At 34.1% G+C, this 576,716-nt stretch overlaps 1 protein-coding gene across 2 annotated transcripts; it reads left to right on the forward strand.

Moving 5' to 3' along the window:
- Window positions 1–17,338: 17,338 nt before the first annotated feature.
- Window positions 17,339–477,152, forward strand: NCAM2 (neural cell adhesion molecule 2). Of its 2 annotated transcripts, XM_081065129.1 has the most exons (18): window positions 17,339–17,654; window positions 286,795–286,869; window positions 292,127–292,333; window positions 294,297–294,440; window positions 300,784–300,921; window positions 328,493–328,610; window positions 332,065–332,225; window positions 335,680–335,825; window positions 364,765–364,915; window positions 386,099–386,286; window positions 390,878–390,974; window positions 404,246–404,419; window positions 427,145–427,264; window positions 430,485–430,606; window positions 438,234–438,414; window positions 462,270–462,474; window positions 467,010–467,129; window positions 476,902–477,152. In XM_081065129.1, the coding sequence occupies exons 1-18, from the start codon at window positions 17,600–17,602 to the stop codon at window positions 477,008–477,010; spliced, it is 2,511 nt and encodes an 836-aa protein (XP_080921255.1). In that variant the 5' UTR covers window positions 17,339–17,599; the 3' UTR covers window positions 477,011–477,152. The 2 variants fall into 2 exon arrangements, with proteins under 2 accessions (XP_080921255.1, XP_080921256.1); XM_081065130.1 differs by lacking the exons at window positions 462,270–462,474; window positions 467,010–467,129; window positions 476,902–477,152 and adding an exon at window positions 444,578–444,760 and having other exon boundaries at window positions 17,364–17,654.
- Window positions 477,153–576,716: the final 99,564 nt, after the last annotated feature.

A 576,716-nucleotide genomic window follows, 5' to 3' on the forward strand; every position in this document is an offset into this window, starting at 1 on the left:
ACTTTTAATTTTTCTGGTGACTAGTGGTAGAATATAAAGTTTCATTCCTTACATTGTTTCTATAAAAGCATACTTCCATGAATTTAATATTCAAGAAATGTTTATTATCTACATTTACCAGTTACACAATGCTAGGACTCTCTGCTCCATATTCATTTAATATAAATTATACATATTTATAGCACTATATATTATGTATTTATATATACTATGTACCTTTATGTAGAGTATCAATATTCACATAAATTATAAATATAAAATTTATGTACAATATAAAACTAGCTACTGATATTTTCTCAAATGCTGTTATCATTCATGTAGTACTAGTTTAAAAGTAAATGATCAAAGTTGGATAAAATATGCAGGGGAAAATTTTCTAAGTATTAATATAATTCTCTAAAATTTAATTATCTTGTGGGCCGGCCCGGTGGCGCAGGCGGTTAGAGCTCCGTGCTCCTAACTCCGAAGGCTGCGGGTTCGATTCCCACATGGGCCAGTGGGCTCTCAACAAAAAAATTAAAAAAAAAAAAAAATTATCTTGTAAGAGTCAGGCCATTATCTGCTTACATAATCATATGACATCAATGTGGAAAGTAAAAAGAAGATAAAAATTATGGAAAAAAAAAAAAAACTACAACAGGAAAACAATGATTGGAGGATAACGAATTAGAGTTTAGCTAACCTACACCATGATATTGTAGCCTGGCCATCCATTTTGTTTGACCAAGAGGCCTGCAGGGACTTTAAACTGACACTAGCATTCTCATGCAAGCACCTGTCCTAGAGAGGAACACATAGTCCAAGCAAAGTTTAAGTTTCTAATATGACTTTCCCAACAGCCCTTGTGACTGACAGTTTCCCCTGCCTCCCAACACCTTCCCCTTAAGAGCCCCTTAGATAAGATCTCTAATTAACTTACCAAAACTGCACTCTTTTGGCTTGAATTGACCAATCTAGCCTTAGTCTGGGAACCCCAAAGTACACTCCACCCACAGACCCTAATAAAGAAGTGCTTCATTTGTATTTATAAGTACATATTAGTACCTCCTACTAATATTCCATAATTATATCGCATGATGTTAGATAAATTACTTGATTGCCATGTCAAATATATAGGAAATCTTCCAGAAAGAAGGATCAAACATATACAAAAATTATTTGATATAATAGAAATAATTGAAAATTCCTCTAATTAAGGTTAGGGGAAACTTGCAGTTCAAAAACAAAAAACAAAAACAGAAAATAGCATCTGGAGTTGTGCTAACCCTTGTAAAAATATGCCAGAGCCAATAGAGAGATCTAAAGCTCCTTTGTAAAACAATGTCATTGTAGTTCATTATTGCTTTTAAGGAAACTTGCTAAAAGACAGCAGGAGGCATGTTTTTTTTTTTTTTTTTTTTTTTTTTTTTTTTTACTTTGAGAATATAATGTAATGTTTATGAAAGGTATATAGGTTTTCCTTAGTAAAATGTGTTTGCTTCTTAGGTCAACTAGTAAGAAAATCATCTCCAGATCTCTCTAGCAGAAGAATAGAGATGAATATCTATGTCTGTCCTCCCTCTTCCAATGACTCCAGCTACCGTCTGTCTCTATAAATAGCAGAACATATTGAACAAGGAGGAGCTCATTTTAGCATCAGGAGGAAGGCTGAGGTGCTCCAGTCGACAGGGAGTTTATATTGAAGGATATAAAACAAGAGAATTTTGGAAAGAGGGAGAACCTAGTTGGTGAAGCAATCTTTTTAATAGTCTAGTCTGAAAGCTTTTCCTTTTATGGTAAAAGAAACTATTCTGTTAGGTAGAGCTGCAAACTCATTAACCCCTGATTCCCACACATTCTTTCACTCCTTTGAAATCTATCTGACACTGCAGTAAACAACTTTACACTCAGACTCAATTTTTGCATGACTTTAGACTAGAGAAGTTATATAGGGTATTAGGTTCTAAGAGAAGAAATGGGAAGGAAAGGTAATTTATTCATCTTTTGTGTACCATAGATGTGTTCTTTCTTCTTTTACTCCCTAGGTTACCAGAGGGCATTATAGCAAAGGAAAGGCAAAAGCGGAATAGATCAACTCCCATGTCCAAGTGTCAGAGACAGTAATACAAATACAGAAATAGATTTCCCTAACTATTAGCAAGAAACCATTTGGGCAGAAATCAGAGGGCTTTTCATGCTTTAGTCCATCTAGATGTTGACATAAATATAGAACTTTTTTTTTCACTTCTCTGAAAGAACATAAATTATGAATTTAAAATATACACCAAATTTACTTGTATTATTTTTAATAGCACTGTCTGTCCTGATAATATCGCTTTGTGTTTCTAGTTTAAATTTTTGTATTTTATAATTCGATTTAGGCCTAAACAGACTGCTTTTCAGACATAAGCACATTTCAATGTAGGTATAAGAATTTTTAGATGAATTCCATCATGGCATTTTCTCTCAGTTCAAGAAAAGAAAAAGTGCAAAAGAGTAGAATAACATGTTAAGTTCAATGAATCGTAAAGTGTTAATCAAGTTATGGCTTGTCCATTTAGAGGAGAATATGCTCAACTCCAGCATGTAGTTATTGGACGAAAGCAAAAATATAGCCACCACTAATTATTTTTATTTCAAATGGGCATAAGAAAATATCCAGCAAGTTGTGTAAGGCAAATGAATAGTAAACCATAGTGCATTTTTATTTCTAAGGAGATAACTATTCTTCTCCATGTAATTCTAAAAATCCATGCTTATATACAATACCATATTATAAAACCACATTTAATTGTTTGTTCCAAAGTGCTACCTATAACCTTGAAATCAGAAATCAGCATGAGTTGTAGAGGTCTGTCACTATGCAAAATAAATAACACACAAACAATAGCTTTCAGTATGTATGATCACCAAAATTTTAAAATTACATTATTTTATTTCCAACATGGTTTTATTGAAAAAAAAAGATCCATTAGCCATCATAATTTTATAGTATAGATCAAAGTACTCTACTCTGAATCCATTACCCAAAGATAGAAATGTTAATATATAGTTGTTAATGCTTCCAATGGTACTATTTCTGATATTTCATATATCAGAGTAATGGGTCTGGAGAACCAAACCAATTATGAGATTTGGATTATGAGCTTTGAGCAATCAAAATCCCACTGGGAAGAATGCAGGATAGAAATTGCTTCAAACAAATGTTCAAAAAAGCAAAGGAGAAAAGACAGGTGCATGAAAATCACCACAAAATGCCAGATTTTCTAACACATAAAGGAATGGTATACAGTGACCAATGATACCATTACATTAATATCCACTTACTGTGGTACGGCAGTTTTGGTTTGACCAATTTCCTATTTAGCTAAATATAAATATGGACAGAGATAAAAATTTTATTCTTAGGAGTGATACATAAAGTATTATTTTAAGCACAGAGCTTTCTGTTTATGCCTGAGTCAGAGATACACGTTCATCGTTTTTTGTTAGGAAGAGGATAGCATAATGAAAGAGACATGGCTCATATGCAGGAGTCTGAGCTTGCCACTTAGTATCACTGGGCTTCGGTTTCAAGGTTGAGACCTTGGATCAATTCTGCTGAAAGGCCTTATGGCTATAGCATCTTAGGCTCCTAGGGCATGCTCTTTGTGTACGCTCTTTGGCTACCTGGTTTAAGAGGCCAGTGCCTGGCACATGGATTGCCTAGAGGGCTGCATCTGCTTTGGGAGCACCCATGCCAGCCTTTGCAGAAGACATACCAAAACACGATGGCGTATGAACCATGCACCTTCCCTCTTCCATTTGCACTTCACTCATTTCAGAGTTAACAGCTTTGGTCTTGTCTGTTATCTACAGAAAATGCACTCCAGAAATGCAAGGCATTTTCCTATAGAACAGAATGACCCCAAGTATAGCAAATTCTTTGCTAAGGTAGAATTTTCCTACTCATTCTTAGAGATAAAAAATAATTGCATTGCATAAAGGCTTATTTTAGTATTATTAAGTTGATTTCTTAGATTCTTATTCAACGCTTAGTGAAACTCCAACTGTGCACCAGGTGCTGTCAGAACACAACGTTAGTCACATTCCCCACCCAGGGGCATAATTATGATCCAAATTAGACAGGTAAATCAAAGCAACACAAACACTGACAGCTTTCCTAAACACACTGGTCATCTCTGAGAGGGGATGAAGCCTTCAGGTGATGGTATATAGGATCACAGCTTCTGTCATTTTATTATCAGGTCCAATTTATCTGGAATGCGACTGATTTTTGAAGATGTGAGAACGAAAACAGTACTAATAATACATGCTGTGGCCATATTCATGATGTCTTTACCAATTGGGAAAAAGTAACATAGTGGTACACTCTGTCATAAATTACGTTAGTGCCGCTTTAATTGTGTTTGCAGTATTCACGAGGAAGCATTCTGTTTGGATAATTACTCATCTTCCTGAAGATCAGTAATTTGGCTCATGCACACTTCAGAAAATTACTCAAAATGTTGCAAGAAGAAAATTTCCTACAAACACTCAGACCTACAAAGTATAAATAAGTGCTTTATTCATCCTGTTTTCTTCAGAATATTTTAGGACATTCTTCTAAGCATTTTGTGCTTTTAAGTAGTTCATAAGAGTGTCTTTTTGAGTAAAGAGAGGGCCAGTTATTTTATTTTCTTTGATGTGTGCAATTTATTATGCCCTGCACATAAAAACATTATAAATGTTCTGAATTAAAGGAAATTAAATATATGCTAAAATACTTATAGGTGCTAAATATGTCCAACATGAATAATAAATAAAATTACTAAATGTCCTGTCTATGCATAAAGATGTACTGTTATCAATTCTTACTTAATAGCATATTGTGTGTTATTACTTATTAGTACCCGATTTTCATTCTTTCCAATTGTTGAAAACAATAAAATCATAGTTTCTAATCTTGTGAATTTTACACAATTTTATGCGTCTACATGTTGTTTATGTCATAATTAGTCTTTCATAACTTATTGATATCAGAGATAAATAGACTAACATTGTGGACTTTTGTAATGTCAAGTTATCCACCTAGAATCTGTGCTAATTTAATTGATGATTTTCTTTTTTAGGTCACCTAAGTATATAAAAATTATAATCTGGGGAGATATTTTTGAATTTTTTCCACTTTTTTCTTTTTAAAACACCTCTGCTTTCCTAAGAACCTTTACTAAGTAGCTGACACATGACTTACACTTGAAAGAAATGTTTTCAGCTAATTGAAATACCTGCCTTTGCAGTCAAGGATGCCTAGCTCTAAACCATAGCTCGACACTTCCTGACTCTGTGATTGTGTCCAGTGCTACAGCTGTTTGCCAGAGCTTTTAGCTTCCTCATCTATAAAATGGGAATGATGCCGTGTCTGTGAGAAATGAATTGCATGATATGTAGAGAGGGCTTAACTCGGTACAGAGCACTTACTCGCTATCAAAATTTACCAAATTGCTTATGAATGTGAATATTCTCTAGCTTTGGATACAGCATATACATTATATTATAATATAAAACATGAATATATTGAATGGATATTTTCCTCTTTAATTATCTTTTACCTATGACTTCCTCTCATTGTATTTTAACCATCATGCTAAGAGTATAGACGTTAAAGGTAATTCAGGTTAATTTTTCTTTCCTACAGACAGCTAGTATGCACCCATGATCAAGAAAGAAAGTCTATATGTTACAAACAAAACATAAAAGGGGGTCTATTATAAAGAACTGATAGTATAATGCTTTCAGAACTACCTAAATGCATTAAACCTAACTCAAACTTCTATTTTCTCCCTTTGCATTATGCTTAAAGAGTTGAGTATAGCCAATTACCTGTTAATTATTGGGCATCTATTTTGTTGATCAGGCACATTTAGAAAAAAATAAATATGAACTAGTTATTTGGGAATCTTATCCAGTAAATTGTCCTGTGATGATTTGGCTCAGTTTTGCACTTTTATATCAGTTTGGCGTTGATAGAAATAGTCACTTTGGTAATTAGAGATGAAAGCTGTATTAAGAAGATAGGAATCTATTAATATATAATAATGGCATCAGAGTCATCAATAAATAAAATTGCTCCTCTGAAATCATTAAAATAGAATTTAACTTTAAAAAATATCTTAACAGGCAATATTCTCACACTTCATTTAGAAAATAAATTATAGAATTATATTATGTAGTGATTAGGAAATTGATCGTGCATTTTTCTGTTTTAAGCATTCTGAAGCAGGAAAATTATTACTCTGAATTCAAGACATAGTGTTGCTTTTGAAGCTCAGTGAAATTGGGCAGAGTATTTCATCTTTCTCAGTTACAGTTTTTTTTTTTTCCATTTGTAAATTGGAGTCGGATTCATATGTGATATCTAAAATTTCTCATCCCTTTGACTAATTGACTATGGAACACAAATGATGACATAAAGAGAACAAAATGTTTAGTTTACCACTGTCTATTTGGTTATAAGTAAAAGGAAATCCAGGAAAAAGAGGCTTATAAATTATGATTATTATGTCTTTTGGTTTCAAAGAAGAAAAATGTCTTGTGGTAAATCAATCAAATTATGTATTCAACTAAACAGAGTGGAGACAAAAACATTGAATTAGAAAACACTTTGGCCTTTCTAGTACTGAATGAACCTAATTTTACTATACGTAAATGTTACTGTGGTACTTCCTTGAGACACCACCTGTAATTGAGGAAGATATTCTAAAAGGTTAAATTTTCTGAACCTTGATTTTTCTTTCTTGTATGAACAATGAATATTGAAGTTACATTTTATGACCCCTCTTAATATTACCATTTGCTAATTTCAAGGTGCTTTAGGTATAATTATTATTTTAATAAGGGCAGTAGTAATAAGTATATTTAAGTAGCAGGCTTCTTGGAAGTTCCTATAGTCTTGGTCTCCTCCCTATCGCATTTTTCATCCTCACTCTGCAACCAGTATTAGCAACTGTTTCTCAGCACCACAAGATTCTTAAATACAACTGCTATATTTCAGAGATAAGTTCAAGAACAGGCGGTCAAGGGTTTTAAGACAATGCTGCTTTAACTCTGATGAATGAAATAGCTACATTTCATTTCAGAATGACACCAGGCTTTCAGTACAAATGCTGTAGCTAGAATAGGAGCACTGCGAAGTCCACACTTCAGAAAGCTGGTCCGGATGGCTATTCATCAGAGTTTTTATAGAAACAGTTATGTGGACAATAGAGGGACTGAGCCCTAAACTGGCATGGGATCCAGGCAGAGGGCACTTACCATGGCAGTAGGCATGAAGTCATTGTGAAATATCGGAAGACATGATCTGAAGTGGTGAGATAGGAATAGGTTCAGTATCAAAGCTGGGAAAGGGTATAAAAGAACCCTGAAAATGAGACATGCTGAAAAGATATGGATAACTAATATATAAAACCAAAAATGGAGTCAAGAAACCAAGGAGATTTTAGGTGAGTCTGGAGAAATACCATAGATGGATTAGAGGCCGCATGCATGCCCCCATTCTGGTTTACTGGAGAACTTTTTAAAGGAGGATATGACACCTCCATTGTTGATGTTACTTGGTTGGCAAAAAGTCAGTATGAGTGACTTTACTCAGTTTTATTTAATATGTGACAGAATAGTACGTATATTGAAACTGTTTAAGTAATGGAAAATATTAAGTATATTGAAAGGACTGATGTAATTTTATGGTAAATACCATTTAAATAACAACTCTTTGTAGAAAAATGAAATTTCTCTGAAAGATGACTAAAATGAACTTTTAATTCTGCTTTGATCCGGAATGTGGATTTCAATCATAAGGAAACATTTAAGCAATAAAGATAATATAAACTTATCCTCATTATCTTTCTCTTTAATTTTCAGCCCGCTCCATTGTTTTTACTTTCACATATTCATTCAACAGATTTGTTGAATCCTTGTCATTCTTCAGGTTTTGTTCTAGGCATTGGAAACAGAGCAATGAACAAAAACAACCTATTTCTTTATGCATTTTATCCACAGAAATGTCTCTGATGATTCCTTCTGGAAAGCAAACCAAATTTTCACTCTCTTGATACTTTGTCTTATCTATGAACTATTTCTTCAACAATTTATTAGTTGAGGTAAAATAAACTGGTAGGATTAATTTAGTACACTGGACATTTAACAGTTTACTAAATGGAGAATAGATCTTAATGTGATGTAAGCAGCCATTTCAGAAGACTCTTAGCAATTTCTGCACTTTTGAGCTGGTGTTAGATGTGTTTTCATTCTTGGAGAGATTGCATTGATGATTCCCTGTCAAAATGGAGACATGAGACGCATATACCCACATTTTTTTCTGGGATATTTCTGACCTAATGAAGTGATCTATGTGTAGCTGTTTCCACTTTAAATGTTAAAGACATTATTTTAACCATAAATTGAATGTATGATTAGCAACACTAAGCCTTGCTATAAATACAATGTTTGTCTTTTTGTTATTTTAGTGAAGATAGATTGTACTGGCTTTAAAAGAACAGATGATTTTAAAGGTTTTCCTTCCCTATCTCTGCCTCAAATCAGACTCTCCCCAAATACTCATTTATAAGGAAATTGAGAGACAGATTGTCATGTCAGTAGGACTGAGCAGACTGGTGTTCTCATACATTGTGCTACTCATAGGTTTATACTTAAATAAAGATATTTTATGTAAAGAGAGTGGAGCTCCCTTAGGGTTTCTCTATCTCAGTGCATTTTCCCTTTGGGGGCAAGCCCATGATGTGATTTACATTGAGGAAACGCCTTTGGAACATGAATTTTCTTTTATAATTACTCTCTTTTTGGACCACGAGAGGGCACACTATACTTGGTCTAGGGTCAAAATTTGCTCTGTAAGATTTGGACTGTACCATTAAAAAATACTTCTAAGAAAATGGGGCAAACTTTGGTTTAAGAAAGCAAACAAATTGAGCCTTTTCTGGGGACCCAGGCCGTTGTTTCTAGACTCAGTCTGGGAAAGACAGGTACAAACAGGATTTCTCAACATGACATTTTGGATCATTATTCATTGTGGAAGGTAGTTCTCTGCATTGTAGCGTGCTCAGCAGCCTCTCTGGCCTCTCTCCACTGGATGCCAGTAGCACAGTTCTCCCAATCATGACAATCAGAAAGTCCCCAGACATTGTCATGTGTTTCCTGGGGGGTGGGGGCGGAATAATCCTCAGTTGTGAAGGACTGGGTTAGAGACATTCTCCTTGGCAAGGTAATTGGTACCTAAAAAAAAAATCATGGTGCCAAGAGAGAAAATCCATTGAACAGACTCTATCTGGGAAGATGGATAAGAGTCTGTAGTCTAGAACGGGTATTTTTGTTTAAAGACTTTATTTCTTTGTAACAGTTTTAGGTTGACAACAAAATTGAGTGGAAGGAAGAGAGATTTCCCAAATACTCCCTGCCCCCACACATGCATAGCTTCCTCCATTATAAACATAACTCATCAGAATGGTACATTTTTTACGACGGATGAACCTACACTGACACATCATAAAAATCACCCAAAGTCTATATTTCACCTGAGGGTTCCCTCACTTTTGGTGTTGTACATTCAATGGGTTTGGACAAAAGTATAATGACATAGATCCATCATTACAATAGCATACAGATTATTTGACTGCCCTTCAAATCCTTTGTGCTCGGTCTGTTCATCTGCCTCCCTTCCCTACCTCTGGCAACAACTGATCTTTTCATCATCTTCATAGTTTTGCCTTTTCATTGGAACCATACAATGTGTATCTTTCTCAGATTGGCTTCTTTCAATTAGTATTATACAGTTAAAGTTCCTCTATGTCTGTTCATGGCTTGATAGCTCAGTTCTTTTTAGTGTGGATAATATTCCATTGTCTGACTGTACCATATTCACCTACTGAAGGGTTTTTGGTTGCTTCTAGTTTTGGCGATTATGAGGAAAACTGCTATAAACCTCTGTGTGCAAGTTTTTATGTGAACATAAATTTTTAACTCCTTTGAGTAAATATCAAGGAACACGATTGCTGGATAATATGGTAAGAATATGTTTAGTTTTCCAAGAAACCGCCAAAGTGTCTGCCAACGTGGCTATACTGTGGAATTTGTTACTCAAAGTTGTGTTTCCATTGTATGTTCTGTTGTGTCTATGTTATGGTTAAGCTTTCAGTAGGCTTTATTAAACATCTCTGCTGGAGCTCTGAGGAATTAAGGCTGACATCTGTGTTTTGGATTTCAAGTGAAGTGATGCAAAAGAAGGTATAGCCTTGGGTAGCCATTTATACGATGGCAATAAGTAACCTCCAGGGAGTAGAGCAGAAATGGGGTTAAGAGGAGAAACAAAAACCAGGTCTTGTGTGTGAAGCACATTGGCGTTCATTAGACATCCTCACATACCCCTGGGAGCAAAGGCATTGGGCTACTTAGATACTGTTTATTTGTGTGGATGCAGTGGGGAAATGAAAGGGGAAGTTTGGTGCTCATGAGCTAGAGAGAGTAAGAATATTTGGTCAATGACAATTAAAGAGATTTTCAACATCGTATCCTAATAAGTATAATGAGAACATCTGGATCCCAAAGCAGAAGAATAGAGTTAAAAGGACAAAAGATATTAAGGAGTGGAAGTCTGTTAGCACACCTTAAATTTGACAAATATGAATTTGCACACTCTTCTAGAGTCTGATTCAATTGAAGACAATTAATTAAAAACCAGAGAATAGAAACTCTCAGAAAATTTGCACACAAAATATAAAATAAATAGGCAATGCTACTGTGGGTAGTGTTTGGAAGTCTTTCTGATTAGGAGGGTAAATTATACATTTTGGAGAGCAATTTAGGCCATATGAATCCTGCACTTGCAAATGGTCATATTTTTTTAGCCAGGTTATTTAACATCCAGTAGCCTAAGGATGCAATCTATAAAATGTTCAGAGCTCTGTGGACAAAGATATTTGTATTTCAGTTTTATTCATAATAATAAAAATTACAGAAATACACTTAATGTCTTAGCATAGGAAAATTGTTAACTGTGTTAGGGTTCAGTCCATGTAATCAAATGAATTGTTAACTGTGTTAGGGTTCAGTCCATGTAATCAAATGAAGTTTCTAAATTTATATTTGCAAACATTAATGACAATGCAAAATATTAATTTCCAATATAAAATAAGGTAAAACATGCCAAATAGTATTATCTGAGGCTTTATTAAGAATATCTATCTATCTTTCTATGTATGTATGTGTGTATGTAGATAGATAGATAGATAGATCGATAGATAGATAGATAGATGATAGATGTATTTGTATATATATGAAAGATTGCATAAAGATGTTCTAAAATGTTCAAGGGTGGTCTCTATCTGGTTAATGGGGTATGAATATTTATCATTTTAATGACCAGAAGGTAGAAATTTGGGAATAGTAAATATGAATTTGTAATAAAATATGTACAGATATTTAGTTTTATTTCTCTAGTCTACTACTTTTTACATTCCCCAGCTATTTGTCTATTTTCAGATCAATATCTTCCATCATAGGTATTGAGTTCCTTGGTATTAGAAAGGTTATATAATCTAGTAACAGGTATGAAATACATGTCTATTGAAATTGAAGACTAATGATTAAACATGGTAGAAAGAAAAATGTGTTATTTTCATTTAAATGAGCAAGGATCATCGCAAGTATATGTAAAATATAAATGTTTTTAACCTAAATAATTCACATTAAAATAAAATAATGTGCATGTTCAAATAATGTGCATTGGTTGATTATTAGGTAGCTATTAATGGTTTGTGGATATATAATGGGGATTCCCAGTGCTAACAGTAGCTTCCTATCTCTAATGGATTGCTTATCTCACTTGAGAATTAACAGAAACATCATACCATTAAGTAAAGAATCAAATGACCTTATGCAATAGAAGTTTTCCAATTTAATTACTGATTATATCGCCCTGCAAAAATACATTTAGTTAACGTTCTGTTTCCTTTCAAATGTATACCTGAATGGGATCACTTGCCAGGCCCAAAAGATTTGTTGTTATCTAGTATTATGTAATAACTGCCCTCCATTTGATAGGATTTGTGCAGACATCACCTTGGTCAATACTACCCATGGATAAAAAATGTGACTTCTGAGTGCTGTGATCAATATTTGGGCAACGATCACTTCACATCATGATCCCTGTCATATCAAATAGTTTCATTGCCAGCCACCCTTTTCCTGTCTTACTTTGTCCCGGATATATTCTTAAAGTTATGTCAATCACTCTTTTGTCAATGTGTTATAGGTTTGTTACATTTCTGCTCTCTCTATTATTATCTTTGCCAGGGATGTCTTGGTGAAGAAAAATATAATACCCCTTAGAGTTATGAAAATATTATTCCGGCAAGTGGCAGATTAAAGACAGTTATTGCATAATTTCAGTGCCAACTGAGCAGTTATTTGCCCAGAGGGAACATGAAGTAGCCATGAAGTAAAATGACCCCATGTATCTTGACAGAAATTAAAATGTAAGAATCTGGGACAATTAGGGTGCCTACGTAGTATAAATCTCTCTTCTGTTTCTTAATTTCAAACAGAATGGCTAAGAAAGTAAAGCATTTGAAAGGAAAATGTTAAAATCTAAATTTTACCACCAACGTAGCTACTGTCAGACGCTCACAAAGAGCCTAGTAAAACATCTAATGTGTCATATCAAGAAAGTTGAAATTATTTTCAAAGACATGATTATTAGAAAAAGTGGCATTAATGGAGAAGTGGAGGCAGTAGCAGAATCATCTATTTGTAGAGATTTTAGGCTACCTGCATAAATACATCTGTTTATAAATATATATTTATATTTACAGTGGATTTTTTTCTATACTTTTGTGGTAATAAAAAAAGACAAAACAGGAAATTTTCTAGACAAATAAATGAACAGGTATAATGGTTTGTGAACATTTGAAAAATATAAAAGAACACACAGAATGTCCTATTTCCTAATAGTATAATCTTAACACACATGAATTCTGTCAACAGGGAGACTGAACAAAAATAAGATCAGAAATACGAAAACCGAAATAATGTTTAAATCCTGCCTATAGCACACCATTCATGCCTAGGGTCTATGTGCGGATTGCATACCTGCATGCTTTTTGCAAGAATGGATTGCGCTTAGCATAATAATTTCAAGATCCATCCATGTTGTTGCAAATGGCAGTATTTCAAGTTTTCTTAGAGCAGAGTAATATTCCATTGTGTATATATACCATACCTTCTTTATACAATGAAACTGAAAACAACAAAAGAACAAGACAAACAAATAAAGAAACACAAACTCATCGACACAGACAACAGTTCAGTGGTTACCAGAAAGTAAGGCGGGGGGGCGGAGGGTATAGGGGGTCAATGACATGGTGATGGAAGGTGAACTGACTCTGTGTGGTGAGCACGCAATGTTATGTATAGAAGATGCATTATAGAATTGTATACTTGAAACCTATGTAATTTTACTAACCATCGTCATCCCAATAAATTTTTTTAAAAAAAGAATGGATTGCCGATAGAAGAGGCAGATTCTCTCTAAGAAGATAATTTCCCCACATAATGCCCCTTATCATTTTCTATCTCTCAGCTACTCTTCCATGTTCATTTTACTGATTCTTTTTAAGCAAATTTATCTGCTTTCATTTAACCATGCATCCAGTCCTGTTGGTATTTCCTACTACTCAACTTTTCATAGATTACTGAGTTCTGTTCAACTTTCTCTTATTTTTATAAATGAAATAATTAAAGCTCCATATAAGCCTCTGAAGCACTTCCTCAGGTAAGTGGAGATTATGATAATTTGTCTTAAAGGAAAATTGTGAGTCACATGAAAGAGGGAGAACGCATTTCTATACTTTTTATATCCTACACAGTGCACATGGTTCAGTCATGTTCAGAGATGTGGCACATTTGGTGATAGGACACTACGTGTCTGCACAATGGGGAGCATGCCTTTGGAGTGGGGAAGAGGACAGTGGGCAAAGGCAATTTTTCTATATGTTGTCCCTATACCTTCAATCTGTTACAGAGTGGAATTGACCAAGGCAATTGTCAGGCTGTATATCACTTCATCACTGCACTGGGGATTGAATGTGCTTCTGATGGAGCCCTGGAGAGGCACTGCTACTTGTGGCTAAAAAGCTGTTAGGGCAAGTGTGGGGAGGGTTTCTCTGAGTATGTGCCACTCTGCTATTGAGACCTCACAGCAACATTAATTTAGGCTACCTGTGGAGAAAACCCACAAGAGCCTCTGTTGAAAGATAGTCTTCTGGTGTGCTTAAGAATTCACATCCAGGCCTTACACCTGGGGATGGAGACAACCATTCTGGCTCTTCTTGACCATTTATGTCTGGACTTGTACTTTGAGAGGTTGCAAATAGCATTTTAGCATAACATGGTCCTAGACCCCTTTTCCAATTCCACGCCACCTTTATATTTTACATTCTGCATTTTTTTAAGTTAGACTTCTCGTTCTCCACGCATGCCATGTGTTTACACGGCTTTGCTTAAGTTCCTCCTGCCCACATCTCTGTCTCATTTTCCCCCTTTCTTCAAAGCTTCCTCAAGCTTTCTCTTAATCCACTCTTCGGATCCCCTCCTCTATGCCACAGGGCAGCTCGTTTTTATTTTTCTTAAGATATATGTATAACCTGATTTATATAATCAAGTTTTGTGTTTATGCCTGATCTCTTCAACAAGACTGTTAATAAATTAAGGGCAGTATCAATAACTGTGTCACCTGTGTATATTCCTGAGACCCATGCTTTATCTATTCATTGTTTCCATACACACAGGTAGATTCTGTCTCTCCTTCTCTCTTGCACACACACACACACACACACACACACACACACACACACACAGAAACAGTTTATACACTGTCGTATGGTACAAACCTCTATTCAAAAACATCATTAATGTCTGATGGATCATTACTACCTTATCTTCTTCCTGCACACCACCCTAAGAACTTTTAATGTCTAAATACCTCAAAGGGTACCAGTCAAATTTTCCTCTGGCATAATTTAGCCCTTTGCTGGAGATGAAAGTAAGTCCACTTCCAATAATAAAGAGGATGATGCAATTATCAAGATTACCAGGTGTGTGTATGTGTGTGTGTGTGTGTGTGTGTGTGTGTGTCATAGGCACTTGGCCTGGTGTCTCATTGAAAAAAATTCAGGTTTTGTGGTGAAGAGGCTATCTGGCACAGGTAGTATCATTTTAACTTTCTTCTGTGACTTGTAGCATTTCTTCATTCCCTAGAGAAATCAAGATTTGGTGAAAATAAACAGGCAGCTGTCCTTCACTTCTACCATGTTTCCCTGAAAATAAGACTTATCCCGGAAATAAGCCCCAGTTAAGATCGTCAGCCGATGGACACATTTAGTATGTCATGACGATGTTCCAGAAGATGACATGACTGTATTTGAATAAATGTAGATTGGCGTACATGAAAAAATAAGACACCCCCTGAAAATACGCCCTGATGCGTCGTTTGGAGCAAAAATTAAGACCCAGTATTATTTTCGGGGAAATACGGTATAAATGTTCTGTGTCCATCTATTTCCTGCAAAGAGCTGACTGCAAGCTTACTTAAACACAGTCACTGCTTTCCAGAATGAGGAAGGGGTGTGGGGAGGGAGCCTTGGCAAACAAACAAACAAACAACAACAAACAAAAAAAAACAAGAAAAGAAAATTACTAAATATATCGTCATCAATATATTACTATAAAATCAAGGGGGAAGAGGAGGCTGTCAAGCTCTGGGGTTCTGAGAGGGCCATTAGTTAGAGTTCAGCCATGGTGTATGTTGAGAACTGCCTTTTCCACTCTTTGCAATAACCCTATCCCAGGATCCCAAGTAAGTGAATCTTCTGTCTAAAGAAGATTGTGTTCTGCCTGGGGAACACAAAGCACAGACAATGTATCTTCTATCCATATCAGCTTGTTTCTACGCTTACCCCTGGCCCTCCATTTCAGTATGGAATCTAGGTGTGTAAGTGTGTATGTGTGTGGGGGGGAGGGATGTAAGGAAGGCTGGATTCTGAGCTGTACTATATGTCTATCTCCTCCGATTTCCGTGTCTTCACAGATAAGGAGATGACCAAGGGCCGCGCTGGGGCTGGGGTGAGGCAGTTGAGTACCCTAATGAACCAGAACGAAAGTGCAAAGAAAGGATCCATTGTCAGTTCCAGCCTGTGGCTTTGACCCAGGCTGACCGACGAGGGCCCCTGGGGACAGGGATTGTGACCCTAGCTCGCTCCTGTCACAGGTTCGACATCAAAGTGACAAACCTTTCCCTACGCTTTCCAGGAGAAATCACGAACTGACCCAACCTTCCGGATAGGAGAGTTTTAGCTCTGGGGCTTGCTGTGGCTCCATCACTTCATTTTACACGCGCACACATACACGCAGGTGTGTATATGAGGGGATGGCTTCAGGAAGGATCCCCACCAACTCATCTTTGTACCATTCCAGGAGCTCCCTCTTCGTGCCCCGCATGGGGACCTGGCCAGTGCTGTGCGCTGGGGACCGCTGAGGGTGGCTGGGGCAGACTTTGGACTTCTCCAGGGACGCAGATAACCCCGACAGCCGAGGTTAAGGCAGCTCCTCCAACGTCCTGCCCCCTCCCCGACCTCTCTCCCCTAAGGAACCTGCCGTTACCAGCAGTGGGTCGACATGGATAAGAAACGCCGTGTACCTTTTCCGCCTGCCCTTTAGATCCGGAGCAGACGGCCAGTGTAAGCACTGGAGGACAACTGCGTCCCCTCTGCCGCGGCAGAGTGGAAACCGTGGGAAAGGGGCACCCGGCTGAAGGTCTGAGCGAGGGCCTGGGAGTGACACGTATCCTCCCTCCCCAACGCCGCTGGAAGGAGGAGAGCTGCAGACTAACCCACCGGCCCTCCGGTCCCGCACCGGCTAAGCCCTGGGCGCGCTGGGCGTGCGGGGCTGGGCGGCCGTCTGCGGCATCTGCATCAGCTTAAGCGGCTCGTTTCCGCGCACTGGCCGGCAGCGGTGCAAGAGCTCGAGGTTTCCTTCCCTCCCGGGCACCGAGGCGTCTGTCTGTTAACTTGCGGATGGCAGCCGGGCTCAGCGTAGGGCCTCCACTCGCAGGCACGCTCCCGTCACAGCGCCGTCACAGCGGCCCCTCTAGCCGGAGGCCTCGGGCACCGAACTCGCGTCTCCGAGCTCGAGTGCGGACGAATCCTGGGGCCGCGCGCCTCGCGGAGGCCGCCGCCGTGCGGCGCGGAGGGATACGCCTCGGCCGCCCCGCCCCGCCCGCGCTCCCGCCCCCGCCTCCCTCCCCGCCCGGCTCCGCTGCCGCCACGGCGGCCGCTGCTGCTGCTGCTGCTGCTGCTGCTGCTGCTGCTGCTCCCGCCGCCGCGGCTGCCTGGATATAGTGCGGCAAGGCGCGGAGCGTGCAGTCACTTTGCGAGGAGCAGCGCGCGGGCGGCGGGCGGCGGGGCACCCGGGAGCGGCGCCGGCTCTACCTGAGGCGGCCGTGGAAGCGGAAGGTTCTCTCTCCGGGGCTGGACTTAATAACTTTGGAAGTGTCCACCCGTGTCACGTCCTGAACATGAGCCTCCTCCTCTCCTTCTACCTGCTCGGGTTGCTTGTCAGGAGCGGGCAAGGTAGGAGTGTGGTTCTTGGTTGCATTTACTCCCCCCCCCCCTTCCACCCCACCCCGAGAGGCAGAGGGAGGCACGCGGGGCTTTCAAGGGGAGAACTAAAGTTACAGTGATTGCTGTCGTTATTATTTCCGCTGCCGCTCAAAGCTGCCTGTGTTATCTTAAAATGAGAAAAGACAGAATGGGAGAGATGGGCATCGGTGAGCGGGAAGGAGGTCGAGGCAAACCGCTTCTTTCCTGGGATCGTGGCTTTCTCTGGTTCTCATTATCAAAAATTGGATGAGTCTGTTGGTGGGCATTAACAGTGACATCGCTGAGGTGGCGGGAGGAAGGGGAACGGTGATGCTTTGCAGAAGCAGCAAAAACTATCAGCATTAAAGTCGTTTTCGAAATATCCGTTGTGTGCGAGAAATTCAGTTCGTAGAGACTCTCGCTTTTCCCCGCTTTCCCAAGACCCCGATTCCTGACTGTGAAGTGAACGATGGTGGCTTATTTCTGTTGAAAACTAGGAGAGCAGAGAGGGGCCATGGATGTCGTGCGTAAGAAAGCAAATGATAAAAATTAGGGATATGTTGCAGTCATTCATTTTCACACCTCCCCCCTTGTTAATACATCACGGTTGAAAATTTGTATAACATCAGATTGTTATTACACTTGTAAGGTTTTCTTTCTTTTCTTTTCTTTTCTTTCTTTTTTTTTTTTTTTAGCTTGTGGAGAACTAGTGGGAGCTTTTATCTCTTAAGAAAAAGAAAAAGGAAAAAGAAAAAAAAAAGCATAACAGAATAATAACCTGAGAGAAAATGTATGGAAGCTATCTCTGTTTATCTGTATAGAAATATATGGGAATTTATCTTGCTTTTTTTTTTTTAAAGATAGTTCCCATTCACAGAAAACATATTTATAATAAATGTAATAAATGGAGGTATTTTCAACTATCCAGACAAGTTTGGACATTTAATTGGGGACACAAAATGCTAAAACATGCATGGGTGGAAGTCTGTAAAGGAAAAGAAAATAGCAGTGATTTTGTGATGTGTAATCATTTAGAGAATGTTATATTATTAGTACTGCATGGAACTGTTTTTGGAGGAAAAATAAATTGCAAGACAAGTTAAAATATCTCCACTGTATTCCATTCTAAGCATTTTTTTAGCCACTTCTACGTTGCTCACTTGATCCAGCAGGGGGTGGTAGAACTCCATTTTAAGCCTAGAAATGGTGGTTTCTGCGCTTCCTCAGTTACTGGGTCCTTCTATCATTCTTCAGCAGGGCTTGACAATTTGGGTAGGAAACCTTCGTTTCTCTGCCCTTCTCCTCCCTAAAGCTATAATGTTAGTGGCTGATGAAACACGATTAGATGCAGATTTTATGTTCAGAATGCAAACATTGGATGTTGCTATAGTTTGTAAAGTGTCTTAGTGAGATGCTGCTCATTTTCCCTTAGTAACATAGAGTACGCAAAATTTCAGTCGTAGTATATTTGCAGCTATGTCCATCTGAAGCTAATATTATCCCAATTGGTTAATTCAATCACTATCACGGCAAAAATCAATGTATACTTTATGCCCTATAGATATGCTGCTTTAATTTTTGGAGAGATTCTGATTATGTTCAACTGTTCATTTATAACATAGACAGGTATTTCTGAATACTAAGAAGAAGTCCCTGAAAATTGCAGTTAAAATACCACTGCAATTAACCAAGTGTAGATAGTATGGAGTACAATGGGGGCATAACAGGAAGCAAGTTTATGCAGACTTACCATTACATTGTTACTGGTTTGGAGAAGAAAAATGTCTCAGTTGTGGAGTGTGTGAATTTACCATTGTAGACCTTAAATGTGTTGGCATTTGGAAGACACAAGGAAAATGTAGGAATGTTTAAATAGTACATAGAGACACATATAATTTGGGTCTACATATGTAACGTATGTGTGATTTACCCAATCTATAATTCAGAATACAGGGTCATTATAAAGAGGAGCTCTAAAACTGAAACGTGCCTGAAGGGGAGCCCATATTCACTGCAATAAAACAGGGAAGGAGGAGAGAATTGTTCTAAAGATCTCTCTATCTAGTACAATTTAAAAATGCATGGCACTCACAGCGGCATAGATGCACATCAGAGAGACCTAGCTTTTGTGAAACGGAACATGTAGTACGTCTGTGCCTTGTGCCCTAATGAAGTCAAGATGCTTAGAAACAGCAAGCCTGATCCAGGAGTCCAATTCCTCTATGCTGGTGTTTTGTTCTCCAATTAAGGATGTAGCAGGAAGTATCAGACACTCCCCTGGGAGCAGTTTTTATTAAAAAAAAAAAAAAGGATCTGGTGTAACTCATAATTTTGTTTATTCTTTTATAAAGGGGGACATGGAAAAACCCTCCAGTCGGTGATCCCTGGACTTGCCTTAGAAATACTAAAATTCTAGCTTGCTGATTTATGTTTCCAACAATATACTTGCAGGGGATTTTATGAAGCATGATTGAAGCTATTGCTGTGGAAAGTGGTGTGCAGTTAGGCTGGGGAAAGGCAGCGGTGATGTATTCCCTTTTAAGTAGTCAAAACGTTTTGAATTGCAGCAGTTGAACAGGAGAAAATAACAGAATTGAAAAACTGACTAACTTAAGTGGATGCCAATACCGTGATTAGCTAATACGGCCTAATAGTTCTATTTCTAACTTTCAACACAACATGATTGTTCTACTGTAGTGAGAGCCTTTTTTTATTACAGCAGAAATGCTTCTTTAAAAGCCTCTCATTTCCACTGCAAGATTAATATCTAATGAAATAAGGTTAGGATTTAATTGTCTAGTCTGAATTATCAACGGAAAGGGGATTCTATAACTCTAACTTCTGCAATTATTTTTCCTTTGTATTCAAAAGTTGGTCACAGCCTCGGTCATCATAAATGTCAAGTGATAACTTGAGTCTGTGATTCAGAGTGCATGCATTTGGATCTATGTAAATTTAGATTCCCAAACTAGTACTACGTAGGGGTTGCTTTCTTGAAACCTTTTTAATTTCTAAATCATTTTCTTCATCTTCTAAAAATCACCCAAGTATGATTACTAAAATCCGTTACTGGATGTTCACGTAGATACAACAGAAGCATTGTTGTACGAAAAGGTAAAGTGAAAACAGAACTATTCATCTCTCTTGCAATTCACTTCACTCATATGTAGTCAGCACACTTACCTAAGCCAAAATCAAGGGGAGAGGGAAGTGAATTGCCTAGTTAGTTAGTTAAGTTTACAAGCATCTGCTTCCATTTACTCTTTATGGTTAAGTACTAGTGAGTCATCATTCATTAGAGAAGTGTACCTTCTACAAATCAAGCACAGGTGTGTGTGGGTGTCTACTGGTGTCAGGTCTGCAGGAAGGTCTCCACAAACCTGTCTTCTGTGTAGGGTGTTACACACTTAGAGCTTCTCTCCCATCCTTTTTCTGCCTACCCTGCTCTAATTCTCTGTGGTCAGCCTCTTTTTGCTAGGTTTCTATTGAGTCAACTCCATGTTCCTTTGTACTTAGGGAAGATAGACTATGTAAATTAGTATCGTTATTGTCAGTGAGTAGCCCAGAGGGTTTCTTTCCCTGCTTTATATCAAAGGCATTAAGTAGAGCATTTTTGGTCACTTTAGTTCTAATGATGAATTGGAGCCCAGAGAGCAAGAAGGGAAGTTGGTGGGTCCCGGGTGTCCAATGAGTTTTTTCAATGACACAGGGGGCTGATGTTTTCCCAGAGGTAATGTTCTATTAGAGAAGCAATTAGGAACAAAAGAACGTCATTCAGGACAAAAAGAAAGTCAAACTTTATATAATTTAGTAAATAAAATGGCTTTCGTCTACCGCAGGACTAGTTTGCAATGGGACTGAGAAATGACTACAGAAGCCAGGGCTGGTGACCAAGCCAAAGAGTGTAATTTGTTTTTGTCTGAATCCTCAGGAGGGAGCATTGCAAAGGGAAGTAGGGTTTTCAGTCTGAAGCCTCTGGAACTAGTCCTGCTGCTTTCACTGGCTTTTGACATTGGGAAAATGATTTTAATTTATCTGTTTTCAGGGTCATCTCTCGTAGCATGAACTTTCAAGAGCATGAAGAAAGAGCTCGATATGTGGTAGAGGGAGTCTGAATTGCTTTTGTTGTTTCAGTCCAAAATAAAATTAATCCTCTAGGTGTTAGTATATGCAAACTTAAATTAATAATTTTAATATTGTTATAAAGGAAATTTATTGTTTTTCAAGTTTTATTGACCTAGATTCTAAATTCCTTGTGTTCTTTATACTATCCCAATTATATTGAAAAAAGGCCTATTAAAAAGATTATAAATTAGTTTTAATTTTCCAAATTATCTGATACGAAAGCACATTAAGATATAAACAGTGTTTTTATGCTTTCTATTAAATGTAATATTCCTGAGCTTCGTAGAGCCAAGCTATCTTTAATTGTTTAGCAAATGAAAATGCTTGTATGTAGAACTCTTTTAAATATTTTAATAAATTTCAACTATTCACAACTATAATAATAGTGCTGATACCAAATAGCAATCAGTATACTTTGTAGTTTCACATATTCATTTGTGCCACTAACCATAGTTAAGAGAGATGGTGGGGAATTTGAAGAATGATGATGAAAGTTGTAAGAATTTCAGGTCAATTGATCAAAATTGTGTTATTGAAACTAGCCGGGAAGGGGAAGGAACACTGGACTTGAAACCAGAAGACGTAAATCACTAAGAGTTCCTTGACTTTGAAGAAGCAACTTAAACTCTCAGAACCGTTATTTGCTTATTTGGAAATCTGATATAAATACGTCCGGCTAGTTGGCCTTGCCATATGGCCTGCCTTGAGGAGCAATTGTGATGATAGACATGTGTAGCCATCTTGTAAAACGGCAACCTTGCTATGACAGACATTGTTTATATTTTTGGTATAATATGTAGTCAAATCTGCCTGTGGTTTAAAAACACTTTATTTATTCAATTTTTAAAAATCATCATGAGCTGCTCTGTGGTTAGAAAAACATGTTGAAGCAGAGATGATCTAACTCATTGATAAGGGGGCTTATTCATTATTTATTCATTCATCAGACATGCATTAAATGTCTGCAGTGCCTCAAACACTTTATTGAATCATTCTTAAAAATGATTGCATAGGTTGTGTGATGAACAACTCCAGGGGGCGCCACTCATTGCCAAAGAATACATATTTATTTTCACAATTTTCCAGCAGATGGCAGTAAAAGGTCTTGAAGGGGTTTCTTTTTGTATGACTCCCTTCTGTGGGCCAACACCAGGCTGGTGGTATTAGTCGCTGAGAAGGTTAGGCTGGGCACTCAGTTAAGATAAGTGACTTATTAAAGGTATGATAGAAAAGTAGAAAGGTTAATAACTAGAGCTCTGGTCTCTAAACTCTTAATTTAGTTCTCTGAGGATCAAAATTCCACATCAGTTTTATTTATTTATTTATTTATTTATTTATTTATTTATTTATTTATTTATTTAAAACGAAGAATCGAACATTTCTTCAGCTCAATGTATAATTATAACACTTAAGTTCTGTGCCATTTTTCCAGTTAATCAATGAATAAATAGTTGTTCAGACCTTACAATGAATATAATGCCAGCATCTTGTAACCGTATAGACCACTTTTTGGAAGTGCTTTCAACCAGTTTATAACTAATCATTAAGAATTCAAGAGACTATTAACTTTATTTTATGAGTGAAAAAAATTGAAGTGCAGAGGGATTATCTGACTTGCCTATATCAGCTATAGTTAGGATTTATCTGGAATTAAGATTAAATATTCTCAATTCTGGTTCAGTGCCTATTTTTTAAGGATTTAATGTTTGAAAATTTGCATTTGAGGAGAAGAGGTGGTGCATAGAATTCAATGTTAATAGTTGAGAAGACAAAAAAATATATAAATTTAAAAAGCCAAATAAGCATATGAGAGATCTATAAAACTGCTCAACCAAATGTTGCCAAATGACTAAAGATATTGTATAATTAACTAAAAATAAGTGATTTAAATAAGTGCTTCAGAATTCAGTACCTAAAAAAAAGCTAAAATTTGTTGAGTGTGTACTAATAGCAGGCTCTATTGTAAGTACTTTACATGTATTAACTAGCTTAATATGTTCAAAAGCCCTCGAATTACTTCATATTATTATTCTCCTTGCATACTCGAAGGCTACGAGGCATAGAAAATTTAAATAACTGTCTAAGGTTGCACAGAAACAAAGATTTGAACTCAGGACTTATCTTTCAGCTAGGACACCACCTTGCCACTTAGTGAAGCAGACAGGGCCTCAATATGGTAAGAGTAAACCGAGAAAATAATACAAGGAGAAAAAAAATGGTAAAGTTTTAGGAAAAGAGGGGGATGTTCAGAGGACAGCAGTAATTCAGTTAAGGTTTTGGAAAGGTGAGTTGTTAGCCTCAATCATGGAAATATTGGTGGGTCTGGGAGGCGGAAAGGTCTTGAGGCCAAGCTGAGTTTGAAGCTCTTGTGTAGATTTTGGGAGCCATTCTTTGGGCAGGAAAATAATGTGGTTCAAGTTTTGTTTTTAAGTCTACAGGCGCCGTGTGGGTGGACCAAAGGAAAATAAAAAGGGAGTGGGCATGACTTGTGTTTCTATGATAGAATTAATGGATCTTAATAACAAATTTGATTTGGGAAATTGAGAGGGAAGTGGTGCCTGAAGTTTTAAGCCTCTTAGACAGAAATAATGGTTATACCCTAATAGAAATAGAGAAATAAAGAAAACCAAGCATAGGGTTGTTTGTTTGTTTTTTCCTTTTCATTCTATGGAAACTCAAAAACAAAACAAAATATGACAAAATAAAAAGGAAACCAAAAACAAAACAGAAAAAAGAAGTAACACCAAAACAAAACAAAAAATAAATTTTATATTGAATATATGGAGTTGAAAATTTGTCTGTTAATATCCAAGGGAACTAATAGTTTTGAGGGTATACTCTAATAGGCATTTAATCTTGATAAAAATCCTGATTGGCGATGTTTTGAGATTGAGTGTCTGATTTGCCTAGAGCTATTAACTAAGTTCTGTTGCTGATACCCAAATTTATAGCCAATGAACATCAAATGCATTTAAGATACAATTCAATCTTTTCTGCTTCTGTGTGTGTTTCTTTGTTACATATTACCTCATATGCTATTGGTAAACAGGGGGATGATGCAGGAATTGTGTGTATATATATATATATATATATATATATATATATATATATATATGAATATGATTTCTTCACCTCATTAATTTTAAATGATCTGGAGCAAACTTTCTCACAATTAAAGAGAACTCCTTAGCAATCTATGAAGATGTTAAGAAATATGAAAAATCAACTCAAATGCCTTCCCTTAGTGCAAGTATTAGTTTAGTGGTTCGAAGAACCTTCTTGATTTCCACTATTATGTATCTGGCAATGGTGAGAGTCAAGCTAAAGAAACTGAGAAGTCATTTTCTCCTGTGTTAAGATGACGTGTTTGTTTACTTGTTCATTGTTTTTTATTATTATTTTTTAAACTACACCTTGGATCATAGTTTTCAAAGTGAATGTCCTTCAGGGTTTGCATCTTGAAAGAAAATAGAGAAACTAGGTACAAATACACCAGTAGAGATTTAACTATACTAATATTTTAATTAAGATACTATGGTTTTGTTAGTGCTTGATTACACATATTTGGAAGTTTTGAATGTTCTGACCTATAATCTTGTCCTTTCCTGTCAGTGCTGATATACCTTTTACTGCACAATTTTTCACATATCAGTGCTTTTACAGATGCATGTATGGTGTTAAAGAAACACGTCACTACTTGTAAAATAAACCAATGTAATATGGCTAAGACCTATATTATAGTATCAGAGCCAAGTTCTCAGTTGAAGAAAATAAGTACACTTGTACTTTTGTCATATGTATGGAAGGTTTGTGGACAATTTTTCTGTTATTGTAATTCATCCATATCCAACCAGTTTTCTAGTATCTGTAATACTAGTCTTTCTGATATATACATACATATATATGCCCTACTTCATTTCTCTCTAAATATTATTATACAAACAATAACAAATATGTTATAAAATACATCATGAAATATATGCCATATACATTTTTAAACCTATTTCCTTAGACAAAACACTTATACTTGCAGTTTCATGATTATCCTGAAAGGTAGATACTATCCTGATTTAGAAAAGAGGAAAACGAACCTCAAAGAGGTGAAATAACTTGCCTAAGAAGGAAGATATAAAGAATGGTAGGATCAGGACTTGGTATATTTTCTTTTAGATACAGCATATTTTCCTATTATAATGTCCCTGCTCTTACCTAAATACATTTTACTCACACATATGAAGCAAGTCTCAAAAATGACTTTGTCATATAGTACATATTTTATGTCAGTATACTTTTCAAAGATACCTTCGAACTGTGTTTACGGACACACACTGTTCATTTTAATTAGGGGTCTACCTGTCATTGGAATTAGTTGGGAGTTCTTAGGACTATTAAGACTTTTATCTTTTATTCATTTGCACCATCTTGTTTTCTCAGCCTCAGGCTTGGTACTCTGCACACTAAACACTCTTGTACCATCCCTGGTTTTTCCAGACTGGACCCTATGTCCACCTCCACCCCCATGTATTTTATACTTTCCCTTCCATTCTTTGCCTTGACAATTGCTATTATTTTTCTTCAAGACTCAACTCAAGCATTTTATTACTGAAGGCATCTTTCTCTCTTTCAACAAATCTATATTAATAGCTGACATATACCAGTCAGTGTGAAGGCACTGGAGATCCAATCTGAGATGCTAATATACCTGAATTCTGCATGTCAAACTGCACTGTCCTCTAGGTGACCTGCCATTTGAACCAACTCCATGAGAGCAAGAGTGCCTTTCTATGCGGCTTTTCATTAAATAGAATGTACTTGAGTAGGGAGTTCACTGTAAAGTCGTATGTGTATTCCTGGGACATAGTAGGTGCTTAGCAAATACAGATGGTGCCACAAAAAATGTATACACATTTGAAGAAAGGAAAACTGTTAAAATTGTAATATTGAATATATACCGATAACAAAAGATGAATGCAAGTCACATTTCACTTCTGCCATTACAAGAGGTGCTCAAAGTGGTTACGATCAGCGTCCAGACACTTCTGATTACGGCAAACTACTGCTTGAGCAACGTTGACCAAAGTGCCCACTTGTATGCATTTTTGTGGCATCCCTAGTATATGCTGAATGAATATTTAGTATTACTCAGCAGGATAAAAACAAAATGGCTGGCTATTTAAAAATATACTCATATTTACTCAACTTTGGATAATAATTAGGTTCCTTGAAAATATACTGTCTTCAGGTCTGAGTATTTATTTTAAACTTTTGTTTTTATGCATGTGCTATGCATGTTTTAGGCATGTGCACTGCTATGCATGTGATAGGCTTTCAAAAATACACGGATATCTTTAGAAGAGTATCTATAAAATAATCAAGTCACACTGATTATTTAATTCAGGAGGAATAGCAAAGATGAACCTGCCTTACATCCTGCAATGAAAATTAATTAGACTGGTAATAAACTTTTAAATGTCGCTAAGATTTGTTCTTTTGAACCTTTATCTGAGGCATAGGTTATGTAATTGAGGTTTCAAAATCTTCACTGTATAGAAATGAATGAGGGTGATGTAATACATTGACAGTGGTAAAATTAAACAGATTAGATATGGTCAATAGTAAATACCTGATATCTCAATAGAGCAAGTATTTAAAGTCCTCAAAATCAGAAGTAAGATAATCCCCTGGGGTTAATTAAAAGTTGCTTATTCAATCAGTGATTACTGGAAGCCAATTCTAAACTGTACAGTTTAACCTCAAAGCATTGTCTCTTGTCTGGTAGCCATATTTTATCATGATTTTATGATGTTCTCTAGGTCTGACTTCAGTGATAAAAGCATTTAATTAAACAGAATACATTTTCAGATAATCTAGAATATCATCTATTTATTTCCTTGTCCCTTATTTATCCACTGATGTTACCATTATTGTGTTTGCCACTTTGAACTTGAAATACAGTTTGCAATTAAAGTATTACTACTGCTTCTGATTCATCCAATTTAACTTGCATTTTCCCCCTCACATTTCTCATAATTGATAATTACTTTAACTGGTTGTCTACATGAGTCATTTTGTCCAAAGCCCCCTCAAAAGCCCCACGCTAATAGGTTTTACTTCTGTGGGGATTTCATGTAGTCTTCAATTTAGAAACAAAACTAAACATAGGTTATTAAATGATATTCGCCAATCTCTGTGCTCTATTGAAAAATTTGACAGTCATATTTGGATAGTAAAAATTCAAGTTAGTATTCTTATATTGAAATAACAGTTAGTACAGGATCCTGAGCAAGTATGAAATACCGTAAATTGCTAATGTATTTCTCTTTCAAGTACCAGTTCTAGTTCTACTATAATGAAACATTTTATTAAAAACACCTTCCTTTGTACACTGCATTAATGTAGAGATTGTTTTGTTAATGGTGACTTATTTAAGCAGGTTGTATCTTTTTCTTGCTAGGAAAATGAAAGGATTGAATGTCTTGACTATGATGGAGAAGGGGACTTATTTATTAGTTAACTTTTACGTTTCTCTTCCTGTTTGGCTGCCTCTCACTCCCATCCCTCATTTAGAAGTCTCCATAACTCAGGTGATGTATGTGGCTGTGGATATGTGATGGGAGAAGAAACATTGTTCTAAGAAGTTATGCAGTGGCTTTTTGGACTTGCAACTCCAAACAGGGTTAATTGTGACTCTGAAATACATTTACATTCTCTGAAACCCCTGAGCAAGAAATATGTGCAGGGAGCTGAGACTGAGAAAGGAAAGTAAATGCTAAGCAAAGATCAATCACTTTTGTTTCAAGGAGGTGAATTCAGCAGCTAAAAGGGAGTGGGAAAGTGGGTGATAGAGTCCCAGTGGCTGGTAGGATAAAGTCTGATGTAGTTATATGGGTACGAGGGGAGACAGAGATGCCCAACAAAACAGAATGATTACAGGCAACTTTATTTCCTCCACGAGCAGTGTGTGTTTGTAAGTATTTGATGAATTAATTGAATGAAGAGAGTGTCAAAGATAAAGAAAACCATATACTAGTTAAAGTGGTAAGAACAGATTTTAATCAGCAATATACTATATTGGGGATGTAGTATATTCCTGTGTTCAGTAGGGTTAAAAGCCCAGTATGAAGTGAAAACTGGTTTGGAGAGGTGACTGGGCATTTTAAGGGAGAATGAAGGAGTGAGGAAGGCGGTGACTGGGAGTTCAGTAGAGTCAGGGAAAGGAAAAATTACAGGAAGCAGAAAGGGAGTCTGTTGGTTCATGTGAAACCCATCTGCATTTGTTAACTGGTGTTTATGAAAGTTAGGCTCTGGCCCTCCCACAGAGCCTGGGAGACAGGGGTCTAGATTTCAGGTATTGACTAGAACACACAGTCAATTTGGAGGCAGCCTTGAGGTTTTTTTATGCAGACACTTTAAGGGAGGTTAGAGTCATCTATGGATGCAGTCTTGAGCTGGTAAATATGTTAGTTTTATTCATATTTTTATAGGCCAAGGTTAAAGCCGAGTTGAGAAGAGGGCTCAGCAGCACCTGGCTAGAGTTTGGTGACTGAGATAATCTTTGTCAGATGCAAATCTGTCAGTCACTCTGCAGGGTGCTTTCATATAGCTTACCTCATTTTTATATTCACAGCATACATAGACGTTCTGGACTATTATAGTACAGAAGAGGAAACTGAATTTCATAAAAGTTAAGTCGCATATACTAAGGACTGGAAATGCAAATTCAGTTAATATCTGGTTCTAGAACTTGACTCATGTCACTGACTAAAACATGGTTCCTTTGATGTAGCAAGGAATTACTGAAGAAAGAATTAGGAGCTACTCTAGTTTCAGATTGTTACCATTGTTTCTGGCCATTTCCTTTGAATAGCCGAACTCTAGGTGAGTGACTACTAATTGGTAAAGGGGTAAATGTTTTAGTGACCAACAGATTAATGAACATGGAGAACTAATAGGATTTAGAGATACTGGGTTGAGATGGTTGCAAGGTGGGACAGTTTGATTGTTCAGGTTAGTGTAATTCATTAAGGACTATTTAACATTAATATTTAAATACATATAAGCTATATTCTAAATGGCTTCTCTTACTGTAAAACACTATAATTATGAATAATTCAGTAAGTCATCAGTTTGTGGTTGACTTTCCAAATACTTTCGTAATGAGATCACATCAGTTTAGGATGCTTTTAGGGGCAAATAAGAGAACACATTCAAAATGGCTTAAAAATAAAAAATCTATTACAGCATGAAAGAAGGAATCTGGAGGCAGGTTGGGGTTCATGTTTCTCCTCAGTTTGGGCTGTTATTTTCTTGACTTCATGGAAGAAATATGGCTGCAACCATTTCATAGATCACCTCCTAATGCAATAAAATCTTAAGTTAGGCAAGATAAATTTTACTGACTTCATTTTAATAATAAAGAGGGAAAATCACTACATATAATCCAGCAGACTTCTCTCAGTTCTCATTGGCTAGAATTGTTTCATCTGAACTCCCCTAAACCAATCACTGGGTGAGGATGACATTACCATGATTTCCCCTGACTAATCAAGAGGGGTATCAGCCTCTCTTGAGGCATATGATTGGCCAATAAAATTCAGCATTCATTTAGTAAGGAAGAATGGGTGGGGGTGATGTGTGGTAAGTAGTCAAATGTGGCAGCCACTGGGAGGTTGAATGTCCTTTTTGACAGAATGTAAACAATATCAAAAGTCAGTATCTATTAAGCACAGTATACCATGTTTATGTACTTTGTGTGTGTGAAGTACTTTGATTCTTCAAGCTTCCTTATGAGTTTGATTCTGTTTTACAGGAGGAGATACAAAAAATTCAGTGTTAAAGTGACTTGTCAAACTCACAGAGCTACTCAGTGGCAAAGGTGGGACTGGAACCCAGGCTGGTTGTGCCAGGTCACCACACAAGGAAACTGTTAACATGCTGAATAGTTTTATTGTTGCAAAGGTTAAGAATGGGACGTATGGATAGTAACTTCCTTTGTGAACAGGCTGTCCTGGACAATCTTCTAAGAAAATGATTATACTTGGTCTTTTTTAATATCTATATTTATACATCTTTTACTGTCTTTAAACAATAAATAAAGACATTGCGTGATGGAAAGATAAAGCAGTTTACTTGAGGTCACATACCTGTAAAGTGTTCAAAGTGGGATTTGAATAAAGGCTTATTTTGAATGTGAAGCCTCGAGTGCCTCCCACTGTGCAATGTGTGAAGACTGCAGTTAAAGTGTGTCAGGGGCAGGATAAAAGATAAGGATTAAAACACATTGCATAAACCTTACTGGCCCTCCAGAACTTTACAATATAGAAGGAGCTACTTTTTCCCCAAGGAAATATATTTAATTGCTTTAATTTTTCTTCCAAACTAGACAGGAAAATAATGTTCTCAAGTTTAAGAAAGCTTAGAAAAACATTTGTTTCCTTTCTGGAAGAGTTGGGGAAAACCAGAAATAAGGATTAGGGTCTTCTTTAGAGGGAGAAGGTGAAATGAAAATGAGGAATACTGATTTTAAATTGCTGAGACAGGTTAAATATTTAAATGAGTAGACTCACTAATCAGGGTTCGAATTGAATCGAATCAAACCGAACCTAACCTAGACCAAGATATGAGCTATTCTGGTTGTTGGCCTCTTGATGGCTTCTTCCTGAGACTACATAGAGAATCAAAAGGCAGGACAGAGATTGAGGTGCGTAGGGTATAAAACTATGTGCTTACTCTGTAATTACTGTTTTCTAGTTAGATACTCTTTGTCTCTCTTTTTCTTTTTTTAGCGTGTGTGTGTGTGTGTTTGTGTGTGTGTGTGTGTTTCTATGCACATATACATATGTGTATAGAAACTTTGAAAAGCCATTCCTTCATTCCACACTGTGTTAAAATATTTGCTGTATTTGTTTCATTAGTGCTGAAATTCATGAATATTTTAAACGACTTCTTCTTTGCTCTGCTTTTCCTCTAAGACGAAAATGCACTCCACAATAAAACATTGGACTTTATTCACATTTTGTATAACCGGAGACTAATTAGCCATTGTTTACCGTTTCCAGGAAAGTAAGACCTAGCCAGACAATCATCACTAATGGCTCTTTTGGAGCAAAAATTAGTATTATACCCGGTCTTATGTTAAATAAGTCGTGGTCTTATAGTAAAATAAGACTGGGCCTTATGTTAATTTTTGCTCCTAAAGACGCGTTAGAGCTGATTGTCCAGCTAGGTCTTATTTTCGGGGAAACACGGTAATTTTTCAAGACTAGAAAACAATATCTGTTGTCTCTCTGTTACACAAAATGAACAGCTGAACAGCTCTTCCACCGTATTTTTTTAAACATACTTCCAGTACACAAACATTCATAATTTATGATGTTTTCCATCAAAACATATCCCCGGAACAGAGATAAAAGCGGCATTTGGAACATGGATGCCTTGGTTCCAGCTCAGGGGCTGGGATTGAAATGCATGCACAGGCTGGAATTCTTCATTTTCATTTTCCCCAATTTGTAATCGAAGACATGAGGCTGCTAAGTTTCTAGCAGTGTTATGCTCTCTTTTACACTGCAGTGCAAAACTCAGTTATAACATTTCTTGTTTCAAAGTTGCTGAACAAATTGTTATACCATATTTGTAATACCAGAGTAAGGACTGGATCATAAAATTGTAGATGCAGATTCTCTTGTATCTCAGTGGTTGATTGCCATGGCCCTTTTGAGGATTCCTACGCAGATAATCTGCTTTTTTTCCTCTGATGATAGAGAACAAATTCATATGTATAAAGAGCTTGTGTGAGATGTGCTGAGAATGTTTTTCCCATAAAGCTTTTCATCTATGCAGGTATTCGAGATGATTGAGTTCACTTATTGGCAGCAAAGTAATAGTATTGAAATTAGCGTCTGTTAACTGTATCTAATTTGCTTGTTTATGGTTTTATGGAAAAAGAAAGTAATTTAAAAGGAGCTTTCCTTTTTCTATAAATGACATTGAATGGTCCCATTGTTAACGGTTTCTTTGATTTTCTTTCGGTCCCTATGGTTTGGTGACGCCACTCAAAGTTGTTTCTAGCGTATTCAGAATTCACATTGCGTGGCTGGTTGTTGAAGCATTCTGCCTGAGTTGTTGGCTACTAAATGGATTCTTGCCAGTACATGGCAGTTCCAGGCATTAAGGCAGATGGCTGGTTTGTGGTGGGGTGAGACTCTTTCTAGTGCACAAGTTGGTTGTGGTTTCCTGTGAAGAAATTATTTGGATTCTATAGCTCAAATGTTATCTTCAGCAAATAATTCAACATCTGTGTTTTATTTCCAACATGAGTGTTTCACACTCAGCGCAGCCCAGATCTCTACTTATAAACTGAATATCTAAATATCTTTACATTTCCTTTAGCGTGAAAGCACAGTTTTTGATAATTTTACTTGCAGAATTTTTTTGTTTTTTTGTTTGTTGGCATGCAGACACTTTGAGCCTTCCAAATATCCTTCCATGCCAGAGGCTGTATGATAGTTAAGAGCTCAGAGTCTGAAATCTGGCAGTTTTGAAATTAAATCCTGCTCACTCACTTGCTATCTTGAACCCGTAATTCACTCCTCTGTTCCTTAATTATTCTCATCTGCAAAATGGGCAAACTAATAATGTTGATCACATTGTAAGTGTTCAACTATTATTAGCTGTCGTTGTTAGTATTACTGTAAAGCCAAGTTATAATTACATAGTTTTTGGTAATTCATTAACCAAGCTTCTTTGAAAGACGTCCACAGAGAATTTGGCTTTATGAAAACAGTGCTCCAGTCAGATGTACAGAATGCTTATTTTGAGGCCGACATTAGTTTTGGGAAGCTACTACATCACTGCACCATGGATGCCATTGTGTTTAGTTTTTCCACACTTTGCCATGGCAGGTGGCAGCTGCTACGTTGGGCATTTTGAGTCTTTGTGGTATCTATGCTCTCTGCTCCTGTGAGTTAGCCATTTATCATCATGGGGCAGGACTCAGAGCTGAGGCAGAATGAAGGATTCAGGGTAATTACTCAATTTATTACTTGACCAACTCAGACTCCTAAATCCAGTGCCAAGTCAGTCTCCCATCTCGGGGCTTTCCTCCACTTTCTAGGTCTTCCTTCCTCTTTCCCTAACCCTCCTCGGACTCGGATCTGAGTTTAGGCGGGAAGCTCATTGACCTTGTTGTCGTCTCCAGTCTTCTTCATCCTCAACTCACTGTACCTCCTGGTTCTGCTTGGCTTTGTACAGCTCCTGGCTGCTGGTTGTTAGATCCCAGACCGGTCCCTGTGCAGGGCAGACTAGGAGAGACTGAAGAAAGAGGCTGGCCACTCCAGATTGGCAGGTTTCGTAAGGAAGGGAACTGACATACACAGCTTGTCTTGGGTGGTCACAGGACGAGTTGATCTCTGCACCTGCCTGCCAGAACCGGACATGTTCATAGAGAGGCCTTAACTGTGTTCAGTCACATGTACCGTCTAGATGGTCTCAACAATAACTTATGCTCTCCAGGTTTCATTCTCGGAAATGGCTCTCACTGTGGGGAGGGTGGGCAGAGCATAGGTGCCAAGGACAAGGCAGGGGTGAGGAGTTTCTGATCGCCCTGGTGCAGCTCCGAGGACCTCCTCCAACGTGGGCATTCCCTGTGGTGGTTTCCGCAGCATGCTCCATGCACAGCGGTTCCCACACTATGGAATCAAGCCCCCCCAGCTCCCATTGGCTCCATTTATGCTCAGAGGATGAGTAGTTCCTGCCACATGACCTGGCCGGTTGTGTCACCCTCATCACCCGTGTGACTGGCTTTCCTAGTGGCAGCTTTATTGATCTTCAACACCCACTTCCTCCCTCCAAGGACGGTCAATGCCCATTTATTCTCCTCTAATACCTGCATCATAATAAAGAAACTGTAGGAACACTTTCTAAATCTTTTCCACATTGCAGTGACGACTCGGGGGTGTAGAGTGGGGGAAGAGCTCTACTTGGGTCCTGAGTGGCCAACTGCACTTCCTTGTCTTTGTTCCCCAGTATAGTCCATCGTCACTCTAGTGTTCCTTCAGTGCTTACAGGTGGGACACAAAGACGATATCCATTCTCTGCTCCAGTCTTTCAGTGGAGGTGGTTGTAGAGATTATGATGGCCCCGCAGCAGGAATGGGAGCGTGGGCTGGCCAGTTGCCTTCTGGGTCCTGCCCAGCATTTCAACATAAGGAAAGAAAGGTGACCCTTTAAGAGACACTTGGCGATCTTCTGTTTTCATCCTCACCAACAATTAGTGGCATTCTTCCCTTTTTTAGGGAATGGGAAACGGTTCTAATAGCAAGCAGGTGCACTCTTGTTTTTCAGTGGATTCTTTATTGTCATCTCTTTCATCTCAGTCATTGATTACTGATATTTAAAAACACATGCGTTATGAAAATATCACTTCCTTTCAAGTGGATGGATTTTAATGCTAAAAATCCTAGCATTCTAGACTATTCCTTCTACTATGCTCTATTTAACAGTGCTGTTTGGAAATCAAAACTGATAATGACCTCTTGGTTCTCTGTTGTCAAACAATGGACGACGTGGCTCACTGGGTAGAAAGTCACAGGCGACAACGTTTAGAGAGCTGCAAAGTGATAAAGATTCAGTGTGTAACTATGTAAGAAAGAAATGGAAATACAGAAGAGGAGAGAAAATTGGATAAATACTGATTATTATGTTCACAAAAAGTCAAAGGATTGACATGATCCCCCCAGTTTACATTTCAGATTAATTTTATAGAGGTAACTTTTTAGACCCTTCATTCACTAAGTGGCATCTTTTAATATCTGCATTTACCTCAGTTTATCTTATAAAATGAAGTTCAAGCCTACTTCATTTTTGAAACCTTTTTTAATCATTTCAACCACCTTTCTCTGTCTGTTATAATCCACTAAAATATAGATTAGTTCTCATTTTTATTATCTTGGTAAATTTTTTATTAAATTTATTGGGGTGACATTGACAAATAAAGCTATATAGGTTTCAAGTAAATAATTCTATAATACATTGTCTATGTATTGCATTGTGTATTTAACACCCAAAGTCAATTTGTGACAACATGGATGGATCCATTTTGGTTAAAACAAATATAGAATGACTTTTCAAATGGCACTAGCCAGATAAATATTACTTGAATTATTTTTTTCACTGAAACTATTAGTCAATACTTACACCAATGTTAATACATTCTGACTTTTCTGTGTCTAAAGAATACTCTGTAACATATGTATAATATATCTTGACACAATTGCAAAATATTTTCAACATCATTACTTCTAAATAGTCCATGTACATTCATATAACATTATACAGTATTAATAAATTCTGAGTAATATATTGTTGATAATTCTTAATGTTCCACTCGGATGAAGCAAATGTTAAAACTCTTATATAATCTCTTTTCAGTTAAAGGAAATTTAATTTTAACGAGAAAATGTCAGGAAGTCAGGTATTTTTGTAAGAATATATACCTTGCAATTTTAAATAACCAAATCAGCCATAACAAAGACATATTAAAAGTTAAAGTAGAAGTCAATCATCATACGAATGTCTGTGATATTAAAGAAAATATTCCAACATATTTAATACACTTTAAATATTTCAAGATTTATAGTCCACAAATGCGAAAATTTATTTGTGGTAACATTGTGAAAGATATATTTGCAACAATACTCTTAAAAACCTAAGTAAGATCATGAGAATCAGTCAAAATAATGACATAAAAATATAAGCTAGTTATGTTATTTCATTTAAACATATTTAATTCAGAGTGTTCTAGGGAGAGGGGAAAAAGGGAAGATGAGATATATAATATTTATTGTCAAATGAGGAAACCATGGTCTTTTCCAGAAGGAAGGTAAACATTAATTTATTGTTAGGCTAGTTAAGTCAGAAAATGATAAACAGCTTAATAGATAACTTTCATTCTAGTTTTAGGATAGATCCAGAATATTTTTAACAGTGCCATTTCATATAACCATCCCTGGAAGAGTCTAGGACATAGCAGATTGTATTAATCTATAATATCATATCTACCTATCTATCTATACATATATATCAAAGAGATGAGCATTGTTTGTTAGTGTTTGTTATATTTCTTGATAATTCAGTGATATTAGACTTTTAATTAGACATTAGACATTAAGGTGTTAAACCATAATTTAAAGTGATGATTAATAAAAAGAAAATTTACAAATGTATCTTTGAGGATTTTGGCTTCTATTTCATTCATTCATTTCTATTTGTCAGGTCCTTGCTTTGTGCCACCATTGAACCTGTGGGTAATAAAAATACTTATAAGCCCTGGATCATTTTCTCAAGGGATTTATCATCTAACATTAGTAATAATAATACACCTATTACCTAAGAGAAAAAACAAAGAGTATGTGATATTTCCATATAAGTGACAAAATGTGATATCGCTCTGTGAATGCAATATGATTATATAGCACAAAATCCTGTGATTTGAATTTAAATAACACAGTGAGAGGGAATGTCTGACTCAGGAAGAACTAGAAAAATAACCAATTTTGTTCTGCCACCTCCATTATCATCTCCTTGGTGGAACCACTGCTGCTGGGGTCAGAACTTTGCATTGGCTAATTCACTTTTCCCTCGCAACACAGAGGATGGTTAGGTTTTGTGTTTTCCACTAATACCAGTAAAAAGCAGGAATTTGAAATATTTATTTATAAAAGAATGATTGCAAATTATTTTAATCAACATCCTGAGTTTACAAATTAAAAATAAATGTCCCTTAAAGGGATAGTGACTTTTTCGTTTATTCACAGCTAGCTAGTTGCATGGCTTGGAGCTTGATCTAAAGCAACTTTTCAACTTAAGTAGAAGAATATTAAAACAGTTCATATTAGGAAATAAAATGTTTTTTCCATACCAAAATTTCACGTGCTTTTAAAAATTATTTTAAATGTGCCAGATTATTGTTTCCATTATTTTATCCAGGTATCCGTTATAGTATTGCATGCCAAGGGAAAGGGATTTAAAAATTAAAGAGTAGAACCTTTTGAATACGTCCCATCTCCCTAGGAGTGGCAGTCTCTCTATATCACAGAGGACATTTGAAGATAATTGAGTATCCCACTGTTTCTTTATATTTTGTGATTAACTGCAAGAATTCAATTTCTATCATTCTAAGTACCAAAATCACTGTTATTAATGAGTCTTATTGCAGTTAAAGTAAACGTGTTAATTTTACTTGGTATCAAACCAGTACATTTTATTTTGCAGGGATTTATTCTACTATGTAAATGTTCATTTTCTCACAGTGAGGGGCGGGAAAAATAGTAGAAATTTTAACGGAAAAAAATAGTAGAAATGCTGCCACACTCTTGGGGAAGAGAATGCATTGTGGTAAGATGGAGCTGAAGACTCGGTAAAAGGGACATAAGAGATGTTGTGTATCAGAGTGAGAGTGGGGTCCAATGGAACTGATGTATGAAGTATGTCCACAAGTACATGCACAATCATGGCCAAAAAGTTTTGAGGAAGGTGATAATGCCTTTGTGCAAATGACATGAAGATAAAAATAAGTAAATTCAAGCATGTTCATTTTTTTTTTTTTATTGAATTCTGAACAATGGGCGGTGGGCAGAGAATCAAGTAAGCCGTATTCTACTTAGAGTCATTTAAGATGTTAAAGTTAAGAAATGAATTTGATGATAGTGTTGAGGATTTGGAACGTGTTGCCATAGCATGGATTTATCCTTGAAGCATGGTAAATGGTGGTGAAGAGCGGACCTACAGAAGCTGGGAGCGAAGCAAGATTCAGGCTAACCATTTTTGAATATCTTGTTAAAGGCAAAAAGGAAAGTAGTTATCTGGAGATGGCTAGGCTTTATTTGAAAAAAGGAAAAGGTTAGAGATGAAGGTGTAAAAGCATTTTAAAGTTTGAGATTAAATAGCCAGAATGGAAATGCTCTTGAAGTCTCTAGCAAATTCAAAATCAAGGCACTGGCAGTGTCAGGTGAGGACCCGCTTCCTGGTTCATAGGAAGCCTTCTTCCTGTTGTCTGCAGATGGCAGAAGGGGTGGGGGAACTCGGGGGTTCTCTTCGGCAAGGGCACTAATTCCCTTCATGAGGGCTGCCCCGTAATGATCTAATTACATGCCAAAGGCCCCTCCTCCTAATATTATCACATTGGGGATTAGGATTTCCACATGTGAATTTTGGGGGTACACAAACATTCACACTATAGTGTTTAACCATGTTAACTTTCTCATTTTTTTTTCTTTTTAAGAAAAATTTCTTTAAATTGATTGAGGTGACGTTGGTTAGAAGAATTACATAGGTGACAAATGTACAATTCTATAATACACCATCTCCACGTTGCATTGTGTGTTCACCACCCAGAGTCGGTTCTTCCATCACTATATATTTGACACCCTTTACCCTCATCTACCACCTGTCTCCCCGCTTACCCTCCGGTAACCACTAAACTGTTGTCTGTGTCTATGAGTTTTTGTTTGTCTTGTTTGTTTGTTGCCTTCAGTTTTACACGTCACATATGAGTGAAGTCATACAGTTCTCGACTTTTTCTGTCTGACTTATTTTGTTTAGCACAATAATCTTAATATGTAAGCATTACATTATATTTTCCATTGCTAGACAAGGTGAGTACATTTATGTATTTATTGAAGACGTCTTTGGAGAATCAACTGTTTTCCAGTCATTTGATAAGTACTATAATATAAATTAGATTTACAGAGATAAATAAAACAATGTCTTTTCCCTCAAGGAACTGTAAGTCTCCTTTGGAGAAACCACATAAACACACTGTTCCAATAAAATATTCTAATTTTAACCAAAATCTCTATGGAAATTACTTGTAAACATGAAGTAGTACAGATACATTATTTCATCATACTATTTTATTAGTCTGTGTTCAGTTTTGTAATCGTTTCTTTAATTGCGGAATATGTGAATGTATGTTAATTTCAAGCTTGCTTTATGTCAGAGGAATAACTATAACTAAAAATACTTCTAGTTTATAGTGAGCACACGTTACAGACATTAAAACGGACACATTATTTGAGCCTACACTTCCTTTTAAAAAATGATGCAAGCCTCCCAATTCCAGTCATCTTGTTACTGGAAAATAATGTTAAAATCATAATTTATTTCAAAAATATATGTTGTGTAAAACATATTTACTTATCAGATTCTTTAATGAGGACTGGCCAGCTCCTTTGAGTGAAAACCAAACACTGTGATTCATATTTCCCAAGCAGACCTTCAATCTAAATGATTTTTGAGTCATATTTGAGGTCACTTTGTTTTTGTCATTGCCCTTAATCTTCCCAGCATCTCATTGTTATTGCCAGAAAACTTTGGTGTGCAGCCTGCTTGTCGTCAGGGACAAATACAGCATAGACTGCCTTAACTGAATTGGAATGAGTCAGTGCCGTGTAATAGGCGGATTTACGCAAGACAAACATATTAAACTTGTACACAAAATGCCCAAATTGTTTTCTGGTTTTTGCAAAACATAGCATATGTATGACATGTCTATAATACACTAATACTGTCATATAAAAATCAATGTGTTTCACATGAGTCTACCTGATTCTACTTAATATTCCATTGGCGTGTAGGGAAACAAAACAAGTGTCTCTGGTGGGCGGTTGTTTAATGTTATAATACATGTTTCCAAATTATAGAATCTACTACCAGAGGTACATAATCCATGTTTTTCATAAGTGTGAGTATTTAAAATTACTTTTAGTATTTCAATTCAGTACAGAAGAAACTAATTTCTGAGAGTGTTTATTGGAATAATAATTTGGCTCTTTGGCTACTTCCAAGTGTGCCCTCGGAACTGCAGTGAAATGAGTGAAATGTAGCTTCGTGCAAAGGGCATGCCGTAACCCGTAAATACAAATTCACACTCCTTAATTTTAAAATCATAATTTTTTTCATTAACAAAGGTGTGCTTTCTCACAAATATTTACAATCTACCTTTTAATTTTATTTGGCTTCCTACATCGCACCGACCTTTACTATGTTTTTCAGATGAGATCGGTGACCGTGGTCAAGGTGTACTTGGACTTAATCACAAGCATTTAATGCATTTCAGAGAACAGTAGATTCTTTCTGATGGAAAATTCTTAGTTGTCATGTTGCTGGTGTGCTGTTTGTGACTGGAATGCAAAGTAGTTTTAATCCATACATCCTTTTTTCTGTGCTGGGATGCCTGCCAAATCTATGCCTGTGATTAACTTTTGAGGTTGTCAACTTGAAACAAGGGTAGGGGCAGGAGAACTTAGAACAGTGGTTTTGTATTTAGTGCATACTTAGCAATAGTGTTAGCTTTCAGAGTTAGAAAACTAATAATTATCTTCATAAACCAAGACTTTGCCTGTCATTACATTAGCCGTTTTAAACTGTCCTATGATTTTAGTTTAAATCTACGATACATTTCATGTAAGCTTGACAGAATTAAAGTTATCTGTTAAAATCATATTACATAATTATTTATGTGATGTCAACCCCTGTCTGCTTGTTAGCTGGAGGTGAAAGCAGCATTCAGAGGCAGTTGTTATGTGGGTTGCTTAATTCTTTGGATGATTGGTTAATATTCTAATCATATGTGATTTAGGGGGACAATAACCCCTTGTCTTGGAAACAGAATTCCTGAGATCAAATCAAGCATTGATTTAATTTTCCTGTGCTTCTATACTTACATCTATATAAATGTGGCCTATCTTGGTTACATGTCTCAGGGTATTCAAATAGGAATGGGAAGTAAGAAAATTCACACTTAGTGAGTAATAGCAATACCAGCTGTGTCCCAGGTTGCGTGAGACGCTTTGAATGAACTCTCCTAGCAGATCTATGAGGAATGTTCATTTTATACAAATTAGCAATTAATAAGCTAATTCTCAAAGAAGATATATCACTTGTCCAAGGTTGTTCAACTGATAAGTGAAGAATTTGGAATGCAAAACCATGATTTCAAAATTTTTGACACTGTGTAGCTTTGGCTACAGCTTTGACTCCCATTTCTTATCCCACACATGATCATGGGGGCGAGGGAATGATTTTAAATATTTGGAAGCGATCCATGAAAATACAGCCGTATTTTGTGAGCATTTTATCTCAGACACTGTGCTAAGTATTAGTTATATATTATTTCACTTGAGGCTAAAACATTACATTATAAGGTAAATACTGTTACTAAGCCATTTTAGTATATGTGCTGCCGAAGCGAGCACAACTAAGCCATTTTAAAGATGATAAAAATCAATGCTCAGAAACTTGAAGTGACTTTTCTAAATTTTCAGACGACATAGCCTAACTTCAAAGGATGTCTTTTACCACTACTACGTATATTAGTTTCCCATTGCTGCTGTAACAAATGAGCACAAAATTAATGTCTTAAACAATGCGGGTTTATTATCTTACTGTTTGGAGGTCAGAAGTCTCACTGGACTCAAGTCAAGACGCTGTCAGGACTGTGTTCTTTCTTGAGGTTCTAACTGAGAATTTGTTCTTTCCGTTTCCATCTCCTAAAAGCCATTTTGAATACCTTGGCCCATGGCCTCTTTCCCCATCTTCAAAGCCAGCAGTATAGATTTTTTTTTAAGTTTCTCTCTTTCTGGCTGTCTCGCTTGCTCTCTGTTATATCTCCATCTGAAGAATCACCTGCCTCCTTCTTTTCTTTATAAGGGCGTTGCCCTTATAATGAGCCCACATAAATAATTGATGATAACCCCCCATCTCAAGGTTCATGACTATTTCGACAAAGCCACTTTGCTGTATAAAGCAACAGTCACATGTTCTGGGGATTAGGATGAGGACATTTTCAGGCTTGTCATTCCTCTTCCAACCACAAGTATACTCTACTAACTGACACTTGGTAATACATTTTCTTTTAGAATTAGTGGTATTGAGGAAGATAAGTTGGTAAATGTATTATTCCCCCATGAAGAGTTCAAAAGGGAGAAGTCAATATTAATTGATTAGTCAGATAAATGATGGCACATTTAAACACAGCAACTAACATTGTTTAAAATTTTAATAATGCAGGAACATAAATATATTGGGTTTTAAATTGTATGGATGTATAACCACTGTGCCATATACCTGAAATTAATATAAAATAACATTAAATGTCTGAGTGTCTACTGTAACTGAATATATATATATATAAATAATATTTTATATACATAATATATATGCTGTATATATTATATATGTGTTATATAATATACAGCAGGCTTTAAAAGCTGTATAAATTGTGTGACAAGGTACTCATCACAATAATTTTAATTAACATTTATGAATTTAACAATCTAAAAAGATAGTGATAAAGATTAAGGTAAATAGAGAAGTTACTTTAATCTTCAGGGTTTCATTTTCTGTGGAATGAAAAACATCTACATTAAGAAATATTTAACTGCAAAATACCTTATTCTTTGCAACAATTTTTTCAATCTGTGTTCCCATTTAATTCCACATTAATCTTGGAGATACTAGAAGTAATGCTTTGAGACCTACTTTATAAATATATTGCCTTTCGTGAGGCCTGGAAACTAACACTGTATCATTAGTTTCACTACTTATTTTTTCTGCCATTTTGAATTTGCAATTTTATATTGAGTTGTTTTATAGCCTGTTGTAATAGTTTTTAGGGATTAGACAGGGTATCATCCTCATAAAGAAAAAGCCATCCATGAGACGTGGAGATTTGTAGTCAATTCCCCAGAGTCACACAACTAATTGGTAATAGACCCTGGGCTGGTACCTCGTTCATGGCCTTCCATTCTGAAGTGATTGCATCTGGGTCCAACCACCGCCCAAATTCTAAGACAGAACTTAATGAGCCCTTACTCTTCTGATTTTACTACCTATACAGGTTCATTTGTGTCATACAGTAATTGGTAATAAATAGTCTTCCGTTCCTGTGATCTAGATCATTTTGATTTTGGCAGAAGAAACCTACATCATATACCACTCTTAAAATAAGATCTTCAGTGTGCAAGTAGGCAGTGATGGTCCTTACAATTGGCAAGCACACTAGAGCCATATTTAATGTTTGATATAATCCTTTGCTAAGTTAACTGAACTCTTTTACCTTTTTACCTTAATATTTGTTAACATTTATTAAATATTTTGTCTCCCTCTCTCCCTCCATAATCCCTACTTTGTCTGTCTTAGGCTCTCTCTCTGTCTCTGTCTCTGTCTCTCTCTCTCTCTGCCTCTCCGTCTCTCTCTCTTCTCTCTCTCTCTCTCTCTCTCTCTCTCTCTCTCTCTCTCTCTCTGTCTCGTGCACGCACACACTCAAACACAATTTTGTTATCAGTATTTATAAAGTACAAGTTGAATATTGTCGTATTTTCTTTCTATGATACAAGTAGATTTTTGTTTTTATAATCCACATATGAGATTTTAACACAGAGAATGCTTTCTAGTAGTGGAGCACTAAGGCAGATGTGGTCTGACAGATTTCAATATTGAATAGATAGTTTTAAACTTAGCTAAGATTGCCCCTCATTGTTTTTTTTCAATATAATATAAGTGTGATACTGGACATACTAATTTAGGGGAAAATATATATATATATATACATATATATATATATATATATATATATATATATATATATATATATAGGTGGTTTTAACCCTTTTAAGTTAATTAAAAATTAAAACGGTTTCATTTAATTCCAGAGTTGATTTTTCTTAGGAAATGATCTCCACAGAGTGGCAGTACACTATAGCCAGTGATTCTAGAAATGGAAATAAAATTATTACTGTTAAAATATTTTCATTATTTAGTGAAGGAATTAAATTGTAAGTTATGATTATGTCAGCATATTAAGTCAAGTAGCTATTTTAACCTTTTAAATTTTACTATAAGATTTCCCTTATTTTGTAGTCTAAAAAGTCTCTGTGATTCCTTCTTCTAGAAAACCAATGGCATTAATCTGTAAATTATAGGGTGGCTACGCATTAACACCAGAAAATGGTATTGTAATTTCCAGAAATACCATCAGCACAGTAACACTAATGTGTACATTACCTCCATTTGAAAAGAAAAATATATGCAAATCAAATTTCTCAATATTTCATATCTGCATTCTTTATTTTGTCTTAATTCTTAGTGTTTTTTAAAAAGGAACACAATTACAGTGCGTTATGAAACTATAAGGAAAAAGTTATTTCACTAAAGTATTCAAGTACTAATTTGCTCAAATAATAGAATAGTTAGAGACACAATTATTACCTTATTCTGTAAGGTAAATGCATGGTTATTGGTAAACTGGAACGATTTAATCATTACTTTGGTGTGACCTTAATCTCTTTTTCATTAAATATATTTAGAAATTTATCCCACACCTTGGCAAAATGCTGTTCTATTGGTAAATCTCTTTATCTCTAATTCCTAACAGCACTTTTATTGTTTTTATACAAATTCATCATCTATGTACATACCACATTATGTTCAAATACATGGGATGAGAAAGTAACAAATTACTAAGATGTTATCAGAAGAAAATTTTACACTTCCTTACCTATGGAATGGATTTGATTATAAAACATAGTTTTTAGTAGTAATCCATGTTTTCCTGTTATTTTGTATGTTATTATTCTCCAATAAAACTAAGCCAATTAAGGATTTCCAAGAAGACAAATGATTTTATGGATGCTTTTTAAACCCTTCGAAATGAAAGAGTGAGACTGATTTGTAATTGATTATTGACTTAAAATTGTTTCTATTAAATATAATTCTTAGTAATAAGAGATGTCAGGCATTTATCACATTATAGGCTCTCTGTTAGCTTACATGATCAGTAAGAAACAAATAAGCACAAATTTGCTAATTTGCAACCAAAGACTAATTGTTAAGGCTTCATGATTACCATAAGCAAAGCCGGGCAGAACACTGTGGAGATATTACTGGAGTTCAGATTTTGTCAATTAAATATTCAAACCTAAAAGTGGTGTGGATGGAGAAGAACAATTTTTGTTTGAATGGACAGAATAATTTTGACATATAGTTTCTTTACATACCATATACTTAAGTAAATATAAACTGGAAACTAGAGAGGGGAATGATTCCATTTTCTGATAATTTTGATATTGTGATAGCAGAAACATCTGTTTGACAGGCAGAGGCCCATTTTAGAGACACATTAATGCAGATAATATGATTTTTCTTGTAACAGCTTATTCAATTAATTATTCTGCTCATGAGATTATGAGAAATGTGAGGAAAGATATTGGAGATGGTCTCTCGCTCCTGTTTTCTAGCCTTAATTTATAGTTTACTTTGAGTGCGTCTGTTCACAATTTTCTTAAGAATTCTGCTGCTGCTAATGTTAAATTACCAATCAGCATGATCCAAATTTAAATTTATTTTAATGGCTGACAAGATTGATTTTATTGAAGATACAGAGATTAAGAAGCAGAGGAATAATTGTGTAGTAATTTTCCCTTGAAAAAGAATACATACAAGTCTACAGAAATAACATTTGAGATGAAATTTTTGTAAATAAATGAAAATTAATAGATTAATTAGATATTTTCAATGGTTTCATTGTCTGAAATCGATAATAATAAAAACAACAACTACTACAAATTGTTCTTTACCTAGGAAACCCAAATCCTGATCTTCTGCTGTCACTCCTGAAATGTACTGATTTATTTAATCCCATTTTGACAGAGGACTGAATGCACTAGCGGTCTCCATGCTCAGCAGGTTTCAATTAGGACCGCTTCACATAGGGAACACTCTGACAAGGCAGGACATCCTTCTTCTACTGGAAGGCATTCTTTCAATATATATCATGTTAGATTGTTAACCAGAACATTCACCTTTCCAACCATGCCACTAACAGATGTATTTCTTGGTCAGAGAAACTGAGACCTATAACTCTGAGGTTTGTTCTTTCTGTGGATAATCTCCATAAAGGAAAATGTTTCCCTCACTAGTTCTTTATCGTTTCCGACACTTCAGTTAATTAAGAAAGTAGATATAACAGGTACATTACTATAAATTTGTTCTTTGACAGTCGTGGATTACAAAGGGCTGTCTTTTTCAGAGGGAACAGCAAATCTTGTAGAAAAATAATGTAAGTTCAAGAAAAAAGCAGAGCTATATTCAAATGTATGCATCTTTTAAATTCATAGTTTAACAATCATGTTGATACCGTATGTGTGAAAACATTAAAAATTAAAATGAGAACTTCTTTTCCCAGCAATCCCATAACTTTCTGCCTAGGATGTATGCAAATTACTGAAGTAGCCAGAGGGTCACTTATGCGAGTCTCTCTCAAGTGCAGCACTAAATGTTTGCATTGCTTGTTGATATCTAATCCTCAGTTAACATCATAAATCAGCACTTGTCAGATCAGGGAGCCATATTAACTAGAGTTATTATATTTCAAAACACTTAGGGTGTTTTTTATTCTGACAGCTTCCCTGCGAGGGGGACTCTGTGATGAGTAGCTGTAGATATTTCACACCGGTAAGGAGGCTACACGTTCTCAGTTATTACTGTTAAGGACAACCTTCGCTGGCATGTCGTAATTCTCTCTGCAGTTCTCCATTTTAATTCTTGTCACACCAGAACGTTCTTTACTCCCTTTACCGAGCTAACAGCTGCCAGCCAAGTACCTTTTTACAGTTATAGAATTTTAGAAAGGGTGGAGAGAACTGACTCTCCAGGATATCTTATCTGCGTCTTCATTTTCCTCCTGTTGGGGATACTGATGGCTTTTCATTATTAAGGCCTTACTATGCCCTGGCCCAGAGACGTTGCTTAACTCACTTCCTTCTACAACTGACTTGTCCCGTTCTAGCTTCCTATTCATCCATTCTTTCTCTGACTCTCTGCCTCCGTTTCTTTCTTAATGTATTTTCCCTTATAAAAATTTTTTTAAAAATTGTGTTTTCAGTGTTATTGTATTCTTTTATATTACAGTATTAAACCAATGGGGACATCACTGTAGAAGTAATGTGATATGCTACAGTAAGTATTATCCAGATTTCAAAAAATATATAAAGAAAGCTATCAGTTGAAAAAAGAGTTATCTGATAGGCATACATTTTCAAAGAGCCATAAGAGGAACATAGAACCAATAAAGATTACAATACAAAATGATTTCTCTAGAAGAATGTTACTAAAACCTTTCATAGCTGAGAATCAGAAGTAGCTTTTGGGAAATATTGACAATAGAAAGTTGCTTGTGGAAGCCCTGGCGTGATGTAAAAAATGCTGTCATTCATTAATTGTGTAAATAGGTGCTTTTCAGTAGCACAAGGGTATAGGGAGCCTGAAACATCGCTGGGAACAAAAATGACGAAACTGAAGCTGTCCTACTTCAGGCACATACTGAGAACACAGGGAATTTTTTTGGAAAAAGACACTAATGCTCGGAAAACTAGAAGTCAACAGTGAAAGAGAAAGACCAAATATGAGATGATTGACTCCATAAAAGAAGCCGTAGGCATGAGCCTACAGGAGCTGAGCGGGGCTACTGAGGACAGGCCACTGTGGACGTCACTCATTCATGGGGTTATCAGAGTCAGAGCCAACTCAACAGGGTGTAAGCACACACATGGTTAGATGATGACAGTGAAGATAGAGATGCGATCCTTTTTCAGTCCTCTGTGATGGTTTTCACTAGTTCAGATGTCTGCGCTATTTTCAGATAATTCAGCAGCAGTGAAAGTAAAGGTAGGTGTGGGGTCTTTAAGAAAACAGTTCCCTCATCTAAGTGATTCTCAGCTTCCATATCCCGATAGATTATATAACAGCGTAATACCTGAAGCGAAGTGAAAACATTTTATTTTGAAATCATTGAAGTAGTGAAAAAAGAATGGTGTTGCTGAGAAGTCTTATTTTTTAAGTTTTTCACAAATTTCAGACAGCAAACTACAGATTTTTGACCTTGGCTTTGATCCTGGGAAAGATTTCAAAATACATTTCACTGTGTGTGTGTGTTTTTGTGTGTGTCCGTGCACTCATAAAAACTTGAGCTGGAAATGGGAAGAAGAGATTGTTCAGATATTGTTTAACTTTGTGGTCATTGGGTTGTTTCATAGGGGAATTATATTAACCTGGTGTATCTGAATTAGAGGTCAGCCTTTAAAAGAAGCTTACCTTGTGGGTAACATGGAGAAATGTGGACAAAATCATTGATTTGTAACAGGTTAAATCACTGTGTCAACTTTCATTAATTTTAAACATAATGGAATATTTTCAACATATTCCCACATTTTCCCCAAACAATAACACATATATAGGTAAGGGTTATGCTGTATAAACAGAATTAAGAATCTAAAGTTGGGAAGCTGTCCACAGATTATTCAATCTGACTCTATGTAAATGGATTGTTGTGTGGGATAAATAGAAATCTGTCCTTGCTTTTTGGGGTGAGCATTTTATATTTGTAGGAATTAATTTAACAGGGGAGCAGGATTCACCTTTTTAAATTGAGAAGTAAGTGTTAATACGCAAAAATCTCCAAGACTCTTCTTTCCCTGTAACTTAAATCCTTTGAGCTTGAATTTTCCATCTATAAGTGAGGAATGTAGCCAACTAAAAAATGAGGTGTGAATTACTCCCTTTAGACCTTTCATTTCATATAGCAGCTGTTATTCAGGGTGGATATTAGGTACTGGAATTGACTAGAGGCTCTAAAATAATGAAGAATTGAGTTGTCTAGGTAAATGGAAAGCAAGCTTCATATAGATCTTATTTTCTGCAAGAGCTGTCCTTGATGAATAGGTTTAAATAACAACAAACATTTTTCTTAGAACCCATTACTGCATTCTATATCTTTGAAAGCTTTATAAGAAGGCAAGAGAAACAAAATAAAATGTCTGAAATCCAAATAGCAATATCAATATTCAATTTTATTGTAACATGTACCATCAACATAACTTATCCACCATTTATCTTTCTTAAGTCATTAGACTAAGACATAGGAGACATTATTTATGCTAAAAGATAAACTGGGGTACATTAAAATTGTCAAGAGTTTGAGCATACATTGATCCAAACTGGGCAGTATACAATTGAAAGTGGTTAGGAGAACACCCACAGAAGCTAGGGGCGGGTTTTTCTGGAGAAGGCATGGAAGCAAAGCAAGGAAATTATTTGATTGGCTGATGCTTAAGCAGTTGCCATATTTGGGAAAACCTAGTTGTCTGTTTGTGATTAGTTGTTCTTAAATTTCATTTTCTTATATTTGACTGCATTGACTTTGGCTTAGCTTTTGGTTTGCTTTTATGTGGGCTACCCAGGCATTAGAGCCACCTGAAGCTAATGCCTTCCTTGTTTAAAATGTTAACGTTTTAAAAATATTTAATTTTAACTAATTTACCAGTGTGAATTATATCTAGGCAAACAGTTAAATATCAAGCCATCATCAGATTTAAAGGAATTGATATTCCCTTCCCTGCCCTTTTCCCGATACAGAGGGCTTTCTGTTAAATTCCATGCCAATATCACAAACACAGTAATTGGTTTTGTATAGGAAATATAGTTTAATGACTAAGAATGAAGATTCTGACCTTAGTATGACTAGTATAGAATTCTAGTAACACAGGTTAGAATCTAGGATGAGTAATTTAATCATCTGTAAAATAAGAATGAGTATAATAATATCTATCCATGGTGTTATTTCAAGAATTAAATGAGGTAATGTAGATAAATTGAATGGCTCTATCTCTGGAACCTACTAAGTATCTTTTGTTTTAAAGAAACAAAGTATTTGTCAATGAGCAATATTGTACACAATGTTGGTAATTTGTCTTTTTATTAGATGATGCTGTAAAATACGCATATGGATCTTTGAGAAGATGAAAACAATCTGAAAAGTATAGGTTGTATATGGAATTTACAACAAGCTTTGCTGGAACACGCTAATCAAATGTTTTGGATAATTGACATTTCAATCTTTGAGCCATAGAAATTATTTTTTTCAAATATGTTATTTAAAGACTATGTATATGTGCATTTTTGGGATTCAGAAAGAAGGGCAGGATGGAGGGGGGAAAGAATATGCTTTTTAATGGGAAATTTCACTGTTAAATGTGTCGGTGCATTTTACCTTCTAAAACAGGAAATTCAGCCAGTATGTCCTAAGGGTATATTTCATAGCTGCAAGGATCTTTAAAAATGTAACCTTGTTTGTTGTAGATTTGTGCTAAAAGGAGTTGATTTTCCTTTTCAAGCCCGTGCAAGATGCTGAAGAGAAACAGAAGATCAGTGTATGCAAGAGATAATTTGTCACTCTGCTGGTGTATTTTATATTTCAGTATTGAGTTTAAGGTATGTAAGTTTCAAATGACAGTCACAGTGAGGAAATGCAAGCCTGCTCCATTCCACTGTGGATGCCCCCGCAATCTCCTGTTGAAAGTTGTAAGCTTCTAAAACACAGACAAGGGTAAAATACTAGAAATACCACAGGATCGGAATGTTGTTTTCTTTTTCTGTAAAATGAATATAGTGACAATTGTCTTACATAAGTATTATTGATATTGGTTAAGTCAATATGCAAGAGGAGCCTCAGAGTGGGTAGGAACTACATGTTAATGGCAGTGAATGAATCAGTGTTTCTGTCAACGGATATGCTTGTGCTGGAAACTGAAATATGTCCATTTAAAAGGGAAATAATCTGAGCGTTCAGTTTCTTCTTTTTAACATGATAGCGTGATGTCAGCCATGTTCCCTTCTTTCTTGTCTATCTGCAAAAGTATTGCCTACTTTCAAAAAAATTTTCTCTGACCTACCAGGTATTACCAGATATATAAAAGATTTGTACCAGATCCATAGTGTTTACAACTGCTGGACCCACACTGTCTGGGTTTACATTTCGGTAGTGTCACTAGTTGTCTGACTGGGCAAGTTACTTAACCTCTTTAGCTCAGTTTTCTTGCCTAGAGAAGGAAGATAATTAGAATGGTTCTTTACTTCTAGGATGGACGTGAGGATTACATGCGTGTAATGTGTAAAGTGCTCTGAAAAACTCAGATCTCGATAGGGGTTACCCATTGTTTTCTACAGATATATAGCAATATCTCATGTTACTGCTTATGTATCGTTCTTCTGCAATAGATTCTGAGCTCCCTGATGGCAAGGGAAATGTTATCTATCTATATATATTTCAAGTCTATCCTTGTGTCAAGAAAATAACAGGGGATTGATATTTTGGTGGTGGTTGTAGTAATTTTAAGTTTTCTAGAATTTAGGTATCCTGTTTATAGGCGTTTGTAATGTAGTTATTAGGTTCTCTTCTGAAATCTAAACATTAATAGCTCAAAATTTCTTATATGGGGAAATTTCTTATATATATATATGTATGTATATATGTATATATGTATATATATCTATATATGTATATAAATATCTATATGTATGTACATATAGATATTTATATACATACACTTGTTTTTCTGCAAACATCTTTCAAAATAACTCCTTTACTTCTCCTTCCCACCAACCCTTATTAGCATCCACCTATCTGCTATGGTATATGCAAGGATTTTCCTTTGCAACCATTTCTGATTCATCTTGTGGCTTAGATGTTCTTGTCAGCAACAAACAGTCCTTGCAGCTCATATCTCAGTTGCATGCCTACGTTGATAATGCAGTTCAGGGAAACTTTATTCCTATTGAATTTTTTTTTTAGTTTAATTGGAATTAATGTCTAAGCCATAAGAAAAAGTAAAGAAACTAAGCTTTAGTTTCTGCTGTTTGGCAAAGAATAAAGTATAAAGGAAACCTAAGCAGCAACAAACTCCAAATAAAATATTTATGAAAAAATAATAGTTATTTTGTCAGAATGAAAAGTTTTCCCTATATGGTATTTGGTGATATTCTTCCTAACTTACGCATCTCCTTTATTTTGTTAAACTAATCTCGAAAAGAGTATTTTCTGCTAGGACATATTACAGCTTTTTACCATCATTTGAACTAAAGAGAATCTGCCTAAGTATATATATAGCTGCTTTTTGAAATAGCTTACTTATATCTTTTCTGAATCACTTGGTTTGTACCAGTTAGAGAAGCTGTGCAATTAATGATTAAACAATTTTGCTAGGTTTTATTTAATGATAATTATATACTTTAAAATACCATAAGGAAATTTCATTTTTACTGGGGTATTTAAGACAATACTTGTGATACTTTAGTGATTTCTTTGATATGACTAAGAGAATTTTGGCTAAATACAAGGTGTGATCAAAAACTACAGTGAATGTTTAAAAAAATCATTACAGTGGAAGATATATTGCCTTTAATCTGCCCTCAAAATACTCTCCCTCACTTCAAACACGCTTATCCCATGGTCTTTGCCACTTTCTGAAGCAGTTCTGGAAGTCCTCTTTCATGAGTATCTTTAGTTGCCCTGTTGTGGCTGCTTTGATGTCCTGAATTGACTCAAAATATTTACCTTTTATGGTCATTTTGACTTTTGGGAAAAGTCAGTTGCTGGGTGCCAGATCTCGTGAATCAGGTGGATGAGGACACACTGTAATGTTTCTATTTGACAAATTGCCATGCCAGAAGCCATGTGTGACATGGAGTCTTTCCATTGTGATCAAACAATATGCTGAATGCTGCTGCAGAGTGCCATCCAATGGAAAGGCAGGGATCTTCAATACAGGAAGTGGCGAGATGAACCTTAGTAACAGTGGGACAAGTTTCAACTTGTTTGGTGAAGTCAGTTGGGTGTGAGCTCTGGTTGAGAGAAGGTGTGTTTTAAAGTGTGCTGTAAATCATCCTCCATCATGATAATGCTCCATGTCACACATCATTTCTGGTGTATGGCAATTTCTGTCAAATAAAAAAATTATGGTATGTTCTCATCCACTTTATTCACCAGATTTGGCACCTTGTAACTTCTGTAACTTCTGGCTCTTTCCCAAAGTCAAAATAAGCAAGAAAGGTAAATGTTTTGAATGTATTCAGAGGATCGAGGCAGCCGCAACAATGCAACTAAAGACACTCAGGAAAGAGGACTTCCAGAACTGCTCCAGAAAGTGGCAAGAATGAGGGGATAATTGTGTTAGAAGTGAGGGGGAGTATTTTGAGAGGGATTAATGGCAATGTATCTTTTACTGTAATTTTTTTTATTAAAACATTAACTGTTTTGTTTGATCACACCTTGTACATATTTTTAAATAAAAAATTTGAGGAATAAAAATATGCTTGAAAACATACTAGTTTTGCTAATGGGTTGCTATTTAGATTCTAAGTATTCATTAACCAGGAGGTGGTTAATGAACAGATGTTTAATGAGCAATAAGAATGAATAGACCAGTTTTTTTGCTTGTTTATTTCACACCAACTGAAGGTACAAACAAAAAAAATCTAAAAAATATCCAGTTTTGTTGGAGTTCATGGAAATACATTCTAATAATAGAATTGACTATGATGTGGAAACACACTAACATTTCAGAAAAATATTGATAGAATTTTAGAGATAAATCAAAGTAATACACAAATAGTAGCATCAATGGATAAAGTTATTGAAACAAGTTAAATCAACTCATATTAATATATTATGCAAGGTTTCTTATCCTCTTTTATATCTCATTACCGTGCTAATGGCTATTTTACTGCTTATTTACTGGGGTAGGAAATGTTTTGTTTGTTTTTCAGATCTGTATATCCTTGGATTCTTTAATCTTTGGTTTAAATTTACTGACCTGAGATTTTTCATACACTATGCATCTCTCATAAGAGAACCATTAAGGTAAAGCATAAAAAACATTATAAACATTTATATATGTCTTTAATTGTAAAACATTTGTGAAAGTATACTAAATTATTTTGCAGAGTGCAAAAAGGGAAAATCTTAATCTTCAGATACCTTTCCTCATGAAACTAAACCTTTACTTTCTTCTTTTTGGTCTATCATTCAAAATGAATTTTCAGATACAGAGCTCTTTAATTTCGGTCTCCCAAGTGGAAATTTTTAAAGAAACAAGTTGTTATGCCTCTACCTTAATAAACTACTTTACAGGTCCATCCATGTAAATATATTCCTTTAACGGGCCCTTAAGCACTACATTTTATTAATGATCTGTTTTAATTTTACTTCCTTGCAGTTATCACCAAAGTGAAAATCACAGCTTTTTTCCCCAACTTTTACTTCATGACTGCTGATGAAATCTCATCTTTTCACTTTAACCACCCCCTTCCAATCAAATATATAATACATTTAGGGATTAATGGAGTTAATCATAATTTATTCAATAATTTATCTCTGTAGTTAAGGAAATTGTACAGTTTTAGGTTTACATTTTATTTCCTTTAATGTTTTATATGCTGATGCAACTAAACCTTACCGATTAAATACCCTATAATGATCAAATTTGGGTGTAATTTTTCATGTCCTTAAAATACCACTATATGAGGCTTCTAATTACATGTTTGATTCTTTTTAATGGATTCATAATTGATGGCAAAGACCCTTCTGAATTGCCTAATAAAAAGAGCATGAGAACTGGTTATTAGAGTAACTTCTTTCTCAGTGTGTTACCATAAGGAATTTATATGCTAAAGTTTTCATTTAATATTGTTGTTAATACTACTTAAGATCATGCATATAAATGGGCTTTTGAAAATATAAAGAGTAAGCACAGATATTGTTTGGCTAAGAGCATTTGCAGATTACCTGACTTACTTTAGATTATGAGATACACAGTAATCCTACAAGTGACCTAACAAATGACTACTGGAGTTGAATAACTAGAACTCACAAAATTTGGATGTTTGATCCAATTCAAATTATAAGAATGGCTTTATTCCTCATGAATCCATTTTAATAAGATCTACATCTTAATTTGTATTTCACAAACTGTCCCAATTTGTAACAGAGATAGGAAAGTGAAAGGTGTGTATTTTTCTTAAGGATGCACTGGAGAAATGATCATTTTAGAATCCATGTAGTTTACTTATATCAAAACCTGCTTTTAGCAGGAGTTAAGTCAGAAGTTATATGCCACTAATCATGACTGTTGTTTTTTTTGTTGTTGTTTTTTTTGGTGGGGGAGCTTTCTGGGTGTTAACAGAACTCTAGTATCTCAAATACCACCATTTTGGTCAAAAGAAAGAAGATGTGTTGATTCATATTGCTTTCTGCTTTCTGTGTTCCTTATAGACCCATTTTGGTTCCCTCCCACCCTTTTATTTTATTTTTTATTTGAATTCCAGCTCTATGTTATGGCAACCCCACATAGTCTAGTATTTCAGTTTCGGATGTGAAACCTTTGTTTTTCCTCCTAGAATGAAAGATATTAAACTCAGAGACTATATTCATCTTTGGATTCCCCACATTGCTGGTCTAGCAAGGGGACTGAAAGCTGTTTTCCTATTGGTGGTATCACCTTCTGGGTTCCTTACTGTTTTGACCTGGGAAATGAAAATGAGCCCAGTACCTAAATCTCTGTGTGATCATAAAAGTTAAATAAGTTAATGCATGCACATGCCCCTGAGTCAGTTCTTGGCACACATAGGCACTAAAACTGTTAGGTATTGTTAGTTATCATTTGTATTCTTTTTTTGAGCTTATAGGAAACTTGATAGCACTGTCAAACGTGAGTTTGACTATGGAAATTGTTAAATATTTTTTTGGTAACAGTTTGAGAATCTTGATACCTTTTCATCAAGATACTTCACACTTGACACTCTTCAGACCAGGTTATCTTGGCCTGATACCTCTTGGGGTCCACTATGATGCTGATGTAGGGTTCTTGTGTCTGGTGTCCGAGGTTCCTGGCCTCACGCACCGAACAATGAGATCGTACATGCAGAGAGGTAAATTGAAGCAGTATATCGTTTCACTGCAGAAGCAAAAAGCGTAAGAGTACAGCTCTCTGAGAGGTGATCTCGGAGAAGGGGGATCCGAGTGTAATACCCCGCAGGCTAAACTGAGCTGGAGACTATATGCCCTTGAATCTGTAATCTTTAAGTTATTTACCAGCAGCTGGTTGGGCTCCCCCTCTCCCTCCCCCACCTCCCCCTCCTGCATCTGAGCTGGTACCTTGACCGACTCCTCAGTCTGATGCAGTAGCCCCTCCCATCTAATGCTGTTTTCTTCATTTTTTTTCTTTTTTTTAGCTGCTGTTCTCTTTGGCCTTGGGACCCTCCACCCCGCATCCCTGACTGCCCGTGATTTTGCCATCTCACTCTGAGACTGTTTGGGTTTTGATGTCCTCCACCTTGGTCCTGCCCCTAAGTGCCTATGATTTTCTTATCTCAGTGTGTGTGCAGATGAAAGAGGTCTTTGTCCCAGCTGCAGGGAGGGATGTCAGTAGCATCCTTGCTTCTGCTCTAGATGGTCTCCTGCCTGAGGTCACACCCTTTCCTGGGTTTTGTCCACAGCCAATGGCCAGTGGAAGTGGGATATAAAGGCCTGGCCCTCACTGCCCATTTCAGAAAATCCTAAAGCGGCCTTCCAACTCCAGAGCTCCCTGTGGAGTTAGCTGAGGCTGTTGTTGGGTCTATTGCAGTTTGACTTCTTCCTCTTCCCCTCCCCTTTCACAGGTGTTGATCCCAAAGGCTCTCCTTAATACACATCCTGCATGCTAAAGCACCTCGGAGGCTGTTTCCAGGAGACCCAGCCTGAGATGCACAGTGCAATAACTTTTCACATGGTAGATGTTTACTTAAGGATATCAAATTAAGCTGAAGAACAAAATGTAAAGAGCTCCTTTGTCAGAATTCAAATTATTTGCAACTTAGGCTTTCTATGCTACCTTAGGCTGGGGATAAAATGAGTCATAATAGGTGTTTTGGCTCAATGTTATAGCTCCCGCACCTCACACAGTGTCAGATGTCGTAATAGGCTCATGGCAGATAACTGTTGTGTGAAAGAGCAAGCAGAATGTTTCTGTGACTTTGTAACACTTGCTGTTTTACAACTTCTGTTGTCCGCACCTCCCCTTCCAAGTCAACTTTTTTATTCTCACAGAAGTATAGGAATAGCCTCATCTCCATTTTGGTAAGACAGTCACGGAAGTCCTGTTTTCCTGCTCTCCTTCCAAAGGTCTCCTATGTAGCAGAAATAGTGGCTCAGGTCAGTGACTTAGACCTTTAGCCACCACTTAGACCTTTAGCCAATCTAACCTGCCTAGTGGATTGCCCAGTGGAAGGAGAGAATCTTTTAACCGTGATCATAGTAAGCTCTGGTACTGGAGACTCAAACTCACGATGCCCATTTTTCAGATGCCCTATGGAGATGTTAGTCCAAGTTCTATTTGAGGTGTGCCTAGTAGCCTCTTTCTCTCCAGCACATAGTACAGATTCTGTGGGGCCCGTGCTAGACATAAATCTACGGAATTGTCCCAACACTGAGCACTGAACTTCATCTTTCCCGCCGAACCCATAAACTCCATCTTCCTTAGAATTGTTTCTTTCCCCAGAAGGTTCCCTTAGGCAAATAGAGCCTCTGGGGGCCCGCCACATAATCCTGACAACCAGACACGTTCAGACAGGTTAGTCTGAAGGAACCCAATTTAGGCTCCAGCTGGAATCTCCATTATAATTAGAAGGTAATGTGTAGTGTTCTGCGTATGCTTTCCCTCAAAAGTAAAAAAAAAAAAAAAAAAAAAAAAAAAATAATTAGCATTTTGGCACACAACTCTTGGCATTTTAAGGGGCTTTAGAGAAAATAAAGGGTTCATAAACCTCAGATGGTTAAGGCTAAAGGTTTCTCTTTGTGGGTTTATTTATTTATTTTTTGGTATGTTTCCTACTATTAACATTTTTTTTACTGTTTACTCGCCCTTTCAGGGTATGTGTATATATTTTATTCAGTGTAGACAACCATTTTATTGAATAGTAGCCAAAAGAAAAAGGCCCAGAAATGTGATTTTTTTTTCCATTGTGGAGACATACTACTTATAATAACTCTAGAAAATTAACAAATTATAGTAATAAACTTTGTTTAGGATTTTAAGATTTATTTCTGTGTATTTATTTGATGGTTGTACATTTAAATGTTGAAAGGGCAACTGAGTTTCCAGTATAAAAATTGTTGGTGGACATCAGATTATGGTTAATAACTTTTTCACATTTTTTGATGTCTTCTGTATTTCCAGGAATATTTTACTTGGAAAAATTCATATCTGAATTATTAAATGAGTGTACTATATTATTCTGTACTTAAATATATTAAAATGTTTTGTTATAAATTCTGATAAAAATCGTCAGTGAAACATATGGACCAGGTACCATTTTTAAATAGTTTATTTTTATTAAATTTCAAGGTTTTCTTTTTTTTAAATGTGCTTTTTCCTATTTAGGTTTTCAGAACACTGGAGGTTAACTTTGTTGATTATATTTTATTACAAAACCTTTTTGTAATAAAATCTGTTTTCTCTAAATTTAATTTTTTTCCATTTTATATGCTGTTGTAAACTTCATTTTCCATACACATATTTTTGTCCTATTGTATTACTTCTAATGCTGTATATTTTCTCTTACTTTTTTTGGTCACAGGTATATTTTTTTGAGCAACTAGCTTTTATTTTTATTCACCTCTTTTCTATCTTTTTGTGTTTTGTTTTCTGTTGCATTAAATTAATTTTTTATCTATGTTGCTCTCCTAAATTGTTATTCATTTATTTTTTTGGTTATTTTCACAGATAAATAGTAGATCAATAGATAGATTGAGTTTGCACTTCTTTTAACAGTAAATTTTTATATTTTGAAAATTCCTCTGATACAGCTATAATTAGGTTGGATAACATAGGTTTGGATTTAAACTTTTTTTTTTTTTTTTAAGGCTTCATCTTTATATACTTTGGAATCTCAGATTTGATTTTCATGTAGGTTTAGAAGATGATCTTTACAAATGCCAATTTCTCAGCCCACTCCAGCATCTATAATGGAACTTAATATTTTCCCTGGTTTGACTTCAGAATTAGAAACTGTGTTTTGATGAAATAAGCATTATAAACCACAGGTTGTTCTTACCTGGTCAACTGTTATTGCTGAAGCTTTTCATCATTGTGTTGTTATTGCATAAGCTGAATTACATATATTTTCAATAATATTTCATCGTAGGAGTCTAGTATATATAAATTCATTGTTGAATATACTTTGACCAATGTTGCCGTACCATACGAGATATAAGGTATTTGGACAGGTGGTTTGCTTTTAAAAATCAATTTTGACTATTTTATTTCAATTTGTAAAACTTACTACTAATTTACTACTGTAGTTTAACTTCACAGATTAATGTAAAATGTTAAGGTGGGAACTTTGATTCAGTAAGTTAATATTCTACTCATATACTAACTCATGATTATAACAAAATTTACAGGAATGGTTTATAATCATAGACTTGATAATATCTAGCAGAATATATGCCAAAGAGTAATTACCTAAATACTAATATTAACACACATACATATGGAGCCAGTATATATTAATAACTCAAATGTTCATGATTGATGATTTTTAGATGTTTAATTATTAGACACATTTGAAAGTTCCACCTGCAAATATGCGCGTAAGTAGAAATAATGACCGATGTCACGTTTCAAATGTGAAAGAAAGTGATGTCTCCAGGTTAAGTTTATACCTAACAACTCTACAGTAGTAATTCAAAAAGCAAGTAATTTTTTTTCCCAAAAGAAATGAGATCAAGTCCACTTTAAATTGTTAGAAGAGAAAATGAATTGAAAAGTTGACTTAAACAATATACTTTTGTAAAAATGAATTAATTTAGATTCTGAATATTTGTCTTAAAGAGAACTGTGAGTCTGGGGAAAGCATGACAAAAACTGAATGGTGTACTACTTACTTGAACCTAACTTTTGTAGATCCTTCTCTCCTAACCCTGAGGAAATAATCTATGACATTGTTTCTACCTCTTAAGTCTTTACAGTGAAATGTTTTCTTAGAATGAAGTTTCATAAATGAAGAGATTAAGACATTATTGCTTAAGATCCTAAATTGGGACCTTTTTCTTTTACTTTGAGATTTATAGGAAAAATGTATATCACAAACAACTTAATGGAAAATGAAACAGAAAAAAATACCAGCTGCAGATAAGGAATACATATGTAGTATTTATTTTTCTAAAATCCCTCAATTTTTGGCCAACCAAACTTCATTACTTGTTAAATATTAGAATATATTTAATGTTGCTGGATCAACAGAGAAAGCAGGTTAGAACACAGAAGTCTCTAAAGTCAGCTAAACTATCTCCAGAGTACTTCAACATTGATTATGGGATGATCCTGTGAAATCACTCAAATAATTTTGTGTGGGTATGCGTATGTCCACTGGGCAACACAGAAGGGTAGTTGAAAAATAACTTTATTACCTCTCTTGATCCAGCAATATATTATCCAGTAGGTCATAACAGGAAACTACATTGACCATTCCCTTTAATAAAATTAATGATGGTTTTAATGTATTAATATGATACTTTTTAAGTAGAGGATAGTGATGGGGATCCTGAAATACTGTGAAAGCTGTCCTGCTTGACCAGTCTTCTTAGTGTATGCTCATTAATTTGTTTGAAGTATATCAAACTCTCAGAAGGACCAACAGTTCCTTAGTAATATGTAAGTACAAAAGCATATCACATCTTAAAAAGGAAAGCCCCAGGGGCAGTGCTGGTAGAGATTAGTGGTTAGGAGGCGCAGGAGCACCCCACATGGGATTAGACAAATGACCTCAGCACTCTGTAACTATGCTTTACATTTCCTAAGCCTTAATTTTCTCGTTTGTAAAATCATAATAATAATAGAGCCTAACTCACAGACCTGATACAAGAATTGAAAGAGAAAATCCATGTTAATACAGTGCCTGGCACATCCGATACTCAGTAATTATTAGCTCTCATTACCATTATTATTATACTTACACATCCCTAAATGTATATTACACATTTCTATGGGACTAACAATCCATTAGGATGAATAAAAGATAAAATAGTACACCTGTTCTTCAATTACCTCATTTTAGCAATAGCTTTATCCAATCAACTGTTTTCTCTCTGGGGATAGAAATTCTGGCTTAAGCATTTTTATTTGCACAGAATCAACTACTGTCTGTACACATAGTAAAAAAAAATAATAATAAAAATTAGAAAATGAAAGCCCATGTGTTTATGTATTAGAGAGCATCCAAAGTACTAAGAGGACACATTTTAAGATCTAAACATAGAGTCATAGAGTCATATTTATCCGTGAAACTTTCCAATGGTATACACCTTGATCAGCAACGCGTGTTGAACACAATTTTAAGGAAAATTGGCAGAAGCGTGTGTAAATCAAATTGAAATTAATGAGTAAATAGATTGTATTAGACATTTTAATTTTTTCTTTGTAGTGGTGTAATTTTATTTTGCATTTGTAGGGTTTCCTGCCCATTCTTCTAGTTCATTTGTCAAAATGCAAAAATGGCTCCAGACACTCACTAAAATAAATGGATAATTGCCAGTGGATAGCAAGTGACAGAGTTATGTGTTGTTTTTATTGCCAAAGACCTATGTTACTCCTCTTAAAGAAAAAAATAATAATCTTTAAGGCAAGGAAAGGTCATTTCTTTTCAAGGTTACTTAACTCACTGAATTGGTGCTGCTATAGAAAGTCACAGTGTGTTTTTCATATAAACATTTTAAAATTGAGGATAAACAGATAGATAAGGGTATCATGATGAACAGAGCTGGGACAACCTACAGATTTGATAGGATACTCTTAAATAATGCGCACTGGAATCATGTCCCAGTAAAGAAAACAGACTATTGACTCTGATGTTTCTTTCTTGCCCATCTATTTTGTGGGCATTATATAGGCTCTTTAATAAAATTAGAATGATATATTTTGTTTTATTATATGTAATTCTACTCCTTTATAAAATACCCATTAAGGAGTGTTTATTAGTTATATTTTGCCCTCACCTCCAAAGAAAACCTTAAAGAGGCAAACTTATAATATTAAATTTATAATAAACTTATAAAATAGTTATAGAAACTATTAAATTAGTTTAGAAACTACTTTCTTATAGGTCTCTCTTATAGAAAAAAAGACCCAGGTGTCTAAAACCAGATTTATAGGCACGCTTCTAGAAGGAGTTAAAATGCTTCCTTTGTAAGCACTTTATACTCCATCTTTGAAAATAGTAATGAAAATTTTATAAAGGATTTATGACAGCTATTACGTGAAAGTCAAAAGATGATTGGGAAAAAGAAGAGAGAGTTATTGCAACATGTCCAAGGTAACTATTGAGATGTAATAAAGAGATGCAATTATTTGTCAGTGGGTAAACCAGTTGTATATTCTGCTTTCATAGCCTGAAATGGTTTACATATAATGGTGATTCCATTTTTAAGATATTATGTGTATAACCCTATTATTCTCAAGGATTCCAGACGTCAGAGGAGTCCTACCTACTTCTCTTGTCCAATGTCTGAATGCGTCCCTTCCCTAAGTATAAGGGGTCCTCATCATACAAAGTACTTACACACCCTACAAATCCATTCTGGTTTTCATTTGTCATCTCTCATTTGATCTCTGCTCATCATTTCTTCCCAATCATATCATTTTTTCTTGGGAACTTCTCCATGGACTTGATACTGTAACATTTAATCAAACCATTATTAAAGTTGTGATTTTTACAAAGACTTTTCCTAAGGATTGAAGATGATAGCATGTGCTGACAGCACTGTCTAGCTAAAAGTGGCCATCGGTTCCCTCTGCTCCTTCAGGCCTCTCATCTTCCGGAGTGTCCTTCAAGAGCCGTTTCCCTCCTCAGACCCTCGTCTTGTTAACGGGTACCCCTCAAATGTTAGCCTTACCTACCCAAGACTAGCAACTCCAAATGCTCTTTCAGACCTCAGCCACGGGGCGCAGAGGAACAAGATATTAGGTTGGTGCAAAAGTAATTACAGTTTTTGCAATTATTTTTAACCTTTTAAACTGCAATTACTTTTGCACCAACCTAATATGCCTATAAAGAATTTCCTGCTTTCAGTCAAGTACTTCTATGTAATTAGGCATCATGCTTAACTCTTCATGAGGAACCATCTGCACCTGTGATCAGCAATACCCATGAACTCAGGGTGGATTGTGTTCCCCCCCAAAGAAAAATGAATCTAGCTTCCACACTTAGAATCAAAGCAAACAGGAAAATCGAAATAGTGAATAGCAGTTTGTTTCCTCTTTCAGTAGATTAAACTTCAGAAATACTGGCAGCCAATTGCTGAGTGTGTGTGTGTGTGTGAGATTTCATTCTACTCATGGATACCTAAAAGCAGCTTTCACATTTATGATGTTTGGAACACCTTACACCTGTGCTCTGTAATAATGCAAACAATACTTTATTATGTCAGTATATATTAAAGGCATTACTAAACATTTGTTGACACACTCAAAGGAAAATAAAAAGAAACTTGTAGCGATTGGCTGGCCAGAAGTATATCTCAAGGATACCATTTACAAAGATTGAAACACTTTTACTAGCCATATATTCAGGTATTTGTGGAAACAGCCTTACATTTAAGTTCACACAGACTTTTTTTTTTTTTTTTCCGCACAGGTTGAACCATTGGGCCATGCGTTTCCATGTAAAGAAAAAATAAGTTTGTTTCTTTGTTTTTTACAGTATTAGCAAATAGCTTTTCCATTCTTCATTGCATTTCTTACCAAGACTAACCAAATATGGTTGTCTGTATATTAATTTGTATTCACTGGTATCAGATTTTTAGTGTTTCATTTGAAGGACTGTGGTTTTCAGCCTGTCATCATCAGTTTCCAATATTTTGTTAAAATACGGCACTCAAAACTGAGTTTATTATCCCAGATATGCCTTGACCATGAGTATCTGTCTCTCTTTTCTCCCTCCTTCCCTCCCTCTTTCTCTTTCCGGTAGCATTAACATTATTTCTTTTAAAGCAGTTTCCGTTTTCATTTACCATATCACACGTTGGACATTTTTTAAGCTTGAAGTGAACTTCCCTTTATCTTACATATGCCAACTTGATTTTTTGTGTTTTTGATCCAATACATAGTATTTGAAGTATAACAGAAATATAGATGAAGTCAGGGAGAGTATGAGATCCAAGCTAGGGAATGAGCCTTATAATATGTCGTTTGATCCAGAAGAGCATATTTAAAGCCAGGGTTTGAAGCTAAGTAAGTCAGAGATTTAGGGACATTAATCAGACAGGTTATTGGAAGAAAATAGTGTGGGCAGAATTTCAGAGGATTTGACTTTGTTTAACTTAATGTAAAACCACAATTTAAAACCACTTGTCAGGATGGGTATTTTAAAAAGAGAATAATTTTGTCAAGGATGTAGAGAAATTGGAACCTGTACACCGTTGGTGTGAATGCAAAAATGGTGCATTTTTGCATTTTTGCATTTACACCAACGGTGTACAGGTTCCAATTTCTGGTGCAAAATGGTGCAAAATGGTGCAAAAATGTGGTGCAGCTGTTTTGGAAAACAGAATGGAGGTTCCTCAAAAAAATGAAAAATAGAACCTCCATTCAATCCAGCAATCCCACTTCTGGGTATTTATGCAGAGACTTAAAATCAGGATCGCAAAAAAGATATTAGCATTCTTATATTCATTGTAGCACTCCTCACAAGATGTGGAAACAACCTAAATGTCCATCGATGGGTGAATGGTATATACACACAATGGAATATTATTCAACCTTCATTAAGAAGCAAATTCTGCAATGAGAACAATGTGGATGGACGCTGAAGATGTTATGCTAAGTGAAATAAGCCATTCACAGAGAGAAATACTGCACGATTCCACTTACATGAAGTATCTAAGTCAAGTTCATAGAATCAATCAAATAGAATGGTGGTTCCCAGGAGCTGGGGGTAAGGGTTAATGGGGAATTACTAATCAATTAGCATAAAGTTTCAGTTAAGCAAGAGGATAAATTCTAGAGATCTACTGTACAACACTGTTCCTATATTTAACAATGCTGTATTATAGACTTACAGATTTGTTAAGAAAAGAGGTCTCATATTAAGTGCTCTTAAAGCAATAAAATATAATTTTTTGAAAGCTTAATTTAAATGAAATTGATATTTCATCTTCGACTTAGTGTTTTATAAGTTAAATTTGCCAAGAGTTTTGTAAATAGGAACAATGGAGTAAATTATTACACTATTTAGGCATGATTTTAACCTAAGAACTCTTTTCTATTTAGAACACACTAGCCTGTTGTATGTATCAATGTAGTCTTTATCTTTTATGTAGCATTACTCTTACCAGCCACATTGTATTGACAAGTTAAAAATGGTTTTGCACAGTATCCTCTTTGATTTTAAATTAACAGATGATTTCTAAAATAGTGGTTCTCCACAGGGATGTTTTGTTCCCCAGAAGAAGGCGATGTCTGGAGATATTTTTGTTTGTCACCACCATGTATGGGTGTGGGGGTGTGACTAGTATCGAGCGGATGGACACCACACAGCACCACTGCCATCAACAAAATGTTACACAGTGGAAAATGTCCATTGTTTCCAGGTAGAGAAATTCTGCTCTAGATGTTAAAAGTCTGAGAAGTTATTTTTAGTGATATGTTTGTTCAGATATGGAAATACCCAACTAATTACAATTAATTGTATGAAGCATGCCATTCTCATACCTGAACTAGCCTGATTATGAGGTCAGGGTTGTTTTTGTGCATTCTTGACCTTTGTTTGTGAATGAGTGACTGTCACAGATACACTAATAACATTTTATTTGCTCCCTTGGTATTAAATTTAGTAGGATTTCTTATGCATAATACATAGTTTCAAGTAGTACATAGTTTCAACTTAGCACATCACTGTCAAACAATAAAATGATCACAATCTCAGTGATAATCATGACCAATAGTCACACCATATTAACACCCATTGTAGCATTCAATGGTATGTCAATGTGTTGTCATGAATGCATACTCATACCTATGCATATGCATATTGTCTTAGTTTAAATCCTTTAGATTTTGAATCATTTTCTTTAAAAAATTAGTTTATATGAAGGGAAAAATGTCAATTGGTATATTGACTTATTTGTCCCTTTTAGTATTATGTAAATATTTAAAATTTCTTCTTAATCAGACATTTTAGGCATCAAATGATTATCAGAAACAAGTTTCAAGATATATAGGAGCATTAATTATATTAAATGCTAATTAAAATGGTCATAACAAGGTATAAATTTATATTACCATATTAAGCAGAGGTAGAATGAGACAAAATTGGGATATTGAGATGACTCTTTTTCAATAATCACAGATTAATGAGGCAGATGAGTAGTATATGTATATGTGTGTACATATACGCATACCAGGGGTGCCAAAAAATGTATACACATTTTAAGAGATGTTTTAATATATATACACATATATATTCGTATATATATATTTATATATGTGTATATATATTTATATGTGTATATGTGTTTATATATGTGTATATATATACATATATGTGTGTGTATATATGTATACATAAAATATAGATGTAAACAGAGTCTTATTGGGAAAAGAAAGAAGGTTTTTCCTGTTTGTTGGTGTATTTTAATTGACAGATTTGAACATTAGAGCAAGTAGAGGGGAAGAAATGAGAGACCTAAAACGGAGAGGAACTGGTTGATGGATGATGCCCACCAATGGTGGGCAAGTCATCCAGGGCTCAAGTAAAGAGATTATCCATGGAGAGGAACTGGTTGATGGATAATGCCCACCAATGGTGGGCAAGTCAACCAGGGCTCAAGTAAAGAGATTATCCATGGAGAGGAACTGGTTGATGGATGATGCCCACCAATGGTGGGCAAGTCATCCAGGGCTCAAGTAAAGAGATTATTCTTGATCAGTAGGAATGTAACTGGTAATCCTAAGAGAGAAGGGAAGAATCCAAGTGAAAATGGACCTGAAGTTAAGTTTGTGTGTAGGGGAACCTCTTCGTTAGCATCTTCTCTTCTCCCGAAGGTATAAAGATGCTGAGTGGAAGGGAAGTAAGGATAGTATAAGATTTAAAGATGTGAAGGTTCAGAGTAGCTATTCATAGCTAAGAAACCAGCTGTAGTCATTAGCTGGGAGTCTGAAGAATTCAGCTGAATTGTACCAATCTACCTAATCTGCCGATACTTTGATATTTCTATTCTAAAAGAGAGTTAAAGGCCATATTAAATATTAAACAGTTCCTTTCAAAGTGTTCTTGAAAACACAGTCTTAAAGTCATTTCAAGTTATTGCTGAAGCTTGGCTTCAGATCATTAGTTGTCTGTTGCTAACGACCACGGTTATAGATACTGAACATATTATTTTTTTCTATTGTACATGTGCTTTTTCCCCCCATTTTAATGAAAAACAATGACACCATTTAGATGTGGATGCATTTTATACAAATTGTCTTGATAAGCATTTAGGATTCCTTTCTTGTCTGAATCGGAGGAGGTAGAGCTTTCAATATTAAAAAAAAGTCTCAATAAATAATCTGAACGGAAATATTTAATTAATCCAATCAGTAGTGAGTTAGATGATGCTGTTTATGTGTGAATAGCAAAGTCTAATTTTTGCTCTATGGCAACATAATAGAAATTAAACAGTTATCGGAATTGATTGGATGTTGAAAATATAAATTTGGTTTGACATGTGGTTATACCTTAGATGTATGCCTATTTGCAATCCCTATTTAGGTCTGGACTGCTATTATTTAATTCAGTTAATCTGTTAAGTTTTCATGATGCATTTTTAGAAATAATCTTCATTTATAGTGTTCTAGTACTTAATTAGCATAATATCATAGGAATAGTACTAATATTTCAATATAATAATGGTTATCATCACATTGTGTATTCTGTATTTGAAAGGAGATGTAATAGAGATGGTAGGGTAAAACCAACTTTACAAAATATAGATTGTCTAGGCACCTTTAATCTATGTATTCTGGCTCTTCTCACTTAAATGATAAAGTGAAATATCACTATATCTTTACTTGGTTATCAGAGGTGATCAAATGTAAAATTAAAACATTTAAATTGGATGGTGGGGGCTTTGTTTTAAGTGAATAAAACATCTTTAAAGAGATTTAAAAATGTGACTGTCATTATATAGATAAGTGTAAACAAAGATGAAGGGTAGTAGTTGCGTATACAGAAAAATACCATCTGCAAAAGACTGATGAATGGCAACATTTCTAAAATTTGGGGGAGTGGTTATTTTACTTCCTAAGTATGCAGAAATCATCATCCCCTTCCAGGATGTTATTGTTATAGAACATCTATTTTAATCATAGTAATAAAATCACACAAAAAATAACACTTGAAAGGTAAATCACGAGTTGTACACAATGCCGTCGTCCCACTGAGATATACACTCAAAAAGTAGTCAGTGTCGGCTCAGTGTCAGGTCTTCGACAGTCAGGGGAAGAGCACGCCTGACCTTTGAAGACTAGAGAGGAAAATGGAGGGAGAAACAAACACATAAAGAATTAGAGCATTGGGATAAGTAGAAGCAGAAATGATATTATTCTTATTTTATTTCTAAGAAAACTGAGACTCAGAGAAATTGGCTCTACCTACTTTGTTAGGCTAGTAAAAACTAGGATTGGAGTTCAAGCTTAATTTCTGATGTCTCAGCCAGTACTCTTTTGGAGCTTTCATAGTATTTATATTTATTTAACTATGTTTCAATGTTTTATACCCAAATATAGTGATATTTGATTTATTTATTTTTTGGACAATGATCTGGTTTTCCTGGTTATAATATTAACTTGTGATATATTTTAAATTTATTATAAATTGATTTACTTAACATTTTCTTTGATTATTTGTTCTGTAAATTCTGATCCATGGCCTGTGAGGTCATGTGTTGATTGAAATGAAACAGTCTGTTGCTATCCTAAGCCAACTGTGAAAGATTGATTTGTATTTCTCCAAAATTCATACGTTGAAGTCCTAAGCCCCCAGTATCTCAGAATGTGACCTGATGTGCAGGCAGCATCTTTACAGAGAGAATCAGGTTAAAATGAGTTCATTAGGGTGTGACTAATCCAGTGTGACTTGTGTCCTTGTAAAGATGGGGAATTTGGGGACAGACAGGAATCTAAGGTGAGTGTCTTGTGAGGATAAAGAATTTGATCCAGCAGAAGCTAAGGGGCATCAAATATTGACAGCCATCCACCCAAACCTAGGAAAGAAATGTCGAAGAGATTCTCCTTTGGGACCTCAGAAGGAACGTCTGCTACTGACAACTTGATTTCAGATTTTTAGCCTCCAGAACTGTAAGATGTGGTTCTGTTGTTTAAACCACTCTTGCGATCATAACTCGAGCAAAGTCATACATCAAGTAGTAGTAAGTCAGTGTTTTAAAAGACAAAAATGTATTGTTTAGTTTTAATTCTATACTGATACAAAAGTTTTAATTAGGTTTTAGTTTAGAACTTTAATTTAATTTAGTTTAGAACTTTTAATTTAGTTTTAATTCTATACTGATACCTTGTCTGGAAAAGAAAGCCCTCCTATCGATGATTGAAAGGAATCCTATAATTTTCAGAAAATAAAATCTTCCTGCATTTATTAGAATTTGAAAAGTTTGTTTTGTGCCAGAGAAAGATAGTTATATACAATCTACATATAAAAATATAAATAAAGTAAAATATTGTATTGGGTTCTCAAAATATGAGACACCTACATTTTCACTCTTTTTACAATGTTAGTCTTATAATTCATCCTAATGAATTCCATACTATAAAAAAAGTCTAAATGAGAACATGAACATTCAAATAAAATAAGAAACATTAGTGGTTTTCTCTCAGTCCAAGGTCCGTATTGCTTAACTATTTTGTTTCACCAACTGGTGGCAAAACCAGTTCTTTGTGACAGGTCAATAGATTTAAAATCTCTGTGAATCAGTGCTGAATCGTACACTTGCCCCTCAAGTCAGGAAACTTCTTTACTGTCTTAGCACCGAGAGTGATTACATTGTATAATTGTGAACTTTAAGAGAGAATCTTTAAATTTAAGTGTCAGGAAGGAATAATTCCCCAGTTACTAGAATACCCGCCTTAATACTGAGGGGGCCAAAAAAAAAAAGTGTACACATGACTTGCATTCATTTTTTTGTTATCAGTATATATTGAATATTACAATTTTAATACAATTTTTTTCTTTCTTAAAATGTGTATACATTTTTGGCAGCCTCTGTGTGTGTGAGAGATTTCAAAAGAAAAAGAAAAAAAAAATAAACCAAATATAACAAACCACAAATCAAATCCCATTCAGTAAAATGTATTTAGCAAGCTAATATCAGTGCTTTTTGTAGTATTAGTGCTCTTATTCATTTTAATTAATATATACATACATTTTTTTCAATATGTTTATTAAGCACTTAATCATTATGAGACACATTGTTACAGTCTGTGGATAAAGTAATAATCATAATAAAAGAACACCTTCTTACATCAGTGGGGTTTTTGGTCTGGAATGAGGTATTTGCACAAATAATTATATTGTGATGACAGCCACAATTATATTGTGATGCACATCCTTTAACAAGAAAGCCAAGTTAAGGGATATAATGAGAGATAATAACGGGCGATTGGGGGAGGTTGGACATGCAGGAAATGACATATTTTCTGAGACCTGAGAGATGCTAGGAGATTCCTGGCAAAAAAATCAGGAAAACACAAATCTCAGTAGAAGGAACGGGACAATGAAAGCACTGAGTTGTGAGATTGTAGCATATGCCGGAAATAAAAATAAGGTCCTTGTGGCTCCAGCATAGTGAGTGTGGAGGCTTTGAGGCTGGGGTAATAGACAGGGTAAAACTACACCAGCCCCAAAGGGCAGGAACCCACATATAGAACATTATCAGCTTTGACTTCTCAGTCTAAGTTTAGAGTGTAATAAAGGAGACCCAGTGCATCTGTCTTGAAGAACAATGGTAATCTTTATTCTGTGTATTCTTCATACAACTGGCCTAACACTTTTACGGAATGTGCTATGCAGAGAGCTTCTTAGATACTTTTCCCCAAAGTTTCTCAATCACAGCATTTACTAAAAATTGCATTCATTTTCTGTTATTGATATATTTATTGATGCATTCCTCCCATTATGGTTTCTTGTCATTTATTCCCTTTTTCTTCACCAAATGCATCCTGCCTCCCACCTGCAAGGAGTTACCAGCCATACTAGTCATTCTAGGAATTGTAAGTTCAGAGTTCTCTGAGAAGTTTAGTTTTTCTGTCACTTTGATTATTAGTTTACTAGAAATTCATAGAGACAGTTTCCGGTAGTAAAATGCTACATTGTGTTCCATAAAAACTAAGATACACTAATCTCCGGTCTTGAAACATGATTGTTAGCTTACTATAACTTTGTAAAGTTGTGGGGCTGTTACTGAATTTTCCCACACGTTAACCTACATGTCAGGTTGAATAAGTACTTGGTCAACAGACCACTTGTTTACCATCACCTCTTTTCTTATTTTCATATAATATGAATTATAGAAATTAGCACTAAACAGTGCTTCTGTTTCTTGAGTTCTTTTTAATACAGATATTAACTCGAAATCACAGTCATATGGGCCTTGTTTTGTTCAATATATCAGACAACAACTAGCCTTAAAGAACTCAAGCCTTACTGCTTCCATTTATATCTGTTCCTGGTGATCACAAAAGCCCCCTAACATAACAGCAAAAATGATGGATCCTTTAAACAAGTCCACAGTCAAAATATTATAGACTATAAGCACGATGGCACAGTATTAATGCTTTTCATTCTCTTTGTTCTTGAATGGGTGACTTTTTGACAGAGTTTTCCTACTTACGTAGATATCCCTTGTAATTAAAAATGGTGGCTTGAAAAGCTGTTCCTATAATCGACATATGGTAGGGGTTCCAGAGTCCCAAGTATTCATAGTTTAAAATCTGTTGAGTTGTAATGATTACTCAAGGTCAGGAAAGTGCTTGACTATTTTGAGGTAAATATGAACTATGACTAATATATTTATTCTTAGCCATTTAAAAAACGGCTTATATAGAAGAGTTATATGTCAATAAATTTGAGCCAAGTAGACAAAGGAGTGTTCTATTTCATTTCATAGATAATTTTAATTCACTAACTCTTAGCTAGATTAATGCTGCTAATAAAAATTAAGTGCTCCCCAGTGCATGGCATGTGCACCAAATGACCTCATTAAATAGGTATATGGAGAACAGATGCCTCTATGACCTGTCTCCAGATTTACTGAGGAGGGAGTGTCCTTGTTTTCCTGTCCTTTGATTAGTGAATGAATTTCAAATTAGGGACACAAGGACGATATTTCCTCGGGAGATGTTCTGCATACAGTTTGGCAAAATTTGAAAACGTTAAACAAGATCCATCTTTTACTGATGAATTTATCATATTTTTTTACAAGTCAATAAATGCTTGATTTTATAATCACATTTTGGTCTTTGAATATATATTTTTTCATTAGGTTACCCTTCATAGGCACAGTCTTGAAGTTCATTTATGTAAGTATTAGCATATTTTAGAGTGACTCCAGATTTGAATTATTCGATATATAGTATTCCTGACTATGAATGCACTGTTTTCCAGAACATATATGTGCTTTGAAGGTGTCTAATGCAAACCATTATTTGTTTGTTGTTACTGTGTTGCAGCTTCTATTATTATTGGGGATCTAGTTTTCTTTCAGCTAACGATAATATAGCCATTGCATCAATGCTTGACCTTGTGTCATGGTGCCAGTGGTATCACTATGTATAGAAAATACAATATAGATATATAGTAACATTGTAAAATTAATTTTTCTAATGGTGGGTTCTAGGTCGTTGGCTTTTCTGTTGTCCTGAATGGTTTACTTAAAAATCCGAAGGAGGAGGGGTGGGAGAGGTGGTAGAGGAGGGTTAAGGGGGTGAAATATATGGTGATGAAAGGAGAACTGACTCTGGGTGGTGAACACACAATGCAATACGTAGATGATGCATTACAGAAATATATACTTGAAACTTATATGATTTTGCTAACCAATGTCACCCCAATAAATTTAATTAATATTATTTTAAAAATCCAAAGGAAATTTAGCAAGATTTTTGAGTCAGTTACGTTTTAAAAGTATTATAAGGATATTCACATAGGAAGCTACAACAAATGTATAATAACGGAAGCTAAAATTTGATAAGTATTTAATGTATGCACAAATGTTAGGTTCTGTTTCTATGGAAATCCCAAACTACTGTCTTATTGATTGAAAGTGTTCATTTGATCTTACTGATTTGAGACAACTATACCATAACTGTAGCATATGTTACAGATAACCAGTCTATTGAGGATGTTACTTTAATGTTATGTAAAAGTTACCTTGCTATTTGAAATTTTTAAAATATGTGCATGCAATGAAGTAAGTTTATACATACCTGGAGTATAAATTATTAAGAAAGGCACTATCTGTATAACAACTTCTTAGCATAATTCATTGATAAAGTAGTTATCAACTCTGAATTATTTAACTATGAAAATTTACTAGGCAGTATGTATAAAAGTAAAACTTGATTATCACATGTAATTATCTGTCTTTAAAGCTGGCATGAAAGGGAGAATAATACCTCAATTAAAAATGCATTACTGAAAAGTATCTTTTATAGTGAAAGATAAAATCTTTATAAACATATCAAGAAGGAAACTATGTACCATATTTGCATATAAAATATGATAGCAACGTCAGTGAACATTATGACTATACATTTCATAATATGTTTGTGACATATATAGACAAAGAATAATGGAGTGTTGATTGTAATCTTTGGGTACTTGTTTACAATAAGAATGATGTGAATTATCTTAATGAGAATTTTCAAGTAATATTTCACTCAGTTTTTCTCAAGATATATAGAAATCATTGAGAAAATCCAATCCTTGATAAATTAAACTCCAAAACATTATAGATACTCTTTTGTATCATAATTGTTTTCTGCAGGCCACTCTTCAAGCATTCATAAACTCTTTTTTTGTGTAAATCTAATGGAAATTCTGCTGTTTACATTAATTATATAATTTATATAAAATTATCTTAAATATCTTAGAAGAAAGAAAAAAGACTTTCATAAATTACTTGAGAACATGGATATAATATATGAGAAATAATTAAGGGAAAGTAATATATCTGAGAATAATTCTATTTCGATAAACAAAAATTTGGTATATGTAATTATGTATGTTTTGCTTTTATATGTATGCATAATTATGGAGATTATAGAATGAAGCACATCTACTTGTTAATACCGGTTAAAATAGGGGGAGCTAGAGTTATGTATATTGGGCAGAGGGTAACAAATTGTGTCAGGCTGCAAAAGAGAACAATTTATTTCTTTAAAAATATGCTATATTTGTAAAGCTCACTTTCTTGATTAAATAAACCATTTTCTAACTGAGGAACTTGGTTTTCAGGTATATACTGTCTTCGTGGAAAGTACCCTTTCATCGTCGTAGTAAAATAAATTTAATATAAATGCTGTGACTAAATTATAGCAAGATTTGAAAATGTGTATTTCCATCTGTACTTCATTCTCTGTACCACAGACTGTACTTCACTCTCAAGCAGATTAAGATGGAGTAAGCATATGTCATTAGGTGTTTACATAGTCTCAATATTGGAAGACCTTACCAAAAGCCGTTGTTTTATTTCCCTTCTTTCAAGTTTACCTGTGATAATTATCCTAAGAGGTCAACGACTATCTGATTTTTAAAGTCATTATGGTCAAAGTTGTACAACTTCTTTTGGTTACCTGTTCATTGGCAAAATTAACTTTGCTTTCCATAATATGGATTATTAACTGAAGAGTGAGGTTTCTGTTATTTATGATGATAGTTATATAAACACCTAGACAAGTAGTGATTCACTTTAAGTCATTATCATGATGAAAATAATATATTGCAAACTCTGTTGACATCCTTTTTCTATTTGGCCTTTAGGTAAAGTATGTTTATGGTGTGTTCTGAATTTTAGAGAATTTTATTTTATTAGGAGCAGTGAGGAATGTTTTTGTTAGGAAAACACAGAAAATAATCATCACAGACTTGATTCGAACCAAAACCTCTAATATTTTGGAGAAAAGTAGGTGGAGAGGACTTGAAAGGAGTGGTTTAGAATTTATAAGATAAAATTTTCCACCTTCGGAGATAATTTGTTTTTGTGACTACCCGTTCCTTCTTTAAAAGTGAGGGAAATGATTGTTGATGTAAATACGATTTATTTTTATTCTGTTAAAATTTTGTTGACGGAGGTAATTGGTGTGATGGCTGTCTGCCTTTCAGTGAAAGGAATTGATCAAAAGAGTGATTTCCAAAAGTATGTAAAAACATTCCACTGCATGCTTTTGAATTATTTGTATGATATAATATGTGCTGGAGAACAGGCACTCAGTTATCTGTTGAATGAAAGGATGAGTGGTACCCAGCTCCAATAAGCATGTAAGAACACCCCCCCATGAGACATCTGTCTGTCTGTCTGTCTATCGGTCATCTATTCATCTTCACTACATCACTTTAAATGACGTCACCTGTGCTCATTTTCTTTCATCTGTTTCAACTAGAAATAGAACATACCCTACAAAATTATATATTGAAAAGTATTGCGATAGGTATTAAGTCCCAGAGTTAGGTTCTAATACAGATACATGTTAAGAGTTGAACTAGTCTAACAAATGAAAATGTTGGGAAAGGGAAAAGAACTTGAAGAGATTCAGTTGTGATTTGAAGCTCAGTCTTCCCAAACATTTTTATTATTTGAGACTTTTCACTATAGGAAATTTTGATTTGTTGCTTTTCGTATTCCTTTGGCAAACTCAGTGCAGTGCTTCATGCTCTGAGTCGAGGATGCAAAGTTTCACATCACAAAGGTGAATAAACCTGGAAAGGCAGGGTACGGCCAAGTAAAGATCAAATCATTATTTACTTCCAAAATAATCACTGAAGAGTGTCCTGTAATATTCATGGAATTGCATATTGCATTGTTATGTAATGAACCAATGATTTATTTTTATCGCACCCTTATTTTGTACATTATCTAGGAAATGGGTCCTACAATAATTCTCCTTAAAGTAGTTAATATTTCATTTTGTGACGTTAACTGTGCTCCATGTATTTCTGAAATGTTTTCTTCTTCATATCACTCATCATTTTTTTCTTCATTACTAGTTTGCACCAGTGGGTCATTATGCAATATAAAAATGCGATCATATTCCCATAGTCAAATGCCATCCCAGAATCATTCTGTGAAAGAGATACTTTGTAATTTCAAAAGGCATGAAATTTTATTTTAAAAACTGATTTCATCAGATGACATTTACTGTAAATAAATTGAATATGATTAACATATAATTGTAATATTCTCTATGGAGAATATTCAGAAAGTCACTGAAACTCAGGAGAGTTTTTCATGCTTTGTATGCTATGTCCCCATGTACAACTTGACCTGAATTAGTTGAATTCACTAATTCATATGTAAAAATAAAATTGGGTGATTTATTAGTATTTAAAAAATACTGTTGTATCTTTTTTTCTGTACTATGTCAGATCACTTTCTGGGAGCAAAGAGTATAAGTTATTTATGAATAAAACATTTATGCAGCTTTGACAATTATAGAAAGGCATTTAAAGTTAAAAATGCTTTAGATATCAACTTTATCTCCCTTCTTAACTTAAACATTTACCCACAGTAATAATTTCAAACCAAAAAGCGGTTTGATTCTCTTTGCCATACAAAGAGGATATATATATGTTTTTCTTAGCCTAGCTATACTATAATGGTATGTCTTTGCTCTAGGTCAGACCTAATACCTGGTGATAATTCTCTACCTATCTACCTACTGAAACAGTTTTCTACATACTTCTTTTCAACAATTTCGAAGAATTTTAGAACTGGAATGTAGGAAATTTGGAAATATGGAAACTGAATAAATACTGTGTTGCTGCTACAATTAAGGGCAGGGCAGGGAAATGATAGGTAGTAAAATAAAGTTTCCCGAGGTAAAGCTAAAAAGATTAAAAAAAAAAAAAGAAAACCCAGATTGAGTGTATATATATTTCTGTTTGCGTTCTATATGTGCCTGGAAAATTTTCTGATCTTTAAAAAGGCTGATGACACCTCCTCCCGGGACCTTCTCTGATATCCCAAAACAGAGTTCATCACTCTCTTTTTTATGTTATCCTATGTCTTTCTCATTCTTTTATTGTTGCTCTTAAAACACACTGTCCTGCAAATACCTTCTTCATGCACACTGTGCACTCTGACAATTAAGATTGTGTGTGTGCATGCATAAGTAGCTTTGTTTGCTAGCTGAAAATACCAAAACTGCCAAAGTGAACAGTCATGTTCTTTTCCTAGTACATATAGAAAATATGTTGACATTACATTTCATAGAACCTGGGAAAACTTAAAAAATCAAACCCCATGTACATTCCTATGTAGGCCAAGTATCAAACAATAAAAGAGAAAAAGACAAACCTGGTTACAATAGTTTGTGGAAGAAACATACTAAAAGCCATTTTATATGTGTTCCTCAGATGATAAAACCAGTGAGCTAGGGAAAGGAAGTGCTGGAGTGTGAGATAGTTACCAAAGCTAAAATATAATTATTTTACCTCTTTATGTGCTTTGGGTTCTAGTTACCATTCTAAACTTTTCAGTCCCTGTTGATTTCAGTACTGTTTGCCCAATTCCTCAGTTTCCTTTTTTTTAAGCCACTGTATTGGCAAATCCTATCAATAACAATATTGAGCAATAAAAATGTCCTTATGAAGAGGTAATGAGTGTATGGAAATATGTGTTATATATAACATAGATTTGTGGGAAGTCCTGGTGAGGATAGAAGATAGAAACAGATAAATTGTTAAATAACAGTATAAAAGGGCTTTCCAGAACTGTCAAAAGGCTATACAATTAAATGGATGAATTAGTATTATAACAGTCACTAGTGAAGGAGCAGTAGTTAGCAGTGATTTGGTGGTGGGGGAATAGCGGTGGGACTGTGGAAAGGAAGAGAATGGTGAAGTGGAGACAAGGACGTGAAAATAAAAAGTGAGTATGTGATGGATAGTAAGGCTGAAAAGGGAAGTAGGGCCATATTTTAGTCTAAAACGTTATGGAAATAACTGTGGTTATCATCTTGTATATATCATCATGTAAGTAAAAAAAAGTCATTAAATATTTTTTAAGTGGGAGACTGTATGGTCAAGATGAGTTTGCTGAAGAGTAGAGTACAGCACATTTTCAGATGAACTGTAGGTTCATCTGAAGGTGGGAAGACTGAAATAATGAAGGATCTTTCAGTAGCCCCCTCCACCCCGATTGCTGGAAGAGACCTGTAGCGGGTAGGCAGTAGTGAGTCTAAAGAGGCATGGGATATCTGATAACTATTTTGATAACAATGGACAGTTGATAATCATTTATTATTTATTTTATTATTACATTAATATATTGTTATATGTACTCGATTATATAATATAAATTTATAATATATTAATATCACTATTATTAATAAGTAAAGTTTTTACTTACTAAATTTGCAGAAAACTTAGATAATCTGAAATGTCTTTTCTGTTTTGAGCTCGGAAAATTGGAAGGATAATGGTCTCATTGAAAAGCTTGGGGGGAAAGAACAAGCAAGAGGGGAATGAAATTCTAAGAGTACATTTCTAAACACAGTGAGTGAAGGTTATCAAAGAGGAAGTGGGAGCCTGCAGTTAAGAAATTCACAGTCAGAGCTTCTGAGCAGTCACTGAGTAAGACAGAGGCTTGAACACTGCCACCAAACAGGTAGTGTTTGAATTCATGTGAGTACATGAGATTTTCAAGAAAGAGAATGTGGGGAGTGATGAAATTACTGCATGCACAGTGTTCAACTTTAGGGAACACATATTTAAAGGAAAGTGAAGAATGTAAGGAATGAGAGGGAAAAGGGAAAGCGGTATGCTAGCTATGGACTGAGAGCAAATGAAACAGATTGGTAGAAATGAGCAAATGTGGGGATACGGACAAACTAGTTTCTCAACTTCCTTGCTCACAGGGAATCTTTCAAAATAAAATGTTGTGGAGAATGGGGAAAATCTAGGGAAATAAAGACCAGAGTGCAGAGCTTAAGATGACTATGAAAAGGATTTGGTTTGGTGTTTGAGAAAGTAACTTGACCTTTAGGATTTCCATGTCTTTAAAGAGGAGGTGTGGAAGCTGTATTCAAAGGGGTTTATGCAGCTATAAGATATGTAATTAACTGCGTAACAGATTTAGAATTGAAAATGTATAACCACTAGTTATACTAACATGTATTAAACGTTTTATTTTTCCTGTGGCTTTTCGAAAAGTTGAGATTGACATAATTGCTCTAGGAAGGAATGATTTAATTAGAATTTTTATAATAAATGTTAGCTACAAAATGAAGTAAAATCAATACTAGCCAGTTATCTGTTACACTTTTGAGACTGAAGATTTGAAGATATTAAAATTGATAGGCTTAAATGGAGGTGGAATTATCAGAAAATACACAATCCACATTCTTTCACACATTAATATATTGAAAAGTTAAACAGTGGGCATGTAAATACCAGATGCCTATAAAATTTTTCTTTTGTCAACAATAAACAAACTTATGGGAAATCTAAGGTGTTTTTGAGGAACAAGTTCGAGAGATACTTATTGAAATTTCACACACTCACAAAAGTTCAAATCATTCTATGTCCCTGAAATCAGAGAGAAGAGTCATTGACATTGTGATAATATATCATAATAAAGTTTTCGGAAGCACCAGATAAGTAAGATTTTCTACTAATATGGAAGTTTCCATTAAAAAAAAAAGAAAAAAGAAACATCTGAAAATGTTTCTTTGAAACTGTCAATATGGAAATCCTGTTTATATTACTAAAATAATCCACAATTTTGAATATCTATTGTTCATTTAAATTGCATAAAATGTATTGGTATCATATTTATTTTAATATGCTGCCTTTTATTTCATTTTAATAAATGTAAAATATTTTTAAAGGTCCTTTTTAGATTTATTTACAATATTTTATTGTGGTAAGTATATATAACATAAAATTTACCATTTTAAGTATTTTCAAGTGTATAGTTCAGGGGCCTTATTTATTCACATTGTTGTTCAATCATCGTCACCATTTATCTCCACAAGTGTTTTCTCCTTCCTAAATGGAAATTCTGTACACATTAAACAATGATTCTCTTTTGCCCCCAGCCCCTGGCAATCACCATCTTATTCTCTGTCTCTATAAATTTGATAATTGTAGATACCTCATATAAGTGGAATCATGCAATATTTATTTGATTTTTTTGTGACTGTCTTGTTTCACTTACTTTCGCATCTTCAAAGTTCATATGTATTTGTTGACATAGGTAGAACCGATATGAATTGGTGGAAACAGTAGCTGATAGGTAGTATTCTGTTGACCTAGGTGGCACTCTACAGGATTGCAGATGGGTTTAAAGCCCAGGAGACAATTCTGTATCAGCCATGATGACAAAGATGGTGATAAAAGCACGATCTTATTTAAGGATAGCGTCTGTTAATTCATCATCAGTTCTGAGTGGGGTGCCTTTGGACCTACCTGTGTTTGTTAATGCCTAGTGAAATCAGGGGTTTATAGGTAAGCCTGACTTTGCTGTTGGGTGGAGAAGTTTTGGTGGATATATATATATGACAGTTCCATGGATCTTTATGGTGCTGTTCCGGCAGACCTCCACTTTCTCCCAAAGTCCCCATTCCTGCTGTAATTGCCCATGTCTGAACCATATGTTGATTTTCCTTCATTCAGGCATTCAATCTTAAAATCCCTCTTGGACATAATTCAATACAGCAGTATACAATGAGAAAAACTTAATTTTAAAGCCATGAAAACTTCTTTAAGGAGAAACTGAGAAACTTATGTTTAAAAAAGGAAAAACTTGATTGTTTGAGATGCTTTTGTTTGGCAATATGAACATGAAGATCAGCATTTTTAAAAGAAGTTCGGTAAAAGTATAATTTGTATTACAAAGGAAATTGAAAACTTTTCTATATAGGGCTTTTCTGGGGATTTTTTTAAAGCTGACTATGCATTTAATGCAGCACATAAAGAAACATGGGCCCTTATAATTTACTAAAATAATCAATGTAAAATTAGGATGTCTTCAGTTTCTATTCTGATCTCTACATGCTTTGGTAAGTGATTATTTCAGGCTTATACTGACAAAAATTTGTCAGGAAATTAGAGCTATTTAATATTTTTTTTTTTACTATTCTCTATTGTACACATTTTTCTTTGTCGAGTTTTCTTTGTTAAAGATTTTTATAGCTCTGTCAGTTAAGCTTGAGTCATGACATTCCCCCTACCTTCCTTTATTTCTTTCCTATCATTTGTTTTAAAACTGGGTCAGTCTAGTTAAATTTCATTTTGTTGCTTTCTGAAGATTATTGATTCCAAAATAAAGAAGCTCCCTGGCATACAGTATTACTTATCATTCACAAAATACAGAGTGTAGAATTCTCACCGCTACGTGTATATGTATGAACAACTATACAGGTTTCTACTTGCGTATTTTTTCTTCTGCAGTGAATAACACAGTTCACTTAAACGGGCCCTTTGTCCTGGATCAAAAAGGGCAGAATCCCATAAGGCACCATTCTTTTCTCAGCTTCCCTTTGCGTCTCGCCAGGAAGGGTCCGGGAATTGAAGGAGGGCTCTCGTTTGCAGAGGACCTTGAGTTAGAGTGTGAGGTGACTGCAACCTTGCCCTGATTGTCCAGGCTGATTTCTTTCCATTGTCAGAGATTTTTTTATTAGAGAAAAGGAGGCAGTGTTGAGTAGAGTCGTTAAAAAAAAATGAGGTTTTTAAATCATTTTCTTTATATATAAGACATATGATTGAGAGCAAGTTATTCACTTCTCTTAGTCTTATATTTTCATTTAGGAAAATGGAAGAGGGCACCTACCTTTCAAGAAAACTTTATGACAAGTTATTTTAGATGAAGTGCTAGTCATTGATCAGTCATTCCATAATTTGTAACTCAGGTTATGATTGTTGAAGGTAGATTATCCAAGGTAGATTACATGCAGCATCAGAATTGATTTTAGTGTTTTACTCCATCCCATTATCTCCACATTATGAGTTAAGCCTAAAAAATGAAAACATTCTGTCTTCCGTTATTGATTTTAGATTTGGATTTTTCTCTTCTTAATAAGATAGGTCCTCAAATGCCTTTGAAAGATAATTGAAGGATTATTGAGAAGGAGTAATTTACTGGTCATTGTATAAAAAAATAAAAACAACGGATTTTTGTTTCTCTATCCTGTTTCTCAATTTCAGATTATTGAGGTATATTACATTTTGAGGTTGTAACATTTTGTAAATGATAATGCCCAGGGCTAATCAATTTTATACAACTTAACAAGTAATTCGGCACCTTTACTTTCATATTTAAAATGCAAGTTTTATAAATAAAAACTGAAGAGAAATACAGAAACAAATTCTATTTTTCCTGTGAGAGGAAATAAAATGCTAGCTATAACATATAGAAGAAGGAGTAACTCCAAATTTTAAAATGAATTTGAGATGCGCATTCACGACTCCATTGAAAAAGAGTTATAGGTGAAGGTTAATTATGTTTTTAATAAATAGACTTTAGGCAAATATTTTATGGCACGCAGTTTTGTTCATTTAATGTCACACCATTTTACTCATTAACTTGATTTATGGAGAAAATTGTCATGTGATTTTCACAGGCCTAGTTGCATCTAACACTGTAAAATAAAGTATTGATGAAGTCTAACAGTGAATTTTGAAGATTACTTCATTTAGAAAATCCTGCAACAAAATTTTGTTTTTAAGTTAACAAGAATAGTAGCATAATTATCTTAGAGTGATAGTAAAATTTATGAAGTCAGTGAACTTCTCATTCATATCACATTACGAATATGGCTCAATTTTAAGTAAAAAAAAAAAAAATGTTATCTTACATATAGGGGAAGTGCATTGATTTTGACCCAGAGTTAACATATAATAAAATAGAGAATTTAGTATTATTACCTCTAGACTAAACTTTCCTGTTTAGGGCAAACTGCAGTGTGTTTGTGTATTTGTGTGCTTGTGTGGGAATTTGAATCTTGGATATATATATATATTTTATCGTGTAATAAGTATAATGGTTAAATAGATTAATGAGTTCATTGTATTCATATTTTGTCACCCTGCTTTTTTTAGATACAGGCAAAAGATATGAAAGAGTGTGGAATTCACCAATAACTCACTGTTAATTGGTCATTTTCCTTTGGGCATAGAATGAAACAAAGTTGTTACAGTAATTTAGACGTACAAAAGTGGTATTTCTTTTGGCTTTAATTGCATATAACTCATTATTCTGAATATTTGTTTAATCTTAGTGATGACTTTCTCTTTTTAATAGAGAATTTTATTTATTCAGTAGACTTTTAGCAAGCCGCTAACATGAGTGAGAAGCTGTGACAGTATTTGTAGATATTTTACAGATAGAAATACTTCTTTGACCCCAAGAAATTTATATTGAGAGGAGAAATAAAACTGATGCATCAAAAAGTGATGCTGTAAGGATTGCTTAGGATAAGCATTTTTAAGAGGAGTAAAAAAAAAATTGCAGTAATTGGTGAGGAAGTGATTATCCTATCTTATCAATTTTGCTTTGAAAGAGCCTCTTTGATAGAGTGCTCCGTTCACTGCACTCTTTTCTCATTCAGGCTATCACCATCTCACTCCTGTGTCATTGTTATAGTTTCCTTTATCTCACTTTTACTTCTACCCCCTATCAACCTACTGGATCCCTTGACTCTTAGTAAAATATCTTCTTAACAACTGGTCTGCTTAAAAAATATTGATGACTTTCCATCTCTTTGAGATTGAGGCAATGCTCCTTGGCTTTCCACAAATGTTCCTTTACCATATGGCCACACTGTACCTCTTGAATTTTTCAAACATTCGGTGCTATTCATTGTTCTCCAAATAATACATCCAGTTTCTAACTTTATCCATTGTCAGTTCCTTGTGCTTAGCATACCCTTCCCTTGCTAGCTTTACCTGGAAAAATACTGCTTATAAGATGCTATTAAAAATACTGCTTACAGATGCTATTACAATTTCACCTCAGACTTCCTATGTCAGAATTGATAATATCATTATAAAACATTGATTCACATCCTTTTCGTTTATTACTCTATGTATATAGTTAGGTAAATTTCTATCCTTCTCCCTCTGTGAGCTCCTAGAACTGAAAGGACAGTGTATTACTTATTAAGAATTTCCCATGTTTTATACCTATTGGAAGAAAGACTTGGTGATGGTAATAAGGAGTGCACTACTATTTGAATTGAGCCTACTTTTGTGTTGAAGAATTGATTGTAATTTCTTACTTTAAAAAAATCTAGTCATCTGACCATTGATGTAAGTGGCACTTAAGTATTCTGTTTCACAGAATGTTTAATATCTCTACCATTATGGTAATTAAAATTAGTTTGAAAAGTAGTTCAATAAAAAATAGGTTTTATTCAAGACTTTATAGGTGATGCTAAATATTACTATCTTTGCTATCATTAATACTTCTGTTACAACTAACGATATTACAACTAATCATAAAGTGCTTACATTTGCCATGTACTGTAGACAGTACTTTTGGATCTTACCTGAGTCCTTGATGTCAACTGAACGCTTTGTTGGACTGGTTTGTTATGGCCATCCTATGTCACGTGTTTCATCACCTTGGAACTGAAGTTTGTTTTTCTCCTGCTGTATGTTCCCGTTGTACTAGATGCCTTAGATTTTTATTCATTCACTATGTCTCTTAGATCTCTGAGCCTTTGTATTTCTGCTTCTGTCTCCTGAAAGGACCTTCCATTTTGCCATGACTTCTATGCAGTTTCAAAATCAAGGACAGATACCCTAATATTGTGTATCATATAAATATTCCTAGCCTTTTCTGGAAATCTGAGTGGGAAACCTACTGTTTATTTCTTTAGAGGTCTTTACCTTCTACCATGGCATTTGTCAAAGCAAAATATCAGTTAATTTGGCTACCTTTTGCGTGTTCATTCCTTGAGATCAGAAATCTCCATTATAATTAATAACAGGAATAGTAGTGGTAGCAACACTAGTAGTAAAAATAGCAGTAGTAGTGGTAGTAATAGTAGCATTTGTATTCCTCACTTCTTAGTATAGCACCTAGGACTCAGTGCATGCCTGGCATTTGAATGAATGAATGATTGAATGAATGAATGGAATGAATGCATGCATGCATGCATGAATGAGGTAGTATCTTTGTGGTAATTACTATCTCCAGTTGAGAAGGGAGAAAACTGAGGTTCAGATAGTTTAAATTATTTCTTTACATACATATAAGCCGAGATTAGAATCTAAACTTCAGTGAACTCTAAAATCCATCTTCTTTTTCTTTAATTGAAATTTTTATTGAAATAATTATAGATTCACATGTTCTGTAAGTCAGGGTTTTTCCAGACAAACAGAACCAATAGATGCAAGGATGATATAGATAGATAGATAGATAGATAGATAGATAGATAGATAGATAGATAGATAGATAGACGATCGAGAAGGAGATTTATTGTAAGGTATTGGCTCGCACAGTTATGAAGTATGAGAAGTCTCATGATCTGGGATCCAAGCTAGAGACCCAGGAAAGCTAGTGGCGTTTCAAGGCCTGAGAGCTGGAGAGCCAATGGTGTAGATTCCAGTTCAAGTTGAAGGCCAAAGAACTAGGAGTATTGAGGGTAGGAGTAGACCAATGTCCCAGCTAAATCATTCAGAAGGAGAGTGAATTCAACCTTTCTCTGCCTTTTGTTCTATTCATGTTCTCAAAGAATTTGATTATGTCCCCCCACATTGAGGAGAAACTGCTTTATAAAGTCAGTCCATCAATTCAAATGCTAAATTCTTCTAGAAACACCCTCACAGACATACCCAGAAATAATGCTTAACTGGCTATCTGGGCATCTCTTGACCCAGTCAAGGCGACACATAGAATTAACCATCACATGGGTAGTTGTTAGTATATAAATTCCTTGTTTACTTGGCCCAGTTTCCTGCAATGGTAACATGTTGCAAAGCTGTGGTATGATACATCTATCTTATTTAAATTTCTCCCCGTTTTAATTTGATTTAGTTGCATGTGTGTTTGGGTGTGGTAAATTCTGTACAATTATTCACCTCCACAATCCAGATACTAAATAGTTCTAACACCACAAGGATCCCTCAGATTGTCCTTTTATAATCACACTCACTTCCCTCTCTCTTCCCCTCTCTCTGACTCCTATCATATATCCGCCCTCCATTTCTAAAATTCTGCCATTTCAAATCTGCTATCTAAATGTAATTATCATATATAGAATACAATCTTTAAGTTTCTTCCAATTTAAATTATTGCGGTCGTTAATAAAACAGTAGTAGTAATGATAAAGTGTATCAATAGTATTTTACTTTAATCCGGGCTTGCCATACGTAATATTGATGAAGATAACGTCTATTTGGACAGTTCCTCTCCATGCTATGAATGCAGGAACTATGTCATTGCCCCCAGTTCCACTTTTCCCCAACTGTCTTAATACAGTTGGCACTCAATAAATATTTGTGTAATTGCATGAGCAAGTTACTTTTTTTTGTAGTTAAAACTATAGAGCTTTATATTCTGGGCTTATAGTAAAAGTAGTACCTCTTCATGTTTGATAATCATCACTCAGGTAAATGAAATATTTGTATGTTGAGTTACCATAGTTGGTCACTATGGTGGTATGATTTTACAGGTACTGGAGAAACTCATGCACCCCTCCTCTTAGCCCCACTTCCACTCCTCAGTTACTATCTTCAATCAACGGTTATGTTTATGCCATTATCATAGGTTATAAAAGCCTAAAATTGTATCTCTTTATTGAATATATATATATCTTTTTAAGTTAAAGCCAATAAAACATCATCATCATCATTATCATTATCATTGTCATTATTATTATTATTATTATTATTATTATTATTCTATTATTGTTATTAACCATTCTGCTTGTTCTAGCTAGGGGTCTTTATTTACATGGAAAGAAGAGTCTCTTAATTTCACTCAAAGAGGGGTTTATGGAAGGATGTACATTCTCAGGAACCTGAGTGGAAGTAAAGAGCTTCCAGGACTGAGCATTCTCTCTTCTCCACCCTCTCTGTCATGGAGTGTCTCCCTTTGCACATCTGCTTTGGTTTTCTCTCATTGGCTGGATTCCTCAGCTTACACTGGCCTCTCATATGCCAGTTCCAGGCCAGTCTCCATCTCGTGTCCATTTTGTTTAACGTCGCCCACTTCCAGTTGGGCTTAAGAGCCACAGGCTGCTGGCCAACCGCTTTATGGACTCTTCTCATCAAATTTCCCCCCCAGTTGAACTGCCATGGCTGGAGAGATGTGGTTCTGTGATGCAGAACACCGTTATGCCTTGTCTGCTAGGGGGTGGGCAAGCATCCATTTCTGGAGATAGGATTGGAGGCCCTGAAGGCAGCTGAAGGCTCCAAGGGCAGTGTATAAAGGTTAGTTTCTATTGCCATTTTCTTGTAAGTTTATATCATGAGCTCATTGCTTTAAATCTGGGAGCTGATCTGTTACTCCATATGTAGTTAGTTATAGAAATTCAAAGGAGGAAATTAATTTATATAGTTTATGGAAACTATGTAAAATCTCCTGATTTAACTTAATGTGCCTAGATTTATTTAAAAGAAAAATTAAGGAGCGTTTAATATTTCATTTGCAGAATTAACTTCTTATAGGAATGCATTGAACTTTCTCAGATGATCCAATGAGAACATTGTTTAAATTAGGTAGAATGTTTGTAATCAATCAACACATTTACTGTAAATGAGATAAAAAGTGAGTGAAGATGTGGAAGTTGAAGTGAGGTACAGTGTTACAGATGTGAACTCTCAGAGGATGTTTTGCATGACAGTGACACATGAAAGAGAATCTCAAACCCTGAATAGACTCAGCCTTTGGTGATACAGAAGGAAAACAAAAGAATGAAACTTTGCCGAGGTATGTTTCCTCTTTTGATTCAACAGCTCATTTTGCAGAGCCTATTAGTAAACCAAGCGAGGAATACAGTTCTGTGTACATTCTACTTGTAAGGAGATGGAGAACTGTATGCACACAGTAGGCAGCTGTTCAAAATACATGCTACGTCTTATGTGGCCTGAGTATGTTTATCTCACCTTCCTGCACCACTTCGTTTGTGTATAATACAAGGCTTAGGATGCATGTTTTTAATTTGGAGCTGCTGCAAGGATCAGGGCCATCACAGAGCAATACAGGCTGTCTCATCTCAGCGTGGCCAAATGTCACCACCTCAGAAACTGTAATTAGACACATTGAATGATTTTCAATAACAAGATGTGTAACGGTGGTTGTGGCGGTACTTACAGTGAGTTCTAAATAGGATGGTGAGTTAATTTAACTAGAATATGTGAACAGAGCAGTTTTATTCGTGTTAAAACTTCATAGTTTATGCTTCAAGAAATTCCTAGTTCAAACGTGTGTTCGTGTGTGTAATTTTCTTCTTATTCTTAGTCTGTACAATTTTATTCAGTGTGCTTACGCCTTACTGATTTTTTTTCTAATTTAAATGATGGTACCCATTTTTTAAAATACAAAAATCAATCCATCCTTTTAATAATGGTATTTAACATTCTGTGGACATATCTAACATTATAATATTTCTTCCTGGAAAAATCTCAAGAATTACATGAGAATGTATGTTGTCTCTGGGATTTGCACATCTGTGTTGTTGGTTTTTCCCTTGAATCCTTTCCTGGCAATCGCTAGTTTTCAAAAGGAAATTTCTAGTTTGAAAAGAACCGAAGCCTGCTTTTCATATTCTGTTGAGTGTTTGTTGTTGGCTATCTTTCCTTTGCGTCTTCAGACCCCCTCTACCCTCTTCTGTGCAATGCTGTTGTCCCAGACTCGGATTTGTATTTTGGTCAGTTGGGATTGGCCAGTGAGGAGCCCTGCCTAGAGACTGACGAGGAGGAGGACTGAGTATTTATTTATTCCTTGATTTCCTCCTTGAGATTGTGTCCTGCTCTAATGCCGCTATTCTCCTACAGGGACCCCAGTCCACACAACTCTCTTTTCACCAGGTTCTGAAAACCTCTCTTCCTGTTGTTGGTTCCTTGTATCAACTGGTGGCAACAGCTCCTCTGCTGGGAACCTTGGTCCCTGAACTCTCCCTTTTGGTTCCCCCAAGCATCACACAGAACTTTGTAATTAATCTCTTTGTAAATAAGGTGTTATCTTAATCTGAGTGTACCACCTGTAACCTATGAGGACCTTGGGGAGATGCAGTATTCTGGGTAGCACAGACAGGACTGGGAATCCCGTGAGACAGAAAATTGGGAGATTATTGCAAAAGCTGTTAAAAATGCATCTCATGTGGATTCTAGCCTTAGAATTGAGAAATGAGTCTTCCATTTGGTTTTGGCTTTGTCCTTTGGAAGGCCGAAATGATGGAAGTCTGTTTTGGTGTTTTTTGTGGCAAATCTGATCTTGGGTATGGTCAAGTATTGTCTGATCACATAAGGACTCAGGTTAACTAAGTGATATGTCAGGAATTAGTCATATCATTGAATTTATTCTTACTGAATATCACCTTTCAAATACATGTAAGCTCTTTAAATGTATCTTGAAATAAGCATATCCTCATTTTTTGATAAGTTGCAATTCGATAAAGTGATGTGGAACTATTATTGTATCATTGCAAGAATATGATACTATACTAAATAATAATAAAGTGCTTTTAAGTTGTTTATGAAATTAATGGCTTTCTAATAGTTAAATATGATCCGGATCAGCAATGAATAAAAATATTAAGAAAATGCAGTACTTAGCTCTCTTTAGGAGCATTACATCCTTTTCAAGCCAAGTAGTGTCAATAAAAAATTAAATAATGAAAAACTGGAATAATAAATATTACATAAATGTCAAAATTGTAATTCATATTGAATTATTTAATGTACTCATATCCATGATAGCAAATAAAATAATCTTCAAAAACTGTATTTAAAATATACGTAATTAAATTTATAGCCTGTGAATTTTCAAGAAAAAGTTGTGTTGGAATTCTTCACATTTCAAGAGTGAATTAAAAACTGAATGTCTATGTTATTACATCAAACATCATATGATAGGAAACCTCTGAACACATATAACACCCCCTGATCAGCATACAGATACATTTTGGGCGGTCTTACATCCCAGAGATTTATCTTGTGATTAATCTGTTTCTTCTTCGAGTCAGCCTTTGGAATGCTTCTTTTTTAAAAATTGAGAAATACTTGACATATAACATTGTGCAAGTTTACGGTGTACAATGTTGATTTGATGCATTTGTACATTCCAATATGATTACTCCCATAATGTTAGCTAATATCTGTATCACATCATATAATTATCATTTCTTTTATTGTGATACAATTAAGATCTAGTCTCTTAGCAACTTCGAAGTTTGTAATGTAGGATTGTTGACTGTAATCACTGTGCTGTGTACCAGGTCTCCAGGACTTATTTATACTTGTAACAACCATTGTTTGGTGAATCTCTTTACCGAACTCATCCACTCACAGCCATAGATATACATAGATAGTCATTTTAGACTGCAGGGACCATAGATTTAAAATTTGGGTAGCTAGCCATATTGTGGTGAAATTCGGTTGTTGTTGGTTTTGGTATTTTAGCAAAAACTGGCTGTTCGGACCTCCCATTTATTGCAGGGATTTTAAAACTAGAGAAGTTTTGCTTTGCAAGAAAATAGAATCTTTATTTAACAATGCAGCAAAGAAAGTAACCCCAGTAGAAATATTTAGGAACAATTACTGTTCATAAAGACATTTACCTTTTAAAATAATTTGGTTTTCTGGAAGTCTTTCCCCCATAGAATTTTGCTATTCTCAAGTTATGATGCAACTACTTATTTTGTCCAGAAAAATTCTGTCAGCTTTTTCTCTCCCTCATGTATCTATCCTATCTTCTGGCTATTAGTGACAATCAAACCCACAATAAAGAATCACATTAAAAACCACTAGTTTTTTTAAGCCTTCCCTAAGATTCTCTTACTACAGATATTGATGCAATGAGGCTGAATATTTCTCTACACATCCATTTCTAACTGCAACTAGAAGCCTCTGCCATAATGAACTTATCTGTAACTGGGATTTTAGCATGGATTTCGAAGACATCTATAACATCTGTTCTCTGCTCTCAACTGTTCTTCCTTCTCTACATTCACATTGTTCAGTTACTGGGTCCCTACCCACGTTTTATTGCATCCTCCAGTGACATCTATCACTGTGCTTTACACACTGTGTTTAAGCCCTCTGATCATGCATTTCTGAAAGTCGACTCACTATAATCAAATGGTAAAACATGATAATATTTTTTTCTTTTGAATTATAAGTAGATAATTTGTCTACGTTACATTGCAATTGTTAGTTTAAATGCAGGCATCCCATTTACTAGTTTTATCCAAGAGGGTGTATTTTGAAACAAAGAATAAACACTTTAAGGCCCACAAACACTGATGTAGCGACAATAGGACCTCCACGCCAGCAGTATACATGTAGGGCTGTGGGTTGAAGGAGGGGGCTGCCACCCTCCAGCCTGTTTCTACTTAAGGTCTGGTATGAAGAAATGCAGCATCAGCAGCCATTGGAAGTTGATGGAAACGCAGACCCTCATGTTCTGCTCCAGACCTGCTCAGTCAGAATCTGTCCTTCACCATTTCCCAAGTGCTGTGTATAAACCTTAAAGGTGGAGAAGTGCTGCTTTTCTCTCTTTCCTCCTTTCTTTGTGTTTTCCTACCCAGTGTTGTCAAAACTAGTGATTTTGTGTGTGTGTGTGTGTGTTTAAGATACGTGGATTTTTAATGTGAAAGTTCTTCGTTTTAAAAAGGTATTTTCTAATGTAGTTGTGAATTTTCACCCCACATTTTCCGGGACCAGTAAAACAAACTGAAAGTATCATTAGGAATGGGAGGCCAGCAGTTTGTGAGCTGTCCTAAAATATGCAATAGCAAAGCGAATGTGGACAGCCTAATTCTTATTTTCAGGAAACAGTGATATCTAGATATCTTAGAAAAAACTATCGATAGTAAAAAAAAAAAAAAAAAAAAAAAAAAAAAAAAAAAAAAAAAATCAGGAACTGTCATCAGTGGATATGCCCAGCCTCATTTCATTTTTAATAAATGGCACTAATTTATTTGATAATAATGCTGCCTGCTGTCACCACCCCACCCCTGATGCTATATTTATAGAGCGGCTAGAGTGACCTTTTAAAATCTAAATTGACTCTATTGGTTCTTCCAATGGTTTCTGTCATATTCAGGAGTAAAGGCCAGCACCTTGCAAGCTTTTTGAAAGCTTCTCAGTCCAGTTTATCTTTTTTACAATTTATGTTCAGCCACCTGGGCAGCTTGCCATTCCTTCAATTTCCTAGGAAAACACTTTCTCAATATTCTCTCCCACATATGCGCATGCCTTGTCCTTCACCTACGAGTATGTCATTGCTTTTTCAAATGTCATGTATACAGCGAGGCCTTCTGTGATGAAACCTGGAAATTGATAGCCTCTCATACTCACGCCAACACCCCACTCTTTAATGATTTTTCTCCAGAGCATTCACCATCGTCAGAATTATGTATGTTGTTAATGAAAAAAATACACTTTTCCTTAAAAAAGTTTTTTTTCCCAAGTCAGAAGGGCAGTGCAAGTGATCTCCTACAACTGCTCCTGGAAACATTTTACATTTTATTGAGAATAATAAATATGATAACAAGTACTACTCAGTTCTCATTCTAGCAAAGAAATTTGACTTTATGTGACTTCCTCAAGTATATCTGTTAGCCACATAATTATCTGACCCTGAAACGGATTACTATAGATAGAATATCTTAAAATATTGAATGTAATTTATTACTATACTTAAGTCTCAGTATCAGTAAATCATTTTTTAAATAACCTTTCTATTAGTTTTTTCTTCTTTTTACAAAAAGCTGGGAAGATGCACAGGAAAACAAAGAACATCTTGAAAGCTACAATTTATTTACGTCCTTGCCATTAGTTAGGGAATTGGTTTTAGATACCTGTGTTTTCAATATGTAGAAGAGAGCCTAACACACCAGGTGCTTGGTAAATATTTGATAAGTAACAAACACATAGCATAAATATGACTTTATGTTGGACATATTTAGTTTTGCATAGAATGCTTACGTTCTTGCACTGAGTTCTCAGTGAAAGGTGAGGGCTTTGCCTGTGATGAGAAGGGTGGTTGATGTTCCCTATAAAAAATGGAATACCTCGTTAGTTAGGAGGTCTCTTGACTAAGAGTTAATTAAAATGTACTCTGCAGGATGTTTCCATCATGGTAAGACAAAAACAAAGCAAAACAACCACCACCAACAAAACATTTTAAAGGGAGGAAAATTCTGAATTATCATTTAATTGACTTTAATGATTTAGGAGACTGAGTTGATTTCTTGCAATAACTTCTTTGGAATTGAATTTCAATTTAAATATTAAAAATAATTTAAAGTAATCATTTTACCCTTATATGCTACAAAATATATGGCTAGGTTAGAAGAATTTGCTGGAATAATTTTAACTTTCAATTTTAATAAACAGATCCATCAGCATGTATAGTTGTTGTAATTTTATAAACAGTTACAACTTATAGTGACCATCTGCTTTGATGCTGGTGGAAGACGCAACGATAAGTAGAATTTCCCAGAATACTAACAAAGATGTTAGGTTCAACGAACCGCCTATGAGTTGACATGGTATTTCTACTTTAAAGTGGAAACAAAATACAAGGACAAAGGAGTGAAGTAAACTGAGATCTGGAGAAGAACCCGACTCCCTTGATTCTCACCTAAGCCATGTATGTGCATGTCATAAAAATTACATATTGTAGATGCTCCAAAGGTACTGAACTGAGCGTCCAATACCAGCTGATAACTCCGCTGGTTTATAATGAAAACACTTTATTTTATATCCCCTTACAAATGTGTTTTTATGATTGTCATTTATTAAGTACCATTTTCCTTAGTATTTATACAGAATGTTAAAACGCGCATTGCAATGCCATTTGCACATATTCCCCAGAACTTTGGTAGCAATGAGTAGAATATCAATGATTTGACAGTGACTATAGCTTCCATAACCTTTTAATAAGTTTTAGTTACCTGTCAAATCCAAAGCTGTCGGGAAATAAGGGATTGTGGGAAGATCGGGAAGTCAACTGGTGATGTCCAGGAAAATCAACCAGCCCGCAGAATAAATGGGCTTACGGTTTAAATGAAGTGGGGCTTAAGATCAGGGTATGAATGACAAGAAGGCCGAGATTCTTCCCACGGCCTTCTCACTTATATTTTGTCTCTTCCCCCTCTCCTCTGGAATAGCATGCTACTTCTTCTGGGAAATCAGAATTTCTCTAGTTAGGGACCCAAGTGAAGATGCTATTGGACATTGGCACCAATCCAGAAATGGACTTGTGTTGTAAACTCACGCAGTCCTTGTTAAGGATTATCTCTAAGTGGAGATGGCCAGAAGAGCCTGTTCTTTGGATCATAGGCTAATAGGCTGTGAACACAGAAGGCTCTGTAGATGACCCTTCAATGGAAACGAAGAAGAAAACAATAAAATTTTGATAGCATGCAGGTTCCTGCCCTCATTGAACCTCACCTTCACCCAGCTTCTCCCATGATGTAATAACATTAGCCAGGAATTCTGGCTTAGACTGAAACTAGGTTCATTCTTTAATTCTCAACCAGAGTTCGGACTAACACATCTTTGTGGCAGGAGCAGCTCTTACAAGTGCCGTTGAGGCCAGAACACATGTTAGGATGAGCTATAGTGAACCCGTACTTTAAGATATGGCAGGGGACAAACATAATACATGAAATTAGAACATCAAAGTGAAAGGATGCTAGAAAGCAACAAGCTCAGATCCATTCTAATGGATAATGAAATTATCCAAACAATATCTTATTTTCAGTGAGATATTCCAGCTCATTCAATTAATGAATTATCGTATTGATTCTCAGATTGGGAATTCCACGGCATTTCATAGAAAACTTGTCGATTCAGAACTCTGTCTTGGTCTAGTAGGAGCTTGCAACCAAGTTAAAAGGAGAGATGCATGTTCAGGTTTTGTCCTCTCCCTATCTCAGACAATCAGGGTCTGTCACTCTTACTTATTGAGCGGATCTTGCTTAGCTTCTAAGCATGATTTTGGAAGTGATTGTTTAATATTTTGATTCAAGGTGTGTCTTTGTCCTTCCAGGCTAAGAGTCAAACTCTCTTCTCAGTATTCTTCCCCCTTTGGGTTTGGTCTGGGAAACATTTACAGATCTTTCTCATAACTGAAACGAAAATAGTGTGTTGTTTTGAACTTTAAAAATCATGGATATTATAGGGTATCTTTCTGGAAGGACTTTAGGTACAGCAGCATTTGAATGATTATGTGTAGATTTAAGTGAACATGTTTGTTTAAAGAAAATTCAAATTAAACCTTCTAATTGGCAAAATTTCCATAGGGACATTAATCATAATCAGTGAATAATGGAGAATAGTGGTGCATATTAGAGACATAATTGTTGACTTCTAAAAGAGTTTTAAGAGTCTCTGAACATTGATATTCACCATTAAAAAGGAATTAGTTCATGATTTTCTCTATATAGATTTATGAATTAACAGTTGATTAGTTAAATACAGTCACTTCCATGAAGTAGCGTTGTTGGTTTCCATGTCTTGAGAAATACAAAGCCAATTCCAGTGATATCTGTTTTAAAAAGGAAAATATATAACAGTTCTAAAATTAGAGTACAAGTTAATTTCTAAAGTCTATAAATCAGATAAGTTCTTTCAAAGTGTGTCTGCTCCAGTGTAATATTTTCACTTGGGGATCATTTTTGGTGCAAATCACACGAGTGACTTATCAGTCACAGGAAAAAAATGAGTGGACGGATATATACATACAGCAATACAAGTGAAGCAGCAGTGTAACTAATTACTGATTTTGTTAAGTATATAAAATACTCCAAAAGTTTTTCAAAGTCTTTATGTCTACTTATTTATCTGATACAGCTGACTTCATCTTTAAGAAAAGATCAGAAAATGAAAAAAAAAATGTACGCAAGAATTGCATATCCAAAAATAAATATGGAAGACAAATAAAGTGAAGCTAAATAAGTTCCTTAAGGGAGAAAGGCTGATAAGAAATATTTGAGTTTATACAAAGAATGAAGTTATTGAAATAAGTAGAAAATAGAAATAAGTAATGGGACATAAGTGTTCCAAAGAAAAATATCATTAAATAAGATAGTATTCAATGCTTGAGTACCACCTATGGAAAAAAAAAATCATGATGTTATTTATCCTTTGTTTCAGATTTCACACAAGTATCAACTTTCCCATTGTATCTGTCAGAGAGCTGTGATTTACTTATCACTTCTTTATGTGGATTGATAATCGAGCACAGTATCTGACATACATTGGAACTCATTAAGGGATGGCTGTTGAATATTATACTTTCCCATCAGAAATTCACAGAAGTACTATTTTTTTTTTAATAAATGAGAAGTGAGAGACAAGAGAGAAGAAACTAATGAGGCAGATATGTATCGAAGGCAGTACAAGCAGAACATCTGTTTATGAAAAACAGAAAACTCCTTAATTATCCAGTGGGAGCATCCATGGAGATTCTTCATTTCCCTTTGCATTTTGTCTTTGTCTTACCAAAAACCGCTTTAACTATTACTGCTAATTTTATTTAATACGATAGATAACAATGCCACAAATTCTTATCAGCAGGGGTGCTTGCCAGGTTGTTCCAATTTTCTTTATCTCAGACAGAATAGATAAGAAGATGACTTTAAATGTTTTAATTCACCTCTTTTTAAATTCCGGAGTGCTTAGCATGAAATTCTGTTTAAATTTTCACCAGATTCAATATTAATGATCTCTTAAAATGTGTATAGGCAATCCTCACTTTGCAGGGAATCCTGGGACCAGCAAATGACAGTGCACGCTGCAATCATGTGAATAATCAATAGGAAATTATGATTGCTCTGTGGCCTTTAAAATTTTCTGTCAACATATGACAACATCTCTTATTGTTCACAAATACAGGAACATGAAAAATAGTGAATCTAATATTTATGTAGTACACTGCTTAATACAGGCATATTGAGACTTAAAGTGATTTATTTATTTGTAAAATGCTTATGCAGAGTTGTTTGAACAGTGCTTCCTTTTCATTGTATAATTGATGGTTCGTATTGTAAGCACACATCTTTTCAATTCCTTGGTAAAATGTCATATTTCTTTCAAAGTTTGGAATAGCTTCCAGTATTCTTTGCTCTTTCAATATCGTGAAATATATCCAAGAGAGCTTTTAAGGTGAAGTTTTTCTTGCTGTCACTGTCTCTGGAATTTCTTCATTCTTTTTGTCACAATCATTTTCTTCATTTGTGCTGATTTTTGCCTTAACTAGGTTTCTTTGGCTTCATATTTATAAAGCCTCTTCAAATATGAAGCCAAACATTCCCAAGTCAGTTATTTCTTCTATAACTCCATTTACCTTTTACTTGAATTTTACTTTCAGCATTGTCACTTTTAATTTCTTCCTTAAAATTTTATTTGTGTTATCCATTTTTGTTAAATGTTTTGTGAGTTTATCACTGGGAGAAGAAGCAATACAACCATCAGCTTTTCTCTCTGTGCATGAACTGGATAGACTCACAGTGACCAGTCACTGACAGACTATGAAAAAAGTGCGTCATGATTGGTCATGGATCATGATAAGCATCTTTATTCACATAATAATTTTTGTACTGATAACTAACCACCAAATTTGTAGCCAACATGTTTACAGTCAGTTTACTCTAGTAACAGTATGCCCAGAACCATATTGTGGTGGCCGATATTATTAAAACTATGGTAACCAAAATTCATCCACCTTGGAACTGTTCAAAGCAAGACTGCCTGCATTGTTATTACTTGGTGTAAATAATTGATTCTCTTATTTATGTGGACATATATGTAAAGTTATCTAATTTTTAACAGATGGCAATGGTAACCTCTCGCATGTTTATTATTTTAAATGTAGACTTTCTGTATTTTATATTGTATGTAGGTTTCCATGATGGTCCTATTTATATTGCACAAGCTTGGACACATATTAGATATCTGTTGAGTGAACAGCAAAAAGCCTATCTGTCTGTTTCAAGCATGCCAAAGCCAGTATCTGCAAGGAAGACTCTATAGCTTTGTACGACCATAAACTGTGTTCTACTAGAACACTCATCATTACTAGACCTTTTGGGATGATTCATTCCAACCAAAAGAGCAAGAAAGCAATTGATGCCAATACAAATTTTGAATTGTTGATCACAAATATAACCATGAATTGAATGAAAATGTCACTGTTGGTTTATAATATATTTTTGCCCAGATATGCATCTCAACCCTACTTTCAGTTGATCACTTGATGGGCTACCAATAGCTAGAATCAGAAGTCTCTGCCTTCAGAGAAAGTGAGGGTGCATTCCCACTGAGTAGGCCCCTTGAAATGCAGTATGCCTAATACTTAAAAGAACTATTATAGAGCAGTGTATCCCAACATGGTAGCTATTAGCTCCATATGGCTATTGAGCACTTGATATGCGGCTAGTCCCAAATTGAGATGTGTTGTAATTGTAAAATACACACTGAATTTTGAAAGCTATAATGAAAAACATAATATAAAATATCATTAATTGTTGTGATCGTGTAGAAATGATATCACTTGGATATATTGGTTTAAATAAAATATATAATTGGTAGTAATTTTAACTATTTATTTTCACTTTTGTCAACGTGGCTGCAGAAAACGTAGTGTAACATTCTGTAGCTCACTTTGTACTATCAGGTAGCACTTCTCCACAGCCCTCGTGCTTTGATTCAGTTCCTAGTTTCACGATTTACATGCTGTGTGACACTGGAACTGATACTGACACTTAAACCTTTTGTTCCTCAGTTTCCTTATGTGCCAAATGGAGAAAATAACAGTTTCTAAAACATAAGGATAAAGTTAAATTTAAACAAGTTAATAAATATTGAGCACTTAGATTTTTGTCTCATATTTAGTTAAGCGCTATAAGGTGTTATTGTTGAGTGTTGATCAGTATCAGAAATGCATTAAACATATTTTTCACTTAAACTCTTCTTGTATTTTTGTTTGCTTCTCATCAGCATCGTTTACTCTTTCCAGACATGTTGCTGTATAATTGGGTCAGATTACACTTTCTTTACATCAGCCATATCAAGGCATGATTTCCTGAGAATACACACAGGACTGGTGATGGAGAGTTGGAACACAGCCCAGTTTCATCACCAACATGTTTATATTTCATCACAGTCATATTTACACACTGTATCTTTTTGGTTTACTTCTATAAACTTCTAATTGTATCCATTGTGTGTTTGTGTATAGGCATGTGTTTTAATATTACTTTCTTTACCAAAAAGCGGCTTTTTTCTCACCTTGTTGCCAAATAATGGGACTAATGGGAGCTCTTTTCTTAGATAACTAAGAAATGAATAGACTTTTATTATTTAGTATCAAAAATAATTTAGTATTTATATTTAATATAATGCTGTATTATAATATAAATATTCAATCAAAATATATATAATACAAGAATTAAGGTTTGATACCAGTATATGGTTCTAGGAGTCTTACTACAGTGACAAATAACTATAAGTGTTCTATACACGCTGTAGGTTTATAGGTTATAGGTTTATTGATGAATTTAAATATTAGATAGATTTTTACAAAAATATTTACAGTTTGGAAATATTTTTAAAATGTAATTAGATTAGCTAGACATCTGTGGTAAGTGAAGGATAAATTACATTCAGTGCCATTTTATGTTAGTGTTTCTGTTTAGATATTTTAAGAAAACAATTAGATATCTGTGACACACTTGCATTTCTTCAGCTTTAAGTGATGGGGTGTATATCAATTTTCTTCTTGGTGCTTTATTTAATGAGTGATATTCCTATAATTGGAATAATCATAATACAAAATAACTGTTCCTCAGAATACAGGCTTCAGTTACATAGTTCTAGAGTGTTTATACTCTTCTAATTGTCCCCGTGTTCTGGGCTTATAATGTCGTCATAATACTGTATTATTCATAGTTAACCATATTCATCTTTCATATGGTCAGTGAGAACATGAGATTTTGGTAGGGTTTTTTAATCTCAGTTACAATTTTTTTTTGTTTGAGTTTGAAATATTTCCATCCTGAGGTTTTTGCTTTCTCTTGTAAAGATATACTCCTAACTCATTTTACTTGTCATTCCATGGTTATTTAACTTATCTGTTCATATTGGATGATAACCTTCATCTAGAGTTTTCTTAATGTCTAAGTATACATTTTTAAATTGAATTGAATTTGTATGTGTTGTGGCAGTAATAACTTCAAAGTACTGTAATAGGTTTGTTAAGCATGACCTCCCCTTCCTGAATTCGGGTTGTCTATAATTAATCAAATCATGCCTTACCAGGTGTTCATTTGCCATTCTCCCTAGCTATGTTTACATTGAGTAAAATGCTGCAGCAGATGTTGACCTTTGTCACTCTCGATTCATCTTCTATTGTTCATTTGGTAATACATTATGTGATTTTAGTATCTATTTAATGAACTAATAATACTCAATAAAAGAATAGATTATTTATTCCTGTAGAATTTACTGGTTATTGTTACTGGAATTTCCAAAAGGATTTAATTTTAACTATATCCTTAAAGTCTAAATTCTTATAATCAACAGGTATGTGGGCAATAATTATTGCAAAATGTGGTATATTTCAAGTTTTAAAGGTCATTTTACAATTCTTTTCCAACTTTCTCATTGTTTTTAATAATGTGGACAAAGAAAACGAGAGTCTCTGTGTAGTAACATTTATGCAAAAGGAGAGCTGTTATAATCAATCCTAAGAGGAACGTATTTTATCACTGAACTATATGCATTGGGGTATATAGGTAATTGAAAATTATTATCATTACAGCGAATCTTAAAATGTGCCTAATTCTAAAAAAAATAATTCAAGATTTTTATCATTGGCAAGACAGATAGCACTATGACATATGCAAACAATCTTTAATATTGTTAAATTGATACTATTTGCTATTTTGTTTGTAGCATAGAAACCGTTAAGAGCACAGAAAACGATATCCCCATTTTTTGGTAATTTTAAATAGAATTCAAAATATTTGTTTACAACTGTTATCTTTTGTGCAGGTGCAAATGATGGAATAAAGGCAAAATATGGCCTTATTTTTTTTTTTTAAAGCATAGAAAATATTTCAGACACTAAGCTTATTAAATAAAAATTTTAACTGTCAATTAGTATTTCATTTTCATAAAGATTTAGTTAATAAAACATTATATAATTAAATATAAACTAAAGGGAAATTCTTATTGTACATCTGAAATCTATGCAATTTTACTAACAAATGTCACCCCAATAAATTAAAGAAAGAAAGAAAGAAAGAAACAAAGAAACAAAGAAAGAAATAAACAAAGAGAGAAATAAACAAAGAAAGAAAGAAAAATGATACTTATAATGTTAAATGTTCTTTTATTTCTCTGACAGTTCAATATCTTTAGTTTTTCTTGATTTTTCATGTCTGTGAAGGAGGCATTACTTTATCAACTGAATGCACAATATTAGGCAAAACTCAATGGACATTTTTCATGAATAAAAATGGAGTACAGTTCTTCTGATTGAAATCATAACTGTTTGATTTTTTGCTAAGCCAAACAGATATTTTTGTCTATGATATTTACCTTACATAAACATACACCATACAAACATTTAGATAATAATAGTAATATTATAATTTATATAAATGCATACTTATATTTTTATATTTAATGTAATTATAACATTTTAAGTAATTTATTCAAATGACAAATAATAAGTAAATATTAATGAACTACTTTGGTTTCCTTCTTACTATGGCGATATGCATGAAAAGATTTAATTCAGTTTGTCTAATAACTTATTTAGATATGCAAATCTAAGTGATTAGGAATATAGCAAAAATTGTTTGATTTGTACAATATAAACCTGTAGAGTTTAATTTTATAAAGTTGAAAGTACACATTGTATCATATAGTTCTAAACTATCTTCAATTTGTTAGTATTGTAAGAATAAAATTCTTGCTAAATTGTTTCATTTTTTTGCTTGTTTGTTTTTTTTTTTGTAGTTTCTTTGGCTTTGATAATATTGAAGTCAATTTTTGGAAACCTAATGTCTGTAAAGATATGCGTTGATAATATGTAAATGCAAGCTGAAAGATATATAATATCAAAACGTCAATAACATCACTTTTTCAACTATTAGAGACTATTAGGTTCTTTTCTATTCGTCATAATAGACATATTTTATAATGTGATATATTTCTGTGTGTATTTTTGTAGAACTAGTCTTATTTTTCTTATTCACATCTGATATTATTTTTAAAGTACTCAAATGGATCCCAGAACAGAAGGGGCACAATCAGTTTTTGAGTGTTACCATATATTTGGTATTGTGCTACACATACTTGAAATCAGTTATCCCATTTATTGCTCATATTAGCTCTATTAGGGAGGTATTATTCCCATTTTAAAGACAAGTAAATCGAGGCTAAATGGATTGGGCTGAGGCATTAGTTCCATTCAATTTCAAAGGCAAAGTATTTCCTATGATGTTCACTGTGAAAGGTGAAGGAATGTGCTATATGACTTTCTATTAACATTCATTAACTATAGTTGGCTGAGATGTAAAGACTGACATAAAAGAAGTGTCTTTGAAGTTCACATCAATGTTGAAACCTCTTTTTAAAATTCAGTGTTGTTCAGAGCCCGAGAGTCTCATCTAGGCCACTAATTTTAAGCAAGATATTGCTAGAGACTGATGAAGGGAAAATGTCATACCTGAAATGGCCAGGCGTAGGAAGAGCTGAAGGATGAATAAGTTTTAGAGAAAGTACTTAGAGGATGATAAGACTCAAATGCGGAACCCAAGCCCAGGTGGAGTGACCATCCATGAATTAATGTATTTGTTCTCTGGTATATCAATACATCTGTATTGATGAGCGACTGTCTTCCATAAGATGTATTAGACATTATCCAAAGTTCCATTGTTGGGGGAGGGGAGGGTAAAACAAAGAGTGAGAAAATCAAACCTAAATTTCAGTATCAGAATCCTAAAGCACAGATAAATGGATCCTGGATGATTTCTTGAATGGTAACCATACCTGTTTTCCCATTCTTGATCATCAGTTCGGGGGTAACCTGGCTCAGTCAAGTTACATTAAAATGTATAATGTGAGAGTACTGGGATGGCCTCTCAGAAAAGGGAAGGTTGCTAGCTTTAGATTGTTATCAAGTGCCAGAAACAGTACTGTTTGTATTCCTCCAATCTTCTTCTTCCCATGAACCTACACTTTATAGAAGAGACCCCAATTCACCTAACCCACCACCATGCTGTATCATCTTTACTTCTGTACCACTGACCGTAACTTACTCATGACACTTTGGCTTATCTTGTCCTTTCTTTCTTTTTTTTTTCTTTTTTCTTTTTTTTTTACTTTGTTTTCTTTGCTTACTTTGTTTTTAAAATAATTCTATCCCGCTTCTAGCCACTTATAGTTTAACTTGATTCCTTTGCCTTGGATGTAACCTGCCATGATTTTAGCACCCTGTGGCTTCTGCTGACCCGCAAAGATTCAGGAATTAAGTGTCATTTTGTTATTATTACGCTTTTAATTTATAACTTCCCTCCCTTCCTTCTTCCCTCTTTCTTTCAATCTTTTATTTTAACATTTCAGCTTTTTCCACAGCAAAACTGATCAGCGGTTTTTGCTTCATGATAGGGCCTTGTACAGCCAAATATAAAGGACAAAATACTAAATTGTTAACTTTCAAGTATAGAGTAACATTTTTAAACTTATTTTTCGGAGAAATCACAGAGAATAATAGTAGTTATCTAATATGAAACTGTAGTATTTACTCTTTAAAAATGCTTTCATGCACATTTTCTCATTTAACCTTAGAATTTTGCAAATAAATAATAAATGAAATGCATTAGTTTTTTTAAAAATATAATATGCAGAGGAAAACACCCATAAGCTGTACTGATAATAGGCAATAAATACATGTTGATTGGACTTGGGAAATATATATGGAAATTATAACAAACACATAATCATTGTTAATTGTAAAATAGAAGCTATGTTTTACTTCCCTTGCGTTTTTCCATCTGTGATTATGATGGCTTGGAAACCACTCTCTATTTTTAGAAGCATAGCAATGCACACTATCCCAATTATATTGACACATGCATTTTCTCAAAGAATCAAGGTAGATTCAATATAATTCACTGGCTTTCTGACTCTGAAGTCAGTCTGCCCATGTCTGAATGTCATCTTCACTGTTTACCAGCTGTTTGAGCAATTTCTGAACCTCTCCAAGCCTCAGTTTCCTAATCTGAAAAATGATGATAACATATATAATTTAAATAGGGTAACGTGAAGTGCATAGTAAGCTTAAAGAATTGTTATTCATGATTATTCTGGTTATAGATACTCATAATTTTAAAGCTTTCTTTTATTTGGAATCTCTAATTCTGACTTAGAGTAAAACAGCACAATTGTTGGACTGGTAAAAGAAGTTATCTGTGACTCACGAGCTAACGCTGATGCGTAATATACCGTGTTTCTCCGAGAATAAGACCTAGCCGGACCATCAGCTCTAATGCGTCTTTTGGAGCGAAAACTAATATAAGACCCGGTCTAATATAATACCGGGTCTTATATTAATTTTTGCTCCAAAAGACGCATTAGAGCTGATGGTCCGGCTAGGTTTTATTTCTCGGGAAACACAGTATTTAAATGTAATCATTTTTCCAAAAAGTTAGAACCGTGTTTTCTAACTTCTGAAGTAACCAGTAGAAAAACAGCAGTAAGTGAAAGATAGATTCAGGTTCTTGCACAAACCATGAAAGAAAGGAAGACAATTAATTTAAAATCATTAGTTTTGCGATCACATATTTAGTTTTTAAATTTACATAGGGCTGCTACCTGAAACCACCGCTTTGACAGTTATTAGCAGTGTTCAGCAAACAATTTTAGCTCTCAACTGTTTGCGTATGTGCTAGGATAGGATTTTATTTGCCTGCCTCTGAAGTCAGGTCTGGCAGGGACAATCTTTGGCCAGTGAAGTGCAAGGAGTGGCAGTTGTTACTTTTTTTGCCCTACTCTGATGATTGTGGAAGCGCAAGTCAAAGCGAAGGTTCCATCATCTTCTCTGTGTGACAATGATGAGAGAGCCCCCTGCTGGCCGTCACTGGAAATGCAGCAAGGCCAAAACAAACCCTTGTGTTAACACTGGGACAATTTGGGATTGTAGGTAACTACAACATAGGTTAAACTATCCTGACTGTCACAACATTTATTTAAATTTTGCATCATAGCTTATACTTATTTTCTGTTTAAGATTATAAGAATGTATAATACAACATAATGCAATACAATAATAATAATACTTTTCATTAGAAACACTACCCATACATCTCAATTTAAAAAGTTGTGAAAACATGACAGTTAAATTTAATTTTTTAATACTTCAAAATACATTGCTTTTCAGGTGGTAGCTCATGTATGGTATGATTCTGGTGTAGTACAGAAAGCACTGAGCACAGCAGCATGTTTGATGGAGTTGAATTGGATATTTACTAAGATTATTTAGCACTTTAATAACTCATGAATATGAATCAAAACAATTACAGTCAAAATCTGTGAAAATCAAGATCAGCATCAAGTTCCAAGTCTGTGTAAAGCACTGTAAACTTTTTTGAAGAAAAAAAAATAAAAAAACTTGAAATGAGATCTGTATATGATGGCTTTCTAAATGAATTATGCTGAGTTACAAAAATTCCAATAGGAAATATAATTAATGTACTGTAAAACAGTTGACTTGCCTTTCCAAAAGGCTTTTCTATGAATCAATGTGTTTTTGGTTTGGGGAACTTACTTAAAATAAAAGAAAGAAAAGAAAGAAAAAGAAAAGAAAGGAAAACGAAAGAAAGGAAGAAAGGAAGACAGAAAAAGAGAAAGAAAGAGAAAGTAAAGCAACATTCTATGTTCTTATTTTCCTGAATGGCTTTAAGGCAAAATGAAAAAAAATATATCGTATATAATTATGTAATATAGCCTCATATCTCATCATACTTTTGTGATTTTACTACTCTCTATATAATTCTGTCATAAATAGTTTTAAGTCCCATCATCTAATGCATGCATTCTTGTCTAGTCTTTTTATCAAAGGATTCATTCTTGTGAATCAACAAGGCATCGACTCAGACTAAAGAGTGCTTTCATCGTTTTTAAGAAAGTGACGCTAGCTTACAGTCTCCTAGGAAACTCAAAAATTCAGCAGCTGTGGAAAGTCCAAGTTTTACAAAACAGCTATTATTGGGGGTAAAATCTTCCAAGGAAGCACTCCCTGCAACGTCACCTTATTTTAAAATTTAGTCTAAGACATCCTTATATAGTATTTATGGTTAGCCATTTATTACAAGAAGAAAAAAAATGAACAAAACCCAGATTTGGACACTTTCATTCCTTGATCAGTGTGGGACTGCAGTTAAACTCAGGAAACTTAACAAAAGGCTGATTATTTGAAGAGAATGGTCATCGAATAAACACAGAAAAAATACAAATCCAGTGAGCACAAACAGAATAATTAATGGGGCAGTATAATAGCAATTAATTAGGAGAAATGTACATATATCCTGGAAAAATAATGTATTTCAAAGTATAAAATACAAAAATTAACAATACGTGAAATAGCCAATTTCTCCCCCTGAAATTAAGAGCTTGAGCTAAATGAACTTCAAAATGCTATCAAGAAAAAAAAAAAATCTATGATACTTTTATAAGTGTATCGCATCCTCAGTTTGTTGGTCATGTTCTCTTTTGGATGCTAAGAGCAAAGCGATGGAATGTTGCTTTTAGAAATGTGAACATCTGTTTTACTTCAATATGCTGCTGTGGAAGATGATCGTACATTTTTCCTTCATGGGAGAATGAAGATTTTTTTTGTTGGTGGTGGTTTTTTGTTTTTTGGTTTTTTTTTTATTAGGTCAGTGCTACCTAATATTAGTCATTTTATTTGTATGTGCTAATGACTACTTTATTGTCAGTGTGTCCTGCTGAGAAACAAGCTAGGTTGAAGAATGAAAAATGAATTTTAGTAACCATTTCCCTGACAACTGAAAATAACAACTGAGGAAACAAACATGCTTGTGGAATTTTCAGCATGTTGACTCCATGCTTACCATAATGAAAGAGAAAAACAAAGAGGAATGTCTTTGACATCCAGCAGATCTGAGTCAAAGATACACTTTTTTTTAATATTATTGCTGGGACTTCGGGAAAGTTAAGTTTTCTGAAACTCAATTTCTTTGTATGAAAACTACAGATATTATAATTACTTCAGAAGGGTGAAAATATTTATTTTTTAGTGAGGTAATATCTCAAGTTTTCAGTAAATGGTAGCATCTGTTCTCTTCTCCCATTACATAGACACTTAAGTCCTTTTCAAACAGCAGTTACAATCTGACATAAAAATCAATATATGTTAGTGTATTAATGCAGTGTGTATATCTGCGTGTCAAAATAAGTAAGATGGGAAAATGCTTGTAACGCATGTTATATGATACATGTTGACTATTCTTTTTTTCCTCATAAATGTGTGCTGTTTTACATTTAGAGGTTGTCAAAAAATGTATACACATTTTTTAAGAAAGGAAAATCATATTAAAATTGTAATACTCAATATATACCGATAACAAAAGGTGAATACAAGTCATGTTTGACATCTTCAATTAAAAGAGGTGCTCAAAGTGGCTACCATAGCCTAATTTCAATACACTTTATTCCTTTCTTAAAATGTATGTCCATTTTTGGGGACCTTCTGTATATATGCATATAGGTGCGGGGTGTGTGTGTGTGTGTGTGTGTGTGTGTGTGTGTGTGTATGAGCTTCAAATTTGCTACCAAGAGAAAAATATATGATAGTTTTGTAAGTGTCTAGCATACTCTGTTGGTTATGTTCTCTTTTGGATGCTATGTCTTTTAGATATATATGTAAATTATAGAGATGCTTACTATTTGCTAAGCATTTGTGATTGGCTTGGCCATGAAGAAGGCAGGTAGTCTTTGCACTCAGGGAGTATATATTCTAGCAAGGCGGAGAAAATTGCAGAACTAATAGGTAAACAAAATTACAGTGCTTAAAATAATTTTGAATCAGGTTGCATTTGAACTATAAGAACTGAATAATACCTTAGAATTAAGCATGCTTTGATCTGGGGAAAATTGTTCCAGGCAAAATGAACAGCTAATGTGAATTTCTTAAGGAGAGAATGAACGTGGCATATGTAAGAAATAGAAAGAGGTCCTTTGACTCGAATGTAGTTAGCAAGGTGTGGAAACAAGCAACCAGTGTGCTTTTAGTTATCCTTGCTTGTGTCATCTATTCCCCTATTGCGCAGGGATTGGCTTGTATGACCAATAGAATGTGGCAGAATTGATGGTATGTTACTGCTGAGATTAAGTTACAAAAGACACCATGACTTGCTTCTGGGTTGCTGTTTTTCATTCTCTTGGATCCCTTGCTCTGGGGAAACCATGTTGTGAGCAGCTCGTTGGAAATGCTCATGTGGAGAGGAACTAAAGAGTCCTGCCAACAACCACATAAGTGAGCTTTGAGTGCATCCTTGAGCCCCAAACAAGTCTTCCAAGATTGCAACACTAGCCAACATTTTGACTGAAACTTCATTTAAGACTGGAGCCAGAGTTACTTCTCTAAGTTCCTCCCAGACTCTTGAACCTCAGAAATACTATGGAATAATAACTGCTTGTTATCTTAAGTGCCCACATTTGGGAATAATTTTTTTGTGCCACAAAATAATGAATACACAACAGAAGAATGGTTAGAGATGAAGTGAATGAGGTGATATAGGAGTCATAGACCTTGGTAGAGTTTGAATTTTAAGTTACTAAACTAACATAAGTTACTAAGTCATTTGAAATTATGAAATATACACATAATGTCATTTGACTTCATTATAAATTAAAATGAATTGACTCTTGAGGACACAGAGACACAGTAGTTTGGAGGGCCATGGGAATTAATCAGGATGTTGAGTTAATAAGCGTAATCCAGATGTGCATGAGACATTCATTAGAATAGAACAGAAACAGAGACAAGTGGAATTACCTGGGATAGAAATGGAAATAGAACTGGCAAGCAATGCTAAAGATGGAGATATCCTTAATATACATCAGTACTTAAGATCAATGAGAAAAAATATAAATAAAAGGCAAGTAGCTAATGATTTCACAAATAACAAAAATGCATCTAAAAAGATGCTCAATTTCATTATTATTGGCAAAAAAAAATCAATAAAAATGACATATTCTTATCCTGCAGATTTAAAAAGACTGAGAAAACTTCATTGGCAAGACTGCAAAACTACACTCTCATTCATTGTAGATATGAGTCTACATTGACATAAATTCTCTGAAGCTAGTCTCCAAAGTGCGTATTTGTTCCAGGGATTCCACTTCTAGGAATTTATCTTAATGAAATGTGTGCAATATTAATGAATAGTTATTGTTTATTGCAAGACTATTTATATTAGTGGGAATATAAATCTGTAAGCTCATCATGCCATATGTAATGAATTGTGCTTCTGGCATAATGTTGAATAAAATAAAAGCTTTAAGATGGTATGTTTTTAATGAATCCATGTTATATAAAACTATACATTCATGCCACAGTTCCATGGTGTGTGCGTGTACGTGTGTGTGTGTGTGTGTGTGTGTGTGTGTGTGTGTGTGTGAGAGAGGGAGAGAGACAAAGAGAGACAGAGCGAGGGCAAGAGCAAGAGAGAGCGCAGGAAGGAAGGGAGGAGGAAAGTAGGTAGATTTAGACGAATGTTCAGCGATTAAGAATAGTTTTGCCTAGTAGATTTGGAGATGATTTTTACTTCAGATTTTTCTATATTAAGAGGTCCTTTTTGCCAGCATGCTATTTTCAATGTTTTAATAGATTTTGGTTTTTTTTAGAGACGTGTTAGTTCCCAGCAATATTGAGCAAAAGGTAGAGAGATTTCCCGTACGCCCAATTTCGCACTCATGCATAGAATCCCATTATCACCATCCCTCAGCAGAGCCGTTCATGTGTTATAGTTGATGAACCTACACCAACGCATCTTTATTTCCCAAAGTCCATAGTTTTCTTTGGGGTTCACTTTTGGTGGTGTACACCCTGTTGGTTTGGACAGATGTGCGATGACATGCCATTATTGTAGGCGTCATTGTAGTATTATACAGAGTAGTTTCAGTGCCCTAAAACTCTTCTCATTCCAGCCTCCCCCCAAACTCTGGCAACCACTAATCTTTTTACTGTTTCATTAGTTTTGTCTTGTCCAGACTGTCCTATAGTTTGAATCATACATTATGTAGCTTTTTCAGGTTGGCTTCCTTCACTTAGTAATACGCATTGCAGGGTCCTCCTTGGCTTTTCATGGCTTGATAACTCATTTATTTTTAATGCTGAATAACATTCCGCTTTGTGGGTGTACGGCAGTTTATTTAGTCATTCACCTACTGCAGGGCATCTTGATTGCTTCCAAAGTTTGGCGATTAAAATAAAGCTGCTATAACCATCTGTGTGCAGTTTTTCTGTGGTCATAGTTTCCAACTTTTTTCGATAAACACCAAGGAGTTTAATTGCTGGATTATTTGGTAAGGTTTGTTTAGTTCTTTAAGAAACTTCCACAGTGTCTTCCCAAGTGTCTGGATGGTTTTGCGTTCCCATCAGCAATGACTGAGGGCCCTTGTTGTTCTTTGCCAGCATCTGGTGTTGTCAGTGTCTGCGTTGGGAACGTTCTAGTAGGTGTGTGGTGGTATCTTGTTTTAATTTGCAATTCCCTGTTGATATACGGTGTGAAACATCTTTTCATGTGCTTATTTGTCATCTCTATATCTTCTTTAGTCAGGTATCTATTAAGGTGCTTGACCCATTTTTTTAGTTGGATTATTTATTTTCTCATTGTTGAATTTTAAGTGTTCTTTGTACAGCGTGGATAATGGTACTATATCAAATGTGTTTCTTGCAAATGTTTTCTTCCTACCTTTGTATTTTCTTCTCATTCTCTTAACCGTGTCTTTGGCAGAATAGAACTTGCTAGAATGTTAATGAAGTCCAGCTTATCAATTGTTTCTTTCACGGATTGTATTTTAGGTCCAACATGTTATTTTGACAAATAAAAATAATCCAAAACTAATGGTAAAAATGTAAAATATAGAAAAGTAACTGAAGAAAATAATATTTAAAAATCTTACCTATATTGTGATTTTTCTATTAAAACAAATAACTACAAAGTAACTCTATTGCATTAGTCATTTTCTCCATTCAAGTATTATCTTTATAGTGATAATTTTGAATTCTTAGTAGTCTATTTCTATTATATTTTTAGGACTTTAGAAGACTTTCTTTTCATTTATTAGATTTAATTAGAGCAGCAGAAAAGTGTCATAGGAATAATAAGGAAAAGTAAAACAGGATTCATACCGAGGAGAAAATAAAGCATCAGAAACGTGTAGTTAAAAAAGATTAAAGGTACTATAGATTTATTGTAGATATTAAAGCTCTGTTTTTCAAGTAAATGATGGTCCATTTTCAAATGTTTCATAATGACTGCTAAAAGAATGTTTTTGTTAGGAGTCAATTTTGCAAAAAACTATTTAGTTGGATAAAAACTGTTTTTCAAATTTTTTCTCACATTGAATTTTAGTTTATTTAAGATCTGATGTAGTAGTACTGGGATAATCTTATCCATTGAAACACTGCTTTATAGTTTCTGCCTTAGAGTGACCAAGGATCAAATCTAAAATCAGTAAGAAATTTCTGATTTCCATATTTATTTGATACTGATCTATTGTTTTAGGGTTTATTGGAAGTCTTAAGATATCTGGCATTAACAGCCATATGTAATAGTGTGTTGCATTTGTAATTACCATTCTTATCTGTGCTTCGCATTGCCATGTCTCATTTTATCCTTACCACAACTTGGGTAGCTTTAGTTAATGGCTGCCATTAGAGAAATAAGACAGCTGAGGCTCACAGATGTTAAATGTCTTGTCCATCATTACAACTGTAGTAAATAGTGGATCAAGAAAATCACACCCGAGTCCACAGTGAAATAATGCGTCTAAAAAGGAAATCAGATTTTTCATTTCCATCCAAGGCTTACAAACTTATTGCACAGCTTCCAAACCGTCTCATTTGGTTTCACTATTGAGTAAGACAGGAAATTGTTTCTGAATAATGCCCCACCTCACTTTTTCAACCTACATTTTCTCCTCCCTGCATATTAACTATTTCAGTTGCCATGTTTTCTATTTAATTTTTGTTTTGAGTACATTTGTTTCATTAATATATTTTAAAAATAGTTTTACATAAGTTCTAATATGTTGCATTTACTATTAATATATGCAAACATTTAAAGCAGAACTGTAGTCCTAAAGGACCTACAGAGGTAAGTGCGGATATAAGGAATTTTAGAGAAACCATTAAACTGAAAGACAGAGCAACTCATAGTCCAGTGCATTCATTATTGACAGTTTGGGTATTATCTGTTCAGCATACCCAGTGGACACGATATGAACTAACTCTCCTTCAACCTGTTGCCATTGCTAAGATTTAAAACATATTAATTGGAGCCAGACTTCTATATTTCTCTTCTTTAATCTGGTCTCTTCGTAAACTCATCATAATATACTATTTTGATATAGGTAGTAATTTTTTGCAGTATTTTAACAAACATTGGAAAGTTTTTAATATACTTTATGAGGGTTAGAATACCTAAATTGTACATGCAAAGTGGAAATATATTTTCCCTAAGTAAAGCACCTGTGGCGTATAATAACTAGGCAGTTTAATTATTTGAGTCCCCTATTTTAATGTTGTTCAGTTTTTGTGTGAATTGTCTCCAAAAATAACCTCTTGTTTGAGAAGCTAAATTGTTGAACAGATAGCTTTAAAAAGTAATTTGGCTTCTAAGTTCTTGATTTAGTTTCCATGAGCACTTATTATTACAAAATGTACTGTGTGCCAGGCTTTAAGTCTCACTCAGGAATTCTGCAAAGTGAAGCTGTATTTTCAGAGAACTGATTTTCTTTCACGGTTTAATTTCGGTTGTGAAAGTTGAAAAACAGTAATCTAGAATACATTTGGCCATCAGTGGCACTTCTAAATTTGAAGTTGTACTGAAGCTGTCACACTACCATCCAAATAGTTGTCAAATGAGGGCACTAATTGAAACGCTTTGGCGATGAAATGAAGCAGAGATAAGAACTCTATGTAAAACATGGATTGTAAGGTGAATAGAATTATCGCGTTTTAAGAAGGGGCATAATTTGATAATCCTACAGTAGATGGATTTTTTAATTTCTAATTTGTTGTAAAGACTGTATAGAATTTGGAATAACAGCACTTCTACCTAGATCTAAATTCCTTACTGGTATGGCTCATGAATATTCCCCTTGCTTTCTATTGGATTTGGAAGATTATCTGGTACAGAAAATGTTAAATTTTGGGAATTTGCAGTCAAACTCAGAAATCACAAACTATTGTTCTACACATCAGATCATGCATCAAAAAAAAAAAAAAAACGGGATAAATCAACCTTACCGTTTACTAACTCTCAGATATCACTATATCTTATATTTGGGGTGAGAGTCTAATGTTTTTTTTTATTTTTTTATTTTAGTTATCGTAATGGTTTCTAGTATTTTTTTTTCTGGTACCTGAATAATTGTGAAGATAATATATGTGCAAAGGTTGTGTAGTTACTGGCGTCACAGCTACTGTAAAAAGAAAAAGATAACAATTATCTTTTGAAGTAGCTGAAATATATATTTAAATGTATTTGGAAAAAGATATTTAAGATGCCTTTCTAAGGATAACCCTGGTATAAGTGAGCTATTCCATTGTTGAAGATTACTAATATGGATAGCCAGTTAAATATGCTTCGGCACTGAATAGAAATCTTCAAAAAAGCAATTCAGTTATTTGAGGTGCATTGCTTCATATACCAGGTGTGACAATTAAGTTCAGGAACTTGTTGCAACAATGTTGCCAACCTTTTTTGATATCAGAGAGATTATTCATTATGAATTTGTACCAACTGGATAAACAGTTAACCAAGTTTACTATTTGGAAGTGCTGAAAGGCTGTGTGAAAAAGTTCAACGACTTGTACTTTTTGCCAACAATTCATGGCTCTTGTATCAAGACAATGCACCAGCTCACACGGCACTGTCTGTGAGGGAGTTTTTAGCCAGTAAACACATAACTGTATTGGAACACCCTCCCTACTCACCTGATCTGGCCCCCAGTGACTTCTGTCTTTACCTGAAGATAAAGGAAATATTGAAAGGAAGACATTTTGATAACATTCAGGACATCAAGGGTAATATGATCACAGCTCTGATGGCCATTCCAGAAAAAGAGTTCCAAAATTGCTTTGAAGGGTGGACTAAGCTCTGGCATTGGTGCATAGCTTCCCAAGGGGAGTACTCTGAAAGTGACCGTAGTGATACTCAGCAGTGAGGTATGTAGCACTTTTTCTAGGATGAGTTCATGAACTTAATTGTCAGACTTTTCATATATACACACATATCATAGATATTTTAAATATAAAAGTTTACTAATGCATGAATTAACTTTCGTAGGATAAAAGTGAACTTTTTTCCTCCAAATTACAATAACTATTTGTATCACTATTTTTAATCTATTTTTTGTCTTTTATTTCATTTTAGTTTTATTTGAAATAAAAAAAAAACTGGTTGTTAAAGTTCAGTGAAATATGCTTTCCACTGAATTATTTCTTTCATCTTACTTTTTACGAATCTGCAAGACTTTAACTTATTAAACTTCTAAAATCTTATTTGATCAGCTTAAATTTTCTTATAAACATAATTTATTGATTAAATCATAAAATTGTTTTTATTTTTCATTTCTATTAACTTTTTGAGGACAGGAGCAGTGTCACTTCATCTTTTGTTTCCCAACAGTCAACACGCTGCTTGGCATGTAGTAGCATCTCACTTAATATTCAAATAGAAGAACATTAAACACGAAATACCAGTCAGGTTGGGTGAAGGAAAAACTGGGTATGTATTTCCTGTCTAAAATTCAAATTAAGTGTGAGATATCTCACATACAATAATTCATTAAATCCAGGTATGTGATGAAAAAATGTCGTCTACCGTGTTTCCCTGAAAATAAGACCTAGCCTGACAATCAGCTCTAATGCATCTTTGGAAGCAAAAATTAATATAAGACCCAGTATTATATTATATTACATTATATTATATTATATATTATATTATATTATATTTATTGTATTATATTATATTTATTATATTATGTTACATTACATTATATTAATTATATTATATTATATTATATTATATTATATTATATTATATTATATTACATAAGACCCAGTCTTATACTATATAAGACCCAGTCTTATTACATTCAAATAAGACTGGGTCTTATACTAATTTTTGCTCCAAAAGACACATTATAGCTTATGGTTCAGCTAGGTCTTATTATTCGGGAAACATGGTATGTTTTATAAACTATGGTATATCAGATTAACACATCAAAGTGTTACACATTTGGAGTTTTTCATGAAAGTACCAGAGAAAGCCTTCTGTGAGTTATTATTTATTTTATTTTTCTTGAAACATTCTCTCCTAAGATTTTAGTAAAACATTTATTTGGAGACTGCAGAATTATTATTGAACTTTATGGGAGGGGAAAGAATATGTGACTGAATACTGGCTCTACTAGTTGCACACGGAGCAAATTTAGTCCCTTAAACTAGTAGCCTCAGCTTTATTTGGGTAAATATAGATAATAATCACAGAGTTGGTGAGATTATGAAAAAGAAGAAAAAAGTATCTATATATATTCTGTGCTTAATAACAATAGTTGAATAAAGGGATGTTTCAAAGTACTATACAAAATGAAAACTATCATGCAGATATTCATTATTTCAGAAAACATATTATTTGTATACTATCCTTTGTTTAAAAGGCAACAAAATCAATTATTCATAGAATACAGTTCCAGGCAGAGGATTATTCTCCAAACAAAAGAGTAGGTTTACTTTAATCTGAAAAAGGAAATTAGAGTATCTATCATGTTTTCATTTCTAATCAATCTTTGCACATTTCCAAGAAACTCAAACCCAAATTAAATAATAAACTGTGGTAACTATGTTTTTACAAGTGTTGATGATTCTATTTTATTTTACTATTCATATGCTACTGGTATTTTAAAATACAAATCCATGTTTCATTGGGGAGACCAGGACTAGTATTGTTCATTGAGAATTGAAAGCACAAAGATGTTATTTGAAGCTATTTGACTGGATGTGATCCCCTAGAGAGGGAAAATGGGATGACAGAAGCGATCCCAGGCTATACTTGGGGACATTCCAGCATTTGGAGGTCTAGAAGATAAAGTTTTTCACACAAGAAGACTGAAGACTGAGATCGAACAGAAGCAAGAGAGAATTACTTCAAAAGCCAAGTGCAGAAAGTCATTCAAGAAGGGAGAAACCCACTGTCAATCATGTGAAAGATCAGGGCAGATCAGAGCAACTATAATCCACTCATGGGAACAAGAGGAAAGGAAAAGGAGGTAGTTCCATAAACCTGAAGCTTGGTAGGTTGGGTGAATGGAGAAAGTGAACGTTCTTTACTGATTTTACTGTTTCTTTTTTTCAATACTGGAGTCCCGTTCATCCGATGAGGGTTGAGGAAAGTAGAGAAGGCCTGGAGCACCCCACTTCACCAGATGACTGGGAGCTCAATCTGACAGGGTATTCTCTGTCCTCTCATTGGCTTGTTCTTTTTTTCAAAGAAAAAACTGAGTCTCGTGATCATTGGCTACAAAGGGTACTAGGTGACTTGTAGCATAGTAGATTCATGTTTATTGTGTGATTTACTAAACTAATAATCACATAATATAGTTGGATTAAAGCCTGTTTTATTAGTATTTTGAGTAGTTGAACAATTTTAATTTAATGCAGACTTCCCATGATCATTTTATTTGCCATAATTCTGTCATGGCAAAATTTAATTTTCTTTTTACTTCCTCTGTTAAAACTAAACACCTTATTTTTAAACTTTGTAGGTTTTGCTTTTTTATAGACATAATATTCTATAATGATTCATTGTATTTCATTTTTAGCTTGTCACTATTTTCTCCCCCCACTATCTCTCTCTTTCCCTAAAAGATATTTTGCCCCTTTTATCTTGCAGTCTGCTCTGAATTCTGAATTTTATGTTTAGAAATATTTTTTTTGCCTTTGGAGGATAAAGAGGCGGCTTGATAAAAGTGACTCTTTTTCTAAAGTTGTGACCCATCCTTTTCATTTTTTCTCTTGCTTACTTGCTTCTATTACAACTTCTATCCAGAGTGTCGATTTCTTATTTGAAATAAAGTTCGGCCATTGATGGGTAACCCGAAAGTGCTTTAAATACACCCCAGAGTGAATTGAAATGTCTCAGTGCCTTCTCATACTTCAAGGGCTGCAGCCACTGCTGTCTGGAAGTTATTTTGTGACACCGTGATTGCCAGATGGTATCTGTCCTGATAACTCCATTTCAGAAAGTAGAAAGAGAAAACTTTTATCAGTTCCTCAGCATCATGGTTTATCACTCACATACAAGTGGTCAAGCTAAAAGAATAGCGCAGAACCTAAAGAAAGCCCCAGAGCGTATCACTATAGGAGATTGGCCAGTGAGATTGAACAAGTTGCACAGGATTTATCTTTTCACCCTTGAATCAATACCAGGTATTAGTAAAAGCGTATCTTGTGGCCTCCGTAAACTGCTTATGATGTTTCGGATTGGCTTCGTGGGATGAGAAGAATGCTGTGTGTTCTGTTGCTTTCCTAAGCGCGTGGTCCTGAACATGAAGCACATGCGTGCCTCTCCTGCACGTGACCATTTTTCTACAAAACTTTTTGCTAAGAGTTCGCATAAGGTATCGGGGCTTTTAGAATGTCAGGACCTATACCCGTGGTTCTCAAAGTGAGAATATCCCCAAATCCATGGACTACAGCTCTCAGGGGATATAGAGAAGATTTATTAAAGTAAGAGGAGCAGAGTCTGCTGGAAACTACCTTTATTCTTCACTATCACAAAATCATGGGGGGGGGAAAAAGCTGATTTCATTTAAGACTGTTCTATAAGAAGCAGTAAAATATAGGAATGTTTGTTTACATCAATACTTGACTACAAGTCTTTTCAATATTTAGGGGGACAAAATTGCAACTACATAGAAAGCATTTGTGCTATAAACAAAGTGTGATAATGACTTTGAGGAGAAAGCAAGTGTGGATTATTTGAGTTGTGAGCTAAACTAGCAGGGTTTCCTATTGTTGTTTTCAACATGGAACATTATTCTGAATTGAAAGTGACTGATAAAATATTGTTATTTATATTTAGGTATTTAGCACACTTTTTTAATGCAAAAAATGAGAGTGTCACTTCAGTGAAACTACTGACAGTATTTGTTGTTCATAAAATGTGTGCTTTTAATCAGTTGATTCTAAATATGAGAACTATACTGTGTTATGAATATTTGTTGTGGAATATTATTTGCAGTTATCCAATATTTTAAGACTGAAATTAATGCCTTTTTTGCTTCAGTTGACTTTCTGGTATTTCAAAATTAATGCTGGTCTTTACTATGGATAGTACTATTGTTAGTTCTTATTTTAGTTTGTATGGCCTCAACTTCATACTAATTGCTTTATTTTAGAGTTAAGACAGTCCAAAACTGCCATATCATTTTCTGACTTTGCCTTTGAGATATAATCACTCATGTGAGTTATCTAAATTTGCTATAGCTTTTTTAGCCCTCATTTTTCTTCCTCTTTTTTTATCTGTGCTTCTATAATAGGTTCTTACTATGTAGTCTATGAATACCTATGAACCAGAAAAAAAATCTCCCAATTTATATTCCATAGTATTTATTAGGAAAATAATAAACATTTTGAGTGTGTCTTTTAAATTACACCTAACTCGCCAAGATCCTAATTCTCCTCTCGGGTTTTGGAAGAACAGTGTGGCAAGATTCCCTTGAGAATCTCCAGGCATATTCACACTTGAAAAGAACATAAAATATTCAATATATTATTCTTCATTTGATATTATTTTTTAAAGTACTTTGTTCTATACAAAACCTTGTTCTTTAAGCAAAATGTGGGCAACTGTAAGCATTTTCCCATATGGTGTGTTTAAAAATGTAATTTGTAAGTCCAAGTAGTTTTGCATGAATGTGTTTCTAAAATTGTTTGGAAATACACGTGTGATCGCATACTGATGGATCTCCTGGGACATAAACCTTAGTGTACAAGGGTCAGGGTTAAAGCACTGTCATAGGAACAGCTTAGTAGCAAGGGTGGAGGTGTCATCTGTGCCAAAAGCTGTTTCTTAAATCTAAAGAGCATGACAGACGCCATGGCTTAGGGTATTTTAATGATGTCAAGGGTACTGAAGAAGTAGTTAATCAAAAGCTGTCACATGAACCACTGAGCAGTGACTTCCTCGGGCAAGGGTAGGAAACTGAATGGCAAACTAGAGGTTTTCTTTTTTTAATAACCTGCTTTTTTCAATTTGTCTATTGCTTTCATTCGAAGACAAAATGCTTCTGCATGAAAAAGTGTGAAAAAGATGCAAGGAAGTCCCAATTAATGACTAATGACTCCTGCAAGTCAATTTCACATTTGCTTGGGGATATGTACACTTACATTAACGAGCAGGTGAAAAAAGAAATTGCGTGGAGCTCTTCCTGTTCCGTCCTGTGGCACTGTTCTTCAGTGTCTGCAGAAGCCCTGAATCCTCAGGCACCATCTAGCATCCTTATTATTTAGTTACCATAAAATGGAGACTCAAGGTATACATTCTAAAGGAATGAGTTACTTGAGATGAAAATGTTAAAAACTGCACATTTATGGGCAGCCGGATGGCTCAGTTGGTTACAGCGCGATCTCTGAACAACAGGGTAGCCAACCGGTTGGATTCCCACATGGGCCAGTGAGCTGCGCCCTCCACAGCTAGATTGAAGACAATGAGCTGCCGCTCAGCAGCCGGATGGCTCAGTTGGTTAGAACAGGAGCTCTTAACAACAAGGTTGCCAGTTCAATTCCCCCATGGGATGGTGGGCTGCGCCCCCTGCAACTAAAGATTGAAAATGGCAACTGGACTTGGAGCTGAGCTGCGCCTTCTACAACTAGATTGAAGGACAACCACTTGGAGATGATGGGCCCTGGAGAAACACACTGTCCCCCAATATTCCCCAGTAAAATTAAAAAACAAAACAAAACAACAAAAAACCCTGTACATTTATTGTCAATTCATTTCCTCATTTGATTCTTCATTTTTCTCTTCTTGGCAGTAAGAATATTACATTCATGCCAGTCCTAATGAGCAAGTCAGGTTTGAAACTGCTCTTCTCACTGTTCACTAAGTCCTATTACCAGCTTCTGTGAGTAGGACCAAGGAATATCCCTGCATTCAATGTTTCTCTTCCAAAAAGACAGTCTTTTAAGAAAATCTTCCCTAACATGACTTTTTCCAGAGCACTATCTTATATAGTCTGCTTTATGTGCCTTCATTTTTTGGGTCTCATGATTCTAAAAACCTCGCTCATAACAATTATACATTATTTTTCCTTGATAATGTTTACTTATAAATTTAGAACCATGGGAATGTGTGTGTGTGTGTGTGTGTGTGTGTGTGTGTGTGTGTGTGTGTGATTTATTGTGTCTTCTATGGAGAGGAATGAAAGCAATCCCAATTGGTTCAGAAATGTTGAAATGTGTTTTCTGAGATAACGAGGAGCTCATGAGTAGGGCAGGAGTTCAGTGTTCCAGCTCTGTTTCTCTGAGATTGTCAGTCCTTTTCCATGTGGTGGGTTTTTCCTCAGTTTCCAGTTTTGGTGTAGCAATTCTAGACATCATATCCAGACAAAGAATGGCCAAAGGAGGACAAGAGATGATGTTTTCTTGCATTTCATACCATAGGATCAATTAATTCATTTTCAGATGCTCCCAACAAATATTGCATAGGTCAGAAGATCAGAAGCGAATCACGTGTCCTGTATGAACAGATTATCATGATCTCTTGAATGAATCACCTGGAGAAACCAGCACTCTGACTAGTGCAGTATTGAAGGGGAACATGATGATTGTTACCTAGCACATTGCTAGACTGTATGGAAGATAATATAAAATAGAGGCTATCCGTATATATGATATGTTATCCCTAGATGGGGCTGCGGTTGTTTTATAGACACACTGGCCTTCATTCAATTTCTTTCAACGATAAAAGCTTTCAAAGATTGAGCCTACTTATCTGGGACACTCCTTTTACTTTTCTATTTAATTCAACCTCATCTTTCACTAGCATTCTCAGATCACTTCTTCAGGAAATCTTATTGCATCATCCTGGATCTTCCAACTGCTTGAGGTCCCTCTGTGTGTTTGTTTGTTGTTTTTTTTTTTTGTTTCCCTTTCCCTATCACTTAAGCATTCATTGGGTCACCATTGATTTGATAACTTTCACCTTTATTGGACTATAAATTTAATTTAAGGTCATGTCACTTTTGTGTACTATATTGAACACCTGCTTGGCCCACATAGCATAATGAGTGATCACGAAATAGTTGTTCACTGAAGGACTCAACAAATACATGAATGAATCACAGAAATATTAAAATTCCAAGTCTTTGAAGAAATGCAGAAAACCACCAACACTACTTTTTGTACAGACTCTGCTCTTTAATCATTTTATTCAGCCTGTGAAGACTTTGTGAGGTTTAGGGAACTGATCCCCATTCTTCAAAAAATGTATCACACTTTGTGATTTCACATTTATATATGCATTTCCTTGATTAATGATGATCTCCCCTCCTTGATTTCAAGTTCTGTGATGACAGAGCCCGTGTCTCATTTGATGGACAGTTTAAACAAAGAGCTCAGTATTAGGCACATACAATAAACTTAATCCAATTCTGTTTAAAGATTGTTCTAATGAATGGATGAGGGAGATTAATTTGCATGGTATTCATGACCTTTGATTGTACTAACAGAACTAGAAAGAGCTGCATTTATTTAGGAATCACTTTTCAAATCTCAATGGAAAAATCTCTTAGTGGCCACTAAATTTTCCCTTGTTATAGTGTCTGTTCGTTAGAGTGCCTACCAAGACTTTCAACAATAAATAGATGATATGTTCTTGTGATGATGCTGTTATTAATATTTGATAACTTAGGGAATCCATCACCTTCCTTTCCCTTGCTCAATAAACTTGATTGGTTAAGTGGGTTACTTCATCAGAAGAAAAGGGATTCAAGTCATGCATGCCTTGCATCTCATGCTTCTGTCTTAACACATCATTTATTACGAACAGCCACCACCACATAAAGGAGGCTGAATACGATTCAGTCCCGAAATGAGTGGAAGAATAAGTGCCTTAATTAGTAATCCACGAATGGAAGAGTCCATCCTTTTTGCAAGATGGACACTGAAGACTTAGCCAGTTCAGTCCAACTGAAGAGAAGAGGTGAGGGACATTGTAGGTGGAGAGAAATCAGGAAGAATGTTCCTTCTTCAATTACTGTGTGTGATCTTGACTGATCAGCAGCCACGCTAATTAGTATAAGTCTGAAACAGAGGCTTTTGCTTTATTTTTCCTTCTCTTTCTTTCCCTTTACCTTCTTTATTCGTTCCCTCTTCTTTCACATTCTCTTTTCTTCTTCCATCGCATTCTTCTCCTTCTCTCACTAAGATTTCCACTGATTCATAGTCCAATATTCATCTCCATCCCTGATATACATGGTCTTTTGCACCTGTGGATTTAGGATGTTTGAGCAATCGCAGGTGCATTCTCCTCACTCTCCCTAATATCTGATATAAAAAGTCAGTGCTCTCTTCCCAGTGTTTCTATATGACAGTGTTGGCAAGAACACAGTTATGTTAATTTGAAGGCTTTTAATTTTGTGTCTTCTAGCTTTTTGGACTAGTAAACATCACTATAAGGGTAGCTCAACTTCTTTTTAAATTTATTTTTTGTTTTGTTTTATGGTTCCTATTTTTGTTTATTTTTCATTGTATTTTGTATCGAGCATACTGTGGATTATTTTTTAGAAGTTCAACTATAATTTTTCGTGCAGAAGATCATGATGTTGCATTTGAAGTTCATTCAGAGCAAGATAATTGGGCATTTTCCTTCAGTTCTAATTCTCTTTTCATATGTTCTCCTTAGCATAATGATTACTTCACAGTAATGTTATAGTCCTTTTCTTACTTTAATTAATGTCACATCTCAATTCTAAGTGCTTGTTTTCAGCCCCAGGGTACTAATTTCATATCTTGTTTCTTAAATTAGCTGACTATAAGCTCAGATTTCTGGTAGTTATGAAAATCATACAGCTATTTTGTGTCCCCATCAATAAGAAGAAATTAGTGTTTTAATGAAGGATTTTCTGCTAATCTCTCTGGTATTTGATTTTAAAAACTGTAGTATTGCTTGATGGTCTTAAGTTGCATATTAAGCAATAATTGCTCTACAGCTAATACATTTTTGTTATTGCTGGAATCATTTATAGTTTATAAGATGGCAGAAAAATGTACAAAACCTAATCAGATGTATTTTAAAATAAGTGCTCATTTTATTATTATGCTATTTAATAGGCCAGTATAGAAAATTATGTTTCTTAGCAGTCTTAAGAAATTTTGTTTATGAACTCAATTATTTCTTTGATAATAACATCTAGGAACAGGAGAAAAAGAAATCTTCTAGAGACATCTTATTAGCACGACCTCTAAACTTTTTGGAAAAAAAAATTAGCATACAAATATAGAAAATAGTATTTTTATATTCTCAAAATTTTTAATCTCAGAGCATAGATAGCTGCATATTAAAATAAATTCTGTTATTGTTCAAATAAAATACTTCTGTTTTGACTTTTTTTTTCAATATCCTGTCATGACCCTAACCTGCTTTGGTGCCTAAGCAGCTATTTTTCTCAATTATCTCAGTGTTTGATTTGTGGCACAGTTAGGAGTGATGATAACATTGAAGCTTCATCATTGTTTTGATAATTGCTTTAATATGATACCTTTAGTTAGATAGTTTTTTCTGTTGTGTCTGTTCCTCATAAGCTACAGAGGATGAGAGATACTTTCTCTCAATAAAATAAGGCTTCCTTATTTTATTAGGGGGGATAACAATACACTTTCTAAATATATGGATTTTGTTGATATCAATACCTTTGTCAAAGATTTGCAAGGATAATGACACAGGTAAATTCAAGAATACCCAGAATTTTGTTTGAAATGAAAAGTAGGAAAAGAAAATATCACTTGACTGTTGGTAGTCATTATATTGTGATTAAAAATTCCATTGATTTTCAATGAAGAAGAAAATAACATTAATTTGGGGTTTAAAAATGCATTTCTATAGTGGCATTGTGTGTGTGTGTGTGTGTGTGTGTGTGTGTGTGTGTGTTTCTGGGAGAATATCTGTGTGTGTTATCTCCCTAGAACATGGTACTGGAAGCATGAACTGAAGGTAGGTGGCAGGTAGGAGGTGTGTATTATTGGAAGCTTCTTATACAGAGTTCTTGGGGAAAAAAGGACCTCGTGTTTGACAGGACGGGAAAGTCCACCTTGGTTCCACATGCAGAGAGACCATAATGGCCTTTTTAAAGGGAATGAAAAATTTAAAAGTAATTGATATTTATTTGCATGCTGTGAAGGACTTTTACTAAGCTTCTCTTGTTTGTTTATATGCCTGTTGCATTTCTCTATCGTTCTTTGATATTTCATATGATCACTATTTACAGTATTATCTTTTCATATTTCAAAAGCTTCTCTCATATAGAGGTTTCCTTTTATACAGGTGTGAATGATTAATAATCTGAAAATGTTAATTTCAACAGCTCCTGATTAGTAAAATGAACACCACAGAGACTTCTTCCTTTTTTTCTGACCTTCCTCCCTTTTCTTTGTCTTTAAGCTTTTTTATTAAGAATTATACCATAAATTTAAGATTGGGTTATGTAATCTTCCAAGTACATTAATTGATGTTGAGGATAGAGAGATGAAATGAGGAGTCTTATTTGATATTTGCTATTTGATGAAAACTTCAAAGAATGGAATAAATTTTACATTTAGTTGTATGTTGTAGCTAAAAATTGGAATTGGGTTTTAATTATGACTGGTAAAGTTATGAGTTTATTTATACTGATATAGTTATTAAGCAATTAAGATAGGTCCGGATATGATCAAGGACACAAAGTAATCTTGATCCTTCTTTTAAGTCCACAGTTCTTAGTTAATGATAAGAGTACCCAGTCTAGCCAGTTTAAGCAGAAAAGAATTGATCATGGGTTATAGCTGAAGTGTCTGAAAAGCGGAGGGAAAGGCTGTATATGTAGGCTGAGCCTTCAGGAATCACTGCCAGAATCATGCTGTTCAGGTGGCCCAGCTGCCTGTCATAGTGTATATGATAAATCTGGTAGCTAATAATACCGCTGCAGGCTGCATATCCGCATTATTTCAGAAGAAATGATGAGACAGATTGAAGGGAAAAGGACATTTCGTTGAACTGACTCCAAAAGAGTTAATATACTTGTTTCCAAAAATGGAACGGAATGGAAGTATGAGCTTCAATAACAGTGCATTCTAATGAGGATTTGACCCTAGGGTTTTATTAATAGAAGGAACTAAAATCAATTAACGTTGTTAGTGGAGGTCTGGTAATGCTTAGAACGTTTGAAGTGAGATATCAGAAGCAGCACAACACTCTTAGGCAAGGAGAAGAAATTACAGTCAAACTTTTAGCAAGAGGAATTCGGTTCTGTGATTGGCCGTGCATAATTTAATAATAATGTAATGTGTGATGATACATTTTATTATCTGTTGGTTTAACTTCTTAACATTATCTGGTAAGGTGATTACATGACATGGCAAATGGTTCAATATAGAAAAAAGACCCAGGTACTTTATATACTATCTAAAGCCTGAGTTTCATAAGACATAAAATCTAGGGCCTTGTCATGCAGGGTCTCTGCTCCCGCTCCCCACCCAAGAATACAGGACATGGTGAGGCCAAAAAGCATCACCCACGGAGCCATAGGTAGGGGAGTCATACTACTAGATTCTCGCTGGCGGCTGGGTTGGAGACACAGGAAGCAGGAGCCACACTATCCGCTAGCCGTCATCTGTTTCTCTGCAATACGCACTCCACACTCCATGCTTGCTAGCTCAGCCACCATCTTCTTGCTAGCCCCCATTTTTTGTTAGCATAGCCACAGCAGTTATATTAGTGGCCAGTGGCTCACTGGTTACAGCTGACGGCCAACTAGGCCATCCAATCACAGTTGGCCATCCAATCACAGTTACTACCTGAGCCAGCACCTTTCTATGTGAGGCCGAGAGACTGGAAACTGCTCTCTGGGTCTCTGTCCCCACAGGCCCTAATTTATTAACAGGCAGAAGAAAGGTAGTTTTGAATACTTTTTACCATGGTGCATTTTCTTCCTCCTTCTATTAGTTGTGAATTTCTAAAATAATGCTATGCAGAAAGCTATTCCAGTTATTAACAGTATAAAACATCCACTAGTTATTATTTTTCTCAATTCTGTGGGTTGGTGGAGTGGTCTTTTGATCTGAGCCTGAGTTGGCCAATCTGGGCTGGGCTTGCTCAAGTGTCTGCGATCAGTTGGCAGGTTGATGAGAAACAGGCTGGGTCTTACTGGTTATACTCAATTATCTTTGTATCTTTCAGCAAGATTGCCTTGTGTTGTCAAATCACAGGTACGAGTCCGTGAGTTTTTGGAAACAGGCCAGACCTGTTGAGCCCTAGGATCACGGCTGACATACTGTGACTTTAGCCACATGCTAGGAGCCCAGGCAAGTTACTAAAGACTAGCCCATAATTAAGAGATAGACAAATATGCTACAACTCTTGATGGGAGATGTTGCAAAGCTGCATTGCAAACCATCTACTGCTCTCTCCTGTGCACTGTTGAGAAGTAAATAAAGCAAGGTCATTGTCCTCAATGAGTTTTCCTCAACTGGCTTCTCCATTCTTGAAATAACAACTCAGTTTCAAATAAACACATCTCTAAGCAGGATATGTATTGCCCTTTATAATAAAATTACCCAAATATAAGTAAATTTTAAAATATTTTATTGAGCACCTATTATTTGTACATTCTATGCAGAATACAAAATTGAAACACAAAAACAAAACAACAGTCCAGTTTCCAGTCTGGCATGTGAGAAGCTTGAAAGTCGTCCCTCCACCCTAACAACAGGTAACAAGCTGAGCAAACTGAAAATAAAATAAAATAAAATAAACTGTTCTTAGATCCATAAGAAAAGTGAGATCACAGGATAAACCACTGCCTCCAAAGTTGGAGAAACTGACAAACACAGACAAACATAATTTACCTGAACGGGGCTGAAACCTCCTTGGAAACCAGTAGCTGGGTAGAAAATTTGAATTGTAATTGAAGACTTGCTGGAGGTTCAATGTGGACAAGTCTGAGAGATAAAAATTTCCAGGAGGACCCAGGCTCCACGGAAGCCTCCACACTTTTGTGAGTTTTACTTGCTGGAGTTTTGCCAGTTCTTCACATGATCTCATAGTGAATATCGGAGAAAAATACCCTTATGCTCCCAGCAGACGGAGAACAACAGGAACCATTTTGAAATAAGCCAGAATATTTTGTACTTCTTAACAAGACCTGTCCTCAAAGAAACTAAACAGATCACAAAAAAATCTTGAAAGAAGCTGTGGGGGTTGAAGGGACCTTACTTTTTAGAGGAACAAATATAAGAATTATATCCGACTTCTCAGAAACCGTGCCAACCAGAAGACAGTGGAATGCACCATTTAAAGCAGAGAGGGAGAGGAGAGGAGTGGAGAGGAGGGGAGGGGAGGGGAGGGGAGGGGAGGGGAGGGGAGGGGAGGGGAGGGGAGGGGAGGGGAGGAGAAGAGAGGAGAAAACCAATCCAGAATACTGTACCCTGAAAAATTATCCTTCAAAAGTGAAGAGGAAGTAAAGACTATCTCAGTTGAACAAAATTTAAGGGAATCTGTTGTCACTAGACTAGCCATGCAAGCAATGTTAAAAGAGGTTCTTTAGAGAAAGGGAAATGATATAGGTCAGAAACTCATATTTACACAAAAAGGAAGAGCATCAGACAAGATTTAAGTGAAGTTAAAATACGACAATTTTTTGAATTTTTAGTTGATCTAAGACACACTAATTTTTCCCAAATAATAATAACAACATATATTTGAATATATCTGACCGTATGGAAACATAGGAAAAGATGTTCAACCTCATATGTCACTAAGGAATTGCAAATGAAAACAACAGTGAGATACCACTACATACCTATTAGAATGGCAAAAATTCAGAACACTGACACCACCAAATTTTGGCAAGGATGCGGAGCAACATGAACTCTCTTTCATTGCTGGGAGGAATGTAAAATGGTACAGCCACTTTGGAAGGTAGTTTGTCAATTCCTTGTATTTCTAAAGATACTCTTACCAAATGATCCAACAATGGTGCGCCTAGGTATTTACACAAAGTTGAAAATTGGTGTCTACACAGAAATCTGCATACAGATGTTTATAACAGCTTTATTCATAATCACTCTTACTTGAAAGCAACTGAAATGCCCATCAGTGGGTAAATGGGTAAACAAACTGTGGTACATACAGACAATGGAATATTATTCAGTACTAAAAAAGAAATGCACTAGCAGGCCATGGAACGTCATAGAGGGACCTTACATGCATTTTGCTAAGTAAAAGAAGCCAATCTGAAAGGCTATGTCCTGCATGACCCCAACTATATGACATTCAGGAAAAGGGAAAACTTCAGAAACCGTGAAGATCAGTAGTTGCCATGGGTTAGAAAGGACGAGAGGATGGATAGGAGGAGCACTTAGGAATCTTAGGGCAGTGAAACTATTGACTAGGGTACTGGGAGAATCAGAGAAAAATCGTATGCGCAGGAAAACTTTGCAACTTAAAACCCATTGTGTTCAATTTCTAAACCATGAACCAAAACTAAGAGGAAGTTTAAAACCTGAGTCATATTATATTAATTTTAAGTAAATTGTATTCTTATAGAGGCTTCCTTTCCAGTACCACTCCTTCAGTTAATTTGAGTTTCCACCCGAGTTCTTTGGCCATCCTAATACAGTAAAGAATAAAACTTGCTCCTGCTTCTCTTATGAATGGTTTTAATGGGCCATGAATGTCACCATTTTTACCATTAGAAATATAATGGAATATGTTAAACTAGAGTGAGGCCATGAAGGGCCACCTTGTACCAAGTTCCTGCATCAGACCAAGTTGCTAAACAGGGCTCAGAGCAATCATCCTGGGCACACAGCTTACTTAGAGCCAGAAGGTCTTTGGTATTCAAAGCCACATAGTGAGGTAGTGTGAGGGTCTTTGGGGCATTCTCACAAATTCTCCATAAGCGAAAATTTGCAGTGTTCATTTGGGTATCCCCCGATGTACCCAAAACACCAGATTGCAGCAGTGGCAGCCAGCTAAGACAATGCTACTCCTTTAATCCTCCTCACCCTCCTGCATTTGTGTGCTGCGGGAATATATTGGTGAGTTTATTGTTAAGCACAGAGAATCTTAAGACTTAAATTATATAAACTACACTTATATTATACAATTATATTAAACTACAATTATATTACAATATTTTACAATATTTTACAATATATATAATATAATAATTAATAATAAATAATTAATAAATAATAATTAATAATTAAATAGTTAATATTTAAATATTACAAAATATTTACAATATTTACAATTAAACTACAATTATATTAAATCAAAGATAGTAAATGCTCAAAATTTACTACTTTCTAATCAGTTTATTATGTATTACTATCATCTATGCTCTTGAGGTTATTTACATCTATTGTATATCTGTGGTAGAAATACTATATAATTCAGAATTACTCCACATCTCTTTTAAATACTACTTTTAGTTATGCCACCTTAGTGACTATTTAACCACTTTTCTGTGAGCCCTCTCGTGAAGTTATTTCCAAATGAATCCTCACCATTTTTCCACACAGAATCTTCCTTTAACTATATTATACCCAGATGTTGGATGGAGTTCTTCTAACTGCTTCTTGGAAACCTTTTTTGAAATTTCTCAATAGAGATAATATAATACATATTCAAAACAACACCAACAATAGACTAAGTTATTTCATCCAATGTGGAAACTACTGTTTCTTTTCTTTGTGAAACATTTGCACTCAGAACAAAACTAGTTTTCCAAAATTGTTGAACTGGCATGAAATCGACACAGCACAGTAGTCTCTAAAATGAACTGAATGAACTTCATATTCCACTCATTTTCAGATTTCATGGAAACAAATGAAAGGAGAGTTAATCGAATGCCTTACTCCTTATTTCAGTGTATCAAATTGACCCAGCAAAAATTCTCGGCAGAGCTTTCCCTTTAGCATTTATTCTGTTTGTGACAGAGAAGCCCTAAGCCTCCCCTAATTTAGTAATAGTTATCTAACATACTTTAAAAATTGGCTACACCCAATTATTTTCCTAATAAAAATGTTCTATTAGTCTCATTTATGAAGGGTGTTTTTCTTAGCAAAACATAATGAAATAATTGCTTTTGTCAGAGTTTAGTGAGTGAAGTTTGACTCCTCTAAATGCTACAAAAAGATGAGGCCAGATTTGAGTTCCATTTCTGATGCTATTATGGAATGTTAAAAATATTTAAAGAGATATTTTTTCTTTGAATTAATGTCACCTAGTGAGAATATTTTTTAAATTAGTAAGATATCCTTCTCAGATTGTATAAAATGATAAAATACATTCAAATAGGTTTGTTTATTCATTAGAGCAAAACATATATACACACATATGTACACATACATATGCATGCACTTTAAATAGAAGAGATTATTTTTTTCTATTCCTTGATACGTATGGTTATATTCCTGACACAGTAACATAATGACCAAAATACCAGCATATGATTGAATATCTTCAATACAAACGCTGTATGTGTCTTTATGTGTGCTGTTTGGTGTGTGTGTGTGTGTGTGTGTGTGTGTGTGTGTGTGTGTATTATGATTGTACCTGTGTATAATTTGTGGAAAATCATATATTTGATATACTTGTTGAAGCACACAATATAATCTTATAATGAAAGTGAAATTTCAATAACAGCTTCTGTGGAAAGAGTTCATCTTAACATAAAAACAAATGTATATATTCTAAAAAAATAGTGATTTCATAACAGAAATATTAACAATTAAATAAAATATCAATTTGTTTAGCAGTAATATTGAAAAATCCAAAAATAGTATTTTTATGTTCCCAATATTACTTTAACTGGCATATGTGTGAATTTTAAAAGGTCCTCACAATTTTTTTTTTTTAAGTTAAACATTTTTGAGCAACTATGTTAACTGCTCAGCCTAGTGGTATTATTACCTTCTAAAATAATAATAATAACAAATAGTGAAACACTGCGTCTAAATTTAACTTTTTCAAGTATTTTTATCATAATAACTTAAAAAAATAAATGATATATCTGTATTTGTACTCTATTTCATTATGTTTTCTATTATTAAAAATGAATAGCTGTCACCATTATATAAATATATCAACTTTAGAATTTTACATAATTTTGTTTTATTTGTAGTTTTCAGATATTCTTTAAGTAAATTATATAAATAATAAATTTAGTACAGGTATGAAATTAATACTTTAAACTGAAGAAAAATGCTAAAATGAAATATTTGCAAATATGGTATGGTCAAGTAATTGATTGTATATTTATTAAAACACATTTAAATGGAAACATATCTATATCTATCTAAACATATCTGTTTACATGCTAAGCTGGCCAACCTCCACTAGAGAATTCAGAATGAAGGATATTAACAACTGGAAACTTGGCTGGCATCCAGATCAAGGATGGGATTTTTATTTCTTGATGCCAAGTGTGATATATATTTGATACCCCATATGAATACCTACCGTGTTTCTCCTAAAAATAAGACCTAGCTGGACCTAATGCATCTTCTGGAGCAAAAAATAATATGAGACCCTGTCTGATTATAATATAAGATCAGGTCTTCATAATATCACATCACAATACTGGGTCTTATATTAATTTTTGCTCCAAAAGACACTTTACAGCTGATTGTCCGGCTAGGTCCTATTTTGGGGGAAACAGTATCATTTTCGCTTCTATCAAATACAAGCACTGTATGCCATGAGGGGAGTCAGGTTAGTTAGTGCATCACTACATATATTAGTGATAGGAGCTTCAAAGAAGATGAAATTAGACAGAAATACACTGTATATGTTAGACTTGGTTAATGCTGGGTTTGATTGTCTCTGTTGTGTTCTGATTATTTGTTTTGGTTGAAGAAGAAATACAAAGTGAATCAGATTTGTGCAGGAATAATTATTTTTCTTGCGTTCCAAGGACTAGGCCACAGAGTAAAGTCAAGTCTCTTTTTAGTTCTGAATTAAATTAGATGCATGCCTGGTATTCACAGGAAATACATCCAAGTGTTATGCGTATCACCTTAACTTCCAATTTAGCATCTCATGGAGAACTTCATCAGCATACAAATAGGGAAAAAGGGACTGACGTAGTGAATTCTTTATATAATGCTACTGAAAAGATCAAGATCTCTTTTAATTGAATTATTTAAGTACAATGAAAAATAAAGGCTAAGGGAAAATCAAAATTGAGCATTCTATACTGTATACAAAAGTTGGAATTTGTAGATCCTTTTTTAAATATTAGTTTGATTCTGAAGTAAATATAAAAATAAAATATAAAATCCTTGGACTATGAAAGGCAAGAAACAAAAATGAGTTGAAAAGCATATGTGAATTAAAATGGTTTGATATACTCTTTTCCATAGTGGCTGCACCAATCTGCAATCCCACCAACAGTGCGCAAGGGTTTCCTTTTCTCCACATCCTCACCAGCACTTGTTCCTTGATTTATTGATGATAGCTATTCTGACTGGGGTCAGGTGGTATCTCATCGTGGTTTTTATTTGCATTTCTCTGATGATTAGTGGGGTTGGGCATTTTTTCATATGTCTGTTTGCCATCTGTATGGTTTCTTTAGAAAAATGTCTCCTCATGTCTTCTGCCCATTTTTGAATTGGGTTGTTTGTTTTTTTGGAGTTGAGTTGAAGAAAAGAATAAATGAACAAACTAATCAGAAATAGCCTCAGAGATATAGAGAAAAAACTGAGGGTTGCAAGATGAGAAGTGGGGCAGGAATGAGGGAGAAGATGAGGGGATTAGAAAGCACAGTCGGTAACTACAAGATTGCCACAGGGATCTGGAAGTCAGTTTGGGAATGTAATCAATAACATTGTAAGGATTTTGTAGGATATCAGATGGACACTTTTCTTATTAGGGAGACCATCCATGGACGGTGTAGATGCCTGACCACTGCACTGTACACCTGAAGCTGAAGCTGAATAACAATGAATGTCAACTATAATTTTACATATATATTTACCAGAAGTGAAGTACAGTGTTAGGAATAGAGAGAGTGGAAATGCAAAGGCTGCGTGCAATGTCAGAGGGGTAGTAGATTGGGGAGGGGTTATCACTTTGTGAGGGATATAAATGATAAATATCTAACTATTACATTGTTTTGTACACCTGAAACTAATAAAAAAATAAAGTGGTTTGACATGACAAGGTAATAATTAAACAAAAGATCAATAGCTACAATAAATCTACCTTAGAGATGGTAAAACAAAATATTTATTGCTGTGCAAAATCAAATCAGAATAGTATGAGAAAGAATGCATGAAATAAGAAGGAAATCTTAAGCGGATTACGTAAAGACAATTGAATTGGTTATACAGGTGCAGGGCCAAGTTAAAAACAACCAAAAATGAATAATGAGTAGAAATGATTTAAAGCAAATGCAACAAATGCCACAAACATGTAACACATATTAAATCTTAAAATATGTTTAAACTGCTGTTGAAGAGCAGTCATCAATTTTGCAGTAAGCAAATTGTAAAACACAAATTTGCATATATATTTATGGCACATTTATTGATCATACTAATCGTTATAATATAACAGTTTTTAAAATCTTTTAAAACTAATAAGCTGAATATAATTTAGATCAGTTACTTTATAGATTTCCCCTTACCAAATACTACTTAAATTATTATTTAATGAGAGCAAATAAGAATGTTTAAACAATCATTTAAACTAGTTCTTCCAACTTTTAAGCTGCCGATAAATTCTGTAGGCAGCAGAAAGTTAAACATATGAAATGATCTGAAGTATGTTAAATTCATTGTGTGGTGAATCTGCACATTTTTACAAGAGTCCACCCTGCAGTTTTTAGTGATAGTGATGTTGGGAAATGCAAGATGGATTTTAGACCTAGAAAATGCAATTATTGCACAAGAACAAATGAATCTAGCCTGTAACATTACTTGAAGGAGCATCATTTCATTTAAATATGTATATAAATTAGTCATGTAAAAATAAGATGTCCAGTTAAACTGGGTATTTCAGATGTAAAGTGATTTATTTTGGTATTAGTTAAAACTATAGAATGGTATTTTTTGAAACACCCATTTGGTAACTCACAGTTCTGAAGATCATAATTCCAGGCAAAGTGTGGCTCAGCTGGTTTTCTGCTCCAGGTTTGAGGCCCAATCCAGGTTGAGGCCCAATCTAAAATATTGACTTGACAAGCTGCCTTCATTTTGGGAGTCTTTGAGAGTGAGTGTTTTCAAGCGTATTTACGGTATTAGGACGATTCTGTTCTATGTGGTTCCAGGGCTGAGGTCCCCATTTCCTTGATGGCTATTGCCTGAAGGTTATTTTCAGCTTCTTGTATTGCCAGCTTGTTCCCTTCCTCTTTCTTTAAATATGGCAAAAATATCTTTGAATCCTGCTGCCCCCCTTCAGCCTTATCTCTCTTTGTTATTCTGCCACATCTTTCTGACCCACTCTTCTGGCTTCCTCTGCTGCACTGTCATTACACTTGAATAATCCTGGATAATCACTCTGTCTTTTTGGTTTCAAAGACACATAATAGTTTCCATGTTTTTTGAAAGTATCTTTATAAAAAATATTTCATAAGTATATATAAAACATTTTTTTGCCTTGATACTCATTTCATTTTTTATTCTTCATTCATTTATTTCTCAGTATGGACTTCTTATGTCAAAGATACTGTGTAAGATTCTGGATATATAGAAGTGAAAGTTATAAAGTATTTATGTAAATAGCTAAGCAGGTGTATTTGTTGCCCATTCATATTGTAACAAACGAACACAAATTTGCAGGTCTAAAACAACACAAATTTTACAGTGCTGGAAGTAATAAATTTGAAATTAATCATACAGTGCTAACATCCAGGTGTTGGCATATAGCCTTCTCAAAGATGTAGTGAAGAATCCTTTCCTTTACTTCTTCCAGTTTCTAGAGGCTGTCTGCATGCATTTTTTTCATAACCCTTTTCTCCATCTTCAAAGCCACCCGCATAGCATCTTCAAATTGTTCACTTGTGCTTTTTCTGACTCTCAGTCTTGCTCATTCCTCTTCTCTTTTTCTGTCTCTGATTCCATAGTCACATATTGTTTTCTGACTCCCCTTACACCTTCTTTGTGATCACATTGTGTCGAGATGGATAATCTGTAATAATCTTCCCTTTTCATCCCAAAACTTTAAATTAATCCCAAAGCCCTTTTATTTATTTATTTAGTAAGCAAAGCCCCATTTTTTTAATGTAAGTTACAAATGTGTGGGTTCCGGGGATTATATCATGGGTATCTTTGGGGGACGCAGCATTATTCTGTCAACTGCAGTGGATATATCTAGAGGTTACAACTCACATGTAATAATATATCTGTATATATTCAGTGGTAGTAAAAGTGCTCAATATTCTAATTCAAAATTTAATATAGTTTGTATATAAATTAAATTAACTTACTACTAAGCTTCTTAAATGTTACTAAAGATTATAAAGTAACTTTCTTTATACTTCAAAGTAAACACTGGTTTTGGTTTTGTACTATCAACATAGATAAATCTCATTTTATCTTTATGAATACATTTTATTATGGAATATAAAACAAACAAGTACATAAAGCAGAAATTAGCAGCATAATTAATATTTTAAAATTAAATTCATACCACTGGACAAGAGAGAAACCTATGAAAAGAGAACTCTGCCAGCACTCTAGAAAATTTTGTGTGTCACTTTCAGGGCATAACAAGGATAAATAACTATAATCCTAACTTCTAGTAATCACTTCCTTGATATTTTTAACACATAATAAATACGAGTTGTGATCAAACAATACAGTGAATGTTTAAATAATATATATATATATATATATATATATATATATTACATTTAAAAACACATTGCCATTAATCCCTATCAAAATACCCCCCCTCACTTCAAACACACTGACTTTGAACACAATTATCCCATCGTTCTTGCCATTTTCTGAAGCAGTTCTGGAAGTCCTCTTTCCTGAGTGTTTTTAGTTAATGCTGTCATGGCTGCCTCAATGTTCTGAATCATTTTGACTTTGGGGAAGAGCTAGAAGTTGCACCGTGCCAGGTCCGGAGAATAAGGTGGATAAGGACACACTGTAATGTTTTTATTTGACAGAAACTATCATACCAGAAGTGATGTGTAACATGGACCGTTGTCGTAGTGGAGGATGACTTAGGGCACACATGAAAACACACCTTCTACCAATTATAGCTCACACCCGACTGACTGCACCAAACAAGTTGAAACTTGTCATACACTGTTACTAAGGTTCGACATGCTACTTCCCATATTAGAGATCCTTGCCTTTCTGTTGGATGGTACTCGGCAGTAGTATTCATTATTATCTTTGATTACAACGAAAGTCTTTGTGTCACATATCGTGTCTGGTACGGCAATTTCTGTCAAATAAAAACATTATGGTGTGTTCTCATCCACCTTATTCACTGGATCTGGCACTGTTACAACTTCTGTCTCTTCCCTAAAGTCAAAATGACCACAAAAGGTAAATAAATGTTGTGTGTCAATTCAGGACATCGAGGCAGCCACAACAGCATAACTGAAGACACTCACAAAAGAGGACTTCCAGAACTGCATCAGAAAGTGGCAAGAACGATGGGATACGTGTGTTCAAAGCAAGGGGGAGTAAAGACAATGTGTCTTTTATCATATTATTCTTTTATTTATGCGTTTACCATGTTTTTGATTATACCTCGTATGTCCTTAAACAATATATGCATGTCTGCTTTTACAATATCAGTCCAACCATATTCTGGATGCTATGATGTCTTCTTTCTTTGCTCAGTTTGTATTTATAAAATCCATTCATCATTTTGTACATAACTCTGGATTATTTAATTTTAGTACAGCATTACACTGACTTCACTTATAATGCAGTAGTTTTAAGAATGTAACATATTTAAGAAGTTCAAACTGAAATAACAAGATATAATAATAAGGGTGATAAGAAGAACTATGTTGGTTTTTCTAGTTCACTAGATACCCATCACCAGTCTATACAAGATGGTCTTTACACTGACACTCAGTCTGAAGCAGCAGCCATACTTGGGATATTTACAATATACCTGGCAAACAGAACAAGTAAATAGGTTGAATTGTGTTCTGTCTTTAAATCTTCTTCCCAGAGCTGACACAGAATGTCGGCTCCTCTAAGCTTTTAGCCAGAATATGTCAAATGCCCATACCTGATTTCAAGGAGACAGGGACGTACAATCACACTTGTGTACCTGGCGGGGAGAGACCTGGAAATATATGATGAACTGCACCAATCTGTTCAATGACTGCAGTATTAATTAGTCATCAGAAACTCAATTTACTATCCTTTCTGCCCCTAAAATAATCCTCAAGTACATATACATAACGTAAAAATTATTACACTATTGTGAAAATTCAAATAAGTTTAATTTTTGTGAACCTGTTTTAAAATTGTGTTTAAAACATGTTATGTGTTATACTAAAATTTAAGATAGAAAATTACACTACCAATATTGTGCTAAAAATATGGCTGCTTATACAAGAATATTATGTAAAAAATGATCTTACCTAAAAAAAAAAAAAAAAAAAAAATCACAGAATCCAAACTTTGAAAAGAAGCATGCTTTGTATATTGTGACTTTCTCATTATAGTGCACATTTTAAAAACCTTAGCACTTAAAAATCCCTGTAAAATGGTCTAAATCGGGTGAGTCTTCTGTGGCATTCAGTATGATTAAGGAAAACGTTGACAGCCTAAGGGTGAGATTCTTTTGGTTCCATCCAGACCTTGAGGCTATCCTTTGAAGACGCTTGTCAGTTCTTTTTTGCAGTGCTGAAATTCTTCTCAGTGCTTCTTTCGATTGGGATGGCTTCGATACTTTCCCTTCAAAGCCAAGGTTATTAGCAGGAAAGTGGCACTCATAAGTTGGTCAGTGTGCTTTATAATAGTGTTCCCTTCAACTCCGCTTACTCCGGACACAAGCTCATTGCTACGTATCTCCTCTAGGGTCAAATCCCTGGAGCAGAGAAAGATATATTTTGCCTCACTTCCATGCCCTGATCAGTCTTTCAAAAAGTAAGTCCTGCCACATGCTGATGCCTTTTCTTGGAAACAGCTGAATTCCATATGCACTAACTGTGAGCAAGCACACACTTCATTAATTCTTGGGCTGAAATGAAGAAGTAAAATTTCTCCCACTAGCAAGCCTTGAGCGGACGCAGACATTCCAGTCCTTTCCATTCCACTCTGTAAAACACCATTATAACATTTTTCAGACCTTGGTGTGGTGGTTCAAGCAAACAAACAAACAGAACAAGCAGAACAATAACAACAATAACAAAAAAATGGGTGTAGAGCTAGACAGATGTGTTAGATGTGTCTTTACACACCTCATTTGCAATATCTGTATATTGAAGATAATAATGATAATCATAGTTCCCAAATATTAAGTTCTATCTTCTGTTTAGTGTCTTTATTTGCCTATAACATAGTGGCCATCAATTAAAAGCAACTGTTTGTGTCAGTTGACTGGCTCTCTTCCCCACCATTTTGTGAACTATATGGAAATAAGGGTTCCTTTTTAATATTATCACCTCCCAAATATTCAACAATATAAACAGAATGTGACCCATGTGTATTACTGTTACACTTGACCAGATAACTGCTTTTAGCAGTGGCATAGTTACAGTAAAAGATAACAAAACAAAATAAAACAAAACAAAAAAACCCAAAAACTGGTGTATGTTGATTTACATAATGTTGAAAAATGTTCCCAATAATGAAGCACAATTTTATAACTAAGCATTTTTATGTCAAAAAGAGGTTTCATGTTTCAGTATTTGACCATCTATTTGACATTGTGGCCATTGACTTAGGTGGCGGTAAATACCTCCGCATTTCCAATGTTGAGTTCCAAAATGTTGAGTTCCAATTTTGCGTTCCAAAATTACGCTGGTAGTAATTTTTGTCTTGCTTATTCATCACTTGGTTCATGCTATGATAGTTTCATAATAAAGAATAGCTATATAATGTAGTAAGTTTGATGGTCCCCTCCCCCACAACCTGGGAAACTTACCTTTTTTAAAAGAAAGGTCTGCAGATATATTAGTTTGCTAAGGTTGCCATAACAAAATAATACAGATTGGATGCCTTTAAAAGCAGAACTTTATTTTCACACACCTTCTGGAAGCTACAAGTCCAAGATCAAGCTGTCAGCAGATTTGGTCTCTTCTGAGGCCATTCTCCTTGGCTTGCAGATGGCACCTTTGCACATATGTTCTGTCCTCTGTGCATGCGCACCTTTAGTTTCACTTTCTGTGACAAATTTCTTCTCCTTATCAGGACACTAGTCAAATTGCATAAGGTCCAAACATAGGGCCTCATTTTACCTTAAGTATCCTTTTAATGACCCTCTCTCCACATATAATCACGTTCTGAGGTACTGCGGGTTAGGTCTTCAATATGAATATCACAGTGACACAATTCAGCCCATCAGAGCAGATGTAATTGAATTAATGATCTTGATAGGACGATTATCTTGGTGGGCCCTACATCTAATGACAAGTGTCCTTCTAATAAAAAGATGGAGCAAGATTTGAAGCCCGCAGAAAAGAATGAAGCAACGTGACCATAGAGGCAGAGATTGGAGTGGAGCACCCATAAATCAAGGAATGCAGACAGCCACCAGAAGCTGGAAGAGTCAAGGAACAGATTTTCCCCTACAGCTTTAGAGGGAGTGTGGTCCTGCCAAATTTCAGAATTCTAGCCTGCAGAACTGTGAGAGAATACACTTCTGTTGTTTTAAGCCACTATGTTTGTGATAATTCATTAAGGCAGCCTCAGAAAACTAATACAGATTTGTTAATGTCCCTAGTTCTTGGCACTGGTTCCTAAAGATGTAGAATTATTTTTTTTTTCAAAAACACGCTTATAATACTAAGAAGGAAATTAACGTACTATATATATATATGACATATATATAATAGCAACAATCTTTAGATGTTTTTATTTCATTTTCTGATTATATCCAATGTTCAATAAATATTCAAGTAGATTTTTAAGTTCTTATGTTTAGAATTTCAAGATGCTAGAGAAAATAAGAAGGTATTTGAAAACTTGAGTACAGAGGTCTACAATATAAACTTACCAAGAATTGCCAATAGCATATATATGCATATGTTTGTATATAAAATATTTCAAATGCTAATTCATAAATGAATATTTAGTTCTATATTTGAAAATTACTAGATACACTGCTGAACTTAGCTTACTGAAATTTTTAATTATGAAAATTTACTTATCTAGTATAAATAAATCTAAAATTGTTTGTTATTCATATGTTGTAAAGATTGGCTTTGTTGGAAATATTAACTTCTATGATAAGAAAATATTCACCATGAACAATTTACCCACTGAAGAAGATAGTGTTTTCAAGAGTTTACGACATAAAACAATCATGATGGTTTCTCACATTTATCCAGAGTTTCTTTTTGAAGAGTATTTTCATATGGCTAGAATAAGTTGTCAGTTTACTCTTTAAAAAGTGAGAAAAAATACTGAAATCCACATTTAAATAATCAGAATTGGTATAATGATGTTGCTTTGTATTAATTCCGGAAGTCATAGAATAGTACGTATAAGGAACAACAAGTTTTGAAAAATAAATTATACTGAAAATTTAAATACAGTTTTGTGGGATATAAATACGGCATATACCTAGGCATTGAAGCTAAAAGATTCTCCTTCAGTAATGTTGGCTGGGTTTTTTTGTGTGTGCTTCGGTAAAGTATCCCACTGATATAACAAGCAAGGCATATTATAATTTTGACAATATAGAAAAAAATCACATGAGGTTGACAGATTTTTCTTCACTGTATCTCAATTGCTTTCTCTTAGTGGGATCACCGAGGTGCAGAATCTTGTGCTCTGATTTACAGCTGTTATTTTACTCACAGATGCTCAGCAAGAGCCTACATTATTCTTCAGTGTTTTTTTTTTTTCTTTTTTGTGTAAACCACCATCTAGAATACCTTGAAAATCACTTTTATCTACTTTTCAATATTTTGAACGTAACAATTCCTGATTCCACAGATTATTTTTCAAGAATGATCTCTATCTAAGTGAATTTAAAGAGTCCAATTTAATTGGTTAAATGTCTTTACATACTGCTAGGCAGACAGGATCCAGAGGTTGGTCTGGGAAAATTTATAGTGAGAAATGTGAAAGAAGAGAAAATAATTTCCTAATTTAACCCTGATATGAAATGTAACCTGCCCTGAAGGCCTCTGTAAGCATCAAAGTGGACTACTTATCCATAGTCCCAGAGGTAGTGGGTTCTCTCTGTTGAGGGAGAGAGAATATCTTAAACAGTGACTGTTTTTCCATCATTGCACAGTTTTGCAATTTCCCCATCTCTTGCTATATTGTTACCAGTGGTTTCAAAAAGGATCAATGATTGATTCTTTCTCATAAATTACTAGTTTTTTAAATAAGGATTTACTTTCCAGAACCTTCATCATAAACAACTAGAAATTATTATAAACACTGTGTTTCCCAGAAAATAAAATTATATTATGTTATATTATGTTATGTTATGTTATGTTATGTTATGTTATGTTATGTTATGTTATGTTATGTTATGTTATGTTATATAAGTACCGGTCTTATTTTACTATAAGACTGGGTCTTATATTAATTTTTGCTCCAAAACATGCAGTAGAGCTGATTGTCCAGCTAGGTCTTATTATCAGGGAAATACAGCATTATTAACTCTTACACATAAATGAATTTGATGGATTTCAAAACACTCAAGTTATTCTCCTCATTGACACTTAATTATTCTCAACTTTTATTTATCGGAGCCTCTCTGGTTAGCTATATCCTTTTGACAAAGCCCTAGTAGTCATTGGTAGCCTCTATGCTATCTGGCCGAACAGTGTCCTAGGCTTAAATTGTGTATCTCCTGCCACAGACGAGGAATCAGATATTTCACCACAGTGAACTGATTACTTATAGTGAGAAATCGTACTTGGACACCATAATCTGGGTGTTTGGTATGTTTATTACTACTGCACTGAAACTTTGTTTCTATGCATTTCTGAGAACAGAGAGCTAGGAAAATTGATATGTTAAACAGACAGAGACAGGTAGATAAACAGATGAAATAAGTCAAGAACACATACTAGATTTTCCAATTCAAATTCAGCTGTTAAGGGTTTTTGTGTAATATGTTTATCTTGCATCTTTACCTCCTTTCTTCAGCTTTTCAACAACTATGGACATAATTGAATTAGATTAACATTTGCTTTACTCCACAATGCACACAAAACAGTCTCATGTAACAATATAAAAGAACAACCAACAGTAGATACTGTAAATACTTCGATTATTTTTTGTTCATTCTTTTTGTTCTTAGGTTTTATCTTGCTATACGTATAGTCAACTCACTATGTTTTCTAGTTACTTGGAATTGTGTGTGTGTGTGTGTGTGTGTGTGTGTGTGTGTGTGCGTTTACTAACTAGAGGCATATTTAATTTCACTTGTTCATTTTTTTCTTTTGATATGCTGTTTCTTTCTCTTCATATTTATATAAAATATTTTGCATAATTTCCAGATCAAAAAGGAAAACACAGGGAAGTTTATATAATATAGATATATAATATATACAGTATAGGTGTGTGTTTACACATGCATCTGTAATATATGTACATGCTTATCTACACTTTTTTCACTTAAAATCCATGGGGACCAAACCATAGTTACAGACAAGAGTGCTGTTCATTCCTTTTTAGAGCTGTGATTTCATAGATGTAGTCTGCGTTATTCAACCAACCAGATATTTATTGACAGAAATTCAGATTTTTACTAATATTTTTGGGTCATGTTCCATCACATAGAATGCTGTGATTATTTGCATAATTAAAGAAAAAATATGTGTGTATGTATGTGTGTGTGTGTATATATATATATATATATATATATATATATTTCTGCCATGTATATTTTATATATATTCCTAGAAGTTATATTTCTGGGTCAAAGTTTAAATGATTAAAAAGTTGTCACATATGTCAAGTTACTCTTCATAGTGATTTTATTTTGTCATCTTACCAGCAATGTATGGAGTTTCATAGTTAGCCACACCTAGTTAGCTTGGTGTGTTGTTAAACTTTTGGCTTTTGCCAATTAAAGAATTGAGAAATTGCATTTCAATTTCTGGGTTATTTCCGTTTCTTTTTTAAAAGAGCTATCTGTTCTTTATTTTATAGTGTTGTTGAAATTTTTTTCTAATTTTAGATGCTCTTTATTAGGCATATTAACACTTTGGTATTTAAGTTGATATCGGTCTATTTACGGAAGGTGTCTTTTGTCACGGGAGTTTTTATTTATTTTTATTTTTTAATATAATCAAATTTATCTAATATTTTCCTTACTGCTTCTGGAATTTAAATTATAACTTAAAGAGGTTTTTCCTCTCCCATTTATAGAAAAAAGGTAACCAAGATTTGATCTACCATATGCATGTTTTATCCTTTTACGTTTAAATCTCTGGCCATTTTGGAATTTGTCCTCATGTATGACATGATGAACAGATCTAATTTTATCTCTTTTGCTTATGCTCTCCAGTTATCCTAATACCAATTATTTAAAAATACGTTTCCTCACTTCTATTTTGACTGCTTGTTTTTGTTTTGTTTTGTCTTTTTATGTATCCTTGAACCCAAAGCAATTTTAATGTGTTTAAAATGTTTGGTATCGTGTAGGTCTTTTGCTCATTTAATTTTTCTGCAGGATGTTTTTGGCTAATAATTACTTGTATTTTTTTGTTGTTGTTTTTTGTAATAAACTTTTAAATCGTATCTCCATGCTTGAAAAGATGTGATTTTATTGTCATTGTGGTAAATGCTTACATTAGCTTATTGAGAAGTTACATCTTTATGATATGGGTTCTTCCTCTCAAGGATATATGTGTTTTGTAGTTCTCTGTATCTGCTTTTATGCCTTTCTATGATCATGATTCAATATTTCAAAGTTAAAAAAGGAGTATGTACTAGTATTATATAATTGAAAGCAAAACATTAATGATTTAAAAGAAGCATTTAAAATAACATTTTAAAATGATATATTAACAAATGAGGTCAAGATCTGTACACTGCAGACCAAAGGAAATTGCTGAGCGACATCATATAAGACCCAAACATATAAAGACACACACTGCCAGCTGTTTGGAAGGCTCAACAGTATCAAAGTGCCATTTCTCCCTAAACTGATCTATTCATTCCAACCAATCCATAGATAGATAGATAGATAGATAGATAGATAGATAGATAGATAGATAGATAGAGATAGATACAGATATATATATATATATAGATGTATAGATAGATATATTCCATGTAATCCATATAATCCATGTAATATATAATCCATATAATCCATGTAATATATAACCATATAATTCATGTATATTATATATATACTAAATTTATATAAATTTGTATATAGTGTATATATATATATATATATATATATATATAAAATACTAAATTTGGGATTTCCATTCATATCACATCTTTGAATTTCTTTTCTGCTATCATCTTATACAACAAAAGATAAATTTTAGTCAATAAATGGAATATAGAGAAATATAGAGAAACATAAGCAGAAAGCACACCAACATTAATGGAATTACTCTTTTAAAAATTAGGGATCAGCATGTATAATGAAAAACAGAACATTGTATGAAAAATTGAAAAAAATAAAGATTACTAAGGATTTAAAAACTATTGCCACTGATATAAATCTTTTTCAAGCAATATTACTCTCTACGAGAATGAATTCCTAGTAGAGAATTAAGCTTGGTAACCAATACAGTTTGATACATCGAAGTCATTTCATATGATTACTTCACCAAATTTTTTCAACGTTATCATTGAAAACCAAGAAAACTTTTGATAATGATGAAGCAAAAGCAGAATGGAAGGCTTGGAAGCTCATGCTAATATAAATTGCAAATTATTTTTACAATGAATCCATTCAATATGTCAAATCTTAATTAAATTCCTTTTATTTGTAACATTTTTCGTTTTCTTGACCATTATTTACATGTTTTTAAATTGAATAGTTAAAATGATATGGAGTTTAAATTACTAAGTTCTTACTGAAATTTATATGTAATTACAGTGATGAAGACAATCTTCCTGAGTTTTTCTTTTTTCCCCCATGTAATTTAATTATGCGATGTATCTTATACAGAATTAAATATCAGTGAAAACTGCTAGGTGCTCATGACACAAGACCATGCATAATGGTTTGTTATGTAGTAATAGTTTTAGCCTTTTGTTATTCTCCAATAGCTTAGGCTAATATATATAATATATATGTATATGTATTGTGTGTATGTATATATATACGTATATATATAAATATATATATATACGTATATATATATGTGTGTGTGTATATATATACACACACACACACATATATATGTATTAGGCTTTGTGTATACACACACATACACACACACACACACACACATATATCTGTATCCTAGAAACGAGATGACGCCAAAATCGAAAAACATAAGAGGATTATTGCAACAGGGAAACATGGATAGTAAAACATAGCCAAAACAAGAGAATCTATAATTAAAGATTTATCCATAAGAGGTTTATGATCTCCAGTATGCATGGAACAATTCAAGACACTGAGGATGAAAAAGATGAATAAGATGAATAAATAAGATTATCTTTTTAACCTAGGGATTTCACAGTCTAGTAGCAAAAATAAGCAGTGACTCAGGTGGAATGTTATGATTTGACAAGAGCAGTGTACTTAAGGAGCTGGGTAAAATAGTGAAGAGTGATTAAATTTGCCCGAGGGCAGCAGGAAAGCCAGTAAGCTTCACAGAGGAGCTACCTGTAGAGAACAAAGATGGCACTATCTTTAAAAGGCCCTTGTGCCTGAAAACTTTTTGTAACAGAGAAGCATATTTTTCTGTAGTCCTCAGAAATAATAATGGATAAAATGAGGATATGAATTGAATAACTTCCATCACTGTATGTTGTTATAAAACTATTTAAAAATTAAGATATAAGAATATGTGATTAAAATATTTGTAATATTTTATGGCATAAAATATTTTTAAGTATTACATTTCATACAAATACATTTTAGGAAGCTATTTTTGTAGCACTTTACCTTAATTTATATTCATAGTTTTTGTTGTCATTTGTTTTTTTATTTTTATTTTGCACTATGAAATGTTATGAAGAGCTAATTATCTTTCTGGCATGTATTTGCTCTGATTCTTTTGAGCAGATGTTTAAGTCGTGGGGATATTAAGTACATCATATGGACTGAAATTACTTAGAGGATTTGCACTTAAATATTAGGACCACAGAAATGAAGACTTCCCTTCTCTTAAATATTGTTAAAGAAGTGATGTTTGGCAAGAAAGCAGGTTCCTGAATAGCTGTTGGGAGATCCTTCACAGTTTGTGTCACCTTTCTTTGATTGCTTTCTAAGCAGAGACTTTCTGGAAAATTCATTTCTCCTGTAAGGAGAAGATGCTGTTAAAATGAAGATTTTAAAATAAACCTAAAAGAAGGAAGCTATACATACAGCACTTCACACCAGAATGTTTCATTTTCCTTTAGAATCTTTAAAGTAGAGAAGAATTCTGGCCTGTAGTTTTCTTTGGGACTAGCTTTTTTAGTAACTGCAGTGAGAAGTACATGTATCTAAGTTGTTATAGCTAATAATAGTTCTGATAATTTACCTTCAACTTCCCAGTCTATTCAGTTGGTATTCAAATCTTTCCATGCAAGTTGACTTGAATTTATTTATTAATATGCAGCTAAGTGTTAAAGTAGAAATAAAGGAAATAATGATTCAAAAGCTGTATATCTCATAATGTGTTTATTATATTTATTTTGCTACTAATGCATACAAGCTACTTTTTTTTTTTTCAAATGGGTGCCCAGTTCTTTCAGCAACATTTACTAAAAGTCTGTCTTTCCAAATTTAAATAGGACCTTTGTAGAAACAAAGTGACTATATATACACGGGTCTATTTCTGGACTCTATTATACTCTATTAATCTATGTTTCTATTATTATTCCAACACCAAACTATCCTGATTTCTATAGTTTTATATAAATTCTTGAAATAGGTAATGTACTGTACATTGTCTTACTTTGTTCTTTGTTCAAAATTGTTTTGGCTATTTTAGGTCTTCCTTTTTCCATATAAATTTGGAAACTTCTTGACAATTTCCTAAAAAAAAAAAAAATGTCTCCGGAGAATTTTGGAGAAGTTGCATTAAATCTATAGACTGATTTGGAGAGAATTAATATCTTAATAATGTTGATCCTTCCAATTAGAGGTTATGGAATATTTCTCATTTTATTGGAATCTTCTTTAATTTCTCTTAGGTATGTTTTCTACTCAGGTATATGTTCAGGTGTCACATATATTTTGTTAAATCCCTCCCTAAGTATTTTAAGTTGTTACATTACTGTAGAAGGTTATTATTGTTATAGCAAAGGTATATTTCTATACTGATATATGGAAATGTGATTAATTTTTGCATATTGACCTGTACTCTGCAAACATATATACTTATTCTCATAGTTTTTTATGTAGGTTCTATTTTAAAAAGTCATCTGTGAATTAGGTAGTTTTACTTTTTACCAATATTTATAGTTTTCTCTTCATTTATTTATTTTTCTTGTTGGTTCTACTGCTTCGGAACTCAAGGACAATAGTGAATAAAAGTGGAGAGAACAAACATTCTCATTTTATTCCTGATTTTGTGGAGGAAATCATTCAGATATTTTCTAATTTCCTTTTTTTTTTTTTTTGATCTATGGGTTATTTACAAGTTGCTTAATTTCAAAGTACTTGGAATATGCTAAATATCTTTTCACTATTTCTACTTCAATTTCCTTATGTTTAGAGAATATACTCTGAATGACTTAATTATATTAAAGTCATTAAAACTTGTCTTATGACCCCGAATATTATCTATCTTGGACAATATTCAATGTTTACTTGAAAAAAAAATATTCAACAGTATCAGTTGTAGAAAATTATTAATGTTTAAATTTATTATGTCAAATTTGTTAATAATGTCATTCACACCTTCTAAATCCTTTCCTGTTGTGTTCTGCTTGTTTAAATGTTTGCATGATATTTTTTCCACATTTATATTTTTAATTATTATGTGGTTCCGCTGTTTTCTGACTTGCATTGTTTCTGATGCAATATCGGTGATACTCTTATATTTGTTTCTTTGTGCATAAAGTGACTTTTTTCCTCTAGTTCCTCCTAAGATCTTTATCATTGATTTTCAGCAAGATTGTTATGATATATACCTCAATGTGATTTTTCAATGTTTATTCTAATTGGAGTTTGTTGAGCTTTTGAATTAGTGGATTTGTATTTTTTTCACAAAATTTGAAAAATTTTCACTATTTCTTCAAATATGTTGTGACTTCTTTTCTGGGACTCTAACTTCATGTATTTTGGACTTCTTAATAGTAACACATATACCACTCACTGACTGTTTGAGCCTTCCTTCTTTCCTTCCTTCCTTCCCTCTTTTGTCTCTCTGTCTCTGTCACTGTCTCTCACTCTCTGTCTCTTCTCTCTTCATTGTTTCCTCTCTGTGACTCAGTTTGGATAATCTCTATTGTCATGTTTTTTAAGTTTATTAATCTTTATTTTCCAGCAGTTTCTAATCTGTGAAGCACATCCAATGAATATGTACTTTTAGATTTTTTACTTACAGCGCTGAAGTTCCATCTGATTTTCTTCTGTGATTCCATTCCTCTATTATAATTCATATTTTCTGTTAAAGCCTTGAATATGTCAGCTAGTTCCATTTTATTCATCATTTGTATCTATTTCTATTGGTATATGTTTCTTCTGGTTATGGGTCAAATGTCCATGATCTTTCTTTAGTCTATTTTCTTTGTTGTTGTATACTGGTCATTGTTAATATCACTTTTTTTTAGTTTCTGGATGTTGGTGTTTTCCTCTAAAGAGGATTGTGTTTTGTTGAGATTAAAATCAATGTATTTGTGGATTAATTTGATCTGCTTAAGCCCCATTTTAAGGCATTTTAAGGGTGACTTTGAGGAATTAGTAATCTAGAAGTAGGGTAGCTCAACCTCCAAGCCTTGACCTTTATAACATACTTACTGAATACGCCAGGTACTCAACAAATTACCTTGTTTGGATTGGAAATCTCTCAGCCTAGGAGTTGTGGTGGTTTTAAGCTTATCATTTTCTGCAGTTATGCTTTCTCTCTGAAGGTATATCTTACTATTTAACAAAAGACTCAAAGGGACACTTATGTAGATTTCTGGGGCTCCTTACCTGTCTAGCGTCCTTTTCAGCCATACTCTGACACACATTTTAGCCAACTTAACTCCTCTGAAGTTCACTTGTCTGTCTCCGTAGCTCATAGAAACCATAGACATCCACCCTGTACTGGTATCTAGTAAATAGCTCCATGTAGGAAGCAGGGTGATCTTATGTCTCATTTAATTAGTTCCCATTTCTCAAGGTTCAATGTTCTATGCAGCCTGCTTTCCAATTATGAACATCTATTTTTAAATATTGTTTTCTATTTTTAAGGTTTTTAAATTGAGTGCTTATCTAGAACTAATTATACCATCATGGCCACCAACAGGAAGTGTTTATTTTTTTAATAGTGTTTCTTTTTTTGGAAGCCTTTCCAAACCTTATTCTTTTCATCTTTAACACAATCGCCTTTTCATTTTGTATTATTCTTTTAGATCTTAGTTTAAGTGTCACTTCTCCCGCCCCCGCCAAGGTAGCTTTCTGGGATTGGCATGTCCATATATCTTCTTTATTTGCTCCCACAGCATTCTGTGCTTTCTCCATCAGTGCATTTACTATACTATACCACGTTTATTTGCCATTGACTTGTTTATAAACGTAACTGGAGAGTATGCCCCAAAGAATGAAATGTCTAGTTCCATAAATGTGAGTAACTAAATTCAAGTTTGGAAGTGAAATAAATCAATTTCAAGTTGGGGAAGAAAACTGTCTGACCTTTGTAAGACATGACTATATGTGAGCAATTTGGAATGGGAGGGAGCCACCTTATAGATTTAGTGGACCATATGAACAAGGCATAGAATTTTGAAAATAGTGAAGTGAATATAAACATAACTTGGGCAAAATCTGAAGGATATGGAATAATAACAGTGATAATTGAAAAATTATACCTGCCCCATCAAAAGCTGTGCAGCAAGAGTTAGGTGGGTTCACATACTTGTATTAGTGGTGTAAAGGTAAAGGAAGCAAACTTGAGACAGGAATGTGTTTGAGCAGCAAGGTCAAGCTCTAATACCCGATGGATATCTGAGAGTGAAGGAAGTGGGATGTTCAAAATGTATTCTTAATTTTGTTTTTTCTATCTCAATGTCTCATTATGCTTTTAAGTGAGATAATACATAATGAGTAAAAACTCGAGGGGAAGAGACAATATCATTTCACACCTGGATTTGTATTTGCCAGGTAACAAAATGTATAGGAGATAGAAAAACAAGATAGATAATACCATAAAGAAGCTGTTAGTCAATTTCATGTGAGGAGAATTATGGATAAAATGACCCTCTTTGCCTAGCATATCAATTATATGACTAAAAAGGAGAATTGTTATTTAATTAAAAGTTTTATGCACTTTGATAACAATGCAAAGTGTGGATGTTATTTGATGATGATTTGTACAAACTACATCTAAAAGATATTTTTCAGGGAAATTGCACATTGATGACACAGACCATGATGCTAAGAAGCAGTATTTTAACTTAATTAGTTATAAGGATGCCATAGTGATTCCATTAAAAAAAGAGGTGTGTATTAGTAAGAGATAGATAATGAATTTATAGAGCAAATGGAATAACATACAAGATTTACTTGAAAACATTGTACCAAAAGTCTATAAAGGAAAGCGATAGAACAAAAGTGGAAAACTATTGATCATTCTTGAAGCCACATTTTGTACCTTTATGTATGTTTGACAATATCTATGATATTAAAAATTAAGTATGCCGTTCAAAAGAATTAGATGTAGATTGTATATATATGAACACATATACATACATGTGTATATGGTACTTTGTTACAAATTATATAAAATTGCTATATAGAATGGAACATAAAATTAGAAGAACCAAACCAGACATGTTAGAGCTAACAATAATTAAGGTAGTTGGAAAAAGATTAAATGTAGAAGCCATGCAATCATCTGGAGAAGTAAAGGTAGTGTTGGCGGTGAGGCTTTCTCATAATGAAAATAAAAATTATGAAGAAAAGAAAGATGCAAAATGCAACGATTGCTGTGGTGAAATCCAAATTGTTGGCAGGTGGTTCAAAAGTAGGGCAATAGATGGGATCAAATTCAACTTTGAAATCAAGGTTTTATACTTGACTAACAGGAAAGGTAGGCAGCGATGCAATCAACCTAAATAGCAAAAAATAAAGAAATGTAAACTTTAGAAGAAGTATAGTGGATATATCCTTTATTGCATCTTAGTACATAATGAAAAGGCACTTCTGAAATGTTTTCCATGTGAGCCCTTGCAAAGGTGAGTGACATCCCATTATCTTTTCACACATTCTGATTTTTGAGACTGTTTAATGCCATTATTAAAATGTTTTGATTTGCGTAATAGTAAAAACTATATTCATTTAAATTTTGACATTTTAATAAAAACTCATTAAAATATTAAAATATTTATATGTCGATGTGTTGATCTTTTGTACTTCCTTTAATCTTTTAAAAAGTATTATAAAAGAGATTAAAATTTAGTCTAGTCTTGTGTTTTAACTAGTTAACCAAAGTTATTTATCACATTGCTGTGATTATCATCCTGCATTTTACTCTCCTTTTTAATTTTTCTATCCTGGTTAAATAAATTATTTACTATTCATGAAATCTGGGAGTTTACTTTGGCTTTAATATATGATATGAGGTCCTTTTTTTGAAATAAAATCTTTAAATCAATAAAATTATAATAGAAATTATAACAGAAATTCAAAATATCTCCATCAATTTCAGATCATTTAAACATAAGTCTTGTATTTGCAAAACTGTTTAGTTTATCTTCTTTCCAAATTAAGTCACGTATTGATTCTATACTATAAAACCGTGGGGCATTAATTATTTTTTTTCATAATAAGACTTTAAAAATCAATTTAAACTCAATTGAAGATGCATGAAATACTAAGAAAACCTTGGAAAACACCCTTTAAAATTAGTTCAAAAACAATTAATAATTAGTCTAGTCTAATTTAGCATGTGGAACCACTGTAATAAATCTTCATTTCCATACGTAAAAGTTCTTGTTTTAGTGAAGTCCTCATTGCTAGTCTGTATTAAGCAGTGAACTTCTTCTTGTCCTTAATTCTGTATCTGGAAACAACAGTATCTGGAAAATGTTCAGAGACTACCCCAACCCATATTGAAATTGCATTAATCTTTTCAAGAAACCATGCACAAGGATGTCAAAATGAAAATGGAATGGCTATTATGGCATGTTTGTTCTTTAATATTTCTGTCTCTTGTTATGAAGAATAAAGCAGTTTTATTCTGTTTACAGCAGAAAGAAACCAAAATAAGGTAAATTCCAAATGAGTAGTGGTTAAATTCCAAAGCAGTAAATTTATTCTGGACACACCCAAACATTAGACGGTATGTAATATATCCATCAAGAATATTTTTATATTAACTCATAATTAATATTTATCCTCCACATATGGTCTGTATAGGAGTAAATATGATAATACAACTGCCATATAGCTAGTCAGTAATTGCTTGATAATCTTATGAAAGTGATGCTGGTTATTTGTTTCTTTGCCTATAATAGGCACTGTGGAAGTCTGGTGTAAGATAGATTGACAGAGAGACAGACAGAAAGATAGACAGACATGCATATATGCAGATATAAGTGTAGTATGTGCATAGTTATAGATATGTTTCATATTACCCAGATGGTATTTTTAATTGATATTTTCCAGAAATGACAAAGAAAATGAGTTACAAACAACTGAACTTTTAAAAATGAATGAAAAGTTTTTTCCAGATACCACAATTATAGCTGTTTACAAAGCTTTGAATATGATGCAGTTGTATTTGGTATCCTAAGGAAGACATTAGAGAAAATCTGATCCAGGGTTGGCTAAGAAAATTGCATCTGTTCTATTAAGGACTTAATGTCCATTCATTATGTTAGTTTCAGCTCTCTCTTCTGTCAAGGTTGCCTAATATCTGTTCTTTGTATAGAAATCCAAATTATTACTGTTAGACATTTCCAAGTTTTTGCACCTGCAGTTTTTCAATTCACCACAGAGGAGCAGCTGTATTCTCATAGATTTGTTTTCACTTTTCTCTAATCGGCTGTGTAAGATGCCTGCCACGTGGGTTTCTCTATTCATCTGAGGACTCATGGCTATACCTTTTACTCCACTGATGGGCTACTCATGCTGCATTCACAGAAAGGCATTATATCCTGCCCTGAATTGTGGGAGGAAGAGTAATTCACAGCCTGAATCTGAGCTAAAATTAGCTTCCACATGGGGTAGAAATATGAACACCTCCTTAGGTCTTATGCAATACCATTGAATATTTCCCCCTGGCTGCTGCACTGTGGGTTTTAGTCTTAACTATATTTTACACACAACATTGTGGATTTCAAATCTCAAAGAATGAGTGACAAATTCTGTGTACCTTCACAAATTATTTTGAACACAGGATAGTTGGGAGTCTAGAGTATATGATCATAAAGCAATTATATATTTACAATTTTAGAAAGTAATCATATCCATCATATTTATACATCGTCAAATAAATGGAGAGAATTAAATGCATTACATTTTATAATGTGTTCCCTATTATAAAATCTCGAGCATGAGAACTTCCTTTATATGGAATCATCTGCGTTTTTAAAAAGGATCTTCTTCATAAAACGTTCAAAGAACAGCTGCCGGTACTTGCAGCTGCAAGACAGGAATATTTTCGTACACAGTTTCTATTTGTACTGGGGCAGGTGAAGGTTAGAAGATCCACTCTAGGCAAAATGGTGAAGTCTTTGAAGTTTTGTTGTTTTATTTCTAGCGAAAATGAACACCCTGTATAGTGACTCTTTTTCCAATTGCAGAAAAGTAGAACCTGGATATGCACCTCATTCTTTCTGACATAGAAGATGCTTATGTTTAATAAAAGGGAGCCATTTATGTGAAAGATTTAGACTCTGAACTCAGCTTGATCTGGATTTGAATCTCAGCTCTGAAACTTATTAGCCTTATGTCATCTTATGTCAACCTATGTCGTCTTTGGAAATTTAACCTCAGCATTGTGTCATGTGTTTATTGGTTAAAAAAAAAAAACTGAACAGTGCTAGGTATAAGTTCAACATACTGGCAAGCCTACCTTCTTGGCTTATAAGAATTAAATATAGTAATTAATTTAGAACAAGGAATAAAATATATGCGATACCATGTTTGATGAATGTAACTTAGATTTTCTTCTACATTAATTTAAAAATTAATTATACTTTAAAACTCATTCACATCATTATATATACACACATATAGAGACATATGTGTGTATATTGTGGGTACATATCATGTATGTATTTGTATACGCCTTTTTATTTTTACAGTGTTTATTTTTATCAAGTGAAAATGTATATATTTATATATAAAATATTTAACTTTCACTCTGGAGTTGGGCTGGATGAGTAATATGCACAGAGTAAGAAAGAACCTCTATAAAGGTAGGCTTTTATTATTACCGAAATAAGGAACACCTGAGAAAAGTCGGTTTATGCTTATCCTGTTCCCAAATATGCTGTACCTTCATGGATCCTAAGTAGACTACTGATGGTGTGCTTTTCCTCTTCTCATTAAGAAATTCTCTGTCTATATGCACAGTGTAAATTTCTGTTAGATTAAGTTGTGATTGTATTTTATTTCATTTTCACAATGTGAATATTTACTGTCACCATGAGTAAAAAGGAAAACGTATATACTGTATGAAAGTTTAATGTAAGTGTGGGGAATCAATAGCTTACATAGTAATATTAGTGATCCATCTACCTCCATGATACAACATTTGATATAAGGATCATTTCCTGTAGCAAAAATATTTTTTTAAATCCAAGTTTATCACAGTCAAGCATTTTACAAAAGTTAGTTTCTAGTGAGTATTTGTTACACAACAGCTGAAGCTAAATTTAATGAGGGCTATTTTATTGAAGAAAATATTTTGTTTCCCACAGAAAATTCTAAAATATTACAATATTTTCTGAAACATTTACATTTAAGTTAGTATTAGTTGAACAAGTTTAAAGGTGAAAATATTTAGGGATTATTCTTGTTATTAGTAAAATTTAATAAATCATATTCGTGCAATCATTTTTTTAAAAATTGTTACTATTTCCTCTTGTAAATTTTAACTCTGTGTTAGAGTATTGCATGTGCAAGAGAATACTGGATAGGGTAATTTGAAGGTGAAATGACAATATGATTTTATTACATAGGGTATCTACATTCCACATACACATTAAAGTATGAAAACAAGGCTTCAGAATCATTATTTTTTAGTCTTGTTGTGCAGTGTCATTTTGCTTCAATTATTTATTTAATTGTTTAGTCTTGATATATATTATATTGAATGAGTACTGAAGCACAAAAAATATTGAAAATATTTTTTATTCAGTTGAGGTTATTGTGTAAAATTATTTTGGCCACAAGTGCATAAGATTACTTCATGCTGTAACAAAGAATTATTTGAATACTGATTGAGAACTTTGGGCTATCAACCCATGTATTTATTTCTGTTGATACCTAGCACAGCTCTATTACAAAGCATAAAACAAAATTTTTCTATGATTTAATATACATAAGACCAGGCTACATCATTGAAATTATAACATACGAATATACAATCAATTTAGATAGGGAAAAAAAAGATCAATTATCCTGACACAGAACAAAAGGGTAAACTATGAATAAAATACTAATTAAGTACTCATGATGTCCAAATTTAGAGTAATTTATTGGGAGTTAGAATTGTCCTTATCATATTCACAACTGACTGATCACTACAGGTTTTATTTCAAATGAGAGCCCACTGTGGTGGATTTACGACAATCTCATAATTGGGGAGTGTTGAGTGATCTGAGAGACAAATATAAACATGAGGAGCTAGAGAGCTAGAGGTGCACTCATTAAATAATTGATAATCGATACATTTACGTCCAGGGAAAACCAAATGCAGAGATTTTACAGAAGTGTAAATCAAGTAACATTCTAGGTCTATATGACAGATACAAAAACGTATCTAATAATGTGTTTATTGTATTAGTTTTGTACTTCAAATAATATTTTAAAAACAGTTTGGATTTTATAGTCAGCTGCTATATGTCTGAGGAGTTTCTGTCAAGTTAGTCAACTTAGGGTGCACATGAAAATCTTTTTTCCTTTAGGATTATTATATATATTTATAACTTTGCAAAAATGTAAAATTTACTGTAGAAATTATATATTCAGGATATATGGTTTTAAATTATCGTCGACTATTCTGTTTCAACCCTAACTATTAGTATCACTGCGACCCAATATTTGAGTCCATCGGTCTGCGCATACTGGGTGAAAGAAATGCTCGAGCAGGAGTCCGCAGTATAGAAAGGAAAATAGTTTAATAGTGAACTGGCCAATCTGGAGAGCAGGACGCTAATGGTCTGAAAGACCTGACTCGCCACTTGCATGTTGGTTACGTACTATATAAGGCAAAATCACAAGACACCGTGGGTTAGAGGGTTTGGGGTCATTCTCGGAGCTGATTGGTTGGAGGTGTGAGTTGAAGGTAATGACTCATTTCTTCAGGTCTAGAGGACAGATCTGAGGTCTGCTCTGGTGTCACATGTCTGACCTCATGGGAAAGTAGCCAGGGACTCATTTCACCTTAGAGCCCTGGAGCTGAAACCTGACTTATCACAAGATGTTTTCTTTAGCCTGCCAGGTGTACAGACCTTGTGAAAATTAGTCAGGTCCTGGCTATTGTTTTCTGATTCCTTCAGTGCTTGCTGATTATCCAGAGGAGAGACTAGGTCTGTGAGGGGTACAGAGCAAGGGAGATGATTTCGAGAGCTAGAATTCAAAGTTAATTTTAATCAAAGTCATAAGGATGGTTTGGCCTCAGTAGTTCTGAAGAAACTACAACTTAAGGCCCCAGTGACTCGCAAGGCCACCCTCACCTCAGACACCAGCCACAGGGAGAGCCCAGGCCACCCACACTTCTGAGGATTCAAGTTCAGCGGTTCCCATGACTTCGTTAGGTTTGATGATTTTCTAGAATAACTCACAGAATTCAGAAAGAGTTCTACTTAACAGTGCTAGTTTTATTATAAAGGATACAACTCAGAAAGAGCTTAATTAGGAGACGCATAGGGTGAGGTCTAGGGGTGTCCCAAATTCAGAGTTTTGGTGCCCTCTTCTAGGGGAATTAGGGCTCATCATTTTCCTGAGACATCAATGTGTTCACTAACCAGGAAACTTCACTAAACCAAGGTCCAGAGTTTTTATTTGGGGTTTTATTACATAGGCATTATATTAAGATGAACTCAGTATTCAGCCTCCCACCCTTCTCAGGAGCTTGGGCTGGCTCCAAGTCTCGGTCCTCTAATCACAGGATTAGTCTTTTTAGCCTGACCAGCCCCCGTGCTACAGTTTTCTAGAGTCTTAGGATATGAACTTCATTATCATAACCTATGGGATGTGATCTGAGGGACTCATGGACAACAAAGACCTTCCTATTAATTGTGAAATTCCAAAGTTAGAAAATTCCTCCCAGAAACCAGGGGTAAAGGCTGGTCAGATTATTATGCATCACCCACCATTTGTGTCATATTTGAATTCATATGTATGAGGATTAGAAATATGTAGTACTTGTCTGAGCAATTTTGCGATAATTTGGTTTACAAGACGCCATGATGGACATAATGAATTAAAAATGTCTTATTTGTTTTTAATTCATTCTCTTCATTTTATCTCCCAACGATGGTGAAGATTTTGGCAGGAGGAATTCTATAACTAGAATTTCATTGTGTGTATCAGTGAATTTACGATAATATATTTTAGTATATTTATTACAGTATTTGTATTTGCATCTTCAAATGCACCTTATGACACTTTAAGAAAACTATTACTCTACATCCAATTCAGAAGCAAATTCAGAAAATGATTTTATAATATCTATTTTTTATTTTTATCTATTATTTTATCTATTTTTATTATTTTTATCTATTATCTATTTTGTAATATCTATAATATCTATCTAATAAACAATATCTACTTATTTCACATAGATATTCATCTGTAACACATTGGAAATACAATATTTCCACAAAATACTAGGACATGATTTCAGAACAGTTACATATAATGAATGACAACTCTACATGTAAGTTAAGACAAACATTCTTCCTGTGAAACAGAAAAATAAAATAGATCATGTGTCTTTAAAATATACATAAAACATAGAGATTAATGTTTGCTGATTCACCAGATTGTAAATTTTCATAAGCAGTTGCGCTTAAAACTTTGTTTAAATACCAGTTTAGCAAATTACTAGCATAAAATATCACAATTTACATATGACTATAGGCTGTTGAGGGGATTGGAGTACATTTAGATCAGCATAAATCTGTATATAAAAGAAAGATCCTCTCAAGTTTGTATACTTTCATACCAGATTTAATGAAAATGCCCAAAATTTTCATTACCCTGTCTCAGTGTTACATTTGACATACATAATTAAATGGTTATAGGCATGAAGTAACTATAACCATAATTAAATGGTTATAGGCATTACCAAGAAAAAAATATTCTTGGTAATCATTGGCATGTACCAAGATACAGAGGAAAGCCTGTTAAAAACTAACAAAAAAACAAACAAAACTGTCAATGACCCAAAACCATAAGAAGTAAGTAAATGTTATTTCTAAATGCAGAATGTCATCAATGCTGTTCTGAAATATATCTTTCTTTTATTTGAGAAGAAACCAGGGTGATGTTTAATCTGTCCTAAAGTATCATGAATAAGTAGTTTAAGTTTGTCACTTGGAAGAAATTTGGCAGTTCCTGTGAGATTAAACTGCTTTTATGAAGACATAAAAAAGTGAAGTCCCAATTGCTTACTCAGTCCGTGTACTTAAAATAATGAAGTCTCCAATTAGCATATTCTTTCATCCCCTCCCTAAATAGTGATGTTGAAGCAAAAATAGACATTTATAGAATCATGGATTTCTGTCCTTGATGTGTGGCAGTGAATTAATGATGTCCTGAATACAGACTGAGAAAGAAACTCAGCAATTCCACTGAAGAAGCTTACACTCCAGTAAAATAAAGATAAATGCGTTATTTTCAGTGGTGACAGCCAAAATTGAGGTCAGTGATTACCTGTAGAGAGAGCATGATTGAAGTACTTCAAAGGCAGTTTACTAAAAAAGAAGAGACTTGAGAGGGATGTAGAAGGCAGGAAGGAGAAAAAGCTTCTTCATGGTTAAGAATGCAGCCAGTCCCTCAGACTCCCTTTACTATGATAAATGTTTTGCATTAATTACCACTCTATCCTCATGAAGACCTTTTGTCTTGAAAAGTGATATTTTAAGGTTTTAATTTTTTTTCTGTCATGCACCATTCTCAACAAAACACACACACACACACACACACATTCTACAAACCCAACATCCTCAGATATTTTTAGTTTTCTTAATATTTTTCTCCTTAGGATATTCAAAACATTTTATTGTTATGCTCTACTTTTGATTGTGTGTGTGTGTGTGTGTGTGTGTTGTTTGATGTAGTATGTATATTAAGCATTGATACAGTTAGTGTCGATTTTTTAAAGTATTTAAAAGATTTTACAGTATTTCTCTATAGCATTACCAATATGACATAACACTAAATGCCTTTTTTTTTTCTTTTTTTGGTTTGCTGAGTTTCCAGAATGGTTGTAAGAACTTATATGGGTTATCTATTTAATAATTACAAAAACATTATGGACAAATTGATATTATACAACACTTTACAGATAAAGAAACTGAGGCCAGACAGATTTAGGTAAACAAAATATTTCAAATCTAGTAAAGGGTAAAAATCTAGTAAATATTTCAAATCTAGGATTGGGGTATGAACCTGATATTCTGCTCCTGTAGTCTTGTGGTCTAGCTCTTAATTGACTAACAAACTGAGACCAACTGAATTTAGGTAAATAAAAGATTTCACATCCAGTGAGGGGTAGGACTGGTTTATGAACCTGACATTCTGTTCCCCGAGTCTCGTGGCCTTACTCTTAATTATTGCAGTGGTAACCACAGAGAGTCCCGATGACTCCAGTGTTCTCCTGGCCCGATCTCCCTGGATGGGACTAATGCAATGAATGGAAACGAAAAATGTTTTCTCGAATCACTGCCAGTGGACTGGAAGTCTCAGCTACACCCCAGGACCCAGAAGTTTCTACTTATATTTAAGTGGCCACCAGGTGGCACCAAATACAACCAAAAATATATGAATCAGCCAGCATCCCTGTAGAGTCCTCGAAGCAAATTCAGCTTTATCATTTTTACAATTCTTCAGAGTAGTGAGATTTTTTGAACTTCACATATCATATGATGGTGGAGTTTTTCATTATTTGGTTTGAAATTGAAAAAAAAATGCTGAAAGGAGAATATTAAGATTTTATCAGTGAGTACAAATACTTTTAAGAAGAAAAAGTGTATGTGACCTTTTGAACAGAATCTGAGAGTTGAAAGGAAGTTTAAAGCTAGTAATTTTAAACACATGGAATGATTGAATTGCCTTTATAGTAGCTCTGTAACAAACTAAATTAATTAAAAAATAGGGCTATTGCCTGAACCTCTCTAATGAGAAGCAGTCTCTAAGACTACCTGTGCCATCGTTGGTCAAATGACAGAAAGTGCTTTTTTTTTTTTTTCTTTTTTTTAATAAGACAGCATCTGTGTTTCCATAACTTTGTTTTTCCTACTGTTCCTAATTTTAGTATTATAAAACCAAATGAGGCCTTTCCAATTTAACATCAGATATTTAAACAAAACCTATAGATTTTTAGAGCCATTTCCCAAACTACTTTATCACAATTCCTTTGCTTATTCATATTTATATCTATTGATTCACTTATTGAAGAAATATTCATTGAGTGATTACCCCATGCCTGTCACTGTGTGGTATGAGGGATCAAATGATGAGTAAAACACATTGTGAACCTCCACTCTAATGGGAGGAAAAAATACTTCTCAGGTAAATAAACATAGTGTCTCTAGATTATAAGTTCTCTGAATGCAACTGGTAAAGATTTCAGATAGTAATGATGAAAATAGAATCATGGAGGCTGCCATGTGCCAGGCACTATTTGAAGTGCTCTTCATGCACTATTTTATTTACTTCTCATGACACCCTTGTTAGTTCATGTGTTATGTGTCACCTACACAACTCTCAGGTGTAATATTCAGTAGGATTGAGATGACTCAAACCAGCTCTTAAATGTTACAGTTCAGTGTAGTGAATGGATATACATCTAAATTGGCAAAAGGAAATGGTGGAGTGGAACACGCATCATTAAAATCACCCATACTTCAGTTTTTCTGGGTTCCAAGTCAGGTGGGGACAAAGCCAGTCACTCTATTTTAGTTACAGGGTTGTACTGAGACGGGTGGATGTAAACCACACCTTGGTATAATTTAGTTTAAGTATGCCAGAAGACCTCTTGTCGCCTTCCTTGTCTTAAGATAGTCATTCCCTAGCACATTCCCTAGCACATAAGATACAGTCATTCCCTAGCACATTTTGGATCCACTTTGTGATACCTTCTCCTTTATTTCCATCAGAAACAGAAACCCATTATCTATTTCTGTTTCATAGCTTTCATCTACAAAAACAAAGATGATATGTATTTGTGTTTCCACTGTGGCATGCTGGACATGCAGTTGCCAGGGATGTCTTGGAGCACATGGTCATCAAACTTATAGTTACACAGTGATTAGTCTGCCAGGAATTGTATCCTACTGGTAATTGTATACTACCTCACAATCTGATGGCCATGTGGGGAGTAGTTGATAGAAATCCTTCTCAATTAATATCTTTTGTAGTAGATGTAACCAGAAAAAGAAGAGTCAAAAGATGCTTGTGCTTTACTAGCATTCCACTTATTCATCAGCAATTGGTCCAGATCATCATCATATATTATAATCAAAACGTTTCCCAGAATGATGCAACTCATGTTTATAGGTTTTTATTTGAACTTGTCAGGTTCCAAAGTAGAAGTTGTCGTGGCAAACATATGACTTCGCCTTTTGGGGCTCTGGTATAATTGGCTAAGAGGCCTTCGTTTAGAACATACAGAGCTTGAACAACACAGTTAACCATTTATTGCCCGGTAACTACTATTTGTATTACTAACCGATAATTAAAGAAACTCAGGCATGAGGTGAATAACACATTCAGAGTCCAGGGATGCAGCTTTGGAAAGGTTGGTCAAAGAAAGCTCTGAAGGGGTGATACAAATGAAAAGGAGCTAACCGTAGAAAGATTGGAATGGAAGGCACTTCAAGTGAGGGAGTGATTGGAGTGAAGTTTGTGAGACAGAAGAAGCCCTGGATATTCAAGGGATGATGGAAAATTAAATGAGGATATGACATAGTCAAGGGTGAGTGAGGGGGGACATGGCAAGAGATGAAATTCGAGAGATGATTAGGGCCAAATTATGCAGGACTTTATAAACTTTTATATGAGTAAGGGATTGTGGAATGATAGGATGATGTTTTTCAAAAAGAATTACTTTTTTTTTTCTTTTGGTAAATGATAGATTATGGTCGAGAAGAAGCGACAATGCATGGAAACAGGTTGCAGTTTTCTAGATAGGAAGATGATTACCAATGCGACAAGACATGAATTTGAGTTAAATTTGGAGATAAAATCCACAGCAGGTGGAGATGTGTAGGATGTAACAAGGATATAAAAAATCAGGCATATAAACCTATGTCCTTATTGAATTTGTATTCTTTTTAAGGGAGACTGCCAATAAATGTAACAAACAAGCAAATTATATATTACAGATGTAAGTAATGAGGAAAAGAGAGTAAGAGAGATTAAGAGTTGAGGATCAGAAAGATGTACTACATTAACCAGAGTGGTCATTGTGGTCTCATTGAAAAAAAAGGCATTGGAGTCAATACTTCCATTATTTTTCCAGGTAATTTGATCCTCTTAATAATAATTTATTTCTTTATGTGATTGTTTCAATATTCTCCCCCTGGTTAGGTTTCTGGTTGTCATAGTCCATTCAAAAAATCTATTTTGTTGCTTTTCACTAATGCTTCATGGATTTCTTAGCTGTTTATTCTTTACCATTATGCATCTCTTTCCAAAAGATTTGTGCTGTGGAATACAATCTTTCTGGTTAGTTACAGTATTCATACTTGAGTTTTAATTCATTAAATTTTATTGATACCTGTGTAAAAGTATCTGTATCCTTTGCCATTACATGTTAAAAACTTCGCTCTGATTGTCGTGTTATCTTCCGCTACTGTTCTTAGTTTCATTATTCAATTTGGTTTATTTCTTTTTTCCTTATCTGAGTAATCTTTATAGTAATGGATTTCATTTTTGGGGGGTGGGGGGATAAAAGGGGAAAGGGATACTCGTGGATGAGGGAGTGGGAATTAAAGTGGATGTTCTTGTCAAGCTTCCGGAGAAGCCTGCCAATTTTACCAAAGACATCAGTGACATCAAACCATCAAAAAACTTCAATCATGATTACATATAGATTTTGAAATGGAAAATAGGCATATCCCAAAGGAGATATAATTTAATGTCACATGACAAGTGAGTCTTTGTTTTCAGTTTGAGTAATTTAAAAGAGATATACTACATTTACAGTATATTGTCCTTAAAAGTCTTATGAACTTCCACTTTTAAAAACTAGAAAAAGAAAAACAAATTAATCCAAGTAAGCAGAAGAAAATAAATAATTAAAATTAGAGTAGAAATGAAATAAATCAAAAACAAGAAATCAGTACAGATGATCAACAAAATCAAAAGCTGTTTTTTTTTCAAATATCAAAAAAATTGATAAACCTGGAGTCAAGCTATAAAAAAGAAAACACCACTTATGATTATCATTACAGATCCCATGGACATTAAAGAGATAATAAGAGAATACCATGAACAACTCTATAATTATGAATTTGATAACCTAGGTGAAATGGACCAATTCCTTGAAAGACAATCTGCCAAAACTCACACAAAAAGAAACAGACAATCTGAATAGGCCTATATCTATTAAAGATACTGAATCAACAATAAGGTTACAAACATCATTTGCAATAGTAACAAAAAATGAAGTACTTAGGTGTAAATTTAATAAAATATATACAAGGTCTATATGAGGAAAACTACAAAACACTGATGAAAGATATCAACACAGGAACTAAATAAAAATGGAGCCATTCTGTGTTCATCGATGGTAAGACTCAATACAAGATGTCAGTTCTTTCCAACTAGACCTAAAGATTTAATGCAATCTAATGAATCTTTTGGAGCAAAAATTAATATAAGACTGGGTCTTAAGTTATATAAGACCTGGTTATATATTATAGTAAAATAAGACCGGGTCTTATATTAATTTTTGCTCCAAAAGGCACATTAGAGCTGATTGTCCAGCTAGGTCTTATTTTTTGGAGAAACATGGTAGTACTACATTTTACATGGTGAGGCAGAAGACCTGGAATAGCCAACTCAATATTGAAGGAAAAGAACAAAGTTGAAGGACTAACATAACTTGACTTCTAGAGCTTACCATCAAGATGCAGTAATCAAGACAGTATAGTATTTGGTGAAAAAATACACAAATAGAACAGTGGAAGAAAATAGTGAGACCAGAAATGAAGCCGTATAAATAGAATCAATTGTTCTTTGACACAGGAGCAAAAGCAATACAATTGGGCAAACATAGCCTTTTCTACAAATAGTGGAACAACCAGTCATCGACATTAATAATAAAAAATAAAAAATGAAAAACAAAATGAATCTAGAAACAGAATTTATGTCCTTCAAAAACACTAACTCAAAATGGATCACAGACTTGAATGTAAAATGCAATACTATAAAAATCCTAGAAAACAGAATAATAAAAAACCTATACGACTTTGGGTATAATAATAATTTTTGACACACACCAAAGGCACCAAAAAGGAAAGACTTTAGCTAGACTTCATTGGAAAAAAAAAAAAAATTGCTCCACAAAAGACACTGTCAATATAATGAGAACAAGCCACAGACTGGGAGAAAACATTTCCAAAGACTCAGTTGGCAAAGGATTGTTATCCAAAATATACCAAGAACTTTTCAAACTCAACCAGAAAATGAACCTGACTAAAAAACGAGAAGAAGACACGGACAGAACCTTCACCAAAGAAAATATACACATGGCAGATAGATTAAAAGATGTTCACCTTACATTTTCACTAGGGAGTTGCAGATTGAAACGAGATACCACTACACACCTATTAGAATGGCCAAAATACTAACAACACCGAATGCTTGTGAGGATGTGGAGCAACAGGAACTCTCATTCGTTCATGGTAGGGATGCAAAATGGTACACTACTTTGGAAGACAGTTTGGCAACTTCCTGCCAAACTAACCATCGTCTTGCTATATAATCCAGCAATCACAATCCTTGATATCCAAATGAATTGGAAGCTTATTCCCACCCAAAAACCTTCACATGGATATATACAGAAACTTTGTTTGTAATTACCAAAATTTGGAAGAAACTAAAATGTCTTTCAGTTGGTGTATGGATAATCAAACTGTGGTACATCCAGCAGAAAATGGAGTATTATTCAGTGCTAAAAATCATGAACTATGAAGCCACGAAAAGACATGAAGGAAATATAAATGCATATTACTAAGGGAAAGAAGGTAATCAGAAAAAGCTACATACTATATTATTCCAATTATTTGATATTCCAGAAAAAGCAAAACTATGGAGACAGTAAAAAGATCAGTTGTTGTGAGGGATTCCAGGGAAGGGAGGGATGACTAGGCAGAGCACAGAGGATTTTTAGGGCAGTGAAACTATTTCGTATAATACTACACTGGTGGGTACATGTCATTACACATTTGTCAAATACCAAGAAGGAACTCTAATATAAACTGTAGACTTCGGGTGATGATGTGTCCCTGTATGTTTACTGGTACAAATAGACCACTTAGGTGTAGTGGGTGAAGGTTAACATTGGGGGCGGTTGTGTGTGTGAGAGAACAGGGGTTATATGGGAAGTCTTCAAACTTTCTCTTCTATTTTGCTGTGAACCTAAAACTGCTCTATGTTTATAAAAAAATAAAAAAAAATAAATCTTATGAGCTCAGTTGCAAAGTTTTTTTATTTTAAGGGTACTTGGACACATATTTCATCTTTAAAAGCTGATGTTATAATAGATTACATGGTTAATTAGACCAGGGTGTGGTGATACATTTATAATGTGGCATTTTCAGCCTCTGATGTGATGAATAGCCATGCATTAAACATTGGCTGAGAAATCTCACTTGCTAATGATCGTGAGATTATTCCTATTTGAATAGGGTTCTAAACTGGAGGGAAAAAAAAGATTTATGGTATATTTTCTCAGGGAACTGCTTTAATTGCTTGCACTGCAATGCCTAGTAAATAGTGAGACATTACTAATAGTATAATATGTTGTAATGAAAACTAAATTGTAATGAGCACTCTGTGTGCCACACACTGGTAGTACAGGCATCACATGAATAATCGTATTTTATCCTTCAGTTATCCCTGTCTGGTAGAGTATATTTGGTCCCATTTTTGCATTGAGGCACCCACAGATTAAATAAATTGCTCAGAGGTACCCAGAGATTGAGTAAATTGCTGTCACACAAATAGAAAATATTGAAGCCAGCTGACAATGGTCTTACCTCCAGGGGGCGCCTTGTCGCTATTTTACCAAATCTAATCCCATCTTCCAGTTTCGTCTTGTGCCCATTCTTGACTTTCACTGATTGGAAGTACAGGAACAGTGAGTTAAAGAAAGGAAAAAAAGAAAAGAAAGAAAAGAAAAAGTAAAAAAAAAAAAAAAAGATTCTGCCATTTTCTAGGTCAGTAGGCATCTGAGAAAATTGATGGGTAAAGAGAAACAAAACAGGATATCTCAGAAATACTGTCTATAGCATAAAAGTTGTGGAGTAAAGTTGACTGAATTAAAAAGCATGATAAACTATTTTACCTGAGAATGCGAATGTGAGTCTACACAGATTCAACATTGAATTTGCAGTATATTTTGGTAGCTGTGGAATAAATGGAATTGTGCTAATTATTGTAGCAACAGGTTTATATACTGTTTATATTTCTATATTGCAGTAATAACTACTGCTTATATTATTAAAAATCCTCATCATTGTAAGCAAATGAATCAATTTTTATATCTGTAATCTCCAGTAACCTAAATAAATTAGTATAGTAAACACAGAATGTGGCTTTTCCACATTTTTATTTATTTACTTTTTTCATTCACCAAACATGCATGATCTTTTTTTTTTTTCCTCATAGTGTAGTCCCCTATTTAAACTTTTTTTAGCAAGCTTGCATTTGTTTCCAATTGTTTTCTGACAGAATAGTGACAAAATCATCAGTTTGGTAAATTAGGAGGAAAAAATAACAGATTTCCCCATGCTGGAGCCTCAGGCTAAAATTAAAAAAAAAAAAAAAAAGCTGAGATAGCAATAATACCCTTATTTAAGAATATCATAATAGTTTGTGACATTACAAATAAACCAGGAATTAAATCATTTTATCCTTAGATATATTTATGTCTTTTTGCTCTCAGTTAATTTTAATATTTAGGTGGCATTTCTAAATAAAAATGATGTTCTTTTTTTAACTTTTTTTATTTCCAGTCATGCCCTATTTATAAGCATGGAAAATACTTCTACAACAGGATACATTGAAATAATTCCTTCTTAGTATTTATTTGACATGCACATTGCATATTGCACTGTTATAGTCATGTATAAATACAAAATCAGTTGGTTTCCATTTATAAAGTTTGGCATGATTCTATACGAGAAGGAAGTGTATTGGTTTAAATGACACCATCTATTCCATCTAGAGCTGTAGGTAATTCATTAATACTTCAGCAGATAAATATATGCCATTTAAAATATTTATCTTAGTAAAAACAGAAGACAAATGTATCAAACATGCTATTGGTTGAGATTTTTCTTAAAATTTACAGACGTGCACGCTATTTTCATATATATCTTATAACTTAGATTATTTTTCAATGCGTACTTTGTGAAGAAGAAATACAGAAGAAATAAACGGTAAAAGAAACATATATATTTGTTTAATCACTTCTATTAGATAATCGGCTACCTTCAATTTTCACCCTGTAATATTATTTATAAGACTCAGTAATAGTGGACATGAGTAATGGTTACAATATAAAATGTATCTTCACTTTGCTTTCTTATATGGGAATTTGAGAGTGCAGAGTAATGTAAATAATTAATGTAACATAATGCTTGGAGCTGAGAGGGTATTCAAAAGTTGTACAAATGAATTATAAAAATGATGGCATTTTGTATTTATCAACATACAAGAAAATTTCTATATTTCTATGGAAATATATTTCAGAGGGGAACTATTTGTACTCAGGGGCTTATTCTTTGCTATTCATTGGAAAGAACAAATTCAATGGAATTAAATATGACAATGTAATGAGGAGTTTTATACATATATATGTATATAGACATATACCAGGGGTGCCAAAAAAATGTATACAAGTGGACACCTTGGTCACCGTTGCTCAAGCAGCAGTTCACCATAATCAGAAGTGCCTGGATGCTGATGGTAACCACTCTGAGCACCTCTTGTAATCGCAGAAGTCAAATGTGACTTGTATTCATCTTTTGTTATCTATATATATTGAGTATTAAAATTTTAATAGTTTTCCTTTCTTAACGTGTATACATTTTTGGTACCCTGTGTATATTACTATATTTCTATATTACTATATACTACTGTAATACTATAAATATACATACATATTACTATGTTTCAGAGTAGCTACCTATCAGAGTAATACAAACTTGCTTAGAGACATGTTAGTAAGAGACATTTTTTTTTTTCTTTCAAGTTTAATAGTGTCGATGGCAGTGAGCCTGGTATCCACTTAGATGTGTACCAAGCAGTGAGGTCAGAAATAATGTATTGTGTGGGCCTTCATTTAGTGAACATTGAGAAATGCAGTACAGGATGACCGGGGAAATGTCACTGTGAAACATGCGAGACTGGCTTTATTTCGTTATTTCTCTAGGTTTCCTTAGAGCAAATGAAGAGCATACCTCCGCAGGCAATACTATGAATCTTTTTTTTTGTTGTTGCAGGCCCATTCAATGGACATAAATACACTAATATCCTGATTTATGAAATCCTACATCTTACTGAATCCTTGGAATCATAAATAGCATGCTTAAGTAAATAAATGGACTAGGTACCCTTCAAACTGTCTGCCATAAATGTCATGTTTATCAGAGAGACTTCTGATGAAAATGAAGAAAGGGTCTGTTCCCAGTCACACCCCCAGCAAGGCCACATCTCAAGGATCCATGTGGCTGATAAGGAGACTATCCATAGGCTTTATTTTATTTTTTTTTTTTTTTGTTTAAATAAAAAGAATTTATTACAGTAAAAGACACATTGCCATTAATCCCCCTCAATATACTACCCCCTCGCTTTGAACACACTTATCCCATCATTCTTGTCGCTTTCTGAAGCAGTTCTGCAAGTTCTCTTTCGTGTCTTTAGTAGCACTGTCACGGCTGCCTCAATGTCCTGTATCAATTCAACACGCTTACCTTTCATGCTGTTGCAAAAGCGGAGAGGGAGAAGTGACGATGGTGATCGCTGCTCTCGTGGCCGATATGGAACCCAAGCAGTGGCGAAGGGGAATCTCAAGGCTCTTCCCTGACATTTTATCCATAGGCTTTAAAAGTCACCAGACCTCGGCTGCATACACAGTTTTGAAAATTAGTGCTTTAAAGTACGTTTTTCTTAAAGAGTCAGCCATTCACCCCCTGTATACAGTATATTCTGTGGCAGAATTGCCAGATTTAGTAAATAAAAATACAGAATGCGTTGTTATATTTGAATTTCAGATAAACAAAGAATAATTTCTTATTATAAAAGTCTCCCATGAAATGTTTGAGACGTATTTACTTAAAAAAAAGAAATCAGCTTTATCTGAAAGTTAGGTTTAATTGTGTGTCCTGTATTTAATCTGGCAACCCTATCGTGAGACATCAGGGACAGACGAGGATGGATGTCACTTCCACTATGTGACCAGTATGGTCTGAGGGGTAATTAACTTCCTCCTAGACTCTGTATTTAAGGATGGCAATATGGACGGATTTTATTTTTTAATTCAGTGCATTCAACAAATACATGTCAAAGTGTCTACTAAATGGAAGGAATACTTCCAGGTTTTTGGTAATGAAAATATAGTCAAATCACTGCCTTTAGGGGGAGAACAGTTTAGCTGGAAGAGAGGTAATAACATCAATCAGTAATATAATTATGAATGGAGAAAGATGTTATAAAATAAATGAAACCATGATGTGAGTAAAAGGAGAGCTGTCTTTCTATAGAGAGACCAGGGAAGGGCGAGCTGAGGAGAGAGACTTTGAACTGAGGCCTAAAGTGTAACAGTAACGTGAACTAGTCACACCAAAACCTGTGATAACATTTTAGGGTTGAGGGTGCTATACATACATTACAATGCCCTAAATCAAGAAAGGACTTAACCTGGAATGTAAAAGAACATTATTTATGGAACATAGTGAAACGTTTTATGGGAAAAATAAATAAGTCCTTACAAGACAGTAAGAACTGGAATTTTTCTTTCCTTTCCCCAATTAAAAAGCCATTGGATGGCTTAAGGCAGAAAAATCACACTAGGTTTATATTTACAGATTTTTTTTTTTTTAATTAAAGCTTATCCAGGTGACAATTGTTAGGTTTCAGGTGTACAATTCTGTCATACATCATCTATATGTCACATTGTGTGTTCACCACCCAGAGTCAGTTCTCCTTCCATCATCATATATTTGATCCCATTTACCCTCATCTACCACCCCCCAAACCCTTTACCCTCCGGTAACCACTAAACTATTGTCTGTGTCTATGAGTTTTTCTTTCTTTGTTTGTCTTGTTCCTTTGTTGTTTTCAGTTTTATATCCCACATATCAGTTAAATCATATAATTCTCATTTTTTTTCTGTCTAACTTATAGATGATTTTGATTAATATAGGGAGAATAGATGGGAGAAGAGCATGAATGCAAACTGAGAACACAGTTTAGATGCAAGTGAAGTAATCCAGGTTGGGAGGTGGGGATGGGGTGATAGCAAACTTGAAATATGAGACATAGGAATAAAGATGGAAGAAGTGGAGAAATCTGAAGTTTGCTTTGAAAGTAAGGATGAGGGCAGGTAAAATATGCCATGGGATTAGTTGTTGGGACTAACAGAAAATAAGAATGAAGGAACGTTCAACATTTTAGCTAGGAGTAGTAAGAGTACATTTACTTAGAGGGAAGGTGGTGGAAAGAAGGGGTTTGTGAAGTAAAATCAAGTGTTCGTTTTTAATAGTGACCAATGGATTTGTGCTAAGGTGGGTATCATAATTACGTTTTGGTTGATTCCTAGAATGGAGAAGCTCAACACTTCCACTAATAGTCAAAGTAACTCACATACTGTGTGTGTGTGTGTGTGTGTGTGTGTGTGTGTGTGTGTCAGTTCTTATCTCCTTGAAGAACAAATCTTCGTGGAAAGTTTGGCTTAAAACAAAAATATCTAAGAGTTAAATTTTCCCTTAAATTTTAGAAACATGCAACGTGTCTATGCAAAAAAAAAAAAAAAAAAAAGAGGTAGTTGTGAAATCATTCTGAACAACCCAGTTCTCTCACTTAAGAGATAACACCTGTGAATTATGTGATTTTGAAGAACTGGGTTGTTTGTATTACTCTGTTACCTTTTCAGGCTCATTTGACTGGAGCTTGTAGGTGAAATTAATCACACTTTGTAACTCTGTATCAATTATTCCAGTGCCGTTTATTTGACTGGAAGTTATCATCAGAATAATTCAGAGAAAGTTCAATAACCATAAATATTGAGAAATGAAAGTGTCATTTCAAACATTTATATTTAGTTGAAGTTCTAATGGTGATGGATAATCATAATTGAATTTCATTATTAACCATCTGTCTTTCACGTCCATTTGCTAATTTGGTTTTGTAATAAATTTGTGACTAATACCAATCTGGTCTTTAGAATCATTGAATCTATGATTTTTCTGTGAAAATGTAAGGCAACAATACAGTTTGATAATTTAGCATAGTGTTAAAGGAGAACTGAGGCATATTAAAAATGTTGAGTTTATTTGAGCAAAAATTCATTCGAATGGGGCAGCATCTAATCTAGCTGATAGAAAGGAGCACTGAGGAGCTGTTCAAAATGAAAGACTTTCCATAGGCAGAAGGAAGCTGGTACAAGGAAGTTAGATACTAAGTACAAACAGTGGGTTGGTTATTGCAGGTTCCTTTCCTTTAGGGCATGGAAGGGGTTTATTAGGCAGATTACCTCTCTAGTGCTCATAGTGGATTTTTGGTTTAAGATTCCCTTTTTGGAAGTGCCAAAATTGTTGTTAAGTCTTTGTGTGGTGATGTGGGGCATAGCATAAGCGACTCCATGCTGGACCTGTTGTCTTGTTTTTAACAATAGAAAATTAAAATAGTTAAAATATAAGCAAACATGTTAGGCAGGAAAACAATAGCATTTAAGATACTTTTTATATAAAATGTTAAAAATAATAATATCTTAAAATATATTTTTTCAGAATATTGCTTTCCATGAAGATGTTTGAAATATATTATATATATATATATATATATATATATATATATATGTGTGTGTGTGTGTGTGTGTGTATATGTATATATGTATATATATATATTTATGTATGTATGTGTATATATTTATATTTATGGCCTTTGTGACAATTTGCTAAATGAAAATATAGTATACTTTATGTTCTAGGTCTCACAATCATGAAATTATAGTAAACTGCATTTTTGTTAAAACAGGCATATTACATGATATTTTTTTCTTTGCATAATCAACATTTATCTGTACTAGCTAATTGCTGTACTAGTTATTTATGTCTCAGGATTACAGAGCTGTTTGTTGGTGAATGATAAGAAAGAAAAACAAAGAAATCGTTAACAAGCATTAGAAATTAAAATCTTCTCAACATCATTGTCTATTTAAACCAAAAAGTACATCCAAATAGAAATATAGAATCTGTATTAAGGGTCATTGCCTGTTTTGTTAGAATATTTTCAATGATTTAATTGGCACAATTTTAAGACAATGCCAACGACTTTAATTTTTAATTTTTATGAACTTATTTTTATAACATATTAGCATAACATATATTATCATAACATATTAATATAACGTAGTAACACATATTGTTTTTTTTTTTCTTTCTCTTTCTTGTCCACCTATCCTTCCTTCCTCCCTCCCTCTTTCCTCCTTTCCTTCATTTTTTCATTCCAACAATGAATGGGACATTTTCTTCTCAATGAAATGACTTGTATTCCATCGTCCTTGTCATACTGACCGTCACCGCTTGTCATGGGATAATATTACTAATAGGTAAGTTAATAACATAAAAAGGAATTTTGCTTGATAATGCCTTACACATATGGGGAAAACATTTTATACAAGTTTACATTTTATTTTGATTGGGAATTAAACTCTTAACAAATTTAACATCATTGTTTTGAAAATAATAATTTAAGTAGAAAATCAATCTTTTTTTATTTGATTCATTTGAGCATAAGGATATTAGCAAATATGTTACATAATAAAAAGCATATTATTGCTGTTTCCTTTTTATCATGATAAACAATTCATCTAAAGTTGTTTTCTCGCCAAAGAAAGTAGTCTGGATGAATTATTCCATTTTTATTTAATAGAACAGTTATAAGCCTGAATTTGGTTAGTACCACGGACATTTCTTTTGAGAAAGTGAGCTTATGTCAGCTTATGGAAAATATCAAATATAGTAAGCACTGCTTTTTAAAAAAATTTCATTTAAGCATTTATATTTATTCAGTTAATTTCCAATTGCTCCATTATTTCCTATACAGTTTAAATCCTAAAACTGTTCAGTTTAGCAAAACTTTAATTTTCTGAGAATTTTTGTCAGAAACACAAAATGAATGAACTTTAACACAAGATAATAATGTATATTGAATTCATAATACGAGCCAATCACTGGGGCTTACAGAGATGAATTAGACATATTTGCTGACCTCGAAGTCTAGGATTTCCAAATGTGTATTTTTAAAGTGTATTATGATTTATAATCTACCTTCACCTGTATTATATCAGGTAACCATTTGGTTTAAACTCTTAATCTGGTTTTATATAATTCTTTGACGGTGATAGAAATCACTTAAAATAACAGTATAATTAGATTATTTCACATAATATGTGTTTTAATCATTTAAATTTTCTTTAAAAAGGATTGACTGTTGTCACTACCTATTCAATCGCCCCTTTATGTAGGGCTCAGGCTTGAAGAGGCCTCGCACTTCGGCTGTGAATCAATGTCACATATTTTCAATGAGCAGGGTGAAAATTTGTCCCAAAGATAGTGTTGTTTCCGTTCTCTATTGGTGTGTAGCAATACAGACCCTGACTTCATAGTTAATGAGATAAATTGTGGTATTACTCGTAATTATGTTGCTTGATTGGGAACTTTACTCTTCCACTGTCAAATGGGGCAGAGGGATACTTACAGGTTCCTAAATGGCATCACTTAAATGCTGACTGTTGGTGTCACTGCTGTGAGACAGTAGCTGGTGATTTGGGGTCGGGTCTACATTTGTCCTTCACATTGGCTTCTCTTCATCACCACTTGGGTTTCCCCACAGAATGGCAGTTAGGTGCCAACAAGAAAGGTCCCAATGGGTGATGGCAGAAGCTGTGTGACTCTTAAGACCCAGACCTCAAAATTGCACAGTGTCACTCTTGCCACCTTCAATTTTCCTCAAGAGTTTTGTGGGATGACATCATAGAGGGGGAAATAAAACGGACTGGCATTCCCTTGACTATGAATAAACACAATTTATTTATTTAACAAATATTAATTAATTACTTGTTATGTTGAAAATCTTGTAGATGTTGAACGCTTAAAGATGAGTTTTTGCTCAATCCTTCATTTTCTCACTAATCCTTTGCCTTGTTTAACAAAGATTAACATGGTTTTTGTGGTTTGTCATAGCACATTCCAAAGTAATATCACCCAAAGAGCAATACAAAATAGGAAGCCATCTAACTAGGAAGCAAAAAGGATGTTTTATAGACATTACATTGATGTCTAAGGCCTTAACCAGTAGGTAATTGTGGGTAATTCAGGAACTTTCTGTTATTAGGGAGCTATCACTGATTTTTCTTAGAAGTATGTGTTGGGTATATACACATGTGTTTCTTAAAATAATGTTGTAGTATTCTGCAATTATGTCAAGTATGTGAAAGTGACATTGTTTCTTTTATATGTCCCCTTCCATCCATGAGTACTTTAGCTTCAATTTTGTGGAAAACAAGCTGTAATCTCAAACCCATGTCATTTATGCAACTGTACATTTCAACATTCAAAAAAATATTGATTGAGTAACATTTTCTAAAGATGCCAACTCCGTTTTTCACGCCTTTTATACATATTATTCCCCAATATTGAAATTCAATGAAATAAGGGAGTGTGCTGGTAGGAGGGAAAACATACTTTTGATTTGAGTTTTAATTCCATATAATCTTTTATGGGACACAACGAAATAGTTTTTCTATAAATATGTAGTAGTCGAATGTGTCTCTTCACAGAATTACAACTTCGTAGTATATAGTCTCAGCATTGCGTGCAAGAACGAACTCATTCTGTTCTCATAGTGTTTATTTAGTAAGAGAAGTGCAATGAGCAATGTTAATGCAGAAATATATAATTTACAATAACTATTATTGTCTTCATACTCACCTAAACTGATTAAACCTTATTGCTTTGTGCATTGTAATGGATAAAAGTAAAGTGATTCTCCTAAAATATATATTTTATGAGTGTTCTGATAACAGTGATGGCCACACACCCGTTATAGGACACCTGCTCCCCATTTCAGTCCATTCCTAGAATTAGGGCATTTGCACTTCCTGAAACTTCTACCAGAATGCTTTTCTCCAGATACTTTCATAACTTGGCTTCTTCATCCTCTCTCAGATCTTTACTGAAGTGTTTCCATCTCTGTGACAACCTCCTCAGTCATTCACTATTTATTATATCCTTCCTATTTTTTGGCATAATACTTATCATCATCAGACAGATACTATACTGTGTTAATTTATCAGTCTGCTTTCTCCTGCCCAATTAGAAGTTATCTTGGTAACTACAGGGCATGTTCTTTATTTTAATATTGTTCACACCTATGTCTCCAGCACCTAGACGAGTTACAGATACATAGCAGTCACTTAGTAATCTTTTTGAATACATTAATGGATCATTATTGAGGAAATGATCACTGGGCATTGATACTAATGACATATTTTAACACATTATTCTAACTGGTGTTGATACATACCTTCACATATTGTTTCTTTTAAAGGCTTATCTAGTAACTTAATGACAAGTCGAACAAAGTACCCAGCAGCAAAGAAATGCATATCAGTTTGCGCTGTTACACTTCTCTCTAAATGTGAGGAACAGATATCTGTATCATGAAGTCTCTGAACAGTATCAAACTGTTTCAGCATTTAGTTAAGATTCAGTATGATGACTATTTTCATAGTAAGCCCAGAATCCATATTTTCACATGACATGAATCCTTATAGCTTTACTTTGGTCTTGGGTTGTAGAGAGACAGTAGCTTCAACTATGAGATTCATCTCCATTATACCAGTTATTAATGTGTTTCATGATCCTGAATAGCATCTATAAATTGTGTCTTGTATCTGTTTTAAAATATTCATTAGTGTTTTGCTCTAGTTGAATTGACTTTGATAAAATTTATATTAGCGATCTTCACCAACCCAATTTTATTTTAGCTGTTCAATTTAGAATAGTACTTCACACACAATTGCTAACATCCCCCTAATGTACTGGAAAGCCAATATCTTTGTAAAAATATACTTCAGTTATGATTTTGATGGAGATTGGCACTTGATAACTTGACAGGCTGGGCAGTATTATTCCTATTAAGATGTATGTATGCCTTGTCCAAATCATTTTAGTGACTTGCTCAAAGTGTTATATGGAACATTTGCTCCTCTGTGAAATAAAACAGTCTATGAAAATTCAGATAATGTTTATAATAATCTCTAACATCAATTTTTGAAAATTTAGTTGTATGATATTTATATCAAATAATGCAATACAGATGACAACTCATCAAAACGGCATCAACTCTGCATGTATTCCATGACACACGTGGTGCTAAAAATAGGAAATAATAATTAGGCAGCAATTCATGAGAAGTTACTCTATCTTTGATACTATGCTACTACTTCATAGAATTGATTTTATGCAGTGTCTTTTCCAACCTTATGAGGCAGGCATTCATTTATTATTTCCATTTCACAGGAGAGGAAGTGCAGGGGCTCCAAGGTTAAATGATCTCCCTGGGTCATACCACTGATAAATGGTGAAGCCAGGATAAAAATGCTTGTGGTTTGACTTCAGAAGCCAGTGTCTTAATCCCAAAGCTCTGCTGCCTCCCACATAACTGTGAATAACAGAGCCACTGCAGCTCTTGTCTATACGAGTGCGAAGGCAATGATCTCTCTTTACTGTACAGTGAATTATATTGGCAGGGTAAGTAGGGGATGCGTGAGGACATGTAACAACTTCCAGCTAAAGAACCTTTGGGTGGTCAGGAAATGGGTTGAGGAAACTTGGTGAGACTAGAGTCCGCCTTTGTCTTTTCATTTCCATTCCCCTACCCGGTCATGGCAGTCCTTTGCAGGAGAATGGCTACACAGATGTGCCATCTCAGCAAAGTCTGAAGAACATAAAAGTGTGAAATCCGGGGGATTCTCTTTGAGAATTCCATATGGATTGAGAAACTACGTGAGCCAAGAGTGCCTGTTCTAAGTCGTGTCATATTCCGAATCTGTTGTATCTAGATGAATACCACAGTCCTTACTGACCAAGAACATCGAGATGTCAAAGTCTCGTTCACTATAATGAGACTAAATTGGAAAAATAACAAAAAAGTCAATAAAAACCAAAGTAAACCCTACCGACTCCATAATCTCACATTTTCATTTTCAAAATGCAGCAGTTTAATGGAGCTCTGGAAGTGGATGCTGCTCACTAAACTTCAGAGTGTGTGATCATAATAGTAACTTCCCAGCATGTTTATTAGCTAAGCTATTAAAATATGAGAAAGGAGAAAAATATTCACTGTCAATACATACATACCCATAAAAATATTACAAAGAGAATGTGCCTCAGCATATTTTTTCAATGCTCTGGAGGGATTCCCCTATTATTATTGGACAATTTTTCTGTTTTATTTAAAATGCTTTTAAGAGAGGAAGTTTCATTTATTGAGGTCACACTGCTGACAAAAACATACAGTTAAGATTATGAATTTGTGGAGAAAAGATTAAAACCAGGAAATCAGTTTTCTATGAGGTATGGGAAATGCTAATGGCTTCATGTGCCAAGGGAATGCTTTAAAGTGGGGATTTGTTAAAAAAAATTAAAAAAATAATAAGAAAAGAAAAAGGAACTGGTGCTTATTATATGAACTTAAAAGAGCACTTGAACATTCTCTGCTTTAACTGTAGGTAGATTGTGGCCCTTGAAAGGCCGATGGCATCACGTAGTCATTCTCAAAATGGGCTGCTTCTTAGAATCATTGCGAGAATGCTTAAAAATACTGATGCCTGCCCCCCCCATGATACATTAAGATTTAATTGGCCCCAGATGTAGACCTGGATATGAATATATATTTTTAATCTACTAGGTAATTCTAATACACCACCATTGTTGAAAACAATCCAAGGCTCTGTAGCAAATTAAAGCTGGGGAGATGATTTGCTGGGAAGAGATAATACTCAAGTAAAGCTGACCTTATGCCATATCCCAATTTCTTTTCAAATTTTGATTCTTGCAAATATCTAAAGTGTTAATATTTAAGAAATTGTCCCTTGTTCCCAAGGCTGTTCTAATGCAGTAAATCAATTTTGATAAGCTTAGTCTCTTCCTAGGAAGAGCAAATGAAATGTATTCTTTGGGAAACTGTTCACTGAATGCTAATTTTAGCATGCTGTAGCCTGTTTTTACAAAAGGAGCTTATGAGTTTGAGTGGAAGGGTAACTGTAAATAGATTACACTTACGGATACATTTCTCAGAGGTGATAAAGGGGTTAGCCCTAATTTAGTCAAAGTGGACAAATGACACCATATTCTCAGTAGGAGGACAGTAATACGCATATGCAAAATAATGATGCATTTTCCAGAAATTTGATAGAAACAAAAAAGAAGTGAAAATGACAGCTTAATCTTCTATAGTTATGAAGTCTAACACGTAACACACTCTTACCCTTACAGAAATTCACCATCAGTGTTTTGTTTTATTTTTAGATATATGAATATAAATTAATAAGCATGCTTGCCTAAAATCATATGCATACAGTGTGCTCTAGATGTGGCTTTGTTCAACCATTGTTATCTTTGCAATTAGATGAGAGTTAGCTAAGGTTCATGTTGGAGGTTCTTCAAACGCATGTACCACCTGTGTACCAAACTCATGTATTCATAAACTGTTTTCTACTCAGATATTCAACAACTTCCTCCTTGACTAATTTGCTCATCATCTTCAGTTTCAAGCATATCCCTTCTGACTCTTAAATTGCTACTTCTCAATTGAATTGTTACTCATCTTATGGAAAACTGCATTTTTTTTATATTCACTGATTCTTTATGGGAATGTAATTATCAAAGTTTATTATTTGTGTTTAACTTGAAAAGTTTGCTGTACAGCAACTTGGGTGCATTGGCTGTATGTTCCAAAGCTTTACTTGTGTTGTTCTGTAATCTCCTAGTTTTTCTTCTCTTGCATAAACTGGTAATAGGAATGAAATAAGATATGTTTATAGCAGCACTGTTTCAACAAGTCCTGAGTTGGGAACTATGTGATTGCTAGTCAGTATTAAAATGGAAAGTGCATTGTGGTATACTCGTATTCACCTATGGATGATTGTACAGCAATGAGAAATAAAGATCTAGAGTTATATGCATAATATGGGTGAATATTCCATATATGATGTTGAGGGAAAGTAATGAAACAAAATAAAAACACATAATATATGATTACATTAATATATAGTAAAAATACAGCCAAAATGAATATATTACTTTAAAAGGCAGGAAAATGGTCGTTGGAGTCTGGGGCCGGGTGGAGAAGCAGATTGCAGAGGTAGTGACGACAGGACAACAAATCTGGGGCATTGACTCCATTCTCTTTGTTGACCTAGAGCCTACTTATTTTCATTTGTGAAAATTCATAGAGAAGTGACTTTACAATGCACGCGTTTTCCTTAGTGCCTATTGTATTTCAATAACATGTTGAAGAAAAATTCAAAATTCTGCCAGAATCTGAACTACAACTCTTAAAATACCAAACATAAGGAAAGCTTTTGTGTGTGTGTGTGTGTGTGTGTGTGTGTGTGTGTGTGTGTGTGTGTGTGTGGCATTATCTTTAAAGTAACTTAGAGTAAACACAAAAAACAAAAAGATGGACTTTGTAATTACTGCAAAGGGCAAAGCATATTTCTAGATGTTTTAAAACATCTATGTTTCACAAGTCAAAAATCAATTTGTCCCTTTTTTTATATTTGTGGTTTTGGAACGAATACTGTCATAGTCCTGGGAGATTTATTCATTTATGTGCCCCAGCAGGAGACCTAGGACTCATTCTAGGTCTACTATTATCCTCCTTTTCCCTTCTAATGTTTTCGCATCCTTTGGCACTTGTTTATCTTATGTATACGCTAAATGAGGTGTAAACTGCCCTCCAGGGGAAAACACACACACACACACACACACACAAAAAACACAAAACAAACAAACAAACAAAAAACACTGTAATGTTTTTATAAGGTTTAAAAGTGAGAATTCAGGTGGTTGATAAATGAGAAAATTGAGTTTTTCAAATTTATTGTGAATTATGGAAAACAAGTTTTCTTTGGGGAAATTCTAGTGTTTATTTTTATTTCAGTTTCATTCTCCACTCAGTAATTAATTTAGGTAGTTTTATATTACATAATCAAGAGATTGTAAAAGGCAGTGAATAGAAATTAAGATTATTTAGTAATCATTAGTATAGGAAAATAAATGTTCCTGATTATTTTTTAATTTATTGGGGTGACAATTGTTAGTAAAATTACATAGATTGCAGGTGTACAATACTGTATTACATCATCTATAAATCCCATTGTGTGTTCACCACCCAGAGTCAGTTCTCCTTCCATCACCATATATTTGATCCCCCTTACCCCACACCCCCGTTACCCTCTGGTAAACACTAAACTATTGTGTGTGTCTGTGAGTTTTTGTTTCTCATTTGTTTGTCTTGTTCTTATTCCTGATTTTTAAATGTAGTCTTAATATTACTGTCCTTTAAAAGAGTAAATACTGCTAATGAATTCAAGTGCTAGACTTATTCCTTGCTTTTCATGCATCACAGAGTGGCCTGTTTCTTGTTTATGTATTCTGTGTGCAGAGTTGCTCAGAAACAAGCTAATCCTAGGGAAACATACTGTCTTTTTAAAGAAACATGTGACACCCTTATAAAGACATAGTGCCATTTAAATACAATTTTTAAGAACAGATGACAATTGAAGAGATTCTTAAGCGTGATAATTACGTACACAAATATTATGATTAGAAACTTCTGTTTGTAAAGTCTTTCATTGAAATTAAACTATTTCTGTTGTCTCAAATGTACAATAATTCTGTATTATAATTTATCTCAATATATTTTTAATATATTATCATGATTTGGGTGCATAACATTCTTAAGAGAGTGAGTGTGTGTGTGTATTACTCACTTAAATTACATTTAAAAATAAATTTTAAATACAAGTAAAATATGTACATTTAAGATACACCTATTTACTTGAAATCTTTGACTCTTGATTATTTTGTTTCAAGTCATCATCGTGAAAAGACAATTAAGCAAATCAATTCCTCTTCTCATGTTGTCTTATCCTTTTTTTTTACTTATTCCTTTTTTATACAGATGCTTTGTAAGAAGACCCTATATTTTATACTGAATACTTACTGTAAAATAATAAAATTTGCTTTAGCTCTCACTCCTAATAGTTGTCTTAAACAAATAACTATTTTAAGAACTCATATAATAATAACTAAACAAATTTTGCAGGTGTTCATTGTTTTTAATATAGTGGCAAAATTTTTTTATTAGTGAAGTTACGTTGACAATTATGAATACGATTTCTTCAGCATCAACCCCCATCATCCGGGAACAAATCAGGTTGCATAACTAGGTATGATGGGGTGGGAGGGGTATTATGCATTATAAATTTTCTTAATAGGAGGTAACACTTTCATTAGACATTGTTAAACTTTAATTAACATATAGTATGTTTCTAAGTGTGTGTGAAAACTGATTAAATATTTGTAAATGTCTGCAAATGCTGTACTTTTTAAGAATAGCCATGTGAAACAGTAATATATTCCATGAGTTTAATCATTTTTTCTGGGTGTTTATGATTTTTTTCTCTGATTATTTTCAAATGTATTATTTTTGAAAAACTTTAAGGAATAGGCAAACCAAATTATTATTGATTCCATTATAAAGAGAAGTGAATTAGGGCCCAGATGGGTTAAATGACTTTCTGAAGGTCACAGGGTAATAGTTATTTGAGTAAGAACTAGAGTCGGTGTCTTCTCATTTTTTGACTTTCTTCCTCTAGTTAACCGGAAATCTATGCCAAATTTGGCTAGTTGTTTATAAAACATGATGACTGTTAAAAGACATTTCAAGATTATATTTGAAATTAGTTCAATTCAACAAAATAAAGGAAACAAAATCTAAATTTTTTTGAATTCTATGTCACCTAATCAAATTCTCATTCAGGAATAATTTCAGCTTCATGAATTAAAAAATATATATATAAAACCATGATCTCTAACACTGGTAACCTATAAGAAATGATTTAATTAGTGGCAGCAGTTCATTTTATTCTGTTTTCTATCTGTATAGAACTGAGATACATGTGAAATTCAGGAAATTATATTGTAAGAATTTGAACATACCTTCATCAATAGTATGTTTGTAATGTGAAAATAATTAATACTTGGACATAAATCTTGATTTATCTGAGTATATGCTATACTTATAGTTTCCTATGTTTTTCATTCTTTCATATATAAAAGATTATCTGTGTAATGGTTAGGAATAAGGCTTATAACCTAGTGTATCTTTGTAAAAGAATTTTAAAAAATAAAAGGACAGAAGTATTTTTGGTGTGTGTGAAATGCCTGGCCCAAAACAAAAGTACAGGTGAGATAACTATTTTAATGTTAAACACACAAATTTGTTCTTTTTGATGTAAAAGAAAATGATTAACAACAATTCAACAAGGGAAGCAAATTTGTAAATATCTTTTTTACTTATCTGCATGATTATACCTACAAATCTGTGTATCCAAGATTGATCAAAAGAGAATATTTTTATTTTACCATTTAACAGCATTTTAAAACTATAAATGCTTGAAGTGGTCATGCTGCACCATATAACTTTATAACATTTATTGTCCTGATGAGATAAGAGTTCCAAACCCTATTGTACTCATCTGACCAAAATTGGAACAACAACAACAGCAGCAGCAACAACAGGAAATTCTGTATCAATTCATTTTGCCAAACATCAAATCTCCATCCCCAGTTATAAATAGGCTGTGGGTCATGGAGAGCTTGGAATGGAGAAATCATTTACTCTCTTTTTTTCCCATGATGTCATTGCAAAGCCAAGTGTCCAATAAATTATTTTTAGCCAAGTTCAACTACTATTATATGACATAAACCAAGCAAATAGAAGGTCATGACACAAGTGATTCTAGTTATTAAAACATTTTGCCTTCCTTGGGATTATACCATGTGAGTTTGTATAATTGTTGTGTCTTGGGTATTCATTAAATCTTGACTCCTTGATGAATGAGCATATTGGTGAGATAACACAGCAATTTGTTATGAGACTTGAAATGTATAAGGGAGATTATGTCAGAAAGTTCAGATAATCTCTGAAATTCTAGACTTCAGTCTTTATAAACATGTATTTCTAAACAACATCATAGCTTAAATACATGTGATACACATAATATTCACTGTACTATTAAAAATAAATATTTTTGCAAATATGGAGAATATTTACTTAATTGACAAGTTCTGTATGCTTTACAATGAAGTGATTGTAACTTTATTCAGCTTGGATATAAATTATTTAGCCGTACCCTTTTCTTTAAAAAAAATGTTGCTGTTTTAATTTCCACATTACATCTTTGAAGTAGTACAAGCAGATTTTTCATAAGGAAGCACAAGTAAAGGGCTGGTAAAAGATTACTAAACTTATAATTTTAAAAGAGCAACATATAAAAGAAATAACCAACAAATACTGGCCAGTATAGTTGTTAATAGACAATAAATGCTGTGGGCTTTAACAAATATTCATTAATGTATGGAAATCAGTACAAAGTTTGGAGATCATTATTTTTCATATTCAATGATGGTATAAAAGTATAATGCTACTTATTAAATACTTTAATAAATATATTTTAAACAAAAACTCATAGACACAGACAATAGTTTAGTGGTTACCAGAGGGTAATGAGGGTGGGGGTGGGAAATGAGGGTAAGGGGGTTCAAATATATGGTGATGGAAGGAGAACTGACTCTGGGTGGTGAACACACAGTGGGATTTATAGATGATGCAATACAGAATTGTACACCTGAAATGTATGTAATTTCACAAACAATTGTCACCCCAATAAATAAATTAAAAAAAAAGAAATGGGTTATTTCATATAGAAGATTTAAACATTTCTGTAATTGGCTGTGGTTTAAAAAAAACGGTATTCTCATTCTACGGTGTTTCTTTTTCAAATAAGCTCTTATTAAAATAAAGCAGGATGTACCTATGATTAGAGTTGTCCAGTGAAACATCAGCAAGAATTTGACGTAAAGTAAGTGTTCAATAAATAATTTCATAAGGGCCCTGGGATTTTTCAGTCATGAAGCAGTGCCCGTGTTCATGTACTTTGTCAGTGGCAAAAGTAAATAAAGATAGCAAATTGCAGGAGAGGGCAGAGCTGATTACATCATGCAGGTCCTGTGGATCTTAAGAGTCATGTGATAAGAGATGAAAGTTTCTGTCCAGTGGTGAAAGGTTCTGTCCTTTTGAAAAATGCAATATCGTGTAAAGAGCTAGATACACTCAATGTACCTTGAGCAGCAGTTTAAAACAAACAAAAAACTTCAACCTTCAAACTACAGAACCTTTTTGTCAAGTGTAATTTTATGTAGCGTCCCATGGTACACAAAATATAAAAAGGAGAGCTGATTAAAATGGGGCAGATGTATTGGAAATCAGCCCAGAAACTTACGAGAAACCTTCTGGGATCCCAACCATTAAGGAGAACACATGTGCATTTTAGATTATTCAATGTTAGACCCAATAGAACTGTAGCATTTAGCTGGTCTCACTCCTTTATTGTATTAATAAAATATTAAAGTTAGCCAGGTTTTGGGGTTTGCCTTTAATCCCACCGGAAGTAGTCAGAAACTGTTTTCTGAAACCAAATCAAGGGTATTAAATCCACTCCGTTCTTAAAGCTTTATTCAATTCTACCTATTTTAGTAGCAAACCATTTTTGAGGCGTTTTAAATATATAATTATAAAAAGAATAAAAATGGGTCATCTTTTAAAGAATTGGTTAGGAGTTAATGACAGAAAATATAAAACACAAAATTCTTTGTATACTTGAAACCTATATAATTTCACTAACCAATGTCACCCCACTAAATAATAAATTAGTTAATAAAAAGAAAACGTCTTTACTTCTATTAATAGAAAAAATTAAGAATTGTGTAAATATAGGTGTCAAGGATGAGTAATTGGATGTTAAAGTTTCCAGACTTCACTGCAGCCCCAATATTGAAAAAGTATCATAAACCAAAGTCAAGTAAGATTTGCATTTTCAAAACAGTTATTCTAAACTTTGTTACTCTGAATCCTCTTGAATCCTCACCCACCAGAGGGTAAAGGCAGCGGTGAATTATTTGATATTGTAATGGAAGGATATTTTTGAAGTGAATTTCTTTGGAGAAAACTGCTAGGGATCCGTTCTTCCCTGACCCAAAGGGAATGATGTGGGTCAATGTCCTGTTTCCTCTTAACCTTTTCTGGGACTGCTTAGAGCTGTCTCCTGCAGTCAGAGGAACACGATGGTCGTGTCTGCCTTGTCTCTGACTATTCTCAAGGAAGAGAGATGGGCAAGCTGGTTGTACTGCTGTTGGAACCAAGGAAGTGGCTGCTAAATTGCAGTCCTTTGCTATTTCTGGATTTTATCTAAGAGAAAAATAGGCTTACACTGACCAGATTTGGGCCCTGCAGAAGGAATGCATTGAGGAACAGAGGAATTCACTTAGACTCTATCCAACTAAGCAAAGAAAACTGACCAGACGCAAGATGAAGAAAGTCCATTAGATTCTTAGGGGTTAAGAATTGAGCAAGCAGCAGTGGAAGAGTTACTGCAAGTGAGGCAAAATCTCCAAATACCTGCAAAAGGGTACGGTAAACAAATAACAACATTTGGGAACAGGATTAAGTCCACACTCCTTGTTAAGATTATAAAGTTTCCTGATTTGTTTTCCACTGACTGAATTCTGTGTGTGTGTGTGTGTGTGTGTGTGTGTGTGTGTGTAGTGGGACAGCCTAGTGCAGAAAGTTAAGAGAAAGACTATAGATCAAGACTAGCTGGGATCCAGTTCCAGCTCTACAACTTACTACTGGTGTGACCTCTGACGACTTAAAATCTTGGTGCCTTCATCTGATTATATGTGAAATATCTATGGGAACAGGACCTACCTGATAGAGCTGTTTCAAGAATAAATGTGTGGAACAATTCTCAGGACGTGTAAAGTGCCATAAAATCATGATTATTGCTAATATTGTAATAAATAAAAGTTCTGGTAAGCTGGAAATCTTATTAGTGACAATGTTAGATAAAAGGTTATACATATTTACATATTTATTAGACACTGTCAAACTATGCTCTAAAAAGCCATTTACAAATAAGTCTTCCTCTAGATTTAAAAGAAACGCTACAAATAAATGGAGGCCATGTGTGGGGAAATGTCAGGAGGTCCCGTTAGCGATGAATGATAGTTTATAAAGAGTCAGCTGCTTTGAAAGTTACTTGGGAGAAATATACAGAACAGGTGGACTGTGTGACCTGCTTGCCCTGTGAAAATTGGTATTTGATATGACCCAAATCTCAACCTGAGAATTTTCAGTGACAAATTATGCTCATTTGGCTTGTAATGATGTTCTGATTACAGGCTATAAGACCAGTGATGGATTCCCTTGACTTATTTTCTTAATGTTCTCAAATCCTGTTGTGCGACCTTTCCATATCCATGCATGTAGCAATATTTTCAGAAACAACTAAAAGTTGTATAATTATATATTCAAATATATATTCATTTTCTTATGATAAACTTACATGTTTTATTTTAAATCAATCCTTGTATATGTGCCTTGATCCTGATACTATGCCCTTAACTTATTTATTTAACAAATGTGCGATGAAAGCAGTTTTAAGAAGACCTAATTTCTGTTGTCTTTGGTAGGATTTATGAAGTTCTAATTTATAGATACTTTATATACACCTACATAAAAATATCGACATGCATTTGTTTTCATTATTTTAAGTAATTTCTGTTAGTACATTCTCAGTATTTATTGAGTTTCTACTGTGCAGCGGGCATAAGGCAGGCACTGGACATACCAGTGTAACCGGAACAAACAAGGGCATCGTCCTCATGATGCTGACAACCTACTGTGGGCACAGACTGCCAGCAATCTTTCATTTGTGACTGGTTGGCAGATAGAAGGCATGAATTAGATCACTTGGGGAATATTGAGAAGAGGACTGATTTTAAAAGCTGAGAAGAAAGGAAGTGATGAGACTGAGAAAGAGAAACAAGTGATGTGGGATGAAAATCATCAGTGCTCTAATACACAGTAGCATAAACTGTTTCCAAAAGGAGGTCATGATCAAAACAATGAAATACCACTGATTTGTCATGCGTGATGTAGAAACATGGAGGTTATTGAAAAGTTGGACAGAGCCCATTCATTGCAATGGTGGGGGTTGAAACCAAAATGAAGAGACTTCAGGAGTAAATCAGAAAAGAGAGGTGAAGAGAGTACATGTTTCCCTTACAAAAAGTTTAGCGAAACTGAATGTAGAGAATCAGGTGTTTGCTGGAGGGGGATGCAGGCTATGGGAGAGATTTGAACAGAAGGACCACGACTGAATGACCCATAGAGAGCTGCAATCATGATTTCGGTAAGAAACCCCAGAATGAACAGGAGATGTTCTAGAATGGGAGTGGGGCATAATGAAATTGCAAGTTGAGCTTAGCAATACTAAATATTACTGCTAATGAGAAGAGACTTGAAAGGGAAGAGATTTCATGGACCTGAGCATCAGCCTAAAGCATTTATCTGTCCATTGTAGTGCTGATAGTGAAATAGAGTGTTAGATCAAGGTACATGGCTATAAGTAAGATAAAAGAATTGTTTTACATACTTGTAAACAATGGTTTGTTTCTGTTTCCTCCTCAGAATAGTTTCTCTATTTAAAGTACAGAGCTTTGATTTTAACAGATACTGGCCTTAAGCTTAAGCTCCTTTTCTTCATTATTCAAGTTAACCTAATATTTGGTTAAATGAATGGATTTTGGGTATATAATATTAGGTTAAGTGTATAAAATTAGGTTTATAAATTAGGTTATTTCCTTCCTTATTATAATACAATTTCCTGTTAAATCTGACCTATTTGAGCCACTCCAAGGAGAAAAGATAAAGCTTATTTTATACCCATCACTAGCTGAAAGGTAGAGTGAAGTACAGTGTGTCCTGGGAATAAATAACTGTGGCCATAACAATGAAAATAAAAGTGAGAACCCTACAAGAACAGCAGAAAATAAATGGAGAAAATAGATATATTCCTTTTCATTTCATGACATTTAATATTACAGTTCTGTTTAAAAGTTTTAATTTACTGAAATTATTGAGTTATATCAAATTGAAAGGGAAATATAGTTGTTACAATTTAATATGGATGTTGATCTCAAAATGTCTTTATTTATACTAGCGATAATTACATGTTACCTGTCATTCATGTTTCTTTTTCATATGAGGCTACAATTTTACAAAAACACACAATATAAAAGAAGAAGGGAAGAATGAAATATGATAATAAAAACAACACACATTTAATTTTATCATTTGAAATAGTTTCCCAATGTACAATTTGGCCTTTAATAGGATAAATTTTGAATTAGTGAATACCTATAATTTATTTTAATTAAAGCCATAATTATAATTAGTACATATGTTTTACTTTACCATATAGTTGGTCATTTCTCTAATTTATTAGAAATACATTCCAGGCTAGAGTGACTTTGAAGTATAGGAATGTGTGTGTGTGTGTGTGTGTGTGTGTGTGTGTGTGTGTGTGTGTGTATGGCATATATACATATGGCACCATTTATAGTCAGAGTTGCTGAGTTTTGATAATATACTAGGGCTTGACCTAAGCTGTTTATATTTATTAATTCATTAATTTTCATAGTTGGTATGTCTTCCATTTTAAAGATGAGAAACTGTGACAGAGATACACAGAGTTAATTTGTCCAAAGTCATTTAAACAGTGAGGGGCAAACCCAGTGTCGTCCTAATTACTTTGTTTATACACTCAGGTGTTTGTAGAGTCATAACAGTAGTAAATCTTACTGATAGTTATTGTGTTGAAAATTTACAAACTTAAAATAAGAAATGCAAGCCTGTATATAACAAATCTCAATATTTTAGAATGTAAATAATTAACTGGAGCTGGACCCATTTTGAAAATAAGCAAATTGAGATTCAAGGTGTATGTAATGCTAATGAAAGAGGTAGAGGTGAAATTGTAAGTTTAGGGTGAGGGAATAAGTTTTACAGCAACTGATGAGGCACTTTAGTAATGGATAACATTAGCAAACCACTTACTTTCATTGCCATAGTTCATTAGGAAAACTAATAGAAACAGAAAGAAATAAATGTGAATAAATGTATACACTTGTTAAGATGTAGGGACGATAGCACTTAGTGTCCTAAAGTATAGAATAAAAGAAAAACAATAAATCTAAATTGATAAGTATTCTTCCATCCCTTTAGGTAAAGTTGTTCTACAGAAAAACCTTCAAGTATTTACCTTATTCTTAAAGACCTATACAGAACTATATGCATAGGTCCATATACATAAGAATAGATACATGAGAGGCTAAAATAATCAGTTAAAAAACTGAGTGAAAAGGAAAAGTAATTAGGTGACTAGCATATTTTCTTTTCAAAATCACTATATGTTTGCTCCTATTAGGATTTAGGATTCTGTCTGTAGTAAATCACCCTGATGGCATGAAACTAAAAAATTAACATTAATACAGCATCATTAACAAGAATTAGATTTTTATACAAGAAGTGAAACAAACAAACAAACAAAAAGACAAGATCTAGAATCTGGAAGACAATCTCTGTTTCATATAATATGATTAAAAAATATGTTGAATAAAAATTATTCTGATAATGTGTTTGACCCACCAACTCTTCAAAATGTCTTTTGACAGTATTTGTAGTTTTGTAGATAGTGCTGCAGCTGTAATGAGCAATTCAAATTGTGAAAATGAAACGTCAGATTCCAGTAATATTGTCTCAGCTTTCAGATACGCCAAACTAGGAAGGAAGTGACTGAATGTGAAATAACATTCTGTGAGCCAAATGTGACCTTATTGATGTGTACGTGTGCTGGGGATGGAGAGACTCTAACATTGGATAGAATTGATTAATATCTGAGTTTAAATTATTACAATAATCTCACCCCTAAAACTATAGTTTACATTGTCAGTCATCTCGAGCTGGGTCAGAGTGTGAAGATTTTGTGAACCTTGTTGATCTCACTTCTAACCAACACATTTTAGCTTGAGTAAGGTCACATGGTATGGTGGACATGGAGAAGCGCCACCCAGCTCACCCTCAAGAAAGGAATTGCCGCTCCTGTTTCTGCGAGTCTTGTCAAGAGACAGACTTTAGCTGCCAACTCATTTAGGGGTTTCCTCAACTGCAGAGAGTCATCCCTCACAAGGTCACGTCCGTCCTTGGGCAGCCCAGATCTAATGATTGATTGAAGCAGGGCTAGAAAGATCCTGAGTGTTTCAGCTCAACTCTGATGGGCCATTTCAGTTTCACAGCTGCCTATGAAGATTGCTGAACATTTTAGGACTTAATCCTGCCTCTCAGTTGAACTTTTTCTTCTACCCAATCCTTCATTCTCCCCATCCCTTTGCAAAGAGGCTGACTCCTGAGCACTAAATATTTTATGGATTCTGCCTCACAGAGAATCTAAAGTATAACATAAGAAGTATGGAGACCATAAGAAATTTAGCAGCTAGACCCAACGTCACAAGATCGAATTCTATAGGAGCTGTTTTACTCTATTTGGGCTGACACAACAAAACACCGCAGACCGGGTGGCTTATAAAACCCAGAAATGTATTGCTCACAGTTCTTCTGCAGGCTGTAAGTCCAAGATCAGGGTTTCAGCATGGTCTGGTGAGGGCCCTCACTGGTCAGCAGACTTTCCTTGCATCTGCACATGGCAGAAGGTAAGGGAGCTCTGTGGGGTCCCTTTTAGAAGTGTGCTAATCCCAGTCATGAGGGCTCCACTCTCCTTACCTCATCACCTCCAAAAGTCCCTGCCTTCACATTGGGCACTGGGATTCCAGAATAAGCACATTAGAGCGACGTGAACATTCAGATCACAGCAGGAGTCAAGTGGGTAACTTGTTGGGTGAATCAGTCTAAGAATAAAATAATAATGAGTGTGGTTGTGGTACAGTGGAGGCCCGAAACTGGAGAGCTCATGTCCCCTCTTTAAAAAATAAAATTCAATCAAAATAAAATGTTGTGCGGCAAACAAAATATGTTTTAGAACCAGTAGGGGAGTCTCCCTGTTCTTAAATCTTCAAAGCATAAAGTCATGACAGGGCTGAGTATGGAAAATGGAAATAATGAAATACTCAGGGATTTTGATTCTTCAACTCTGATTAACGTTATATTAGGTTGGTGCAAAAGTAATTTCAGTTTAAAAGGTTAAAAATAATTGCAAAAAAGACAATTACTTTTGCATCAACCTAATACTCACTAAAATATGACCATTTAAGGTCTATAGGTAATTCTTTCTGCTTTTTTGTAGAAGGGCTATACTTTTCCAAAGTGTTTCCAACTCCATGGCTAAAGAGTTGTCAGTATAGAAATGATTGAGTTCAATTCAGAAACTCACCATAGTTTGAGGTGAGGAATTTCTAGGAAAATGCTGAGGAGGGAAAAATGCTCTCTTGAACTCAGTTCTCATGGAACTGAAATATCAGTTACACATGGTGAAATGGAAACATTACACATTTGATGACAAACATATCTAAAAGTTGTCTCCAAAGTTCCTATGAATAGAGATATAACTGATACTCTCCATGCCTTGGTCTTTTTTTTCGTTAAATTACATAACTATCAATACTGCCCAGTTTAGTTGACTCTTATCAGGATCATGTGAATTAATGGATGTGAAAACTCTTTATATATTTTTTCAAAGTTTTTTCAGGTCCTTCCCATCTACCCAAAATGAATCCACTTAATTTTTTAAACATATATTTCCCATGGAAGGTCTTTCCTTAATTCAATTTTTAATACCATTAACTCTATTCTGTTTGCATTTTAATGCAATTAAAGTTTGCATAACCATGCAGCATTAAAACAAACAAACAAACAAACAAAGTGTTCTTTTAATTTGGCCAGAATGTATTTTATTGGGGAGAAAAAAACTATATGAAAAATACATTGAATTAGTGCTTTCATGCCCTGAATAGAGAATGACCTCATAGAAAGATGAATTAAAGTGCTTTGAAAGTTGTAAGGCAACCTACTGGTTCACTTAATAAAATTAAATGTTGACCATCCAAGGCTAGAAATTAAGGAGACAGAATTTTTATCACCCTGTCTCTTGTCCTTGAGATTCACTTTCTTGTCAAGGTCTGTTAATAATAACTACTGGCCTAAGGATATGGGAGCAGATAAAGACATTTTTTAAAAATCTTTATTAAATGTATTGGGGTGACTTTGGTTAGTAAAATGATATAGATTTCAAGTGTACATTTCTATAATACATCATCTACATATTGCATTGTGGGTCCACCAACCAGAGTCAGTTCTCCTTCCATCATCATATATTTAACCCCCTACACCCTTTTCTACTACCACACCCCTTACCCTCTGGTAACCATTAAACTGTTGTCTGTGTCTATGATTTTTTTGTCTGTTTATATGTTTGTTCGTTTGTTGCTATCAGTTTTATATTCCTTGTATGAGTGGTCATATGGTTCTCAACTTTTTCTGTCTGACTTATTTCGCTTAGCCTAATAATCTCAAGATCCACCCATTTGTTGTCACAAATGGTCCTATTTCATCTTTTCTTTATGACCAAGTAATAATCTATTGGAAGAAAAAGGCATTGTGTTCTTTAAGACTCCTGCCTAATATGGTTATAAACTTGTTTGTGCTCCTCTTCATATTATATACAATATGCCCTCGGTCTATTGGTACATAACATATACTTGATACATAATTTCTTCATGAGGATAAATGTCAGAGAGCAGAATGGAGCATTAAAAGTTTTTTTGTTTGTATCTTTTTTTTCTTTCTTTTTTTTTTTTTTTACAATCTTCTGAGGAATAAAGCAAAGGGATGCAAACATAGAAATTTTACGTTCCACCTTTAACCTTGAGATTAGTGGCCTCATTCAGAAGATGGGACAAACAATTGTGGATAACATAGTACCTCATGACCTCAATAAAGAACAAACAACAAAATTAGTAGCAGTATCAGAAGCATAGAGTGTTGCATAAAGATTATTTCAGTATCATAGGATCAAATTTGTCAACTTGTTATAAAGCTTTATTATACAAATATCGTTTTCCTGTCTTAAAATTGTCTAAAATTCTTACAATGTACGTGAGCTATTTATATCTTTTGTCTCCACTTCGTGATTAGAGTCTGGCTTTTTGAATACTCCATAATGTTTGCACAATGATTTGTACACTCTCATAAATGGCCATTGAAAGAGAAAAAAGGACTCTAGGATAATTCACTTGTTAATAAACTTAATTGTGTACATATTAACTCAAAATATGCCTTTATTACTACATCAGGAGTACCCCTAAAGTTTGAATGGTTTCTAATAAAAAAATAGGCCTTTTTTTTTTTTTTAATCTCCAAGGGACAGACCTAAAAGTGAGGAAAGAGAACAAACCAAGGCAAAACTGAGACTGAACAAACTCAAATGATAGATCTTTGACTATTCCATAAAATCCTGGCTAGACTCCTAATAACAGTGCCATGAAAGGATAAATAGAAAATGTTGTTTGAAAGGGGTGTTTTACTTTCGATAACAATGAAATGAACTTACACTGGGTTGGACTCTTACTTGATACCAGGAATCACTTTATTTTGGTTCTCAGAAGTCCAGTGACTCATGTAGCCGAATAACCCTCAGGAGTGGATTCTGAGAATTTTAAGTGATGCAGTACCATACCGGTCAGAGAACTGACATTTTCATTGTCTTCCATTACTAGTTTTTCTAGCTATTATTTTTAACCATTTCTAAGAGATAGAAAGGATGGAAAACAATAAGTGGCCAGGTAAAACTGTCACATACAATTTGTAAGACCTTAGAACTTTCTGGTCACTATGGAACAGGGAATCAGATACACAGACAATGCAAATTACCTCTTTAAACAGTGCATTTGCCGTTTAACTTAGAGTGTTGTCTTCTACTTATCAGGTTATGATTTGGCTAAAATGCTGTCAAGACTCAAAATGTTGTTGTTCCTAAAACTGTTTTCTAATGAATGTGGTCTTTTACTTCCATGAATCTCAACAGTCCCAAAACATTTTGGGTTCTTTGAGGAATAAAATCAGTCTTTTAAATGTGTGTGTGTGTGTGTGTGTGTGTGTGTGTGTGTGTTGCAATCTAACTTTAGACTAAAAATTTATTCTTTGGCATAGTGATATGTCTATAGGTCTTTTTTATTCAACTGTATCAAAGTGCATAGTAATGAATAAATGATGTAGGAATACATTTATGATTTTAATGTATACTTTCCCCTTCTAAGTAGTTTGCTGGAATAACATAATGAAAGTGGAATGTAATGAGAGAGATTTTACTGGCACTTGCTGATACTATAGGTGCAGATTAATTAAGCCCTTATCCATAGTAAAACACTTTTGCACTTCCATCCCATTTCTCCATCATATACATTTATGTTGTATGACTTGGTATTAGGAGATGTGAGAAGAAAGACTATGAATATAATTATAACCTCAAGATCCAAAGCACCTATTATGAGGCTGATTGAAATAGTTGATCAGTACCTAAAGACAACGCAACTCCCCTAGACCATGGTCTTGAATTATGCTGCTCCTATTCTCTTCCAGCAAGGGTGCCTCTTAATGAGATAGATGCCACTTCCTGTGGTTAGTAGGTGAGTACTAAAATTAGTAAATTTTCAACCTCAGTATCCCAGCTCAGATAATCTCAATATGGATCAACAAAAACAAATAATCATATATATATATATATATATATATATATATATACACACACACATATATGTATGTATGTATGTATGTATGTATAGTGTACAATGATTTGTACTCTTATAAATGTGTGTGTTTATATATATATATATATATATATATATATATATATATATATATATATATATAAATATATTACCCCCCAGTAAGAAAAAGAACAATACTGTTACCTTTGTATATCAAGTAATGGAAAGAAAAGCATTATCCAGAAGAAGGAGAGAAACTGGAAGACTCAGGTCGTTTAAGTATCCACTGAGTGTAGTTTTTAACATACGTTACTTGAATTGTCCCAACAATTGCAGTGAAATAGATAATGTGAAGTAGTGTTCTCATCCCTGGCTGTACATTTTAATTCCTTGGGAGATACACCTACCTTCAGATTTTCTGTTTCCATTGTCAGCAGCATTCAGTCAAGTTCAGAGAGGTAACTTTCTACAGTAGGTATTATGTGTCCCCACTTTTTTTTATTATTAAATTTATTGGGGTGACAATTGTTAGTAAATTTACATAGATTTCAGGTGTACAATTCTGTATTACATCATCTATAAATCCCATTGTGTGTTCACCACCCAGAGTCAATTCTCCTTCCATCACCATATATTTGATCCCCCTTACCCTCATCTCCCACCCTCCAACCCTTACCCTCTGGTAACCACTAAATTATTGTCTGTGTCTATGAGTTTTTCTTTCTCATTTGTTTGTCTTGTTCCTTTGTTGTTTTTGGTTTCTATACCACATATCAGTGGTTTATATACCACATATCAGAAATCATAGAGTTCTCTGCTTTTTCTGTCTGACTTATTTCACTTAGCATTATACTCTCAAGATCCATCCATGTTGTCACAAATGCTCCTATATCATCTTTCTTTAACGCCGAATAGTATTCCATTGTGTATATATACCACAACTTCTTTATCCATTTAATAAGAATATGTTGGATCTAATAATTTGCTTCTGTGGTCATCATTGTGAATATCAATTTTCTGGGGAATTTAATAAGCAATTCAAAACTTATTCTGGGGTCATTACTGTATATATGTACTGATACTTCAAAAGACCTTAGATTTTCAAAATAAATGTCATTAAATACGTATGTGAAAAGTTTGTGCAGTTGACCCTTAGAAGCTTTCATTAAATTTGCTTGTCTAGTTGCTTGTCTCTAATTACAGAGGCTCCTGAAGTGTGTCATATGTGAATTATCTCATTAAAGTTCTTTTAAAAAACAAAAAATAAAACAAAAAATCTTTCACCTGGAGTCAAGAAACACCAACAATTTTATGGATTACATTTATTAAATATAATTGGCAATTTAGAATTCTAATTTGTTTTATCTTTAATATTGTGTTTACCTATTTTACATGTATATATAATATATAAATATATATACATATTATTGTGTTATACAGATATGTTTAATAGATATATTTTATTTAATTTATAATTCTGGGACAAAGTTATTGTCTGCCATTGAGTCAGTGCATAAACATTTAAAAATAGAAATAAAAAGATAAAGGACTCTCATATAAGAGTAATTTAACTTCTAATTAATTTATTCCCTATAGTTATGGCCTTTGCTTTATTTTCTTCTCTCTCTCTTGTTAATCAATTGTTGTAGATCTGCTTGTTTGTTTATAATATGTTTCTTCTTACATATTGCACTTAGGAAATCAGAAAAAATAAAAGAAAAAAGCCTCTATTTTTTAGGATAATTTAATGAAAGCTTCTAAGGATCAACTGCACAAACTTTTCACATACAGATTTAATGACATTTATTTTGAAAATCTAAGGTCTTTTGAGGTATCAGTTCATATATACAGTAATGACCTCTGGATAAGTTTTGAATTGCTTATTAAATTCCCCAGAAAATTGATTTCATGTAGGGTACACATTTTTTATTATCTGTTTCTGAATCCCCAGAGTCTAGAGCATTTCCACATGCTCCGTAAATATGCAATTGATATTTGATGAAAGAAAAAATAAAATAAACTTGAAGTGATCCTGCTGTGCAGTACAAGTCCTGGGGTGGGCAACAGTGGGAGGGTTTCACAGGTGACTATTGCTTAGATGAATCCTTAGTATTGAAATAAATAGAATTTAAGTTTTTTGTGATTACTTAGGAAAATGTGTTGGTATTGAGAAATTGATCCCTGCTCTGTTACTGTGATTCAGAATTAATCCATTTATAAATGTGGAGGCTTATTTAAAAATTAACTTCACTAAGCATTTATTTTATATGAGTTCTTCTTTTGGACCATGCCAATTTATAATCAATTTACCCATTAGTTTTGTTTGTTTTTCTTATAAATCAACAACATACTTTGATGTCACAGAATATTTGCTATGTTTTGTTTAACACAATTTATCAATTCATTCAATAAGTATCTATTGAGTATTAACAAGTACCCCCTGATATACCTGGTTACTTTGACCTCTCGTTACTGCATATATACTCCATCTTCAGTTTTGAAATGTGTATACTTACTGAGTCAGAACTCATGTAAATGTGATTCTACCATTGCCTTTTTTGGTTCTTACACTGTTAGCTTTAAGCCCTGACTTTGACATCTGCTATTCCTGACATCTATGTATGACGGTTATTCATAACAGCCATGCCAACATAATAAAAATATGAAGTGAATATTTATGGTACCCAAGATAGTTACTGCTGATTTTTATAATGGGCATGTTTTATCTTTGAGGTTTCAATAGCTTTGTTATAACTGATAATAAACACCTACTCTGTAACCTTGTACTACATAATTTATATAAATCAATTAGGACAAAGATTTCATGCGAAGCTTGTTTTTCTTTTTTTTAATCTAAAATAACATTTTTGATCGTGGGATAATTTTTAAAGCTGGAAAAAAGACCACACTGGAAATCAGATCTGAATTCTAGCCAACGTTCTGACAAAATCATCTAACCTTGGCACTAAGGTTAAAACAGACCTTTTAGGTTCTGCCATGAATATTTTCGAAGATTATAATGAAACTGTCCACTTTATTTAAAATAACCTTTTATCAGACAGGTGATACTTTTGCTGTATAACACGCAGTAAAAGGATTTAGAAAAATTGTCTTGTTGCCAGTATATTCATATCATTGCATACAGCCATCTGGCAAATATTTTTCTTAATTGCTTTCTGGGGTGTTATGTACAGCAAGGAGCTGCTGTAGCTCTCCTGACTACCATTTCTACATTAATATGGAATTTATCCTCTGATATTAGGTTGGTGCAAAAGTAATTGTGGTTTAAAGGGTTAAAAATAATTGCAAAAACCAGTTATTTTTGCACCAACCTAATGATTACTGTCACGTTCCATCTTTCTTTTAGCCAACTTTTTTTTCAGTGTAACTTTCCTTTTCATAGACACATGTGTCATTCTTTGTAATGATAGACATATGAGGTATTTGATGGAAGTTTATACTCAAATTATATATTTACATGCATGTTTATTCATGTGTGTAATGAACGAGTATACGTGTGACACATGTGCACTAAAAATTCTGATAGAATTTATTGTTCACTTAATCTACCATTATTGAAGTGAAATTTATAATAGTTCACTTACTGATAAAACTTAATATTGTAATATTAAAACAGATACAATGCAATATATAGATGATGCATTATAGAATTATACATTTGAAGCCTATGTAATTATACTAACCAATGTCACCTTAATAAAATTAATAAAAAAGAAGCATCCCCCCAAAAATGAAACATTAGTTTATTTTCTTTATATAACTGCAGGCATTTTAAGTATAATTTTCTCATAAAAGAGGTGTTTAGTGTTTTACAACTGAGATTTGTAAATACACAGCATGAAGTTGACTCTTAAGTCAGAATTAACTATGGATTTTTAAAATTATAATTTATGTTAATGCCTGGATACTGCTACAGACCAATTGAATTAGAATCTGTCGGAATATGATTAGACATGTAATTTCTTTTATGTTTCTTACGTTATACATTAATTTCCTTGAGGCCTACTGATTTTTATGTAAATAATATCTTATTTCAATCTCGTTTCCAGTTTAGAGAATTTTCAATAAATTGTAATGCTATGAAGCTTCTACCTATTTTTACATTTAACGAATAAAATCAACCCTATAAATTACGTATATTTATATATCTGACTACTCAAAAGGAATTTCCAGAATCATTAGTAATTTGTTTAATTTCATGTCACCTAAAATGTATACTATGCTTTCTTGGACATAGTAGATGATTTGCAACTGTTGTTGAAATGAATGGTGTTTGGAAGAGTACATTGATGACAGAATTATAGTGAACTTGTGTTTTATAATGTTTTAACTTGTATTAGATTTCACATCATAGTTGTAAATCCTTATTTATTTGTTCATAAACTAGTTATTACATCTTGATAGAATTTTCTCAATATGAAGTTGATTATTAAGTCCTGGAAACTTCTATTATTACTAAATTTTTCAAACAACAGTCAACAGCTATTTAAATTACAGTGATATATGGAAGAATATAAAAGTTGAATACAAAAAAATATAAAAGTTGCTTTACAGTTAATTGACCTAATTATTTTAGGCTAATTATACTGCTGTGACCTTGCCGACAGATCCCTCAGCATGGTAAAACGTCACATGGTCCTACTAAGTTTCAACATTTAATGGCATTGAAAAAACTATCCCCAGTAAATTCTTTTGACATTAAAAAGATTTGAAAATCTGTTTCTAAACTACTAATTTTTTAATGACTTCAGGGTATAAGTGTTATATGCTTCTGCAACATAAAATATCATGCTTAATAACGTTTCCTATTTTGTTACACTTTAGAATTCAGGTTATCTTAAATTTATACCTGAGTTTCTCGGCACATAAATTGGAGATAATGTAACTATTTTTGTCATGATTATGAAATAAAAGGATAAAAGCACTGATTCATTCAGCAAGAACCCAATGGAATAATATTGAGTATTGCTTGGTTTGGTATCTCTAACATTTATGGTTAACCCAGATTATTATAGATTTTAGATGATGTAATTAAAATTATGAGATTAATTTGCACATGGATGAGGAGATAGCCAATATCTCTCTTTAGAATATACAAGGTATTTATTAATATTTAAATAAGCCAGAATCATATTAATTGACATCTCTCAGAATTTTAACATTGTCTTTAGAAAATTGAAAAAAATGTAGGTACTGTGATTATTATAAAATATTAAAATAAAATATGCTACTTTTATACTAAGCAAAGTTCAAATAAAATTTGATGCTCTTAATGAGGCAAATTTGATTTTAGCTATTTGATGTAGGAAAGTTCTGGGACAATTAACTCTTCTTATGACTCCAAAGACCTTGGACCATCATACTAAGTGCCGCGAATGCATTGTGAGCCATGAATTAACTACATATCAAATTACAATTGGTATTTGAATTTCATCATGTTTTAGTTTTCCTTGTAGGTAATTTGTAAACTCTAGATTTAATATCTACATTTTTTTTAATTAAAAATTATTGTGGTGACAATGGTTAGTAAAATTACATAGGTTTCAAGTGTACAATATCTGTATGTTTTCAAGTATTGTAATTTACCAACAGGGGACCTAGAAAACATTTTTTTTTCTTTTACAATCATGCTATATTATACTGTGTTATAATCCAGATACAGATTCTGCAGTCACGGGGATGAAGCAATTAATTCTGCTTGGGAATGCTGGGAAACAGCCAGGAGGCTGCAATGTGGGCTCCATCTTGGAGAATGAGTACATACATGTATGCTAAGCAAAGACAGGACAACGAAAGGATAAGGGCATGAAGAGACCTAAAACAAACAAACAAACAAAAACAGATTTTAAAAAGCTCACTGTGTGAGGGAGTGATAGAAATATAGGTAATTGTAAAGGGTCTTTTGTGCTAATTAAGGGAATTAGGGTTTTATGTAGTCAGTATGAATCCAATAATAGCAAAAAACAAAGGAATGTAAACTGAATTTTTGTAATTCAGTTGTGTGCATGCATACTGACTTGTAAATTAAATCATGTTTTACATAGTGCCAGAATACTATTGGTTAAGAAATCCTTAGAAGTGGAATGTAAATGTTTTTGTAATGAAAATAAATTGCCTTGTAAATTAGTAAAATGATACATAAGGCAAACAGAAACAAGACACCTTATAGATCATAAGGTGTTTGCATACATACAGCAATAGCACAGGCGAATCGGAATATTGTCCTGTTGAAACACAAACCTTCAGCAAAGTCGAGCTTCAATTTAAACAGTAGTAAGGGATATGTATACAGGTGAGTGCTGGCAGTCAGGAAGAAGAAAAGTGTTATCTTTAATAAAAAAGCTAGATATTTGTCTGTGTCTTTGTCCAGCTTCCCTAAGACCAGGCACTAGGACTCGGCTGTGAGCTGGAACTTCAATGCATTAGGAAAATTAAAGCCATTCGGTTGAATCTGTCATCCCAAACAGGGTATCAAGTCTGGGTCTCTAGCACAAGGGAGCAAAGCCAGAATCCAGTTATCTGAATTGTATTGTCAGGTGAGGCTTCCCCACAGGGAACTGAAAAACAAAACAAAAACAGATTATGAGGACCCGGACACACAGATTTTATGAGTCCACAAAGAACTCCAATCTACAGGTACACTTGGCCTGTAGTTTACTTAGTCTTATGCAGATACCCATTCCAGATACCTATTTCAGAATAAAGGATGACGTGAGAACGTGTCCGCTGATAGGAGATTGAGAGTACATGAGGGCTGAGAGCTAAATCTATCAGTGTAAGAAGACCTCCCCAAATGATAAAAGATCACAAACTCACGTGCATAGAAATTGGTTGACTATTAAATCATTACAGTTAAAGGTAAAGTGCAGATTATCAAGGAAATGCAGATGCTTTAGTCTCTTCTTTTTCATGTACTTTGTCAAAAGGGATTAATCCAAAAGCTATAATAGATCAGGTTAGTTGTGCTATTTAATATGTTCCTTAAGAAAAGCATGACTGCCATTTTTCCAAGTTAAATAAGTAAAACCATGCCTCTGAATTATGAAATGATTCTGTTTTATCAAATTTTCATGACTGTGACCTTGAGTAACCAAATTAGTGGACATGCTGTGTTAGACCATAGCCCTTTTGAAGTTAATTACAATAAATTGCTAGAAAGAGTTTTCTAAGGTATATTGAGTGGAACATAATATAAATATTTTCAAAGTATAAATTAGTGTAGAAAAATGTTTGAAGTGTGGAATATAACACTGCACAATGGTATGTGACCTTAAATCAATTGACAATGAATAAAATAGAACATATTAAAGAAAAATTTTAATTACCACTTCAAAAAATTTAAATGTCTCGAGACTAGTAAGTTGCAGTCTGTACTAGGCAGCAGGGGAGGATGGAATTGACATCTCAGTTGTAATATTAATACCCATTAAAATAGTTTGTAATATTAAGAGCCCCAGAGGGGAGCCATATGCTAAACATTGTAATTTTTTTTCCTAAATTATTTTTTAATTTAAAATACCTTTTTATTTTTTATGATATTTTTATTAAAATATAGCTAACATAATATATTAGATTAGGTGTACATCACAGTTATTCTACATTTATACACCTAAACAAGTGATCACCATAAGCCCAGCAACCATCTGACACTGTACCATGCCATCAGCATATTATTGACTGTTCTTCATGCTGTACATTAGGTCCCCATGACTTATTTGTTTTATACCTGGAAATTTGAACCTCTTATTCCCCTTTCCTTCCCCCCTCCCTTTTTAAATATTTCAGTTACAGTTGACATTCAATATTATTTTATATTAATTTCAAGTGTACAGCATAGCAAGACATTTTTGTATTTTAAGAAGGGATCCCCCTGACTAGTCTAGTGTCCACCTGGCTCTATACATAGTTATTACCATATTATTGACTGTATTCCCTGTGATTTATTTTATATCTCCATGACTATTTTGTAACTACCAATTTGTATTTCTTAATCCCTTCATCTTTTTCACCCTGACCCTAACCATCTCCCATCTATCAACCCAACAAATCAAGTACCCATCTGACACCATACGCAGTTATTACAATATTGTTGACTATATCCCTTAGACTATACCCTACATGACTGCTGTGTAACAACCAATTTGTACTTCTTTCCTTCTCCTTTTTCACACATTTCCAACCATCCTCCTGTCTGGCAACCACCAAAATGTTCTCTGTATGAGTTTGTACAATTTTGTTTATTTATTTTGCTCTTTAGATTCCACATGTAAGCAAAACCACATTGCATCTGTCTTTCACTGTCTGACATACTCCACTCAGCACAATATACTTTAGGTCCATCCATGTGGCTACAGATGATAAGAACCCATTCCCTTCCTTGACCAAGCGATATTCCATTGTATATATGTACCACATACTCTTTGTCCATTCATCCACTGATGGACACGCAGGCTGCCTCCACATCCTGGCCACTGTAAACACTGCTGCAATGCACATACGGATGCATGTCCTCTCAAAGTAGCGTTTTGAGTTTCTTGAGATAACTACCCAGAAGTGGGATCACTGGGTCCTTCTTTGTCTCCTATTATACCTTTTGTTTTAAAGTCTATTTTGTGATATGAGAATTGCTACTACAGCTTTCTTTCTTTTTTGTTTCATTTCCATTTTCATGAGATATATTTTCCCATTTATTTACGCTCTGTATTTGTCGTTTGACCTGAAGTAAATCTCTTGTAAGGAACATATGTAAGGGTCTTGTTTTTTATCCATTCAGACCTCCTATGTCTTTTGATTGGAGCATTTAACCTATTTACATTTAAAGTAATTGTTGATAGATGTGTAGTTATTTCCATTTTATTATTTATATTATTTATGTATTTATGTATGTATGTATGTATGGATGGATGGATGGATGGATTTATTTATTTATTGCTTAAAGAAAGTCCCTCTAACATTCCTTGAAATACTGGTTTGGTGGTGAGGAGCTCTTTTAGCTTTTTCTTCTGGGAAGTTCTTTTTCTGTCATTTGATTCTAAGTGATAACTTTATTGGATAGAGTAATCTTGGTTGTAGGTCCTTGCTTTTTGTCACTTTGAATATTTTGTGCCAGTCCCTTCTGGCCTGTAAAGTTTCTGATGAAGTAGCAGCTGATAGTTTTATGAGAGCTCCTTTGTAGGAACTAATTATTTTTTTTTACCTCTGGATGCACTGAAGATTTTCTCTTTGTCTTCATCCTTTAACATTTTAATTATGTGTCTTGATGTGGGCCTCTTTGGGTTTTTCTTATTTGGGACTCTGTGATTTCTGAGCTTGTATATCTATTTCCTTCACCAGGTTAGGGAACTTTTCAGTAATTATATTTTCCAGTAGGTTTTCAATTCCTTGCTCTCCCTCTTCTTCTGGTACGATGCTACGATGCTAATGTTGGTACACTTGATGTTCTCCCAGAGGCCCCTTAAACTCTCCTCATTTTTTGGGGATTTTTTTCTTTCTATTTTTACTGTTATGATAGGGTGCTTGCTGTTACCTTATCCTCTAAATCTTTGATTCCATCCTCTGCTTTATCTAATCTACTGTTGATTTCCTGTAATATATTCTTCATATTTGTTATTGTAGTCCTTATTTATGACAGGCTTTTTTATGTTTCTTCTCTCCATTTTTATGTTTCCTGTCTTTTTGTTGAAGTTCTCTGTGAGATCCATGAGCATACTTATGACCATTGTTTGGAACTCCGTGTTTGGTAGATTGATTGTCTCTGTTTTTTAAATTCTTTTTCTGGAGTTTGTTCTGTTCTTTTGTTTGGAAAATATCTGTTTACCTTCTCATTTTGGCTGCCTCCCTCTGTTTGATTCTATTTAGGGCTTCTATGCCTTCTGGTCTTAAAATAGTGCTTTTATGTAGTAAATGTCCTGTGGGACCCAGTGGTGCAGTCTCTCTGATCACCAGAGCCAGGTGCTACAGGTGTGTCCCTTATGTGGGTTGGATGTGCCCTTCTGTTGTAACTGAGACTTGATTGTTGTTTCCACCTCAGTGTCAGGGATTTTCTCTCAGGCTGATTGGTTATGAGGGCTGGCTGTGATTATACTGCAGGAGCTTTCATTCAGGGGCTGACCCTACAGAGCAGGGTTTGCTCTGTCAGGCCTTTGGTGCCTGCCCAGTCTGCCTTTTGTGTGTATCATCCTTGGAAGTGGTCAGGATATGCTCTGGCCCAGTCTAAAGTTGACCGATATGCCTGCCAGCCCCTTCCCCACCAGCCTGCTGGGAGGGGACCTGCTACAGGCCAAGTTAAGCTGCAGTCTGTGCCCTATCTGGGACCACCTGGCATGAACCACAAAACAATCCCAAGATGACCTCCACCTGTGCTGTGTTTGGAGGTGACTTGAAGGGCCAAGCTGCTAATCAAGGCTGGCTGTTGCTAGTGCTAGGTTTAGGTACCAGACATGCAGAAGCTACATGCTGCTTGTTTGAGTTCTGTGAACCTTTGAGAGAATTTTTAAAAGTCTGCATCATGAAGCCAGGAAGGACATTTATATGGAAAAGCCACTGGAAGTGGCTTGAGTACACCTGAAAGTTGGGTGGGGCGTGGTTTCAAGGAATCACTCGGGGCAAGAATCAGATATGGCTGCTGCTTGCATCTGCACGCAGGGAAGGGGAGGGCTCAACACAGAATCAGTGGCTTCGTCCAGCTCTTCCACCTGGGAGAAAGCTGCCCCTCCAGCCCTCACTCTAGAGCCACACAACTCAGTTCCTCCCTGTATGTCCCTGGTGCCTTTCGAGCTGCTGCTCCAGTGTTGGTGCTCAGAACAGGTGAGTATATCAGAGAGTGAGTCCATGTGCATTCCCTTTAAGAGCAGTGTCTTGGAGTGTAACCCCTTGTTCCGCCCCCCCATCCCTGGCTCACTCAGCCACAATCTCTGCTGGTTTTCACAACCAGAAGTTATGGGGACTTCTCTCCCTGACACTGAAACCCTTGGTTAGGGAGGAACTGGGACCCCTCACTCCTCAGGGGAGAACCTCCACAGCCGAAATATCTCTCCTGATTTTTAATGGTCATGCACAGGTGTGGGCCCAGCCCTTTCCATGTCTCCAGGTGGCTTCTTCTGTATGTATGTAGTTGTAGGGCTTCAGTTCAGCTAGACTTTAGGAGATTCCCACTAATGGTTGTTCTGTGGTTTAGCTGTAATTGATGTGGTCCTGAGAGGAGGTGAGCCCAGTGTTGTTTACTCTGCCATCTTGACTGGGAATTAAAATACATTTAAAAATTAAAAAAAATCAAGCTCCTGTTTCTGGATTTAAAGACGGTAAATGTTGAGTATCCAAGGACATTACAGAAGAGATAGGAGCTGAGGCACCTTGAAGATAGGAAAGATTGGAATTAGCAATCGTGAGTTGACAGAGGGCTTCAGAAATTATTAGAAAATAATCAGAAATAATCAGAAAATATCCCTGGAACAGACAAATGGGAATCTTTCTAGTCTATTTTTAAATTAAGCTAGCCTTGGGTAAAACACATAGCATCTTTTTATTTCAGCTTTTTTATAGTAAGATGTGTGTTTCAGCTCTCATTCCATGGATGCATTTGATGATAAATCATATTTTGATTACAAAATAATATCTGTGTTTGAAAAGGGATATCACCTATGTGAAGATTATTGTAGAAGAAGCCTTAAGGAAGAAAATTCATAGATAGGATATCCTTACCCTGGACCTACTTGGCTTACAGGCAAAGATAATAAGATCAAAGCAAGTGGTATTCAGTTCTTAAGATTCCCAACATAAATTTGTTGTATCATTTCCTCTGATGCACAGTAAGTTTTCATATTCAACTAAAATTATATATTCAAATTTGTAAACATGTTTTCTTTTCCTATGGTTCAGTAAGATAAATTTTGTGAGATTGGACTTACAGATTTTTGCCTTTAATAAGCAGGGGTTGAACAGGATGTGTGTTTTTTTTTTAAACCTGAACTAGCACATCGATGTCTCATCTATATTATGGTTTAATATAAATATTATCCTAGCTCTGTGAAATATATTGATGTTGTACTTCCATGTAATTGTTTTATTGACATCTTGAGATTTTTACTATCAGCATCCTGTTAAGAGACAAATTCGAGAGTGCGAAATGGTAATGGGCAAGGATTAGGAATTGCATTCCATTTCTGGAATTTATAATGCATTTAGCTTGCATTTTAAAGCATGAAGATACATCTGGTGATGGGGGAGCTGGTCTTTGTCACATGACACAGATGTGGAGAACTGTGGGGAGACTTGTAACCACTCATGGAAATGGATCCATAGACAAATCTACTGGGTCATTGCAAGGTTGTCTCTCCTATAATTCCATTTTGTTAGAGCCTATTGTCATACAAGCTCTGGTTTTGTACTCTGTGTTGAAAAATTAAGTGTGTGTAACATACATGAGATGAAATAGCGAAAGATGTTTGTGTAGTGGTAACTTTTCACTGGAGGGGCAAGGAGAAAGAGTCATGGCAGGCACAAAAGGCCTGCTGTGCTCCAAAAAACAGTGCTTCCCGCATTTTTGGTCCGCCCTCCCCACCCCCAAAACAACATGGTAGTGTGGCAAAGTGGTAGGAGAATCCTCAGAAACCTGTTTGCACCACAGCTTCTGGGGAATTAATGTCTGAGGAGTAAGCTCTGTGGGAAGTGTTGTCTTGTTTTCAGTTATAAATTCCAGAGTTTATGTCCCTGTAATGTGTTTATATGAGGAAACAAAATATCAACAATTATCCCTTATTTCATAAAATGCATAAATGCTGTGCCATATCAAACTTGACCATGAGTTTATTACCTCCAATTGAGTCCATTTTACTTTGAGAAATTTAATTCGGAAACTTGGCTAAGTTGGTAAGAATTTTATCAGTTGCCAAACATAGCCATTTCATATTTAGTGCACCTAAGTAGATTAGATACATATAAAAAGTAAAAATGCAGTTTTATTTATAAATTGTCACAATTCTAAGCTATCCTATCATTTGACGGTCATAACTTAAAGTTTAATCACCTAAGTTCTACAATCTGAAGAATTATGTTGTTTAACACTTTTTCAAATTATGAGATATTTAAGGGTACTAGACTACTTCATGACTGATTGACTGAAGAATCCTTCATGAAATATGACTACTTAAAATATCAAAGTGAATAAGAGACCTAAAGAAGACTTTCCTCTCTTTCCAGACTTACCTGTAGAGTACCATGAATGACAAGTTTTGATTTGTGAGGACAAGTTCACCTGCATTAATCAACAGGCAGGGTTTCTTTGTTGACTGGAAACAAAATGAAATATTTTATCTTTAAAAAGGATAACCAGAGACAGTTTATGAGGCAGATCATCCAGACAGTTGCCCAGTTCTATAATCTATAAGAAGTGTCAGAATGTCATTGAAAGGCAGTGAGGTAGAGCACATGTTATTTACTGGAACTCCTCCTAGACAGAGAATAGGTTTTGTACTTGATCATTTGATAAGTGGCTAGTAGTATTGGGGGTGGGGGAGGTGGGGGAGTTGAGTGGGTGGGGAAGGTGGAGAAACCACCACACTGGATAGGAAAGGGCACTCTATGTAGAAGAGATACAAGTACAGGGCTTTTGCATTACTCTACAAACACACACACAGACACAACAGGTTGATAATATCAGAGAATTGCCATGAGCAGCTTTTTCCCATTCTTCTTTCATAAATCACAAATAAATTTTAAAATATTTAAATTCTGTACTGAATAAACCTAAATATTAAATACTGTTTTAGAAATTATGCCTTTTTGGGGGTTCAACTTCAAGGTAAACAGCATCCTTTCCCCAAATATGGAGTTAGCAGCTGATGGGCAGTTTCATTCAAAATGCTTAAAAACAACAAACAAACAACCAAACAAAACAACAGAAACTTCTTGCTTAAATAGCATGTCTAATTTCTTGCAAACCATTTTTATTATTAGAAACAACACACTGTCATATTCAACAGGTATTGTGATAACGCTTTAGGAACAAGCTTCATTTAATCTTTACAATGACCACAGGTGACTTCTGTATATTAAGAGCTAGAATTCAATTCTAATTCCAATCTATCTGACCCAAAGAGTCCTTGGCACTTTGGCATTTTTAATGTATTTCATGAAATAGTCCTAAGTTGCATACCATCAACTACAGTTATACTCTACCGCATAGTGTGTTAGAGATGAGTATTTGTTTTGTTGTTAGCTATAGAAACTAGGTAAAGGGGGAAGTATACTGAAATATCTCATAGAATCCATGTGGCAAACAGGGCAGGGCACAGTTTTTCTGAAAGAATAACTGGGTTCAAGATGATTTTTGTTTTCTCTACTGCAGTCACTCCCTCTCTCTTTATGTCTCTTTCATTGTCTTCTCTCTCTGAAAATGAACTTCCTTTGCTCCACAGTCTGCATGGTAGAAATATACATACTATCTACTGCAGCCACAAAGATGCTGGTCTCACTAGATTATAAGCCCCCAAAGACATAGCCTTGTTAAGTCCTCTTCACCCGCAGGTTCCAATTCTTTACACCAAATATTGGTGAAGATTCAGAGATACTGGATCAATTGTACATTGCTGGTGAGAATTTAAAATGCTACACTTACTCTGGAAATTAGTTAGGTAGTTTCTTATAAAACTAAATGTGCAGTCACCATCTGACCCAACAATTGTGTTCTTGGGAGTGTACTCCAGTGAAATGAAAACACATATTCACATAAAACCTTTACACGAATTTTCATAGAATCTTTATTTGTAATAGCCAAAAGCTAGAATGAGCTTAGTAGACTTTCAACATGTGAACAGTTAAATGAACTAGGGCATATATGCCACAAAATGCTACTCAGTAATAAAAAGGAATGACTAAACGTGAAACAAGTTGGGTGGATTTCAGGAAATTATGCTAAATGAAAAAAAACTAATTAAAAAAGTTGCATGCTGTATGATTCCATGTATTTAATTGTCTTTTTAATGGCAAAATTTAGAATTGGAGATCAGAAAATTTGTTGTTAGGGTTAGGAACCTTGGGAGTGGACAGGTGAGGGCGAAGTGGGTGTAAGTATAAAAGATAAGACAATGGATCCTTGTTGAGTTAGAAGTGTTCTATATTGTTATCATGACTATAGTGGTGGACATGCAAAAGTACACAGATGACAAAATTGTAGAGAGCTTAATAAACACAGTATACACACACGAAAATGATGACAAGCTATATTGAGAAAATCTCAGTGAGTTAGGTGGATTGTATCAATGACAATATCGTGATTGTGATTTTATACTCTAGTTTTGCAAAACGTTACTATTGGGGGAAATTGGGTGATGTGTACATGGGATAGCTCTGTACCACTTCTTACATTTTCATGTGAATCGGCAATTACATCAATTAATGTTTCAACTTAAAATTGAAGGTAACTGAATAAATAGTCGTCCAATGAATGAGTACATAAAAGAGTCAGTTAACAATTTCTAGCTGCATGTGAATTTTTAATGACTGATGACTGGTCTTCTTTTTAACTTGTTTATCAGTAACTTTAAATCATGTTTAGAATTCCTAGATGCATTCATGACAGCTATTAGAGAGGCAAGCATTCTTGCAATGTGAGTGGCATGGATTTAGTATATCAGACTTTCAACGTTGGTACCAAGTTCTAAGTTGCCAATTATTGACCATAGGATAAGCTAGAGTTGTAATTACTTTAAAGCTAAAGTCACTATATTTGGTAAATACTTCCCAGTCTTCCACTGATTTATAAATTACATTTTATGTTGTTACCTCACTTAAAATAGTATATAATATACTAATAGTATAAAATATACCAAGAAGCTATATTGCCCAAACACTGAGTACAGCATCCCTTATCAAGCTCTTTCAAGATAAAAGCATTGAGATGATGCTGTTGGGAACAGCGCTCTTGAGATGTGCTTACATTATGGCATATTTTTGCCTTTTACCTAAGACTCTCATTCTTATTCCTCTAGGTTCCTTCATAGGCTCATTCCCATTTGAAAAGCATAAGGCATCAGGTTTTATATTATATAAACATGGCTGCCGTGTTAAAATGTCAATGTACAGGTATAACATCAACTGACAACATAAATACCTGATTGCACTCCAAGTGCAATCTAGTACATATCCTGCTCTTTAATATTAAAAAAACAAAACTATCGAATGTAAACATACACACAAGATTAGGGGTGATTGCTTGAAGGACATTTCAGATAGTCTACAAATAGACCTAATGATGGAGTCAGATCAACAGAACCGAATAATTGATAACTACATTTTGACAGCTGCCATTAAATATATATATGGACCTCAAAGCTCTTGATTCATTTTAGACGAAAATATCTGAAAATCAATTTCTAATTTAAAATCAACCTGCTGAGATATACCAAACCTAAATTCTAAGTGTTTATTTCCCTTTTTTTGTGTGAATGAATTTCACTTACACTAAAGACATGTAGGAAGTGACGCTCATGGTGCTGAAGGTGTTGTCTTTTTGTGTGCTTTCCCCTGATTTTTGTGCAACTTTTCAAGTTTTGAGAATTGCAGTTTTCAAAGTAAGACATTTTTATGAAAAATGCTTATGGGGTCCATTATTACCCATACTTTGCATTCTTTAATAATCTCATCATTTATAAATAGCCAGTTTTCTTTCCATGATACCTCATGTCTTTGAAAAATTTATTAAATTTGTAATGTTAGAGAAAAATTAATCTGAATAGTCACATGTTTAGTATAGTGACCAGGACAATTGACTAAGATTTGACTTTCTTCTCACCAATGCAAATAATTATTTTTAATTCCATAAAAACTGCAAGGGAATATTATTTCTTGAAAGAAGGCATTATAAGAAAGGAGAATATTTGCAATCAAGTTTTAGACCTTGAAATATATTTGGGTATGTGCAGAAAAGTGTGTCAAAATGTTATGACTTAAATAAAGCAAACAAGTTTGTTAAGTAAAATGAAAAATTAAAGTGGCTTAATAAAAGCACTTAAACTCTGACGTAATTGATTTTAGCTTGGAATAGCACTAAAAGAAACTCCAGACAAGAGGAATAGTGTAATTCTGGAAATGTGCTGATTTCAGAGCTCTTTTGAGTACATTTAAGGATATGAAACATTGAAGATAAAAAGCTGGTACTGAAGTTTTACTGATCATTATATTTGAACAGATCAAAGCCAAAACAAACAAAAAAAAAACCCAAAAATAGCAAACAAACAAACGAAAAAACAAAAAAACAAACCTTGATGTTAGAAAGATGGTAGAAGGTGGAGTATAGGGAACTTATATGGAACCAACATCAATTATTAAGGGCACGCTGAGGGCAGCTCCAGGAATCTGGTGAAGTTGCATGCTGAAGATTCTTTATATGTATATGTGTTCCTTTTACTACAAATAATGTGTTTCCCTGAAAATAAGACCTAGCCGGACAGTCAGCTCTCATGCGTCTTTTGAAGCAAAAATTAATATAAGACCCGGTCTTATATTACTATAATATAATATCAGGTCTGATATGATATGATATAATTAATATAATATAGTATAATATAATATAGTAATATAATACTGGGCCTTATATTAATTTTTGCTCCACAAGACACATTAGAGCTGATTGTCTGGCTAGGTCTTATTTTCGGGGAAACACGGTAATCATGCATGCAGTGTCAAGAATTTTCAGGATATAAGGATTTTGTCAGTGCTGAATGGAACAGAGCCATAGAGATGTACTCACATTAAAGAATCGACACTGTTGGGAGGTGATTGAGGAACACACATAAAGAGTACTCGTTTATGCAGACAGTTCCTTAACAAAGTATTTCTTAATGTTGCTATATTGTCCTAATAAATAAATGAAAGTTCATACATTTGTTCAGTCTCTTCAAAAAGATATGGATATATATGTAAATATAAATATGTATATATTAATAATTCAAACTGAGGGCGAAGGCTGATAAAATCATTAGGTTAGCATAAACAGGCACTGGCCGTTTTCCAAGCCTTTAGGTCACTAGCCTGCTAAAGCCAGGGACAATTTTTGACTTGAAATTTTAGCAGAGATAGCCAAGAATTATTAAGTCGGCTTTGACTATGTGTGTCAGGCATACAGATCATGAAAAAGCCAGATAATTAATTATCAGGCACTCAGACTTTATAACACCTGGGAAGGAAAAATAATAACAAAGAACAGAAATCTAAAATTAACAAACTGAGTAAATGGAGTTCGTGGGGATAGGAGTGAATGAAAAATCAAAACATATGTAAGACTTTTGGGTTTTGAGAAGTCATAATTTATCACTATTTTTCTTCCCCTGTGAGTTACAAACCAGCTGAAAGTAGACCTGAAGTTTGACAGATGGAGAACAAAATTTTAGCTTGATTACTGTTAAAACTGGTTTGGAGGACATGACCTATATACTTGTTCTTTGAGATGAATGTGACCTATACTTGTTCTTTGAGATTAATGCGGCCATCCCAAACTATAGTCCTGCCCATGGGGGTTCTTATAGGATTGAAAAACTCCACATAATGCCCTATTCTACCTGGCTAAGGGATGAACCACACATGCCAGTTCCTTCTCACTAGCTAATCAATTGTTCGTCTCTTGGTTATAGGGAATAAGGAGTTCTGGGAAGAAATGTTGACTTGTCCTTTTGATACATGGTCCTGCTACGAGTGGAAGGGGAATTCTGTTGCACTGGAAATGTGAAGGGTGGTTCCTTTATACTCCCCTGTATTTGGTGCATGTAGGAAAACCTGAATAACATAAGCCAGAACTATATGAGCCAAATTAGAAAAGAAAGAAATCGAGAAGTGTTTAGCAATAGTCTGCTGGTGGGAGCAGGTAATTTGGAATGCTGAAGTCTGATCCATGAACACAAGGCAGGTGACAACCTTTGCTAGCAGAAATTCCCCAAAGGAATAAAATTGTTATTTTAAATGTAGAAAGATTACCAATGTGAAGGTGAAGGGTGTGCAAGGTGTCCACAGCACAGGGGAAATCTTAGGCTGCCTAGCAGTGTTCTTCTGGGTAGAAAATACAGCTTCTGCTGTTAGCAAGTGTGAATACAGACAGGCAAGAATTAAAGGAGCAGAGAAAAATATATCTGGCAACCAGTGACAATAATAATATAGTGACATACCACCAGGGGATCGATAGCTCAGTACAAGCAACATTTGGGGGAAATCAGTGTTGAGGTGTATTATGTACAGCGGTCTGCGTCTGTGTACAAACCCTAGAGCAAAAAGTCTGAACATACACATGTGGAAGGCAGCCCTCTGGCCTTGGAGCATAGAAATAAAAATTCCCAACTTACTTGGGTATATATCTTTTTATCTCTCTGATTTATTTTATCGTTTCTCTGTTGCCAAAGTGAGTTTGTAATGCACTGTAAAAATTAAAATAAAATCTTAAGTATCCTTCCTACATGTGGTAGAAAGACTCTAAGGAATAATCCCCCAAGATTCCCTATTGGTGGTTATTGAATCAAACACAAATCTAAGTACTGTTGGGAAGGGACTTTGGAGATCAGATTGAGAATACTCATCAACTGACCTTAAGTAGGAAGATTATCCTGGATCCAGTTAATCTCATCAGCCTTTAAAAGCAGCAGAGGACAACTCATGTATGCCGTAGAGAGATGCAGCAGAAAAGAGAGGCCGAGAAGACATTCAGCAAAAGGAGGTCAGAGATTCAAGTGTGAGGAGCACTCACCCGCATTTGCGGGCTTGGAAGATGGAAGAGAGGAACTGCAGCCTGGGAACTGGGGCAGCCTCCAGAAGACAGCAGCAATCAGAGGCTGAGGGCCAGGGAGAAAACGGAAAACAGTCCTTCAACCACATGGACCGGAATTCTGGAAACAATCCTAGAACCTCCAGAATGCAGCACAGCCCTGCTAGCATCTTGACTTGTGCAGATAATCTGCTGTTCCCTTGTTTCGTCAATAATTCTGAATTACAGAGACTATGAGATAATAAATGGGGGCTGTTTAAGTAATTAAGTTTGTGGTCATTTGTTGCAGCAGCAACATGAATATACCACATTGCAAAAATGCATTTAGAATATTCTCTTTGGTGGGGTCTACTTGTGCTTGTAATCATGACCAGTATGTTGAACCAAGAGCAGTCAGGTGCACAGTAAACCATCCCCAATTCCAGACAGCGTGCATTAAAATAGTCATAAGAGAGTTATTTCTACTCTAGAGCTTTCCAACCAAGTACATTTTCAGAAAGCCTTGTTGGAGTTCTAGTTCATTTCTGTTTAGACTCTCAGGTTGTGGATTGGCACTTTAGAAGGATATTCAGGGCCTGTTAAGTAGTATGGAAATAAAAATGCATTGCCAGATTTTAGTCTGCAGGGTCAGGTGGCTCAGCTGTGTTGCCTCACTCACTGAATCTCTTTAAATTTGTTTTTAAAGGAGGGCATGAGCTATCCTAGTATTACCTAATATATCTAGTGTAGCTTTTAAGTAAATTTGCTTCCAGAGATGCAATAAGGGAGAATTGACATGATGCGCAGCAGTAACAATCGTGTTGTGTGTTGCTGCTGTGAACCCACCTATCATTTGCTTGCCTTTCCCAGAGAAACAGAAGCATATCAGTATACCAGATTGTGGACACAATGTGGAAACATTAGACCCATTGGCATGTAAAGAAAAGGAAACAAGATCTTTCTTGGAAATAGTTTTCCACATGACAAAAGCTTTTAAAACTTGAAGTAGGGGATAATGTTTGAAGATCCTGTTACAGACTACCAGTTACAGTTTAGGCACTGAGGCCCAACAATTATATGTGGTTTGCCCAAGATCAGCACATGTGGGTTTCATTTTTCATATTTTTGATACTATAATGCTCGCTAAAGTTGGCCTACACACTATCTTAAAAAAGAGAAAATAACCACATGTGGGGACAGAATCCCAGAGAGCAGTTTCTAGGCTCTCAGCCTCACCTGGAAAGGTGCTGACTCGGTCATTAGATGGCCATCAGCTGTAATCAGATGACCATCCCCTGTGGCTGGGTGGCCATCAGCTGTAACTAGTTAGCCATTAACCACTAATATAATTATCGTGGCTACGTTGGCAAGTTGGTTGGCTGGTAGAGAACTGGGCAGCAGATTATAGCTAGCAAGTGCGGTTACCAAGCATGGATGGCAGATTGCGGATCATGTGGATTCTACTTCCTGTGTCTTGCCCGGCAGCCAGAGAGACTGGGATGCAGGAAGACCCCGTGATGGGGTTCTGGCAGATGTTTGCTTTTGTGTCTCAAGCAGCCACCATCAAGAATATAGTGGTATGACACCCCTATCTATGGCTCCATGGGTGTTCTTTTTTGGCCTCACCATGTCCTGCGTTCTGGTGCAGGGAGCGGGAACAGGGACCCCCACATGACACAACATTTATATGGTTGGCTCATAAGCAAAATTATGCCTATTTGCAAATAGCAGCTGTGATAAATGAGAATTTTTATGTAATAGCTTCTAAATAGAAGACCCATTAGATGACATCTCTAGATTTTAGCTGTAACTTTCTCCTGGAAATCAAGAGAAATCACTCCTTTAGAGGACACATGATCTTCCACTTCTTCTCCCGAAGGAGAAGCAGGTATCAGTTGTTGGGCAAAACAGGTTACAAAGTAGATGGTGAATAATTGACTTAAAGGTTACAGTAGGCAGAATAATGGTCCTCCAAAGATGTTCATGCCCCTGGCAACTGTGAATATCATATGTTACATGGAAACAAAGTTGCAAGTGGAATTAAGGCTGATAATCAACTGGCTTTATAATACAGAGGTTATCCTGGATGATAAGCAGGTGGGCCTAATGTTATCCCTGGGGTTCTTAATATAGTCAGAGACAGATGTGAAGAAAGGCATGGAGAAATGCATTTTTATGGGCTTTGAAGATGGGAGAAGGAGGCCTCTAGGAAGTGGGAAAGGCAAGGAAGTACAATCTCCTCTAGAGCCTTCAGAAAACACCACCTTGCTGATACTCTAATTTTAGCACATTAATACCTGTGTCAGACTTCTGACCTACAAGTAATAAATGTGTCTTGTTATAAGCCACCAAGTTTGTATGATTTCTAAAAGTAGCAAATAGAAAACTAACCCAAAAGTGAACTGTCTCATGTTTATATTAATTTGGTTCTAAACAATTTAAAACGTATTGTGGGGAGAGAGTCTCATAGAGCAGTTTCCAGGCTATCAGCCTCACATGGAAAGGTGCTGGCTCGGGTAGTAGATGGTCATCACCTGTGACTAGTTGGCCATCAGCTGTTACCAGTTAGCCATTAGCCACTGATATGACTGCCATGGCTAAGCTAGTAAGGGACAGAGTGTGGATTGTGGATTGCAAAGAGGCGGATTGCAGTTAGCAAGTGAGGTCGGTTGTCAGAGACAAGTTGACGGCAGGTTGTGGATCATGTGGCTCCTGCTTCCTGTGTCTGCAACCCAGCCGCCAGCGAGAATATAGTGGTATGACTCCCCTACCTATGGTTCCGGGGTTGTTCCTTTTTGGCCTCACCATATCCTGCGTTCTTATGCAGGGAGCTGGACTAGAGACCCCGCATGCCACCCTGCGTGACACATATTTACTTCCATCCCTTTAAAGAACTATACCTCTGTCGTGCGGGGTCTCCTGCAGGGTCTCTGCTCCCACTCCCCACATAAGAACGCAGGACATGGTGAGGCCAAAAAGGAACACCCACAGAGCCATAGATGGAGGAGTCATACTACTATATTCTCGCTGGCGGCATTATAGTCCCACTGGAGACTGATCCACACTGTCCGCACCCCGCCATCCTAACTGCAATCCGCTCTTGCCAGCTCAGCCACCATCTTCTTCCTAGCCCCCATTTTTTGCTAGCGTAGCCACAGCAGTTATATTAGTGGCCAGTGGCTCACTAGTTACAGCTGAGGGCCAACTAGCCACAGCTGATGGCCATCCAATCACAGTTGATGGCCATTTACTACCTGAGCCTTTCCACGTGAGGCTGAGAGCCTGGAAACTGCACTCCTGGCTCTGTCCCCACAACTTCCTAATGTACCACTCTTGATTTATTTTTTTTGTCAACGCTATTTTTATTTTTTAAATAAATTTTATTAAATTTATTGAGATGGCATTATTAGTTAATAAAATGATACATTTTCAAGTGTACATTTCTGAAAATAACAAATTATCTGTATATTGCATTGTGTGCTCACCAGCCAAAGTCAAGTTTCCTTCTGTCACCATGTAGTTGACCCTCTTTATCCTCTTCTACCTTCCCCTTTATTTTAATTCTAATCTACCTTACTTTTCAAATCTATTTCTATTCAGTTATCCTTGGAAATAATTCCGCTGGGCATCTCAAATTATGATGTCCATAGATTTTTCCGTTTTATTATGTTAAAATATAGGTTCTCATTTGGTCTGGAGTAGGTCCTTTGATTCTGCATTTGTAACAAGTCGCTGGTCCACAGATCATGCCTTCCTAACCTATGTCAATGAGTTTGGCATAGTGGAAGTCCCTTTAACCTGCTGGTTGAGTCTTACATAATTCTCTCTTTGTATTTTTTTATTATTATTTCATAAAAAAGGGGAATTTTATTGATTAAAGAGTATTTATACAATAAAGTTTTTTTAAAATTTATTGAGGAGACAATTGTTAGTAAAATTACATAGATTTCAGGTGTACCATCCTGTATTACATCATCTATAAATTCCATTGTGTGTTCACAACACAGAGTCAGTTTTCTATCCATCACCATATATTTGATTCCCCCCTACCCTTATCTCCCACCCCCCAACCCCCTTACTCTCTGGTAACCACTAAACTATTGTCTGTGTCTATGAGTTTTTGTTCCTCATTTGTTTCTCTCGTTCTGTTGTTGTTTTTGGTTTATATACCACATAATCAGTGAAATCATATGGTTCTCTGCTTTTTCTGTCTGACTTATTTCGCTTAGCATTATACTCTCAAGATACATCCATGTTGTCACAAATGTTCCTATATCATCTTTCCTTACCGCCGAATAGTATTACATTGTGTATATATACCACAACTTCTTTATCCATTCATCTATCGAAGGACATTTTGGTTGTTTCCATGTCTTGGCCACCGTAAATAAAGCTGCAATGAACATTGGAGCACACGTGTCTTTATTTATAAATGTTTTCAGATTTTTTTGGGTAGATACCCAGGAGAGGGATTGCTGGGTCATATGGTAATTCTATTCGTAATTTTTTGAAGAACCTCCACACTGCTTCCATAAAGGCTGCACCAGTCTGCACTCCCATCAACAGTGTATGAGGGTTCCTTTTTCTCCATAGCCTCTCTAATTTGTCTTGTTGATGATAGCCATTCTGACTGGGGTGAGGTGATATCTCATTGTGGTTTTTATTTGCATTTCTCTGATGATGAGTGATGTTGAGCATTTTTCCGTATGTCTGTTTTGCATTTGTATGTCCTCTTTGGAGAAATGTCTCGTCAGGTCTCTGCCCATTTTTCAATCTCTCTGCCCATTTTTCAACTGGGTTGTTTGTTTTCTTGTTGTTGAGTTGCATGAGTTACTTGTATATTTTGGATATTAGCCCCTTATCGGAGGCACTGTTTGCAAAAATCTTCTCCCATTCAGTTGGTTGCCGCTTTATTTTGTCGATGGTTTCTTTTGCTGTGCAGAAGCTTTAAAGTTTCATATAGTTCCATTCGTTTAATTTAGCTTTTACTTCCATTGCCTTTGGAGTCAAATTCATAAAATGCTCTTTCAACCCAAGGTGTATTAATTTAGTACCTATGTTTCTTCTATGCAGTTTATTGTGTCAGGTCTTATGCTTAAGTCTTTGATCCATTTTGAATTAATTTTGGTACATAGTGACAGATAGCAGTCCAGTTTCATTCTTTTGCACGTGGCAATTCTCCCAGCACCATTTATTGAAGAGGCTGTCTTTCCTCCATTGTATGTTTATAGAGTTTTTGTCAAAAATTATCTGTCCATATTTATGTGGTTTTATTTCTGGGTTCTCAATTATATTCCATTGGTCTATGTGTCTGTTTTTCTGCCTGTACCATGCTGATTTGATTATTGTAGCCCTGTAGTACAAGCTAAAGTCAGGGAGTGTGATACCTCCAGTATTGTTCTTTTTTCTTAAGATTGCTTTGGTTATTCGGGGTCTTTTGTGATTTCAAACAAATCTGATGATTTTTTGTTCTATTTCTTTAAAAAATGCCATTGGGATTTAGATGGGGATTGCATTAAATTTGTACATTGCTTTGGGTAATATAGCCATTTTAACTATGTTGATTCTGCCAATCCATGAGCACGGAATGTTTTTCCAGTTCTTTGTGTCTTCTTCAATTTCTTTCAAAAATGTCTTATAGTTTTCAGCATACAGGTCTTTCACATCCTTGGTTAAGTTTATCCCTAGGTATTTTATTCTTTTTGTTGCAATTGCAAAATGAAATGTTTTTTGTATTTCTTGTTTCTGAGATTTCATTGTTAGTATATAGGAATTCAATGGACTTTTGTACGTTGATTTTGTAGCCAGCAACTTTACTGTGTTCGATAACTGTTTCTAATAGCTTTCTGGCAGAGTCTTTAGGGTTTTCTATATATAGCATCATGTCATATGCAACGAGTGATAATTTAACTTCTTCATTCCCAATTTGGATGCCTTTTATTTCTTTCTCTTGCCTGATTGCTCTGGCAAAGACTTCCAACACTATGTTGAAAAGCAGAGGTGATAGGAGACAGCCTTGTCGTGTTGCTGAACGTAGAGCAAAGGGCTTCAGATTTTCACCATTAATTATGAGATTAGCTGAGGGTTTGTCATATACGGTCTTTATTATATTAAGGTATTTTCCTTCTATATCTATTTTATTAAGTGTTTTAATCATAAATGGATGTTGTACCTTGTCAAATGCTTTTTCTGCATCAATTGATATAATCTTATGATTTTTGTCCTTTATTTTGTTTATGTGATGTATCACATAGATGGATTTGCAGATGTTGAACAATCCTTATATTCCGGGGATGAACCCCACTTGCTTGTGATGAATAATCTTTTTAATGCATTGTTGTATTCGATTTGCTAGAATTTTGTTTAGGATTTTTGCATCTGTATTCATCAGAGATATTGGTCTGTAGTTTTCTTTTTTGTGTTTTCCTTACCAGGTTTAGGTATAAGGGTAATGTTGGCCTTATAAAATGAATTAGGGAGTACTGTCTCTTCTTCAGTTTTTTGGAAGAGTGAGCAGGATTGGTATTATATCCTCTTTGAAGGTTTGGTAGAATTCACTAGTGAAGCCATCTGGTCCAGGACTTTTGCTTTTGGGAAGGTTTTGGATGATTGATTCAATTTTGTTACTGGTGATTGGTCTGTTTAGATTTTCCAGTTCTTCATGGTTCAGCCTTGGAAGGCTATATGTTTCTAAGAACTTGTCCTTTTCTTCTAGGTTATTGAATTTGGTGGCATATAGTCCTTTAAAGTATTCTTGGATGATCCTTTGTATTTCTGCAGTTTCCGTGATAACTTCACTTTTTCATTTCTGATTTTGTAAATTAGTGTCTTCTCTCTTTTTATATTTGTGAGTCTAGCCAAGGGTTTGTCGACTTTGTTAATCATTTCAAAGAACCAGCTCTTTATCACATTAATTTTTTCTATTGTCTTTTTGTTCTCTATTCCATTTAGTTCTGCTCTGATTTTTGTTATTTCCTTTCTTCTGCTGACCTTTGGTTTCACTTGTTCTTTTTCTAGTTCTTTAAGGTGTAACGTGAAGTTATTTATTTGAGATTTTTCTTTGTTCTTGAGATAGGTCTGTAATGATATAAATTTCCCTCTTAAAACTGCTTTCGCGGCATCCCAAAAATTTTGGTAGGATATAATATCATTGTCATTTGTTTCTATGTATCTTTTGATCTCTCCTCTAATATCTTCTTTGACCCAGTCGTCCTTTAAAAGTATGTTGTTTAATCTCCTATATTTGTGTTTTTTCCTGCTTTCTTTTTGCAGTTGATACTCAATTTCAAAGCCTTGTGATCAGAGAATATGCTTGGTATGATTTCAATCTTCTTAAATTTTCTGAGGCTGATTTTATGTCCCAATATATGGTTTATCCTTGAGAATGTTCCATGTACACTAGACAAAAAGGTATAGTCTGATGTTTTAGGTTGAAGTACTCTATATATGTCAATTATGTCCATTTCATCTAATGTGTCATTTAGGGATGCTATTTCTTTATTTATTTTCTGTTTGGATGATCTATCCATAGCTGTCAATGATGTATTTATGTCCCCTGGTATAATTGTGTTTTGGTCAATTTCTTTCTTTAGTTCTGTTAGTGGTTGGTATATTTCGGTGTTCCCTGATTGGGGCATAAATATTGATGACTGTTATGTCTTCTTGTTGTATAGTCCCCTTTACCATTATGAAATGTCCATCTTTGTCTCTTGTTATCTTTTTCACCCTGAAGTCTGTTTCATCGGAAATCATTATGGCTACACCTGATTTTCTCTGGGTACCATTTGCTTGGAGTGTCAATTTCCACCCTTTCATTTTGAGTCTATGCTTGTCCTTGTAGCTTAGATGTGTCTTTTGGAGACAGCATATGGATGGTTTAGTTTTTTGATCCAATCTGCTACTCTGTGCCTATTTATGGGTGAGTTCAGTCCATTTACATTTAGTGTGATTATTGATACGTGAGGATTTCCTGTCATTCTATCTTTAGTTTTCTGGTAAGGCTGTGACTCCATTGTTTCTTTGCCTTTTTGTTGTTGTCTATTATTTCTGTGTCGTGTTATTCTATGATGTTTTCCTCTGTTTCTTCTTTTATTACAGTATATATTTCAGTTCTGGATTTTTTTTTTTTTTGAGTGGTGACCCTTAAGTTTATGTTAAAGAAAGTTTGATATTTAGAGTATTCCATTTTCTTCAGCACCCTTACTTTCTCTGTTCCCATATTCCAGTTCAGGCTTTTACTCTCCCCCTTTTTATGTTTTGGTTGCCACAAATTGTCCCTGTTGATGGTGGTCAAATAGCCTTCTTTATTATTTCTTGTAGTTCAGGTTGTATATTAGAAAATTCCCTGAACTTCTGTATGTCTGGAAAGGTTTTTATTCCTCCTTCATATCTAAAGGATATCTTTGCAGGATATATTACTCTTGGCTTATAATTTCTCTCTTTCAATAGTTTCTATATTAGATTCCACTCCCTCCTGGTTTGTAGAGTTTCTGCTGAAAAATCTGATGATAATCGAATGGGCTTTCCTTTGTAGGTTACCGTCTTCTTTTCCCTGGCTGCCTTGAGGATTCTTTCTTTGTCATTGATTTTAGCTCCGATACAACGTGCCTTAGAGAAGGCCTGTTGGGATTGAGGTAATTAGGTGTTCTATTTGCTTCTTGGATTCGAGCATCCAGTTCTGTCCACAAGTTTGGGAAGTTCTCATCGACAATTTGTTTGAATATATTCTCTGTTCCCTTCCCTCTTTCTTCTCCTTCTGGTATGCCCATTATTTCTTTATTGCTCTTCTGATGGAGTCAGAAAGTTCTTGTAGAGTTCTTTCATTTCTTTTAAGTCTCAAGTCTGTTTCTTCTTCCATCTGTGTAATTTCCAGGTTTCTTTCTTCGATGTCATTGATTCTTTCATCCTTCTGGTCAACTCTACTACCTAAGCTGGTTATGTCATTCTTAATTTCTTTTATTGAGTTCTTAGTCTCCAGAAATTCTAGTTGGTTCTTTTTTAAATTTTCAATCCCTTTCGTAAAATGTTCATGGTATTCTTTGATTGTGTTTCTGAGTTCATTAAATTGCCTTTCTATGTTTTCTTGCATCTTGTTGAGGTTTGTTTCAGAATTGTAATCTTAAATTCTGTCATTTAAATCACATATTTCCATATCTTTAAGTTCCTTTTCTGGACACTTTTCACTTTCTTTCTGAGCTTTCTTTCCGTCTTGTTGCCTTGGTTATTCATGGCAATTGCTGATTTATTATTTCTCTTCTAGACATCTACAGGAGTGGCTTCTGCAACAAGTTGGTAGGAAGAGGTCTTTCTTTTGTTTTTCAGTACTTGCTGGTAGAATGTTTTATTTTCTCTCTGACTGCAGCTGTTTTTTCTCTCTCACACGGTAGTGCTATGTTTTCTCTGCACTATTCCAGCTTCCCATAAAATGGGGGGATTCTCTGGGGGACGGGCTTCTTCTCTATTAATAATTCGCCTGGGTTACAGGATGCAGTGTCCGGGTGGGAAGGCGGAGATCTTTTGAAGTTCCAAAGCTCTTCCTGCACCAGATTCAGAGCCCGTATGTTTCAGCAGTTCTGTTTAGTCCTACTGGGATCCATCCAGATAGGTGGGATCAGGGGCGGGGTGAGTTGTGAGAAGTGGCTCAGAGCAATGGCGGCAACCACCACCATAGCCGGTCCTGCTTCCACAGTCCCTCCCCTTTGCTGGAAGTAGCTGGGCTGCGAGTCTGTGTCTGCGGTCCACAGTTCTCAGAACAGCAAATATTCTGTTCTTTTGATCTGACACTGCTACTGTTCCGCTTCTAGCACCAGGCAGTTGGGGGTGGGGTGAGCTCTGGGAGGGTAGGGAGGGGCGGCTAGTCTCAGTGCCTAAGGCTTCCGTTCTCCGCTCGGCAGTGAGGGCTTAAACCACTGTTTTCAGCCTTCTTCCCTCAGTCTTTTCTCCGAGGTCTCTGCCGTGAGCATTGGGTTCAGCCGTGTTATATGCTGCCCCCTCAGCCCTGTGGGCCATGAGCGGAGCCCTTGCAGTCCGAGTTCTTTCCTCTCCCGTAGCCGCGGTAGTTCCGGGATGCAACGAGGTCGTAGCACTGAGCTAGATCTGCGTCCTGCGCCCCCGCGGCTCCGTCTCCGCACTTCTCCCTTCCCTCCTCCCGCGCTCGCATGATTCTCCCACCTTTAGGTGAATTCAGTAGTGGGCCTCTTCGTCTTGCCTGTCTGCTGTGCAGGGAGTCCTTTGTGGAGTTATTGTTGTTCGATTAGTTGTAAATTCCAGGAGAGCGTTACAGAGGCTCACCTCACGCCGCCATTTTGATGACGTCTCAATCTCTCTTTGTATTTTTAAAGAACTGGCTAATTGTGTGTGTGTATTATATTATTATATTATATTACATTATATTATATTATATTATATATGTAATACACGCAAAGTATATATATATAAAACAAAGGATTTTTTTGGAAAATTCTTGTGTAACATAGAAACTCTAAAAATTCTAACTTTCGTATTTTGGAAATAAAATTTTCGTCAGTATGTTATGAAGTATCCACAGTACAAGGACAAAAGAAAAGTTTGGGCACTTTTTTGAATTCTTTATATACAGTCCTTTTTGATAGTGATTAACCTTTACAGATCTGTACTGGTACATGACATTAATCTTGAATTGTACCTTTTTAATTAATGTGCTCTCCTTAATTCAGATTACAGAAATCAACTGAATGTGTCTGCTATTATGACTAAGTGCAAAGATCACCACTTCCCTGTGAAAGTTCACATTCGTCCTCACATGCAGTCATTATCTCCAAGGAGAGCTATAGTTAGATGGTGGTGACACAAACATTAACTTCCAAATAATTCCAAAAGATAACCTAAATAGACCAGTGTACCTCACATCATGTTTTCCAGCCATCAAAGTGTCTTTCACAAGCCAGTATTTAAGCGTCCTCCCAGACAAACTAAAAGCAGAAGCTCTGGTGGTGGACCGAAGGCATTAGGCATATGAATGAAAGTTCTCCACGTTATTGTAGCAGTCAGTTAGGTCAGGGTGGAGCTTTACTGGTCTGGAACTACACTGTCTAACATAGTAACCATTAGCTACATGTGAATATGGGGCATTTGGCATATGTTGTAGTGTGAATTGAGATGCTCTGTAAATACAAAAACAACAGATTTTGAAAGTTTACTGTGAAAAGTGAACGTAAAATATCTCATTAGTCATTTTTACATTGATTGCCAGTTGAAAAAATAATTTGGATATATTGGGCCAGATAGAATATGTTGTTGAAGTATTTTTCTGTTTCTTTTTATTAGGTTGGTGTAAAAGTAATTGCAGTTTTTGCAATTTTCTTTTTAAGTTTTAAACCACAATTACTTTTGCACTGACCTAGTACTTTTATTAATTTAGCTACTAGAAACTTTAAAATTATTTTGTGGCTCACACTTGTGACTTGCCTTATATTTTTATACAGTGCTGGTCTAGAAATTCATATATGCTTTTTTTTATTAAATTTATTAGGATGACATTGGTCATTAAAAGTATAGAGGTTTCAAGTGTACATTTCTGTAATACATCATCTATATGTTCTGTTGTGTGTTCACCACCCAGAGTCAGTTCTCCTTCCATCACCACGTTTGACTCACTTTTCCCTCTTCTACCTCCCCTCTTCCCCTTACCCTCCAATAACCACTAAACTGTTGTCTGTATCTATGAGTCTTTGTCTTGTTCATTTGTTGCTTTCAGGTTTCTTTTCATTTGTTACAGAGCATTTCCTCTTCTGCTGTTATTTCACTCTTCCTTTTAATGCATTTCAAACTCCTAGATTCTTAAACCATCCTTTTGCTACTTCATTAGATATTAAGCAAGTCAGCTGTCAAAGACAGCTCTAGGATTTTTCTTACAGAACTTCTCTGCTTCCTATTCCTCAAAAAGGAGCTCCAAAACCAGGGAGGTCATTATGTATGTCACAGGTAATGGTCATTGGAGTTTCACTCACTGCGTATCCGAGTATGATATACATCAGTGTCCAACAAAGACATTTTTGCTAGAGAAATCCTTCCAAAACTAATAACTGAAACACATTTTTAACTGCTGGTTGAAGAAAGGTGTGAAAAATATAACCTTTATTTTGGAAAATGATCAGATTCAGGTATTCAAGAGAAACATGAGAATCTGAGATTATTTACACAACAACTGTATGTGCTGTTGCTATTCTCTTCGACTTGCAATTTATTCTCTATTCTTAACTCCATTCATATTTGTAGAGGAGTAGAAGTTTTTTTTTTTTCATATTTCTACAAAGGACTAAAATTATGTACATATTGAGAGTGTATATGTATATGAGTGTACGAGACACACATGTTGTATTAGTCACAGTTGTCTACAGAAACAGAGACAATAGTGTATATATGCATGCATATAAATTAAAGATTTATTTTAAGGAATTAACTCATGTGATTGTGGGGGCTAACAAGTCGGAGACTGGCCGGACAACCTATCAGGATGGAAACTCAGATAGGATTTCCGTGTTGTATTCTTGATGCAGAATTGCTTCTCTTTTAAGAACTTCAGTTTTTGCTTTTAAGTCTTTCAACTGACTAGATGAGGCCCACCCACATTATCAACAGCAATCTTGTTTACTTAATTCAACTGATCATAAATGTTAATCACATCTACAAAATACTTTCTCAGCAACATGTAGACTAGCGTTTGATCAAACAACTGGCATCATACCCTAGCCAAAGAGACACATAAAATTGTGTCATATTTATACGATTTGATTCAGTAGGAAAGGTTACAACAGAGTGACTATATTCTGAAGTGATTAAAAGCTTCATATGATAAAGATATCAAAATGATTATGTATTTTATATTCTACCAAAATCTGTACACACACAGGCACACACAATGAGGAAGGGTGGGAGGAAGGGACGGGCTGTGAGGGGAGGAAAGAGAGAGAAATAACAAGTCTTCAATGAGCCAGAGGAATTCAGAATCACAGAAGTGTTAATTGTACATACAGAATACACGATTTTATGCTCTGATTTTCTAAATCATGAAACCTGTATGAGAATAAAATTAAACTCAGTTATGACTGACGTTTATTTTAATAAGTGGATATAATACTGTTGGAAGTGAAGCCATTAGATGAAATCCAAAAATATGGGTCATTTAGAAGGATTTTTATTAAAATGAAATTAAGATTTAAATTTACAGATTTATTATTACTTCACAGTTGTTGGGGAAAATCACGTATTTTGGGGTAATTTATCAGTTAAATATAAAATAAAGGCAGGCACTAAAGAAGATGTCATTTGGGCATAAATACTCCATAGGTACAGAAAGTAAGTATAATCCAGGTGAGAGATGCCTTGTTAGCTTGAGGGAAAAACAGATATTATGATTTCAACTCACTAAACAAGTGCAAAGTTCTAGCTTCAAATCACTTGTCTCCTCATTTAAACTTTATGATGAAATTTTGTAATGTTCATCGGGCTACGGGATAGCTAATGTATTTATTTTTTATATAGTCTTACTATAATAAAGTGACAATAATTCATATATTTGGTCTTCTATCAATACATTTAGTGTATTCAGTTTCCAACTTTGTATTATTCCCTTGCCATATTTGAGTGTTTCTGTTCATTTTGGCCTATTTATTCAGCATCAGTGACATTTTTAACCCTTTAGCCTTACTGATGTTAGATGTTGTAGCAGTGAATATGTTCGTAGCTAGATCTGAACAGTTATATAATTTTATCCACTACAACATTAAACAACTTTAACTTTCCTTATATCCTGGTAATGCCTATTAGAACTCATCATAAAATAATTTTCATTAATGCCAACTGAACAACAATTAATTGGGTGAATACAGTGGAAGGAAAATATAACGTACCAATTAGTATGCAAATCGTTAGCAAAGTGAAACTAAAAGATTTAAAAATGCAATCACTTCATGATTCTTTTGGAACAAAACTTCATGTTATACGTACCCAGTCAGGATCCCATGCATTTTCAGTATCATGAAAAATAGGAAAAGCAGTATTACCTGTGCTTTGTATACATTTTCTCAATAACCATAACAACCTCAATGAGATAGGCATTATTCTCCCAATTGTTGATGAGGTAACTGATGTTCAAAGATCGTAAGCAACTCTAATCCCTGTAAATCACCATGAGGATCTGCATGTGAGACTGTCTGAATATAAAGCCTGCATCGCCTCATTGCACAATACTTTCTTTTTCATATGTTAGCTGTCTGTTGCTCTGCAACATGACATCTGCTTCTACTGCAATATTGACATTATTCCACTAGTGCCAATATCTGAAAGATCACCAAATTCAAGTTATTGTTTTCTTTTGTTTTGTTTCGTTTTACTTTTATGTCACAAAACCATTGACCCTCTGGTAGCCCTTTTCTGGCTTTGCATTCTGCTGTCCTACATCACCTTAGCACTCCTGCTCTCTCCCTGGTAGTCTCATGAACGTGTAGCATGTTCTAGTAGAGGGGGAATGGACTATGGGCATAGACTTGGAGTAGAATCCAATAATCTTGGGTAACTCACCTCTCGATGTGCCTATCAATCTATCTATTACTCATCGATAGATAATAATGACATCTTGCAGAGATGTTATGAAGATTAAATGGATAACCGTTGTAAAGCACCTAACATAGTTCATAGTATACTTCAAACTGGATGCATTAAACAAATTTATTTTTGAGACTCTGGCCATGAGACGTATGGTTCTGTCATTGAAACTTCTTCTTCCTTTACATTTTGTTTCTGTAAGATTCATCCACCCTCCTGTTTCTAACTTTATTGTATTATTCTTGACTACGCAAATTCATTCTGATCTTATGCTCCTGGTACTTCCATTGCTGCCTTACCGACTGTTGTATTAGTCTCTGTTCTGTTCTTTCATTTCATGTCAACTCTATAGTCTGTTCTCAAAATATTCTTCTTAATGCATGCAGCTTATCTGAACACACACATTCCACATGGTCAGTGACTATTCATTGCTATGCAAAAAAAAACCCTGAAAGTTATCTGTCAAGATAGTAAATTTATTTGAGCATCCCTCTGAAATATAACTTCCTTGTAAATGTTGTGTATTTTATCTCTTCTTGAAATCACACTCATTCTTCAAAGACTAAATTAAATGTTCCCATAACTGAAAAAATTAGACATCCTTCTAACGAGAGGATGTCTTACATTTTACATAATAATACGTTCTTGAAAACATTCCTAGAACACGTTTCCTAATTTTCCTCTCACTTTTATACAACACACATATGTGAATAGACATGCGTACTCCTAACTCCCATACTATTCAGTTAAATGCCTCGATTAGATGTCACATTGTGTTCAGTCATCTTTGGATAACTTTCTATATGGTTTTTTATTATATAAATGATTTTGAAAATTTATTAACAAATTTCTAGAATCATGAAAATATCCAAACAGTGAAGACATTAAGTAGTTTTAAAAAATTCTCTGTAGTGCTCTGATTATTTTTCATCTCTGAGAACCATTAGACATGATCAATACTATGCTTTTTAAATCATGATGATTCCATTACCATCTCTAAAAGGACATACTACTTTGCTCATCTGTCAACAAAGCTTAGAATTTTTAGGCATATGAAAGAAATGGTGAAGAACTGAAGAGGAAAACATTACACTTCTTTCAAATCAAGTATGCATATCTTCAGATCAGTAATCGCCAGCCTAGAGAGTACTAGCATTAGATTTTTGTGAACCATGCGGTGCTTCTCAATAATTTATAACACAGGAGAACATAACGCTTGAATTATTGCACCATGCAATGTTCTATGATATATAGCAAATTTTGTCAGTACCGTGGAAACAGCCTTGCTTTCAAAGTTCCTTTCAGACTAGAGTTTGAGTGAGGCATAGAACTGAAAGAGAAAATAGTTATAGTAATGAAATTCAGAACCCAATGCTTTATCTCAAAACACTGCCAAGCTAAATACAATGTAAACAGAGATAAAGTGACATGCTTAAGAAGAATAAAGCACAATCTAGAAATAGAAAATAAAACAGAAAAAGCATTTGCAGTCATCACATTTCAAACACAATTGGAGAGATTTGAAATATAGGCCAACGGAGGAGAAAGCAATCACGGAACACAGTACATGACAGGATAGGGGAGTGGGAGTTCAGAGCTCTCTAGAACATTTATTATCATAGTGGAGCTCGGTAAGTGCTTTTCTTATGAAGCCACTGACACTGAGTTTTCAATCCAGCTACAGAAATGTGCAGCAATTTGAGCCATCACAGAAAGGCAGAGACAAAATTTCCCCCCATGTGTGTTACCAAATACTGCAAAGCCTTTAGGACTTCAAGGTTTTTCACATTGTCTGTGAATACAAAATGAATTTCTCAAAAAGAGGAAAGCAGTCGTACTCATTGTGACTGGCTCCGAACAACCCCTTCCATTCTGCTTCAGACATCACTATATTGTCCTTTGTGTTTAAGATGTCTTAGTTGTACCTGGAATATATGGATATTTAAAGATAATCTGGATAGAACATAAGCAAACATTTAGACTCTTCCTTTATCTATAGTTCATAGTATTTCCAAATAGATGTCCAACAACAGGAATTATTCTAAATAATTAATTTCTTGGACAAATACTTTTAATCTTAATGAAACACATATAAATGTGTTAAATATATTTTTGAAGGAAGATATAACTTGACCCCTAAAATTCACTTAACAGTTCTCCCATTATATTTCAAATTTGTATTTATTCTAAAAGAAAATTAAAATAATGAGATTAGCATTTATACATGGCAGCATTTAGAAAAATCTTATTTTTAATATACGAATAGCAGGCAAAGACTGAACCTGGACAGATGCCTTTATCTTAGAAAACCTCTTGGAAAATTAATAGATTTTAATATTATCTTTGGAATTATTGTTAATATTATTTCTACTAAAGATTTTTAAAGTGACTAAAGCTGATAAGATAGAAGTGTTTCTTCTGCAGTATCTTTTTTTTAATTAAAATTGATTGGGTGACAATTGTTAGTAAAGGTACATAGATTTCAGGTGTACAATTCTGTATTACATCATCTATAAATCCCATTGTGTGTTCACCACCCAGGGTCAATTCTCCTTCCATCACCATATATTTGATCCCCCTTACCCTTATCTCCCACCCTCCAACCCCCTTACCCTCTGGTAACCACTAAGTTATTGTCTGTGTCTATGAGTTTTTGTTTCTCATTTGCTTGTCTTGTTCTTTTGTTGTTTTTGGTTTATATGCCATATACCAGTGGAATCATAGCGTTCTCTACTTTTTTCTGTATGACTTATTTTGCTTAGCATTCTAATCTCAAGATCCATCCATGTTGTCACAAATGGTCCTATTTTATCTTTTCTTACCGCCAAATAGTATTGCATTGTGTATATATACCACAACTTCTTTATCCATTCACCTATCGAAGGACTTTTTGGTTGTTTCCATGTCTTGGTCACCGTAAATAAAGCTGCATGGAACATTGGGACACACTTGTCTTTATGGATAAATGTTTTCAGATTTTTTTGGGTAGATACCCAGGAGAGGGATTGCTGGGTCATATGATAACTCTGTTCATAATTTTTTGAGGAACCTCCACACTGCCTTCCACAACGGCTGCACCAGTTTGCATTCCCACCAACAGTGTATGAGGGTTCCTTTTTCTCCACAGCCTCTCCAACATTTGTTACTGTTTGTCTGGTTGATGATAGCCATTCTTACCGGGGTAAGGTGGTATCTCATTGTGGTTCTTATTTGCATTTCTCTGATGATTAGAGATGTTTAGCATTTTTTCATATGTCTATTTGCCATTTGTATGTCCTCTTTGGAGAAATGTCTCTTCAGGTCCTCTGCCCATTTTTCAATCGGGTTGTTTGTTTTTGAGTTGTATGAGTTAAGTTAAAATAATAAAGCATTATCAACTACAATAGAAATAGAAGAAGGACTTTGCTTCACTGAATATTAGAAGGGCATCTATGAAAGCCTGGCTCCTTTGCATAGGAGGGGAAATCAATTTAAAAATTCTTATGAAAAGTACTTAGAGTCATCTAGCATGCACTATTTAGCAAATACTATCTAGCATGTACTATTAGCATTTAGCATGTACTATTATGTTGAAAGTAATGAAATTATGTATAAGAAAGTTTAGAGACTCACTCACACATTTTTAATTAAAGTCATAGTTGGTCCTTCTTTGGTGTATAATCAAAATGATGCTAAGTAATTTATTATAAATGTCAGAATTTTTATACGTATTATAACAGTAATGCTTGATATAAACCTATTTATTTTCTTTAAATTCCCTTTCAGGTCATATTTTGTTTAATTTCATAATCTTTACCCTTAATCTTTTTTTTTGTATTAATGCAACATATTTATTATAAAATATTGTGCTTAATAAAAGAAACCAAAGCAAAGTAAACCAGAACTAATTTAGGGAGCAAACAATCAAAATGTTTGTGCCTGAATTTTTTTCTATACTCTGTTTTAATTATTATAACTAAGTAGATAAAAATAATATACTGAAATGATAAGAAGTGGAGTATTTTACCCTTAATCTTAACCTAAAATGAAAATACTAAAATATACAGCAAATAAAAATTGAATTGCATTTTCTATATTGTTATTTTCCCATGACAATATTCTAATGTGGATTTTGAGTAAACTCAACACATTATAAAATTTAGAGGGATGCTATCTACCATTATCTATAGTAACATGTAAAATAACTTTGGTATAGGATTTCAGAATAGGCAACGTGAAGAGAAACTGAGAAACCAGTGTTCATAAGATATGTTAACACACATTGCTTCAGACTTATTTTTGAGTAAATAAAATTCATAATAGCACTTAATAATTCCTGATATAATTCTAACCGTGAAGATCAAAAGATTAGAGTGTATGCAAATTTTAAGATAGACAGATTTTTTTCTGGATTAAATGTTGTGAGGTTTACTGTACATATTCCAAAAATAAAGATGCATAAAGCCCAACCTAATCTTTGGAATAGCAAGAAGGCCAAATGCCCTGATGGTTGAGGTCACTGTGGATTTGCCTAAGACAATCTGGAGAAATATATATATATATATATATATATATATATGTATGTATATTTGTGATTGTTATTCAGAATGAACAGTCTGCTTAGAAACTATCTATATATTATATATATATGTGTATATATATATATATATATATGGTTGAATAAACCCATATATATGTATATATATACATATATATACATATATATGAGTTTCATTTTCATATGTATGTATATATATATATGAAAATAAAGAGTAGAATAAGCATTTGGGACTCTGTATAGTATAGTTGAATCACTTTAGAAAGGGCACTCTTCTAATTAAATAACTGAATAATGCTTTGTTTTTTGTTAGATAGATTGGAACAGTTTCATATTAATTCATAGATCCCAGAACCTTCATTCATCTCAATATTCTTAAAAACTATCTTTAGGCTTTTCATGCAAATAAACTGTTTCATGGTCTCTATGCCATTTGTCCCCCAAACTTTAGAACACTTCCAAATAGTATCCCCACCACACTAGCCAGCCAGTGTCTGAAAGAAAGAACTCTTTGCTTGCACAACAGTTGAACAAATTGTGTCCTTCACAAGTCATCTCAGCACAGGAAGGCCAGTGGGAGATAAAATCCATATCTTGTTCTGTTCCCTAAACTTTTCAGGGCCACATCAGCTAGTAGGAAGTGGCCACTCTTTGTAATGTCTTTTTCCAGGAATTGCATCTTTTAAAAAGTATGTATATCTTAAGTGATAGCTGCAGTCTTGGAATATTTGCCACTCAGGAATATTTGCAAATACTCCAGAAGCCATACAAACCATACCGGGGCCTTCTTCCTTGATTATTGGGAGATGATCCAATAAGACATGCTCTTTTCTTATCTTCTCAGATACACTGTTCTACCCCAAATTAGAAGACAACTCGTTTACATAACTTATGATTATTCCTTCATTCGACAGATACTTACTGAGAACATAATATTCTGGGCATATCTTGGTGAACAGAAAAAATACTGTGCTCATGAAGCATCTACTCATCTAAGGCTAAATAAATAAAGTTGTACAGTATGTTAAAAGCTGGTAAGGGTTATTGAAATAAAAATAAAAAATTAATCAAGATGGAGTGTGCCAGGATGGGTGTCAGCTAACACTGAAGTAGATAAGGGATGGGTCAGTCTTACTGAGTACTGTTGGACTGAGACTAGGGCTTAAGTTTTATTCTGAGTGAAAAGTGGAGCCATTAATAAATTTTGATCAGATATGTGATAGGATCAAATCAATTTTTAAGTGATCACTTTTTAAATAAAGTCTTTCTGCTGTGTTAATCTAACTTCTGTTTTTTAAATGATTAAACTCACTACTCTATTTTAATGGAATCAGAGGTTGAAGGAAGGAATCCACTATGGCCTATATCCGGGGCTGAGAGAGATTGGCTTCTGAGAAAAAATACACATACCTATGATTAATGCAGTTAATGCAGATATAGGAAAGGGAAAAAAATTAACACTCATTTGTAATAAGGACCATTAGCACACTGGGTATGAAAAGTAACTTTGTTAACCTGATACAATGTATCTATCAATAGCAAACATTACAAATATAATTAATGGGGAAACATAGGTCTATTTTCTTTAAGTAAAAAAACAGGGTTCCACCAACAATTTTTCTATTGAACATAGTATCAAAGGTACTAATTAGCACTTTAAGTAAACAAAAATAAACAGATAACAAATGAAAAGGACTGTGAAAGACAGACAAATGGTATTATTGGCTGATGATATAATTAGTGCCAGAAAATTCAACAGAATCTGTAGGCAAACTTTTAATTTTTTTTTTTTTTTTAATTTATTTATTGGGGTGACAATTGTTAATGAAATTACATAATTTCAGGTGTACAATTCCGTATTACATCATCAATAAATCCCATTGTGTGTTCACCACCCAGAGTCAGTTCTCCTTCCATCACCATATATTTGATCCCCCTTACCCTCATCTCCCTCCCCCCACCCCCCTTACCCTCTGGTAACCACTAAACTATGTCTGTGTCTATGAGTTCTTGTTTCTCATTTGTTTGTCTTGTTTTTGGTTTATATACCACATATCAGTGAAATCATAGGGTTCTCTGCTTTTTCTGTCTGACTTATTTCGCTTAGCATTATATTCTCAAGATCCATCCATGTTGTCAGAAATGTTCCTATATCATCTTTCCTTAACGCTGAATAGTATTCCATTGTGTATATGTACCACAACTTCTTTATCCATTCATCTATCGAAGGACATTTTGGTTGTTTCCATGTCTTGGCCACCGTAAACAAAGCTGCAATGAACATTGGAGTACACGTGTCTCTATAGAGAAATGCTTTTATATTTTTGGGGTAGATACCCAGGAGAGCGATTGCTGGGTCATATGGTAATTCTATTCGTAATTTCTTGAGGAACCTCCACACTGCCTTCCATAGCGGCTGCACCAGTCTGCATTCCCACCAACAGTGTATGAGGGTTCCTTTTTCTCCACAGCCTCTCCAACACTTGTTGCTATTTGTCTTGTTGATGATAGCCATTCTGACTGGGGTGAGGTGATATCTCATTGTGGTTTTTATTTGCATTTCTCTGATGATTAGTGATGTTGAGCATTTTTTCATATGTCTATTTGCCATTTGGAAGTCCTCTTTAGAGAAATGTCTCTTTAGGTCCTCTGCCCATTTTTCAATTGGGTTGTTCGTTTTTTTGTTGTTGAGTTTCATGAGTTCCTTGTATATTTTGGATATTAGACCCTTATCGGAGGAACTATTTGCAAAAATCTTCTCCCATTCAGTCGGTACCCTCTTTATTTTGTCGATGGTTTCTTTTGCTGTGCAGAAACTTTTAAGTTTCATATAGTCCCATTTGTTTATTTTATCTTTTACTTCCATTGCCTTTGGAGTCAAATTCATAAAATGCTCTTTGAACCCAAGGTCCATAAGTTTAGTACCTATGTTTTCTTCAATGCAGTTTATTGTGTCAGGTCTTATGCTTAAGTCTTTGATCCATTTTGAATTAATTTTGGTACATGGTGACAGATAGCAGTCCAGTTTCATTCTTTTGCACGTGGCTATCCAATTCTGCCAGCACCATTTATTGAAGAGGCTGTCATTCCTCCATTGTATGTTTTTAGCTTCTTTGTCAAAAATTATCTGTCCATATTTATGTGGTTTTATTTCTGGGTTCTCAATTCTATTCCATTGGTCTACGTGTCTGTTTTTTCGCCAATACCATGCTGTTTTGATTATTGTAGCCCTGTAGTACAAGCTAAAGTCAGGCAGTGTGATACCTCCAGCACTGTTCTTTTTTCTTAAGATTGCTTTGGCTATTCGGGGTCTTTTGTGGTTCCAAACAAATCTGATGATTTTTTGTTCTATTTCTTTAAAAAATGCCATTGGGATTTTGATGGGGATTGCATTAAATCTGTATATTGCTTTGGGTAATATGGCCATTTTAACTATGTTGATTCTTCCAAGCCATGAGCACGGAATGTCCTTCCATTTCTTTGTGTCATCTTCAATTTCTTTCAAAAATGTCTTATAGTTTTCAGCATATAAATCCTTCACATCCTTGGTTAAATTTATTCCTAGGTATTTTATTCTTTTTGCTGCAATTGCAAAGGGAATTGTTTTTTGTATTTCTTTTTCTGAGATTTCATTGTTAGTATATAGGAATGCAATGGACTTTTGTACGTTGATTTTGTAGCCAGCAACTTTACTGTATTCTTTAGCTCAAGCGGTTACTTCGTCAGGCAAACTTTTAATTTTGATGAAAGAGTTCAGTCAGATCATTTAGAGTACACTCCTCAAGCAGAAAATATTGTTACTGTAGAGCAAAATAAATTTAAATTTTAAATCAAAAGATGTTAAATTATTAAATATGGTCATTTTTACCAAAAACTTCATTCATCGCCCAACATCTTAGTCATTGTAATACTAATAAATAATTTTCTATGATTTTCTCTATTCTGTGGACATTTTAAAGTAGTTTGCATGCATAAATTAATTCTCATAAAACCCTAAACCACAGCCCCTACAAATGAGAAAAAGTCAGGAGTTTCAAGTAACTTGCCCATGATCCCGTGTTAGGAAGTGATACATTTGGGATTTCTACTCTGATCATCTGTCTTCAGACGTAAACTCTTATCTCTTTATTTCATTTATTCTGCATATAAATCCCTTTTGTATTTATTGTATGTGGATATATTCCTTCAGTAGTTTAACAAATATTTAATGAATGAATACATTCCTTTCTCACTCATTATTCTTGGATTGGGAATATGTAAGCAATAAAGATTTTTAATGCCTTAAAAATTAAGTGAACTATCTCAGATGTGTTTTGGTACTTTAACTTATCTGAATAATCACTTGATTGGGTTTTTGAAACCCCATTAAATAAATCCTGTGTGACAAAAACAACCAAAAAATGATATAACTAACATCACTGAGCATGTGTTGTATGCCAGGGAACTGTAGTAATGGCTTTAGATATATAGATATTTATTTGAAACAAACATGCGCACACACACACACGCACACACATGCACACACAGGTATGACACAATTATCATCATTCCCATCTATCAGTGAATAATCTGAGGCATAGGTATTCTGAGAAATGTGTCTAAATTCTCACAAATGTGAAGTGACATATTTGGGTGATTGGATTGGACTATAAGTAATCATCAAATGTTATTCTTTGCAAAAAAATAATTTTATAATAATTGAAAAAATGTATGACTTATTTCTTTCATTTTAATTAAGCCATCATTAATTAATTAAAGTAATCTTTTTTAGTCTACATACTTTTTAAAATATATTTTAAAACAATTGTCTTTATTTTGCTTCTTTATTTTTTTTTGAAATTGTGGATTGTAAGACAGTTTCAGATTTGCTCAATTTGAATGTCTTTGCTTTAAAACATGAAAAATGACAACCCTGTTTGTCCCCAAAATATTGTATTTTGTTTCCATTATGTGATTTTACTGGACCATGAAATCCAAGCCTGAGACTTACAGATATTGAAGCACCGTCTAGTCGCTATGTGATTTGATCCTAAAAGTATACATGTTATTCTGTGATATTTCTTCTTTCTCCTTTATCCCTCTTTTCCACTATCATCTCACCAACATGAAAAATACTGAATCTGTCTTATTCATCTTTGTAAAAACTTTGCTGCTAGCAAGGTGTTTAGTATTAATCTATCTTTAAGAATTTTGTCAAAATTCAATCATATTATCCTACAAAATGTCCCCAAGTAATGTTTGAACCAGAAAAATGGTAAATCGGGGCTTCCATGAAAACGTTGTTTGGGTGTTTATAATTTAAGAATGTAAGTAGTGTTGTATATATTAATAATATACTTTAGTAACACTCCTAAACATACCTATGAAGTTCAGAACCATGGACAAGGTATGTTTTCCAACTTTATATCCATTGTTGTAGGTGAGTAAAGTATTTCATTACGATAAGAGAAATGAGAGAAATATGCAGTAATAATTTGTGTAATTATAAAATGTTTTTAAAGACGTTCCTCCAATGCCTGCTGGATGCTAGAATTTTGACAGTCTCACAGAATTGCCAGGTATTTAATAATGATGATAAGATTAGCAATTGGAAATTAATCATTGCTGAAATCCTAGAAGTGGTATACTGATTTGCACTAAAAAAAAAAAATTAAAAGTACAATGCAAAAAGTAGTAGATGCTTAACTTCTTCAGCTACAGGGCTGATTTACTAGATGAGGGGGCAGTAAATTTAACAGAACTTTTCATAAAATAGAGATACGCACGGAACATCCAAAATATTGCCTAATAAATTGAACTACTCTAGAATTTATATGACAGTTCTCCCATTTTTAAGTTAATGGGCAAAGTTCTGACAAAAAACTTACAGGAATGTATGTATCATTATCATATACTTACTGGGAAACGAGTATGAGATATGCACTTTTGGAAACGTAACAGATTATAAAATTATAAGTGCCAAAAGACTTGGCTTATTTTAACTATAATTTTATACTATAGCATGAACGCATATTACTGTGCTTGTTGCTTTAATAACTCTATCTACTATAGTATGTTTCATGGGTCGTGCTCATGGTTTAATCATTGTTGGAAATTATTAAAGGGAAAAATATAGGAAATATTTTTAACATATCTTGTTTTTGAGAATTTTAAAACGTGTACCTACTGAAATAAATCTCATTTAGAATTATTTTGTTTGAATTGAGGGACAATCATGAGAATTACTATTTATAGGTATTAAATGGTTCATATTATTTATATACTTAAAAATCTCACTTTAGTATGTCACTTTTCCATCTATTGGGAGGCTAACAAAACAAAACAAACCTGATGTTTGTCTCTTTAAGTATCTCATCTTATTTGGGGGTGTATATAATTACCAGTTTTCATAAATATTTAAATGCATTTGTTTTATGCATTTTATGGTACTGAATGGCATACACATTACACATTACAATAATGACTGTTCTTGTGTCATTATGAAAATCAACTTCATTAATTTTAATGAAATGATTTTCTCTTTTAATTGATGATTTCCCTCAGTGGTCTAGTTTTTTTTTTTTTTTTTTTTTTAGTTTCTAACTCAGAAATACCCTGCATATCCACCTCCTCCTTATTGTAAACATAATTTAAATAAAATTTAAGCCTTTTCTTCTCACTCACCTTGCACTGGATTGTAAACTTTATGGCGATACTTGATTCATAGGGAGATTCCTAAGGAGCTTTCAGATGCTTGAAGATACTAGATTTCCATCATCCAAGTAAGACTGCCATTACTTAGATGTAAACAAATCATGCATATTTGAAATTTTATTACACTCTAATTATAGGGTGTAAATAAATGTAGACAGTTTCTGAGAAGGAAATTTATGCAGGCACACATTCATATTCAGTTACCACAGGAAAACCAACTAAGATTAATAACTGAGGAACAAGAAATGTATTAATTTACAAGACTAACTTTAACTATAGAGTCTCTGAACTAAATACTTCTGTATCTACTGTTACAGGAGTCAGTCAATAACTATTGTTCATAAGTTGTACAGCTATGTTTGAATACTGCTTGAGCTGCCATCTGGTGGCTGTCATGTGTTCTGTCTATGAGGGGAGGTATGTTTCTCCTCTAGACAATGGGGTTTAGATAATTCAGAAATGAGTGGGTTTAGATAATTTAGAAATATAGTTTTATGGTGTTATGAAAATTAAACTTGTTATTCAGAAACTACTATCAATCAATAGGAATAATTGTTTCTAAATATGTAAGGATATATTACATGCATGTTGTTTCTCATCTTCATTGAGGTATCGACTAAGAAAACTGTAAGATATGTATAGTGTACATATGTTTAAGTGATATGTAACTGACATGTAAGTGATATGATGTAATAGTCTTTCTCTGGCTTATTTCACTTATCGTAATGCCCTGCAGATTCATCTATGCAGTTGCACATGAAAGGATTTCCTTCTTTTTAAAGGCTGCATAATATTCCATTGTGTATGTATCTATATTTATATTTATCACAGTTTCTTTATCAGTTTCATAAGTCAAGGGGCATTTGAGTTGTCTCCATACTTTGGCTGTTGTGAATAATGCTGCTATGAACATGGGAGTGCAGACATCTCTTTTAGATAATTATTTTGTTTCCTTAGGTTATATACCCAGAAGTGGTGTTGCTGTATCATATCATAGTTCTATTTGTTTTTTTTCATTTTTTAAGGAGCTTCCATACTGTTTTCCTTAATAGCTGTTTACATTCCCACCAACAGTGTACTAGGGCTCTGTTTCTGACCCATCCTTACCAACACTTGTTATCTCTTGTCTTTATGGTAATAGACATCCATACCCATAAGGGTGTGAGGTAATATCTCATTGTGGTTTTGATTTACATTTCTGATGAATAGTGATGTTGAGCAACTTTTCATGTACCTTCTGGCCATTTGCACTTCTCCTTTGGAAAAAAAATGTCTCTTTAGGTCCTTTTCCCATTTAAAAAAAATACTGTTTCCTATTGAATTGTATGAGTAACTTGTATATTTTGGATATTAACCCCTCATCAGCTATGTGATTTTCAAATCTTTTCTCCAATTCTATAGGTTGCATTTTTTAAAAATAAAGTATAAACATTATTTTTTTTAAAAAAGGGAAAAGAGATTTTAGCTTTGGAGTTTATTCCCTGGTGTGATACCAAGATTGTTTCAATTTGGAGGGGATCCTTTTCATCATTACCCACAGTCCACTCACTCTTATGCTATATTCAACCCTACTTAAAACAATCCATAAGTCGTTGGTAATCTTTACATTAAAATGATTTCACATATGTTGGCTGTTTAGAGACATGAAAACTTCCATTACGATTCCACTACTAGAATTCCTGGGATTTTGCTGAAAATTCTTATATTTTATATTCCTACTTCATCTTTTAGGAATAAAGACTTATTGATATGCTAGTCCAAAAATAGTACTGATTTTCTTAGTTAGGACTTCCTTTGTCTGGTCTGACTTAGGGTTGAAAGGTAGTTGGTTTTGTTTATGATTCCTTGTAGACTGAGTTTTGATTTTCTCCTTGACAGAAAAAAAAAAAAAGAAGATATAGTGTTGGATATAGTGGATACAGTTTTGTAAGTTTAATTTCCATCTTTCTTATCATCTTTATAATCTCCGTGAGATATGCCTTATAGTCAGAATGAAAGCAGCTTTTATTACCATGTAAAATTCCCACCAATAGTGCCATTAGCAAAGGTGTTATACTGTTCTGTCTTGCATAAAGCTCAGTTTTAAATTCCCTTTTAGTTTAAACTCATTCAAACCTGAGTTCCCTGACTAGGTACCTTTTCCATAATATAGTTTCTCTTTTTTTTTTAATAGTCAGAAATACATTTTTCTTAATTCCTTTGAATCAGTACAAACCATTTTAATTTAACATATCATTTTTTCTCTACAATTTTAATCAAATTGATCTCTGAAATTATAAACTCATATAGGGTACCATATTTATACAGCATTCATATGTTTTAATAAAAACCAGCCTATTAAGTATGTTTTGTTGTCAGGATACTGATATAGAATACACTTAAACTTTAATTGGAATTATTTAATGTACTTTGTGTGTACAAATGAAATTTTATCATCACCAGCTATTAATTAAAATAAAACAAAATCATAGGAAGTTATATGTTTAATTTCTTCATGAAATTAGTAATTTTGTTTATAATACATATTCACCTTGCTATGTAGAAATTTCAATCAAGAAGATAAATTGTGGGAAAAAAACACAATTGATATTCAGTAATGGAAGTTAAATCTGGTGATCATACCAAATAACAGAATCAGTCTACATAACTGATTTTTCTAAAATAACGTTTTTGTCTAGTGTAATGGAGAGTATATGCTGTATTTAGTAGCATACATAGGTTCATCCTTCTCACACACATCGAAAACTAAATTAAGTTTATGTGTAATATTTAATATTTTAGATCACTGTGTAGTATTCATTATTTCACATTAAGGCATTCTTTCTTTGGTGCTAATTATGAATGTTGTATTGACACCCATACACCCCTAGTAAAGAATAGAGGGTGTTAAGGGGTAGTTTTTTAAGTACTTATAGAGGTTTTACCAATATTAGCCTAAAATAAACTTATTAACGTTGAAAAATTAACAATCACCATTTATTTGAATGACATGTATATTGGAAACTCCTATGGTTATTTATCTGTTCATTTATTAACAATATACTATGTACGAGAAAAGAACCTTGTCCAGGAGGTACCATGATTGGTGCAGCAATAAGATATAACATTTACCCTTAGGAAATTTAGGATCTAAAAGGGAAAACAAGCAAAAGAACATGAGCAAATATGTGCAATGATAGGAAAAACACAGGATGGTATGTGAGTACATAATGGGAGACCCATCCATTTGGAGGCGGGATCAGGGGAGACTCCCTGTAAGAAAAGCTATCTAATACCAGTATGTACCCACATACCTTTAAATGCTCTTTATGCGTGTGGATGAAATTTAAGCTAGAGTGATCTCTTCTTCCTAATATTTGAAGTATCAATTTATTCCCAAGGGAAACTTTCCCGTCTTCCTAATATTTGAAGTATCAATTTATTCCCAAGGGAAAGTTTTTTTCGTTTTGTTTTTATTGTTGTTGTTATTAAAATACCCTGTGAAAATAAGATGCTGATTTTCAATTCTATAGTAACTTTATTCAGTGATGACATTTCTCATTTGCACATTATTCGTGGTGTGAACCATATGTGCACTTTGTCTCAGTATTAGTGTTCCCTTAGCCCAAATGTTACCCGAGAGTGACTAAGTGTCTAGAATAATAGGAGCTTTTAAGCAGAGTTGAGGACCCTTGATCCATATGGTCATTACCTTACAGAAAACGCCTGAACCGTTGGTCGTTATTACTGTTATTGTGCTGAGAATTTAAGTGGATGCTGAATCAGTTGCTCAGTAGAATCAACATAGATATTTAGTAATATGTAAATAGCAGCTAAATGTATTTTGGTTTCATGTTTTACTTTTATACTGTCAATGTTTATAATGACATTATTTTCCAATTTTAAAAGTGAAATTGTAGCAAAAACATTTTCAAGCAGTTTTCAACATTCATCTGGCACGTCACAACAGGACATCAGATTCAATTATTCAAATACCTTTAGTCTTAGAAAATCTTATTGTAGGTATACAGGTAAAAGAAAAGAAAATTTAACGTGAAACGTTGACGTGCTTTGGTAACAAAACTAAAAGTAGCTTTATAATTTTTGCTTTTTTACCAACTTAAAATTTCATTAGAACTTAATGAAATATAAATGTTTTCATATTTTATATTTTAGCTTTTGGCACAATAAAAAGTACTTCGATTAAACATTTCAAAAACTTGGCAAGGAAATTCAATACTTAGTTCTATTTATTTCTTCTCTGAAAAATATCAAAATTATTTATTACTTTATATGTAAATTAAATTGACCATCATTGAAAAAAAGGCATAAATCTAGTCCACTTCATTATTTCTAAAAAATTCAATTAAATTTATTAATAATGAAATTCTTCAGAGGCATCTAAAATTATAGACTGAAAATGGTATGAGTGCAAGGGGTCAGTACACTTCCAGATCAATTAGGACCCTTTGTATTGAATGTAACACAAAATTCAAGTAAAACTGGTTTATATAATGAACAGAGTTAATTGACTCACCTAATTAAAAAGTACAGAGGTATGAGCTGTATCCAACTGCTCAAACACAGCAGAATATTCCCTCCTCCATTTGTTTGCTTACTTAGTTCTATTTACACTACGGTTCACGTAATGAGTTCCTACTCATACATAGTGTTAAGGCAATACCACTTAAGACCACCTGTCACCCACCTCCGTTTTCTTTCTTTTTTTTTTTTGCCATTGAATATTACTTTATATTAGTTTCATGTGTACAGTGCAGCGGTTAGGCATTTATATACAATCCATGAAGTGATCCCTCGATAAGTCCAGTACCCATCTGACACCCTACATAATCTTTACAACATTATTGACTATATTCCCCATACTGTATTTCACATGCCTGTGACTATTTTGTGACTACCAATTTGTACTTTCTAATCCCTTTACATTCTCCCCCAACCCCTCTCCGATCTAACAACCATCAGTTTTTTTTGTTTGTTTGTTTTGTTTTTTTGTATCTCTGAGTCTATTTCTGTTTTGCTTATACGTTTATTCTGTTCTTTAGATCCCACATAGTATAAGTGAGATCATATGGTTTTTGTCTTACTCGGTCTGATTGATTTCACTTAGCATAGTACCCTCTAGGTCTATCTGTGTTGTTGCAAATGGTGACCCACCTTTGTCTTAGCTGGACTAACTCAAGTCTCCTTAAATGTTCTCATAGTAGACTCTGTTGCATTGAATTTATTAGTAGTAATATTATTAAGGTTTTTCATTATTTCTCTGCCTGGTGTATCATAGGCATGTAATGTGCACTTAAGGAGTGAATGTATACTTACATAAAGTCAAGCCATAGCCATTCTAACATGTAAAATGACCATGAGCATAAATACTCTGTTACTTTGTCTTGACCTGTGTTCAGTGTCTGTCATTGCATTGCTCTCTGCTGAAATTCTACTCTCCGTGACACTTCTGATTGTCAAAGCAAAATAATAATAATAATAAATTTTGAAAAATCCCGTCTGTCTTTGAAACCCCATAAGATGTTATCTCTCTTTTGGCATTAATTATAATCATTTGTCATCTAGTTATTTGGGGGAGGTGTGATAGTTTATCTACTAAATCATTAAATTTGGAAAGCATAAATTGTGTCATGTTTCAGTTTCCATGCTGGATACTTCAGGTTTATAAATAGATTAATAAATAAATGAAATCAAAGATTTGCTTCTTATTTGAAGGTTTGGATGTTTGATGTTTCTTTATAGCTATTAGGGTTTTCTTGTAAATGGGGAAGGGCTTTGTATCTTGATTTGGGCAGTTAGTGCTCTGCAATATTGTATTTATTAAAAAAAATATACAAATTAAAACAACATAAAGGATGACCTGCTTTTAAAAGAATTGTCCTCTATTGAAAATAAATAACAAGTAGATTTTTCGTTACAATAATAGTCTTCCCGTAGCCATTTGTAAGTAAAATGCAATGAGATCATCTTAGTTCTCTTTTATGATGTCTAGTGTTTCATAAACAGGAAGGTACTTGTTAGTTAACTTCATAAGTTCTCTTTCCTATGAGACAGGATATCAATAAAGTCAGTAGCTATGTTAAGACCTAAAAAAAAAGAAAGTTTAGCTAGATAATAGATACGCAACATAGGTAGTTAATAAACCCAGTAAGATATAAAATGAAAATCATTTTTTATGTTTTCAGCAGTGGTCCTTCTTAAAAAATATTTTGTGGGCGGTTTTAATATATAAGGAATGTGTACAGCCATTAATAGGTGAAAGTGTTGATTTTGATCAATGAGAAAAAATTTTCAAAATAATATATCTATATATTTGGTAGTTTTATCTATGAAATTTAATAATTTGTAACTATTCAAACATAGCTACAGTTTTTTTTGTTTTTGTTTTTTTGTTTGTTTGCTTGTTTTTCCACCTCAGGGATACTGTAGATGCCTGATCATGGCACTGTACACCAGAAGCTAAACATTAATGAATGCCAACTATAATTTTATATATATAATGTGATGGCTCGGTGCGAGGTTGGAGGGATAGTGGATGGGGGGAGGGGGGTTCACAGTGTGAGGGATATAAATGATGAACGTCTAAGTTTTACCTTGTCTTGTACACCTGCAACTAATAAGTTTAAAACAAACAAACAAAAAAAAACATAGCTACAGTTCTCAAATAAAATAATATTGATATAAACTAGTGAAAGATAATTGTTTGCTACTTCCAGAGGCATTTGCAAAATAAAATCTATTAAACTCGGAAGATTGGATTTAAGCTCATGGCACTGTAGTATTTATAAAGCTCTTTATTCAGGATTGTTTTGGTCACAGCATATCAAAGGACCTTATAAACATATCTAATAATAGCAAACTCTCAGATTCAAGCAGTATCCACAAAGATCACTCTGTGTGTATGCACACGCACATTCATTTTATAAATAAAATATGGGGACTTCATGTTTTCCCCATTACCCACAATGTCAAGATTAACAGTCTTTAACCTAGGCACTTTGACAGACAGGAGGTTTGAGATAGAAAACTAGAGTGAAGTATACAATCCAGATTTAGCACAGTTTCTCTATCATATTTGTGTACAGTGTTTCTGTTTTTCTATTTTTTTTGTTTTGTTTTTGTTTTGTGTTGTTTTGTTTTCTCAAGGCCAAACCTGTTAAACTTAGACTCCTGCTCTTTATTTATGGATCTATACCTGTTTTCTCTGCTTTTCAAGTGATTACTTATTGATTGATATTTAATCCTATTTCTGGAGACACAAGTTTATTATTGTAAGGAGAATGAACAGAAATACTACAGCTGTAATGGGCATGACCACATAATTCCATAATCCTTTCATTAGTCAGGCATTCCATTTAGTAGAGTATTTAATTCTGCAGAGAACCCTGAAGGATCAGCTCATATTGTCACTGTGGTTTAGCATTTTTTAAGGTTTTACTATCTTCCAATGAAAAGTTCTACCTAACTACTTTCTATTAGGTTGGTGCACAAGTAATTGCGGTTTTTGCAATGATTTTTAACCTTGGAAACCGCAATTACTTTTGCACCAACCTAATATAATAAGCTATGGCAATAGGTAGGTAGAACTTAAAATTGTATTGCATAGAAAATATGGTATAATTATGGACGTTGTGGCTACTATTTTCGCTTTCTAAAATTTAAACTCGGAGATGGAATTTTCAATTTCTGTATAAATAAGAACCCCAAGTTTCTAACCTCCAACAAAGTCTCTATTTATATGATCTTTTAGCTTACCTTGCTAAGTTTATGTGTATAATATCCATTTTGTATACTTTTTTCTTTCCTCTTCATCAAAGCACATGTTATATTGGGCAGTAATCAGTCTTAGATTTACTGTTCTCCAAATTAATCTCAGACTTGTCTTACAAGAAATTTTAATTAAAGATAAATTCAATTTTCTGTTTTGTTATATTAGTCCAATAAACAGCATTAATACAAAAAATAGTTAAACTTCATTCATCAACTTATGCAATAAAGATATGATTTTTTTAAAAAACACTACTCATATATAGTGTTGCTTGGAAGTTTTAAACATTATTAAATGCTGAATTGTAGACACTAAAAAATAGGATAAGGCCTTTGAAGGATCTTCTATTCCTTTGAAATATTTTATTCAATTTTGCAAATTGCCTTTTAATTATTGAGTAGAATTTATTTTTTAACAGAAATATTATAGGAGAAGACCAAATATATTTTATATATGAAAATAAGAAAGCAGATCAAGAAGAAATCATAGAAACATTACCATTAGCATTTTAGTTCTGAGTTGTAAATTTAATTTTAAAAGTAAGTTTTTATTTTTAATTGAATAAACTTGGGGTGTTTCAATTATGTTTTCCTCTTATCATTAATGTTTGTTAACTCAGGCCTACATTAAGCCACTTTCAGAAGGGTGAAACATGTAAAATTGAATCTTTAGTCATTTTAGCAACAACCATTAGGGCAACCATCTTTCTTGAAAAGAGGTGTAATAAGATGCCCATTTTCCCCAGATATAATCAACTAGAAGTTCAGAGTTGTTTACCTCAATTTTCTAGGGTTGCAAAGTGACAGCTCCTCCAATATATAAGACTGATAAAGGCTTCTATCACATGGCATACTCTTCTCAGAGCAATTCCCCTCGATGGGTCATTACAACAGATAATGGAAGCATTTGTAATCTCTAGATACAATTGAACTAAATGGAATTAGATTCCAAATTTCCTTTATATGAGACTATTTCCTAATGTCGGTATTTGTTGAGCAATAAACTGGGGGGTTGACATTGTACAAAAAAGAGAGAGATCCATAGAGCTAGCTCCCTGGTCTTCTTTAGCTTTGCCACTAGAATGTTTATTCTTTAAATTAAACATTTATACAAACTGTAAATTCAGATATTGGGCAAGCACAATGCTAAAAGGGTTGTGAGGAATTTCCCTTGAGATCTTTTCAAACCATATTAAAAAATAAAATGATTCTGTATAAAAAGAGAGAGGACATGCCACCATAAGCATCATCAGGCAGTGCTCGATGCTTGTCCAAGGAGCTACCTGGAGCAGAACATTTTAAGAGGAAAAAAATGGGCTGATGGTAGAAACAGTAGGTAGCAGTCTGTTACCCATAATCTATATGTGGATTAATATGCTTGTTAACCAGCAAGTGTTCATAAAAAGTATCTCTCTTTAAAGAGATTATTAGATAGTCTTGACAATGATCCAGTGTTTTAATTGTTCAACGTTAGGAGGGGTATTAGTAAAATGTAAAGCTTTCTATTTTTAATCATTGAATTTGCAGGTATAAAACAGACCATCTAATTATTAAATCACCTTTACAACATTTATATAATGTGTTCATGGTCATGCAATTAGTGGTCATTCAGGAATAAAATTTACACTGATTTCCAAAGCACTGGGGATTTTTTTTCTGCTGTTAAAGCACGCTGTCTCATTGATCATTTTATATCTACAGGACATTGCAGACTTATGTGAAAATATCCTAATATATAAAATATATGAAATTTTATTTAGATACATTTATGGAATTACATTTTGAAGATTAAGATAAGAGAGACTTTTGAGATCATAAATATGTGATTTTTATTTTATAAATAAAAAATACATATAACACTAAATACATATAACTAGATACATATAACACTAGATAATCTCATTTTTTCCAAACAACTATTGCCTTAAGAAAATCTTTAGCTAATTTTCTCTCTCCCTCTGTCTCTTACTTCCTCTGTCTCTCGTGCACGTGCGCACAAACTCACAGACACACACAAACATCACCTACACGACCGATACCATCACTTATCTTCTGTTTCTTCTAGGAGAAGTTGTATTTCAGTTAAATATATATATATATATATATATATATATATTTTCAGTGTTGCAAAACATCTCTACTGAAGAAGTATTAAAAGCAAGACTAAATTAAAAGCTGTTTGAAATGGGATTATGTCAAATATGCAACAGATTTGTTTAGCCTTTTATGAATTATAAACTGTTCCCATTGGTGGTGGCATACATAATTAAAATGCAATGTGCAAAAGCACAAATGTTTTCTCCTAAAAGTTTAAAAGGTTTTAACTGTTAAAATAATATCAACATGCAAAACTATATCAGATTAATTTATTATAATGTTTTAGAAAGCAAATACTTATGATTCTGCCTACATTCCTTCCCAAAAGAAAATTGATTATTGTACTACACTGTTGCATATCCAGCCAATGGAAAGGATACTTAATTTTTCTACTTCTTTTCCTTAGAGCCATATGGGTGTGGTGGAAAGTATATTTAACCTTGATTCTGGTTCTGGCTTCATCAGTGATTATCTAAATTGTAAAGAAATCCCCTCCTTCTTGAGTGACAATTAATCCTTCTAGAAAACTGCTATTTACAATAGTTTATAATGTTATGTATTTATAGCTACCATCTCATATTTTTCCTACATCAATCCTGTGACATATTGGGGAATCTTTGTATCACTTAGGATGAATCCATGCCCAATAGAATATCATGACTTTATTAAGGGTTTATAATAAATTTGGGCAAGTTATATATCTTCTATGTATGAATTCTCATGTGAAAAAAGTTGGAATTATACATATATATGTGTGTGTATGCACACACACACACACACACACATATATTTCACTGGATCGTGAGGATTGAGTTAATATTTATAAAAGTTTTAGAACAGTTTTTTGGCACAAATAAGTACCATACTATTATCACAGTTGTTGTAGTAAAGAACAGCATTTTTAGCATTATCATGCCACAGCTAAAATTGCTAAGACCAGATCACTTTATGACTATATTATACTGATTTGATTAGCACAATGTATATAAATGATCTGAAAGTATTTTGAGAACAATAATATTATTTTTTTATACATTATTATTAATAAATCCAAACTTAGTTTTGGACCATTATGTGTCCCAAACACCTTCAGTTAAAAACAAAAAGTCACTTCCCTTTTTAAATGTCAGAAAAAAATGATGACAACAACAGCAACAAAACATGGCTTTTTGAAGATATATTGTGTTTTCAGAAATTTCTACTGACCTTGAAACAATTATAGATTCCTGATGATTTGCCTGTGCGAAAAGAGCTTAACCACACCATTCTAAGTGATAAAAATACTTTGTTGTATTTTCACAGTCTATATAGGCCGGTCTTATTTACGTAAACTACTAAGTTCTCCTGTGAAGTGTTTCCCATAAGGCTGTTTCTTTCCATAGTTAATAAATTATGGAATTCAAACACATATATGTTAATTAATTTGGCCAGGCTCACCAAGGATGTGTGATGGAGTTCAACCTGTAACCTAGATTTACTCAGCTCAAGTCATCTGTGTTTTCCCCCACTGTGGTAGGGCAGATGGTGGAGAGGGCTCTAATGACAAGCTGTCTTGGAAATCTTGCCAACTCCATTCATGCGAAGCTTTTGCCAGATTTTAAGCGGTTTATTTGAGGTAATTTAAGGAACTGAAATAGAGGCTCTGATTTAGTTTTTATGTTTTTTGTTTGTTGTGTTTTTTTTTTGTATAAGCTATGATTTGGTACAAAACTTTGCATACTTCTTAGCATTCTGTTGACCTGTATCTGCTTCAATATGTTGTACTTGTGATCAATAAAGTTTGGTCTGAAGAGTTCAAAAACTGTCTCCATTACTTGACAGTACAAGGCAGAAGGAAAAAAAACACACACACTTCTAATTGTAACAATAAGCTCTCCCTAGAAATCTAGGTTGAGAGCTTGAAAGCTAATATCATGAATGAAAGGTCCAGAAATTATTAAAATAATGAATTTTAGACAAACACTATAGAAATCAATCCATTCATTCAGTTAGGCGTTATGTTACCATTGTGGAGCACCCATTACATTCATGGAATTATATTGGGTGGTAGGAATTCAAAGACACTATGTAGGAATTATATCTGCAAATGTTTACTGGTTATTTGTTCTTACTATATAAATAGGAGGGAAGGCTTTTAATAAAGATACCAAATTGTTACCGATTTTGGTTACCTTGATTCTGCCATCAATTTAAGTAGAGACTGCAGCCAAGAAATACAAAGGCTGAAGCTATGAAGGGTAGCAATGGGAGAATTAGGAAAGATCACCAAGAGCAAAGATGTGTCATTAGAGACCAAGGCTAAGATCACCTACAGGATCGTATTCCTAATTACCATATACGGATGTATTAATAAAAGTTCTACAGTGAGGAAGGCTGATGGGAAAAAAATAATCCATTCATTTGAATTAATAGTATTGGAGGAGAGTCCACAGATACCCTGGGCCACTAGAAAGGCACACAAGTGGATCCTAGTGAAAATTAAGTCGGAAGCATCACTAGAAGTGAAAAATGACAAAACTGACGCTCTCCTACTTTGGGCCCATCTTGAGAAGGCAAGGTTCTATGGAAAAAAAACAATAATTCTGAGAAAACCGGAAGGCAATAGAAAAAGAGGAAGACCAACTGTGAGATGGAGTGACTCCATTAAAAAAAAAACACAAAAGACATAGGCATGTTGTACTGGAGCTGAGTAGTGATGGTTACAATGTCTGAGACACTGTAGACATTGCTCATTCATAGAGTTGCCAGCAATCATACCTGACTCAGTGGCATGTAATATACACACAGAGCTTTTAAAATGACCAATAAGGGAAAGAAGTGTATAGGAAGTGAGTGATATTCTGTCAGTCAGAAAACAAATGAGAATAGCAGGAAAAATTATTGCAGAAAAAATATAAAGAAATGTACTCATTCGTTGTGTGTTTTAGACGTCTTATTTCAAGGAATAAAACCAGATGAACTATCAGCTAAGGTATCATAAATACGTAAATCAATACTTCATACATAGAGGTAATTAGAGATAGGGCAGAGACCCATAGGGTAGATGGGTAGATGGGTAGATGCTGCCAATGTTTTAAAAACCAAAGAAACAATCTAATGTCAGTTCAGGCAATGGTTACATGAAACCCAGTGCCCCAATGGTTCAATATTTGTATTAATAAAGTCAAAAGTCTTAGAACTACATAAAGAAATAATTTATAATGCAAAGATATGTTCCAGCCCATCTGAGAAAGAGTTACACCTTGAAAAAAAATCATAAAGTACTATTAATTCTTTGTAAGAAAAATATCATAGGTCATAAAGTTTAGCAGAGGTTCAGTTATTACTGGTTGAAATGTGTTTGGTACTGTAATTCTCTTTTTCGGGTTTTAAGAAGTTCAGACATGCTTGGGCTAGCCAGTTAATGAGAATTTATTTTACTGTTAAGATATGTTGAAAAGGAAGTCTTCAAAGCTGTTCTCCATATTACAGTTGGTTAGCTTTGACTTTGGTCCTGACACCTGATCCTAACATTGGTGACTCATGTAGTTTAAGAAATACCTGAGGCTATTTAACAAACAAACAAAAAAAAAAGTCTAGGCCGTTTGCCAGCTCTTACACACTGATGACAAAATGGAAATGGCTTGCAATGCCATACCTTGTCCATTAAAACTGGTCATAAAACATACATGTCTGGGAGACTTGTGACAGAAAGAATACAGAAGGGCTAGGTCCTACTCAAGGTAAGTAAGATACAGCTATATCTTAATATAGCTTATGATAGAGAAAACAGTATGGAAAAGATACACAGCAAACGTTCCCATTCCAAGATGCACATAAAACCAACTAGGGGATGTTTTTCAATGTCTATATCCTCTCTCCAAATTCTGCTGTGATTCATTTAGGATGGGCCCCAGACATTGGTATATTTTCAAACTTATTTTGATGATCCAGTGTACAACCAGAGTTGGTAACCATTTGTCTATTAGAAAGTATGTTTTCCTGATTACCTATATTAAGGTGAGACCAGATTAAAGTAGAAAGTACTAGAAGAATGTAGAATATCCAAGTTTCTGTATCATCTAGCCAATGAAAAGAATAAATTCCCTTCAATATGAAGGGGAACTTTTTATCTCTTCCTAGAAGGAAAAAGAAATGTAAAACTTAGTGGAAGGACTAGGAACAACAAAAAAACGTAGTGATTGAAAATGTTCAGTTAGTTTAGATTTGACAAATTGAAAGTCAGATACAAAATGTATGTGGCTTCCAGTACCCCACTGTAAAGTCTGAAGCACCGTGTTACTTTTTCTTCTTAAAGATGAGATTTTCACTATGAACTATATGAAATTTTCAGGGGAAAAATAACATTTAAATATTTCGTTTTGAATTGAATTTGCATGTAATATCCACATTAAGTGCCACAATTATATATATAAACATCAACAACAAAAAGTGAGGGTGTGCTCTATTCAAGTACTTAATTGTGATGTCTGTTAACTTCATTGATTAACTGTATTCCCAACTCCTCCCTTGTATGGAATCCATCACAAGTAATGTGCCTCTTCAGTGACAACAGAGCCAAAAGAAGTATTGTAAACATTCTTTGACACACCACATAAAATAAGTTGAGAACAACCAGTGTCCAAGGATAAGACAGCCTGTAAGGACAGTGACCTAGGGATGGAAGGGGTGCTGACAAACATCTGGATCACTCCTTACCTGTTTCTGCACTTTTCTGGGTGCCAGCCATTCCTTCATCACCACCACAGTCTATGGGCACGCATGGGTCCCTCCAAATTCGTGCTGTTCTCTCTGCTGAGATAGATTTTTCCTCCCTGTAGCACTCATTCTTCATTCAGAGATTAAATACTTTCAACCCTGTGAACCTTTCACCCTTATATTGTACTCCCCACGTCCATGACTGAGATAATTGATGACTGAATCATTTGTGCTTCCAGGAATCTTTGTGTTTTCTCACTCTGTATTTTTTTCATTTTTTTAATTAATTGTAATAAATGTATTGGGGTGAGACTGGTTAATAAGATTATGTAGGTTTAAATTGTACAATTCTATTATACTTTATCTGTATATTGTATTGTGCGTTCACAACCCAAGGTCAAATCTCCTGTCATAATATATTTGACCCCCCCCTTTACCCTTTTCTCCCTCTCCCTCATCCCCCTTTCCTTCTCATAACCATCATACAGTTGTTTATGAGTTTTTGTTTGTTTGTTCATTTGTTGCTTTCTTTTTTATATCCCACCTATGAGTGAAATCATATGGTGCTCGACTTTTTCCGTCTGACTTATTTCACTTAGCATGATATTCTCAAGATCCATCCATGTTCATATCAGAGTTACTGCATATATGTTACATATTTGCCACAAGCAAGTTATTTGAGAACATGAACAAGTCTTTTTCTTCTGGCATACGCATACGTTCTTCCCTATTGGATGTGCGTGAGAAATTGCTTCATCACCCAGAGAGACATGTAAATGGCAGAAAGCCATCTCTTCTCTAAATGATCAAATATTTCATCGCTTCAGTAACATTGTTAGGATGAGACATGAAGATGATATGGGTCAGGGTGTCCTTTTCCTTGGGCCCAAATTACCAGAAGCTGTGTCTTTAAACATGCGTTTAAATGTTTTACAGCACCTATTTGTCCAAAATCATGCTACAAGAATCAGAGCTCATAATTTATTTTATACCACTACTTCTCAGGTGTTTTTCCCATGAAAACCTTATTTGTAGTCTTCCTTTCTCTTGTTCTCCCTACAAAGAGCAGGGTACAGGAAGGAAAATAGGTAGATAGGTGGACAATAGAAGGTGAGGTGGGAGTAGATAGATGGTAGATTTAGTGGTTTTAAAATAAACCCATAATTTTTTTGACAGTTCTTCTTTCAAGCTAGGGAGCGTGATTCTTTTTCTTTTAGAGTTGTACTTAATGACTAAATTCTGGCATATAGAATGTAGCTGAAATGATAGTGTGCTAGAGGAGATGATAAAAGGCACTGTGACTTCCTCTTCACTTTCTCTCTCTTGGATCCCTTTCTTTGGGGGAATTTAGTTGCTATGTCTTAAGGGTACACAGCAGCTGAGGTGTCCTGCCACCAGCCTGTGAGTGTGTGACCTTGGAAGTAAATGATTCAGGTGACATCCTGACTAAAATCACATGACAAGCCCTGGTCCAAACCACTCAGCTAAGTCTCTCCTGATTTCTTGATCCCAGGATCTGTGAGATAAGTATTTGTTGTTTTAAGCTATTATGTTTGGGGTAATTTGTATCAATATTTGTATTGATATGTATCAATAGATAATACAGTAGATGAGAGATAAATGGATGGATGATAGATCTGAGTGAGGTAAAAATATAGAAATATACAGATAACTCTATATAGACATATTATTACAGGAGTATGTTTATACATAAATAAATATAACAATAGATTTATAGCTTTCATTTTTATAAATTAATTGTTACCACAAGTGTTTTATTTGAAATAACCAATTCCACATAAATCTGCAAGCTTTTGCTTTTTCTCACCTGTTTCATGTTTACAATAATTTCTGGATATCCACAGTAATTACATTGAATTAAAAAAATGAATCCATGAAAAATTAGTCCAGTGTAATTTCCTTGCTCATATTTGGTTCAAAATTTTTAATTTCAAAAATGGATTATTTTTATGCTTTTGATCAATGACTGGTATTGGCTGATGTTTCCAGTACTTTTAGTAGCTTGTACATTTAATGATGCTGTTATTGTTATTATTGATTTGAGATACTTTAGCTTATCTGCCTAATGGTAGCATGCCTGTGATCAAATTGTCTAACCTTCTATTTTATTTTCCACACTTAATTCAAACTTACTACAGTATTAATTACACCGTTGATTTAGACATCAAACATGGGCATTCAAAATTCATACCAAAAAAAGCTATAAGTCATTACTTCCATCTGCCTTTTGAAGAGCAATAGATGCAAACTTTATTCGTGGAAGGGGAGACAGAATTCTAAGACCACATAGCTGGTATGTGACTAGAGTATGAGTTATGGGCCCTCTTCCCATCCCACTGTCTCTATAGAACAGTTTAATATGTGAAAGAATGTTAATTAAACAGAGATTTTGGTTAGCTATTTCATAGAACTCTATTAAAGACAACAAAAAAACTCAAAATGCATATTTGAACTAATTTAAAGGTTAAAATCAATTTATTCCTGAACATCTGCATTTCACTAACAATGCTTTTGATTAATGAACATCTATTTAGGTATTCCTAAAATAGTGACTGAAAGTGAAATAAAACTACCCTGTAATTTATAATGAATTATTTTTTTATCCTCTGAGGAACTTTTTGTTGAATGAAATGAGTCACTATATAACCATACTGTTCATCATAACCAGTGCTTTCTCTATGTAGATTCATTTGGCTGTGTAATTAGACTATTAAAGTATAAAGTAGGAAAAAATGCACATTCGAACTTATTCACACTTGGTTTTCTTCAATTGTGCAGTTCAATTTGTTTAACAGAGAGGAAAACTTTGTTTTCTACTACTGCTCATTACTACATAGTAGGCTTTTTTCCTTCCCTCTCTTTCTCTCTCTCTCTCTCTCTCTCTCTCTCTCTCTCTCTCTCTCTCTCTCTCTTTCTCTCTCTCTCTCTCTCTCTCTCTCTCTCTCTCTCTCTCTCTCTCTCTCATTAAATTTATTTGTGTGGCATTGGTTAATAAATTATATAGGTTTCAAGTGTACAATTCTATAATACATCATCTATATAATGTATTGTGTGTTCACCATCCAGAATCAGTTCTCCTTCCATCACCATATATTTGACCCCCCTTTACCCTCTTCTGCCACTCTCCTCCCCCTTACCCTCTGGTAACCACTAAACTGTGTCTGTGTTTATGACTTTTTGTTTATCTGCTTGTCTTGTTTGTTGCTTTCAGTTTTATATCCCACATATGAGTGAAATCATATGATTCTCGACTTTGTCTGACTTACTTTGCTTAGTATGATAATCTCAAGATCCATCCATTTTGTCACAAATGAGTTTAAACTGACTCGAAGTACTAAAGTTAGGAGATAAGTATAGACAGAGTGGTGATGGAATGGGAGAGTGGAAGGGGAAAGGCATTTGTTGTGTGTGAGAGGATGAAGGAGATCTACCTATCTACCTACTTATCTATCTATCTATCTGTCTATCTATCTATCTATATCTAATCTATCTATCATCATCTATCTATCATGTATCTATCGAGAGTCAGTTCCCTGAGGTGAAGAGGTGAAGAAAGACAGTATATTTTTTTTTCATTTCAGATTATAAATCCCTGGAAATTGAGAGTCTGACTTGTTGGCCGTATGCTTAGTTCTTTCCTGAGCGTTCACTTCCACGTCTTATAAAACAGCAATCATCATTTAGACTATAAAGTTGTACAGAGGTAACCCTAATTATGATTTCTAAGTCACTTTCCTTTCTGTCCATTTAATGAGTTAGTTGTTAATATTCTTTCACCATTTAAAGAGGATAATTTTACTTATTTAATGACCGAATGTCATTACGTTTTCCATTATAATATTTCAGTGCTCTTCTTGTAATTGTTTCTTGACTCACAGGACAGACTGTCATGCTTAAATTCCTCAAAGTCTTATTAATGTGTAGAGTCCATTAAGATTTACAGTTTTCTTAATCTACCAAAATGCTTTGCTCTCAAATTAGAAACATAAGATGTTGATTAAATTTGTACTTCACCTTAAATAATAGCATGTAGTCTACTTGGGAGAAATTTTGAGGTATTAAAAGAAATTTCCAGTTATCCACTGTGTTGTTCAACTCTGTGAATTAGCAAAGTATCTTGAAAGTCAGATAATGCAAATTTCAAAGAAAGCTTTTATGTCCACTGATCTTCTAGTTCCCTTATCTTTTACAATTATGTGGTAGAGAATAGAAATAATAGTTATAATAATAGTAATATAACCATAAATCAAGGTGAAAAGTAATGTTACCTAGGAGGTAAATCAAAAAGAATGTAGATTTTTGTTCCTACGTCTGGATTAATCCTTTCTTCAGTCGCCCCATACTAAACTTCCAACTGGGATTCCGCAGGAGAATTAAGATTTATAGAAAATCATTTGAATAATTCTCTCAAGCATGGTAAGTAGCTAATACCATCTTTAATGCATATGAGAGAAGTTAATAGATTGCATACAATGCCTTAGGGTACTGCATCTTAATTCTCCTGCAGAACTGTGGTTCAGAGGAGCTGCTGTGCTCCCAAGGTACTAAAAAAGTACCTGCCTGCTCCACCGCCCTCTTTATTTGCCAGGCTGGGGAAAATAATTGGATCTCCTCATTAGGAACTCTGTCTTTAGCTGTACTGTAAACATGTTTTCTTGTTCGTTTGTTGCTTTCCATTTTATATCCCACATATAAGTGAAGTCATATGGCTCTCTACAAACAAGACAAACAAAAGAACAAAAACTCATAGACACAAACAGCAGCTTAGTGGTGCCCAGAGGGTAAGGGAGGAGGTGGCATGGTAGAAGAGGAAAGAAGGGGATCAAATATATGGTGATGGAAGAACTGACTCTGGATGGTGAGCACACAATGAAATATGTAGATGGTGTATTATAGAAATGTACTCTTGAAAGCTATATATTTTTACTAACCAATGTCACCCCAATAAATTTAATAAATAAATAAATAACATGTTTCCACATTTCTGAAATTTGGATGTGTTTTATAGTCAATATGTACGTTCAGTAAAGTATTATTTTGTTTCTCAAAATATTTTTACTAAGATGGTGCCCTGACTAACAATACATGTCTTAATACGTTAAAAACATTGAGTATCTTTACTTTAGCACCCACGTATAAACTTACTCTCCCCCCTCCATATTCTTTAGGACTGTAATATAGTGTCCCTGCAGCAAACAGACTTTTTCTGCAGGTAAAACACTATAAAAATTGTTAAAATTTACATTGGATGAAATTTTTATAATTGAAGTGTTTTTCTTCTAGTGAGTTTTTTAAATCTCTGATTTATCCTACTACATTGGACTACAGAATAAAATGGCATTGGATTTAACACAACCCAATACATTTGATGGTTATGAGTAATGGATTAATATTGCATGGTTTTCCACCGAGTGTACCATGGCTATCTCGGGTCTGGTATTTGAATTATTTTAAGAACCAGTGCCCTAAGGCCCTGTTTTGTGCTTGTTGATAATGTGGAGTAATAGGTTCAGATAGACTAATTTGTGCCTAAGTGATAGCTAATATATCTTCCTCCCAGGTAGTATTTAACTTGATTAAAATGGACAGGTCAACATAAGGCAATTCAAGTGGGAGTTTCAAGCACCACTGAAAGCTAATTGAGCAAGACAAAGCTTCGAAGGAAGAAATCCCATATCCTTGGAGTCACCAAAATTCTAAATGAATGTGAGGAAAAATCATCTTTGTATCAAATTTGGTACAAGCACTTTAGGCCTGCTCCGTGCATGCTGCTGAGGGGGCTCCTCATTTTACCTAAGAGTTTTGCTTCCATCACTTATTTGCAAACTGAAAAAAGAAAAAAAAAAACCTCAGATGAATTCTCATATAATACAACCACATTTCCAAATTTTGAATTTGATGGAGTGATTCTAAAAATATATAAAAATCAGGGTCAGTCTTTTTTCTTCCTAAAATATTTTTTTCTTAAAAAAAAGAAAAACAAACAAAAAAAGCAAACATATTATCAAAATAAGCAACACATGGGTAAATAAGTCTATTGTTTATGCATATCCTGCCAGGCAATTCTATTACCCTGTTACCCTGAAAATAAGACCTAGCTGGACCATCAACTCTAATACGTCTTTTGGAGCAAAAATTAATGTAAGACTGGGTCTTATATAAGACCCAGTCTTATATCTCATATTACATAAGACTCGGTATGATATGATATGATATATGATATGATATGGTATGGTATGGTATGGTATGATATGATATGATATGATATGATATATGATATGATATAGGACCCGGTCTTATATTAATTTTTGCTCCAAAAGACGCATTAGAGTTGATGTTCTAGCTAGGTCTTATTTTCAGGGAAATACAGTAGTAAAGAGAGGAAAGCTTGAGATCCCCATAAACGTGACTTTGAATAACTTCTCAGAAGACGTTCAAATTCATTTTTAAAAACAAAACCATGGGCCAAACCAGACATTCCTACTGATCATGCTGTGTCTACAGAGTACCAGTCTGTAACCTCTCAGAAAATCTAAACTCCAAATGTTCACTAATTTGTGAATGTTATTAAGTAGATTAAATGTCATCACATGTAACTGTAAGGATTATTTTAGAAGATGTATGAATAACTATTTAATAAATTCTCTTTCTGGTATAACTAGATTTTACTCACCAAAAAAAAGTAGTTTTGATTGTAGGTTTTTCTCTACTGTTCTCCTAATAATACATGATTATAATTGCTCATTGTTTATGAGATAATATGTCTTCCGCTAGTGCAGAGTTAAACTAAGGGAATGATTTTTTATTTTTCTTTAACACCGACTCATCTATTCTCTCTCATGGGGAAAGAATGAAATGCAGTGTGATTGTTTTCTCTTTTTGATTATATGCCATTAAAAAAAAAAGTTAAGTGCTATTTCTCTCTAACATGAATTAAGTAGAATTATTCTTAAGACATGACTTTATCTACCACTGAGTCTTACTACCTTTGTTTTACAAACCATCCAAATATGTTCTATAAAGAAAAAAAAAAACACAAACACTTAGATTATGGGAGATGCCAAAACAAGAGATCTATACATGGAAATCTTTCAAAAATGAAATAGGAGTAAAACAAAAGAAGAGTGACATAGAGAGCTTAAGGGATCATTTTATTTTATATCAAGCAATTAAACAAATAAAAATACTCCCATACTCATACACTCTATACACATATTCTTAAACATGTCAGAAATTGGATAAACTAGTAGCCAAAATCAATTAAAATGAAAATGAAACAATCTTCTGCCAAACTTCCAAAACTTTTTCTCTTTCTTCTCTCCTTCCCACTCCTCCCCTCACTTTCTTCCTTCCTATTCCTGCAGGGACATTGTTTTCCTGTCAGTCCGCCAGTCTAAGACTTCCATTTAAGCTTCACATATATGTTTTCATGGCATTAGAAGTACCACCACAATCTGGCCCCAAGTTACCCAAAGCCACTGGAAATATGGCTCTTTGTTTTTCCTTCCTTGTGTTCTTGATTATATTCTTGTCATGTTCTAAGGGTATTTTTTTCTTTCTTTCTGATTCTGATTGCTGAATAACTAGATCATTGGACTGCTTCTTCTAAAGTCCTTCTACAACACCGTCAGTGTTAATGTTACCCTCTTTGTACGACCAGTGCACTTTGCTTATGCACTTTTCTCATCTTCTTCCTTGAATCTCAATATGGGTGGGCATGTCTCATGTTGCCTAGTAATTAGAGTAATCATCATGTCATCATTTTTTCCCTCCTTTAAATTTTATTTTTTTCTTGTCAAAGAGAATGTTTTGAAACATTGAGAGTACTGAAAAATCTGTTCCTGGTATTGTTTTAAAGAAGCTCCTAACGAAGGATAAATGTCACATTTACTGCTGAATCCTTCATTTGCTAATGATGAGGTGACTGAGCTGATGGTATTTCTCACTCATACTGCTCCATGTTTTTAATCCTGACAGCCTAGAACGATGCTTGCTTTACATGGCAAGTCCCCAATCAGTATTATTTAACTGAATCTTTCTAAAATCAACTAAGCTATAGAAAATATTCTTTGTTCTATGCTAGGAAATTATTTAACGTTAAAATGCCTATGCTTTTGAACTGGTAGATATCAGGAAAGAGCTTAGACACAGGGGTTCTAAGACCCGGAGGCAACTGGCTAGATTTCTGAGACAGTGTTACTGGTGATTAACCGCTCAGGTTTTGGCATCAGATCTCAGTGAGATATCTTGGCTCTCATCTGTTGATAAGATGAGAATTTAGAACATAAAGGACATAAGAAATTTCAAAACATAAAGGAGTTATAAAATCCAAGCTCTCTGCAGGACACACAAGTCCAAGAATCAAAAAGGAGAGTATAAAGATTAGTCAACTAAAAGCATTGATTAGAAGCAAGTACCACAACAAGAGTTCAACCTCAGGAAAATCAAATCAATCCAAATTTTCATTTAATTTTATTTATTTTTATTTGTCTTATTTATTTTTTATTAACTATGTTTCAAACACTGCATTAAGCTTGTGACATTGTTATTCATTTTAATTCTCCGAAACACTGTATGAGATACAGGCTATTCATCTTCCCCTTCACAGATGAAGAATCTGAAACCACAAGAGATCAAGAAAGCTAACCGATGTCACACAGCTATTAAGTGGCAAAGTCAAGGCATCTTACTCAAGTCTGATGCCAAAACTTGGGTCTTAATAACTTGTAACCCTTCCTCAGAAGTCGGAGCCAGTTTCCTGAAATCAGAAATGTTATTTGAGGCTTGGATTTTTATTTGTCAGCTAGGTTACGCTTGTCAATGGTCAGAAAATGTCTCGCTGATCAATTGGCATACCTTTTGCTCAGGTTTCCCTCTCTGGAGCATCGTTTGGAAGGAGGTTGTGTTTAAAGACTATATCATAACCAGTCATCTGGACCATAAACTTACCAAATGAAGGCTGAAGTTGGCCTTGCTCTATGCAATTTGCTGTTACCTCTTCAGTTGCCCAGTCTAGATTTGGAGTAAAGAGCTATAGCAAAGCTGGATACTTCTAAAGAGGATAAATATACAATAATTTTGTGGGAGGGTGTTAGAATGAGACAACCACTTCAGTGATTTTTGCAAGACTCAGTGTCAGTTCCTCCATTTGTGTCAAGGGTGGTTTTGTACATCTGTTGTGAAAAGAGACAGATGGTATTCCCAACATATGCACCCTCAATCTATCCTTTATTTATGGTTAGTATATACATTATATTAGGAGTTTTCATGACATTCTTGCATTAAAACGAGTTTGGTTCCAAGTGAAATCTTGGCTAGAATAAACTCCAAGCTATCAGAATAATAATGACCACATGACTAGGACACAGCTGAAGGGTGGGTGTCCTACAGTCATTTGAGTTGGGATCATAGTATCTCTATGCCTTTTGAGATTGCTTTTGGCTTTTGCCTCGTAACAAATATATCAATTTACTGAAACATGCTGTAGCTTATCAGTATTTTCCAGACTTCCCTGTGAGGTGTGTCCTATTTATTGAAGAAATTAGGAGTGCCTCTTGTGTTACACTTCAGTAAAGACTTTTTTCCCTTCCAGGATCAAAGGCTGGCTGTTTTTATCAAGCAGTGCTTCACCATTTAAAAAATCCTCTAAACTTTCTTTACTGACTTCTGCATCTCTGGCACTATATTCATCGCGGAGGGAGTGACCTACTAAAGTTATACTGTACCCTTCAGCTGATGGTGTTTTTTTTGTTTTTGTTTTTTTTTTGTATTTAATTTTTATTACATTTATCGGGGTGACATTGGTTAGTAAAATTATATAGGTTTCAAGTGTACATTTCTATAATACATCATCTATATATCACATTGTGTGTTCAGCACCCAATGTCAGTTATCCTTCTATCACCACATATTTGACCCTCTTTACCCTCTTCTATCCCATCTCCCCTCTTACTCTCTGGTAACCACTAAACTGTTGTCAGTGCCTGGGAGTTTTTGTTTGTTTGTCTTAATTGTTTGTCACTTTCAGTTTTATATCCCACACATGAGTGAAGTCATATGGTTCTTGACTTTTCCTGTCTGACTTACTTCACTTAGCCTAATAATCTCAAGATCCATCCACATTGTCTCAGATGGCAGTATTTCATCTTTTCTTATGACTGAGTAATAGTCCATTGTGTATATAGACCACATCATCTTTATCTGATCATCTACTGAAGGATACTTTGGTTGTTTCCATGTCTTGGCCACCATGAATAATTCTGCAGTGATCATAGAGGTACATATATCTTGACAGATACATGTTTTCAGATCTTTTGGGTAGATACCCAGGAGAGGGATGGCTGGGTCATATGGTAATTCTATTCTTAATTTTTTGAGGAACCTCCGTACTATTTTCCATAGCGGCTGCACCAGTCTGCATTCCCACCAACAGTGTTTGAGGGTTCCTTTCCCTCCACAGCCTCTGCAACACTTGCTATTGCTTGTCTTGGTGATGATAGCCATTCTAACAGATGTGAGATGTTAGCTCATTGTGGTTTTGATTTGCATTTCCCTAATAGCTAGTGAGGGTGAGCATTTTTTCATATATCTGTTGGTCGTTTGTATGTCCTCTTGGGAGGAGATGATGGTGTTTCATCATATATGATAGGATACCTTTGGAAATATTTGACTGAAAACACTGTATAAGTATTTTGAAGATTGTTCTATGTTTATTCTCTTTTTCCCTATAGCACTAATCACTTTCTATTACGTAATTTATTTATTTCTTGTGTTGGTCTGTCTCCTACCTGCTATGAGTAAACTTCATAAGGGCAGGGATCTCTGTTTTTTTCACAGAGAGTAACCTGAGTGCCTACAATAATACTTGGCACATAGTAGGATTCCCATAACTATTTACTGAATGAATGTGGTCCAACATATTTGGCATAGACTGAGCTATGCTCTGCCTACTCCAGTCTGTGGCAGTTGGGCCTAAGAGTTTCAGGGTGTCAGACTCTTTTGGTAAAAAAAAAAAAAAAAAAAATGGTAAATGCCTTTTCCCCAGAACATAGCATCACTGAAAAGTTTGCTCTCAAACTTGGTCCTTGGTTATGACTGTCACTATAGTCAAGAAGCACATAGGTATGTGGCCCTACCTATAACCATGTTTGAAACCAGTTTTTCATTAAAGTAAGCTGGAATGGGTTAGGGTACCTCTTAGTCAGTTTGGGGTGATATGTCAAATAGTCCAAATCAATTAAACAACAAATGTTTATTTTTCACAGTTATAGATGCTGAAAGTATGAGATCAGGATACCAGCATGGTTGGATCTCATGAGCACCCTCTTCCTGGCTGTAGACTGACTACTTTTTGCTGTATTTTCATATGGTGAAAAAAGAGTAGAAGAGCTCTTCGGAGTCCCTTTTATAGGGCACTAACTCTATCATGAGGACTCTACTCTCCTCATGACCTAATTATCTCCCAAAAGCCCTAAAATCACATTGGGGGTCAGGATTTCATCATCTGAATATTGGGGAAACACATGCATCCAGTACACATGCTGGGTAGACCAGGATGGGGACAGAAATAATATTTTCAATTACTAGAATACCATAGCCTTTACTGTGGACCAGATGATTCCCTTTCCTCACATATAGAGGCCTATTATTTTACCTGTAAAGTTGGATGATGGGTTGTTTATATCTTCTTGAAAACTCAATGAACTGTTGGAAACCCTTGACTGTCGTAGAGTCTCTCACAGTTGATACTGGGATAAGTCTGCCCTCTGCTTGTTGATGATGTAAAGCCTCACTTATTCAATCATTCGTTTCTTAAAGAGTGCTGTGGATCTAAATGCAAAGACCATATTGTTCACTGATATGTGGTATATAAACCAAAAACAACAAAAGAACAAGACAAACAAATGAGAAACAAAAACTCATAGACACAGACAATAGTTTAGTGGTTACCAAAGGGTAAGGGGTTGGGGGGAGGGAGATGAGGGTAAGGGGGTTCAAATATATGGTGATGAAAGGAGAACTGACTCTGGGTGGTGAACACGCAATGGGATTTATAGATGGTGTAATACAGAATTGTACACCTGAAACCTATGTAATTTTACTAAAATATGTCATCCCAATAAATTAAAAAAATAAAATTTTAATAAGTAAATGAATAAACAAATAAATGTGAAGACCAGAAACTCACACAAGTCCAATCTAAGGAACAATTTACAATGTATTTCAAGTATATCATAGTTCTTAGCCTACAGATTCCAGTACTATCCTGTAAATGAAACTCTAGCAGTTATTTCTCTGCATTGGGAACATCTGCGATCACAGTCTAGTGGTGATTCTATCTACCCTGGAAGTCCAGCTTCATGAAACTTTACAGAAAGGATAGTGACTTCAGTGGTGTGTACTCAGCAGCACTGGAAAAGGAGGAGTCCTTTGATCATTACTAAAAGCACAGGGCATCTTTGATGAGGTCAGGTGTACTCCCCCCTTTGGCTTTTCTGAATTTACCTGCAGCTGTTCATCTTTTTAATCAAGCTACTAAGATAGAATAGAACTCTACAGTGATTTAAAATGGCCAGTGCTATGAGCCATTATTATAGACTTTCTGTATGTAGTAGAACTTTTGAATGTTCTAAGCTTTCAGATAAATAACTCATGAAAGAGACAGAGAGAGAGAGAGAGAGAGAGAGAGAGAGAGAGAGAGAGAGAGAGAGAGAGAGAGAGAGAGAGAGGAAAGGAGGGAAGGGAAGGGAAGGGAAGGGCAGGGAAGGGAAGGGAAGGGAAGGGAAGGAAAGGAAGAAAGAAAGAAAGAAAAGAGAGGGAAGGAGGGAGGGAAGGAGGAAAGGAGGGAGGGCGAGAGGGAGAGAGGGAGGGAGGGAGGGAGGGAGAAAAGTAGGGAAGGAAGAAAGGAAAGGAAGAAGAAAGCTGTGGGGACAGAGCCAGGAGAGCAGTTTCCAGGCTCTCGGCCTCACGTGGAATGGTGCTGGCTCGGGTAGTAGATTGCCCTCAGCTGTGACTAGTTGGCCAGCAGCTGTAATCAGTTAGCCATTAGCCACTAATATAGCTGCTGTGGCTATGCTAGCAAGTGGGGTTGGTTGGCTGGCAGAGAAGCAGATGGCAGATTGCCGCTAGTAAGTGGGGTTAGCAAGCGCGGATGGCGGATTGCAGATCATGTGGATCCTACTTACTGTGTCTCAACCAACTGTCAGTGAGAATATAGTGGTATGACTCCCCTATCTATGGCTCTGTTGGTGTTCCTTTTTGCCCTCACTATATCTTGCATTTTTGTACAGGGAGCGGTAGCTGAGACCCTGCATGAGAAGAGTCCTCGCCATTAAACTGTAAACTTTCACATGTAAAATTGAGTGACAGATTGAGTTGGAATATAACCAAATTTCTCTGGATTTAGGCACAAACTCTGGTCACTGGAGTAATACAAAGTTGATAGCCAACTACTACTCCTTTCCATCAGATAAGTGGAAAGTAAAGCAAACTGTTTATATGATTTTATCTCCCATTCTAGATGGGAAACAGAAGCTTCAAGAATCTTTGAAGCCAGAGAGAAAGGACTAGGGAATCTTTGTGGCTATAATTAGAGCAGGTTAATTGCCATCTGAGATTATAAGAGCTCCAAAAATTCTAAAATGTCTTCTAAATTTGTACCAGATCAAATAGTACAAAAATAAAAACAATTCTGGAACCAGAGATGTAAGAGAAACATATAACTTCATTTTTATGAGCCATCTACACTCACACTGGTTTGATAGGGGGCAAAAACCCACTCAGTTATGTAAACTTTCAATTATCAGGGTGAAATGTAGATACATGCATCATCCCTTTGTTTTTTTGTTTGTTTGTTTGTTTGTTTTTTGTTTTTGTTTTTTTTAATCCCTTTGTTTTTTATTTGCCTGCATTTTGGGGACTTCATTCGGTTTCCTGACCTCTTGGACTGGTGTCTAAACAGATTAAATGATCAAGCACAAATGCAGGGTAGATTCATGTAAGTTTAATTATATTGAAAAGCAACTTGGGTAGATAAAGTTGAACATTATTTATGAGTTATATTTGGTTGGTGCAAAAGTAGCTGTGGTTTTTGCAATTATTTTTTAACCTTTTAAACCGCAGTTACTTTTGCACTAACCTAATAGAATGTGTGTTTTTTACTCTTAATGTTCTATTTTAAAGTATATGCATTTGATATGTTGTAGTAGTACTCTTTCTTCACTTCTGTTAGAGTTAAGCTGGGTCACAAAATATTACAGTATAAATTTTTTTATCATTCGCACCACTGGCTCAGTTATATGAGATGTAGTAGTTTGGAATGAAATAGATTAATGTATAGGTGGGAGTGTTATTTTGGTCTTGAAGCCTATCATATAATTCTGCGATACAGCAATAAGCATCTTTCTTTGCAATCAAGCAATCAATCAAATATTATATACTCAGATTTATTAGTTTATTTGTTTACCTGATTTTTAAATAAAGTATTCAACTCATATATTTATTCATTATGTAAGAAATGTACTAGAAGCATGCAAGGTTCGAGGGGTGTTAATGAATTGAATAAGACATTGTCTGTCTTAGTATAAATTGCATTCTAATTAGAGGTATGGAAGAGAAACAAATAATTATCCCCCCAATATGTGGTAAATTAGATAAAGTGGTAGGCTCAAGGAGCTGTGGGAACACAGAGAGAGAAAGGAAGACAATTTAATTCTGGAACATCAATGAGAAGGTTAAGGAATAGTAGGCTTGCCATGTTAAAGAAAAAGGGCTGACAAAAATGAGGTCTGAGATTTCTAATGTGTGAATAACAACTCTTCAGGGACACCTGAAGTTGCGGAAAGAGTCATACAGGTGACAGAATTTGAAACACATGACATACTTTAATCTTTAATTGTGTTTATTACCATACTAGTTCGGCAGAAATGATTCAATTTTGACACTAATATAACTTTTCTTTGTATTGATTTAGAGATTTGGTTAGTTTGGATGTATTTATTACATTATAATAAGTTTTGTTCACAATTTTCTGCAAATGGTGACTGAAGCAATCGTTTTTTGTATTCATAAGGATTAAACTTCTAATGTTGTACTACGTTTCCTACCCCTTACCAGGATAATAGAGTATAATGAGGGTCACTGTGGGGTCATTGGGTTATGATGGTGGACACTCACAAATGAGATTAGTGCCCTTATAAAAGGGACCCCAACATGTTCTCTCACTGCATTTCCACCATATGAAGATACAACAAAAGTAGCCAGTCTGAAACCTAGAAGAGGGCCTTCACCGGAATGCAATCATTTCCAGTGCCATGTCCCTATACTTCCACCTCCAGTGCTGTGAGATATGAATGTTTGTTGTTCATAAAACACTGGTTTCTGGTATTTCATTATACTAGTAGCCTGAACAGATTAAGACAGAGGTGAACAAATTGTGCCTATACACATTCCAATTAAGTTTGGATTGAGGAAACAACTCAGATTACCTGGAAAGAAAAACTATAGGCACCGTTTTGATCGGCAGTTTTAATTGAGTAATGTGCAAACATGGAACAGTTCTTTTACGTAAAACAAACAGAAAAGATAGGAAGTTTGTCTTTGTGAGAAGCGCTGGAGCTAATTAAGAGGAAGGAATACAATTACAGCAGCTCCCACTGATTGCATGCTTGCATCAGACACTGCTTTAAATACTTTCCACTCAATCCTCACAAATACAATGGAGCTACTATTATGCCCACATTCTATGTAAGAAAGTGCCAAAGACAGAATTGCCATTTCTTTCAGCTTGTATAATTTATTCAGTGTCTTGTAGGTTAAGTCTTAATCTTACTTAATATAACCTTTCCAACATAGCATCTGTGTGTCTGGCACAGAGGCTAACCCTGTTTCTGTAAGCTTGCAGTATAGGGAGGACCTTTAATACATGCTCCTCTGGTCTTTGGTTTGGCTGCAGCTTCGGGCTGTGATGGGGTGCTGGCCCCCTAGAGCTGGTGTCTTCAGAGAAATGGCTGGTGAATATGCACTTTGTATGCATGACTTCATCAGGGACAAGAGACTCTCTCGTGCTGCTTCAGCTCCAACTCAGTTGCTATTAGTGAGGATTTCTAAGAGATAACCTACATTTTCTGTCCTACTCCGGGCTGGTGTGTGACTCAAGGCCAGTCACTTTCCTCCCACCAGGGAACCCTGTCCCCTCCCCCACTACAAACTAAATTACCAAAGCTCTTTTTAATTATATCAGATGTGTGAATTTTGGGACATTACACCTTCCCAAACCACACAGCGGTTAAAGATAGCCCGATAATACCAACTCTTGTTCTCTTTTGTACTGTGTTACACTGAATTTTCTTTGCTGCCTCTGGTTGAGACACAATCACCATCTATGCAGTTGCTTCATCCTGTTCATACAAAAACAGAGCCACACAAAGTTGTGAGAGCCAATTTCTCTGAATTCCACTGTGGTTAACTCCTCACTCTGTTATTTTAGCGCAAGCGAGGAAGACATGGTGTACCACACATCAGTCCTGGCAACTCCATGAATTTCATCTCTCTTCTGACTCACTCAGGCCCATGAGAGAAGTAGTTAGGCTATCTGCTCTCCTCCTCTCTGGAAGGGATTCCACCCAAGTTGCCTTTTCCACAGTTCTGAAGAGCTACCCAATCTGCTTCTTCACTCAAGTTCTTTAAATAAAAAGTGCTAAGTATTTTGGAGATTCACAGTTGGTTCCGGCTGGCGATGTGTAGTCTAAGGTCCGATCCACCTGTGCGTTCTCCCAGGGCCTTCATAAACCGATCAGCCTCTTGGACACTGCTCCTTGCCTGTAACCTGAGATTGTGAGCATAGAGATCCTGTAGGCACCGTCAGGCTATAATAATCTAAGATTCTGTGATGCCTACAATGCTTTCAGTGAAGAAAAGGTTTCTCTGTATTTATCCACCCAAACTAATTTGCCCTTTTTACATTTCTCTGGCATTCCCTCCACGTTTCTGTGAACATTTTGAAATAAATCCTTTGTAAACTATGCTTTATTTATTTTTTTTGGCCATAGTTACATTTATTAAATGTAAATGTCCTGCCTATAATGTAATGTTCTCCTACAATTGTTTTAGAGGACTAAGAAATAGAACTGTTGTTGTTTTCTTAAAACGTATAAATTGTATATTTCATGAAAGCAGGAATTTTTTAGCCTGGTGAAGCATTTGTCCTGCGGTCACAGAACAGCAGACTTTGTATATACGTGCTCAAGCACATCTACTCAGTGGTTCTGTACATGGTTAGTGAGTGAACCAATCAATTAATGAGTAAATAATCTCATATATCTTTGAATTACAAATGTGTTTTATTCTAGTAATTATTGTTACCATGTGTTACTGAAAACCTTAAAAACATTATGGCACATGCCTTGTAATATTCTTATAAATTGTTTTAAATGAGCGGACTTGTATGAAAATATTTTGGACTCTGTAACAGAGTACATATGTTATAATATTTTTGATTTGCACTGAGCAGATGAAATTAGTAAATGCTCACCTTAGGGATAACATCTTTCAGCGATCCCTCGAATCAGTGCTCCTCCTTTAAAGCATGTTTGTTACTACAGCAAAAGAAGGTGTGTTCCTTTTCCTTTGGCAGTATTTTTGGTAGAATTTCCAATATACTGATGGGTTTCACATTTTCTAACCATGTATATATCAAGCTATGCTGGTAGAAAACATAGGTTGAATAAACTGTACTGTAATACCACTCTGGAAAGGAAGGAGGGTGAAACACTCTGGGAGAACTGTTGTGTGACAGATGTTTGATCTTTGATTTGTCAGGAATAAATAAGGTTCAGGCTGACCTTAACCTGGAGAGAAACTCCTCAAACTTGGTAGACAAAGCATGTACAGCAGCATCCAGAGACTTTGGAATGAGGCCCAATGTAAACACTGTCCCTTCATTTAATTTATTATGTGTAGTATTAGCAGTGATTCAAAATTTTACAGAATGCTCTACACTGATTTTATCAGGTAGCTAATAACTTATAGGTCTAAGTGGTGCCTGTTGAAATAAACTTGGACTCGATGTAGAACTTGGACTTAGTTGTCTTCATGAGATTTTACTTTTAATTAAATGTCACATTCAAAATAAGTGATGACTGAGTTGTTCCTGGTCTGGTAATAGACTGGAGGCCTGACGATCACACAAGCACAAAACGTTTCACTCATCATGCAGACCACATTCCCATCTAATTGGCATAAAGGGATATTTTCCACTTTTATTTACATTAAGTGATATATAAAAACAGACTGACTTTAAAATATGGGAAACATGATCATATTACTTGCTGTTTTATAAATATTAAAGTGCCATAGGTAATTATTTTACTTTTATTAATAAACTATTTTGATGAGTATTTATGCAATAAAATGTGTAGTCACAGAACAGCTTAGCCAACTGTCCCTTCATGTCTTTCCTTAAGGAAAGAAGAGTTTGTGAGATTGTGCCTTTCTGGGACTTTGTTCATCCTTGTGTTTATACCTTATGTCTCTCTGTCTGGTCCCCGAAAGATGGTTTGCAGCCAAAGATGGGTAAGGTATCTCATGGGAGATCTAACCTAAGCCAGGCGGAACCGAGTGGGGACCCTAATGAGCTGCCTTGGACAGGTATGGGAAGGGGCCTTGCCTCCCCTTCCCCCTGCTGGGGAAAGTCTATTGGCTCTGGCTTTCCCCTTGCACCTGTTTCCACTTCTCTCAATGGAGTTGTTACAATGTGAAAGACATGATCCTGAAAAGGTACATGCTTTAAGTAAAAACATCCTGGGACCTTGTGCTTCCGCTGTTTAAAGACAAAGGGTGATTGGAATAAACATTATCTGTTATGAGGTCTTAGCCTCACAGACCATGTAAGAAACAATGTTGCTTTCTTGCAGTTGTAGACCTCTCAATAAAACCTCCAGCCAGCTTTATTCTGGGCTCCAGCCCTCTGAGACTGAGAGACCCCTGGCCTTCGGAGAGATTTAACTGCATTCAGTCTCTGTTTGTTTCTTGCTTTAAAACTTAATCCAAACCGCCCCTTCTGGCATCCTCACCGCCCTTGTTGTGCTGGACGTGACAAAAATGTATTTAAATTATATTTGGAGTTGCAAGTTCCATATCCCCTTTTTAAGATTACCACATGCTATTTCATTTCAAACAATGTATTTTGGAAAAAATACATCTGTTTTTAAAACAATAATACATTAATATCAGCATAAAATTTATGTCACAAATATTTCCTCTTTAGTATGATGTATTCACTTTAATTTTTTGGTGAGTCCAGGTCTTTAATGTTTGACATTTGGGAGAATCTCAATATAATATGGTTAATTTTGCTTAGTGCTATGGTTCAATGACAGGTGAGAGGGTAATGGTTATAAAATATATGACCTCACCTTTATGGTCTTCCCAAGCTCATCTTTTTTTTTTTTTTTTTAACAATTCCTTACAATCTTCTCATCTTCACTTTTAGCTCTCTCTTCCTTTATAAACCTGACTTGCTCTTCTTTTAGTTTGCATTGCCTATTTTGAATATGAGGTAGTTTCTGAGTACCTGTAATTTGGATGGCATATTGAACATTTTATGTTCACTTGTGGAATTTGTGTTTGAATTGAAACACATGCACACAATTACTGAACAACCACATTGTATCAAAACTTTTTACTCAAAAGTCAATATGTCACTACTTTATGCAAATTTTTATAGTTTTGGCAAGTTCTGTGTTCTCAAAAATAAAATAGTTTACAAAGAATAAAAACAGATTTAAAACTGCTTTTTATTGGATTTAACCTACAGAAACAATCATGGAAATATATAAATAAATGTTTATTTACTTTATTTTAAAATAGCATGGATCTTTCAGCATGTACTCTTTTCCAGACCCTTACCTGAGTGGACAAACTAAGATGAATATGATATTTTTTCCAACAAAAAAAACTCCAGTAGAGAAACAGGCATGCACACAAAATTGAGCATATGTTAATTGCTACAGGGAAATAGTAAATCACTAAATGAACATGAATAACGGAATATAATGCCTTTAAGATAATATGAAAATGAATTTCTTTGTTTATTATGATTATAAAAACTGTAACATATTTTAATGCAATGCATTAAGTGCTCTAAGAGAAAGTACTACAGGATTTTAGAAAATATTGAAGGGTATGGATTACTGCTTGGAGGACTCAAGTAAGTCTTTAACAAGAAGTGATAGGCATGTCCTAAGATGAGAAAAAAGAAAAGGCTCCAGTGCATAAGGAAAACAATTCAAAAATAAATAGAGATATAGGAAAGTGGGGCCTATTTGCAAAATTTCCTGATAGTTGAACTATTGTGTATGTTTTATTTTTATTTGGTTTTGCTTTCATACCTAGCAAGTGGCAGGAAATAAACTTGAGTAAAGTTAGGTCATGCCCAGATTGTGAAAGACATTACATTAGCTGTGAAGGAGTTTGGCTTTTGTCTATACACAATGGGAAGTATATTTTTATTACAGAATTGTAAATATGTTGGATTGTCACAGTACATCGCAGTGCTGATCACATTTTAAAGTGCACATGGATCAGCCTGTGATCTTGTTAAATTATAGATTGTCACCCCAATAAACTTTAATTAAAAATAATAAGAAAAAAAGTTTAAGCCCTACATTTGATATATTAAATTAGAGTTTCTAGGGATGGGTCCAAAACCAAAACAAACAAACAAAATGCACGTATATAGCAGAAACACACAGACACACACACACAAACTTCCTCCATGTTTCTGATGAACCCTAACCCCAATACCTGAACTTGTACATTTTCCAGACCACTCACTAGACCAGGTTACCAATGGTGAGAAATAAAACAAAACCAGCGAGGATGCAAAACAGAACCATATTTAAAGGAAAAGTGAGTTGTATTGTGAGTTTTATATGTCAGAGAAAAGAGGTTCAACAAATCTTGGATGCTTCTATTTTTTTAATGGGTAATGGGATTCAATAGATAATAATAGCATAACTTAAGATAAAGAAGAAAGAATGGAATAAGACGGGAAGAGAATGTTCTTGGGTTTTGATATGCTGACTTTGAGAAATGCGAACTTTTTTCCCAAAGTAAAGAAGTATAATAGGTATTAGCAAATATGTTTACAGACCTCAAAAATGATGATAGGGAAGTACACACACCTATGCACACAATCTATAATTAATATATGGACAGGACGGTGGGCAAATGGAAAGTGAGTTTTGATTGTTTACAATGGGCCTAATTATCCTGGGCATTATATAATTTATTATATATATATATATATATATATATATATATATATATATATATATGGGGCATTACTGAAGCAGTTGAGATCACAGACATAGAGCACAAATGGCTGGTTTAACTCTGGCTTTACCACACATTGGATGAGTGGCCCCTAACAAGTTGAGACACCATCCTTTGCCTCAACATCCTCGTCTCTAAAATTGTCGTAACTACCTAGTAGCCTGTTTAAGCATGCAGAGAGCTATTTTAGAGGCACTGCTTAAAACAGTGCCCAGCAAACAGTAAATATGATGTATGTGTTTGCAGTAGAGGAAGGGATGTAGAATTCCAAGAGAAGAAAACCAATAGGAGATTACTAAGAAATACAAATATTTAAAGCATATGTGGAAGAAGAGATGAAACTGAAAAGACTCAAACAGGAATAATAAGAAAAGTGAGCAGAAGACATATAGAGAGAGGTCAAGGAATGGAACAGTTAAAGAACTGTTTCAGCAGTGGCTTATCCTCAGTTAAATTTAAAAATAAAAAACAAAAAACAAAAACCTGAAAATTTGTATTGGCTATGAAAACTAGAAGATTGTGGTTGACTTTAGGAAAAACAAAGTTAATCAGTTAAATCGAGAAGACAGAAGTAAGTTGTAATAGAGACAGAAGTAAGTTGTAATAGAATAAATAATGACTAGGAACCTGGAGTGATTGTTCTTTTTTTTTGTTTGTTTTTTGTTTTTTGAAAAATAATGTTATGAACTGCAGTAGGGTATATACCATGGTAGTTTGAGAGATACGGAAAATAATGATTTTTCTTTTTATTTTCTTTGTTTTTTTTTTTCTTTTCTTTTTTGCTTGTTTCATTTTTTATTAATTTTTAAGAAGAATATGGTTAGACATTGGCTATAGGTTGAGAACAAGGGACCAACAGAAAGAGAAACATTAATGAGGCAAACCAGTTGTTCTTAAAAGAAGCCAGGTGATCTAGCAACTGACTTATTTATTTTCCTAACTTGGGTTGAGAAGATGAAAAAGTTTGAGTACAAAGGAAAAAAAAATGGAGGTAGAGAGGAATTACACTAAAACAGTCATTTATTTGGTAAACTTAGGTGGAACAATTTATTTAAAAAATAATTCTGATAAAATGTTCACAACCATCAAATTTCCTAAAACATTTGGTTTGAGTATTTCTTTCTTAAATGATCCCAAAATTCTGAGTTTTCTGAACAACGTGGCAATTTCCAAGACCTAATAACCCACTTCGGATGTTGTAGTACAGTGACATGAAAACTTAATAATGAAAACGTGAGTAATTAAATTATGTACATAATTCTCTCAAAGAAAATAAAATTTAAAAACATGTTTCCAATGAGAAAGTCATATTAATTTGGTAAAATCAATAAATTATAAGGACCTCCTATGCTTTAGACACCTTGACAGTTTCTGTAATTATGAGGTAAGCTCATTAATCCTCTAACTCCTTTGATGTGGAGGCCAAGGAGTGGGGAAAAGTACCTACTTGAAAAATGTTACAGGTCCTTGTACCAAGAAACATCAGTGCCTAAGCTGTCTCTGCATATCTGATGGAATTTTAAGTTAATTCTACTCTGCTTTATGTTAGGCATGTAGACTAAGTTGTCAGTTTTTAAATCTCTTCAGGTGATGAACTGATCACTTTAAATGCCACTGTGAAATGTATCAAATTGCAAAGGGCTCTTGGCCTCCTGGTGGAATTTAAAAATATCAATGGCTTCATTGCATTTCTATTCCTGTAAATTAAGAATGTCGCTTTTGAATATCTGCTATTTGATTTGTATGCTTACTTAAATTATAAATATGAATTTAGACTTTTTAATGATAGCTGTTATTTTTGTTAAAATGTTGCCTATGTTATATTTTGAAAGTAATTTTCACTTATGAAATAAGTTATGTCTTCCTATTTTCCCCTCCATTAGCTCTTCTTCTGAAATTTGTTTTCACGTTGGTGACTCGCATTTCATTGAAGTAGAAAATCTTAACGTCTTTTACTTTTCCCTTTTTCACTAGTGTTCTAATTAATCACAGATAATTCCTATAATTTTTTTGTTACATGTGTTTCCATCTTTCCATAGTCTTTACCACCAGCCATCTTAGATCCCATCATCATGTAAAGTGTTTGTCCCCTTAATTCAATTCGTAAGTCATCTTATATTTGGACTAATCTTTACTCAATGTCAAGTTTGTCCTTAGTTTCTATTTAAAAATAATTAGTGGACAAAAGTTTAACTCCAAACATTTTACTTTAGCTTTTGAGATCCTCCAATGTCTTTTCAAGACTATTTCACCAATGATAATATATTACCAGTATTCTACATGAGATCAACCTCATCTATATTGATGTACTGATTATTTCCTGGATGTTCTTTGAACATTTTTGTCCTACCTGACCTGGAATGTCCTCCCTCTTTGTGTTCTTTTATTACAATATCTACTCCATCTTTATTTTTTTAAAGTTTTATTGCCCTCTAAAAAGTCTTCTTGAGTGTAAGTCTCATAATGTATGTAATCTATACACATCATCATGTTTTATCATTCATCTGTTTAGCTAACATTATCTTTCCAAATAAATTACACATTTATGGCTTATTATTTTTATATGCCATAGCATTTAAAAGAATGAGTAGCAAAATGCATATAGTCAATACATATTTACTGATTTGGGTAGAAAAAAGTTTAATTTACCCAAATCTACCTTTAAGATTGATATTATATGGATTGCTTTGAGAATTGTTCATACAGAACAAATATTTATCATGGCTCCACTTTTCAGTCTGTGAGTTTAAAACCGTTTCTTACCTTAAATGAGAATCTCTTGCGATGATTCTGGCATTTTTGACTATCCAATCACAATTCTTATAAAAAAATAAAATCAATTGACTGATTTATAAGGAATGTCATCATTTAATCAATAATGTTCCTCATATGTAGTGAATCTATGTAGCATTATGTCCTTCACAGTTTTCTTCAAAGTCATTATATCTATTCCAAATACATAAGAAAAGTAAAACATCAAAATTTGACTATTCAGCATCAGTGGATGTTACTGATACATTTCAAACCCCGATCCTAAGTACAAGTTTTAATTTGAAATGCGTAATATCATTTTTTCTAAATGAAATGAAGTCCCCATATCATTATCCAGTTTCATTTCTTTGTGTCTAAATTGAAATGCCAGAAATGATGGAGTAACTACCTGGATAGATATCAAATATTTCATTCCTGTCCAGTTTTCTCTGAACACTTTTGGCCTTATAAAAGTATTTAATTTTCTTTTGACATTTGGGTCCAAAATGAGTCTGTTAGAGGTGACTATGGGTCAAGAATGATTACAAGAAATTCTGAATGTTAAATAACTAAAGCAATGATTAAGGTTTGGCCGTAAATTTTAGTTCTCCAGGTTTTTCCTAATATGCACATTTTTTAATGTATCTGTAGAGATCAATTAGAGCAAATCTACCCTTTGGCAAATGTATTAAACTAGAGAATTATGAGTTTTATTTATATACTTTTAATACCTAAAATGTAGCACTGTTATCAAAATGTCCATTAAAAATATGGTCCTGATTTATGGGTGAATTGATTGTACTAAATGAAAAATTAACGAAGTATTTTAATATAAATTAACTAATTAATTTTAAGCTCAATTTCATTTTGTTACAAAGAATATACGTTATTTATTACACCCATCAACAAATCAGAGTACAATTGTCCAGAACTGTATTTGACTTTTAAAGTGCCTTTATCTTTAAAGTTCTGTCTTTTCTATAAACTCTTCCTTAGCAAAGCAAATATACTTCAAAGGTCAAAGGTGGGAATTATTTAAGTAATAACTGACAGATATTTCTCTAACTCTCTGATATATTTAAAGTCAATTTAAGGCGACAAAGTCATTCTAAAATTATATATTGTTAATACTGTCCTTATTGTGTACAGTAAGCTCTCGGTAAGAGTTTGTCCATTTTGTGCCATGTGTTCATGTATCATCCATTTACCAGAAACAGAAGTGAGGTTGATGAGCCTTCACTTCTGGGAATTTACACTGAAATAAGATCGAAAACTGAATACAATTATCGACAATGTAAGTTCCATTTGTTTAGTGAAAATGCCTCCTGATCAGAGTTATTCATTCATTGATGCCATTGATAGGGTTATCAAAGAATGTTTTGTAAAGTTATGGATATTTTAGTTTTGCTTTGAAGATAGAATGTAGCCAGCCATGAGGGGATGTGATAAGGGAAATGAAGGCAGAGGAACTAGTTTGAGCAAATTCAAGGTGGTGGAAAAGTTAGTCGGCAGAGAAGGGGCAGGGATATTTAATTCATTGTTGTCTATAACTGCAAAAGCATTGGGAAGGAATAATTGGAAATAAATTTGGAACGGTAAGTTTTATTTCAATTAAAAGTTATATAATCATTAATTAATTGGACAAACAAAACAAATGTACTTTGAGTACTTTTTAGTAAGTGGGAAGGTGAAATTGAACAGTGTTAGAAACGCATGCAGCAGCCTGGGAAATACTTTCATGGGAAGAGAGATTAACGGGATGAAATCAGAAAAAAATAAACCTAGAATCTAATATATCACAATCTCATATTAAAACAAATATCTCACTTTAAAATTAATGAGTGCATGTATTAGGGAAAGAGTGTTGGACATAAACAATTGCACACAGTGATATTTCAGAGGTTGTATCTCAAAGACTTGAAAATTGATTGAGAATCACCGAAAACAGAACATGGATAATTTTTGGTGGAAGGGGAAAGAGTTTAGTTCGCACATAGAAAATTTGAAATTAAAATACGCTATCCCAACTGAATGTTAACTGAGGGTTTGAGAATTGCAGGATTATATTTTGGGCAAGTTGAAGATCCAAGGAGAAAAGGTAATCGATGCCATGAAATACGATGATGTTGTAAAGGAGAAAGCAAAAAGAGGAAAGAGAAAGAGGAACAGAATCATAATTCCTTTTTGTCTTTGAACCATATTACTAATTTTCTCCTGCTTTTCTTCTATCCATAGGTATACCCAAACCTTCCCCAAATTGTAAAACCCCTGACCACATGCCTAGAATAGTGCATTCCCCAAACCCCATCCATCTCTTTAGATTGAAGCTTCTTATAAGCACAATCTCAAATTGCTTAACTTCTGCAATTTACCTGTTGACCCCTGACGGGATTAGTTACTTCTCAAAAGTCCTCTTCTGTGAATTACCACTGAAATTCGATTTGTTTTAATTTTTAAACACTCTTTTGTTTCTTGGGTCTACTGATTTCTTTCTATTCTCACTTCTGTGCTTTTCTTAATCTGTTTCTGAAACATTAAACTTATCGAAGACTGGTTGAGCTCATATAATGTGCCTGAGTATTAAGAAACCATGAATCAAAACAGGACCTAAGACTAAGAGGAAAGAATTGAAAACCATGTGGCCCTGCCTGTTTCCCAGATAGGTTTCCTGAAAAAGAAGCAATACATCAATTGATGATAGGGAATACAAGGAAACATAATTTAAAGAGTTTAAACATATTTGACAAGTATTCCTTGATAAATGTTTTCCTTTCTCATGTTTTTGACTCTACATTTTATTTCTTTAAACATTTTTCAGTGTAATTATGTTACATTCTTAGTCCAAATTTTTTATTATTATTACATTTTATTGGGGTGACAGTGGATAGTAAAATTACATCTTTTGGAGCAAAAATTAATATAAGACCCGGTGTTATTTTAATATAAGACTAGGCATATAATATTATGTATATATATGTATATATAAATATATATTTTTTAAATTTATATATATATAATATTTGCTATAATATAATATAATAAATATAATATAACACCGGGTCTTACATTAATTTTTGCTCCAAAGGACACATTAAAGCTCATGGTCAGCTAGGTCTTATTTTCAGGAACACGGTAGGTTTCAAGTGTCAAATTCTGTATTACATCATCTATATATCACATTTTGTGGTCACCATCCAGAGTCAATTCTCCTTCCATCACATATATTTGACCCCCTTTACCGTCATCTACCACTCCCCCCTTACCCTCTGGTAACCACTAAACAGTTGTCTGTGTCTATGAGTTTGTTTATTTGTCTTGTTCCTTTGGTGCTTTCTATTTTCTGAGATTTCATGGTTCATGGTTATTTCACCTGACTCTTGCATATAATACCTTATCTTACCATGCATTTTATTATGTCAGAATATGAGTTCAGGTTAAAGAGAACTTCATTTTTAAAAACCTTGGGTCGTCTGGGCTGACGAATGTATTATAGTTCTTCTGAAAGGGGTTTCTGCTTACTTCTGTGTCTGAGGTGTGAGACACCCACATGTGGCACTGCTTTTTAGTTGAATTTTTCAGCTTGGGGTTTTCCAGAGATTATGTGTTTATAGTTAAAATCTCAAACCTGGCATAGGGCAGAAATGTGGTTGGAAATACCTTCCTCCCACACAGGGAAGCAGAGACAACTTTCCTTGTCATTTCCCTTTTGCCAGTGGGCTGATTTATTACTATCTTTCTTATACTAAGATGAATTTTATTTTGCTCTAGTGTTACCTGGTGTTCTATAGCACCACTTTTTCTAGACAAGTTTGGAAACTCTGTCTGTGCAATCTGCCCATCTTTTGGTTACTATGATTCACAAATTCCCAGTGCTGAGGTCTACTCTAATTTTTACATTGTTTTCCTTGTGGCTCCATTACTTTACTGAAACCTCGGTATGCATTTCTGGAAGCAGGGACAGTGGCATAGAGCTTTTAGGGAGTGGTCACACTATCTTGTCCATCAAATGATTAGAATTATAAGTCTTTTAATTTGTGTTAAAACAATTTCAATTATCTTCTAAAATTATGGAATATTCAGCTTTTTTATTTCAAACTTGAGAACAAAGTTATTGAACTTCTCCTTTATTTTATTGCAGCTGTTCTGATCACTTCACTTATTTATTTTGTGATAATCAATGTTCATTTACCTTTTCCTGTACAATGCTCCCTGTTTGCCCTGTGTATGCCTCCTTTGATGGAAGTATTTTCATACATAGTCAATATGTAGTTAATTTAGATTTTTGTTATTGTAGTAACAGTTTAGAGTTTACTCTTTCAAACAAGGTTCCAAATTTGAGGCCAATTTTTTCTTTAGTGATTGCCCAATCTTGTAGCATATTTGCACCTAGCATATAAATTTGAAACATCTGTCTGAGTATGAATTTGCTCATTTACTTGACAAACACATTTCAGAATATTAGCTTGAATGAGTCCTGTATTTGGTCTGGTTGTGAAATGCATAATAAAATGTAACAGACATTTTGTTGTTCGATCGTATTTTACAAAACTGCTATGGCAGGTAATAAAAAAATTGGGGGGTGTAGTCTATAGATCATATAATAAAATCTTAGAATTCATGTTTGAAAACCTAATCAATTGTTACTTAAATATTTTTTTCAGCTCTTCTTCAAGTGACAATTTCACTTAGCAAAGTAGAGCTCAGTGTGGGTGAATCTAAATTCTTCACATGTACAGGTACGTATTTCTACAAATATTTTCAGATAACTCAGTTTATGCTTTAATTATTTAGTACATATTGGCAAATTTTAAGTGATGAAAACTCAATTCTCTAAGAAAATATCTCATGTTATCATTGGGTTTATAATGATTGGATAAGTGTTAACCATATTTTGCATATTAAACAATATGAATTTTGTTTATATTAATTTTGTCATTAATTTTGACTGTGAAAAAATAAGCTAATTTATTTTGAAAATAATTTAATATGAAATATAATGTATGCACAATACTTAATTCAAATATCATTCCTATCTAAATATTATTAGGATGAATGTAAATAATATAGCTAAGCTAGCTATCTTTGTAAAAATACAAAAAAATAATTAGATACGGTGTACAGCACTAGAGTTACACCTGCTGAAAATTTTAGGAAAAAGCAAATAAAATCCATCCTTATGGACAGTGATTGAAAAAAAAAGTAGGTAGTTATTTAAACAGGAAAAAATCGCAAGATTTCTGTGACTATTAATCAAAAATATCATATACCATAATACCTATGGGAAATTATGTGGACCTCATTCCATTTAATCATGCATATGCAGAACTTTTTCAGAAGACATTTAATGTTTCTCTTTTTTATTAAATTTATTGGGGTGACATTGGTTAATAAAATTATATAGGTTTCAAGTGTACTATTGTAAAATACATCATCTCTATATTGCATTGTGTGTTCACTACCCAAAATCAAATCACTATATATTTGACCCCCTGTACCCTTTTCTATTTCCCCTCTACCTCCTCACCCTCTGGTAATCCAGAAACTGTTGTCTGTGTCTGTGAGTTTTTCCTTGTTTGTTTGTCTTGTTAATTTGTTGTTTTCAATTTTATATACCACATGTGAGTAAAATCATATGGTTCTTGACTTTTTCTGACTTATTTTGCTTACCATGATATCTCAAGGTCCTTCCCTGTTGTCGCAAATTGCACTAATACATATTTTCTTATGGCCAAATAATATTCCATTGTACATATACATATATATGTACATATGTGTGTGTATATATATGTACATATGTGTGTGCATGTATATACATGTGTGTGTATTATATATAATATATATATATATATATACATCCTCTTGATTCAATCATCTACTGAAGTTTGATTGTTTCCATGTCTTGGCCACCATGAATAATGCTGCATTGAGCATAGGGGTACATATATCTGTATGGATAAATGTTTTCAGATTTTTGGGGATAGATACCCAGGAGAGGGATTGCTGGGTCAAATGGATTTCTATTCTGAATTTTTTGTGGAATCTCCATACTTTTTTCCATAGTGGCTACACTAATCTGCAATCCCACCAACAGTGCACTAGCGTTCCCTTTTCTCCACATCCGCAACAGCATTTGTTGTGTGTTGATTTATTGATGATAGCCATTTTGACTGGAGTGAGGTGGCATCTCATTGTGGTTTTTATTTGCATTTCTCTGATGGTTAGTGAGGTTGAGCATTTCTTCATATGTCTTCTTGCCTTCTGTATGTCCTTTTTAGAAAAATGTCTCCTCAAGTCCTCTGCCCATTTTTTAATTGGGTTGTTTGTTTTTTTGGAGTTGAGCTGAATAAGTTTTTTTATAGATTTGTGATATTAATCCCTTATCAGATATATCATTGGCAAATAGCTTTTCCCATTCAGTAGGGTCCCTTTTTGTTTTATTGATGGTTTCCTTTGCTGTGAAAAAACTTTTTAGTTTGATGTAATCCCACATGTTTATTTTTTCTATTACTTCCCTCCCGCCAGGGGATATATCAGTGAAAATCTTACTCTGGGTAATGTCCATGAAGTTTCTTCCTATATTTTCTTCTAGATATTTTATGGTTTCAGGTCTTACATTTAAGTCTTTAAGCCATTTTGAATTTATTTTTGTATATGGTGTAAGGAGGTGGTCCAGCTTCATTTTCTTGCATGTGTCTGTCCAGGTTTCCCAACACCACTTATTGAACAGACTGTCTTTACCCCATCGTACATTCTTGCTTCCATTGTCGTAGATTAGATGGGCATATCAAAAATCAGTATGCACTCCTATGTTTATTGCAGAACTTTACACAATAGCCAAGATATGGAAATAACCGAAATGCCCATTAGATGCCCAGTAGATGACTGGATTAAGAAACTGTGGTACATTTATACAATGGAGTATTACGCAGTCATAAAGAAGAAAGAAATCTTATCATTTGCAACAACATGGATGGATCTAGAGAACATTATGTTAAGTGAAATAAGTCAGAAAGAGAAAGACAAGTACCATATGATCTCACTTATATGCGGAATCTAAAGAAAAGAATATGTGAATGAACTAATCAGAGACAGTTTTGAGGACACAAAGAAAAAACCGAGAGTTGTTAGATGGGCGGGGGAGGGGGGGAGTGGGTGGGGATAAGGGGAAAGGTGAAGGGATTAGCAGCTGGTAGCCACAAGATGGCCTCAGGGTTTTTGCAAATTAATTTGGGGAACTTATTCAATAATGTTGTAAAGATTTTGTTGGGTATCCCATGGACATGCGTCTTATTTGGCAGTCCACCTCAGAGATAGTGTGGATGCCTGATCATGGCATTGTACACCAGAAGCTAAACATTAATGAATGCCAACTATAATTATATATATATATATAATGCGATGGCTCGGTGTGAGGTCAGAGGGATAATGGATGGGGGAAGGGGGGTTCACACTGTGAGGGATATAAATGATGAACGTCTAAATATTACCTTGTCTTGTACACCTGAAACTAATAAAAAAAAACAACACTGGATTTACATAGGCATTTCTGACATAAAATGCAGTATAAAAGTTGTCTTGAAAATGGCATGGCATATTTATTATTATTATCATTATTATTATTAAAATCAATAAAAATAGAAACCTAGTCACAATAACATATTCATGGTATATGGATTATATATTATCACATGTTATAACTGTATATAATATATATTATATGTTATGTTATTTTATGTTAAGTTAATCATGTATTATGAAAAACTAATAGAGGCTATGATTTTTCATATGTTTGCCTTCTTAGAGGTCTGAATGTTTGGTCTGTTGATGCATATGTTTGTATATTGAGAAATAGAAAAGCAGAGACCAAGGGAGAGATTGGTTCAACATTATTTATTGTGTCATCAGAACTTTGGAATAAGAAAATAGGTCATTGCTTCTACACCTCATCTATATTTCATGTACAAAAATGCACATTGTATCACATGATCACAGAATAATGAAATATTTAGAAGTCAATTTTGAAAATGAAAGTGTATTATTTTCTCAGTTGCATATCATGATGATATAAATTATATAATGTAACTACCTCTTTATTACATAAGGTAAAATTAGGACATCACTTGAAAATATGAATTAACATTGTTCAGCGGTACTGTTTTGCTCTTAATAATAAGGCAAAACAATTACTTTTTTTTTTTCGTTTTATATGAAGATAACCAAGATCAGTCCTGTTATTACGGAACTTTCCTTATTTATGTTAAATATAGTATAAAACAAGAATCTAAAAATAAAGATGTGGGAAACCCTTGCAGACAACTCATGTGTATTTTTTTCTACTACAATGGTAACTATGTTGATACTACTCCAGTTTACTTGTGTCTTAAAACATAGACATCTGAAACTCAAGAAATAAATATGTCTTAAATTTAGGCCAGTCAGAGGTAATTAAACCCTCAGAGAGCTAAATGAGAATCTATCATGTATAGCAAATGATGTTTTATACTACATTTACAAGAAAATAAAAAAGTTCCGTGGTATTTATTAGTTTGTCAGTACTTCAGTCTTATCAATAAAATAACATGAAAAGTTTTATTGGAAATTATTATTTACTAGAGATGCAAAAAAAAAGAGAATTATGACCTTCTCTGAAAATCCCGAATAAACTCTCCATGATAATCAAATTTTATACCATATTATTCAGAATATAATTTCTGAAATATTTCAAAGTATCCTATATAATTTACTGTATAAAATATTTTATGTAGTCCAAAGTTAAAGTGATGTTCATTTAAATTATTCTTTTGTGACTACTATATGGAGGAGGAACAAAATGAAATGCCTCCCCAAAATGAGTTATCCTATAACCACTATAGTATTATGGTCTGTGCAGAAAAACTGAAGATAACATAATTGAGATCCATTTAAGATTTAACTAAACTTTCTTTCTACTTTTTGCTCCAGCATGTCTAATTTGATATCGAAAGGATCCTAATTTGTTTCTGACTCCATTTCTTGGGGAAAAGAATAAGAAGGAACAATTTTCTTCAAAGAGGTCCTGCAGATGTTAGCTAACTTGATGCATTTCCCCCTGATACTTTTGAGTTAATAGTGTATGCTGCTTCCACAAATTATCTTTCAAGTAATTAGGTGAAATACATCATTTTGGTGACTAAAAGCAAACACAGGAAGCTTCAGCTTTTAAAAAAAAGGATAATAACCAAGATTCTGAATTGGAAAACTTAAATATATGTTTACTCTGTAATGATTTGGTTGTAATTGCCTAGCAGTATATAAGTATCATTTCAACGCATTCTAATTATCATATGATTAAATAGTTAACAGTTTTAGATTAAAATGATGAAAGTAAGCATATCAATTGGGAAAAGAGATCAGGGCTTCATATTAAAAATAGTCTTTGGCTTGATCTGTACAACTATAACAACTTGGGATATTATTTCAAAATTTAGTATTATCAAAAACTAAAGTTCATTTTGTAGAAGATTTACATTTTTATGAGCTCTGCTTTATCAGAGAAAGAAGTTTGGTCCGGTGACCCTAGTAAAGAGAATGGAAAGGGTGAAAGAAATCATGTTACTAATCTTGTTTCTTTTCAGATGAATCTATCAAGTATAATCTATATCTGATGCCATGTCCAAGGCAATTTCGTAACTTAATGAAATAATAATCCATAGACTAGTATGGTAAAGATTCAACTATTAGGGCTTAAATATTGTACCAGATGTTTCCTGTGGAACTTGTGGGTTTTGCTTACTCAAATGGGCACAAATCCTCAACGTTGGATAAACAAGGATGGACGTGTATTCTAACATTTGTGTTTACTTTCAATTTTGTAAGATTTTCACATTTCCAGTCTTTTCTCATTTACATTTTTTCCTAAATTGTTAAAAGTTGTTAGATAATAAGTACATGCCAACGTGAAAACAAACGCTTGAAACAAATTTTCAAACATTTCTTTTCCATGACTCTTTGTAGCAATTGGTGAACCTGAGAGTATAGATTGGTATAATCCTCAAGGAGAGAAGATAATTTCAACACAGAGGGTAGTGGTGCAAAAGGAAGGTGTTAGGTCACGATTAACCATCTACAATGCAAATATAGAAGATGCAGGGATATATCGTTGTCAAGCAACGGACGCCAAAGGACAGACACAAGAAGCTACAGTCGTTTTGGAAATTTACCGTAAGTCGTGTATTTATTAGTTGATTGAAATTGTGGTCGTGTAAAAATTCGAACAGAATAAAATACATTTAATTAAAACTAACACTCATTTAGACTCTGTGCTAATCACTGTTCTAAGACCTTAACAGTTTATGATCAACTTGTTTGTGTTTTACCATAGTGGCCTTCTAAAATAGAATAAAGAATAGGTAATAGTTGACCGTAAACATTATAGATGGAGTCAATTATGTTGGTTGAATAATACAGATGGAGATATTTTAATGTCCTCAGGCCATTAAGAATCTGCTAGATAAATAGAGAACAGTAGTTTCATTTAGTGGTATGCAATTTATGGTACTTTTTCACTCTACAATCAAAGGTTATGATTAGAGCAAATGGAATTGCATATGTGATAACAGCAAGCAGTCTAGAATGAGAGCTGGGGGAGGGTCAGTGAACAGGAGTAGACAGAGAAAAAGTTGAAAACTCATCTCATGGAAAATACATACTATCTAGCTGGATTCTTCACAGCCAGGCGTTTCATTAGCAAGTGTTTCCATGCTTACACTTTAGTTTATGATTTGAGGTGGATATCTTCTTACATTCCTTTGCCCTTCTTACATTTAGGGATCATTAACCTGTTTAGGAGCATTGTTGACTCTCTGGGTCTGAAACCAGGCTCCCTCACTTCCTTTTGTGGTCTTTAGCAATCGCCTAACCTTTGTGTCTTCAGTTTCTTTATCTATAAAATAGATAACATAGTACATTATTTTTGAGGACTGCACTAATTAATATTGCATAAAGTGCTTAGAACAATGCCTTATGATTGAATGTGGTACGTAGTTAGCCTTTCTACCAGTGGAAAATTATAAAAATGTTTAGGAAACATTTATAAGACGTCTCTTCCTTATAGCTTTGTCTTTTTGTTTGTTTGTTTTTATGTTGTTGTTGCTTGTTTGCTAGCTTGCTTGCTTTATTCTAAAAATAAAATTAAAAAAAAAAAAAAAAAGCATTGCCCCAGCATGACTTCCTCTTTGATGACCAGGACAATTTGTAGACACATTGTTACCCACCTTTTTTCCTGCTTTCGCTTTTTCTCTCCCTCTGTTCCTCAAGAAATTTTTACTATTTATGTGACCCCTACTGAACCTATTTCATACATAGAAAAATAAATGAAACAGTCACTTCATAGACATAATGTTTGGAAAGATTGTACATTGCTTTAAATGATACCAAGCAAGCTCCCTGATGTTTTATTTGTGAAGGTAAAGTACTGTTTTTATTTTCCTTGGCAAGAACAACAGATTACTCTCATGAAAATTTCTAATCAAGCATAAATAACCACGTTCATTCATTGTACATATTCACTGGGTATTTATTACATTAGGTGTCTACTACATGGCAGACGATATTTTAAGTCCTAGAGACTCAGTAGTGACTAAAACAGAAAATGTCTCAGGCCACTGGGTATTTATATTTTAGTGAGCAGAGACAGACAAACAATAAATGAGCTTAAAATCTACATAGATGCTAGCTATACATCTTATAGCATACTATAGTAAAGAAATTAAGTGGAATAGAGACAGAGTTGAAATGGGAAGAGAGAGATGGCTATTTTCTCTGCAGAGGTGCAGCAGAACTCTGAAGAAATCTAAGAGTGCAAATTCTGGGGTGTGTGAACAAACCTGGAGTGTTGAAGATATTGCAAAGAGGACAATTTTCCTGGCGCACAGAGACTAGGAAGAGAGGAGAAATTGGGGTCAGAGCTTCGGGGCAGACTCCAGTGCATATAAGACCCTAGTGTGGGATTGTGAAGTGAGGATTTATAGGGTAGAGGAATGCAATTATCTAGCTTAAGATTTTAAAGGACCTAAATGTAACTAATTGTTTTATTAATAGCATCAATCATCACAGATTCTGGACTATGTTATTAGGAGAAATAAATGGTAATACTTTTATGGTTTGTTTTACTTTCTTGATACAGAAAAACTCACTTTCAGAGAAGTGGTATCACCTCAAGAATTCAAACAAGGAGAAGATGCAGAAGTGGTTTGCAGAGTTAGCAGTTCTCCTGCGCCTGTTGTCAGCTGGTTGTATCATAACGAGGAAGTCACCGCTATTTCCGACAGTTAGTATTTTGGTAACTCCCTATGTTATATGTTCTAATAACACTGTGATTTTTTTTTTAAAGACTGAATCTACTTGACCGAATATAGAAATTGGAATTTTCAACCCTAAGCATCAAGCAATTACTTGAGAAACTTAAAGCTCTAAATTAGGGGCTGGCAAACAATGGTCCGCAAGCCAAATTCAGCGCCTCTGCTGTTTTCGGAAGATACTATGAGAATGCAGACAAGCCTGATTGTTACATAGTTGTATGACTGCTTTGGGGGCAGGGTTCAGCAGCTGTGACACAGATGGTTTGGCCTGTGAAGTCTACAATGGTTAGCATCTGGAGATTTACAGAAAAAGATTGATGGCCCTGCTCTATCCAAGAAGAAATGACATACAAACAGTACAAGGACACTAAGTAAACGAAGGAATCAATCCTGATGCATTCAAATTATACATATTATAATTCGAACATGATTTCACGGGTTTGCTATATATAAAGTAAAAATAATATCTGTTTGAACCCTGTTGGTTATTCTGACACTGTTTTTTCAAAGATACCTGTATGTTCTAAATATTATGGTAAGATGCATGTGGATAAGAGGAAGAAAAATACATTCATTTAAATTGTCTTTATGATTTTGATGCAGATGGAGCTGAAATTCTAGAATAACATGACATCTCATACTGAGAGCATAATTTGCTTACATTATGTTACTTTACCATTGTGCATTGGGTGCGTTTTTCAATTTAGAATATTTTTCAGTGCACCTGCGTTGCATATAGTTATAAAATAATTGAATCTTTTTAAATACTTTCCATCTTGGATGATTCTGTTTTGTGTTTCTAAGAGATGCAACTTTCACAGCATAAAGGAGAGAAAGCAGAGTATCTATTTTTAATATATACAGAAAACATATCAGAATCATTTAATAGTCTTTTTTTATTTTAGAGAGAATTTTTGGACTTGGCATTTTCAATGCCTGTCAGTTATTGACTAAAACTCTTTTTTCTATTATAATTTACTGAGAAATAATATTTTTATTTTCTCTTACTTTATTTTAGGATAACAGCTTTAGATTTCATTAACAAATCCCATGAACAAATTGTGTAATCTCTCCATAATAAAGAAAAAGTCGTTATTTTATGTCAGTTAAATGACAATGTCTAAACGTTTTCATATTGCCTACTGTTGGGCTTCAAGTGTACATCTGGTTTGTAAACCTTAATTATAAGAAGGATTTTAAATAAATTATATTTTTAAAAAGATTAATAGAACAAAACCTCAAAACAAAGATCTCTGGTTAAGTATAGTAGTGATTAAGGAGTGGTGTCTCTATGATACAGTTTACACATTGTTTTCCCAGTATCCCAGAATAGAATGACGTTAAGCTGAAATTCGATTATGGCTCTACTCCTTTCCTGGGCCCTAAAGCTTTGAACAACTTTTCTAACTTCTCTGTACCGAATTCAGATTCTTCATCTATAAAAAATGATTTTGACTCTATTTCCTATGTTGTACTCCACATCTGTGAATATATACACACATACATACACACACATACACAAACACACACATATAGGTATGTATACTATATATACTATATACTATAAATATATATATATACTTATGCATATATATATATTTAAATATGTGTATATAAATATATATGTGTTTATAGTATATAGTATATGTAGTATACATACCTATATGCCTACATATATACATATACATATATAGGTATGTATATATATATATATATTTATAGTAGTACAGTAATAAAAGTAATACTGAAAGTAATAAAATAAAAAAACGTTTGTGAGTTTTAAATAAGACATGCATATAATAGTTGTTAAATGAACTAATAAAATATTTGGCTATATATCAGTTTCTCAATAAATGACGTATTTTTCTCAGTGAGGTTTTAAATCTCAGGAATTGGTTTTACCAAAATCATATGCAATCGGATTATATCTAGAATCAGAAAATCCAATGTAGGGGAAGTGATCAGACTAGAGTAAAACATGAAATGTAACATAGAGTTGCATGGCAGGCCAAAAAAAACCTGAAAGGTACTTTTTTTTCTTTTTTCTTTTTTTTTTTTTTTTTACTCTGGGGTATAAAGGATGCAGATGAATTGTAAGGCAGGACAAATTTCCTAACCTTTAAATATTGGAGGAACTTGCTCCGTAGTTCATTACCCAACAATTTATATGTTTATAATGGATTTATAATATTCTTTCATTTGATTATACCTTATATGGTCTCTTTATTAAAGCTGCTGAAGGAAGCCTAGGCTGATAACTATGAAAGGCATGTATCGGGGGCTTTAGAGTAATGTGATGTGTCCAGGTAACTTTCTGAAGCCCTAATGTGTTCCGGGAGTAAAGTGTAGAGGCTCCAGATGAAACAATGAAGGTCTGGAAATTTCCATCTTATTAGCCATGCCTTTTGGTAGCAGCTGTGTGGCAGAGATTCAGAATTAAAATCCCAGCAGAATGTTTGAAGTGGAGGTTTTCCATTTGGTTTTTATAAAAGTTGAATGTCGTGACTTTTAGTGTCACCCCAATGGAAGGACATGCTATTGCAGATGCCCATTTAACCTCAGCCAGTTTGAAACTTATCTCTGAAACTTCTTAAATGCTTTGATCATTGCCTAATGAAGCACACTTTCCACATCAGAACCTAGGGATCAAAGCATGTTGTTTAATAGAATTTTTATGTGATCTACTTCCAGTATTAAAGTTATTCCACAGTTGTTGAACAACTTAGTATATGCCATGTAGTATGCTGGATGGTGATTATTCATGGTTAACAAGGTAAACACGTTCACTGCCTTCAGAATACTACTAATGCAATGAAAAAGATAAATAGATAAATCAGTGACAAGGTATGTTGAGGTCTGAGTGCAGTGATAGGGGATGATAAAGGAAGAACACCTAAACCAGTAAGGACAAAGGAGGGTGTCCAAATTGCTTGCTAAAGAGAATAGTGACCTTTACATGTGACAAGGGCATAGCCAGGCAAATTTGGGTAGAGAGGACACTATATGTAGTGGCCCAGAGGTGAAAGACAGTATGAATGGCACTTTCCAGAAACCGGAATAAGTTCATTATAATGGAATTTCTGCATAAGTACAACTCAAAACTTCTAGTAATAAATAAATATAAGGTATGATTTGTTAATAAAGGGCTAATGAGAAAGGAAGTTGGAAAGGAAGGTTGTGCTAAGCAGCACAGCCTTGACGTCTGTGCAGCTAAGCAATTTGGAATTTATCCAAAGGCGACTTCACTGAAGGATTTTAATCAAGGCAGTGATATGACCTGACATGTATTTGAGAAAGATATTAGTGCTTCAGTGAGGAGCATGAATTGAATGGGAGTCAAGGCGAACTGTAGGTACTGAGAACAATTCGAATCCTAAATGAAATAACTGCTGAGAGAGAAAGAGATTTAGACTAAGCAGGGACAACTGGAGAAGTGATAAGATTTGGAATTTGATTGGATAGGAAAACTGAAGGAGATGGCAAAATCAAGGATAACTAAAGGAATTTGACTTATTCAAATAGTCTCATGTCTTGTAATATTTACCTTGTGCGACTAGTTCAGTGGAAAGACATTTGAAGACAGAACTGGAAAGTACCATATGTGGAATTTCAAGTAGAGGTAGTGAGCTAAATTTTAAACATGAAGTACTTACAACCGTACTCAGTAGGTACATCTGGTAGATTGTTAAACAGTTCTGTCATTGACATAATGGTCTCGTCTGAAGGAAAATTGTGAGTCTCAAAATATAGATAGTAATTGAGACTATATGAATAGATGAGACAAGCCATCAATGACTGTGGAATGAAAAGAGGAGAGGACTTAGGAAATAACTTGCCCAAAGAAGCACAAAACAGATAGCTTATTGGGTATTATCTGAACTCATTTATTTTTCTTAGAGCAATAATGAAAATTTGGGTGACCGTATAATTGAGAGAAGTATTAGGTTGCTGCAAAAGTAATTGTGTGTTTTTTGCAATTATCTTTAACCTGTTAAACCGCAATTACGTTTGCACCAATCTAATAGATACCTTCTTATAGTTAAATAGTTCTAATATCTAATATCCGTAGTTATGTATGATTATTTGAAGCAGTGCTTTCTTGAAATGTTTTCTTCAAACACATGAATGGTGTACTTTGGTCTGATAGTTTGCTAACATCATTCCATGGATGTACATACTTAGAATTTGATATGCAATTTTCATGTCGTTTGTTTACTGTATAAAAAAAGTATAGACTTCAACATATAGAATGGTATATATTGAGATTTAGCAAGTAGTTACTATTTTCCTAAGGTTCTATGTTTTCTGTCAGACAGTAGAAATGATGTATTAAAATGTCCACTTGAAATACAATTTTGTAGTTAGAAGAAACACTGATTTATTCCATCAAAAATAGGTATTATGTAGATTCTAATTCTGTTGTATCAAGCACTGTCTGCTTGAATAAAATAATGCCTCCCCTTACTATTCTTCTTAATTCAATAAACTATAAAAATTATAGTTAAAGAATGTCATATATATATATATATATAAAAAACTTATATGTGATATTACAATGATCTTGGTATGATTAGGTGTGTCTCTCTCTAAGTTTGAACTTTTTTATTTATAATTGCTTCTCGTTGTAATCTCTAGCCATGTCCTTGACTCAGGGTCTTTGAAACATTATGAATTTTTAGGAATTCTGAGTCACTCCAGGAATTATTCTGAGTTGTACTTTAAATTTTCTTGCAGGTGCTCTTTCTTTCTCGCCAGTGTTTGTTTTGGTGAGAAAATTTACCATGGTTTGAAAACATCTGCATAAAACATTTTTGCCACTCTTCTTAGGGTCAGTCTAAAGAAGAAATAAACATTAAGGTCAACTTTATACCTTCTTGCCTGAAAATCTTGTGTGTGTAGGTTTATAATCAATATTGTTCTCTCTGAGGAAGCCTCTAAGTCTGTACATGTCCATTCCCTGTTAATTATTTCTGGCTTACCTGTTTCAGTGATCTCCCTGATGATTTCTATCCCAAACTTCTCCCTTTGCACCAAGACATTGTTATGGCAAAGGGACCTCAAGCCTGAATTGAATCCCAAACTGCGTAATATCATAGCTGTTTATTCCTCAAGTCCAGTTGACAGCAGAGGTAGAGGCAGGGTTGTTCCCCATGCATCCATTCAGTGAGCCAGGCTGAGGGAGGCTCCATGTTTTGCTCATGTGGATTCTGTGTTTGCCCTAACCTGTCTATCAAGCCAGCATATAGGGGAAGTGCAGTCGTCATTGGAACAGCCCCAAAGAGTGACCTTTTACAGTATAAGGGGGAATATCTAAGGGGTGAGCACCTTAAATTAATGGCATTTCTACTTTACCAAAAGTACCAAGGATGTTGAGGGTGTGTCTGTTTTATTCACCAGAGTGTCTCAAATTTATTGCCAGTAAACACGTGATGTTCAGTGATATCTACAGATGCATTAACTAATGAAATTTAGGTTATTGCTTTTACAACGTTTTTCAGAATAGGACTAGATGTCAGAACATTCTTTACTTGATAAGAAGAGAAAAGGTCGGAATGCTGCAACAAAATTGCAAAGACTAAAAACTAAAGCCGGTATTATGGAAAATAATGTCAGGCTGAGATCCTGCTGAGGCCAGCCAAATTATTTTAAGCAATCAGTTAATGTGTGCAGTATAACAGCTTATTTTTGTATGTATGCATGGGCACACACTCACACATAAAATGGAATCTTGAAATAAAATTAATGAAGCCTAATCTATTCATTCCTAAAATGGATTTTCTTGGATTTAGAAAAAAAGAAAATCCTTGAAATAATTTCGAGGTATGACCATTTTATATGTCCTCTATGTGATGTGAATATCATTGTATCGTTTACCTGCCTCCTCAGGGTATGCAAAATTATCAGTTTAATTATAGTGTGAGGAAAGAAAGTCAATCAAGTTTTTAAACCTCTTCTATACCCAAGTTGCTACATATAATATTTGCAGCCAAAATGTTTTCGTGTCTGCAATATTTAATCTCCCCTCATTGTTCTTTCACGTATTATTTCTGCATTCAAAGTACCGAGGGGAAAATAATAGCCTAACCATTTTAGAAAATCTTTGCGTTTTAGAAAAAAAGGTGTAATAAGGCAGTGTGGAGTGGAAAAATTGAAGTCGTGAAATTACATTTTACTTTCAAATTGGGATTGTTTGTTGATGAAATGTTTGATAATGTTAGACAAGTGCCATATTTTAACTCTTGGCAATTTAGAGCACACTGGGTTCCACCTTCAGTTACTGATATCATTTCCTCCCCCTTGCTTACTTTCCAGATCGATTTGCTATGTTAGCCAACAATAATCTGCAGATTCTCAACATCAATAAAAGTGATGAAGGCATATACAGATGTGAAGGAAGAGTGGAGGCGAGGGGAGAAATTGATTTCCGTGATATCATCGTTATTGTTAATGGTAAGCAGAGAATAATTTGTACATATTTCATCGTTTCATTTTCACAATAGGTGTATTAAAAAGGCAACCATGTGAACTGAGCACTCATGGGTTCCCTAATGAACTTCTATGCTTGGAGGAAGTCTTTCCACCTCTATGATAGCATCTGTTACATTGTGTTAGAGACTCAAGGGTAGGATCCATGACCTACTTAACACTGTTACCCCCTTTTACAAAGAGTTTATGAAGGAATACTTGCCTTTGCTGACTTTGTAGTTGTTGACAGATTTCCAAATGAAGCATGGTAATGTATTATACTTGAATTGACTTCGAATACCATGACATGGTATTACACAGAATACTTGTTGCTTAAACTAATCTATTGGAGAGTATTTACAAGTTTTCTCTGGTTTAATAATTTAATCTATAAGGTTACGTTTCAAATATTAATGGACATTGCTAAGTTTCTGACATCACGATGACATCTCTTCATCTGAACTTGGCTACCATATCCCCTAGCATATCCCCTGCCTGTGTCAGTGTGCCGTGCTCTGAGACCAGCAGATACATTCATGTTATCCTACATCTCCATTTGGGTACTCAAATTTGTTCTCAGGACATGCCCATTTTATTTCTTTAACATCTCTCAAGTTTCCTCTATTTCCTGTCATCTTGCCTTCCATAAGAGCACTATCCTTTCCAAATGTTTGTTTGTTTTCCCCTTGAATTGCTGCTGCACATTGTTTTCTCTGTTCTCAATCTCACAATTCCAACTTCTTCTCCACCGAACCTTTCAACTGTTAAATTTTTCAATGTTTCTCATTATCTTCAAGAAAAAAATCAAACCACTTCTCATGGCTTCGGAGCTTTTGATAATCCAGCTCGCCTTCCATAACCATCCTGCCAGCCATGTAGAAATATTAGCAGCAACACTGCATAAGTGCGTTTTTAGTTTTTCTTCTCTTTTAAAACAACAAATAAGCACTAACTATAATCACACGATTCTCTAAGCAGAATGTGATGTGTCCTTTTTAGAATAGATAAAATGTGAATTAAAGAGTTAGCCACTAGTTTCCTGTGAGTTAGGAAAGGGCAGGGGAAAATAAATGTGTCTTCGTCCGTATCCTACCCTTCTACCCCCATGAGTTATCTCTCCTGTTTCTTGAAGAGTCTGGGGAACACTGGGAATATCATACAGAATTAAAAAAGAGTTATTTACTTGGTTTTTCCTTTCCTGGAACAAAGGTATTTTAACCACAATATTATGCTAAAAGGGAAAGAAAATATTAAATCCCTGTTATCTTTTTTTCTCCTGCTCTAAGTCTATAATTCAATGGGATTTTTGAGTAATATAATGAAATAGACTGGATGGTATGGACATAGAAACTAGGTAGGCTGGTAGAAATGACATTCTCGTGGGGGAGACCAAAATGCCAGGCCTTCAAAGGAGATCTAGTTTTCCCAAGCCTTTTTTAGAGGTACAGAGACAGGTAAGTCTCCGTATTTATTATGCATTCTACAGTCACTAATGGTTTTGACCTTCAACATAACAAGATTTCAGTGCATGAAGGACAGGTTTAAATATGGAGTTGTGTATCTGTGTCTATATCTATAAGCATCTCTAATTTATTTCTCTTTTTATTATATATAATAAGCAATGCTAACTTACAGTAGCTGTTTAATTTGTCAGTTATCACCTTAATTGTTGTTGTTATTATTTACTACCATGTTTTGTTTTAATGTGATTTATAGAAGTGTATATTGTAATGGCCAAATCCTTGTGCTCAGTATTCTCTTATAAAAACGAGGATTATAGTATTAATTAATATATATATGTAAAGTTCTTTATAAAGTTTAAGGTATGTACATATTTACCATCAATACGTCATATATGTATAGGTATATAAAATCATTACACTAAAACAACTTGAGTCTGATAGTAAAAAGGAAATGTCATCTTGCAGACAAAGCGTGTCAGCCATTTATGTCTGTTCTGCTCTTATGATTGCTACTTCAACATGTTTATAACATGTTTTACTCTGTCTCCATGTTAACCTACCTGTGATTGTGTATTTATGATTAAATTTATTTGGAAGGGAGGATTAATCAAGTACGAGTGCTTTCAATTCACAAAGTCTGAATCTTCAAGCCTGTCGCAGTGGATGCACACTGGAATATTTAGTTCTATAGGTTTATATTTGTGATTTCAGGGTTCCCAGGAGTTAAACACTGGAATGTGTTCTTTCATGCTTCTCCAATCAGTCATGCAGATTATGTCCTGTTCAGTCTCCGACACCCTGATGCTCCCAAAGCACATCGACCTCCTTCCACATCCCACTTTCCTCTAACAGATTCAACTGTAGATCATAGCCTGACTTCCTTTGCTTGAACAGTGCTTTATCTCCAGTTCTAATTAGTCACATTTTCCCTTCGTAATCACAAACTCTCATATCTTCGAATTGTTGGAACCTCTTTTCTTAAAAACAGCAGTGTTCACAAAATCAACCATCGATTTATTTTCCTTCTGGATGATGCAGTTGTACACTGTCAAGGGAATGCATTGACTAATGCCGCCAGACATCAGTGCTTTTCCTCACATGTTGCCGTTACTTCAGCCAGAAAATCATTCTGCTCCAGTCTTATTGACTCTTGTCCTGGTAACGGGCTCCTGTTAAGTCGTGAGCTCTCTTTAAACGGATTCCCTTATTATGTTTTTCTTATAAAACTTTCTGAAGTTGTTCCAGTGAAAAGTTTGAGACTGCAAAAATAATAAAACAAAAGCAATTCCTTTATCCATATTCTGATTTTTTCTTCCGTTACACAGGTTAACATGTCGTGTGCCCTTCTTCCCAACATATAAGTCCTCTTTCTTAATTGCAGCTGATTTTTATCCTAATTTGGACTTTGTTCTGGACTTCTTTTATTCATCTTCTTCTCCCTGAAGTATACGGAAGTCCCAATGCTCCAGTTCAGTTTCTTCACATTTACTGCTTCCTTGCCAAATCCTGTCTCTGGAAGAAGTTTTGCTCTTTCTTCCATCGTTTGTTCCTTGAAAACTTTTCCTCACGTTTTCTTTCTTCCAACATATGCTCTATTTTTTTCAACAATTAGTTGAATGGTATCCTCACTAGTTTCCTCTGTAGCACCAGTGTTACTAAAATGTTAAGTTTTTATTTTTAACACTATCACTTTCTCACCATATTTCTCAATGCCGGTGTATAGTTTTTCACAAATATTTATATTGCCTCCCTTGAAACAGTTATACGTCACTGCTCAGAGCCTTGGAAGTGTGGTGCTTCCAGTGGGAGGAATATGTGTCCCTACCCCATCCCCACTGCTGATGTGACGTGCTCTGGCCAACAGTATATGAGCAAACATAATCTACACTGTGGCTGAAATCAAGCTTCAGGAAGAATCATGTGCTTCTTCCTTTACTCTTTTCTTCTGCCATGAAACTAACAGGACCCCCGTGAGAGCTTCTCTCTCACGTTGGGCACCATGATGAAGACACATGAACGAGAGCCACAGCTCATCTGCAGCCACACACATCATGGAAATAAGAAGAAAGCGCATTTTTTTAAAGCCCTGAGATTTTAGAGTCATTTCTTTTCATAGGAAAGCAGACAAATGCAATGCCAGTTGCTTTTTTCTACTTAAGCAATTTGAATACTATCTGACACAGGGGTACCTCTGAAATCGCTACCCTGAGCGTGCCTCAGACATCTTAAAAGCCTACTTTTTCACTGATGATGATCATTGCTTAGGAATTTATTCTTTATCATTTCATCAAATTGTGGGAAATTACAACTGAAGATTTTTGAATCTTTAATATTCATTTTTGAAGTTTCAATGTTAATTTATAATACATTTGTATATTCATTCAACAGGCACATGTGAAGTCCCGGCTGTGTTATTTACACTATGACATGCTCCGGATTTTAATAAGCCAGTAGAGCATCATTTCCCTCAAGGCACTTATGGTTTTATCTTGATAACTTAATTAACTTTACCAAAGTACCTTGTTGTTTTTAGGGTAGCTGGAAAATATAGCATATAATTGGTGCAATTTTTATAGATTTTCAAAGACTATTTTATAATAAGAAGGGGTACCTATTATAGCTCAAGAAAGGACTTATTTAGCATTTCATCTATTGATGAAAACTGTTGTTTAGTAGAATAGAGAGAGGGAATATATACTACACACAGACAGCATTTGCCAAAGTGCATCATTTTGGATATGGAAAGAGGTCTAATAACTTAACTGTTACTGAAATGGAATATTTGGGGAGGAAGTGCTGGTGGTGTTTGTCAGTTACCTTAGGGATTAGGTGGCGGTGTAGCTGGAAAGCAGGCAGAACCAGGTTATGGAGGAATAGGGACTTTCTTCTAGGAGTGCAAGATGAGCAGCCATTGACGATCAGGGAAACGAGAGAGCACGGGACTTTGCAGAACGGTGGAGTCAAGGAAAGGAAATGGGTGCAAATAAGAGAGAATGAGGGCCTGGGCCAAAAGCTAAAGAAATGAAGAGGAATGTGCATAATCAAGTAGTATTTGAAGCAAAGCCTTCATGTTACACGTGTATACAGAGGCAAGAACAATCAGGGTAATGTGAGGACGTGTGGGTTCTAGGCTTCCAGTGAAGTAAATGGAAGCAGAAGTGATCAATAAGGCATGAAACGAAATATAGCTGCTTAAGTTGGCAATTGCAAGGTTACAAGAGACAGTTGGGTAAACAGGATCAGACTGTAATAATTTGAAGAATAAAAGTACATGGAAATTATTAAAGAATGCAGGGCACTGAAGGTCCAATACCTATTACCTCAGCTGGAATCAACTATTAAGTGGAAAGCTTTACGAAGTTGAAATAAGGTATAGCGGAAGTGCTCAGGGTTTAGGGCATTTGTAAGCAACATTTACCTTGAACATAAGGAGGATGTTTTTTGCTGAGCATGGAGGTAATGAGTCAAAAATGGGTGAGGATATGGATAAATTAACAAGTATGCCTGGTTGGCAACTAGAGAGAAATCTTGACACATGACTTTGATATTATATTTCCAATCATCTGACTACCTTCACCTAGCAAATATTAATGTACGCTTGGCATTTCTCAAATATTTTCCACTTTTTAATGCTTATACATGCTCTTTATTGGATCTTAAGGTAAGCTTTCCAAAATGCCTGAACCTTTCTTTTTGTTTCATTAATCTCTCAGTGGCTGCCTTAATTTTATTATTATACGTTATTATATTATTATTATATATTTGCTGAACTGGCTAGCCATCTTTTCTACAAATTCTTGAACTGTTTTTTTTCATCGTTAATTATACTACACACACACACACACACACACACATACACACACACACTTATACACAAATCAGGCACATTCTTTAAAAGAGGACCAAAATCATTTCCCTTGTTTTAATGTATGTCCATTCCCCCACCATCGGGTTCCTGGCCTTTAGTTAGATAAAATGCTCTCCAAAACTACTCAGACAATGTCCATATTGATGAAAGACGTGGAAATAACTTTGCAATTTAAAATACTGCCAATGTAGGGTTATTGTTATAAAATGTTCTTTTAAGGTATAATGATTCATTATTTTCCAAATCTTTTATAAATTTGTGAAGAATGATCTAGTAACTAACTACCAGTTCAAACGTGGGATAACGGAAGCAGGAACAATTGAGAGTGGATATAAACACCTAATAGTATAATTTTTAAGCAATTGTGCCGATAGCCTTTGTTTGAACATTAAAACCATGATGACAGTGGTCCGGGGAATGTGTCCAAATAGGTATGTGACTGTGTAGTGCACTTTATTACTGAGTGATACTCAGGCAGTGATTTGGTATCTCTACCTATTTCTAGCCACTTCTTAAAGGTAAGAAAACTAGGAAAAATCATTTTGTTATTAAAAAAATGAAAAATCAGACTTTTTCTTTAAGTTGTATGTAATGTTGTGTAATATAAAGCATATATAAAAATACAAAGGGAACTAGCCTCTTGTGTGTCAATCATGCAATTGACAACAATGCAAAGAAATATTTTAAGTTAGTTTAATGACTACAAATTGTGAAGGAATTTGTAACTTATAATATACAGTACATAATTTACCAAAGGGTCAATAAATAAGTATTTGTAAAAAAACATATTTTTTTCCTTAACTCTTGGCCAGTCCATAACTTAGAAATTTTGAGATAATAAAAAAAATTGATAGATAGATAGATCACCTTCAAAGACCTAAGTACATCTTTCTGTTCAAGATAAATAATCGATGTGAATGGTTAATATAGTTTCTTACTTTTTCTTCAATCTTTATTTCTCTTTTCTGCCCAGAATTTCCTAAGTACACTTACAGTGGTATAAAGTCCTGTTTAAAAGGCTGTAGAAAAGTATGTATTTATTTTACAACGTAGTCCTTTTAATCTTGATTAAAAGAGAAGGCAGAATTTTCTCATGGTTTGAATCAGATCCCTAACTGAACTCCCCTATCCCTTGAATGGAAACTCTCCCTGGTCATGTAGAGACATGGCTGGTCATGCAGAGATTGGTCTTTGTAGTTTTTTCTCCAACAGTTGGTTTATATGTACAAAAGTGAATCTTATCATTTATAACACAACAAATAAAATTCAAGAAATCTGTAGAGGGCCACAAGATACTGCAATAATGTACTTTTTTTTTTTTCCATAGAATCAATCAGAAAAAATAAAAGGTACCTTTGAGGTACCATCTCACGTGTGTGTAACATGAATGACATTCAGCACAATTCATGGCATGTAGAGACATTCATGAGTTTTGTTTTTCAAAATGTGTTGCACTGAAGGATATTTTACGAAGCCATGTCAGTATTTCGTTCACACTGCAAGTTACTAATGACCACTCTCTCTTGCCTTCATTTTTTTGTTCCCTTAATATCTGATGTATTGTAATGAAAGTACAGTTATCAAGGGTGTGCATATTTTAACAGTGAAATAGTTAAGAAGCAGAGAGAATTAAATTTGAGTTACAGTCACATTAAATAAATACCCAATTGTAAGTAAAAGCAGTCCCTGCAGATTATATTTTAAAGTACAATATGGTTTACCCCTTTTCTGCAGGACAATTAGTTTTACTGGGTTGAAAGGGTGTGCAGTCTTTGTCTAAAATATGGCTTTTTACTCTCCTTTTAGACTGGGTTAATTTCTATTTGCACTGTAAGATTTAGTTCAACCCTAATTTCTAGCAAGATTTTCTTAATTTCATCTGCCTTATTACACAATTACCTTCCATGAAATCTCTCATAGCACATCTTTGTGAAATTTTTCAAAGTTAGATATTTGAAAGAACCCACCAGATTCTACAGAGCATGCTCATGTCAAGGTTTGATTTTAAACATTTGTGCAAAAAGAGGGAAAGATTGCAGGCAAGCATCAAGCCTTCCAGAGACAATTGCATATGCATGATTCCCTAGGCTCCTATTTACACATAAGGAAGGTTCTATATCTTCAGCATGAACCACCAAGATCTGGGAGACATCTCAAAGAAACTCTCAGTGGGGGTCCCTTGAGAAATCAAAGTAGGCTTTGCAAATTGTTTAGTCCAGGTGCAGACTATCCTGCAAAAAAAATTACTTTAGGGATATTTGGGGAGTTTCCGGTCCATCATAAATTCCAACATCTTTGTCTTTGTTGAAAATCAATGAAGAGACCTCCAAGTATCCCCAGAGATATTTCAGAACTTTTCCCCCTGAGCTGCAATCCAACCCCATCACTGTAATCTATCAGTGTAATTTCCACACTGATTTGAGATTACCAATTTATGTGTTAAATTATCTCACAGACTAGACCATTAATGGTTCAAGAACAAAGGTAATTATTTTATAGAGTTTTGCATGCAGAAGGCAGTCAATAACTTTTGGAATGGATTCTTCAGTTTTTAATTATTTTGTACAAAAGTGTCATTACTCTAATCACAAAAGACATTTTGTTTGATAATTATTACTACTTTTTTTTTTCTATTTAGGTGAAATAATCCAAACTATTTTACTATTACCTTGAGGGCATTTCCTCCCCTTATAGTACAAATCTACTAATCCAATTCCAGTCATTTTGCATGCATGTTAACGGTTTTATTGAGTTGTATGTGGTATACAAAAACCTACATACTTAAATAGAATATATAGAGTAGAATATATATATATGTGTGTGTGTATATATATGTATATATATACATATATATATTTCATATATATGTATATATATTATATATGTTTCACACTATATATATATGTATACACACACACACACACACACACACACACATATATAGTGTGAAACAGTCACCACAATCAAGAAAGTAAATGCTGTGAACATATCCATTACCCACAAATTTCCAGAATTTATATAAAAATAATCATGCAGTATATAGCCATTTTTAAGTGATCTCTTTCACTTTTCAGCAAAGTTATTTTGAGATTCATCCATGTTGTCCCATGTGATAATACTCCATTCCTTTTTATTGCTTAGTAATACTCATCTTTAGGAATATTTGACAATTTGCTATCCATTCACCCAAATGACAATGTGGGATGTTTCAAGTTTGTGTCTTACAATAAAGGTCCTATAAACATTTGTATATACGTATTTGTATGGACATGTGCTTTTATTTCTCTTGAGTAAATAAATGCCTGTAAGAGGTATGGCTAGATCATGTAGGAGGTATAAGTTTAGCTTAAAAAAATGTCAAATTGTTTTGGAAAATGGTTGTATTATTTTACATTACTAGAAGCAATGTATGGGCATTCCTGCTGCTCCACATCCTCATCTAAACATATGGGCATCTTGATCAATGTACTGTACACCTGAAGCTGAACAATAATGAATGCCAACTATAATTTTATACATATAATGTGATGGCTCGGTGCGATGTTGGAGGGATAGCGGGTGGGGGGATTGGGGGAGGGGGGTCCACAGTGTGAGGGATATAAATGATGAATGTCTAAGTATTACCTTGTGCACCTGAAACTACTAAAAAATAAAAATAAAAAATAAATATATGGGCAGATTTTTATGTTTAAACATTATAGTGTTTAGTGGTTTCACATTGAGGATTTAATTTGCATTTGTTTAATGATGAAGGGTGTTGAGCAGCTTTTCTTATGCTTGTTTACCACTGATTTTTTTGTTTGTTTGTTTTGGTAAAATATATTTTTAAAACTTTAGTTCATTTTAATGGGTTGTTTTCTTACTGAGATTTCAAAATTCTTCATACTATTTATTCACAAGACATGGCATTCAGAAATATTTTCACCCAACCTATGGCTTGTTTTTTCATTTTTTTTAACACTGGCTTTTAGGGAACAAATATTATTTTGATGAAGTTTGATTTTCTTTATTTTTTAATGAATTATGTTTATTGTGTAAAATCTAAGAAAGCATTGTCTTATATAAATACAGTAAGATTTTCTCCAATGTTTTCTTATAGAAATTTTAAATTTTGGTTTTACGTTTATGTCTGTCAGCGATTTTGATTTAATTTCTGCATATGTTGTGATGTATGGGTCATCTTTTTTTTTTTTTTGCATGCAGATATCTTTTTTGTTTTTCAACATCATCGACTGAAAAGACTATACTAATTGGTTTGCCTATCCATGATTTAAAACAAATTAATAATATATGTCTTAAGGACTCTCTGTTCCCTTTATTTGTCTGTTTGCACAAATCCCAAGCTCTCTTTGTTTGCTATAGATTTATTATAAGTTGGAATAAAATTTTGTATGCCCCCCAGTGTTGTCCTTTTTCAAAATAGTTTCAAAATGGAATATCTATATTTTTTTTCATTTCTATTTTGTTTTTAAAATCAACCTATTGATTTTTACATATGCCCATGAAACGTACACACACCGTCACAATTTTGATTTGAATTATGTTGAAGCTGTAGACCACTTTGGGGAGAATTGTGTTCTTGACAATATTGATCATCATGTTCCATGAATATAATATTTATATCTCTATACATTAAGTGTTCTTTAATTGCACTCAACAGTGTTCTGAAGTTTTGTGTACTCTATAGCAAATCTTTATTCACATTTGTCTCTAAATTTAATTTTGTTTGTGTTAATGCTGTTGCAAACCACATTATCTTTTAATTTTACATTCTAATTTTTTGTGACTGTTGTTACACATTTTTGTGTACAGCAGGTCCTCAAATAATGTCAAATCATTCAAGGTTGTTTCATTATAACATTGAAGAGATGCTGTAGGAAGGTAACTTATTTAAATCATTTAGCCTGTAGTAAAATTGGTTTTCTTATACATCACATCATTTCACTTAAAGCCTCAGAACCTGTCAACAGTGTTAAGCGAGTACTTAACTGCAGTCAGGCTGTATTCTAAAATATTGCTAAATTTGATTATTAGCTATAGTAGCTTCTGTTGTTAGGCTACATAGGATCCTCTATATAGATAATCATATCACCTGTGAATAAGCAAAGTTTTGCTTACTTTCCAATCTAGATGCCTTTTATCTCCCCTTACTATACAGGACTGGCTAAATCCTCCAGTACAGAGATGAATAAAAATGATGCAAGCACCATCCTTGCTTTGACTCTAATTTGGGGACAAATATTCATTCTTTAAACATCATATATGTTATTAACTGTATGCTTTTTAGAGCTTTATCTGGTTGAGAATAATTAGTAGGAGATCTTATCAAGAATTAATTATGGATTCTTTCCAATACCTTTTTTCAGAACCTACTGAGATGATAGTAAGGTTTATTTTTTTAATTCATTAATTTGTTGAAATACATTGTTTAATTTTTGAATGTTAACCAACCTTGTATTCCTACTTGGCAATGATTCGTTATTATTTTATATACTGGTGGATTTCATGTCCTACAGTTTTGTTAAGTAATGTTGCATCTGTTTCCTTAAGGGGTCTTGGTCTGCAGGCTTGCCTTTGTCTGATTTGGGCATCAGAGTCTTACTGGCCTCATTGAATGAGCTGAAAAGAACTTCCTTTTTTCATATTGGGAGAATTTGTACTTAATTTGAATTATTTGTTTCATTAAATATTTAGTAGAACTCATCATAAAAGCCATCTGGGCCTAGAGTTTATATTGTGGGAAAATTTTGAACTACTAGTATTTCAATTTTAATAGATAAATGGTTATTCAGGTCATCTATTTCCTTTTTAAGTGAAATTTGGTAGTTTGTATCTTTCAAGGAATTTTTTAATTTCATCTACGTTCCTGACTTTATTGTATAAAATTGTTTACAATATTCCCTTATCTTGCTAATACCTTTAGAATCTGTACTCGTGCTGATTTTCTCATTCCATTACTGGTAATTTGTGTTGTTTGTCTCTCTTGCTCTCTCACTCTCTTCCTTGTTCCTCACTTGCTTTGCACTTATTTGTGTGACTAGAGTTTTATCAGTATATATTGGGCTCTCAAAGAAACAGATTTGGTTTCATTCATTTTTTGTTGTTTTTCTTTTTTTCTGTTATATGAGTTTCTAACCTGATATTTATCATTTTAATTTTTCTTGCTGATTTTGGGTTTAATTTGATAGTTTTATGTTTTCTTGAAGTTAGACCTTAAGACACTGGTTTAAAACCTTTCTTCTTTTCTATTGCATACATTTAATGCTCAAGAATTCCTTGTATGTACTGCTTAAATTTCATTTCACAACTTTTGATATGTTGTGTATACTTTGCCATTCAGTTCAAAATACTTTGCAATGTCCCTTTTGATATCTTATTTGTCCGAGGGATTATTTCATTTTCAAATATATGGGGATTTTCCAAGTAACATTCTGTCTCAATTTGTAATTTCCTTCTGATGTTGTCAGAGAAGATACTTTTTTTAATTTAGATTTTTTCAAATGTATTCCCTGTACACTAGAACAGAATGTATAATCTGCTGGTTTGATAATAGCCATTTTGACTGGAGTGAGGTGGTATCTCATTGTGGTTTTTATTTGCATTTCTCTGATGGTTAGTGAGGTTGAGCATTTCTTCATATGTCTTCTTGCCTTCTGTATGTCCTTCTTAGAGAAATGTCTCCCCAAGTCCTCTGCCCATTTTTTAATTGGGTTGTTTGTTTTTTTGGAGTTGAGTTGAGTAAGTTTTTTATAGATTTGTGATATTAATCCCTTATCAGATATATCATTGGCAAATATCTTTTCCCATACAGTAGGATCCCTTTTTGTTTTATTGATGGTTTCCTTTGCTGTGAAAAAACTTTTTAGTTTGATGTAATCCCACATGTTTATTTTTTCTCTTACTTCGCTCGCGAGAGGGGATATATCAGTGAAAATCTTACTCCGGGTAATGTCCATGAAGTTTCTTCCTATATTTTCTTCTAGATATTTTATGGTTTCAGATCTTACATTTAAGTCTTTAAGCCATTTTGAATTTGTTTTTGTATATGGTGTAAGGAGGTGGTCCAGCTTCATTTTCTTGCATGTGTCCGTCCAGGTTTCCCAACACCACTTATTGAACAGACTATCTTTACCCCATCGTACATTCTTGCTTCCATTGTCGTAGATTAGATGGGCATATAGGCATGGATTTATGTCTGGACTCTCTATTCTGTTCCATTGATCTATGTATCTATTTTTATGCCAGTACCATGTTGTTTTGATTACTGTAGCCTTGTAGTATAGTTTGAAATCAGGTATCGTTATACCTCCCAATTTGTTCTTATTTCTCAAAATTGCTGAGGCTATCCGGGGTCTTTTATGGTCCCATATAAATTTTAGGATTATATGTTCTATTTCTGTGAAAAACGTCGTTGGTAGTTTGATAGGAATTGCGTTGAATATGTATATTGCCTTAGGCAGTATGGACATTTTAATTATATTAATTCTTCCTATCCATGAACATGGAATGTGTTTCCATCTATTTATGTCTTCTTTCATTTCTTTCTTCAGTGTTGTATAATTTTATGAGTACAGATCCTTTACATCTTTGGTTAGATTTATTCCCAGATATTTTATAGTCTTTGGAGCAATTGTAAATGGAATTGTTTTTTTAATTTCTCCTTCTGCTATTTTATCATTGGTATATACAAATGCAACTATCAATAAATCAACAAACAACAAATGCTGGCGCGGATGTGGAGAAAAGGGAACGCTAGTGCACTGTTGGTGGGACTGCAGATTAGTGCAGCCACTATGGAAAACAGTATGGAGGTATCTCAGGAATCTGAAAATGGAACTACCCTATGATCCAGTAATTCCACTCCTAGGCATCTACCCGGAGAAATCCAAAACTCCAATTCAAAAATCTGTATGCACTCCTATGTTTATTGCAGCACTTTACACAATAGCCAAGATATGGAAACAACCAAAATGCCCATCGGTAGATGACTGGATTAAGAAGCTGTGGTACATTTATACAATGGAGTATTACGCAGCCATAAAGAAGAAAGAAATCTTATCATTTGCAGCAACATGGATGGATCTAGAGAACATTATGTTAAGTGAAATAAGTCAGAAAGAGAAAGACAAGTACCATATGATCTCACTTATATATGGAATCTAAAGAAAAGACTATGTGAATGAACTAATCAGAGTCAGTTTTGGGGACGCAGAGAAAAAACCGAGAGTGGTTAGATGGGTGTGTGGGAGGGGGTTGGGGATAAGGGGAAAGGTGAAGGGATTTGGAAGCAGCTGGTAACCACAAGATGGCCTCAGGGTTTTTCTTTTGAAAATTAATTTGGGGAAGGTATTCTATAATGTTGTAAAGATTTTGTTGGGTATCCGATGGACATGCGTCCTATTTGGGAGACCACCTCAGGGATACTGTGGATACCTGATCATGGCATTGTACATCAGAAGCTAAACATTAATGAATGCCAACTATAATTTTATATATATAATGTGATGGTTCAGTGTGAGGTCGGAGGGATAGTGGATGGGGGGAGGGGGGTTCACAGTATGAGGGATATAAATGATGAACGTCTAAGTATTACCTTGTTTTGTACACCTGAAACTAATAAATAAATTAATTAATAAAAAAAAAAATCTGCTGGTTTGGTTGGAGTTTTGGTAATCATCAATTCAGATTTTTTCAAATGTATTCCCTGTACACTAGAACAGAATGTATAATCTGCTGGTTTGGTTGGAGTTTTGGTAATCATCAATTCAGGTTCACTCAATAATGTCCATAAAGTTTTTTCTATCCTTTTTTTGCTGCTTGTCTACTTGCTCAGTTATTGAGAGAGGACTGCTTGATATCTAATAAAATGATAGATTTCATATATTTTACATTGAATTAAATTAGATATTATATTAAATTATCTATTTCTCCTTGCAATTCTATTATTAATAGTTTCTGCTTCGAGTTTTGAAGCTCTGTGATTTTAAGCATAGAAGTTTTGATTTGTTATGTCCTCTTGATGAATTGACTTCTTTATCATTAGAAAATGGTCCCATTGGTAATTCTTTGCTCTGAAAGCTATTCTGACTGATGTGGGTATAGCTAACTCAGCTTTTTCTCAATTAGTGTTTGCATGATTTTTTCCTTCCTTTTAATTTTAACCTAATTGTTTCTTGAAGGCAGTATTTAGTAAGAACTCCTTTTTTTTCTTCAATCAATTCTGACAGTCCCCGCCTTTGTATTGAAATGTTTACACAATTTACATTAAGTATCTTATTGATTTAGTTGAATTAAATCTTGCTATTTTTTTTTCCTCTTTGTCTCATAGGTTCTTTGTTCCTTTTTTCTTCTGTTTAGTCCTTTAGATTTTTGGTGTATTTTTTTTATCAGTCAATTAATTTTCTGTCTTGGCTTATTCACTATAGCTCACTGCTACTATGTTTTTTTCGTAGTTGATTTTCATAATCTTCCTTCAACTGATGTTATACCCTTTCATGTATTGAATAACAATACCTTCTTCCAGCCTTTACGCTATTGTTGTCAATCAGTTTATATCTACATAAATTATAAATCTGGTATTTGTTTTCTATTTCTGTGGTAACAAATTACCACACATTTGGTGGCTTGAAACAACACAAATTTAGTATTTCTCAGATTCTGTAGGTGAAAAATCAAATCAGGCTCAGCTGGGATCTGCTTAGGGTATTATAGAAATATATTCATACTGCGGTATCATTATTTTTATAACATATTATAAAATCGAGGTGTCAGCAGGATTGTGCTCCGTGCTGCAGGCTCTGGGGAAGAAACTCATCTGATATCCTTCAGGTTGTTGGCAGAATTCATCGCCTTTCTGCTGTAGGGCTCAAGTCCTGTTTTCTTGCTGGATGTCAGCTGGAGGAGGCTGCACTTAGCTTGCAGAAACCTCCTTCTGGGTCTCTTCCTCCAGGGCCAGGAACAGTGCTGGAAAAAATTCTCATATTAGGAATATTTCTTATGTCCCTTTTTGTTGCATCGCCTGCTGCTTCTTCCAGCTGGAACTCTGTTTTGAATGGCTCATGTGATTGGTCTCACCTGCATAATAAAAGATACTCTTCCATTTTAATGTATATGGTGATAATTATATCTAAAAAATCCTTTTTGCCAGGTAACTTCATGTATTCATAGGTGACTGGGTTTAAGGTATTGACATTTTTGAAGGTTGGGGGCGGGGCGTAGTATTCTGCCCAGTGCAAGTTCACAATATATGGTTTTTGTTATTGTTTTCTTGAAATTGTCAGTTAGCTCTTAACAATACTTCTTTAATAAAGAAAATAAAGCTTTTCTGCGTATCCACATAGTTACTATTTCCAGGGCTTTTCATTACTTCGTATGTACAGACTTCCATCTGGTATCAGTTCCCAAATGACTAAATGACTTGCTTTAGCATTTCTTACAGTGCAGGTCAGATAGAAATGATTAACTTCGCCTCCTGAATATCTGAGAAAGTCTTTATTTCATCTTCATATTTGAAATGAAGTTTTGCTGGGGATAGAATTATAAAAGTGGGCAGTGTTTAGTTTAGTTTTGTTTTTCTTTCAATACCTTAAAAATTCTGGGCCTTTATCTTTGGCCTGAGTTGTTTCAGATCAAAAGTCTGTTCTCCTTCTGATTTTGTGCCTGTGTGCATAAAATGTGCTACCTCCTCAGTCCTCCCGCATTTTTTGAAGATTTTGTCACTTATTTAAAGCAGTGTGGATGCAGGGTACATCAGTGAAATATTTTTTATTATTTTTGCATTTGGGTTTGTTCACAAATTTGGATTATACTTCTTAAAAAATTTGGAAATGTTTGATCATCACATACTGATCTTCATATACAAGTATTGTTTTCTATCCCACACTCCTTTGGGATGCCAATTTCACATACACGTATTAGGCAACTTCAACTTATTTCATAGTTCTCAGAGGTTCTGTTCATTCTTTCTAACTTCTTTTTCTTCCTGTCTTTTCAGATAGTTTCTGTTGCTGTAAGTTCAAGTTCAGTCATCTTTTCCCCTGTGATTGTTTAATCTACTATTAATTCTATCTTGTATAATTATCATTTCGGACAATGTAGTTTTAATATGTAGAAATTTGATTTTTTATATATCTTCTAATTTGGACTTTTATCATGCTCAGTTTTTCTTTTGGATTTTTGAACATATGGAATACAGTTATAATAACTGCTTCAATGTTCTTATCTACTATTTATAATATCTGTGTCATTTCTGGGCCAGTTTGGGTTGATTGTATTTTTTATTGTTCCTTATCATGTCTCATATTCTATACTTCTTTGCATGTTTAGTAATTTTAATTTGGATGCCAGATATTGTGGATTTTACCACTGTAATGTGCTGAATATTTTTGTTTTCCTTTAAATATTTTGGGTCTTTGTCCAGGAATGCAGAAACATTACTTGGAAACAGTTTAATCCTTTCAGTTCATGCCTTTAAACTTTTGTTAGCTGGACTCAGAATACTCCAGAGCTTATTTTGCTCCACTTCTGAGATACTGTCTCTCTGCATACTCTATTTGACATGCGTTATGAGGTATTTTATTATCATTATTATTATTATTATTATTATTATTATTATTATTATGGCTTGTGGGAATAGAAATTGTTCTTTGCTCTATTTGAGCTTTGAAAATCATTCCTTCTAATTTGGGAAGTTTTTTCCCCCCTGGCCTCAGTACTTTCATTTCTTGAACACCTTCATCGGTACTCATCAGAAGACCCCAAGGGAGCTATCTCACTGCCAATCTCAGGAAGAACTCACTTACACCTCTCTTGTCTGGCACTCTCTGAAACACTGCCACCCAGGCTCCCTAAAACTGGGACATCCAGACTCCAACTGGGCTCCTCCTCCCTGTTCTGCTGCTTAAAATCTCTCTAGCTAGTAAGCTGGGGCAGTCATAGGACTCATCTCATTTCCTCGTATCTCAGGGATCACTGTTGACTCATTTTGTTGACTGATTGACAGTATATTCAAAACTGTTATTTTATAACATGTCTGATGTCTTAGCTATTCTAAGTGGTGGGATAAATTGGTTATCTGTTTCTGCATCTTGGCTGGAAGCTGACATTTTTTGCATATCTATTTTAGTATATTGAACAAAATCATAACCATTATTCTAAGGGTTTGAGTAATATAGCAATATGTTTTGTTTAATGTGATGTTATTTACTTATACCTAAATTCTGACCTCAAAATATTTCGGCCTTCTATTCTATACTGAATTCAAAATAACTTTGGATATACATATATATGTCTATGTCTAAGTTTTACTGTCTGCTTATTTTATCCATACATTTTGTTTCACAATTAAATTCATTTCTTTTTATTAATCAATGAACTTAATTGTACTCCAGTTTCAACACTGGATTATTGACAGCAGGGTATTGCAAAGCCACTTTTCAAGAACTAAAGCAATGCACTAAAAACAGGGAATAGTTTAGGTACCTCCAAAACATGAAGAGTATAGAAGCAGTGGAATCTATAGTTCATGATAGATAAAAAACAAGCAACAAAAAGTAAAAGTTTTTTTCAGAATACAGTGGGAAGATCAGATGAATGAGTTAAAGACAGGGAAAGACTTCTATGAACTGAAGTACAAACACTTCTTGATCAAGAGTTGAGCTTCCCTCAGATAGGGACAGTTTTGGAGATTCTCCTGCTTTTGAACAATCAGGAACTAACTTCTCCAAGAGCTGTGGACTGTTTTAGTGCATCAGCTTATTGAATCTGGTGGGTAATAGTTATAAGACAATTATAATTAAAAACACAAACCTCACAGAATGTATTTTTTTAAGTACGTATAAGTTTGTTTTTTAAGGTATGGGAAAAATTCACTTTTATTTTTATTGTACAGTTCTATGGATTTTGATATATGTATAGATTCCTGTAACCACTACCAAAATCAGTACACAAAATTGTTCCATCACCCCCAAACACTTCCCCTTTGTAGTTATACCTTCATACATCCTCAAAGCCCCGAACAACCACCACTGCTTTACCTGTCATAGTAAATTTTGTCTCTTCAAGAATGTTATATAAATGGAATCCTCTATCATGCAACCTTTTAAGAATGTTTTAATTCATTCAGCATAAGCCCTGAGAATCATCCCACTTGTTACATGTATCTACTTTTTGCAGTTAGAAATTGAGCTGCTGTAAACTAGTATGTATGCAATTTCTTGTGTGAGCTTAAATTCATTGATTTAGGGTAAATACGTGGGACTAGGATTGCACAGACATAAAGTAAATGCATGTTTAAGTTAATAAGAAACAGCTGAACCTTTTCCCACAATGGCTGTAAAATCGTGAATTTTCACCTGTAATGTATAAGAGTTCATGTTTTCCTCATTGTCACCAGCATTTGATGTAAGTTATTGATTTTTTTGTTTGTTTTTAATTTTATACATGTTAAGTGTGTAAGTAGAACCTTACTGGCTTTCATTCGCATTTCTTCTCAAAGTCACTATGCAATGACTAAGGGTGGTAAACATCTTTTAATGTGCTTATTTTTCATTTGTGCATCGTATTCAGTGAAATGTCTCTTCATATCTTTGCCCGTGTTCTAATTGGATTTTTTTCCCGTTTGAGAGTTGCTCACACATATTTTAGATTATATCCTGGATTTTGAATATCAAATTATAGGACCCTGGGTTTTATTTCAGTCCTTTAGAGAATATTAATATTTTTATTTTCACAGACAATAAATTTGTTTAAATTCAGGCCGCATATTGCAATCATTTTTCTTTGGTTTGTAGATTCAAAACTCACTTTAATTTCAAATCCTTTGCAGTGTTTCAGATGTGTCCTTTATGTGTACCAATGGCCCTTCCGGGTCCAGTGGGCTTGGTGGTCTACGTCTTAGTTCAATTCATAGTCTGCATACTGTTTAAGATCAGAGTCACACACGCACATCTCATGGCTGAGCTCCAGATTTGATAAGTAACTCGATACTGTCGCATTTCTAAGCTTTTCTTATTCTGTGATCTCTCCCATGCTTTCCTATTCCTTGAGTCTCCAGTTTTCAGTGCGCTCGCCAGTAAACTGGGGTTTTCTTTACCCGTTCGCTATTACCAATATGCCCTCCTTCAGGGTCAACTGGCTAGAGGAAAGAGAAGGATAACAACAGTGGGAGTCTGCTTTGCCCTCTTATTACCACAACTCTTCTGATTGACTAGGAAGAATTCCCTCTCTCAGAATGGAGTACTTGCAGGCTGCCCCCCTGCTGCCATTGCCATGGCCAGGAGACGTCTTTCTGGAGACTTGCGCCTGAACCGGAGGCTTCTCTAGACCCCACTCAGGCCATGTTAATTCTCACTTTTGGCTTTTGGGCTGTTCAGGACAAAGATTCCAAAGGAAAAATAGAATGGCTTTTCACAGATCATTTCAAACTGATTTTTTCTAGTAGCAATAAGCATCCTACTATTTACATTTCAGAGTTCTCAAACAGATTATTCATGTGTTCTGTCCAAGTATCAGAGATGAATTAAGTGAAACACACAGGTGGTAGTAGGATTACTTCAATATACCCAGAATGGGAACTCTGCAATACTGTTGTTTAACCTGTTGACATGTATATGATCAGTATTTTTATTTCGTTTTGTTTTTAACTTAAAAGAATTCCTAAAGACACTACCTGAAATGACTTACAGCAGTTCACTTTTCATTGAGGTCCAATTTATCATTCCAATGTCACTCTGAACATTTAGCTCACATTTTAGGGTAATCTCAGGCTACTCACTGACTTTTGGCAGTAGTGCTTATAAAACCATGCATATCTAAGTTAATGAGACAAAATTACATTGACTTACAGGGGGAAATATAAAAGAGGCTCCAACCCTTCTTTCCTTCTGGCAGTCTATTACATATAAAAATTATGTTGATGTTACAAAATGTGTGCTTTCAAAAACCATGTAATAGTAATTTCCCAAAATTATAAATTACATGACCTTTTAACAATCTGTTATCCATTTAGATGTTATCGTAAACTAACCAGGTTTAATATCAAGATAACCCTTTCTCTCCAATATATTCGATACCATCCAAAATTACCTTCATTCATGTTATATATAAATGAGCCAAAGGGTGCCTCCATATATTGGTCCTTATGTTGTTTTCTTCTTCACAGCAAACTGGGGATATTATCTCAAAATCTCATTATCTCCAAATTCAAAAATTTGCACATACAATTATTTTAAATATAGTCAAAACAATCATATTTTAATCATTTAGAATCAGGCTTCTTTGTCCACCCTGCATAACTGCACCCACATTTTCTAGCCATAGATAAGACAACTCTGGGCCTATGCAAGACCCCAAGCCACAGCTGTCTTTTGGGGTTCTCCAACTGAGAGACTCCATGCTATGCTGCTGAGTGACATCACCGTGACACACAAGCCTTCCATCCCTCTCAAATTTTCTTCTCTCCCAGGGGTTTCATGGCACTCGTCCCTGCTGGGTGATCCCCCAGCCCCCTACATACTCACACCTTGTCTCTCAAAGGTCTCTCTCTCTATGAGGAATTAATTTTCTTATACAATGCAGGTAAAGCTTATTGTATACTCCTGCCACTTGTTGCCATGTCTTTTCCCTTTATCAGCCCTAAAGTCCTCCAACTCACCACACTTCTCAACAGATAATTTCTCTAGAATTTCTCAAAAGTGATCATTACTGTCTATCTAGAATTATTTACTGAAACCTCTTACATTTTGATTTATTTTAAACATATACTATGACTTCCATTTTAAATTGTTTTTCTTGGCAGTTTTATATGATTGTTTAAATGCTAATTTGAATTACCAAATTATATTCTACCTCATTTTGTACCGTAGTTGACATCAAAACTTTGTGCCTTAGGAACTATTTACACTTATAACATTGTTGAGAATCTCCAAACATTTTGTTTATGTGGGGCATACCCCTTTATTAATATATATATATATATATATATATACACACTCATATATATATGTGTGTGTGTGTATTTATATATGTATATATATTTATATATTATGTATGTATGTATGTATATTATATATTTATATATGTACCTATTTATATATGTATATATATGTTTGTATATATATTAGACATTGAAACTTGAGTAGTTTTTAAATATTTAAATATTTAGTTAATTAATTTAAATTTTTTAATGTTAATTTATTAGTTTGTCAAAAATAATAACTGTGCTAACCTACATAACAATTTATGAAAAAATAACTACATTTTGAAAAGAACAATTGTGAAAGAGTGGCTTCCTACGTTTACATTTGTACGTTTCTCTAACAGGTACCTTAACAGAAGACAGGCAGAGTCTCATACTTGCTTTGGCATTCAAACTTTTGTGATGTAATTTTGAACGTGAGAAAAGGATTCTTTCAGATAAGGAGATTATTGAACTTTTCCTCCATGAGCACAATCCAATAACTTAACTTTTGCAGGAGAAAAATCCATTCTCACAGAGATATGTGGTTGGAAAAGGGGTTTTTCCATAGACCGCTTGAATGGATGTTGGGGACGTCTGGGGTCCTTGAACCACACTTTGAGGACCTCCGCTGTAGAATATTGTTAATCAGAGAATGTACCCTGAAAGGTGTAAAAATTATCAAGCTTAATGGTGAAATTATCCTTCAAGAAATCCAAAACCTTCAGGGCTTTTTGTTTATTTTTGATCTGAGGGATCTTCCATATTAAGTTTGGCCTTTTATTTAATCATTACCTCTTCTTGTGGAAACAAAAAGTAATAGTAGTTTTTCCCATGCCTCCAACAATAATTTTTCTCTTGGCTTTTCTTTAATAAGGATTTATTTTTTGGTTATAATGCTTTTAGACATTCAGTTGTGAATTTACTTTAGGAAAGTATATGAAAATTATATATTTCAATTTTTGTTTTATTGTCTTATTTTTTCTTTTACATTTTTTTCTAGTTATAAAACTAATACATTAGTTACTAGTTACTAATTAATAACTAATTAGTACTAATAACTAATTAATTACTAATTAATTACTAATACATTAGCTGCAGTAAAACATTGCATAATAACCACAATGGGCAGTTTAAAATATGGGATTTAGTCCTCTTCAGTCAAAATCATGTACGGTATTCATTTACTCTTTGACATGTCAGACTCACTTCAGGATAATTACCTGCAGCATTGAATGCAGTAAATCAGGATTGTAATAGATACATATTTGTCCATCTACAGGTGACTTAAACACGCCCACTGTTTACCAGCAGGGTAGAAGACTGTGCGACTTGAATAAGAGTGAGGAAGTTCTCTATATATAACATGGATGTGTTCCTTACACGTATTATTAATTTTGGAAAATAAGCATGGTACAGAAAAGAGTATAGTTTGTAAAATGAAGAAGGAAACATAAAAAAAAAAAGTGTTAATATTTGCCTAAATAAGTATAAGTAATTAACAAAGCGATTAACAAGAAAATGGATAAGGTCAAGAATTCTGTGTCTATCTTTTATATCATTTTATTTTTGAACCTGTGAATATGATCTATTTTAAAAGTCAAATTAAAAGAACATAAAAATCAGATTTATTTGTTATAACTTGGAAAATACAGAAAAGCATAGTGATGATAAAGCAGCAAAGCTTCAGGTAATATTTCCTCATTGCTTTTGTACTGGTCCACTGAAGGTGATGTACATTTGACTCAATATCTGACATCTTTGCTATTACAATGGAATTTAAGATGCCTATTGAAACTTTTCCCATGAATGTTATTTTAAAGCAACATAATGGGCCAATTTGATCCACATTATCTTTTAATCTGATGGTATAAAGTAAGACTCTTACTGTTTTCCTCAAATAGGTTTGATGTTAAAACTCAGTGCTCAACAGATAACTGTAATTATGTTACTTCTCCACTGTATTCACAAATTAGGAATAAACTGGTGGTAAATGCCTGACAATTAGTTCCTGATTCATTTTCAAGTGCATAAAAACATGTTGATTAGGTTCTCTAGCAAGGCAGTCATACTACGTATGCTGATACTCAAGATTGGAAACTAGTAATTATTAAAAAAAAACCACTGCATTTAGTTTACAATAACCAATAAGGTAGATTTTCTTTCAAAATGAAATTATAGTTACTTCACTTTTGCTTATGTCAATCATTTGATATTTTGTGTTTGTTAAATTTTGTATGTGTTTTGAGTTCCAAAAAAAACTTGTTACTCCTATTAAATAACACTTTAAAATAACCATCGTCATAAATATGAAATGAAGAATTATTGAAAGTATCCAGAACCAATATTAATGAAAATTGAGAGGTGTTACATGATTTAATAGCAGACAATATAGTAATGAAGAGCAAAACAAACAAATAAAATAGTGAAAACCGTGCAACCACAACATCATCAACATTGGTCATGACTATTCGAAAGTAACAATCAAATGATTAAAAGATCAAAATGAAGCCATGGAAACATCTGAGTTAAGAAACTAAATTACTTTCTATATATACTGAGAATAGCAATACAGAATGTTAAAAATACAAAGCACGGTGGTGTTAACCTGGTCCATCTATTCTCTTGGTCAGGGACTGAGGTAGTTTATGTGACTTTCCTTTTTTTGTGTGTGTGATAAAATACACATTACATAAAATTTACCATCCTAACCAATATGAGTGTACATTGAGTGGTATTAAATACATTTATAATGTTGTGCAACGCTACACCTATCTTCATAACTCTTTTGTTCTTACAAAACTAAAATTCTATACCCCTTTAACAACAATTCTCTATCTCACCCACCCCCAACACTCACCACTGGTCCATAGCAAACACCATTTTAATTTCTGTCTTTATAGTTTTCACTACCCTTAGTACGTAATAAGTGGAACCATAGAGTGTTTGTCTTTCTGTGATTGCTTTATTTCACTTATAGTGTCTTCCAGGTCCATCAGTGGTGTAGTACAAGGTGTGATAAAAAAAATATATGGTGACTGTTTAAATAAAACATATGTATTACAGTAATAGACACATGGCCATTAATTCCCTTCAAAATACTTTCCCTCGCTTCAAACACACTTATCCTATCTTCCTTGCCACTTTCTGAAGCAGTTCTGGAAGTCCTCTTTCATGAACGTCCTTATTTCATCCTCCATCATGACAACGCTCCATGTCACACATCACTTCTGTTATGGCAATTTTTGTTAAATAAAAACATTGCAGTGTGTCCTTATCCACCTTATTCAACGGATCTGGCAAAGTGATTCAGGACATCAAGGCAGACATGAAAGCACATCCAAAGACATGAAAGAGGTCTTCCAGAACTGCTTCAGAAAGTGGCAATAATGATGAGATTAGTAAGTTCCAAGTGAGCAGGAGTATTTTGAGGAGGATTAATGACAATGTGTCTTTTACTGTAATATTTTTTTTTAGTTAAAGATTCACCATATTGTTTGATCACACCTTGTACATGTCAGAATTTCCTTTTTTTGAAGGCTCAAAAATATTCAATTTTATGCATATAATACATTTGCTTATCATTGATGGACATTTAAGCTGCTTCTACTTTTTATGTATTGTGATTAATGGAGCTATGGGATAGATTACAGATATCTCTTTGAGACCTTGCTTGCAATTTACCCCCATGTCTTTCACTGGAAACTGCAAGCTTTGATAGGTCCCAGATTTCCAAAATAGTTAACATCAAACAGATTCCAGTTCAGTTGTTGTCTCGGTGGCAGACAGATGCCTGGTGCTTCCTACTCTACCATGGTCCCCAAATCCTCTCTTACATTAATTTCTGAGTGTCACACAGACTGAAAAATCAAAACAAGGAAAGGTAAACAAGAAAGAAAGGTGAAGTCTTAAATTTAGAGGTGCTCTGTCAGGTAGAAGATCTACAAGTGAATTAACTTCATTCATATATATGTATATAATATATAATCTGAATAATCAATGAGTTACAAAAGAGTATCTGTCCTGACAGTGGTAGAGAGGAGCTTGTTATCCTTATCCTGAATAAATTTGGAGGAATTATTTGTGTTCCTTAATCTGAATAACCTGAATAATCCATGATCCGTACCCTGTGCTTCATCTTTTGAGAAATATTTGAAGGGAAGTGGGTGGAGAAGACTGCAAGACACAGAAGATGATGAAGGGGAATTAAGCTGTCAAATTAGTGGTATCTTTGGTGCCTAAGTAGCCAGTGACACAAATTATAACATGAAGGTGGACCAAAACCTCCATATAAGTGAACGTATGGAGCGACTTTCCTACACATCCTTACGTTTCTTGAAACTAAACATTGAAAACAAACTTACCATAAAGTATTGACTACTTAACATATACAGAATAAAAATCTTTGTAAAGTTATATTAAAACTGGATGTTTCAGATATAGACAAATACGAGAAAAAGTATTTTTAGAATGTTAAAATAGACTAGATGTGGGTCTAATGAGAAAAAATAAAGTTGGCTGAATATAATTACACTCCCTTTTAAAATTATTTAATCCAACTCAATAGCAAAATCAGAACAATGATTGATAATACATAAACATGCTCTACCGTCTAAAACAGTGGGTAAAAAACTCCCTGAGTGTCCTGGTGTCTGAACTAGTAGATATTTTGATGCTGTTATTCAGAATAGTTCTAGAATTACTCTTCAAAATGCTATGTAAATAGGCACTATTTGTTCTGCTATCTATGCTCAAAGAACACATGTATCATCAGCAGAATCCGTGTATCCTAAAACATAAACACTGAGGTTTGTCAGTTCCTACAAATATTCGTCCAGCATGTGCAGTTCACTTTATAGAAAAGAAAATTTTAATAAAGAATAAATAACTTGTTTGGGTTAGTTAGGATAAGTACTAGAGCATGTGATTCTCCATTGGGAAGTGTTTCAATGCATGAATACTTTAGAATTTCTACTAAAGAGTTTATTTTCGTTATAATTATCTAATGGGTTAAAATATTTTTTGTAATAAAAATAGTCATAGTATTCTTGCACCTCCATTCATAATAACCAAATGAAAAGCAATTCATTTTGATTAAAATGTTCTTTATCATAATTGCAAGGGAAAGGAAAAAAAAAAGAAGGACACAAAGTCAAATTTCAATGTACTTAAAATGCATAGTTAATATCTGCAAAGAAGTCCATCCTATTATAATATTAGTAATTATCCTGTTACTTTAGAGACAGCAGGTCAGATCATGCCCCTTGGATCTAAATTGAAAAGGGCAGAAACTTGATTTATTGTGCTTAATTACTAAGATACATATCAGTTGATCTCTCCACTGTGAATGGCAATAATGTAGCATCAAAGCTGACCTGAATGTATTTAATTATAATCACACTTGTAAATGCCTGTCTGGTAATGTTGTTTAGTATATGTAAAAAATAAGTCTATTAGAATAATTAATTTGGGGAATATCATTTTGTCATATTCAATTGAAAATCATAGTATACATTAAATCAAAATTTATGCTGTACTTTAAAATCTAGCTCCTATTATGGATGTTATTGATTTGTTTATTGCAAACAGTGCATTTTAGTAACAGTTTCAACATGTCCAAAATGTGCAGCGTATACAGTTTTTGCAATGTAATTAGTTAGAAATTGGGGAAGCTTAATTTTAAAATTGAATTGTTCATGAAAATATATTGCATACTCTCTATAGCTTTAGCAGTTTCTCTTCGTAAAATGTTCTATGGTTGTTTAAAGAAATTAAATGCAGTTAATCAGAAAGAACATTAGGGTTTGACACCTAATTTGAAAGCCTTGTCTTAAAGCAGTGAATGATTGCTTATAGAATCACATATACCAATCAGAACACAAATAGGAAATCCATTTATACTCCAAGTAGATCCCAGTTATTGCTGTAAGTCAGGGTGTTATTGTCTTTTTGTGAGCAGTATTTTATAAAAGTGTCTACATATATATTTTTTTTGGCTAAAATGCCTCCTGTTTACTCTCGCTTGATAGATTAAAAGTAGTAAAGTAGCACAGAGAGAAATCTCTAATTACTGGACATGAGAAGGCAGCTCAGTGATCTTAAAGTCATTTGTGCAGCCAACTCAGTCCTAGTGATGTAAGTTCAGGTGTTAATGATCAAATTTTAAAGCTTAGCATGAACAACAACAAAAAGTAATGGTAAAAAAAAGTCCCAGTGGTGTCGGCGAAATGTTTATCATCTCTATTTCATCTGCGTACATCTATTTTTCAGTGCCGCCAGCCATCACAATGCCGCAGAAATCCTTTAATGCCACCGCTGAGAGAGGAGAAGAGATGACACTGTTCTGCAGGGCCTCAGGCTCTCCTGAGCCCACCATCTCCTGGTACAGGTAGGTCACGCAACCCATCCCTCTGTCCTGCATCTGTAACCAAGCTCATGGAAAACGATATGCGATCTCATCATTTTGTCAGGAAAGAAAAACACTGTTTTTGAATTTTATTTAAGAAGTTATCATGCTTTTGTTTTCTTTTTTTTTAAATTTATTTATTGGGGTGACAATTGTTAATGAAATTACATAATTTCAGGTGTACAATTCTGTATTACATCGTCTATAAATCCCATTACGTGTTCACCAGCCAGAGTCAGTTCTCCTTCATTCACCATATATTTGATCCCCCTTACCCTCATCTCCCTCCCCCCACCCCTCTTACCCTCTGGTAACCACTAAACTATTGTCTGTGTCTGTGAGTTTTTGTTTCTTATTTGTTTGTCTTGTTTTGTTGTTTTTGGTTTATATACCACATATCAGTGAAATCATAGGGTTCTCTGCTTTTTCTGTCTGACTTATTTCGCTTAGCATCATACTCTCAAGATCCATCCATGTTGTCACAAATGTTCCTATATCATCTTTTCTTACCACCAAATAGTATTCCTTTGTGTATCTATACCACAACTTCTTTATCCATTCATCTATCGAAGGACATTTTGGTTGTTTCCATGTCTTGGCCACCGTAAACAAAGCTGCAATGAACATTGGAGCACACGTGTCTTTATGTATAAATGATTTCAAATTCTTTGTGTAGATACCCAGGAGAGGGATTGCTGGGTCATATGGTAATTCTATTTGTAATTTTGGTTAGATTACATAGTTAAAGAGATCAACAGGGTGACTTAACCCAAGCCACAGGCTACACCCATAGCCCTGGTCATTCTGTCTACAAAGCATGTTTCTGACCCACAAATTCTAGTCACGGGACCTTACCCAACTGAGAACTCTGTCTTCCAACTCGGATACACTGCCTGGCTCTGTTTGGGTTCTCCATCTCTGAGCTGTAACCTGGAGACTCTCTTCAGGTAGAAACTAGGACGGTCCTCAGAAGTCACTGTCATGTACTACTTTTTGACCAATGTTTGTAAACTGTTACTTAATCTGTGTGTCCAGTGATTTTGTTGTTTGAAATGGCTGGGTACATATATCATCCTTTCTCCATTATGATAAAAAATGGAATTGTTCTCCCTTCTTTATTATTTCTACTCATTCTCTAATCCTGACCTCTATTTTCCTGTGCCTGGCAAAGGAGCACTGTGAGAAATGGTTTGATTATCAAAGAATGGGCTCATGGAATGTCATCTGAATCCTTTGGGAGTTCTTTTCATACATTAGCATCCCACAGAAATGGACGGTGAATAACAATGTATATTGTATCTAACAGGTTTGTTGGGGAAAAGACATTAAGAACCATTACCCTGTTTGTTATCCTTTAATGATATTTTTAATTGAGCTCTTGAAGGGAATATTATCTTTATAAACTGATTTCCTCTAAATTCATCAAGACCCACCCATCCCTTTTAAAGCTCAGATCTGAATTTTTTTCCTCATGAAAATTCCTAGATTATGCCATTTTGCTTCTCTCTAACTACAGTAGTTCTCTCACACCCCGCCCCCGTAAAACTCCAAAAGTGGTTTTTTACTCATTAGTGGGATGTATATTATCCTCTGTTACTGCCAATAATATTATGAATTCTTCATGATAAGTGGCTGTGTCTCACTCATTTGCTATACTTCCGACATTTGTTACATATTTCACATGAGGTAGGGAAATAACCTTTTTTATTAGAGAGAGCACTGTAACTTAGTTAACCTGCACCTTATATTACTGTGTGAAACTAAGTCTCATTTGTGAGTTGAGGGGTGGGGAAACCATACATAAAATTTTAGCTATGATCTGTGAATGAGGGTAGGGAGGGAAAGTACATATCTGTGGACTAATTCTGAGCATTCAGCAAGATAAATAATATAGGCGAAGTGTTATATAAATCACAAGTTACTGAAACTTCTAGTATAGTAGTAGTACTAGTAGTAGTAGTAGTAGACTATTAAACAGATGAGTATTTTTCATTCAATAGATTGAGAAATATATTGATATCACCAACTACAGTGAAAGCTCTATACATTAAATTCTAGACACAAATGCTAAAATGTTATATAGTTATAAATATTGGATTAGTAAAAACATGAAAACATATAAACATAGAGCACTATAAATATATTTGCTAATAGTAGTTTATAAACCCTAATTTTGAATTCTACCCGTTTTTTGTATATTTTTTATATTTTATGATATATTAAGAGATGTCAATAGAAGCTGAGAAAAACAGATGTTATTGAGTCATAGTGATTTGTGGAAAGCAAAACTAAATTCACTGGAAAGATCTTTTATTGTACCAGTGAAATGTTCTGTTTCAATATAGGAAATTTTTTTTGTATCATTTTAGAAATGTTTCTTTTTAAATTTAAACTTGTATGACCAAGTACATCTCCCCACTCCTGAGAACAGAACCCAAACTTTTTAGATTAGTGTACTTTAAAATCAATTCAACCATCCCAAATACCATTATAAGAAAAATACAGAAGGAGAGATAAAGAGAAGAAAGAAAAGGAGAAAGAGGAAGAGGAGATGAGAATAAAATAAAATGAAAGAGTATATGCAACATAAGAAGCCTGCACACATATTAAAGGTAATTGTAGAAATTATTTCAGATTTAACAATATTTAAAATATTTCTTGGAATTATTGTTTAAAAAGGTGTCTTAGTGGATAATAATAAGTTAATGCAGAATGAATATGGCTTAAATTCAGAAAGAATATGGAAAGTATTAAAACTTATTTATATCTATGAAGGAACTTACCGAACAAAGTGATTTCTTCTCCTTATTATGAATTAAATCATCATATTCAGCACAATTTCTCTAACAGCATTTTCACATAATTCTTTCATCTCACCCTTTTATTGGCAGTACTTATTTACAAGATATATTGTTTACGTATTTAAATTGCATTTACCTTGAAACTTCTTTAAAGGATGTTTCCATAGATATTCTATTAAACTTATCTCAGGAACCTAGTAAATAAATATGTTTGATGATTACACGTTGACTCATCAACATAAAAAACTGTATGTGGAATTAAAATCAGCAAAGAAACTTTATTTTTGGGGTAGTAATCAAAGTACAGATTGACCCAATGTGGTTTTTGTTTTGTTTTGTTTAGTTTTGCGTTTTGTGGTGTGTTTTTTTGCCTAAGATTGGTATCACGATTGCAACATAACTCAAATATTGTTCTTGTCTCTAACGTCATAACAGTTTTCAAGTATAATTTTAATATTTAAGCAATAAGTTTTACTGGGCTACTAAAACTATGATTTTGATTGGTATATAGGCTTTTCTGTCAATCACATTAGCCATGAAATGATTGACAATTACAGATCAAAAAGTTGAGTATGAGTTGTTTCTTGAGTATTGAAGTCAGATTTATGAATATCAACCTCTCATTTCTTCTTTAGGAATGGCAAGTTCATTGAAGAAAATGAAAAGTACATATTGAAAGGAAGCAATACAGAACTCACCGTGAGGAACATTATCAATAGTGATGGGGGTCCTTATGTCTGCAAGGCCACAAATAAGGCAGGAGAAGATGAAAAGCAGGCATTCCTCCAAGTCTTCGGTAAGTATTACGTCATCATGGCTATAACTGCTGTCTCGAGGGAGGTCATGTCAACTTCTACTCTGTCACTTACGTGAACTATTTGACTTTCCAAAATTAAATCTCAGTTTTCTCATATCTAAAATAGATTTTAAAATTGCTGCTACCAGATAGAATGATTTTAAGAATTACATGAAATTCCTCATGTACGTTTTCATAAAATATTGGCTGACTCATTACAGAGACTGGAGGAGAGTTCATTGAAATCATATATACTAGGATTTCTTATTACAGATATAGATACAGATATACATATAGATAGATATCTATCTATAGATACATCGATACATATAGATATCTATCTATATGTATATCTGTATCTATATCTATGTACACAGAGGGTTCCAAAAAATGTATACACATTTTAAGAAAGGAAAAAACTGTAATAAAATTGTTCTGATGGTACTTTTGAGCACTTGTTGTAATTGCAGAAGTCAGATGTGACTTGTATTCATCTTTTGTTATCAGTATATATTTGAGTATTATAATTTTAATACAGTTTTTTTTCCTTAAATAGTGTATACATTTTTGGGGACACTCTGTGTGTGTGTGTGTGTGTGTGTACATGTATACACTCATACATGTGTGTATGTGTGTGTGTGTATATATATATATACACACACACACATACACAAACATGCATATGTTGATCTTTATAAATCTTTAAATGGCACAAGTTGGGATCAGCTTTACTTTCAATATATTTGAAAAGAGCACACCTATAAGGCCATAATAAAGAAGGATTCACCGGTAACCACAGTTAAACATTCTCACTTCATTTTGTTAAAAGGAAATATACTTTAAATATCTCATAATTACCAAAAGCCATATTACGTTCTTCGGGAATCTTAGAAAAAGTAGGAGATTAGTAATCTTTTTTTGTTTGTTTTTTAGGAATTAAAAAAAATATATTGATTAAGCTTCCATTATGTTTTCAGGATTATAAACAATTTTGCTGGTGAATATTTGGAATATGAGTATTCTCTAAAAAGCGTAACACTAAAAATTACATGTACTACTAACATTTAGTATATTTTCTTCATTTATAAAAACATGATTATCAAAATGCTTTTACAATGAAGAGAGGGGGCAGGAAGGAGGGAGAACTCTGTAAGAGTAAAAAGGACCAGTGTTTGAGTGGTAATACACATATGGACACGTCCTCTCCCAGCTGGTACTATGGTCATTTAATAGAAATATTTTTCTGAACCAGAGGGATTTTTATAAAGCGTATATTCTAGCTGAATGAGACAGACAATAATAAATATACCGAAATATATTAAAATAATTAAATAAAGCTGGAATAATAAGATGTTCTAAGAAAGGGAAAATGGATTAATCTGGTAGTGTTGGATAAAGAGGGCTATTATTTTGGACAGCCTGCTGTTGGAAAGTTACTGAGAAGGGTAATGATTAGATAAATGTGTCTAAGCAAAAATCTTTAACAATGAGAAGTCAAGAAAGCTAATTGCCAGGAGAAAATTGTTCACATATAGGGAATGATAAACAAACTTAAAATTATTACAAACTGTAGAAAGCCCCTAACTTGTTTCAGCAGTATTCCCCACTTAAAAAAATGGTGCACTTTCAAACCTAAAACATTACATAAATGTGACTCAGTATAAAAAAAAAAAAAAAAAAGAAATGATAGTGCCTGAGATAATTCCCAAGGGTAATGTTCTCAATCTACCTCAATGAGCTCATATGAAATGCCATTTATTTATTTGTTATTTTTCGGGGTGGCACTGAGTGACAACATAAATACAGTTTTTAACATTTTCATCTTTTCAAATAGAAAATAATGCATGAATTGTTTTCTTTTATTTTTTATTATTTTTTTTTCATTTGAAACTAATAAAAAAAGAAAATAATGCATGCAATATTATATGCTACATCACTTTTGTAAAGTAACACTGAACAAATTTGTATTGTGTTTGACCCAAAATCATGACTCCAGTGATATATGGGATATAAAATTGAAAGCAACAAAGGAACAAGACCAACAAATAAAGAAACAAAAACTCATAAACACAGACAATAGTTTAGTGATTACCAGAGGGTAAGGGGGGACAGGTGTGGTAGATAAGGATAAAGGGGGTCAAATATATAATGTTGGAAGGAGAACTGACTCTGGGTGTTGAACACACAATGTGATATATAGATGATGTATTGCAAAATTGTACACCTGAAACCTATGTAACTTTACTAAGCATTGTCACCCTAATAAAGTTTAATAAAAATGAAGAACCCAGAGTTCTAACAGCTTTCAAAAAAAGAAAAAGATCTTGTATATATGGTAGAAATATTACTAAGTTCATTAAGTCAATGGAATAAACCCTGAATTTTTATATTCTATATTTCTGATATCAGGAATCTAATATTTAAAGATTAAGAACAACTTATTTATATTTCATGATTAATTGTACCTAAAGATTAAACAAAACAAACAAAACCTGTTACTTGTCCCAAAATAATAGGTTCTGGCTTTTATTCCTTTTGTTCTAACAAGTGAACTTGTTATGTTCCACAAGTAAAAATTTAACAAATGCAGATAATACAGTTTACAGACATTAGACACTGTGGTGTTATGTAAATTTGTGGATGGACGTAATATTTACTAATCAAGATAATTTAAATGTGTACACATAATGTTCTCCATTTGAAAGAAGTAATAATTTTAAAGAAATACTTAGCTACAATCCCCAATAATATTTTAAGATTAATTGAGATCAAAATAAATCAATTGGAGTAATATAAATAACATATATATTTACTTCACAAATATATTTAATATGGTACTTAATTATAATAACTACATATTTAGGAAACAATAATCATTTACCCTCTTGGTGAAACTGTTTTAAAAGATTTAAAATAACATATATATATATTTACTTCATAAATATTTTTAATATGATACTTAATTATAATCACTACATATTCAGGGTACAATCATCATTTACCCTCTTTGGTAAAATTGTTTTAAAAGCTTAAGTGATAATCACTCAATAAGTGGATGTCATACACACATACACACACATGCACACATACACGCTCACTTACATACACATGTGACTTAAAAGAGGAACTTTTAATTTGTGGTTTAAGAGAATAAAAAAGTAATAAAGTGGCTCTTAAACTGACAAAATTTTGGAAGGAATTGTAATTTGGTGTTTATTTACAAACAACTTCAAAATATTTTTATAATGATAATTGGTGAGAATTATTTTCTAACTTTTTCTCCTGTCTTCGCACCTCTCTTGGCACCACTTTAAACAAAGCATATTGCTGTAACTGGTACAAAGTTAGCAATTCCATATGATACTAATTGGACTTAAATGTCCACCATGAATTTTAAGTCTAAAGCTAATATTTTCTGCCAATACAGATTGAATAGTGTATATATTCTTTACAGTACAGCCTCACATAATACAGCTTAAAAATGAAACTACGTATGAGAATGGTCAAGTCACACTCGTCTGTGAAGCAGAAGGGGAGCCTGTTCCAGAAATCACTTGGAAAAGAGCCGTGGATGGCATCACATTTTCCGAAGGCGATAAGGTAACAAATTAATATACAGGGGTTTTCAATATTGTTGTATTTTCGGTGTTTTGAATATTATTGTATCTCACATTGGAGTCCAATTTACCAAGTGCTTTTAGGAATGAAATTAACAATTTATTTTTTTTTTTAAAGGAAAGGTAGCTACCACAGTCAGCCTAAAAATAATTTGAGAGGGAAAAAAAACTCAAAGTGTAACATTTAAAGATATGTTGTTGGTCTTAGGTTGTTGGTATTTTTAAGTTTGTGTATGTTGGCTTCTGGTATACATTGAATCTATAAAATATCTTATGGCAATTTTAATCCCCCCACTTGTGCTGTGAAAATGGAAGTTATTTAGATTCACAAAAGTCTGGTTCTGTCGTTTAATCTACTCTTTAGAATTGTCTTAGTGCTGTAGAAGAGTTAGGTATCCAATTTTAAACAATTTAGAATCAAATATGATTTAAAAAGTACAAATACAACAAAATACAACACTTGGAGATGTCACTCCAATGTAAGTTGGTGATGAACTTTCACCAGAATTCGTGCAAGCTAGTTAGAAATCAATTAAATATCATCATACGTTTCACTACGCTCTATGGATTTTCATAATTGTAATTTTTCATAACTATTCATGTAAAAGTCCAAGTATAGACAAAAGTGAAACAAAGAAAAAGGTAATTAATTAATATATGATAAGCTGGCATTGTCACACATGTAAAGATTATAAGATTCCACTTATAGATCACTTTTCTTTTCTCATTGGTAAAGACAAACTTCCTTTCAACCTCTTTTATTAATTTAAATTGATTTCTGCAACATAAGTAACTTCGATTACTAAAATACAAGTAGCTTTACTTAACAACATTGATAGTACAAAAAATTGAAATAAGTTCATCCAAAATACACTTTCTATCCCATCAACACGTCATGTCATTTTAAACATGTTAACTTCATAGATTTTCAACAGAGGCTACTCCCTATCCATGTACTATTTCTCTCCTAAAAGAATATATTCACATAATCATCACCGTTCTTTGACTCATTTCCTCTTCGTGATGGCATTTTTAAGAGAGTATATCTCTTTTGGTAGTAAACTATTTTTATATACTTATCTTATACCGGGGTTTCCAAAAAATGTATACACATCACTTATATTCATCTTTTGTTATCGGTATATATTGAGTATTACAATTTTAATGCAGTTTTTTTATTTATTAAAATCTGTATACAATTTTTGGCACACTCTGTATGTACAAGTTGAAAATCAAATTTATAAAATATGAATGATATTTATAGTTTTCTGACTAGCCAGAGACAATGACGTTCCCTTTAATATTTTCTTAACAGAAAATCATAGATATTATTATGGTGCTGATGGCAAATTTGAAATAAGTTGTAGTTCCATAAAAATGTTTAAAATTGTCAAAAAGCAATTGGATATATAAAACTGTAGGTAATTGCTTTCATGTCAACTTAGTACATTTCTTTAGATGAATTACTTGAGTAATGATTTTCTTGCCCTTATTAATTGTGCCATCATATTTCTAATTTATTCTTTCATTATTTTCCCGACTACTGTAAAATTCCTAAAAGTTCTCCTCTCAGTGATAGCCTTTGCTCTTTATTTTATAGATTCTCTTTATATATATACAAAGAATACGAGATAAATACATTTTATTTAGTTAATTTTGTCTATGCAAACTATCAAGTAATTGAGAGTATGATATATTATTCTACACTTTAAGCCCCAGATATAGAGTTCAAAACAATGGTTATACGGATGCTCAAGGAATTTAATGAGAATTTCAATAAAGAGATAGTGAGCATAAAACAGGACATAGAAACCATAAAAAAGAACCAGTCAGAAATGAAGACTACAATAACTGAAATGAAGAATGCAATAGAAGGAATCACCAGCAGACTAGATGAAGCAGAGGATGAAATCAGCAATTTGAAAGACAATGTAACAGAAAACACCTAATCAGAACAACAAAAAGAAAAAAGAATAATAAAAAAAAACAAAACACACAAGGCTAGTTTAAGGTACTTCTGGGAAAACATCAAGTGTAACAACATTTGCATCATAGGAGTTCCAGAGGAGAAGAGAGAAAGCAAGGTATAAGAACCTATTTGAAGAAACAATGACTGAAAACTTTCCTAACCTGCTGAAGGAAATAGACATACACCTCCAGGAAGAACTGAGAGCCCCAAACAAGATGAATCCAAACAGGCCCCACCAAGACACATCATAATTAAAATGCCAAAAGTTAAACACAAAGAGAAAAATCTTAAAAGCAGCAAGAGAAAATCAGTTACCTCTACTGTAAGACTGTCAGTTGATTTCTCAAGAGAAATTTAGAAGGCCCAAAAGGATTAGCACAAGATATTCAAAGTGATGAAAAGCAACGACCTAAGACCAAGATTACTCTTCCCAGCAAGGCTATCATTTAAAATCAAAGGACAGATAAAGAGCTTCCCAGACAAGAAAAAGCTAAAGGAGTTCATCACCAGGCAACCAATCTTACAAGGAATGTTAGAGGGACTTTATTAAGATGAAAAACAAACAAAAAAGATAAAAAAAATATGAATAAGAAAATGGCAATAACTATACCTACCAACAATTACTTTCAATGTAAATTGATTGAATGCTCCAATCAAAAGACATAGGAGGGATGAATGGATAAGAAAATAAAACCCTTACCTATGCTGCCTATAGAAGACTCAGATTGAAAGATACACAAAGACTGAATGTAAAGGGATGGAAAAAGATATTTCACAAAAATGAAAACCAACAAAAATCTGAAGTAGCAATACTTACACCAGACAAATATTTATACCAGACAAAACAGACTTTAAAACAAAGGCTGTAACAAGAGACAAAGAAGGAACTAGGAATCCCGCTTCTGGGTATTTATCTGAAGGAATGCAAAATGCTGCTTTGAGGGGACAGGTGCATCAATATGTTCATTGCAGTGACCAAGATATGGAGGCATCCTTGGTGTTCCTCGATGGATGAATGGATAAAGAGGAGGTGGTACATATATATACAATGGAATATTTCTCGGCCACGGAAGGGAATGGGTTCTTGCTATCTGTAGCCACACGGATGGACCTAGAGGGTACTGAGTGGAGTATGGCAGACAGAGAAAGAAAGATGAATGTGTTTTTGCTTATATGTAGAATCGAAAGAACAAAATAAACAAACAAACAATATAGAAATAAACTCATAGATACAGAGAGCATTTTGATGGTTGCCAGATGAGAGTTTGGGTTGGTGGAGTGTGAAAAAGAGAAAGGAATTCAGAAGTGTAAATCGGTTGTTACACAGTAATCATGAGGATGTAGGTTATAGCATAAGGAACATAGTAATATTGCAATAGCTATGAATGTTGTCAGATGGGTACTTGATTTATCAGGGTGATAGATAAGAGGGAGGTTGGGGGCACGGTGAAAAGGTGAAAGGACTAAATACAAATTGGTAGTTACAAAATAGTCTTGGGGAAGTAAAGTAAAGCATAGGGAATATAGTCAATAATATGGTAATAGCTATAGATAGCATTAGGTGGGTGCTAGACTAGTCAGGAAAATCACTGAAAATATGTAAATGTTTAACCACGGTGCTGTACAGCTGAAATTAACATAAAATAATATCTAATGTTAACTGTAATTGAAAAATATTTAAATGGGAGTAAAGGTGAAGCGGAAGAAGAGATCCAAATTTCCAGGTATAAAACAACTAAGTCATGGAGATGTAATGTACAGTATAGGGAATATAGTCAGTAATATTGTGATAGTATGGTACGGTGTCAGATGATTGCTCATGGTGATCGCTTCTTTATAAATATTGAATAACTATGGTATGTACCTGAAACTCATATAATATCGTATGCTAGCTATATTCTTAATAAAATTGTTTTAAGAAAGACACCAGACAAAAATTTGAATGAGTCATATATAATGCATTAATAATACATCCACAAGTGCAATAGAATGTTGTTTTACTTGTAGATTGTGCATACTTCGTATAGCTGTATGTGGAAATTTATTCTAAAATATTCTCTAGCAATATCAATATAATGGCTCAAGTATGAATTTGTCTTAACATACTAAATTCCAGATCTTGTTACTACATATCACATTTCTCTTGGTAGTTGACAATATTGAGAACCTGTATTTGAGTTTCACCTTTTTCACTGTTTGGTGTTCATTTCTTTCCCTGCAGGGAAATGCAGATAAGGGCTCTACCTTCCTATCCTGAATTAGGTCGATTCTGAGTTTACTCTTAAGTGATAAAGGATGGTCTTTCTTCCCGTGGGACTCAAATTTAGGATCAGAAATTAGGAACAGATTTTTTCCATTATCATCTTCTTTCCTTTCTCCAGGTCTGCCTTCTCCCCAACTCCTGAATTTTTTCCTCTCCAGAAAATAAGACGTTTTTTGCCTCTTTGTGGGCACTTTTACACCTCCCATATTATAGCATTAAGAAATATTATTCTGGAACAGACTCTTCCACATTCTAAGAAGTACTAACCAGGTCACTAAGGTAGGAAGAAAATGAATCAGGTTTCCAGAAATCAAGTTTGCTTAAGAATGTGTTGCTTTTCATAAATTTTCAAAATGTTATTTCATAGTCACATGATAAAACTGTTTTATTTAAACGTATTTTTAGAAATATCGTTAGTTGTCATTTTAGGATTCAATGGAAGTCAGAAATCTACAGGGAGTGATTTTTATGTCTAGAATTCTTGCAGAATGGTACACATAACAATAAGTAATATCTACATGAATAGAATGTTTAGATAATAATTATAAATTACTTATTGTGTGTGGTGGATGACATCTGATGTGGGTCATTTATCTACTCTTAAGATACAGAATCTATAATTATTTTATTCCTGTTGTACTTTCCATACATAGTAAATTATAGGCCTACCACACGAGAAATTAATCCCATACTACATTGAAGAAGAAATATTGGAAATATATAGCAATAAATTATAACAACTTTAAAGCAGAATTCCTCAGACTTCAGTCATTGACCATCAGCTTTGTCTCTTTTCTATAGTCATGTGCTGCCTGAACTGTTATAAACCTAATTTTTTTCTTCCAATTAACTTTTCACTTATCTTTATTTGAACTAAAAATATCAATTATCTCAAAAGTATGATTATACACTAGTAATATTTTAAACATATATGAAAATAAATGTAAAACTATAAAATAAAAAATATTTTTCAAAGTAACACCTAAATTCAATGTGCATACCTTCACTGGTACACAGATTATACCTGATAAATATTGCTTTTGTGTCAAACATACTTTGAATTACTATGACACAAAGTTTAGATATGAAAATTTGAGGAGGGGAACACAATTAAAGATATTTGTATTATGACCAAACCCATTCTCTATCCTCCTATTTGTGGGGCCAACCGGTTTTCTCCAGGATACAGATATACTAGATTATTAATCAATGGGTAAAGACTTCACAAATTATAGTAACAAAGACTGGATTAATTTCAATTCTTAACACCAAATGGTCCTTTCACAATCTGCCAATAAAATCACTAAATAAAGCAGAATGATTAACTTCAAAAAATTTTCTTCCTAATTTTTTTCTGAAGTAAAATATGTAATTTTAGTTTGGTCTGAGTTTAAATCAATTTAAAACTTTGTAATTAAAAATAATAGGACTTTGTGTTCTTTTACATTCATTTGGAAAACATATCTTGTGTTTCAAAGATATCAACCTTACTGATTCAAATTTAACTTCAATACTCCACATCCATTTTCCTTTCTGTCTGTTCAAATAAATAGATGTATTTAAATTGAAATTTAAGATTAAGAAAAATTAACACAAAGCATGGATATTCTACGTTAACATTTTGTTTTTCACTTTCATACAGAAATCATATTATACAAAAATATTCCTTTCTATTGTAGTTGTGTAGAAATGTAAGCATTTTTCTCCAAAAATTTAGGTACTAGGATTTGGATCATATTTACGTAAAATGTTCTTCCAAACTAATTCCAAAGTAATCCATAGCTAAAATATAGTTCTTTCATACAATTGCCTGAATAAAATATGTATAACATTTAAATATGTCAGGATATACATGTTTATTATTACCCTGCTGCATTCATTATTATATTACTATTTTATTCTCTAAGGTATTATTCTTTATTGTGCATGTATAGTTCCAGACCTAAGGAATCTTCTTATTTTAAAAATTATTTACTTAAAATACTTAATGGAAAGCAGTAGATAATGAAGTAAATAAAGCTCCACTATAAATTATTAGCAGATAGATAGATAGATAAATAGATAGATAGATAATATATATCTATATGTTATAGATATATCTATATATAATGTGAAGATTACATTAAACTATTTTCACTTCTCTCATCTTTAATACTAAAGCAAATAGGACTTCTTGAAAGATAAATTTCATAAAATGCAATCAGCAAAATAATCTTTAAGGTGATAGAATTTTATGCGGCCGACATTTCTTTTATCACTTGCCAGAATTCATTTAACAAATATCAACAGACATTATTGAGGACTGTTACGTTTGTGTGTACTATTCTAGGCTCAAAGAATACAGCAGTAATATGAGTTTCCTGCTTCATGGTGCATACAATTTAGGAGGGAGATGGAGTCAAAGCATATTTTAAATCATCAGTCTTTTCTTTATGAAGATGAAATTTTGAGATATGCAGTTTTCATATTGAAAAATATCAATTTTGAGTATGTATGTGAACTTTTACAAGACTACAAATATAACTTTGGCGTATTTTTCTGCACTCACAGACCAAGTTCAACTTGCTCTTCTGAGATAACTCTGTGTTGGTTTATGACTACTCTCATCAGAATATTTCTTCAATTTGCCCTAGGCTGATGAAAATTGCTTAAATTCCTATTTTAAAAAAAAACTTTTAAAAAGGCATATGATATAATTGGAAGCACCTTTATATTCTAGGTGAAAATGTAAGATTTTCAACTTCCTTTTCTTTCTTAAATAGAAATTACCAAAATGAGGTCAATAAATCCACAATTACTGATTTTAAAAAGAGAGACTATAGAGTTTCAGCTATTTGCACTTTATCATAAAAGCTCCAGTGAAATGAAAAGTAAAATACGATGGCATATTTACACCATTGTTTTTAAGAGTGAAGGACAGTATATAAGTATTTTCATATAGCTTTATAAGTAGTTATACTTCTGGGCAAACTTTTTATAGCTGCATTTTTATTATTTTTATGAGGAATTTCATTTGTACATCTTTACCAAACCTTGAAGGTGCATTCTGGAATTCACTTATGGGAAATCCTTAGTGTATTATTCTAAGACTGATACACACAGACACACATTCACACACACACACACACACACACACACACACACACACACACACAAAAGGATCAGAGGTCCAAGTGAGAACTATAATGTAAAAAACACATAAAATCTGTAAAATATTTCAGTAAATAATTTAATGCTATGTTCAAATATTTTAAAGACAGTCATGTGTATAGTTGAACTAGACATATTGCTAACTATGGATGATAGAATGACAAAAGAGTGGAAGTTACAAAAATGTATAGACTTTCCAAAAATCAGGGGTTATAAATAATGGTATGTATTACATTGCAAATGAGAGCATTTTGAGTCCCTTGAATTTTTCGAGCATAATTTTCAGATCTTCAGTGTCTAGGAAAATCCTTTCATTTGATGTGATGTTGCTATTAGAGGATGTTGAATAATTTTTGTTACCATGAGATTCTGCTTCTCGATGAATTGAAACATCTGAGTTAATATACAAGAAGGGGCTACTGAACCAAGGCTGTAAATAAAATCACATAAAGAACTGTGTACACGTATACCCGACTGAGCCTCACTTCGAGAGTTCTCACTGAGCCTGTCACCTCCATATTCTGATCCAGTAAATGTTTCATAGCATAAAGAGCTATATTTTGAGAATCTCCAGAAATAATTGTTGTGTGCAGGCTGTGTAGAGATCCTCTATCTTTGAAATTACTATATTTCTTTTATCGCAGACCCACCTGCACACTTACCATGCATGAAATGTTTATTTAGAAAACTTAAAATGATCTTTATACAGCTATACAAAGAACAAGATATATCAGAGGAGTCCATTTGTATAACCCCTGGATTCCTAATCATGCTATCTTTGTTATCTCTAGTGCATAAAAATAGAGTTTTGTAGATTAATATTATGTAGTAATTTTAAACAGTAATTCGTTTTGTTTCAATTCTTAGATTTCCATTTACTTGCTCTCTGATAGCAGGTAAATTGCCATGTTCTTCAGAGATAAAGTTCTGTTGCTTATAAAAATAGTCCCCATCAAGTTTTAATATTTCCTTATTAAATAAGTTTCTCTATTGACTCAATAGATAATCACACATTTTGAAATACAGTTTTTATTCAGATGCCAAGCCCTTTTTAAATTCAGACATTACTATTTTTTTCAGTTCATGATATTCTAGTAATATAATGAAGCAGTGTGTTTCCAATTTCCTTTCTATATACCTTTTCTATATAATTCAATCATCAGAAAAGCTATAATTTGGTAATATGTTTATATTGGGAAAAATGTTAATTTCTCATTGTAGAGAAGAATGCTGAAGAGTACACTCCTGGCACCTGTAGATTTTATTCATTTGTTTTTCTTTCCAGAGAAAACAGGCTTTTCTGTGGGATTTTGTATTTCAATGACATTTTTGAGGTCCAATGCATTTTTTTCATGCTTGTGCTCTCAGAGCAGTATTATCAGTTCCTGCTGGGAAATAGGCAAAATGGATACTGCAATCCCCCGTCTGACGTAGGTGGTAGAATATATTTAGGCATGTTGTAAATCTTCCTCGATACTTCTGAGCTTGCTGAGAGGTGCCTTTTCAATCACTAACAACATTCTGAAATTTCTTTTCCATCCCACAGCTTGAATAACAATGATCAGTGAAGTCTTAGTCAGAAGTTCAACCTGTCCTCATAAAAACTATTTTCGGGAGAATTCCTGGAAATAATTTAAAAATTAAAAAAAACATTCTTTTTGAAAAAATAATTTCTTAATCAACTAGTATTTTTACATATAGTATATTTTCAATTTGAAAGTAACTGTCATCATGTTTGTAAGATGTTGTGAGAGTAGCTTCCAATTTTATAATAATTGTTTTGGGGAAAATGTCATTTACATACTGAAAGTGTAGCTTTGTAGCAGAACATACATTATTTATTTATTTTTTTTGTAAATACCATATCCTGCATACAGGCTTCAGTTGCCTTTACTTCTTTTTTTTAATTGTTTTAATTTATTGGGGTGACAACTGTTAGTAAAATCACATAGATTTCAGGTTTATAATTAATTCTGTATTACATCATCTATAAATCCCATTGTGTGTCCACCACCCATTTAATTCTTCTTATGACGAAATCTACTATAACCCCTGAACAAAGTTTAAAAAATACATGGCTATGAAGAAATATTGAGATACAGTAAATATTGATACACTTAACAAAAGTAAATTACATGTTAAATGTAACTTTCGATTGTTCATATGCTATTTTAGTGGATAATATTAATTAAATTCAAGAAACAAGATTAAATACATTTGAATGAATGTATGGGCAGCAATGCAGATATTTTGGTACAATTTTAATATATATGAAAAATAAATTTGAATTAATTATTATACACGTAGACATAGTGTATATTTCCATATGTATGAAAATATTTTAGCAAACATTCTAATAAACAACTTACAGAAAAATAATACACTTGATGAATTCCATTGTTAAGCTTAAGCATGCAACAAAAACAAGTGCATTAATGTTAGTTACACAATAATTAATGAATAAAATTAAATGCATTTTAATAAAAATTACATTATAGTTACTGCAGTGCCTTCATTGCTTGACTCATGGATTATTAGATAATAAATTGAAATAAGATATATTAAACAGAAATCTTTAGTAATAACTGTTCAGCCATCCACTGAATAGTTGCATTTTTTGAGGAAAAAAAAGAGAAAACAACTCCTAGGTAAGAATCGTCCTTGGCTGTGATGTATTTTCATGATCTATATCTTTGAGCAGCCTCATTGCTATTGTTCTGCAATCCAAAAAAATCTGTCAAAATTTTTAAGTGTGTCATTCTTGGATGCCGGGTTATTTTTATATACATGTTAAATGGTGCATCTAGTTATAAGAAAAATGTTTTTATACTCTATCAAATATGTAGAAACAATGTAATACTAATAATTGTACATCCTATCATCTTTTTCTGGGTTCAAACCACCTACCTTGCTCACTCCTTTTATACCCCACTTAAATTTCATTGTCTGTTATTATAATCACTACCTCATACATACTCCTCAGTCTTTTTTTCCCTTTTGTCCAGATAGATAGATAGATAGATAGATAGATAGATAGATAGATAGATAGATAGATAGATATAGATAGATTAGATAGATAGAGATGATAGATAGATAGATTAGATAGATTGATTGATTAGATAGATACCACATAAAGCCTCCAAAAACTATCTGATATCTGTCTTCTGTCACAGCAGAATCCCTTGAAACTGTTGTTTAAACATGTTCTCTTTCTTCCTCCAATTGACTCTTGAATGTACTACAATCAGGCTTGAACTACACCACTTCACTGAGACACCCTGGCAACTTTACCAATAACCTTTACTTTCTTCAACTTAACGGTAAATTATTAGCTCTTATTTATTTCTGTCAACCAGCAGCACTGACCCAATTAAATAATTTATTTGGCTTTAAGCATGTTCTTCAACTTGCAGAACACTTTCCTGTTTTTTCTCTTCCTCTACTTCTCTCTCCTTTCAATCTCCTTTTTTCAACGTGTCTTCTAGTTGAGCCGTAAGTCTCAAGAGGCCAAGTTTGAATTCCATTTTTGGATTCCCTTCTCTAACCATGCTTATTGTCTTGACTTATTCATCAAGTTTCATAGCTTTAATTACCAACTGGAATCCGAAACTCCAAATTTCCACCATGAACCTCTCCACTGAACCCTCGTCTTCTATATCCAATGGCCTACCAGATAACTCCATTTAGATATTAAATAAATATCTCAATGTGAAAATATCCAATCCAACTCTGAACATTATCTCCATGTTTGCTTCTCTCTCAGTCATTCCAACCTCACTAATGGTGACACTTTCTTTTCACTTGTATAGGCTAAAATTCTTGAAGTTATCTTTGACTCATCTATTAATATCCCCATATTCAATTTTTCCCCCACATATTCTGTTAGCCTTGTTTGAAGTACATTCAAATTTGATCATTTGTGAACACTAAACTGTTACTGCTCTGGTCCAAGCCATCATAATTACTGGCCTAGATTATTACAATACATTTTTAAGAGTTCTCAATGCATCCACCCTTGCCCTGTTATTCTCATTAAAATATCTAGGTTGGTCCATTTGAAATAAGTCAGATAATATCACTCTTTGTTCAGAAGCCTCTAATAACTTTTCATATCATTTGGAAATTCCTTTTATTACCTACATGAGTCTACATGATAGGCCGCTCTTCCAGTCTCTGTTGCCTCTACTTTTCCTCATATCTTACTATTAAGATCAATGTATTTCAGCCAAATAAGATTTCACATTCCCTCCATAAATCCTTGGGTATTCCAAGCTTTTTAATGGCATGGATATGTTTTTCATTTCTTAAACCTCCCACCCAATGCATAGTTATAAGACATCAAAATAAAGTGTATTAGTCATTCAGCATGACTCAGTATTCAAAGAGGAGCATATATTTTCTGCTAAAATACTACTAGCACACATGACAGTAATTATACACTTTAATTATATAAAGGTTGATATATATGTGTGTATATATATATATATACACATATATAGTGATATTTGAATATGTATTTGGCATGATATGATTTCTTTGAAAGAAGGAAAAACATATATATATATATCAGCAGTTAATTTTCTACTTTGTGGTATCAGTCCAATAAGAATAATACTGTGAATAGTGATGTGTGGTATAGTACAAATATTCTCATGTCTGTAACAAAAGGTGGTCACTAGATGATAAACACATAGCCTGGTGTTAAGTGTGGAAATAGTGACAATTTAAAATAATTGTTAGAATTTTTCTTTCCAGGAATAATGGATAAAGAAGGGCTTGATTTACATTCTGACTTTAAACAATGACAACAAAAAAAAAGCAAAAAAATGTTATGACATCGTGGGCAGTGTGTTGATTCCTGTAAAAAAGAGAAACAAATTATGTGAGTCCTAAGATTTCTCAAGCCCAATCCTTCCAGCAAGCTTCCAGGCTGTAGCACAAGGCTGAAGTATCTGGGTGTATCTTTTAGTTGAGAAAACTAGTTCTTAGTTTGGGTGATTGAGGTTGCTAGAATTCACAGTATGGCATACCAGAGAGAAGAGAACTCTATGGATAAGAGATAAATTCATATAGAGAGAGAGAGCTCCAGAGATCTTCAGCATTTTCCCCAGGCATTATCAGCTGAGTACCAATATGTGTAAGAGGAAACTATTCCCAGTCCTAGAAAGAACCACTGGAATACCGAGGAATGTTGCTTTCCCAGTGTGGCCACTTTAGTCCCTAACTAAAGATCAATCCTAACTGCCCGAGTTTAAAACCCTCAAAAGAATAACATTGTTTAAGTAATTTAACAGTATCTCAAAGAGATGATCAAGAATATTTAAAGTAATAAAAAAACAATAAAGCACTCAACATCTCTAATTCAAAATCTGGCATCCAATAAAAAAACTACAAGAACTACAAGGTATACAAAAATATAATCCATGGTAAAGAAAGATAAATCAATTCAATCAATAAAAACAGATCCATTAATGATATAGATGATAGTATTAGTAGATGGGAACATTAATATAACTTTTTTAAAAATATGCTGCATATTTACTACAAGATAAAAGAAAGCACTTCTTACTCATAATGAAGAGACATGGAAGATATAAAACAAATAAAATCAAAATACTAGAGATTAAAAAATGTCAAATAAAAAAGATTGGGTAAGATTAAGAACAGATTAGATACTGCAGAAGAGAAGATTAGTGAAGGCAAAAACAGAACAATATTACCTATCCAAATGAAACAGACAGGAAAGGAGTAATAATATATATTATTTTAGCAATCCTGTGTTTTTTGCATGCTCTGAGTAAGTGTTGACCAAAGAATGATCAGAACAGGGCCCTTATTTGCTCTATTAGGTAGAGCAAAATAAAGAATGTTCCTAAAATATTCTTTATACTGCGTTTTTCTCTTTATAGAATCTCTTACAGGGACTTGCATAAAAAGATGCTAAAGGAGAAAGTTAACTACTATAGTTAACATTTAATATGTAAGGCATTTTTCAAGCAAAGCATTTTATACAATATTATTGTACTACTTTCTGTTAGATATTGTGTTTCCGGCTTTATAAATATATTTAATTTGTTTGTAATTTGAACTAGATTGTCATACTGCTTAGATGTGGTCACTAACTATATCACTGGTTATAATAACATTTATTATGTACCTAGCACTGAACTTGCATAATCTTATGCAGCTCTAACCAGAAGTGGTGAAAAGCAATAGAAGTTATATACTGTGTATAAGTCAACTTATTGTGATAATTCTGCAAAATATATGAATGAAAATCTCAGCACTTTCAATACAAAAATGTATGAAAGTAATTTCCAGCAGCAGCATGCTCTAGACTTGAATTTGGGTTCTGATCTGCTTCATATATCTTAACAATTCAGGGAATAAGATAATGAAACAAATCCCATTTTAGGTATGCTTTTTGAACTATTCCATAATAAAATATAAGATGCAATTTTAAAACAAAGACAAAGCTAGTGAATAGTATAATGAAACCCCACATATCTCACTCAGGTTCAGTGGTTGCAAATATGCCATTCTAATTCTAATAATGCAGGCCATCTGTTTTCCAACAGGTTATATTTGTGTTACCTAGCAAAATATTCTCTTTAATTTTGGATTTAAAAACAAAGAATCAAATCTATGGCTTATTTAAAATGGAGTCAGCGCGTATTAGAGATTATTCACATTACTTCCAGAGCGGTATGGTTTAGTAACATGATTATCATCATCCACAAGGTGAATTCAGTGATGTGCCATAAATGATAGCAATACATCTGTCCATCGCATAATATTAATAAATGTTGAACAGTGTAATGTACCTCATGCTTTCTCATCTCTTTTCTGTGTTATCATTGTTGTATGAATTAAACTAAAATTTACCTCAAGATAGGATGTAATTTTTAGATCTGAATATCTTCTTAGCTTCTTTAGCCCTTATTGAATTTTAATAAACAATTGTCATTACTTTTCTTATTTTTTCATTATGAAGAATATACAGGAAAATTGGGAATCCCCCAAAAATAGTGATCATCCTATTTTTCCTTGTTTTTAATTTTTTTTTAAATATTCATTTATTTTTTTATTTTTTATTTATATTCGATTTCCTGATTTCTTAATGGACAAAACAGTGACAGTTTAGATGGATTGATGGCTTGAATAAATCGGGTTTTTTTTCCTACTCTAGTCCGATCTTATGGCTTGAATTCACACGTCTTCAATTTTCTGAGCAACCCTGATATCAAATGCTTTGTTTTATTATTATCATATTACATTAAAATTTCACACATACAACAAAAAATAATTGTCAATGAGAGTAACCATATTACACCAAAATTATGTTCAGCCATACTATAAGTATAGTTGCCTTATTTTAATTTATTTAGAGCTCTAATCACAATCCATGATCATAATAAGGTATACTGATATCACAGGCCTGTGGCCAGTTTATTATATAGGGCTTTGATTAATATAAATTTTGGTGATGTGATGCATTATCATTAGAATTCTGCAATTTAAAACGAGTGAATGGCAACACCAATCTCATGTCCATGTAAAGCCTACTAGACTGACTTTTATGTCAAAGTCATGGCTTTGAGCAGGACAGGCATCCTGATGAAAAGCAGTGTCAAGGATACATCCAGACCATCCACAGGTGTCATGGCAATTACAGACAAATTCAGTATCTGGGGTTTCCTTAGTAGTACTTTACATGAAATGCAATATAATGTATATTGTGAAATTTCATCATTTACATGTGAAATGTGTTATTGTTTATCAGTATTAATTTTGCTCCCCTACCGGAGTTCTTCGTCCTAGTTTTAATTTTGTCCTTTACTAAATATCTTACAGATTTTTATGGGCAAAATAGTATAAATAATTGGCAATGACTGGTTTATAGGATCATGAGAGAAGTCTAGCAGCGGTAGCAACCTGCCGATTAAGAGGAAGACACAGTTATTTCCCTTTGAGAAAGGATGCATGCGGAATGCCTTCGGACATCACCACAAAATGGAATTTGCATGAACTCATATAATTATCACTTAGATCAGGACATGAGATGTGTTATGCCCATCAATTTTTCTAGTAGTTATCAGGCATTAAGCCTTAAAAATATTCACTAATTTAAGCCGCACAGCAGTGCTTTGAGGGCTGTACTCTTACACCAAGTGTACAGAGAGGAAAACTGAGTATGCTGGTGTCACAGTCAGGATGTAAACCTATGCAGTCTGTTTCTGCAATGTGCTCTTAAATAAAATGTTATAGTAAAAGGCAGCAAAGCCAGGCAGTGATGTAAATTATTCATGTCACATTCTGAAAAACAGCATCATGACGATTGTCATGGGGGACCCCTACTTAGTTATTTTGTTTATAAATAATCTTTGAAAGATTTATTTCTACTTTTGACTTTATTATCATAACATTTTCATTTTAATTATTTTAGCATATTAAATATAGAATATGGAATAGAATACATGGAGGTTATTAAAATATGGGTAGCTATAGTAAAATATGAATATATCCATACATATGTATAATTTTAAAATTATCTACTAATGATAGATGATATTTCCCATTCAGAGATCTGTGACAGAAAGGTGGTAATGTTCTTTTCCTCATTTTTCTTTTTATTTATTTATTGGGGTGACAATTGTTAGCAAAATTACATAGATTTCAGATGTATAATTGTGTATTACATCATCTATAAATCCCATTGTGTGTTCACCACCCAGAGTCAGTTCTCCTTACACCACCATATATTTGATCCCCTTTACCCTCATCTCCCACCTACTAGCCCCCTTACCCTCTGGTAACCACTAAACTATTGTCTGTGTCTATGAGTTTTTGTTTCTCATTTGTTTGTCTTGTTCTTTTGTTGTTTTGGTTTATATACCACATATCAGTGAAATCATATGGTTCTCTGCTTTTTCTGTCTGACTTATTTCGCTTAGCATTATACTCTCAAGATCCATCCATGTTGTCACAAATGTTCCTATATCATCTTTTCTTACCGCCGAATAGTATTCTATTGTGTATATATACCACAACTTCTTTATCCATTCATCTATCGAAGGACATTTTGGGGGTTTCCATGTCTTGGCCACCGTAAACAAAGCTGTAATGAACATTGGAGAACACATGTTTTTTGGATAAATGTTTTCAGATTTTTTGAGTAGATACCCAGGAGAGGGATTGCTGGGTCATATGGTAATTCTATTCGTAATTTTTTGAGGAACCTCCACACTGCCTTCCATAACGGCTGCATCAGTCTGCATTCCCACCAACAGTGTATAAGGGTTCCTTTTTCTCCACAGCCTGTCCAACACTTGTTACTATTTGTCTTGTTGATGATAGCCATTCTGACTGCGGTGAGGTGATACCTCATTGAGGTTTTCATTTGCATTTCTCTGATGATTAGTGATGTTGAGCATTTTTTTATATGTCTATTTGCCATTTGTATGTCCTCTTTGAAAAAATGTCTCTTCAGGTCCCCTGCCCATTTTTCAATTGGGTTGTTTGTTTTTTTTGTTGTTGAGTTGCATGAGTTCTTGTATACTTTGGATATTAGCCCCCAACCGGAGGCACTGTTTGCAAAAATCTTCTCCCATTCAGTTGGTTGCCTCTTTATTTTGTCTATGGTTTCTTTTGCTGTATAGAAGCTTTTAAGTTTGATATAATCCCATTTGTTTGTTTTAGCTTTTACTTCTCTTGCCTTTGGAGTCAAATTCATAAAATGTTCGTTGAACCCAGGGTCCATTAGTTTAGTACCTATGTTTTCTTCTATGCAGTTTATTGTTTCAGGTCTTATGCTTAAGTCTTTGATCGATTTTGAATTAATTTTGGTACATGGTGAAAATTAGCAGTACAGTTTCATTCTTTTGCGCTTGGAAATCCAATTCTCCCAGCACCATTTATGGAAGAGGCTGTCTATACTCCATTGTATGTTTTTTGTTTCTTTGTCAAAAATATCTGTCCATATTTATGTGGTTTTATTTCTGGGTTCTCAATTCTATTTAATCTGTCTATGTGTCTGTTTTTCTGCCAATACCATGCTGTTTTGATTATTATAGCCCTGTAGTACAAGCTAAATTCAGGGAGTGTGATACCTCCAGTATTATTCTTTTTTCTTGAGATTGCTTTGGCTATCCGGGGGTCTTTTGTGGTTCCAAACAAATCTGATGATTTTTTGCTCTATTTCTTTAAAAAATGCCATTGGGATTTTGATAGGGATTGCATTAAATCTGTGTATTGCTTTGTGTGATATGGCCATTTGAACTATGTTGATTCTTCTAATCTATGAGCACAGAATGTCTTTCCATTTCTTTGTGTCTTCTTCAATTTCTTTTAAAAATGTCTTATAGTTTTCTGCATATATGTCTTTCACATCCTTGGTTAAGTTTATTCCTAGGATTTTATTCTTTTTGCTGCAATTGCAAAAGGAATTTTTTTTTTGTTTCTTTTTCTGAGATTTCATTGTTAGTAGATAGGAATACAATGGACTTTTGTACGTTGATTTTGTAGCCAGCGACTTTACTGTATTCGTTGTTTGTTTCTAATAGTTTTTTGGTAGAGTCTTTATGGTTTTCTATGTATCATCTGCAAAGAGTGACAATTTAACTTCTTCATTCCCAATTTGGATGCCTTTTATTTCTTTCTCTTGCCTGATTGCTCTGGCAAGGACTTCCAACATTATGTTGAAAAGCAGAGGTGATAGGGACAGCTCTATGTTCCTGAACATAGAGCAAAGGGCTTCAGTTTTCACTGTTAATTATGAGATTAGCTGAGGGTTTGTAATATACGGTCTTTTTTATGTTAAGGTACTTTCCTTCTATACCTATTTTATTAAGTGTTTTACTCATAAATGGATGTTGTATCTTGTCAAATGCTTTTTCTCCATCAATTGATATAATCATATGATTTTTGTCCTTTATTTTGTTTATGTGATGTATCACATTGATGGATTTGTGGATGTTGAACCATCCTTGTGTCCCGGGGATGAACCTCACTTGGTCGTGATGAATAATTTTTTTAATGCAGTGTTGTATTCAATTTGCTAGAATTTTGTTTAGGATTTTTGTATCTGTGTTTATCAGAGATATTGGTCTATAGTTTTCTTTTTTTGTGTTGTCCTTACCAGGTTTTGGTATCAGGGAAATGTTGGCCTCATAAAATGAGTTCGGGAGTACTGTCTCTTCTTCAATATTTTGGAAGAGTTTGAGCAGGATTGGTATTAGATCCTCTTTGAAGGTTTGGTAGAATTCACTAGTGAAGCCATCTGATCCATGACTTTTGCTTTTGGAAAGGTTTTGGATGACTGATTCAATTTCGTTACTGGTGATCGGTCTGTTTAGATTTTCCAGTTCTTCATGGTTTAGCCTAGGAAGGCTATATGTTTCTAAGAACTTGTCCATATCTTCTAGGTTATTGAATTTGGTGGCTTATATTCCTTCATAGTATTCTTGGATGATCCTTTGTATTTCTGTGGTGTCCGTGATAACTTCCCCTATTTCATTTCTGATTTTGTAAATTAGTGTCTTCTCTCTTTTTATTTTAGTGAGTCTAGCCAATGATTTGTCAATTTTGTTAATCTTTTCAAAGAACCAGCTCTTTGTCACATTAATTTTTTCTATTGTCTTTTTGTTCTCTATTTCATTTAGTTCTGCTCTGATTTTTGTTATTCCCTTTCTTCTGCTGACCTAGGGTTTTACTTTTCTTCTTTTTCTAATGCTTTAAGGTGTAACATGATGTTATTTATTTGGGATTGTTCTTTTTTCTTGAGATAGTAATGATATAAATTTCCTTCTTAGAACTGTTTTTGCTGCATCACCAAAATTTTGGTAGGATATAATATCATTGTCATTTGTTTCTATGTATCTTTTGATCTCTCCTCTGATTTCTTCTTTGACCTGGTCGTTCTTTAAAAGTATGCTGTTTAATCTCTGTGTATTTGTGTTTTTTCCGGCTTTCTTTTTGCAGTTGATATCCAATTTCAAAGCCTTGTGATCAGAATATATGTTTGGTTTTATTTCAATCTTCTTAAATTTGCTGAGGCTCATTTTATTTCCCAATATATGGTCTATCCTTGAGAATGTTCTATGTACACTAGAAAAAAATGTATAGTCTGATGTTTTAGGATGAAATGCTCTATATATGTCAATGATGTCCATTTTATCTAATGTGTCATTTAGGGCTGCTATTTCGTTATTTGTTTTCTGTTTGGATGATATATCCATCAAGCTGTCATTGCTGTATTTAAGTCCCCTAGTATAATTGTGTTTTGGTCAATTTCTCCCTTTAGTTCTGTTAGTAGATGCTAGGTATATTTCAGTCCTCCCTGATTGGGGGGCATAAATATTGATGACTGTTATGTCTTCTTGTTGTATAGTCCCCTTTACCATTATGAAATGTCCATTTTCGTCTCTTTTTACCTTTTTCACCCTGAAGTCTGTTACATCTGATATCAGTGTGGATACACCTGATTTTCTCTGGGTACCATTTACTTGGAGTGTCAATTTCCACCCTTTCACTTCGAGTCTATGCTTGTCCTTGTAGCTGAGATATGTCTCTTGGAGACAGCATCTGGTTCAGTTTAGTTTTTTGATCCAATGCACTACTCTGTGCCTTTTTATTGGTGAGTTCGGACCATTTACATTTAGGGTGATTATTGATACGTGAGGATTTCCTGTCATTCTATCTTTAGTTTTCTGGTAAGGCTGTGACTCCATTGTTTCTTTGCCTTTTTGTTGTTGTCTATTATTTCTGTGTGGTGGTATTCTATGATGTTTCCCTCTGTTTCTTCTTTTATTACAATATATATTTCAGTTCTGGATTTTTTTTGAGTGGTCACCCTTAAGTTTTTGTAAAAGTACGTTTGATATTTAGAGTATTCCAGTTTCTTCAGCACGCTTACTTTCTCTATTCCCATATTCCAGTTCAGGCTTTTCCTCTCCCCCTTTTTTATGTTTTGGTTGCCACAAATTGTCCCTATTGATGGTGGTTGAGTATTTAGTATTTCTTGTAGTGCAGGTCGTGTATTAGAAAATTCGCTCAGCTTCTGTATGTCTGGAAAGGTCTTTATTCCTCCTCCATATCTAAAGGGTATCTTTGCTGGATATATTATTCTTGGCTCATAATTTCTCTCTTTCAATAGTTGGAATATTTGGTTCTACTCCCTCCTGGCTTGTAGAGTATCTGCTGAAAAATCTGAAGATAATCGAACGGGCTTTCCTTTGTAGGTTACCATCTTCTTTACCCTGGCTGCCTTGAGGATTCTTTCCTTGTCGTTGATTTTAGGCAGCTTCAATACAATGTGCCTTAGAGAAGGCCTGTTGGGATTCAGGTAATTAGGTGATCTATTTGCTTCTTGGATTCGAGGATCCAGTTCTGTCCACAAGTTTGGGAAGTTCTCATCAACAATTTGTTAGAATATATTCTCTGTTCCATTCTCTCTTTCTTCTCCTCCTATATGCCCATTATTCTTATATTGCTCTTTCTGATTGAGTCAGAAAGTTCTTGTAGAGTTCTTTCATTTCTTTTAAGTGTCAAGTCTGTTTCTTCTTCCATTCGTGTAATTTCCAGGTTTCTATCTTCGATGTCATTGATTATTTCCTCCATCTGGTCAACTCTGCTACCTAAGCTGGGTATTTCATTCTTAATTTCTTCTATTGAGTTCTTAATCTCTAGAAATTCTATTTGGTTTGTTTTTTTTTTTTTTTAATTTCAATCTCTTTTGTAAAATGCTCATATTGTTCTTTGATTGTGTTTCTGAGTTCATTAAACTGCCTTTCTGTGTTTTCTTGCATCTCGTTGAGTTTTTTCAGAACTGCAGTCTTGAATTCTCTGTCATTTAAGTCACATATTTCCATATCTTTATGTTCCTTCTCTGGAGACTTTTCACTTTCTTTCTGAGCCGTTTTGTTGCCTTGGTTATTCATGGCAACTGCTGATTTATTATTTCTCTTCCTAGACATCTACAGGAGTGGCTTCTGCAACAGCTTGATAGGAAGAGGTCTTTCTTTTGTTTTCCAGTACTTTTTGGTAGAATGTTTTATTTTCTCTCCGACTGCAGCCTTTTTTCTCTCCCACACGGTTGCGCTATGTTTTCTCTGCACTATTCCATCTTTTCACACAATGGGAGGATTCCCTGGGAGACAGGCTTCTCCGCTGTTAATAGTTCTCCTGGGTCACAGGGTGCAGTATCCATGTGGTTATGCAGAGAGCTTTTTTAGTTCCAAAGCTCTTTCTACACCAGATTCAGAGCCCGTATGTTTCAGCAATTCTGTTTACTCCTTCAGAGATCCACTCAGATCCTTGGGGCCAGAGGTGGGGTGAATTGTGAGAGGTGGCCCAGAGCAATGGCGCCAACCACCACCACAGCTGGTCCCCTTCCACAGCTCCCTCCCCTTTGCTGGAAGTAGCTGGGCTGCGAATCTGCGTCTGTGGTCCACAGTTCTCAGAACAGCAAATATTCTGTTCTTTTGATCCGACAGTGCTACTATTCCACTTCTAGCACGGGGCATGTGGGGGCGGGGCGAGCTCTGGGAAGGTCGGGAGGAGGCGGCTAGTCTCAGTGCCTAAGGCTTCTGCTCTCTGCTGGGCAGTGAGGGCTTAAACCACCGTTTTCAGCCTTCTTCCCTCAGTTTTTTCTCCTAGGTCTCTGCCATGAGCGTTGGGTTCAGCCGTGTTATATGCTGCCCCCTCAGCCCTGTGGGCCATATGCGGAGCCCTAGCAGTCCGAGGTCTTCCCTCTCCCACAGCTGTGGTAGTTCTGGGATGCAGCGAGCTCGGAGCACTGAGCTAGGTTTGCGTCCTGCGCCCACGTGGTTCCGTCTCCGCACTTCTCCCCTCTCTTCTCCCCCACTTGCGCGATTTGCCCACCTGGAGGTGAATTCAGGAGTGGGCCTCTTCATCTTGCCTGTCTTCTGTGCAGGGAGTCAGTTGTTTGTGGAGTTATAGTTGTTCGATTAGTTGTAAATTCCAGGGGAGATCTATAGAGGCTCACCACACGTTGCCATTTTGATGACGTCTGTTTCTTACTCATTTCTTTCATCACCACCTCCCATCCAACCTTCCACTAAACACTGAAGATTCCTCCTCAGTGTACGTCAGAATCCACTCACTTCTCTCCACTACCATTACCTTTCCCAGCACATTATCAGTGCAGTCTGGTCCTAATGGGCTCCTTTTCCCTTTCAAATTCATTCTTCACCTTGAAGCATGAGTCATCTTTTCAAATAACAACTGTCTTCATCTTACTCTTTGGCTTGAAACAGTCCATTTCCTTTTCCAATTGCTCATAGAACACTCAAATTCCCTTTGCTAGTTTTTAACAATATTATTTACATATATTTCATATAGCATGCAATTCACCCACTAAAGTACACAATTAATATGCCTTTTAGTATATTCACAGAGTTGTGTATTCATAAGCACTGTCCATTTGGGAACATTTTGGTCACCCCCCCAAAAAATCCTGCCCCTCTTGGCTGTCAGTCTCCAATCTCTTCACCACCACCTCCCACCCTTCTGCCAGCTCTAGACAATCACTAACTACTGTACTTTCTAAATCTGTAGATTTCTCTATTCTGGAAATTTTATATATACGGAATCATTCAATATGTGGCCTTTGTTACTAGCTTTTTTCACTTAGCATAGTATTTTCAAGGTTCATCTATGTTGTAGCCTGTCTAAGTACTTTAATTTGTGTTGCCCCTTAATATTCCATTGTATGGATATACCACATTTTATTTAACCATGCATCCATAAATTGACATGTGTGTTGCTTTCACTTTCAGCTTTATTAATAATTCTGTTATGGCCATCCATATAGAAGTTTCTGTGTGAACCCATATCTTTAGACCTCTTGGGAGTGTAATTCTGAGTCATATAATGACTCTGTGTTTTGAGGAACTGTCAGGCTTTCTATCCAGAGCACCTGCCCCATTTTACATTCCCACTAGCAGTACCTAAAGTTCCAATTTCTCCACCTCCTTGCCAACTTGTGTATTGCTGTCTTTTTTTATTACAACCATCCCAGAGACTATGTGATGGTATTGTGTTTTTGATTGGTATTTTCATGATGGCTAATACAGTAGAGATTTTTTTTTCGTGTTCTTACTGGTCTTCCCTTGACTTTTGATGCTCTTTGTGGCTGTCTTGCCTGTCTCTCCAGCCACTTCTTCAGCTTACATTTGATATGCCAGCTCCAGTGAGCTTATTCAAACTCTTGGGAGATGCCACTTTTCTCTCTAGTCCAGTCCTGTGTATTTCCCATTTGCCTCCTAATTTTCCCTTCTTGTTGTTTGTTCAGGGCTGACATCATGGGTGTACCATGTGTGTAATTACATAGAGCCCAGTATTCAGAGTGGTTCTGTTTGGTTTAATATGCTGCTGTGATTGTTCTAAAATCTTGATTTATTTATTTTTTTAATGAGAGGACCCACATTTTATTTTGCAGTGGGCCCTGAATATTATGTAACTAGTCTGGTGCCTTATTTATATCATTGTTTACCCTTCAGGTCTCAAGTTTACACAGAAATTCCTAAAAGACATTGTTCCTCACTTCTGGAGACTGCATTAGGTGTTATTCCTGAATTTCATGTATACTGGCATGTATTTGACTTGCCTTATTTTTTTTTTCCCTCTATAACTATTGACTTAAGAGTTTAAGGGCTTTGCCTTTCTCATCCATTTTTCTATTCTGAGAACGCAGCATAGTACCTGTCAATATGTAGTTGGGTCACATAGTATGGCTCAGGTTGTGAACCATAGAGCCGAAATTCAGTGCATGAACTCCAGGGTCAGACAGCCTGGATACCTAACCGCTATTATTTATAAACTGTGTGGAACCTTGGTAAATTATTTAATGTTTCTGTACCTCAGTTTACCATCTTTAAAATGGAGATGATGTTAGTCTCAATCCCATAGCAAATTTATGGGTATTAAGTAAACTAATAAATGCAAAACATTTAGTATAGTATCTAACTACCATTTAGTATGTGTGTTAGCTGTTATCATTGTCATATTCAATTTCTATTTATTGAATAAATTATTGATTGTATTTGCAAAGAGAAGAAGAGGACACTAGAACCTGGTGAAGAAACTACATAAATTAAAATGAAGTCTTATTGCACGTGTTATAGTTTACTACATTACTTTATACTGCTAGGAGGACATATAGCTGTACAAAAGTTCAGTTCATGAAATAAAAATAGGAAGAAAATTAGAAAGCTGGGATGAAGCCTAGAGGAAAGAGAAATTGAGTTTAAGAGTAAATATATGAATTTTATAAAGAGGAAAGATAATATTTCTGTTTAAAATTCTTTGCAGAAATGAGTCAACTCAACACAACGTTAACACATTTTGAGAAGTTAATTTGGATAAATTAGTGGCAATAACCTTTGTAAAGCATCTGTTTTCTGGTTTACATATTTAGCCGTTAATGCCTTGACACTACCTCCAAATATTTGAAGTTGAGTTTAATTTACATTCGATGCAGATTTAATGCCATGATGACTAAGCCATACAGAATATGTAATGCAGGACTGTCATGTGTGTGTGTGTGTGTGTGTGTGTGTGTGTGTGTGTGTGTGTGTCTGTCTGTCTGTCTGCATTTGTCCTGGGTTCTGCCTGAATTCTCTATTTCCCTGCCCAACATGAAGAGACCCCATGTACCTTCCCTATGCACCTGCTGCCTTTACTCAGTTCTTTCATATGCCCCCTCTGTCACCATTTTCAGATTTCAGTCCACACTTCAGTTTATCCGGGAATATACCCCTGACGCTACCCATACCTTCATTTACTCACCTCCGAAATGAAACTGTGGTGTTCCGACATGGTACTTTTCAGTTTATTTGCATTATGTTTAAACATTAGTATCTGTCTTCTCTGTTAAACTTTAAGTCTACTTGGGGTAGGAATTATTCTGTTTTGCTCAGCATGCATCCCTGGATTTTTATTGTGGAATAACTGCACAATAACTAGTGAGTAACTAAGTCACAAGATCCACAGTTCTCTCAAAAGGCCAAAGGGGTCAATTACTTCAAAAAGGTTCAAAGACATGAATGTAAGGAAGAAGAAAGATGAGGAATCCTGGCAACCTCAGATATGCTGTTGTGTACTACAGCTGGGTTCTCAATTTGGCAATACATGTCTAGTCAAGTAAGTTCACAAAAACAACATATAAACATGATACATTATATAGTTTTGAAAAATCTGACAATTTATATTGACAACAAAATATTCAGGTTGCAAGTAAACTCAAGAAGGCAGTTAACACATAGTTACTTCATTCACAGATTATCGATTAATAATCATTTTATAAAAATATAAAACACTATTCCAATAAGCTGTTCTTCAGCTGATCTTCTGGAAAGGCAAAGAATATAAATCAAATCAAATTTCAGAGTGCTTTTCTGTAAAGGCTTGGAATAATAATGTCAGACACTTTACTTTTTAATCATCTTACTTAATGCAGTGACAGAACCTGAAAATAGTAGATGGGTAGCTAATATGTCCATTAACCTGTCTCAATCAAATATCAGATGTCTGAAATGAATCTGCAGGAGGTGGTGAATCAAAGCCAAGATATAAATGAATTTTCTTTCAGAAATGTGTAATGAATTTTTGTAGCACAAAGAGAGATGTCCTTTGGCATGTCAGATATGAAAGGGGATGACTTTGGTCGTCTAATGTAAGTATCTGAGACAAATGCATATTGGGCATTATTACAGAGCCAATGCCAAGTCTGCAAGTGACTTATGATTCCCCAGGGAATCACACACTTCCTTAAAGAAATCCTCTTCTTTCTGTATTTCTGTTAATAATTTCAGATACATTAGTAATAATTTTTAAATAGCAAACAATTTTACTAATAGCATGTTAATTGTATATACACCAGAATTTTAGACAGGTCTGTGAAGGGTACTTATGGAAAGCACAGAAGATTCATGACAGCACAAGTCATTCAAATTAATTGGAATCCAATTGGTAACGTCTTCTGAGTCAGAAAAGTGATCCCATATGGAAGTCCTTCAACATCAAGATGAGGGATGGGGGTTTAATTTGGGAGGGAATCCACTGTCATTTATAGTTGTAGAGTGCAGGGTATGGGAAACCTTCATTATGTTGTTGTGAGAATTAAAAGCTTGCTTTTAAAAGGAGCATATTCTTAGCTACACGAGGAATGATTTCTGTATCTGGAAGGAGTTCTTGCAAAAGAAGCAGAGGGAAGAGCGTAACGTTGATGGCTTTTGGAGAGTCAGGGACTCTTTTTCGGGCACATTCAGCCTGTGATTGTTGTCTCTGAAATCCAGAGATACCGGTCAGTATCCTTCCAACTCAGCACCACAACTAAGCTTGTAAATAGGAGAGGCAGACAGCAGATAGGTCTACCGAAACACAATTGCTGAAAATTGGAAAGGATAACGTAGAGCCAGGTGATTAAATGGAGATATCTCATAATTTGGAATATAAAGAGGTAAATGAAGATTCAGAAACTAATCCAAGACTGAGGACAGGTATGGCACGGGACCTGGGAAATCATTGGTATCAGTCATAGAAATAAACACCATGGCAGGAGAAGATGGAATGCATGCGGGGAGGATGCGGGGGTGGAGGAGGTTATGCATTCAGGTCTGCACATACCAGATTGAAATACATATCAAAGAGACATGCCAAACAAGTGAGATACCTAGTTTTGAAGCTCCAGGGAAGAGAGATCCTAGCTGGAGAAAGACTGACTCAAGGTCACCCATGTAGATGTGGACAGGGATGAGAGCACCTAAGCAAAGTATATTGACTGAAAAGGACCAGAGTCCAGGTCAGAATACAGGGAGACAGGAGACTGCAATAGAGATGAAGGAGTAGTCAGAGAGGAGAAATTGAGAAAAAACAGAGTATGGGTGTCTGAATGCCAAGTGAAGTCAGCGTGTATGTAAGGAAAGATAGTTCAATAAGGTCCAATGACAAATAGAGGCACAATGAGGTAAGTACTAAAGAATACCCAGGTAGTGCTGGATCTTAGTTTCCTGTGTAACAAATCAGCCATTTTGTTTTGGGGTTTGCTCATTCTGGCTTTAAATTTTGTGATTTTTTAATTTATTTTTTTCCTCAAGTAAATAGATTTGACAGTTAAACGTCTTAAATACTGGCAGAAGAGAATGCCTTTCTGCTTGAAAACCTCATCTTACTATTTTTTTCTTAGCAATACTTAGGAGTAGAAAACATATGTCCCGCCTAGAAATCCTGATCTAAGTTGCATAATACATCCCTAAAACAGTTTGTTTTTGTTTCTTTGTTTTTGAAGAACATTTTTCTGATAATAAATAGTGAGTGATATAATATGAAAATTACATACCTATACAAAATTAAAAGGCCCAAAAGTAACCATAGAGTGCTCTGATCAACTTCATGCTTCAAAAAGAGCTTTAAAACAGTCTTTTGATATTAATAAAAGGAAATAATTAAATGCCAAATTGTAATATACAAAGTGCACACATGTACTAAAATTTAATTGAATTTCAGTCCTATAGAAAATTAAACAACCATTATTTTGTTACATAATAACATACATATTTCAAACTAAATGTATGTCATAAAATATTTTATGAGGTACTAAAACTCAAATATTGAGAATAATTGATCCACTAATTGTAAAGTGCACGATTCAGATAAATTATAAAATGCTGAAAGTTCAATATATTTCCTGATTGTATGATGTAAAATTCAATGAATAAACTATCTCTATTTTAGTATGGGTGCTATAAAGTTATTTAAGTGATTTAAGAAAATAATTATAGGTATGGTAATTTTGTTTCACACAAGAATTCTTATTTGAAATATAATCTATAGACTTGAATTATAAGCAATTCCTTGATTTGAGGCAGTATTCGTGGAGTAAGTGATTAATCACCTTTCTACTGTTTTCATTGACTTCCTAAGAATGAGTTAGATAGTGCTTGCTATGTTTTAATAATTTATCTATGATGCATCTGGTACTAGTTATGCTTATGAACAGTACTTACTACTGTATTTATTCAAAAATGAAAACTATAAATTGCTTTTAAAGTCTTTAATTTTGGTAAATCTTGATACATGCTTCTTACACAGTGCAGTATGAAACTAAAGTGCCTCAGGAATATAATTTTCATTGATAAATTTTAGACAAAATTGAGTAGGCATTGCTGTTGTCTTATGTTTGCAAAGAACATAATTGGAAGCCAAGAAAACCATTCCTGGAAGAACATGCAAGGTTTTTAAGAAGCAATGAGCATACTAAATTAAGAGAGGTTGACAAAACGTGTTTAAGTTTGTACTACATGTGAGTACCCCTGTAAGCAAGTGGGTAGGTAAAATGGATAAGCTAGAAATTGTAAATCATAAATATAGAAACAGTGTTTTTGAAAGATATTTGAATGCAGGTAAGAGTGTATAGCATAAATTTCACTTACTGTGTATAGCATAAATGCCATGGGTTTGGTCATCATTTTACACAAAACAAGCATAAAATCTTTCTTTTTCCTGAATCGATGTAAACAGAGCCCGGACGGCCGCATCGAAGTCAAAGGGCAGCATGGACGCTCATCCCTGCGTATCACAGATGTGAAGTTGTCAGACTCAGGGAGATATGACTGTGAAGCTGCAAGTAGAATCGGAGGGCACCAAAAGAGCATGTACCTTGATATTGAATGTAAGTTATTTTCATTTGGTGTGTTTATTAAATCAACATTTTCTGCTTTGAAAAACATGCATTTTTGCAGGAAGATAAAACACATATGTGGTTCGTTTCAATATTTTTCCATATATTTGTCCTTTATTGAATTTGTTGATGTTACAGAGTTCTTGCACTGCCAAAACCATGCCTGAAAATTCAAAGAAAGAAATGGTACAATGGGCAGCCTCACACCCATCATACCTGGATATTAAAATATTTCAATACAAAGCTTTTGCCCTTCAAAGTCAGTTACTGGAGACATCTAGTGGATGCTATGTGACATTTCACAGTGCTGTATAGATTTAATGGTCTTCATATTGCTTATCGTGAAAATTAAGCTTTTATTGGCAATGTTTAACACAGAACACCATATTAACTGAACTATATTATTAGTTATCATTATTAGTTACCAGTATTGGTGAATATCTTCTTAGGTTTTTGTTTATCGTATAATAGTAATGGTCCTGTGACCCACATACAGGTAAGCAGTAAGAATTTTCATTTCTTATTCAAGTTGTTTTTGTTCAATTATTTTACGTCCTCAGAAGCTATGACATAGTATTTTAAAAGTAGTTAAATATATCAGCATTTATATTTTATCAAAATGGTGTTATTATCTGAAAGTGGGGATTAGGACAAGAAGAGTTGTTAAATAATTATACAACTTTTTATAACTGAGATTTTGGAAATGTGAAGGCTAATGTAAATGAAACCTGCACAATTCATCTTAAATCATTGCATGTGATTTTAGAATAATTTGGTTTACCTGTCCTTAAAAAAGGAAGAAATTTAACATCATTCTCAAGAATTATTCAGGAAATCATCAATGTTGGAGGTTCCCTGATACTTGAAAAGACATAGCTGTCTTAGAGAGGATGTAAAAGATGCTCTTATTAACAAAATGTTTCTCTTAGAGAATTTCTAGTACATTATTACTCATAGGATATGGTGGTAACTGTAAAACAAGCTCCATTTTCTTATTGAGAATACCTCTAGAAAGCAAATATTTTTTTCAAGAACGGACACAAATAATCCATATTATTTTACATTTACTAACCATGCTTGCCAAGAAATTAATGGTAAGACCAATTAAACAATTGTTTTATCATTGCTCTGCAGTTATTTATAAGGATATGATTGGCTTACAGATATCAAGTGTTTTTCTAGATATTCTGCTATTATTTATTTCTCATAGTGTGTACTTGAAAAATATATGTATTCTGCAGTCACAGAATCTTGTGTTCTATAAATATCAATTAGCTCAAGGTGGGTGATAGTGTTGTTTAAATCTTACATGTCTTTACTGATTTTTTTGGTGTAGCTGTTCCGTCAGAATGAGAGGTGTTAAAATCCTTTATCATAGCTGTGAACTTTTTTCTCTCCCTTTTATCCCATTGGTTTTTGCATCATGTATTTTGCGGCTCAGTGAAGCAATGCACATTTATAAGCTGTATGTTGTATTACCTTCCTGTTCCTGCTATAACCATGACCACGGACTTAATTGCTGTAAACGAAAATATCTTTCAATTCTAGAGGTCAGAGGTTCAAAATGTTTCTCAGTGGGGTAAAAATCATGTGTCAGTAGGGCTGTGTTCTTTTGTGGAGTCTGTAGGGGAGATTCTGTTTTCCTGTCTTTTTCAGCTTCTACAATCTGCCCACATTCCTTGGCTCACTGTTCCCTTTCATCTTCAAAGCCAGCAATGGTAGATGGAATTTCTGTCACTCACATCACATCACTCTGCTACCTTTCTCATATCTCCTCTTTCTCTGACTCACCACCATTACATTGGACCCACATTGGATAATCGAGGATAATCTTCTTAACTCAACACCTTTACCTTAAAGACAGCTCTAAAGTCCCTTTGCCATGTAAAGTAACATACTTACAAGTTCAGGAAAGAATGATATATATACATATATATCATGTGTATATATATATATGTGTATGTACATACACATATATATGTAATAAATAATAAATATTTATTTATTTTTCATTAATTTCTTCTATTTTCCCCACTAATGTCTTTGAGCTTAATGTATTTTATCTAATATTAAAATAGGTACTCAAACCATTTACAATTACTGTTTGTACACCTTTTTTCATTCATTTACTTTCCCTTTGTTGTATTTTTTTTAAATAAAATTTATCGGGGTGACAATTGTTAGTAAAGTTTCATAAGTGTCAGATGTACAGTTCTGTAATTTTTATATGAAATTAAAATGTGTGTTTTTAGACAGCGTATGATAGAATATTGCTTTATCATCCACTCTGTCAATCTCTACCTTATAATTAGAATGTTTAAATCAGGAGTCATCAATAAATGGGTCAGGTAATAAATATTTTAGATTTTGCCTAATTTTCTGGGTGTCTTTCAAAAACAAACCATTTTTAAGGCTTTTTGCATTCTTTTTCTCTTATAAACAATTAAAAATGTAAAAAACATTCTTAAGTGTAAGTGTAAATATAAAAGGTTCTTAGGCTATATTTTGCCAAAGTCATAGTAGGCCAACCATTGGTTTAGACTATTTATTTTAATGCAGTTATTGATACGGTTTCATTTAGGTCTACAATTTTATTTTTCTATTTCTTCACTGTTTTCTCATGTTCTGTTCCCATTATTCTGTCTTTTGAGTTATTTGAAAAATTTAATATTTTAATTTATATATTGACAGTATCTCTTAGGGTTTTGTTTTGTTTTGATTTGCTTAAGTGTTGTTCTAGGGAAAATAATATAAGAACCTAACATTTCACAATCTAAATAGAGTTAATATGTTAACACTTTAAATTAAATGTAGAAACCTTGCAACTATATAGCTCCCTTTGTACCTGACTCAACAAATCTTTTTTTATTATTGATTGCATATTTAATACATCTATATTCATTGAAATCTACTGAAAAATATAATAATTTTTGTTTCAAAGTCATAAATATTTTAAGGAACCAAAGAGAAAATAAAATATGTTTACTTACTCATTTGTTTACTACTTATTTTTCTCTTCCTTCATCCCTTATGATTCAGATTTTCTTCTGATGTTATTACCCTTCAGCCTGAATAAATTTGTTTCCATTTATTATAGAGACTATTTGATTGGGATAGATTCCATTATTTTTTTAAATCTGAAAATGTTTTCCCCCCTCCTCCATCCTGAACCATTTTTTTCCTGGAAAAAATTCTAGGTTGATATTCTTTAAAGATTGACTTCATTGTCTTCTAGCTTCCGTGGTTTCTGATGAGAAATCCATGACGATTTGTGGATCCCTTGTATGCCACGTCATTTTTCTCTAGCTGCTTTCAAGTTATTTTCTTTATCTTTGTGCTTTGATTAGGATGTGTCTAGGTCTGGGTTTCTTTGAGTTTATTATGTTTGCGGTGTGTGCTGAGCTTCTTGAATCTCTAAATTTGCATTGGTCAGTATATTTGAGCAGTTTCTGACCACTGTGTCTTCAAATATTTGTCCTGTCCTAATCTCTTCCTCGTGTCCAGGGTTTTACTTACATACATGTCAGACCTTTTGAAATTATCTCAAAGACCTCTGAGACACCATTCAGTTTTAAATATAAACACTGTTCATCAGATTAGGTAATTTCTGCTGTTTTTTCAAGTTAACTGATTTTTGACACCATCTTCTTCTTTCTACTAAGCCCATCCAGTAGTTTTTTATTTAAGATACTATATTTTTTAGTTCTAAATTCCTAATTTTGTTTTATATTTTCAGTTTCTATGCGGACATTTCTTTCATTTTCATTCATCTTATGTATGTTATCCTTTATCTCATGGAACGTAGTTAAAATAGCTGCCCTGGAATCTCCATCTGATAGATTCAATATCTGGGCCGTGTTGGCATGTGCATATGTTGCTTGTACTTTCCCGTTATAATTGGTTATATTCTCCTGGCTCATTAAATGCCAAGAAATGTTGAATTGTGTCCTGGATACTGTAAATATTATGTTGTGCAGACTCTGGGTAATTTGACAAACATCTGGAAAAAGTGTTTTTAAGCAATAAATCACCCTTAAGTTCTTTGTAGCCTCCTGTAAGCGATGATTCAAATCTCAGTTGATTTCTAAAGTTTTTGCTATGCACGTTTGTATCTGTCCTAGACATGCAAAGACCAGGGCTTATGCTGAAATTCCTTTGGTTTTATATGTAGAATTAAGCCATCTCTTTCTCTGAATCATATCTGAGCTTACCCCACCCCTATTCAACCTGTATTGGCTTCTTTCCAAGGTAACTCTGTACTTACGGACAAATGTTAGCGCCACAGTCACTTTGTAGCTCCTCAAGGAGAACCTGCCCCATAGACAAAACCATAAGCGATAAAAGAAAAAGTGGGAAACTGGTGTTTATTCTCCTCCACAATCATCCTGACTCTCTAGGCTGTACAGAAGACTTAGGTAGTTTATGTTATTGTTTTTGTTTCTATTGTTGTTGTTATTTGGTTTGTGTTACCTCCATAAATATTTTAATTATTACCAGTCAGGAATTGGGCTATCACAGGCTTACAGTGCCAGGGCCACTATAGCAACAAATATATATTCTATTTTTAATGCAACTTTAAATCATAAATAGTTGGTTTCCCTAGTTTGTGGAACCAAGAACGTGGATGTTTTCATGAGTTTTTAATTTGTTTCTTCCCTTTATTTACATTTCACTGTTTATTTTTTTCTTTTTAAATCATATGTCCTTAAATAAATCATCACCACTGATCAAAAGATTGTTCAAATTGCAAAGTCCTAAAAAGAAGTTGAGTTTTTTGTTTTCTCTTCCCTTCAGTGATCAATCTTCTATGCAGTCAGCTTTATTTAATTTGACATTTTTATCTATAACCAACTTTAATATTCCTGGAAAGTATATTGAGTTCTATGTATGTAAATCATTCAAATTTTAAATCAAAAGATAGGACAGCTTTAGCTGAGGTTTACAGTTAGATGTTCCAAGTTTTTAATAGTACCCTTTACCTATAAAGGATTAATTATTTGTACTAATATAGACTGAACTTCGTGTAGAGCAAAATAAAACATTTTATGTTTTTAAAAATAATAAGAATATAATCAGAAGTCATTCCATTGACATATTTTTTTTTCCAATTTCTAAATTAAAGGAGATTTGCTTGTGGATCTAACCTACACATGAATGCTCTATATAAGCTGTCTCCTCTTGTTTTCTCCTTAGAGTAATATTTTTAAAATATCCAATACTAATGAATTTCAGGAGAATACTAAATTATGTTGGGTGTCTAGCTCAGTATTCCAACTTTATACTACATTTAAGAATACAGTTTAATTTTATAATTATATTAATTTTCCCATACATTTGTCTAACGTCATCTCTATTATATGTGTTTGAGATATTACCTTCTAGGTACTTACTATAATTTATTAAAACTGAATCATGAAAAAAAAATGCTTATAGTGGATAATATAATGGTGTAAAATTTACTTACAATGATTTATATAAAATATGCTAGTGAAAGAAGAATTTATACTGAAGTAGAATGTAGGCATTTGTCTTAATTTCATTAATTGCTAGAGTTCAGATTTTATTCATGTGGTAGAGAAAGAGAAACTGTCACAATGTCATTTGTATGTAGTTAGTATTATGTAGAGATATGGGGTTAAATAATCACTGGAAATAAAGAACCATAGTCATCATTTAAAGTGTAGCCTGCTCTTCTCTTTCAGTTAACTTTGTTGTGAATTAATCTAATTGTATTATGAAAGGTGAAACTTTTATTTTACATCTATAAAACTACTATTTGTAATAAATCTTATACTTTTCTCATTGGAAGGTTAGTAGAAATTTTGGTTGGATATTGCCACCTAATAACTATGAAGATATCTAGTAAGTTTATTTTTTTGGTAATTAAAGCCCGTGTTGTTATAAAATAGGACATTCTATTGAGTGACAAATTTCTAATGGTAATAAAATTTTCAGTACCTTACATATAACTCCATGAGGAATTACCATTGTACATAAATATTTGATGTTGGAAATGGTAAGAATATTTTTATTCTGTATCTTTGAATCAAAACAGTAGAGAAACTATGAAAATTACAAAGACATTATTCAATGTCACAAAGAAAAAAAACATGACAAGAACGGACCTGACTATCTGATTCAATCACCTACAGTATAATATTGCTAAGAGAGTAGAAGAGAATCAAGCCATTTATAATTTTGATACCACCACATTTACTTAATACCACTAAACTTAAGGTGTTCAGAAGATTAAGCTCTATTTATCTTTTGTTCAAAACCTCATTTGTATTTCATCTGATACAGATTCCCTGGCATCCTGCCAGTTTATTTTCAACATTTCAAAGCCATTACCCTTACTAAGAAGCTCCAATTTATAAAACAAAGGAGATAACAGGCATGTGATATGTGGGTTAATGCAATAAGCAGCAATTACGTAGTAGATTTGATTACAATTAGAATATTGTTAACTCGTGTGACGAGGTATTCATAACATATTACCTATTAACTAGACTTAATTGTTTTATGTGATTAATTTAATAGTTAAGTGGTAACAATGCATGTTAAGAAGTATTGAATTTTTCATTTACATTATTTTTTCATCAAGCTCCCTGCACCTGCTTTTATTTCTTGTTAGACATAATGACAGTATGTAAATGCATTTTTTATAGTGGTATAAATGTTGTTAATAATTTTCAGAAGCATGTTCAGGATACAGGGATATTAATTAATCTTACAACAAGGATTTGTGTTACTTCCATATTTACATGCATTCCTTAGAATGAACAAATCTTTGCTCTATCATACAATTATTTCCTCAAGTTTTCCAGTCTCTCAACATCACAGTGATTCTAGTAGCGTGATTGCTGCATTTACAGAATGGAGTAAATAAGACCTGCACATGATTTTAACACTTAAAGAAAATTACCTCAATAAACACATAGATTAAAAACGCCTTAGTCATAGAAGACACACATTTCATATCTGTGATTAAAATCTTGTCTTATGACCCTATCTTTTACCCTCACCGTAATACATTTAAGCTGTTCAAACTTTAAAGAACATGGCTCATTTGCAGAAATAAATTGGTCTACTGCCGGCAACTAATTAGGTTTTATATCCAATATGATAATTTCAAGGACAGCAGCTGAGAGAAATACAAAGTTTACCTCTCTATCCAGAACATAAGAAGAACAGAATATTAAAAGAGAAAGGTGAAATATATCTTACTGTTCAGCTGTATTTTTAAAACCACAACTTTACATGAGCCCCCTGTGAAAATTGGGAACATTGCATTCCTCACATGCACAGGTATGATCAATTATTCTAGTTTTATCACATTTCTGTCTAAATCTGACAGATATCTTTTGATTCATAGGAATCGTTGTTAAAACGAACTTCAGAAATTATGATGATGAAAAGTTTTTAAGGACTATTAGGAAATATCCAGAGGATAAAACAAATAAATAAACACATATCAGACACTTAAATATGGTCATTTTGTGTAACTACTGGATTTATCACTGTCTCTTGACACCTGCTTAACCTAATTGCCCAGAAATATCAATCCCCACTTCAATGTACCGCAGCTTTTTCCCTTTCTCTGGAATGAGGACTCTGCCCCAGAGATCCAGGTTCTCACTACCACATCAACTGTCTCAGTTCCTGCTGCTAATAATGAAATGCCATAGACTGGGGGTCTTAACACAAGCACTTACTGCTCACAGTTCTGGAGGCGAGAAGTCCAAGGTCAGGGTGGCAGCATGGTCAGGTTCTCGGTGAGGGTCTTGCTGGTTATGTCCTCACATGTCCTTTTCTTGGTTCATGCCCTCAGAAAGGGAGACGCCTCTTGTCTCTTCCTTTCTTGGAGAGCATTAATTCCATCATGGGGGCTCTATACTTACGACTTCATCTAAGACTAATGATCTCTCAAAACCTCACCTCCAAATATCATCACACTGAGGATTGGGGCTTCAACATATGAATCGGGGGAAGTGGGCTCAAACATTCAGTCCACCTCACAGATGGAACCAGGATAGAATTTAACGGGGTGAGGCTGCCCACTGAAATCACGCCTGCCATCACATCTTACCAAGCCTTCACTGACTTCACTCAGTTTTGTCATCTTGTAGATCCTGAAAGATACACTGTGACCTAATGGCCGACCTTACTTCCCCTAAGTCTGTTTGGGCTGCTATAACAAAGTACTATAGACTGGGTAGCTTACAAACAACAGAATTTTATTTCTCACAGTTCTCGGTGCTGGAAGTCAGGGAGCCAGGCCGGTCAGGTTCCGGTGAGAGCCTTTTCGGGTTACAGACTGCCATCTTCTGCTTCTGTCCTCATATGATGGAGAGTAGAACAGAGGAACAAAGCTCTCTCCTGACTCTTCTAAGGGCACTGATCCCATTCCTGAGAGCTCCACTTCGTGTCCTCATATAATCCTAGTCACTTCCCAAAGGCCACACCTCCTAATATCAGCACATTGGGAAGTAGGGTTGCAACATATGAATTCGGCCGGAGGTGGGAAGGGCACAAACATTCAGTCCTAGCAGTGATGCTCCAACTTCCTTCTCCTCCCTAACATGTGGTACCAGTAGATTTACCTTGTTGGATTTGCTACATTACACCTTAATCCAGAACAACATGGACACCAAAAGTTAAGGTACTTACTGCTTGAAAAATACCAGTCCGACAACTTGAATCCAATCAGCCAGAACTATTTGGCCCATACATTATTAAATCTCCTGAATCATATTATCTAATCTCAGTGGAGCAGAAGCAAGGACAGTTTTTTTCCTAATATTGTCTATGTATTGTTGATAGCTATCCACTGACTAAAGCTAGCTCATAGTTTGTGATGATTTAAACTAGATAGTAGCTTTTTAATATATTAGGCTTTACTCAAATAATATTAAAAATCATTGTATTTGCAACTATCTTTAGATTTTAATGAGTCTTCTGGATCTAATCCAGGGACATTTGTCAAGTTATTTAAATTGTCCAAGCTTCAGAGTCCTCATTTGTAAAGAGGGCGAGATGGATCTAAACCCATGATTTCAGTTAGTATGTAACCCATGATGTAAGTTAGAATCTTAATTACATTTTTTATTCATCAATATTTATCAGGCATATACTACTCACCAAGTACTCTTCTAAGAATTGAATATATACAATTGAATAAAGCAAGCAGAGACACTTGACTTTATGGACCTTACATTCTAGCAAAGAAATCCAATAATGAACATATACAGTAGCAAAATACAGTAGCAAAAATACATATAATATAGGAAACAGTGAAAACGGGAAAGGAGAAAACAATAAAGCAGTGCAGATACATTATCGGCTAATGATATAATAATTGTGCATAATAAACAGTCCCAAATTCCATGGCATACAAAAATAATTCTCATGTTCAACTGTAATTGGCTGATCCAGGCTGACTCAATAGGGAGCTCTGCTTCAAGCAGCGGTGTTTATTTAACTCCATGCTATGATCCAGCAACACCTGTAACCAGGCTAGAGAGTTGGCAACTACAGGAAGGAAGCCATCTCATGGTGATGGCAGGAGCACCAGGGAACAAGCCCAATGAGCAAATTTCAAATGTCTGCTCACATCACATCCAAAAAGTTACATGGTTAAGCCTAATGTCAATCCAGTAGAGTAATGTACTCCTATCAGGAGAGTTTTGAAGCAAATGTTTGCTGAATAAAATAAGCCATATAGACATATATGCCTGTGAGTAAAATTTCATAGAGTGAATTTTAAAATAATATTCAGGTTTGAAAATATGTATATTTACATTTTTCTTTAATTTGTTTCTGACTTGTATCATCATCACACATTGAAAACTAAAAACCAACATAATTTTCAATAAGCTCTGCTGAAGAGAAAGAATTACACGGTATTTTTCTATCTTCAATTTTAAGAACTTTCATAATAAATACTGTTTAATAATATTTATTGTATAACATTGGAGATAGTGTATTAGTGCTTTTCAATGATGCAAAAAGACTGAAGGGACATACAAATACAACAATATATCTAGGAAGCTGGAATCTAATTATGGGACAGCTTACAAAGTAGCATAAATTAACATAATTCAACCCATGTATAATTAAATATGTCATACTTACAAATGAGCAATGATAGAAAAAAATCCTCTTATAAGTGTAATATTATCACAATGTTTTAAAGAAGTGGAACTTAAGAATTAGATAATATTGATTCTGTATCTATTGAATTTTAAAACCAATATAACTCATTTGATTTACATATTCATCCACATAGATTCCTTTATTTCCTACTTATAAGGTCATTCGGAGTAAAATGTTTTCTACTCCAGTATTGTTGACAAGAAAAAATATTTCTGCCCCAGTGATGAAGACAGAGGCTTCATAAAAACAATTTACCTCTTTAAACATTTTTTTTAGCACTGTTAGGATCTCAGAATGTTTCATATACAGCAGGATTTCAAATATTAACTTGTTAGGTACAGATAATTCAGTGACTTTTTTTTTAAAGGAACTCTTTGATTTTTCTTGCACCTTCCAAAAATTCTTCTTAAATTATAAGAGGGAATATCAATGTAGTCAACCCAATACTGTAAAAGATACCCTATTTTTGATACTTTTAATTTTTTGTGATTTTTCTCAAATTTCATATGATTAATTTTTGTTGCCAATACTTTTAAATCCGCAATGCTAAAACAATTGATTTAAACTTTTTTTTTGCCCTGAGCTACATTTCTCATTATGATTGCTTATTTTAATTATTTTTGAGATATTTATTTTATATCTTTATCAAATAATTAGAATTGAATAGGTAAAGTGTTTAGATTATAGCCTAATTAATTAAGAGAAAAATTTTGTTTGAATATATGCATATATGTTTGAAAGTTTTATTTAAGCATTTTTGGTTTTGCACAATGAAACATTCTTTCGAGAATGAATAGAAACTTTTTCACTATAATATAATATCAGTAACAAACCTAAATGTTTCTAACATCTCTTTTTCTGAAATGAAAAACAGAGCAAAGAACATATTAGTGATTTTCCAGAAGCTGTCTGGAAAACCACAAAGATATTTTTACATGTAATAGATACTCTAAAATCTTGATTTTCGTTTCTTCCTAAATCTTGAGCTTTATTTTGGGAAAGCAAAATCAAAAGCACTTGCACAGATATGTTCATGTGGCTGAATTCGAATTGTAGGTGTTTTTCATTCAGACTCTGGTTTACCATGTGTCCTTTCTTCTATGTACTTTTACTTTAATTTCTCTGATTTTTTAAAAAAAATATTAATAGTATTACAAAATAATTTGTAAGACATATATTGTACATAACAGTATACTACCACCTGCTTTATATTTATTGCCAAATTCATTCATTAAATTCATGTTTATTAATGCTTAAAATATGCTAGGCAGTATGATAATCTGGAGAAACAAAAACAAAGAGTACATGTTTTTATCCCCCCCAAAAAAATTCTATTTAAAAGGGGATAACCATGTTAGTAAACTATTCTTTTTGGAAAAGGTTATACTTTTTTTTGTTTGTGGTTACTATGATGCAATACTCAGAAAATGTATCACACGTGATTCAGTTACAATCATAACTGGAATGGCTCAAATTATTTTGCTGTATTCTATAAAAATAATTAAATTTTGATGATAGTTTATCACCTTTTTAAATCAAAAAATGTTCTACTTGAGTGCATATTAAAAATGGACCTGTATGTCAACCTAAAAATAATTAAGCAAAAAGAAATTGGGATCTAAGTTCAATTAAATAGCATAGTTATTAGAAAGTTGTAAATATTGACAATCATTACCAATTTTTACTCAAGAGACATAAAGTGAAGTTGAGAATGGCTACATAGTTCCCTACATTTCAGCCTGCCAATTAAGAGGTGATAAATATAAAGGTAAAATGATAATAGTATCTAATGTATGTAATTGTGCTTAAATTTAACCACAGGTCATAAGTACCATGTTAGCTACTATCATCGTCATTATTATTTCTAACGTTGTTATTGTTATTATGCAGGCAATAATAATTAAGATTTTTTGTTGTTTGTTTTCTGTTGCTGTGATACAGATATTCCATTATGCATATAACCAACAACATTCTAGAATGCACAACTGCTCACATTAAGATATAATAGTGGAAATATTTTAGTTTGCTTTAGATTTTTAAGTCATCAAGGTGTTATAGACCTGAGAAATTTAAGAAATGAACTAAATTTGTGGAGCTATTTTTATCATTGGTAAAATTAACAACCTGGACATCAAATTAAATCACTGGATTAAAAATTACATTTTACTTCATAGTTTTCAACTTTGATAGTAATGACACACTTGAAAATTATGACCTCAATAAGCAAAATTTACCTAAATTACACAATGTGCTACTGGTAAATTCTGAGCAAAATAGCATTACTGTTGTTTATAAGACAACTTTTAACACTGCTATATCTCTATGACAAATTGTTCTCCTTTTGCCAACTTGGAAATGTTTATAAAAATATTCACTTAAGCTTTGTTTCCTAGATGTATATGTGAAATTATGTCCGATGATGATAATACAGTTTTAAAATACTGTAGCTGTTTATGGAAAATTCAATATATAAAGCAACCAGAGAGGACAAAATAGCAAAAGGTAATAAAATACTTTTATTAGTATTTCATGTATGATTTAAGGAAGAGAGATACTAGGACAAGACAAAGGAGAATAACAGTAGGAAGAAGAACAATTCACCTTAGAATCAAACTTGTCTTATGATTAGTAATACTTATATCACTAATAACAGTCAAATTCGGTGTATGCTAAGAAGTCACATATAGGCAGATTTTAATAGAAATGATGCTTATGAATCTAGGATCATAAACTATGCTGAGATTTATGCATAACTGAGTTTAACTAGCAGAAAATGCACATCCAGTGCTATGGTCCAATTGGCAATAAACACATCTAATTTAGTATTCCAGGTAACCATTCGAATTCCCATGCCACATGGACTAAATCTAGTTAATTGCCGTAGCTGATTCTGCATATGAGTGAACATACAGTAGAACTGTATCTATGAAATTATTAATTGAGTTATCTTCTAAATGTGCCAAAGGATATATTAGCTTTTATTCCCTTGGTAGTTTCCTTCAGCATAAATCAAATGAGAAAATTCAATGACTAAAAAAAAAAAGTGTCAAGATGTTTTAGATACTATAAAAATATGTACAGTTAATTCTTAGTTAATTTAAGGGGCTGGCTTCTTCACAAACTAAGCAATAGGAGTCTATGAAAGAAAATGTATTACTATAGAATTAACACCAGATTAAAGTCCTGTGATTTTAGGAAAGTCAAACATATGTCTGTATACTTTTCCTCCACTGTTCAATGGAGTGATGAGATCTGGAATACATACTTATCCTGGGTTTTCATCATGAATGAAATTTTCTATTATTTGCTGAGTATCTACTGAATTTCAAATATAAATTTAGGTGCTGTAGGAAACAGTGAGACATGGAACATTGTCCTTATTCTCAGAATTTATGTTTCAATTAGGGAGATGGAACACACACAACCACATTAAGACAAAAAATATCTAAAAGTGATTAGACAAATGAGACAGCTAGGCAAGGGGATGAAAGCAGGGAAGGGTTAGAGATGGATGCAGTTTAAGGGACAGAGTTAACCCAAATGGAGACAGAGAAAAGGCCTAGGCCCGCTAATGTAGAACTTTATAAATCATCATGAAAGTTTTTGATTTAAGAAATGTTAAAAGATTCTTTTAGAAAGGTTTAAGCAGAATAGTAACACTGTATTAAAATAGAAACTGGTAGGCCAGGAGGCCAGTAAGCCAGTAAGGACAGAGCTTCTAAAGTTGACGGCATAAAGTATATGACCTTGAACAGGGATGTAATGATGACAGTGGAGAGAAGTGAATGGTATTTTCATGCACTGTGATTTATTGGTGGGAAACGAATGCCAAAGCTTTTAAAATAGTACAGTGTATTACACATTAAAATCATTTTGCTGTTATTTGTGGTTCTTAAAATCTAATATTAAAAATTATATATATATATATGCCACACAGTATGATCACTTCAAGATAGGACAGTATTTCATGGTAATATATAAATTATTTGGAGAGTGGGCAAGGCAGATTTCAATAATCTCAATACTGTTTTACAAGGGCAATATATATTATGCTACCAATGTGATTATAAATGACTTAAATTGATTTTTCAGTGTTTGTGAATCTTAAACTAATATCACTTTTCAATTCGATTCTCAAAATGCATAATATATAGTCAATGTGAATATTGATTCTATTACTTATGAACCTGTGGACAGTCAGGTGATACATTTCAGTTCCCAAAACCTGTTTGTTTTTTTGTTACCAGCATCACCCTGCTAGTGGGCAGGCAGAATTCAGGAATCCAGGCCAGCACACTGCAGGAAGTAAGACTTTACTCACAGGTACCAACCACAAATAAACCATGTTCAGGAAAGAGAGAGAAAGAGAGAGACTGACTTCAGAGCCTGAGAGGATATGACAAGAGAATCACTGAAAAGCTTGTATTAAGAAAAGTAATCAAGTTAGGAAGCCTTGTTCAGTGACAGAAATGCAGTGATGAATGCCGGCTGTGTGTCCAGCTGTAAGTCTCAGCAATAAGGAAAAAATAAAATTAAAATTAATGAAACAAAAAGGATATTTATCAAAATAGTAGTAATTGGCACTAAGTCCAAAAGCACTCTTAAAAGTTTCTCTGTCTCCTGGTATGCCTGGAAGATGATTTTCCTGATCCCAACTTTGAGAAAGAGACAAGTTCAGATCCTGGCACCCTTTGCTATTTGTTCTTGTGCTGGCAATTTTAAATCAGAGATCCAGTCAAGGTCATGGATATAAGACTGTTGAAATGTTTTAGCTCAGCCTTCTGCCTATCCAGCTGCCATTTAATAAAATCTAAATAATTTGTCTCTTGAGATCTTCCCATTATGATAATAGCTAAGAAAACATAGTTTATTTTTAAAGTCTTTATTCATTTTACATCCAGTTTTACGTTTTTACCCTTTTCCAGTATATACAGTATTATATGTGTTTTTATTAATAATATAATCATTAAGTAGAAGACATGGTAGCCTAAAGATTATCTGCTTCCCAATATTTTCACCACCAACAAACTCTTATATTTTCTCAAACATTCTCCAGTTTTAAAGATATTAACTTACTTAAATAATGTTTATTACAGAGGAATCATCTTCATTATATACAAGTATAGATGTAAGCACCTGTGTATGTATAGTAAACTACCAACCAGAGGCACTTATAAACATGAAATAATTAACATTACCCCAAGGGTTTATATAATTTTAACCAAAAGCAAATATCACCTTTAAATGGTTCAATACCTCTTTATATATGGTAAATATCATAGTGCCCCTCCTTTTATATATGTGTGTGTGCACACACACACACACACATATGCTTTATTGTGTTCTTATCCTTGTTCTTTCTCCTTTTTCCTTCTCACTCTCCCTCTCCCTCTCCCTCTTCTTCTACCTCTTTCTCCCCCTCCAATTTTAGATCTTTTCTCCTATGTAAAATTAATTTTCCTGAGTTTTTATCTAAGCACTATTTATTCAAAGATATGTTACTAAACATGGTTCTAGCCATAAAATCCTTATGGTGGAAAATGACCAGCCTGCCCTAGAATATATATTTTCTTTCTTACATCTTAGCTACTACTCAGACATCAGCATAGGAATAGAGAAGGTGATGATGATTCTAATTATTTCATTTTATTGGCATCCCTTTGAAAAAAGTGAGCTTACAATGTACACTCCTTTTCACTAAAATTCTTATGAACTCTTATTACATATTTCCTTTATTGCTTCAATACAGTATACAGGACATAATAAAGTACTTCCTTGATTACTTGGTATAATCACTTCAAACATTAATTCCTATGTGGAATAGCACTGTTAATGACCTATAGGAACAACTCTCCGAGAATATACTTAGAGTTGTTAATAGAATAACTGGCATAGCAGTGTGGTTTCGTGAGATGAATCTAAAGAGCCAAAAAATGGTGATCTTGGCTCTGCTACCACCTTCCCAAGTGTCCCAGATGACGTTTCTTGTATGTAGAATGAAGATTTGTAGATGACTCCCATGTTTCTTTCCAGATGTTAGATGCTATGAGATCCATCCAGTTCTGCAGAACTTAAAATGACTATGTGCACAAAAATGTCACAAGTTTTACTTTGTTAATCGATAAATGCTAAAAATACAAAGATCGCTTCTTCATGCAATGAGAACTTGGTGACTTTACTGGTAGATATAAGTCTCCCATTCTCCCCTGTCTGAAAGTCTGGTTGAGTAAAATTCTTGTGTGATTCATTTTTTTTTTAAAGTAATTCTAACTCTAACATTTCAAATATACCTATTACAAAAAATAATCCAATAGTTTTATAGTAGCTACCATATCTGCTTCAGATCTGCCTTTCCTATTCCCTCTTAAAGGGTAAACACAATCAACTTTTCATTTTAATTACCTTTTTGAGTATACCCTTTCTTTGGTCAGAGAGAAATTATTCAGACACCTGTTTAAAAAGGAAACAAAGACTTTATTCCAGTCTATTGCAATAAGTGTCAAGACTGTTGACATAGGAGAGAAAGATCAAACTCAACTCCACAAGGAAAAGTGGGGATTGAGCAGAGTGACAAGAGACAGTGGATGGGAAATTTCTGGTGGCCAAGACATGGAAACAACCAAAGTGTCCTTCAGTAGATGATTGGATAAAAAACATGTGGTATATGTACACAATGGAACACTATGTTGCCATAAGAAAAGATGAAATAGTGCCATTTGCAACAACATGGATGGATCTTGAGGTTATTATACTAAGCAAAATAAGTCAGACAGAAAAAGTCAAGAACCACATGATTTCACTGATATATGGAATATAAAACTGAAAGAAACAAAGGAACAATACAAACAAAAACTCATAGACACAGACAATAGTTTAGTGGTTATCAGAGGGAAGGGTGGAGGCGTGTGGTGGATGAAGGTAAAAGGGATCAAATATGTGGTGATGGAAGGAGAACTGACTGTGGGTGATGAGCACACAATGTGATATATAGATGATGTATTACAGAATTGTATGCTTGAAATCTATGTAACTTTACTAATAATTATCACCCCGATAAACGAAAAAAGAAAGAAAGAAAGAAAAAGAAAATTTCTAAGAGGAACTTGATTTAATTTCAAGGACAATGTGATTCTTGCTAAACTGGCCTAATAGGATTCTTGCTAAAAACAGGCCATGAATGTGGATATGAAGGGTGGGTAAAAAGGGACTTGATCAGTTATCAACAGTAATCAGATATCAAGAATGGAAGGATTCTCACTAAACTGACTTAGGTAGGATTCTTTACTAAAGGCAGACCAAGGACATGGCCCAAGGACAGTGTGTAGTCAAAAAAAGTCTTATAGAACTCAGAATTTTTGTCAAGGAGGATATTTTTTTCCACTTTCCTTGCTTCTCATTGTTACCACTTTCTAAAGGGTATCTGTACCTTCCCATTGTATGGATTATGTATTTCTATCTTGTCACAACTCAGGTTTCTCTGATTTTTCTTTTCTACTCAGATAAAAATACGTTCTTCTAATAGTTAATTCTGTTCATTGTAATTTGTACTTTAATTGAATTTAGGGGGTATAGAATGCCTTAAGAGATGTTTCCTTAACTTTATAGTCCATTGATTAATTTACTACATGCATAAAATAAAGGCACACAACCTAGGCAAAGAAAGCAACGTCAAGATGAAAATTTGCCATACCTATATCATTGGTTTCTGTATACACTATACTTTTGGTTCATATACATACATATATATATGTGTATATATATACAAATATATATGTCGATCTATCTATCTATAGAGATATAGATATATTAGATAATATATATTAGATAATATGTTAGATAATATATATAAATTCTACTCTTTTCACAGTTTTGCTTATGCCATATTTCTCTTTCTTCCTTCAACCCTGTTTTAAAAAAATAAAAAGCTGACAAATGTGTTCCCTCTGCAGAACATTTGAAGCCTTCCGTGATGTGAAAGGTCTGCTTTTTAGAAAGGCCTAATTTTGTGAACATTTTTGATTCATCAATATGAAATATGGCTGCATTATTTTTTAGCCTGAAGTCATCACATGTTGCCTTTCTCTGAGTACACATCCTTCTTTAAATGGTGGCTCAACACCAGTTGTTCGATGTCATGACATGCCAGCCTTGTGGCCATAAATATTGCTATGTTGATACTGTTTTGATATTTGTAAAACATATAAGATACAAGAATCTAGTTTCTGTTGTATTGTACATGGGAGTTGTCAGTATTTCTTTGCCTCACGCCAGAAACACATTTCTTAATGTGGCTTTCCGTATAGCATGTATAGCCTGTAGCACATCGGCACTCAACATCAGTAATTTTGAATTAAATTCCCTCTGAGATTATCCAGCAAACAATTAGTAGCAATTGCTTGCTTTTATTAAAAAAAATATTGCCCTAAATTTATGGGTAAATTATAATAATACAATACACATACACACAGATGCCATATTGTGTACAGAGTAGACTGTGAGTCAGCTGTTAATAGTTCTATTAGCATGCATGATTTTCATATTTGATTATATGCAAATAAATCATAAGCCTCTCCCTAAAATATTACCATGCTAAAGTGATTATATTTCATGTATATTAAACAGTAAAAAACATTTTGTAGACAGAGATAAATATAGATAGAATATCAGCTATGTACTGTGAACATCAGGAAGTTTGGCTTCTCTTACATCTATCTCTACCCCTAATTAGTCAGACACTCAGATTTTTCAAAGCCTTGAAAGAGTTTTGTGGTTTTTTTTTTCCTTTCTCCTTGAAAATATCTTCTGTTCAATTTGACTGAACTGTTTAATTGAAAGTTAATTCCCTATTTAATTTCCAGTAAATTCATTGTAGTTTTTGAGAACCAAATAAGCATCTTATACTGTGTAAGCCATCAGGAATATAATTGTGATTATGACATGGCTTAACCCATAAGATTCAGATGGTTTGGGTGGAGAGACAATCAAATGGATATTTCCAATTCCTATAACTATGCTAAGAAAAAACATAGAATGTGTGGGAGCACAAAGTAGGAACATCACCTGCAAATGACAGCTGTGGAAAGGCTGAGTTTGGAAAGCACGGAGCTCTGCTCTGAAAGTAGCCAGGTGAATACGAGGGCAGGCAATGCACATTGCACGCTGTAGGAAAACCATAGGCAGATATGTCTGTGGAATATTTAGCCCACCTAAGTGCCAAGATGTATCACTATTCATTTAGCCAATCCTCTTTTCTGGACATTAAGTTTGTTTCAGCTTTTGTTATTAAAATAACAATGCATTTAAAGTCCTATATATAAACCTTTCAAAATATTTCAACTTACTCTCTTTGGAGGGATACCTAGGACTGACTTTTGGAATTGAATTTTTAAAGCTTTTTAAGGCTCTTTATCCTCCTGAGGAATTGTTTCAATTATATTGCCCTCATTAATGTATGATAGGGTCCACATCACCAAAATATTGCTAGCACTGAAAATTATAATTTTGTTTCTAGGAGGAATGGCAATAGAATGGACCCTGGTTAAAATCATCCTACACTCACATTTCAGACCTAAAACCTAGTACTAGAGTAAGCATGACAGCTCTTGCTCCATATCCCTTATTGCATAAAACAGGATAACACCTTCATTACAAGGTTATTAAAAGACCAAATAGAATAAAATGTATAAACTTATTATCATATAGAAAGTATTCAATAAATATTTCATACTTATGTTTGAGAACGGCATTAAAATCATAGTCAAATACGTAGGACAAAAGTTTTAAATGATTGCTTGTTCATTTGTTCACTACATATTATAATTCTTATATATTTGATATATAATCTGTTGTGAAAAAATGCGTAGCACTTACCAGCGGGTAAAGGCGGGAGGAGGAATGGTAGAAAAAGGTAAAGGGGATCAAATATATGGTGATAGAAGAACTGACTCTGGGTGGTGAACACACAATGTGAGATACAGATAATGAATTACAGAATTGTATATCTGAAACCTATGTAACTTTACTAACACTTCTCACCCCAATAACTCTAATTTTAAAAATATGGATGTAGGTAATTTTTTTAAGTAATTAAGGGTAGTAAAACAAAACATTTAATTTAGACAACTCAAATTGATCATTTATGAAGTGATGCTAAGTTTTAAATAGTAAATATTAGTAACAATAATAATCAGTATAAACACCTGCAACATTTTAACTACCTCTTAAGATTATGTTTTTATGTAAAACTGAAAAAAATAAATCCTCTCAAATATTGCAGTTAAGGTACTAAGACTCAAAAAGATTATGATTGACTGACATTTGGCCTACATCAAAATTCCAGAGTGGAGCAAGACTAAAACCCACGTCTGTATGTCTTCACAATTAGGTTATTACAATTAAATGACATAATCTATTGTCTATTTTGTCTTAACTCTTATTATAGAAGTTTGATGTAGGGGCATGAGCATTAACAAAGCATCATGGCAACTGATTAATTTTCAAATTAATATTGTTGACTAAAGTCATCTCTGGTTTAATAAAAACAGGAAATGATATTTCAGGAAAAAAATGTTTAATAGTAATGCCATTTTAGTTTAGATTTTGTATCTGCTTCAAAATATTTTTAGAAGAAGTTATATAACTAAAAGATTTCAAAATGATACAAAACACTGATTTTTGTTAAGTTTTATCTTAAATTCTACCCACTGCAGCGTGGGTAGTTGCAGAAACCGACTCCACATATGTAGATAGCCATGAATTAGCTGGGTGGATATTTTTGTCTAATTATTAAATGCAAATTTAACTTTAAGCATTAATGTTTCATATTTTAATAATTGGCCAACTTTGAATATTTTTTATATTAATGTTATTTGATGAAACGGTCCAATGGCATATATTTTCATGAGTTCTGATAAAAAAATATATGAAATTAGAATTGTTGTGGTTCCTTTTGTATTCAATGATACTATTGTTTATACTAATTAAAAATGTCTATAAATGTTATATTATTTTCCTTTACAGATGCTCCCAAGTTCATATCAAATCAAACAATTTATTACTCTTGGGAAGGAAATCCAATCAATATAAGCTGTGATGTGAAATCGAATCCACCAGCATCAGTCCATTGGAGAAGAGAGAAATTAGTATTACCAGCTAAAAACACCACAAATTTAAAGACATATAGTGCAGGGAGAAAGATGATATTAGAGGTAAGTCTTCATGTACATATCAACATTATTTTAGCAGTTACCCACTATTTTAGAATATGTTTAAATATCTTAAAATATGAATTAATACATAATATATTTATATTACAAAATCAATATAAACCTATTGTATATATTTCATATTTATTTACTTAAGATTGTATACACTTTGGTTTATGGCTCTTTAATGAATAACATTTCACTATTTACATAGAAAAACAGAGTGTAACACAAAAGCCATTATTTTTCATGAATTTACTTTTAGAAAATAAAACCAATTATATCAGGAAAAAAATAGATCAAATGAGTGATTTGTCAGCTCTTGAGGCCAAAATTTCAATTTCAGTGTGGATACTGGCCCTACATTCTGTGTTTACACCTTTCTTTTCCTTAGACTGGCATATGTAAATGCTATCCACTGGCTATATATTTCAAGTTGCTAAATAGACCAGATTTACTTGTTGAATGCCTCATTCCATTTTAATTTTTAGGTTAAGATGGTATATAATTGTTTTTGTACTGCAAAGTGTCAGTCCCTTAAATTCTATTTGAATACATTACCTTTCGTTTATTAATTGCAGATTATGTGGTGTGTGTATATTTCCAAAGGTTACATGTAAGTCTGTGACACAGTTTATATATAAGTCTGTGACAATGATCATCAGCCCTTGCACTTCATGATGCTGTCAGAACAATTGGGAAGCTTCCTCAAACAGCCTTATTTAGCTATACAAATGCTATATTTCCCCCCAAATCAATTTACATAAATTTTTAAATTGCATGTTAAATTGCAGGTACACCAAGTACCTGTACTGCATTCCCTTAAAGGTATTCTCATCTGTACCATCTCTTCTACCTGCTAATTGGACTTAGTAAAATATTTGGTTGATCAAAGAGTTTAGCCATTACTTTCCCCAATGTTTGGATAACTGACTTATAATAAAGTCATTTTGTCTAAATCAATTTAAATCAGTTTCTTTGTAACTATATTAGAAGAACTAGGTATTTCAGAATTGACATGGAGGTCTATATCACAATGATATTTGGGCAGATGCAACCTAAATTTTAGGTATTTAACCATACTTAAAACCTGAGGTTGGATATCACTGCAGTTTTGGGTGATATATTAGGGTGCTCAAACTGCCATAAAAACTACCCCAAACTTAGTGACTTAAACAACAGAAAACTTTTTTCTTTTTTTTTAACCTCACACACATCTGGAGGCTAGAACTCCAAGATCAAGCTGCCAGACGAATTGGTTTCTAGTGAAACCTCTCTGCTTGGTTTGCAGATTGTGCCCTCTCACTGTGTGTTCATATGGCCTATTTTCTCTGTCCCTTCTTACAAGGGTGTCAGGCCCCACTCTATGACATCAGTTAACCTTAGTTACCTCCTTAAAGACTGTCTCCAAATACAGGCACGTTAGATGGTCAGGGATTCAACGTGTGACTCTTTTGGAGGTGGACACAAGTCAGTCCATGACAGGTAGATACAAGTTCACGTTTAAAGGACAGAATAATCTGTAATCTCTGCTTTACTTTATCTTACCACTTTACAGTTAGTGGGATAGCTCGTCATTCCCCATAGTCAATGTCAAGTGACATTTTGTAAATCTGACATTTAAATATTTATAGAAGTCTCCAATGTTACTCAGTCTTCTGCCTAAATGGCATTCCTCCCCATCCCAAAGTGACAACTAAGCAATTTGTCTTTACTTTACACATAGCCAGGAAATCTATTGGTTAAAGCATTGACTGTGAGCATACACTTTTTATGTGTATAATATTTTTAAAAATTTAAATTTAAATTCTAAATAAATAATAAACATACCTAACACAACTTAAAGACAAAATAAAACAAAATAACAACAGCAAAAAGAAAAAAATAAGCAGGATTAATTTTTAATTAATAGTATACATAGTTGCTTGAGATAGCACATTATTATTACTTTGTGTTTGGTAATTATTATAATAGTCACATAATTGTTAATTCTTAAGAATGTAAAATATAGAAAAAATCAAGTTTACAATTAGTAGCAAATTGGTCAATAACGAATTTCTCAAATTGATTTTTAAAGGTTTCTTTTCTTTGATTAAATATATATTTGAACTTCTAAATTTGTGTTGAATTTTAAATATAACGAAATCTATGAATCTATGAGCATCTGTTGTAAAGCTCATCAAAACTGTTTTTTGTTTGTTTGTTTGTTTGTTTTAAATAATATTCCTAAGAACTCCCCTGAGATGATAAGATAACTTTTCAATATATGGGTGAAAACTGATGCAGGAAGTTTCTAATAGGTTGATTGGGATAATATTCTGCTTTGAATCATCCATATTGTTTCTTGTCCTAAATAATGATACTAACTCTTTAAAAGATTTTCTCATCATAGAATACATAGAAAGTGGAAATCAAGTTTTTGAAGGTTTAGGACAAGGACTACCAAGATTTTTCATTAACATTATACTCTCACCTTATAGTTTGGTAGTTAAAACTGTATTCATTCATCTACCGTGTTTCCCCCAAATTAAGACCTAGCCAGACCATCAGTTGTAATGCGTCTTTCAGAGCAAAAATTAATATAAGACCTGGTCTTATTTTAATGTAATATAAGACCAGGTCTTGTATAATATAATATAATAATATAATATAATATAATATAATATAATATAATATAAAATACTGGGTCTGATATTAATTTTTGCTCCAAAAGACGCATTAGAGCTGATGGTCCAACTAGGTCTTATTTTCAGGGAAACACGGTTTAATATTCTGCCAAATCCCAATATCTCAATTATTTTAACTACATATTAAAATGTGAAGTGTGTCATACATAAAGAGATGTTCCTACTACTTCCATGATAAATATCACCACTAATTTGCACATTTAAGTACTTTAAATTTATACTTTATAACTTAGTTGTTCATTATTTTGTATTTTGAAAAAAAATATTTTTTTCCATTGTGCTGAGATTGGGTATAAAGCTATTGTTTGTCTTTACTTTCATATTGCTTTCCTAGAATACACCAAATATGCCGTAAGGTACATAATTTGGACAAGTTATGTCTAGATCTACGTAGAAAAAAAATCTGTGCTATTACTGATAGTTTTTGTATTTGTCCATCATACAACATGATAAAGGAATTATTTATTTCAGATTGAATTGTGAAGGGTTTTCTTTGATAGCTGAACTCTCAGGAAGTGGAAAAAAGGAATTAAGCCTTTTAAAAAGTGTTCCAATGAAAATGGATTTATTTAAATTACTTTATTAATTGTAATGAGCTATGTAATGGTGCCAGTTCTTTATCATGTCCATCCTGTCTCTGCATTGTATCCATTCAGTACATATTTTCCCCAATGGAATATGCAAAAAGCTTTCTGATATGGTCGCATTTTGAGAAATTTTGACAAATTTCTTTCTCACCAGTAAAATTATTTTAGAGTTAAATTACCCTGGTTTATTAAAAACTAAATGGAAGAAAAATGACTAATCAGTTTGGAGTATTTTCTTAAGAGCTGTTAAAACTCCTAATCCTAAACTTATGATCTATTTGTAAATGGGCAGCTGACTAGAGAATGAATGACACAGCTTTATTTTGGAATCTTTCAGAATTAACATCTTCAATGGACCTCAAAATTGCACTTTTAGTTAATAGCTCCCCATTACCACAAAATAATTCCCCCTTTTGGGATGCAGTTGAAATTAACAGCAACTTGTAAGCATATTCTTTCTTAATGATAGTTATTGGGATTGAAAAATCTTATCTATTACTGTCATCAAATCTCTTTTCTGAATTGGTTCTTCAGAATTTTGGTATATTAGAATTGCAGGATAGGTGCCAACCATTCAGCAACAGAATCCCGGAAGGTTAACTTAATTATGGATATCAAATGTATAAAGATTGAGGTCAGCTATGTTCTACCAAAACTGAAAAAAGAGTGACAGAAAATGAGCAGAAACAGAGGCAAGATACAGTTACTAGATGTCAAGATAATGGGCCTGTCTGCAGGGAATCAGCCACAATGCCAGTGTTTTTTCATGGAAAACACCTTCCTGGAAAGATTTTTTTTTTGAATGAGTCTTCATCCTTTGTTAATATTTTATGTTAAATAATATCATATTAGGAAGAGATCTGACATTTTGAGGCTTTCCTGAACTCTAAATTTGCCTGATCTTAGAGTTAAACAAAGAGTTAACCATGCTTTTGGTAAGTTTCCTTTTTTCAAGTTCACATCTGCAGGATTGCAGAATACATATCTTTCAAACTATATACTACTTTCTGAAATGTACATATATTAATATCTAATGGGTTTTCTATTCATTAGATGTAACAAAATGATGGCATTTATCTACTTCATGAATAATAAATAGACTATATTCACCTAGTACTTTGGATAGTGTAATTCTATGGATTACATCTTAAAGGACTTTATATTACTTAGTAATGTTTACTTCATATAAGAACAATGGTTATGTCAAGGAGTTGTTAATTAGTAAGCATGTGTGAAGATGGTAGTTATACTTGAGTCTATTTTAAAACTTGTGTGATGTTGTTTTAAAATTGTAAACTTTTGTTGTTATAATTATTTTAGATTGCACCTACATCTGACAGTGACTTTGGACGATATAATTGCACAGCCACTAACCGCATAGGGACAAGATTTCAAGAATATATACTTGCTTTGGCTGGTGAGTATAGCACAATCATGTCTGAAATTTCATGGAATATTTCCGTAAGCAAATAGCTTTTACATTTCAGTAAGGCATGATTCAGGTTATTATTCTAAAAATTAATATGCTTAAAATTTTGGAACAGTTGTATCTGACATATAATGAGGACTTAGAATGTATGTACTAATCAAAATTGATTTTAAACTCTGATTCTAAATCCCCCACCTATGAAAGATTTGGGCAACCTATGTCTTAAGAAATCGAATTTCAAGTATAATAAGAATACTGTAAAAATAGAAAATAAAAATGCCTGGAGAGAAAAAGAAAACTAAACTAAATATACTTTAAAATTCTAAAGTTGATAATGAAATAATAAGCTTAGTTTTAAGGAAACTAGAAAATGTAGGGTTATATCACTTTTCAAAAAATGTTTCATTCTGTATATATAAAAACATTCTAGTTAGTTCTCTGAAACTTAAAGACATATTAATAGAAATAGCATGTAGTGTAAAATTCGTTTTAGCTACAAATCCAGCTATATTTTTGTTATATATGTATATATATATATATATATATATATATATATATATATATATATAATATATATACACACACAAATATTTATAGAATTTGCCATTAGGTTTTACAAGACTGATTAGAAATTTAGAAATGTACGTTTTATACTTTCTATAGCCTAGATCAGAAGTGTCCAAACTGCGGCCCACGGGCCAACTGCAGCCCGCGATCCATTTTTAATTGGCCCGCAGCAAATTCCAAAAATATATTTAGTTTACTTAAATAAACCAGGTGAGGCAATATGTACTTTTCCTCGAGTGAGTGGCCCGGCTATTTGTGTATTTTACCACATATTGCTCTTGGTGAAAAACGTTGAAAAAAGTTTGGACACCTCTGGCCTAGATGATGCAAAAAATGTGATTTATTGTTTTCTAAGTCTAGGTAGAAAAAAATTAGAACATTATTGAAATATTATGTTTTAATAGAATTGATAGCTTTATTAAACTATTTCAAAACACTTTCTAAGTAGAGTTCTTATGTATAACTATAATTTTATATTAAGCTATAAAAGATATTTTTACTCCTATGAAAATACATTTGGAAAACAAACGTCATTAGTTGTAAAGGCCAAAAGAGAAATTAAAAGGTTTACAAAGCTCAGAATACTCAAATTATTATGTAACTGAAAACCTCTTACTGTCCAATTTACTACACTGGAGTAGACGGGAGAGCAGGGATTGTTTTAAAGGGTCTTAGAGAAGAAAGCCAGAAATTAAGATGAGTAATAGTTAAGACAAGAGGGAAAGGAGAGAGAAAGAGATGAAGGAAAGAAGGAAATAAACTAATATTTATTGTGTACCATGAAGTCATTAGAAAATTAATCTCAATGAAAATCATGGGAAGAAGGCATATGAATAAATCATTATACAAGCAAATTAAATTCTAGGAATCTAAAATGTAAGTCACATCAAAATTCATTGATAATAACTTGAAGTATTATTTGTACTAATGAGAAGCATTCACTATTCATATTAATTCTGAGCCTTAGAAAATTAAGCAAAGGTTTTATTACTATGAACTTTTTATAAATAATGATTAGTTATATAATCAATATATGCATATGTATAACATTATATTAATACTGGTTTACCATGACATGTTACATTTTTATATAAATGGTGCAGTTTTCTATTTATTTAAGTAAACTTGATAAACGACCAAAATTTAATTTAGTAGTTTTTAAATTTGTAATTCTAGAAAAAAACGTGAAAAAAATAGAACATTATATTGATGAGATTTAAACAGTCTCTCTTTAAACAGTAAATTCTCTGGGAAAATGTAATGCCTGTGTACGTTGATAATTTGCATTACTTACTGTGGTACTTTCCATTGAAAAGTATATTTGAGTAAGTCAGAAGAGTCGAGAACCATATGATTTCACTCATACGTGGGATAGAGACCTGAAAGCAACAAATAAACAAGACAAACAAACAAAAGCTCATAGACGCAGACAACAGTTTAGTGGTTACCAAAGGGGACCACTAAGGAAGGAGGATGGTGGGACAAGAGGGAAAAGGGGATCAAATATATGGTGACGGAAGGAGAACTGACTCTGGGGGGTGAACATATAATGCAATATATAGATGATGTGTTATAGAATCGTACGCTTGAAACCTATGTAATTTTACTAACCAATATCACCCCAATACATTTAATAAAAAATGAAATAAATGATTAGAGAAATAAAATATCTGATATTTATTTTTCTAATAAAGATATGAAATAAGTGGGTTTCTCTCTAATCATAATTTAAAAATAGAAAATGTGCCTTCAAACTAAGAGTTAGAATGTTATTGGAAATATTTTTGAACACTATAATTCTGCTAATATTAAAAAATGTGGCAAATACAGGCTAAAATATGTTTCAGAAAAAGGTAGATTCAATTTGAATTGTTATGAAGATACAAAAATGTGTTAGACACCAAGACTTAGATAGGAAACATACATTTAAATATCAACATTTATAGATATGATTCTTTTGATGAGAGCCCTTCAATGCTTATAAAATTTAGTCATTCCTATAGAATCTGAACACTGAAAGTGTAATGTGATTTTTTAAAAAGTACAACAGACATATTGTACATAAATGTAATATTTCAAAATATATGTTAATATCAGAGCTCAATATTGTATTCACCTGTTTGAACTAGGAAAAGCTCAAGTTCATTTGACATATGGTATTTTACACTGTAAGAAATTACTTTGCTTCCAAAGGGCAATAAATTAAAACAGCCAGACTTTAGCATGAAATTATGTGCTACACATTCAGTAAAAATATAGGAAAAAGCTACCTTTTTAACTTCCTTTTCTTCAAAAATCTTCTTCCCTTCCTTCCTAACCTCTCTCGCTCCCTCTTTCTTTCCTGTCTACCTCCCTTCCTCCTTCACTCTTTTCTTCCTTCTTTCCTACCATCCTTTTCTTCATCCCTACCTCCCTCTCCCTCCCTCCCTGAATCCCTCCCTCCTTTCTCTTCCTGCTTCTTTCCTTCCTTCCTTCTTTCCTTTCCTTCTTTCCTTCCTTCCTTCCTTCCTTCCTTCCTTCCTTCCTTCCTTCCTTCCTTCCTTCCTTCCTTCCTTCCTTCCTTCCTTCCTCTCTCCCTCCTCCCCTCTTTCCTTTCTTCCCATCTGCATAAATAAGTTTTACATCCAAGCAAGGCAGGCACCTGCGTGTGGGTGGGGTAAGGCACAGCAGCCTGATGTGGTGTGTCAGACCCTGAGTAGAATGAATGGAGTGAATGGGAACTTCCGTGGTCCAGAGTGGGGTGTTTTGGCCTAGGCAGGTGTGTGTGTGTGTGTGTGTGTGTGTGTGTGTGTGTGTGTGTGTGTGTGTTTTCAGATATTTAACAAGGGCTTCCTTTTGTTGAGAATATTACTTAGAAAACAATTTCTGAGCTATCTCTATCCACTGAGAGGACTTGGGAGCTGCAGCACCCCAATAGCAAAGAGCTATTTTTTAGCTCAAATCCTGGCAGCCGGATTTGAGTTTCCAAATATCATACTTCACTAAAGTTAACCAGGGCTCCTACTAATAATTGCTGATCCGTAAAGTGGGACAGAGAAAACACAAGATAAGCACATCGCATGTACTCAACAGCGTTAGCTACTATGGCCAATTTATAGTTCATTTGGGTGACTTTGCTTTTGGAGAGAAGTCAGTTTGCTGATGTCTCTTTATGCATGGATCTACACATTGTAGATCAATGAATAGTAAAAGTGGGTGACGGGATAATGACCTCGCTTATGTTGAATGCAATATATCTATTAAAGAATACAAAATCCCAATTAATTTTACCAATTTTATTTTTCTTCTGGTGTCTTGTCTTACATGTTTTTCACAAAAACTGCTGGTGAGGTCTCCTGTGCTATGCTTTGCCATTGATTTTTTTCTTTTATTTTAACCTCGGTTCAGGACTCTGTATTTAGCTCATTTAATCTCATCTTGTCAGTTTTGGCTCATCTTTTTAACCTACTAAGACCCTGTCAAATCCAATGTTTTAGCTCTCTTTCCAAGATTGATTTAATTCACAAATATCACGAAGCAGTCATCTGTATTTTCACCTAAGTCATGGATAAGCCTATACAAGTCAGTTTTGAGAATATAGACCTGGTCACAGGTTAAGCTGGGTCAATTGAACAGAATTCTGTAGACATGGAATTATACTCCATCTACTTGTCTTGTATCCAGACTGCATTTTATCCAGACCTTTGTTCCATGAAATTCGAAAGCAGGTTAAACTTAGTGCATTTGGAAATGCACTTTCTTCAACTGAATATAAAGCCAGCTTTCTTTTACATGATTCATTTTATTATCTATTTTGGAAAAAATTATGTCTGCTTCCTTTTTCAGAAACTATGAGACAAACTTTTGTGTGTCTTCAAAAACTATGGCATCCCCTTAATTCTCTAATTCCTATGCTCCTCGGGGAGAAAAAACAAAAAGAAATTAGAAAGCTGCATATTGTTTTTAAGGAATCCATTATTTCATCAATTCCTAATAATCTGTCATCATGCATTCTATAGAAACATAATAAGTTTCTAGTAGGTGCCAGACACTGTTCTAGATCTTGGAAATCTGAAGATGAATAATACATGGCACCTGATCTTTACAAATAAGAGTACAAAAGAAAAGGGTTGCAGTAGAACTGTGAATCAAATGTCTGGGGACACACAATGGAATTGCAATCGGAATTCTTGGGGAAAGCTTCAAACAGGTATCAATTTTTGAGTTGAGTCTGAAAAAATGAGTAGAAACAGGTCCAGTGAAGAAGAAAAGGAGAGATGGAAAGAATCCGTGTAACTGTACAAAAGTACCATGCTGTGAAAAAAAGGTGGGTGATAAAGAAGTGAGGCATTTTATGGAGGACTGGAGGGCAATATTGTGCTGAAGCGATTCGTGTTGGTGATATGACTAGAAACGTAATGAGAGATCAAATTATAGATCTCCTTAAAAACATTTCATCATTTCTACATTCTGTTATAGCATGTATACAACAAGGGAAGTGTGGAGTTTTCAGTTATAAAGAAACATGATCAGTTTGTCATGAATAGCTACCTTGGTGACATTGTAGAGATTGATTTCAACTTAGCCAATTTTCATGTTTTTCTAAATAGCCCAAAATATATATAAATGTAAGCTCAGTCTTCTCAAACAACCTCCACTGTTTCAGAATGGGGCTCTCTCCACAGATTACCCCCACCCCCCTCTTTAAACACTCAAAGCATATCTCATCTTTGTATTCACTCTTTTCTTTGCGTAGTATTTTCATATGAATTGTTTTTTTTTTCTACTCTAAGTCCTTGGTCAAATATTACTTTTTTTAAATATAACGATATTCTTGTCAATCCATAGAATTATAACACTCCAATCCATGCAAATGGGTTGCAGGTCTTTTGGCATGAGTATCAATGTAAAAGTTACATTTTTAAACGTTGTGTGTTTTATTGTTTGTTTGTTTTATTTTTTGTTTCTTGCTACATTGTAAAATAATTTCAGAAAATCATCTTGACCTTATAAATCCTTCTGGCTATTGCATCATTTCTGTACCCGCTTACCTCCTCTAGTAAATATTCTTCACCAAAGAACTGACTATATTTACTGTATCTAATTTCTTTCTTCTCATTCTGTCACTAACTATTGCAGTCACCTCCACTGCTTTGTAAAACCTGTTATCGTCGAGGTATCTACAATTGAACTTTTCATGCTCAATCCAGTGGTCAATTCTCAAAGCTCATAATTCTTGATCTAGCAACAGAATATCACACAGCTGATTACTTCTTTCGCTTGAATCATCTCCATAGCCCCTAAATCACCCAGCAAATCACTGTGTTCGTCTTGTTTTCCTCTTACCTCATTGACCCTCCTTCTTGGTTGCTTTTGCTAGTTGCTCCACATCTCTCTGACTGTTTAAAAGCCATTGTGCCTCAGTTTTTGAATCTCTCTTTTTTGTTTTATATACACTCACACCCCGGTATTCTTTTAAATTCTTACGGAGTTAAGTACCACCTATACTCTAAGAACTTCAAAATATATCTTCAGCTTTGATCTTTTTTCCTGAATGCTACGCTTTATATCCAACTGCTTACTTCTCTCTCTACTTAGATGTTCTGTATGCAATACAAATGTTCCGAGGTCTAGGTATCTGAATATAATCTCCTATATTCACCTTTATATGTCTTCCGTTGGCATTCTTTCCTATATCAGTACGTGGCACCTGTCTCTTTCCAGTTGTTTAGGTCAAGAAACTCGGTCATACTTGAATCTACTTGTTTACTCAGACTCACAATTCCTGTTGACTCTACCAGAAAGCTATTTCCAGAGCTTCATTGTCCTCATTAAATGATGTTCTATATTCCAGTTGTTTCTGTTTTTGTTTTGTTTTGGTTTGATTTTAATATGGATTGTTGCATAAATTCCTAAACTGTTTTTTTCTGCTTTGGCTTACGCCCCTCTAGCGTGTAATTTAAATAAAAAAAATGAGGAGGACTTCTTATTCTTAAAACAACAGTTAAAGCATAATAATCTTCTGCCCACAGCATTCTAATGGCCTACTGTTTGGTTCAGAGATGAAGCCATACTGATTATAAAGGCCTATCAGGCTTCACAGGGTTCCCCCCCCATCCTGCACCCACTGGCTCTCACTGAACTCCATCTCTTTGCCCCTACCTTGGTCATGCTGCTCTTGACAGATTGCCCCCCTTCTTTAAACACCCACAGTACAGCTCATATTTGTACAGACTATTTTCTCTCCCTAGCATTTTCATATGAGTCTTTTTTTTTTCTCCTTTAAGTTCTGGGTCAAATACTACTTTGTTGGTCAGAGATATTCTCGTCCTCCCAATTTAAAATTGCAACATTCCAAATCTCCTTCCCAATTTCGCCTAAACTGTCTTTTCTTCCCTGAACTATTTTTGACCACAGTATTTATAATAAATAATGTATGTATTATAATTACTTTTATATAATTAGAATATAACTTCCATAAAAGGAGTAATCGTTGTCTCATGTTTACTTTAGAACATAGAAAATTGTCTGGCTCATAGTAGATTTAGAGGAATTATTGGATATATAAAGTATCAGTGTGTTTTATATGATTTGCTTATGGATCCTAGTTGATATGTCCAATTAATAAGGGGATGTGGTAATCCATGACTTGCAATAAGAGTCAAGATGTGAGTATGTCTGAGGAAATAATTCCCATTGATACCTCAGGAACAAATGAGTGCTTCAATGGAGAGTAATAAAAGTAAAAGTATAATCAAGGACAGGTTCCTGGGGTAATTTAATTGATAGACTTTAAATTAGTTGAACCAATAAAATTTAAAATAATTATTCAGAGAGTTAGTATAACTACTTGTGAGGATAGCATATGAAACATATGTGATCAAATGTTGTGCAAAGATCAATAGAATAATTATTTGAATTTGGCAATTGGAAAAAACAAGATCGGTAATGAAATGAGAATGAATATATAGAATTTGAGATGTGTTGCAGATTGGCTATAATGTTAGATTAGCTCACAATTGACACAGGAAAAATATATATAATATCTTATTGAAAACAAGGTGGCCACTCAGAGCAAAAGTAGATGGAACCCATCTCAGCATCGTCCCTGAGATGCACGAAGTTGATAATGACACTCTGTATTAGGGTCTTGCCAAATCTAGGAAGTTCAATCCTTTATGTGACACGTCCTTTAATACTTCAGACATTTACCAAATGGAGACTGATGAAGAAAAAAAGTAGAAAAGAATTTAATATAGAGTGTTGGGTGGTTATAAAAGCACTGGAAAGGCAGAGGAAAATCAAGAGACAGCCACTAGTCTTCTGACTTCAAGGTCACAAAATACCACAAGTGATGTCCAAGGTCAAAACTACAACTGCTGACCCGAGGTCAGGGATACCTGCTGCCCCGCTGCCTCTCTGTTGACATCATAGCCACCTAGTAGCAAAACCCGTGTGACTATGCTATAGAGCTGCTGCCATCATTCACATCTGCAGGTTTTGTCCACTTGCACTTTCTCAGAAAGGTAGGAATGGTATTCACATTTCCTCAGCATTCTAAACTGCTTTCATGTGTCTCACATCCTAAGTGCCTCCGTGGCACTTACAACCATAGTAGCCAGTGAGTCTGGGAAATGAATATTTTAGCACTTGACTCCTTAAGAGAAAGGGGAGTTACTAAGATGACAGAAATTGATGTGAAGTGAAAAACAGAAAATGTCCAGGATAGGGTTGAAAACAACATTCTGAAAGAATACTCACTTATGTATCAATACTTCCATTAAAGGTAGGTTGAGTCTTAGTTTAACAATACCGCGCCCTCATCTGCCTCAGTGATTCTGAACCACACCTTGGTTGCCAGCTTCCCAGCGTTTCAGGAAACCAAATTCACAGAAGTAAAGATGTCATTGGGGTAGAAATTAGGAATGATCTGTACAAACAGTGGGACAGTTAAACAAAAGCAGAGTTTGTTGCCTGTGAAGAGAGTAGGACTGAAAGAAGTTTGTCATTTGAGACATTGTTAGAGTTTATGATAATAAGACAGACAAAATAAGCCTAAATGTCTGAAAGAGAAGAAAAGGGAAGAGAAGAGCTAGTTGATGATGCCATGTCTGGAGAAGGAAAAAGTAAAAGAAATGCCATTTAAAGGTAGAGGGGTTACTTATGTAGCTTTTGAAAAGAGGAGGGCAGACGTCCAGGATAGGTCTATCCAATGACAGGGTACAATCTGAATTAACTTGCTTGATCAATTCTATTTTCACTTTTGATATTGAGGTCTATTTATTTGCTGGGAATTGAGAATGCATTTGAGGTAGAGAGTGTAGAGAGCTAAAACACACACACGCACACAGACACGTATACAACTTTTGGTTGCTTGTTGCCTTAAACACATTATACTCCCACTTTATTGTGAAGCCTAAGGAAATGCTGTTTTGTAATTCCATGAACCATCTTCATTTTGGAAATGTTATTTAGAAATGTATTGATCCGAGACCTCCTTTGCCCATTAATATTGATTAGCTTCCTTCCTTTTGTAGCTTCCTACCTATCTTTGGGCATATAGTTTCAGAATTTTGCTTTATAGAGTGTATCTTCATTTTGGGATTTTTTTTTTTGATAAACAGAGGAATATAGCGTTGAATGTACTATTTTGAATCTATTTCCAGACATCTATGTGTATTTCTAATTATTACCCTTTTCCATTTTTATGGGACTACCTGTATTTCCACTTGACTTAATTTCTCTTTAATTATAGTCTTTTATTTTATCAGAATTAAAGTCAGAAGAGGAACCTCTTCCATTGTTGCCCTACCTCTTACAAGCTAAAATAATCATCAAGGCAGACTTTTTTTCTATGTTTTCACATAAATACTTTGATCAGCTTATAACTTCAGGCATATGTATAAATGCCAAAAATGTTTATCAACATTATTTATACACTGACAGCCTGTTTAAAGGAAGAATAAGTGAGAAAAATATTTGTGAATGCCCAGTGCTCTATATCCATCAACTTAACCTCACAACAGCAACTTTAATGTCGGTATTATTGTCACCATTTGGCTTATGAAGAAATTGATACCGAATGAATTTAATTTGTACAGGGTCATGCAACTCCAGACATTATTCCTATGATGTATATACATTTCTAAGCTGAACCTCAATATTATTATCTATTACCTACTATTTGACTAAAATATTGATATATGTAAATGGCTACAAAATTATGTAATTGAAGGAGGATGGTAGCAGGGAGATTAGCAAAAACTGTAATAACTAACATTTACTAAGCGCTTAGTATATTTCAGGGTTTGTTTTAAGTGTTCTATAATTCTTGATACTCAGAGCAATCCAAGAGGTGGATATTATTCTAATCTCCACTTTAGACAGAAAAATGCCGATGGCTGAAAAGATAAAGGGACTCATGCAATGTTGCAGTTGACAAAAGGAGCAAGATTAGACGTTGAAGCCTTATATTCTGATGGTACATGTCCAGGCTGTTCATCCAACTCGATACTGGTACTAGTGGAGATGAAAAGAAAAAGTCAATGAAGAGAACATGTTTTCAGAATGGTTCTATTTATTCATTCAATGATGTGTGGCATTCATTAATTATTGAGATGGAAGGTGCTATGAAGAAGTTTAGAAATATATGCTAACAATGATAGGAGCACGGTGTATGAAATTTAATAACAACAAGCCCCGTGTGAAACATCGGGTTGTGTTTTATAGTCTTTTTCAATATCATCTGTTTGCATACATCCAGTGAGGTTAGATAATTCAGGATCTTGAAAGCCAGAGTGAAAAGTCTAAGTTTGATGTTGTAAAGAAGAGAAAGCTGCTGAATACCCCACTCAGGGAAGTGACGTGATTAGAGTGGTGCTTTAGAAAGATTGATTTTGCATTTACACATCATATGGATTGAAATTTGATGGGATGTGCAATAGACAAGGAAACCTAGAGCCACAAATGGCATTGCAGGCAGAGGCAGACAGGGTCTGGGCTTGGGAGTTAACAGTGGGAACAGGAAGGAGAGATGGATCCAAGAATGATGATACGGGAAAGATGAAAATAACTTTGTGACTAATTATGATGTATATGAAAGGTAAAATCAAGGATGTATATAATGATAAAACATTTGAGAGAGTGGAGAGAAGAATTTGATACAATAGTTTTACATATACTAGACACTAGTCACTTGGATATGTTCCATATTTTTGTATATCTTTAATTGCTGAAATATGTAACTCATCATATATTCCTGAGGACTGAGCATATTCTTATTTTCTGGAGGTGTACCAGGTCAGGATGTCCAGCTTAGCCAGTGGCGTGCACCTCTGCAGACAGATAAACACCAAGGACCATGTACATATCCCAGGGTCAAAGGAGGGAACCCAAGAGGAATCACAACTTCTCCTCACCCCCCCCCCATTGCCTAGCACCTTTCATTTTGAAATGTATCATCCAACTGAAAATCGTCATTGCTGGGAAGTACAACTTAGACATAGCTGATGTCAGAGAGTCACTCAGCATTGAGCTGTACTCAGGGGTAAAGAATTGGCAGTTTAATTAAAAACAATCAGTGTGTGTGTGTGTGTGTGTGTGTGTGTGTGTGTTTGTGTGTGTGAACGCGCGCGCGCATGCTTTCCTCTTCTGCAAACTTTAGATAAAAATAAACCACAGTTATAACCTAGGGATTAAAGAAACATGAAAATCATAAAGCTTATGTATGACAGCTTAAATAGATGATTTTGATAATTTAAAATTTGTATTTCCAGGTAATATTTTAATAGGTAATATTTTAATAGCAAGATGGCTTTGGAATGCATCAGTATTCTACACATTTATTTCCCAACCTCTGTATTTATAACATAATGTACTTCATGAGATCTCCAAATAATTTACTGTTACTAATTAGAGCTGAAATATACGCTGCTGCATTTCTTTACAACATTCACATCCAAAGGCCATAAACCTGGCCTTCTGGCCCTTGCCGAGTACTATTTATATAGGCATATTTTTATGTGATTTATCAGTGCTCTCTTAACTCTAGCAACTATGGCACCTTTGACAGTCGTTGAACTTTTATATGAATGTTTGATTGTGTCTGAAAGGAAATTTATTTTACTGCATTATTTTCAATCAAATTTATATATTTTTATTTTTTGTGTGTAAAGTTAATTCTGGAGATAAAATAGCATATTTATTGGTATATTTATATAATATAATGTGTTTTATGGGCTGTTGAGTCATCTCTGACTCCTGGCAACTGTACCAATGAGTGACGTCCACATTGTCCTGTCCTCAGTAGCCCCGTTCAGCTCCTATGGACTCCTGCTTATGCTTCTTTTATGGAGTCAGTCCATCTCGTATTTAGGCTTCCTCTTTCCTTGATGCCTTCTTTCCCCTCACCGCAGCAATTTTGTCTTTTCTAGAGAACCCTGCCTTCTCATGATATGCCCCAAGTAGGACAGCTTCGGTTTGTCATTTTTGTCTCCAGTGATGTTTCAGGCTTAATTTGCTCTTGGACCCACTTGCTTATCTTTCTGGTGGTCCAGGTTATTTATAGAGCTCTCCTCCAACTCCATATTTTAAATGAATCATTTTTATTTTCCTATCAGTCTTCTTTACTGTGCAACTTTCACATCTGTGCATAGAAATTGGGAGCATGAGGATGTAGGTGATCTTAGCCTTGGTCTCTAATGACACATCTTTGCTCTAATGATCTTGCCTAACTTCCATTTCTGTCCTTCCGAATATCAGCCTTCTACTGATTTCTGAATTCTATGTAAATTTCCAAACGTTATGATATTTCCAATGTGATACTGAAAACAAAGAGAGATTGAGAAACAGAGAGAGATTGAGAGAGATACTTTAATGTTTAATATGCTTCTAATTCATCATGTTTCTGGAGTAGAAGTTTCATTAATGTCCTCATTGAGACTTTTAAAATCTCTTATTTTCTCCTTTTGCTGCTTTGACCTTTCAGATCATTTTTTTAATAAAGTTTGTATACTAGAAACGCAAATACGTTTCCATTCAAGATACCTTATTGAGCTTGAAATAATGTCAGCAATTGATTGACACAAAAACATACATAAGAATGACTATAGTTGTTTCTTAAATACAGGGATTAAAACTGAAATATCCCAACTAATTAACATTAAATAATACATAAATAAAATTAAAACAAATAGTTTGCAGTTTCATTTAGTTCATAATGACATTTTCTCTAAACATGTGTCCCAAAATTATTGATACAATTTTAATGAACAAAAAGAAAACGAATCTCACATTTTCACAAAAGATAATTATCTATGCTAATGATTCAGTAAAAACTTTGTTTCTTATTGTTTTAATTATGCTGGCATTCCCTCTCATTCCTCTCCCTCACAAGCTTGTTTTCCTTGAATGTAATCAAAATGCTTATATTGTATAGAAAGGACAAAAGGAAAATTATCCCCTCAATAAATGAAATTTGATATAAAATGTTTTACTAGTTATTTGCTATGATAGTAAAGACTGACTAGTATATACTGTCTTGTCTGGTAATTTATCGAAATCATTAAGTGGTTTATGCAAGATTTGTGACTCAAAAATGTTCATTGTATAGGCAGCAATGTTCCTTTATTTCTAATTCTCAGAATACCATAAGTTTTCGTAATGGCCATCTACATGACCTGGGTTATATTTCCTTTCTTTTTGTTCTTTTGTAGATGTGCCATCCAGCCCTTATGGAGTGAAGATTATAGAACTGTCACAGACCACAGCCAAGATATCTTTCAACAAGCCGGATTCCCATGGAGGTGTGCCTATCCATCACTATCAAGTGGATGTCAAAGAAGTGGCGTCAGAGACTTGGAAAATCATACGCTCCCATGGAGTTCAAAGTGAGTCCACGATTCCAAAGTGTGTTGATTCATTCAAGCTGATCTTAAATATATACCTGTGTGGTTAGCTTTTTATTTTCCTTCAACATGTAATTTTTTTTCTTTTAATATGATTGGGTTGGGAAGACATTTCCACTGCCCTGTTCTTCTTGAGAAGAACTTTAATAAAAAGTTGAAAAGTTTGCATCTTAAATAAAGATGGACAAGTTTTGCAAAATCACCAAAGTTCAATTCTAGAAGGGGAAAAAAAGGTATTTAAAATTTTCATGGTGGTAAAACAGTTGCTTACATTGTAAGTTTCATGGTGGAATATTCTGAAGTGTGAGTGTGTTTAATTTATTAATAATATTTCTTCCATTAGTAGTATGGAAAGCCATACTATAACATGCAGACGTCTTATATATGTATTCATGATACCATCAATAAACAGTCATCTGAGTACTAAAATTAATTTCAAAATTGTGCTTTGAAAGCTCAAATTTTTACTACCAATCATAGCTTTTAGAGTAATAAAACTAGCTAAATCTTTTTTTTTTTAATTAAATTTATTGGGGAGACATTGGTTAGTAAAATTATATATATGCTTCAAATATACATTTCTATAATACATCATTTGTATATTGCACTGTGTGTTCGCCACCCAGTCAGTTCTCTTTCAGTCACCTATAGTTGATCCCCTTTTTCCCTCTTGTATCACCTCCCCTCCCCCATAGCCTTATCGTAACCACCAAAATGTTGTCTGTGTCTATGAGATTTGATTTCTTTGTTTGTCTTGTTCATTTTTGCGTTCACTTTTATATCCCATATGAGCAAAATCATATGTTACTCAACTTTTTCTGTCTGACTCATTTTGCTTAGCATGATAATCTCTGAGAACAAGTTACAGCACTTCCTTTCACATATGTAGAATTTCATCATGTCGTAAAATGTGATTTTCCCCCCAAGATAAAAAGATACTAATGTAGGAAATAATAATAAATTACCAGAGTTGGACTCTGTTGTTTAGGATGTAGTACTGCATTGAGTGAGCTAAAAATGTAGCGTAAGATAGTAAGACAATTATTGCTCCGTAGTGTGCCTTGTCTGCTTGGCGCTGTCTTGACCTTGGTATAAGTGTTCCATAAGAGGTGTGAGCTTACCTGTGAAGAATTACCCTAGTGGTCAGTGGACACAACACAGGTAAAGTAATTCTAGTTTCACCTGTGTTAGCCTGTGCTTGTTCTGTTTTTACTGAGAGTAACTACAACTTTTAGATAGAAACATTAGAAATATAATATCATCAATCAATCAATCATTAGTTTATTTAGCACAGGCTTCAGATAATGTCCTCAAACAGGTCAGCTCTTATCATTTCTTTAATATTTAGAGATTTTTTATAGTTAATGTTATTTATGCACATGCTGTTTAATTCAGGAGGGGAGATTTATGAAGATAGTACCCAAAAAGAATGTGAGTTTTAGGCCTCTGGAAAAGTAAATCATTATCCTAGATGAAGGAATAACATTAGTTTTAAACAGAGAGAACAAAAGAGAGGGCAGAAGGTAAGAGACAGAAAGAGAAAATGAATATTTTGGTTCATGTAGAATAAAGTGGGTACTCAAGCACAAGCATGAAGGAAAGTAATATGAAGCTGAAACATTATAGAAATTCCATGAATGAGATATTGAATGCCCTATGACTCGGACAGCTTAAAGCTTGCCAATGTGACCAAAGGACTCCAAGTTCTGTGGCTGTAACTTTCTTAAGACTACATGAGAAAATATGAGTTCTGACAATTAAGTTTGCTAACTCATCCTATAAAAAGTGCTACATACCACATTGCTGAATATCACTACTGTCACCTTCGAAATACTCCCCTTGGGAAGCTATGCACCGACACCAGCACCTAGTCCACCCTTCAAAGCAATTTTGGAACTCCTTTTCTGGAATGGTCATCAGAGATATCATTGTATTACCCTTGATGTCCTGAATGTCATCAAAATGTCTGCCTTTCAATATTTCCTTTATCTTCGGGTAAAGAAAGAAGTCATTGGGGGCCAGATCAGGTGAGTAGGGAGGGTGTTCCAATACAGTTACTTGTTTACTGTCTAAAAACTCCCTCACAGACAGTGCCGTGTGAGCTGGTACATTGTCATGATGCAAGAGCCATGAATTGTTGGCGAAAAGTTCAGGTCGTCTAACTTGTCCACGCAGCCTTTTCAGCACTTCCAAATAGTAAACTTGGTTAACTGTTTGTCCAGTTGGGGCAAATTCATAATGAATAAAACCTCTGATATAAAAAAAAAAAAGGTTAGCAACATTGTTTCAATAAGTTTGTGAATTTATTTGTCATACCTCCTAACTCCAATAATTGTTTTTTTCCCTATTTCCATGGTTTGATCTTTGTTCATAGATATGTTAATGTGTACCTTAAATCGGGTTATACTCTTGTAACCAAACCATTGCATGATCTCAACTCACTGTCGTACAAACTTGATTTTTTAAATCCAATTACTGCCTTTACCCCTTCTTTTTGATTCCCCCTTTCAGTTATATAACATCTTTGAGGGACACTGTAGATTTATGATCATTTTCAAGTACAAATACATTCAGTTGACTCCTGCACAACTTAAAATGTATAAAATTCAATTTAGCACTTACATTTCTTTGACTGTCATGACAGCTGGACCCTATATTGGGGAGTTGAAACTGGGGAGGTGGCATGAATTATATATTCTTTTGTAAAGAGTAAAGGAATCAAATACCACTTATTTTTCTGGTTCTGTAGTTCTCTCTGGGCTGTCCCTGCCACCTGTGTTTCCTGTGGGACTGACATCTCAGTACCTGTCCCATGGACAGGCAGGAGTGGGCTTCAAGCCAGAAAAGGTTTAGATGCCAGGGGTCTTCCGTGTGTGTGTGTGTGTGTGTGTGTGTGTGTGTGTGTGTGTGTTTCTAGCTTACACGTACTTCCTTCTAAAAACTTTGAGATTCCTACCTCCTTTCAGAAGTCCCAGCATCATCTTTCCCCAGTGAGGAAATCCAAACCCCATCTTCTGTATCAAAGATCTGTGCAGAAGCACTCTGTTGTCTGAGTAGCAGTAATTTTTACAACAGGACTGGAATAATTGATGGAAAACAATTACATGTCCCCTCTTCCAGCTTCAGGTGTCCTCATCCACTTTGCTTTTGAAGTTTCAGAGTTTGCCTTTTCTGTGAGATCATATATGCATTTAAAAACATTTTTGAAATGGCTTGTGTAATTTGTAAATGTACTTAGAATACTTATTTTTCTGGCTATGTTGATGACCCTATTACTGAAAATTTAAAGACATATTTTAAAGCACATGTATATTTCTGAACAGTTAATAAATGCTTGTTTTTTGCCTTTATTTTATAGTTTGTGCTAATCATTCATCTTAAAGCTTAGGAGATTTTTATAAACATAATTATACTCGTTTCCTTTAAGGCATTTGTTAGAAGATAGATTTAGATTCATCTATGAAAAAGCAGGTGCATTTGGTCATAAACATTTCAGCTACTACTATTTTTTGCCCACAAAGTAACTTTATTTATTGTAATTTACATGAGTTTAGTTGATGTTCAGTTACTTTTCCTTATTTATAAATATCTATAATTTATTGTATACTATTCATGTACATACTTCTAATTGCTGATATCACCACTTAGAAATAAATAGCAGCTTTTGCTTGATTGCAATGTCATTTAGCTAGAAAATTTTAGCATAACATTTCTCTTGTTAGTAGATTTTGATTCTAAATAACTCATTAATTAATTCTCTGTGAATTTCACCTGCTCACACTGCACCTGGTCCTGGGTTTAGGGTGCCATTTAGGCCTGGTCCTATTATTATATTCTTTAAGGTTCAGCTAAAGGCCTTACTGATTATCCCAACCATTGATACGACACAAACTAATTTTCCAACTATGGAGAACTGTGAGTAAATCAGATATAAGCAACTTAAACTATTTGACTATATAATGTGAGTCATTCCGACATAATTTTGAGTGAAAATCATGTATCCCAGTGTAGCAGGGCTTTTTGGTTGGGTGGGTTACATGACACATTCATTACCATATCATTTAACACTTTGTAAGCATGTTCTAGACACCTCATTTGGCACAAATGAAAAGAAAACCATCTTGCAAAACAGCTACTCTTTTATTTTGTCTTTGAAATTAAAAATTAAAAATTCATATTTTGAAATATCAAATTATTTTAACAGAGTATAAAATACTTCTCTCAAATAGCATAATTTATTTCTTTCAAATCCCACATAGAAATAAGTCCTCTTAATCTCAATCAAAATTATTATATGCTCTGCTTTATTCCAGTCTGAGAGTATAGTAGAATTTCTCTTTGTTTCTGAAAGTAAAGAGAGAGTTTTTATTTGAAAATAACAGCATTTTTTAAATGAAACTTTCATTGGAAATTTTTACTGTTTAAGATTTTCGCGTATCAAAGAATATAAAAACTGACTACATTTGGAAATAGCTATACGGTTGGATTTTTAATGTCCTTTCATTACATACCTCCCCTAAACCTTACATGTGGTTTTATAGGATTTAATTGCAGTATGTCTATTTTAATCAATCAATGGTAAGTTTAGCATTATAGGACTTAGTTTGTAAACAATGTAATTGAAGTTATGTACATGCCTTATTACTGCATACAATTACAAAGTTTTTATCCTGGTTTTTATTTTACTAAAATTTTTATTTTAATTAAAATCTGAAGGAAAAATCAATGTATATGGTGGAGAAAGTTATTTTCAGTTTTGTGAAGAAGTAGCATTCAATGAGTTTTTTTTTTTTAACCAAGATTTTTTTGAAATACAGATTTGGACTCATAAAATATATGCCAGTACCTGATAAGTCAGCAAACTAATTGTGAATCGCAGCTAAATTGGAAGAGAATGAAGATTACTAGATCAAATAGTGACAAGCATTTTGCTGCAACTAAAGAATTGCCACTCCGTAGTCCTCTCTATTGTCCCTAAAGAGGTTCCCTAAACTCAGTGGCGTCAGCAGTCCTCTTAGAATCAAAAATCTCCCTGGCTTGAACTCCAAAACTGCAAGCTTGCTATCTTTTATATTTACAGTAAGGGTTGCACATCAACAACGCATTCATTATATGTACAGGGTTTCCTACCAACACCACTGTTCCAAGACCTAGTTTCTTCCATGATTTAGTTTTTCATGATGCTCTCCCATCCACCCTCCACCCCCACCCCCGACACAAACATGTTTTTAGAGCATCAGGCTTGGATATGGCCTACAAAGGGTTATTTTGCATTACCCTGTTTCCCCAAAAATAAGACCAAGCCGGACAATCAGCTCTAATGCATCTTTTGGAGAAAAAAATTAAATAAGACCTATTTTTTTTTTCTTGTGAACAGATGGGTTTCTGACATCCCCATCAACAAAAGTCCATGAAATCTCAACTCTTTGTAGCTATCTTTTCGAGGCTGTTCAGTTACTGTCAACATACCTGGCTACCAGGGCTGTGTGGGAAAACAGCTTGTGTCAGATGGTGTCAAATAATTCCCACATTTTTTTATCCAGCACATCGACTCCACATGTCCTCATGTTAGAATCTCATGAAAGAAGTCTAAAACTTCTTTCATCCAATTTATCTAGATAAAAGACCTTTCATCTTGTGTAGAGATGAGAGAGAAGAATACTTTTTCCCTTAAATCTGAGAAGAGGACATGAGAGTACAAATATTCAAATGTGTAATGATCATCAGTTTTTAGTTCCCATATTCTTAAATTCCTGAGACTTTCCTTAATTCTGAAGGTCTAATCATTTTACCTCTCCTTGGCATCTCATCTTTGAATACAGTCATTTATTATTTTCAATGTAATATTGTATTTTTATATTTTGGCTTTTATTTTTAAAACACAGACCATATTAAATTTAATTAATTTGTTAATACATGAATAACTGCCATATTGGCAAATACAATTTTAGCAAAATGAGTGTATCAATGTTTCTTACTGAGTAATGATCAGTACTTATAATGAGCTATATTCCCTGGTGTGTTGTATGGTTTGTGAGGAAAAAAATTTACATGTATCTCAGAAACTGGCTAGTTTCATGTGCTCACTTAGTGAACATTTAAAATATAAATTGAAGCTTCAAAACCTGACAGTTTTTCCTAATAAGACCCAGAATAAAAAAGGTTATTCAATGTACACAGTATAGTGTTGCATATATTGTATAATATTCAACTACAAGAACAGCTGTTTACATAGATAATGATGCGAGTGGTGCCAGTTGAAATTATTCAATATGGCATCTCTGCCTATTGGTAGATATTTTTACATTGTGTAAGATAATCTATTATAATCCACAATATAATTCAATATAACCAAATATTTACTGGGGAATATACTATTTTATATTCACTTGAAAATTTTATTATTCAAAAATCCACTAATTATACAATAGATTTCAGTTTATTCAACAATTCTTGAAATCTTCATTGATATGTGAAGAACATATTGCATATGTACCAAGTTCTGTCTATAAACAGAGTATATAATCAGGTAGATATCTTTCTATTAAATTGTGAATTAGTTTTTGTAATTAAAATATACAGAATTGGCCTTCTTTTAATCTGAATTATAAAACTCAAAAAAAAGTAAATAATTGTCAGTGAAAATATTTTATTAAAGTCATTGCCTATAAATGTTTCTTTTATGATGATTGTTGAGTATAATTTTTTTTTGGTTTTTTAGAAAGAAGGCAAGTGATTATTTAAAATACAGAGTGAAAACAATAAGAATGAGCATCATAATTTAACCAAAGTTAAAGTAAGCCCACATACATATTTGTTCAAAGACATTTTGCCATGTAATAATGTTACCTAAATTGTGACTTTCTTAACTTTGTGGGGAATTTTCTATGGTGCCATTCAAAATAATGGAAGAAATCATTGATATGTTTTTATGTTACTTAAAAGCTTTGTTGTATTTATTTGTTTGCTTGTTTGTTTTTGGAAATGCACCTCAGAAGTTGTCCCTGCAGATACATGATATGATTATGCTTTGAAGTCTTTCTGTCTCCCCTCTCCTCCCCAAACTACACACATTTTGGTTCTTTTTAACTATAAAAAGGAAATTCTTTTCTTTCTTTTCCCCTTATCTTTGTGGGTATATTTCTGTGTCCTTAAAACTCATAATACTATAAATTTTATTTTGTTTTATAATATATTAGGTATTTTTTTAAAAAAAACAATGAGTAATCGATTCATGTGGACTCAGTGACATGAACCTATGTTAAAAATGCTAAGATATATCAGTTCTCAACAAGCTTCTTCAGCTACCACTTTTGATGAAATGAGTCTAAAGGAATTTTTTGTTTCTTTCATTTTTAAGTAACCAATGAGGCATAGCCCTTTTCTATTGTAATATAAATGGTTGTTTCATAGGCAGATCTGTAGTTTCCGTGTAGTTTCCTAAGAGCTAAAAGTTATTGTAACATCATTTCAAATTACACTATAAAGCTTTTATTCCAATGTTTCTTTTAATCCATGTTATTTAGAGTTGCCTGGGTCAAACTTGATTTCTATTATATTATTATATTTCACTATTTTAGAAACAGTTAAAAACAGTCATTGTTTCGAGTTAGTTCTAAACTACTATAAATTAAAAAAAAAAGTTCCAATGCCTTTTAAAATTTTTCTATAGAGATTTTTTTTTTATAATTACACGTTTTCCAGCATAAATGTGCCTGAAGAAAAATGGCTATCATTTCAAAATGGCTATATTTCACATGGTAAAAAGAGAAATTGACTATAAAAATATTCTATGTTAAATACTAGTGTAATAAACTTGTGAATATCAAAGAAAGGGGAGAAAAGTAATACGCACTAATTCCACGTTTTCAGTGAAAGGACATTTGTTCTAATTTGCATGTAGTGGAAAGAGTTTTATATGCTGAAACTGAAAACAAGAATATCTTGGATGGTTTTCATTGTGCCCATAAAAAGAACCAGAGCTAAATTAGAAATTTATATATAATTGAAATCTTAATGAGTTTAACCTGTGTAGATCAGAGTATACAGGGAACTAAGCTAAGAGAAAAATTGACTGAAATAAATCTTAAATAAAATGACTTGTCTACTGGAAGCTTACACGCATTATATCAAGAGGAGGACACAAATTCATATATAATTCTGCACTCAGACTGGTCTCTGCTATAACAATAAAGAAAAGTTTTATATATATATATTTAATTTTCAATAAAATTAATGAGCTTTTCTGTGCATCTGTATTTTTTTGTATTAGAGAAATAAATGGGGTAAGGAAATGGAATTAATTTATACAGGAAAGATGTTATGTGAGTAGTGAGAAAAGAAACATGAATATTTCATGAGTGCTTTATAGGAATTTAATTCAAGGATGATGAAAATATTCATAGTTCCCAGAAACTTAAAAAAAAAGTAGAGCCCATCTCATTGCTCAAACAGACACTCTTCTGGACACTGCAATATTCAGGGTAAATACGATCTTTGCTAGAGTATAGATGATAAATTCTTAATTCCACTGAAGAAGAAATGGGCTGACCATCGTGGCTATGTTGATAGTGAATTTAACTGATAGGAAATTTTGGAAGATCTATTTAACTATTACACCTCTAATATGTATGAAATCATGCCCAACACCTTTCACTCTATTAAACATTATGTCATTTTTGATTATCGAATTTTATTATGAACATTATTTATTTTTTGTATTATATATAAAAGTTTAAGGAAGAGTATTAGCTTTTCCTTTATACTGTACATGGCTCAGTATTCATTCATTGGGAACGTTCTAATGCCTTCTTCAATAATGCATCCTGTGGGGTAAAGGGGAACACCACGGGCTATCGCGATCAGAAATAAAATGGTTTTGGAGACTAGAACCACTCTGGTTCTCATCTCTTTTGCATTATGTGTGGACCAGGAGATAATGTTCTTGCTTTTTCTTGCTGTCGCTATCTCATGGGTTTCTCTTCTTTCTACTTATCAAGGTCTGATTAACATTTTAAACTTATAATGTGCTGCTTTGATTTTGCCACTGCTCTTTTTAAAAATCACTATTGTGCATGGTAGTGATATCTAAAATAGGACTCTCATATTTTGGGATGTGTGAAAAATAAGCCATTAGGGTGCATAAAGGCAATGGAAATATTTCCATTTCTCTAATCAAGTGATATAAACTATGATTCAAATAATCCAGTTAATAAATGGTTGACAAAACTAAGTGTATCTATAATACATATATGTGTGTATTATGTGATCTTGCATGTGTGTGTGAGTGTCTGTGTGTGTGAGTGTGTCTTAATACCCTAGACTTTCTTTTCTCCCTGGTCTCATGATGTTCCCCTAAATAACACATCAAAGACATTTCACTCACTTCACCAAACATGCATTGCACTTTGTCATGGTCATACCCGAGTATATGTTACTCCTCCCAGTATTTTTTTTAATTCATTCTTTAATGCACAATATAAATATAAGCTTCATTTTATTATTTTTGGTAGAAATATTTTACATTTCTTAGAAACTCTATAGTAAATATCAGTTATACTAGTACTTGCCAGCTTCCCATCTCATGATATAAATATTAAGATACGCGTCCCATCTCTCCATGTTGTTGCACGTCTGAGAGCCCATGTCCCATTTATCACCTGAGATAAATGAATGGGTTTTTAACTAGTAAGTTTGTTTATACTCAAATAAAATTATATGTTAACTATTTCCAAAATCTGTAAATTATCACCATGTGCAAGCTAAATTAACTAAAGCAATCTAAGCAAATTGATTGTTTTCTTCTTTCTGGTGTTTCCAGAAAGAAATTCCACAAACTTTTCTGGGAACTAATGTTAGATAATTAGTTCTGTAAAAACCTAACTCTGTTGTATGAGAATAAACCTTCATTCCACCTACCAAGATTTTCTTTTTAATTTTATCGTAGTATATTTTGGAATTTTAAGCCTAGACATAAGCAGACTCTTAAGAAAATGGAAATCGCAGTTTAGAAGCAGGCTTAGTTACCCCTGCCTCTTTCCCCACCCTTCAGATCAAAAGGCAGCAGCCAGTGTTTGACACAGGCTGTTGTTACTGGCTCAGGTGACATTAGGAAAGATCTCCTTAGGTGATAGAACAAGCCTGTGCAGTTTGGTAACAGAGACTTTTCAATGGATGTTTCTCACGTCTCAGGAAAATGAGTGTGCTCTGTAAAGCTGTTTCAAATTGGAATGTTTTGCCAGAGGTTTTCATCCCTATGAGTCGGTATTGTTGTGACACAGGGACACACTGCAAGAGCTTTGTATTTGGGGCTCATGGCATGTGATCTGTCAGGGTAACATTGTTTTAGCTCCACATCTGTTGCCGGGGCCATTTGTCCTATATCCTCTGTTTTTAACTCCCGTCCTTGACTAGTGGTTCTCACTTAATCCTGCAGATATTTGTCCTGTATTCTCTATTTCTTGATGCAAACTATAGTTTTAGTGATGTGCCTCATCTTTTACTTCATCTTATGAAGTGGCTTTGTAGTTATTTCATCCCTTGTGACTGGGGCAGATTATTTATCCCTTCTCATATATATATATATATATATATATATATATATATATATATATATATATACACACACACACACACATATATATTTATGAGAAGGGATATATAATGTATATGTATATATGGAAAAAGTGTATATATGGAAAAATGTGTATATGGAGAAAAAAATATATATATATGAAAAATAAAGCAGAGCAAGAAGATGGACTATGACTAGAGGTGGGATTGGGGGGCAATTTTAAAAAGATTGGTAAGGGCAGTACTCTGTGATGAGGTGACATGTGAGCAGAGCCGTGAATGAGTGAGAGAGTGATTACACAAAATCTGGGGAAGGCTGGCCAAGGCAAAGGTCTGTAAGGAGACCATCCTGATGGGATGTCATGTCCAGAGGGCAGGGTTCAACGAAGCCAGGAAAGGGAAATAGCCAGGGCCAAATCAATAGGGACCTTGTAGACCTCGGAGAGGACTTAGCGTGTTATTGTTAAAGCCATGGGAAGTCATTGCAAGTCTCATAAGGAATTTTTTTTAAGCAGTTTAGGTGAGGTTATTTTCAAGCACTGCATTACTAAAAGGGGCCCTCATATCTAGGGGAGAACCTTTATCAAATGTTCCTTCATTATATGAAACAAAAATCTGGTGTTACAAAAGGTGGTTTGTTATGTGGTTAGTAAAGGTGGTGAACACCGTGTATAGTATTGCATTATATAAATTTTGTTTTCTTTTTCTAAATCAATTGAATATTTCTGTGCTGTTTTTGAAATCCCCAGTTTTCACTAGTGTTTTCAAATATTAACATTTGTTTTTCTGCTCTTTGTATGCATTAATTTGTTTTCGGACATAAAGGTATGCTTATTGTTAGATTTTCTCTTTTGGTAGAATGTTTTGATTCTCACAATATAAAGGTCTTTGACAATTCAGCATGCATGGGATGTTCTTTTTAAATTCTTACATGGTATGATAAAGGTAAGTTACGATTTGTTGTGCCTAGGTTTCCTAAGAACACATTATAGAAACTTGTTGATCTCATTGTGTAAAAATAAGACCATATACCTTTTTTATAAACACACACACACACACACACACACAAGTGCACACACATGTGTGCACAGAAATCATATATTTGCTGTATTAATCACAACATTATATAGTGACATTAAATTTTCATACACTAAACATCTAGTGACTACTTTTGTGTCAAACACTAAACCTTTCTGATCTTTCATGTTGAACTGTGTGTGTGTTTGTATGTGTGTGTTTACACAGTGGGATTTTATTTTCTTCAATTTTCTGCCTATTAGTTTAAACCAGGTAAATGAAATCAGTATTTTTTTTCAATCCCACATTCCATCAGCTATTTCCTACATTTGCTTTTATTATTATTTATGGTGGCTTTGAGATATAATTTAATTTGTCAAGGTGTCATTGCCCCCACTTTATGTATGGTACAGCTAATAAATAGTAACACATGTCATACAGCTTTGAAATTTAAAACAAAAAAAAAAAATTGAGTTTTTCACTTTCTCAAAATGTATCCATCTCATTAAAGCTAAACTTTTGTGATCCGAGGTTAAAAACCATGTTCAAAGGTGATTATTTCACAACATATGTGTACATCAAATCATGCTGTACATTTTAAATTTATACAGTTTTATTTCATTTTAACTCAATAAAGATGGGAAACTAATTAATAAATTAAGTGAAAACTCAGGTGGAAAAAGATCTCATGTTTAGACGGCCTTAAAATTTTGGTATACTAAATGGCCTGGCTCAATATAAGTGTCAGCCTATTCAATCATCGAAATGTAAGCAGCTTTTTAAAAAAAAAATCAAGTTTTTTAGGAGAAGACACCTATGGTTTGATAGCAAACATCAAGTATTCAAATGTCTTAATAAATAGAAAAGATATTACAATGTAAGCAGGTTGCAGCAGGCTTTGTCTTTACGCAGGTATCATTATTTGTATTTACCTAGGCTTACTATGAATATTATCTCTCTCCAGATGCATGGGAAACTCTTATAAATTGGAAGTTTGACGAAGATTGTGTTGTATCTGCGGGTCACTTAGGGTGCAACCTATGAACATGAGTGTGCTTCCACTTACTTCTGTCCCCTTTGATTTCTGCAGTGTTTTACAATTTTCATCGTACAAGTCTGTCCCTTTCTTGGTTGGTTCCTAAGTATTTTATTCTCTTTGATGTTATGAAAGTGGAATAGTTTGTGAATTTTCCTTTCCAAATTGGTCATTGTTAATGCATAGAAGTACAAATGATTTTTGTGTGTCAACTTTGTATCCCCTTATATTAGTTCTTTTTTTTTTTTTTCCAGTTGTAAAAGCTTTTTCTGTGTGTGTGGAATCATTAGGGTTTTCTACGTATGAGATTATGTAATCTGTTAACAGAGTTAATTTTAATTCTTCCTTTCTAATTTGTATCAATTTTATTATTTTTTTCTTTCCTAATCGTGCTGGCTAGAACTTCCGTACTTTAAGTTGAAGCAGTGAAAGCAAGTATCCTTGCCTTGTCCTGATTCTAGAGTAAAAAATCAGTCTTCACCCCTGAGTAGGATACACTGCATGTTTTTAATAAGTTTATCCTGAACAACACGTGTACGAACTGTGTGGGTCCACCTATGCACACTATCTTTTAAATCTTTACTGTTTTGGACCCACATTTTGGAATCTGCGGATGTTGGAGGTGCCCCTAACCCCCCAGTAGTGTTCAAGGGACCAAGATATATAGCCTTTATTTTGTTGAGGTTGTATCTTTCAATACCTAGTTTTTTGAGTGATTTTCTTCTGAAAGGGTGTGTAAATTTTGTCAAATGCTTTTTCTGCATTAAATCCGTTGATTATATGTGTGTTTTTCCCCTTTGTAATTGTGTAATTCTATAATTGCAGTGTATATTGTATTGATTAATTTTTGCATGCTGAAACATCCTTGCATTTGAGGATTGTTCTTGCTTATGGTTTATAATCCTTAATGTGCTGCTAAATTTGGTTTGCTAGTATTTTGTTAAAGATATTTGCAACACAGTTCACAAAAACTATTGGCGGTTAGTTTTTGTGTTTGTTTTTGTTTTGTTTTGGAAGTGCCTTTGTCTGGTTTTAGTATCAGGTTAATATGTCCACAGAATGAGTTAGGACATGTTCCCTCTTAAGTTTTTAAGAACATTTTGAGAAGGGTTCGTATTAGGTGTTCTTTAAATGTTTGATAAAATTTACAGGGCGGCCACTGAGTCCAGGGCTTTTCTTTGTTAGGATATTTTTTATTACTGATCAGTCTCCTTAGTAGTTTCAGGTCTAATCAGATTTTCTATTACTTCATGATTTAGTCTTGATAATTTTTGTATTTCTAGGAATTTGTCCATTTCATCTAGGTTATCCAATTGGTAGACACAGACTTGATCATATTGCTTACTTATATATAATTGCTTATTTATTATTTTTTTTTGAGAATTGGTACTAATGGGAGTCCCCACTTTTGTTTCTGATTTTAGTAATGTGAGTCTTCTCTTTTCTTCTCTTTTTTTCTTCGTCCATACAACTAAAGGATTTTATTTTATTTTATATCTTTTTCAGGAACCAACTTTTGGTTTCATTGATTTTATCTGTTGTTTTACTAATCTCTAGTTCATTTATCTCTGTTCTAATGTTTACTTCCTTCATTCTGTTAGCTTTGAGTTTAATCAGTTCTTTTTCTAGTCCCTTAAATTGTAAAGTTAAGATGTTCACTTGAGATCTTCTTTTTTTAATGTAAGCGTTTGCAGCTATTAATCTCTCCCTTAATCCCACTTTTGTTGTGTCTAGTTTTCTCTCATTTTTATTAATCTCTAAGTATTTTCTAACTATCCACATGATTTATTTGATCCATTTGCTGTTTAAAACCATATTTGTTTTTCACAAATTTGTGAATTTTCCTTCTGATTTTCACATCAAATTACATCCCATTGTGGTCAGAAAAGGTACCTTGTATGATATGTATCTTTTTAAATCTATTGAGATTAAATTTGTGGCCTAATATACGGTCTATCCTGGAAAATGTCCATTGTGAACTTGAGAAGAATGTGTTTGCTCTTGTTTTGGGTAGAGTGTTCTGTGTGTATCTCTTAAATCTAGGTGGTTTATTTTGTCATTTAAGTCTTTTATTTGCTTTCTTATCTTCTGCCTGATTGCTTTCTTCATTATTGTGAGTGAGGTATCAAAGTCTCCAATTATTATTGTAGAACAGTCTATTCCTCTCTTCATTTCTGTCAGTTTTTGCTGCACATACTCTGCTGATCTGTCAGTAGGATATAAATGTTTATAATTGTCATATCTTCTTGCTGTATTGAAATTTTCATTAATATATAATGTTTTTCATTGTCCTTTAAAACATTTTTGTTTTAAAATATATTTTGCCTGATGTTAGTAAAGCCATCTCTACTCCCATTTGGCTATTATTTACACAGATAATCTTTTTCTACCCTTTCATGTTTAATCAGTTTGTGTCTTTGGATCTCAAATGTGCCTCTTATAGACAGCATATGATAGAATCATATGATTTTAGCCATTCTACCAATTTCTATGTTCTTTGATTGGAAAATTCAATCTACTTACATTTAAATAATTATCAACAAAGAGGGATCATTTTACAACTTATTTTATATCTGTCTTATAGATTTTTGTCCCTCATGTTCTGCATTACTGCCCTATGTTTAGTCATTTTTTTATTTATTTTTTATTTTTTTGGCAATGACATGTTTAAATCCCTTTCTCATTTTTTTTTGGTGTATATCCTGTAGTTATGTGCTTTAAATGTTCCGCAACTAAAGAGTAGAGTTCATAAGGGATAAAAGATAACTAGATTTTGTAAATGGTTTCTTTGGGTCAGTTGCTTTAAAAGTGGTGTTTCTCTGGTATATATATATACGTGTATGTGTATATATATATGTATATATATATATGTATATGTATATATATTAAATGTCAATTCAAAAAATCTTTGCTAAATTCTTATTCTGCATTCAACATAAAAAGGCTTTGTGAAACTGGGGACAATATATCTGATATGTATGACATACGTTCTGGTTACTAGATCCTTAACAATAAAATATGCAAATACACAAATAGGGTGCATAATTAAAAGTGAGAAAAATTATATATAGATGTTATTAGGAGGTGAAATAAATAAAATGAGGCTTAGAATTTCTACATGCACGGTTGAGGGTGGGGTATTCAGTTACAATAACTTAACTTATGCCCCACCCCCTACCTAAAAAAGAAAAAGGAAGCCTTCAGCACAGAAGGGGTTTTGTAGATATAGACACTTAGGGAAATTAGCAATTTTTTGAGTTAAAAAATAATCTGGTTATTTTTAATCATCACGTATTTTCATGAGTATTTAATAAAAACCTATTGTTTAAGGCTATAGAAGGAAATGATCAGTAATCATACATTGACGATATTTTACACATTAAGTAGTAGTGAAAAAATGTATCAAGTGAACTCTTCTTAGATGAGCAATTTTGTATATACAATCATATATTTTTAAAGAAAAATAGCAAGCAATTGCTTAGAACTAATGGAGATGTCTAGGTTGGCTATAGAATCATATGACCTCTCTAGGAGAATTTTGAAGTACAATTATGATGTAAAGTACAATTATGAAGAATTTGAAATAAAATTATGAGTTTCATCATAAATGAAGACTTTTTTAAATAAAAAAAAATATAAATTGTTTATGAAAAACTTTTTGATGGAACAGTTCTGTTTTTAAATCAAGGTTCTAATGTAAAGAGTATGTTTCTTTTTTTTAATAAGGGGTATATTTCTAGGGAAAGCCATTTGAATTTAAGTGACAATAGGTACTTCCTGTGTAAAATTTCATGTGCATTAAAACTCAATTGTTAAATTGTTTGTTTGTTAATTTTTATGTATAGTTTATAATTCTGATGAAAAAGAACATAAAACAACACAGAAAAGAGACAATTAATGAACATTCAGAAGTGATGATCTGTGATCTTAAAATAGTGCCATCAACTTATTGTTTTTAATAAAAGCCCCACACAAATAACAAAAAAATCATTTGATTAATTTTTCTTTCTACTGTTCATCAAAATATATAGCCATATAAATAATTTGTTATAAAGAATCTATCCATAAATCTTACTTATGTCAAATTATATATCCTATAAATTATATATTATGTTTCATAAAGGTCTCCAAGGTACTTTTAAAAAAGGTGAGATCATATTCTTTTACAACTAATGAAATCTTGAAACACTATAATTTGTACAAAAATGCAATTTAAATGTTTCAAAAGTAAATGAAAATAGAATTGAACTAAGATGATTATGTACATACACTTAAGAAAACTTTAACACTTTGCATAAGTAATGCAATTATATCTCAAGTTATTCTTATGTTTGTAAAGAATAACTGGAATAAAGTATTTAAAAGCTCTACATTATGGATAAAAAGGTAAAAAAATGCTTTTATTTTTATTCAAGCCTTTTGCAATCTCCTGTAGAAGGGAGCCAGATAATTTTTCTCTCTCATTAATAAAAGCCTTTTTTCAGCTTGTTTTAATTGTTTAGAGAACAAAAGCTGAATCCTAGGAGCAAAACTTTAGAGACTATATTTTCAGAATATTTGAGGAGATTAACAGTAAGTGTAATTTTGAATGATTAATTCTGCCCTAGCTAAGCTTTGTGATTCCTCATAGCTCTCTGACATGTTTCACAGGTTTTGACAACTTCAAAAGTTCCATTTATGTCAGTGAGACAGGAGTTCTATAGCAAGGGAGTCCTTATCTGCTTGCATTGAATGATGGGAAAACCCCATGGAGAGACCCAGGGGTTTAAGAGAATGAAGAAAAGACTATGTCTAAATTTAATCTCACTTAGAATTTTGTTCAGCCTAATTAGTTTGCAAATATATAATTTATTTTACTCCACAGGTCGTAAATGTTCTGTAGTCTCTGCTTCTCCTGACAGCCAAAGGAAAAGGATTTACAATACATTAGCGGTACAACAACAACAACAAAACAAAACCCTTATTTATTCAGCTTCCTTTAATAAAGTCTGATTCCCTTCTTAAAGGGAGAGTGCAGCTCCAGAGTTTTCTCTCTAGTATTATCATTTACACACTTTTAAAAATAATGTAAAAAAAGTCATAACTCCCTGTTTTGTGCCATTTTAAATGTCATTATTTTGTCGTATTTCAATATTTTGCTGTACTTTTTGCATTTTCAACCGGATATAAAATGGTCATTTATGAACCTCAATTATATTTCAATCAAGCAGAAACATTCAATTAGTGAGGGAAGCTGGATTCTTTATAGAAACTACACCTATTGCCATGTCAAAGAAAACTTCATAGTTGTGTATAATTTTCAGGAGAATTGCTTTATGATTTTTAAATCATGCTGACTGAAAATACCTATAAAATACCTTAATTTATGTCATTTGTCCTTAGAAAACTTTTAGTTGTTTGGGATGTCGCTCTACATGGAAAAGAACCCATCCCACTCTTCAGTTTTTGGTTTTATTGTTCTATTGTATGGGTACCTCTGAAGAAAGAAAGTCTTCCATTAGCTAACTTCATAACATGAGGGCTGACTTCTATTATAGAGAACACAGCCTCTTATTTTTCAAGTGGTTGTTTGCTTTCAGGTCCTACCTACCTGGAGTATTCAAAAACCCTGTGTGTGGCAATTTGCCAGTAAATGGTGTATGATTTAATGTATATATCTTCTCACTTAAGAATGGCAGGTCCAATTGCAGATCTGGGCTTTGCCTCCCTTCAATCTTGTTTCTTTCCCTCTCTTTAAATTTGTCCCAATTTATAGAGTTCTTTCTATTTCACGCAATAATCATGGTGTTCATACAATGTTAATACTGGTAAGCCCCATAATAAGAGTTATTGTACCAAAACCTTTAGAGTCAGAATTCAAAAAACAGACTGATTTCTTCTTGTATAGAAACTTTGTAAAACTTGCATTCTTTTACAAAGAGTTTATTTCCATGCCTCTCCCCTGTAATTTTGAACGTTTTATGTAAGGCCTCCCCCATCCACTTTACTTTTGAGTGTTGTTGCTTAGCTTTGTAGTAACAGTTCAGCCATCATTTTAAACTCTTTGCACCTCTCTGCAAACTGCTCTGCTGTAAAAGTCGTCAGTAAAGGGGAGAGTCTTAACACTGAGAACCGAAAAATACAAGGGGACATGGGAAAAATTGACTCCGAATCGATCATAAAGTAATGAAAGAAATAGGTTTCCCTTGGCAAGAGGTAGGTAGCATTCAAAGTACCTCACAATTCCTGTGAAATGTTAGAGGAAGAGACTTGCTGATAACCCAAACCAGAAAGAGCTTTTACTAGAAATGCTCAGATATTTCAAGTAAAATGTGGAGTTGCTTTTTTTTTTTTTGAGGGAAGTTTGTTTTAACTGTTTAATCTAAGTAATAACCTTAATTTCCCCTGTTTCAATAATTATTTTCTGATACTTTGATAGCTCTATTGTTATCCAACTTCCACCTTAAAGGATAAAGTGTGATCTCCACACTTCTGATTTATGAAGAATTTTATCTACACTTTAAATTGTGTGCTTTAAATTTTATTGCCTTTCTTGCTTAATTGTACAAGACAAACAAAATTGAATATAAGCATTACCAGTTGTTCGCACACAGCTGAGTTACAGTGTACCATGTGATCTAAAAATGATGGTAGCAGCTGCATCTTTACATCATAGAAATATGGAGGTATATCATATACCGAAGTTATCTACAGTAGTAAAAGCATCTCTAGCCATCTCTCATAGATTCTTGTGTAGCATACTGTCTATATAGATTATCTTTGTAAATGTTAATATTTATATGTAATTATCACTAAGACTATTTTTTTGCCAGGAAAAATAGAGTATTTGCCATTGAACAGAGTCAAAGATGAATAACTTTTGGGCTACCCATTATTTTGCACTATCTCATAGTCTGCAGATATTGTCCCCGTTTGTGTAGATAATTGATACATGGCAGTTTTTATTTCATATATCACAATTTTTTTTTCAATTACAGTTGACATTCAATATTATATAGTCTTTAGGTCTACAGCATAGTGGTTAGACATCTATATAACTTATGAAGTGACTCCCAATAAGTCTAGTACTCCCCTTCACCATATATAGTTTTGCCTTTACCTTCTTTCAACTTATTTGTTACATTTTTGTTTCTGTGACATTTAATAAAAGGGTCTTTATCAGAAGTTGAGAGACCAACTCAGGCCTGAGTTAGTTTTATTTCAGTCAGTGGTGGAATCACCCAAAGCCACATGGTTCTGTCAAGAATCGAAAGCATGTATCACCAGTCTCGTTAACAAAAGTTATTATAGTCAAACTAGTTCCTGCATGAGTCTGTCATGCTTCCCATGTCCCCATGTTCCCATGCTCCATCAATAAATTATCCATTAGGATAAAGAAGAGGATACTCAAACACCAACTCTCCATGACATCATATTGAGCATTGACTGCTCCGTGACAGTAAGCCCTGAAAAACAAATATACAAACAAAGGTCTGACAATTAAGTTAGCAAACATGTTGCAACAATGTTGCTAACTTTTTTTTGATATCAGAGAGATTATGCATTATAAATTTGTACCAACTGGACAAACAGTTAACCAGGTTTATTACTTAGAAGTGCTGAAAAGGCTGTGTGAAAAAGTAAGACAACCTGAGCATTTCACCAACGATTCATGGCTCCTGCATCATGACAATGCACCAGCTCACACGGCTCTGTCTGTGAGGGAGTTTTTAGCCAGGAAACAAATAACTGTATTGGAGCACCCGTCCTACTCACTTGATATGGCCCCCAATGACTTCTTTCTTTACCTGAAGAGAAAGGAAATATTGAAAGGAAGACATTTTGATGACATTCAGGACATCAAGGGTAATATGATGACAGCCCTGACGGCCATTTCAGAAAAAGAGTTCCAAAATTTCTCTGAAGGGTGGACTAGGCACTGGCATCAGTACATAGCTTCCCAAGGGGAGTACTTGGAAGGCGACTGTAGTGATATTCAGCAATGAGGTATGTAACACTTGTTCTAGGATGAGTTCGCGAACTTAATTGTCAAAACTTCATACTTTTATAAAGCTTTAATATCTGCATAACAATTGATCTAGTTCACATTGGTTTAAAATGTGTTATAATAATTAATTGGCTACATTGATAAAATATGATGAACTTTAAACTGTTGAATTCCTTGTTACACTCACCTTGAGCAGAAACTTTCTTAAGAACAGTAGGACTCCAACTTCTTAACACTTTAGCTGCCTAACTCTTAGTTTTACTCCCTCCCCATTTCCATAATCTGTAAGAACAGATCCAACTATGCAGTAACCTCTTTTTTTGAAGCTATATTCCTTTTCTTATGCTGGTATTGCATGTGCATTGACTCCAGTTCACCAACCAACGGGATTTCGGTTTGCTGAAATAGTTCACAAGTTGTTAGCCTATAGGAAATAGTTGAATTAAAGCCTTGGTTTTCTCGTTTATCCTTACAGCTTCTAATCAGTTGGATTTTCCTGCCAATCAGTCTTTTTCCAGTTTTCCTCCCATAGCTCTGACAGCGTTGGCTAGCATCTGAGGTTTTGCCAATGCAATGTGCTATCAAAAGCAGGTTCAGTTTTCTTACAAAGTACAGAAACTCAGAAATACAAATTTCAGTTTTGTCTCTTGGAAATTTTATCCTTTCTGTTGGTTTTAGAACATTTCTACTGGATTAAATAAGATCCAGTTGATATCTGGGCTATTATTCTTTACCTGTTTTTTGACAAAATTTACCAAATACTCTATGTAATTTACATATATATAATATTTATATATACATATATATAATTTTCATGTAATTTAAATTCTAAATTTTAGACAAAATATTTCTACAGTACATCCAGCCACTATTTTTCTATTTTTAATAAATCAATGAATAATAAATATTTATAATAAAGAATTTAGCAAAACAGATGTGACAATAATGAATATTTGAGAAAAGAATTGGACAAGAGGAAACGTTAAAACAAATTCATCATGTGTATCCATGCAGTGTAGAATGAAAAATGTTATCTAGTGAATCTATATGGTAATGTAATTCATTATCAGAAATATGTTAATCAGTTATATTGGAATTTTATGAAATGTATACCATCTTCAGTCGTGGTTCATATAAAACAATAGCCCTACAAATATGGTTCTGGTTACTTATAGCTTAATATTTTATTTTATGGTATATCGTCTTCTATTATGAATTGACCATTTGACTTGGAGTTAGTATGTAAACCAGACATAACTTCCTTTTGCTTCTGTATCAAGGCATTGCCATTTCCACTAGTTAATTTTTGCTTTGTTTAGCAAAAATAGTAAGGAGAGAGACAACTATGGAGTTTTGTTAGCTCCATCAGAGGAATTTGTAAAGATGTAATATTTTGAAACTTGCAATTGTATCCAAAATTATCTGGCAAATTGAAGGTGTTGACGTGATCCAGAAGATGTTTCCGGTAACCTTTACATCCCTGTGCTTTTTCAGATTGTCATATTGAATCCAAATCTGGTACAATGTATAATTAAGAAGAAATTCAGAGACACAATACAAAAGATAATAACCTTCAAACTAGCATTAAAAATAATCTGATTGATTTTAGATCATCCAATAAACGATCAACTTTTGCTGTAGAGTCAGCTGGGACACTTCTTAGACATCACTGAAACACCTTATACTGGAGGCTGGAGTTCTGTGTATTGAATTCCATTTCTCCATCCTATGGAAAATCCATTTAGAGTAGACAAAATATGTGGGATGCATGCAGTAAGAATGTTTTATTTAATTCTTATTTCTTGAGTGTTAAAAAGGTGAAAGAAAAGATTTTACTTTCTACTTTGTGAGTGTAAGCATCACAAAAGAAGCACTCAGTTTTGTTCTTTGAAAGGTTACTGCATTGGGTTAACACTAAAACACGGTTGAAGAAGAGAGCTGTTCCCAAATCTCCTTATATATATTTTGTATCTTTTTCAGTTATTTCATGAAAAGATTTACAGTGATTTTTTTTTCTACTCAGCTTTGTAATAGGTTGATTTGTTTACTTGTTAAAATATATTGGTCATCAGTACATATGTTTTTTTTCTTCTAGCAATGGTTGTTCTGAGCAACCTGGAACCAAATACAACTTACGAAATCAGGGTTGCAGCTGTGAATGGAAAAGGACAAGGAGACTACAGTAAAATAGAAATCTTCCAGACATTACCAGTCCGTAAGTATGCCTCTCTAGCTGGCTATTTCCACTCTCTTCACTTGCAAATTTAAATGGGCTTTTTAAATGCAGAGAGATGTTTCAGCACTTTGGGGGAGTGAATTATGTCTTTGTTGAAGTGTTTTCTGAATGTGGTGGCATCTCAGATTTATTAAAAAAATAACTTTGCTCTAGAGTAAGGCAAAAAAGAAAAGGAGCACAGCAATATATACAGTAAAACAGCTCTCAGGAAATTGTCCCCATCAGAAGGCGTTATTCATTCATAGTCTGATTAATTGGATTGTAGCCCACAAACTGTATTCCGCAAGAGAGGAGAAAAGTGTCTGTTTAACATGTGCCACATTCTATTCCTTCAATGAGGCATGGCTATTGCCTTTATCTTAGAAATTAGATAGGCCCTAAGAGTGAGAAAAATGGACCACTAATTAACCCATTGCCATGATGACTGTAGAAGAAGAATAACTATTGTAGTCTTATTCTCATTACTACCCTGTTTTGACTTTTAATAAGTCAATTAAGTTCATAGGACGTTCAGATGAATCTTAAAAGATTTAACATTTCTTTTATGTTGAGTAAATTGTTAAAAATGTGAGAACAATTGAGTGTGACTAAATGCCATTATAAAAGTTATGCATAACCTTGCCTATTATATACACAGTTTAGTTCAGTCAAATTTGCCACATGTATTACCTCATTCCAGTCTGTGACCAGTTATTTTCGGTTTGTTTGAAAATCTGCTAGCTGCATTCCCTTTTCTTCATTCTCAATGCCAGTGTCCTGTTTAGTTTCTTGTTATTTTTTCACTAGCAGGGCTGTGAGTGCATTTTGATTCATCATCCTACCTCCAGATTAAAATGAGGCTAGAGTGATGTAAAAAATTTAAAGAAAGCTGTTCTTTATTTATTTATAGTCCTCAACACCAGCCTGCACCTCCCTGTTTTCCATCTACACACACCTTTCCCTGCCTGCCATCCTCAAACCACCTCCCCCCACTGCCACAGCGCCCTCTGCATCAGTAGGTCAAATTAATTTGTGCATCCATCTTGATTTCTTTCCTTTTCATAATCTCCAGGGTCGCTGCACATCAGTCTCCAAGGAAAGCGTGGTCTCTTCAATAAGACCTTGGCTAACCAGTCCAACTGTTATTTTCGTCTTCATTTAGGCACACACCTTTATCATTTATTCATTCATAGAACACCTTTCTAGGTGTTCCAACCATAAAATATCTCTCTCTTACTCTTTGTTGTTTGTTTTTTTTTCCTCTTTCCCTTTGAAATGATTAACACATCTAATCTCTTAGTGTATTTTTTTTTTTTATTGCAAACCTCTGCCCTATACAGTGTGTACTTGAGAGTCAGGACATTGTTTTGATTTTCAGTTTGTTTTCTTAAATAATCAATATGTATTTTAACTGCTTTTCAGGATTTTCCTGACGTTTAAATGAAATAACATATGTCAAGTACTTAATATATTGTGACTCTCCATTATTACTTTTTGATTATTAGTTATATTATTACTTTTGCATACACAGTATTTTGTCATAGAACCATCATAGAAACCATCATTATAATCAATTTCTCTGGTGCAATCTTTATTTCCTCTGAACTTCATTTTTCAAAGGAAGTAGCACTTATAAAGGAATCACAAATTTGGTATATTGTAAAGGTTAAATATAGATTTTTAAACTATATATTTTAAAATACTTGTTACCGATAATATAGTTTCTGCTTTATAATTAAATCAAAATACTATTGTTAAAATAATATTACAATATTAATAAATAAATTGATACAGCATGTGAATTTTAAAATTCAATTTAGAAATTATACTAATCTACCTGAGAAAACATCCATTTTACAGTATTTAAATTTTTCATAATCTCTTGTTAAACAGTTTTAAGAAATTACTGTACTAGTTTTACAGAAGTGTCAATTCATTTATCAAAAATGTGTTATGTTGCATATAGATCATGTCATATCATAATATCTGTATGCTAATTTAACTAGCTTTAATGAACAATCACTCTACCATTTATTTATTCACTTTGGTTCTGTGTGGCTGTCCCACAAAATGTTTTTTTTTTTTTTTTATTATTTACTTGCATGCCAACACCCCCAACTGTCAGATTTTTTTAATGACCTACCTTTTCTGAAATAAACTACTCACTTGCTTGAGGTGGTAAACGTCATACTAAAAATAAACATAACTTGCTGAGCAAAACCCCAGGTTCTCCAGATCTGAGGCATGAAATCCACTTCACTTTGTTCCTGCTAGTTAATCTGTCTTGGCATTCTTCTGAGTAGACCAGATGTTACAGATTTTGGAAACTTTGCAAACTAAAGCATGTCCTCTACTGGTTCCTTAGTATTACCATATCCATAGCCATAGCCATAGCCATAGCCATAGGGAATTGAAGGAAATGGGCAGAGGAAGACAGTGCATGTGCAGCACATTCCATCAGTGACACAGAAGCAGAAAACTCCCACTCCAAGTTGCCATGCAGTGATAACATCCTTCACATAAAAAAGCTCTTGCACTTTAGTGGGTCCCTGTGCATATTCAAAATAGTATAAGAATATTTGTTATAAATCATCTCCAAATGAAGAATAATGCCACAGGCAAGTATGTTCATGGAGCTAAGAAGCTGGAAGGGAAAAAAAAAGATACTATAACATGGGTCTATAGATTGGATACTACAAAATTTCTTTATTCAAAACTGTATCTAGTCTTTAAAAATGCTAATTAAGGCAGATAACTAATTGTGAAGCCGTTATCATTCCTGGCAGGGACATATTCCATATAGTTCTATGCCTTCATATGTTTATATCAATAAATATATACAAAATGTTTACAAACTAAATTTACATGAATAAAAGAAATAGGATTGCAGACTAATAATAAGGAAAATAAATTTCACACGTGTATAATGCCATACTATTCTCAGAGCATCGGCACATCAATATAAACAATATATTTGGTCCTGAGGTTTCACAGTTTTGGCATACTTCTAGACTTATGAATGATGCTGTTTCTTGAACAGGGAGAAACAGAGTCGGAGGTTATATCACAACAAAGGGCAAATAGCTAATGGTAACGCCAGGATAACATCATATATTTTGATTACACGACAGTGTTTTGTGGGTTTTTTTAAATTTAAATGCAGTTTTTCTAGGTATCTGAGGTGTGCGTGAATATCAAGAATGTTGTATCACATATTTAGGTGAACCAAGTCCTCCATCCATACATGGGCAGCCAAGCAGTGGGAAGAGCTTTAAACTCAGTATCACCAAACAGGACGATGGAGGGGCCCCTATTTTGGAATACATTGTGAAATACAGAAGTGTAAGTACCCCATTTATTGTTATTTTGTGCAAAATATTTTCAAATCACATTAATTTTCATGGTGTTCATAGATGTATTAGGAGTGTATGCATATTAAATAACTGATAAAACGATACTCATAGGAATTTAAATGATAATTTTCCATTGCTGAAATTCGTCATTATAAATTATAAAATGCACTTTTTTAGGGGGTGAAAATTAAGGATAAATCATCAAACAAGCCCCATGGTTTTCATCTTGTGATTTCTACATATTTCGTAGATGAGATACCATTTCCCCTGTTTTTCTGACATGTTTTTCCCTCCCATGTCTGTAATTAAACTCAGAAGGATTCATGGTTCAAAAATACAGGTAAATGGTAAGAATTTGTAGGGAACCTCAGTAAAATTCCATGGTGAACACTGAAATGCATTACTAGTTGTAAAAATATGTCTAATGTCTCTTTATGCCTAATTTCTACCTAAAGCTAAAAGCTATGCTTGATTTCTCCTTTCTTAAGAGTTGATGTTAGAAATACCACAAATGCTATATTGAGCTCAGCCAAATTCATTGATTACAATAGATGATAGCAAATATTTATTTCCTATTTTATATTTTCTTCATCTCTTTTTAGTGGCTTTTGTTAAAAAAGTATGTATATTTTAGGTATGCTGTGACGTTTTTTTCAGCTTTGTTACTATTTCTAGTTATCCAAAAGTAAATTCAGGAAATCACAAGAACCTGACTGCCCACAGCATGCATCTTCCTGGAAATTTTTAATACAAAATTCAAGAGATAGCATTATAAATTCACCAAAAAAACCATTAATATCATATTTGCAGAACGTGATAAGTAATTACTAGACATTGATTCATAAAATCAATGTAAACTGTGCACCTATTAAGAAGCACTTTTGTACTGCAGTTAACACAAAATATGACTAGAGAGGCTTAAACCAAGAATAATTTTTTTCTCTCACATTAAACAAATGCATGTTAGACAATCAGGACTAGGGGAATATCTTAGCAATATAATTCTGCATCCAAATGACTTTCCTTTATGTTCTTTCATTCTTAGGATGTTGGTCTTTGTTCTCATCTAGAATATTTTGTGTTCCTAAGATTCATAGTCAGAATGTGAAGAGAGCAGAATGAACAAAAGCAACAATGGCTTGTTTAAGCTGAATCTGTCCTTTTTTTCCACAGTACAGTACAGGTTTTCTAAAAACCTCACCTAACAGAATTAAATTATGTCTCATTAAATAGAATTATGTCTCATAACCACCATTAAATGAAAGGTGATTATACTGGGGAGTTAGGTCAGCTGAACAATGGAGTCTGCCTCAATAGTTAATGAAATTATTCTCCTAGTAACTGTCTTAGTTGGCTAGGTGTGCCATACTAAAATACCACAGACAAGGCGGCCGGTTAGCTCAGTTGGTTAGAGCGTGGTGCTAAAATACCACAGACTGGGTGACTTGAACAATAGAAATCTATTTTCTCACAGTTCTAGAGGATGAAATTCCAAGAACACAGTGCCAACAGTTTGGGTTTATCATAATGAAAATGATTAGTTGCATAATTCAAACAGAGCTCCTATATGTACTGTTAAGCTGCTAGCATTCTAACAGGGAACACCGTTAAAATAGAATTTTATGCTCCAATGACATGGTTTGTAAATGTAATTTCATAGCACCCTTTGTACTGTAAGGAAATCATTTCTCACTCTTGTAGACTTAAATAATACTTTTATAATTAATCAAACATAAAGTAATATTTAATTTTTTTATTTTTACATTTGAACGGGCAAACTGAATCTTACAGAATGTAGATGGGGAATAGATATCAGAATGTAAGATTTTGTAGTCTAAATACAGTATAGCACCATTGAGAACTCAATTAAAATCCGCCTATAGAGATTATATTGACCCCTCAACTACTCTCCCATATGGTATGCCTTCTGCTCCAACACAGTAAAATACTCTCCACTGTTTTCTTCTTCCCATCCGTTCTCTACCGCCTCCATCCTACAGTCATTCTCTGCAGATCCTACCGGAAATACCCTGGTTCAATATAAAGTTATATTAATGTGTCAAACTGTATATGTTTTGTAATCTAGGAACAGCAAAATTGAGGAAATGTAATACTTATATGAGTGTTGACCTATAGCAGACACTGAATTTATCTATTGAAACCTGCATTTAACCAGGAAAAGGGCAAGACTAATTATACCCTTATATGGAGGACTTCTTAAAGGCTGTGAATCTGGAAACACACACTATTCTGTGTTATTCTGCAGTAGATTGAGAACCTCACTTTGTTTGATCACCCCTTAAGAAGACAGAGTTTGTTAGAACAGTGCTATAGTATAAAAGGCAGAATTAGATGTGTGTAATGGACCCTTTGTGCAAATGTCTCTAACAATAATTCAGTAGGATTAAACCATGTGTTTGGAAAATAGAGACAAGCTTATTAATATCCTAATGTATACTGGAAAAATAAATTATTTTATCTACAGAACATTTTATCTTTGCCATGTATTATAGTGTCACCATAACTATATAATGTTAACAAGTAGTTTTTTACATGGTTTCTTAAATTTTTTCACTGGTTTCTCTCTAATTTGATAATAGTTATTGGATCATAACTAATGCGTGGTGTCAACACATTAAATAAGTTTCCTGCACTATAAAAGGCTAAAAGAAAATTAGTAGCTTGAAATCAATTGGGAAGAACTTACTCTCGCAACTAGTAACAGTACTCTAGCATATGATTCTACGTCTTACTTGACCTTCTTAAGCTATTTGGGCTCAGGGAGGTTGTATTCAATGGCAAGAGAAAAGAAAATGGGATTTTGAAAAGGGTTTTAAAATAATGAATAAGTAAAATTGAGTTTTTGTTGCTGAGTGAACTTCTTTTCTAGATCATTTAAGTGTGTAGATTGGACTCTATGTAATAAGCTATCAGTTTAAGTTTTGAAATGTTTTCAAACAATGAATAGCTATAGACATTAAAATGCCCTAGGCTATTTGATAATTCTTTCTTTGCCGCTCTTTAAGAAGATGAGTTTTATTCATCTTTTTATCAATATTATCAAATACACCATTTCTTCTCTGACTAAATCAATATATTAATGAATCAATGAATAAATAAGTTAATATAGTCCTATAAATTACTAGATACAAGAAATAATGACTACAATGGGGGGAAAAACTTGCACTGTGTAAATTTTTATATGTTGTGAGAAGACAAAAAATTCTGAATTGGAAAAGTAGACCTTTTTTTTTCCTAAAGAAGTATGTGGGTGATGGAGACTAGAAATAGATTAAGTAGAGCCCAGTTTACAAAAATGTACATGAAACAAAGGCAATTTGAATCAGCAATGATAATAGAAAAACAAAAAATATTAGAATTTGAAACTCCACTAAACCTCCATCTTTCCAAATTACAGTGGAAATTTGGAACATTATCCAAATTGCTAAATATTTTCCTCACAGTCAGAGTAGCAAACAGAGCTAAAGATGATTTGGAGGCCTTCTGTAAGGTCGTTTAGGTAGTGAATAGCTAAACCAGGCTACCAGGAAACCAGGAACCAGGAACTGCCTTAATTCCTAACACAAGAACCTTCACATTCATCTAGTAGTATGAGCTCACCTCATCCATTGTTCTCTCTTTTAATAATTATTCACTTTTTGTTTCAAATGACGTTGACCATACATTCCATAAGGCTTTGAAAAGAAAGTTCATGGGTTACTTACTTCTTTTTTCTTTTTTGCCCTAATTATGACTTTATTAGGTCAGGATTTAATGATGTTAAGAGTGATTTATGTTGTTTTTCTTCTTAAAAACAAATGAAATCTGTAGGTTAAATTAATATAGGCTTTTTCTCAATGCAAAGTTAAAAAGCTAGTTACCAGTAAATTCCTTTCTTTAGATTAACATCTGAAACTCTAATCAGTAAGGTAACAATATTATGAGTAAAAGCAGTCTAGGAGCCCTCTATAAATAAGAAAACCAAGACCCCTTCCATCTGTCCTCTACTCTATCCCTTTTCCAGATGATAGCAATTTTTCCCCCTATATGCTGATATTGTATTTTTAGGGAAAAACTACTGAGTACCCTTGACTGTCATATACATGGCCCTGCTATCTATTTTGTGACAGAAAGGATTGCTTAAGATAAGCCATATCAAAGCAAAATGACCATTTTTCTTTCAGAGGCTGCCCTTCAACATTTAATTGGCTTATTAATAATAGCCCTATTCAGCAAATCATCTCATTAAGATACCTAGGGGAACGTTTTTGCAACTAGATTATCTTAAATCGTTCCCCAGGCATTTAAATTCTGTAAATTAGGCACTCTGCAAATGCGTTATTGAGATTTTGATGTCTAGGGGAGTATTTAGTAACACCCACTTTAATTTTTTCCTATTCCCTAGGAATAGCAATTAGGAGATTAAAAAGCCTCCTTGTCTAATGTTGAATGGAAAATGAAATTGATTTAAATGGGGGAAATATTATAATTCCCTTTGGTTCCTTATGCCATCAGTCCAACTATCTAAAATGATGGAGGGGTTTTTAATTTATCATGCTAAGAGCTTCAACAAGTAAGAGTTCAATGACTGGTATTTTAAAAGAGAATATCTGCATGTCCTGTGCTTGTCAGGAAGTTTCACCGCAAATGCTCAATTCTCAGAAGTAGTATTTTTGGAAGATTACCTGAAGGACATGAAGTCTCTCCATTCCTCTGAAGAATAGATTGTATCCTGAGGTAATGCAGATCTCAGCTGTTGGTTTATTTCCTGGCTCTTTCATTCCCATCTCCACTAGATCCAAAGCAAATGCAACTCTGCATTTCCACAAAAATATTTACTCTCACTAAGAATTTCATAATTACATATAACTTATTGAATTGTTGGGGTGAGGGGGAAGGCTACAGGAGCAGTGCTCCACTATTTTGTGTAGCTCTTGTTCTTCCCTATCCTTTGGCTTCCTGCCTTCTTCCTCGTATATGTGTGTATCCACAGTATGCAACATACCAAATATTTATGTACTATGTGTACTTTATTCTGTGTATGTATTTATATGTGTGTGTATTTATACACACACACACACACACACACACACACACACACACGGGGGTGCCAAAAAATGTACACAAGTGGACACTGGTCAGTGTTACTCAACCAGTAGTTTGCCATAATCAGAAGTGTCTGGACGCTGATGGTAACCACTCTGAGCACCTTTTGTAATTGCAGAAGTTAAACATGACTTGTATTCATCTTTTGTATTGGTATATATTGAGTATTACAATTTTAATACCGTTTTCCTTTCTTAAAATATGTATACATTTTTGGCACCCTCTGTATACATACATACATATATATGATATCATATCATATATTATCTAAATCTACTTCTGGATGGAGATTTTTTTTAAGTTTTTTTTTTTGATCAAGATCTATGAAGTGTTTTTATACTTACTTAAAACAATAAGCCTATCATATCTGTCTTTACACCTCTCAGTGGCTGTGCACCTTTCTGGGTTTTCCATCATTGTATTTATTTTTGGTTCTAAACTTCTGTGAAGGAATCACACCTTTTTCTTAACTAGGTTTGGATGAGTGAAAAGAAGAATGGCTATGGAGTTTGTTTCCATCGGGGTGATATCACTTCCCTTGAGGAGACCTTCCTGGCCCTTGGACTCTATTGGGTCTCTCTGTTACATGCTCCCAAAGCACCTTCTGGTTTTTCAAAGAACTTATGTCTTTCTTCTGTGCTGGTTTATAAACTCCAAGATGAGGGTATTTCATATGGTTATTCACTATTGTGTTCACAGTTTTATAGCAGCCTCACTACCCTATAAAGAGCTGCATGAATAATTGATGAAGAACCTAATGAAGGATGGGAGTGTTAGGAAAATGGTGGCTATTTGGTACAACTGGCGTAAACATTTCAAAAGTGCACCTACTAGGTTCCTTTCTTAACTTCACTAATAATTTACAACTTAGACATATTACAAACCCTTTGTGCAGTTTTCCAATAGCTTTTTCAGTATACCTCATAGTACCTTAAATACCTTACAACAGTCCAGTCTAACAAATTAATATATTTATAAGTTTCAAAAAGCAGGGAAAATGCCTCTTGTTTGTATAACTTTAAGTACTTGTGCAAAACCCATGACTTCATTAGGAAGGTGGTATCTTCAGTTTTAGATGAAATAAGAGGCCAAGCAGTTTCCTTTGTAATAAAACTTTTATGTAACCAAAAATAATTAAATAAGAAAAGAGAATCAGAGTATGGTATCAAAGCTATGTCTTGTCTTCTTCTGAAGGATAGCTTATGTTTGTAGTACCATCAGTTTAATGCAATCATGAATTAACTTCCAGAATTTGATTTTAGAAAATCCTTAATTTTCACCGTAAATTCAGAAAACATCATTACTCTTTATCATCAAAAAATTACTATAAAATATTGGCTTAAACATAAGGTAATACTAGGCTGAACTCTGAGGTTTAAAAAGATCTAGCTAGCTATCTGGCTACCTACCTACCCACCTATCTCCATGACCAGGCTACAATTTATTTATAATTACACCTCTGGGAAATTGAGATTTGAAATTTTAGTGAAAATTATTATATACGTAACTCCAGAGAAAATATAATTTCATTTCCATATAGTTATTATGGAAATAGTTTATCCTTGAAAATAGCTGTTTTTGTTAAGTAATTATGATTCCCAAGGCCCTGTAATACCTTTTCCTCATTCTTCCCTCATGAAAACTGACAGAGGCAGCTGCTCCCATCATTTCTGCAATAGAAATGAGGGAAATAAAGCACAGACGTTAAGACTTACCTGTGTTTAAATGGTTAACATATGGCACAGCCAAATGTTCACATTGTTTAGGATAGTTTAACTCGTAAAATTATATCTACTTATTTTTCTTTGTTAATTGCAGTCAGTATTTTTCAAATTAAATGCAATTCCAATATATTGTTTAAGATATTTATTTTAGAAAAGATTCAGATAGAATTTAAGTGTTGAATGTTCATGGATAGGATATCATTTCTTATTTTCTTATGCTAAGTACCTCCATAACTGGTAATAATATTCCTGTATTTTGTTTCATTATGAGTCTAAAATATCATAGTGATAAAAAATGCTAGTGGTAATTTAAATCTATGAAACATATCCAAATTTTATTTGCAGGACACATGAATTTCCCCCCCTCAACCTCAAATAATAGTCACAGCAATTCTTTGAATGGATACATTAGGCTTTTTCTGTATGTCCTGTTTCATTTTTACTGTTCACATGATTATTAATAATCAACAAAGTGACCAAACAGCAAACTTATATATGTGAATATTTTTTAAAATCTTAATGGAGGTGAATTATCAATTACTGAATCATCAAAGATTAATTATGAAATCATCACTGTTTAGCAAATATAAAAAACATTTACATTTTTATAGAAATAGCTTAGAAATGACTTCACTGTTATAGCAACTTCATTTATCCCTGTGGATGAGAAAATATCCTTTCTTCATATTTTTAAAACCACCTATTACATCTGAAGATAAATTATTTTTTTAAATCACAACTTTAATATATGGATATTTACAAAAAATGTTTTTATTGCCTTTACAGAAGGATAAAGAAGACCAATGGCTAGAGAAAAAGGTGCAAGGAAATAAAGACCACATTATTTTGGAGCATCTACAGTGGACCATGGGGTATGAAGTTCAAATTACAGCTGCCAACAGATTGGGCTATTCAGAACCAACAGTCTATGAATTCAGCATGCCACCAAAGCCCAACATTATTAAAGGTAAGCAAAACTATATGCTTTCACAGGCTGAAAATAAACGTGGTATCATTCTTATAACCTCTCTGAATGGTTTCTTCATTTTGAAAACATAATTTTATAAGAACAAGCGTAAATTCTAGATTCCAGTAATGAATAACCTGTGTTACTCGAGATTTCTTAATTGCTCCTGCCATGGTGAATTGGTTAATTTATAAATACATTTGGATAACTTTACTGGTTAAAGTAGTGGGGAGAGGATAAGCAGAGGGCGAGGATGGAAGGTAAAAATGACCATTGAATAGCAATATGAGAACCTTCTGTTGAGACCAGAAACTTTGCAAAGAAGACAACTTCTCTTCCAAACACTTGGGGGTCGATCCTCCATTTCTGGGAAGATGTGGTCAAAAATAGTGACAAACCCATTCATTTCTGACCAAGCAAGTTGATTTTGCAAACATAAAATCGATTACACAGTGAGGCAGAAACAGCCACAGAGGTAAACCCAGAAAGAACTGTAATTAGAGTTCCAAGGGGACTCAACGTTGCAGGACATTGTGCATCTGTGTTCCCAGCACAGGGTGGATTCTACCTTTATTAAGTAACAGTGTTGATGTCATTCTGTGCTACTGCTATTATATAAGTCTACTGCAGGGATATGAAAATAATGTTCAGATACATGCCATAGAGGTAAAGATGAAAGAAGTTATCTTGATGCATAGTCATATTTAACTGTTAGTGAGTTGTCATCTTGAATATATTTTAACATTTATTGTTTTTTTAAAATATGATAGTTAATATTTTAATTTAATTTAATATTTACTAGTATTTTACAAATATTTATAATATATAATATATACATATATAATATATATATACACATATATATGTGTATACACATACATATATATATAATATAATATAATATATATATAATATATATATATGTGGAAAGAAATGAGAGCAGCATATTCATAATCATGGCCTAATTAAGTCATATTACAATAGAGTATCAATATTGTTAAGATTTTTGAGACTGGAAAAAATAAAATTTGCCAATTCAGTCATGCTATTTAACCCTCTTGTAATTTCAAATTGATATGAATCTCACTCTTATGATTTTGTTATATTGTACATCAGTTTTGTAAAATTGAAAGCAGATTTATACAATTAATCTTTCTATTAAAATATAATTACTATTTGTTATGTGGCTTCAAAGTACTTGATATTATGGCTTTGTATTGCTAATATTAATAAGTACTTCCAATTATAATTTGAAATTAGGAAGGTGGGGGCATCTAAAAATAACATGGATATCTTATAATGGCTTTTTTAAAAATTTACAAAGTAGCTCTGCATTTATTATCTCATTTTATTCTTGAATCGGAGTTGAACAACAAAGAGTTATCCTCATTTTACAGATATGATTTTGAGAGTTTAAAGGATTTATCCAAGGTCAGGTTACTTTTAAGTCATGACAAACCTAATCACCTTACAGGGTGGTACACCTAAATAAGAAGAATGGTTGAATGCACTATCAAGTTCATTGCCCCTAAGAGTTTCAAAAATCAATAACTGCCTCTAAAATTATAATGTATTATGTTTGTAGTAATTATCCTTTATACAGACATCTCGAGAATATGATATAAATATGATTCTAATCTGTCAGTATCTTCAAAGGAAGATTGCAACAGTGTACTACAGCCTCCTAAATCTTTAACTCATATTTAGAGGAAATAATTATTTGTATCAGGATAAAAAGAAAATAATGTTTTATGAAGGAGAAGGCAACATTCTAATAACATTTTATAGATAAAACACAAACTGTAAGAAAAATAAATATCAGGCAGGTTACTTTACTCCCAGAGTCCTTGCTGTTTTTATAGACAATTGTTATTAATAAAAACCAACAATAAGTAGTCACAAAAAGGTAAATAAGTGAATGAAAAATTATATATATATATATAAATATATATAGTGACAAAAAGTTAAATAAGTAAATGAAAAATTGTACATATATATACATATATATAATTATGTCTTCACCACCACCACCATAATATACACAAACACACACACACACACACACACACACACACACAAACATATATATCTTGACCACCGTGAATAATGCTGCAATGAACATAGGGGTACATATATGTTTACAGATACATATTTTCAGATATTTGGGGTAGGAATTCACAAGAGTGTTGCTGAGTCATATGATAATTATATTCTTAATTTTTTGAGGAACCTCCATACTGTTTTTCATAGTGGCTGTACCAAATTAGTATCTTATATGGAAGAAATCTCTGAGAGGAGGAAGAAGTCAATCCGTTTTAGGAACTGGGAAGAGCATGGCTAGAAAAGAACCTGGAGGTGTGTGAACAAAGATAAGGATAGAGAGGGACCTGCAACCCAGACGATCGAAGATATTTTGAAAACCATGTAAATATTTTTATAACAAATCCTAAAACCAATAAGAAATTATTTGCAGCAGGGAAGTGAATTAATAGATAGGCATTATAGACAGATTACTCTTGCTCATATGGGTAAAAGCAGGATATGGGTGAATAAGCATGCTTGAAAAAAATGATAGCAGTAGAAAAAGGAAACAATGACTACTTTCCAGACACATTGTAGATTCAGATTAACCCACTTGTGTAACAGATTGGATTCTATATATGTATCTATATATATATTAGATATATATATATATATTAGATATATATATTGGATTCTATATATGTATCATCAGTAGACATTGATGATATTTGAGTGTCTTGTTTGGAGAACTAGAATGTAATTGGCATCATTTCTCAGGATGAAGAATTTGGGATTTGGAGAATGAGGGTTAACATAAGATCAGTTAGGTATTTATTAAGTTTGAAATGTCAAATAGTAGTTAGATATGTGTGCATGGAGATGACAAATCCATGGTCTGGAAACGTATATTACGATGTTGTCAACTTTACCAGGTGAATGATATTTGAAGCTGGGGGTAAGGACAAAACCACACAAAAAGTTAAAGCCTAAGCTCTATGAAAAGGAGTTGATGACTGCAATACTCACAGATGCTTCCCCCGGTACTTTGAAGGGTGATTGGCACAGCACAGATGTTCAAGGAGTGCTTCTTGAGTTCCCGAAGTGCAGAGGGTTCTTCAGAACTGTGTCCTAAGAAACTGTCATATCATACAGGAAGAGAAAACCACATCACCACCACCCCTCCAGTGAGACTAAGATATAGAGTTCTTGGAAAAACACAAACTTTAGCATTTGGGAAGTTAAGAGAAAGTCACATTTCAAGACAGAGAGGTAGAAATCGCATTTGACACTTCAAATGCAGCTGAGAGATCAATGAAACTTAATCAAAAAAGATGTGAAGTGTCCTTATTACACCCAGCTTTACTGAAGTGGTTGGGAGAGAAATTAAGGAGGAATGAATGGGCTCAAGAATGTATGTGAAGTTAGGAGGTTTAGACTCCGTGTTTCTTTAATGCTTTCAAGAAGCCTTGCTATGAAGGTGAGCAGAGGAAAAAAAAAAAACTTTCAATGTTATAAAGGACTTTTATGATGAAAAAGTTTAGAACATGTCTCACAGCTAAGACACAGTAAAACAGCGAAGGGGAAGGCAGACATACAGAAATAAAGGCAAAGCTATCTGAGAAGGTAGGAGACAGAATTTTTCCCCTCTAAACTGTGCAGCTGATACAAAGCCAGAGCAGCTTACTGGGAATGGGAAATATATATATATAAAGTATTTATTGTATCTATAAAAATGTCGTAGCCTAATGTCAAATTTACCCTACTGAATCCACTGACTACTTAGTCCTCATGGGAAGGCACATCAAAGACTTGCCCTTATAGTCCAAGAATTGTTTGATTTAGCTCTAGAAGGTTTATTGGGACCAAGCTTAAAGGCTATGATGGATGATGGTGAATTGGGGAGCCTATAAAGCCACAATACTCTATGGAATTAAAAATATGTATTGGCAAAATAAGAAAAAATGATCTTTATATGATTTCATCTTAATTACTCTTATGCAGTTTCTTAGTCCATTTTTAAATATATATGACCAATTGAAACATATCTAAAATAATTTATAGCAAAAGAGCAGATATTGTCTTTTTATTGAATTTGAGAAGATACAGATTTTAAAAGTTAATTTACTGTGTTTTTTCTGTTTATTTTTTGTTTTGTTTTGTTTGTATGCCATGCATCATAGACTGTTCAAGTAAAGTTTATAGACTTTTGAATTAAAAAAAAATTACTTATGTGCATTCAGGTATATTTAACTTTTTGTAAGCAATAGGACAAATCTAGAGGACATTTATTTGTTGGACTGAAGAACTATTTTTTTTAAAACATGTTCATCTTCCTTTCATATATTCTATTGATAATGTGACTTTTCTATATCTGTATCTCAGTGGATATTATATTTCTCCATTAATATATGATTCTGATTTTAAAAGTTTTGTGATTAATATTTTCTCATTTTAACTAAAGATATATTTATTGTGAAAGATGTGTTTCTTGATATTCTTAGAAATAGAGAGTGCAAATTCATGATCATGTTCCCTTTAGGAAAGTTCAACAGCTTAATTCAATCTCATTTTATTTTAGAAACAATGAGACTATAAGATAGTTATGACTAATTCTTATTAAAATGATTAAAAAGTATAGAACTAGAAGCTGTTAAAATGGCACTTATTGATTTGTTCTCTATTTTAATGACTAAAAATACTACTAACTTGGTGGATTGAATATACTCTAATGTTTCAAAAAGTCCTTGTAAATAAATTTAGTTTGAAAAACATTTTTCACCATTTCTTTTGACTTACAACACATTTAATATTGTTTGTTTTAACCAAAGAAAAACGTTAGTATCTTTTAGTAATTGCTTACTTTATCTTCTCTTGTTACTATGAATGGAAGATATATCAAATTTAACATTGACTATCAATATAATTTAGTGACAAGTAAGTCCATTCATGCATTCTTAAGATCCGATGGGAAAATAATTGTATCAGGTGAAATCAAGCATGTAACACATCCATGAGAGTTCTTCTAATTTAACAAGCTGACAAAAAACGATGTAAATTACCACCAATGAGTAAATTGCTAAATTTTTTCAGTTAATTTGTATTTTCAGGGGCTTTAATGAAATGTAGAATAAAATGATGCTGATGACATTCACTCTAGTTCCAAGCAACACTAGATAACCTTTCACCTCTAATAATTTTACATGAATAATTCCACATGAACAGAAAACACAACATTCAAGTGGATGACTAACACTAAAATGTTTTCTTAAGGTTAAGTTTATTTATCTTTTTTAGAATATAAACTAGAGAAATTCTAAAACAATGGTGAAATTTAAATTCAGTTATTTGTGGAAAACTTCATTTTCAATATATGGGAAATCTCAGTCAACTCTGAATGTAAATACTGAATGCAAAACAATGTTTCTTTGCTTTAGCACGTAATGAAAACAGTGAGTCTATAAATTATTTTCGTGATTTTTGTTCTCAAAATTATTTTCAATGAGGATCAATGACTTATGTCCAAACTGGGCTTCTGTTAATTGAATTAATGCTCCTTTCTTCTCTTCTAAGTTAAAAATTTTCATTGTGTGAATATATAAGTTTCACTTATATTTGTTGGTAGTGTATTCATCATTAAAAATATACCTACTTTATTAAATATGTCTTCTAAGGAATTATAGTAGAAAAAAAAAAACGACTATCAGTAAACATGGCAAAATATGATGAGCTCATATTTAAAGTACAGTTTGAATTGGCCAGTAGCACAGTGGAATGATTGGTGACTTTTCTCCTATACGTTATACATTCATTATAGAATAGTTAAGATGTTCACATTTGAACAATCAATGGTAGGACCAATGCCTGAGTTACATGAAATAAACATTATTAACGCTGAGCCTCAGTTATGTTTTTAATATGTTGCAATTGTTTAGAAATGTTTTAGACACATTTTTGTCATTCTTTGTCTTTTATTAAAATAATTGGTAATGGTTTGTGTAAATCTTGAATTAATTATTTTCTCTTTTTTTTCTTTCCTACTGTCACTTTTTTCTTTTCCTTTATTTTCATATTTTAACTCTGCTCTTTTTTCCTTAATTATTTTATTCTTATTCTATTTTCAAAAACAATTTTCATCATCCAGATAAATGCTGTGAAGCGAATAAAGGTGAAAATGGAAGCCAGTCATGGCAGCTGAATGCTGCTGGGTTTTCTTTCATTATAGCCATAAGTTTGTCTTGCATGTTTTAATGTTATTGTTGTATCATAACATATTTCTTTTTATGCCCTGCACATTTATAAGGCTAATCTGAAATTATAATTAAATATTTTATAAGGTCCAACTAATCATGCATGTACCCATAAACAATTAGCCTATTTTCCCTTTTCCCTTATTGTCAACCTATAAAGTAGATAATTTTTCAGAAAACCACTGAAAGGAGTTGAATCAGTATCATTTCTTCTTTGGTACCAGTTCACTGCATAACCTGCTTCATTCTAAGTTTTCCTTTAATTTCTAAATTTGACGTTGTGGCCGTGTTACTTTACTTGGAATTTAAGCATTTAGTCAATCTAATCTTTTTTCATTTGTTATTTTGCAAATATAACTCAATATCTATGGCCATACTTTGTATAAATAGCAATTTTATCATGTACAGTTGTGGATCTTTCATATTGTCACACTTTTAAAAGTAAGTTTCCACTTAAATAATTTTATAATATTTCATGGTATTTACCATTTATATAAAACATAGACCCGATATTTCTATTACATTACTTGTGTATCCTTATTGTGTTGCCTATTTTCCTTTTATTGATCTTAAATTGATAAGGAATAGAAGTGAAACAGTTTCTTCTTTTAAATTTGAACATTAATGAAAAAAATCAAGACTTTCTTTTCATTAAGTGAAAATATCTCTATATAATTGTCCCACAGTAAATGATTAAATTTGAATATATTTTTAAAAGTTGCACCCTGTTCACTGAACTTGTGTTGTGTTTTAAGCTGGCATCAAGTATTCATGTTCTAATAACATAAATATTTATTATAATTTCTTGGCCACCTAAGAGTTGTTATTTTGCAAGGATCAGAAAGAGAAGTAAATATTTTAGGAAAGCTTTTATAGGAATCTGGGTTTGAGAGAGAAACATGACATGATTTTCACTTTTTCATTTTCATTCATTATAAAATAAGGAAAAGGTGTTTTGTGTTTTTCACTCCCACCTACACCCTGGCAAGTGATTCTCATGACTATTCAGTACAATTAGGAAACAATCATATGTATATATAGTCATAAGAATGACCTTAATTTATATGGTAAATCAAATTACTGGATTTGGACTTTGAGGTTCATTCATCACAAACTATTTTGTTGCATGAAAGCATTCTCTGTTTCTCTTTAGAGAATACCTACAGATCCTATAATGTAAGGTTTGAAGCTAGATAAACTTGTCTTTAATAGTCTGTTTTCTTTAATTTATGTCTTCTAAATTCTTTGCTGTTCACTGCTGCCCTTCTTTGTTCTGACGCAGCAACAGAGCTATAGAATGTACAAGTGACCCATCCACAGATTAAACACACTTTTACTTCTCCCATGTTGAGACAAAGGGATTTCCCAATTCATGAATTATGGGAATCTAACCTATTTATCAGCAATATGCTGTTTTTAAAACGACCATAGTCAACGGGCTTTTATTAAATAATTAGTTATAAATCATATTATAGTCCACGATGACTCAGTTTGAATAAGATATGTAGATATGTTGAATACTAATCTACAGAAAGTGGTTGGGGAAATAAAGGAGTTCCAATAACATTTCCAGGAACAATCTTTTTCATTCATTATAACTTGACTGGGTCTTTCCTATAAGTTATAAATATTCCACAAGAAAATCGTATAGAAATGATCTTGACTTAGTATATGATTACAAAATACTTTTGTGAAGAACATGTAATATATCTTTATAAGATAACAGAGTTGATTTTTTTTGACATTTTATATTCTATAAGTCAAAGTCACCAACTGTGATATGAAGAACACTCAAAGCTAGGTATGCATGACACTTTGACATTTTGACAGTTCAGAAAAGAAACTCAAGTTAAAATTTTATCTCAGTTGAATTATTTCCATTGTAATACATTGTTCATTTAACATCTCAGTATGGATTAAGTGTTAATCCTGAAATTAATAAGCCATCATTTGGCCAAATTTTATTCTTAGATGGATACTGATTTTACAGCTCTAGGTTATGCAAATATTCTTTAAAAATATTCTCAGACATCTTAAAATAATAGGTTCTGTGCTTTGCCTTACTTCTATAAAAAAATTGAAAACCCCAAAACTGTAAACAAGGCAGCTATTGCGTTTCAAGAAATGAGACCTTAGAACTTGTAAACTATCTTCTTTGATTATAAAAAAAAAATCTTAATAATATGTGTTACTGAGTTATCTTTTTCATACCTGAACTTTATTTTTGTCATATGCATCCATAAAATCTAACTGACAGTTTTTGTCAAATTAATATATGTCTACAGGTCTACGTAAATGTGATTGTTGGTAAGCAAGACATAAAATTCAACTTACTTTAAGTCTCTCTGTAGTATCATCCAATGATTTTATTTTCATCCAATTGAATTTTAAATAAAATTTTGCATTGGAAATGTATAAATATAAACGTATATGTAAGGTGAGTTATGTGTTAATCACTAAATATAATCAGAAATATGTGCATTTGTCTATTATGTGTATATCATATCTTTAATTGTTAAACCATTTCAAAAGTTTGTTTTATTATTATACCTGTTACAAAACTAGGTTGATGTCTTATGAGTGATTACCATTATCTATATGTGGAGTATCAGGATACATTTTTTATGTAAACCTGAATATTTCCTTTTAATCTTTCCAACTCTTTCCATGTGTGTCTTTTCTCCCATTTATTGTTCAATCTCACTGGTCTCTCTACCCTAATCTGAACTCAATAATTACTTTACAAATAATTATGAGGCCCACCAGTATCATGTTTCAGATATGCTAACAGAATATACCTAGGAGGTAGCAATAAATTCTTCTTTCCTATGCTAATTTTCTTACATGGGGAAATTTTAAGGAAATTGCTATTTTTGATCCTCTCCTACTACTGTTGTTCACTGACAATAAGTACATTGTATGAACTCTACATTCATATTCTTTCCAAAAACATTATGCAATTGCACATACCGGGGGTGCCAAAAAAAGTTATAGAAGTGGACACTTTGGTCCGTGTTGCTCAAGCAGTAGTTTGCCATAATCAGAAGTGTCTGGACACTGATGGTAACAACCTGAGCACCTCTTGTAATTGCAGAAGTCAAACATGACTTGTATTCATCTTTTTTTATTGGTATATATTCAGTTTACAATTTTAATAGTTTTCTTCTTTCTTAAAATGTGTATATATATTTTTTGGCACCCTCTGTATATACATTCATACTAGTAGACATGGACAAGATTGAAATTTTTAATTGCTTGTTTTATTTTTCTTAAAATGTGTTTGCTTTTTTATTTAACTTAAAGTATCTTGTGTTTAATGTTTTTAAATGTATAAATATATATAAATATAGATTCTAGAAATTGGATTCACATTACATATATATATATAACTTCAGCTATGTATATGTGTGTGTGTATATAAAACACGTAATTGCTCAAATAATTTCATTGCAAATTTCACTTTTTTAATATTCAGTTCTTTTAAAAAAACAATTAAAATTATAAGTATTCAAGTAGTTCAGGGGCTATACAATTTGGGTCCATTTGGAAACCATCATAATTTAATTCAAATATTTCCTATATAAAATTGCCCATTTATTGTATTTCAGTTAAAACTAAAATAAGCAAAATTCACAATATTTTTAAGTTTGGATTGTTGGATTAATGATTATTCATTTTTATTCAACAATTTATAGTGTCACGACAGAATTAAGCCATGTACGTTTGGATCCCCCCGAATTCCATCAGATACATGAAGGTTTTTTTTTTATTATTATTTATTAGTATGGTATACGTACACTAAGAACGGAGAAATAGAATTTAAAATTAAAAATGATTTTAGTGTTTCAAGATGGATATTTATATCACTAATACAATAACTCAGTATGTTTTGGTCTAGATTTCAATAATAGCTGATATTATGTATAATATTTTCAGTCTATAGTAGTTAGTAAAAATCTGTAGTCGTATAAAGAAAATTTCAACCTCTGGTTTTGGATTTATCAGCAAATTTAAGAGCTTAAAATAATCTAAATTAAGTATTATAATTTATAATCTTCTTTAGTCCTTACCAATTGTGTGACTACACTTGAATAAAGGTATAGGATCATTAAATTTGTACCTAAATGTATCATTTTATGCATTTTATTATGGTTTAAATCTCTGGTTCTTTCATTCTCCTTCCATTTTTCTTTTTCTTTCTAATATCGCCAACCTGTCCCTTCCTTTCTCTGTTTTCTGGCCATGAATAAATAGGATGAATTTTTCTATTTATTTTCAGTTAACCAAGGATAAATTTTAAAATCCCTGTATTTGTGGTATAGATGTATGTCATAAAAACCTTTACCAAGGCTGATGTGTTGAATGGGTGGCTCAAATTTATATATTTCAAATAATTGGAGATACAAATATTCTACAAATAGTCTTTGAACTTATTTTAATATAAATTGAAACTTCCAAATTAGCTATGTGATTTAAAATAAAGAGTATTATTTAATAACTATTAATATTTAATTGTTAATACTGATTAGAATTCAGGTATTATCAGAGTAAGTTTTAGGTCTTAATTAAAGAAAAATGTTTTTCTAACATCTTATTAACATGTCCTCTTCTAAATTACCATCTAAATTGGAGTAATATTCTAGGGTTCACATTTTTAATTTTTAAATATAAAGTTGTAGTATTCTCTCTTTTCAGTTTATTATACTTAAGAAGTTGATATAAAATATCAAGATTATAAAAGTATGTAAGTAACATGTCAATTTTTGTGTTAGGCAAATGATTTGGTAACTTTAATTGAATTTCTCTGAAATAAAACAGAGATGTGAGTTTAATATCAATGCTTTATTTTCCAAATATTATACCTTTCATTTTGTTATCTAAGATTATGAACCAGAGAAAGAATTCTGGTAGTATTCTCCCCTCCCAAGTGGTTATTAACTATTTTCAAAGCCTAAAATATCTGTTCCTAAATGTTACCAAAAGAGTGTTCTGTTACGTCAGTTTTAGCTACAATTATGTAAAATTGAAATTTAAAAAAGAAAAAAGCCAAGGAAAACACATAACATATATATTCAAGAGTTCTGTTAGTATGTCTGAGATTACCAGAACTGTAACTGGTGTCCTTATGTCTTTGTTGATATCTTTATTTTACCTACTTTTTAAAGACCTGTTCATTCAAGTGGAACTAAATTTTATAGTAAATGTGAACTAATCTAATGTTGGTTGTATTAAGCTTAGGTATATTGCAAAATTTCTTAATTTGTGTATGTTCAATTTACATTCAGTAATTCCATTTTAAGTGATAAAAGTATAAAGTTACACACTGCAAGCATTGCATAATATTAATAAGTAGCATCATTTAAAAAAATCTGAAAAATTCTATGGATGTACTAAATAGTCACTATGAAATAGATCTTCCAGCTAATCTTTTTTTTTTCTAAAAGCAAGCAATTAAAAATTATTGTTTTATATAACATCCACAATTCATGAACTTCTTTCAAGAATATTTTATCTCACATCTTACATTGATTTTATGTATAACATTTCTGTTTTAAAGTGAATATTTCTGATTATTTTAATTGCATTTGTTTTCATCATAGTTTGCTTGAAAAAAATGTATGTTATAAACTTATTGTGTTCAATATCATCTATTATTTAAAAACCCCAGCGTAATATTCAGCACTATGTGTAATCCTATGCATGAGTTTCATAGTATATTAAATGTCATTTTATTTTCTGTATTTCTGTGTCTCCATTGTTGTGATAAAGAAAACTGAGGAAAACTTTGTCATATGTGTTTTCTTTATTACTGGTATAAACCTTTTCTGTCTTTGTGTGTGTTTCATTTCTAACGTGGTCAAATCCTGTATTTCAATGTAATAAATGCATAATTACTGAGTGATTTCTCTCTTCGATGAAATAACAGATCATCAGCAGACTCATATTGTAAAAATAATTTAGAAACAATAACAAATACTGTTACTTCCACAGTAACCTAGTTCTAGGGTCTACTTAGAAATTTTATTACTAGTGGGAGCCCAAAATAGTTAGATGATAACAATAAAACGCTTGGATACAGCTAATAAGGTCCATAATGTAAGGGTTGTTGAGTAGTCTTCATTGCCAGGCAAGTGTTTTAAAAGCAGATATAAATGCTTAGAGTGATTTTTCTCCAATTACTTGTTTAATATAGTATTGTAACTAAGTTTCAGCACCATGAGAATAAAGTTGTAGAAAATCATTAAGTTTCTTCGCTTATCCACAGCCAAGGTATGAAGCAAAAATTACTTTGGTAGTTTGCAAATAATAACAAAAATACAAAAGAGAGTACATTTTATTTTTTAACATGTACTGTATCACACACTATGGAGAATGGGTTAAGTGAAATAGTCACTCTTCATAAAATCCCTCTGAATTATTTATTCTATAATTCGATTGACAATATTGAGGCCTAAAGAAGTAGAATAATTTTTTTATAGTGAAGAGCCACAATTAGAACCCCAATCCAGTGCTCTTAATAGAACATTATTTTTGTTTGTTTATTTTAGCACTGGACCTGGATTGAAATAATTCTTTAATATATAAATTACTCAATTAGTTTTTATAAAGTTAAAAAAAAACAATTTCTACCTTAGATATGAATATATAACTCATAAAAGCACAGTCAAGTGTTGCATTAAAAATGAAATAGTGTAGAAATTTCAGAAGAGAAAATGTTCAATGTTAAGATTTGTGTTATTTTAAGGCTCACTTAATCTTTCTTATTCTAGAACAGCCCATTTCCAAATATATATCTTAATGTATATACCACCCATTAAAACACCTTGAATGCATTTCAAAATGAAAATTTGAATAAAAATGTCTATATTTTGTTTTAATGTTTGAACTTCTTTCAATTGATACAATAGTTGTAGAAGTTTTGTACATCAGGGAGATAGAGAGAGATAAGTTGTTTTTCCTTGTTCTTTTTTTTTTTTCGTGATGCCCATGACAATGAAATGATTCCGATGGGAAGTGTCTGGGATTTTGTGACATTTTTACAGTGACTGTCACTTTTACAGTACTTTTACATTACTTTATTGTTTGAGCCATTGTGAAGAAACTAAAGAGATTTGAGAAAATCTATTCTAATTAAACACCATTGCTTTATTGTATCAAGAAACTGAAGATCAGAGAAGCCAAGTAATTAGTCATTGACATAGTAAAGCAACTTGAAATCTCAGTTTTCTTCTTTGTTTTTATAAGACTACAGAATCAAAGATGACATAGCGAAATCTCTATTCTATATGTATATAGCATTATGTCTTTGATCTAGTTCCTTTGATTGCTTCTTGATTGGCCAATAGAGAAAAATATGTAGCAAAATAAAAGCCGTGTATTAACCAACCACAATTCCGTCCACTAATCAGGTACTTCTGTTAGTCGGTTATTATCTTTCTCACTTCAGTATGTATATAGGTGCTTCACTATGATCAGTGTAGTAAACTCTGGGTTTATAGACTTAAAAAATATTAAATTTTATCACTTGCTGATTTCTACACACTTTCTGAAAACACCTTATAAAATGACTTATTTACATGGTTGGTGAAATAGGATTTTTTTTTTCCCTATTACGTAAAATAATATTTTTACTTACTGTCTAAAAAAGCTAAATATTTCAGCATCCTTATCATTTTAAGAAATCAAAATAAACAGCTTCAGCACATCATTTGCATAGTGGATCATGCTTGCTTCTTTACTGATTTCTCAGTTATTACAAAGAAAAATATAAAAATATTGAAAAATCTTATTAAAATATAGGCTTATTTTCTGTTTAAATATGGTTAAAACTAAAGTAAAATTCATCTCTTCAAACTAGCATTTCTGTTTTGAAGAATCCATTAAAAACAAACTTAAATTTGCCATTGTTTGCTAATGTATCTAATTTCACAAAGGCTGAAAACTAGGTATGTATGTTATATTGAGAGTTAAACACAAAACTCCCTGATGCTCTTGAAAATTGACAAGAAAATATTGATTATAAATGGCTCGACATGTTTGGAATGTTTAGTTTTAATAATATAACTTGATTTTTTTTAATATAACCAAAATGAAGAAATTCAAGTCTCTAAGACTCAATACAGTGACTGTCTAAAATTGGAAAATTTGCAAAACTTATTATGTTATAAATTCCTTGGAAAATAATGATTGCATCCATATATTTGTACACATTTTTCATTTATTGTCTTATAAATTTAGAGACTTTTAAGGTATGTATATTTATGAATTTTATAATAGATTAAACCGTTTGGAATTTCATCAAGCAATTTGCAAAATATCGATTGTAGTTTAATCTTATATGGGTATGATTGTTTTATAATATAGTCTTTTAAAAAATAGTTTTTTCTGTTTATGCCAAGAAAGCATATTTTCTATTTTCTATATATGGGACAGCATTTTAATATTAACAGAAAATGATATTGGTCAGGTAATGGTTGAACCAAAGAACTGAAATTTAAATTATTTAATTATTTAACAGTCGTCAATATCTATTTTGATCATATTCATTATATGTTTTAGAAGTTCCTTTTCCTACTAGCCAATAAAAACCTTCATTATCTTATGGAAAATAACTAAGTTACCCTTACCAAAGCAAACTGAATACATACATAGAGTTTAACTACATATGGAGACCGCATAGAGTTAGTGATGTAAGAATAAACTTCAAAAGTAGCAGTTTGAATAGATAACTATGACGTATAAAACATTTTATATCTCTTTATCCCAGTTCAGAGAGGTTTTGTGGCAAATGGTCTCTATTATAACCTACTTATCAATTTAAAATGTCAGTGTAGAGAAGAGCATACATATTCTGTTGCGCAAAGATTTTAGGTATTTCACAATTTTAATTCATTTTTAGTAACAAAATTTGTCACATTTAAAAATATGTATTTCTAAAGTTTTCAGTTATTTGAAACATTTATCAGGATTGTTGTTATCTATTCATTTTTTAGCTAATTTTCTTTTCAAAATTAACACAGCTTAGTTTCTTCAATTCCCTTTCTTATGTTAAAATATATTACTTTAAATCATACTCAGAGTTTGACATGTTTCTATCAACATTCCCATAGAAGAGTAATAACTATATTTTAGATTGTTTACTTTTTACAGGGAATTGTTTTTTAAAAAATAGATATTGAAACCTTTGGAGGAATTGAGTAGATATTTTTTAAAAATGGTGACATTGATGGATCACTTGAAATGTCATTGCATTTAAAAGTGTATAGAATAATTATACATAATTATAAACACCTATATATCATATCAATTTATAGTATTATTTGACACCATGTCTACTTTTAAAATATATTAATGGGCATTAATTACCTAATGTTAATTCAATCACTAGTCACATATAAAAGTTAGAGTCTGACTAATTACTTTTTTCTTCAACCCAAACATCAAGCAAGGGTTACATGTTTGTATGCATCTTGGAAATGGACATGAGACAGAAGACAGGGAAGACAGGATAGACAACCCATATTCCTCCACTAGCTCCCTCCTAGACATTGCAACACCTTCTCCTTTCCTGTTTATCTCTAATAACTCCCTATCATCTTTTGTGTAAAGATTATTTCTCTTAGGTTTTGTGAGTGGTGATGTTAGTCTATATTTATTTTTGGTTGATTTATGTTTGTTTATTCATTTTCAAGGTCTATCCTCTTTAACATCATTTATCAGTTAATCCCATCCCTCCCAATCACCCAATATCTTATCTCTAAAATACATATATGTCTGCTAATTTCAGAATATATATTTTCATATGTCTCCATCTTCACTCACACCATGTTCTGACTGTAATGGACTCCTCTTATCACATGGAAAGCTCTTTCTTCTTCTTCAACACCATCTCAAATATTATCTTCTCCACCAAATCTTCCTGGACCACTAACAATTTATTTAGATGCTTCTCCCACCTATCTGCTTAGCTCACATTATTTTTTACTAGAAAAGCAATCAATTACACTGCTTTCCATTTTTAAATTACATGTCATACTCACCCCTCCCAATATATTACAAGTCCCAGAGAAGAAAGCATTTTGCCTTTTTCTTATTTCATCTTCACAACTACTCAGTAGAGTTGTTTAACAACATTGTGATAAATTAAAGGATGATCACATATTTTTTACCAACTTGGGCAAAAATCATTTTTCATAATATCAAAGTACTAGAGAATTTTTTGAAAAAATATGTAATCTATAATTCTGCCTTTGTTAACAAGCACATATAGGAAAAGACAGTCAGAAAAATTATAGTTTTACAAAATTATAAATGACATTTACATAATACAGGTTTACAATTCCCTTTCCATTACTAAACCAAATGTCTTCAATTAGCTACCTTTTATTGCCCAAAATCATGTTTAGTGTTAAAAAAAGAAGCCTGGTTTATCAATGTTGCCTCTCTCAATACTCAACACCTTCTCTTAAATAATACCTCTTCACCGGGAGAAGTGATTTGGAGTAAAATTTTGGATTGCCATTGAGTTTATATCAGAAAACAATTTATTATACATGTAACAGAACCTTTTGACAGAACAATCAAAATGACTAGAGAACCGAGACACAGTCGTAAGGAATAAGTGATGTAAAATAAAATCTTCGGTCTCCCAAAAAGGAAGGTTGTATGAAAACAAATTTTGCTGTAAGCAATAAAATTTCTATATCACTATCATTTAACTTGAAAACACACACACAAAAAATGCCCACCTTGTTAAAAAATACGGAAAGTAGCCTGAGGATTGACACATATATAAATAACATATATAAATGAAACATAACTAACAATACAAGGCTTTATTGGTATATTTGAGTAATGTTGAAATATTATTGATAAATTTTGCTTATGATACTGAAATTTTCTAACTCCTAAATTAATATGTGGATACTACAAATAGTATTATCAATTAACAAAATGATAGAAAATCATATAAAATGAACTTCCACATAAGCATTAATTTCCAACATGAACTTTTATAAATTCTTTCTAGATACACAAAGAGGTCCAATGAACTCAACACATGTTCATTTAAAACACAGCAAATTACTTCTGTGTGATCCTAAAAATCCCTCAGACTCACAAAGCTTTTATAAACTGATGTAATTTTATATAATTAAATACTTTTTTTCATTATGTTAATAACTCAATTTTGGTTTTAATATATTTTTAAAGACTTTTTATTTAAAATTGTAAGAGTCCTTTCCCAAGATGAAGTCGCTTATAAAAGACACTTTGCCATTTTTTCTTCATTGATTAGAATGCTCTTTTCACAATCATCACAGATATTACTAGCATTACATACTTTTTTAACTTGTTTGTTGAAAAATGCATGCGGCTACATGTTGTACCCACACAGTTTTCATTCAGCTAGTTCAGTAAGCAGTCAAATATCTGAATATGAACTTTAATGAACTTAAACTGTTGCCAGTAAGTGTGCTTTGTCAGAAAGCTGAATAATGTAAATGCTTTCTTCATCTCATTAATTATATGAGCTGTCCCAAAGAGAACCAAGATATGACAGAATAAAACACTAGAACGTAAAAGCAATAGTCTTTATTTTAGGGAGGATCCTTTGATTCATTCTGTCATAACCTTCTGCAAGTTTCTGTCCTATTTTTTTATTTCGATGAAGGTGAAGATGTCTAAAATATTGTGCAAATAACCATAACAATAAAACCAATAATTATAACACAAAAACAAATGGTAAACTAAGAAAAACAAATGAATTACAGAAGAAGAGAATACTGAAAAAAATACATTTGTTTCCCCAAAACTGAGCAAAAGTCAATGTCACCTATCAGAGACAATAAGAGTTATTAATAATTATCTTCCTATCATTCATTTCAACATCAGTCAAGAAAGATTTTAATTTGACTTAGAGAAGTAAAGGAATGACCAGAAAGATAATTTACTAGATAAATAATAAATAAATAAGAAAGGAATGAAATTAAACTAAAAACTTGTTGAGTTCTGGTCGTAGTGAAATGCACATTTAAAATGAGAAGAATGAAAATGATACATACTAACCTTAGGCCTTAATGAAGAGAGTTTATCACAAAACAACAATAAAGAAAACACTTTTAAAATGTAAACATGCATTTACATTTACAACTATTTTTTATGCATCATAGTTCATGAATGTTAGCAATATTAAACATTTAACCGGTAAACATACTTGCTAAAATCTAGGAGGTGCTGGGTAAAAGAGGAGATCTAATTTTTTAAAAGGGAGGAAGAAAATAAGTCCAAACAAAGTTGGTCTTGAGTTTGTTGTTTCATTATTTTTTTACCCGTTTTTGAATTAATGGAAAATAGTATTTTCCATCATCCTTGTCGATGTCATTTCAATGATTTTCTCTTTTCTAACAAATGCAGTTAAATGGGGTATTGCCTAGATATTGGAAACCTCAGAAGTTCAAATATTTGTTTCAAATAGGGAAGATAAATATGAAATACAATTAAATTAATCTATCAATTCAGGAATGAACACCAGGCACCATAAATACAGGAGACCCAAGGTCATGACACAAACAAGAAGTGTGGTATTTAGAGCAGTAAAGTAGCTTGACATGGGGCTCAGATTGCTAATATCAATGGGTTCAACATTGCTCTCTTTAATACTGAATTTTATAATGATTGAATCAAACTTTACCTTTTCTTTTTTTTTTTTCTATTTGTGATGATACCTACAGAGGTGATATAAGAGTCATGTTATTTCAAACATATAAAAATAGATATTTGGAATTATTATTTCTAAATATCTAAAATATATAAATATGGTATGTATACATGTATGCCCGACTCCCCATTTAGTTTAACAAGTCCAGGACAAATTTCAACCTAATTTAGGTTGTTTAATAGGTCCAGTATTCCCCATACAGAATATAAAGTCTTATAAATAATCAGACATTTCTCTACACAGCTCTACAAGTTGGAGAATGTTATTTTCTTTCTTGACATTGCGTTATATCAAGAAATATAAAGTCCCCGGGTTTGTCTATCCTAGGGAAATATTGTGATGACACTTTATTTTCATTATCTCCACTATTATTATAGCTTTAAGGCTTACTAAAAAATTTAAATCTTTTTTTTTTAATTATTTTGTCAACTAGATGTAACCCTAGTCTCATTTCTATACATTTGCTCTTTTTACTACACTTTCCTATTCTTTATTTTTTGGGGGGATCGTAGAAAAATATCACAAAAATAAATGTACCAATTTAAGATAATTTCTAAGTCTATAGTAACAGGTGATTTTGGAAATCAGATTGTCTAATGTAACAGAACAAGAAATTAAATGTAATTCAAAGAGATGGTAGTTGGTTTTCAAATCAGTGTGTATTTTCTTTTTACAGTATGGATTACCCTAGAGTATGGCTTATATAATGTGAGGAGATTACTATAATTCTGGTGAAGCGCTTAACTATATATGCCTTTGTTAATATGAAAATCCTATCCTTTTGTTTCTGTGCTGTGTTTGTTGGAATCCAATGAATGACATTGCATTTTAGGAAATAGTGCCTCATAAGTAAAAATGGACCTAAAGAGATGTATAATAAGCCAAATGATTTGTGTTAATTTTTACTAATTCTATTTTAGTACATATCAGGAAAACCCTCTAGTTCTGCACTAATTTAGTAGGCACTCAATGAAGTTTTTTGAAGCATAAATGTAGTAATGTGTTAAAAAAAAAACAAAAAACTATGTAACCTCAAAAATCTTTAGATAATCCAGATGTCTGATTTTAAAGGAGCTGACCATTGTGGTTTAGGAGTCCAGCTGCAAAAACACTGCCTCCTCCACCTCTTTTCACTTAGGGTATTTATTTAAATGAATGCTGTATAGATGTATACCTAGATTTTCCATAGATCAGTTGATATTTGAAAGTGTGTTACTCCGAGCAGAATGGAGGAAGAATAAGCAGAAGACAAGTGTACCTACCTCAGTTGTAGGAGAATATAGCATGTAGGAATGTTATGACATATGCCAAAAAGGGTTTTGAATATCTTGTTGTCTTTCATGCTTAAAGGGCTTACTTACTATATCTAGCAAAATCTCATATGAAAACAGCTACCACTGTTCTGGGAGTAACAATAAAATCTCCACTTTAGGACCTTTTAAATTAAAAATTAAATTTATTTTTCTCCTCTCTAAGTCTGAAAGTAATTCTTAATGTGTTTGGAGAAGATTATGCATCCACATAGAAAAAGAGTTAAATAAAATATTAAACTATGTAAGGGTTAAAAAATGGGTAGTTTTATGAATAGAGTGTGCTGGTTTTTGAAACACTACATTATCAAATATAATAAATTTTACAGAAAGTTAGTGCTTAAGTAGTGAGTTAATTTCTACACAGAAACATGAAAAGACATTCATATTTCAAATCCGAAATGAAGTTGGTTTTTGTTATTTTAATTGTTTGCTTTTATGTTTTGATTACAAATTAAAATGCAGTTGCATTCTGGAGAAATATATTGATTTAATTCTGCAATTTCTAAATTTCAGGGGGTAGGCAGTACAGCTGGGATGGTGGTTATATAGAAACACATTCGGACTGATTCTCTTATTTCTTTCAATAATAAAATACATAACAAAATTAGATGTTTTAACTTTTTGAGTCCTAAATTATTTATTCTTACTCAATTTTAATGTGAAATCCCCCTTTTCAAAAGAGTGATATGAAATGATCTCTGCAAATGAAGCTAGAAACAAGAATACATAAATAATTTATATTATGGTACTTCATTTAAATAGTTTCCCTCTACTAGCAGTCCAGGAAGAAAATAGATGATTCCACTGTTCTGTAAGAAAATTACACATTGTAAATTATTTCACTATATTTTATTCTTATTTTTTATTATCTATAATGAGCATCCAATATAAAATGTTGACACTAACGCAGTTATAAAATATATAAAATCTGAAGCTAAGTAGTCTTCATGAGTACAGATCTAATATGGAGTTATCATTGAGGTCACTGTTCTCTCTGGGCCTCAGTGTTCTTACCTGGAAAGTAGACCTGATAATATACTTTTCCTTTGTAATGGATTTGTTATTACAATTTAAAAAACATGTGTAGGTATTCTAGAAAGCTAAAAAGCTAAAAAAGAAAAGATGAATTTAAAGTCCTTTAAATGAGTATCATGCTTCATTTCAATTTGTTCAATAATTACAACCATAGTTAATTTATAAAGAATGAATTTTCTGTATTTTACTGAGAAAATAAATCACTGCCAGTCTCCAAATCCTAATGATGTAATTTTACAGATAGTTAAGGATTCATTTAGGAAAAATTGAAAGACAAATAAGAAAACTTTCACATGAGAGTAAATTGGTGGCAGAAAAAATAAATAAATAAAAACATTTGAAAATTTAGCTTTCATAGTTATTGTGGTCTAATCTCCTGAGATGTGAGAATACATATTTAAATACATTCTTAAGCTGATTTAAAAACACTACTCTCAAAAGAAAATTTAATTAAATATTTATAACATAAATCTATGTGTTCATCCTATCCTCTGCAACAACAAAAATATATTTGGTTTTTCATAAAATAACTTCAAGCAACCTTCAAAAAATTAATCATAACTTTAAAAAGTATAATTTTGTTTCTCTTGAAAAAAACTGATAGCTACTTTACCATATGGTGCTTTACAAATATAATGTTTCTAAGAGCTTTTTCTAAAGATGGAAATGAAAAAAATCAATATACTGGTTTAATGCTAAAAAGGTCACAAATAAAATATTTATCATTTAAAAGCTAACTAGCTAAATCTAAGTCATTAAAAATATGATTATGTCCTCAACAGAATAATCAATGCTTATTAAGAGATACTCTAGGTTGCTGATGAAAGAAATATAGTTACAGACTAATTAAATTTTAGATAGTCTATTTTTTTACCAAAAACTTATCTAATAGTTTTTGGAAACAAAAGCAAAAATAAAATAATTACAATCAGAATTATACTTTACTTGGGCATGAGAGTTCCCAGTTTGTTGATTCAGTGCTTGAGGAATTCTCATCTGCAGTATCATGGAGACACTGTAGAAATACATCTAGCACAGGTAAGCCACAAGTCACCTGGGTAAAGTGACAAGCCACCATGTCACAAACAGGATAATTTTTTATTAACCTATCTGCAAACTCTGAGAGTGTTAAAAATAAATAACATATTTCCTGGGAAAAAATAAAATCTAAACATGAGACTCAGTCATTCTGCAGAAAAATAAACTAGCATTCAGGTCTGTATGACATATTCAAGAGCAGCCTGTTAGTGGTAGATTCAAACTAAAAACAATTATACTCATTCCTTTGGATAAACATTTTCTTGAAGTCACTACTAAATATTACTAAAATATTTTATCTAAATTTTAAAAAAGAAAAACTTTGTTTTACATATATTTTCTACAAAGTGATTTCCTCAAAACGCAAATTTATGTTTCTGTATCTTTCACTTGTATTCCACATCAGTTACATAATGAGCATCTCATTATGATGCTGAATAAAAGGTGTTTTTTACTATTGAAAAAGGAAATTATAATTTTATAGTATTATGTAAGCCAATTTTAACATAATCATGCTAAGAATCATTTTGAATAATTCTATGACATCTTCTTATATAATACCCTCCTTTTCCTTTAAATAACGCAATGTCACCACTTTAATCTGGTTTCTTTCCATTGTGCTTATTTTTCTATCTATATCGTTTTAGCTGTGTAGTGTACCCTCATATTCAGCTACAGGAATATTACACTTGATTCATTTCCATTATACTAAACCCTCTTACCATTTCTACTCTGTCAGTCGGAATAGCTATCCTGTTCCCAATCACCTTTTTCATAAATACTCTGTATGACTTTTGGGATTTCCTGCAACTGTATGCCAAGGAAAGGTGGCTCCCATCTTTCCCTACCTTCAGAAAGATCATAAGTACCATAACTCAGTTAAAGTTTGCCTCTCATGTATTATGATTGGTTAAAATATTAACTGGAAAAACACAAGTACCTTTATTCTAAAATGAAAATGTTTTAAAAAATATTCTTAGATAGATATTTTAGAATGTATTGTCTGTCAAAGCAAAGTGCTTGGAGCCATCATTTGTAAGTTAAAGTCTAAAGCTAAAATAATTCCATACAGAACATTTATTTAACACTTTCACAGGAGTTTTGACTGTATTTTCCATTGAACAAAGTAATGATCTATTAATGGTTGTGACTTTCTTATAAAGTACAGCTAGGGATATGATAACATTCATTATCTTCCCCTCAGAGAATCAAGAAGTATATTGGAAAGAAGAGTTACTTTTCTTTTCCTAAAGGAATTTTGTAAAATTTATTTCAAATCATTATTATGTCAGTTGCTTACAAGATTGTTTGAACACTAGAGCATGGCTCTCAACAATCATGAAATTGAAGTCTGCCAGGGACGATCCTTTCCTCCTTGTATTTTTAGTTGACTATTTCTCAGATAATATTTGTTTTTTAAAATAACTGTCTAACCTTTTCTAACGTGTGGTTTAATAAAATTATTTTCTCTCTTTTTTTAAGACACTCTTTTTAATGGTCTTGGGCTTGGAGCCGTCATTGGCCTGGGAGTTGCCGCACTCTTGCTAATCCTTGTGGTAACAGATGTCAGCTGCTTCTTTATTCGACAATGTGGGTTATTAATGTGCATCACCAGGAGAATGTGTGGGAAGAAAAGTGGCTCTAGTGGCAAAAGTAAAGAACTGGAAGAAGGAAAAGCTGCATACCTGTGAGTATCAGATATCTGGGTCACATCACATTGAACAAGGGATGCACTTAGGCTTAAGTGCTGTATCCGGAGCTTTGCTTTCTAAGCAGGGTAAAGAGTGCAGCTGTCAGACCATTGGGCACTGCACTATCTGTTTTCTGATCTTAAATCTGTATGAACTTAAACATCTGGTAGAGCCAAATGACTGAAAACAGACTAGTGTATTAAAAGTAAACCTTAAGATGGGATCCAAGGTAAAAATATTAGTCATGATTAAAATATCGATAGTTAGATATGTAGGTACATTAGATGGATAGATAGATGATAGATGATAGAAAGATAGATGATAGTTGATAGATAGATAGATAGATAGATAGATAGATAGATAGATAGATAGATAGATAATACCACTATATTTGGTTATGATTTCCCCCGCTATTTTTCAGTTTATGTTAAATAAAAGAAAGGCCTCAATAGTTATCTGAGTTAAAAACTAAGTTAAACTGATTTAAAAGCACGAATTGTGCCAAGTGTGTCTACAATTGTTAAGAAGTGACTGCATATAAATTTCAAGGTTGTCTATATAAAAATGTATGTGCTATGCAATACATTATTACAGATTCTGAATTTATGCCTCCAAATCTTGATCAAAAGATTACTATATACACGTATTAAAATTTGTAGTTTTCTGTGGCATCTCATTTAATTAGACAAAATAAGAATTCTAAGAAAATACAAAAAGCTGAATTTTTTGAAAATGCCCTTGTCATGTAAAAGAGTAATTAAGAAGTATTAGTACTTAATTTTTTGTTTTGTCTTTAGATAAATTTGTATCTAATCTCAGACATACAATAGGCAAAAATATGAAAGCGCAGGAGAATGTACCCATACAGTGTTTGTGTGTGTGTGTACACTATATACACTTGTGTGTATATTACACTTGCAATCAAAAATAAACATTCTTAAGAGTTGAGGACACCTCCTTTATATATTTTTTGATCTTACAGTCTTTCTATTATTCTGCTATTATATAGTTTTTTCTTACATTTAAGTATGAAAATTTTCAAACATCAAAAACAGAAAGAATTTTATAGCCAAGTACTTCTGTTCTATAATAAATATTTTATATTTATTTTATCACATATTTATCCAACCCTCAATCATTCACTTGTTTTTGCATTTCAAAAAAAAAAAATCAGTACACTTAACCTCTAGATTATTCAACTTACATATCACTACGCAGTATTCAAATTTTGTTTATGTTTTCTTAGGTAAAACTTACATAGAATGAAATACACAAAATGTTCCATGTGATGAGTTTCGCCAAATGTTTATGTCTGTGTAACTCAAGCCTTATTAAAATTCTGAGCTTTAGCATAAGCTTACCCAGCTAACCCACACTTACTCCCCGGCCCCAGGCAACTACAATTCTAATTTTTTTTTCACCACAGGCAATTTTCAGCTGTTAGAGAACTTGATACAAATGGATTCCTACAATGTATACTCTCTATGTCTGACTTTTTACACTCAGTATAATGTTTTGGGAATCATTTATGATGCTCTGTGTATCACTAACCCATTCCTTTTTATTTTTGAGTTATTTCTATGTTTTTCTCTGCATACTTTTACACATATATGGTCTCATACATTATTTTCTAGGCTTAGAGATATAAAGAGTCCATCTGCATGTCTGCATATTTTTGTGTGTTTTTTTGTTTTGTTTTGTTTTTAATATCCAAGTCTATTTCAATATCACTAGGCAATTTGTCTATGACTATTTTCCATAGATACACTGTAGGGATATTTTGACTTCATGGGATGCTAAATTAGATAACATACATTCTTAATTCAAAAAATTAGATTCATTTTGCAATCAAAATGCCACGTGCTTAATTGTTGGACACAGAACATAGCAAAGAACCAATAGAAATTAGGCTCTGCCTCACACTTGAATGGGATATTAATGTCTGACATAGTAAATACAGTGGGATCAATTCACCACTCAGTATCTCCTGCTTTCTTTATAAGAAGTTTCTGTGTTTTCACATTGTCTTATTAACTAAATAAACATATCACCAAATTTAGTTTTAGCTTATTTCTCTCATATTAAATATATATATATATTATTTATTTATATATATATATTTTAATTATTGCATAATTACACATATTTACTATGTGTATGTGTGTGTGTGTATAAAACTCAAAGCTGAATTTTATACATTTTCATTCTTGTTCAACCATTGAAAACATATTATTTATGGAGTAAATACTAGGTAACAAGCTGTGCTCTGAAATCTAGTAATAAAGTGATGAACAAAACAAACAAGGACTTTGTCCACATGGAACTCATTCTCTAGTGCAGGAAGCCAGAAAATAAGAATTAACTATACATGAAACTATCTAGTAGTGATAAGCACTAGGAAAAACAACAACAACAACAAAAAAACAGAATGATGAATTGCTGCTTGAGACTGGGACATTGAAGACTTCTCAGGGGAAGTAAAATTGAAGCTGAAGTGTTGAGTTCAAAAGAGCCAGAAATATAACAATCTGGGAAAGAATAGCCTATGCAGGTGTAACAATTAACACAAAGGCCAGTAATAAGCTTAGATGGATGATAAAGGACAAATGAACATGAGTGGTGTGAGACACGGAGAGAGATTGTACAAATATTGGGTCGGAGAATTATCTAGGGACCAAAACGTTAAATCTTCTTGGGTCACAGTATAGACACTTTTGTTTTCTTAATACAAAGCTACTGAAAGTTGTTTTTGTTTGTTGTTTTTGTTTGTTTGTTTTTTAAGATTAATGACTTTAGCTACTTGTGAAGAAAGGATTACTGGAGGGTTGGTAAGTGTAGAGGAAAGATTTTAGAATAAAGGAGACCAGGCAGGAAGATTTTGACATACTCCAAGTGAAAAATAATGGTCTTTTGATCCAAGGGACCTGTGATACTACTTTGTATAGATTCTGGATATAGGTGAGGTAAAGTCAACTATTATTGATGATTGGACTTGGGGATGAAAGAAAGATTTCAGAAAGACCTGCATGATTTTTTTCTTAACTGGAGAGATGTTGGTGACAATGGGCAAAACACTAAGATGTATTCAAGTTCTGCTGTTTATCAAGTGTTTTTTTTTTTTTTTTTTACTTTTTCATTTCTGTATTTGTCTACCAACACCCTTCTGTTTGTAAATCCTGCTGAGTTGAAGTAACTTTAAAGACTTGGGAAGATGAAAATAAATTGTTCATTCCATGCTTTTTATCCATCATAACTTTTTATAGCACAGCTTCTCCTGCCTTAGAAAACAGTTTTCACATCTTTTTCTAAAATTAATTTTCCAAATTGGGAAAAAAATACAAAAATCTCAATGAGAAATAGGATATCACTCATATATAAAACAACATATTCAATATTGTAGAATAGTTTCATTGCCCTGATATGACCCGTGCTTCAACATTACACCACTTCCTTACTCCCTCACCTGAAACCCTGGCAACCATTGATCTTTTTGCTCTATTGTTTTACTATTTTAACAATGTTATATAGTTCGAATTACACAGTATGTAGCTTTTTCAAACCGGCCTATTTTCCTTAACAATGTGTGTTTAGAGATTGTTCATGTCTTTTTGTAGCTTTGTAGGTCATTTCACTTTATTGCTTACTAAGATCCAATTGTATGGATGCATCACAGTTTGTTTATCCATTCATCTATTGAAAAAGACATCTTGGTTGGTTCCAATTTGTGGCAATTGTGAATAGGGCTTCTATAAATATTCATGTGCATATTTTTGTATGGACATAAATTTTCAACTTATTTTGTTACATACGTAAGAGCACAATTGTGGGATAGTATGGTAAGCACGTGTTCCTGAGTAGTTGAGTTCTCCACATCCTTTCCATAGGTGTGTGTGATTTTTTTGGGGGGAGATGTACTTGTTATCTGTATTATGAGTGCATCATTCCAATTTTGGTATCTCACTTACCTTTTATTACCACCAAATGACTTCCTCGTTTTTCTTTCTTTTACTTTATTTCTTGAGGGTGATACTTTGCAGTAACTTTCTACTTTTCACAATTATGATAAATTACACTTAGTCTCATATTTTAGAAATCTTATAATAAAGATGACATAAACATGAAATTACAAATGAAAAATCTTGCATATATGTTATAGTATTTTGTATTTAAACTATTTTCTTGAAAATATGAATATGTTAATAGTTCATAGCTACATTACAGTTAAAATAATTCATATATATTTACAGACACTTGAAACAATAATTTTTTTTATAAATTTTATCTTACAAATTTTGAAACACACTTTCAATGAGAAAAAGAATGACAGACCAAATGAAATTTATTCTATCTACTTTTCCAAGTGAAAAATATGGTGAGATGAATTTAAATTTAAGAAAAAAAGAAGATGTATTCTTAATCTATGTTGGATTTATTTTGGGGGGAAGTGGTATCGGGGGAAATTTAAAAATATGTCCCATAGTGCATCCAGTTTTACAATATATAGGTAGAATTTTATTTTTAATTTTTCTAGGAAAGATGGATCAAAAGAGCCAATAGTGGAGATGAGAACAGAAGATGAAAGGATTACTAATCATGAAGACGGAAGCCCAGTAAATGAGCCAAATGAAACCACACCACTAACAGAACCAGAGTATGTAGATTGAAATGCTTAGCTATTTTTTTTATTATGTGTTGGTAAAGTGATAGCACATTGTTATTATTTTTAGTAACCATTTACAAATATGATCATTTGTGAAAATTTTGTCATTTGCTTTTCAATGAAATTACATGTGAATATCTAAAATCCGTTTTCTGCTGAGATATTTCACATGAAAACTGTGTGTCAATGACAGAGAAAATCAACTGTTCAAACATATATTTACAATTTTATGCAAAATGTCAAAAAGACTGATGTTACTCAGATTTTTCTACACTTTTCATACTCTTTAAAAAATTTATGCTTTGAAAATGTAATTGATTTTTACTGAAATGAAGATATGTCAGGAAATTAGTCATCACTCTGAATATAAATATGACAGTCTGAAATAGAAATAGTGTAAAATATATACAAGACATTTTAAATGAAGAATGTTTGTAAAGAACAGGAAGGAATATTGTTAAACTGTCATTTTAGTGTATATATATTAAATGGTGCTTGGTCTCCATTCAAGATGTTCTATACATCTTTCTACATCCATCATAGCTCCATTAGAACCACAGTAGGTATTTTAGTTAAACCTTTAAAGATTATGAACATGTGCTTCAGTTCACATACATAAAAATTAACATGATTCAAACCAAAGGCATTATTCAGAACTAGTAATAGTAGCATTTTATATTTAATATATTTTATAATATATGTAATAGATACACACAAAAATATATTTAATATATTTAATACAAAATCATGACCATCACACTATTCTTTAAATACTGCCCATCTTGTAAATGCTATTGTTTTTCAACACAAAGACCCCTTTTTCTTTTTTTTTTCCTTTTTCCTTGCCAGCTATCTTCCCCTTGGGGGGAAAAAAAAAGAAAAAAAAAGAAAAAAAACTTCATTTAGGCTTCTCATCTTAAACCAAATGCTGAGTGTTGTCATAGATAAAGAAAACATTTTTTTTTCCCAGAAATCCTATCTTTCTTCTCTCAAGAGATTGAAATGATGAATATTTAGGGAAATACAGTGTTCTACTCTGTAGCTAAAATTTCAATATAAACCTTCAGGATGTTTTCAGTGATTACATTTGGAGGTTATTACATTTTAATTTGAAGTTAACTATAATAGAAGCAGTTGGCACAAGGTGAGTTCTGTAGTCTCCCGTTCAGAAATTATAAATCTTTTCAATGAAGCAAAATATTACCCTCAAAAAACAAATTCCTGTGTATTAACTAACACTTACAATGTTATATCAACGTGTATGAAAACAAGTTAAGGAAATTCCCTTACATACAAAAGAGCTATATTTTAAAACAATCAAACAAACAGAAACAGAAACAAAAAGATGATTTAAGAGTGATGTCACAGAAATGGCGACATGAGAGGTGCTTCTTGAAAACTCCCCTGGAAGTTACAACAAATGGAACAGCTATAATTCAACAAAGGATTCTCTGCTCATCACCCAGGGAACAACAAAGAGACCCATGCATTGTATTACTTGAAGGTGGGCAAATAGGGTGAGCAGGGAAGGATAGAGGGGGGAAGTGTAGAGATGCGGCCTGCTGCCCTTGGGAGCCCAGGACGCAGACCAGAGATCACTACAGCCGCAGGAGAAGGAAAAAGCCAGGCTCTCTCCCTGTGCCCTATATTCCTGTGTGAGGGATCAGCATATAAGACAGCTATGCCCAGCATTTGAGGCAGAGATCCTCTGAGAACTGCAGCTTAAGCCCTCTTGGCTAGGCAAAAAAAAAAAAAAAAAAAAAAAAAAAAAAAAAGAGAGAAGAGAAGAGAAGAGAAGAGAAGAGAAAAGAAGAAAAGAAAAGAAAAGAAGAAAAGAAAAGAAAAGAAAAGAAGAAAAGAAAAAAGAAAAGAAAAGAAAAGAAAAGACATAGAGCCTGGACGCCTCCCCCCAATCCTCCCAGAGCTCTTCCCACCCCACCCTCCCAGCTTAGAAGCAGACTCCAGAAAAAGCAGGAGCAGAAAACAAAACAGAATAGCTGCAGCCCCTGAGTACTGCAACAAGTGTTTTACAAAAGCTAACACACACTCCACATAAGTAAAGAGCTCAGGGGGCAGGGGGCAGTAGTGGTGTGTGACACTCCTGGTCTGGTTGGAACCACAAAGGCAACAGCCCACCCAGCCCCCACCTTGTCTGGGCTGATCCCAACATGGCAACTAGAGCCACTAAGACATACACATGTTTAGCATCAGGTTGTAGAGGCAACTCAGCGTTTTCAGAAGCTCAGAACTCTAGGGGCCTCCACATCCTCCCATGGAACAGGTGCCCTAAGACCCAGGCGACCTTTCAAAAGAGAAGAAGCCCACCATCCAGGGGGTGGCTATAGGGTGCTCAGCATGCATCCGTGCTGGTGAGAGCAGAAACTGACTTTGTAAAACATAGCACATAGCCCCGCCAACCTAAAGCTGCACTGACAGGGGTACTCTGGGTGCCTGGTAAGTGGCACCACCACCAAAAGATTCAGAGATTTTTTTACAGCAGTGGACAACCTAGAGAAAGCTAGTGGGCTTTAAGCCAAGACCTGCCCTTTTTTTTTTTTTTATGTTGTTGTTTTTATTTATTTATGTGTGTGTGTGTGTGTGTATTTTTTCCTTCTTTATTTTTTCCCTTTCTCTTTTTTCTCTTCTTATTTTCTTTTCCTTGTTTTTCTTTTTTTTTCTTTTGTCTGTTTCGTGTTTTGTAGTTTTGTTTATATTGAGTGTTTGTTGTCTTTATGAGTCAGTGTATTTTTTTGTAGTTGCAGGTTTGCTTTGTTCTGAAATTGCCCTGCTCTAGAACCCCACCCAAGAGGCACCAGAACCAACACATCCAGAAGCCAGCTTGAGACAAAACCAGAGCATTATCTGGTTTTACCAACAAGTGGCACACCCAAAGGGAATTATCAACAGACACAAGAGTCCACAGGGGCTAAGCCTCCACTGAGGTGTCAGCCACTCGCACAGCTCATACAATGTGGGCATTGCCAATCTTCATAGCTATTCAACTCGGGAATCAATCCCATCTACTGATAAGCCAAAAGCAATCAAGGCTCAATTACAATAGGAGAAAACACAACACAAGGAACACCTCTGGAACACATGCACAAGAGATTAGGGAGACTGAGCAATTCGACTACAAAGATCACATGCTACATAAGATCACCCAGCAAAGACTGAGATACATACGTGATCTACCTAATGCACAGAAAGAAACACAGAGCAATAGCCAGAATGAGGAAAAAAGAAACATTTCCCATATAAAAGAACAGAAGAAACCTACAGAAATGGAGCTAAATGAAATGGAAGCAATCAACCTACCAGATGCAGAGTTTAGAATACTGATTATAAGAATGCTTAAGGGGCCAACCAGATGGTTCAGTTGGTTAGAGCTCAAGCTCTCAACAATAAGGTTGCCACTTCAATTCCTGCATGGGATGGTGGGCTGTGCCCCCTGCAACTAAGATTGAAAACGGCAACTAGACTTGGAATTGAGCTGGGCCCTCCACAACTAGTCTGAAAGACAATGACTTGGACCTGATGGGCCCTGGAGAAAAACACTGTTCCTCAATATTCCCCAATAAAAAATTAATAAATGAAAGAATGCTTAAGGAACTTAGTGAGAATGTCAACAAATATATAGCAAGCATAAAGGAGGATATTGAAACCATGAAAAAATAACAAGTCAAAAATAAAGAATACAATAACTGAAGTGAAGAATATACTAGAGGGAATCACTAGCAGATTAGATGAAACAGAGGATCGAATTAGCAATTTAAAAGATAAAGTAGTAGAACGCACCCAATTGGAACAACAAAAAGAAAAACGGATAAAAAAATCAATGGAAATAGTTTAAGAGACCTGTGGGACAACATCAAGTGCAACAACATTCACATCATAGGAATACCAGAAGGAGAAGAGAGGGAAAAGTGATCGTGAACATATTTGAAGAAATAATGACAGAAAAATTCCCTAACCTGGGGACAGAAAATGACATACAAGTCCAGAAAGCACAGAGTTCCAAACAAGATCAACCCAAACAGATCCACACCAAGACATATCATAGTTAAGACAGCAAAGGTGAAAGGCAAAGAGAGAATCTGAAAAGCAGCCAGAGAAAGACAGGGAGCTCCTTACAAGAGAGTTCCCAAAAGACTATCAGCTGACTTTTTTTACAGAAAATTTGCAGGCGAGAAGGGAGTGGCAGGAAATATTCAAAGTGATGAAAAACAAAGGCCTATAACAAAGATTGCTCTACCTCACAAGGGCATCATATAAAATTGGAGAGATAATGAGCTTCCCAGAAAATAATAAAATAAAGAAATTCACTAGCACCAAGCTAGTGTTGCAGGAAATGTTAAAAGGGATTCTTTAAGCAGAAGAAAGGTACAAGGAAACTAATGAAGACAAGAAATACAAATAATAAAATGGAAATAATGTATACCTATCAATAATTACTTGAAGTGTAAATAGATTAAATGCTCCAATTAAAAGACATAAGGTAGTTGAGTAGATGCAAAAACAAGACTGATGCATATGCTGTTCATAAGAGAACCACCTCAGATCAAAAGACACACACGGACTGAAAGTAAAGGGATGGAATATGATATTTCACACAAATGGAAATGAGAAAAAAAGCTTGGGTAGCAATACTTATATCGGGCAAAATAGACTTTAAAATTAAGACTATAATAAAAGAAAGACAAAGAAGGGCACTACATAATAATAAAGGGATTGATCCATCAAGAGGACATAACCCTAGTAAACATCTATACATGCAACATAGGAACACCTGAATTTATAAAACAGATATTGCCTGACATAAAGACAGAGATCAACAGTAATACGATCATAGTAAGGGACTTCAAAACACCATTGAAACCAATGGACAGCTCCTCCAGACAGAAAATCAATACAGGAACAGTAGCCTTAAATGACACATTAGACCGGTTGTATTTAATCGATATTGTTAGAGCATTTCACCCCAAAGCAGCAACATATGCATTCTTCTCAAGTGCACATAGAAGATTTTCGAAGATAGACAATATACTAGGCCACAAAACAAGTCTCAATGTATTTAAAAAGATTGAAATCATATCAAGCATCTTCTCTGACCACAGTGCTATGAAACTAGAAATCAATTACAAGAAAACCAGAAAATACACATGTCGTGTCCAGCGCAACACAGGCAGTGAGAGAAGAAGTGGTTGTGAAGGTTTAAGAAAGTAAGAAACAGAAATCAAAAAAAAATTATGAAACACTGGCCAAGGGTCTCACAGTCTCAAAGGACTGAGAGCCTGAAATTAGGCCACCTTGTGGCTTTTATTGATGCATACACAAGAAAGCAACATTGTTTTCTCCAAGGTCTGTGAATTTCACACATTATACTAAAAAACTGATTTGAAATAATTACCCTTGCCTGCAAGCAGCTGAACCATCAATTTCAGGATGTACCTCCCCAAGAGACAAAACCTTTATGCTGAAACTTACTGAAATGGATAGATGGAGAACTGATGTTATTATACCATTGAATCTCTTCCCAAGCAGGTTGTGGTAAGGAATGCAGCCACAAAGGTAGAAGCTTTCCTTAACCGGGGGAAGGTGGGGGTCTATGACCACCTCTATCAACCCCGTGGTTTCTCCTGCTGGTCCCCACTCGAGTGCCTGGCTTGAGTTGCCCCCCCTCCCCGGGGAATCTTACTCATCATTGACTAACCAGTCATCCTCCATGGCCAAACAGGGAGACATAAGCTGTTAGCACAAAGGTGAAGCAAAGTCCCCAAAAGGATTAGTGTAACAGACTCTCCTTTTTTAGGGGTAGGTATTAGGGGACAGACAGGTAGGCTGCCCTGTGACAACGCACACAAACACATGGATGCTGAATAAAATGTTAATAAATAATGAATGGGTCATAAATGAGATCAAGGAAGAAATCAAAAGATACCTTGAAACAAATGAAAATGAAAACACAACGACTCAAATATCTATTGGATGCAGCTAAAGCAGTCCTAAGAGGAAAATTCATAGCAATGCACACCTACCTAAAGAAACAAGAAAAATTTCAACAGCCTATATTTATATCTAAGGGAACTGGGAAAAGAATAGCAAAATAGCCCAAAGGGAGTACAAGGAAGAAGATAAAAAAGATCAGAGTGAAAATAAACAAAATAGAGACCAAAACAACAATACAAAAGATCAATGAAACCAAGAACTATTTTTTTTGAGAAAATAAACAAAATTGACAAACCTTTAGCCAGACTCGTCAGAGAGAGAGAGAGAGAGGGAGAGAGAGAGAGAGAGAGAGAGAGAGAGAGAGAGAGAGAGAGAGAGACCCAAATTGATAAAATTAGAAATGAAAGAGGAAAAGTGAAAACAGACATAACAGAAATACAAAAAAAAGTTTAAGAAAATAGTATGAGCACCAACAAATTAGACATTCTGGAAGAAATGGATAAATTTCTAGAAGCATACATCTTTCAAGGCTGAATCCAGATGAAACAGAAAATCTGAGCATACTGATTACTAATAACAAAATTGAATCAGCAATCAACAAGCTCCCAACAAACAAAAACCCTGGATCAGATGGCTTCACAGGTGAATTTTGCCAAACATTCAAAAAAACATTGTCACCTATTCTCTTCAAACTATTCCAAAAAATTGAGAAGGAGGGAAGGCTCCCAAGCTCATTTTACAAGGCCACTATCATCCTGATCCCAAAACCAGCAAAAGACATTACAAAAAAATAAAACTATAGGCTGTTATCCCTAATGAACATTGATGCAAAATCCTCAGCAAAATATTAGCAAACCAAATTCAGCAATACATGGAAAAGATCATACACCATGATCAAGTGGGATTCATTCCTGGTATGCAAGTTTGGTCCAATATCCAGAAATCAATTAACATGATACACCACTTAACAAAATGAAAAATAAAAATTATATGGTCATGTCAATAGATACAGTAAAAGCATTTGACAAAATCCAGCATCCATTTATGATAAAAACTCTTAACAAAGTGGGAATAGAGGGATCACATCTCAACATAATAAAGGCCATATATGATAAATGCACAGCTAACATCATACTCAATGGTGAAAAGCTGAAAGCATTCTCCTTAAGATCAGGAAGAAGACAAGGTTGCCCACTTTCATAATTTTTATTCAACATAGTTCTGAAAGTTCTAGCCACAGCAATCAGACAAGAAAAAGAAATAAAAGGCATTCAAATTGGAAAGGATGAAGTAAAATTGTCATTATTTGTAGATGACATAATACTATATACAGAAAATCCCAAAGATTCCACCAAAAAAAAGAAATTTGAACTGACAAATGAATTTAGTAAAGTTACAGGATACAAAATTAATATTCAGAAATCAGTTGCATTTTTATACACCAATAACAAGCTATCAGAAGGAGAAATGAAGAAAAAAAATCCCATTTACAATTGCTTCAAAAACAATACAATATTTAGGAATACATTTAACCAAAGGAAGTAAAAGACCTATACTCAGAAAATTATAAGACATGAAGAGAGAAATTAAAGAAGATACAGATAAATGAAAACATATACCATGCTCATGAGTAGTAAGAATTAATATAGTTAAGTTGTCAATACTACCTAAGGTAATATATAGATTTAATGCAATCCCTACCAAATTACCAATGACATTTTTCACCGAACTAGAACATATAATCCTAAAATTTATATGGAACCGTAAAAGATCCTGAATAGCCATGGAAATCTTGAGGAGTAAGAACAAAGTGGGAGGTATCATGCTACCTGACATGAAATTATACTACAAGGCTACAGTAATCAAAAACTGTATGGTATTGTCATAAAAACAGACACATAGCTCAATGGTACATAATAGAGAGCCCAGAAATAAATCCATGTCTATATGGTGATTTACTCTATGACAATGGAAGCAAGAATTTACATTGGGTTAAAGATAGTCTATTTAATATATGATGCTCAGAGAACTAGAAAAACGCTGCAAAAAAAATGAAGCTAGACCACCTTCTTATTCCATATACAAGAATAAATTCAAAATGGATTAAAGACTTAAATGTGAGACCCAAAAACATAAAACTCTTAGAAGAAAATATAGGACATAAATTTACAGATTCACCCTTAGTAATATTTTTACAATATATCCCCTCAGGCAATGGAAGCAAATATATATATATATATATATATATATATATATATATATATATGTATATGTATATGTATATGTATATGTATATGTATATGTATATGTATATATATATATATATATATATATATATATATATATATATATATCATGTGGGATTACATCAAACTAAAAAGTTTTTCACAGCAAAGGAAACTATCAATAAAACAAAAAGGCATCCCACTGAATTGGAGAAGATATTTGCCAATGATACATATGATAAGGGGTTAATATCCAAAATTTATAAACACATAAAAACTCATAGAACTCAACACCAAAAAACAAACAAGCCATTTAAAAAATGGGCAGAGGACATGAAGAGACATTTCTGTGAAGAGGTCATACAGATGGCCAACAAACATATGAAAAAATGCTCAACGTTGCTAATCAGAGAAATGCAAACCACAATGAGATACCACCTCACTCAGGACAGAATGGCTATCATCAATAGTGCATTCACTATTGATAATACATATAAAATAGCCTGCCTTCCACAGTACAAAGTAGATGCTACTTAATTCCCAGAAATTGATGTTACTAGTTTTTGCCTATGAATTACTTTTGATTAGTTAGTTTCCACATGATAGCTTTATCCTCAGAATAAAATGGATTACCCACTCATTGCAAAATAGATATATAAAAAAATACTAATAAATCCCAGAGGAACTAGGACGTTAGATTTCACTTTCCCATAAAATAGTGAATTTAAAGTCGCAGTGGTGAATAGGAATTCTATTTGTAGCATTTTTTTTTTTATGTGGAAAACATAGTTTGTCAAGGGAAGAAAAGTTTCCCCAAAAACCATGTACACATGATGTAATAGTAAACCACTGAATTTAAGAACACTAGAAAAATAATAGAAATCTTGATTCACTGTCATCATAGTAAGATTTGTGGAACAGTCTTAAAATTAAGAAATAAATGTCTTAATTGCTTAATAGGTTACAACAGGAAGCAACTCAAAAAAGTGCTCACAAGTGATACAAAAGTAACAAGAAAATAATAAATAATAAGGAGAAAAGAGAAAAATTTAAAAATACAGTAAATATAAACAACTGAGAAATCCCTGAAAAATGTTTATTTGCATTAAATTACAAAGCATATTGCTAATTCACCTAGCTTCTGAAGTTATTGTAACAGAATATGGTACTATTGATTGTTTCTACTTGAAAAACTTAAGGACTAGTAAATCATCTAGTTGACATATTAAAAATGTTTTGTCTTTTTTACATTCCAAAACAATTATGTTTTTAATATCATCAACCGATTATCAGATTTAAGCCACCCTATAATGAATGATTCAGTGCTTCTAAATTTACATATATATTATTTCATTCATCATTCTGCATTATATCAATTTTTTACAGTACACAATGTTAATTGTTTTATCAACTTTTAGATGATTTTTCTGTCAATATGATATTACTTTCACAAATTGGATTTTTTTATCCTAATAACAAAACCCTTAACATTGTAACATATTTGCTTCTACAAAACACTAACTTAAATGTTAAGGGATTCCACTTCACATGACATAGCAAATTAAGTTACTTATTTTTATCTTTCCATCCAGAAAATTGCCTTTAAAAGAAGAGAATGGGAAAGAAGTCTTAAATCCGGAAACGATGGAAATTAAGGTTTCTAATGACATCCAATCAAAAGAAGATGACAGCAAAGCATAACACCAAGATTACAGAGGCTTGAAAAATGCTACAAAGAGCATTCGGATTGCAGTGACCCTACGACCAAAACTATTCCATTGACCTTAATTTCTTGGGAAACTTCTAGCTTGGAATAGCTTGTACACATATACATATGATCAAATACTCCTACCCATGGTCCATTTCCTTTTGTTGTTGTTGTTGTTGTTGTTGCTGTTGTTTATTTTGTTGAGAATTTCAATATAGAGACCTGACTGGCACTGATACTTTGGTATCAATATGACTATGATCGAAGTACTGCGACTTATTATATAGCTAAAGTGCTCTACTTCTTAAGAACTATATTTCCTACCACAACCTCTCCAACAAGTAGGGGTTTAAGAAAACAACAAAGCAGAGCAAAAGCTTTGCAAAATAAATGTATAAGAAAGCCCTGCATGGTTTTTTTTGTTTGTTTTTTTGTTTGTTTGTTTGTTTTTTTATCGTATCTTGGGCAAATAGATTAGTAAAGTGGACTTCAGTTTAAGATGAAAATACTTAATAAATGTTACACTTTATCAGGAGAATTTCAGGGAACCCAAGCTTGAAAGAGCCAGCTATCTTTAGCAAATATTAAACATGGAGAGAAACTTTGGCAAATTCTTTTTAAGTTATAATCACAGTCTATTTGAACATGGATTTTTGATAGACTGAAGTGCCAGATCAAAATTGTCACCCACTTGAATGATTATTAGTTGTGTGTAAATTAGATTAGAAAAATACCATAAATCTCTATCGCTTTATATATGCCATATTCACTCACAATGGATTACACACACACACACACACACGCGCACACACACACACACACACACACACGAATCAATGTATTGAAAGTGAAAGTAATATTGATTTCTGCCCTCAGCTTCAAATAAAGTAAATTGAAATGGGAACAATATCATTGTCATCTTGATATATTTAAAAATATGTGATTATCTTTTACTTTTAAATAATTTTATCAAAAAACAGGTCTTGAGTGTCCAAATACTTCAAACCATATTTTCGGGTACATGTTTTCCCATTGTCTTCAATAATCTCTCTTTAAGAATTCATTTTTCAGGTGTTACCGGTTAAGCATTAAATGTAATTGGCAAACAGAAATTAAAATTCTTAGTTTGGTTACATTAAGGAGAAATCAATATTTAAACATGTCATAAAAGTGTCAGTGATAAACTACTGAATGGAATCTCCACTATGTTTTTATTTTGGATGTTGTAGCTAGAAGTCATTTTAAGATTTTGATAAACAACTTTAGTGAAGAAATTCCTTAACTATTCAACAGAAACTTTCTAATATTATTCATTAGGGCCTATACCCGAATAAAATACTTATTAACTTCCAAGCTATGCAAGCTCCCAGAGGTAAAAGACTGAAACATGATTTTCACTTATATGTAAGGTAAAATAAAATGTATTTATGGTAATAAATATACATACCGATTGGGAGCAGGTTTTAGATTATTCCTTACCCTAGAGAGCCAAATGTTTCATCAAGCCCCATCACATGCATAACTTTTAGTGTTTCAGGTGGTATTAAGCTCAAATATTGGGGGATGCATTCCAATAAAACATTGGAGGGAAGTTTTAACAGTGCAGAGTGACCTGCTTTTCAGGTGTCTCTCTATAGAGATAATTTGATGAACGTTAAATGTAATATCAATGCCACTTATGAACACTTTTATGTACAAAGTGCTGAAACTAGCCGACAAGGAGAGACAGTTAGCTGATTTGACAAAATAGGGGTCATCAGCAAGACCAAACGTGTATCCATCTGCATGTTCAGGCACTAAATCTCCAGTGTCATTGCCAGAATTTACAGGTTTATATGCAGGAGTCTCCCCTTGCTGGTTAGTCTTCCTGGCATATTCTGAAGAAAAATAAAAGAATTCCCGTGCCTACCTGAGAATTTTAGTAGGAATTATCCAAGTGGTTTTTTGGATGGATTTGTTGCTGTATAAGCTATGTTTGATCTCATCTGTTGGCTTTACTGTTGTTGTTTTTTTCCCCCATTCTTTTTTATATCAATGTACTAAAACTAGTCAAAATACTTGAACTTGTTTGTGCAAAGTAAATGGGCTTAGTAAAGAGTCTATGAAGCAATAGCCATGAATGCTAATTTTCCTTGGTTAGGGTTACCTGGATTTAAAGTAATTATGGTGGAAGAATTAGTAAAATTCAGCAATTTCGCATGTTTACCATTGTTACATTCATGCTATACTTCAAGAGCAGAGAAATCATAATAAAGAACAAATATTTTTGTGTTTTCTCAATTCGAAAGTTTTATTTCTCTCTTTTTTCGGACTTTCCATGTAAAGCAGTATATATATACGTATATATATTATATATATATATATATATATACATATATGTATGTATATATATATATATATATATATATATATATACTGAAAAATGCTGACAAAATATATAATATGCTGTTGAATTTCTTGCCACTAATGTGGAGCAATGATCTGAAGTTAATAGGTAATCTGGAACTAAATGTAGACAGACTGTTTCAAGTGAACTGTTTCAGTTGTCTGAGTGGTCCTTATCTCTTGTCCTTGAAATGTATGCCACACTGGAACAACGCGATACTGTGATAAACTTTTCCGTTTAACACTTTTATGGAATGCTTCAAATTACTCTATTTGTAAAAGTTTCCATATAAGAGATGGTTTAGTAAATTGAAAATATGAGTAGAACTGAAATCACCTGTTTCTTATTTTTCATTCTTATTATAGACTAAGCGTACCCATACAACTGTATAGATATTATTTTTACTGTCTGAAAGAACTATTAAGTGTTAGTATAAAATGTCAAAGCATTGACTGAATTTAAGTACTGTTAAATAATCAGAACCTATGTTTAAAAAAAGAAGCAAAGACATCACTAAAAATATTGGTATTTCATGATAGGTTATGTTCAATAAGGCAATGACAATCTACATGCAACAACATATAAATGGAAACAGTAATATTACCATTTTAGCATATATTTTGCTTTTAGAACTGGCACAAATTAACGTGTAAAAATATTTTACAATGATTTGCAAAGAACTTTAATTCAGAACTGTGATTTCTAAAGATTTACTTATTATTTTTTGAGTCAACATATTACCATTCTATACTAATGTCTAACATTATTGTAATGCTTCACAAGTTTTCCTTTATTTTTAATATTACTACATGCATAAGCATTTTTCAAAGACTATTTCATCCAGGAAAGCTTACATGAAATCTTAAGTCTTTGATTTAAGCATTTATATAAATAGAAGGATTTTTATTAATGAGATTATTTATTTGAGTGCCAATAATTAATTATAATTTTATAATCATACCTTTATTTTATGGTTCTTATTTTAAATAATTAAGATGTATTTGTGCCTTTAGATTAGCATGACAGTCTGCTTTTTAAAAGAAAAAAACACCCAACTGCAATTTTTATTGATAGATTTTGCTCCTATCGGTGACACTTGAATGATAGTGTCATAATTTTATTCAGTGAATAAGCTCAGTTCAAACTACTTTATCTTGAATACAAAATCTAAATATAACAAATGATACTGTGTAATTTATTTCTACTTATGACCAAACAATTATTTAGATGCACACACAAAACATAATTAATTTCTTTTGTATTATTGTTCTGAACAATAAATACATCCTAGATATTGTTGAAAGTGACTTTTACCAGTTCTAAGAGAAAGCAACAGATGACATTTTAAAATATGGTAAATTATTATGGTGTCACTTGGCTCTACATTAGTACTGTTAAATGTTTGATTTGGGATAATAAATCATTATTTATTGTTGATAAGAAAATCACTGATGGAAATAACTAAACTGAAGTGGTAAAAAGAATAATCTCTTAATTTGTTAATTTAAGAAATGGAACTATTACTTATTACAATTACTTATTAAAATTCCAATGTTATTTTTCATGGAGAATCATGTAAATGCTCAATTTCAACCCCTTATGTAGGTCTTTTTCATAATCAGATCCAGAGTGCTTATTCAATAGACTTATGAGTAGGTGAAGATATTTTTTACATGGATTGTTTGCATTATTTACCTTTACAGAGAAATGATTTGCATCTTAATAATCCTTTGAAGCATTATTACATTTTTTATCTCACATAGAAATTGCATATGGAAATATTAGCATATGCTAAAATTAAACTGTAGAAAGTCACAGAAACGAAATACTTCAATCCTGAAACAAAAATCTTTCAAGAAAGTAGTCTACTTACGGGCTTAACAATGTCATCAGATGAAGCAATTGTATGTGTAAATGAAAAAGTTATAAAAAGGCCTACATATGGTAGTTCCTGAATAAATATAATTTCCTTCCAGATCCCTCCTCTTCTTTTTTAAAAATTGCATTTAACTGAGTAGATGCAGCTATTTTACAACATTATACAAGAATGCTAATAGATTAATTATTTCCCCTCACAGACTTTTATATTATATATAATAATATTTATTTGATAACATTTAATATTCTCAGAAAAATCGTTCATTAGTCACTATAGGATTTTATGACTGACTTAAATACATTAGTTGTTACCACCTCTATTTTTTTAATAATTTTCAGAAATAGGCTACATGATATTCATAAAAATTAATGTAAAATTGTCCATATACATATAATATTGCCACTTCTTTTTATTTTATGTTTCCCTGAAATGAAAACACCTATCTTTCAGCATCTGGTTTCAGCAAAGCAACAACTGTTGGAGCATTTCAAATTACAACCAGGCATAAGAGAATAGAGAAAAAAAGAACCAAGAGTGTCCAGAAAGGCAAATGGAACCCTTATATTTTGAATATGTAAGAAGGACTTAGTGTGAGAAAAGCTGGACCAGGGACTAGGAACATTGCTTAGGTGAAAGTTAAGGTCAATTATACTGATGCAAAGAAGAAAACTGAGAGAAATCCAAAAGACAAAATTAACATATAGAACTTATAATTCAATTGTGCAAATAGGATTTTTTAAGAGAACAACATGCATTATATAAAATAAATGGTCCTGTTAAGAGCAAACATATCTGTTCCAATTCTTGAAGGAATGTTCATGGTTTTGCATTTGCCTCTAAACTCTGTTAGGAATACGTGAAGTTCTTAGAAATAAACGTAAAAAATAAAAGGACTTTTTTTTGGGGGGGTATGTGAATTCTATGCTGTGTTCAGTATGCATTAAAACATACTTTTATTTTCTTTAACTTATATATTCCAGTCAAATTCTATATTCTTAAGTTAGCTACCACAAAGTTTTCTTATTGTTTTAATATAGTATGTCCCTATGAAATGCTGTATATATATATATGTCTAAACTGTACAAATTATACTGCAAATGTTGAAGTTTTGTATTTATGAGAGACATTGAAAGTATGGCTTACAGTATATCAAAATTGTCACTCTTCACCATTTGTATATTAATAGTAAAGATAATTTTACTTTAATAAAGTGTTGCATTTTATGTTTATTTTGAATAACATCTCTGTGATGTGTGAGCTTATGACTTAACACTTTCAAGTTTGGGTGCTTTTTAATTAAATTTATTGGAAGTGACAATGGTTAGAAAATTACATAGGTTTCAAGTGTACAATTCTGTAATACATCCTCTATACATCACATTGTGTGCTCACAACCCAGAGTCAGTTCTCCTTCCATCACCATATACTTGACCCTCTTAATCCTTTTCTACCATCTTTCTACCCCCCGTTTCCTTTCAGTATTTTTTTATTAATTTTTCAAACATATCTCTATGTATTCAAATGAAAAGAATGCTTTCTGCCATCTTGCCTTACCCTGAGTCACAGTGTTTTGGATTCTACACTCTGCCCAAGTCAAAGGTTTTAATTAATAAACAGTTGGTAAGAGCAATAATTCTCAGAATGTGGTCCCAGTCCAGTGGCATCAGCACCACCTGAGAAGTTGTTAGAAATGTAAACTTCTGGACCCCACCAAAGACCTACTAAATAAAAAGAATCTTGGAGAGGGGCCCAGGAGTATTTTAACAAGCCTTTCTGGTAATTCTGATGCACACAGAAATTTGAGATCCTGTGGGTTGGGGACATATTTTAAATAACAAAATAGTATTAACATCTAGTACATGTTGACATTTTATTTGTCATTATTATATAAAATATCTTCTTGTAGAACTACATGAGTTACAAAAGAAGAGAAGCTAATCATCTCTCACATGCTTTTACAACATAATTTCACTTTTTTAAAACAAGGTTCAAGTTTAACTTTTTTTTGAAAACTTAAATAATTTATCTAACATTTGTTTTTTGGTACTTAACTTTTAATTTAGCTTCATATCAGAAAGTAATTTTTAACTTTAATAGTTGCTAAATATTCCTCTATATTGTCAACATTTTTTTCCTTTCTTTTATTAGTTTCTGGTGCACAAACCAAAATAATACTTAGACATTTATCATTTATGTCCCTCACACTGTGTCAAACTCCCCTCCCCAATCCACTACCCCTCTGACATCGCACATGCCATTACATTTCCACTGTCTCTATTCCTAATGCTGTACTCCGCTTCTTATAAGTATATATATATATATATATATATATATATATATATATATATATATATACATATACATAAACTTATAGTTGACATCCATTATTGTTCGGCTTCAGCTTCAGGTGTACAGTGCAGTGATCAGGCATTTACATCATCCCTGAGGTGGTCTCCCTAAAGAGACAAGCGTCCATTGGATACACTATAAAATCTTTACAACATTATTAACTTAAAAGTAAAACAAAATAATAGTAAATACACAATTTTCAATACAAGCCTTAAAAATTCATACACAAAGTACACACACATATAGAATAAAAATAATATTAAACTGGCTTTGAAGGATAAAATAAAGGCACATATTGTGTTCATTTTCTCAGTATCCTATATTTAATTTAAAGAACAGTTATAATAAAATGCAAAATGTACTGTGATAAACAAGCTAAGACTAATTTAGTCTCTGACATTGATAGAAATATATGGGATAACCCTGTTAATATTTTAGCAAATTTATTTCATTTCTGTCTGACCCAAGCCATTGCCTACTATAAATTATCTTTACTTGTAATATAGGTAATAAATGTATGTCTCCTATGATTCATATCATATATGGAGTCAGCACTTCCAATTTCTTTTAAAATTTATTTTTTTTCGGAATGAATTTTCAGTACACAAATTAGAATGTTCTCAAAATAGAAAAACATGTTCTATTGTATGTGAAGTGTCTTATATAAGTATCGATCCTTAGCATAACTTTGCTCCCTATAACAAAATTTAAATATTTGGTTATTTTAACTTTCCTAGATAACTTAACTCATCTTCCATAGACATAATTTTTGGGGGGATGGTGTCAAGTGAGGTAACTGTACTACTGTCCAGAGTAATAAAATTTAATCAATATTTACCTTACTCTGACATTTTCATAATCCATAAGTGTTGCCATGCAGAAGCCTACCCTACTGTCTCCTTGCACTTGCCCCTAAAGAAAGGAGTCTGTCAGATGGATCCTTTAAGGGACTTTGCTTCACCTTTGTGCTTGCACCTTATGTCTCCCTGTTTGGCCTCAAAATACGGCTAGTCAGCCAATGACGGATATGAATCCCCACGGAGGTGGGGAAGGGCAACATAAGCCAGGCGGAGCCAGTGAGGACCAACAGGAGAATCCACCGGGTTCACAGAGGTGGGCACAGCCTCCCACATTCCCCCACAACTAAGGAGAGCCTCTGCCTCTGTGGGTGCATTCCTTCCCACAAGCTGCAGGGAAAGAGATTCAATGATGTGCTCTCCATCTATTCATATGCATAAGGTTTTGTCCCTTGGGGAAGTACTTACATCCTGAGACTTATGGTTCTGCTGCCTGCAGACAAGGGTGATTGACTTGAATCAGTTTTCTATTATAAAGTATGGGATTCACAGATCTTGAGATTGACAAACTTTATCTCCTTTACTTCCCCACCTAACTAATAAAAGCTATGTGTAGGCCTATTCGGGGCCCAGTCCTTGAGGCTGGGGTCCCTTGGCCCCGCTTGCACTCTATTCTTGGCTATTGTCTTTATTATCCCTGCACCACCCTCCTTGTTCTCCACAACTCTCCTCAAGTGGGACACAACACATGAGGCTATAAAGTCAGATGCTTTTAATATTAAGATATCTTGGTATTTGGAAAAAAAGATTAACTTGAGGATTCAGTTTATATCAATATCTCCTCTTCCACCTCCAATGTCCACATTCCCAACAGGATCACCTTCTCTTCCTTTCCTCTCTCACAAATGGCAGCCATGCTTATCTCTATAGCTGCTGCATTTCAACACTGATTCTGATAAGTTATGTTAGACAGCTACTTCATATTCTTTAATGAGAGACTATAAATAAAGCCAATGGTTCCGTAATCCATTACATTATTTATCAAGTCTCAATTTGAGTCCTCAAAAGTTGAAAGAATAGCCTTCCATTTCATTATTTCCTCTACTTCTGTTTCAGTTATCTTTTACTGAATAACAAAACCAAAGTGCAGTGTTTGAAAACATAAAACATTCATATTCGTATGACTGTGTATGTTAATGTGACTCAGATGGGCAATGATTTTACTCCGTAGGGTGTAGAAGAGCTCACTTGTATGGTTACGGGCTTCTAAGAAGGACCTTACAAACGGAAGCCCCAATGTGCGCATGCTTACCGAGATTCTGTTTGTATCACCCTTGCAAAGTCTAACTGGTCTAATAAAGGTATATGAATAAACAAATACTGAGCACCACCAATCAATAGTATAGTATAGCAACCCTTCTTCTCTCTCCTAATATTGCATATTCTTTCCACTTGCATAATTCACTCACCCCTCCCCCCACACCCAGGGATTCACAAGACTCCGGTTTTATTCCATTATATTATCAGGATCAAACTTAAATCTTGCAATGTATTCAATTAAATCAATATCAGGTGCCACTAAGTTTCCTCGAGTATCATACCTTGGGTGTAGTTCTTCAGTGCAGATGGCTAGGGCACTAAAAAAGACAATTGAACTGTCCCTAGGAACTCCTGCAGACAATTGGGAGACAGGGCGGGGCAACAACAATACAGACTGCCATTCAGAAACAAGGACAGTAAAAATGGGGGTATTTGGCAGTTACTTGCCTGTAGAAATTTTGAAATTCAAACAATCAAAATGTACCAGTCCCAACTGGCCCCAGCATAGGGATGGATGTTCCTTGATTACGATCTCATTCTATTCCTTGGGAGTGATTACTAAACCCATTACTGTCAGTAGCTCTTAAGATAGCTTTTTGAGATATTCTTACTTTTCTATAGGACATGCTATATGATTATAGTAGAGTAAATTTTGTGTCCTGTTTCCTAGCCAGATAAATTTAGTACCTAGAAATCTATTTTTAGTTAAACCAATGCCGTTAAGTTCAAGCTGATACAACTACTTTAAAGAAACAGTGTGAGGTTGTTATGTATCAAATTATAATTGCTACATTAGACAAAATCCATACTCTCAAATCTCTTCAACATAGATCCACCCCTCTATGTTGGGCTACAAAATAAAGTGTTACTGAATAAATCCCTTAAGAGTCTTCAATGCCCATTCATTCAATTAAAAATGCCCATAAGGCACCTCCTTAAATATGTTTCCTAAACAAAGGACACCCTTGAGATTTAGATCTCTAGACTATGTTTTACTGGCAATACCCTAATCTCTACATATTCTTATGCCATTTACTACTTTGAGAAACTTTTGACAGCTTGAGAGCATGGGAATAAAAGAACAAGTCTTATGTAAAACAAACAAATAAACAAAAAAAAAAACAGTCTTCTAAATTCTGCTTGAAATTGAGCATCTATCTTATTAGCACATCTCTCTCTTGTAACACTTTATCTTACTTGAGAAAAAAGAAAGACAATTACTTCAAATATGTTGCCAGGGAATCTTCTGAGTCAGATTCACAAACTCATTAGTTACATTTTCTGTTTTGTTTTGTTTTTTTTTTTTTTTCATTTATCAGAGGCAACAATTTCCCTAACTGTTTTGCCATCACAAAGCATGGCTTCCTTTGTCTCCAGTCTCTAAAAGCAATTCCCTCCCTGCTGCAGTGGTCTTCATTAACATTCTCCTTACCTACATCCAAAACTTCATCTCTTAACCAGTCACAAAACTAATGGCAGAAATTTTAGGATTTTGTTATAATAGTAACCCACTTGCAGTTATCAGTTTCTATTTCACTTATTTGCTTCATTGTATTATTTTCCTACTGTTGTTGTAAGTAAGTACGATGGAGTGACTTAAAAACAAACAAACCCACAAATGTATTATTTTCCAATTCTAGAGGGCAGACACTGATATAAGTGTCTGTTGGGACAGAGTCCCAGAGAGCAGTTTCCAGGCTCTCGACCTCATGTGGAAAGGTGCTGACTCGAGTAGTAGATGGCCATCAGCTATGACTAGTTTGCCATCAGTTGTAACCAGTTAGCCATTGGCCACTTATATAACTATTGTGGCTGAGCTAGCAAGTATGGATTGCAGCTAGCAAGTGAGGTTGGAGGGCAGAGAAGTGGACAGCAGGTTGCGGATCTTGTGGCTCCTGTTCCCTGTGTCTCCAACCCAGCCACCAGTGAGAATATACTGGTATGAACCCCGTATCCATGGCTCCGTGGGTGTTCCTTTTTGGCCTCACCATATCCTGAGTTCTTGTGTGGGGAGCAGGACCAGAGACCCCGCAGGACAACCTGCATGACAAATGGCACATGGCACCAGAAGGCCCAGAGGGGTAAGGGAGCAGTTTATACATGCAAATGCTCAGCTTCGGGAGGACCATGAGGAGCAGCACCTGGAACGGGAGGCGCGGTCTGCCTGGGAGACTCAAGCCTCCAGATGGCACACCAGCCTCTTGGCCATAAAAGGTGTCGCCTTCCTTTTGATAATCTGATGCTGCTGTAAACTCCGAGGGTTGTAGGCATCTTGCACCGAGGCTACCACCCACTTGGACACCCAGCGCACTGAGAAGGATTCCTGCCAGGTAGGAATGAAGTCTGTCTTTGGGCAGGAGGACATGTGTCCCCCATACAGGTGTGGTACCTGGCAGTCACCATTCTCAGAAGTTGGACCCCTGAGGAGGGATGTGACGTCATGGATGGCTCTCTGACCAGCCTGGAGAGGGCCCTGCAGGTTCTAGCTGAGTTGTTGCCGGAGAAGGTGAAGGGTACAGCCGGCTGTTTGGATGTTCCTCACCGCATTGCTTCGTAACAGGACGAGCTTAATGAACTAGCTCAGGTGACAGACCAGCAGCCATGGTGGCAGGCGCTGGGAGCTCGGGATGCTGGTTGGAGGAGGTTCTCACCTTGTTGCATCATAACTCAGAGGAATTGTTTGCTGGAATAGCCCAGGTGCGGGTAGAGGTAGCTGGTGGGAGGTGCTGGAAGCTCTGATCCGCCTGTTAGATGAGGAGCCCCACAATGGAGACTGAGGCAGAGACGGATGATGTGAGTGGAGACAATGTAGCTCCCAACCCCAATGCCCACGTGAAGCAAAAGGTAAAGCATGAGCAACCATAGGGCCCTGGGGGCATTGCTGCCGGCAACCCAGCTGTGACTGAGTTCACAAACTACACCCTTTACACTCCCACTGAGTTTCAGGAGTGGGGAGGTGGTGCCCACAGCGCAGCGCCCTGGAGAGCCAGTCTCGGCTTGGCTACTACGTTTATGAGATGAGGGGGCAGACATCATTCTCTGCTCCCCAGGAGAGATGGAAAAGCTAGCCTTTGTGACAGTGCATCCGTCCCTGAGACAAAGGTTACAGAACTGCCATAGGTTGGCCCACAACTAGGGCAACCACTCTCTAATGGAGTGGCTCACTGCTGCGGTACGCACAGTATGGGGACAGGCTGGGGAGCTGCCAGACACTTTGGGTCAATGGCAGTCATATACGGAACTCACTCAAATCATCCGTGATATGGGTATGAGACATGCTATGTTCAACGCTAACATGCGGGGATCGGATGACGAGCTTTTTACAGCCAGCATGAGAGACCTGGTTTTGGGTACTGCACCCACGAGTGTTTTTGGATCCTTGGTTGCCATTCTGATGCCCTATGTGGGGCGACGGATCCATGAAGTTACCATCGCCATGGCCACCCTAGGGGACGATGAAAGCTGGCGGCGAAGGAAGTTAAGACAGGAGGTCCGAGAAGTCGAGACCTGGAAGCCCAAATCAAAAGTAAGTGGGTGAGGGTGGCAGCCTCAGAGAATAACACACACGCAGATGTCACGTGATCTTGTGGCAGCAGGGGTTTATCGTGAAAAAATAGACCAACAACCCAATGCACTCTTGTTGGAACTCTGGAAACAGTTGAGTCTGGAACAGCAATTCTGGCAAAGCCTTAAGGAGAAGTCCAGGAAAGCGTGACCTGAGTCCCTGCAGGACTTCATTGGGCCGCTTGAGGCCAATTCTGTTCAGCTTGATTAGGGGTGGGGCCAAGATACAGGGTCAGAGGTGACAGGGACTGGAGGCCCCACGTGGAACTTTCAATATATTGGTCCCCTTCTATTGTGCAGAGGGTTTTGGCCCTAGTTGACACCGGGGCCGACTGCAGTCTTGTTTATGGGAACCCTGGCTGTGCCCAGGAAGTCTGGTTGTGCCCAGAAAGACTGGTGGTACCCTGAAAACCCTGGCTGTGCCCAGAGAGCCTGGCTGTGTCCAGGATATTGCATCCATCTCCAGGCTCCTGACACAGGGTCCTTCACGGAAGTCGAAGACACTTGTTGAGTAGATTGTGAGGCGAGACCTTGTAGGGGTGGAATGTTGGGACAGAGTCTTAGAGAACAGTTTCCAGGCTCTTGGCCTCACGTGGAAAGGCTGGCTTGAGTAGTAGATGACCATCAGCTATAACCAGTTAGCCATTGGCCACTGATGTAACTGTCGTGGTTGAGCTAGCAAGCGCGGATTGCAGTTAGGAAGTAAGGTTGGAGGGCAGAGAAGTGGACAGCAGGTTGTGGATGGTGTGGCTCCTGCTCCCTGTGTCTCTAACCGAACTGCCAGTGAGAATATAGTGGCATGAACCCCCTATGCATAGCTCTGTGGGTGTGTTTTTTTTTTTTGCCTAACCATGTCCTGCGTTCTTATGCGGGGAGCAGGACCAGAGACCCCACAGGACATTCCACATGACAGTGTCATTGGACTAAAATCAATGGGATTTTGTTGGTTTGAAGGCTTTTAAAAAGTCTTGGTTCAGGTGGCTATAACAAGGTGTCATATGGGCGGCTCAAACAACAAAGATTTATTTCTCACAATTCTAGAATTCTGGGTCAGGTGCAGGCATGTCTAGATTCTGCTTTAGGGCCCTCTTTCTGGTTGTGTCTGAGGCAGGTTAGTTAGAATGAAAGCAGGCAGTTAGAAATTCCTTGGTAGGCTGAGCAAAAACAGAACAAAAACCAGAACTTACCTGTACCAGGGCAACAATATCATCAATCATGCTCTGAGGCAACTGAGTTGTTTCAGTGGTTTCCCCCAGGCTGAGCAGTAGAGCTGAGTCTGGGAAAGATTGTATCCATAGGCACCCACATTCCAACATTCCCCTCCCAGGTAGAAATAAAGGTGTATAAACACAAGCTTTTTGCCTTAGCTAGTGGGCATCCCAGTTTCGAGTACCCCCTCCCGCTCGTGAGCTGTAACTTTTTGCTTGCTATAATAAACTATCTTCCTGTGCAACTCTGTGCTTCTCCTTTGTCCGTGTATCCATTCTTCGGCTCCAGGAGACTACTGTCTCGACATTCACTAAGGACATGTGCATGGGCAGAGAGAAATAGACAGAGACAAACACACAGTGAGAATCTCTTTTGATGAGGGCATTAATTCCATGAGGGCCCCACACTATGACCTGATTTAACTTTAAATACTTTCCAAAGTCCACATCTCCAAATACCATCACATTGGAGATTAGAGTTTCAAAAAATAAATATGAGGGGGATATAAACCTTCAGGTCATCGTATAAAGGCTACTCACATTCCTTGACTTATGATCCCTTTTCATCAGGAAAGCCAGCAATTGCATCCCTAGGACTTTGTTCTAACAATACACCTCCTCTGACTCATACTCCCTGCCTCCCCATTTCTCTTTAAGAAGCTTTGTGACAAATGTTGGGTCCACCTGGAAAATGCAGAATAATCTCTCCTTTTCATGGATTTTAATGAAATCTGCAAAGTCTTTCTTTGTAAGTCTTTCCATGTAAGGAGAAGTGTGTGTGTATATGTGTATATATATATATATATATATATATATATATATATATATACACACACACATATATATATGTATATATATATGTATATATATGTATATGTATATATGTGTATATATATGTATATATATGTATATATGTATATATATATATATATTTATGTTCTGTGCTTTGTCATCTTGACTTATTAAGTTCATGTAGTGAGATTTAAATATATATGTGTATATATATTTCTATATATGTATATATTTCTATATGTATATTTTTCTATTTTATTATATATACATATATATGTATATATATATTTCTATTTTTCAGATGTATAATTTAAATTTAATTCTAATTTTTAGTTCTATAATATCCATTTGGTTCTTTTTATAACTTGTTTGCTAGGATTTTCTTTTTTCATAATGTGTTTCAGAAAATTTGTAATTGATCATTGAAGCATTTTTATGACAGCTGCTTTAAGATCCTTGTGAGATAATTCCAACATCTGATTCATTTCAGTATTAGCCCTAGTTGATTGTCTTTTCTCATTCAAGCCATTAGCTTTTTGGTTCTTAGCATGGTAGATGATTTTTAAATAGAATCCTGGGTATTTTGTCTATTAGATTAGTATTGGGTCTTCAATATTCATTTTTAATAATTTTATACTAAGTTCATACACAGGTGTTCTGAATCAGAAACAGATTTCTTATTAAATATATCACACTGTACAATATGGAATCGATCTCTTTAGAGGGACTGTATATTACCCCTAAGGCAACAAGATGAAAACCAACAAGAATTTTTCTTATATGAATGTCTGGATATGTCATAGGTGAGAGAGAAGGAAAAAAAAAAATATATATATATATATAAAATCTCTTTATTAAAAGGGGAAAAAAAGGTTGATGGTCCTGCCTTCCTGAAGGACCATTTTATTCCTGCTGTTTTGTATGTAAATAAAATGTCTGAAGGGTGCCAGATAGTTCCATGTCTCTGATATTAAAACCAAGAGCTCTTATCAAGGTCAAGACCCTCATTCTTCCTTGAAATGTAAATATGGAGGAAAACAACCCTAGGCTTCCGGATTCCTTGATGGCTTAATCTAGAAACCTAGTGGAAAGATAACTAGTTGGACCCCTCAGAGAGGCAGAAGAAATTTTGCTATCATTCCGCTCAGAACAATTAAGTAGACAAAAGGCTACAGATCCAATTTTCATGGTGTGTAAAGAGCCTTAGGACACTATGACTTTTTATAGGAATACTGAGAAATCCAAGGAAGTTAGGAGATTGTGGGGCCTCTTTAATTATTTTTATTTTTTATTTATTTTAGCAGGCAGCAACCTTGTGTAGGTTTAGCCTTTTTAAAGCTTTTGCAATTCTGTTTTGGTCCACTGGGTGTATCTGTCGCAGCTAGCACTCTCCTATCGCCTGCGGGTGCTGCCTGCTGGGGCTCAAGGTATTTCCCAAGATTGGGGGAAGGGGAGGGTTGTGGTGGGATGTCACTCCCTAACCCCTGCTCTCTCCTCCCTGAGGCTGGCCAGCATCTCTGGACAGGGAAGGGGCCGATCAGAAGCACCTGGACAAAAAGGCTGCTAGGAGGGTTGTCTCCAATTTGGCGGGAAAGGAGAATGCTTCCCTGGCTGGCAGCTTGTTGTTCATGGGGACTCATATAGGCCCCCACCCCTGATATTGTCAGAGGTAGTCTCTTTTGATTCGGGGTAGGGATGAATCTAACTGCGCTGCAGTGTGCTGCTAGGCTGGAGGTCACAAGACAATGGTTCTGGGTGACCTTTCCTGTGAGTGGAAGAAAGGGGGCGCAGCCATCCTACCTCTGTGTTGATTAGCAGGTCTTTGTGTCTCTAATCCATTCACCTTTGTACTACCTGTCAGTGGTCCTTTTTGATTGTCCCTTGGGTTATTGCCAGGATTTATAGTTGTATTCAGTGGAGAGAAACAACAAAGAACAGGGAAAATTGATCTACACTATTTTGTCTGGAGCGAAAGTCCCTCACTGTACTTTAAAGGAAGCACAAATGGACAGTGTGGGGACAGAGTCCTAGAGAGCAGTTTCCAGACTCTCAGCCGCATGTGGAAAGATGCTGGCTCGGGTAGTAGATGGCCATCAGCTGTAACTGGTTGGCCATCAGCTGTAACCAGTTAGGCATTAGCCACTGATATGATTGTCGTGGCTATGCTGGTTGATGGGTTGGCAGAGAAGTGGAGGGCTGATTGCGGATCCTGTGACTCCTGCTTCCTATGTCTCCAACCCAGCTGCCGGCGAGAATATAGTGGTATGACTCCCCTATCTATGGTTCAGTTGGTGTTCCTTTTTGGCCTCACCATATTCTGTGTTCTTGTGTGGGAAGCAGGACCAGAGACCCTGCAAGACACATGGCGCAGCAAGCAGGGTATGCTGCCAGCCAGAATTTTCAAAGGGGTAATGGAGCAGTTTATATGAATGAAAGCTGTTTTGTGAGCTGGGTACGGTGTCAGCCAAAGGTCTCCGAAGGGCGGTGGAACAGTTTGTGCATATGAACACTCAGTCTCAGGAAGCCCGTTAGGAGGAGTGGCACAGGAATAGGAAACATGATCTGCCTGGGAGAAATGTGACCCCTCGGTGAATTGGTGGTCCTCTCGAGCCTCCGGTTGGCACGCTGCCCTATTGGCCAAAGCAAGCGTCATCTTCCTTTTGGTAGGCTGCTGCTGCCATGGGCTCCTAGAGTTGTGGACATTTTATACCAAGGCCTCCACCCAATTGGACACCTGGCATGGCGAGCAGGATTCCGGCCGGGTAGGAATGGAGTCTGACTCTGGGCAGGAGGACAGGTGGCCCCCACACAATATGTGGTACCCTGTAGCCACTATACTTCGGAGTGGGACCCCAGAGGAGGGATGGGAGGACATAGATGGTTCTCCAGCAAGCATGTAGAGGGCCCTGCAGGTTCTAGCTGAGTGGTTGCCAGAGGAGGCAAAGGGTACAGCCGGCCATGTGGGCTGGATATTCCTCACCACATTGTGTCCTAACATGAGGAGGCACTTAATGAAATAGCCCAGGTGCCAGACCACCAGCCCTGGTGGGAAGCGCTGGAAGCTTGGGACATTTGGTTGGAGGAGGTTCTCACCGCAGTGCACCATAACTCTGAGGAAGCGCTTCCTGGAATAGCCCATGTGTGGGACCAGATGTCCCAGTGAGAGGCATTGGAAGCTCGGGTCCACCTGTTAGAGGAGGAGCCCCATAGTGGAGACTCTGAGGCAGAGGCGGACCATGCGAGGGGAGACAATGTAGCTCCCAACCCCCACGCCCGGCCTATCATGAAGCACAGGGTAAAGCGTGAACAACCTTTGGGCCCCCAGGCATTACTGCCAGCAACCCAGCTATGGCTGAGTTCACAACCTACACCCCTTACCCTCCCACTGAGTTGCAGGAGCTGGGGAAGTGGTGCCGACAGCGCCCTGGAGAGCCAATCTCAGCTTGGCTACTGCGTTTATGGGATGAGGGGGAAGACAGCATTCTCTGCTCCCCAGGTGAAATGGAAAAGCTAATCTTCATGACGTGGCATCTGTCCTTGGGAGAAAGGTTACAGAATTGCCATAGATTGGCCCAAGCCCAGGGCAACCACATTCTAATCGAGTGGCTCACCGCTGCAGTACTCAAAATATGGGGAGACGCTGGCGAGCTGCCAGACACTGAATAAATGGCAGTCATATACTGAACTTAGTCAAATAATCCATCAAATTGGTATGAGACATGCTATGTTCAACCCTAACAGGCGGGGATCAGATGACGAGCTTTTTACAGCCAGCATGAGAGATCTGGTTTTGGGTACTGCACCTGCGAGTGCTTTTGGACTCTTGGTTGCCATTCTGACGCCTTATGTAGGGCGGTGGATCCATGAAGTTACAATTGTAATGGCCACCCTAGAGGATGTGGAAAACCGAGGCAAAGGAAGTTAAGACGGGAGGTCCGAGAACTCAAGACCTGGAAGCCCAAATCAAAAGTAGGTGGCGAGTTCATGGGCCTCAGAGAGTAACACACGCACAGATGTGGCATGATCTCGTGGCAGCTGGGGTTGATCAGGAAAAAATAGACCGACAACCCAATGCACTCTTGGTGGAACTTTGGAAACAGCTGCGTCCAGAACAGCAATTTCGGCGAAGCCTAAAAGAGAAGTCCTGGAAAGCGCGACTTGTGTCCCTCTAGGACTAATGAGGCCACTTGAGGCCGACTCCTTTCAGCTTGATTAAGGGTTGGTGGCTTAGATACCTAATCAGAGGGGACGAGAGGGGACCGGAGGCCCCACTTGGAACTGTCCATACATTGTAATGTGCAGAAGGTTTTGGCCCTAGTTGACATTGGCGTAGACTGCAGTCTCCTTTATGGGAACCCAGAACTTTTCCCTGGACCAGTAATCTGCATTTATGGCTACGGGGGAAAGACTGTGACTGTGAAAGCCATTTCTTTACCACTGAGTATAAGAAGGCTTCCCCCTCGTACCTACATGGTTTATGTCTCCCCCGTTCCAGAGTATATTCTAGGGGTGGACGTGCTACATGGCCTCAGTTTACAGACATCGGTAGGAGAGTTCCGTCTCCAGATCCGGGTGGTGAAAGCGGTGACACATGGGAATGCTCACCACCCTCCCCAAGTGTTGCCCAGCCCCAGTGCATGGTTACAGTGCGACAGTACTGCCTGCCAGGAGGGCAGGAGGAGATTGATCGTACAATATTGGAATTGGAGAAGGTACAAATTGTGAGGCCAACGCACAGTCCCTTTAACTCCCCAGTATGGCCTGTCAAGAAGCCAGATGGGACCTGGTGAATGACTGTGGACTATAGGGAGTTAAATAAGGTGACACCACCTTTGCACACTGCAGTGCCTTCAATTCACGATTTGATGGATCGTCTGACTGTCCGCCTGGGAACATATCACTATGTAGTGGACTTGGCCAATGCTTTTTTTTCCATTGACATTGCACCAGAGTATCAAAAGCAATTTGCTTTTTACTTGGGACGGGCAACAGTAGACATTTTGAGTCCTTCCATAGGGATACTTGCACAGCTCCACTATTAGCCCAGGGCTCATAGCCCAGGACTTGGCACACTGTGATCAACTGTCCTCTGTGGCCTTGTTTCACTACGTTGATGATATTTTAACATCTGATTCTCTTTCAGATTTAGAGCAAGCAGCTCCCTCTCTTCTCCTCCACCTGAAGACATGTGGCTGGGTGGTGAACGAGGAAAATGCCCAAGGCTCTGGCTTATCTCTCAAGTTTTTGAGTGTTGTGTGCTCGGGTAAGACAAAGGTCATACCTGAGGTGATTATTGACAAAAAACAAGCATTTCCCCAATCGACCAAGGTCTACCCAATTGCAGACGTATTTGGGTCTGCTGGGGTATTGGCGGGCATTTGTACCCCCTTTAGCACAAATGGCAAGGCCCTTGTATAACATAATTTAAAAAAAGCGAGGCCTCATGGGATTGGACAGAGGCTATAGAACAAGGATTTGTTGCCACAAAACGGGCAGTGCAGCAGGCACAGGCTCTGCAAGTAGTAGACTCTGATCACCTGTTTGAACTTGATGTTCACGTAACCCAAGAGGGGTACGGATGGGGCCTCTGGCAACAACAGGAGCGTCTCCCATCACCAGTGGGATTTTGGTTCGAATTGTGGAAAGGAGCAGAAGTCTGCTACTGTATCATAGAGAAACAGCTGGCTGCTATGTACGCAGCCCTAGTGGCTACAGAAGCCATCAAAGGAACAGCTCGGGTGTTGGTTCCTGTCCAGCAATCTATTCCATCCAGGGATGGGTCTGTACGTGGACCCAGGGACCCAAAATGTGGATGGCACAAACCACCACCTTTGCCATGTAGGGTGCCTACTTGGAGCACAGAGCTACAGCAAGTCTTGGGGCCTGTGGAGCTTATAACCCAGGCTGTGCCAAGTGCTCTGCCTAGAGAGTAGGACTTGGAGCCCTCGCCCTACAGAGAAGGACAGCCCCCAGTACCTGAGGATGCCTGGTTTACTGATGGATCTAGCTGAAGGGCTGCAGCCGTTTGGATGGCTGTTGGTGTGCAGCCCAAAACAGATACCATTTGGTTTGATACTGGGACGGGCCAGAGTAGGCAGTGGGCTGAATTACGGGCTGCGTGGATGGTAATCAGCCAGGAACCCGAGCCCTTAGTCATTTGTACTGACAGCTGGGTGGTGTTTTAGGGCTTAACATTGTACCTCTCTACATGGAAAAACCAAAACTGGTTGGTAGGATACCGTCCACTGTGGGGTCAAGCCATGTGGTAGGACCTCTGGGACCTAGGGCAGAGAAAGGAGGTGTCCCTAATGCGTGTCACAGGTCACTCCCCCTTAGTGTCCCCAGGTAATGATGAAGCAGATGCCCTAGCACGGGTCCGATGGTTAGAATGGGCTCCTGCCACTGATGTGGCCCATTGGTTGCATGGGAAATTTCAGAACACTGGAAGCCGAACCATGTGACAGGTGAGCAGACACTGGGGTCTGCCTTTGAAATGGCAGGAGATAGCAGATGCCTGCTATGACTGTGCTGTCTGTGCCCAGGACAGCCCCCAAAGGCGGAGGCTCCCCTGGGAGACACAGCAGATTACGCGAAAGAGGGTGCCCCTCACTTGCTGGCAAGTGGATTACATTGGACCCGTGCCTAAGGCCCGCAATGCGATGTATGTGTTCACAGCAGTGGGCACTGCTACGGGGTTGATGTTTGATTGGCCCTGTCGGGCTGTAGATCAGCTGCATACAGTGGTTGCTCTTACACAGCTGTGCGCCCTCTATGGTCGCCCCCAAGTCATTGAAAGTGACAGGGGTACCCATTTTACCTGGTAAGAAGTGCAGCGCTGGGCTACCAGGATGTATGTACAATGGTTGTTTCATACCCCCTGCAATCCACAAGCAGCTGACGTGATTGAACGCTACAACGGTCATTTGAAGCAAGGCCTCTGGGTGTCAAAACACCCTCCCACGATGCACAACTGGGCCTCGTGTCTGTGGGACATCTTGAGAATCCTGAATGAGAGACCACGGAAGGGAGGGCCTGCACCAGTAGAAGCTCTGCTACATCGAAGGGCTGCTCCCATTCAGTTGCAGGTTACTAAAAGTGAGACTCTGTTAAAGCCAGGCTACGGCAGAATTGGAAACACTTTGCTGCCAGCACCCCCATGCTTGAAAGCAGAGGAAGGGCAGCAATGGATTTGGCCCTGGTGGGTCAAAAGCCCCCACTGTTGGTGGTTGGGCCTGATAGCCTCATGGGGGGCTGGTTTGACCCATGATCTGCAAATGATGCCAGGGGTAGTGGTCGAGTGGCCACCACTAGTGACTGTGGTATACGGAGGTCCCGATGCTGGGATGATTTTGTGGGGAACCTATGGGATCTTTCTATGGCCTATTATAGGGTCCCCTGTTCCATTACATGTTGAAACTATGCAAATGACCCCAAGCACTGCCATAAAGATCTGGTACCACAAACCGGGAAAGGTGCCAATGGCAGCGACCCTCTTTTCCCAGGACAAAAGGCTAGCATTTATCCTCCCAGATGGAAGGTGTCCCGACACGCGGGACACTACACGAGGGACCCCGAAGCACCTAGAAGGGAGGAAAATGGGAGACACAAAGACCGGAGACAAGACAGGAGTTCTGATCAAGTCTCTCTTTATTGCAGCTCAATCATGGGTTATATACATTTTTTTGCTGGGTGGAGGGGCATTAACGTAAGCAGGGTTGCCGCAGGCTAATGGTCTTAAACCATCTGGACACACCCTACAGAATGTGGGTGTTATCTAAAGACCCACGTAATTTCCTCTATCTCATGCTTCTCAGTCATGTGATGGTGCTTTACAGGCACCCGCCCTCTACAGGAAGGGATTTGCCATTGTTGGTTCCTAATACTATTATTTCTTTCCGCCCATAGGTGCCTATAGGCTAATAAGGCACAGGGCCCCTTGCAAAACATGCTTGTCTGGTATATTGTGAGGCAAGTCCCTGGGGGGTGGAGTGTGGGGACAGAGTCCTAGTGAGCAGTTTCTAGGCTCTCAGCCTCAGGTGGAAAGGTGCTGGCTTGGGTAGCGGATGGCCATCAACTGTGACTAGTTGGCCATTGGCTGTTACCGGTTTGCCGTTAGGCACTGATATAACTGCTGTTGGCTAGGTTGGTTCGTGGTTTGGCAGAGAAGCAGATGGCGGATTGTGGATTGTGTGGTTCCTGCGTCCTGTGTCTCCGACCCAGCTGCCAGAGAGAATATAGTAGTATGACTCCCCTATCCATGGCTCCATGGGTGTTCTTTTTGGTCTCACCATATACTGTGTGCTTGTGTGGAGAGCAGGAGCTGAGACCCTGCTTGACAGACACCTAAGAATATATACATTGGGTGTCCTTTTGGACAAAAAGACAACCTGTAACACTAGGTTCAAAGAGTGTCTCAAAAGTCAGTGTTGGTACAAGTAGGGGAGGTAACTGTAAAATTCAAGATTATTTTGAAAGTATTTACTTATTAAAAACAAAAATGGAAATTAGAATATATATTGTGGGTCTGTTTGGGAAAAATGATACTCTTCAGAACACCATACTTGGGCCTACATCAAAATATTAGTGAAAAATAGATGCTTTTATAAGGTTTACTTTTTAAAAATATATATTTACATGTGTGTGTGTGTGTGTGTGTGTGTGTGATTTTATGCTTTTAAAGGCATTACCTTTAATTAACTTTGATGACTAAACTATCCACTCCTGGTGTCGGTCACATCAGGATTATTTATTAATCGTATTTTATTATCATTGTGGTCAATTGGTAATAACTCTGTAATGCGGGGTCTCAGCTCTTGCTCCCAGCAGGTGAACCCAGGAGACTTGAGGCCGAAAAACAACAACGACGGAGCCACAGATAGGAGGTTCATATTTGTGGGGACAGAGTCCCAGAGAGCAGTTTCCAGGCTCTCGGCCTCACCTGGAAAGGTGCTGGCTCGGGTAGCAGATGGCCATCAGCTGTGACTAGTTGGCCATCAGCTGTAACCAGCTCGCTATTAGCCACTGATATAACTGCTGTGGCTACTCTAGCAAGAGCTGATTGTGGCTAGCAAGGGGGTTGGCAGAGAAGCAGATGGCAGATTGCGGCTAGCAAGTGAAGTTGGTTGGTTGGCAGAGAAGCGGGCGGCAGACTGTGGATCGTGTGGCTCCTGCTCCCTGTGTCTCCAACCCAGCCACCAGTGAGACTATAGTGGTATGACTACCCTATGTATGGCTCTATTGTTGTTCCTTTTTGGCCTCACCATATCCTGCATTCTTGTGCGGAGAGCGGGACCAGAGTCCCTGCATGATAATACCACTATATTCTCACTGGTGGCCAGGCGAGACACAGGAAGTAGGATACACATGATCCACACCATCTGCAATCCACGCTTGCTAACCATGCTTGCTAATGTAACTACAGCAGTTACATAAAAAAATAATAGTAGCTAATGGCTAACTGGTTCCAGCTGATGGCCAACTAATAACCGAGACTGCACCTTTCCACAAGGTTGAGAGCCTGGAAACTGCTCTCCTGGCCCTGTCCCTATCCTCTCCAAATGTAATTTATCTCTTTCCAATAGCTGTTTACTTATGGGTCCCTAGGAGGACCCATAAAAATAATGATCATTCTTCATTAAGAGGATCAGAAGGAAACTGGGCCATCTGTGATGATCTCAGTGGTAAATAATAAGTGGATGTCAAGCAAATAACAATGAGAAACCCCAGCAGGGTCTTTAATGTTCTGATAATAACAGAAGCTGTGAGTGACCTATGTAATGACCATAAATGATCAGGAACATGAATGAGTCATTAAGATTTTGCTATTTAAAATTTACTCCAAATAAAGGACATTCTAAAATGGGAATGAGGATGATGGAGAATGTACTTACATTATAAACCATAAAAATTTTGCTTCAATTTTGATATTGTATCAAAATTTAAGTATTTAATAGATAATTATGCTGTTTAAATCCTTAACATTTTCAGATTTGCAATTCTAAAACAACTAAAAGAGGTTTAAAAAAAAACTATCATATGGCAGTGTTCTGGCTGCAGTTACAGGATTTCAAATGGGTAGTGTTCGTAGGTTATTGGATAGGTGACCAATAAAACCAAATACCTGAGAGCATAACATGCTCTCACATGTTATGTTTCTCTACACGGTGTCAAACCCAGTGAAAGGCTTTTATTCCATGGAGAAACTAAATGATCATACTCACATTTTCCATAGTGGTTAGATTGCAGATATGCTCAACAGCAAACCGAGTACATTATTTCTATTGCCAGCAGTGAGCTCATTTGGAGAGATTCAACTGCATGCCAAGGACAACAGCTTTCTGAGATGGTCATCTGTCCATCTCAGTCTAATTTTGGGGTGGCTTCCATGTTCATTTCCATACACCCCAGGATGATACATACAAAGCTGTCAATAACTCTCTAAATCCTCTTTTCTATCAACTGCCCTAATCTCTACATGTGCTGTTCGTAAAGAAATCCCATTTCTTTTTGCCTACATCACAGACCCTCTCATGACCTTGCCTATGGTGCTTCTTCAGGCCAAGTTGTTCTTCCTTTCTTCCCCAACTGTAAAACTCCTTTCTATTCTTTTTAGTCTGGTTCCTATTTTAGCTTAAGTGCCCTTCTTTTCCTGACTCAGTCACTCCCCTTCTACTTCCACAGTAACCTATCCATGCCTTTATTTGATTTATTTGGCCCATATTCCTCAATAAACTGAACTGTGCAAGAAGAGATGTGTTGTTCATTTTGAATGGCATAGATTTGTTTGTTGTCTGTTTGATTATTTAGTTTTTCACACACACACACACACAAACACACATACACATCTCTTTAAGAGCTCCCTGAATTAAAATTGCTTTCTAGATTATTCTAAGGGGCAAACACCTTTCTAAGACTCAAAGATAGGCTAATGCATGTCTATGAGACCTATAAAAGTATCCAAAATATTATGTATGATTGCTTATGTGCACTAAGAAACCATAACTTGATCAGAGAGATTCTCAAAAGCATCCTGTACACCATAGAAATAGACCATGGCTCTAAGGGATTAGGAAAGAAAGCTGAAGATCAAGACACAGTAGGGAACTTCTCTCTGTTATTTTTTCACATATTTCTTGGGATTTCCTTTTTGTCCATTTTTATATCATGGTAAAATATCCATAACATTAAATTTACCATTTTAACCATTTTCAGTGTATGGTTCTGTGGCATTAAGTACATTCACCTTATTGTGCACCTTGAGATCTTTTAAAATTTATTTTTATATAACATTTCCCCAAAGATCAAGCTATACCATAACGCTTTATTTATTTATTTATTTATTTATTTATTTATTTATTTATTTATTTATTTTAAGAAAATGATCATAAAAATTAAATGATTACTGATCCCAGATAGTATTATGAATTAGCAATCTCAATGAAAAAAAAATATATACACATATATATGTATATGTATATATGTGTATATATATATACATATATATGTAGTTTAACTACAGACTTTGACATTTAAAAAAAATATTGGGGAATATTGGGGAACAGTGTGTTTTTCCAGGATCCATCAGCTCCAAATCACCTCCAAGTGGAGTCGTTTTTTTCAATCTAGTTGTGGAGGGCACAGCTCAGCTCCAAGTCAAGCCATGGTTTTTGTTGTTGTTGTTGTTGTTGTTTTTCAATCTAGTTGTGCAGAGCACAGCTCACTCGCCCATGTGGAACTCGAACCGGTGACCTGAGTGTTATGAGCACTGTGCTCTAACCCACTGAGCCAACCGGCCACCCAACTTTGACATTTTATAATAAAAGAAGTTATTCTATGCTCTTTGCATAATGCTCTGTTTCACAATGAATGATTCAAAGAACAATGCAGGGAAATATCAGCATGTGAAAAACAGTTTTTCTCCAGTTAAATCATTAACCCATCTGTTTCTGCCCCAGACTGAAATCAAACAAATGAAAACAACGAAACAAAACATAACCAAAAAACACAAATCCTCAGGATGTGAGTGTAAAGAATAATAAACTGCTGTTGGGGTTGTCACTTTGTTTTGGGTGTAAATGTCTAATCGTTAAGTTATTTTGTACACCTGCACCTGAGACTAATAAAAAAAAAGAAGAAACTGCTGTCCTTGTGTGTTTACAGAATAAACTCAAAGGAACTCTAAAGAAAAAATTTCTATACATTCTTTTCCTCCCTGACATCACAAACATATCTTTAGTGAACAGGAGTTACAAGAGATTACATGCCCCTTGTTTTTCTCCGTTTTCTTTTATAGAGAGTAAATTAATGATGTAGCTATTTAAATTCATTTGTGCACTTGGTTATCTCTTCTAGACTGTAAACAAAGTGTCTTCTTCCCTACTAAACACCCAGCATAACTGAGTCTGATCTGGCACATAACCAGAGTTCAATAAGCTCTTGGTAAATGGTGTGTCTTTTGCTATGTGAATGACAGAGTGACTGACTGACTGACTGACTGAATGAATGAATCAATGATTCTTTTCCTCCTGCTCTGGCTCTTCCTGGCTACATTCTTCCCATATGTTTCTCGGTCTCCCCTCTAATTTCTTCTTACCTAACAACTATTGACTTATCCTCTATTTTCTGTCCTCTCTCTCTTTCCAGCATTCTTCTGCTTTTCTCTCCCTCTGAATATTTTCTTCCTGTCAATGTGTAAATTTCCTAAATGTAAATGTTTTTCTTACTATAGTTTTTAAAAACATGACTTGTTGCTTTCTGATATTTATAGTGGAAATATGCAATAAACATCTTGTTGTTATGCAATATTATTTGTCCCTCTTCTGAATCACTCAAAAGGTAAGAAAATTGTTATAAATGTTTATATTTTATTCTTAAAAAGGGAAAAAAAATACGCCTCCTTTTTCTTGTTTGATTTACTTCACTCTAGATTTTTTTTAATCCTGTTTGGAAATTCTTGACATAAAAACAATCTACATGCTATAGAAATGTACATTGAGAAAAACATTACTGACTGAATAGATGAATCTTATCAATCTAAGCAAAAACTAACAAAAATAAACACTTAAAATGTTTGCATTACATAATTTTTCTGTTTTAAATGTGTAAAATCAGTTGATATATAATTGATTCATTTATTGGATATTAGAAAATGCTTTCTCTGTATACCAATTTTAACAATTATTAAATTAATATTTTTATACAGTGTCATCTACATAGACACAAAATAAAATGAATAAAAGCTTCTTAGGTTTAAATCTCTGATCCACAATCAAACCAAATAAATGCATTAATTACAAACAAAACCATACTTCCAATGAAATTTGAATTAGCAAAATTACCTTAATGTAATATACTCATATACTGTTCAATGAATGAAACTATAATGTTGACGACAGACTTGGTTATATAGTGCTGGTTTTGCATTTCACCTTTTTTCTTGACCTTTGCTATTCAGAACATAATGTTCTGAAGGAGACTTGGGAGATCTCTATTATTGCTATGATTATATATCCATGAAAACAACTAGTTAGTTTTTCATCTGTTTCCAATATTTTAAAGGACCAATCAATTCTGTGCTGCTCCCTCCAAATGTAACAATTACATATTATTTACTGCTTCTACAGAACAGTTACAAGTAAAAGAACCACAATCAGGTAATAAAAAATGTTTTCAGGCTATTTTTTTGCTTGTTCAGTTTAGTTTGTGTTGTTTTAATTACATACGACTATAGCAGCCTGTACTTTAGGATAACAAATCTTCTACTACTTCTTCTTTAAAAAAAATTAAACTATAGTGAAATCCTTAAAGTCTGAACTTCATCTATAATATAATTTTACTTTCATTTGCTACAGACAAGCTCGTACACAACACTGAATAAATACAAAAACCACATGGTTGTTTTTGTTCATGAAGTTTACATGTAGTCGATACAAAATATTTGACACTGATTTTTAAAAGATTACCACATAATTCAAAACCCATAACTACAAATATGCTCAAGCTTTATAGATTCCTAAATGTTTTAGAAACATTAGAAAAGCAATTTGTGCATATTAGTAAGTTAACTGTTCAGCAGAATGCTATGAGAGGTGTAGTGACATCCTCGTTTTAGAGATTTTGAAATAAAGATTCAGAAAATTAAATATATAAATAGCATCACACAGTAATAATCTGCAATGTGCAGATTCTAAGTCAGGTCTATCTGATCCCATAGCTTTTATTCTCTGTCACCATGATTTTCTCATCACTTTCTCCTGTTATCTCTTCAGTAATACTTATTGTAGTACTTTAATAAATGCATCTCAGCATTATGCACAAGCCACCAAACACTTGCAAATTTTATATGAAATTCCTAAGATAAAACTGATTGCAACCCTTCCAAGTCCTACTAATTATGTCTGCAGTAACCTCTCAAAAATGTATTTGACTCAGCAATGCTGTCTACTTCAGTTATTTACTTCTCTTTGAGGTCCACAGCATTCCAATGTATAGCTCCATTAGGTTGAATCCCAAGAAAATCCCTGAGAAAAAGAAAATAGGTCATTGAAATCTCTGTACTTAGAGAGGTGCTATGATTAATAAGATTGTGAATTCCTGACAGAGACTAGGCAGAGAGGGGAAAGAAAGCTGGAAATTCAGAGGACAACGATATTTTAGTGCAACTTTTGCTTGTTCATCTTGCCATGTTGAAGAATCATTGCCCCCTATGGCTAAGCATTGCAGTCCTCTTTTCCTGTTTCAAGGAATGCAATATGATGTTCTCTGAGTTATTCTCATTCATTTAAGTGAGTTTCTCAATTAGTCAGTCCATACTTCCATCTCTGTCTTTAGTATTGACTATACTTTTCTCTGTGTTTTGCACCATTGGATTGGGAACTATGATGATTAATCTGAAATGGTGTGAGTGCAATCGGAAAGCTGTAGTAAAGGACAAAGAAAAGTATGAGATATAACTTGAATTCAACAGCTGTCAATTGGATATCCAGTATTTAATGTAAAATATTAAACATTCCTATTTCTGACCTTGTCACATTAAGGTGAATTACTGTTATACGTTTTCCATCATTAGTTTTTCTCTTAATCTATTTTTTTCCTACAGTAAAATAATTGCTTTGAATAAAATCCCATCTTTTCTGAATCCTAGCATATTGGACTGTGGGTATTATTAACTAGTTTTTTTTTCTATAGCTATCTAACATGATGTTTTTAAATATCCTCTGGGTTATTTTCATTTATTATTTCTATTCAATTCTTCCTTAGTTGTTTGTGTAGCTTTAAATTATCCTAATATTCTTTAGAGTAGAAACTGCAATGGCAAGAATCAGGATATCTTATTTTATGAGTCAGTGCCAATTAATTTTAAAGGGATTGGCTTTCTAACTTTAAGAAAAATGGCTCATGGCACGCTGAGGGTGAAACGAAAACAAAACTAAATGAAAGCCTTAGAAACTAGTGTGCCCAAGCAACCAGTTTGAGAGGATACCAAGATGTCAGTGGGTTGGTAAGAGTGATCTGCTTGTGGTGCAGGCAATTATGGGACAAGTTTCCTCTGGAGAATAAAAAATAAATCTGTAAATAAGAAAACCAATGAAACGTTGTTCTACTTTTCATTGTCATTGCATACTGACAATTCCGAACAATGTCAGTGATAAAATGCCCCTTAACACAGGCATAACACTCCATGGCCTCCCTCCCTTGGTATGCCACTGATCAGGGGTTGAAAATGGAGCCTATCACATGTGGTACAAAAGTGTGTTTCACCATAAAACAAAAATGAAATCCAGTGGACCTTGTGCTCATGTTTTTCTCTCCTTTCCACTCTCATGGATTAAGAAAGAAAAAGTTGCTGGTATTTCCCCAGGTGTTGTTACTTCAATGGATTTCATAGTAGTTACTTTTTTTTTTTTAATTTGTTTAGGTTATTTTTTTGGGGAGGGGGTAAGGATAGATAGGTGTAAAACTTGAAGCAAAACTGAAATATTGAGAAATTTGGTCCAGGGAATTTCTTAAAGTATTAATTTCTTAAAGTTTAGTCTTAGTTTGTTACTGAGATAGAGACTTAAGTAATTTCTTTTTAATTAAAATGGTTTGGGACAACAATGGTTAGTAAAATTACATAGGTTTCAAGTGTACAATTCTGTAATATGTCATCTATATATGTCCACCATCTATGTGTCCACCATCCAGAGTCAGTTCTCAAAAGCTTGAATCTTTGCTGACATAGCTTTTCAAAGTGCTGAAATGTTAGAAATGTATTTATGCCTTAGTTGGCTTTGGCTTTGGCTCAGAAACTTTCTCATTCACCACAATTATGTAAACCCTTTTTTCATGTTCTGCGTATCTTCCCCTTTTCTTTCACATGAAAAAAAAAGTCACAAACAGATTTAGGAGCAGTAATAAAAAGTGAATCTGAATTTTTACTTTAATTAAAAAGAGCTGTCTGTTTACCAACTTCCTACATGCAGTGAAATTCCATTACCATGGATGCTGGTGGACAAAGAAGTGGAATGCACGCATGAACAAGAACAAAGAGTAATTTAGTAGTTTTGTATTACATGGGAAGCTCTACAAATTCTAATATTTCCCACCACAATTAGATATCATACAGGGCTGTTCAATTTTTAAATGCAGTGGTACCTCGGTTTTCGAATGTAATCCGTTCCGGAAGACCATTTGAGTTCTGAAACGTTCAAAAACTGAGGTGCGGTTTCCCATAGAAAGTAATGCAAAATGGATCAATCCATTCCAGACCTTTAAAATCAACCCCTGAAACAGCAATTTAGCATGAATTTTACTATCTAATGATACCATAGATTCATAAAATGATACACAATGAAAGCAATAAACACAATATACTGTACTGTAAAAGCAATAATAAACACAATGTAAAAACAATACTGTAGATGATAAAGATGAAAATTAATTTTTCTTACCTGCAATGATGTTAGCCATGGTTTGGATGGGGGTCCCCTTCAACAATCACAATAGGTGACTGTCCTTCAGGTGATCTGTGGTCCTCTTCCAGAACCACAATAGGTGAGTGTTGTTCAGGTGTTCTGTAGCCCTCTTCCATAATCACTGTAGGTGACTCCTCTTCTGCCATTTCTTCCGCTGATTGTTTTATTCCACTGACACCTGGTTTAGACTCACAGGATCTTTTCCTTACTAAAAATTTTTCAATTGACAGTTGCTTTTTCCAATGTTTTAAAATTTGTCTAAAGTGAGACATAGCATACTCTGGTTTCTCTTCAGATTGCATAAATCTTTTGCCTTTTAAAGTGAGACATAGCATTATCATTGAAAGTGTTAGTGGTATGACTTACAGCAGCTTTATCAGGGTGACATTTTTCAACAAAAATTTGCACTTCAACTCACTTTGCACACATTTCTTTGATCAGTGCAGTAGAAACACTTTCTCTTCCCTCCTCCTCCAAAGACAACTCCTCAGTGGCCGCCTGTTGCTGCTCCGTCAGAATGTGCTGAAGTTCTGTGGTGAGTTCAGTCCTGTGGTCCTCCACTAACTCCTCCATCATCACTGCTCACTTCCCAGCCCAGGGACTTTCCCAGAGACACAATACCCTCAACAATAGGAGCATCTTTGTCAACATCTTCAAACACATGTTCAGGGACAGCGTCTGGCCACAATTTCTTCCATGCTGACTTCATTGTTCTGTGAGACACATCCCTCCATGCTTTGTCTATGAGATGTAAGCAATGTAGGATATTGAAATGATTCTTCCAGAACTCTCTGAGGGTTAGCTCTGTGTCCGAAGTCACCTCAAAGCAAGTTTATAACAGTGCTTTGGTGTAAAGCTTCTTAAAATGTGATATGACCTGCTGGCCCATGGGCTGGATGAGAGGAGTCATGTTGGGGAGCAAACACTTTACATTGATAAAACTGAACTCTTCCATCTACTCATCCTCCAAGCCTGGGGGTGAGCTGGAGCATTATCCATAACAAACAGGCACTTCATTGGAAGATTTTTGTCTTGGAGGTATTTTTTTTACACTTGGCCCGAATACTTCATGAACCCACTCAATAAAAAATTGCCTGGTTGCCCAAGCTTTGCTGTTTGCCCTCCATATCATGCAATTTGCTTTTTATCACATTGTTTTTCTTAAATACCCTGGGGTTCTCAGAATGGTAGACTAGCAAAGGATTCAACTTAAAATCCCCACTTGCTTTCCCATAAAATAAAAGGTTTAGGCTGTCTTTCATGGTTTTGTGTCCTGGCAATGATTTCCCCTCCTATGTTATGTAGGTTCTCTTTGGCATTTTCTTCTAAATGAGGCCTGTCTCATCACAGTTGAAAACTTGTTGGGGAAAGAAATCTTCTGCCTCCACATAATCTTTAAATTCCTAAACAAATTGGTCGGTTTCTTCTTTGCTGGCACTGACAGCTTTATCATGTCTCACTGCATTGTGTATGCCCCTTCTTCTCTTAAGGTTTGCAAACCACCCTCTACTTGCCTTGAAAATATCACTCTCAGCACTTGTTCCAGAAGTGTTTATGATGGGGTCAGCATGCAAATGTAAAGCTTTTTCACAGATTATGCTCTCAGAAATTCTGTCACTGGCCAACTGTTTTTCATTTATCCATATGAAAAGATATGAAAAGCAATTTTTCCACTTCTTCAATTGTCTGTGTTGTTTGTCTTGTAAGTGTTTTAACACCTCTTGCAACATTGGCTCTTTTAATGGCTTCTTTATTTTTTAAGATGGAACAAATTGTAGAAGATTCGGCAATACCAAACTGCGTTGCCAGATCACATACACAAACACCACTTTCATGCTTGGAAATAATTCCCTTCTTCACCTCTATTGTTATTCTGTTAATGATTCTCTTGGCTTTGCAGCTTTTATCCATTTCTCACAGCAAGAGGTGATTGGCAGAGGGCTTCTGAAATGACATGAACACAGGTTGATTGCACACAGTCACAAAACAAATTGGTTGCAAGAGGGCTACTTAGATTAGATGAACACAGATTGATGCACTGGGTTCCACACAATCACAAAAAACAGATCAGTTGCAAGAGTGCTCCTGAGATGAGATGAGCACAGACTGACTGCACACAGTCACCAAATAAGCCCAAATATTACCTCTGTGTTGCGCGAGTGCTCAGGACTCAACATCCGACAGCTTGGCCTCGGGACCTTGCACTCAGCGGAAGCCGCGTGACATATTCGACTTCCGAGGTGAGTTGGAAAACTGAAGCATTTACTTGCGGTTTATGGCATCTGTAAACCTACATGTTCGTCAAAAGAGACATTCAAAAATCGAGGTATTTATATTTATATAAATATATAAATTATATTTATATTTATATTTTCAAAAAGTCAAAGACATTTTTGGAGAGAAAAACATGACTTGTTTTTCTTATTATTTTCCCAAACAACTTTATTTTTAGCAAAGGTAAATAGTCTTTTTTTCAAAGGGTTCATTACTCAAAAGAATTTCAGAAGCCATCTGCTTCAATGCCCACTTGGTGTCTGCTAATATCTGGAATGCATCCGGAATGCATATCTGGGAATCAGCCTCTCATCGTGTTTTTATTGTCTGTGATATCAGAAATGTTCTTTGCTGTCCAGTACAAAACCACCAGCCTTATGTAACTATTGAAGTCTTGTAGTGTGACTACAAGTTAATTTTTAAATTTTGTAACTTTAATTAATTTAAACTTAAATTGCGACAGGAAGCTAATTGCTACCCTATTATTCAGTACAGCATGTGAAATTAAATTTAATATACAAGGTCTAATGATTAAGTTCACGAACATGTTCCAACAATGCTGAAAACTTTTTTTTTATACCAGAAGGATAGTTCATTATAAATTTGTACCAACTGCACAAACAGTTAACCAAGTTTACTATTTGGAAGTGCTGAAAAGGCTGCGTGAAAAAGTTAGACGACCTGAACTTTTCACCAACAATTTATGGTTCTTGCATCACAACAATGCACCAGCTCACATGGCACTGTCTGTGAGGGAGTTTTTAGCCAGTAAACAAATAACTGTATTGGGACACCTTCCCTACTCACCTGATCTGGTCCCCAATGACTTCTTTCTTTACCTGAAGATAAAGGAAATATTGAAAGGAAGACATTTTGATGACATTCAGAACATTAAGGGTAATACTACGACAGCTCTGGTGGCCATTCCAGACAAAGAGTTTCAAAATTACTTTGAAGGGTGGTGTAATGATGAGTGGGGAAGGGCAGGAGGAGGAACACAGGCTAGAAGGAGGCTAATCAATTTATTTTGTAATATCTAATCAATTTATTTAGCAATATGCACTAGTAAAAGACAAAGGCAATTAATAGAATGTGCTAGTGACAAAGTAGAGGTGGTTAAGACTAAACTATACACATTGATACCAATGTCATGTCAAAGGAGTATACATAGTTATAAGTTTAAGAAATCCCAACATATGTAATAAGCTCTATAGGATAGTAACGTTACAGTAGATGTTAAAAGCTCACCAAAAGGGGGAGAAGAGTACTGAAAAAGTCATAAATCAAAACATTGCCAATTCTGTAGCTGAGAGAAACTCAGGTGTCTCCCACACTGCTGCTTGCTAGTTCCCAAGAATGTTGTTGTTGTGTTTGTTGTTGTTAGCCATCAAGGTGTCTTCTGATGCTGTAAGCTTCAAGCTGTATATAAGTTCAATGTGTTAATCTGAAGAATGTTGCTGTTGTTGTCACTGCTGTTGTTGTTGTTGGAAGTTAGGACGTCTTCTGATAGTGCAAGCTGCAAGTTACATACAAGGTCCCAAAGATGCTAGAATGATGACAATTCACCAACAAAAGAAGTCTCTACTGTCCATTGAAGCAAGTTCCAATCTCTTACTCTGAAAAAATCCAATCCTGAAAAGCAGTCCTGAAACAGCAACTCTTCTGAATAGCAGTTTCTTGAAACAGCAATCAATCAGTATCAGTTAACTTAAGGTCTGTCTTATATATCTCTTTAGATGTACCCCAGAGTCAAGTTTTATGTTCCTGCCTCCCCTCTCAAGGAATGGCCAGTTTCGGGAGGCCATTCTTGCTTGAGACCATCAGCCCAAGGTCTTCCAAAGCCTGGCAACATGCCTGTCACGTCGTCTTGATATAACTTAGCTACTTCTGTACTTCATCTGCTGATGTGGGTGAAACAAAAAGAACAAAGAGGGAATACTCTCAATCCCTGATCAAGAATTTCTTTAACCCTAATCTAACCATCACCTCACAACACGGACAGAACAACAAACATCATCTCATATCTCCCCTACTTGAGAGAATGAGACCAAACAGAAAACCTCATCTCATGTCTCCCCTGCTTGGGAGAATGAGACCAAAGGGGTACAGAAAAGCAACCTTATCCCATATCTTCCCTGCTTGGAAGAACGAGACCAAAGGGGGAATTTACTCAATCCCTGATCACAGCACAGAAATCACCTCACATACAGGAACAGACAAAAGCTAATAAATGAAAGCTCACATCAACCAATGAAAGCAAATTTTTCTTCAACATCTTCCCTACAAGTGGACTAGGTGCTGGCATCTGTACGTATCTTCCCAAGGGGAGTACTTCAATTATGACCATAGTGATATTCAGCAATGAGGTATGTAGCACTTTTTCTAGGATGAGTTTGTGAAGCTAATTGTCTGACCTCGTATATTCTCTCTGTATGATCTTTCTCTTTGTTATTTAATAATACCAGGAAAAGGTACAGTTTTAATATTTTAGTCAAGACAGACTAGGTTGCTCAATTAACCAGTAAATCCTGAAGTTTCAGTGGCTTAACAAAGCAAGTGTTCAATCTTTCATATGCTACCAATGCTACTTGATGGATGTCCACGGATGGTCTGAGATGCTTCAGGGATAGAGGTGATTTCCATCTTATAGCTCTGCTTATGTCATCTGATGGCCTCAATGGCTGTAGCACTGGTGAAAGAGAAAATGTGGAAAGCTCACAAGGGCTCCTAACAGGCACCCACTAGAAGTGAGTGACACATACTACTTTGCCCCATAGCCCATCAGTCAGAATAGTCACATGACCCCAGTGAACTTCCAGAAATGCTTGAGAGTCTTCCCAGAGCCCAAGAAGCAGAGAGAGCAGATACTATGAGCTGAAGTAATCATTATTGCTCTGTATTTCAGCTGTGTGATATTGGACACATCAGTTATATTCTCCAAGTTCCAATTTCTTCCTCCTCTTAAAATAGGGGTATTAGAGCTGATCTCACATAAGTACTGTAAGGATCAAATAGGATTACCTTATAGAAAATGCATAGCACAGAACCTGGCTTATAGCAGATGCTCAATAAAGATTAGTTCCATGGCATTTTTAAGTCATTGTTCACTTTTGATGGTTTTGAGTCTTCTCCTTTGACTATCACTTTAGATGCATGCACCATAATATTATCTACTTTAAATTTAACTTGGTGCTATGTTTGCAATTTTTTCCTAATAGGATGAGAAGATAAGCCAATGAAAAAAAGAAAGAAAAAATGATATGTGACAAGACTCTTAGAATATCTGTTTACCCAAAGCATTTATTACCTAGTCATGGTACATATACTTGATACCTCAATATAGAAATGCATATAAAAATTGAAATATACAACATTACAAACACTCAGTAAAATGATTTTTTCTTATTCTCTTTCATTGTAAATATTTCATAGACTCAATACTCTGCAAAATAAACCATCCTCAGTTTTCGAGAATAGTGTAAATTTTAGGGTGGTATTAAATGGGGCATTAACCTTGAGTAAATATTAAAATAAAAATAAGTTTACATAGCTAGAGGGCAAGTTCCAGCTGCTCCCAGGCATATTTAAATTATCCATTTTTATTTTAGAGAATATGTGACCTTTATATTTGCCTTATTTTGAAAATAGCTTCTTTTCATAATTTTGGTAAGAAAATAACATGTGTGCATTTATTTAATTGGGAATAATTGGATTCAAACTAGCATTCAGTATAATAAGGCTGATTTGTTAGTGTCCTTCCATTTTTTTAATTTTTTAAATTAGTTTCAGGTGTAGAAAACAATGTAATAGTTAGACATTTATCATTTGTACCCCTCACAAAGTGATAACCCTCCTCCCCCAATCTACTACCCCTCTGACATCACATACAGCTGTTACATTTCCATTTCCACTGTCTCTATTCCTTATACTGTACTCCACTTCTTGTGACCATATATATATATATATATATATATATATATATATATATATATATATATATATATATAATTCTAGTTGACATTCATTATTATCCGTCTTCATCTTCAGTTGTACAGTGCAGTGATCAGGCAGATGGACCTAGAGAACATTATGTTAAGTGAAATAAGTCAGACAGAAAAAGACAAGTACCATATGATCTCATATGTGGAATCTAAAGGAAAGAATAAATGAAGGAACTAATTAGAAACAGTCTCAGAGACATAGAGGAAAAACAGGGATGCTAGATGGGAGCGGTGGTGGGGATAGGCGGAAGGTGAGGGGATTAGAGGCACAATGGGTAACCACAAGATTGCCACCAGGATACGAAAGTCAATTTGGGGAATGTAACCAATGATGTAGATGCTCTAGACTTCTGATGCTTGCTGTGATGATCTCAGAGTCATTTCAGATGTGAAATCAAGGGCTAAGATGAACACTGGCTCAGGTACTCTTAGCTAAGTGAGGACCTAAGGCATATATATAAAATTATAGTTGACATTCATTATTATTCCTTTTAATTATGGCTCAAATACAAGCTGGCTACATTCTTGCATATGAATATGCTATAAAGACAAAAGTGGAGAAGCTCATCTTATTTCTTAAAACCAAGACTGATCAATGTCATGTCTCATGAAGGCACCGTGGGAGCTGAGAAAAATTTTAGTCCCATCCAGTATCTTCTGATGAGTGTTAGAGTACAGTAGCAAATTGTGGAGTCACTTTGACATTCCTCCCTTTTCCACCTGCCCAATTCTCCAGTTCGCCTTCATACCCACTGTACACACACACACACACACACACACACACACACACACATACACCATATTGACTCCTTTCTCTGTGTATGTGTATAGATATATATACACACTAGGTCAGACAATTAAGTTTGGGAATTCATCCTAGTAAAAACTACTACATACCTCATTGCTGAATATCACCTTCGAAGTACTCCCCTTGGGAAGCTATGCACTGATGCCAGCGATTTTGGAGCTCTTTTCCTGGAATGATCATCAGAGCTGTTGTCATATTACCCTTGATGTCCTGAATGCCATCAAAATGTTTTCCTTTCAAAATTTTCTTTATTTTCAGGTAAAGAGTCTCTGGGGGCCAGATCAGGTGAGTAGGGAGGGTGTTCCAATACAGTTATTTGTTTACTGGCTAAAAACTCCCTCACAGACAGTGCTGTGTGAGCTGGTGCATTGTCGTGATACAAGAGCCATGGAGTACTGGCTAAAAGTTCAGGTCATCTAACTTTTTCACGCAGCCTTTTCAGCAATTCCAAATAGTATACTTGGTTAACTGTTAGTCCAGTTGGTATAAATTCATAATGAATAATTCCTCTGATTCAAAAAATATCAGCAACATCATTGCAACAAGTTCATGAACTTAATTGTCAGAAGTCATATATGTGTGTTGTGTGTGTGTGTGTGTATTTCTGTATATATGTACGGTATCCTACTTTTGAGATACATTTTTAAATATTAAATTATATATAAAATACAATACAGTTTAAAAATAAATATATATGCATACATGCATATATTTCTTTTTCAATGTATTTCTCTGATGTGGTTCCTAGAATGGAGACAGTTGCAATCCTGGTTTGAACACAGATACATTCCAAAAGGGCCTATATTGTCATGACATGATTTCAGCCACCATTCTTTCATTCATAAATAGTTTGAGGCTGAGACAGTGTAAGAATATGCCAAGTCTAAAGCAGAAAGATCACCTTTTAATAGAAGTATTCCATCTTTAACAATTCCATTCTCAATAAGCTTTTATCTTCTGTACTGCTCCCCTACATTTAAAAGCCTTACGAAAGCTAAACTTCAGAAATAAATAAACTTAAAAATTTTAAGTGTGGCCCTAGTTATCTGAGACAGATTTTACAATGTTTTTGCCTACTAACTTGTATCCCTTTGAGTAAAAGTACTGTTTTTGAAGCAATATTTTCCCAACTCTTAATTAGGAATTGGAATTACATAAAACTTAATAAATGTAATTTTAATATAAAGGACTTAAGTTTTATTGAGACAGAAAATTGAGACGCCTAGATGCCACTTTATTGTGTATGTAGGTTTGCATGTGTGTGTACACGTGTTTCATTAACTAATCAGCCCTATTTAATTTCCTTGTTATGCTGAACCTCACATAGAAAGCAGTGAGCCCCAGAGATTATCATTAATGAGGATTAGCTTCTATTCCATTTTTGGTAAAATCCATTGTTACCTCCCTAATTCTCTTGTTAATACTTCTAAAACTATTTGGATGCATTTTTGTGTCTACCTCAAAATTAAGTGTGCGTTATGTTAAATTCAAGGAATCTCTCATTTGTTTCTTTTCCAGGTGGTAATATTTTCAGGTTAAAATATTTTCTCTAAACCTGACTTCATGCTGGAAAAAGCAAGGGAAAAAAAACCCAAATATATTGTAGAGTGGAGGCTGCGTTTGTAAGAATGACATTGATAGTATTCAATGAAACACTTGAGGAAAGTATGTCTTTTAAACCAATGTATTCTGACATAAGTTTCTATGCAAAATTACTCATCAGTATTTAATCAAGGCAGTCCTGGGCCTTGCATTTGCCTCCAGCATCTGTCAAGATACTGTATTTAAATGATGAATAAAGTGAAAACGAAACATAGGTTCTTCATTATCTGAAGTGTCAAAGTTAGAAGACTATAAACCATTTCTCCCAGATTATGTAGGTCTATATGAAGTTAATAGCTCCCTGTCAATTTCTAGTACAATTTTAACATTTATTTAATAGTGAAAAATATATAAAACATAGATTTAAAAATATCTAAGTACATATAATGCAAAGGATGTATAAAACATATAATTATTTATAATAATATGCATAGTTTTAGCTCTATATGTTTTACAGTTATTATCAAAAACAGATTTATAAATTAGATATCAGACTGAGTACAAATATCTACTTACTTTGCTTCTCAAAGTCGAATTAATGTCAGAATTTCTAGTTTCAGGGAGATAACTAAAAAGGCTCTACACTAAATAATTTGAAAATATATTTTAAAATATGTTTATGTAATGGTTTATTTATAAAGGATGATATATATTTATTTATTTATATATTTATATTTATATATTATATATGTATATATTTTAAAATATATTTATATGAATATAATGCATTTACATATTTTTACTTCATTAGAAAAATAAGGAATGTGTGTAAAGTAAAAGTTATTTGCAGAAAACAAAAATCATGTTATACACTTTAAGCAGAAAGTATTTCATGCTGGACATTTGCCAAAAACAAAGATGTTGACAGGTGTAGAAAAGCAGGCTTTAGGTTGGCCTCCAGTGAGGACTCCAAAACTGCCATGGATTCCAGCAACACAATTGCTGAATGTCGGCCCCAGGCACACACTTCCTTGCTAGGATCGGGAGACCACCACCAGAACCGTGGGCTTCACAGCACGTTTGTATTACAGTTCTCACCAGCAAAATGAGTGGCTGGAGCACCCAGCCTATCTCTCCTGAGCAACTCATTTTTGAATTGATTTGTAGAACCCAATTTCCAAGAGAATTTAAGAAATTTAAGTTTTTGTTGGTTTTGTTTTTAACTATCCAGCCTCTGCAGTACAGGAAGTCACAGCAGTAGAATGCAGGCTTCTATGCTTAGTAAGCCCATTTCACATGGCTGTCATAGGATGCTGAGCCATATATTTGGAAAATTTGGGGAAAATGGAAATCAAGAAGACCCAGACTGATAGGTACACTATGGCACTGACAGGAACACCAAAATAAAAAGTAATTCTTTTTTAGGTAGGAGTAGAAAACAGTAATTCAGAGTAATTATTTAAAAAAAAAACAGGAGAGTGTCATGAGAAAATAATAAAAGTAATTAAAATTGAATGTACAATTCTGATTTGTGTCACCAATTCCGTAACACATAAAATTAAGCTGGCTCTATTTTAAATATGTCTGTAATGTCTGCAAGTAATACAGATAGAGGTTAAAATTTTTCATTTCCTTTACTATAGATCGAATCCTATAGTTTGATTCTAAAGAGATAAATATTTATATAATCCTGGGATTGCGAATGCCAGTGATCTGTTTTTAATGTTAGAAACAATCTATAGATAAAAACAGAAGCTTAGTAATAATTTTTGTACAGAATATACTTTTTGAGAACATAAAATATATAAATTGTGAGTATAAAAACAGAAAAAAAGATGCGAAAGAACAACCTAAGTCTAATTTAATCATCTTTTGTAGGTAGGTTTTAATATACTCTGAGTAAAGATTATACATTAACTTTTAAGAAATAAAAGAATAGTCATAAAATTATCTCCCAAATGAATAAAAACCAATACCATAAAGGTGACGGTAAACTTTTCAACATTTAACAATATAGTTTATTTTTCTTCTTCATTATTTTATTTGTTCCCTTCCTTTCCTTCCCCTCCTCCCGGATTCAATTGCTCTGTTTTCCCAAGGTTACACGCATACCTCCTTAAACTCGTTAATCACCAGAACAGGGACTGAAGAGAAATTGTTTCAGCCCTTAGACATCTGGCCGTGGATAACCAGGCTACAACTCCCTTGCAATTTTCCAGCAGATGACACATAAAGCTCTCCTACAACCAGGTCCAAGATAACATTATCTCAAAGCAAACCAGACCCCCAGGAGGCATTTTCTCCTGGACTTCAGCACCTAGGAATTGCCTAACTCCCCCTTTTCTTTGTTCTGCTTCTTCATATGTGCCTATAAAATCTACTGGCCGTTCTTGGAAGGCAAAGATGGCCTTTGACACAGGAGTCCACCATCTGCTTGGAACACCAACATTCTGAATAAACCTCCTGGTTTTTTTTTTTTTTTTTTTTTTTTTTTCTCCCCACCAACTCTTGTCTCTCAATCATTGGCTCATGATTAGCAGGCAGCCAAACCAGAGTTTGGTAATAATAATTATTAACATAATTTCTATGAATTGTGATTAAAGATAGAATGGAGACAGAAAGACTTAATTTTCATCTATTTAGCATGTATTATTTATAGAGTATGATAATGCCAAACTCTCTGGTTGCCACAGAAGTCTTAATTATTCCATATTTTTTAACCAAAAGTTTGAGATCTGGCTGTCACCTTTATACTGACTCCACCCATAAGGAAGAGCAGCACAGGTATTTCAACATTTCCTGGACCCTATACTTGGATTATTGCTGTTTTTATCTACCCATTTATGCTAGGTGACTATACCCATTGCAAGTTTAGTGACTGTCTGTAGCTGGACGAGACACAAGTCTTTATGTGGAGTTCAGTATGTCTCCTACACTTCAGACTCAGATACAGAACTTTCTGCTGGTCATCTCTACCTGGGTACACAGGGGCACCTCAAACTAATTATATCCAATACCTGCTCCCAGTTGTGATCACCAGTGACATAATACAACACACAATCCTAGTTGATCCTTCTCCCACACAACCAGTCCTTCATCCTTTTAACTTTTATTCCATGCAAATACTTAATCATTTTCTCTCTACATCCCTCTATTCATTGTGTCATTCTAGGCCTTCATATTTTCTGGTCGAGAACCCTTAGCCCCTGCTATTAGTCTTCTGTCTCAGAGCCATTTGTGACATGGCCACCAGAGAGACCTATCTAAAAATGAAATCTGGGCTATGTTTCTTTTCTGCTACAAAACTTTTAGAGGCTCCTAGAAAATATGAGCTAAGAGCCACAATATAATGACTATGTGACCCTCCACATTATCTCTATCTGCAGGTATTTTTTGACTTCCTCTGTATTTTCTATTTCCACAATCCCAAATATCTTGCCACGCTCCACATACATTCCAACACCAAATTATTCCTCTTCTCCATGCATTGCTTGCCCTCTCATTACCCTGTCCTTAGACTCCTAACCGGCTCTAGAGAGGGCTCCATCTCTGCCCCTTCTCCATGCTGTTAATGAATACCTTCTATATATCCATATCCACAAATCACCCTGTATAATTAATACTCATAGGAATTTGAAGATTGTCCTAGAATGATCTTTTTGTAGGTCTGATTTTCAACTAGATTTCTAGATTGTTCAGGTCAGCATTTGTGTCTTAACTCTTGTTAGCACGCAGAGTCAACACTTGCCAAATAAATTAATGAATGAATACATTGAACCATTGGTGATTCTTTTATCAGTGGGCATGACACACATCTTGTCAAAAGAGATGTTCTTAAACTAACAGTACTGCTAAGCACTTCAAAAAGCATTAACAAAATCATAGCTAAATATATTCCAAAGAAATCATGTCCTAAATATTTAAAATGCTAACTGGTATATTTAATCCAGAAGAAGGTAAACATGAAACTTTTTTTTCTTTTCTTTTCTTTATTTCTTTTTCATTTTTTGTGTTGCTCCAGTCCTAAGAAAGATGCTTCTTTGAGCAGGTGCCTCCAGGTGTCAGCTTGCCGAAAGTCATTTAAAACTGGCTCAACGCGGTGGTTACCATGGAAGCAGAAATTATCCCCAGGAACCTCATATGTTTTAAGAGCCTCCAGAGGCACATCTGGTACAGCCGTTATCAGACACAACAACTGAGGCAAATTTTTATTATAAAAGACAAGTGGAAGAAAGAGCAGTCACCTTAATAGGTATTACCCTTGTTAGCATACAGCTTCCTTTGAAGTGATGTATGTTTTCATATAAATTTATCCATCACAATTGAATTTGATTCTTAAAGAGTTCTTTCCAAATCATAAATTATTTTGATTGAAATTATTACAGCTAGTAATAAATATTTAAGATTGATAAACACTTTTTGTCAAATTTTTTACCCATGCTTTTGCTTTATGCATGTTTTTCTTTATAATATTTATAAAGGTCTTTAAGTTATATTTTCTCAGGAAAGGTTTTTAAATCTCAGAAAAAAGATTGACCAAGTTTGTACACTCATCATGAAGGAAAATACTGTAGTCTCAGTGTCATGCAGAGTCTCAGCTCCCGCTCCCTGCACCAGAATGCAGGACATGGTAAGGCCAAACTAGAACACCAACGGAGCCATAGATAAAGGAGACCTACAACTGGAGTCTTGCTGGCGGCTGAGTCTGAGACACAGAAAGCAGTAGCCACATGATCCCGATCTGCAATCCGCCATCCATGTGTCTGCCAACCAACCAACTCACCAACCAGCAAGCCATGGCAGTTATATTAGTGTCTAATGGCTAACTGGTTACAGATGATGGCCAACTAGTAACACCTGATGACAATCTACTACCCAAGCCAGCACCTTTCCATGTGAGGCCGAGAGCCTGGAAACTGCTCTCTCAGACTGTCCTCACACTCGTAATTCTCATTGTTGGGAATAATTTTTTTTTAAAGAATGATATTGGATTTATTTAACAGTTTGAGCCAGGAACAGTTATAAGTGCTTTGTAAATACTAATTCATTTAATATATATCTATAAACATTAACTCATTTAATCTTCATTACAACCCTCTGAAGTCAGAAGAATTATTTTCTTCCGCCTTTCACACTGTGGGGACAGAGCCAGGAGTGCAGTTTCCAGGCTCCCGGCCTCAGGTGGAAAGGTGCTGGCTCAGGTAGAGAATGGCCATCAACTGTGATTGGATGGCCATCAGCTGTAACCAGTGAGCCATTAGCCACTAATATAACTGTTGTGGCTGTGCTAGCAGAAAATGGGGGCTAGTAAGAAGATGGTGGCTATATAACTGCAACGCGGATTGCAGTTAGGATGGCGGGTTGTGGACAGTGTGGCTCCTGCTTCCTGTGTCTCCAACCCAATTGCCAGCAAGACTCCCCTACCTATTTCTCCATGGGTATTCCTTTTTGGCCTAACTACATCCTGCGTTCTTATGTGCGGAGTGGTAGCAGAGACCCTGCAGGCTGCCCTCCGTGACAAACGGCACAGCAATTAGGGTCCTCCGCATGATGCCCCGCACGAGACACACACACACACACACACACACACACACACACACACACACACACACACAGTAAACTGACAAATACTTATTTAAGAAATTTGACCAGATCACTCAGTTAAAAAGTAGCAAAGCCAAAGATTGACCCCAGTCTGTCTGGAAGCAGAGTTCTAGCTCCTAACTGCTTCAGCATCTTACCTTTCTCTTGTTTCTTTTAAAGAAAGGGTAGATGGAGATCCCAATATGCAAAGGCTTAGGAGACCTCTTTGGATTTCATTTCATGCAAAGATTTTAGCTCTGGAAAGAACGAAAACAACACGAATGCAATTATTGTTAATTTTTCCACCTGTGTGGGTTCTTTGCTCTCATCTAAAATCTGCAACTGATTAAGCTCATCTTTCAGGTTTTTATGTTTGTGAGTTTTGCTGGAATAATGTTGGATAGTGAAAGCCTACATCATGAAGAAACGATTTGCTTAATAAGCAGATCCAGAGCAGAAGGTGCCTTTTGATATCCCATGTCTTTAAAAACAAAAATTCTGACTCTGAAAAGAAGGACAATTAAAGATTCAATGATTTAAGTAGAACTATATCCTTTTACTTGTATTGTTAATGTCAATATGGTATTACCAACCTAAATTAAATTCAGAATTATATATATATATATATATATATATATATATATAATTATTATTATTTTTTTAGTTACATACATTGAAATGTTCTAGGTGTAATTTCAAACTAATGATTCAACCAAGCATCCAGACCTTTGTTCTTCAATACAATTTTTCCGCTAAATGGAATCATGACTCCCTCGAAGAAATGAATTCATCATGTTTGGAGATGAAAAGTACAAAATAAACTTGGAATACATTGCTATGGCAGAAAGCAAGACAGCTTTCATGTTTATTCGGTTCCTGTGGAAGACCCACAGAAAAATTAAGAGGATCATGCTTGCCAAATGTAGGCAATTTTAGATCAAAATATATTGATTGATATTTAACTTACAGCAATTATCAAAAAAAAAATTGTGAGTCTATAAGCCCACAATGAAAAACGTTAACCAAGTGTATTGACAAGGATGAAAAGAATCGAATGCATTTTGCTAAGTCTTTTAATTAATTATTTTTTTAAATCACTGCCTAATTTATTATACCAAGAAAGAGCACACAAATTAGTAAATGTAAATAAAAACAGAAAATATTGTCTAACTCTACTGTTTGGGAGTCACCCTCTAGAGTGTCATCATGGTCCATCAAAAATACATGTACACAGGATATAAACTTAAGATTAGCTTTAAGAGTTTTATACTTCTGTTATTATAGAAGAATGATAAACTTTTATCAGGTTTAAAGCTACTTAAATTTATATATCTATATCATCTCTATCTATATCTATCTTTTTAGAATCTAGACTTCAAGACTGGCAAAATGGGACTATAGAACCTCTGTTGATATTCTTTTAGTGAAACAACCATTTAACAGGTGAACATCACAAATAACATTTTAACTCTCTGGAAATAGGGAAACATTTAAGAAAATCTACTACATTATAGTAAAAACAGTGTGTGTGGCATTTGACAACAATGTGTGCCTCCCTTCCACAGCTTGGTGTAATGTAAATTATATTCCACTCTTTATAACCAAGAAGATAGGGCACCTTCTCCACGTAGCTCTCAGTCTTAGGAATATAGTTCGCCCTGAAAGGGACAAAACACCCGAAATTCTTATACCACATAGTTCTGTGTTATAGAAGCTGTCTTCCAGTAAACGCACTCAAGAGTGCTGGGACTCATTTCCCTAACAGTGCTCAAAATGATTGGGTGGGCCAAAGAACTGAACTCCAATCATCCCGACAGACCTCACGCTTAGGATGACAATTTCCAAGACTGACTATTTTCCCCTGAAGATAAAGAAAAATACAAGGATATCTGCTCTCATCATTTTTATTTAACATTGTACTGAAAGTTCTACCTAGGTAAATGAGGGAAGAAGTGAAATAAAGGACATTCAAATTGGGAAGGAAGAATTACAACTATTTCTACTTGTACATGACGTGACATTATACATAGAAAATTCTAAAGAATGGACACATGCCAACACATACTCATACACACATACACACGTTAAAACTAACAAATGATTTCAATGAAGTTACAAGATACAAAATCAATATTAAGAAATCAATTTTATTCCTATAGAGTAGCAATAAAAAATACAAAAAAATGAAGTTCACACAGCAATACCATTTATAATAGCCTGAAGAATAAATTACTTACAACAAAATTAGCAAATCAAATTCAAGATTTGTACATGAAGAACTACAATTTATTATTGAAAGAAATTATAGAATACCTAAATAAATAGAAACACATACTGTGTTTTAATTCAGAAAATGATATTGTTAAGATGACAATATTCCCCAAATTAATGTACAGATTCAACACACTGCAAATCAAAATCTCAGGTGTCTTTTTGTTTGATGACAAATTAACCCTAAAATGTATATGATCACTAAAATATTTTGGGATAAATTATGTCTCCCTAAAAATTCATATTTTACAGTCTTAACTTCCAATAACTGAGAATGTGACTGTATTTAGAGATAGGGTCTTTAAAGAAGTAATTAACTTTAAATGAGGTCATAGGAGGTTGGTTCCTAGTCCAATAGGAATGGTGTCATTATAAAGCAAAATAAATTTGGAGAGAGGGAGATCATGTGAAGACACAGAGAGAAGATGACAATCTATAAGCCAAGGAGAGAATTATAAGGAGAAACTAATCCTGTTAATCCCCTGATCTCTGAGTTTTAGCATCCAGATTGTGAGAAAATAAATTTCTATTGTTTAAGTCACCCAGTACATGATTCTTTGTTATAACACCCCTACTACACTAATACAGTAAAGGACCTAAAACAGCCCAAACAGCCATGAAAATGAAGAAAAATGCTGAAAGATTCAAATTTCCAGATTTCATAACTTACTACAAAGCTACATTAAACAAGACAGTGTGGTCCTAGCATAAAATAGACCTGTGAATTGAAAGTACAGAAATTGAAAGTACAGAAATAGATTCTTAAATTTATGGTCAATTGAATTTTCAACAAGGGCACCAAAACCAATGCAGTAGGGAAAGAATAACCTTTTCAACCAGTGATGCTGGAACAACTGCATATACACATGAAAAAAAAAATAACTTTGAAGTCCTTTTCCAAACCATTCAGCAAAATTAACTAAAATTGTTTTGTAGGCTGAAATGCAAGAGCTAAGATTACAGAACTCTTAGAAAAAAATCTTAGTTAGGAGTTGATGTTCATGACCTTGTTCTGAGAAATCTCACAATATACCATCTGCAAGCTAAGCAATAGTTTTTAGATGTAACATCAGAAGCATGAGTGACAAAAGAAAAATAAAAAATAAAAGATAAATTGTACTTCATCACAGTTCTAAACTTTTGTGCTGCAAATGATACTACCAAGAAATTAAAAAGGCAACCCGCAAAACAGAACTAAATATTTGAAATTCATATATGTGATAAGGGGTTTGTATCTAGAATATAAATACACTTACAACTCAATAGTAAAAATATAAACAATCCAATTAAAATGAATAAAAGATATGAATAGATATTCTCCAAATAAGGCATACAAATAGCCAATAAATACATGAAAACTCACTCAACATTGTTAATCAATAAGGAAATAAAAAACAAAACCACTTCAAGATGGCATCCCATGTCTTCTAAATGTCTATATTCAAAGACAGACAATAACAAGTCTGGCAAGGATGTAGAGAAATTGTTATCTTCATTAAAAGTGTAAAGGGGCTTTGGATACACAAAGTGTATTGGGAACATTTTTGTAGTCAGTTCCTCAAATGGTAAAACATAGAGTTATCATATGACCCAGCAATTACACTCCTAGGTAAATCCAAGAGACATGAAAAAATGTACAAAAACTTGTACATGAATATTTGTAGTAACATTAGTCATAATGACCATAAAAGATGAAACAACCGAAATGTCCATCAATTTATAGATTGATAAATGAAATGTGGCATATCCATCAAATGGGTATCACTTATCAATAAAGAGAAATAAAGTACTGATACAGGCTACAACATTGGATGAACACTGAAAACATTATGCTAAGTGAAAAAATCCAGTAACAAAAAATCCCCACATTTTGTATGATTCTATTTATCTGAAATGGAAAGAATAGGCAAATTTACAGAGACAGAGTAGACTATAATTTCCTAGGGTTAGAGATTTGCAAGATGTTGGGGAGAAGTTAGGCAGCAACTGCTAACGAGTAAGAAGTTTCATGTTGAGGTGACAAATATATTCTAAAATTAGCTTGTTGTGGTTGTACAATTCTGTGAATATACTTGAAAACATTGAATTATATCCTTTAAATGGGTGACTTGTATGTTATCTAAAATACAGCTCATTAAAACTCCTTTAATTACATTTTAGAACCCCTTTAAGTGAAAACATTTAGGGTTAAAAGGAAATAAAAAACCATAAAAAACATTAAATTATTAGGACCTGCAGTGTGTTTTTTTTGTTTGTCTGTTTGTTTGTTTTTAAACTTGGTGGAAAAACCTGAATTTGTGGAGGTGGCATAATGATCACTTCCTGTTGTTGGTCGGGGCTTTCCAGAGAAACAGAACCAACAATATACATAGGAAGAGATTTATTAGTATATAAAGAATTGCCTTACACCGTCACGGAGGCTGAGAAATCCCACAATATACCATCTGCAACTTGGAGACTCAGGAAAGACAGTGTTAAAAGACAGTGTAATTCAGTCCAAGTCTGATATTATAGCCTAAAGAATACATGCTATAAATGTGTGGATTTATGTATTTACAAAGGGGAGAATGATGAGTAACATTTGTGTTTTCCACAATCAGCAGAAGTTTGTATGACAGATTCTAAGTTTACATTTACACTAATACTCTGTTTTATTTTCTCCTTCCAAGTCAAACTCTGATTTATCTTTCTCAGCAAATACGGTACAGTGAAACTCCTTTTCACACATATGTGAAACTCTCTTTTTTAACAAATATAACTTTTACCATATTTAACTACCTTGTTTTCAAAATATGTCTTTAAATACATTTTGAATGTATATTTGATCTTGTTTATTCTGTCTCCCCTTGTTTTCAAAAGATATTTAAACATATCTTTTGAAATCCATGTGACTCCATTTTTTTGGTGCTTTTCATATTATTAAACTGTATACTTTAAGCACTTTTAAAATATATGTACATATTTAACCAATCCTTTTAAGTTGGTGTATTGGTGAATACTCCTTTCAGTGTGGATCCCAAAATTACTGGACAAAGTACAAGGTAATTAAAGTTACCTTGTCTTTTATCTATATATAAAATGAAAACCTGTAACAGTGGTATGTTAAGAAACCGAGTGAATTAACCTGCTTCCCCTGGACTTTGGGCTGTTTAACTGCACCTTTCTTCCTCCTGCATACAGGGATGTTTTTGGGTATGGCATATATGCATGTATGTGTATTGCATATAAATGTTATTGCATATATATGTGTATATGTACATGACACTCTGAGAGTTTATTTGCCTTCCTTGATGAATTTTAAAATAATTTACTGTTAAAAAGCTAGGAAAAAGAGGTTGCAGTGGAGCAGTCAGATATAGAGGGGCTGAGTTGTTAGATACCTTCCCTTTCCCTGCCATATAGTATGAACATCATAATCTATTTATTAATTCATTGCTTTATTCACTCATGAATTTGTTCAAAAGCATTAATTGACTATTAGAGAATAATTATCACTGTATCAACTTAAAGCTACAGAGACTTCTTGAAGTATCTCCCAGAAGAGGAGATAGATGGACAAGCATTTAAAGCTTGTTTTCTAAGGATGCAATGGCAATTGAGAATACTTCCAGTAACTAAATAGTTTAACCTAAAGATGGTCCAATTAAGCTACTAAATTTGTGCTTTTTAATCTATTCCAAAATTCCTTCTCTAAATGCTGTATTTTTTGTCAGATACAAATATGTATAAAGATGTCTAATTTAAATACAAAAAAAGTTTCTAGGTTAATGTATTAGCAAGCCTGAAAAATCCTTGATAAGTGATCATGTTTAGCTTTCTTAATGAGCTAATTTTTTATTTTTAAATTTTGCTCGCAAAAGAAAGGTATATTGACCTGGACCTATTCACACTACTGCTTAGCTATTTTTTACTTGATTATTCAGTGTATTTATTACTTAGAATCGAGAAAGAAATCTGCCTCACCAAGTAGAAAATAAACTTCTGGAAAATAAATCATGGGCTGCAAAATAATACATATTCAAAAAACATTTAATTAATAAATTATTGACTTATCTGACTGTGCATTCTGATGGTGGTTTTCTATTTTCTGAGCCTACTTTCTTTCCAGATAGCCTTACGTTCAAATACTGATTTATGCTAACACTGATTCTTGTTTAATTTGTCCTCTTTCCAGTGAAATGTACATCACTTTCTTATGTTTCCTGCAATCAATTCCTGTAGTTTTTAATTATTTTCTTTGCCCCACAGTAAAAGTCTTATTTCTGAAAATGATCTATTATGGTGGAATGTGCTATCAATATATGCAAATTTAGTGAGAGAATTCTAGATAAGTTTTTTGTCAACACAAATTTGTAAAACACAGCGGCACTTGGATCCACTGAAAAACAAACTATGCACTAGAATCCTTGATTTTTTGCTTTATTTTGTTTTTAATTCAGTTTATGTATTTTTAAAACCCATTTTAATTTAACATGTTGATATAATATTAAACAAAAATAATCATAAATCTCGGATATTTTAACTATATAATTGTAAATTTGTGATTATTATATTACCCATTATAACTTTAATAAAATTATATTTATTTTATGAATATAAATTATTACAAATGATATTGCTTCTGTGATATTAAAATAAATTTTATGCATGTTTGTTTTAGTTAAACAATATTTTCCTATTTTAGTGAAATATCTCCTGCTCTCCACCATCACAATCCTCTTCTGTTTTGGTTCTTAAGTTATTTCTGTGTGAAAAATTTAAATCCTTCTGTTTACTCAATTACTAACCCAAATTTATATGACGTCACTGCTTTTTATTTATCTTATTCAAGTCTTTGATAACCTACCCAAGCTCTTCCTATAAATTCAACTTGTTACATTGCTTTTCCTTAGTATTATCAAGGAATGTCCTTCTCTCCTCTTATTTTTTGGCAAACTTCAAGACACAGGTCAAAGTCACTTGGTTTTTATTATCTGCCACACTAAATTGTTTGTAAAAATGGCAACTATTATTCCCTTCCTTATATCCATGCTCTTTGCAACACATCTCTGCAATTCTTTCCATCAAGAGAAAGAACCCATTTTCCTACCTCTTAAACTGGATCTGGAGTTTGGACCTTCAACTTGCTTTGACAAGGATTTTGTGAACATGACATACACCAGTTCCATGTCTAGGTTTCCAGAATCCTTTCAATTTCTGCCTTGTCTCTTTGTCTCCTGTGACTGTCATGTAAATGAGTCTGGGCTAACAGTCTTAAGAATTAGTGACCACATCGCTCAGAATTGAGTAGGTCAATTTCTCAGCAGAGGTCCCAGATGTGTGATAGTCCAGTCAAAACCATCATACCCAGCCACAGACACGTGAGCAAGGCCAACTGCTAGCTGTTTTGTGAACTTGAGAACTAAATATATGCTTGTTGTTTTAAGCCACTACATTTTGGAGTGATTAGTTTCACAGCAATAACTAGTCCACGTGTCCTAATTCCCTAATGTAGATTTATCCTCTCTGGTGTGCCAACAACCAGCACTCCTTCACTTGCCACTTATCACATCATTCTTTGACTTGATATTGTCTTTCTTTTGCCGTGGACCAATACTCCACAGGGACAGGGGCCATTTTGTGCTCATCAATGTAACCTTGTAACTTGGTTACATGCCTGACAGATATGTAGTAAATGCTATTAACCGTTATATTCAATCAAGGTACTCTGGCTATTTGTAACATGTTGGCAAAATTTAAGATTCCTCTTATTTCCTTAGCTCATCCAGATAATGCGGCTATGACTTGCTTTATGTTTTCTCAGAGCTGCAGAGGCTTGAAACTCCCTTAGAGATTCAGTGACATTTACTATTCAAACATTTTTGTTCCAATTAATAGTGGTGCTTCTCAAGGGTAGTGCAGCACAAATGACTGATCTCAGAGACATTCTCTCTCTGGGAAAACTGAAGTGGAAAATCAAAATATGCCATGGTTTTAATGAAAAACAGTCTGCAGAACTCTCCATAGAAGTGGGAAACTGGGAATTATATTGTGAAATAGAGTATGTCAAACACACTATGGCCATTGCTCTCAGCAGTAGCTGGAATAACGCAACAGCAAATTCAATGAATTGACCTATTTATCTCTTAACAAACCTGTAAGGATTCCATTATCGGACAACGTTATTCTTTTAAAAATCAAAATGCATGCCTTCTTTCTTTAAGTTTCCTAGCTGTTAACCATAAAGCAATTATGATTTACACACATGGTATATTCCATTTCTTACCATGTGTAGGAATTCAGCCTTTATCCACACCCACACTGATATATTACCATGATACGTTTATAAAGCACTTTAAAGTACCATTTCTGTTTAACTGATGTAAACAATCCAGGGTGGTAGCTCCATTAAGAATTACCAATTTCAGTTAATATTAGAGGCAGCAAAATCACAAAGAATTAATGTATTAAATTTCTCAAAGTAGTTAAGAGTCATAATTGGAAACAAATTCTTACTTCAAAATCACTGTCTTGTTTTGAGCAAAACAAATTTGACTTTATCCAATTTAGATATAGGTATATATATGAATCTATATGATCCCCCCTTTCTCCTTCCTTTCACCATTGAATACCAGGTTACTCATTTGACTTAGTTTTACTTTGGGGCACCAAAGGGAGTCATGCAAATGTGTAAAGTTGATTTCCAATGAAAGCAACATTGTGCACAGTAAGGAAATCATTAGCAATGACTGTCAATAACTTTAAGGTAAGGATGATGAGGCATGCACACCTCTTGGTTTCTTAAGTGAGTAAGTTTGCAGCCTGAGGTGAATCTGGAATTATCAGTAACTATACAAGATTATATTCACTTATTAGCAGATACATGTGCTAGAGAAAAATTCTTCTTCAACTATATAGCATCATATAATTCATTCATCCATTTAATCAATATTCATGGAGTGCCTGCTATCTTCCATGTGCCATGCTAGGTCCTTGTTCTACGGTAGTAAACAAAACCAACATGGAGCTTGGTATCCTGGAGGTTACGTTCCAGTGGGAGACACATATTTTTACCAAATAAACCTACAAGTATGAAATTTGAAGTTGTAAAATATACTATGGTGGAAAAGAACCACGAGGTGCTTTGTAAGGAAATAGAGATATGTTGAGTTAGGCAGAATCAAAAAACTACTGTGACACTGAAATCAAAGACCAGAGTCTGATTGATGGGTGAGGAGTTGGAGCCCTGAGGGACAGGTGGAGGAAAGTGAGTGAACCCAAGCATGCAAAGAGATTAATTGGGGAAGAAGGTGAGAGAAGCTGGGTCACACAGAGCCTGGAAGACCAAGGGAAAGGACTGTTTTAGTCAAAGAGCATTGTGAATCCCTTAGATTTTACATTGAAGAACGATATTATCTAATTTGTTCTTAAAAGATTGCCATGGCTGCTATCTGAAGATAATTCAGGAGAATGGAAATGTGGAAACAAGGTAGAAAACTTATTGTGGTAGCACATGCAAGAGATTTTGCTTCCTGCTACTAATATGGGACCAGTGAAGAATACACAGTTTTTAACTACTAGGGGTGTAGAATGATACCAATTTATGATTGCATAAGGGAGAGTTCAGAAAACATACATGTGTCTGACATGACATTCTATGTCGAAAATAACACCTAGCTATTATTTTGAATATTTACAGTTTTCCTAAGAAAAGTGGGATGGATGTATTTAGTGAGAATTCAACTCAGGATACATGCTACAAAGTGGATGAACCTTGAAGACATTATGCTGAATGAGTTAAGTCAGTCACAAAATGAAAACTTTTGTATGATTCCAGTTATATGAGGTATCTAAGCATCGAAACTCATAGATGGGAAGTAAAACAGTTGTTGCCAGGAAACGGTGAATTAGCATTTAATGGGTATAGAGTTTCAGTTGGAGAAGATGAAAAAGTTCTGGAGATGGATGGTGGTGATAGTTGCATAACAATGTGCCTGTATTTAATGCCATTGAACTTTAAAATTAGTTAAAATGTGAAATTTCATATTATATATATTTTATCTCAATAAAATATAGACAATAAATATTTAACTCAGGAACAATGAACCTTATTCCCTACCTGGATGAATTCATAAAAACTGGCATGGATACTTAGGAATATATTCTACATCAATTTAATGTACAACATATTGATGTGTCTGTAAACTAAAATATACTGCAAGGAATTGTGCATCATTACTGTGGCTTCATTTTGAATTGTATTTAAAAATGTTCTGAGAATGTTTTGCATCAGGATTTAGGCATTTTCTTGTCCTTGTTAAGATCTGGTATTCCATTTTTCTTCATTTTAAATAACTTTCACCTGACTTTCATTTCCATATCAATAAGTTCATTCTAGCAATAAAATTTTATCGTTAGTCGTTCCAAGTTTTTATTTTCACCTTTTTATGAATACTATCAGGAGGTAAGAAAGAGCTTTATCCTTATATACCAATGGTCCACTCAAATTTATTTCCTAAAATTAATCAAAAAATTTTGGAGGATTTATTCTCTCTTATGATTATCCAAATGTGTCAATTCAGTAACATATAGGTGACCTAAAAATTCAGCATCATGAAAATCATGTTAAAGCTTTTGTGATATTTGAAGTGAGTGGACCCTGAGTTTTTTGAATTTAAAGAAAATGCTCCCCAACCACACCTACTCTTATACAGTAGGTGTAAAGCACTGGACTGATATATTGGATATGTGTCATCTGCTTATGATCTTTTGATTAGCCTTCTTATAATTGGTTAAACTGTCATGTTATTCAACATAGAAGAGAAACAACTAAAAGTCCCTGCCTTCCTTACAACCAGGATGTGGGGATGTGACATGTTTTCCCAATCAGTTGCAGTTGTGTGCAGCTTTGATTTAAATGAACAACTTGAGAACAAAGACACGCATCAAGTCATCCTTTTGCGGGAACAAGTGAAATTAAAGGTGCTTACTGTTGGGGGACAACAGTTATTAAAGGTCAATATTGACTCAGATGTAGCATCTTTGTGGGGTAAGGGTGCTTGCAGACTAGTCAAGTTCCTTGCAAAGTTTTCATTGGTTTCAGCAGCAAAATCAACAGTCCTTCACAGAAACATTTCTTTTTTTATATCTTTCATTATGTCTTTCCTTCCTTCCTTCCTTCCTTCCTTCCTTCCTTCCTTCCTTCCTTCCTTCCTTCCTTCCTTCCTTCCTTTCTTCCTCTCTCTCTCTCTCTCTCTCTCTCTCTCTCTCTCTCTCTCTCTCTCTCTCTCTCTCTCTCTTGCATTCCTTCACATCTTTTTCCTAGAAGCAGGTACTCAGTCCTGTTTTTCTAGGCTTCATAATGATTCCATATGCCATCTTATATACTTTTAATTAATTATGTTTCTGCTTCAACCAGTGAGACTCGATACTATTGTTTACAGCAAAGGACCTGACTGATAAATTTGGTAGAAGCATTCATTCAGTCAGTCTCAGCCAATCATTTAGCAATGGAATTTATCATTCAGTCAATCAGTCACTCATTCAGCATCTACTATATCCCAAGATCTGGGTTGGTTGCAGAGTATGCCAAAACTAATAACATAAATCAAGAATCACACCTCAAGAATATTTAAATCTCATTAAGGAGCCTGAGAAATAAATGGGCAATCACAGTAGTAGTGTGGTGAGCATTATAAAGAAATACTCAAAAAAAGATATGTGACAACATAAAAGGGACACTTTTGCTAGGCTTGAGAGATCAAAAAAGGCTTTTAAAAAATAGCATTATTTTCTAAAGTTTGATTCATAGGTCACCTGCATTCAAGTCACCTGCTCATGCTTGAACATGTTAAATCATTTGCCCTACTCTCTAGCTACTGTATGAAAAGTTTGGCTCTTTAGAGGAATCTGTGTGGAGCCAACGTCCCAGGAATATGTTGGACAAGGGAAGGGAATAGTCCTGGGAAACTGTCTGTTCAAAGTCCCAGGAGTAAGAGGTAACAGTTGAATGATTAGTGGCCTAAACCAAAGGGCTAAAACGTACAGATGGCTTCCAGATTCTCTAGACTGATATATTTTAACACTGATACAAAATGCTAAAGTTTTGAGTCACAGAGATCTGGCTTTGAATCCTCCATTAACTGCATTGGCTGTGCTGTTTTAGTTTTGCACACTAGAGTTTCTCCACCTTGACAAAAATGAGAGTGAAAACAAACACATTAGAAGATAGTGAGGATTAAATTTACTTGATTGTATAAAGACACTGACTTTCAGTGAGGTTCACTTCATTACCTTTATGTATCTTTCTGACAAAAACAGTTGCCTTTTTTGTTTGTGTTTTTCACAGTTATTGGACTTTAATTGTTAAATATCAGATGGCAGAAGAGTGTACTGCCACTTCTCTTTATGCAAAGTGCAGAAAAGCAGCTGTGCAGAAGGAAGCTTTATAAATGTCTTTTAGCAATACTCATGATAGTTATTTATACCTTCTTAAGCCATGTTTAATATTATCGAGTTCACATACCATTCTACAAAAGAAACATAGCCCTTTGAAAAGTATATGGGAATACATTTCTTGATTACAAAATTTTGGCTCTGACCTAGCTTGCAAAACAATAGCAAATGAGGGAAAGACGTATTTGGCTAAATGTCGAAATTTCTTTTTAAAACATATTGGGGATATGTTAGCAGATGGACTTGTCTATGTTTCCAATGTTTAATATTTTTTTTTGGTGAAGTTTAGTGTTGGCATAATATTGTCATTCGGATCTAAACTACTTTGTTCCTAAGAAAATAAAAACTGTATCCACCTCTCTGATTATGACTCTTTTGTAACATATTTGAATAAAAGAGAGAAATAGAGCAATTATGCTTGAAATTGCTCTTTATTAAGGTTTTCCATTCTGGTATTTCATGCTCTTTGTTTTCTTGATTTCCCATGAAATCAGATATTATTTTCTAATTATAGCAGCACGGTAACAGCTGAGCTACAGCAGGCTTTTCCTGTTACTGAATTTGGTAAACAAGGTATTCACAATTTCAGCAGACGTCTCCGATTTGAGACCCTTTTCTTTTTTCTAAGCAAGGAATGATCAAGCTATGGACCAGTCCATCACGAGAGGAACGATGTGCTAACCACACTGACAGCAACCCCAGGGTGGTAGCCATTACTCTCTGTGGTCTCATCTGCTCAACAACCATGCTGGCCGTGTGCTCCTTTAAATATTTTTTTTTATTCCTTTTTCTTTTACCTCGTAGATCACTGCATAAAACTTGCAATACAATTTCATTGTTAATTAATACCAATTCCTTCTAGTTTTATATCATTGCTGTTAATGTGACACTACATTGCAAATGTAATTATTCACTGATGTTTGTTATGGTGCTTCCTGCTTTAAGACGTGACTATATGTCCTCTTATCATCAGTGATTGTTTTTGGACTCCCTGATTTTTTTTATCCCCTGTGCATAGACAAAAGTATGTATATCCTGCCACGTTACAAGGCCTGACAAATATGTTGGCGAACTTGTCCCCTCCATCCCCCCACCCCCTGTGGGCTTACATTGGCAGCACTGCACAAACAGCTCCGTGAGGTTTCATAACCTTGGGATATTAGGGTCTCACAGCTGTGTTTGGGTCAACATGTGGTGGTGTCTTGCTGATGGTGCTCATTATTGTAGTTGTGTGTTTTTCTGTGCCATCAGGAGAATGTCTGAGCTTGAATTGGAGCAACAAAACAAACATTAAATTTCTTGTTAAACTTGGCAAGAGTGGAAGTGAAATCTGGGACATATAAGTCCAAGTTTACAGGGATAATGCCATGAAGAAAACAGCAGCGTACAAATGGACTAAACATTTTTCTGAGGGGAGAGAACGCATCACTGATGAAGAGAGTTCAGGTGGCCAGTAATGAATAGAACTGACAAAAACATTGCAAAAATTCTTTGAATTGTGCATCAAAATCATCAGCTGAATGTGAGAAGCACAGCAGACCAAGTAAACATTGACAGAAAAACAGTTAGGAATATCTTAACTGAAAATCTAGGCATGAGAAAGGTGTGTGCAAAAATGAACCCGGAAAAAAAAAAAGAAGAAGAAGGAGCTCTTCTATCACGACAATGCACCAGCTCACACGGAACAGTTTGTGAGAGAGTTTTGAGCCAGTAAACAAATTTGAGCCAGTATTGGAACACCTTCCCCACTCACCCGATCTAGCTCCCAGTGACTTCTTTGTTTACTTGAAAATAAAGGAAATATTGAAAGGAAGACATTTTGATAATATTCAAGACATCAATAATAATAAGACAACTGTGATGGCCATTCCAGAAAAAGAGTTCCAAAACTGCTTTGAAGGGTGGAAAAGACACTGGCATTGGTGCATAGCTTCACAAGGGGAGTACTTCAAAGGTGACCATAATGATATTCAGCAGTGAGGTATGTAGCACTTTTTCTAGGATGAGTTTGCGAACCTGATTGTCAGACCTCATAAGTGACTGAGTCCTTCCTGAAGATTAGTGCTGTACTGTAACCTTAAACACGTTCCAGGAGCTCTTTGCCTTTGTTTCCACATTTCAGTGGCAACAGCATTCTGTTTACAGAAATTCAGTGAACTCAGTAATGGTAGAGAGACTTCAGTGAAGGAAAATGAAATTACTGAGGAGAGATAAGGGTAAATGTTCATTCGCATATCTATCAGTCTATTACAATTTCATACCAGAAAGTAGCCCATTTAATTTTATATACATTATTTGACAATGATTAATATGGAAATTCTTTTTTTAATGTATAAATATCTTAGTTGGTGTTTCTAATAGAAAGAGATTTAAATATGTGCACATAATGCCCACAGTGCAGTAACAGTAGCAAGCTAAACGTTATTCATAATACAATTTTAATATCATGTTTGACAATTACTAAAGATTTTCTGATAGCATTTTTTGCTGTTTCAAGTGGAAATCAGAAGGGAAGTTATGAGGAAAAAGACTATTGTTGAGTTTCCTCTGAAAAGATGGTGTAAACAAAAATTGATGGTCATTTTTATTGTAATTAAACAGCAGAAACCAATATTTATAGTTGCCCCCAAGGCTACATTGTAGGTTAACTTATTTTCTTAAGATTTTCTTTATACAATAGTTGTTAATCATTTTGCCATAATTGTGGAGATGTCTAATCCATATATCCTAAATGGAAAAAGTGTCAGCGCAATTACCTAACTACATTTTTAATCTTACCCCCAGTTACAAACTAAAGAGTCAAACACGTGATGCCTCTCTGAATTAATATTATAATTTTACATTAAAAAAATATTGGAGGTGCCAATTTAATTACTAAAAATCACTGAATTTTCTTTGCCTTTTATTTTATAGAGATGTTTTAGCTATCAATATAAAAACATTCAGGTAAAAAAGAGTACTTTTTTTCCTTGAATAGTTCTGAATATCTTTATATTTATGCCCAAACTGGACTGGCTGATCTCAACTAAAGTAAAATCCATTTTGAATGACTGATAACTTTTTAGACACAACTCCAGTGTATTATGATGGTAGAATTGATTACTTAATTCCCCTTTAATTTCTATTACAATTATAAGTATATTTGGAAAAAAGGTAATTTTCATAAAGATAAGTATGCATTTTTTTCTTGATTTAATCTGCATTTGTTTTATTTTGAAACACGAGTTATGAATTTATTGCAAATATGTAGCATTAAGCAAAAATACTTTGTATGTACAGAGTTTTCAGAACCCCTCTAACTTTAGTGTACAGTTAACGGGAATATGTTCTGAGAAATGTGTTATGAGGTGATTTTGTCATTGTGCAAACATCATAGAGTACACTTACACATACTTACATCCCTGATGGTATAGCCCCTGCGTATACACCTAAGCTATAAGGTATAGCCTATTGCTCAGAGTCTACAAGCCTGTATAGAATGGTGCTATATTGAATACGGTAGGTAATTTGTGACACAATGGTATTTTTGTATCTAAAGATATGGAAACATAGAAAAGGTACAGTAAAAATATGGTATAAAAGATTTTAAAAAATGGCACACCTGCATAAAGCACTTACCATGAATGGAGCTGGCAGGACTGGAAGTTGCTCTGGGTGAGTCAGTGAGTGAGTGGTGAGTGAATATGACGGCCTCGGACATTACTATACTCTACTGCAGACTTTATAAACACGGTGCACGTAGGCTGAACTAAATTTGAAAAACAACATGAGATTAAGTCACGTACAAGAGAAAGTAATGCAATCAAAATACATAGTAAATATGAGATGTATGAGATTGCTGCTGGTTTAACAGGGTATACTGTTTTACAATAAACTTTTTTTTAAGTAAAAAATATGCACTCTAAAATAATGAATTAAAAAAGTATAGTACAGTAAATACATAAATAACATAGTCATTTACTATCATTATCATGTAGTGTGTCATATACATAATTGTATGGGCTATACGTTTATACGATTGGCAGGGGTTTAATTTACACCAGCATCACCAGAAACACATAAGTCATGTGTTGTTACTATGATGTTAGGACAACTACAATGTCAGTAGCTGATAGGAATTTTTCAGCCACATTATAGTCTTACAGACCCACTGTAATGTATGCAATCCATCATTGACGAAACTTCTCTATGCGGTATATGCCTATAATTAAGTCACCAAAATGCTTATGAAAAGGAGGACTCCCAGTCTCCACCCTTAGAATTTCCTCTACCTTAGGTTGGAAAATACACTGAGCATCTACACTTTTAACAAATGCCCCAAGCTGATGGTTTTGGGAATTGCATTTAGAGAAATAGAGTTTTTAAAACCCAGTGTATTAAAATGAAACTTCATTTTTCAAAAGCTAAAGAAGTAACTCTTCCATCACTTGAAACTGATGCCAAGTATTTCCAATAACTTTGCTACCTACAGTGTTTGAATAATTCCAGTTGAAAATGTTTATTACTTTGCACTTCCACATACAAATATTGAATTTCATAGACCTGTGAAAAATTGCTAATTGTACAGTAGCATTTATGTAAATAGAATATTTAAATACATTTAAAATAGAAGCAGTTTTTAAATGGGGCATTTAAAATTGAGGGATCTTTTTCCAAGGTTCAATGACTATGTTCTTGTACTGTATCAAATTTATGTATAATATACAATGTTGACTCTCAGAATGCATTCTGACGGATCCCTGCTAGGAAGGATCTTAATGAAAAACACATTTCCAGTATGTAAACCTGGGAATGATCCTCACAATGCTCATATTGAGAATATTTATTTAGATGGTGGAAATCTCATTATTTAGTTCCAAAAGTGGGGATTGGCTATAATGAAATAAGTTAGTTTATTCTTCAGTTTTTATTTAAGTTCTAATTTTTAGTGCTCAAATTCCCATAATAAGTGGCCACAAGCCATTATAATATTCTCTAGACTCAAAGAAATATAATGATAGATGGGAGGGAACAAAGTAGCAGAAATTTAGCATTAAAAATGTATATCAGATCCAGTCATTTGTTCCTGTCATTTTTACTCTAGTCTCCTCCCTACTCCTGCTATCTCCAGCCTCCTAGGTTATTTGTAATCTTTGCTCTTTTGAACCTCACCATCACCATGAAGAGGTCAGGGGTGGCTAACCTGCTGATTCCAGGTATAAGCTGACGACCTCACACTGAGTTGGTGTATCCACTGCAGGCAGAATCTGGTCCTCCTCAGCCTACTCAGAGCTGCAGAGTGAAGCAGACATCTGTTAAGGTCCACTGAGCGCCTAGCCAACTTGCATATATATGAATGATGAAAAATGGTTTCTACTTTAAACCCCTGAGTTCTGTGTTAGATAAGCAACAATAGCCAACATATGCATATGCAGGGAAAAGGCACAGAAGCAGAGTTGATACAGGAGAGGTGCCACTGGGAGGACACAAAGTAAGAGTAATAAGAAAAAAAAAAGAAAAAGAAAAAGATAGAAGAGAAGAAAGAAATGAATTTTTGAAGTTTAGGCAATTATGGAGTTAAAAGTTAGGAAATAATGAATAGAATTCCATCTACTGGAATTCCATTGGATAAGAAGTTTTATCCAAACTCCTAAGATCAGATGTGTATGGAACATAGAATTTTTCTGACCTTATAAAGTTATTAGAAAGCCTGTATGGTATATTTCGTCGCATTCATCAGTCAGTTCTAGGACAATGCCTCACAATACATTATTCTGAAACAAAACAAACAAATATTTACATTAAGCACAATACATTTTATACATTTACATTTAGTAAATAATTTAGTAAATTATTTACATTTAGTAAATAATGTAAAATACATTTACATTAAGTAAAAACTATAAAACATGTCAGTTCAGGTCAGGTTTTGCTTCCAAATGAGTTATTAAAAATATTTCAGTTTTTAGAGTTTTGTAAATTTCAAAATTACAGGTAAAAGCCCTATAATGTCAACACTGCAGAAAATTATAAGAATATAAAAAATTAGAATTGTTGAATTGGATGTTAAGGCTAAATCCTGTTGGATTAGCTAAGGTAAAAAAATAAAATGAAGAAATAGATGTGTTCACTGAAAACTTCAAGCTTTGGAAGAAATTTTCAGAATGAATACTCATCCTCTCCTCGGCAAGCAGGAATTTACCCTCTGCCCTAATTCATACTCCTCTGTTTTTAGTACTGTTTTTACTACCTTTTTTTTCCTGCACATAATAAAATAGATCTGCAAAACCTGAGCAGAAAGAAAGGTGGATTAGGGAGGGCAGTGTGAAAGGCAAGTCTGAGTAATTTCTCACCAAACTCAATTGTGTGACCATAGTCCCTGAGTGGCTTTTCAGCATGTTTTAAAGTAATCTCTAGCTCATGAAAGACACAAAAGTGCCATTATCTCCAAATAGGTAACTGGAGCTGGCAGAAAACAGACTTTTGTGACAACCACTGGCTCACAGAAAAGACTCTTATTGAAGTCCAATTCAAATACATCTCATAATTTAACATGCTGTTAATTATCAAATTATAGACGTAATTCACATCTTCACCGATGATTTATATGCCTAAACGAGTGTTTCAAAACTAGTCACAGGCCTATACTTCATAATCTCTAAAATTATATTTTAAAAATCCTATATATTTAGTTCCCATCTTGTTATAAAATGCATTAACACTGCTAGTATTATTACTATCAATAGAAAATTTAAAATTATATGGAATTATTTTGGAATGGCTTTAAATGGGATAGCATATGATCTTAGAAATGTTCAGGTGTTATAAGTAGTAACTTTTTAGTAAATAAGTGAACATGGAAAATTATGAGTGTCAACTTACTGTTGTTCATTTATTGAAGAATGTCATATTTGTTGACAAGATGAATTATTAAAGAAGGCATTTTTAACCACCTACTAATATTGGATAATTAAAAATGTTTTCTTCATTGTTTAAACAAACTAGGTATGTTTAAATACCCATGTATTTTTGTTTTTAATTTTCAGTTTGGTTCTTCAATGTTTTTGTTGATATGATTGGATTATCAAATTTTTGTGGATTAGCAGTTTCCATGGCAACCAATAGAAATTTTTCAGTCCATAGTTAGTGTTTATTATTAAGTTTATTTACATCAAACTACTGTGAACACTTAAAACTGTGTTATATTTTCACACTTACTTGGCTTCAATATAATGTTTTTAAACTATTTCTATGCACAATTCTTTTTTGAAAAGCACACTTTATTGAACTGTGATTGACAAACAAAAATGTGTACATATTTTATGAATACAACTTGATGAATTTAGGGATGATTATATACCCATGAAAACTTCATCACGATTAATGATTTAAACATGTCCATCACCTACAAGAGTTGTCTCACTCCCTCTTTATTTTACTTTATTTTTTGTGATAAAACAGTTCATATAAGATCCATCCTTTTAACAAATTTATAAATATAAGATATAATTTTGTTTGGTAGATACATTATGCTGTACTAGCAGATTTCTAGGACTTACTCATCTATGTTAAATGTTTTTAAAGTTATGTCCATTCAGAGTTTTAAGTATATTAGGATCCAAATCAAATGTGACATCATGTACAATGCTCTTATATTAAAACATTGAAAACACTTCTTATATTAAAATATGAACATTACATATTGACCTTCATAAGTCTAGTTCCATATTACCATTTTCCCCAAAGTTATTAATTGACTGAAAAGTCTTCCTGGTGTTTCTTTTTGGTGAAAATTTGAACATATCTTGGGATTCCTTTAAAATATGAAGACCTTTAATGAGCGCCCAGCTAGCTCAATCAGTAGAGCATGAGATTCTTAAAATATGAACACTTTAAATTGGTTAGCCATCCTGATATAGTTTTATGAATGTTATCTTTTTGGAGACAGGAATGTATTCTAGGAGTCTGTTAAAAATTAATCTAGTTCAGAAGAACATGAAGAAAACAAAGATACGTTTTACTGTGTTGTTCTTACCCTTTTACAACTTGTGCCTTTTGGGTCATGGGTTTAGGTTATAAGATCATAACATTGTTCACAATATTACATAAACGTTGTACTAAACTGATGGTTTCAAACCCCAGTTAAATAAATCCTGTGCTTTTCTGTTTTTTCTTTTCCTTCTATACTACCCAAACTTCTATGAAAGTAGGCTCATTTTTTTAATGTATTTCAAATACCTTAGAACTTAGAGACTTTGTTCAGAAGTTCTTACAGCGTATGTTAGGATAACTAAGTACAAACAAACAAATTCAACAAAAATCTATCTACCCAGAAGCAATGTGTTCGAACTTTTAGAAATAATTCTTAACTGATTCTTCCTGAGGTCACATTAAATTGTTTTAAAATGGTACTAGAGAATGAATAAATGAAAACAATAAGATTTTACAAGAGTGAAAGCATTTATGAAATCATATAACTACTAAACAACATTTTTTTAAAGCATCTTACATAGTTTGAATAATGAAAAATGTAAAACTCATCATAGCTAACTACTCCATGTTAAGTGACCTTTACCTCGGGTGCATCTGATAAAGACGTTCAGCTTCAATCAACATAAGATGAATTAGAAACTCACATGCTCACCCCAAAGCCATCAATGTTATGAACTGATCACATTTTTTTCTCTCCTTAAATTTCTTTGTGTCTTTTCATACAGAATAAAGCTTATGATGACTGTGAGACATGAAGAAAAGTATAACAGAAGAATCTTGCAGTAACCCATACATGTGTTAGTAAAACAGACTGGATTCCCGAAGTTGTGTGTGTAATTTCTATGCATGTGAGACATTTTTGTGTCTGTGCCTTTGTTCAGCTTTCTCTTTGTTTAGAATTTACATTCCTCTTCTGTTTCCAAATTCTTCTTATCGTCCAACAGCTACTTCATAGTTCAACAACAATGTAATACTTACTCTAATTCTCTTATTCCTAATTAATACTTCATCACTTCCATATGTTCTCTCCTATAACACTTTATTATAATGCAATTACATGTATCAGTAACAATGTGGATTATGACTCATTATATACACTGATATAAACCCCATACATTCAGTAATAGTCCCTCCTCACTCAATAAAGTGTTAGTTTGTTGAGGTCAAAGACCATAACTTCAGCAGTTTTGTATCACCTTGGAAATAGCAAAATGACTTCAACATAACAATTACATAAAATTGCTGGCTTAATTAAATGAAATGTTCCACAATATCAATTTACAGCTCAGAGAAACTGTCCAGGAGTGCGAAACTTTCATGATCTGAACTCTGCTCAATTAGTAACAGCTATACTTTGATATTCATCCATACAGATACTATTTGATTTAATTTAAAAATAACAAGAAAAAACTATTATATTTAAGTATATTTTCTGATTCATTTTATAAAACTATATATGTATATAGAATTTATTATTTATTATGACCACTATGTATTAGTTACAAGGACAGAGAAAAAAATGTATAAATACTACCTATGCAGAAACACAGGAATAGCTTTCTTGCACCCTTTCTGGATGTTCAACACATTCAGAATCTTCCTGTGGCAATCATCTCTCCAGTTGGACATCTGCTGAAGTAGAAATGAGCTTATTTCAATTAAAGCCCCTATTGACACAGTTGCTTCCAAAATATGGTGCGATCCTTATGGAATAATAAGCAGAGGCTATTCTACTTATTTTACAAGCTGGGGTTTTATTCCTGATAGGTCTATCTACTGTTCACCTTACTTTTAACAAAGAAATCACCTCCAGCCAGCAACAACTTTTTGTTACAATTCCAGAGATTAGAAACATGGATATTTATTGCAGTTAAAGAACTAAGAACTTTGAAGAGGCGATTTGCCAAAGCTGGCTGATAAATGACCTCGTTCTCCTTCAAGTTTATTATCAACATGGTGCTGCACTGGCACTCCACAATGCATGACATGGTGCATGTCTTCCTGCATGAGTGTCAGGGGCCCAACTGTCAAGAAAGAGTGTGCTTGAAAGAATGATTTTATTGGCTTACCGAAGACAATCTCGTTTATAATTCATCGATGTAGGAAACAACTATTTTAAACAGTTTCAAATAATTACAATTTAAAAATTCAGTACAGAGACTTCCTTTTTCTATTCAAAGGGGGTGGTCTTCATGGGTTTGCAACCTGTGCAATGGCATGGGGTGGGGTGTGGTGCATGGCCCTATGTTCTGTTTTCACTGTCTAGAAATTCTTAGTAATTGTTGAACAAAGGATCCTACATTTTCATTTTATAATGCCTGACATTTCATGGTTGAGAATGAGTCAAGAGGTTTGGGTTCCTGAAGGTGGCAGACAGAAACCAATGAAATAAAGTTGCTATACTTCCAGTTTCCTGATTAGCACTTTAAACACTGTGTTCTAGAAAATTAGTTGCAAACTTTTATTTTAGCAGTAGGACTCTACAGGCTTCTTTTTTCTTTTTAACGAAATCTTATGCAGAAGCCAAACCTCTGCAATCATTAAAAGTGGAGCAGATCTTTAATGATTTAATTTTTTTAAACTGGAGTAGATCTTTAGTGGGGTTGAAAGGGAAGGAAGATTCATTTCTCTCTGGGCATAGAGATGGGGATAGAGGTTTGAGACCTGTGAAGCAACATTAAAGAGCCCACGAATGAGGCAAAACCCACTTTGAAAATCACAAGGATGGCCAAAGCTATTGGAACAATGGCAGGTAGGTGAAAGCTTGTTAATATTCAAAGCCAAGCATTTTATTTAAAGGACTAAAGTAACACCGGAATTCAATGGTGCTTAAAGACTACTGATCTTGGGTGTTTTATTTTAAAAAAATAAATAAATAAAACTCAACATGTTTTCCAGAGGAGTGTAGAATTTTAAATCTCAATAACCTTTATCTCTATATCTGAATTTAAATATAGCAGATTATAAAGTATCCTATTACGTGATGTACAGATTCTAAAATATTGTTATTATAGTTTTCAATTTATTGAGGAAATATGACACATTTTTTAATATTAGCTTTCAGGCTATTGCAATGACCTCATGTATTGTCATGTAAAATTGTTTGGATAGAATTGGGTGTATAATAAAAACCTGTTTCACTTTATTGGAGTTAGAAGTGGCTCAGACACAATGCCATTAATGGGAGTTCAAACAGACTATTCCATCATGAATGGTCTTAGAATATTGGTAAACATTGCTCAGCATCCAAATTGAGCTTTAGACTCTCTATGTCATTATATAAGTGCAAGGCTTGTATTTTATGTGCTGAAACCATGTCAAGCACTATTAAACTGACAAGGGTTTAGAGAAGGAACAATACAGACCTCTGGGAAATTCTCATTATTGCTTTCAGTCAGGAGGCTAAAGGTGTACAGTTTCAACAGAGAGAGATGGAGCAATTTTTGGAAGCTGTCACTGATCAGTATTCTAAACGCACAATTTCTAGCAAAACACAACACACAGTGATCCATTTCCAATATGCTTATCAGCTTGGTTATCAATGCCGTATTTCAACAATGTCTGTGCTCATTAAATTTATACTTGAATATAAATGTTTGAATATACAGTTTTATGTGTGAAAAAAACATCTTCAAAAGAAATGAAAGTGGATTCAAGGACATACTTTGCAGATGTTGATTTACTAACTAGAGATATGACATTTTCATGATCCCTGTAGTCTATTTCTCATGAGACCCATTGCCCTTCTAAAGTGGTGAAAAGTCTTGATGTCTCAGCCACACCTAGCCTTATCACCTGGGCATTTTGAGTGAGAGGAACGATATGGATTACCTCAGTTTTCCTAAAAACCAACTTCAGGAACTTTGAAGCCCTTGGCATCAGTGGGAGCAACACAGACCAACTAAATAACCCCTTCCTCAGAAAAGCTGGGCCTGATAGACGCATTTAGAAAAATACCAGTAGACTCAAAGAGGTAGTTAGGGTTCTCATCATGCTCTGAAAATTATTGGACCTTCTTGTATCCTTTGACAATAAGGAATCTATTCATTCTAGTGTCATGTCAACAATATAGTCCAACATTTGGTACTTACTTTTGCTTTTTCTTTAACTAAATAAATATTGGGAAAGAAAGGATATATGGCCAGCTGAACATGGTTGGGATTAGCCAGTAGCAGAAGACTGAGTATCAGGAAGGTAAACAAGAAGGATAGGTATTTCTAAATACATTGAAGGCAGAATGAAGACCACCAGGTGGCAGAGTAAGAACCAAAGTGCATATTGAAGGGACGGGGTCAATATGGTTTAGAAGCAACACTCAGCAGAGCAGGGCCAACATGGGTTAGAGTCCTGACCTTGCCATTTACACACAACTGATGGACACGTTAGTGCATATTGCTCAGCTTCCTTTACTCACTTGGAACAGGAGAGTGACAACATTTTCATAGACATTATATGGAGATTACATTATATCATGGAATTAAAGCTTCTGGTACTTTGTAATTATTTCTAAATTTTGGTTATGTTCAGTGGTATTTGTTAAGAAAACAGATTCCTTATGTGCCAGCATTAATAAATGCCCATAAAATACATTATTAAAAAAACCTATTTGAGCAAAATTTTATCATCACCTCATTCCCCCCCCCCCATTCTGGGATGAAACGCCTTGATTTCATTTATTTTCTTTTCTGTGACAGGCATTTAAATAAAGCGAGTAACAGCATGGGGTCTGGTCCTATTCTCTGTGTTCAAATCTTGATTGTGCCACTTTTTAGCTGTGTGACTTTGGGCAAGTTGACCACTCTTGCTATGTCTTGGTTTTCTCATTTGTGAATAATAGTAGAGATTGAAATCTAGAATTCTTTTGAAGACTAAATAAAGTTAATCTTTAAATAATTTGTAATAGTACTTGGCACATAGCAAGTGCTATATAAATAACAGTTATAAATATACAACAAAATATTTTGTTCATATTTTGAGACATTCATCTACATTTAATGTTGTCACTTCAATTGCATACATTTTTGTGCAGAGTTTTTCAGTATTAAAATATTTAGAAAACTAGGTACATTAGTTTTCTAAAAGATTGGTCTTGTTACAATGACTTTAAATATTAGCATCAATTTCTGAATTAATGTAATTGTTATATTTCTTTTGACTCAGAAAATGTTGCTTTCTGAAGTCAATGTATGTATACATACATGCATATTTTTATTTTTATACTTTATATTACTCAAAAACATATTCTATTTTATTTAAATATCTATGTAAGCAAAATGTTTTATTTTTAAATGTATATTTTATATATGTATTTAATTTATTTACAAAAGCTAATCTCAGATATTTTTGGACTGAGAATATCTAAAGTCAATTAATATCTTTCTTTTTGTGTGTAATGTCACTTTTCAGGTCACTGTTCATCTAGACCCCATTAGCTTATCCTGTCTATCCCTGTCCCTACACTGCATTTTGTGCCTATGACAAAAAAACTTATTCAACATAAATTCATGTCATGAATTCTAAAATTTCAGCTCAACTAATTAAAATATTGTTATTCCCTTGAAAACTTTGCACCCTCTTTATTTTTCTGAAGGTTTTCTCTGTGTTTTCAAATCTATCTATCTATCTATCTATCTATCTATCTATCTATCTATCATCTATCTATCTATCTATCATCTATCTATCTACAAATATATATATATATGTAGATTCTATATAAATATATGTACATATATATTTATATATTAGATACAGACATATGAGTAAGGCTGTCATAGACCATCTAGCTTCAGCCACATCATCAGCTGACAGCAACCGTGGGAGCATATATGCAAGAGATTAGCTGAGCCAGCCCAAGACAGTGTCACAAGCTAAACAAAATAATTGTTGTTTTAAATCACTGTGTTCTGGAGATGGCTTATTATGCACCAAAAGCTAACTGATATATGGCTATTCTCTGTAGGTCATTGTGTTTTTAATTGCTAAAAGCTGGGGTTGCTGATGTAATGGGTAAGTTCAAAGTAAATTCTACTAAAAAGTAGATATTCTGAAAATTTTTGTCTTTAGTATTAAAATGTGTAAATATTTCAGCCCCAAGTATTTTCAAAGGTAATGCCTTTCTATTTTGTTTATTTTTTGCCACCTTTTTTGGATAAAATATTTACAGTCCAAAATTTGACATGCTACTTCTTATTTACATTACTTTTGTTTTTTTAAATCAAATTAGATGATGCAAAAGTATACATCTTCTCAAGTGTATAAAATGGCAGGATTGAATATAAATTCATTCAATTAAAATTGGACACAATTTCATACATGTTTAATAAAATATGGAATTGGATATAAATATAGAATTACATTAAAAGAATAAGTATTTGATTAAAACAAAACATCATGCATCACATAATAATATTTAATGCAGTCTGTAGTGGGGGAAATAGGGATAAGTAGGCATAGCATATCGTATTTTTAGTGCAGTGAAACTATTCTACATGATACTACAATGTTGGGCACATGTCATTATACATTTGTTAAAACCAATAAAATGGGTAATACCAATGATGAACCCAAATGCAAACTATGGACTTTGGGTGATAGTGATATGTCAATGTGGACTCATTTTTGAACAAATGTGCCACTGTAGTAGGAGGTGTTGATAGTAGGTGTGGCTATGCTTTTGTGGGAACAGGAGGAATATAACAACTCTCTGTATTTTCTACTCAATTTTTCTGTGAATAAAACTTTTCCAAATAGTAAAGTTTATTAATTTAAAAAAGTCACTTACTCTGTCAACCTCAGTGTCATCAAATGTAAAAAATTGAAGATAACTACATCTATTTCATAAAATAGTTATAAGGCTAAAGACATCATTTGCTTAGACATCATTTGCTTAGAATTGTGCCTGTTACATGAGGAGTACCCACATGTTAGCTGTTAGTGGTGGTGCATCATTAAGATTCACGATTACTAATATGTTTTTGTACAATCCTAATGATTACCAAATACCCACAATTAAGCTATGAGATAGATGAAACAGAGGTTCTTAGTTCCTCTTTACATCAAGAAACAAAGGGGAAACGTTCAAACAAAGTCTATTGAATGTACCATCAGAGCTCTAAATAAGCCTTCTTCTCCTACAAAAATCTTTTTTTTCTTCCCATTACACACTTTGTCTGAGGACACCTTTACCCTCTCAAAACTTGCATTCTGCACAGCATAGTGTTAATGGAAAACTTATGCATATCAGAACTATGCAAAACAAGGAATGCATGTATCGAAGAACTCAAAGAGCTTTTGTTTATGTAGCTTAGATCTCTGGATGTTTACTATATTAGATATTTAAAATGAGAATTAAAAAAAAAACAAAACACCAAAGACATATAAGCACACAATCCATTAGTCTTCAAACTGATAACATTGTCATGCCATGAGTCCATGAAACTATACTGTACGTTCCAGAGAAAATAAGAGTGGAAAAGGCAAATAACATCTTAATATTTTTATGAAAATAGGTAGGTTTTACCTCTTAAATGCCTAGGGCCTGGAAACACCCAGGGGTCCCCGGGCCACATTTTGAGAACATCTGCAACATACCATATGCCATGAGACCACTTTATACATCCTTCTACTCATCCTTCTACTGAGCTACCTCACAGTCTCCTTCCTCTTTAGCAGTATCTTTTCCATAATCTCCCAATTGTCTTTCATTAATTTCACACTGGAAAATTTCTGAGTCTATGTCCTCTCTAGGTCTATTGATATCTTTCCTGCAGGCCTCTCATCTGTTGGATTTAAATGAGCGAGAACAAGTCATAGTATCTAAGAGCTTTCTGCTTGGAACAAACTCTCAGCTCAATTCATGCACAGCAGAGCTTGGAATGAGAAACAGCTCAGGTCTCAGCTGAAGGTAGAGCCAAATAACCCTATGCTGTGAACAGGCTTCAAAAGCCACAGAGGCGACCCAGGCCAAGCTGCAGGATGAGGTGGCTGCTTTGATGTGACCAAGTGAGAAGAGGCCACAGAGCGGGTTATAGAGTTGAGTAGGGCATTGCAGTACATGAACCAGCTTCCTGAATAATCAGCAATGTGGAGAAACACTGGTTGGCTACTTAATGCAGTTTATAGACAATGTAATTTCCTCTGTTTTTAGAACATCATGAATGTTGATGAAATGCCCTTTATTTCACATTTAAGCTGGAAAATGTCACCACCATTTCCAGTTTATTAGATGATGTGTTTCTTTAAAACGTTGGTTTCACAAATACCATGCTCTGTTGTTACATAAGGTCAGAATTATTTTCTACCTGTTTATATGCGGTTTGACAAACTAAATCAATTTTTGTACTTTAGAAGAACAGAACCACAGCTAATAGCTTAGAATTTCTGTACACAACTTTTCTTCATAATGAATCCTAATACTGAGTGATGTTATATGTATTAAAACATCCCCCTATCACAGGTTTTGGCATAAGATATGCTGATTAATTATTAAACGTATTATAATTCTGTATTATCTCCAAATGTTTAGGGAACTCCTGTTAGGCACAGATCACTGTACTAGTGGCTGAGCATAAAAAACAAAAAACAGAAAACAAAAAAATATAAAATGTCTCCTACTTTGAAGACTTATGATCTAGATGACAAAGCACATATGTATTCATAAACATATGTGGGTGGATACAGTGCAGTGATATAAGATAAATGTCTGGTGCTAAAGACCATTCATATAGGAGGCTAAGCATGGGACCCATTGTGGAAATCTGTGTGGATTTTTTATTTATTTTTTTAATTTATTTTTTATTTTTATTTTATTTTTTTATCAGCTCAGTTTTCCTTTGGAAATGTACCCTTTTCTCCCTTCAGATCATGTGACTTAATAAAAGCACAATGAACCCTCAAGTCCAGTTGTGTGTACAAGACTCCATCTTGATTAATTAGCATATTCTCCTGAGCCACACTATCATAAAGCAGAACCAATAAAAATTTGCTTCCTGATTTACTGGAACAATGTAGACAGACTTATTTCTGTGAAAGTAGTAGGCTCATTGGATAAAAGCTCTTTTGGTCACTTTGCCCATCAATTAGAAGAGTAATCTCTGAGAAGAAAGCAAGACTGAGGAAAGCAGGGCTGAAAGATGGAGAAAGTGGTATTCTTATATCCAACTATGCCTAGAGTCTCTCCCCTCCTGGACTTTTCCAGGGATGCCAGCTGATAAACCCCTTTTATTCTTAAACCAGTTTGAATTGGACTCATTATACTCGCCTGGAAGAGTCGTGATTCACAGTGGAGAAATAGTCACTTGAGGAATGAAATGGGCCCAGAAGTCTTCATGGAATGATTTGCACACAGTCCTCAGTGCTGTTTAAAACTAAATTAATCACTACTCAATGGTGCAAAGCTGAAAGCTTTTCTCTAAGATCAGGAATAAGACAAGCATACCCACTCTCACTACTTCTATTCAATATAGTATTGAAACTGCTAGCCACAGAAATTAGTCAAGAAAAATAAATAAAATGCATCCAAATTGGAAAGGAAGAAATAAAACTGCCACTATTTGCAGATGACTTGATATTATATATATATATATATATCAAATATATATATACATATATATATATGTATATATATATTTAAAAAAACCTAAAGACACAATTAAAACTGTTAGAACTAATAAACAAATTCAGTAAAGTTATAGGATACAAAAAATACATTAATTGGTTGCATTTCTATAAACTAATGGGCTATCAGAAAGAGAGCCAAGAAAATGATGCCCTTTACAATTTCATCAAAAATAGTAAAATAACTAAGACTCAATTTAACCAAGGAGGTGAAAGACTTGCACTCTGAAAATTATATGACATTGATGAAAGAAATTAATGATGGGACAGATGACTGAAAAGATATACTGTGATTATGACTTAAAATAAATAATATTGTTAACATGTCCATACTACCCGAAACGATCTACAGATCTGATTGCCATCAAAATACCAATGACATTTTTCATAGAACTAGAACAAAGAATTCTAAAATTTGTATGGAACCACAAAAGACATCAGATAGCCAAAACAATCTTAAGAAAAAACACACTACAAAACCTCACGTATTATGCTCCATGATTTAAAAATATACTACAGAGATAAAGTAATCAAAACAGTATGTTTTGGCAAGAAAACAGATACACAGATCAATGGAACAGGATATGTGTATATATAACCAGTTAATCTACGGCAAAGGAGCCAAGACTATAAAATGGCAAACAGACATTAAATGGTTTTGGGAAAACTGGACATCTACATGCAAAAGAATGAAACTGGACAACACTCTAGTACTATATACAAAAATAAATTCAAAATGGATTAAAGACCTGAATGTAAGACCTGAATCCATAAAACTCCTAGAAGAAAATATAGGCAGCAAGCTCTTTGACACTGGTCTTAGCAGTATTTTTTTGGACCAGTTTTCTCACTCAATGTCAAGAAAACAACAATAAACAGATGCAATTACATCAAACTAAAAATCTTTTGCACAGCAAAATAAACCATTAACAAAACAAAAATGGCACATACTGGATGAGAGAATATATTTGGAAATCAATATAAGGTGTGAATATTGAAAAAAATATAAAGAACTTACATAATATAAAACTGAACAAACAATTCAATTAAAAAATTGACAGAGGATTTGAATAGATATTTTCCGAAGAAGACATACAGATGGCAAAATGTACATGAAAAGAAACTCAAATCACTAATTATCAGGGGAATATAAATAAAAACCACAATGATATATCACCTCATACAAGTCAGAATGACTATTACCTAAAAGATAAAAAACAAAGTGTTGATGTGTATGTAGAGGAAAACGAACCCTCCTATGCTGTTAGTGGGAATGTAAGATGATGCAGCCACCATGGGAAAGAGATTTCTCAAAAAATTAAAAACAGAATTAGCATACAATCCAGCAATTCCACTTCTGGGTAGTTATCCAAAACAAAACAAATACAAACAAACAATAATTTGAAGGGATATATACACCCCTATGTTCATTGTAGCATTGTTTACAATAGCCAAGATTGGAAGAAAACTGAGTGTCCATTGATAGTTTAATGGATAAAGAATATGCAATATAGGTATATATGTGTGTGTGTGTGTGTGTGTGTGTGGATAGATAGATAGATGATAGATGGATTGATAAATAGATATATTTATAATATTATTCAGACAGAAAAAAATAATCCAATCTTGCCATTTGTGACAGCATGATGGACCTAGAGAGTATTATGCCAAGTGAAATAAGTCAGAAAAAGGAAAATACTATGTGATTTCACTTATATGTAGAATCTAAAAAATTAAAACAAATGAACAATAAAATAGAAACAGGCTCAGAGATACAAAATGAAAAAAAAAAAGGTAGGTGTCAGAGGTGGGAGGGGTGAGGGAGCAAAATAGGCAAAGGGGATTTAGAGGTACAAACTTTCAGGTATAAAATAAAAAACTAATAAGGCTATAATGTACAACATCGATAATATAGCCAATAATATTGTAATAGCTTTGTATGGTACAGATGGTAGCTACACTTATTGTGGGGATCATTTCATAATCTATAAAAATACCAAATCACTGTGATGTACACCTAAGATGAATAGGATACAATATGTCAATTATACATCAATAAAAAACTTCAAAAAATAAATTTAAATTCAGACCAAAACTGTAAATTAAAAAGACTCAATTAAGAAGGAAAGATGAAAAGGATATTCAAGACAGAAAACGCAAAGGAAAAGAAATGCATAGTGGGAGATTTAAATTCCAATTTGGTGTAATACAGACTTCACATATGGAAATAGGTATGAAGTATTACAAAAAGAAAAGCACTCAGTTTAGCAATTGGCGAATGGCTTTAGGGGCACTCATAGCTAAGCAATGGAATTCAGAACTAAAATTAATGTAGAGGCCTAAAAAGAAGAAGCCAAGTAACAAATGAAGGAGAGAATAAAAGAAAGATATCTATATATCAAGAATATAGGGTTTTGTCCTTCCACTGGCCTGCCTAGAAAATTGTGTGATACCGTGAACCATTTATAGGCAATTGATCAAACTCCTTCCCTTCATTAGCTATTGCTTTTGCTTGTACATTCAAGTGTATTAAAAAATATATTATAAGGCTTATAATAAAAAGTGGCCTTTTCTGAGCCTGTTCCTCTTTTACTACTCTCTACTACAGACTTCCAGCACTAGAGAAAAATACTTTCAATTTTCTCAGCTTTTTCTTCATATATTACCTTCATATTTCCAAATAATGTTTATACTGTTTCATCTTAAATTTTTGATTTCAGACAGCATCTATTGTCTTCTTGTCAAGTTAGTTGAAAATAGTTCCTTATCACCTACTTCCAAATCTCCTTAAAGAGAATCTTTAATTTTATCATATTGAGTCAGTATTTACTTGGACTGTAAATATTTAGACTATGTCAATACTGTTCACCACTGAGTCATATAGTGCTATGATTATGATTCATTTTTTTAATCAGATAGGCTTCACTTATCCGTTCCATCAAACGTGTCAAACAATTTTCAGAAATATTATTTTATAAATGCTCAAATATATCAAAAAGCCTGTTAATATATTTCTTTATTTTTAATTAAAAATTATTGCAGTAACAAAGGTTAGTAAAATTATGTATGTTTCAAGTGTAATAGTCATCTATATATCACATTGTGCTCACCACCCAGAGTCAGTTGTCCTTCCATCACCATATATTTGATTCCCTTTACCCTCATCTACCACCTCCTTCCTCCCTTACCCTCTGGTAACCACTAAACTATTGTCTGTGTCTATGAGTTTTTGTTTATTTGTTTGTCTTATTCCTTTGTTACTCTCAGTTTTATATCCCACATATCAGTGAAATCACATTTTTTGACTATTTCTCTCTGACTTATTTCACTTAGCACAATAATCTCAACCTGTCAATTTCAATTTTCTGTCTTGATCCTTTGGGAGCCCTTCATCTTCACTCTTCAGTCTCAACTTGGAGCTCAACTCAGGCATGTTTTCAAGTTACCCGATCCTGCATTGTGGACACTCTCTGGGCTTTCAGGTGGTCAGTTTGCTCCTAGCTTTTCCCTTCTCTTTCTCCTCTGCGTCAGATACTGCATCTCTATTTGTTGACTTCCAAAAACATGCTGAAATCTCATTAGGTTTGTACATAGTGACTGTATTTTTTTAAAAACCTTTTTCTATATTTTAGTTTTGAATAGGAGAGGAGATAACCACAAGTGATCAAACTACCTTGATTTTCTGGAGTTCCCCCAATTTTCTTTCATCTCTTGTTCTTGTTATGTATCTCTACATTTTATATTCCCTGTTCTCTTTGGAATATTAAACTATTTTTTTCAAAGAAGTTTTGAAATTTTTTAAAAAGGTTTCTTTTCCTTTTAAAGTTGTTTTTTGGTATTTAGGGTTACTTTCAAATGAACCCTTTCCCTCCCCCTTAAATTCACCATTTACATCCCTCAGAGTCCTTGCATTTCCAATTTTTTTTTTACTAAGAAATATAAATAACTCAGAAATCATTTTCAGGTCCTCAAGCTTATGCTAACAGATTTTAATAATGTCCCTGACTTGCTCTATGGACACATATAAGGGTACATCAATCACTTTGCAAACTGACGATAGAATGATGCCTATACTTTAAGAATATTCAAATCAATGGCCTACAAATATACATAGGTATCTTAACAAGTTAATTGGCATCTGTCCTTGTAAATACTCACCCCAGAAGATGTGAGTATAGCTTTAGAAGGTGTGGCATAGCTTTAGCTATTGGCTGTTTGAAACATAAAATAAATCAGCAATAATAGATTCAAAAGCGTTTTTACAGTGTCCTTCATTGCCCCACTCTATCCAATAAGTTTACTGTCAATCAGATAGAGATGGCAGCCCTAATTCAACACACTAGGTATTGATTTCACCCATACACCTGCTATGGGTCAGGAATGCAAGTTTTAGATCATTCCTTGTATACATTTCCTCCCCCTTCAGTAAAAACAGAAATAAAAACAAAACAACAACAAAAGCAAAAAAATGTAAAAAGCAACAACAAACAGAAACTGATATCTAGTTTAACTAGGAAATTGTAGCATATGTTTAGTTGCTAATTATCTTGTGTGTCTTTATTTAGTAATGTACCTTTGAGTAATTTATCCTTAACTTATATGTATTCTATTTTATTTTTTTAATTTTAAAAGTTTTCAAGTGCTTTTTGGCAATGCATACATTCTAGCTGGTCATGCCCACTGGAGCTCTATTAGCAAGGACTAACAGCATTGAGGGGGAGAGACAGTTGATCCTCATTATTCATAAGTATTTCACAGTATTTGCAAATCCACATACTTGCTAAAATTTATATGAGAGTTCAAATCAATACTCCCAACATTTTCAAGGTCATTCACAGACATATCCAAGCAGCAAAAAAAAAAAAAAAAAGAAAAAAAGAAAAAAAAAAAAGAAAAAGAAAAAGAAAAAATGAGTCAACCAAAGGACACCTTTTGTTCTTTCCCAGCTCAGGTGGAACAAGGCTGCACTCTGGCTTCTAGTTTCAGCTTTCATAAGAGTCCTTTTCTGTGGTCTATTTAGTGCTATGTTTTCTGCATTTATGTTGCTGTTGTTGCTGCTTAAAATGGTCTCCTAGCATACTGCTAAAGTGAGGTCTAATTTTCCTAAATGCATAAACAGTGTGATATACCTACTGATAAAATACATGTGTGAGATGGGCTTCATCAAGACATGAAATATACAGCTGTTGGCCACGTGTTCAATATTAATGAATTTGGCCACGAGTTCAATATTAATGAATTAGCAATATATGTTAAATAAAATGTCTTTAAACAGAAACACACATAAAACAATGCTATGTATAAAGTTCATAAAATATAACCAGAATTTCTCAGGAACCTAAGTCTATATTTTCCCTGGGAGCAATGTTGTGATATTCACTAAATCAGTGTTCACAGAAACTTTATAAAACATAACTACCATGATTAATGAATAGCTTACTTATGTATTAACGCCATGCATGCCTATTATAATTTGAAAATCTGGGGATAAATTCTGTTGTGTAGATTTAGTATTTCAAGTCGAGGATGGATAAATAAGTTGCCCTTGAATAATTTTTATTATTGTACTAAGATTCAAGATAACTCAGTTGATTGTTCTATTTTCATTTATATGTGTTTTCTTTTGTTAACAAATTATTAAAGAAGACAATGTAAATGATACAAAGAAACTATTTTACAATTCATGAAGCTAATGGTCTCCATTGGAGAACTGTAAAATAGGGTGGAACATAGGAAGCTTTTATAGGATAAAGAATTAAAGACAAGGGAGTTCTAGTCAGATGGCAGAGTAGGTAAACACTGCACTTACCTTCTCTCGAGACCACATCAAAATTACAACTAAACTACAAAACGACCATCATTGAGAATCACCTGAAATCTTGCAAAACCAAAGTCCTACAACTAAGGACATACAGAAGAAGCCACCTCAAGTCTAGTAAGAGTGGCAGAGATAGGAAATGGGCTGGTCCCACACCCTCATAAGATCATTAAAAATAGGAAGGGATATCTCTGCATCAAAGTTCACCCCCAAAAGAGCAAGGGGTCCCAAGTCATACCAGGCTCCCCAGTCCATGGTCTCAGTGCGAGGGAGAGAAGTTCCCATAATTTCTGGTTGTGAAACCCAGAAGAGATTGTGGCTGTGTGAGACAGAGGGAGACTGGAGACCCAGTAACTCTTCTTAAAGGGACCACATCAGACTTACTTATCAATGGAATCACTGGCTTTGATTTCCAGTGCTGCGGCAACATTTGGAGAAGGAACAGGGACATACAAGGCGAAACTGAGATGTCTGGCTGCAGGTTGAGAACAGGAGGGGCAGTTTTCTCCTGAACAGAGGAGCTAGTGGAAAACACTGTTTCTTTGTTGAGCCCTCCTCCTTCCTGGCCTACAGACATATGTGGCTGCTTTATATCTGAGACTCCATCAAGCTTCCTAACACTACAGTGGTACCTTGGTTTTTTAACATAATCCGTTCTGGAAGAACGTTTGAGTTCTGAAACATTCGAAAACTGAGGTACGGTTTCCCCAATAGAAAGTAACGCAAAATGGATTAACCCATTCCAGACCTTTAAAATGAACCCCTTAAACTGTAAATTTAGCATGAATTTTACTATCTAATGATACCATAGATTCATAAAATTTACGGTGTTTGTAAACTGAAACGTTAGAAAACTGATGTACCACTGTATTTGTTTGCCAGTCTCCGGTGATTCTGAGACCACCCCCACCCCCATCTTTCGAGCATTCCCAAACTGCTTCCAGTGGCTTTTTGTACAAACTGAGTGCCTTGGCACATGCTGCAGATTTTCCTAGGATCTCTCAAAGGTTCTCAGAATCCAGACAAGCAGCATCTGGTTTGAGTATGTCCTGGACCTCTGGCTTAGCAGCTCTAAGCCAGCACTAGTGGTAGCCAGCTTTCATTCATGGCTTGGACTCTCAAGGCACTTCCAAGTATGGTACAGGTGACAGATATCTGTGGATTACTTTGTGGCTCCTGCCAGGTGGTCCTGGTTGGGGTACAGGGTGCAGCTGAACTTGGCATGCAGCAGGTCTCCTCCCAGGTGGCCTTGGGGATGGCATGTACAGTGGCCATCTTTGAAATGATCTGGAGTATCATCTGGCCATATCCAAGGATGACACACACAAACAGCAGACTGGGAAGGCACCAGAACCCACTAAATGGCTCTGTAGGGTCAGCCATTGCACTACAGCTTCTCCAATGTAGTTACAGCCAGTCCTCAAACAAATCAGCCTAATTCAATCCCTCCCATTGACATGTAAATAACAACTAAAGCTCAACTACAACACATAAGTGACACACCTGGAGCACCCAGTTCTGGTGACCAGGGAGACTGCACCACTGGGTCCCACAGGACACCTATTACATAAAGCCATTCTACTAAGACCTGGAGGCATAGCAGCCTTACTTAACACATAGGAAAAAAAAAACAAAAAAACATGGGAAGACAGCCAACATGGGGAGACAAGGAAGTATGTCCTAAATAAAAGAACAGGACAAAGCTCCAGAAAATGAACAAAACAAAATGGAGACAAGCAATCTACCAGATGCAGAGTTCCAAACAATGGTTATAAGGATGTTCAATGATCTCAGGGATCATTGACATAGGATCATTGACAGAGACATTGGAAACATAAAAAGGAACAAGTCAGAAATAAAGAATACAACAAAAATAAAGAATACACAAGGAATAAATAGTAGATTAGATGAAGTAGAGAATTTAGAAGAATAGGTAGCAGAAAACATCCAATCAGAACAATAAAAAGGAAAAACAAATATTCCAAAAAAATGAGGAGAGTGTAAGGGCCTCTGGGACAATATCAAGCATACTGACATTCACATCACAGGGGTACCAGAAGAGAAAGAGAGAAAACAAGGTATTTAAAACTTTTTGAAGAAATAATGACAGAAAACTTCCCTTACCTGGTGAAACAAATGGATATTGAAGCAGGGAGAGTCCCAAAGAAGATGAACCCAAAGAGGACACACCAAGATATGTCATAATTAAAACGCCGAAGGTTAAAGACAAAGAGCGAATTTTAAAAGCACCAAGGAAAAAGCAATTAGTTACCTACAGGGGAGCTCCCATCAGACTGTCAGCTGACTTCTCAACAGAAACTTTATAGGCCAGAGGGGATTGTCAGGGAATATTCAAAGTGATGTAAAGTGAGGACTTACAACCAAGATTACTTTAATAGCAAATGATAGCAAAGCTATCATTTAGAGTCAAAGGACAGATAAACAGCTTCCCAGACAAGGAAAAGCCAAAGGAGTTCACCACCATCAAATCAATATTACAAGGAATGTTAGAGAGACTTCATTAAGATAGAAAAAAATCAAAATTATGAATAATAAAATAGCAATAGCTACGTATCTATCAATAATTACTTTCAATGTAAATGAATTAAATGTTCCAATCAAAATACATAGGAGAGCTGAATGGATAAGAAAACACAATATATGTTGCCTACAAGAGAACCTGTTCAGATTGAAAGACACAAACAGAAGGAAAGTAGAGGGATGGAAAATAAATATTTCATAACAATGGAAATGATAAGAAACAAAAACAAAAGCAAAAAACCAAACTGGGGTAGCAATACTTATACCAGAAAAAAAATAGACTTTAACACAAAGACTATAACAAGAGACAAATCACTGTTTCAGTTCTCTGCTTCATCTAATCTACTATTGATTCCATGCAATATATTCTTTATTTTCATTATCATATTCTTTGTTACAACTGGTTCTTTTTTATGTTTTCTATCTCCATGCTTATGTTTCCTATGTCTTTGTTGAAGTTCTCCCTGAGATCACTGAGCAATGCCACTTCTGGATATTTATCTGAACAAACTCAAAAAGCTGCAACCATATATATTCATTGCACCATCATTTACAGTGATGTTGTAAATGATGACATATCTTCACAGCCAAGATATGAAGGCAACCTGGGTGTCCCTGAACAGATGAATGGATAAAGAAGAGGTGGTACATATATACAATCGAACATTACTCAGCCATAAAGAAAATGAAATCTTGCCACGTGTGATCTCATGGACCTAGAGAGAACTATGCTGAGTGTCGTAAATCAGACAGCAAAAGACAGATGTCATATGATTTCACTTATAAGTGGAATCAAACAAACAAACAAACAAAAAACAGAAACACAGTCACAGATACAGAGAATATTTTGATGGTTGTCAGATAGGAGGGGGATTGAGGGTGGGTGAAAAAGGGGAAGGGATCAAGAAGTACAAACTGACAGTTATAAAATAGTCATGGGGATGTAAAGCAATGCATAGGGAATATAATCAATAATATGTAATAATTATGTATAGTGCCAGGTGGGTACTAGTCAGGGGGATCACTTCACTTCGTAAATTATATAAATGTCTAACCACTATACTGTGCATCTGAAATTAATATAAAATAATATTGAAGTCAACTGTAATTTAAAAATTAAAAAGGGGGGGAGATAAAGGGGAATAAGAAGTTCAAAGTTCCAGATATAAAATAAAGTATTGGAGATGTAATATACAGCATAGGAAATATAGTCAATAATATTATGGCAGCCTGTTACGGTGTAAGATGGTTGCTGGGCACATCATGGTGATCAATTCTTTAGCATAGAGAATATAATCAATAATATAGTCATAACTGTACAGTGCCAGCTGGGTACTGTTGAATAACTATGATGTACTCCTGTAACTAATATAATATTACGTTAGCTATATTTTAATAAAAATCTATTTTAAAAATAATAAAAGACAAGAAAGAGACAAATACAGAATATCTGATTGACTAGGATCCACATAGTCAACCTTGTTTGGGGTGAGAAGGATCAAGGAAATTATTATAAAACCCTTAGCTGGCTTGGTGTTTGGGGACTGGCTAACTGAATATGTAGGTTTCTGATCAAAATAGTAAAGAATTTACAGGATCCAAGTTTTGTTTTGAGGATGTGACACCTCAGGCATGAGCGACTCCATCTTGGACCTAGAAAGTTAGTTCAACAATTTAATGGACCATAAAAGAGAGGAAATGGCTCAAGTTTCTTTGTTAAACTAAAGGTGTGTTTTGATACTTCACAAACCTGAGTGCATTTCACTATCATAATTTATCTGCAATATTCAAATGATCATTTCAGGTAAAATAAAACAGTTTGTAACTAAGTGTTTTAAATTATCTTGCCAAGCTCTGATTTTTCTCCCCACTAAATATTACACTTTCAGCAAAATAAACTACAGTCTAATATATAAATAATAGGTCAATGATTTATAAATCATGTGGATTTTTCTGTATTTAACTTTAAATATCGATGTGCTTGGATACATTCAAATCAGTCTTTTTTTAACATTATATGCAAATATTTGTTTAAATGACTCTTGCCAACTACATAGGCCTTTGAAAGTTAGCCTCTCAGGTCCATTTTCAACAATTAAGATAAGACTGACCCTACCTTGCTTCACCATTTCTAGTTCGGTTGCAAACATTATTCTTAAAAAAAAAAAAAAAAAAAAAAAACTTCCCCGTTGCTGAAGCAGGAAAATTACTTTTTTTCTACATCAGTGGAACTTCTTTTTCAGAGGTTGGAACACCTGCTGTGCATACATTAAGTAAAAAACATACCAATCATTTAGAATGAAAGTTTGAATATAAATGTCAGATATTACTGAAACCTATTTCATAATGTGCTTATGTATCAGTTTCATTGTTTTACTATTTCATTGCTGTGGAAACAGGCAGACGTGAGTGTGTTGTGTGCATGTGTGTGTGTGTGTGTGTGTGTGTGTGTAATTAATGGGTGAGAGTAACAGCTAGTGGTTAACTAACATAACCTTAGTTATTCACTTATATTCACACTCTTTGAAAATTTTATAAAAATGATGGCAGAAGTTTCTAATCCTTGTGTGTCTGCTACATTCTATTTGCCTTCGGGTATCTGCATCTACTCACTGTTGCTTTTCAAATTGTCTTTCCCTTTTATAAGATGAGGCTGAGAGTGCTCTACACATTTTATGGATATGCAGATATATTCTACAAATGTCACCTAAAGTAGAACGGTGGGGATGGAGAGAAGTAAAACATAGAGAAAGTGAAATTTGACACACTGCCCAAAGCTTGTTAATTATTCTTTTATTTCATTTTGATTATGAGATCCCCAACAATTTATCCATTCTAACCAGCTCTTTAAAACTGGTATTACCATATGCTGAGGTCTTTATCATCTTCCTTATCTCCTCTTTTTTTTTAAACATTTGAGAGGGTACATATTCACATGATCTTCATTCTAAACTATCTGTTTCAGTCAGTTTGGATTATGGTCTCACTGCTCTGCAGAAAGTACTATCAGATTCGTTAATAAACATTGAAGATACAGTCTCCTTTTTAATTCTTACTAAAGTCCTTCTTGAAAAGCTCTTTCACCTTGTCTTTTATGACAAGATATTTCTTCTGGTTTTCCTCTCCACCTTATCTTATCAAATCTCATACATCTCTATCTGGCCTTCAAATGTTCATGTTTCTTAAAGCTTGACCCTTTAATCTCTTAAATTTGCACTATTTTCAAAGCAAATTTCCCATATCAACAGTTAGCTTTTCTTCCTCTACTCCTATGACTGCCAACACTTTCTCCTGCTATCCATACTCATTTGTAGAAATGCCCACTTTACACTCCATGTTTTTTTTTCCCCAAGGACACCTTGAATTCAACCCATCCAAAAGTGAACACATGAATTCCATCTACAGTTTTTCATAGTCAAAAATTTGAATGTTATCATTGTCCCTCCAACGAGCAAGTCCAGAGAAGGTAGTCTCTTCTAGCTCTCCTCTTCCTTACTCTTCTTATCTAATTGATTATCAGGTCTTATTTATTTTACTCACTAAATATCTTCCGAATACACTGTTTTCTACATGTCCCCCTCCTTTCCTCCTTCATGTTATTATCACTTCTTACCTAGATTATATCAGTAACCCATTAACTGATTTTCCAAAACCAACTTTTGCTTCCTTCCTCCAAATTAATTTGCATGCTCTCCTACGTAGTTAATGTTATATAATGTGATACCAATGGCAGTCAGTAAACATGCAAAGTTGAATGCTGTTGTCATATCTATGTTAGAAGGATATCTGACAGTAGTGAAGAGTTTGAGTTGAAGGAAGACTTTGTGTTTAGCAGTGTTGAGCTAATGGGAAGGGCCTGAGATTAGTAAATAGGAGTCGAAATTTAAGAAAAAAGTTAGATAAGTAAATATTTTTCAGTATGCTGTTTGGTGTCTAATAGGATATGGTGATGAGTAAGAGGCAAGGAAGTCTGAGCAAGTAGAAAGAACGGCTGTCCTGGGTATAAACAAACAAACAAACAAACAAACAAATAAATCCTGATTAAATTTAATATATTGTTCTTTAGCAAAGCCCAAGAAAATTATAGTACCCTTTTTGTCATCAATTAGCCTGTGTGTATATGTGTGTGTGTGTGTATGTACATATATATATATATGTATATATATACACACATATATACATACATACATATCCATACATTTATACACACATGCACATGCATACATATAGCCATATGCTTAATATATAAATTATGACTGGGAAACTTGTTTCCTTTGGTATTCCTCTGTGAGCTAGTGTTTTCTAGGAATGCATTAACTCTAGGAAATGTAGTTCAGAGACAAAGCAGTCATTAATTTCTGAACCAATCTAATAACATTATCTAGAAATCATCTTCTTTAACAGTCCATGAACTGTTAACCCTATCCAAAATTTATTAATTTCCTCATAACTTTTTCTGTATTCGATAGCTGAAGTTATAGAAGTTAAGTCAGAAATTGTGAGTTTAATTTATTCTCTAGGCTCAAAAATTTGCCAAGTCATCATTAGTAAGTTATTTGGCCCAAATTAGCATTCTAATCATCCACAATAGTAAAAAAAAATAATAACAAAATCTGTTTGAATATTAAACATTATTGAAACAAAATGTAAAATGTAAGCAAACTGCAGTTCTATGACATAGTAATTAAGCTAGAGATGGAAAAAATCAAACAAATTTTGATCCTCCTGTTACCTTTCCTTTCATGTTACTAACAGTCTTAGTCAATTTGGGCTGCTATAACAAAGTATCATAGACTGTCTGGCTGACAAACAAACTTATTTGTCACAGTTCTGGAGGCTGGAAGTCCAAGATTGGGGCCAACATGGTCAGATTCTGTTGAGAGCCCTCTTCCGGGTTGCAGACTCATTTACTGGAATCCTCACATGGTGGAGAGTGAGAGAGTACTCTAAGGTCACTTTTATAAGGTTATTTTTTTTAATCCTATTCATGAGGGTACAACCTCATCACCTAAATATCTCCTCAAGGCCCACCTTCTTATATGATCCCATTAAAAGTTAGGATTTCAACATAAGAATTTGTTGAAACAGGGAACACATTCAGTCTTTGACAATTACAGTTTGTAATATTCCAAATTTGTTGAATTCTGTGTGAACTTTTAAATTTCCATCAATAGGATGAGTGGTAAATTCAAGCAACTTAATTTATATATCTCATTATACAGCATTTGTCTTCAGAAAACAATTTTGTGTAAAATAAGATCTTTGGAATGTAATATTTCATAGGAATTTAAAAAATTTCTCAATTCCAATAATTATTTTGAATATTCTTATTGAGATAAATTTAAATAAAAAAGAGAATACATTTTTATTATTATTTAGTATGTAGCTTCACTATTTTTTACTCTAAATCTTTTTTTCTATGTTCCTACTTACTAGAGATACATGTAATCTCTAGTGATCATGTAAGAACATATATTTTTTTTATTTGTAAAATAATCATTTTCAATATACCAAGGTATAAAATAATTGAGCATGATTTTCATTTATACTATAGTTTTTCTTTAATGTATGAAAAAGTTATTGTATCATAGTCTATTTAAGGTCTAATCTGGCTTTTAGTTGTATAACCATCCTATTTTACATTACAGATAAGTAGAAGGAAATCAGTTCGATTAAGATGGGTAGATTTTTTTTTTTTTAAATCTGTCTTTGCCTCAGAAATTGAGAAATTACATGACTTAAAAATTAGAGGATAAGAGCATAATCCGTGGTGGCAGAGACCTTTGATTTGAATTTATCCCCTCCACTTGAAGCAAATGACCACAGAAGATTTCTTTCCTTATTTTAAATGTTAGTGTCTCCATCTCTAAACTAGAGATGAGTATAATTTTGCTACAGTGGTATTGAGAGTTTAAGTGCGATAGTCCACAGAAAATACCTGTTACTCAAGAATATTTTAAAGGTAGCATATAATAAAAAATGTACGTTATTTTCTTTTTTCTTTTTTTTTACCTTTTTAAAAATCTTTGCTGAAAGAGACAGTATAAATAAGGATATTGAGCCAAAGAAATTCTACTTCAAATATTGGAAAGGTGGGGATTTTCAGTGTTACCCTTTCCTAGCCTTCAAATTTCCAAAAGCATCAGCAAAACACCCCTAATAAATATTTAATGTAACTTTAATTTACATAAGCATTTATATAAGGGATATATATTAGTTGCACTTTTAAGCAGACAGCCATGATTTTTATCATAAATTTTAACAGTTACAAAGAGTTTAATTGACAGCATAAGGTGGATATTAACATTTTAAAATAAAACAGTGGCATCACTCCTTTAAATATTTCCAATGCAACCAAATATTATAATGATTTAATATCCACTATTATCCTTTTTTAAAAAATACATCGACATTGCTTTGTTTAACAGTCAGATACTTTACATTTTTCTGTCTTTCTCCTCAAACCAGCTTCATTCTACTTTCCAAACATAACTTTCATCATAATGTGATATGTTTCATGATAGAATGATTTCTGTTGATTTAACTTTTTATGGCCATTAGCCTCCCTAAATACTGAAAAATCTTTCAGGAGTAAGTTATTATTACAGTAATTATTAGACCTACTTGATATAGACATGTAAACTTACTACATCTTTTCATAAACAACTTTAACACATTAAAGTGATTTTTATAGAATATATACTTCCTTACGAGATGTCTTGGACATTTTAATGATATTCAATCTAATATCTATGAATGAATGATTTATTACTACAATGAGGCAGAAGATACTATAAATTCTATTATTATTTTGTGGTTCATTTTTATACATTTAGGTGTTGAAATACTTTGTCCACCTAAGTAGGTCAATAAGATTAAGAGTGTTATTCTAGCAATGTCGTTGAATTATTTGAAATCCTTTCAGGATGGATGCAGAAGTCTTGTTCTAATTCATCAAGGAAGATCCTTTTTCAGTAACTTATCAGCTACAAATTCCAGTAGGTACTCCTTCAGTTTTGTTGAAAACAAGCAGCTAAAAAACCCTGGTCTTTTAAATTTAGTTTTATCTTCTCATTAGAATTCTTTATTTTCTCAAAACCAATAACCATATTTTAATTGGTCCCTGTCGTAATGCTTTGAAGCTTTGTAATATTTTGGAACAGTCACCACTATAAGTTTAGTGTTGAGTGAGACACATTTTATTTTTAGAAGCTGGAGAAGATTATTATATGATGATAGACAATTAAGACTTGAAGCTTCATTACGGGCTCTTAAGAATATATAGTACACTTTCAGTTATCTGCCAACAGCATTAAGATAACTTCCTTGTTTTTTTTGTAAGAAAAATTTGCTAATCTTGTTAATGTTGATTTTGTAAATTTCCATCGACATCCAGCTGTAAGGGAGTTTCGTTTACTTGTTTGAAATTTATACAAATTCCAGTAATGTAACCTGGGTGTTACAAGTGTTTAAAAAAAGGCTCTTAGGAAAGATTTAATATACAACATGAATTTCTTTAATTTAAAAATTAATTCTCTTAAACTATTTGTACTCACATACCCTTGAATACCTACAGATACCTCAATGTCACCCAAAAGCCAAGTACGTGACAGACCACTCAGCTGAGTAAAAAAATACCCTGGTTAGGCAAACAACTTCACAATAGATCTTTTGGAAAGTTCTTCCAGATTTCCATTCCTAGGCTTCTTTCTAAATAGAAACTCTGAAAAAACAGAGAAGTCTTTAAAAACACCTGATATATAACACTTTTTTTCAATCTTATCTAAAATTTGTCAGGGCTGTTCTTTATCAAGACTAGATAGTCTCTTGGGGTATAATCTCTTTTGTGTACAGAACAGTTTCTTATTTTAATTTCTTACATAATTTTAAACTTGATGAATTGATTTCATTAGCACTTTAAATCTGCACAACACTTACATTGCCCATTTCTCTTACCACAAACTAAAGTAAAAAATATATCCTCTGTTGTTTGAGATTTCATTTGAGAAGATTGGGTTCTGACTGATTGCCTGCTCTTCATTACCTCATCACAAGTTGCATTGATTAAAATTAAAGTAGCTACACTTCTTACATCTTCTGAGCATCTTATTTAAAGCTTATTTCAAACTTTTATTCATTTTAAAAATTGTGCATATACGTACTTGGAAATAGTTTCCAAAAATTCTTTCAGCCTATAATACATTCACAAGCTCTGATTTTCACCTTGCCCACCTTAATGCCTTTCATCTAGTGCAATTTTTAAACATCAGCTGTGTTCTTTACCATCAAGTGATAGTTGCATAGAGCTGTTAAAAGCAAATATCCAAATATCTCTAAAAGGAAGGTTGTTTCTCTGATCCATGATCAATACGTATCCATGATCTCTACTGCGCTTGTAGGCAGATTAGGTCTCTATTCAAATGGGTATCAGTCATACGGGATAGTCATTGCATTACCACCATCCAAGACATCCTCACAAATTAAACTCGAACAGTTCCTTCTGATTTGGGAGACTAGGTTCTGATACTCTGCACGTATACTGTGTTTTAAATATCTAAGGGGGTTATGATTTTTATTATTGTTATTGAAAAGAAAAAAAACTTTAAGCAGTCATATAGTATTTATCTTACTATTATAATACATTAATCATGAAAACATCCAGGTTGTAACACCACATCGTAAAGAAAGCACTCACATCAGTGGCAATCTGAACAGTTTAATTTCCAACTTTCATATGTATTCTGGAATAACAATTAACAACAACCAGGATTTACCTAGCATTTATTATACCAGCTCTGAGTTAAGAACTTTACTTACATTATACCATTTAACCATCCCAATTCCACGAGGCATGTATTCTTTATTGGCACTTGACAAAGGTATAAACTGAGGAGTCGAAGATACAGATAAATCTAGGATTGAAATCTTTGACTTATATGACTCTAAGATCTGTGTTTGGAACACTTCACTATCTTTCTATAATGGAGACATAGTTTATTTCTTTAGACTGCCAGTATTGAAAATGAAGACAAATGGAAAGGAGAAAAGTAACCCAGTAGAAGTAATTAAAATGAGTACGTTCCTGTTTTTTTTCTTGCTGTGATTTATTTTGATGGAGATAACAGTTCCTTCCTGAGTTGCTAACTTGGTTTCAAATAGCAGGGCATAAGAAGTCTGAAGAGCTATTCCTTCATTACAAATTCAATGTTGCAGTGACTCAATAAGATCTTGAGATTATCATGCTAAGCACAAGAAGTCAGACAGAAAAAATCGAAAACCATATGATTTCACTCACATGTGGGCTACAAAACTGAAAACAACAAACAAACAGTACAAACAAACAAGGAAACAAAAACTCATAGACACTGAACATATATAGGGGTTACCAGAGGGTAAGGGGTTAAGGGGGATGGTAGAAGAGGGTAAAGGGTGTCAAATACACTGTTGACAGAAGGAGAACTGACTCTGGGTGGTGAACACACAATGCAGTACATAGATGATGTATTATAGAAATGTATACTTGAAACCTATATAATTTTACTAACCAATGTCACCCCAATAAATTTAATAAAAATTTAAAATAGATGTTAAATTTCTGAAAGTTCAGATCAGCCCTGATGAGAGCGAAAGAACAAAAACACATTATCTTTGAAGACAAAACTAACGATAGAGAGTAAATGATGACTGTGCCTATCCTTGAAAACTCATCCATGCAAATGATTTGTGGATTTGCAGCAGTTACAATTCTTTTAGAATTTTTTTTTTTGAATGTCAGTCAAATTTATCAACCTGTTAGGGTTAGAATTCGGGGCATCTTCTCTTATATTCAAGAAGTCATAATCTTACCTGGTTGGGAAAAAGATGATGGGTCAGTAGAATCATGATGGCTGTAAATTCAGGACTTGATATGCTGTGAGAGAAGCTATGGACATGGGAAAGAGTAGTTTACAAGACATTAACAGGTATTGTGTCTTATCATGAACAAGGCTAGCAGAGACATTGTGGAAATCCATTAACACTAAAAACACAATCAAAAAAGCATTATGCCAGAACCCCTTCCTCATCAAAAACATCTATCTCCACTTAAGTTCTTGAACCAGGAGAGCCAATCACAACAATCAACATTTGCTGAGTACCATGCAAGGCCAAAATAAAAGCAGAGCCTCTGCCCTCTTAAACTTATATTTACTCTATTTACGAACACATCCTTTTACACACAGCTATTTTATTGTCCTTCAAAATAATTAAAACAAAATTCTTTGCATTACAATATTTAATATATGTAGTGAGATAAGTGTTTCTTGTGAAATGATATTCAATGATTCTTTCCCCAAACATCTTATTGCTTGTTAATTATCCCATTCCAGAGATGGCCTCGTAACAAAACATTAACTGCTATTTCATTATGAGCTTTGGTGCCAAAGATCAAGTCATGTTTATATTTAATGCGAGACCAGACACATAGTAGGGGCTGCTGGTGCCCAGGATCATACTCTGCTTATGTGTAACTCAAAATCAGACACTCAGTAGGACTGCAACCAATATTTGAATGAATCATTGGATAGCTGCGTTATTGGTAACTGGCAATTGTTATTCATCAAAGGAGAGTTTATTAAGAAAGAAATATAAATTATACTGAAACTTACCTTGTTGTCCAAGATGTGTGTGAGTTATATTTTAATTCCATCTTAAACAATTTAATTCAAAATGCTTAAGAAAAGTTATATAAAATGCCAGTATTGACGATCCAGTGGTCACTCCCACTTTTGACTTTAGAACCTATTTTCTTCCATTGACCTATATTTTATGTCTTATTAATTCATCTGTAATGGAGAATATAGAATATTGAAAATATCATTATACAAGTATTCTATCTGTATACTGATAAATAGCAAAATACATCCATGTAGGTTTGCTTCTGTCTGATTCCTATGTCCAATAGTATCACCATGCTACCACTGTACAATCTTAATTCATTCATTTATCTCCTCCTCCATTAAAAAAATAATAACCATGAATATGTCAAGATGTTATTGTAAAGGAAAAAAATGTTATTTTAATTCAGAATGTTGCATTAACACAGCATGCCATTATGTCCCTAGTAGTTCCCTTTTGGGTACCATTTATCTTTTCTGAACTTTGAGTATCTCTTGCAGTTAAAGGGTATTTCATGCATAGATGAGATTGATGTCTCTGTGGAGAAGTTAAAAATTAGGGTGATTATTAATTTTGGCCCAAATTCTCACACTCTATTTCTGGGAGAAATCTGAACCAATACCGCAGTCTCATAAGGTTGAAGTTCAACCAGAGCAAGAAATTGATCACATACAACATGTTCATTCACTAAACCTACATTGTGATAGAATAATGATGTAATTTCACATTTCAAAAATGGTATTACATATCACGTATAATTCTAAATTTATTCCAGAAAACTTGAGCTCAATAATTGCCTAATAATTGGAACTAAAAAGATTTAACATGCTGTCCTTTAATTTTACTTATGCAGGGAAAATTATTTACCTCTCTTGTCTCCAATAATGCAGGCTGACTTTTAAGGGCAGAATGATTTTTCAGGAGCTGCCTCTGGGAAAAGAGAATAAACTAAGAGATAAATTTGGCCTGAAAACTCTGTATTGTAGAACCACAAAGGCTAAGGCAAAAAATCACAAGCTGATTTTAATAAATATTTGATGTTATTAAAAAAAACAAGGATTTTGTGCTATCAATACTCCTATTAAGACCTACAAACCTTGTGTTTTATACTCCATTGTCATTTTGATCTTGCAGGAATCTGAAGATTAAAACATGTCTTACATAGCCATAAAACAAACAATCCTTCAGGGTTGTTCTTCTACCCTTGGAGTAGGAAACTGATTTTCCAAATAGTGGTGTGAAGAAATTAAACATGACCTGAAGCAGGGGGGGACAATACCATAAAGATAAACAAAATCCTTTTTGCTCTACCAGTTTTGCTATGAGTGATTCAAAGGAGAAAATTTACAGAGCCTCACATGATTGCAATGAAACTACAGAACATTCTAGCAAGAGAGAAATGTTTGAAGTTATAATTGTATATGAAGAGACTTAACTTGATTTTTACCCCAGAATGGTTTTATTTAAATTAAATGTTTTTATTTAAATCTGTACATAGTTTAGATTAGTGGTGGTGTGATTTTTTTCTCTCAAAATATCTAAATATAGGTAAATTATTAAGCATTTATTAATTGTCTAAAAAATTTCAATGCCTGCTTAGGGATGATTTATTAAAGGGTGGAGTTTTCTGTAATTTTTTACATATTTATACAATTACCATTTTTGTCCAATTGATGCAGCTACTGATATAGCAAGTACAACTGGATTGAAAAATAAATGAGATGAAACAAAGATGCTGCCACACTCGGATAAACACTTTTTTGGACAATAAGATTATAAAAAGAAAATAAGATTATATTGAATTTGGGGGAAAAATAATCTTTTTCATACAGTTAGAAATAATTCTAAAATATTTGTTTTTTGATAGGGCATTTTTGCTTTCAGTGTCCAATACAACTGATATTCTATTCTTGCTGATAAAATCATATATAAACTATTTCATATAAAGCTTCTTCATATAGTTCTTAAATAATTCCAATACCTTTCTAAGGAACTTAAGATAAATTTAAAGCCAGCAGTCTATTTGCTATTTCCTTTGTATATGTTTCAGGGGAAAAGTTCTGGTTTGACTAAAGCCATAAAAATAAATTTACTTGATAGTAGCAAATATATGTTCTCTAATAAAGTGGGGATCAGAATCCCACAGCATTGATACTTAGGTAGAAATATTTTGATAGTGAATGTGTGGAATGGACAAGAATGGATAATGATGAAAGCAGTGAGTGTTATAGGAAGTCTGGCGCTGGAAATTAGTAAAGGGTATAAGGCAGGTAGCAAATGCTCTACATTCATACTTAGTTTCTCTTACTGGTTTATTTTAGGGTATGTGTGTCTGCACCCTTGTATTGATTGGTTGTATTCAAATTACCAAACCCTACTTTGTCAGTATTGGATATGAGAAACGGAATGCTGTGCGCGCTGTTCTAATAATCTATCCAGGTTTTACTGATAGGAAAATGAGGCAAGGAAAATTTATGGAGGCTGATAAATGCGGCGGTCCACCTTGGGATAAGTGATTACCATAGCTGGGTACAAGTCATAAACCATATACTCACACAATCCATGGCTCAAAAGTGGAAGAGAGATAAATAATCAAAACTGACAAAAACGAGTGTTTATTGTACTATTAATTATGATGGTCTTTCCATTGGGATGTATGTTTAAATACTTCCAGAATATGTCATAATATACAAATGAGTGTGTGAAGAATCTTATTTGAAAAACTACAAGATAAAGGATGAAAAAATATTATTTAAGTTCTATGTGTCTTTTTAATTATATGACCCTGTTTCAAATAAACAAACAAAAAAAAGATATAAATTAGGAAATCAATGTGTGGAGATCGTGAATTTTATATGTATATGACTCTGAGAGAATATATATAACACATTGAAGTAGGTGGGAATATGGAATGGATTGGAGGAAGAAATGACACAGATATGGAATTGGATGCGGTAGAGCCAAGGAGTCAATGTTGAAGAATGAAAAAGTTGGTGCTCTTTCCTGCACTGAGCACAGTGAGAAATGAACAAAAGACCAAGAATTGAGCCATAATTTAGGCCTTATCATGCATTTCCCTTACTCTATGCAAGTTTCCAAAGTCCTCATTCTGTATTACTTTACACTACATTAGTTTAAACTGAGCATATAGTGTAGATTTTTGACCTTTGTTACATAAGGTATTGAAAGGAAACAGAACCAGGACATTAAAGAAGTATACAGAGAGACAAACTGAAGAGCTTTGAAATTGTACTTTCACTTTTTATAAACAACAATGGCTTATCAAGCATCTAACATTATGCTGAAGATGAGCAGAAGCAGGCCTTGAATTTGATGATTTTTCAGCAATATGGCATGTCATATTACACATAGAAGCATGATCAAAACATACAACGACTATTTAAATTTTAAAAATTATTACATTAAAAAACACATTGCCATTAATCCCCCTCAAAATACTCCCCCTCACTTCAAAGACACTTATCCTATCATTGTTGCCACTTTCTGGAGCAGTTCTGGAAGTGCTCTTTCGTATCTTTAGTTGCATATCGTGGCTGCCTCGATGTCCTGAATCGATTTAAAATGTTTACCTTTCGTGGTCATTTTGCGTTGCAGAAGAGCCTGAAGTCGCTGGTACCAGGTTCTGTGAATAAGGTGGATGAGGACACACCGTAATGTTTTTATTTGACAGAAATTGCTGTACGACAAGCAATGTGTGACACAGAGACTTTCGTTGTGATAAAAAAATACAGTGAATGCTGCTGCTGAGTACCATCCAACGGAAAGGCAGGGATCTTCAATATGGGAAGTGGCGCTGTGAACATTAGTAACAGTGTGGGACAAGTTTCAACTTTTTCAGTGTAGTCAGTCAGGTGTGAGCCATGGTTGAGAGAAAGTGTGTTTTAATGTGTACCATAAACCATCCTCTATCATGACAATACTCCGTGTCATATATTGCTTCTGGTATGGCAATTTCTGTCAAATAAAATCATTGAAGTGTGTCCTCATCCACCTTATTCACAGGATCTGGCACCAGCGACTTCTGGCTCTTCTCCAAATTCAAAATGACCATGAAAGGTAAATATTTTGAATCAATTCAGGACATTGAGGCAGCCACGGCAGTGCAACTAAAGATATGAAAGAGCACATCCAGAACTGCTTCAGACAGTGGCAAGAAAAATGGGATAAATGTGAATAAAGTAGCATTTTGATGGGGGTTGAAGGCAATGTGTCATTTACCGTAATGATTTTTTTTTAATTTAAACATTCACTGTAGTTTCTTTTTTCTTTTTTTTATCATACCTCATATTAACTACAGAAAATAAAATAAGCACATTAAGGACCTCTCTAGTGAATCTATAATTCATTTCAGAAGAGTAAGCATCTATGAATATAAAGATATACACATACACAAAGATAGATAACTTATACTGAGGACTTAACAAGAATTATGAGTTCAGAGGACAGATATTCATGTATTGAAATAATTAAGGGTGGTTCTACAGAAAACCAACAAAAAAAAAAGGTTACTAAATGGGCCTTAACAAATTGGGTTTATAAGAGAGATTATTGTACAGGTGAACAAAGGAAGCATTAGACATAGTTTCAGAGTTCAGGATAAGCTTGATTTTGTGTGTGTGTGTGTGTATGTGTGTGTGTGTTTCATTACCCCTCCCTCACCTCCAAGCAATCAGCTTCCAGCACAACCCTGAACCTCTAACCCACAGTATATTGTGATTTTACCTAAATATAATCTGTAACCTACATGCCATCAAGGAATCTGGGCTTTTGAGCATTAGCTTCCCATTCTCCTGGATGGCACCCTTCATAATAAATATTTCTCCGCCGCAATTCTTGGTGTTTAGTGTTTGGCTCTGCTAGTGCCGAGTGCACAAATTGTTTCTGTTCTATAACAGAAACAATCCTATGAAGTAG

This window comes from Rhinolophus hipposideros (genome assembly GCF_964194185.1).
Source record: "Rhinolophus hipposideros genome assembly, chromosome: 2".
NCBI classification, from domain to species: domain Eukaryota; kingdom Metazoa; phylum Chordata; class Mammalia; order Chiroptera; family Rhinolophidae; genus Rhinolophus; species Rhinolophus hipposideros.

What these genes read in the sequence shown, in the direction of transcription:
- NCAM2 (XM_081065129.1), top strand. Translation starts at nt 17,600, where the DNA reads ATGAGCCTCCTCCTCTCCTTCTACCTGCTCGGGTTGCTTGTCAGGAGC. An exon ending in AGTCACCGCTATTTCCGACA is followed by an intron (nt 294,441 to 300,783) that starts GTTAGTATTTTG and finishes CTTACTTTCCAG; the next exon opens with ATCGATTTGCTATGTTAGCC. An exon ending in ACACCACTAACAGAACCAGA is followed by an intron (nt 467,130 to 476,901) that starts GTATGTAGATTG and finishes CTTTCCATCCAG; the next exon opens with AAAATTGCCTTTAAAAGAAG.